This window comes from Hyla sarda, chromosome 3 (assembly GCF_029499605.1).
Source record: "Hyla sarda isolate aHylSar1 chromosome 3, aHylSar1.hap1, whole genome shotgun sequence".
NCBI lineage: Eukaryota > Metazoa > Chordata > Amphibia > Anura > Hylidae > Hyla > Hyla sarda.
In genome coordinates, this window is record NC_079191.1 from 376043762 (window position 1) to 376620477 (window position 576716).

Sequence of the window (576716 nt, forward strand, 5' to 3'; positions counted from 1 at the left end):
ATGCGCTTTGTATTGCATTTTACTATATAGGCCCAAAGAAAATATATGACCTATAATTTTTTTTCCTGATTAGGGTAAGATACTGAACATGTGCTTTAGTCTAATTTTCTCATTGTAGTTGTTATTTTATTTTTGCACATCATTATGAGTAGAGATGAGAGAATTTTTGAAAAATTTGATTTGGCCGATTCGGACCAAATTTATTTGCGGCGAATCACTATTAAAAACGGCTATTTCTGGCCTACAGAAAGGCTCAATAGGGGGTGTAGAACACTTTGCTTGTCCTAACAAGCAGAGGGAGTGTGCTGTGTTAATGAAATAATACTGTTATTCAGTATGACATGCAGATTGCAGGCATCACTATTAGAATCACTGCAGCAGAGTGTCTGGATGTGGCAGATTTTTTATGTAATTTTATTTAACTTTATTTGAATTTATTTTAATTTTTTGAATACCTGTTCTGGTGAGCATCGAGCTGGCTCCAGAAAGTTAAACAGATTTGTAAATTACTTCTATTAAAAAATCTTAATCCTTTCAGTACTTATGAGCTTCTGAAGTTAAGGTTGTTCTTTTCTGTCTAAATCCTCTCTGATGACACCTGTCTTGGGAAACACCCAGTTTAGAAGAGGTTTGCTATGGGGATTTGCTTCTAAACTGGGCGTTTCCCGAGACAGGTGTCATCAGAGAGGATTTAGACAGAAAAGAACAACCTTAACTTCAGAAGCTCAAAAGTACTGAAAGGATTAAGATTTTTTAATAGAAGTAATTTACAAATCTGTTTAACTTTCTGGAGCCAGGTGATATATATAAAAAAGTTTTTTCCTGGAATACCCCTTTAATTTGAACTAATACTGTATGACCACAAAACCCAATCTAACAAGGAGTCACATGGCAGCACAATAAAAGAGCATAGAGGTGGCAGCAGCATGAGGAGACCATAATCTAATCTGAATGACACAGCCTGGAGTTGGCGGCAGCATGAGTAGAACATACAGTGGCTGATTGACACAGCCTGGAGGTGGCAGCAGCATGTGGAGACCATATAGTGGCTGAATGGCAAAGCCTGGAGCTGGCGGCAGCATGAGGAGAACATATAGTGGCTGAATGATACAGCGTGGAGGTGGCGTCAGCATGAGAAGACCACATAGTGGCTGAATGGCACAGCCTGGAGTTGGTGGCAGCAAGAGTAGAACTTATAGTGGCTGAATGACACACCCTGGAGTTGACAGCAGCATGATTAGAATATTTAGTGGCTGAATGTCATAGCGTGGTGCTGGCAGCAGCATGAGGAGACCATAGAGTGGCTGAATGGCACAGCCTGGAGTTGGCGGCAGCATGAGTAGAACATATAGTGGCTGATTGACACAGCCTGGAGATGGCGGCAGCATGTGGAGACCATATAGTGGCTGAATGGCACAGCCTGGAGTTGTCGGTAGCATGAGTAGAACATATAGTGGCTGAATGACACAGCGTGGAGGTGGCGTCAGCATGAGGAGACCACATAGTGGCTGAATGGCACAGCCTGGAGTTGGTGGCAGCAAGAGTAGAACTTATAGTGGCTGAATGACACACCCTGGAGTTGACAGCAGCATGATTAGAATATTTAGTGGCTGAATGTCATAGCGTGGTGCTGGCAGCAGCATGAGGAGACCATAGAGTGGCTGAATGGCACAGCCTGGAGTTGGCGGCAGCATGAGTAGAACATATAGTGGCTGATTGACACAGCCTGGAGATGGCGGCAGCATAACGAGACCATAAAGTGGCTGAATAGCACAGCCTGGAGTTGGCAGCAGCATGAGGAGAACATATAGTGGCTGAATGACACAGCCTGGCGGTGGCAGAAGCATGAGTAGAACATATAGTGGCTGAATGGCACAGCCTGGAGTTGGCGGCAGCATGAGGAGAACATATAGTGACTGAATGACACAGCGTGGAGCTGGCGGCAGCATGTGGAGACCATATAGTGACTGAATGACACACCCTGGAGGTGGCAGCAGAATGAGTAGAACATATAGTGGCTGATTGACACAGCCTGGAGGTGGCATCAGCATGAGGAGACCACATAGTGGCTGAATGACACAGCCTGGAGTTGGCGGCAGCATGAGTAGAATATATAGTGGCTGAATGACACAGCCTGGAATTGGCAGCAGCATGAGTAGAACATATAGTGGCTAATTAATACAGTGTGAAGGTGGCGGCAGCACGATGAGACCATAAAGTGGCTGAATAGCACAGCCTGGAGTTGGCAGCAGCATGAGGAGACCATATAGTGGCTGAATGACACAGCCTGGAGTTGGTGAAAGCATGAGTAGAACATATAGTGGCTGATTGACACAGCATGGAGGTGGCGGCAGCATGAGTAGAACATATAGTGACTGAATGACACACCCTGAAGGTGGCAGCAGAATGAGTAGAACATATAGTGGCTGATTGACACAGCCTGGAGGTGGCGGCAGCATGTGGAGACCATATAGTGGCTGAATGGCACAGCCTGGAGTTGGCGGCAGCATGAGGAGAACATATAGTTGCTGAATGACACAGCGTGGAGCTGGCGGCAGCATGTGGAGATCATATAGTGGCTGAATGGCGCAGCCTGCAGTTGGCGGCAGCATGAGGAGAACATATAGTGGCTGAATTCACAGCCTGGAGTTGGCGGCAGCATGAGTAGAACATATAGTGGCTGAATGACACCAGATGGAGCTGGCGGCAGCATGAGAAGACCATATAGTGGCTGAATGACACAGCCTGGAGTTGGCGGCAGCATAAGTAGAACATATAGTGGCTGAATGACACCAGATGGAGCTGGCGGCAGCATGAGAAGACCATATAGTGGCTGAATGACACAGCCTGGAGTTGGCGGCAGCATAAGTAGAACATATAGTGGCTAATTGACACAGCCTGGAGGTGACGGAAACAGGAGGAGACCATATAGTGGCTGATTGGCACAGCCTGCAGTTGGCGGCAGCATGAGGAGACCATATAGTGGCTGAATGGCACAGCCTGGAGTTGGCGGCAGCATAAGTAGAACATATAGTGGCTGATTGACACAGCCTGGATTTGGTGGCAGCATGAGTAGAACATATAGTGGCTGATTGAAACAGCGTGGAGGTGGTGGCAGCATGAGGAGAACATATAGTGGCTGAATGACACAGCCTGGAGTTGGCGGCAGCATGAGTAGAACATATAGTGGCTGAATGACACAGCGTGGAGGTGGCGGCAGCATGAGGAGACCATATAGCAGCTTAATGGCACAGCCTGGATTTGGCGGCAGCATGAGGAGAACATATAGTGGCTGAATGACACAGCCTGGAGTTAGCGGCAGCATGAGTGGAACATATAGGGGGGATTCATCATTATGTGTCTATTGTAGACACAGTTCTATCCATTTACACTTCTTGTCTATTGTACACTCTTGCTCAGAATTTACTAAGGCTGTTGCACTCCTTTGATAAATCTTGTGCACCCCTCGCTCTACCGTACACTCCTCTACCTCACAGGAAAAGTGGACGTAGGGATTTTGTTCTATTGCTTTGAGGCCAGGATTCCATCGAGGTTTTTTATGCATCATAAAAAATGCCAGAAAAACTGTCCCAGCTTTTTCATGCGTTTTGTCTGTTTTTCTTGTGTTTTTTTTTTTATTGCATTTTTGCTGGTGTGTGGAAACAAAAAAATTTACTAATTTTTTTTTCTTTTAAATTTAGATACGTGAATGCGGAGGACTATGTCAGATTTTGTGGATTGCGATGATGAACAGCGTTTTTTTTAATGTCAAACTATAACTCCCAGCATGTACGGTTTGTCAGTGCATGCTGGGAGTTATAGTTTTGCAACAGCTGGAGGCACACAGGTAGGGAAACACTGAGTTAGGAAACAGACAATGTTTCCCAACCAGCGCGCCTTTAGTTGTTGCAAAACTACAACTCCCGGCATGCCCAGGCAGTCCAGACATGCTGGGAGTTGTAGTTTTGTAACATCTGGCCCTTCAGATGTTGCCTAACTACAACTCCCAGCATGCCTGGGCAGTCTGGGCATGCTTGGAGTTGAAGTTTTGCAACATCTGGAGGGCTACAGTTTGGACACCACTACTTAGCGGTCTCCCAACTGTTCTCCACCAGTTGTTGCAAAACTACAACTCCCAGCATGCCCTTCGGCTGTCTTAGCATGCTGGGAGTTGTAGTTTTGCAACAACTGGAGGCACACTGGTTGGGAAACTCAGTGTTTCCCAACCTGTGTGCCTCCAGCTGTTGCAAAACTTCAACTTCAAGCATGCCCAGACTGCCCAGGCATGCTGGAAGTTGTAGTTCGGCAACATCTGAAGGGCCAGATGTTACAGAACTACAGGTCCCAGCATGCCTGGACTGTCTGGGCATGCTGAGAGTTGTAGTTTTGCAACATCTGGAAGAGCACAGATTGGAGACCATTGCACAGTGGTGTCCAAACTGCGGCCCTCCAGATGTCGCAAAGGTACAACTCCAAGCATGCCCAGACAGCCAAAGGCTGTCTGGGCATGCTGGGAGTTGTCGTTTTGAAACTCCTAGAAGCAGCAGTGAATATCACTTTACGGCGATCTTCACTGCTGCTTCCACTTACCTGCCGCAGCTGCCTTCTAGACGGTCCCTGGTCCTTGCCGTCCCCGTCAGTCCCACAGCAGGTATGTGTCCTGCGGCCCCCCGCAGCTCCCGGGATCCTCTTCCCCGATCTGCCCAACTTCTACGGGCGGGAAGAGCGGGGGATCTGAACTTTAACCCCCCACAGTCAGCGTTCACTGTGATTGGTCCACAGGGACCAACCACAATGATCGCTGACCAGGACCATCCACAGATGGTCCTGGGGGGGCTTGCAGAAGTTGTCCCCCACTGATAACAGCGGGACTTCTGCCAGTTAACCTGTGCGATGCCGCGCATCGCCGGGTTAACTGCATGACATAAATAAATGTCATGATGCGCAAACTACCTGCACATCATGACATTTATATATGTCATTCTGCGGGAACAGGTTAAATTGGGGGGCCACTGATGTAATGCGGATCGCAGCAGATCTCTAAAATGATCTGCTGCGATCCGCATTTAAATTAAAAAGCCGGTGGTACATGCGGCTACATCGCGGACTGTGGACTGTAATGATTCATAATCCCTGCCAGGAGAGGGGAGCTCTGATTGGAGAATAGCTATTGACCAATCAGAGCTCCCCTCTCCCGGCGGCGGGGATTATGAATTATGACAGCTGTATATAGAAGTCGTGTCAGCGCAGTGAAGCCGGCTTTTACAGTTAATAAATGTAGATCGCAGCGGGTCTCTGGATAATGACCTGCTGCGATCGGCACCTCAGCCCCCTCAGTCTGTCCATGATGGGAGTTGCAGTCCTTACTGTGTGAAAATACACACTTTGGTACGTGTCCTCCGAGGTGGTGTATATTTGCGCAAAAAAATGAGACTTGCGTTCTTATTGTGCATCCAAAAAAAAAAAAAAATGCAGTTAGTAAATCGATGCCTACAGGAAAAATGGCTCTACGGTACACCCGAAGGGTGACATCTTTAGAAAAAGTTCCACCAAAAAAGACGCACAAAAAGAACGCAGAAAATATCATTTAAGAAGATTTTGCGTAAGAAAATACACTTAAAATGACTCTATATAGATTGATGAATCCCCCCCATAGTGTCTAAAGGACACAGATTGGAGGTGGCGGAAACAGGTGGAGACCATATAGTGGCTGAATGGCACAGCCTGGAGTTGGCGGCAGCATGAGGAGACCATATAGTGGCTGAATGGCACAGCCTGGTGTTGGCGGCAGCATGAGTACAACATATAGTGGCTGAATGACACAGCCTGGAGTTGGTGAAAGCATGAGTAGAACATATAGTGGCTGATTGACACAGCATGGAGGTGGCGGCAGCATGAGGAGACCATATAGTGGATGAATGACACAGCCTGGAGTTGGCGGCAGCATGAGTAGAATATAAAGTGGCTGAATGACACAGTGTGGAGCTGGCGGCAGCATTTGGAGACCATAGAGTGGCTGAATGGCACAGCCTGGAGTTGGTGAAAGCATGAGTAGAACATATAGTGGCTGATTGACACAGCATGGAGGTGGCGGCAGCATGAGGAGACCATAAAGTGGATGAATGGCACAGCCTGGAGTTGGTGGCAGCATGAGGAGAACATATTGTGGCTGAATGAAACAGCCTGGAGTTGGCGGCAGAATGAGTAGAACATATAGTGGCTGAATGACACAGCGTGAAGCTGGCTGCAACATGAGTAGAACATATGGTGGCTGAATGGCACAGCCCGGAGTTGGCGGCAGCATGATTAGAATATTTAGTGGCTGAATGTCATAGCGTGGTGCTGGCGGCAGCATGAGGAGACCATAGAGTGGCTGATTGACACAGCGTGGAGCTGGCGGCAGCATGAGAAGACCATATAGTGGCTGAATGACACAGCCTGGAGTTGGTGGCCGCATGAGTAGAACATATAGTGGCTGAATGACACTGTCAGGGACCGACCAGGGGACAGGGAGAGTGAGTCCTAAACTGACCCTAAAGCAGCTCTCCCTGCCTACTTGCCCATCCACCTTAAACAGTGGATCGACAACTGGGCGCCGTTCCCTCCCTGAACTAAAGTGCAGGGGCCTAATAAAAACACATACTAATAAATAGTCTGTCACAAACCAGAAACATAACAGCAACATACAACTTTATAGTGTAAAGTTCAGAGGACAAATATCAGAGAGTAGTACAGAGGACATTACATCAGCGGACATGAACAGAGGACTCAGTGGTCGTGAACTGAGGACGCTATAGATAAGCAGTCATGAACAGAACTCCAAAGATCTGAATAAAGAACTAATAAACATATAGAGTTCAAAACACCAGACAGGAAAACGGATAAGTCTGAACATACTCCAGAACAAAACATGAATAAGCTTAATCCCATAGAAAAACCTCCGGTAGACACAGGAATAGCAATCCCACAGAAAGGTAAACGGGATCTATCGCTAAACAGGAATTATCGCAATTCCACATAAAACCTCCCTTAGACATGGAGTCCCCATGGACAGGTAAAAGGGAAGCCTAAATACACAGGATATAATATAGGGCACTGTTCACACTGAACACAAGACAGGAATTACAATCCCTCCAAACATCTCCAGTAGACAAGGAGTCCCCATGGAGCGGTAACAGGGATGCAACATAGGACACTGTTCACATTGGACACACAAACTGGACACTCCACTCCATTAAAGGAGTAGCCATAGTAATAAATCCAAATAGACTACTGGCCAGCGGCACACTCACCAATGTGGACAGGAAGCTGGCCCAGTAGGAAAACAGAAATATAAAACACAGAACTTCATAAGAATGGATACAAGAGAAAACACAGGGTGAACCGACAAATAGCAGAAAGGATATACACATCCTAAAACCGACTATACAAACACGGATTAAATTCTACTAAGAGCATGCCACATAACATTGGCTACAACCAGAAAATACAAAGTGCATGCTAAAACAGAGATAGTAGATACAAACTCAAACAAAGAGTGTTTCACCAAGAGCTAAATGCAGCATGTCCAGCATCTTAGCAAGGCAGGATATAATGAGTCACATCAGCCCTGAGGCTAGGCTGAGCTGATCCTTATCTAGACACAGAATCAATGAACAAAAAGTTGTAAATGTGTTCGGGGTAGTGCCTAAAATATAACTTTTATTGGGATCATTAAAAGAATAATAAATCACCCAAGTGTGTGTTCAGTGACCAACACCAAAAATAAAAATGTATACAGGCCGCAGGGAGCTGGATCATGCCTTGGGCAATTAACGCTCACCCTGTGCCACAGATGATGAAAGTTAGTTTGCCACTAATATCATAAATTCACCAATATATTAAACCACCAACGCGTTTCTACCATATAAGTTGTATTATGGCGTCCTGCAGGTCACAGTCGGTCCTGCGGTGTGAGGACGCCATAATACAACATATATGGTATTATCTAGACACACCCTAGGAGCAATTGGATAGCAAGCCAGAGACTCCCTGGCCAGGGAACATAAAACTGTTCACTTACAAGCAATCCAATAGCTGTGTGTGAACACAGAAAAAGAAAGACATGACACTACCCCCCCCCATCCCCTTTAATGAGGGGCCTCCGAACCCTCATGAAAACACAAACAAGCATAAAAACATACCAAATATTAAAAAAATTACAAAACATACCTGGGTGTCCAGGTGGCTCCACGATTGCCACCTGGACGTGGATGCTTGGCTCAGAAATAGAGGTCCGAAATACTGCAGTCTCACAACTGGCTGAAGAAGTCCTTGCATCTGGTACACTTCAAAGAGATTCAGGAACAAAAATAAAAAAAAGTGGCACCAGAGCAAATGGCAGGCTGGTGATTTTGTCAGGGACCGACCTGGGAACATGGAGAGTGAGCCACAAAATGACCCCGAAATGGTGGATCGACAACTGGGCGCCGGTCCCTCCTTGAACTAAAGTGCATGCTAAAGTAAAATAGTAGATTAAAGCTCAAACAAAGAATGTTTCACCAAGAGCTCCATGCAGCATGTCCAGCACCTTAGCAAGTCAGGGTATAATAAAGTCACACCAGCCCTGAGGCTTGGCTGAGCTGATCCTTCTCTAGACACACCCTAGGAGCAATTGGATAGCAAGCCAGAGACATTAACTATTCCCTGGCCAGGGAACACACACAAGCAATCCAATAGCTGTGTGTGAACACAGACCAAGACAGACATGACAGACACAGCCTGGAGTTGGCGTCAGCATGAGTAGAATATATAGTGGCTGAATGGCACAGCATGGAGCTGGCAGCAGCATGAGGAGACCATATAGTGGCTGAATGACACAACGTGGTGGTGGCGGCAGCATGAGGAGAACATATGGTGGCAGAATGAGACAGCCTGGAGGTGGCAGCAACAGCATCAGGAGTCCTGAAAGTGAGTTGTGCGATGGGTGTTAATTTCAGTACCCGTTGGCTAAGGTGGATGAAAAAAGGTGTGATGCGGAGGGATGTTTGTAACTGGGAGCAGCGCCTTAAATCTGTTTGGCACTATCCATATTTGTGAAGTGTTGGTGTGGCACCATGGTAAATCTACTCTGATGCATCAGGCATTGGTAGGTGGAAATCCTGGCTGATCCATGCATCTTCACAAAGGTCATTCTCTCCACATTTTTCGTAGACAGATGATTATGGTTCCCGTCAAACTAAACACTCGCTCTGATGGCTCATTACTAGCCGGGAAGGACAGCTTTTCCAGGGCAAACTCTGTTAGTTGCGGCCACAAATCAAGTTTGGCTGCCAAGAAGTCCAGAAGATCTTCAAGGTGTGTTGGCATGGTCATGTCAAGGTATGCCACCACCTGCTGGTTCAGGTCCTGCTCCATGTCTACCTGCTGCTGATGAGTTGCTTCACTATTTGGGTGAAGAAAGGTACTCATCAGCGACTGTAGACTCAGGCTGCTGATGGAGCTGGTAGTGCTCTTGCCACCCCACCCCTCCCCAACAGCCATGGCAGTGGAAGGTGAGCGCAGACGGCCCCTCGAATCAGACCTGTGAGAGGATGGACGATGGCGCAGATAGGCATAGGCCAACTGACTATGTAGGATGTCTCTGTAGTAGGTCATTTAGTCCTCCCTCTCAGTGGGTGTAAAAAAGGCCCCCATTTTGTGCCGGAAGCGAGGGTCCAATAAGGTGGAGAGCCAGAACTCATCCTGCTGCCTAATGGCGATAATTCGGCAGTCACTACGGAAGCAACTGAGCTTGAATCGTGCCATTTGTGCAAGTGACTCGGAGGGACTCCCTGTCTCCATATCCACTGCATACTGCCACAGTGTGTCTGGGTCCTCTGTCTTGCCTTCCTCATAACCCTCTAGCTCCTCTGGCTGCTCCTGCTCCTGCTCTCCTGTCAGATGACTAGAAAAACTGCCCATTTGATGAAACCTAAATTGTGCTCCACTGTGCCCCTCTCCCCCTCCTCCTCCTCCTCCTTCTCCACCAGTTCAGCCCCCACAGGGCTCTTGTGGCCGTGAGTGCCATGACCAGCCATAATTTCCAACACGTGTTGTAAGAAATGAAGCTGTGAAATTATGTCGTTCATCCCATAATCCTGGCGACTGACTAATAATGTGGCTTCCTCAAAGTGCCTGAGCAATCGGCAGGTGTCACGTATGAGCTGCCATTGGTTAACATTGAAGTTTCACAGGGGAGTAGCCCTATCCGCTTGGATCATCATGAAATTGGTGATGGCTTTTTTCTGTTCATTTAGTCGGTCCAACATATGGAGGGTGGAATTCAAAGAGTGGCAATGTTGCAAATCAGACTATGTTGGGGGATACCGTTCTGACACTGCAGCTCAAGGAGGGTGTGCTTTGCGGTGTACGAGTGGCTGAAGTGCATGCAAAGTTTCCTTCCCATTGTTAGGATGTCTTGCAAATGGGGGGAGCACTTCAGGAACTGCTTGACAACCAGATTGAACACGTGTGCCATGCAGGACGCAAGATGTTTTTCCCGTTATCAGTTACCATGGTTCCTATTTCCAGGTTTCGTGGAGTAGGCCATGCTCCGATTTCTATATGAATGACTTTTAGCAGTTCCTCCCCTGTGTGAATCTGTTCGACAAGGCAAATCATGCGAAGAACAGCGTGACACCGCCGTGCCCTGCACACATGGTATTCTGGAGGGCCACTGAAACTTGTCTGGGCAGTGGAGGCTGAGGACACGGTGGAGGATGAGGAGGCGGAGTCGCACACTTTCACAGGACCAACAGCCTGAGAGCATGGAGGTGGTCTCCCCTGGGCACGTTTGGGTCCAGAATTTCCACTTCTGCCACCATGCTGACTGCCAACCATGGCTCGCCTCGCTGGCTCAGCTGCTGCCTCATGGGCAAACTCCAACCCTCTTCTCCTGATGATGATGAAGCCCTTTCTGCACCTTGTTCCCAATTGCGATCGGCTTCATAATCATCATCAAGTGTCTGCACGTCACTGATGTACTCCTCAGGTTCCTCAACAGTATCTGCTCCAGGACACTGAACCCTGGCAACACCGCCTCCCACGTCACTCTCCTCATCACTACTTGCCCGCCTAGCGGAGCAAGCGGCGGATCTCTCCTCCACTTCTTGGCTGGGCAGTAGCTGCTGACTGTCCTCTATTATATCATTCTCACTGAATAGTGGAGCTGAACCCACAGCATAAGACACTTCTTTAGGGGAGGGAACAGCATAGGACAGAGGCAATGGGAGGACAGGGACCGCTCCCAGGCCATGCCCATGAGGGTTGTGTCTGAGGAACCCACAGACTGTTGACTGGGGGTATCAAATGTCACTTGTGATGAAGTGGATGACCGTGTTAACCAATCGATGACGGCAGATGGGTTGCTGGTGGAGACAAGACCACTAGCTGATACCAGGAGATCAGGCCTCTCGCTGCGACTCCTGCTGCCACCCGTCCCTAGTCTGCTGCAACCTCTGCCTGATGAATTTAGGCCTCTGCAACACCTCTGTGCATGTCCTGGCACTTATCTGCCTGACATACTTAATGCGTATATGAGGGGAGTACAATACGCTTCTTTACGCTTAAAACAGTATTTGTCTAGAACAGCAGCCAGTGTGTACTTTTGGCTTGCCTTTTACAGTATCTAGGCCCTTTAGATTTAATCAGGAACAAAATGGTACAACACTTTGATGTACGTATGTGGTATGCACTTATGAGGGCAGAAAAATGCGCTACAGTACGCTTTAAAAAGTTTTAGTGTACAACACCAGCCGGTGAGTACTTTTGGCTGCCCTTTAACAGTATCTAGGCCCTTTAGACTTTATCAGGAAAAAAATGGTACAACACTTTGATGTACCTATGTGGTGTGTTACAGTAAATGTAAAAAAGTTTTTGTTACAACACCAGCCGGTATATACTTTTGGCTGGCCTTTTACCGTATCTAGGCCCTTAAGACTTTATCAGAAACAAAATGGTACAACACTTTGATGTATGTATGTGGTATGCACTAAAGAGGGCAGAAAAATGCTCTACAGTACGCTTAAAAAAGTTTTTGTGGACAACACCAGCAGTAGACACCAGTGCTGCAGCACACAGTCGCTATGTACTACAACCAAAATTGTACTCAATCTCACTCACTTCCCTATCGGTGCTTCTAGCCAGGATTTGTGCTTCAGCTGAATTGCTGCTGTTCTGTGCAACTCACTACTCTCTGATCCTCTTTATAATAGAATGCTTTAGACAGTGACTGGGAGGTGGATCACTCTTTTGCAAACTGCTCTCTGTCCATCAGAACGGTGACTTGACTAGGAGGTAAATCACTGCTGGAAAAAGCTTTTCTGTGTAACACACACGTCTGTCTGTCCCTCTCTCTCTCTCTCTCTCTCTCTCTGCAGTGTAAAGATTAAGTGACTGGCTGCAATATGGCTGCCGATTATATAGGGCTGTGACATCACAGGGGTGACTGGCTGCTGATAGGCTGTATCCTGTATGTGATTCAGGGTCATCCCGCCTACCCTTGTTCCTGCCTTTTCAGGATTCCTTGCCCCATGTCCTCACATGTCGATCCATCATTTTAGATGCCCTGGAGCCTGGACTGCACTAAATGGAGTTTAATGAAGTAATTCGCGTGATAGAATCGTGGCGATATTCGCATTCATTACAAATCAAATTTTCCATAAAATTTCTAATGAATTCGGAATAGTCAGATTTGATTTGCTCATCTCTAATTAAGAGTGCTTCCATTTTGCCTGAACTGTTAACAACATAAAGGGATATGCTTTACAGCAGGCTCCATGAACATGGGTAACATGGGAAGCTGTCCCATTCAAATAAATGGGAAAGGAGTCTAGGTGTGCCAAGAGATCATCCCACAGGGAAGGGGAGGTTGATCTGTGATCAACAGCTTTTGTGAGTACCTCTGTTATCTATATAATGGTGTTACCTTTCACTATTCTACTGTCTGTGTTGATAAGAAGTACACTGCTGGTTAATGATCTGTACAGAACAGGACGTCTCAGCTTAGTCTTAGGCTTGGTGGCCATAATAGAAAGTGCAAGATGTCAAGGTTTATTTTAATATATAGACAGTAAAATGGAAAATGTGAAAAACATTTTTACCTAAAATCTTTAAAAATATAGTTTACATAAAATATGGTTAAAAACAATAGGTAGTTTAATTTTCTGATGATGCATTCCCTTTAAATGGTCACTCATTAAAAAAGTGTTTGCTATTGCACTCCTTACGGTAAATAAAAACAATTTCTAATATACTTTGTTTAAAAAAAAAAGTTTTCTATGTTTTATTTGTGCTTAAAAAAGCTCGAAAGCACATTTCCCCCCATCTTATACACAGACTTTGGACCGAAGCCCAAACACAGGAAGTGCAGCCTGGAGTGCTGAGGGTGTGTGTCCAGCCTCACCCAATCATAGCTCCTCTCACACTTAACTGCCATATGCTGTTGGTTGGATCCCACGGACCTCCAGGCTGCACTTCCTGTGTTTGGGCTTCAGTCCAAAGTCTGTGTATAAGATGGGGGAAAGTGTGCTCTTTTATTTACCATAAGGAGTGCAATAGCAAAAATGAGTTTTTATTAGAGTGACCATTTAAGTACCAATGCTATGTATTTCCCCTTAACTCTTTATACTCTATGGGCCGGGGGGCTATGTTGAGACAGCGTAGGCCCGAATCTGAATCATTTTTATATTTGAAACTAGATGGATGTCTTGAATTGAGTAAAACCTGAAAAAAATCTTGAGAGGTTAGCTCATCTTTCCACTGAACCAATAAAAAAAATGTTGTATAGGTGGACAAAGATTTTACTATCCATTGTACTAGAGTGAAAAAAGTAAAATAAAGACCTCAAGGGATGTTTTTGAATTCAAATAGAAGACTTGAAACAAAAAGGACTCTAATGTTCAATGTGCTCCAAAAAGCTTTACAGTACAAACTTTTCCTGATACAAAGATTTCCCCAGGACTCTACGGATTACATTGTAGTTAATGTATCCTTTACAACCGTTTACTCAATCCATATGACTTTTACTCTTGCCAAGTTCAAGTGAAGCGAATGAAGTATGGATGGCCACACGTTCTCAGATGAAGACTTCATACAGGCATGCAGACACACACAGAGACTTACCCAGTGATTCAAACACTGACACAGACCCCCTACATAGGAATTCGGATTAATAAACATGAACAAGACAAAACCGCATGAGCTTCGACGGAGAAATAAATATTAACACAATTTAACCTGTTTCTGACAGAACTGTAACTCTGTTCGTACAGTTATAGATAAGACTCCTAAAGTGTTTATTTTCCCTCCCTGTATTCTGTATTAGAATGCATTTACACACCGGATCGACTGCAGATTTGAAGCTACGGATCAGCGTTGTAAAAACTGCCTTGAATATCCTTGTAAAATCTGTGGATCCGCAACCTCTGATTTTACAATTGCAGAACTGCAATTGCGGATGTGCAACTAAAAATCTGCAGCAGATCTGGTGTGTGTAAATGCACCCTTAAGGTATTTAGCTGTAACAGAGGGGCTCAGAACCTTTTCTATGTGAAAATCCTAACTTTCTCTAGTTATACCAGGGAGGTCATAACATTACTAAAATTCCTTACCAAAATCAAAACGATGTCCCTGACAGAACTCATATCACTTACCCAAATCTTTAAGGGTCTTCGGTTGCCTTCTGTTTAGTGTAGCCTGACTCCTATTTTATTGGAAAATTGCAGCAACCTGCAAAGGTTTGGGGACCTCTTGGATATGAATTGTGAAGCATTTTTGTGGCGCTGCATTGTGGTGCCCATTTTACTACTAATGTATTTTTATTTATATTATCTGGTGTCTCTCTCCCTGTAGATACCACCCTAGGCTCTGGACCCGTGTGAGGTCAGTGGAAAAGAAGTATATCATAGATAACACAAGAACATTCTACGGTGCCAAATATTCATGTGTATAGGGACATCAGAGGAGATAATCTCCTGATTTCCCCATACAAATGAATATTTAGTATGGTGGAATGTTTATGTGTTAACTATGTAGAGAGGAAGATAATCTGCTGCCAGACAGTTTTTGTTGTATCCCAATTCTCGTAGAATAAAAGGATTGGGCAGTTGAAATCCAACATGTCTGACCTTTCTCTCATCTGACATAATCTGTTGGGGAGAGCTTGGAGGCCACCATACTGTCACGATTCGGCTTCCAGGTAGTGGATCCTCTGTGTCAGCGAGGGATTGGCGTGGACCGTGCTAGTGGACCGGTTCTAAGAGGCTACTGGTTTTCACCAGAGCCCGCCGCAAAGCGGGATGGTCTTGCTGCGGCAGTAGCAACCAGGTCGTATCCACTAGCAACGGCTCAACCTCGCTGACTGCTGAGAAGGCGTGGGACAGAAGGACTAGGCAGAGGCAAGGTCAGACGTAGCAGAAGGTCGGGGGCAGGCGGCAAGGTTCGTAGTCAGGATGGATAGCAGAAGTTCAGGTAACACAGGCTTTGGACACACTAAACGCTTTCACTGGCACAAGGCAACAAGATCCGGCAAGGGAGTGCAAGGGAGGAGATCAGATATAGCCAGGGAGCAGGTGGAAGCCAATTAAGCTAATTGGGCCAGGCACCAATCATTGGTGCACTGGCCCTTTAAGTCTCAGAGAGCTGGCGCGCGCGCCCTAGAGAGCGGAGCCGCGCGCGCCAGCACATGACAGCAGGGGACCGGGACGGGTAAGTGACCTGGGATGCGATTCGCGAGCGGGCGCGTCCCGCTGTGCGAATCGCATCCCCAACGGCCATGACAGTGCAGCGCTCTTGGTCAGCGGGACTGACCGGGGCGCTGCAGGGAAAAAGACGCCGTGAGCGCTCCGGGGAGGAGCGGGGACCCGGAGCGCTAGGCGTAACAGTACCCCCCCCCTTAGGTCTCCCCTTTTTTTTGTCCGGTAACTGCCTCCCCTGGGATGAGGACACCGGGAAAGAATGGGGGGTTTCCTCAACGGGAGGCAGTACAGCAGGAGTTGGAATGGGGAGGGAGGGCAGAGGGTGAAGTTTGGCACGGGGCAGGGAGACACAAGGACGGGAGCCATGAGGGGACACAGAGGCTTGCCTGATGGGACTGGGAGGGGGGGAGAGGCACTTCCTGTGGCAGGCAGAGTCCCAGTTCTTGATCTCCCCGGTGGTCCAATCAAGGGTGGGGGAATGAAGCCGGAGCCATGGCAGACCGAGGAGGACCTCAGAGGTACAGTTGGGGAGAATGAAGAACTCAATCCTTTCGTGGTGGGGTCCGATAGACATCAGGAGGGGTTCTGTGCGGTAATGCACGGTGCAATCCAATCTGGCTCCGTTGACCGCGGAAATGTAGAGCGGCTTGAAGAGACGGGTCACCGGGATGCGGAATTTATTAACAAAGGACTCCAAAATAAAATTTCCAGAGGCACCAGAGTCCAAGCAGGCCACGGCTGAGAAGGAGGAGTTGGCTGAAGAAGAAATCCGCACGGGCACCGTGAGACGTGGAGGAGCAGACTTGGAACCAAGAGACGCCACACCGACGTGAGCTGGGTGCGTGCGTGGAGGACGGATAGGGCAATCCACCAAGAAATGCTCGGTACTGGCACAGTAAAGACAGAGATTTTCTTCCCTACGGCGATTCCTCTCTTCCTGGGTCAGGCGAGACCTATCCACTTGCATGGCCTCCTCGACGGGAGGCCCAGGCGTAGATTGCAACGGATACTGTGGGAGAGGTGCCCAGAGATCTAAGTCTTTTTCCTGGGGGAGCTCTTGGTGTCGCTCAGAAAAACGCATGTCAATGCGGGTAGCTAAATGGATGAGTTCTTGCAGGTTGGCAGGAATCTCTCGTGCGGCCAGCACATCCTTGATGCGACTGGATAGGCCTTTTTTAAAGGTCGCGCAGAGAGCCTCGTTATTCCATGATAACTCGGAAGCAAGAGTACGAAATTGGATGGCGTACTCGCCCACTGAAGAATTACCCTGGACCAGGTTCAACAGGGCAGTCTCGGCAGAAGAAGCTCGGGCTGGCTCCTCGAAGACACTCCGGACTTCAGCGAAGAAGGCCTGGACTGTGGCTGTGGCAGGATCATTGCGGTCCCAGAGCGGTGTGGCCCAAGACAAGGCCTTCCCTGAAAGAAGGCTTACTACGAACGCCACCTTAGACCGTTCTGAAGGAAACAAGTCCGACAACATCTCCATATGCAGGGAACACTGAGACAAAAATCCACGGCAGAGTTTAGAGTCCCCATCAAATTTGTCCGGCAGGGACAAGCGGAGGCTAGGAGCGGCCATTCGCTGCGGAGGAGGTGCAGGAGCTGGCGGAGGAGATGGTTGCTGCTGTAGCAGAGGCAGAAGTTGCTGTAACGTGGCGGTCAACTGCGACAGCTGCTGTCCTTGTTGGGCAATTTGCTGCGATTGCTGAGCGACCACCGTGGTAAGATCAGCGAGACTTGGCAGCGGCACCTCAGCGGGATCCATGGCCGGATCTACTGTCACGATTCGGCTTCCAGGTAGTGGATCCTCTGTGTCAGCGAGGGATTGGCGTGGACCGTGCTAGTGGACCGGTTCTAAGAGGCTACTGGTTTTCACCAGAGCCCGCCGCAAAGCGGGATGGTCTTGCTGCGGCAGTAGCAACCAGGTCGTATCCACTAGCAACGGCTCAACCTCGCTGACTGCTGAGAAGGCGTGGGACAGAAGGACTAGGCAGAGGCAAGGTCAGACGTAGCAGAAGGTCGGGGGCAGGCGGCAAGGTTCGTAGTCAGGATGGATAGCAGAAGTTCAGGTAACACAGGCTTTGGACACACTAAACGCTTTCACTGGCACAAGGCAACAAGATCCGGCAAGGGAGTGCAAGGGAGGAGATCAGATATAGCCAGGGAGCAGGTGGAAGCCAATTAAGCTAATTGGGCCAGGCACCAATCATTGGTGCACTGGCCCTTTAAGTCTCAGAGAGCTGGCGCGCGCGCGCCCTAGAGAGCGGAGCCGCGCGCGCCAGCACATGACAGCAGGGGACCGGGACGGGTAAGTGACCTGGGATGCGATTCGCGAGCGGGCGCGTCCCGCTGTGCGAATCGCATCCCCAACGGCCATGACAGTGCAGCGCTCCCGGTCAGCGGGACTGACCGGGGCGCTGCAGGGAAAAAGACGCCGTGAGCGCTCCGGGGAGGAGCGGGGACCCGGACCGCTAGGCGTAACACATACACTACAACGCAGGAGAAAAAACACACAGACACACAAAGGCTCCTAGTGCATTATCCCAGGGAAAATGTAAATAGTTTGTCATCTGCTCACCTGGAGCGCAAGTAAAAGCGTGTGAAACCCAAACAGAGTGGGTAATAGGGTGCGGAGATATCCAAGAGTGTTACTGAGCACGGAGGCAGAGCGGAGTTTGTCTGCAGGAAGACAATCACTAGAAATTAGTGAATTTTTGAAAAATTAGATTTGGCCGATTCCCCTAATTTTCCGATATTTTTTTGTTCAATCCAAATTTATTCCCTGCAAATTGCTGTTAAAAACGGCTATTTCTGGGCTACAGATAGCCTCAATAGGGGTGTAGAACACTTTGCCTTGCAATAACACGCATAGGGAGTGTGCTGGATTAGTGAAGTAATACTGTTATTCAGTATGGCATGCAGATTACAGGCGTTGCTATTTGAATCACTGACGCAGAACGCCTGGATGTGGCGGCAGGGTTGGGAGACCATATTGCGTCTCAAGTGATTAACGAGATTTCTTAATTTAAAAAAAATGTTTTAATCCTTTTTTGAGGACCCATTCTGGTGAGCATCGAGTGTCCACTTCAAAAGGGAGGGACTGCAGCCCCAGCAATGTGGACAGGAGCACATTCAGCTTCTGCGCTGTTGGATAAGTGAGCGTATACTGCTATAAGTTGCTGCAGTGTAAAAGCTCGTACTTGTATCTTAAAATCGAGCTGGCGGTCCTTCCGAGGCAAGCTACCACCTGTTCCAGCCCCTGCCTCTCAGCCTCCCCCTGACTGTGAAACTGCAAATGTTTAATTTAATCAGTTATAGTTCATTGTTATCACTCCAACCTGTTTCATTGAATACTTGTGGTAATTTCAGAGGTAATATATGATGATGACCATGGGGCATCACAATTAAAAAGATTAAAGAGATTTTTTTAAATTTAAATTGAAGATTTTGATTAGGTTCACAATTTTGAATTTTTGAACTAATACTGTATGACCACAAAACCTAATATAATAAGGAGATCACATGGCGGCACAATGACAGAGCCTAGAGGTGGCAGCAGCCTGACAAGACCATAGGGCCTCACAATTGAAAAGATTACAGATATTTGTTTTAAATTTAATTGAAGGTTTTAAATAGATTAACATTTTTTATATTACCATAACGCTTCATGTTCACATGGTTTTATAACAACAAACATCATATAAAATGCATCAAGAACTTTGAGCCACCGAGACATTTTTTTTAAATAAATAATTAAAGTTAAAAATATCTAAGCCTCTGAACATATGACCGATAAGTATAGAAAGTAGGAGAAAGGATTCCAATCTGTATCTTAAGGAATTTGATACTTACTTCCCTTGATAGACATTATATGCTACCAGCATCTTACGTCCTAATTCCAAGCCCCCCAATTTTTCACAAATTGGATCTGTTTTTTTAGGGTTACTCCGGGAAAGGAGTTTCTCATATTGTAAAATTTTGTTCACCAACTCCCTCCAGTCATATATATCAGGTATTCTTTCCGCCATCCAGATACGCAGAATAATAAGTCTAGCACAGAACCACACTTTCAAAACAAATCGGGCATTTGGCCCCAGGTCCCTTGTGGAGCTTCTCGCACTCCCAGATCATATGGAAAAAAATCTGCATTGGGGTTATGACATCTCTTACATTTGATACTTTCATCTTGCCTGAATTTGGCAAACTTCGTGGGAGTGCAGTAGGTATTATATGGTAGTCTAAGCTGACTAATTCTGTAGTTATAATTGATAGATATCCTGTTAATATTACTAATAGAGACAAGCAAATTATTTAAAAAATTAGATTCGGCCGATTCAACAAATTTTCCCCCAAAATTTGTTTCGGTTCGAATTTATTCTCGGCAAATCGCTATTAAAAACGGCTATTTCTGGCCTACAGAGAGCCTCAATAGGGGTGTAGAACACTTTGCCTTGCTGGGTTAGTGAAATAATACTGTTATTCAGTATGACATGCAGATTCTTTTGGAAATGTTCTTCATGCATTGAGAATGTAGTGACAACAGTTGCATTCCATTCTGGACTTCTTACCTGGTTTTTATGTATAGCAATTATTTATTTAAATTATATTAATTATTATTAAAAAATTTACAAGTCACTTTTCATAAATTAGAAAACATCTTTAAACAAAGGCTCTTATAACAGCGATCAGCTAAGTGCTAAACATTGTTACATGATGTGCATTACAGACTGAGTTGTAATTAGCTCTTTTTGCTCCTGAGGCGAGAAGAGAAAATAACAGCGATCAGCTAAGTGCTAAACATTGTTACATGATGTGCACTACAGATAGAGCTGTAGATAGCTATTTTTGCTCCTTATGCCCCCTTGCAACAGAGCACCTGAGGCGACTGCCTCACTCGCCTCATCAGAGCTACAGCCCTGATTATAGAACATACAAAGTACAAAAAACACAAACTTCAAAAAACACGAAAATCTGTGATAAAAGTGCTATCAAAAAAGAGGTAGTATTATATGTGACTGTTACGCCTAGCGCTCCGGGTCCCCGCTCCTCCCCGGAGCGCTCACGGCGTCTCTCTCCCCGCAGCGCCCCGGTCAGTCCCGCTGACCGGGAGCGCTGCACTGTCATGGCCGTCGGGGATGCGATTCGCACAGCGGGACGCGCCCGCTCGCGAATCGCATCCCAGGTCACTTACCCGTCCTGGTCCCCTGCTGTCATGTGCTGGCGTGCGCGGCTCCGCTCTCTAGGGCGCGCGCGCGCCAGCTCTCTGCGACTTAAAGGGCCAGCGCACCAATGATTGGTGCCTGGCCCAATTAGCTCAATTGGCTCCCACCTGCTCCCTGGCTATATCTGATCTCCTCCCTTGCACTCCCTTGCCGGATCTTGTTGCCTTGTGCCAGTGAAAGCGTTTAGTGTGTCCAAAGCCTGTGTACCTGAACTTCTGCTATCCATCCTGACTACGAACCTTGCCGCCTGCCCCCGACCTTCTGTTACGTCTGACCTTGCCTCTGCCTAGTCCTTCTGTCCCACGCCTTCTCAGCAGTCTGCGAGGTTGAGCCGTTGCTAGTGGATACGACCTGGTTGCTACTGCCGCAGCAAGACCATCCCGCTTTGCGGCGGGCTCTGGTGAAAACCAGTAGCCTCTTAGAACCGGTCCACTAGCACGGTCCACGCCAATCCCTCGCTGACACAGCGGATCCACAACCAGTAAGCCGAATCGTGACAGTAGATCCGGCCATGGATCCCGCTGAGGTGCCGCTGCCAAGTCTCGCTGACCTTCCCACGGTGGTCGCTCAGCAATCGCAGCAGATTGCCCAACAAGGACAGCAGCTGTCGCAGTTGACCGCCATGTTACAGCAACTTCTGCCTCTGCTACAGCAGTAACCATCTCCTCCGCCAGCTCCTGCACCTCCTCCGCAGCGAGTGGCCGCTCCTAGCCTTCGCTTGTCCCTGCCGGACAAATTTGATGGGGACTCTAAACTCTGCCGTGGATTTTTGTCTCAGTGTTCCCTGCATATGGAGATGTTGTCGGACTTGTTTCCTACAGAACGGTCTAAGGTGGCGTTCGTAGTAAGCCTTCTTTCAGGAAAGGCCTTGTCTTGGGCCACACCGCTCTGGGACCGCAATGATCCTGCCACAGCCACAGTCCAGGCCTTCTTCGCTGAAGTCCGGAGTGTCTTCGAGGAGCCAGCCCGAGCTTCTTCTGCCGAGACTGCCCTGTTGAACCTGGTCCAGGGTAATTCTTCAGTGGGCGAGTACGCCATCCAATTTCGTACTCTTGCTTCCGAGTTATCATGGAATAACGAGGCTCTCTGCGCGACCTTTAAAAAAGGCCTATCCAGTCGCATCAAGGATGTGCTGGCCGCACGAGAGGTTCCTGCCAACCTGCAAGAACTCATCTATTTGGCTACCCGCATTGACATGCGTTTTTCTGAGCGACACCAAGAGCTCCGCCAGGAAAAAGACTTAGATCTCTGGGCACCTCTCCCACAGCATCCGTTGCAATCTACGCCTGGGCCTCCCGCCGAGGAGGCCATGCAGGTGGATCGGTCTCGCCTGACCCAGGAAGAGAGGAATCGCCGTAGGGAAGAAAATCTCTGTCTTTACTGTGCCAGTACCGAGCATTTCTTGGTGGATTGCCCTATCCGTCCTCCACGTCTGGGAAACGCACGCACGCACCCAGCTCACGTGGGTGTGGCGTCTCTTGGTTCTAAGTCTGCTTCTTCACGTCTCACGGTGCCCGTGCGGATTTCTCCTTCAGCCAACTCCTCCCTCTCTGCCGTGGCCTGCTTTGACTCTGGAGCCTCCGGGAATTTTATTTTGGAATCTTTTGTGAATAAATTCCGCATCCCGGTGACCCGTCTCGTCAAGCCGCTCTACATTTCCGCGGTCAATGGAGTCAGACTGGATTGCACTGTGCGTTACCGCACAGAACCCCTCCTGATGTGTATCGGACCCCATCGCGAAGTGATTGAGCTCTTCGTCCTACCCAACTGTACCTCTGAGGTCCTCCTCGGTCTGCCATGGCTCCGGCTTCATTCCCCCACCCTTGATTGGACCACCGGGGAGATCAAGAACTGGGACTCTGCCTGCCATAGGAAGTGCCTCTCCCCCCCTCCCAGTCCCGTCAGGCAAACCTCAGTGCCTCCTCATGGTCCCCGTCCTGGTGTCACACTGCCCCGTGCCAGGCTTCGCCCTCTGCCCTCCCTCCCCATTCCCACTCCTGCTGTACTGCCTGCCGTTGAGGAAACCCTCCATTCTTTCCCGGTGCCCTCATCCCAGGGGAGGCAGTTACCGGTCAAAGAAAAGGGGAGACCTAAGGGGGGGGGTACTGTTACGCCTAGCGCTCCGGGTCCCCGCTCCTCCCCGGAGCGCTCACGGCGTCTCTCTCCCCGCAGCGCCCCGGTCAGTCCCGCTGACCGGGAGCGCTGCACTGTCATGGCCGTCGGGGATGCGATTCGCACAGCGGGACGCGCCCGCTCGCGAATCGCATCCCAGGTCACTTACCCGTCCCGGTCCCCTGCTGTCATGTGCTGGCGCGCGCGGCTCCGCTCTCTAGGGCGCGCGCGCGCCAGCTCTCTGAGACTTAAAGGGCCAGCGCACCAATGATTGGTGCCTGGCCCAATTAGCTCAATTGGCTCCCACCTGCTCCCTGGCTATATCTGATCTCCTCCCTTGCACTCCCTTGCCGGATCTTGTTGCCTTGTGCCAGTGAAAGCGTTTGGTGTGTACAAAGCCTGTGTACCTGAACTTCTGCTATCCATCCTGACTACGAACCTTGCCGCCTGCCCCCGACCTTCTGCTACGTCTGACCTTGCCTCTGCCTAGTCCTTCTGTCCCACGCCTTCTCAGCAGTCTGCGAGGTTGAGCCGTTGCTAGTGGATACGACCTGGTTGCTACTGCCGCAGCAAGACCATCCCGCTTTGCGGCGGGCTCTGGTGAAAACCAGTAGCCTCTTAGAACCGGTCCACTAGCACGGTCCACGCCAATCCCTCGCTGACACAGCGGATCCACAACCAGTAAGCCGAATCGTGACAGTGACAAGGTCATCAAGGGTGAATTTAAAAGGGGGGGGGGGCAGTTTAAGTTGTAGAAATTTCTTCAACAGCCCATTCCATAAACCTGAGTGAGGGGAACTCTGAGGACATGCACTCCGGTACGCTTAAAACAGTATATGTCTATAACACCAGCAGGTGTGTACTTTTGGCTGGCCTTTCACAGTATCTAGGCCCTTAAGACACTAACAGGAACAAAATAGTACACCACTGAGATGTACATATGTGGTATGCACTTATGAAGGGAGGACAATGCGCTCCAGTACGCTTAAAAAAGTATTTGTGTGCAACACCAGCCAGTGTGTACTTTTGCCTGGCCTTTCACAGTATCTAGGCTCTTAAGACTTTAACAGGAACAAAATAGTACACCACTTAGATGTAGGTATGTACTTATGAGGGGAGGACAATATGCTCCGATATGCTTAAAAATACGTACTTGTGTAAAACACCAGCAGTACACACCAGTACTGCAGCACACAGTCACTGTGTACTACACTCAAAATTGGACTTTTTCTCTCAATCTCACTCCCTGTCCCTGTCCCAATCACCGGGAGGTGAATCGCTGCTGTAAAAATGCTTTTCTGTGCAACACACACTGCTCTTTGTCCCTCTCTCTGTGCAACAAAACACTGATGTGACTGGGAGGTGAATCGTTGCTAGAAAATGCTTTTCTGTGCAACACACAGGTCTGTCTGTCACCCTCTCTCTGCAATAAAAGGCTGAAGTGACTGGCCACAAGATGGTTGCCAATTATATAGGGCTGTGACATTGCAGGGGTGGCTGGCTGCTGAATGCTGCATGTGATTCAGGTCATCCCGCCTACCCTTGTTCCCACCTTCCCAGGATTCCTTGCCTCATATCCTCACACGTGGATCTGCCATTTTAGATGTCCTGGAGTGTGGATCGCATTCAATGGAGTTTAATGAAGCAATTTAGTAACAAATTGGGATTCATCAGGTTCGATTTGCTCATCCCTAATTACTAAGGATGTCTATCCAAAATGTATCATCTAGGGGCTCTAGCTTCTGCTCCCAGTATGTCCTACATTTAGATTTTAGAAATTGAAATCTCAATGGCCTCAGCATTTTATAAATTATCACCCATTCCCTTTTTAAATCCTCCTTACGCTGCAAAAATTCTCCAATTTGAAAGTTCTCTAATTGAAATATTTTCTTATTCTTTGTGGCTTTATGTGCATTGTCAACTGCCTATATCTTAAAAAATCCATGTGAGAAATGTGAAACTCCTCCTTACATTGTTCAAAAGTCTTGTTCAACCTACCATTGTCTATAATTACCTCTAGTGTACTAACCCCTTTAGAGATCCAAAAAGAGGGATTGGGAACAGTGAGGAATTCATTCAACTGTGCATTGTGCCATATAGGAGTACTTTAGCTTTTTTAAAATTAAATACCACCCATTAGTATTTATTCTAGCGTATGTGTTAGATACATTTAGTTATCTAGCTTATAATAATTGGCAAAAACTCAAATGTTTTATCCCTGTGCTTATAATTAAGTGCTTTATCAAAAAGTGAATATCACCCATTTTAATCATGTTGAGAATTCTGGACAGATAAAACTGTTGAAAGCATATTAATGCTACTCCAGCCTCTCCCACAGGGGCACAGAGGACCCTGTATTTCAGCCTGGCCCTGTTTGTCCCTAAAGAAATCTATTTAATGTTGTCTCAAGTCTATGAAACCAAGGTTGTGGGATCCACTCTGGTGATGCATTCAATATATAAAGGATCTGGGGCATCAAGATCATCTTAATTAGGTTTAAATGATTTTTATTGTGGTTTTTTAAAGAAATTACAACATAAAGAAATTCAGGCTATTACAATTTCATGGCCGTACAAGAAGTAACATAGAACTACAATAAAAGGGTAGAAATATAATAGTTGTGTGCAAATATGGAAGTATCACTCAGTAAAGTCATACATTTTGTCAGTGATTATAAGTCACTATTAAGTGTTGTGTATAATAATACCTGGGGCTCATGTGCAAAGCCTCTTCCACCATTTATCATTACTCTTTGCTATGCTTAATAGTGCTTGTGTATGAAGATCATCTTAATTAGTGCTTCTTTGTCTGCTATAGATAATGGGAGCCTCCCTCATAATCCTTTTTCTCCAGCCTTACCATCAATGGATTGAGATTGCATTTCTTATAATCTAAAGGGTCCATGGTGATATTGATGCCTAAGTATAGAAAGGCACCACCCTTTTGGACAATCTGAAGTCTCATCCAGACTAATAGTGTAATCAATGGACAACATTCTGGACTTCCCCCAGTTTATGTCTAATCCAGAGAGAGCCCTGGACTCCTGAAAAGTTTGCATGAAAACTGGAAGGGCTCTGGGTGTATCATTAAGGTATAAAAGTAAATCTTCTGCATATAAACTAATGCAGGAAGCTTGTCCTCTTCCACCATTTATCATTACTCTTTGCTATGCATTACTCTTTGCTTAGAGGGGCCCAAGAATCGTTATTCCCTGGGAAAAGATTGGGCCTGGAACATAAAGCAATTAGCTAACTAGTATTCCATATAAAACAGAATATAATTAGCAATGGTTGTAATGAGGGTAGATGGACTTGAACCCAATCCCATGCCCAGATATCATAGAACAAAGAGCTGACTGAACAAAAAAAAAAAAAAAACATACCTTCTCTCCTGTGTGAATTCTCCACAATAGTGACTGTCCAAAGGGGAACAGCCTGAATAAAAAAAAAACACAATGGGGGTGTAAGAGACTCTAAATTACATAGGTATCTTATATCTCATACCCTTCCTGCTATGTAAATCAGCCCCCCCCATGAATCTCTATCCGTATCCAAGTTCATACAAAATTTGACACATCAGTAAGAACGGTACTATTTATATAAAAAAAGTATATATTCAATTAGCTTATGAACAAATGACACAAGAGGGAAACTATCATATAAGTAGGGGGGGTGGGGGTGAAGCCTCTGTACTTCATACAGCCAGTTCCATTGTTCCCTCAAAACCGGTTATAGTCCCCCAAATTCCTTCATCAAAAGTTGAGTGAGACATCTCTAGAACTTTAGGTGGGGAGTTGTCACGATGCCGGCTGGCAGGTAGTGGATCCTCTGTGCCAGAGAGGGATTGGCGTGGACCGTGCTAGTGGACCGGTTCTAAGAGGCTACTGGTGTTCACCAGAGCCCGCCGCAAAGCGGGATGGTCTTGCTGCGGCAGTAGCAACCAGGTCGTATCCACTAGCAACGGCTCTACCTCGCTGACTGCTGAGAAGGCGTGGGACAGAAGGACTAGGCAGAGGCAAGGTCAGACGTAGCAGAAGGTCGGGGGCAGGCGGCAAGGTTCGTAGTCAGGATGGATAGCAGAAGTTCAGGTACACAGGCTTTGGACACACAAGGAAACGCTTTCACTGGCACGATGGCAACAAGATCCGGCAAGGGAGTGCATGGGAGGAGATCAGATATAGCCAGGGAGCAGGTGGAAGCCAATTAAGCTAATTGGGCCAGGCACCAATCATTGGTGCACTGGCCCTTTAAGTCTCAGAGAGCTGGCGCGCGCGCGCCCTAGAGAGCGGAGCCGCGCGCGCCAGCACATGACAGCAGGGGACCGGGACGGGTAAGTGACCTGGGATGCGATTCGCGAGCGGGCGCGTCCCGCTGTGCGAATCGCATCCCCGACGGCCATGACAGTGCAGCGCTCCCGGTCAGCGGGACTGACCGGGGAGCTGCAGGGAGAAAGACGCCGTGAGCGCTCCGGGGAGGAGCGGGGACCCGGAGCGCTAGGCGTAACAGTACCCCCCCCCCTTAGGTCTCCCCTTTTTTTTGTCCGGTGACTGCCTCCCCTGGGATGAGGACACCGGGAAAGAATGGATGGTTTCCTCAATGGCAGGCAGTACAGCAGGAGTAGGAATGGGGAGGGAGGGCAGAGGGTGAAGCTTGGCACGGGGCAGGGAGACACAAGGACGGGAGCCATGAGGAGACACAGAGGCTTGCCTGACGGGACTGGGAGGGGGGGAGAGGCACTTCCTGTGGCAGGCAGAGTCCCAGTACTTGATCTCCCCGGTGGTCCAATCAAGGGTGGGCGAATGAAGCCGGAGCCATGGCAGACCGAGGAGGACCTCAGAGGTACAGCCGGGGAGAACGAAGAGCTCAATCCTCTCGAGGTGGGGTCCAATAGACATGAGGAGGGGTTCTGTGCGATAACGCACGGTGCAGTCCAATCTGGCTCCGTTGACCGCGGAAATGTAGAGCGGCTTGACGAGACGGGTCACCGGGATGCTGAATTTATTCACAAAGGACTCCAATATAAAATTTCCAGAGGCACCAGAGTCCAAGCAGGCCACGGCTGAGAGGGAGGAGTTGGCTGAAGAAGAGATCCGCACGGGCACCCTGAGACGTGGAAAAGCAGACTTAGAGCCAAGAGACGCCACACCCACGTGAGCTGGGTGCGTGCGTGCGTTTCCCAGGCGTGGAGGACGGATAGGGCAATCCACCAAGAAATGCTCGGTACTGGCACAGTACAGACAGAGATTTTCTTCTCTACGGCGATTCCTTTCTTCCTGGGTCAGGCGAGACCGATCCACTTGCATGGCCTCCTCGGCGGGAGGCCCAGGCGTAGACTGCAAAGGATGCTGTGGGAGAGGTGCCCAGAGATCTAAGTCTTTTTCCTGGCGGAGCTCTTGGTGTCGCTCAGAAAAACGCATGTCAATGCGGGTAGCCAAATGGATGAGTTCTTGGAGGTTGGCAGGAATCTCTCGTGCGGCCAGCACATCCTTGATGCGACTGGATAGGCCTTTTTTAAAGGTCGCGCAGAGAGCCTCGTTATTCCATGATAACTCGGAAGCAAGAGTACGAAATTGGATGGCGTACTCGCCCACTGAAGAATTACCCTGGACCAGGTTCAACAGGGCAGTCTCGGCAGAAGAAGCTCGGGCTGGCTCCTCGAAGACACTCCGGAGTTCAGCGAAGAAGGCCTGGACTGTGGCTGTGGCAGGATCATTGCGGTCCCAGAGCGGTGTGGCCCAAGACAAGGCCTTTCCTGAAAGAAGGCTTACTACGAACGCCACCTTAGACCGTTCTGAAGGAAACAAGTCCGACAACATCTCCATATGCAGGGAACACTGAGACAAAAATCCACGGCAGAGTTTAGAGTCCCCATCAAATTTGTCCGGCAGGGACAAGCGGAGGTTAGGAGCGGCCACTCGCTGCGGAGGAGGTGCAGGAGCTGGCGGAGGAGATGGTTGCTGCTGTAGCAGAGGCAGAAGTTGCTGTAACATGGCGGTCAACTGCGACAGCTGCTGTCCTTGTTGGGCAATCTGCTGCGATTGCTGAGCGACCACCGTGGGAAGATCAGCGAGACTTGGCAGCGGCACCTCAGCGGGATCCATGGCCGGATCTACTGGCACGATGCCGGCTGGCAGGTAGTGGATCCTCTGTGCCAGAGAGGGATTGGCGTGGACCGTGCTAGTGGACCGGTTCTAAGAGGCTACTGGTGTTCACCAGAGCCCGCCGCAAAGCGGGATGGTCTTGCTGCGGCAGTAGCAACCAGGTCGTATCCACTAGCAACGGCTCTACCTCGCTGACTGCTGAGAAGGCGTGGGACAGAAGGACTAGGCAGAGGCAAGGTCAGACGTAGCAGAAGGTCGGGGGCAGGCGGCAAGGTTCGTAGTCAGGATGGATAGCAGAAGTTCAGGTACACAGGCTTTGGACACACAAGGAAACGCTTTCACTGGCACGATGGCAACAAGATCCGGCAAGGGAGTGCATGGGAGGAGATCAGATATAGCCAGGGAGCAGGTGGAAGCCAATTAAGCTAATTGGGCCAGGCACCAATCATTGGTGCACTGGCCCTTTAAGTCTCAGAGAGCTGGCGCGCGCGCGCCCTAGAGAGCGGAGCCGCGCGCGCCAGCACATGACAGCAGGGGACCGGGACGGGTAAGTGACCTGGGATGCGATTCGCGAGCGGGCGCGTCCCGCTGTGCGAATCGCATCCCCGACGGCCATGACAGTGCAGCGCTCCCGGTCAGCGGGACTGACCGGGGAGCTGCAGGGAGAAAGACGCCGTGAGCGCTCCGGGGAGGAGCGGGGACCCGGAGCGCTAGGCGTAACAGGAGTCTTTGAAGCATCTGGTCACTAGAGTGTGGGCACAAATGCCTTCAGGGATGGTCATATATATTATCCAGATAGGCAGATAGGAGCAGAGAGTATAGCATAACACAAGGGACGGACCCAGATACATGCCAGAGGGCTCAAAAATCCTTGATGAAAGAAAGATAGGAGGTACCTGCTGTAGCTGTTAGAAGGCCAATTACCCTCGGTGTGTGCCAGTATCCTTTAGCCCCTGGAGGGGGCTCCAAGATTCTCCAGATCTGCCACTTGCTGAAGGAGGACGCCGGAGACACAAGGCTGCACAGCCCAGACTAAGTACCAGCTCGCGGCGGCCCCGCCATGTCCATGGCGGCGTGTACCATCTCAGCACAATGCAACCCTTGGCAGGTGGAAACCATTGCCGGAATCGATGTCCCCCGCTGGCGCTCCTCGGCTGACACCTCCTCCGATCTAGTGGCAAGGACAATATGTTCCGTTACAAACTGTATTAGGCTACAAAAACAAGTGTGTAGCTTTGGCTGGCCTTTCACAGCAACTAGGCCCTTATGACTTTAACAGGAACAAAATTGTATACCTTGTAGGTGTGCTTATAGTTTACACTTATTAGAGGAAGACAATATTCTCAGATACAAACTTTATTAGGCATAGAAAACAAGTGTGTAGCTTTGGCTGGCCTTTCACAGCAACTAGGCGGTTATGACTTTAATAGGAACAAAATTGTATACCTTGTAGGTGTGCGTACAGTTTACACTTATTAGAGGAAGACAATATTCTCCGATGCAAACTGTATTAGGCATAAAAAAAACAAGTGTGTAGCTTTGGCTGGCCTTTCACAGTAACTACCGTATATCCCGGCGTATAAGACGACTTTTTAACCCCGAATTTTCTTCTGAAAAGTCAGGGGTCGTCTTATACGCTATAGGAATCCGGGATAGGAATATCTATGATTATCTGCCCAGGCCGGCTCCCGTGTGTGGCTGCAGGCCAGTATTCCTATCCCGGACATCCCTGTGTCCCGAAAAATCTTTTCGGGACATAAGGATGTCCGCCGGTCACTTACCATTCCCCGATGTCCTCCAGCGATCCTCCTTCGGTCCTCCTGCAGTCCGGTCCTCCGTCTCTATGGTTGTACGCATGGGACGTCAGTGACTTCTTGTGCGTACAACCATAGAGGCAGAGGAGCGCGGGACCAGGAGGACCGCAGGAGGACGCGCCGGCCGGGACTTGGTGAGTGACTGGCCGTGCTATCTTAAGTGATCCGGTCCGGTGATCGGAACACTGTAGGGGCAGTACAGACATACAGCCTCCAGCCATATACTGTATATGGCTGGAAGCTGTATGTCTGTTGGGGGGAGCTGCAAATCTAATGTGGGGGAACTGCCTACAAATGTGGGGGAACTGCTGACCTAATGTGGAGGGAGCTGCCTACAAATGTGGGGGAGCTGCCTACAAATGTGGGGGGGAGCTGCCTAATATTGTGGGGGAAATGCTGACCTAATGTGGGGAAATGCTGACCTAATGTGGGGAAATTGCCTACTAATGTGTGGGAGCTGCCTACTAATGTGGGGGAACTGCTACTAATGTGGGTGAGCTGCCTACTAATGTGGGGTAACTGCTGACCTAATGTGGGGTAACTCCTGACCTAATGTGGGGGAGCTGCCTACTATTGTGGGGGAACTGCCAACCTAATGTGGGGGAGCTGCCGACCTAATGTGGGGGAGCTGCCGACTTAATGTGGGGGAACTGCCGACCTAATGTGGGGGAGCTGGCAACCTAATGTGGGGGAACTGCCGACCTAATGTGGGGGAACTGCCAACCTAATGTGGGGGAACTGCCAACCTAATGTGGGGGAGCTGGCAACCTAATGTGGGGGAACTGCCAACTTAATGTGGGGGAACTGCCAACTTAATGTGGGGGGAACTATACTGCCTACCTAATGTGGGGGGAACTATACTGCCTACCTAATGTGGGGGAACATGATGCCTACCTAATGTGGGGGGAAATATAAGGTACCGTACATCGCGGTAGGAGGTGTAGTCTTATATGGCGAGTATATCCCAAACTCTATATTTTAACTGTAAAAGTTGGGGGTCATCTTATACGCCCAGTCGTCTTATACGCCAGCATATACGGTAGGCGCAAATTAGTTTAACAGGAAAAAAAACGTACATCATGTAGGTGTAGGTACAGTTTACACTTATGAGAGGACAATACGCTCCGCTTAAAACTGTATTAGGCTACAAAAACAAGTGTGTAGCTTTGGCTGGCCTTTCACAGTAACTAGGCCCAAATTAGTTTGATAGGAAGAAAATCATACACCACCTATGTACGCACAGTTTACACATATTATAGGACAATACGCTCCGATACGCAAACCTGTATTAGTTACTAAAAAGCAGGTGACTATGGCTGTTAGTGCACTCCTCACTAGTAGAGATGAGCGAATCGAAGCTGACAAATCCGAATTCGTTACCAATTTCATGAAAAATTTGATTTGCAACGAATGCGAATGTTGCCACGATTCTATTGCGTGCATTGCTTCATTAAACTCCATTTAGTGCAGTCCATGCTCCGGGCATCTAAAATAGCGGTTCCACATGTGAGGACATGGGGAAAGGAACTCTGGGAAGGCAAGGCGGGTAGGCGGGATGACCCTGAATCACATGCAGGATGCAGCCTATCAGCAGCAAGTCACCCCTGTGATGTCACAGCCCTGTATAATCGGAAGCCATATTCCGGCTAGTCACTTCATTCATTACACTGCAGAGAGATAGGATGGACATCGCTCTGTGTGTGTGTTACACAGAAAAGCTTTTTCCAGAAGCGTTTCACCTCCTAGTCACATCAGCGCTCTGGTGGACAGAGAGCAGTGCTTTTTTTTTCCACTCAAAAGGATTTTTACTGCAGCCATTAACCTCCCAGTCACTTTCCACAGCATTGTATTACAGAAAGGGGCAGAGAGCTGTGTGTTGCCCCATACATTTCAACAAGCTGCCTCAACTTCATAAATCTTACCAGAGGAGGCAGGAATAATTTTTCAGTGCAATTCTGTGTCATTGTTCCACAACAAATCATCTGCTGGTTAAACTAGTCTGTAGACAGTATAATACCAAGCAGTCCATTCCTAATAGTCTTTGACAGAGTGCAATTTTGGGTTTAGTACACAGCTTTTGTGTGCTGCAGCACTGCTGTGTTCTGCTGGTGTTGTGCAAAAATATTTTTTCAAGCGCACTGTAGCGCAATTTTCTGTCCTCATAAGTGCAGACCGCATACCTACATCTAAGTAGTATACTATTTTGTAGCTGTTAATTTGTCAAGGGCCTAGCTACTGTCCAAGTCCAGGCAAAAGTAATCACCGGCTGATGTTTTACTCCCATCAGTTTTTTAATCGTACTGTAGTGCATTTTTCTGCCCTCATAAGTGCATACCACATATGTAGATCTAAGTAGTGTACTATTTTGTACCTGTTAATCTGTCAAGTGCCTAGATACTGTGAAAGTCCAGGCAAAAGTACTCACTGGCTGGTGTTGTACTCAGATACTTTTTTATTTGTACTGTAGCGCATTTTTCTGCCCTATAAGTGCATACCACATACCTACATCTAAATAGTGTACTTTTTTGTGCCTGCAAAACTCTCAAGGGCCTAGATACTGTGAAAGGACCAGGAAAAGTAATCACTGGCTGGTGTTTTACTCCAATACATTTTTTAAGCGTACTGTAGCGCATTTTTCTGCCCTCTTTGTTCCACAACAAATGGTCTGCTGGTCATACTAATCTGTAGATGGTATAATAAATACCCAGCAGTCCATTCCTAATAGTCTGTGAGAGTGCAATTTTGTGTTTAGTACACAGCGACTGTGTGCTGCAGCACTGTTGTGTACTGATTGTGTTGTGCGGAAATATGTAGTTTTAAGCATACTGTAATGCATTTTTCTGTCCTCATAAGTGTATACCACATACGTACATCTAAGTAGTGTACTGTTTTGCACGTGTTAAACTCTCAAGGGCCTAGATACTGTGAAAGGCCAGAAAAAGTAATCACCGGCTGGTGTTTTACTAAAATAATTTTTTTTCAAGCGTACTGTAGCGCATTTTTCTGCCCTCATAAGTTCATACTACAAACCTAAATCTAAGTAGCATGCTATTTTGTACCTGTTAATCTGTCAAGGGCCTAGATACTGTGAAAGTCCAGGCAAAAGTAATCCCCGGCTGGTATTTTACTCCAATACATTTTTTAATCATACTGTAGCGTATTTTTCTGTCCTCATAAGTGCATACCACATACCTACTTCTAAGTAGTGTACTATTTTGTACCTGTTACTCTGTCAAGGGCCTAGATATTGTGAAAGGACAGCCACAAGTAAACACCTGCTGTTTTTCTAGACAAATACTATTTTAGGTGTAGTGAAGCGTATTGTATTCCCCTCATATATGCACTAAGTATGTCAGGCAGAGAAGTGCCAGAGTGCCAGAGGAGTGGCAGAGGCCTAAATTCATCAGGCGCCATCATCGATTGGTTGACACAGTAATGCACTTCATCACAGGTGACATCTGATACCCTCAGACACAAACCTCAGTTGGTATGGCCCGGGAGCAGTAGCTGTCCTCCCTTTGCCTCTGTCTTATGCTGTTCCCTCCCCTAAAGAAGTATCTTATGATGTGGGTTCAGCTCCACTATTCAGTGAGGACAATTTAATAGAGGACAGTCAGCAGCTACTGCCCAGCCAAGAAGTGGAGGAGACATCCGCCGCTTCCTCCGATAGGCGGCCAAGTAGTGATGAGGAGAGTGACGTGGGAGGCGGTGTTGCCAGCATTCAGGGTCCCAAAGCAGAGGTTGCAGCAGACTAGGGGCAAGTGGCAGCAGGAGTCGAAGCGAGATGCCTTGGTTTCCAGTATCAACTAGCGGTCGTGTCTCGACCCATCTGCAGCCATCGATTGGTTGACACAGTCATGCACTTCATCACAAGTGACATATGATACCCTCAGTCAACAGTCGGTGGGTTCCTCAGACACAACCCTCAGTTGGTATCACCTGGGAGCAGTCGCTGTCTTCCCTTTGCCTCTGTCCTATGCTGTTCCCTCCCCTAAAGAAGTATCTTATGATGTGGGTTCAGCTCCACTATTCAGTGAGGACGATATATTAGAGGACAGTCAGCAGCTACTGCCCAGCCAATAAGTGGAGGAGACATCTGCCGCTTCCTCCGATAGGCGGCCAAGTAGGGATGAGGAGAGTGACCTGTGAGGCGGTGTTGCCAGCATTCAGGGTCCCAAAGCAGACACTGTTGAAGAACCTGAGAAGGACATCAGTGATGTTCAGACACTTGTTGATGATGATGAAGCCAATCGCAATTGGGAGCCGGGTGCAGAAGGGGCTTCATCATCATCAGGAGAAGATAGTAGCAGGTTGCCCGTGAGGCAGCAGCTGAGCCAGCAAGGTGGCAGCATGGTTAGCAGTCAGCATGGTGGCAGAAGTGGAAATTCTGGAGCCAAACATGCCCGGGGGAGACCACCTGCTTCATGGCAGCCTACCTTCCCGGGAGGTAGTGGAACAGAGGTTCCTCTAGATGGCGGCAGTAACAGTCAATTAGTGCAGACTGTTGGTAGGAAAATCAGCTACTCGGCGATGTGGCAGTTTTTCATCAAGCATCCAGAGGAGGTTAACATCCACATGCAAGTTATGACGGCAGAAGCGTGGCCGGGGTGCCAATGTTGGCACCACGGCCCTGCATCAACATATGCTGCACGACCATAAAGCGGCCTGGGAGAAACGTGGCTCCGATGTAGTAGTCCAGCCTACTGCATCACCCAGTGGCATGCCGCTTGCCTTTATTCAGGCACTAAGGCTCCACCACCTCAGCTGAAGGGAGCTGTGTGTCATACCCTCCTTCTATCGCTACAGATGCTCCTGCTCCTCCTACTTTTAGTCAGTCATTCCGCCAACAATCCATCAGCGAAGCCATGTCCAAGAGACAACAGTATGTGCCCACTCATCCAACGGCACAGAAGCTGAATGTGCTCCTGTCTAAGTTGCTGGTGTTGCAGTCCCTCCCTTTTCAAGTGGAGGACTCTGCACCTTTACGAGAACTAATGCCTTGTGCCGAGCCGAGGTGAAGAGTGCCAAGCCGTCATTTCTTTGTGAAGAAGGTAGTACCAGCCCTGTACAATTTTGTGGAAGAGAAGGGGGGCCGATCTTTAAGCCTGTCGGTGTGTACCAAAGTGCATGGCAGCGCCGACATCTGGAGCTGTAACTATGGTCAGGGACAATACATGTCCTTTATGGCTCACTGGGCGGATGTGGTTCCTGCACAGCCCCAACACCAACTTGGACAGGTCACGGCGCTTCCTCCTCCATGCTCTCAGGCCATTGGTCCTGTGGCAGTGTGCGACTCAGTCTCCTCATTCTCCACCGTGTCTTCAGCCTCCACTGCCCAGACAAGTCTCAGTGGCCCTTCAGCATACCATGTGTGCAGGGCACGGCGTTGTCACGCTGTTCTTCACATGGTTTGCCTTGGTGAACGGAGTCACACAAGGGAGGAACTGCTAAAAGTCCTTCATATAGAAATCGGAGCATGGCTTACTCCATGAAAAATGGAAATGGGAACCATTGTGACTGACTACGGGAAGAACATCTTGTCTGCGCTGCGACTGAGGAGGCTGAGCCATGTGCCCTGCATGGCACACGTGTTTAATCTGTTTGTCCAGCGGTTCCTGAAGTGAAGTGTTCCCCCATTTGCAAGACATCCTAACAATTGGAAGGAAACTTTGCATGCACTTCAGCCACTTGTACACCGCAAAGCACACACCCTTTGAGCTGCAGTGTCAGAACGGTATCCCCCAACATAGTCCGATTTGCGACGTTGCCACTCTTTGGAATTCCACCCTCCATATGTTGAACCGACTATACGAACAGAAAAAAGCCATCACCAATTTCTTGATGATCGAAGCGGATAGGGGTACTCCCCTGTGTAACTTCAATTTCAACCAGTGGCAGCTCATACGTGACAACTGCCGATTGCTCAGGCCCTTTGAGGAAACCACATTATTAGTGAGTCGCCAGGATTACGGGATGAATAACGTCATTCCATTACTTCATTTCTTACAACATGTGTTGGAAACGATGGCTGGTCAGGGCAATGAAGACGTGGCGCCTACATCTCACGTCCACATGAGCCCTGTGGGCGATGAACTGGAGGAGGAGGAGGGGCACAGTGGAGCACAGTTTAGGGTTTGCCAAATGGGCAGATTTTAGTAATCTGACAGGAGAGTAGAAGCAGCCAGAGAAGCTAGAGGGTAATGAGGAAGGCGAGACAGAGGACCTAGACACACAGTGGCAGTATGCAGTGAAGATTGAGGCAGGGAGTCCCTCCAAGTCACTTGCACCAATGACAAGATGCATGATCACTTGCTTGCGTGGTGACAGCCGAATTGTCACCATTCGGCAGTGGGATGACTTCTGGCTCTTCACCTTAGTGGACCCTCGCTACCGCCACAAAATTGGGGCATTTTTTACACCCACTGAGAGGGAGGACAAACTGACCTACCACATGACCTACCTATGTAGTTAGTTGGCCGATGCCTATCTGTGCCATCGTCCATCCTCTCACTGGTCTGAATCGGGGGGGGGGGGGGGGGGGCTCTGCACTCACCTCCCACTGCCATTGCTGCTGGGGGGGGGGGGTAGGGTGGCAGGAACAGTACCAGCTCCATCAGTATAAGCCTACTAAGTATGAGTCTACAGTCTCTGATGAGTACCTTTCTTCTCCCGCATAATGAAGCAACTCATCAGCAGCAGGTAGACCATGACCATGCCAGATCCGCTGGATTTCTGGGCAGCCAAACTTGATTTGTGGCCACAACTAGCAGAGTTTGCCCTGGAAAAGCTGTCCTGCCCGGCCAGTAGTGTGCCATCAGAGTTGGTGTTTAGTGCAGCGGGGGCCATAGTCACCCCAAGGAGAACTCGTCTGTCCACGAAAAATGTGGAGAGACTGACCTTTGTAAAGATGAATCAGGTATGGATAAGCCAGGATTTCCACCCACCAATGCCTGATGCATGAAATTAGATTGACCATGGTGCCACACCAACACTTCACAAATATGGATAGTGTCAAACAGATTTAAGGAACTGCTCCCCAGTTACAAACATTCCTCCGCATCAGACCTTTTTCACCCACCTTCATCACCGGGTACTGGTATTGCCACCCACCGCACCACTCTATCCCCCGGTCAATTTCAGGACTATTGATACTGCTGCTACCACCTCTAGGCTATCTCATCCAACCACTATATCATCTCCTCATGCTTCTTACAACTCCAGGCTGTGCCATTCAGCCACTATATGGTCTCCTCATGCTTCAGCCACCTCCAGGCTGTGCCATTCAGCCACTATATGATCTCCTCATGCTGCTACGATCTCCAGGCTGTGTCATTCAGCCACTATGGGGGAGATTTATCAAGACCTGTCCAGAGAAAAAGTTGCCCAGTTGCCCATAGCAACCAATCAGATTTCATTTTTAACAAGGCCTCTGCAAAATGAAAGAAGCGATCTGATTGGTTGCTATGGGCAACTGGTCAACTTTTCCTTTGCACAGGTTTTGATAAATCTCCCCCTATATGTTTTACTCATGCTGCCACTAAGTCGAGGCTGTGCCATTCAGACACTATATGGTCTCCTCATGCTTCAGCCAACTCCAGGCTATGCCATTCAGACACTATATGGTCTCCTCAGGCTTCAGCCAACTCCAGGCTGTGCCATTCAGACACTATATGGTCTCCTCACGCTTCAGCCACCTCCAGGCTGTGCCATTCAGCAACTATATGGTCTCGTCATGATTCAGCCACCTCCAGGCTGTGCCATTAAGACACTATATAGTCTCCTCATGCTGCCACAAACTCCAGGCTGTGCTATTCAGCCACTATATGTTCTACTCATGCTGCCGCCAACTCCAGGCTGTGCCATTCAGCCACTATATAGTCTCCTCATGCTTCAGCCAACTCCAGGCTGTGCCATTCAGCCACTATATGGTCTCCTCAAGCTTCAGCCATCTCCAGTCTGTGCCATTCAGCACCTATATGGTCTCCTCATGCTTCAGCCTCCTCCAGGCTGTGCCATGCAGCCACTATATGGTCTACTCATGCTTCAGCCACATTCAGGCTGTGAAATCCGGCCACTATATGGTATCCTCATACTTCAGCCACCTCCAGGCTTTGCCATTCACCCACTATATGGTCTCCTCATGCTTCACGACCTCCAGGCTGTGCCATTCAGCCACTATATGGTATCATCATGCTTCACCACCTCCATGCTGTTTCATTCAGCCACTATATGGTCTCCTCATGTTTCAGACAAATCCAGGCTGTGCTATTCAGCCACTATATGGTCTCCTTATGCTGCCGCAAACTCCAGGCTGTGTCATTCAGCCACTATATGTTCTATTCATGCTGCCGCCACCTCCAGGCTGTGCCAGTCAGCCACTATATGGTCTCCTCATGCTTCAGCCAACTAAACGCTATGCCATTCAGCCACTATATGGTATCCTCATGATTCAGCCACCTCCAGGCTGTGCCATTTAGCCACTATATGGTCTCCTCATGCGGCCAAAAACTCCATGCTGTGCCATTCAGCCACTATATGTTCTAGTCATGTTGCCGCCAACTCCAGGCTGTGTCATTCAGCCACTATATGGTCTACTCATGCTTCTTCCACCTCCAGGCTGTGCCATTCAGACAGTATATGGTATCCTCATGCTGTCGCCAACTCCAGGTAGTGCCATTCAGCCACTATATGGTCTCTTCTTTCTTTAGCCAACTCCAGGCTGTGGTATTAAGCCACTATATGGTCTCCTCATGCTTCAGCCCCCTCCATGCTGTGCCATTCAGCCACTATATGGTCTCCTCATGCTTCTTCCACCTCCAGGCTGTGCCATTCAGGCACTGTATGGTCTCTTCATGCTGCCACGACCTCCAGGCTGTGCCATTCAGCCACTATATGGTATCATCATGCTTCACCACCTCCATGCTGTTTCATTCAGCCACTATATGGTCTCCTCATGTTTCAGACAAATCCAGGCTGTGCTATTCAGCCACTATATGGTCTCCTTATGCTGCCGCAAACTCCAGGCTGTGTCATTCAGCCACTATATGTTCTATTCATGCTGCCGCCACCTCCAGGCTGTGCCAGTCAGCCACTATATGGTCTCCTCATGCTTCAGCCAACTAAACGCTATGCCATTCAGCCACTATATGGTATCCTCATGATCCAGCCACCTCCAGGCTGTGCCATTTAGCCACTATATGGTCTCCTCATGCGGCCAAAAACTCCATGCTATGCCATTCAGCCACTATATGTTCTAGTCATGTTGCCGCCAACTCCAGGCTGTGTCATTCAGCCACTATATGGTCTACTCATGCTTCTTCCACCTCCAGGCTGTGCCATTCAGACACTATATGGTATCCTCATGCTGTCGCCAACTCCAGGTAGTGCCATTCAGCCACTATATGGTCTCTTCTTTCTTTAGCCAACTCCAGGCTGTGGTATTAAGCCACTATATGGTCTCCTCATGCTTCAGCCCCCTCCATGCTGTGCCATTCAGCCACTATATGGTCTCCTCATGCTTCTTCCACCTCCAGGCTGTGCCATTCAGGCACTGTATGGTCTCTTCATGCTGCCACAAACTCCAGGCTGTGCCATTCAGACACTATATGTTCAACTCATGCTATATGTTCAACTGAAGTTGGCATCCAAAATTTGAAGACATTTTATTGAATACATTTTTCCTACTCGTGAGATGTTCCCTGTGCCACTGGCTGCAATACAACCCCAAAGCATGATTGATCCACACCCATGCTTAACAGTTGGACAGAGGCTCTTTTCATTAAATTCTGTTCCCCTTCTTCTCCAAATGTACCTTTGCTCATTCCATCCAAAAAGTTCAATTTTAACCTCATAGGTCCGCAGAACTTGTTTCCAAAATGCATCAGGCTTGTCAATATGTTCATTTGCAAAGTTCAAATGTTGATTTTTGTGGTGAGGATGTAGAAGAGGTTTTTTTCTGATGACTCTTCCATGAAGACCATATTTGTACAAATATCTCTTTATAGTGGAATAGTGTACCACAACTACAGTGTCTGCCAGATCTTTCTGGAGGGATTGTGCAGTGAAATGTGAGTTTTGAATTGTTTTTCTCACAATCCTACGAGCTGTTTGTCTGATATTTTTCTTGGTCTTCCAGATCCTGCTGCAACTTCCGCTGTTCCTGATGACTGCCATTTCTTAATTACATTCCAAACAGAGGATATTGGCATCTGAAAACGTTTTGCTATCTTCTTATAGCCTTCTCCAGCTTTGTGAGCGTCAACTATTTTCAGTTTCAGATTTCTAGACAACTGCTTAGAAGAACCCATGGTGCTGATTGTTGGGGCAAGGTAAGATGAGTCTGGGCATTTAAAACCTTTAAGATTGACATCACCTGGTCTTCCCAGATGATGGTTGAGAACAATCCATGACACTGGAAGGTCTCAGCTTTGCAAAGGGGGCAGTGCATGCTGTAAATTTTGCAGGGTGCCCAAACTTTTGCAGACGCCATTTTTTTGTTTTCTGTTATTTTGAAAGTGTAAATGATGGAAAGGAAACCTAACTTTTGTTGACATATTATAAGAATTTCTAATCTGTAATTTGAGGCCTTTTGGAGATTTTTCCATCTTTCCTTGGCTTCTTAATACATTAATATGCACATTAATACAAATTTTTACCTGGGGTGCCCAAACTTTTGATCCCCACAGTATATGGTCTCCTCATGCAGCTATGAACTCCAGGCTGTGCCACTCAGCCACTGTATGGTCTCCTCATGCTTCAGCCAACTCCAGGCTGTGCAATTCAGCCAATCTATGGTCTCATCATACTTCAGCCACCTCCAGACGGTGCCATTCAGCCACTATATGGTCTCCTCATGTTTCACTACCTCCAAACTGCGCCATTCAGCCACCATATGGTCTCCGCATGATTTATCCAACTCCAGGCTGTGCTATTCAGCCACTTTATGGTCTCCTCATGCTGCCGCCAACTCCAGGCTGTGCCTTCAGACACTATATGGTCTCCTCATGCTTCAGCCAACTCCAGGATCTCCCAATCAGCCACTATATGGTTCCTCATGCTTCTGCCACCTCCAGGCTGTGCCATTCAAACGCTAAATGGTCTCCTCGTGCTTCAGCCACCTCCTGGCTGTGCCATTAAGCCACTATATGTTCTACTCATGCTGCCGCCAACTCCTGGCTGTGCCTTTCAGCCACTATATGGTCTCCTCATGCTTCAGCCAACTCCAGGCTGTGCCAATCAGCCCCTATATGGTCTAACTCATGCTTCAGCCACCTCCAGGCTGTGCCATTCAGCCACTATATGGTCTCCTCATGATTCAGTCAACTCCAGGCTATGCCATTCAGCCACCATATGGTCTTCTCATGCTGCCACAAACTCCAGGCTTTGCCATTTAGCCACTATATGTTCTACTCATACTGCCAATTTACTCTCTTCAACTTTGAGGCCATATAGTCTCCCTGCTGCTGGTAGCGATGTCTGTAATCTGCACAGTAACAGTATTATTTCACTTACCCAGCACACTCTCTGTGTGTGTTAGAACAAAGCAAACTGTTCTACAACCCTATTGAGGCTCTCTGTAGGCCAGAAATAGCCGTTATCGGAAAATTCGGCGAATCGGCCAAGTCAAATTTTTCAAAAGTTAGCTCATCTCTACTCACTAGTGATGAGCGGCATTGGCCATATTCAAATTGTATTATATCGCGTATATGGACGAATATTCGTCCTAAGTTAGCGAAATTCGCATATTCGCTATGTTCTCTTTTTTTATGCGAAAATTCCCAATGAAATTCGCATAATGTGCATGCGCAATTACATCTTTCACCTAAAGGAAGAGAGGGATCAGTGTACAGTCTGGAAGTGCCTATATTTGCATAAATATTCACATAAATTTGCATTAAAAAACATTACAAATATATATATATCTATATTCTAAATATTTGCAGAATGTGGAGTTGCGATATTCGCGTTAAAAATTCACATTTCGAATATTCGCGCTCAATAGTACTGCTCACCCTAACTGGCCCCTATTAGCTTTAGAGACGTTGTACACCATTGCAGCAGTACAGAGTCGCTGTATAGTACACCCAAAAGTGTACATTCTCTTTCTCTCTCTCTCTCTCCTTTCCCTGTCAGTGGATTTCTGCAGTGATTTCGGCTTGTGATGAATCGCTGCTGTAAAGCGTTTTTTCTGTGCAACACACACACTGCTCTCTCTATCTCTGCAATAAAACGCTTTCTCTTCAATAAAACACAGAAATGGCTGGCCTCAAGATGGCTGCCGATTATATAGGACTGTGACATCACAGGGCTGGCTGCTGATAGGCTGCATGCTGCATGTGATTAAGGGTGATCTCACTTCCCAGAGTTCCTCGTCCCATGTCCTCACATGTGGAGCCGCCATTTTAGATGCCCTGGAGCCTGGACTGCACTAAAGGGAGTTTAATGAAGCGATTCATTTTATTGAATTGCAGCGATATTCAGATTCCTTAAGGATCAAATCTTTCATGAAATTTGTAACAAATTTGGATTCTTCAGATTCGATTCGCTCATCCCTAACAATCACCATAGGAAAAATGAAAATCCCTTTCTAGGCATAACTCCTCCTTATGGAATCACACATACAATAGGATAATGTAGAAATAAAATGTATTAACCAATTAAGGCGTTTCGGGTAGAACACCCTTCTTCAGATTGGCATCTATAAGGAGGATTCGCTCATCCCTAACAATCACCATAGGTATAATGAAAATCACTCTCTAGGCGCAACTCCTCCTTATGGAATCACACATACGATAGGATAATGTAGAAATTAAATTTATTAACCAATGAAAGCATTTTGGGTAGAACACCCTTCTTCAGATTAACATCTATAAGGAGGAGTAGTGACGAGGGATTTTTGTTTTTCCTATGGTGATTACCATACACTTTAGACTTTAATAGTCAACACTCCTCTCTCCAACAATGTCCTCCTGCTAGTGGCTGCGGCTCTCTGCTGACAGCCATATTGGATTGCAGTGCCCACTGATAGATAATGTCAGGTCTGGGAGTCAAATTTTTTACTGTGTTGACCCTTGCTTGTTCCATATTCTGACCCTGGTTCTGATTTTCTACTACACTGCTTTTCTGGCTTTGACCTTCTGGATTTCCCCTCTGGTATTATGATTTGGTTTTGGACCTGTTTTTGTGTTGCTGACCTGGTATGTCTGACCTCCTTGATGCCCCATGCACTTTGCAAGTATAGGGACCATCATCAAGTTGAGGACCACAATTTAGGGCGGATCATCCAAGTTAATAGGGACAGTGGATAGGTCAAGTTCAGTTCTGTACTGTTCCCTACTAATTATGACATATATCTAGCTTTTCACTGTTCCTGGCTATTAACACTGATTCCAATTCTGACTCTAACCTTGGGCAAGTTTGTAGAGTCGGTTTTTGTCATGCCCCTTGTATTAGTTGCCTGGTACCTGTTGCTTTGCCACCCTAGCCCATTTCTTGACTAAATTCTTGGCTCTGGCTTGCTGTATCCTGTCCGTTCTCCTGGTGATGAAACTATGCTCCCAGAATTGCACTTTAGCTTCCCATAGTGCACCTGCCACCAATCATAACTATTCTGTGGACTATGATCTTTAATCCATTCTTTCTTGCAAGGGTGATCAGTGAATATTTCTTATACTTCACATTCTAGATTAACCTGAGTAACCAATTATGGCTTAAAAGCTTCAGTTTTGGGTGAGAAACATTATAAATGCTTTAACTGTAATGTTACTATAGAGCCACTATACATGACTTACACCATAATATGTTCCCATATAGAAATCCCTATTACTGCAGGTGGTCTACATGACTCATGCACCGTCTCCTATACTTAACAATAGTTGGCCCAGTCTGAAAAGAACATCTCACATACAGAAAATTACTATTGTATTCTGCATGTACAGTGATTTTTTTTTTTTTTTGGGGTGCGGAAAGGTAAAGTAGATGCAGATGAATAGTGAACCACCAAAGATGCACTTCAACTTTAATATAAATGTCTTATTATACAAGTTAAATAAATGTCTTATGTTTAGGGGGATTCCTAGAAGCTGTGAGTCAGACTTATGCTCTTAGAATAACCCACCACTGACCACAGGTCAAACCTAGGAAGGAACTTCACAGCCTTAAATGTGCTCCTCCTTTTCCCTGCAGAGATCACTGGAAGAAATATATTGTCTCAATCTGGAAGCATGAAGCATGGGAAATTTTTACAGACACATAAAACTCTGACATTGAGAAAACCTTTATTAAAGGAGAAGCCTTACACAGAATTATGCAAATATCTTGCATAGGATTTAGAAATCTATAGAATGCTTGTGGCAAGTTCCACAATAATATATGTGACAGATTTTCCATTGTCCTGGTAAAGTATGTACTGCTTGAGAACTAACCAATAACTTTGTGGTCACACCAATACCCAATTAGGGAACTTTGATTTTACACTGGGGGTCTATACTTTATGACCTCTAATATTATAAAGAACATCAGTAGCTTTAAAGAACATCTCTAGCCAACCAAGTTTGACCATGATTTACCTTGGTTGCCCAATAATAGGCATAGCACCATGTTATTCTTTAGTTTTTCTCCCCTTGCAGTGGAACTGCAGGGAAACATGAGAACTGCTTTTTGGATCCCCCAGTAGATTACGTGATGTCCAAAAGTCTGCTGTCCCAGCACTAGGATACTTTGTGACTGGCTTATTTTTAGGTGACCCTACTAATAAAAAGGAATGGTCCAAAGCAGAAAAAGACCATTTGTTCTAATCAATACAAGTCAGCTATTTCTTTATGAAGATAAATATAATGAACCATCTCTGATGGCCTAGCTTCAATTTTGACCTGAAGATCATTAACTATCCATGCTGGATGGCAAGATAAATGTAAGATAACAGGAAACATATTTTCAAACTGTGTGATGAAAAATAATACTAGTGAAATTATACCCAAACTTATTGCGCTGACTAATACATTAAAAGTTAAGGCAGAAATTAAAGCAGACCTATTTGCAAAAAACTTTGGTGCAAATAAGCCCATGGAATCAACATGATTCAACACATATGTTTTTTTTTTTTTGGGGGGGGGATATGAGGTTGTGATATGGGGACGGAATATAAAGATGTTATATGAAGTCGGCATATGAGGACGGAATATGAAGATGGGATATGAGGTCAGGATATGTGGTCGGAATATGACGAGGGGATTTGGGGTCGGGATACGAGGAGGGGATGTGGGGTCAGGATTTGAGGACAGCATATGATGACCAGAAGCCTCCTCCTTCATTGCTTCCCCCCCCCCCCCCCCCCAAGGATTAGGTAAGAAAAAAGGGCAGCGCCGGGTACTCAGCTAGTCAGCTAGTACAATCTATATATATACCTGGCAGGTAAGTGCCCATCAACACTCCCACACATGCTCCCTTTGGAGATTTATGACTTGATGGCATCCATACCAATAGATATAAATTGTCTTTACATGTGTTTTCTATGCTTGCATATGTTTAATGTATATGTTGAATAATTTTTCATGATATTTGGGTGTGCAATTCTGCAGTGTTTTCCTTTTTTATGACAATCTAGTGTCTAGGATGGGTTTTCTCCATAAAAGGGATAAACGTTCATCTAATACTACGACTTGTTTACCATCTAGTTGGATATTCTGAGTAGCAATGTATTGCTGGTATTGTTTTTCGGTGTGCACAGCATTACATTTGTAGAATCGGGCTCTTCAGAACACCGACAATCTGATGACTGGGGAATTTATATGTGACAAGAATTATGTAGTTTCTGTTGATTTATCAGGAAATTATTTGGACATGAAATGGGGGATAGTCCAGAATTATATAATATTAGGTCTAGTGATAAAGCCTAACCAATGGCTGTGAAAAAGTTATAATGTGTCCTCAGAGATGAAATAATTCAAATTCTAAAATGCATTCAGAAAATCATAAGACCCCTTACCTTGCTAAAAAAAAAAAAAAAAAACTTTGGCAGCGATTACAGCCTCCAGTCTTCTTGGGGGTAAAACCACTAGGTTTGCTCACCTGACCTTGGAGATTGTCTGCCATTCTTCTCTGCAGATCCTCTCAAGCTCTGTCAGGTTGGATGGGACCATCAGTGGAAGTCATCTTCAGGTCTCTCCAGAGATGTTCGATTGGGTTCAAGTCAGGGCTCTATCTGGGCCACTCAAGGACATTCACAGAGTTGTCCCTTAGCCACTCCTGTGTTGTCTTTGCTTGGAACATGGATGCCGTTGTGTATTTCTATTGCATGCATATGGCCTTAGTAATGTATTATGATTGTATAAGCAGTTCTATCAAACCAAAATCAGTGTCCAAAAAAAACAAAGAAAATAATTTCCTTTAGCATTGTGTATCTTAAAGTTGCAAAAAAAAAAAAAAAAGTCCTTACGTTAACCTCCCTCCTAACAACATATGTCCACCCAATCCTTTGTTTTGGACTAAGGGCTGTTTTTCTTTGCTTTTACCTTATAAAATGAATACCATGACTTAAAAAGGAAATGTCACAATAATTTGTGTTACCAGCGGCAGTACTTTTTTTTTTTTTTAAAGGAAAAAAAAAATTGTAAAAAAGTTTGAGGAAAGATGTGTTATATGTTACACTAAATTGTACACTGGCGACAAAGTTTTGGGTAAAATGAAAACTATAATTGCATAATAATTGTAAAATTGCTGACACTGGATTCTCCCCAGGCTTCATAAATTAGGATAATGGAGCAAACAGTGTCTGAACGTTATGACTTTGAGGTTTTGAGAAATTCCTTATTATGCACAACCCAATTGTACTAAATTTGTTTGAAATATTATAGTCCTACACAGTAGACATTGGCTCTTGTGGATAACGCTCTAGTCATTCTTTTTTTTTATTGCCTGGCAACAACTGGGAGATTTAACAGTGGAAACCGAAAAGACAATCTACATTTCAATCAAATATCAGAATACTCCAACTATTCCGCCCACCAAATGTTTCAGTTTGACTTCAGGAAAAAGTTAACACCAACAACTGAGCTCATGATATATTATGGCAACCATGAATAGCTATGAACTTTTCATACTGGGATATTATTGTATTTAATCATCAATATGGCTCTGGTTCTAGGTCATTAGGTCTTGTTCGCTCAAACAAAGCAATGGAGAAAGAAAATAAAGGTAGAATAAGAAGTTACACGGTTTAAAGTAATTTGACTTGGTATATCATAATATTATTAACCCCTTCCTGCCAGGTGACATATGTAAGTCATCAACGGGAGTTATTTTCCCACATGTATGTCACAGTGGCTGTGTGATTAGCAGTGGTAGTATGGCTGATATTGACAGCCACACTCCTGCACTTATGGCTGGGATTGGAGGTCCCAGCTGTTAAACCATAAAGTAACACTTTTAATCTTTTAATATTAATAACAGCACTGACAAAAGGAGGGGCTTCCTTTGTTATAACAAACCCAACCCTCCCCCCCCCATAGATTTTTTTTATTTACTAAGAAACCATGGCCTAGAAAATTTATTTCTGAAAATTCTTCCCAAAAATGTTTGAAATAAAATTTCCCCTAATGGTGATAAATAGCGTAAAAATTAATGTTATGATTATGAAAAAGAATACATGTAACACAAGTTTGTTTTCAAGGTTATATCATAAAATAAATAAAAAATTATTCTGCCATTATTTAAGATGCATATAAAATAAACACTTACATATCTTCCTCACGATGACACCAAAAAAAAATCTACAGGTCTGCCAAAAAATAAACAAGTAAAATAACTAGCATATTTACAGCACCTATCATTAGAATGGTGATACCCAAAATAGTTGATATTGCCCCATGGGGGGACACTGGAATGATCCAGGGGGGCAGTAGTAGCCTTGAGTGCCGTTGGGGGTCATTGAATAAAAGTAAGGGGGCGGTGTAAACATAAAGGAAAAAGAGAAGATAATATTTTACACAAATTATCTCTTGTGTAATATAAAGTTGTGATGATTAATTTAGTTTCCATATAAAACTTGTAAATGATTAGTAGTCCACATACAGGTGGACTCGTTCACATGGCCATTTTGCTCCGGTAAGGGGAGCTCGATTGCTCAGTTTGTCAAAAGAAAGCAATGAAAAAAAATACATGTCCTTATTTTTTTCCAACTCAATTCCTCTAAAATGCTGGACATCCGATTAACCCCATTCATGTCATGGGATTGTTGGGACGCGGTAGTGTCAGTTGTTCTCCGACACGCTCAGGGTCCCAAAAGTGGCAGTTTGACCATTGATTACTCTTGTCTGCTTTCATTTGAAGTCATTTGAAGCTATGGGAGGAGTTTCTTCTATTGGTCCTTTGTACCTATAGACCGAGTTCTACAAGGCCATGGTGAACTGCTTACGCATATGCAGCTGTGTTTAATTATATATATATATATATATATATATATATATATATATATATATATATTCAAAAACAATGCAGCACTACTTCACCATTAGATGCCCGGTGCCAGCGCCTTGACTCGATCAAAGTCCATGTAATATAAAACAATGGCGCAGCACTCCAAAATTGCAAAAAAGTGTAAAAATGTATTCCTTCATGTCAAAATTCAAAGCGACGTTTCAGCTCCCCACTGGAGCTTTTTTCAAGCATGAAAAAAGCTCCAGTGGGGAGCTGAAACATTGCTTTGAATTTTGACATGAAGGAATACATTTTTACACTTTTTTGCAATTTTGGAGTGCTGCGCCATTGTTTTATATATATATATATATATATATATATATATATATATATATATATATCTATATATGTATGTATATTAAGGCCATTTTATTATTTTAAAGTATACTATGCTGAATCACATACTGTTGACTGTCCTGGTAAAACTGTCCTTCATCTGTTTACACGTTTGCTAGTTGAATACTGGTATTAAACAGAATAAACTGCAATATTAGAACACAGTCTGATGTCATTCAGTGCCAAAACCATTAGCGTTTAAGAGCTGAACTAAGCCTGTGTAATAATATTGTACAATCTCAGGAAGACCTAAACCGCTATGGATAACATTTCACAAACCTTGCATCAGGGAGTGGTTATCCCATCTGATCGTGGGAAGATTACACTTTAACAGGGCTGTGAAATGGATTTGGTCAACTTCATGTTGTTAAGTGGGAGTAGATCTGCACAACAACCATGAAGGCTAGGACAGGGTACAAGAAAAATAAGGGATAATTACTGAGATAAAGAACAATGAGCCTTGTGATCCAACATGTCTGGATACCGTCCAACTTTATGTCTGGACATGAAAACACTTATCCACGTAATATAAATACAAACTCATAAAATATTTTTTAACAAATTTTAAGTTAAAGTCTATTGCTCCTTAAGTTTTGTCCCTGGTAATAATTGTAAAGAATGGGATGTTTTCTGAAAGTAAAATAATTTTCCTTTAGAGGAAACTGTCATGTGTTTATTTTATATATATATATATATATATATATATATTTTTTTTTTTTTTTATCAATATTTTAATTTTCTTATCTAAGTTGATATTTGGAACCAGTCTTTTTGAATTGTCTTCAGAAAGCTTAGGTGATATCACAACATCACGGCCTTGCTCTACAGTTTGTTTTCAGTCTGAACCTAGTAACATAGCAAGGTTGCAAATGTTGATTTAGAGGGAGGGAAAATACACCAAGAAGCAGTTTTCAATTCTCTTCATCCTAGGGAAAAATTCTTACCTGACCCCATATATCAGGACAATCAAAATAAATTACCAGCTCAATGACCCATCTCCAGCAGCTTAGTACATAGAATATATTAGTACACATTCCTTCCTTGTTTCTATTATTTGCCATCGCCAGAAGAATTGCCCTGCTCAGCTATTCACTGGCTGGACACCTTTGCGGCCAATGATCGACTAAGGACAGGGGAGGCATAACTTTGTTTTATAAATAGTGTTTTACACTCCATACACCCCCTTTAACAAAAAAAATGTATCCAGAAAGTTCCATAGTCTCACTTCTCTTACAGTAAATAATCCCCTTCTATGATGTTGTAGAAACCTTCTTTTTCTAGACTTAGAGGTTGCCCTCTTGTTATACACATAGTAGTTACAGTCCTAGGTAAACAGTAAATAGTTCACAGGAGAGACCTCTGTATTGACCTCTAATATAGTTTTACATAACTACCAAGACACCCCTATTTTTTTTCCAAACTAAACAATCAAATTTTGAATCATCTTTAACCCTCACATGTTGTTTCCAACAGGCTATGGGCAGAGATCAGTGTAGAGCATAAGTATTCTTCTATGAAAATGTGGTGACACGGGGGTGCAAAATATACTTGTCAAATTGTGACGCAAGGGCACCGTTAACCTACGCGGTCCAAGGTGGAGACAGCTTATCCTGGGCCAGGCTATGGGCAATAAACACATCGATGCAAGGTTATGAATAACTGTCTTTTTACTGAGACAGAAGCAGATGGTACAATACTAGCAATACAGAGCAAAGTAGGAGGAGATGCAGTGTAACCTGTGGGAGCCCTGTGGCCTTGATAGGACTTATGGAGCTTTTCACCGACTTATATTGACTTGCTATTAGATATAACAGACTTGAGACTTCCCACGCTGACCAGGGTTCTGCTAAGGTCCAATTTACTGACACTGCCAAGGTATGAACTCACTAACTCCTGTGTGGGAAATACTTGAAGAATGGCGAGGTTGATTTGGTAAGATATTTTCTAAAGGCTTCCCTTGGAATCACCTCACAATTCTTCAGACTCCTTTCCACACTGCAGCTCATGGAGCTCTGCACACAGCAACAACACTCACTTAGAGTGAGCACTTACTGAACTGAAACTAAAAACTGAACTGGAGCTCAACTCTGAACTGAACAGCTCCTCCCCTACCCTATATACAGGGCAATTTGGGAGCAATCAGGCTCACATGGGTACTCTACATTATTACCTCCTTACAGAAATCCAGTACATTAACTGAACAAATATTACAATGAATATCACAGCATCACCTGAGCATCAGGGCCTAGGTCAGGCATCTAAAGCAATGTTTACCTGACAGGATGCACTCCGGTACTGGGACACCACAAAAAAGTGGTATTGCCATCGTGGATGATCTTGGTTGTTGCAATCAATTTCTCTGTTTGCCCTTTGCACTACTTTTATTATTTTGTATGTTCTTATTGTCATGTCATAGAGCATTGAAAAAGGAAAAAAATTCAAAATTTAAAGTTTTACAGTAGAATCTAACAAAAATGGTCATGTTTTTACATTTAGGTAGCATGGCCACATGAGCGGAATACATACTTGGAATTAATTGTATTATGGTTCCAAACAATTTATAGGTAAGCCGTTACAATAGAAATCTTTGAGACCACACTGAACCTCCTTTTGTCTCAAATTTCACATTAAAGCAAACAAAGATTTTCTCTCAAAATATGATATTTTACAGAAAAAATGTCTGAAGGTTTACTGAATGCTGCATTATTTTATATTTGGAAAAAGAGCATTTTTTTTGCTGTTTTAAAGAAGAACTGGTATACACTGAATTTGAGATCAGTAAAATGAAATGGTCACTGCACTTTCAACAAATTTTGCATAAATTGATAGTACAGGCAGAAATAAGAATCTTTTAAAACGGGTTATCACAAAAATTCCTTCAGATTATATGCTACTCATAAAAGTCTATAGAGAGGATGGGGGAAGAGGAGTAAGCTGTAGAGTGAGACATGAGCAGAAACAGTGAGACACACACACATAGGTTAAAGCTTCTCTGTGTTATGTTTTGCCCAAGTACTTGATTCCCAGCTTACACTGCTCTGTACTGCTCTACAATGTCTTTAATGCTGCTGCTTCTATGGGTGTTTTACAGAGATACAGAGAGCAGGAACTCCTTGTGTGGAAGCCTTCCTAGCAGCTAGTCTGCAACCATCCTCTCAAGGACAACTGTCAGAGATTAGAGTTAGAGAGGGAACTGGTGAAAAAGCTAAGTTATATAATGGACAGAAGTAGTACTAATCCTTATGTACACACCTAAAAGTAAAGCTTTCATGATTCTAATGAAATGTTGAGATCAGAAAATCATATCTTTTAGAATAGTTGAAAGTCTATCTGGGAGATAAATATTATAAGGTTGCGAAATTCCATGATCAAATTGCTTGGCCAATGTCAAATATGTCCATTGTTATTTCAAGGCATATCATAAACCATTCTGTTATTAAAAGTATTTCATGGTTCAGTTTTTATGTCTTTGTAAAATGAAATGATTTAATAGATTCCGTATTTTGCAAGACTAAGTTGATGACCATAGTACAGTATGTATTTTGTGTTTGGTTGACAAATTTAAGGGGTGTTCTTACAAAACAAAGTTGTTAGCAAAATTAGTAAAAATCCAATGTTTAGCACATACACATATATGTAAGGGAGGGCACATATTTTTTTTTTTTTAGGTAAAATTACCTCCATCCCTGTACTGTTCTTTTTCCCCATGATTATTAACAGTTACAGGTTTCAACTCTGAACTTTGACCCAGCTCAAACAGTAATGGTTACATTGAAATGTTTGTACATTTAAAATAAAGGAATACAATTGAACAATCTTCAGTTCTTCACAAAAATATTCAAAATTTTATTGCAGCATTCTTAAAAGTCAAAAAGATAAAGATTAAAACGTAAAAAACTTTCATGCTTTTCGAACTACTCGGTTGCTAGTCATGCCATGATTAAGAACTGTGCATTTCAAAATGTGTCACAGTTTTTATAGCATTTTTTATCTTTATCCTTTTGACTTTTAAGAATGTTGCAATACAGTTTTGACGTTTAATATTTTTGTTGGGAGCTGAAGAGCGTTACAATTTGTATAGCAATAAACAGTAATAGCAATCGAGTGATTAGTATAAATAGTGCCTTATGGAAGCTTAAAAAATGTTGAATGTGTAATGAAAAAAGGTGTTAAAAAGTTGTAAAAAAGAACCTCCCCCAAACTTTAAATCCCCTCCCTTTTCACGTTTTACTAAAAAATTTACTAAAATAAAAGTAGGAAAACATAGGTAAGCGTAAAAAAAATACCAAAGTCCAAAATTGCTAAATTTGGTCATATCACATTCCAAGAAAAAAATTATATTAAAAGAGGTCAAAAATTCAAATATAATCAAAAGTGGTACATGTAAAAATTACAGATCATGGCACAAAATGAGCCCTCATAAAGCCCCGTATATGGAAAAAATATGAAAGTTATAGAGGGTCAGAATAGCAAAATTTTAACCATGTTTATTTATTTTTTATTTAAAATAGTATGGTATGTAACCATGGGTATCATTTTAATCTTTTTTGACTAACAGAAAAAAGTTGTAAAATTGTAGTTTTCTTTTCAATTTGCCCCCACAAATAATCAAATAATACTTTTTTGATTGTGTGGTAAATGAAAGGTGTCGTTACAAAGTAAAATTGGTTGCGCAAAAAACAAGCGCCCATAAAGGTCTGTGGATGGAAAACTAAAAGAGTTATGGCTCTTAATAGGCGAGGAAGAAAAAAACAAAAATGCAATAATGAGATACAGTGGGGATCAAAAGTTTGGGCACCCCAGGCACAAATTTGAATTAATGTGCATAAAGAAGCCAAGGAAAGATGGAAAAATCTCCAAAAGGCATCAAAGTACAGATTAGACAGTCTTATAATATGTCAACAAAAGTTAGATTTTATTTCCATCATTTACACTTTCACTTTCAAAAGAACAGAAAACAAAAAAATGGCATCTGCAAAAGCTTGAGCACCCTGCAGAGTTAACATCTTGTAATGCCCCCTTTGGCAAGTATCACAGCTTGTAAACACTTTTTGTAGCCAGCCAAGAGTCTTTCATTTCTTGTTTGAGGTATCTTTGCCCATTCTTCCTTACAAAAGTCTTCCAGTTCTTTGAGATTTCTGGGCTTTCTGTCACGCACTGCTCTTTTAAGGTCTATCCATAGATTTTCAATTATGTTGAGGTCAGGAGATTGTGATGGCCATGGCAAAACCTTTAGTTTACGCCTCTTGATGTTATCCCCCGTGTATTTCAAGGTGTGTTTGGGATCAATATTTATCCATTTGTAGAAGCCATCCTCTCTTTAACTTCAGCTTTTTCACAGATGGCATCAAGTTAGCATCCAAAATTTGCTGAAATTTTATTGAATCCATTTTTCCTTCTACTTGTGAGATGTTCCCACTGGCTGCAATACAACCCCAAAGCATGACTGATCCACCCCCATGCAGTTGGACAGAGGTTCTTTTCATTAAATTCTGTTCCCCTTCTACCAAACATACCTTTGCTCATTCCGGCCAAAAAGTTAAATTTTAACCTCATCGGTCCACAGAACTTGTTTCCAAAATGCATCAGGCTTGTCTATATGTTCATTTGCAAAGTTCAAATGCTGATTTTTGTGGTGAGGACGTGGAAGAGGTTTCCTTCTGATGACTCTTCCATGAAGAGTCTCTTTATAGTGGAATAGTGTACCACAACTCCAGTGTCTGCCAGATCTTTCTGGAGGGATTGTGCAGTCAAACGTGGGTTTTGAATTGTTTTTCTCACAATCCTACGAGTTGTTCTGTCTGATATTTTTCTTGGTATTCCAGATATTGCTTTAACTTCCACTGTTCCTGATGACTGCCATTTCTTAATTACATTCCGAACAGAGGATATTGACATCTGAAAAATAGCCCTCTCCAGCTTTGCAAGCATCAACTATTTTCTGTTTCAGATTTCTAGACAACTGCTTAGAAGAACCCATGGTGCTGATTGTTGGGGCAAGGTCAGATGAGTCTGGGCATTTAAAACCTTTGAGATTGACATCACCTGGTCTTCCCAGATCCAATCCATGACACTGGCAGCTCTCAGCTTTGCAAAGGGGGCAGTGCATGCTGTAAATTTTGCAGGGTGCCCAAACTTTTACAGATGCAATTTTTTGTTTTCTATTATTTTGAAAGTGTAAGTGATGGAAATGAAATCTAACTTTTGTTGACATATTATAAGAATGTCTAATCTGTAATTTGATGCCTTTTGGAGATTTTTCCATCTTTCCTTGGCTTCTTCATGCACATTAATACAAATTTTTACCTGGGGTGCCCAAACTTTTGATCCCCACTGTATGGCTCAAGGCCAAAATGGTTACGGATGCAATATTTTTTAAATAAAAATAATTGTATAAAAAAATGTTCTCTTAATGTTATAGACTAAAAACTACTCTGTCTGTCTACATTATCTTGATATTGATTTTTTTAATCCCACTCCCGCTGCATTTTTAACCATTACAACCAGCTCCTGCAAAGTGTGTGTATTTCCCCCCGTGCATTTTACCCCCGCTTGCCATTTTAATCCCCTTTACCCCTTCTTCTCCCTCCCTTCGATTCCCTTGCTGTTCCTTACCTGTCCTGTGTCCTCCGATGGGCTCCTGTTGGCTCAGGTGAAGGGTCATGGCGGGTTCGATGTCCTCTGAAGAATGACGCCCCTGATGTCATGCCATGGAGCGAGGGGGGTTGTTACTTGTCAGTGCAGTGCAAAGGACATTGGACACACTGAGACCCTGAGCCTGCGGGAGCCCACCGGAGTACACAGGACAGATAAGAAACAGCAAGGGGACAAGGGGGTGGGGGTAGAGGAGGTGGAGATGCTGGGTATGCAGTGCGAGAGTGTGTGGGATTTGCAGGAGCCGCAGGCATAGCGCCTAACCGCTCACTTCTGCCTGCAGCAGCCTCATTCTACCTACGTCTGCATATATTCATTGAGTCCCGCTGGCTCCCAATCCAAATGCAGGACTCAAGTTCAGTGTTTTCCAAACAGTGCATCTCCAGTTGTTGGAAACTACAACTCTGGGCAGACTGGGAGTTGTAGTTTTGCAACAGCTAGATGCACACTATTTGGAGAACACTGGCGTAGTTGGTTAGAATTATGATTTTAATTAGATTTTTCCAGTCACACCACTTGTCTTACTAACCATTGTACTTTACTGTGACTTAAAAAGCAATAAACATTCGGGGTTTTTTTTACAGACTTTATATCGGACAAAAGAGAAGCTAAACAGAGCGGTTTATTCTCATTCTATTACGGCATACCCGATGCGTATCTCACATCTTGGATTCATTACCAAGGTATTTTAATAGGACAAATGCCAACTTTTTAGCTCAATAGATTGACTTTAATTTTAACCCCAGAGTTAATCTTCAAAAATAAATGAAATCTCGTATTTCCCATCCCCTTCCACCTACATTTCCTTTTATCACATGGTTAATTGTCGACTAATAATGCATCTGGTTTCGGCTATTAACCTAAATGCCATTTAATGGTTAGTAGGTAAAATTTTAACTTGTGTAAAAGAAAGACATTATAAGTGTAATGAGGAGAAAACATGTAATAGTACCTAAAAGTATGAAATATGATAATAGTCTGTTTGTTCCCCCTCACTGATAATGAATTTAGAGAAAAAAAACCTTTCCAGAAAGTGATCGCCGGCATTAATGTTTCACAGCGTTTTAAAGAATAATGATTCTCAGATGCTTGAATAAACTCATTTTCCACTTTCCACGCTAAACAGCAACACATTTCCATTGGTGTTACTCTAAATTGCCCATGTTACTCTAAATTGTCCATATAACAAGGTGAACTTCAACAATATCTAGAAGGTAAATCTATAGTTGTCAACCACCAGGGTATCTGTACAGTGCTTAAAGGGGTTCTCCAGTGGGAAAAAATCTTTTCAAAGCAACTTACGCCAAAAAGTAAAACAATAAATTACCACTGTGGTCAGACTGGAAAGAACTACACAACTTTCTCTGGAGCATACAGCAGCTGAAACTGGAAGGAATAAGATTTTTAAATAAAAGTCATATACAAATCTGTATAACTTTCTGGCACCAGTTGATTTAAAAACCAAATTGTTTTCTACCGAAGTATCTCCTTAAATAAAGTGCTCCCTCAAGTTACAATAATACTCTGCTCAAAAAAAATGAAGGGAACACTAAGATAACATTTCCTAGATCTGAATGAATGAACTAAGCATATGAAATACTTTCGTCTTAACATAGTTGAATGTGCTGACAACAAAATCACACAAAAATAATCATTGGAAATCAAGTTTATCAACCCATGGAGGTCTGGAAATGGAGTCCGACTCAAAATCAAAATGGAAAACCACACTACAGACTGATCCAACTTTGATGTAATGTCCTTAAAACAAGTCAAAATGAGGCTCAGTAGTGTGTGTGGCCTCCACGTGCCCATATGACCTCCCTACAATGCCTGGACATGCTCCTGATGAGGTAGCGCAACAGTCTGGATAGTCTGTGGTGCAACATGGCATTGGTGGATGGAGCGAGACATGATGTCCTAGATGTGCTCAATCAGGTTCAGGTCTGGGGTACGAGCGGGCCAGTCCAAAGCATCAATGCCTTCCTCTTGCAGGAACTGCTGACACACTCCAGCCACATGAGGTCTAGCATTGTTTTTCATTAGGAGAAACCCAGGGCCAACCGCACCAGCACATGGTTTTACAAGGGGTCTGAGGATCTCATTTCGGTACCTAATGGCAGTCAGGCTACCTCTGGCAAGCATATGGAAGGCTGTGCGGAATCCCAAAGAAATGCCACCAAACAGCATTACTGACCCACCGCCAAACTGGTCATGCTGGAGGATGTTGCAGGCAGTGGGGGTTGTTTAAAGGGGTACTCCGGTGCTTACACATCTTATCCCCTATCCAAAGGATAGGGGATAAGATGCCTGATCGCGGGAGTCTCGCAGCTGGGGATGCCCGCGATCATGCACGCGGCACCCCGTGTGTAATCTTCTTGGAGCGTGTTCTCTCCGGGTCTGATTACGCTCGACCGCAGAGCTGGTGGCGTGTGACGTCACGCCCCCGCCCCCGTGTGACGTCACGCTCCGCCCCTCAATGCAAGCCTACGGGAGCCTGTCACGCCCCCTCCCGTAGGCTTGCATTGAGGGGCGGAGCGTGTTGTCACACGGGGGCGTGACGTCACACGCCGCCGGCTCTACGGTCGAGCGTAATCAGACCCGGAGCGAACACGTTCCAGGGACTGATTACAAACGGGGTGCCACGTGCATGATCTTTGGAGTCCCCAGCTGCGGGACTCCCGTGATCAGGCATCTTATCCCCTATCCTTTGGATAGGGGATAAGATGTGTAAGCACCGGAGTACCCCTTTAAAAGCCATGGGAAATGAGAATGGGGTTAGAAAATTGAGCAAACATCAAATGGTTATCTCTGTAATGTCCATACACAACATATACCCATAAAGCGATACCCCACTGGAAAACATTTTTCTTTTAATTAACTGGTGCCAGAAAGTTAAGCAGATTTGTAAATTACTTCTATAAAAAAAAATCTTAACCCTGTTGCTGTATACTACAGAGAAAGTTCTTTTATTTTTGAATTTCTTTTCTGTCTGACCACAGTGCTCTCTGCTGACACCTCTGTCCATTTTAGGAACTGTCCAGAGTAGGAGCAAATCCCCATAGCAAACCTCTCCTGCTCCAGACAGTTCCTAAAATGGACAGAGGTGTCAGCAGAGAGCACTGTGGTCAGACAGAAAGGAAATTCAAAAAGAAAAGAACTTCCTCTGTAGTATTCAGCAGCTAATAAGTACTTGAAGGATTAAGATTTTTTAATAGAAGTAATTTACAAATCTGTTTAACTTTCTGGCACCAGTTGATTTAAAAAAAAAAATGTTTTCCAGGGGAGTAGCCCTTTAAAGGGGTACTCCGGTGAAAACATTTTTTCTTTTAAATCAACAGGTGGCAGAAAGTTAAACATATTTGTAAATTTTTTCTATTAAAAAATCTTAATCCTTCCTGTACTTATTAGCTGCTGAATGCTACAGAGGAAATTCCTTTCTTTTTGGAGCACTGATGACATCACGAGCACAGTGCTCTCTGCTGACATCTCTGTCCATTTTAACAACCATGCATAGCAGATGCATAGCAGATGTATGCTAAGGGCAGCATGGTGGCTCAGTGGTTAGCACTGCTGCCTTGCAGTGCTGGGGACTTGGGTTCAAATCCCACTAAGGACAACAATAAATAAAGTGTTATTATTATAATAACATCAGCAGAGAGAACTGTGCTTGTGATGTCATCAGAGAGCATTCCAAAATGAAAAGAATTTCCTCTGTAGTATTCAGCAGCTAATAAGTACAGGAAGGATTAATACTTTTTAACAGAAGTAATTTACAAATATGTTTAACTTTCTGCCACCAGTTGATTTAAAAGAAAAAAGGTTTTCACCGGAGTACCCCTTTAACATTTCCTTTGTGGAAGCGATGCGGAGAACAAGGCATACATTTCAGTTTGTGTTGTAAAAATCCCTTTAGATATTGATTTATTTGACCTCCTTTCCTTCATGTGTGTCCCTTGTATGTGTGTTTTTCTTTTTGCTGTTGGTGTCTTTATGCACACACATATATTACTATGTCATGCCATTAGTGTAGTATTTTAACCTTTCACATTTGAATAGCCCCATCCAGACCTATCTCATGAAATGAGAGTTCTTTATTTTGTTTTGTCCCCAAAATATATTTCTCTGTATGGAACTGTGTCACTATTTTAGGCTGAAAACATATGAAATACTTGTCATGTGTTTGTAATTTTTTATGGCTTTACACATAACAGCTTAAAACATCTTTTGAGGCTTCTTTGAAGGGCCTGTTCTGAATTAACCCAGAGTTGTTGCATTGTTGCTGCAATACTTACTGAAAAGAGAAATGTGAATATATTGTACGTCCTGGGACACATTGTAAATGAAATGTTAGATTTATGAAGACTATAAGAATGGAACATGTGCCTATTAAACTTGTGGCAGAGTAAACAATACTATATATAGACAGTTCCTTTGCCTGAAGTGGCTCCTAGTATACTGTATATATGATAATGAGTAATCTGGCGGCATTCAGTTTTATTTTTAGTCCATTAATTTTATTTATATAGAAAACAAATAAATTTATAAGTTAACATGAGCAGACTCACATGACATGCACAAATCAAATACATGCACAACAAAACTGACATATACACATCCCCTATTGTAGATAAACAATTGAATATTAGGCAATTGTATTTATAGAGGTTCCCTAACATATGTTTATTATGAGAATATTTCCCTTTTTTAGCAGAATTAATTATTATGGTAGACTATAGAGGCCAACTGGGAGTGTATCCTTAGTATACAGGAAATCATTATGGCAACATTACCAATACAGATTTCTCAATAGTTCAACCATATGGGCCTCTTTATCAACAACAGTAGCCTAAAACTAGGGATGAGCACATTGATTTGACATGGTTCATATTTGGTACATCCTTTCCCTCTAAACAGCCTATTGTCATGTGCAGGGAGTAAGGAAAATACATTATCCAGCCATCTGTGTCTCTGTTCAAGTATCTCTCTGAAAGAAGCCCCCACCCTCCTGAAAGACAAAGACCACATGGTTTCTGCCCTGCAATGATGAATCATACATCCTTTATTGCTGGGAGGCGTGTGCATCCTCAGCCAATCACACACTGTAGCTCTCTCATCACAGAACAGGAGGCTGTTCTCAGAGAGAGCTGGCCGGCAGTAAGAGTAGTAGTGTTCATGCCGATGGGGAGGGAAGGATGGCAAAGAATATCACAGAGATATTTATTGCAGAGAAGACCACAGGGGCCACAGGAGGCAAGCATATCAGGCAGTAACATTTACAGGGAACATATCCAGGTAGTGTGGTGGCTTTGGAGTATATATATATATATATATATATATATACATATGGCAAGCAAAGAAATAAAAAGAACGGTGGGGGGCACTTACGAGTCGGAGTCTCTTGGAAGGTACAGACTTTGTCTTTTATTCAAGTGCAGTTTAAAATTTCCATAGCGCAGGACACCAGGATCAGCAGCGTGGTGCAGTGAACAGCTGCTTTCGCACCGAGGACTGGCGCTTCTTCAGACTACGCCTCTTCCGCCACCTGGATCCAGGTAAATACACCTCTTTGTCCACATTATGGAAGGTAGGCGTTTCCATTAAAATAAAAAAAAACTAACATAACTTCAACAGATTGCAATGAAAACAAAAAACGGGATGGTAGCATCACTCATAGAAAAACAATCATGTCTAGTCCATCGTTTAGACCGAGACCACCTTGTACGTTTGTTTTTAGAATCCATCTTCCTTCTTTTCGCAAAATGGTTTTCTTTATGTCACCGCCGTCTGCTGTAACTGCCCACTTTATCCCGAGAAATCTGAATACTCTTGGATCGCTTTTATGATTGTCTCTAACATATGAGATGAGTCTGGGGAACCCTTTGCCTGTCCGTACAGAATTAAAGTGTTCCCTGAACCTGATGTTAATTGCACGGGTGGTGTATCCTATATAAAACCTGTTGCAGGGACAGCACACGGTGTAAATAAAATTTTTAGTCCGACAGCAAATAAAATCCCTGCACATATATATATATATATATATATATATACATATACACACACACATACACACACATACACATTTATATATATATATATATATATATATATATATATGTATCCAAATAAAAGCAGTAGCACTCCGAGTAGGTGAAAAAGGTGTTGTCTTTATTCACTTCATAGTGAGCTACGTTTTGGCAGCCTCACTCCGCCATTATCAAGCAACAAATTGTGAAAGGGGAGGGTATTTAAGGTCACGCAGGACCACCCACTAATTAATGCAATAGACATGTAAACAAAACAAAAATATGCAGTATACCTGGTGATCATAGTGATTATACAGTGCAGAGTGTATATAGCAATGATGTGCAGTGGCAGCGCACAAGTTACAAATACATATTTGTAGTATAAATATTGATCATGTGTATAAAACAAGTTAAACAGTCTATCAGCAAAAGTGGGCGGAGATCACGGTCACTCACTCGGCAACCGTCTTTCGGGAGGATGGCAAGCAGAGCCCGGCATGTTTCTAGCACACGAGGAGGCTCTGTGCAATGTGCGGAAGTGATGTATGTAAAGAGCATCACATGGTAGGTCATGTGCAAGACTAGGAGACTGACAGCGTCCTGCCCGGCGCCTGCTTCACCAGCTGAGGGGGATTTGCTAGTTGCAGCTCCCACTGCTAGAGAGAGCTGAGAATGGAGTTCTTCCCTGAGAGTTTGGAAACTGGTCAGCAGACTGCCTGGAGGCCTGGAAAAGACTTGCTTGATGCCACATGGCATGGACTCAGGTGTGAACAAACACCTAAGGAATACAGGTGGACTTTTGTTACATTTTCCTTTGTTCTGCATTTAAAGACTGTTTTCTGTTTGCCAAGGTTGAATAAAACACTGAACTTTAATTTGAAAAGTACCGTTTCCTTTTCTCTATACTGCAACTGCACCTATCTGCAAGAGCGATTCATCACATTTGGTGGAGGATGCGGGCAACGCAGTGAGGTCAGCGATTGAGTTGCAGCATGCTGTTGTTAAGAACCAAGACTGTGATAACCCATCAGAGTTGTTGCTAGGGGTAACGATCCTGCCGACAAGTGACTGTCGGTAAGGTGGGAGTGTCTTCTCCAGTGAGTCAAGGTAAAAAAAAGTGTTCCAGTGACCGCAGTGTTGCCAAATTGGAGGCTGTTATAAAAGTGATCATGGAGGCCAACAAGCACCAGCAGGAAACCAACCAGCTGCTACTACAGCATGTAATGGCGCTACAAGTGGCAGTGACAACCCAGAACTCCCCTGACGCCCGGAAAGCTGTACGGTTGGCGATCCCCAAGATGACCCCCTCGGATGAGGTCGAGACCTACCTGGCGGTCTTCGAGAAAGTGGCCACGAGGGAGACGTTACCCCAAGAACAGTGGGCCGAGGTCATCGCTGCGTTCCTGTCATCTGGACCCCAGCAGTCATACTCCGATATGCCCGACAACCAGGCTGTTGACTACAAGGTCGTCAAGGGTGAGATCTTGGCAAGACTGGGGTGAATTTGTTAGTCCAGGCCCAGCAGTGTTATCAGTGGGAATACAAGGTGCTAAGTCCCCATGCTATGCTGGACCATCTCCTGGACGATATATTCTGGAGGGCTTTGCCTCATTCCCTCCAAAGCTGGATTGGCCAGGTAACCCTTGGCAACGCACTTGGAAAGGTGGACCTGGTGGAGAAGTTTGAGGCCACCATGAAACTGCGGAAGGGGGTGGTGAAACCCAGGAGGTCCCCACCCTTGCCCAGGAGGCTAGAAAGCCCTAAAAGTCCCCGGGAGGTGTTTCCCAAAGGCCCCACCCTGTTGCTGTGTTGGGGTGTCAACAACTGGGACATGTTAGGGCCAACTGTCCCGAGAGGGAAGAGCCCATGGACATGAACTGTGATCTCAGAGACTGTGTGCTACCCGTGTTTCAAGGGCAGTGGACTCTGATCATCTCTGCCAAGTGAGAGTGGGAGATACTGTCATGGTGGCCCTGATAGATTCAGGTAACTATGGTGACTCTAGTGAGGTCCAACCTGGTGCCGACCACTGAGTACACGGGCTGACAAGCTGGAGTCCTGTGTATTCACAGGGACTTAAAGGACTATCCCACCGACCAGGTGACTTTGTCCACCGCGACCGGCAGATGGACTCATGAGGTGGCCGTTGCCACGAAGTTACCCAATGAACTGATAATTGGGAGAGACTTTCCAGGGTTTGTGTCTTTGTGGCACCAGACAAGAGTTCCCCAAACCCGTGAGGCAGGGGAGTCCCCAATAGACTGGTCATACCAGAAACCCTGGGAACCTGAGTAAGAAGGGACAGCAGTTGGGGTGACCACCACTATGGTGGAAGAGGAGGTGTCGTCTCCACTGAGTGTAATGATAGGAGATGTGAAGGAAGTGCCGTCAGGATCAGAGTTGGCAGACCTCAATGTCTCAGGAGAAAGTTTCGGTACAGCACAGCACCAGGACCCAACCCTATCTCGGGTCTGGGAAAATGTCTTAATTGTAGAAGGTGCTCCACAACAACCAGGGGCTGAGATTGTATACCCCCGCTTTGTGGTCCACCATGGGATGCTGTACCAGGTAAATCAGGTACGGGGTGAAAGTGGGGAACAATTGGTGGTGCCTAAAGCATATCGGATAATCACTGATAGATTGCCGAAGGCAATCCAATAAAGGCCCTGAGGGTCCCAACCAAAAATTTACTATGTACAGGACTTTAATTTACGGGACCAAAATTATAATAGTGAGAAAAGAAGGAAAAAATCACACATTTAAAAACACTATGTGATCCTAACTAATGGCTGAATTGGTAGGGCTTATTGGGCTCCACTAGCTCCATCATTTTCCTTAATTCGTAGGAGATACATTGTATGTTTGCATCCCAGAACTACAGATTGTTAGGGCACATAGCAGTTAAAACCATATCACTGCCCCCCTCAACGTTTCGCCACCAAGTGGCTTTGTCAAGAGACAAATGGGCAAATGGGCCATTGCCCATTTGTCTCTTGACAAAGCCACTTGGTGGCGAAACGTTGAGGGGGGCAGTGATATGGTTTTAACTGCTATGTGTCCTAACAATCTGTAGTTCTGGGATGCAAAAATACAATGTATCTCCTACGAATTAAGGAAAATGATGGAGCTAGTCGAGCCCAATAAACCCTACCAATTCAGCCATTAGTTAGGAGCACATAGTGTTTTTAAATGTGTGATTTTTTCCTTCTTTTCTCACTATTATAATTTTGGACCCGTAAATTAAAGTCCTGTACATAGTAAATTTTTGGTTGGGACCCTCAGGGCCTTTATTGGATTGCCTTCGGCAATCTATCAGTGATTATTGTATATTTTGCCCTCCAGCCATTAGTCTCGCTTTTTTGTATTATTAAAGCATATCGGAGGCTTGTGTTAGAGTTAGCCCATCAACATGTTCTAGGGGGGCACCTGGGCCAGCAGAAAACATAGGACCGAATTTTGCAGCACTTTTACTGGCCCAGTGTGTATAAGGAGTTTGAAAAGTGTTGTGAATCTTGCCCAACATGCCAAATAACTAGCCCCCAGCCATATTACCGTAGTCCCCTGGTCCCCCTCCGGATTATCAAGGTCCCATTTGTACGGATCGCTATGGATCTTGTAGGCTCGTTGTCGAAATCTGCTAGGAGGCAGCAACACATCCTGGTAGTCCTGGACTATGCAACTCGGTATCCCGAGGCGCTACCACTTTGACATACCTTGACCAAACTCATAGCTAAGGAGCTAATGGAGTGGGCTTACCTAAAGTGGGCTGAGTGGGCTTACCTAAAGAGGTGTTGACTGACCAGGGCATCCCGTTTATGTCAAAGGTAATGAAAGAGCTCAGTAAGTTGCTGCAGGTAAAACAGCTTCCGACCTCCGTGTACCACCCGCAGAAGAACAGCCTGGTAGTAAGGTTTAACCAAATATTTAAAAATATGTTAAAATATGGTGGTGGCTAGAGATGGAAAGAATTGTGATCTTTTGCTGCCCTATCTCATGTTCGCAGTGCGAGAAGTGCCCCAGGTTTCTTCTGGGTTGTTGACCTTTGAACTGCAGACATCCATGAGGTCTGTTAGATATAGCTAAAGAGGCATGGGAACAACAGCCACGCCGCACAAAAGTGTAATTGAGTATGTCACTCAGTTGCAGGAACGGATGGAAACAGTGTTGCCCTTGGTTAGGGAACATATGGAGGCAGCTCAGCGAGCTCAGAGCATTGTTTATAATCGCCAGGCTCGGATTCGGAATTTTAACCCAGGAGATCGGGTTCTGGTTCTGGTACCAACGGTCGATAGTAAATTTATGTCTATGTGGCAGGGTCCCTACGAAGTGAACGAAAAGGTAAGGGGTGGTGACGTACAGGGTACACCAGCCCGGGCAAAGGAATTCAGAGCAAGTGTACCATGCAAACTTGTTGAAACCTTGGAAAGATAGGGAGACTAGTGTGGATGATAGCCCCCAGCCAGGTTTGTTAGGGGTGGAGTTTCCCGTCCCTCAATCTGGTGCGAGGGAAGCAGTTGCCACAGTGAAAATAGCTGACAGCCTTTCCTCTGCACAGACTCAGGAGGCCAGGGAGTTCGTCAGTAGGAACACTGATGTGTTCTCAGACCTTCCTGGACGTACTTTGGTCATCCACCATGACATTGTCACCTAAACCCAGGTAAAAATACGGTTGAAACCATACCTGGTACCTGAGTTGCGGCGACAATAATGGATATTGTACTTCGGCCATATCGTCAGTATGTCTCAGTTTATCTGGAAGACATCGTCATCCACAGTACAGACTGTACAGGCAGTGGTAGACTCCCTTAGGAAGGCCGGGTTAACTGCTAATCCCAAAAAATGTGCCATAGGGTTGGAAGAGACCAAATATCTGGGGTATGTCATTGGGCATGGAGTTGTCAAACCCCAGGTAAACAAAATAGAGGCCATCCAGAATTGGCCCCAACCTGTCACTACCCGACAGGGGAAATCATTTCTAGGAATGGTGGGTTACTGTATGAGATTCATCCCCCATTATGTTACGGTGGCTGCACCCTTAACAGACCTCCTGAAGGGACGCAAGTCCGTAATGGTGCGTTGGAACGAACAGGCAGAGTAGGCATTTTCCACTTTGAAGTCAGCCCTATGTGGGTCTCCGGTGTTGGGAGGGAATTTGTGGTACAGACCGATGCTCTGAGGTAGGTCTCGGGGCTGTACTCTCCCAGGAAGACAAAGGGGACGAGCATCCCTTTGTATTTCTTAGCTGGAAACTGCGGCGCCAATAGCCAGAGGGAGAGAAGGAGTAATGGCACCCATTGCCATCGCCGCTGCCCCGTTGCCTCCCCCATCCCCGGTTGTATAATTACCTGTTGCCGGGGTCAGGTCTGCGCTGCTTCTGGCCTCCGGTGTGGCATCTCCTGCGTCGTTGCTATGCGCTGCGAGACGCAATGAGAGTGACGTCACTCGTCATTGCGCCGCGCCGTGCAGCGCATAGCAATGACGCAGGGGACGCTACACCAGAGAGCAGAAGCAGCGCGGACCCGACCCGGGCAACAGGTAATTATACAACCGGGGATGGGGGAGGCAATGGGGCAGTGGCGCCGGCAATGGGGCAGCGGCGCCGATAGCCAGGGGGAGAGAAGCGGCGGCAGCAGGGCTCTAGACCCCAGGAAAGGCAGGGTGAGAGAAGCGGGCAGCGACGGCCTCTCTCTCCCTGCCTTTCCTGGGGGCTTCTGCAGGGTCAGAAAAACCGGGGAAGGGGGGAGGGACATTGGGACAGTGGCGCCGGCAGTCTCTGGACCCCAGGACAGGCAGGGGAAGAGAAGCCGGCAGCGGCGGCAGGTCTCTGCACCTGCAAAAGCCGCTGCAGTTCATTGATTTAAAGTGCCCGCTTTAAATCATTGAACTTCAGCGGCTTATCGGCGTATATCACGACTTTAGGCTTAAAATGTTAGCATAAAAAATGCGTGTTATACGCCAATAAATACGGTATATATATATATATATATATATATATATATATATATATATATATATAAAGCAAAAATAAACAGTGGCACAACAAGTGAAAAAAAGAAAGGTGATTTATTTAAAAAAAACGTGTTAGGCAACGTTTCATCTGGCTTGAAAATGGCTGGGTGAGCCAGCTGAAACGTTGCCTAACACGTTTTTTTTTTAAATAAATCACCTTTCTTTTTTTCACTTGGTGTGCCACTGTTTATTTTTGCTTTGTGTCTTGGAGGGGTCCCCAACCTGGACCTGACACAGTAGGCACCCGTACACCTTTTTTCCTCTGGAGTGCTGCTTTCCTGTTCCTTATATATATATATGTATTTATATATATATATATATATATATATATATATATATATATATATATATACATATATATATATATATATATATATATATATATATATATATATATGCACACATTTATTTATACTGCTCTGGAGCGCCCCTTTAATATTTTTGTCATATTTACTTTAATATTTACTTTACTTTAAAAAAAGAATAACTTGTACCTAGTAAACAGAAAATTATGATCTTTGACTATTGCATTGCTCTGTTGGTTTTTAATTTTTTATAATATATTATTTTACCTGATCAGGGAAAATAGTGGACTAATAAATGACCTTGTTCTAACTCATCTGTGCATTTATATAAATAAGACAGACAATAAAATAGTTCTCCTTGCTCCCCTTGCTCTTCTGACGCCTTAGAACTATGTGGATTTTCCATAAATACTGGACTGTGTATGATGTCACAAAAGAACTTTTGTGCTCTAAATTTGAACTTTTGTGCATTTTAAATGACCATATTGTCTTCTGAGCATTTTCCCATGGTAAACCTTTACAGTAGTCATATGACACGCTGTATCTTGCATTTTTTGTTCTCCTTATTGATTTGTTCCAGTGTTAGTTAACATAGTTGTTTTGTTAAATCCATTTATTGTCGGTGATGGTGGTTTTAAAGTACAGTGTGATGCCGGGTTCACACACTGTAAAATAAAAACAAAATACGGTCGTAAAATATGTATAAAAAAGGGGTGTATTTTCAATTTAATAATGTGGACTGTGAACGTGTATGTAAAAAGTGGCTGGCAGTATGCACAGTTTTAAAAATCACAAATCAAAACAAAAAAAACCTGTAATTTCAACATTGAAAACACAGCTTTGTTTTTATTCAGTGTGCGCATTGATGGACACTTTTCCATATACTTTCCCATTTTATAGTAGATATAAAATATGGCTTTTTAGTGTACTGAGTAAGGGTAGTTCACATGGAGCACATCCGCAGCATATTTCATCCTGCGGATGCCCCAACAGCAGTTACATGTGCGCGAGAACCTTGCTGCAGGCGGGTAGCTCTGTATGTCCGCTCGTAGTGGCGAATTTCCTGCTGTAGACACAGTTCCTGCTCGCAGCAGATGCGCAGTGGCGCATCTGCACCACTGCGTATCTGCTACGAGCAGGAACTGTGTCTATAGTTGGAAATCCGCCACTCTGAGTGAACACACAGAGCTACCCACCTGCAGCAGAGAGCTTGCTCTTGTGAATGTTATCAGCACATCCGCAGCCTGAAATCAGCACCGACAGGACTAGGGTCTGAGCACAAGACAGAATGTCATACTTTGATATAATTTACGTACTATATAGAAATGCATTTGGACACTGGATAATACTGTTGATTTGGTGCTGTATGAGGGTATTGTTTGGGGAGTTGTGTAGAAAACATAATTATAATAATAATAATAATAATAATTCTGTATATCGCAGCACTTTACACTCAAATTTATCTCTGTCCACATTGCTTACAATCTCAATTAACCTATCAGTATGTTTTTGTAGTGTGGGAGGAAACCAGAGTCCCCGGAAAAAACCCACACAAACACGGGGAGAACATACAAACTTGTTGCAGATGTTATCCTTGTTGGGATTTGAACCCAGGACCCCAGTTGCAGTCACACGGCATCAGGTTCCTGGTATGAAGTGACTATAATCTTTTCCTGTAGGAGGGTTTAATGACCTACTTAAAGGAGAAGTCCCATGTAGAAAAAGTATTGTGTTTTAAATGCAGAAGCAAAAGTTATATCACTTTGTAAATCACTGACTTCACCCATCTTGTATATAAAACCTGTTTTTTTAGCTTCTTTGTTCAGAGAGGAAGTTCAGCAGCTCCCTGTTCTGATGACTTGCGACCCCCCATTGAGCTGCATTATGCTGGGGGCCGTGATGTCACAATTTCCCATAGTTCTGCAGCTTAGCCAGCTCTGTGCACGGCCAGGGAACCTCCCATGTGCAGCTTCAGCCAATCATAGAAGCCCCAGTGAGCTGAGCACTTGTCTTCATCTCCTCGGCAGGGAAGCATCTGACAGCCAGCTCAGTGTTTATAAGAGCAAGAACGATGTCCCAATGTCCCGAGAAGAAGCAGAGGGGGAGGGGGAGATCCCTGCTTTCCCCTGCACTGATTACAATCTGACAGCAGGTCAGTCTGAAAGAACGATGTCCTGAGAATAGAAGCAGGGGGAGGGGAAACACTGAGCCTGCTGTTAGGAAAGTGATCAGTGTCTAGGTCAGTGTATCCCAACCAGGGTGCCTCCAGCTGTTGCAAAACTAAAACTCCCAGACATGCTGGGAGTTGTAGTTTCACAACAGCTGGAGGCACCCTGGTTAGGAAGCACTGGTCTAGGCTGGGCTACTTCTATGATGAACTGAAAGGCATTATGGGAGACAGGAAGTCAGGGACCTCCATGTACCAGGAAGTACCGATCTTTCAGAGGGGATTGCAGGAGAAGGGAGAGGGTGAGATACATGAGGAGCAGATTGTCAGAATGGTGAGCTGATGCACTTTCACATGATAGAAAAAAAAATTTGTGACTTGGTCCATGATACTTCTTCTTTAAATTTATTTGTACATCCAAAAATGTTGGTCACATTCTCCGTCCGTTTTTTGTTTAAAAAAATATGGGCAAACTTATTCTGCTTTATACAGATATTGTATAAAAGTCAAACATTTGCACAAACATTGGTAGCTTTTTGATGATATTGCAGTGTGCTCACCACTGACTAAAAATAGTGGGGCGGTGCTTTAGATGAAGGGGTGTGGCCTTTGCTTCTTGGAGGATAAAACTGTCTTAAATTATACCTGAAATCTAGTACAGCTCATAACTGGCGTCAATTTCAATATGTGAAGAACAAACATGAATTAAATCTTACTATCGTTCAGTTTTTATTAAAGGGGTACTCCGCCCCTAGACATCTTATTTCCTATCCAAAGGATAGGGGATAAGATGTCTAGGGGCGGATCACCTCTTTAAGTCTGGAGGATGAAACATTGGTCTAGATATTCCCCACCGCTCCTTATGTTTATTTACAGATTTTAATCTAGTCTTTGCTGTTCCAATAATCACATAGTCAGAGCTTTATTTTTGTCAATTGGGAAGTCAAGGGAGTATTGTAAACTCTTGGCCCTTATTGCTCTATAACCTCTCCCCCCACCTACCATGTGTCATTTATAATATTATCATCTTCTTATCGTGTGGAGGAGCCCAGGTGCAACTGCTACCTCTGCACCCCCTATAGCAGTGTCCCTAGGGGAAATTGAGAACATTTCTGCGCAATTGTTTTGCCTCATTGTAGTGGTTGTCAGTTATTCTAGCTTATGTGACTATTAACCACACTGCAATTTCTCATGGTACAGATGGTGGAACCTGAAAAAAGTTTTATTCTTCTGTATTTTAGGGTCCCTTCAAAATGATATTTCGCCAAATAATAAGCCATTATTTTGATTTGACTCATAATGAGTTATTCAGCAGAAAACTGGAAGAAGAATGGAAGTAGCAGAACATTTACAAACAGAGAGAAAGTAGTTGAGAGCTTTGCCCATTACTCTGTCATCGAGCACATCAGCTTCAGGTTATGTTAAGCACATTTGTCCATGTATTCCGATATGAGTTCATGTGGCTGGAATTTCAAACACTAGCCAGCTGTGGGAACCAAGGGAAAAGCTTGTCACACTGAATGCCATAGAAATATGTTCCTATCTAATATGTGGCAAGAGCCTACTTGCTCAAGACTCTCATAAAACATAACTATTGAAGCGGCACAGCAACTTTTCCTGCCTAATCAGCTGATAATGGATAGAAAAAAATGGCAATTAATTAATTGCGTCAAGTACCGACAGGTTTTTGTTTTTTTTAAAGAATTCCGGCTAGTCAGGTTTGGCAGGTAAAAGAGATAGTGTCCAAATCTTTTGAAAGTCTTCTGTATAATAGTTATTGCAATTTATATATGGAGTTCATTAATGCATCTTGTTTTGTGAGAAATGTTGTTAAGCCATTTGAGGGTACCCATGACAAGAGAGAATATCGGGGCAAATGGCATAATAAATTCATTTACTACATATTATTTATACAACAAATACCATATCCTTTTGCACTGTATTTTAAATTCACTCACAAAAGTCATAGGTCCTTTATGTTCTTCTTACTACTTTATGTTTATATGTTATTTATAAAAACTTTTGACATGTCACAGAGACTTGTCAAAAGTTTTAATGAGGTCACAGGACGGAGATCGTTGAAAGCTGGGGACTGAAGCATGCTACTCAATCTCTTCATCATTGGGGTCTCAACAACTCTGTAATATGACAGGTACAGATTAAAGTTTTTTTTTCTTCAGGATTTAGTTTTATCGATGGCCCATTTTTGGATAAGCACCATCACAAAAAATAACGCCACAAACTATAAAAAAAAACACACATTTATTCGATACCTTCTAAAATAATTAGTCCTTAAGTGCAAAATATGTGATCAAAATAGTCTGCTGACAATGGAATAGAAACAGAAAGTCAAACAGGATAACATTTAACCATCCACTAATAGAGATATTGGATATGCAACTAAGAGTCCAGCAACACTTTGGTCACATGATACGTGAGTCTGAGTTGTGCATTCGTGTGGCCTCCAATATTCCTCTTTACAAGCAACTGGCCCAACGCATTTTCCCCTAAACAAATATCGGGGTTCAACAAAGCACTAAAATCAATAGGACAATCAGATCCAATAATAACAGTGATACAATTGCACAGATGTTAAAAAGCACATAAAAAGATAATTGTGCTGAGGGTAGAGACCACTTACTCAGGATCCATTAATAATGAATGACTGCTGACCTCATAGATTACTCCACATGGCAAGATGTAAGCTTGATGGCTGTTTCGTGTACTGACTCTTCCATGGTGGTAGCATAGTCACGTACTCTACCCCCATCTGCGCTTACATCTTGGCATGAGTAACCTGTGAGCTCAGTGACCATCCAGCTGACACCATTCTTAATAAAACCTGAGTGGTCTTTTTGTTGAACCTGGGCTGCTACCATCAGCACAATTATTTTTTATGTGATATTCTACACCTGCACATTTGCATCACTTTACTATAGGAATGTGTTGGTCCTGACTGTCCTGTTGATTATAGTATCCTATTGAACCCTGATATTTTTTAGGGCAGAAATGCATTGGGCCAGTGGCTTGGAAATGGAAATTTTTGGGGCCACACTAATGCACAACAAAAAATTGATGTATCATGTGACCAAAATTTATCTAATAAACTTTATGTTTTAAAAGTTTCTGGTGCTATTTTTCTGTTATTTTAGGATGTGTACTGTTTATAAGATAGAGTTCATTAGGAGAAGCTGTAGATTCTTATGTTAAAGGAAATGCATCACCTAGATTTATTTTGTAATTTTTTAAGGGGGTTGCCATCTTGTCTGAGCTGTTTTTACAGCATTTAAAGATATGCATTACAGCAGGACCCATGTACATAGCCAACAATAGACAGGACCTGTACCATTCACATGAAATGGAAACATTACAGGGCATTCTATGTGACCTTTTCAGATGTAATTTATACAGATAGGGGGTGGCTGATCTGTGAGCAATGGCTGTTGTGTGTGCCTCAGTTGTCAATACACTGGTGTCACCTTACATTGTACTCCTATCTGTGATGATAAGATGGATGGGCATTGCTAGGAAATAATATGTACAGAACAGGAAGTCTCACCATTACTTTAGACCTAGTGTTTTTCATAACATAATTTATAAGTGGTAAATTTTTGTTGATACAGGCAGCAATTTTTGTGAATTATTGTGGCAAATTGGAAAAAATCTGCTTTTTTCTAGAATTAAAATCCTCAAATATCTTTACAAGAAGATTCTTTTTTCACTGTTTTTGTATTGCCATGTTACAACAACCATAACTTTATTTTTAAACCAATAGAAAGAAGAAATGCTCACGGCACTCGATGCGCTGGCATAAAAGGTGCGTCTTTATTTCAAACGAAAGGATTCACAGACATAGGGAGTGGAGACAAAGGGACAGGTCAACGACCGTTTCACCGCTCCTGTGGCTTCTACTGGACCATGGTCTATATGGTCCAGTAGAAGCCACAGGAGCGGTGAAACGGTCGTTGACCTGTCCCTTTGTCTCCACTCCTGATGTCTGTGAATCCTTTGGTTTGAAATAAAGATGCACCTTTTATGCCAGCGCATCGAGTGCCGTGAGCATTTCTTCTTTCTATTGTTTGATACGTGGATCTGTTGCTCAAGCCACTGAGCACCGAAAGACTTGCTTCGTGATTGTGACAGCTCCAATAATCCGGCATCTCTACAGTTAGCAGGCAACAGATGGTGGACATTCATATAGCAGTGCCGCCCCTCATTTTCATTGTGTATAACTTTATTTTTGTCTGACCATGTTGTTGTTTTTTTTTTTTTTTGCATGACAAGTGGTGCGATCTTAGTCTTGGCAGCTACATTGGAATCCTGGCTATGATTGACAGTTGGCTTCTGATCTCCTGCAGCTTACCGAGCTTAGCAGTCAATGGCTAGGACTAGTGGTGTTGCAAACATAAAATTTTCCGCCATTGACTTCAATGGGCAGGCGAATTTTAAGACCCACAGGGATGCCTTCTGGCCACAATAGTGATTTAAAAGTTGTTTCAAGGGGACTAACACCTGGACTGTGGCGTGCCGGATTGGGATCCATGGCAAAACTCCCATGGAAAATTACATAGTTGATGTAGAGTCTGGTTTTAATCCATAAAGGGCATAAATCACCTAACATTCCTAAATGGTTTGGAATAACATGCTTTAGCCCCCTTTAGGCAGCACATAGAGCCCCCCTTTAGGCATCACATAGTTAGATCCCCCCTTTAGACAGCACATAGATTCCCCCATATTAAGCAGCACATAGAGCCCCCTTTAGGTAGTACATAGTTAGATCCCCCCTTTAGGCAGCACATAGATTCCCCCATGTTAGGCAGCACATAGTTAGAGCCCCCCTTTAGGCAGCACATAGATTCCCCCATATTAGGCAGCACATAGTTAGAGCCTCCCTTTAGGCAGCACATAGAGCCCCCTTTAGGCAGCACGGTTGCTAAAATGGACAGAGATGTCAGCAGAGAGTACCAGAAAAATTAGGCATGTACACATGGCTGAAAAATAAGAACAAGCGCATATCCAAGAGTCCAGAAGACTCTATAATGCAGGATGGAGAAACAGAAAAAGAAATTATTTTCTAAATAAAATTTTTCATCAAATAAAGAAACAGAGTTCATCCCTTTCTGGTTTTTATTTTTGAAAATTTAAGTTTAAAAATCACACGCAACAAGCGTTCCTTTGTGTAATGGTTAGTACTCTTGAAAATTCAAGTCCAGAAAACTCTATAATGCAGGACGGTGAAAAACACAAAGAAATCCTTTTCAAAAGTGCGCCATGGCCGAGTTGGAACGCCTGAAATGGCCACACACCTTCCTGGACTGCTTCAGGACATCCTGTAAGCCTGGGTACTTGAGCACAAAGCATTGAACAATCAGATTACACACATGTGCCATGCACCGCACATGTGTCAACTTGCCCAACCTCAATGCCGCCAACAAATTTGTTCTGTTGTCACAAACCACCTTGCCGATCTCCAATTGGTGCGGAGTCAGCCACTGGTCCACCTGTGCGTCAGGGCTGACAGGAGCACTGGTGCGGTGTGACTCTCCGCTTTGAGGCAAGTCAACCCCAAGATGGCATGACACTGCCGTATCTCGGATGTGGAATAGCACCTGGGGAGCTGGGGGGGGGGGGGGTGCCGGTGATGTGGAGCAAGACGCAGCAGTGGAAGAGGACTCGGCCGAGGAGGTTATGGAAGAGGATGGAGTAGGAGGAGTAGAGGAGGTGGCAGCAGGCCTGCCTGCAAGTTGTGGCGGTGTCACCAACTCCTCTGCAGAGCCACGCATTCCATGCTTGGCAGCCGTCACCAGGTTTACCCAATGTGCAGTGTAGGTGATATACCTGCCCTGACCATGCTTTGCAGACCAGGTATCAGTGGTCAGATGGACCCTTGCCCCTACACTGTGTGCCAGACATGCCATAATTTCCTTTTGCACAATGGTTGGGGATTGCCCTTTGTGCAAAAAAATTTCGGCCAGGTACCTTCCACTGCGGTGTCCCAATGGCTACAAATTTTTGAAAGGCCTCAGACTCCACCAGCTTGTATGGTAAAAGCTCGCGGGATAGCAGTTCCGACAAGCCAGCTGTCAGATGCCGGGCTAGGGGGTGATTTTGAGACATTGTCTTCTTGCGCTCAAACATCTCCTTGACAGACACCTGACTGTGGGCAGATGAGCAGGAACTGCTCAAGGTGAGAGAAAGAGAGGCGGATGGTTGAGAGGGGGCAAGGAGGGCAGTAGTGGTTGACCTGGCTGAAGATGCTGGACCAAGAGGAGGATGGCGGCTTTGACTTTGTGTGCTGCTTGTACTGACGTGATGATCCCATAGGCGTTTGTGATGTGACATCATGTGCCTTCGCAAAGCAGTTGTGCCTAGGTGGGTGTTGGACTTCCCACAACTCAGTTTCTTCTGGCACAGGTTGCAAATGGCCTCGCTGTTGTCAGAGGCAGACACACAAAAAAATGCCACACTGCTGAACTCTGCGATGACGGCATTCTGGTGTTGGCAACAGCATGCGTTGATTGGCGTCCCGTCTGGCTGACCCCGGGTGCCGATGCATGCTGTCTGACTATGCCACTAGCTCCTTGCGACGACCTCCCCCTGCTTCCAACTCGTCTCCTCCTCCTCTCTGTCTCCCCATCTGAACTTTCCCCCTCTTCTTCTCTTCTAGCGGGCACCCACATGGCATCCACGGACACATCGTCATCATCAACACCTTCACCGCTATCTGACACCTCAAGAAAGGAAGCAGCAGCGGGTACAACATCATCATCACACCGTACGTCCATGTGTGTAATGCTGCCTGACTGAGACATATCCCTGTTAACTACATTCTCTGGCAATAATGATTGCGCATCACTCATGTCTTCAAACTGATGTGTAAATAACTCCTCTGATGGATCAAATAAAGCTGCTGTGGTGCTAGTGTTGGTGGTGGTGGCAGGCGGGCAAGTGGTAGCATGAGAGGTGCCCGAAGCTAAGCTAGAGGAGGAGAAGGATGGTGCGTCAAGGTTCTGAGCGGAAGCTGTAGAAGATTGGGTGTCTTGTGATAGCCAGTCAACTAAGTCCTCAGAACTTTGGGGGTTCAGGGTAGGTGGCCTCTGAACACCCGCCATTCTAGGGCCAAAGGGAATCCCAGCACCATGACGGCCCCTGCGGGGTAGCCTTCCTCTGCCTGTCATTTTTTTGGTTAAATTTGCACAAGTGTCACACCAAATGTGATTTGCACTAGGGTGACACAATTTGCCCTGCAGGCAAAAAAACTGGTATTTTTGATGTGAACTGACAGTGACGACTGGTTTTATTTAACAGCCAAAAAAGTTTTTTTTTTTTTTACATTTGCACAACTGTCACACCAAATGAGAGTTGTACTAGTGTGACAATGAGCAAAAAAGCTTGCCAGCGGAGTTCCTCTTTTAAGCAGTGGTCCCCAACCAGGGTACCTCCAGCTGTTGCAAAACACACGGACTAATATATTTCAGCCCTTTGAAAACTGTAGTAGTTAGTTGCTTTAAAGAAAGAAAGCTTGCCAGCGGAGTTCTCCTTTTATGCAGTGGTCCCCAACCAGGGTGCCTCCAGCTGTTGCAAAACACACGGACTGATATATTTCAGCCCTTTGAATACTGTAGTAGTTAGTTGCTTTAAAGGGGTATTCCAGGCAAAAACTTTTTTTTATATATCAACTGGCTCAGGAAAGTTAAACAGATTTGTAAATTACTTACCGTATATTAAAAAATCTTAATCCTTCCAATAGTTATTAGCTTCTGAAGTTTTCTGTCTAACTGCTCAATGATGAGGTCACGTTCTGGGAGCTGTGCATGATGGGAGAATATCCCCATAGGAACTGCACAGCTCCCGGAACGTGAGTCATCAGAAAGCAGTTAGACAGAAAACAACAAATCAACTTCAGAAGCTAATAACTATTGGAAGGATTAAGATTTTTTAATAGAAGTAATTTACAAATCTGTTTAACTTTCCGCAGCCAGTTGATATATATATATATAAAAAAGTTTTGGCCTGGAATACCCCCCTTTAAAGAAAAAATGCTTGCCAGCGGAGTTCCCCTTTTACGCAGTGGTCCCCAATCAGGGTGCCTCCAGCTGTTGCAAAACACACGGACTGATATCTTTCAGCCCTTTGAATACTGTAGTAGTTAGTTCCTTGAAGGAACTTAAGTTTTATACTGGAGTACCCCTTTTAACCAGCGGTTCCCTCCCAACCAGGGTGCCTCCAGCTGTTGCAAGACACACGGACTGATATCTTTCAGCCCTTTGAATACTGTAGTAGTTAGTTGTTTGAAGGAACTTAAGTTTGATTCTGGAGTACCCCTTTTAACCAGCGGTTCCCTCCCAACCAGGGTGCCTCCATCTGTTGCAAGACACATGGACTGATATCTTTCAGCCCTAAAAAGGGCTTTTTTGGGTGCTGTCCTTAAAGCAGATGTTACACTAGTGCTTTAGAAGTAAACTGGACCAAAAATACATCACCTAGAAGCAACCTAGCTATCGCTTTCCCTATACAGCAGGAGCAGCTTCTCTCACCCTCCACTTCCTAAGCCTGCAGCATGCTGAATGAGGGTAAAATGGCGTCCGTGCTAGAGGTAGGAGGGTCTGGAAGGGAGGGACTGCTGCTGATTGGCTGTAATGTGTCTGCTGACTCTGACTTACAGGGTCAAAGTTTACTGCAATGTTTAAGTATAGGGGGCGGATCGAACTTCACATATGTTCGCCCGGTGATGCAAATGCGAACATGGTAAATTCGCCGGGAACTGTTCGCCGGCGAAAAATTCGTGACATCTCTAGCTAGGACATATCCATACATCATGGAGAGGGAAGAGGTTAAAAAATATGGTTAATATAAAAACTTGCTTTAAACAACAGGATATTTTGTGAGGACACATTCCCTTTAAAGGGAAATCTACACAGTTTCCATACAGATTCCATACAGAATGTGCATTAAAATCCACATTGAATATTTTTTGTGACAAAATGGCAAGAATAAAATAATTTATCCTCTTGTAAATCAGATCACTGGATCCACAAGTTACACTATATATTTCTTCTCTGGGTAAAGATGTCCAACCCTCTTCTTGCATATATGATGTGTTTTGAGCATTGCCGATTCCTGTGGGAGCCTGTTTCATGGCTTTACAGTTCTAGTGGTGACAAATCCCTTTTATAAACAGCTACAAAATAAAATCATTGTATCATTATAGTGACATACATCTCACACCTGCTAACGGCAACTGATTCTACATGGGATAACAGACTGTGGGAAATATTTCTGGACCCCCCTTTGTTTTTACAGTATCATCAATCTAACCATAAACAGCTACAGTAATTGACAAAACAAAATTATATAAAAACATCAGAGCAAAACAGTCAAACAATCTGAAAAGGTCTGCAACTTAAAGTGTACCTGTTGTTAACAGAAACTTTTTATATAATGTAGATAATACCATTATATGTATATTTGAAATATACATTGGATAAAAAATGTTTATATTTTTGGCTGAAAAAATTTCTTGTTCTTGCAGCTATTGCCTGTGTGTCTCTGTGAGGGGACCAAATACAGGATGTGAGGGCAAGACAAGAAGGGCTCTGTGCAAGCTGCTGGCTTGTCAATCATCCTGCTGTGTGAGCCAGAGGCATGTCACAGAGCCTCAGTGCACAGAGCCCTGGTTGTCCTCAGTGCAAAGAGCCCTGGTTGTCCTCAGTGTACATAGCCCTGCTTGTCCTCAGTGTACAGAGCCCTGCTTTTCCTCAGTGCAAAGAGTCCTGCTTGTCCTCAGTGTACAGAGCCCTGCTTGTCCTCAGTGTACAGAGCCCTGCTTGTCCTTAGTGCACAGAGCCCTGCTTGTCCTCAGTATACAGAGCCCTGCTTGTCCTCAGTGTACAGAGCCCTGCTTGTCCTCAGTGTTCAGAGCCCTGCTTGTCCTCAGTGTACAGAGCCCTGCTTGTCCTCAGTGTACAGAGCCCTGCTTGTCCTTAGTGCACAGAGCCCTGCTTGTCCTCAGTGTACAGAGCCCTGCTTGTCCTCAGTGTACAGAGCCCTGCTTGTCCTCAGTGTACAGAGCCCTGCTTGTCCTCAGTGTACAGATCCCTGGTTTTCCTCAGTGTACAGAGCCCTACTTGTCTTCAGTGCACAGAGCCCTGCTTGTCCTCAGTGTTCAGAGCCCTGCTTATCCTCAGTGTACAGAGCCCTGCTTGTCCTCAGTGTACAGAAACCTGCTTGTCCTCAGTGTATAGAACCCTGCTTGTCCTCAGCGTACAGAGTCCTGCTTGTCCTCAGTGTACAGAGCCCTGCTTGTCCTCAGTGTACAGAACCATGCTTGTCCTCAGTGTATAGAACCCTGCTTGTCCTCAGCGTACAGATCCCTGCTTGTCCTCAGTGTACAGAGCCCTGCTTGTCCTCAGTTTACAAAGCCCTGGTTGTCCTCAGTGCCAAGAGCCCTGGTTGTCCTCAGTGTACCAAGCCCTGTGTGTCCTCAGTGTACAGAGCCCTGCTTGTCCTCAGTGTACAAAGCCCTTTTTTTTCCTCAGTGCAAAGAGCCCTGCTTGTCCTCAGTGTACAGAGCCCTGCTTGTCCTCAGTGTACCGAGCTCTGTTTGTCCTCAGTGTACAGAGCCCTGCTTGTCCTCAGTGTACAGATCCATGCTCCTCCTCAGTGTACAGAGCTCTGCATGTCCTCAGTGTACAGAGCCCTGCTTGTCCTCAGTGCAAACAACCCTGGTTGTCCTCAGTGTACAGAGCCCAGTGTGTCCTCAATGTACAGAGCCCTGCGTGTCCTCAATGTACAGAGCCCTGCTTGTCCCCAGTGTACAGAGCCCTGCTGGTCCTCAGTGTACAGAACCCTGCTTGTCCTCAGTGTACAGAGCCCTGCTTGTCCTCAGTGTACAGAGCCCTGCTTGTCCTCAGTGCACAGAGCTCTACTTGTCCTCAGTGTACAGAGCCCTGCTTGTTCTCAGTGTACAGAGCCCTGCTTGTCCTCTGTATACAGAGCCCTATTTGCTCTCAGTTTACAGAGCCCTGCTTGTCCACCCACATTTTCTGTTTTTGGTCTCTTCACAGAGACAAACAGGCAATTGCTACAGTGAGAAAAATATAACCATTTTTAACCAAATATGCATATGAGTTTGTGATTAAGGAATCAGCGAATCGAATCTAACGAATCCAAACTCGTTACAAATTTCAGGAAAAGTTTGATTTGTAATGAATGCGAATATTGCTGAGATTCGATAACGTAAATCGCTTCATTAAACACCATTTAGTGAGATAAAGTCTCCAGGGCATCTAAAATGGCAGATCCACATGTAAAGACATGGAGCAAGGAATCCTGGGAAGATGGGAAGGCGGTTAGGAGGGATGACCCTTAATCACATGCAGCATATAGCCTATCAGCAGCCAGCCACCCCTGTGATGTCACAGTCCTACATAATTTGCAGCCATTTTGCGGCCAGTCACTTCAACCTTTTATTGCAGAGAGAGGGACAGACAGCAGTGTTAAATTCTTAAGGGCCTAGATACTGTAAAAGGCCAGGCAAAAGTACAACCTGCTGGTGTTGTAGACAAATACTGTTTTAAGCATACTGGAGAGCATTGTCCTTCCCTCATAAGTGCATACCACATACAAACATATAAGTGGTGTACCATTTTGTTCCTGTTAAAGTTTTAAGGCCCTAGATACTGTGAAAGGCCAGGCAAAAGTACACACCTGCTGGTGTTGTTGACAAATACTGTTTTAAGCGTACTGGAGAGCATTGTCCTTCCCTCATAAGTGCATACCACATACAAACATCTAAGTGGTGTACCATTTTGTTCCTGTTAAAGTCTTAAGGGCCTAGATACTGTAAAAGGCCAGGCAAAAGTACACACCTACTGGTGTTGTAGACCAATACTGTTTTGCGTACTGGAGCACATTGTCTTCCCCTCATAAATGCATAACACATACGTACATCTAAGTGGTGTACTATTTTATTCCTGTTAATGTCTTAAGGGCCTAGATACTGATAGCGGCCAGGCAAAAGTACACACCTGCTGGTGTTGTAGACAAATACTCTTTTAAGCGAACTGGAGCGCATTGTCATCCCCTCATAAGTGCATACCACATACGTACATCTAAGTGGTGTACCATTTTGTTCCTGTTAAAGTCCTAAAGGCCTAGATACAGTGGAAGGCCAGCCAAAAGTACACACCTGCTGGTGTGTTAGACAAATACTGTTTTAAGCATACCAGAGCATATTGTACTCCCCTCATTTACGCACTAAGTAACAGGGACTGTTGCCCAGGACTGGTGCATGGCAAATGTGTTACCAATATTTAAAAAGGTATCAAAAGGTGACCCGGGGAATTATAGGCCTGTTAGTTTAACCTCCGTTGCATGTAAATTGTTTGAAGGTTTTCTAAGGGATGCAATTCTGGAGTATCTTAATAAAAATAAATTTATGACCCCATTTCAGCATGGCTTTATGAGGGATCAGTCATGTCAAACTAACAAGATCAGCTTTTATGAGGAGGTGAGCTCCAGACTGGACCAGGGGCAATCGCTGGATGTCGTACATCTGGATTTTTCCAAAGCATTTGATACGGTGCCATATAAAAGGTTGGGGCATAAAATGAGAAGGATTGGGCTGGGGGAAAATGTGTGCAAGTGGGAAATTAACTGTCTCAATGATAGGAAATAGAGGGTGGTTATTAATGGTACTTTTTCTGAATGGGTGACTGTTACTAGTGGGGTACCACAGGGGTCCATCTTGGGTCCTGTTCTATTTTAGGAGTGTTAGTCAATAGTAAATTTAGCTGTAGTGACCAGTGTCGGGCAGCTGCTGCCAAGGCAAGTAAAATCATGGGGTGCATCAATAGGGGCATAGATGCCCACGACAAAGAAATAATTCTACCGCTGTACAAATCACTGGTCAGACCACACATGGAATACTGTGTACAGTACTGGGCACCAGTGTACAAGAAAGATATAGTGGGTTCAAAGGGTTCAAAGAAGGGCAGCCAGAGTAATACAGGGAATGGGAGGACTACAGTACCCAGAAAGATTAGCAGAATTGGGGTTATTTAGTTTAGAAAAAAGAAGGCTTATGGGAGACCTTATAACTATGTATAAATATATCAGGGGGCAGTACAAAGATCTCTCCCATGATCTATTTATACCCAGGACTGTATCTATAACAAGGGGGCATCCTCTACGTTTAGGGGAAAGAAGGTTTCTACACCCCCACAGACGGGGATTCTTTATTGTAAGAGCAGTGAGACTGTGGAATTCTCTGTCTAAGGAGGTGGTCATGGTGAACTCTGTAAAAGAGTTCAAAAGGGGTCTGGATGCATTTTTGGAGAATAATAACATCCCTGGTTATGGATACTAGATTTATAGGGACGTTGATCCAGGGATTTATTCTGACTACCATTTTTGGAGTCAGGAAGGAATTTTTACCTCTAGTATGAGGGTTTTTTGCCTTCCTCTGGATCAACTCAGAAGGGAATCATTAGAGTTATAGGTTGAACTTGTTGAACTATGTTACTATGTTACTATGTCAGACAGAGAAGTGCCAGGATATGCACAGAGGAGTGGCAGAGACCTAATTTAATCAGGCAGAGGTCACATCAGACTAGGGGCGAGTGGCAGCAGGAGTCGCAGCGAGAGGCCTGAGCTCCTAGTATCAGCTAGCGGTCATGTCTCGACCAGCAAACCATCTGCTGTCATCGATTGGTTAACACGGTCATCCATTTCATCACAAGTGAAATCTGACACCCCCAGTCAATGGTTGGTGGGCTCCTCAGACACAACAATCAGTTGGCATCGCCCGGGAGCAGTCCCTGTCCTCCCATTGCCTCTGTCCTATGCTGTTCCCTCCCCCACAGAAGAATCTTATGCTGTGGGTTCAGCTCCACTATTTAGTGAGGACGATCTAATAGAGGACAGTCAGCAGCTACTTCCCAGCCACGAAGGGGAGGAGACATCCGCTGCTTCCTCCGCTAGTCGGGCAAGTAGTGATGAGGAGAGTGGCATGAGAGGTGGTGTTGGCGAGCATTCAGGCTCCTGAAGCAGACACTTTTGAGGAACCTGAGGAGGACATCAGTGACGTGCAAGCACAACTTGATGATGATGAAGCCGATCGCACTTGGGAGCCATGTGCAGAAGGGGCTTCATCATCATCAGGAGAAGAGGATTGCAGGTTGCCCATGAGGCAGCAGCTGAGCCAGCAAGGTAGTAGCATGGTTGGCAGTCAATGTGGTGGCAGAAGTGGAAATTCTGGAGCCAAACGGGCCCGGGGTAGACCATCTGCTTCGCAGCAGCCTACCTTTCCGGGAGGTAGTGGAGCAGGGGTTTCTGCGGCAGTAGCAGTCAATCAGTGTGGATTGTTAGGGGGAAAATAAGCTTCTCTGCAGTCTGGCAGTTTTTCCTCAATCATCCGGAGGATGTTAACCTGGCCAGATGCAGAAGGTGAAGTGTGGCTGGGTCCCAATGTTGGCACCAAGGCACTGCGTCAACATAGGCAGCATCACCATAAAGCGGCCTGGGAGAACCGTGGCTTCGATGTGGTGGTCCAGCCTGCTGCATCACCCAGTGGCATGCCGCTTTCTGTTTCAGCCAGCCAAGGCTCCACCACCTCAGCCGAAGGGAGCTGTGTGTCATGCCCATCTTCTGTCGCTCCAGATGCTCCTGCTTGTCCTACTTTGAGTCATTCATTTCGCCAGCAATCCATCGGCGAAGCCATGTCCAAGAGACAACAGTATGCGCTCACTCATCCAACGGCACAGAAGCTGAATGTCCAAGTTGCTGGTGCTGCAGTCCCTCCCTTTTCAAGTGGTGGACTCTGCACCTTTTAGAGAACTGATGGCTTGTGCCATCATTTCTTTGCAAAGAAGGCAGTACCAGACCTGCACAATTTGTGGAACAGAAGGTGGGCCAGTCCTTGAGCCTGTCGTTGTGTACCAAAGTGCACGGCAGCGCCAATGTGTGTAGCTGTAACTATGGTCAGGGACAATACATGTCCTTTACAGCCCACTGGGTGAATGTCGTTCCTGCACAGCCACAACAGCAACTTGGACAGGTCACGCTCCTTCCGCCTCCACGCTCTCAGGTCGATGGTCCTGCGACAGTGTGCGACTCTGCCTCCTCATCCTCCACCGTGTCCTCAACCCCCACTTCAAGGATAAGTCTCAGTGCCCCTCCAGCATACCTTTTGTTCAGGCCACAGCGGTGTCACGCTGTTCTTCACATGGTGTGGCTTGGCAACGGAGTCACACAGGGGAGGAACTGCTAAAAGTCATTCATCAAGAAATGGAATCATGGCTTACTCCACGAAAACTGGATATGGGAACCATGGTGACCGACAATGGGAAGAACATCTTGTCTGCGCTACGACAAGGAAGCCTGAGACATGTGCCCTGCATGTCACTTGTGTTCAATCTGGTTGTCAAGCTGTTCCTGAAATGTTCCCCCCATCTGCAAGACATTATAACAATGGGAAGGAAACTTTGCATGCACTTCAGCCTCGCATACACCACAAAGCACCCCCTCCTTGAGCTGCAGCGTCAGATTGGCATCCCCCAACATAGTCTGATTTGCGACGTTTCCACATGTTTGAATTCCCCCCTGCATATGTTGGACCGATTATACGAAGAGAGAAAAGCCATCACCGATTTCTTGATGATCCAAGCAGATAGAGGGACTCCCCTGTGTAACTTCAATGTCAACCAGTAATAGCTCATATGTGACACCTGCCATTTGCTCAGGCCCTTTGAGGAAGCCACATTATTAGTCAGTTGCCAGGATTTTGGGATGAACAACGCCATTCCACTGCTTCACCTACTACAACACATGTTGGAAACAATGGCTGGTCAGGGCACTGGAGACATGGCGCCTACATCTCATGGACACATGAGCCCTGTGGGGGCTGAACTGGAAGAGGAGGGGGACAGTGGAGGACAGTTTAGGTTTCACGAAATGGGTGGTTTTTATAGTCATCTGACAGGAGAGGAGGAGCAGGAGCAGCCAGAGGACCTAGAAGGTTATGAGGAAGATGAGATAGAACCAAGACACACTGTGGCAGTATGCAGTGGAGATGGAGGTAGGGAGTCCCTCCGAGACATATGCACAAATTGCAAGATGCATGCTCACTTGCTTGCATAGTGACCGCCGAATTGTCACCATTCTGCAGCGGGATGACCTCTGGTGCTACCGGCACAAAATGGGGGTCTTTTTTACACCCACTGAGAGGGAGGACAAACTTACCTACTACGTAGACATCCTACGAAGTTTGTTTGCCAATGCCTATCTGTGCATTGTCCATCCTCTCGCAGGTCTTACTCGGGGGGCCCTTTGCGCTCACCATCCACTGCCATGGCTGCTGGGGAGGGGTGGGGTTTCAGGAGCAGTACCAGCTCCATCAGTAGCAGCCTGAGTCTACAATCGCTGATGAGTAGCTGTCACGATGCCGGCTGGCAGGAGGTGGATCCTCTGTGCCAGAGAGGGATAGCGAGGACCGTGCTAGTGGACCGGTTCTAAGACACTACTGGTTTTCACCAGAGCCCGCCGCAAAGCGGGATGGTCTTGCTGCGGCGGTAGTGACCAGGTCGTATCCACTAGCAACGGCTCACCTCTCTGGCTGCTGAAGATGCTGAAGATAGGCGAGGTACAAGGGAGTAGGCAGAAGCAAGGTCGGACGTAGCAGAAGGTCGAGGCAGGCAGCAAGGATCGTAGTCAGGGGCAACGGCAGGAGGTCAGGAACTCGGGCTAGGAACAGACAAGGGAACGCTTTCACTAGGCACTAAGGCAACAAGATCCGGCCAGGGAGTGCAGGGGAAGTGAGGTAATATAGGGAAGTACACAGGTGATCACACTAACAGGTAATTGGGAAGATTGGGCCAGGCACCAACATTGGTGCACTGGCCCTTTAAATTGCAGAGACCCGGCGCGCGCGCGCCCTAGGGAGCGGGGCCGCGCGCGCCGGGACAGGACCGACGGAGAGCGAGTCAGGTACGGGGACCGGGGTGCGCATCGCGAGCGGGCGCCACCCGCATCGCGAATCGCATCCCGGCTGGAGGCGGGACCGCAGCGCACCCGGTCAGTGGATCTGACCGGGGCGCTGCAGCAACGAGGATGAGGCGAGCGCTCCGGGGAGGAACGGGGACCCGGAGCGCTCGGCGTAACAGTACCCCCCCCCTTGGGTCTCCCCCTCTTCTTGGGGCCAAAGAACCTGAGGGGAAAAAAAAAGTCAATTTTTCCGTGATGAGGTCCGATGCACATTAGGAGGGGTTCTGTGCGGAAACGCATGAGACAGTCCAATCTTTTATTGTTAATACAATAGATGTAGAGGGGTCTGGCGAGACTGGTCACAGGGACGTAGAACCTGTTGATAAGAGAGGCCAAAAAAAATTTTCCTGCAGATCCGGAATCCAAGGAGACCATAGTAGAGAAGGAGAAGGTAGAGGCAGATATCCGCACAGGCACAGTAAGGCGTGGAGAAGCAGAGTTGACATCAAGAACTGTGTCACCTTTGTGCGGAGTCAGCGTACGTCTTTCCAGGCGGGGAGGACGGATAGGACAATCCTTCAGGAAGTGTTCGGTACCGGCATAGTACAGGCAAAGATTCTCCATGCGGCGTCGTGTCCTCTCTTGAGGTGTCAAGCGAGACCGGTCAACTTGCATAGCCTCCGCGGCGGGAAGCACAGGAACGGATTGCAGAGGACCAGAGGAGAGAGGAGCCGGGGAGAAAAAACGCTTCGTGCGAACAAAGTCCATATCCAGGCGGAGCTCCAGACGCCATCCGGAAGAACGCATGTCAATGCGAGTGGCAAGATGAATGAGTTCATGTAGGTCAGCAGGAGTCTCTCGTGCGGCCAGAACATCTTTAATGTTGCTGGATAGGCCTTTTTTAAAGGTCGCGCAGAGAACCTCACTATTCCAGGACAACTCGTAAGCAAGAGCACGGAACTGAATGGCGTACTCGCCAATGGAAGAAACACCCTGTTCCAGGTTCAGCAGGGCAATCTCGGCAGAAGAAGCTCGGGCAGGCTCCTCGAAGACACCACGGACCTCAGCGAAGAAGGACTGGACTGTGGCTGTGGCAGAATCATTGCGGTCCCCATCAAACTTGTCCGGCAGGGACAAGCAGGGGTTAGGAACGGCCGGTTGCTGCGGAGGAGTTGCAGGAGCCGGCGGAGGAGATGGTTGTTGCAGCTGTAGCTGTGACTGAAGTTGCTGTATCTGCGGCAGCAGCTGCTGTGACTGAAGTTGCTGTATCTGCGGCAGCAGCTGCTGTAACTGTGACTGAAGACGCTGTGTCTCGGAGATCAAGTATGCCAGCTGTTGATCTCGTTGGGCGATCTTTACGCCAAATTTGTCCGGCAGGGACAAGCAGGGGTTAGGAACGGCCGGTTGCTGCGGAGGAGTTGCAAGAGCCGGCGGAGGAGATGGTAGTTGCAGCTGTAGCTGTTGCTGTATCTGCAGCTGCTGTATCTGTGACTGAATACGCAGTGCCTCGGAAGTCAAGTATGCCAGCTGTTGATCTCGTTGGGCGATCTTTAGGGCTAGCTGGGCGACCAGTGTAGGATCTTCAGCGGGATCCATGGCCGGATCTACTGTCACGATGCCGGCTGGCAGGAGGTGGATCCTCTGTGCCAGAGAGGGATAGCGAGGACCGTGCTAGTGGACCGGTTCTAAGACACTACTGGTTTTCACCAGAGCCCGCCGCAAAGCGGGATGGTCTTGCTGCGGCGGTAGTGACCAGGTCGTATCCACTAGCAACGGCTCACCTCTCTGGCTGCTGAAGATGCTGAAGATAGGCGAGGTACAAGGGAGTAGGCAGAAGCAAGGTCGGACGTAGCAGAAGGTCGAGGCAGGCAGCAAGGATCGTAGTCAGGGGCAACGGCAGGAGGTCAGGAACTCGGGCTAGGAACAGACAAGGGAACGCTTTCACTAGGCACTAAGGCAACAAGATCCGGCAAGGGAGTGCAGGGGAAGTGAGGTAATATAGGGAAGTACACAGGTGATCACACTAACAGGTAATTGGGAAGATTGGGCCAGGCACCAACATTGGTGCACTGGCCCTTTAAATTGCAGAGACCCGGCGCGCGCGCGCCCTAGGGAGCGGGGCCGCGCGCGCCGGGACAGGACCGACGGAGAGCGAGTCAGGTACGGGGACCGGGGTGCGCATCGCGAGCGGGCGCCACCCGCATCGCGAATCGCATCCCGGCTGGAGGCGGGACCGCAGCGCACCCGGTCAGTGGATCTGACCGGGGCGCTGCAGCAACGAGGATGAGGCGAGCGCTCCGGGGAGGAACGGGGACCCGGAGCGCTCGGCGTAACAGTAGCTTTCTTTACCCGCATAGTGGAGCAACTCTTCACAGCAGCAGGTAGACCTGGAGCAGAACCTGAACCAGCAGGTGGTGGCATACCTTGACATGACCCTGCCAACATACTTTAAAGATCCGCTGGACTTCTGGGCAGCCAAACTTGATCCGCTGGACTTCTGGCAGCTAGCAGAGTTTGCCCTGGAAAAGCTGTCCTGCCCGGCCAATAGTGTGCCATCAGAGTGGGTGTTTAGTGTGGCGGGGGGCCATAGTTTCCCCAAGGAGAACTCGTCTGTCCATGAAAAATATGGAGAGAATGACCTTTGTGAAGATGAATCATGCATGGATCAGCCAGGATTTCCACCCACCACTGCCTGATGCATCAGAGTAGATTGACCATGGTGCCACACCAACACTTCACAAATATGGATAGTGCAAAACATATTTAAGGTGCTGCTGCTCAGTTACAGAAATTTCTCTGCATCAGACTTCAGATATATATTGAGAATATGGATTAGCTAAAACTTAACTTTTCTTATGATAAAATATATAGAACCCAATTTTTTTATATATATAAGAAAAGTAAAGGTGTGCAAAAGACACCATGCGCGACCTACACGACTGTTACGCCGAGCGCTCCGGGTCCCTGCTCCTCCCCGGAGCGCTCACGGCATCTCTCTCCCTGCAGCGCCCCGGTCAGACCCGCTGACCGGGAGCGCTGCACTGACATTGCCGGCGGGGATGCGATTCGCATAGCGGGACGCGCCCGCCCGCGAATCGCATCCCAAGTCACTTACCCGTCCCGGTCCCTGGCTGTCATGTGCTGGCGCGCGCGGCTCCGCTCTCTAGGGCGCGCACGCGTCAGCTCTCTGAGACTTAAAGGGCCAGTGCACCAATGATTGGTGCCTGGCCCAATTAGCTTAATTAGCTTCCACCTGCTCCCTGGCTATATCTACTCACTTCCCCTGCACTCCCTTGTCGGATCTTGTTGCCTTGTGCCAGTGAAAGCGTTTAGTGTTGTCCAAGCCTGTGTTACCTGATCTCCTGCTATCCATATTGACTACGAACCTTGCCGCCTGCCCTGACCTTCTGCTACGTCTGACCTTGCCTCTGCCTAGTCCTTCTGTCCCACGCCTTCTCAGCAGTCAGCGAGGTTGAGCCGTTGCTAGTGGATACGACCTGGTTGCTACTGCCGCAGCAAGACCATCCCGCTTTGCGGCGGGCTCTGGTGAACACCAGTAGCCTCTTAGAACCGGTCCACCAGCACGGTCCACGCCAATCCCTCGCTGACACAGTGGATCCACAACCTGTAAGCCGAATCGTGACAACCACATTGTATTGATGTGATGCACAGACCTCTAAAAGGTGGAAGGGAACAACATATGGTCCATTGTAACCGGTGGGCGTAAAAACTTCCCCTGTAAGGCCCTACTCTCCCAATATTAATTCCCTTCTTGGCAAGTGTTACTCTGGATGAAGCAGTGAGCGAAACGTCGGGTCCAGCGTGTGGCTAAGTAGGCTTTTGTGTCCCATAGAGGATTTATGTTTATTTCATTATTCTGTCACTATATTGCTTATTTTGCAATTTTTGTCACTATTCTGGGTAGTTATATTTTGTTTACTTGTGGTTTAGGCCACAAACCTTGAGGATGGATCATAACATGTCTTCTCTTGCACTTTGTATTTTATATAATTTATCTTAGCCACCACTTTTAATTTTGGTCCACTGTGGACATTATTACACTGTCTGGGATTTAAACACCATTTAGTCTTTTTATGCTTTTATTTGTACCATTAAAATATATTCTTGATCTGCAAACATATGTGTTCTACTTGTGAATTGGTACATATATTTTATCCTAAGAATATTATTAAAAGTTAAGTTTTACGTAATGCATATCCTCAATACTTACTTGTGCACACTTTTACAAAAGGGACCTTTTTCTTCTGCCTACCTGCCTCAGTTGCTATTCTGATCCTGCCACCAGCCTGATGCCACACATCTAATGCCAAGTTCTTCTTTTTTCACCTACCTTCGTCACCGGGTACTGGTATTGCCACCCACCGCCCCAGTCTGTCACCAGGTCACTTTCAGGACTCCTGATGCTGCTGATGCGACCTCCAGGCTGTCTCATTCTGCCACCATATGTTCTCGTCATGCTGATGCCAGCTCCAGGCTTTCTCATTCTGCCACCATATGTTCTCCCCATGCTGATGCCAGCTCCAGGCTGTCTCATACTGCCACCATATGTTCTCCTCAAGCTGATGACAGCTCCCGGCTGTCTCATTCTGCCACCATATGTTCTCTTCATGCTGATGCCAACTTCAGGCTGTTTCATACTGCCACCATATGTTCTCCTCATGCTGATGCCAGCTCCAGGCTGTCTCATTCAGCCACCATATGTTCTCCTTATGCTGATGCCACCTCCAGGCTGTCTCATTCTGCCACCATATGTTCTCCTCATGCTGATGCTGGCTCCAGGCTGTCTCATTCTGCCACTATATGTTCTCCTCATGCTGATGCATTCACTTCCAGGCAGTGGAAGAGGGAGGTGGTGTCTGGTAACTATAAAAGAAAGTATACTAAGCGATTGTCTGAGATAGTGATTGTGTGTAAGTATAAAAGTGAGAGGGACTTATAATTAAGGGAATACTGTAAGAAGTATTATGAGCATTGTTAAGTGCATTTCTTTGAGTTTTTTTTCTCTTTCTCTGGTAAGGATACAGGTGGAGTAGTTAATTAATTAGCAGCTGATAAATTGCAGCTGTTTGCAGCCAGCTAGCCTTTTGCATTCACTTCCAGGCAGTGGAAGAGAGAGGTGGTGTCTGGTAACTATAAAAGAAAGTATACTAAGTGATTGTCTGAGCTAGGGATTTTGTGTCTGTATACAGGTGCGGGAAGTATACAAGTGAGTGTAAGTATAAAAGTGAGAGGGACTTAAAATTAAAGGACTATAAATTCAGGGAGTTTAATAGAAATATTTGATGTTTTTTTTTTTTTTTTTTGTACTGTTCATTTTTGCAATCCTCAAATCTAGTATGGCCTCCATGTTGGAAGAGGCAGTCCAGTGTGCATCTTGCATAATGTATGCAATCCTTGAACAGCAGTTTGAGGGTCCATATTATTGTTCGAGATGTGTGCGAGTTGTTCATTTGGAATCCCAGATCCTGGATCTAGAGGAGCAACTAGCAACACTGAGATGCATTGACAACTTGGAGAGGAGTCTCCTGCTCACTGAGCAAGTACTCTGTCTGAAGGCCGCACTGTGGGAGGATATGTGGGAGGGAATCTTGTGGAGTCATTATGGGTAGAAATATATGGAGATAAAAAAAAAAATTCTGATAGGGGTTTGCTATAAGCCACCAAACATAATGGAAGAGGCAGAACATCAATTACTGAGGCAGATAAACAAAGCAGCAAATCAGAATGAGGTGATAATAATAGGGGACTTTAACTATCCTTATATAAACTGGGAGACTGAGACCTGTGAATATTATAAAGGAAACAGGTTTCTGACTATAGCTAAAGACAATTATGTGTCCCAAATGGTGCAGGGCCAGACCAGAGGGGGTGCCCTACTGGACTTAATATTAACCAACAGACCTGACAGAGTAACTAATGTGCAAGTAGAAGGACACCTAGGAAATAGTGATTAAAATATAATACATTATAACTTGTTTTGCAATAAGGGAACTCTCGAGGGGCCAAAAAAACAACAAACTTTAGGAAAGCAAAGTTTGATCACCTCAGAGAAGCCCTTAACAATATAAATTGGGACGATGTCCTCAAAAACAAGAATACTGACACTAAATGGGAGACTTTTAAAAATATCTTAAATTCTCACTGTAAGATGTATATTCATTATGGAAATAAAATGCCCAGAAATAAAAGAAAACCAATATGGATTAATAAAATTGTTAAAGGGGCAATAAACGACAAAAATAAAGCATTTCAGCTGCTAAAACAGGACGGCAGTGAACAAGCATTAAAAAGCTATAGAGAAAAATGTAAAATATGTATAAAACAGATAAAACTCGCAAAAATAGAGACAGAAAGACTCATTGCCAAAGAGAGTAAAACTAGCCCCAAAATGTTCTTTAACTATGTAAATAGCAAAAAGGTTAAAAATGAACGTGTTGGCTCTTTAAAAAACAATAAAAAAGAAATTATAAACGGGGATTAGGAAAAAGGAAATGTATTAAACAAATTCTTCTCCACTATATTCACCAAGGAAAATGAAATGCCAGGTGAAATACAGCAAGGTAAAGTAAACTCCCCAGTACAGGTCACCTGTCTAACCCAGGAAGAAGTACAGTGCCCCCTACAAAAAATCAACATAGACAAATTGCCTCGTCCAGATGGTATTGACCCCCGTGTTCTAAAGGAATTAAGTAATGTAATAGACAGACCCCTATTTCTAATATTCAGGGACTCTATACTGACAGGGAAAGTTCCCCAGGACTGGCGCATAGCAAATGTGGTGCCAATATTTAAAAAGGGGTCAAAATGTGACCTTGGGAATTATAGGCCTGTTAGCTTAAACTCTGTTGTACCTAAATAGTTTGAGGGTTTTCTAAGAGATGCTATTTTGGAGTATCTTGATAAAAATAAATATATGACTCCATATCAGCATGGGTTTATGAGGGATCGGTCCTTTCAAACTAACCTGATCAGCTTTTATGAGGAGTGAGCTCTAGACTGGACCAGGGGAAATCGCTGGATGTCGTATATCCAGATTTTTTTAAAGCATTTGATACTGTGCCACACAAAAGGTTGGTGTATAATATGAGAATGCTTTGACTGGGGGAAAATGTGTGCAAGTGGGTATGTAAGGGACTCAGTGATAGTAAACAGAGGGTGGTTATTAATGGTACTTATTCTGATTGGGTGACTGTTACTAGTGGGGTACCACAGGGATCAATCTTGGGTCCTGTCCGATTTAATATATTTATTAATGACCTTGTAGAGGAGTTGAATAGTTAAGTAGCAATCTTTGTAGATGATACTAAACTCTGTAAAGCGGTAAACACTATTGAGGACAGTGCACTATTACAAATGGATCCGGATAGGTTGGAGGTTTCGGCTGGGAAGTGGCAGATGAGGTTCAACACTGATAAATGTAAGGTTATGCACATGGGGAAGAAAAATTCGGTCTGGGATTATGTATTAAATGCGAGCACACTTGGAAGGACAGACATGTAAAAGGACTTGGGAGTCTTAGTTAATAGTAAATTTAGTTGTAGTGACCAGTGTCAAGCAGCTGCTGCCAAGGCAAATAAAATCATGGGGTGCATCAATAGGGGCATAGATGCCCACAACAAGGAAATAATTCTACCGCTGTACAAATCACTAGTCAGACCACACATAGAATACTGTGTACAGTAGTGGGCACCAGTGTACAAGAAATATATTATGGAGCTGGAGAGAGTTCAAAGACGGGCAAACAGAGTAAGACGGGGAATAGGAGGACTACAGTACCCAGAAAGATTAGCAGAATTAGGCTTATTTGGTTTAGAAAAAGAAGGCTTAGGGGCGACCTAATATCTATGTATAAATATATCAGGGGACAGTATAGAGATCTCTATAATGATCTATTTATACCCTGGACTGTATCTATAACAAGGGGGCATCCTCTACATTTAGAGGAAATAAGGTTTCTACACCAGCACAGACGGGGATTTTTTACTGTAAGAGCAGTGAGACTGTGGAACTCTCTGCCTGAGGAAGTGGTCACGGTGAACTTGGTAAAAGAATTTAAAAGGGGTCTGGATGCATTTTTGGAGAATAATAATTACAGATTGTGGATTGTAGATCTATAGGGACAGGAGGTTGATTCAGGGATCTATTCTGATTTCCATATTTGGAGTCGGGAAGGAATTTTTACCTCGAGTATGAGTTTTTTTTTGCCTTCCTCTGGATCAACTCAGTAGGGACTCAGGGTTATAGGTTGAACTTGATGGATTTTGGTCTTTTTTCAACCTTATAAACTATGTTACTATGATGCCAGCTCCAGGCTGTCTCTTACTGCCACCAAATGTTCTCCTCATGCTTCAGACACCTCCAGGCGGTGTCATTCAGCCACTATATGGTCACCTCATGCTGCCACCTCCTCCAGGCTGTGTCATTCAGCCACTATATAGTCTCTTCTTGCTGCCGCCAACTCCAGGCTTTGACATTCACCCACTATATGGTCTCCTCTTGCTTTTGCCACCTCCAGGCTGTGTCATTCAGCCACTATATGGTCTCCTCTTGCTGCTGCCAACTCGAGGCTGTGTCATCCAGTCACTATATGGTCTCCTCATGCTTTCGCCACCTCAAGGCTGTGTCATTCAGCCACTATATGTTCTCCTCTTGCTGCCACCAACTCCAGGCTGTGCCATTCAGCCACTATATGGTCTCCTCATGCTTCTGCCACCTCCAGGCTGTGTCATTCAGCATCTATATGGTCTCCGCATGCTGCCACCACCTCCAGGCTGTGTCATTCAGCCACTATATAGTCTCTTCTTGCTGCTGCCATCTCCATGCTGTGCCACTCAGCCGCTATATGGTCTACTCATGCTTCCGCCACCTCCAAGCTGTGTCATTCAGCCACTATATGTTCTCCTCTTGCTGCCGCCACCTCCACGTTGTGTCATTCAGCCACTATATGGTCTCCTGCTGCTGCTGCCAACTCGAGGCTGTGTCATCCAGTCACTATATGGTCTCCTCATGCTTTCGCCACCTCAAGGCTGTGTCATTCAGCCACTATATGTTCTCCTCTTGCTGCCACCAACTCCAGGCTGTGCCATTCAGCCACTATATGGTCTCATCATGCTTCTGCCACCTCCAGGCTGTGTCATTCAGCTACTATATGGTCTCCTCATGCTGCCACCACCTCCAGGCTGTGTCATTCAGCCACTATATAGTCTCTTCTTGCTGCTGCCATCTCCATGCTGTGCCACTCAGCCACTATATGGTCTCCTCATGCGGTCACCACCTCCAGGCTATGTAATTCAGCCATCTGCGACAGTGATTCTAATAGCCGCCTCTAGCCGTATCTGCATGTCATACTGAATAACAGTTTTATTTCACTAACACAACACACACCCTATGCGTGTTATGGCAAGGCAAATGGTTCTACACCCCTATTGAGGCTCTCTGTAGGCCAGAAATAGCTGTTTTTAATAGCAATTCCCTGCGAATAAATTCAGACCGAACCAAAGTTTTTTCGGAAAATTTGCTTCATCAAAATTTTCAAAAGATTTTCTCACCTCTACTATCTATCTATCTATCTATCTGTCTGTCTGTCTGTCTGTCTGTCTGTCTGTCTATCTATTTATCTATCTTTGTGTCTCACATCTATCTATATATCTCTCTCAACTATCTATCTATCGCAGTAACCTGATAACATCTTATTAATATTTTAACACTATTGGAAGCACTGTAAAAACACTTCTATACAAATTTTGCCTCGGCAGGTGTTTTTCCCTGTACTCTCCAGGGCCTCAGTGTTTACTGACCATGTAATGAACATGGCGATTTGCCGCAGTTACTGACCCTTACTGACACATTTCCTGCTCTGGCAGAGAAAAGAAAAAAATTTTAGTTGGTATTTTACTAGAGAAACAGGTGTCATCAGTACCAACATTTAATTTATTATAACGTCTACACAGTCTTCCCATGGGAATACACATTTTACCTCTTAGCTGCTAATTTATGTCATCCTACAACTATTCTGACTCTCTGTGTTTTGTTTGTTAAGTAGTAGTAAAGATTTATCGACTGTTTTCTGTCAGTTCATTTTTTATTCACTCAGGAAAGTGAATAATTTATATTCAAGTAACTTTCTGAGCGAAACTGAGGATTTTAACCCCTTAAGGACTCAGCCCATTTGGACCTTAAGGACTCAGACAATTTTATTTTTACGTTTTAATTTTTTCCTCCTCCCCTTCAAAAAATCATAACTCTTTTATATTTTCATCCACAGACTAGTATGAGGGCTTGTTTTTTGCGCGACCAGTTGTCCGCTGTAATGCCATCACTCACTTTATCATAAAATGTATGGTGCAACCAAAAATTTGTGTGGGGAAATTAAAAAGAAAACTGCAATTTTGCAAATTTTGGAAGGTTTTGTTTTCACGCTGTACAATTTATGTAAAAATGACATAAGTGTTTTTTATTCTCTGGGTCAATACGATTAAAATGATACCCATGAGGGGGGGCGTGTCCGGCTATGGAGTGAGTCAGAGGCAGGAGAGCTGAGCTCCGTCTCTCTGGCCTCTACAAACGGGGAATCCACCGCCTTTTATGAGCACTAGGCGTCCAGGAAAGAGGGGGCACTCCGCAGGGACACCCAGGCACTTAGGGGTCCCCATCAAAAACTTTTTCAGTCCCCTGAGCGAGCTCTCGGAGCCGCCGAAGACACTGGCGGGTCAGTCCAAAATGGCGCGGAAGCAGCCGCCACCATCTACTCCCGCCTCCTCAACGTCGACAACGAGACAACGTGCCACGGGTATCTCCACGGCAGCACAGAGGACCCCGCTACCGGCGCTACCCCACTTACCCACTGGGGCCCACAGAGCCGCGGCCGCACCGAACCTACTCCTCACCAGCGAGGAGACTGCACGTCCGCCGCCTCCACACGCAATGAGCGCAGCGCGAACAGGAGCGCAGCGCCCCACAGAGACACCAGGGGATGGTGACTGCCTAACGATCCCCAGTGCACAAGAGAACGGACGGGACCGACAGCGGCTCTCCGGAGAGGCCTCGGACCCATCCGTCTTCCCGATGGAGGTGAGTGCTGAGGGGGGCATAGCTGAGCCATCACACCGGCCCCTGACTCCACTGACCCCACCTGCACAGAAGCCCCACGTGGATCGATCATTCACACCCAGCACCCCGTCCATGTTTGGGAGTCAGGGGGGACCCCCCTCGTCCACCTCCCAGCTGTACCCTCCTGAAGGGGGATTGTTGCAGGGACTAAGATATTTGCCTGAGCCGCCGGTGGGGCCATGTGAAGCTGCCCGAGAACCCTGTACCCGACCGCCCACACATCTGTCTCCCTACCCTGCTTGACATATGGATTATGCAAACGGGGGTCTGACCCCCCAAGTGTGGCCGCAAGGGGATCCACGATCAGCGGGGACTCATGCTCCCATAGTGACTAATGACTCTCAAGGAAGTGATTACATTGCATCCTCCCTCCCCCCACCCGCTCAAGCTGTGGCACTTTTAAAGGGGCACCCCGAACTGCAAGCTTTATTGGCGCTGCTCCCTACCAAGTCTGAGATGTCCGCCATGGCCTCTGATCTTAAGTTTGCCTGGAGTCAGGACTTGCAACCTGTTAAGCGCGATGTAGCAGACTTACAGGAAAGGGTGTGTGTTTTGGAGGACTTTCGTGAATCTGTCTCCATGAAAGAGATGCAAACGGCCTTGAACGCTCAAACGTCCACCCACCACGCCCTAGCTGACCACCTGGACGACATTGAAAACAGAAACCGCAGGAACAATGTTCGTATACGTGGCCTCCCAGAAGCCACAAGGGCTCCTGACCTACACACTACCATCACTGGTGTTTTCAACCTGATTCTAGGACGCCCCCCTGAAACCCACATAGAGCTTGACAGGGTGCACGTGCATTGAGAGCACCCAGCACGGATCCATCTCGCCCCGTGATGTCATTTGCCGTATACATAAATATACCGTGAAGGAACAACTTATGCAAAAGGTGCGCCAACTGGGAGATGTGGACTTTGACGGGGCTACTCTCCAAATTTACCCTGATCTATCTCGGCGTACACTTCGCCAAAGAGCCTTACTGCAGCCATTACTACGTATGCTACAGGAACGCAATGTCCAGTACAGATGGGGCTTCCCGTTTGCCCTACATGTCTCCTCTGGCTCCACCACTGCTACTCTGCGCCACCCAGGAGACCTACAGGCCTTCCTCGATACCCTGGGCCTGCCACAGCTGTCGCTCCCGGATTGGATTGCCTTCTTGAGGGACCCATATGCCCCTCCACCAGTGCTACGAGCGTCGCAAAGAACCCCTACTCGCAGACGGACAGCCGGAGAACCTCTACCCCAGAGACAAAGACGACGAATGAATGGACCGGAGGATCATGGCATAGAGCCCTGACCGGCTCTGAATGACTGTTACAGTCCCTCACCCTAGTCTTGACTGCCTCTCCTTCCACCCCAACGCTCTAAGTCCCTGACACCTGCCATGGACTCAACTGATCTACAATCTGGACTGAGACTATACGATTACTGACCCCCCCCCCACTCCCCCAAATACCCCTCCCTCCCCCCCGATCCCCCCCCCCGATCCCCCCTGATGCCCCCTAGTGCTCATCGCCCTTGTTTCTAGCACGTCCCCACACCTCTGTTATGTTAATGCCGCTAGTTTAGCTTCTGTCTACTATAGGCCTTGGGCAGACGGACTGGCTCTGCTCGTGTGTTTGATTGTCCCTTAACGTATATTGTTATCTGGAGGGACTTTTTGGCAGAAGATCTGTTCTGCGGTTAGAAATTTTTTGCAAGTGTTCTTGCTTTTTATTTTTTCATTTCTCTATCTCTTCTTACCCTTCCTTTTTGCCTTCTCACTAACCTCTTCTCCTATTGTGTGTGTTTCTCTCCCCCTCACTAGATTTCGGATCTCTCTGCCGACCCGCGTACTCCAAGCCTCTCCGACAGGACTCCTCCGTCTTTAACATCATGACGGACGTAAAGGTAACCACATTGAATGTGCAGGGCTTTAACATCCCAGAGAAACGGTCCAAAATCCTTTACCACTTACACAAACTGCATACTAAAATCTTATGCATACAGGAAACGCATTTCAAGACAGGACACACACCGGAGCGTCTCGGCCGCTATTTCACCACCTGGTTCCATAGCACAAATTCTGAATCACGCTATAAGGGGGTCTCGATTGGATTCCATCGTACCCTACCATTCAGCGTTTTGGAGGTTAAATCCGATCCGGATGCCCGCTTTCTGTTTGTTAAGGGCACGATTTTAGACCAGGTGGTGACTGTGGCGACAATATACGCGCCAAATAGTTTACAGATACAATTCTTATTGAAGACTCTGGAGGACCTGACCTCATTCGCACAGGGCATGCTCATTCTGGGGGGTGACCATTGTTGGATACCTCCGCACAGCACTCCACTGTTTCGTACTGTCAGCTCAGCAAACTTAAGAAACTCTTACATTCCTTGCAGCTGTGTGACGTGTGGAGACTCCAACATGCCAACGATAGGGACTACACGTTCTACTCTAGCCCCCATAACTCCTACAGCCGACTGGACTATATTTTTTTACCCCATTTTTATCTATCTCGTCTATCCTCTTCCCACATAGGTAACATATTTCTGTCCGACCACGCCCCGGTCCACTGTACGGTTTTGATACCCTCCCTCAGTAGACCCCAGTATAACTGGAGACTGAATGAGTCTCTACTGTTGGACTCACTATGCCTGACCGACCTTAAGTCCACCGTAGCCCATTTCTTGACTGACCATGTAGGAGATGAAACGCCGCTTCCCACTCAGTGGGAGGCGCTTAAATGCGTACTGAGGGGGGTATTGATCAGGCATGGCTCTTGCCTTAAGAAAGCGAAGTCAGACAAGCTGAAGCTACTACTCGACTCTCTAGCGACTCTTGAGGCCCAACACAAACGATCCCGGCAGGAATCGTCTTTACGAGCCCTGATCAAAACCCGACATGACATCTGTACACTTCTGAACGACAGTTACAAGTACTACCAACAACATTGCTATAAGGCGTTTTACGAATGGGGTAACAAACCTGGGAAATATTTGGCTAGGGCGCTGCGCGACAGGAGAGAGGCGTTGTACGTCCCCTCTATCACAACTCCCCAAGGGGTAGGACATTTCTCACGAGAGAAATTTTGACTGCTTTTGAAAGATATTACACTGATTTGTACAACATTCCCTCTCCATCCCCGACCTACCCCTCCTCCTCTCCCCCCCTCTCCCTGACCGACTATTTGACCAGCACAGCCCTTCCTAGACTGACAGACATTGAGTCCTTGGAGGCACCGTTCACGGAGGAAGAGATAGCCGCCGCCATATCCAATTTGCCGGCTGGTAAAAGTCCAGGTCCTGACGGTTATACCGCCAAGTTCTACAAGACACTGAAGGGAGACCTGTTCCTGATGCTGTGTGGTGCCTTCAACGACATTTCCAAAGACTCCACTTTCCCCCCTGATTCGCTGACTGCACACATAACCGTGATACCCAAAGAGGGTAGGGACCCGAACCTATGTGCTAGCTACCGCCCCATCTCCCTACTTAACGTAGATACCAAGCTATTCGCTAAGTTACTGGCAGACCGCTTGGCCGCTGTTTTTGGACCCCTGATTAGTGTTGCTCACGAATATTCGCAATGCGAATTTTATTTGCGAATATCGCATATTCGCGAATTCGCAAATATTCGCGAATATAGCACTATATATTCATAATTACGAATATTCTTCTTTTTTTTATTTTTTTTTTATCACAGTACACATCACAGTGATCATCTCTCTCTGCTTCCAGCTTGTGTGGTGTAAAGAAGGCTCTAATACTACTGTGTGAAACTGGCGTGCGAATTTTCGCATATACGAAAATTTACATATGCAAATTTTCGCATATGCGAATTTTCGTTTCATGCTAATTTTTGTCTATGCTAATTTTCGTATAACCCAATTTTTCGCATATGCGAAAAAAAGCCAATATTACGAATATGCGAATTTAGCGAATATATGACGAATATTCATCCATATATTCGCGAATATTCGCGAATTCGAATATGGCCTATGCCGCTCAACACTACCCCTGATCCACCCTGACCAATCTGGCTTTATCAAGACTAGAGAAACGCGTGATAACACCATACGAGCTTTCTCCATCATCCATCTGGCTAGAACCAACTGTCAGCCATTGATGTTGCTGTCGCTCGATGCTGAGAAGACATTTGACAGGGTGGATTGGGGGTTCATAAAGGCTACCCTCTCGCAGATCGGTCTGGGCCCTGCTATGTTAGGCCGCATTTCTGCACTATACACTGACCCTCAGGCGAGAGTTAGGATTAATGGCTCCCTCTCTTCCCCTATACAGATTCGGAATGGGACGAGACGGGGGTGTCCGCTCTCCCCCCTGCTGTATGTATGTATGGAACACTTACTTAACGCACTCAGATCTGACCAGGCTATCTCTGGATTTCAGCGGGGTGGGGAGCGACATGTCTGCTCAGAATTTGCAGATGATCTGCTTTTGTATGTAACGTCGCCACAGTCCTCTCTTCCTGCCCATACTACGGGCCATTGTATTGTACTCCCATTTTAGTAACCACAAAATTAACTTTTCCAAAAGTGTGGCCCTCAATGTCACGCTCCCGGAGGTAGTGGTGGATCAACTTAAACTTAATCACCCTTTCCGATGGAACTCAGTCTCGATCAAATACCTTGGGGTTCAGGTTCCTTCAAACCTTTCCGATAGCTTTGCCCTAAACTTCCAACCCCTATTGTTATCCATCGATAGGGACCTACGTAAATGGACTAGGGGGACTTTCTCATGGTTGGGGAGAACGAACATTCTAAAAATGAACGTGCTCCCAAGGCTGCTCTACTTATTCCAGACGGTCCCGATAGCACTTCCACTCTCCTTCTTTAAAAAATTGGACAGCTTGTTCCGAGCGTTCATTTGGGCTGGTAGACCGTCGAGGATAGCCAAACAGATCTTGGTCAGGCGTAAGCAAGCGGGGGGCCTGGCGGTCCCGGACTGCAAAGCCTATTATATCGCGGCTACACTGGTAAGACTTTTGGATTTCTTCCATGGCCGAACCTCCAAGAGATGGGTGGGGGTGGAGATAGCAGTGAGTGGCCTCATCACCTCCTTCCCGTGGTTACCCCGTAGTGCTATCCAGCAGAGAGTTTTGGGGGACTTGCCTTGGGTGGCTAAGGAACTGATCACGGCGTATCGTCGATACATTGCGGGACGTGGATTGATTGGCCCTAATGGACCACTGACGCCTGTCCTAGGTAACCCACTTTTTGAACCCGGCCTACGCTGCAATGAGTTTTTGGGGAGATCGCGGTACGTGCTTCTCCCTTTGAGCTCCTTCCTAAACGGTACCCTGATAAGACCTTACGCAGACTTAATACCCACTATCCTCCACACGCCTCATACATATATGCAATACTTGCAACTGGACCATTTCATTAAGACAACAGGACAGACTCTACAATTGGCCAGATCACTATCACCCCTAGAGAAGATGTGCACTTCTGGCTCCGCTCCGGCCCAAATGATCCCAAAGCTCTGCTGCTATCCATTCTACCGGTTTCCAGACAAATACCCTCTAAGAGATTAGCACACTTCCTATTGATGGCTGCCCGGACGGTTATACCCAGACGCTGGAGGAGTCCCCTCCCTCCGACCATCTCGGAATGGTACAAGGAAGTTCTTTTCCTGTGCCGGATGGAAGAGTTGATGGCAGACTCTCATGGTAGACAGGAAAGATACATTTCAATTTGGCGACCCTGGCTGGCCTTCATTGACTCTCCACTCTACACAGCTGGGGATAGCCCATGAGACGTGAACCTACTTTACTTGGCAGACGGAGGTTTCCTTGGGAGAATGAGGCTGGAGTTGCGAGGCTGAGTCAACTAGATCCGTTTGTGGTGAGTGTACTACTCTCTTTAACCATACTCTCGCAGTCTGAGTGCCCTCTCCCCACTAGCCCCCGGCTTTGCTACCTCTCCCGCCCCTCCCCCCCCCCCACTCACACCCACTCTTCCTCTTGTCCCTCCCCTCCCTCTCTTTTTCTTTCTCTCCTTCTTACTTCTCTTGCCTCACCTTCTTTTACTGACATTTTTTATATATATTTTTTTTGTTTACTTTTCTCTTTGATACTATTGTGTTCTATGGATCTGTTAGTTGTGATGTCTGCACTACCAATGTAGAAAATGCATACATTGAGACTGGAGTTTTTTTTTTTGTAGATGGTCCACATCCCTGCCATTTCAGTGTTCTATATACTGCTAGATTTACGTTGATTGTGGTTAGCTCTAGCTAAACTTACCTACGTTGTTACGCTTTCAGTGATATGTGTCTCATGCAGACCCTTATTGTTTATTACTGTATTAATAAATATTTCCTTCGAATAAAAAAAAAAAAAAATGATACCCATGATTATACACTTTTATATTACTGTTGCGCTTAAAAAAAATCACAAACTTTTTAACCAAATTAGTACGTTTAAAATCCCCCTAATTTGCAGACCTATAACTTTTTCATTTTTCCGTATAAGCGGAGGTATGAGGGCAAATTTTTTGCGCCGTGATCTGTACTTTTTATTTATACCATATTTGCTTATACAAAACTTTTATACATTTTTCTTGGAATAAAATGTTATAAAAAAGCAGCTATTTTGTACTTTTTTTTTTACGTTCACACCGTTCACCGTACGGGATCATTTACATTTTATTTTAATAGCTCGGATATTTACGCATGCGGCGATAACAAATATGTATTTTTTACACTTTTGGGGGTAAAATAGGGAAAATGGGACAATTTATGTTTTATTGGGGGAGGGGGTTTTTCAAATTTTTTTTACTTTCTTTTTTTTACTTTCTTTTTTTTACTTTTTTTACTTTTATTTTTACACTTTAATTGTCTCCATAGGGGACTATTTAAAGCAATCACTCGGTTGCTAATCGTGTTCAGTGCTATGTATAGGACATAGCACTGATCAGGGTTATCGGTGATCTTCTGCTCTGGTCTGCGGGAAGGCAGATCACACCAGAAGACTCCCGGAAGGCAGTGGAGCCAGGTGAGGGGACCTCTGTCTGCCGTGCAGGATGATTGGATCGCCGCGGCAGCGCTGTAGGGGATCAGATCATCCTGTTAAGTGACTGCGATGCTGCAGATGCCGTGATCGGTATTGATCACGGCATCTGAGGGGTTAATGGTGGACATCCGCGGGATTGTGGGTGTCCGCCATTACCGGCAGGTCCCTGGCTGCGATGCACAGCTGGGACCTGCCGCGCATGATGCCGGCATCGCTCCGATGCCCGCGGTTATGCTCAGGACGTAAATGTAAGTCCTGGTGGGTTAAGTACCACGTCACCAGGACGTACATTTACGTCCTGCGTTGTTAAGGGGTTAAATAGTGTAACCTTACTAGTAAATGACTGACTGCAAAAAAAAAAAAAAAAATGTTTATTTGAAAGCATTAGATGTTTTACTTGCAGATTATCTAAAGTCACCTTCAGAGCAAACATCAATATGAGCCCCAGCAGAGGTAGGTTTGACTACAATTGTGGTGATTTTTTTCCTTTGGAATCTACTTTAGTCAGTCCATAAAACATGAGTTTTTATATAGTTTGATAGTCTGGGGGGACCTTTTCTTTCTTGCTTCACTTTTCCAAATATTTAGGTGTTTTACTATCTAGTTGACTATTTGTTGTATCCGCTAAATAGTCAGATGAGCGTGTACTTTACTAGAAAAGAAGTGTGAATGATAGGCTGAAGGGGGGGGGGGGAGGTGTTTGAATATGCACTTCATAATCATACAGGAGTAGGTTCCAGAGCAGGGCCGCCCTTCTAAGGTCATCTACTTTGCCTAGGAATAGGGGTAGTGTTATGATTCGGCTAGCCGGATGTGGATCCACTGTGTCAGCGAAGGATTGGCGTGGACCGCGTCGGTGGACCGGTTCTAGGGTTGCTACTGGTTTTCACCAGAGCCCGCCGCAAAGCGGGATGGTCTTGCTGCGGCGGTAGCAACCAGGTCGTATCCACCGGCAACGGCTCAACCTCGCTGACTGCTGAGAAGGCGTGGGACAGAAGGACTAGACAGAGGCAAGGTCAGACGTAGCAGAAGGTTGGGGCAGGCGGCAAGGTTCGTAGTCAATGAGGATAGCAGAAGATCTGGAACACAGGCTTTGGACAACACTAACGCTTTCTCTGGCACAAGGCAACAAGATCCGGCAAGGAAGTGCAGGGGAAGTGAGGTAATATACACAGGGAGCAGGTGGAATCCAATTAGACTGATTGGGCCAGGCACCAATCACTGGGGCACTGGCCCTTTAAATCTTAGAGAGCTGGCGCGCGCGCGCGCCCTAGAGAGCGGAGCCGCGCGCGCCAGAACATGACAGCCGGGGAGCGGGACGAGTAAGTGGCTTGGGATGCGATTCGCGAGCGGGCGGGTCTGACCGGGGCGCTGCAGAAAGGAGAACGCCGCGAGCGCTCCGGGGAGGAGCAGGGACCCGGAGCGCTCGGCGTAACAGGTAGCAGATAGATATAAAGATTTATGGTTCAACAGGTAGGAGCTGTTCACCACAAGGCCCTTCCATCTTTTCTAGACCCTACCCCCCTTCCTCCCTTTTCCTTCTCCTGCCCTGTAGGGATTGACTATATGGTATAATATTGTATTTAACAACATTGTTGATTACTGGTTTTGTCCTCATTGGCATAATATATTATGGTGGTAGTTTCCAGTATATTAGGAATGCAGTTCTATTGAGAATGTTGCAGCCTTTTTAATATTTTGGAATCTTCTGTTAGCTTCTTGGTGTATCTTGTTTTAGGACAAATAAAAAAAAGTTAGGTTTTAGTGTTTTTTCTGTGATATTTTTTCATGGACACACTAGAATGATATATTTGGTTTGCAGTGATTTCTAATATTCCCACTCATCTGACTATTCACTTAAAAGTACAGAGAGTCAACAAAAGAGTAAAACCCCCATATCTTTGAAACAAATTGGAATAGGAAGAAAGTAAAAACATGGTGTCAATTTGGGCACCAATGGCTATAAAAAATTGTACAAAAACCCAATTAATAAAAAAAAAAAATTGCTATTGCCCTCCTTATGATAAATAAAAAATCTTTCTTATGTACTTTGTTTAAAAAAAATAGGTTTTCTATGTTTTATTTGTGTTTAAAAAAGATGCCTGTTACGCCGAGCGCTCCGGGTCCCCGCTCCTCCCCGGAGCGCTCGCTACACTCTCGCTCCCGCAGCGCCCCGGTCAGATCCACTGACCGGGTGCGCTGCGATACCGCCTCCAGCCGGGATGCGATTCGCGATGCGGGTGGCGCCCGCTCGCGATGCGCACCCCGGCCCCCGTACCTGACTCGCTCTCCGTCGGTCCTGTCCCGGCGCGCGCGGCCCCGCTCCCTAGGGCGCGCGCGCGCCGGGTCTCTGCGATTTAAAGGGCCACTGCGCCGCTGATTGGCGCAGTGGTTCTAATCAGTGTGTTCACCTGTGCACTCCCTATGTATACCTCACTTCCCCTGCACTCCCTCGTCGGATCTTGTTGCCATTGTGCCAGTGAAAGCGTTCCTTGTGTGTTCCTAGCCTGTGTTCCAGACCTCCTGCCGTTGCCCCTGACTACGATCCTTGCTGCCTGCCCCGACCTTCTGCTACGTCCGACCTTGCTTCTGTCTACTCCCTTGTACCGCGCCTATCTTCAGCAGTCAGAGAGGTTGAGCCGTTGCTAGTGGATACGACCTGGTCACTACCGCCGCAGCAAGACCATCCCGCTTTGCGGCGGGCTCTGGTGAACACCAGTAGTGACTTAGAACCGGTCCACTAGCACGGTCCACGCCAATCCCTCTCTGGCACAGAGGATCCACCTCCTGCCAGCCGGCATCGTGACAGTAGATCCGGCCATGACCCTGTGGTTCCCCCTGTAACCGGTCTCCCTAAGGCCTATATGGACTTTGCTGATGTGTTTTGCAAAAAACAAGCTGAGACTCTTCCTCCTCACAGGCCTTATGACTGTCCTATTGACCTCCTCCCGGGCACTACTCCACCCCGGGGCAGAATTTATCCTCTGTCCGCCCCAGAGACTCTTGCTATGTCTGAGTACATCCAGGAAAATTTAAAAAAGGGCTTTATCCACAAATCCTCCTCTCCTGCCGGAGCTGGATTTTTCTTTGTGTCCAAAAAAGATGGCTCCCTATGTCCTTGCATTGACTACCGCGGTCTTAATAAAATCACGGTAAAGAACCGCTATCCTCTACCTCTTATCTCTGAACTCTTTGATCGCCTCCAAGGTGCCCACATCTTTACCAAACTGGACTTAAGAGGTGCTTATAATCTCATCCGCATCAGGGAGGGGGATGAATGGAAAACGGCATTTAACACTAGAGATGGACACTTTGAGTATCTGGTCATGCCCTTTGGCCTGTGCAACGCCCCTGCCGTCTTCCAAGACTTTGTTAATGAAATTTTTCGTGATCTCTTATATTCCTGTGTTGTTGTGTATCTGGACGATATTCTGATTTTTTCTGCCAACCTAGAAGAACACCGCCAGCATGTCCGCATGGTTCTTCAGAGACTTCGTGACAATCAACTTTATGCCAAAATTGAGAAATGTCTGTTTGAATGTCAATCTCTTCCTTTCCTAGGATACTTGGTCTCTGGCCAGGGACTACAAATGGATCCAGACAAACTCTCTGCCGTCTTAGATTGGCCACGCCCCTCCGGACTCCATGCTATCCAACGTTTTTTGGGGTTCGCCAATTATTACAGACAATTTATTCCACATTTTTCCACCATTGTGGCTCCTATCGTGGCTTTAACCAAGAAGAATGCCAATCCTAAGTCATGGCCTCCTCAAGCGGAAGACGCCTTTAAACGGCTCAAGTCTGCCTTTTCTTCTGCTCCCGTGCTCTCCAGTCCTGACCCATCTAAACCCTTCCTATTGGAGGTTGATGCCTCCTCAGTAGGAGCTGGAGCGGTCCTTCTACAAAAAAATTCTTCCGGGCATGCTGTTACTTGTGGTTTTTTTTCTAGGACCTTCTCTCCGGCGGAGAGGAACTACTCCATCGGGGATCGAGAGCTTCTGGCCATTAAATTAGCACTTGAGGAATGGAGGCATCTGCTGGAGGGATCAAAATTTCCAATTATTATTTACACCGATCACAAGAATCTCTCCTATCTCCAGTCTGCCCAACGGCTGAATCCTCGCCAGGCCAGGTGGTCTCTGTTCTTTGCCCGGTTTAATTTTGAAATTCACTTTCGCCCTGCCGATAAGAACATTAGGGCCGATGCTCTCTCTCGTTCCTCGGAGGCCTCGGAAGTAGAGCTCTCTCCGCAACACATTATTCCTCCGGATTGCCTGATCTCCACTTCTCCAGCCTCCATCAGGCAAACTCCTCCAGGGAAGACCTTCGTCTCTCCACGCCAACGCCTCGGAATCCTCAAATGGGGTCACTCCTCCCATCTCGCAGGCCATGCGGGCATCAAGAAATCCGTGCAACTCATCTCTCGTTTCTATTGGTGGCCGACTCTGGAGACGGATGTTGTTGATTTTGTGCGGGCCTGCACTGTCTGTGCCCGGGATAAGACTCCTCGCCAGAAGCCTGCTGGTCTTCTTCATCCTCTGCCTGTCCCCGAACAGCCTTGGTCTCTGATTGGTATGGACTTTATTACAGACTTACCCCCATCCCGTGGCAACACTGTTGTTTGGGTGGTCGTTGATCGATTTTCCAAGATGGCACATTTTATTCCCCTTCCTGGTCTTCCTTCTGCGCCTCAGTTGGCAAAACAATTTTTTGTACACATTTTTCGTCTTCACGGGTTGCCCACGCAGATCGTCTCGGATAGAGGCGTCCAATTCGTGTCAAAATTCTGGAGGGCTCTCTGTAAACAACTCAAGATTAAATTGAACTTTTCTTCTGCTTATCATCCTCAATCCAATGGGCAAGTAGAAAGAATTAACCAAGTCCTGGGTGATTATTTACGACATTTTGTTTCTTCCCGCCAGGATGACTGGGCAGATCTTCTACCATGGGCCGAATTCTCGTACAACTTCAGAGTCTCTGAATCTTCTTCCAAATCCCCATTTTTCGTGGTGTACGGCCGTCACCCTCTTCCCCCCCTCCCTACTCCCTTGCCCTCTGGTTTGCCCGCTGTGGATGAAATAACTCGTGATCTTTCCACCATATGGAAAGAGACCCAAAATTCTCTCTTACAGGCTTCATCACGCATGAAGAAGTTTGCTGATAAGAAAAGAAGAGCTCCCCCCATTTTTTCTCCCGGAGACAAGGTATGGCTCTCCGCTAAATATGTCCGCTTCCGTGTTCCCAGCTACAAATTGGGACCACGCTATCTTGGTCCTTTCAAAATTTTGTGCCAGATTAATCCTGTCTCTTATAAACTTCTTCTTCCTCCTTCTCTTCGTATTCCTAATGCCTTTCACGTTTCTCTTCTTAAACCACTCATCATCAACCGTTTCTCTCCTAAACTTATCTCTCCCACTCCTGTCTCCGGTTCTTCGGACATCTTTCCTGTAAAGGAGATACTGGCCTCCAAAAAAGTCAGAGGAAAAACCTTTTTTTTTGGTTGACTGGGAGGGCTGTGGCCCTGAAGAGAGATCCTGGGAACCTGAGGACAATATCCTAGATAAAAGTCTGGTCCTCAGGTTCTCAGGCTCCAAGAAGAGGGGGAGACCCAAGGGGGGGGGTACTGTTACGCCGAGCGCTCCGGGTCCCCGCTCCTCCCCGGAGCGCTCGCTACACTCTCGCTCCCGCAGCGCCCCGGTCAGATCCACTGACCGGGTGCGCTGCTATACCGCCTCCAGCCGGGATGCGATTCGCGATGCGGGTGGCGCCCGCTCGCGATGCGCACCCCGGCCCCCGTACCTGACTCGCTCTCCGTCGGTCCTGTCCCGGCGCGCGCGGCCCCGCTCCCTAGGGCGCGCGCGCGCCGGGTCTCTGCGATTTAAAGGGCCACTGCGCCGCTGATTGGCGCAGTGGTTCTAATCAGTGTGTTCACCTGTGCACTCCCTATGTATACCTCACTTCCCCTGCACTCCCTCGCCGGATCTTGTTGCCATTGTGCCAGTGAAAGCGTTCCTTGTGTGTTCCTAGCCTGTGTTCCAGACCTCCTGCCGTTGCCCCTGACTACGATCCTTGCTGCCTGCCCCGACCTTCTGCTACGTCCGACCTTGCTTCTGTCTACTCCCTTGTACCGCGCCTATCTTCAGCAGTCAGAGAGGTTGAGCCGTTGCTAGTGGATACGACTTGGTCACTACCGCCGCAGCAAGACCATCCCGCTTTGCGGCGGGCTCTGGTGAACACCAGTAGTGACTTAGAACCGGTCCACTAGCACGGTCCACGCCAATCCCTCTCTGGCACAGAGGATCCACCTCCTGCCAGCCGGCATCGTGACAATGCCTCTAGCTCATCTCATGCTGAACTGCTCTGGGCTGCCTGTACCAGAGTGAGGGAGAAAGTTCTCCCCTGTATGGCTTCAGATGATGTCACGCCTGCTGAGGAATGCCCCTTCCCAGTCTGTGAACCTGACTGAGCAGAAAATACAGAGCAATATCAAGGTAGAAAACTAAAAAAATATAAAAATAAAGGGCTGGAGATTTGAGGGAAGGGTGCTCATGTACATATCTGGACGACCTGTAGGTTCATAACTCCTTTTCAGCATGATGTTAACCAGCTGTTTTTGAAAGTAAAAGAAGACTACACTAGGTGGACTCCATCCTTAGCATCCTTTATCCATATTACCAGGTTCTACCTCTTCCCAAAAGAAAGCGATCTTAAGATGTGTAGACCAAATGATATGTCCCAGACAATGGAGGTCCACTGTGGCTCTGATTCTTTTGAGTGTTTTGCAGAAATCAATGAAATACAGCATATGCCTCAGGTTTACACAGGACATTTCATGATGTTTGCAACTCTGGTGTTCAAAGAATCCTCAGCCGTTATTGGTTTTCAAACATGAACTCTTTGGTCTCCCAGGTCTGCACAACCAGTTAAAATTTCTGCAATAATCCTTTACTACCCTTTTTTTTTTCTTTTTTTCTTCTTGCCTCCACCACCTTCTCCCTCTCCCCATCAATTATGCTTTTCTACTTTGACCCTTTCACACCATATATTCTATTGGGCAGATTTATCAATGCATTTAGAGCTTCTTCTTTTAGCTTACTCTGGGCACACAAAATGTCACTTTGGGCCTAAGCACTTTTTTTTGTGACTTTTGTGGGTACGCATTAAGTAGCAAATAGCCTACTTTCAGTTTTCAATTTATAGTTGTCAATTTATGAAGTAGTTGTCAATTTATGAAGTGGAAATGTTACACGTAGGCATAGACCTGGCTTACAAAACTGCCTTTGAGAGCACTTTTTAGAAAGTCGCACAAAAAGTCGCAGTTGTGCTGTGTGCCTTTTTTGTGCAAAAAATTGCAGGGGAGAGGAGGAATCATAAAATATAATGTTTTGAAGTGATTCATTGTTTTTGCTTAAGTGCACCAAGTTTATCAACCCCCCCCCCCCCAATAGTATGATAAATATATTGCACGTAAGCAAAACCAAAGCAAAAAACTTGCCTACATCTTATCACCAATTCAAAGAAAAAGACTACCCTACTAGTCACAAAAACAAATGTCCTTATTTCATATGCACAAAGCTCCAAATTTATAAAAAGTCATAGGAAACTTTAGTAAAATATAGAAGATACAAACACGGAGGGAACATAGAATTGCAAGGAGGGATATTAAACTCATACACTTACTTTTACTTCTTACTTTTTATCAGCCATTTTTTCTAAATGATGTCACTATGTAACATTGTAATTATATAAGATTACAGTTATAAATACATTTATATTTTTAATAGGCAATTTGTATTTAGAAACATTAATATTCTTTCCAACACCCAGATTTTTGGCTTTCCTATGACACTTGTTTAGTTCTTTTATGTTGGATACTGTATAAAGTTTTCCAAGTTTTCTCGTTCCTGTAATTTATGATGTATTTTGAAACATGATAGAAAACACTTGTTCGTCGCTCAAAGTTCTTCATATTCCTTTACCTCTTACTCCGCAAGATAAAGTGCCAGTTCTTCTTTTACGAGCAACAGCCCAGACAGTTGCCATATAACTCTATGTTTTAGTACATGCCAAAGTACACAAGCATTAAATTGGACTATTGTCCAAACATTTCCTCTTATTGGAATCAAAGAACCGAACATGCTTTGATCCTGTAAAAAGTCACAAAATAATAGAGTACACAATATTATTTTGACATAGAAAGAAATTATAAAAGGGCAATAAACATATTTAAGCCTCTCTATAAAATGTGATAAGGATCCAGTCTTATTTGATAGGAGCGCACTCGACACAATGGTAGACAATTTCACCTAGGCAATGTACCAAAACGTTAAAGCAATAAACATGTGCAGCCAGGCTTTATAAGTGATCCAAACATAACATCCCAGGATAGGTATGCTTAAAATAGTTCCCTTAAACACCCTACTTTGATAGTGGTCCAATATGGGAAAATGGTTGACTCCTGCATAATCTTCACTACAGATCTGGCGGGCCACATGATTTATTTTAAATGGGCACTGTTAGATACAAAAACTTTTGATATGTTGTAAAGCATGCAAAACCAATAGGTTTTGCAATTGCTTTCATTAGAAAAGTTTCTATATTTCATACTGAAAAAGCCAGTCAAACAACTGCCCCCCCCTGCCTGCTTGGACACATACTAGTCCTGCTGTGTCCATGCGTCATCACCTATGTCATGTACACACTTCCTTGATTGACAGGTGTGAGCGCAGGGCTCACAGCTGGAGGAAAAATCCTCCCACTGTCCCGCTACTGTCAGTGAGGACAAGCTGGGAGTTGTAGTTTTGCTAATGCTAGGGGAGATGTGAGCAGACAGCATACTGAGGGAGGGGGCGGAGATCTGCACAGTGAGGCCACACCCCCTCCCTTTGAGAGAAGTTCAGACTAGTGAGCTAAATTAAATGTGTAATAAAAAAAAAATAAAGGTACTAGACACATAAAAATTAAATTTAGATGGTCAGGATTAGGTACTGAGTGATATATTTAAAAAAAATTGTTGGATCTGACGGGTACGCTTTAACTCCTCAAACTGATATTTTGGCCATGGGTTCCTAAAAGCAAACACAGTTACCTAGTTCAAACCAATATAGGGAACTTTACAATATATCTTATTAAAGAAAAAAATGCCTTTTTTCCACTTATCAGGTTCCTTTTCTCCTCCCCCTCTATGGTAAAGAAGTTGACCAGGCAAATATTCTAAGGGAGGGGATGATTTAAAAAAAAAAAAAAACACACTGCTGTGCGGTGCTTCAGGTTGCAAGAACACAATGTCACATACCTGCTCAGCCAATAAGTGGCTAAAGCAGAACATTGCTGCAGCTTCTGAATGTCTCAGTGGGCATGTGACCTCACTATACCAAATTCAGAAGTGCTGCGCAGCAGGGACCAAAGTTGCATTGTACCAGTAACGGGAGCAATAAAGGTAAGTGTACATATAAAAAACAGTTTGCCAGAGCAACCTTTTCATTTCTTCATTCTCTCTAAAAGCATATGTGTAACGCCGAGCGCTCCGGGTCCCGCCGTCCCTCCGGAGCACTCGTGGCATTCTGCTGTCAGCAGCGCTCCGGTCTCTGTCTCCGACCGTGAGCGCTGCTGTGTCCGTGCCGGTGGGGACGCGATCCGCGTGGCAGATTATGTCCGCTCGTGGATCGCGCCCCGCTCCACTCACCCTCCTCCAGTGTTGGTCTCATCTTAGAAAGCCGGCGCGCGCGCGCCCTAGGGAGCGGGGCCGCGCGCGCCGGCTTTCTAAGATTTAAAGGGCCAGTGCGCCGTTAATTGGTGCCTGGCCCAATCAGTGTAATCACCACCAAACACTACATAAACCCACTTCCCCTTCCTGTCCACGCTGGATCTTGTTGCCTTGTGCCCAGAGAAAGCATTTTGTGTGTTCCCTTGCCTGTGTATCCAGATCTTCTGCCATTGCCCCTGACTACAAACCTTGCCGCCTGCCCTGACATTCTGCTACGTCTGACCTCGCCTCTGTCTAGTCCTTGTGTACCGTGCCAGTCTCAGCCGCCAGAGAGGTCAAGTCGCTACTGAGGGGCACGACCTGGTAGTTACCGCTGCAGCAAGTCCATCCCGCTTTGCAGCAGGCTCTGGTGAACACCAGTAACTACTTAGAGCCGATCCCCCAGTACGACCCGCGCCATCGCCTCTCTGGTCCAGAGGATCCACCTCCAGTGTCCTCACCAGCCGCCAGCCCGGATCGTGACAATATGTAGAATGAGGTAGCTGAAAAGTGGTACAGAGGAAATGAGAGACATACAGAAAACCTGCTGAAAGCTTTAGTAAGTGTTGTATATCACTTCAGTGCTTAATTCACAGCTTACAATGCACTGCTCTATAATGTTATCTGCTGTATGCTACTGCTTCTGTGTAATTGTGGTAATATCTACCCACTAGCTCAGTGACAACTGAAAATTACTAATGGAGCCTGCAGATAAAAAATGCTACACAGACATAACAGCTTATTCTGAAAGGATACCTGAAATTACAGATGTGCTTTAAGTTATACCTGTACTTTGGGCAATCTATTTTACTCAAGACTTATTTTGTTGTCAACTTTTGACCTACTTTACAGCATAGTCTCATGGTGACAAGTTTATTTTTAACCAAAAACCCTGTTCAGAGATACACCATTTATATTTGTGTTGCTTTTGGTGTTTCTTAATAACATTCTGGAACTTAAAGAGCATTAAGAAGTCTGAAACATAAGGGGACAGCCTTAAAGGGGTACTCTAGCGCCAAACATCTTATCCCCTAGCAAAAGGATAGGATATAAGATGTTAGATCACAGGGATCCTGCCGCTGGGGGCCCCCACAATCTCTCCTGCAGCAGCCTCATTTTTTAGCTGCACAGAACGAGGATCGCTCTGTGGCTGATGACCGGCAGTGCAGGGGACGGAGTATTGTGATGTCACAGCCCTGCTCCTTTGTGACATCATGCCCCAACCCCTCAATGCAAGTCTATGAGAGGGGGCGTGCACAGATCTCCAGTGGCAGGATCCCTGCGGTCTAACATCTTATCCCCTATCTTTTGATAGGGGATAAGATGTTTAGCGCCGTAGTACCCCCTTAAAGGCAGCTGTACTGGTGGCCATGAAGTTCACCAAGTATTTTCAGTAACCTATTGATAAGAAACAACTTGACTCAATTGTATCAGCTTGATAGATGAAAACTAGTTAAAGGGGTACTCCGCCCCTAGACATCTTATCCCCTATCTAAAGGGACCCCCGGAATCTTGGCTGCAGTACCATGCTGTCATTACTGCACAGAGCAAACTCGCTCTGTGCGTAATGATGGGCAATACAGGGTCCTGAGCATTGTGATGTTGGCCGTCACACCCCCTCCCATAGACTTGCATTAAGGGGGCGGACCGTGACGTCACGGGGTGCTGCATCCAAGATCCAGGGGGTCCCCAGCAGCGGGACCCTGGTGATCAGACATCTTATCCCCTATCCTTTGGATAGGGGATAAGATGTCTAGGGGCAGAGTACCCCTTTAAACAATCTACATTTACTTGTAAATTTTTAAAAAAAATTTACGTCATGACATTTACCTTTATAATATTGTTGTCCTTCCTTTATGCTGAACTTGTAAGGATTTATTCATGAATCACCCTATAGTTCCCAGGCTTGTAAAATTTTAAACAAAGAACTTTAAGCAATTCCGGAAGAATTCTCCCCTAAACATGTTTGGGCATCAAACCCTTTAGACTTTAACAGTCACCTCTGTGTCCACAGAAATATGAGTAACATCTTGTGTGTGTTTGAGTATTTATTCTGTCTGTATAATTTACTAGCAATGGGGACATAGATAAGTACATCCATGTCTGCTTCCTATCAGTCTGACAGGCCAGAGTCTCTACAGAATTTATTAATCATATTTTGTTTTGTATGAGAGTTAATTCTTAACTTGTATCTGTTCTTTTTTTTTTTTTTTTTTTACAATAAATAAGATAAAATGTTACAAGGGGTTGGCCACTTTAAGTATAACTTAAACAATTGTGTGGGAAAAATGACACAATTGTATATGTATATTTTTTTGAAAATAGTATAGGAAACCAGACAATGAACAGTGTGTTTAAAGCATACCTGTCATATCTCACATAAAAATTATATGTTACTCAATTACCTAATCCTGATCATGTACATATAATCTTCTTGTCTAGCACCTATATTTCTCTCATACATACTTTTTTTTTTCTGTTGCTCACTTGCTTTGTCATTCTGTGCTTTGGAGGGGGCATGTCTTCACTCTGGATAACTCAGCTTACTCCCTGAATGCTGAGTCTCTTCATTCAATCAATGCAGACTGCTCTTTAACCCCTCCTTTCTGGTGCAGTCTGATAGGACAGGAGTGAACACCCTTTATTACTTGATTTTGTCCATGCCTGTGCTTCAGCTTGGACAAAGATGATGCTGCAGCTAGACAGGATTGGGTCCTAGATGGTACGGGGTGTTTTTTTTTATAAGTCATGATTTCTATAAAAAGGAAATAACATTTTCTTATGAAGTATATTAGGAAGACTAATGTTTTGCCAAGATGAACAACATATAAAAAGTTGTGGTATTTGCCCATTTAAGTGGAGGAGGCTGACAGATGTGTGTCACGGACGTCTATTTGTGTTTTATAGATCGGAGAACCATGAGATTTGTACATGAGGTTAGAAGTCTTGCATTGTTCGTTACTGATCAGCAGTAGGGCCGCGGATGGAACCTTTATTATCCCCCACCTAAACCATTGTTGTGTGGGAGTTTACACAATCACCTGCGGTAAGCACAATTTTGCTTACCGGGGCCATCCACTAGTGGTGTTTCACTATGGAGTGCATTCTTGTGTTTTATTTTTCATAAAGCAAGAGTGACATTGACATTTTAATCTTTCTTTTTAGTTACCTGTTCCTACCTTTTGCTAACATTGTCCATGCTTGATAAATAAGTGTTGATTGAGAAGATTGAGAAGAAAAGGAAAGTTACAGCCTAGAGACATACTCAATGGTGTCTTCGCTTCATGCCAAATGGATGACAAATTAATAGGGCAGGCTGGTGGGTACATTGGACAGTGTCCTGCTCACAACAGTTATAATAGGACTGCATTGGAGGCACACTTTCTCTCTAGTTCCACAAATTGGCTGTAATTTTATCAAACATTCTGGAATGAAGAATTGTCTGGATCTCACCCCTGCATGCAGAATATGACCAGGACATTGCTATGTATATATGCCTGGAATTCTGTTTTGTTTGAGTTTTGTCAGTAATGTCGAGGAGGAGAATATATTGAAAGCAGATCAAACCTTGTACATAATCACTGGCATTATTAATATCTCATAACATTCTCATCCAAGACTCCTAGGGCATCAGTTTGCTTGAAAGACCTAGTTTATACATGTAAATAGAAAAAATATTAATTACATGTTACATATTTTTAACCCAAAACTATTTGTATATATTGGATTAGATCCAAAAATGATACATGTAAAAGTGTAAATAAAATGTAAAAAATCTGTTCTAAGATATCATATGAGAAAAGTGAAGCTACAATTCTTGTATGTTGTTTTTCTATGGCTAATGCACTTTAGAAGCCCCTGTATATCATTTTCAGGAGGACATATAGTCTGATGGCATCTCTCTAGTAGTGTAGGCTGCTTGCCCATATTTGCCTCTGTCATCCCGGGCCCTTGATATTTTATCAGGTATGTTTCATTAGCATTGACAATATCTGACCCCGCTGCAATAACAATTTTCAAAAGTTAGACATGTCGCAACTAAGACAGTGTTTCAGAGCAGATGCCAACATGGAGCGTAAGTATTGAGATCCTGTCTACATATGGAGTTCATCTTCTGACAATCTGAACTTGATCAGATAGAGACAAAGTGTTAAAAGCTTCTTGGACATGTTCTAAGAGAATAAAAGGCTGCTAAATGGTTTCATTACAAACAGACATTAAAAAAACACATGAAAAACCATTATATGTGGTGTAAACCAAATCTGTAAAAAGGCTGGGGGTTACCGAGAAGCCAGCTTGGCCTAGACACGTGGAAAATTAAGCCTGCCTTCACGGCATCATTCATGTTACATATTTTATCTGGCTGATTTTCAAGTTTGGTCTAAATTTAGAATTTTGTCTCATGTTGATCTTTCTATATGTAATATCACATGTATAGGTTGGGACTTAAGACTAATATGAAATATATAGTTGGTAATATAAACACTATTACATGTAATAAAGATGTCTGCCATCTGCAAAGAACATTTTACTTGGACTTTAGAATACTGAGATATAGAAATGTTTTATTATGACAATAAATTATTCTACAGTATATCAGTGTATACAGCAAAAAGATAGAATTACCTGGCCATAGTATTAAAGTGCTGTGAGATAGGGAAATAAGACTGTGAAGCTATCGGGAACTATAACTAACAAGATTGGTGACAATCTCTGTACAATACTGTAGTATATTTGGACAGATGAGACACCAATGAGACACCACTTTGGTCAAAGCTTAGCTAAGTGGGCAGGTCCAGCTGAGATGACTTGAATAAAAAACAGGAACAAGTGGTGGAGAGTAGGAGAGTGGAGGATGACACACCGGTGGTGTGGGGGATCAGGGGAAGTGAGTATGACTTAGTTATCTATTTTTATTTTTTATTAAAAATTAATTTTTTATTGAAAAAATATGTATTATACTGAATAACATCTACAGATTTCAAATGTCCATACTTGTATATGTTACTAAACATAAAAACTAAAACATGTTCATACATCCTTACTTTTTCACATCACTGTGGCTTTTACTTGCAACAATGCATTTTTCCAAAGTGACAAACCTTTTAATTTTTCTTCATTGATATACCACAGTGGTCTCCAAACGGTGGCCCTCCAGATGTTGCAAAACTACAACTCCTGGCATACCATCAATGCATGGATTCAAGAAATCACTCCAGATATCTCTACTTCAGTTAAGAATGCAGTTTACATATTGAACAGATTGTATCCTCTTGACAATTCAATGTTATATTTCTTTTAGTGAAAGTGAAATTCCCTGAACAAGCCAGGCAGCTCACAATATTTTCAGTGGCATAGTTGCCACGTTATCCCACAATTGTCTTGTCTTCCTAGGGGATCGTGGGTAGTCGGCGTGCCGCAGACTGAAAGTTAATCTAAATATTTTTCCTCAGTCAATGAGTGGGTGATCTACACCTCTGCAGGAATCTTATGTAATGTAATGTGGCTTAGAAAGGAAGAAAAACAGAATAAGTCAGACAGAAAAACAACCATACGCTGTTAGGAGAGGCATGGGTAAGTTCCTCGATCTATGTAATGCTAACTTGCTGTTTTGCCACGTTTGCAGTTTTCTAGCTACCACAAGACTGGTAAAGGTTTGATAATAGGAAGTGATATTCTCTTCTCCGTATATTTAGAACAGGGAGAACGGACAGTAAAGGAATAGAGACTGCATCTAAAGTAATCTACGAAGATCTGAATCCTGTTGAACCACGCTACACCTATAAAATGCAAAATCAGTATCCAATACATACATTCTTTTAAAGGAGTACTCTGGTGCAGAGTACTCCTGCTCCGTCCTGCCCAGGCTGCAAAAAAATGAAAATAAACCATCTCTCACCTTCCTGGGTTCCCACGGAGCACCACTACAGCTGATCGGTCCTCCGGTCCATCTTCTTCATACTTCCGTGTGAACGAAGCGTCACATGGTGCTCAGCCTATTATGGGCCGAGGCAGAACATCGCGGCGGCCGGCGATAGGCTGAGCACCATGTGACGCTTCGTTCACACTGAAGTATGAAGAAGATGGACCGGAGGACCGATCAGCTGTAATGGTGCTCCACGGGAACCCAGGAAGGTGAGAGATGGTTTATTTAAATTTTTTTTTGCAGCCCGGGCAGGACAGAGCAGGAGTACTCTGCATCAGAGTACTCCTTCAACTTGTCTAATTATGCAGCTTTTTAACTTTGCCACAGTTGCCTTAGTGCCCCGGTATTGCTACTCCAGTCCTCCAGTGCGGTCTTCTTCCTGGTTGCTGGTGGTCAATGGTTCACACTGCGGCTCCACTTCAGTTTTCACCTCATGCAGCAAAAAAGCTAGAATCAGTCCTATCTGAGGGGCCCCAAGGTATCTCATACACATAAGGAAACATGGCACATAACATAAGGAAACATGGCACATGGTAGACCAGGGGACCCTTTTAACAGATTTTGTGTTGGGGCTCAGGAGCTACAAGTTCCACCTCTGCCTCTGAATCATGACATCGGCAAATATATGATGTTTTAAAGGGGTACTCCAGTGGATAAAATTTTTTTTAAATCAACTGGTGAGAGAAAGTTAAACAGATTTGTACATTACTTCTATTTAAAAATCTAAGTCCTACCAGTACTTATCAGCTGCTGTATGCTCCACAGGAAGTTCTTTTCTTTTTTAATTTATTTTCTGTCTGACCACAGTGCTCTCTGCTGACACCTCTGTCCATATTAGAAACTGTCTAGAGCAGGAACAAATCACCATAGAAAACCTCTCCTGCTCCGGACAGTTCCTGACATGGACAGAGGTGTCAGCAGAGAGAACTGTGGCCAGACAGGAGAGAAAACTCAACTTTCTCTGTAGTATACAGCAGGTGATAAGTACTGGAAGGATTAAGATTTTTAAGGCCGGACTAAGTGCATGTGCACGAACTCAACCGGTTAATCGCCTCCTGAGCTTCCCTCACTCTCTCCTGCCCCATGGTCGGACCTCGTGTCGTTTAGCAGCTAGCGTCTCACTGTGAGTTGCCGGACCCCTTTTCTTTGTTACTGATACTTTATAAATCTGTTTAAGTTGGCACAAGGTGATTTGAAAAAAATTGTTTTCCACCGAAGTACCCCTTTAAAGGGTACCTTTCACTTAAAAATAAACTCCTGACATGTTATAGTAACAAATCAGAAGCTGGTACCCCTACCAAATGCTGAAATGAATGGGCAGATGTACTCTGCTAAGGTCCTGGGATGCAAATGTGGTACAATACTTTGTTGAGATGAGGAAACCTGTGCATATTCATGAGTGTCAGAGGAAATGCAGATAAAGTAAGGTCCAGCTGTTCACTCTTTTGCCCTAAGCCTCAAAGCAGCTGCCTAGGTTGCTTTTCTCAATAACATAAGTATATATGCATACCTATTATTTTTTTAAACTTTCATACAAGTTTTAATTTGGGGACATTTGGATACTGATACCCCCACCGATTGCTAAAACAAAGAGGCAGAAGGCCTCTTATCATTGGTTTCTGCTTAGCTGTCATCAGCAAGCCAATTATGTTGTGTATGGATTCAAAGAAAGTGAAATAGACTATCTGTGAATCCATACACTGATCATTTGGCTCCCCAAGGAACACCAAGTGGAGCCAATCAGAAAAGAAGGAGCACAGCGGTCAGTGTTCATGATTAAAGTGTAAGTCCTGTGTTGGTCTCCTGCCCATTCGGTAAAGATCTGTGCAATGAGACGCATCTCATGCTGGGCGGTACAGTTGGATAAGCAACCATACCAGTGAATTCTGTGCATGAGCCCTTTTCTAATGTACCGGAATCATACACAGAACTTGCTGTCCATTGAAAGAAAATGAAATAGACAATCCATGAATCCATACACTGCTCACTTGGCTCCCCAAGGAAAGCCAAGCAGAGCTGATCAGAAAAGAAGGAGCACAATTAAAGGAGTACTTTTTTTTCGTCTTTAAAAAAAATAAAATTTACTATTTTGTCAGGTAAAAAAATAAACATTTATTTACCTCCAGACGCTCCCCCAGTTCCTCAGTTGTCCCACCGTAGTCCCTGGGGAAGTTTCAGATATTAAAAGGGAGTACAAATAAAGATTATCCATGGAAATTCATGACCGGTGCTGTAAATTTTTTGCTGGCCGCAGTGGTGTCCCATCTCCACTGCCTGGGCGGAAATATGACTAATTGAGCCATGGCACCAGGGAAAAGACCAGGGCCAGAGCTTAACCCCCCCCCCCCCCCTATTTGGGAATACTCCTTTAAAGTCCACCATTGGTCTTTTGTGTCTCTCTGCACTGATCTTTGCAGAACTGGCGTGAGATCAGCACTGGACTTACATTTTAAAGGGGTTGTGTGCTGCCCTAGTTTTCGGAGCTCCGCTCACAGCTTCCGGAAGTCCATTACTCAGAACGCTGTGTGCAGGCGTCCGTGTTTGCGGCCGCTGGGCGTGACGTCACGCCCGGCCCCTCGCCCGCCCCCTCGTGACGTTTCGCTCGCCCCCTCATGATGTCATGCCCGACCCCTCTACCAAAGTCTATGGGAAGGGGGCGTGACAGCGGTCGCGCCCCCTTCCCATAGACTTTCGTTGAGGGGGCGGGCGTGACGTCACGCCCAGCGGCTGAAGCCTGCACACAGCGTTCGAAATAATGGACTTCCGGACGCTGTGAGCGGAGCAAACTAGGGCAGTGCACAACCCCTTTAACCCCTTAAGGACTCAGCCCATTTGGACCTTAAGGACTCAGACAATTTTATTTTTACGTTTTTGTTTTTTCCTCCTCCCCTTCAAAAAATCATAACTCTTTTATATTTTCATCCACAGACTAGTATGAGGGCTTGTTTTTTGCGCGACCAGTTGTCTGTTGTAATGCCATCACTCACTTTACCATAAAATGTATGGTGCAACCAAAAAAATACTATTTGTGTGGGGAAATTAAAAAGAAAACCACAATTTTGCAAATTTTGGAAGATTTTGTTTTCACGCTGTACAATTTATGGTAAAAATTACATGTGTTTTTTATTCTCTGGGTCAATACTATTAAAATGATACCCATGAATATACCCTTTTCTATTACTGTTGTGCTTAAAACAAATCGCAAACTTTTTAACCAAATTAGTACGTTTAAAATCCCCCTATTTTGAAGACCTATAACTTTTTAATTTTTCCGTATAAGCGGTAGTATGAGGTCTCATTTTTTGCGCCGTGATCTGTAATTTTTATTAATACCATATTTGCTTATACAAAACTTTTATTACATTTTTTATTAATTTTTTTGAGAATAAAATGTTATAAAAAAAAGCAGCTATTTTGGCCTTTTTTTTTTTTACGTTCACGCCGTTCACCGTACATGATCATTTACATTTTATTTTAATAGTTCGGATATTTACGCACACGGCGATACCAAATATGTATATAAAATATTTTTTTTACACTTTTTGGGGGTAAAATAGGGAAAATGGGACAATTTACGTTTTTATTGGGGGAGGGGATTTTTCTAAATTTTGTTACTTTATTATTTTTTTTACTTTTTTTACTTTTATTTTTTCACTTTAATAGTCCCCATAGGAGACTATTTACAGCAATCACTCCATTGCTAATCCTGTTCAGTGTTATGTATAGGAAATAGCACTGATCAGGGATCTTCTGCTCTGGTCTGCGGGAAGGCAGAGCAGAAGACTCCCGGAAGGCAGCGGAGCCAGGTGAGGGGACCTCCGTCTGCCGTGCAGGATGATCGGATCGCCGCGGCAGCGCTGCGGGCGATCCAATCATCCTGTTAAGTGACCGCGATGCTGCAGATGCCGTGATCTGTATTGATCACGGCATCTGAGGTGTTAATGGCGGACATCCGCGGGATCGCGGGTGTCCGCCATTACCGGCGGGTCCCTGGCTGTGGATCCACAGCCGGGACCTGCCGTGCATGATGCCGGCATCGCTCCAATGCCCGCGGTTATGCTCAGGACGTAAATGTACGTCCTGGTGCATTAAGTACCACGTCACCAGGACGTACATTTACGTCCTGCGACGTTAAGGGGTTAAGAGTGGGAACACTCTCAAAATGGATCGGTGAAGTTGTTGATATTAGAATGAAGTACAAATAGAAAAAGATGAAAACTCATAACGGGTGCTGGAAATTTTTCTATATTTAAGTTTTTATCTCCGCCTATGGTCTATGGAACTTGTATCTATGAGTTTGTATCCTTAAAGGGGTACTCCGCTGGAAAACATTTTTTACATCAACTGATGCCAGAAAGTTAAACAAATTTGCAAATTACTTTTGCTTATGCTTTTGAATTTTTTTTCTGTCTGACCACAGTGCTCTCTGCTGACACCTCGATATGGACAGAAGTGTTAGCAAAGAGCACTGTGCTCTGACATAAAGGAAATTCAAAGAGAAAAAAAAACTCCTCTGGAGCATACAGCAGCTGATAAGTACTGGAAGGAATAAGATTTTTAAATAGAAGTAGTTTACAAATCTGTATAACTTTCTGGCACCAGATGATTTAAATTAAAAAAATTTTTTCCAGTGAAGTACCCTTTAATGTTGAAGTATGCTGTGTCCCACAAAAATAGGGCTACCTATAGTATATAACAGCCATGTGACAATGTGACAATAGACAATAAGGGCATTCATATTTTATATTTATATTCCCATCATACACATAATATCTGATGTAACAGTAAAGGACTCTCTATTTTATGAAATGCAAGACTTTACAAGCTACATTTTCCATGTCTTACACTTCATCATGCTGACTCCGCTTTGCCAGTGACCGGGTGGATGTTAGCCAATAGCCTTCACTTTGAACACTGCCAATTGTTTTACTTCACACAGATAATCTGATAGACTTTCTTTAAACAATTTTATAGTTTATTCTATTCCACCTATTTCATTAAATGACTATCTCACTGTTTATATTAGGAAGACCTCTTAGAATTATAACAGATTTTCCACTGATTGTATGAAATATACTTTAAAGCTTTCTGCTCAAAGACAGAGTAGAAAACAGTCTTGTTAATATATACATACTTATTCTACTGACTCTTGAGGTATACAGTAAAGATTTTGAGAAGTGGAGATGGATATACAGTGGATGGTAGTGCAACCCTGGTCTCCTAATGTGGACCTCCAAGAGTTGCAAAATTACAACTCCCAACATGCCCGGACAGCCGTTTGGAGACTATTGGGTTAAAGAAACCTAGAAATGAATGATAAGAGGATTTTTGTACCAAAACAGTCTTGTTGATATCCTGCATCCTGATCTCTACCTGATATATAACCATTTCAGCTTGTATGAGGATAAAAGGGTACTCCATTGGCCAGCATTGGGAACATTTAGTAGAGGTAGGAGGAGTCAGCACTCGTCTAAGTAGCGTGGTGCACGCAGATCGGGAAACATATGCAGTAGGTAGAAGAAATCCTGGCACTCACAGGTAGATGCTGAATCACCTTAAGTGTTTATTAGCATAATCATGCATACAGCATAGTAGCGACACACAGGATGTGTTTCCGCCACCTCATAACCTTCATCAACTGATCTACCTGTACAATAAAGGCGGCAGGTATATAGGGAGAGGAAGCCATCCCCTTCTGGGTGATAGGTGAAAACACCTGTCAAAAACTGGAAGGTATCTTCACTTTACAATAACCAAGGTGAGGGCATAAATAACCATAACCAAAATACAAATATATATAGCACAACCAAAGATTACTAAAGTAGAGCAACATCTCAAGGCAGAGATGCACATAACTATATAGTATACGACCTGAACTGAGGCTATATAGAGATTCATATGGAACCATTCTGACCGTGCTCTATACTTGTAGAAGTGGGTTGACAGTAGAGATGTGCAAACTTTAGAAAAATTTAATTTGGCCGATTCGCTGTATTTTACGGAAAAAAAATTGTTTCGGGTCAAATTTATTCGCGGTTAAAGGAGACCTCCAGAATAAGAAAATTATATAAAATCTACACTAGTGTTGAGCGGCATAGGCCATATTCGAATTCGCGAATATTCGCGAATATATGGACGAATAATCGTCATATATTCGCGAATATTCGCATATTCGTTATATTCTCGTTTTATTTTCGCGTATGCGAAAATACACGCATGCAAAAATTAGCATATGTGGAAATTCGCATATGCGAAAATTAGCATATGTGAATTTTCGCATATGCGAATTTTCGCACGCCAGTCTCACAGTAGTATTACAGCCTTCTTTACACCACACAAGCTGGAAGCAGAGAGGGGTGATCACTGTGATGTGTACTGTGAAGAAAAAAAAAAAAAAAAAAAACGAATATTCGTAATTACGAATATATAGCGCTATATTCGCGAAATTCGCGAATTCGCGAATATGCGATATTCGCGAATAATATTCGAATTGCGAATATTCGCGAGCAACACTAATCTACACCATCATTAAAAGTTATATAAGTTTTCAATGCACTTACATTAACTTTACTGCTTGCTTTCTCCTGTACCATGCTCTTTTCTCCCCTACAGGAAGTAGTATAGGGGCATGCGAACTTCGATTTTCGACCAAAATACATTCCTATTACGGCGGCCATCTTGTGGTCGAATTCTAGTCATTCCCAGCATGCTGTGGGCCTGATCTCTGGCTCCTGTCCCTGAACACTGCCACTCCCATCTAATACATATTCATATTTGCCCAGCCGTCATTGGCTGAGCACTTCGTTCCCCCTGACCCCCTGTCCAATGGCTGTGGCGCCGCAGCGCAGCCGCACAAGGAACACTGGTCTTACGTCAGTGTAAGAGCAGTGAGCCAATCTGGTTTCTCCCCAGACGCATGTGCTCTGTAAGCAAGCTGCTCCCAAACTTCTCAGACCTCTCCCGGAGCTTTGCACCTGCGCAATGCATTCAGTACAGAACGCTGTACAGAACGGGGGAGGGTGTATGTTACAGCGGTTTTAAAGTGAGCAAGAGCAGGAGGGTGGTGAAATTCTTACAGGAAGCTAATGCAGGGAATGATGGGACGTGGCGGCCATATTGATGACGTAACAGGCACTTTCGGAGGCGATTCTGAAAGAACGTCTGGACCGATTTTCGCAATATGAAGCTTCATGGAGAGGTAAGAGCAATATCTTTAATATGAGAGAATTTTTTTTTTTTTTTCCAGAACGGAGTTATCCTTTAATCTATATTTAAAAAAATGGCTATTTCTGGCCTACAGAGAGCCTCAATAGGGGTGTAGAACACTTTGCTTTGTTCTAACTCGCAAGTAGTGAAATAATACTGTTATTCAGTATGACATTAGACATTAGAATATTAGAATCACTGCCGCAGAGCGGCACAATGACAGAGCCTGGAGGTGGCATCAGTATGAGGCGACCCCTGGAATGCGTGCCACTCATGGCACGCAGGGTGCATTTGAGTGGCACGTGAGTGCCAATCTGCAGGTAGTCCCGGGACACTGTCACTTTATGCGTCTGCTAAAAGATCTGGCCAGGGACGGAAGATGTATCCCTCCCCCTCCCTCTCCCTGCCCGGTTATTGCTGTGCTGCTCTGCGAACAAATTTAGAGAGAGAGAATGTTCTCTCTTTTCCTTCTCTGTCACCTTTCAGCTGCCGTGCTCCGCTGTCTGTTGGCAGCATGAAGGGGGAGGGGAATCGCTCTGAGCTCTGTACCGGCCGCAGTGAGGTGTCTGAAGGAGGTCAAGGGTTACTGCTATAGAACAGTAAGTCGTCTGTGTGTTTCTGTGGAATACATTTTGCTCAGCTCTTGGCTCTGAAAGCAGCTTTCCTGCCCCAGAGACAGGCTCTGGTCTGGTCAATCTATAGATCCCCATAACTGTGTTATCTACAGATTCCTCCATAACAGTGTTCATTCACAGCTCCCCCATAACAGTGTTCATTCACAGCTCCCCCATAAGTGTGTCATTCACAGCTCCCCCATAAGTGTGTCATTCATAGCTCCCCCATAAGTGTATCATTCACAGTTCCCCCATAAGTGTGTCATTCAAAGCTCCCCCATAACAGTGTTCATTCACAGCTCCCCCATAAGTGTATCATTCACAGCTCCCCCATAACAGTGTGTCATTCACAGCTCCCCCATAAGTGTGTCATTCACAGATCCCCATAACAGTGTTCATTCACAGCACCCCATAACAGTGTTCATTCACAGCTCCCCATAACAGTGTTCATTCACAGCTCCCCCATAAGTGTGTCATTCACATCTCCCCATAAGTGTGTCATCCACAGCTCCCCCATAAGTGTGTCATTTACAGCTCCCCATAACGGTGTTCATTCACAGCTTCCCCATATGTGTGTGATTCACAGATCCCCCATAGGTGTGTCATTCACAGACCCCCCATAAATGTTTCATTCACAGATCCCCCTATAAGTGTGTTATCTAAGGAACCCCCATAACATTGTATGACTTGCATATCCCATCATCTTAAGATCCCCCATAAATGCGTCATCCAGAGATTATTCCATAAGTGTGTCATCTACAGATCCCCCTATAAAAGTATATCATCCCGATAACAGTCATCTACAGATTATGCATGGCAGTGATTCTGGGGTCTGATTCTGGGGTTTATATTATGCGCGGGGGGGGGGGGGGGGGTGATACTGGGGTCTGTATTATGGTGGGGTCTGATTCTGGGGTCTGTATTATGGTGGGGTCTGATTCTGGGGTACTGTATTATGGTGGGGTCTGATTCTGGGGTCTCAATTAAAATGCTTATCCATGCTAAACAAATACTTTTGGCTGTCGTAGGCAATCCCCTCTCTTTGTATTGTCCTTAAAGCAGGGACAATATATTGGAATCATTCAGGAAAAAAAACACTTCCCCTGTGACAAGCCACACCCCCACAACCCCCCACAATCCACACCCATAATAAAGTCACACCCATATTTCTGGCACACAGAGTGACTTCAAAATTTTTTTGGGGCACAGCACTACCAAAAGATTGCCTATCCCTGATATAGTGGCAGAATGACACAGGGTGGAGGTGTTGGCAACATGAAGATACCATATAGTGGCTGAATGACACAGTGTGGAGGTGATGGCAGCATGAGGAAACTATATAGTGGCTGAATGACACAGTGTGGAGGTGTTGGCAGCATGAGGAGACCATATAGTTGCTGAATGACACAGCCTGGAGCTGGCAGCAGCATGAGTAGACACTAGGGCTGCACAATCCCTAAGATTAAAAGCTGAATTTTGAAATTTAAATTGAAGATTTAAATTGAAGATCTAGTGCTACCATAAAAATGTTTAGGCCCTGGCCCAGCAGCACCAGTAAACCATATATTGGCTGAATGACACAGCCTGGAGGTGGCTGAATCATGAGGAGAGCCTATAGTGGCTGAATGGCACAGCCTAGAGGTGGCTGAAGCATGAGGAAACCATATAGTGGCTGAATGGCACAACCTGGAGTTGGCGGTAGCTTGAGGAGACCATATAGTGTTTGAATGGCACAGCCTGCAGTTGGCTGAAGCATAAGGAGACCATATACTGGCTGGATGACACAGCATTGAGGTGTTGGCAGCATGAGGAGACCATATAGTTGCTGAATGGCACAGCCTGGAGCTGGCAGCAGCATGAGTAGGCACTAGGGCTTCACAATCCCTAAGATTAAAAGATGAATTTTGAGGAGATAATATCTGCCATATATGCAGAGGTCTCTTAATTGACTGGGTTTGTGAATTTTTAGCAAAGCTAGTATAAACAAGTAATCTACACACTCCACTGTACACTTTTATATGCCCTTGATGTTTATGTGATTAATGTTTTCATTTGTACATTCTTGTACTTTTGATTTTCCTTCATATCAACATCTATGTCATTCTAGGGAATCTATGGTTGGTTCTATATTATATATTTTTATTTTTTCCCCTTTGTTTAAATTTCCCTGTATCCTTTTATTATTAAAATAAAAATTTTGTATTAAACTAATAAAAAAAGATGAATTTTGAAATTTTAATTGAAGATTGATGGTAGCTACTGATACCATAAATTTTTTTTAGGCTGAGGCCCAGCAGCATCGGTAAACCATATATTGGCTGAATGACACAGCCTGGAGGTGGCTGAATCATGAGGAGACTATATAGTGGCAGAATGGCACAGCCTGGAGGTGGCTGAAGCATGAGGAGACCATATGGTGGCTGAATGGCACAGCTCGGAGTTGGCTAAAGCATGAGGAGGCCATTGAAATTTAAGATTTTTAAATTGAAATGGAGGATTTTGAAATAGAAATTTGAACTCTCAAGTTTAAGTGTCCCGGGCCCCGGCGTGTGAGTACAAAGGACCAAATATAACAGGAAGTCACATGGCAGCACAATGACAGAGCCAGGTGGTGGCATCAGTATGAGGAGACCAGATAGTGACTGAATGACTGCCTGGAGTTTTTTGCAGCATGGGGAGAGCATATAGTATCTGAATGGCACAGCCTGGAGGTGGCAGCAGCATGAGTAGACACTAGGGCTTCACAATCCCTAAGATTACAGCGTGGACTCGGTAAGTCAACATAAGGAGACCATTTGGTGGCACAATGACAGCGTTGAGGCGGTAGCATCAGCATGAGGAGACCATAGAGCAGCACAATGAGAGAGCCTGGAGGTGGCAGCATCAGCATGAGGAGACCATAGAGCAGTTGAATTATAGAGCTTTGAGGTGGCAGCATGACTGCCTGGAGTTTTGAGTACAAAGGACCAAATATAACAGGAAGTCACATGGCAGCACAATGACAGAGCCTGGCGGTGGCATCAGTATGAGGAGACCAGATAGTGACTGAATGATTGCCTGGAGTTTATTGCAGCATCGGGAGAGCATATAGTATCTGAATGGCACAGCCTGGAGGGGGCAGCAGCATGAGTAGACACTAGGGCTTCACAATCCCTAAGATTACAGCATGGACTCGGTATAGTCAACATAAGGAGATCATATGGTGGCACAATGAGAGAGTGGAGGTGGTAGCATTAGCATGAGGAGACCATAGAGCAGCACAATGACAGAGCCTTGAGGTGGCAGCAGCAGCATGAGAGCAATGCCAACTGAGGGTTGAGTCTGAGGAACCCACCCATTGTTGACTGGGGGTGTCGGATGTCACTTGTGATAAAGTGCATGACCGAGTGAACCGATCAATCACGGCTGCTGGGTTGCTGGTCGAGACACGACTGCTAGCTGACACCAGGAGCTCAGACCTCTCGTTGAGACTCTGGTTGCCACACGCCCCTACTCTGCTGCGACCTCTGCCTATGCTGAATTTAGGCCTCTGCCACTCCACTCTGCACTTCCTGGCAAAACTCTGCCTGACATACTTATTGCGTATATGAGGGGAGTACAATACACTTCACAACACTTAAAACAGTATTTGTCTAGAACAGCAGCAGGTGTGTACTATTGGCTGTCCTTTCACAGAATATAGGCCCTTGACAGATTAACAGGTACAAAATAGCATACTACTTAGATGTAGGTATGTGGTATGAGGGCAGAAACATGCGCTACAGTACACTTAAACTAGTATATGAGTACAACACCAGCCGGTGAGAACTTTTGCCTGGAATTTCACAGAATGTTGGCCCTTGACAGATTAACAGGTACAAAATAGTGCACTACTTAGATGTACGTATGTGGTATGCAATTATGAGGGCAGAAAAATGCGCTATAGTATGCTTAAAAACACATATTTTTGTAAAACACCAGCCGGTGATTGCTTTTCCCTGGCCTTTCACAGTATCTAGGCCCTTGATAGTTTAACAGGTAAAAAATAGTACACTACTTAGATGTAGGTATGTGGAATGCACTTATAGGGGCCGAAAAAATATGCGACAGTATGCTTAAAAATACATATTTAAGTAAAACATCAGCTGGTAATTACTGTTATGATTCGGCTAGCTGGATGTGGATCCTCTGTGTCAGCGAGGGATTGGCGTGGACCGTGTCGGTGGACCGGTTCTAGGGTTGCTACTGGTTTTCACCAGAGCCTGCCGCAAAGCGGGATGGTCTTGCTGCGGCGGTAGCAACCAGGTCGTATCCACCGGCAACGGCTCAACCTCGCTGACTGCTGAGAAGGCGTAGGACAGAAGGACTAGGCAGAAGCAAGGTCAGACGTAGCAGAAGGTCGGGGCAGGCGGCAAGGTTCGTAGTCAATAATAATAGCAGGAGATCAGGAACACAGTAATGGTAAACACAGTAGAAGCTTTCTCTAGGCACTAAGGCAACAAGATCCGGCAAGAAAGTGCAGGGGAAGAGAGGTTATATGGACAGGGAGCAGGTGGAAGCTAATAGGCTGATTGGGCCAGGCACCAATCATTGGTGCACTGGCCCTTTAAATCTCAGAGAGCTGGCACGCGCGCGCCCTAGAGAGTGGAGCCGCGTGTGCCAGAACATGATAGCCGGGGACCGGGACGGTTAAGTGGCTTGGGATGCGATTCGCGAGCGGGCGCGTCCCGCTATGCGAATCGCATCCCCATCATGAATGTCAGTGCAGCGCTCCCGGTCAGCGGGCCCGACCGGGGCGCTGCATAGAGGAGAACGCCGCGAGCGCTCTGGGGAGGAGCAGGGACCCGGAGCGCTCGGCGTAACAATTACTTTTGCCTTGACTTTCACAGTATCTAGGCCTTTCACAGATTAACAGGTGCAAAACAGTGTACTACTTAGATGTACGTATGTGGTATGCACTTATGAGGGCAGAAAATGCGCTACTGTACACTTCAAAAATTATTTGAGTAAAATACCAGCCGATGATTACTTTTGGCTGTCCTTTCACTGTATGTAGGCCCTTGACAGATTAACAGGTACAAAATAGTACACCACTTAGATGTAGGTATGTGGTATGCACTTATGGGGGCAGAAAAATGCACTACAGTATGCTAAAAAAAAAATGCCCACAACACCAGCAGTACACAACAGTGCTGCAGACACAGTCACCCAAAATTGCAAAAAGATTCTCTCTCAAATACTATTAGGAATGGACTGCTGGGTATAGATTATACCGTCTACAGACTAGTATAACGAGCAGACCAGTTGTTGTGGAACAAAGACACAGATTTGTCCTAAATAATTATTTCTCCCCCCTCTGAAAACCTTTAGAATAAATTTCTGTGCAAAAATGCTGTGCTCTGTGTCCAACAGAAGGCTGAAATGACTAAGAGGTGAAACGCTGCTGCAAAAAGCTTTTTTGTGTAACACACACACACCGCAATGTCAGTCCTTTCTATCTGCAGTGTAATGAATGAAATGACAAGCCAGAAAATGGCTGCCGAATATTAGAGAGGAGCGAATCGAAGCTGACAAACCCGAATTCGTTATGAATTTCATGAAATATTAGATTTGCAATGAATGCGAATATCGCTGCGATTCTATCACGCGAATCGCTTCATTAAACTCCATTTCCTGCGGTCCAGGCTCCAGGGCATCTAAAATGGCGGATCCACATGTCAGTACATGGGGCAAGGAATGCTGGGAAGGTGGGAAGGCAAGGCGGGAAGAGAAGTAGGTGGGATGACCCTGAATCACATGCAGGATGCAGCCTATAAGCAGCCAGTCACCCCTGTGATGTCACAGCCCTATATAATCGGGAGTCATTTTGCGGCTCGTCATATCATTCATTACACTGCATAGAGATAGGATGGACATCGTTGTGTGTGTTAAACTGAAAAGCTTATTCCAGCAGCATTTCACATCCTAGTCACATTAGCGTTCTGGTGGAAAGAGAGCAGTGTTTTTTTTCACTGAAAAGGATTTTTACCGCAGCCATTAACCTCCCAGTTACTTTCTTCAGCATTGTATTAAAGAGAGGGGCAGATAGCTGTGTGTTGTTTCATACATTTCAACAAGCTGCCTCAACTTCAGAAACCTTAGCAGAGGAGGCAGGAAGAATTTTTCAGCGCAATTCTGTGCCTTTGTTCCACAACAACTCATATGCTGGTTATTCTAGTCTTTATTTAGTATAATACCCAGCAGTCCATTCCTAATAGTCTTTGACAGAGTGAAATTTTGTGTTTAATACACAGCTTTTTTTCTGCTGCAGCACTGTTGTGTTCTGCTGGTGTTGTGCAAAAATTTTTATTTTTTAAGCATACTGTACCGCATTTTTCTGCTCTCATAAGTGCATACCACATACTTACATCTAAGTAGTGTACTATTTTGTACCTGTTAATCTGTCAAGGGCCTAGATACTGTGAAAGACCAGGTCTAAGTAATCACCAGCTGGTGATTTTCTAAAATACATTTTTTAAGCGTACTGTACCGCATTCTTCTGCCCTCATAAATGCATACCACATACCTACATCTAAGTGGTGTACTATTTTGTGCCTGTTAATCTGTCAAGGGCCTACATACTGTGAAAGGACAGCCAAAAGTAATCACTGGCTGTTGATGTACTCCAATACGTTTATTAAGCGTACAGTAGCACATTTTTCTACCCTCATAAGTGCATACCACATACCTACATCTAAGTAGTGTACTTTTTTGTACCTGTTAATCTGTCAAGGGCATAGACACTGTGAAAGTCAAGGCAAAAGTACACACCTGTTGCTTTCCTAGACAAATACTGTTTTAATTGTAGTGAAGCGTATTGTACTCCCTTCATATATGCACTAAGTATTTCAGGCAGAGAAGTGCCAGGACGTGCATAGAGGAGTGCAAGAGGCCTAAATTCATCAGGCAGAGGTCGCAGCAGACTAGGAACGAGTTGCCTGAACTCCCGGTATCAGCTAGCAGTTGTGTCTTGACCAGCAACCTATCTGCCGTCATCGATTGGTTAACACGGTCCTCCACATCTGATACCCCCAGTACACAGACGGTGGGTTCCTCAGACACAACCCTCAGTTGGTATGGCTCCGAAGCAGTCCTTGTCCTCCCGTTGCCTCTGTCCTATGCTGTTCCCTCCCCTACAGATGTATCTTATACTGTGGGTTCAGCTCCATTATTCACTGAGGACGATCTAATAGAGGACAGTCAACAGCTACTGGCCAGCCAACAAGTGGAGGAGACATCCACCACTTCCTCCGCTAGGCGGGCAAGTAGTTATGAGGAGAGTGATGTGGGAGGCGGTGTTGCAAGGGTTCAGGGTCCAGTTTGTCCTGGAAAAGCTGTCCAGCCCGGCCAGTAGTGTGCCATTAGAGCAGGTGTTTAGTGCGGCGAGGGCCATTGTCACCCCAAGGAGAACTAGTCTGTCAGTGAAAAATGTGGAGAGACTGACCTTTGTGAAGATAAATCAGGCATGGATAAGCCAGGATTACCAACCACCAATGCCTGATGCATGAGAATAAATTACTCATGGTGCCACACCAACACTTCACAAATATGGATAGTGCCAAACAGATTTAAGGCGCTGCTCCTCCGTTACAAACATTCCTCTGCATCAGACTTTTTTCACCCACCTTCGTCACCGGGTACAGGTATTGCCACCCACCACACCACTCTGTCAACGGGTCACTTTCAGGACTGATGCTGCTGCTGCCACCTCCAGGCTGTCTCATTCAGACACTATATGGTCTCTTCTCATGCTTCTTCCAACTCCAGGCTGTGCCATTCAGCCACTATATGGTCTCCTCATGCTTCAGCCAAATCCAGGTTGTGCCATTCAGGCACTATATGGTCCCCCCAAAATCTTAAATTTAAATTTCAGAATTCAACTTTTAATCTCAGGGATTGTGAATCCCTAGTGTCTACTCATGCTACTGCAAACTCCTGGCTGTGCCATTCAAACACTATATAGTCTCCTCATGCTTCAGCCAACTCCAGGCTGTGCCATTCAGCCAATATAGGGTTTAGTGATGCTGCTAGGCCTGAGTCTGGGACAAAAATGTTTGTTATGGTAGCACTAGCTACCCAAGTCTTCAATTTCAATTTCAGAATTCATCTTTTAACCTAGGGATTGTGAAGCCCTAGTGTCTACTCATGCTGCTGCCAACTCCAGGCTGTGCCATTCAGCCAATATATGGTCTCCTCATGCTACCCACACTTCCATGCTGTGTCATTCAGCCACTATATGGTCTCTTTATGCGGCCAACGCCTCCACACTGTGTCATTAAGCCACTATATGGTCTCTTCATTCTTCAGCCACATCCAAGCTGTGTCATTCAGCCACTATGCCTGTAATCTGCATGTCATTCTGAATAACAGTATTATTTCACTACCCCCAGCACACTCCATATACGTATTAGAACAAAGTAAAGTGTTCTACACCCCTATTGAGGTGCTCTGTAGTCCAGAAATAAGATAATATAGATTTGCAGCGAATAAATTCGGATCAAAAACATTTTTCAAAAAAATTCGGCGAATCGGCCAAATCAAATTTTTCAAAAGTTTGCTCATCTCTACCGAATATATCGGGCTGTGACATCACCGGAGTGATGCTTCCTTTTAACCCCTTAAGGACCAAGGGCGTACAGGTATGCCTTTGCTCCCTGGTACTTAAGGACCAAGGGCGTACCTGTACGCCAGTGGGAATTTCGGTCCCCGCCGCGCGCCGGGCGGGGACCGGGCCGGGGTGACTGCTGATATCTATCAGCAGGCACCCCGCGCAAATGCCCATGTTAGACCCCCCCATGTCGGCGATCGGCGCAAATCGCAAGGGAATTCACACTTGCATTTTGCGCCGATTCCGGGTCATTCCGGGTCTTTGGTGACCCGGAATAGAAGGGGGATCGCGGGTGTCCTAGACACCCACAATCCCCCTGTAGCGATAGGAGTGAGGTGGCAGGGTTGCCACCCCTCCTATCTCTGCTATTGGTGGTCTAGACGCGACCACCAATAGCAGATCGGGGGCGGAGGGGTTTACTTTCGGTTTCCCCGTTCTGCCCACCCACAATAGGCGGGGCAGGACGGGGAAACCAACAGGGACCGGCGCCGAAGATCCACTTACCCATCGGTGACGGCAGCGGGCGACGATCAGCGGCGGCAGCGGGTGACGATCGGCGTAAGAAGAGGACCGCGACGCAGCTCCCTGGATCCAACGGAAGCCGGTGAGTTACTTAGCAACATCTGGAGGGCTACAGTCTGAGACCACTATAGTGGTCTCTAAACTGTAACCCTCCAGATGTTGCAAAACTACAACTCCCAGCATGCCCAGAGAGCTGTTTAGACTTGCTGGGAGTTGCAGTTTTGCAACAGCTGGAGGTCTACAGTTTGAGACCACTGCAAAGTGATCTCTATACTGTGCACCTCCAGATCTTGCAAAACTACAACTCCCAGCATGCCCAGACAGCAGAAAGTTAGAAAAATGCAAAATTTTCAAATTTTTCATCAAATTTGGGGATTTTTCACCAAGAAATGATGCAAGTTACCACAAAATTTTACCACTATGTTAAAGTAGAATATGCCACGAAAAAACATTCTCGGAATCAGATTGATAACTAAAAGCATTCCAGAGTTATTAATGTTTAAAGTGAGAGTGGTCAGATGTGCAAATAACGCTCTGGTCCTAAGGTGCAAAATGGCCTGGGTTAAGCAGTAGTTTTTTAATGTTACTTCCCCAGCGTGGTCTTTCTACATGATCTATAACCTTTAACCTTAATTGTGAGATGTTATGGCTCATTCTTTCAAAATGGTACCAAATAGGAAAAAGTAGGTTTTTGCAGCAGATTGTGGATTTGTGTCGGTTTATGCGGTCTCCTACATGCTGTATGGTTTCACCAATGTATAGGAGACCGCATGGACACTTGATGGAGTACACCACATTCTTCCAGTCACATGTGAAAAGGGTCTTGATCTTAATATTTTCACCACTCTGGGGATGTTGAAGGGTGTCACCCTTAATTATATGACTGCATTGGGCACAATGGTGGCATGGATAAGTCCCATTCTTTCTACTCTGAAGAAAGGTCTGTCATATGGTAGTGTAGAGCCAATGTCTGCCCTGACGAGTTTGTCACGTAGATTGGGTGCCCTTTTAGTACAGATAAGTGGGGGATATTTAAACTCATCAATTTTAGGAAAGGACCTATTCAGGGGGATACCAATACTTCTTAACCACCTTATCTATTTTGTAGAAAAGGGTATGGAAGTTCCTGATGAATGGAATCTGTGGTGTGTCAGAGGGCGTTCTAGTGGAGGGGGCTCTCGCTTTTTCTAACACTCTTGCTGTGTACCCCCGTTCCCTTAATTTATTTTCCAGGTCATTGAGTCTTATCTCCCTTTTGCTTGGATCACTTACGATTCTCTCGATCCTCTGTCGTTGAGCTCTCGAAAGTGATAGTTTAACAGCTCTGGGATGAGAGCTGGAAAAGTGCAGCAGACTATTACGGTCAATGGATTTTCTATAAAGGTCTGTCTCTAGAACTCCATTTTCATTTTTAAGAACTAGGGTGTCTAAGAAGCTGATGTTGGTCTGACTGCCCGACATGGTAAATTGTAATTCACTACTAATGCTGTTCATATACTGTACACATTTGTGCAAGACTGTGAGTGGCCCCTCCCATACACAGAAAATGTCGCCTATGTATCTTTTCCAGCAGATAACATGTCTGCGGAAAAGATCATTTTTGTAAATGTGGGTCTCTTCAATGTGTGCCATGTATCCATTTGTTTGGGGAGGGGCCATGTGCGCCCCCATTGCCAATCCATGTTGCTGCAGGTAGAAAGTGTCCCCACTCATGGAGTAATTTTCAAACAATACTAGTCTGAGTAGTCCCATTAGGAACTCTTTTTGTTTGTCACCATAAGTGCTCTTACCTAGTAACCATTCTGTGGATTCAATACCCCTCTCGTGTTCGATGGATGTGTAGAGGCTGAAAACATCGATGGTGACAAGCCATGTGTCACCTGAGACTTCAATATATTGAGAAAATGAGAGGTGTCCAATAAAAAATCCTCAGTATTTTTCATCAATGGAGTAAGGCATTTCTCAAGGGTTATAGATAGGGGTGAAAGTACTGAGTCCACAGATGCCACGATAGGTCTACCTGGGGGGGTTGGTCGGATCCTTATGGACCTTAGGGAGTATATAAAAAACAGACGTATCGAGAAATAATCGAGAAATTATTGTTAAGGAAGGTATGCATTTTAGTGTCAATTACTCCTTGTTTTTAAGGCTGCATTGAGAAAAGTTACAACCTTATGTTTAATCTCCGGTAAGGGATCCCTTGTAAGCTTTTTATATGTCACAGTGTCCGAAAGTTGCCTTTCTATCTCACGTTTACACATGGGAGTGTCCATCACTACCAGTGAGCACCCCTTATCCGCAGGCTTCATCGTGATATTTTTATCCCTGGACAATGTATTAATTGCTGAAGATTCACTGGTAGTGAGATTCCGGAACACATTAAAGTGACCCTGCTTTATCCCATTATCTATGGTCTCAACTTAACTTTTAAAGGGGTACTCCGGTGGAAAACTTTTTTTTTTTTTTAAATCAACTGGTGCCAGAAAATTAAACAGATTTGTAAATTACTTCTATTAAAAAATCGTAATCCTTACAGTACTTCTTAGCTGCTAAATACTACAGAGGAAATTATTTTCTTTTTGAAACACAGTGCTCTCTGCTGAATCACGAGCACAGTGCTCTCTGCAGACATCTCTGTCAGAATTTCCTCTATAGTATTCAGCAGCTAATGAGTACTGAAAGGATTAAGATTTTTTTTATAGAAGTAATTTACAAATCTGTTTATCTTTCTGGCACCAGTTGATAAAAAAAAAAAAAAGTTTTCCACCGGAGTACCCCTTTAACCCCTTAATGATCAAGCCCATTTTCACCTCAAGGACCAGGCCAATTTTATTTTTGCGTTTTCGTTTTTTCCTCCTCGCCTTCTAAAATCCATAACTCCTTTATATTTCCATGTACAGACCCATATAAGGGCTTGTTTTTGTGCGTGACCAATTGTACTTTGAAATGAAACCTCTCATTTTACCATAAAATGTACGGCGAACCCCCCAAAAAAATTTTTAGGGAGGAAATTTTAATGAAAACCAAAATTTTGCACATTTTGGAGGGTTTTGTTGTCACACTGTACACTTTACGGTACAAATGATAGGTGTTCTTTATTCTGTGGATCAATACAATTAAAATGTTACCCATGGCTAGATTCTTTTATATTTTTGTACCGCTTAAAAAAAATCTAAAACTTTTTGTACAAAATCAGTAATCTAAAATCGCCCTATTTTGACCACCTATAACTTTTTCATTTTTCCGTATATAGGGCGGTATGAGGGCCCATTTTTTGCGCCGTCCTCTGTACTTTTTTTTAGATACCACATTTGTATATATAAAACTTTTAGATAATTTGTATTAATTTTTTTTTAATTAAATGTGATAAAAAAAGCAGGATTTGTGGACTTTTTAAATTTTTTACGTTTACGCCATTCACCGTACGGGATCATTAACATTATATTTTGATAGTTCGGACATTTACGCATGCGGCGATACCAAATATGTTTAATTAAAAAAAAAAAGCTTTTTGGGGGTAAAATGGGAAAAACTGACAATTTTCATTTTTATTGAGGGAGGGGATTTTTCACTTCTTTTTTTTTACTTTTTATTTTTACATTTTTCAACTTTTTTCTACACTTTTTATGTCCCCATAGGGGACTATCTATAGCATTCGTTTGATTGCTAATACTGTGCAGTGCTATGCATAGGACACAGCACTGCTCAGTATTATAGGTGATCTTCTGCTCTGGTCTGCTCGATAGCAGACCAGAGCAGAAGACCCCGGGAGACAGCCGGAGCTAGGTAAGGGGACCTCCGGCTGTCATGCTGGACGAGCGGATCCCCACGGCAGCGCTGGGGGCGATCCGATCATCCAATCAAAGTGCCGCAATGCCGCAGATGCCGTGATCTGTATTGATCGCGGCATCGGAGGGGTTAATGGCGGACATCCGCACGATAGCAATGTCGGCCATTATCGGCGGGTCCCCGGCTGCTGCTAGCAGCCGGAACCTGCCATGTATGACGCAAGCACCCTTCCGTTGCTCGCGGTTATACACAGGACGTAAATGTACATCCTGGTGCGGGAAGTCCCGCCAAACCAGGACGTACATTTACGTCCGTGGTCGTTAAGGGGGTAACTAAGTGAATAAAAGTTTCAGCCTGGTGATTAGACTTCGTGGGGTTAAATTTACTTCTGAGTTTTAAACCCACAGAGTTCAAAGTAAAAGCATCACATACATCAAAATTCTCGGAGACACTATTGATACGTTTCTGACTAATATGTGAAGGGAGAGTGTCTTTCTCAGCAAAGAACGCTTTTAGCCTGATAATCCGGAAGAAGCATTCCATGTCCATGGTGAATGAATCAAATTCATTCACGGGGCTAAAGGACAAACCTTTTTGTAAGACACTCATTTCTGCAGATGAAAGACATCTCAAAGAGATGTTCACTAGTGTTGCTCGCAAATATTCGCAATGCGAATTTTATTCGCGAATATCGCATATTCGCAAATTTGTGAGTATTCGCTATATATATATTCACTATATATCCGCAATTACGAATATTTGTTTTTTTTTCACAGTACACATCACAGTAATCATCCCTCTCTGCTTCCAGCTTGTGTGGTGTAAAGAAGGCTCTAACTACTGTGTGAGATTGGCGTACGGATTTTCGCATATGCAAAAATTTACATATGCTAATTTTTCGCATTTGCGAATTGTCGCGAATGCTAACTTTCGCATATGCAAATTTTTCCATATGCAGATTTTCGCATGTGCGAATTTTTGCATATGCTAATTTCCGCATGAGCGAATTTACGCATATGCGGAAATAAACCACGAATATTATGAATATGCAAATTTAGCTAATATATGATGAATATTCGTCCATATATTCGTGAAATATCGCAAATTTGAATATGGCCTATGCCGCTCAACACTAATGTTCATTACTATAGATTGTCCTGTACCTGCGACAGGGGGATCACCGTGCCTTCCGGATCTCTGATGATGGCAGCCCGCTCTCCGCCTTCGTCTCTGCGACGTCCTTGCCTCGGTTTTGGAAAAGGGCGTCAGCTCTGATGTTGTGACGTCGATTGCTCGCTGCCAGAACTTTATGGAGAGTAAGGGCTGCTGGTGAATTGCCCATAGCCTCGGCGCTGCTAAGAGGATGTATCCCGCTGTCACTTTCTCAATATATTGAAGGACATTCATGATGTCTCAGGTGACACATGGCTTGTCACCATCGATGTTATCAGCCTCTACACATCCATCGAACATGAGAGAGGTATTGAATCCACGGAAGGGCTACTAGGTCAGAGCATTCATGGTGACAAACAAAAAGAGTTCCTAATGGGTCTACTCAGACTAGTATTGTTAGAAAATTACTTCATGTATGGTGACACTTTCTATCTGCAGCAACGTGGATGGGCAATGGGGGGCGAACGTGGCCCCTCCCTACGCCTATGGGTACATGGCACACTTTGAAGAGACCCACATTTACACAAATTATCTTTTCCTCAGACATGTTATCTGCTGGAAATGATACATAGGCGACATGTTCTGCATATGGGAGGGACCACTCCCAGTCTTGCACAAATTCGTACAGTATATGAACAATATTAGGAGTGAATTACAATTTACCCTGTCTTGCAGTCAGACCAATATCAGCTTTCTAGACACCCTAGTTCTTAAAAATGAGAATGGAGGTCTAGAGACAGACCTCTACAGAAAAGCCATTGACAGTAATAGTCTTCTGCACATTACCAACTCTCACCCAAGAGCTATTAAACTATCACTTCCAAAAGCTCAACGACAGAGGATCGAGAGAATCGTAAGTGATCCAAGCAAAAGGGAGACAAGACTCAATGACTTGGAAAAAATAAATTAAGGGAACGGGGGTACCCAGAGAGAGTGTTGGAAAAAGCTAGAGCCCCCTCTGCTAGAACCCCCTTGGACACACCACGGATTCCATTCGTCAGGCACTTCCATCCCCTTTCCTATAAAATAGATAACGTGGTTAAGAAGTACTGGGATCTCCTGAAGAGGTCATTTCCTAAAATTGATGAGTTTAAATATCCACCACTCATCTGTAATAAAAGGGCACCCACTCTACGTGACAAACTCGCCAAGGCAGACATTGGCTCTACACTCAATACCATACGCCAGACCTTCCTCCAGAGCAGAAAGAATGGGACTTATCCATGCCACCATTGTGCCCAATGGAGTCATATAATTAGGGGTGACACCCTTCAACATCCCCAGAGTGGTAAAGATATTAAGATCTTGAAGAATGTGGTGTACTCAATTAACAACTTAAATAATAACTCTGGGAGGCTTTTACCGATTATTCTGATTCCGAGATTGTTTTTTTCGAGACATATTCTACTTTAACATAGTGGTAAATTTTCATCGTTAAATGCATCTTTTCTTGGTGAAAAATCCCCAAATTTCATGAAAATTTAGCATTTTTCTAAATTTGAAACTCTCTGCTTGTAAGCAAAATGGATATTCCAAATAAATTTTACATTGATTCATAAATACAATATGTCTACTTTATATTTGCCTCATGAAGTTGACATGTTTTTACTTTTGGAAGATATCTACTTTTGGAAGATATTAGTGTTGCTCGCGAATATTCGCAATGCGAATTTTATTCGTGAATATCGCATATTCGCGAATTTGCGAATATTCTCGAATATAGCACTATATATTCGTAATTACGAATATTCGTTTTTTTTCCCTTTTCACAGTACACATCACAGCGATCACCCCTCTCTGCTTCCCTCTCTAATACTACTGTGTGAGACTGGCGTGCAAATTTTCGCTTATGCGAAAATTTGCATATGCAAATTTTCACATATGCGAATTTTTGCTTATGCTAATTTTTGTATGTGCTAATTTTCGCATATGCTAATTTTCGCATACGCAAATGTTCGCGTATGCGAAAAAAAATGCGGATATTACGAATATGCAAATTTAGCGAATATATGACGAATATTCGTCCATATATTCGCGAAATATCGCGAATTCGAATATGGCCAGTGCCGCTCAACACCAATATTAGAGGGCTTCAAAGTATAGCAGCAATTTTCAAAATTTTCACGAAAATTTCAAAATCTGAATTTTTCAGGGACCAGTTTAGTTTAAAGTGGATTTAAGGGGCCTTTCAGAAAGTTTGTTAACCCTTCAGGTGTTTCACAAGAATAGCAGCAAAATGAAGGAGAAAAATCTAAATCAGCATTTTCTAACATGTTCTTGTAGCCCAATTTTTTTCATTTTAAAAGTGGTACTAGGTGAAAAATAGGAATTTCTCTTGAGTATGGAAATAGCTCTGATGTTGACATAAAGTACACTGCGGACTCACAACATGGCTCAAGAGGGAAAGAGCAACTGTGGGATTTTTGAAAACAAAATTAGCAGTCATGGTTTTTGGGGGCCATGTTGCATTTAGGAAGCCCCCATGGTGCCAGAACAGCAAAATAATCCCCACATGACATACTATTTTGGAAACTTCACCCCTAAAGGAACGTAACAAGGGGTATAGTGAACCTTAACACTTCACAGATGTTTGATGACTTTGCGTTGAATTTGGACGTGAAAATGGAAAATTAGATTTTTAACACAAAAATGATGGTGTTACCCATAGTTTTTCTTTTTCAAAAGGTGTAATAGGTGAAAATGGAACCCAAAATGTGAAGCCCAATTTCTCCCGAATAAGAAAACGCCCCATATGTGGAGGTCAAGTGCTCTGCTGGCACAATACAATGCTTAGCAGAGAAGGAGCTAAATTTGGCTTATTGAAAGAGAATTTTGCTGAAATGGTTTGGGGGGGGGGGGGGGGGGGATGTTGCATATAGAAAATCCCCAGGGTGCCAGAACAAAAAAAAAAAAAAAAAAAACACATGGCATACTATTTTGGAAACTACACCCCTCAAGGAATGTAACAAGGGGTATAGTGAGCCTTAACACCTCACAGGTGTTTGACGACTTTGCGTTGAAGTTGGATGTGAAAATGGAAAATTAGATTTTTAACACTAAAATTTGCAAAATTTGCAAAATTTGGCATTTTGAAAGATAATTTTGCTAAAATGGTTTTTGGGGGGCATGTTGCACACAGAAAGTACCCAGGGTGCCAGAACAGCAAAAAAAAACAAAAAAAAAACATGCCATATTATTTTGGAAACTACACCCCTCAAGGAATGTAACAAGGGGTATAGTGAGCCTTAACACCTCACAGGTGTTTGACGACTTTGCGTTGAAGTTGGATGTTAAAATGGAAAATTAGATTTTTTACACTAAAATGATGATGTTACCCAACATTTTTCTTTTTCACAAGGGGTAATAGGAGAAAATGGACCCCAAAAGTATAAGCCCAATTTTTCCCCATTAAGAAAACGCCCCATATGTGGACGTTAAATCCTCTGCTGGCGTACTTAAGGTCTCAGAACAGAAGGAGCACCATTGGACTTTTGGAGAGAGAATTTTGCTGAAATTGAAGTCGGGGACCATGTGCATTTACAAACCTCTCATAGTGCCAAAATAGCAGAAACCCCCCACATGTGACCCCATTTTGGAAACTATACCCCTCACAGAATTTAATAAAGGGTGCAGTGAGCATTTACACCCCACTGGTGTTTGACAGATCTTTGGAACAATGGGCTGTGCAAATGAAAAATTACATTTTTCATTTTCATGGACCATTGTTCCAAAAATCTGTTAGACACCTGTGGGGTGTAAATGCTCACTTCACCCCTTATTACATTCCTTGAGGAGTGTAGTTTCCAAAATGGGGTCACATGTGGGGGGTCCACTGTTCTGGCACCATGGGGGGCTTTGTAAACACACATGGCCTTCAATTCCAGACACATTCTCTTTCCAAAAGCCCAATGGCGCTCCTTTTCTTCTGAGCATTATAGTTCGCCCGTAGAGGACTTTACATCCACATATGGGGCATTTCCATACTCAGAAGAAATGGGGTTACAAATTTTGGAGGACTTTTTTCCTATTACCCCTTGTGAAAATGAAAAATTTTGGATATCACCAGGATTTTAGTGAAAAAAATAAAAAAAAATTCATTTTCACGTCCAACTTTAACAAAAATTCTTCAAACACCTGTGGGGTGTTAAGGCTCACTATACCCCTTTTTATGTTCCGAGGGGCATGTAGTTTCCAAAACTGGGTCACATGTGGGTGTTTTTTTTTTAGCATTTATGTCAGAACTGCTGTAACGATCAGTCAGCTCAAATGTACATGGCGCTCCCACTCCTGAGCCTTGCTGCATTGCCTTGCAATTGCATTTTACGTTCACATATGGGTTATTTCTGTACTCAGAAGAAATTGTGTTACATATTTTGGGGGTCTTTTTTTCTTTTCACTTCTTGTGAAAATGAAAAGTATGGGGCAACACAAGCATGCTAGTGTAGAAAAAAAATTTTTTTTTTACAATAACATGCTGGTGTAGACCCCAACTTTATCTTTTCATAAGGGGTAAAAGGAGGAAAAGCCTGCCAAAATTTGTTAGGCTATTTCTCTCGAGTACGGAAATACCTTGAAATACGACAGGACTCCAAATTGAGAGAGCACCATGCGCATTTGAGGCCTAAATTAGGGATTTGCATAGGGACAGACCCAGATGCAAGAATTAGACTTGAATCCGATACCAAAATTACCCTACGGCAGTGTTTTCCAAACAGGGTGCCTCCAGCTGTTGCAAAACTCCCAGCATGCCTGGACAGTCAATGGCTGTCCGGCAACACTGGGAGTTGTTGTTTTGCAACAGCGAGAGGTACCAGACGTTTTTCATTTTTACTGGGGGCTAAGGGGGTAAATGTGTAGGGGTATGTGTATATGTAGTGTTTTAGCCTTTATTTTGTGTTACTGTAGTGTAGTGTAGTGTTTTTAGGGTACATTCAAACGGGCGGGGGTTCACAGTGAGTTTCCTGCTGGGAGTTTGAGCTGCAGCGGAAAATTTGCTGCATCTCAAACTTGCAGCAAGAAACTCACTGTAAACCCGCCCTTGTGATTGTCATGTGGTGTCCCAGTACCGTATTGTATACCTTACCTAGCGTAGAGGTCCCCAAAGTCAGAGTAACTACGTTCAGGTAGGGTTCCTCAGTTGGGACAGCCCCTAGTTGCCTCTCCTCAAGTTCATCTCTAATGCTAATATATGTAGATATTTAATAATTTTATATATATATATATATATATATATTATAGCTTACCTTGTTCAGCCTCGCAGGACCTTCAGTCATGTGACCATGCTAATAACCTCTATGGTATGTTGTAGGACCTTTGGAGGTCCTTGGGTCACGTGTTACCCACAAATCTCTGTAATGGTAATTGACATCATTATGGACCAATTAGCGTTAGTCCAGCCCCTGCCCATATAAGGGAGCTGCGTCCAATTATCGCTCTCTTGGGTTGCTGCTCTTGTGGATACCGGACTAACAGGACGGTGCTACGCAACTTTCAAAGACACGCTAGGCCTCGAAAACCTGCCGGCCTCAGCTGAACCAAAATCGAGAGTTCAAATCTAACTCCCTGCTAAAGCTAGCGTGACTACTGGACCGCAACTAACTCCCCTAAATCCAGTGGAAAAACACACAGTACTAAAAGACTCTTAATGCTAAAGTCCCAACCATTGTCAATCTCCAAGGAAAGTCGTTGTTATGCTTAGAGACTGTTATGTTATTGAAGCTGGCAGAAAACCTTCAGAAAAAGTTAATACTGTTTCAGAAAACTCTCCGGTTGTGGACAATCTATTATTATATACCTCCCTATCGCTATTGGGAAGGGTGGCGGTAGGACAAGCGTTACTGAGGACCCCGACCCTGGTGTCACGAATAGCAAGGGTTAACAAGCACCCTTTAATAACAGCACAGCTACACTCCCCATACCCTACATCCCCCAGGCTATTACAGTCACATGGGGGGGGGGGAGGCGGGCAAACCTCCAGCTGTTGCAAAACTATAACATCCAGCATGCTCTTTGGCTCTCCGTGCATGCTGGAGGCACACTGGTTGCAAAACACTGAGTTAGGTAATAAACTCTCAGTGTTTTGCAACCAGTGTGCCTTCAGCTGTTGCAAAAATTACAACTCCCAGCATGCACGGACAGCAGAAGGACATGCTGGGGCTTGTAGTTATGCAACAGCTGGATGCATACTAGTACAACTTCCAGCATGCCCTTTAGCTGTCCATGCATGCTGGGAGTTGTAGTTATGCAACAGCTGGAGGCACACTGCTTACAATACACTGAGAGTTTGTTACTTAACTCAGTGTTTCCAACCGGTGTGCCTCCAGCTGTTGCAAAACTACAACTCCCAGCATGCATGGTCTGTCAGTTTTGCAACAGCTAGAGGCACACGGATTGAGAAACACTGAGTTAGGAAACAGACAATGTTTGTGTGGTGGTGTCCAAACTGTAGCCCTACAGATTTTGCAAAATTATAACTCTAAGCATCCCCAGACTGCCCAGGCATGCTGGGAGTTGTAGTTCGGGGCAACATCTAAAGGGCCACAAGTTGCCAAACTTCAACTCCAAGCATGCCTGGGCTGGTCGATGGTCCCGTGGACTCCGGTAACCGCTGCCATCTTCCCCCCCCCCCCCCCCCCGCTCTGCCCGACATCCAGGGGCGGGCAGAGCGGGGATTTCAACAGTAACCCCCCGTCCCCAACTGCCATTGGTCGGTTATTCCTAACTGACCAGTGGCAGAGGATGGGGGAAGTGGCATCACTGCCACCTCGCCCCTATTCCATATGTCTCTGACATCTCCGATCATCCCTATTTTCCATGCTATCGGGTGTACCAGAGACTCGATCAGCCCGGAATTGCCGCAAATAGAATGGGCCATAACATCTCACAATTAAGGTTTCAGGTTATAGATCATCTAGAAAGACCACACAAGGGATGAAACATTAAAAAACTACTACTTAAAAAGGAAGCATTTTAGATCAACAGTCTCAATACTATACAACCCAGAGGTCTGAACCGAGACTATGAATTAAGCCAGATCTTGTGAACATGCCATCTTTGGTTACCAAATTTTAACTGCTTTTTAAATTTCCTTTTAGATTCACCATTGAGATCACTGTTATCCCACTTCTACAAGTATAGAGCACGGTCAGAATGGTTCCTCATGAATCTCTATATAGCCTCAGTTCAGGTCGTATACTATATAGTTATATGCAGCTCTGCCTTGAGATATTGCTCTACTTTAGTAATCTTTCGTTTTTTTAATTTTTTTAATTATTTTGGGTTATGGTTATTTATGCCCTCACCTTGGTTATTGTAAAGTGAAGATACCTTCCGGTTTTTGACAGGTATTTTCACCTATCACCTGGAAGGGGATGGCTTCCTCTCCCTATATACCTGCCGCCTTTATTGTACAGGTAAATCAGTTGATGAAGACCAACAAGGTGTCCTGTGTGTCGCTACTATGCTGAGTAAACTAAAAGCTAATAAACACTTAAGGTGATTCAGCATCTTCCTTTGAGTGCCAGGATTTCTTCTACCTACTGCTTGGGAACATTTAGTTCTGAACGCTGGGTGCGTGCTTTGTGCGTGCGTGCCTCCCTTAGACTTGCATTGAGGGTGACGATGGGTCGCGGCCAACCCCCTCAGCACGCACACAGTGTTCAGAACTAAATGTTCCCAATGCTGGCCAGTGGAGTACCCCTTTAAACCCTTTCACTTGTTTTCGATTGCAGGTAGAGCGGGTGCCATACAGCCGGATTGAGGTTTATGGTAAAGCAGGAAGAGGAAATATTCTGAAAATAATTGAATTCTTTATATGTTCTCACTGTTTTGGTAGCTATCGATGCCTGTGGAGCAGTGCGCAACATCACTATGCTGATCCGTATACATCTGACATCTGATATTGGTATCGCTGACTCCCAGGAGTTACGGGCAGAGCGTTCGCTGCGATGCGGTGTAATCCACTCGCAGGAGAACTCTCCCAATGCACTATTCTCGTGGACATCTCATGATGTCCTTCTGTTGATCGACAGCTCTGACATCAGGTGCTGGGCGGCCCTCTCAGCCACAGTGCGATCGTGGTCATCTTGCGATGCCCACAAATTTGCGCATTGTGGCTGTGTTTTGTTACCTGGCGCCTTTTTTTGTTACCCCTGGTCTTTGCTAATAGAGTGGACTCCTCACGATACCAGGGCTTTGGCCACGGAGCCTAGCCAGATCACATGGTCTGACTCCCTGTCAAGGATTTTCCGTCTCTTTACATAAATAGAAGCCACACACCCACATTCATTACGCCCCGGAAGAAGCCTTCAGTATTGAAACTTCGGGTGACGGGGGTTCCGTCTCTTTAGGCTGGGTTCACACCACGTTTCATTAAATACGGTTCCCGTATACGGCTGGGAGGATGGGGGGCGGGGCTTAATCGTGGCGCCCGCACGGAGTAAACCGCAGCCTCCGATCGGCTTCGTTTTCGGCCGTATGCGCTTTCCCGACCGTAGGCAAAAACGTGGTCAACCACGTTTTTGGCTGCGGTCGGGAAACCGCATACGGCCGAAAACGAAGCCGACCGGAGGCTGCGGTTCACTCCGGTCGGCTCATAGACATGCATTAAATACGGTTCCCGAATATGGCTGAGTGCGGGTGCCGCGATTAGGCCGCCGCCCAGCCTCCTCCCAGCCGTATACTGGAACCATAGTTAACAAAACGTGGTGTGAACCCAGCCTTACTTAGTCCACTTGGTGAATATTTTTGCATTCTTAGTTACTAGTTGGCTCCTTGCTTTTGGTATTTTACTTATATTTTTGGTAACTACTAGTATACATATGTAGATTGATCACTGCTTTAGGGTTTTTATTTTCCCAAGCTCACTTTATGTATTATTTGGGCTTTTTCTATGTGGTTCCTCTTTTCTCACACTTTTCTTTATAGTCATACTGCACCAGTGAAGCACATTGAGACTACACCAGACCTCCCTTTCTTGCCGTTGTGGTACGGAGTTATATCTCTGTTTACATATATATGATGTTTTTTAAATGATTTTAGATATATGTAATGTTTTGCATTTATGTATTAATAAAATGTGATATATTTTGATATAATTTGATCTACCTATGCTTTTTTCTTGGTGTATCAGTTTTGGTAACTATTAGATAGAATGGTGAATATTCTCTGGGGGTAGTAATTACTCACATATTCGCTGTCTCTGCCCTACCGCTCCCTATTTTTATTACTCCTTTTGCTAAAAGAAATTGAAGCTAGCCCAAAACACCCCCCCCATCTATTATCAATTCCCATCTATTATCAATTTATCAATTGTTTCATACTAAATTGAATTTCTAAAGATTGGGGGGCTTCTTGCAATTTTACAGGCATCTGTAAAGTGATCTGAAGGCTAGGGGATAATTGTGAGATCACTGTCCCTCCCTAATCTCTAGGATTGTGCCCCACTGTACTCAGCTACCTCCATAGACAATAAATAGAGTTTGCTCCAACTCTCATGACCTGTCACTGTCTGTAATGCTCTATTGTTTGACTTAAATAATGGGTCCAGAAAAGTTAGTATAGCATGTGGCATGGTGTAAAGCATAGGGACACCTGTGCTGTTTGTTGTACTGTCACACTATGTATGGTGATTGTATTAATTTATTGTGTGCTGCTTCCTAGCCTGCACTGCGTTGCTGTGCATTGTATGTGTGTTCATGACGACTGATTGCTAATAAAGTTATTTTCAATAAAAAAAATAATAGAGTAGTAGTGTGTGTGCTGACCCGCCACTTCATTTAAAAACAAAAAAGTTGAGATGCTGTTTTGGAAATCGCAAGAGCGATCATTGGTTGGAGCCCCCCAGCAATCCCATACTTACCCCCTAACCTGTGGATACAGGATAAGTTAATATAAAATGGAATACCTCTTTAATAGCATTTTAAGAAGATGCTACTTAATAACCTTGAAGTTTTAGTGCAGTGAAATATAACTCATCCCCTATCCAAAGGATGGGGGATAAGTTATACATCGCGGGGCGTCCGTCTGCTGGGACCACCGCTATCTCCTGAACGGGCCCTGGTAGTCTGCCGGAAGTGGCCGTTCGGGCCCCCCGGAGGAAGTCGTGGCTGACACGCCACCTCCATGTATGTCTATTTGATACATGGAGGGGGCTTGTCAGCCGCTGTTCCGTGCAGGAGTCGGCACAACCCCTTCCAGCAGACTGTCGGGGCCCCGTTCAGGAGATCCTGGGATGTCCCAGCGGTCAGACCCCCGCGATGTATAACTCATCCCTTCTCCTTTGGATAGGGGATAAGTTATATTTTACTACAAAACTGCTTTAATAAGATACAGTTTACTATATATTATCCAAACATTTTCTGTGGTGCCCTATGCTTTTGGTGTACCGTGCCACATAAACTATGTACAACACAAGCAGGGACTACTATCAAAGATAGGAGTCTCTGCTTTTGTCCACACTGAAACTGCATTTTCTCAATGGTAGTGACGTGACCATGTTAACGAGTTTATAGAGAAAGTAACAGTTAGGGGTGAGCAGGGTATGTCTCACTGCTTAGTACATACAGAAGCAGGGACTCCTTTTTTTAGTTTTTGAAAATCCAGATTATCAATTCACTCACCTCTATAAATAACTCTTTATGTTTTAAACAACCCCCTACCCAATTCATGGCCCAAGATAATTTCTCAGGGACTATATTAGGAATACTGTATTGACCCTGTAGTATTATCAACTAGTAAATGTATGCTTGTGTATGGTGTATGCCATTTATATAATGCTTGTGGTACAATGTTTTATTTGGTCATACAATCTCGTCTTAAATACTGACTCAATGCTGACCTCAACCACATGCAGAACACTGAAGACGTGAACACAAAGTCTTGCATAACCAGAAGCACAGCTGGGAAATCCTAGCATCAACACACATTGATAGGTAGCAAAGTTATTCGAATTGTCAAGGTAAAAAGTCACAGTTACTTATATGTACATGGTAAGTTCCCTAAAAGGTAATGTAATGTCTGTCATACTCCTGGACATTGCTTTCATTTCCTGCCCAAACACTACGTCTGTTGTAATAGTGAGATAGTGAGTGTTGCAATTGTGTAGGTGTGCTCTGATAAAATATATGTGTTGGTAAAGCGAAGCTTAATGTACCATCTATACCACTCAGTTCTTCAAAACCACATCTAAACAACTCTGCATAAATGTCAACTCGGGTAGATCTTACATCTGAATATGATTTTAGCCCATAAATAGATCCAAGTGGAAAAGGAAAATTTTATGAGAAGAACATGTAGGGATTTGTATGATTAACCATATTATATTTCCATTTTCTACTTAAAAATTATAATTTTTGTTCCTATTAAAGCTTAAATTGATACTGGAGTTTTTTGTAGAATTTTTTTTAAACTCTTTTCAGTCCTACTTTTCGAGAAACATCTGTACTAGTTAGTCACCATGGGGTCTTCATAACACTTCATGTTGCAGTAATTATCATAGTAAATAATACATAACCAATTAAATTAAATTTCTGATTAGAGATGAGCGAATCAAAGCTGACGAACCCGAATTCATTTAGAATTTCAGGAAATATTCGATTTGCAACGATTCTATCATGCAAATCACTTGATTGAACTTCATTTTGCAGCGTTTCAGGCTCCAGGGCATCTAAAATGGCGGATCCACATGTGAGTACATGAGGCAAGGGATGCTGGGAAGGCGGGAAGGGAAGTAGGCGGTATGACCCTGAATCACATGCAGGATGCAGCCTATCAGCAGCCAGTCACCCCTGTGATGTCACAGCCCTATATAATCGGCAGCTATATTGCAGCCAGCCACTTCATTCATTACACTGCAGAGAGATAGGACAGACAGCCTGTGTGTGTGTGTTATAGTGCTCGCGAATATTTGCAATGCAAATTTTATTCGTGAATATTGCATATTCGCTAATTCGTGAATATTCGCGAATATAACACTATATATTCGCAATTACAAATATTTGGTTTCTTTATTTTTTTCAACAGTACATATCACAGTGATCATCCCTCTCTGCTTCCGGCTTGTGTGTTGTAAAGAAGGCTCTAATACTACTGTGTGAGACTGGCGTGCGCATTTTCGTGTATGCAAAAATTAGCATATGCAAATGTTCTTATATGCGAAAATTTTTATATGCTAATTTTATATATGCTAATTTTCACATATGTGAATTTTCGCAAATGCGAAAATAAATTGCCAATAATACTAATATGCGAATTTAGCGAATATATGACGAATATTCGTCCATATATTCACAAAATATCGCAAATTCGAATATGGCCTATGTCACTCAACACTAGTGTGTTACAGCACAGAAAAGCGCAGTCAGTCCAGCAGTGTTTAACATCCTCCTAGTCACATCAGCGTTCTCGTGGACGGAGGACATTTTTTTTTTTTCACAGAAAAGGATTTTTACTGCAGCTGCAGGCATTAACCTCCCAGTCACTTTCTTTAGCATAGTATTACATATTACAGAGAGGGGCACATAGCTGTGTGTTGCCTCATGCATTTCAACAAGCTGCCTCAACTTCATAAACCTTAGCAGAGGAGGCAGGAATAATTTTTCTGCGCAATTCAGTGTATTTGTTCCACAAAATATTATCTACTGGTTATACTAGTCTGTAGATGGTAAAATACCCAGCAGTCCATTCCTAATTGTCTGTTACAGAGTGAAATTTTGTGTTTAGTACACAGCTTTTTTTGGCTGCAGCACTGTTGTGTACTGCTGGTGTTTAACAAAAATATATATTTTTTAAGGGTACTGTAGCACATTTTCTGCCCTCATCAGTGCATACTACATACCTACATCTAAGTAGTGAATTATTTTGCACCTGTTAATCTGTCAAGGGCCTACATATTGTGAAAGGACTGCCAAAAGCTATCACCGGCTGGTGTTGTAAAAAAAACTTAGAGCTTTTAGGCTCATTGTAGAGCATTTTTCGGCCCTCATAAGTGCATACTTACATGTAAATAGTGTACTATTTTTTACCTGTTAATCTGTCAAGGGCCTAGATACTGTGAAAGGACAGCCAAATGTGCACACCAGCTGCTGTTCTAGACAAATACTGTTTTAAGTGTAGTGAAGCGTATTGTACTCCCCTCATATACACACTAGGTATGTCTGGCAGAGAAGTGCCAGGACGTGCACATAGGAGTGGCAGAGACCTAAATCCTTCAGGCAGAGGTCACAGCAGACTAGGGGCGAGTGGCAACAGGAGTCACAGCAAGAGGCCGGAGCTCCCTTTATCAGCTAGCAGTCGTGTCTCGACCAGCAACCCATCTGCCATCGTCGATTGGTTAACACGGTCATCCACTTTATCACAAGTGACATCTGACACCCCCAGTCAACAGTTAGTGGGTTCCGGGAGCAGTCCTTGTCCTCCTATTGCCTCTGTCCTATGCTGTTCCCTCTCCTACAGAAGTATCCTATGCTGTGGGTTCAGCTCCAGTATTCACTGTGGACGATCTAATAGAGAACAGTTAGCAGCTGCTGCCCAGCCAAGAAGTGGAGGAGACATCCGCTGCTTCACTCTGCTAGGCGTGACGTGGGAGGCGGTGTTGCCATAGTTCAGGGTTCTGAAGCAGACACTGTTGAGGAACCTGAGGAGGACATCAGTGGCGTGCAGACACTTGTTGATGATGATGAAGCCGATCGCAATTGGGAGCCGGGTGCAGAAGGGGCTTCATCATCATCAGGAGAAGAGAGTTGCAGGTTGCCCGTGATGCAGCAGCTGAGCCAGCAAGGCAGTAGGATGGTTGGCAGTCAGCGTGGTGGCAGAAGGGGAAATTCTGGAGCCAAACATGCCTGGGGGAGACCACCTGCTTACCAGCCTACCTTCCCGGGAGGTAGGGAAACAGGGGTTCCTGGAGACGACGGCAGTAGCAGTTAATTAGTGCGGACTGTTGGTGGGAAAATCAGCTCCTCAGCGGTGAGGCAGTTTTTCATCAAGCATCCAGAGGAGGTTCACATGCAAGTTATGTCAGCAAAAGGGGAAGCGTGGCCAGGGTCCTAATGTTGGCACCACAGCCTTGCATCAACATGTGCTTCACCACCATAAAGCGGCCTGGGAGAACCTTGGCTCCGATGTAGTGGTCCAGCCTGCTGCATCACCCAGTGGCACACCGCTCCCTCTTTCAGACAGCCAAGGCTCCACCACCTCAGCCGAAGGGAGCTGTGTGTCATACCCTCTTTCTGTTGCTACAGATGCTGATGCTTCTCCCACTTTGTCAGCCATTCCACCAACAATCCATCCGCAAAGCCATGTCCAAGAGTATGTGCCCACTCATCCAATGGCGCAGAAGCTGAATGTGCTCCTGTCTAAGTTGCTGGTGCTGCAGTCCCTCCCTTTTCAAGTGGTGGACTCTGCACCTTTCAGAGAACTGATGGCTTGTGCCGAGCCGAGGTGGAGAGTGCCAAGCCGTAATTTCCTTGTGAAGAAGGTAGTACTAGCCCTGCACAATTTTGTGCAAGAGAAGGAGGGCCAGTCCTTGAGCCTGTTGGTGTGTACCAAAGTGCACGGCAGCGCCGACGTCTGGAGCTTTAACTGCGGTCAGGGACAATACATGTCCTTTACAGCTCACTGGGTGAATGTGGTTCCTGCACAGCCACAACCCCAACTTGGACAGGTCACGCCGCTTCCTCGTCCACGCTGTCAGCCTGTTGGTCCTGTGACAGTGTGCGACTCCGCCTCCTCATCCTCCACCGTGTCCTCAGCCTCCACTGCCCAGCCAAATCTCAGTGGCCCTTCAGCATACCATGAGTGAAGGGCACGGCGGTGTCACGCTGTTCTTCACATGGTTTGCCTTGGCGAAAAGAGTCATGCAGGGGAGGAACTGCTAAAAGTCATTCGTATAGAAATCGGAGCATGGATTACTCCACGAAAATTGGAAATGGGAATCATGGTGGCCGACAACGGGAAGAACTTATTGGCCGCGCTGCGACAAGGAAGGGTGAGCCATGCGCCCTGCATGGCACACGTGTTAAATTTGGTTGTCAAGCAGTTCCTGAAGTGTTCCCATCCTAACAATGGGAAGGAAACTTTGCATGCACTTTAGCCACTCCTACACTGCAAAGCACACCCTCCTTCATCTGCAGCGTCAGAATGGTATCTCCAAACATAGTCTGATTTGTCACGTTGCCACACTTTGGAATTCCACCCTCCATATGTTGGAACGACTGTACGAACAAAGAAAAGCCATCATCGATTTCTTGATGATCCAAGCGGATAGGGGTACTCTCTCCTGTTTTCTCCTGTAGCTTCAATGTGAACCAGTGGCAGCTCATACGTGACACCTACCGTTTGCTCAGGCCCTGTGAGGAAGCCACATTTTACGTAAGTCACCAGGATTACAGGATGAACAATGTCATTCCACTGCTTCATTTTCTACAAGTGTTGGAAACGATGGCTGGTCAGGGCAATGGAGGCATTGCGACTACATCTCACGGCCACATGAGCTCTTTGGGGGCTGAACTGGAGGAGGATTAGGGGCACAGTGGAGCACAGTTTAGGTTTCATGAGATGAGCGGTGAAACCTAGTCATCAGACAGGAGAGGAGAAGCATGATCAACTAGAGGAGTTATGAGGAAGGCAAGACAGAGTACCCAGACACACCGTGGCAGTATGCAGTGGAGATCCGAGTCACTTGCACAAATGGCACAATGCATGCTCAGTTGCTTGCGTAGTGACCGCCGAATTGTTTACAATCGGCAGCGGGGTGACTTCTGTCTTTCCACCTTATTGGACCCTTGCTACCTGCACAAAATAGGGGCCTTTTTTACACCCACTGAGAGGGAGGACAAACTAGTATTGATAAGCGGCATATGCCATATTCGAATTTGAGATATTTTGCAAATATGAGGACGAATATTCGTCCCATATTTATGAAATTCGAATATTCATTATATTCATGACGTTTTTTTGAATTGCGAAATTTTGCTATTGCGAAAGCGAAATTAATAGCTAAATTTTGCTCGTCTGCGCATGCACGCTATAACATCATGCGAGGGACGTTGCTAGGGACATTGCTAAGCTCTGACAACTGTGCTTGCAGAACTCTCATTGGCTCACAGGCATAAGTAGGGTGGAATTTCCACGAATATTCGCATTGCGAATATTTGAATTGTGAATATTCGCAATGCGAATATTCGCATGCATAAACCTTTCGCCTCACAGTCTCATCCCTGGGTCTTTAATGAAATGATGCAAGCATTGCATTTATCAGTCGAAGGAGATCCCTACAATGTGCTCAGTTTTTAAAACAGTTTGAAAAAAAGATGAATATTCGTAATAGCGAATTTTAATTGTGAAATTCGTAATATTCGCGAATTTGCGAATATGCGATATTCGCGACGAATATTCGAATTGCGAATATTCGTGTGCAACACTACTACAGAGAGATCCTCTATAGTCAGTTGGCTGATGCCTATCGGCGCCATCGTCTATCCACTTGTAGGTCTTACTCGGAGGGCCCTCTGCGCTCATTTTCCACTGCCATGGCTGCTGAGGAGGGATGGGGTGGCAGGAGCAGTACCAGCTCCATCGGCAGCAGCCTGAGTCTACAGTGGCTGATGAGTACCTTTCTTCACCCGCATAGTGAAGCAACTCATCAGCAGCAGGTAGACATGGAGCAGGACGTTAACCAGCAGGTGGTGGCATACCTTGACATGGCCATGCCAACAAACCCTGAAGATCCGCTGGACTTCTGGGCAGCCTAAATTGATTTATGGCTGCAACTAGCAGAGATTGCCATGGAAAAGCTGTCCTGCCCGGCCAGTAGTGTGCCATCAGAGTGGGTGTTTAGTGTGGCAGGGGCCATAGTCACCCCAAGGAGAACTCGTCTGGCCACAAAAATGTGGAGAGACTTACCTTTGTGAAGATGAATCAGGCATGGATCAGCCAGGATTTCCACCCACCAATGCCAGATGCCTCAGAGTAGATTGACCATGGTGCTACACCAACACTTCACAAATATGGATAGTGCCAAACAGATTTAAGGCACTGCTCCCCAGTTAAAAACATTCCAGCCACCTTCATCACTGGTTAATGATATTGCCACCCACCGCACCACTCTGTCACCTGGTCACTTTCAGGACTCCTGATGCAGCTGCTATCACCTTCAGGCTGTTTCATTCAGCCACTATTTTGTCTCCTTATGCTTCTGCCAACTCCAGGCTGTGCCATTTAGCCACTATATGGTCTCCTCATGCTTCGGCCACCTCCAGGCTGTACCCTTCAGACACTATATGTGCTCATTATTCTTTCCCCACCTCCAGGCTGCGTCATTCAGCCAATATATTGTTTTCTGATGCTGCTGGGACTGTCTTGGGTATTACCTACAATTTCTTATGGTAGCACTAGCAGACATGCATGCTCAATAGAGATTACAACATTGATCTTTTAATGTTAGGGGTTGTGAAGCCCTCTAATGTACACATCCTGCTGCCTGATCCAGGCTGTGTGTTTCAGGAACTACTTGCTTACTGATGCTGCTGGGCCTGTGCCTAAAAATGTTTGATGTTAGCACTAGCTAACATGCATCTTCTATACAGATTTCAACAACATTAACATTTTAATGTTAGGGGTTGTGAAGCCCTCTTGTAAACTCATGCTGATGCCTGCTCCAGGCTGTGTGTTTCAGGAACTACTGTGCTTAGTGATGCTGATGGGCTTGGGCCTTAAATTCTTTGATGATAGCATGAGGTAACATAGCTCTTCAATAGAGATCTCAACATTGATCTTTCAACCTTAGGGGTTATGAAACCTGCATGAGTACTGCTGCTGCCTGCTCCTGACTGTGTCTTTCAGGAACTACTTGGCTTATTGATGCTGCTGGGCTTGGGCCTTACATTTTTGGATGTTGGCACTAGTTTACATACATGCTTAATTGATATTTCAACATTGATCTTTCAATGTAAAGGGTTCTGAAACCCTCTTCTGTGCTGCTGATGCCTGCTCCTGACTGTGTGTTTCAGGAACTACTTGGCTTACTGATGCTGCTGGGCTTGGGCCTTAAATTTTGGGATGTTAGCACTAGCTTACATACATGCTTAATTGAGATTTCAACATTGATATTTCAATGTAAGGGTTATAAAAACCCTCTTCTGTACTGCTGATGCCTGCTCCTCACTGTGTGTTTCAGGAACTACTTAGCTTACTGATGCTGCTGGGCTTGGGCCTCAAATTTTTGGATTGTGGGCACTAGCTTACATACATGCTTAATTGAGATTTCAACATTGATCTTTTAATGTAAGGGGTTATGAAAACTCTTCTGTACTGCTGATGTCTGCTCCTGACTGTGTGTTTCAGGAACTACTTGGCTAAATGATGCTGCTGGTCTTGGGCCTTACATTTTGGGATGGTAGCACTAGCTTACATGCATCTTCAATAGAGATTTCAACATTCACCTTTTAATGTTAGGGGTTGTGAACCCCTCTTGTTTACTCATGCTGCTGCCTGCTCCTGTCAGTGTCATTCAGCAACTGCATGGTTTAGTGATGCTGCTGGGCCTAGGACACTACCTATATATGTTTATGGTAGCACTAGGTACCATACATCTTCAATGGAAATTTCAAAACTCATCTTTTATTCTTAGAGATTGTGAGGCCCTATTGTCTCCTCATCTGCCGTCAACTCCAGGCTGTGCCATTCAGGCACTATAGAGTCTCCTCCTACTGATGCAACCTCCAGGCTCTGTCATTGTGCTTCCATGTAACATGTGAGTCCTAGTTAGATTTGGTCCTTTGTACCCACACGCATGGGCCTGGGACAATAAAACTTGGGAAAAAAGTTCAATTTCAAAACCCTCAATTTAAATTTCAAAATCTTAAATTTAAATTTCAAAATTATACATTTCAATGGTCTCCTCATGCTTCTGCCAACTCCAGGCTGTGTCATTCAGCCAATATATGGTTTACTGATGCTGCTGGGCCTGGGTCTGGGCCTAAAAAATTTTATGCTAGCACTAGCTACCCTAAATCTCCAGTTAAAATTTCAAACTTCGTCTGTTTTTTCTTCAGTATTGCGAAGCTCTGGCGTCTCCTCATGCTTCAGCCAACTCCAGGCTGTCTCATTCAGCCAATATATGGTTTACTGATGCTGCTGGGCCTGGGAATGAAAACTTTTGTTATGGTAGCACTAGTTACCCAAAATCTTCAGTTTAAATTTCAAATTTCGTCTTTTTTTCTTAGGGATTGTGAAGGCCTAGTGTCTACTATTGCCACCCACCGCACCACTCTGTCACCTGGTCACTTTCAGGACTCCTGATGCAGCTGCTATCACCTTCAGGCTGTTTCATTCAGCCACTATTTTGTCTCCTTATGCTTCTGCCAACTCCTGGCTGTGCCATTCAGACACTATATGGTCTCCTCATGCTTCATCCAACTCCAGGCTGTGTAATTCAGGCAATATATGGTTTACTGATGCTGCTGGGCTGGGTCTGGGAATAACATTTTTGTTATGGAAGCTACTAGCTACCCAAAATCTTCGGTTTAACCCCTTAAGGACCCAGCCATTTTACACCTTAGGACCCGGCCATTTTTTGCACATCTGACCACTGTCCCTTTAAACATTAATAACTCTGGAATGCTTTTAGTTATCATTCTGATTCCGAGATTGTTTTTTCGTGACATATTCTACTTTAACATAGTGGTAACATTTTGTGGTAACTTGCATCCTTTCTTGGTGAAAAATCCCAAAATTTGATGAAAAATTTGAAAATTTTGCATTTTTCTAACTTTGAAGCTTTCTGCTTGTAAGGAAATGGATATTCCAAATATTTATTTTATTTTATTCACATATACAATATGTCTATTTTATGTTTGCATCATAAAATTGACGTGTTTTTACTTTTGGAAGACACCAGAGGGCTTCAAAGTTCAGCAGCAATTTTCCAATTTTTTACAAAATTTTCAAACTCACTATTTTTCAGGGACCAGTTCAGGTTTGAAGTGGATTTGAAGGGTCTTCATCTAAGAAATACCCCACAAATGACCCCATTATAAAAACTGTACCCCCCAAAGTATTCAAAATGACATTCAGTCAGCGTTTTAACCCTTTAGGTGTTTCACAGGAATAGCAGCAATGTGAAGGAGAAAATTCACAATCTTCATTTTTTACACTTGTATTTTCTTGTAGACCCAATTTTTAAATTTTTACAAGTGGTAAAAGGAGAAAATTTATACTTGTATTTGTAGCCCAATTTCTCTTGAGTAAGCACATACCTCATATGTCTATGTTAAGTGTTCGGCGGGCGCAGTAGAGGGCTCAGAAGCGAAGGAGCGACAAGGGGATTTTGGAGAGTACGTTTTTCAGAAATGGTTTTTGGGGGGCATGTTGCATTTAGGAAGCCCCTATGGTGCCAGAACAGCAAAAAAAAAACACATGGCATACCATTTTGAAAACTAGACCCCTTGAGGAACGTAACAAGGAATTAAGTGAGCCTTAATACCCCACAGGTGTTTCACGACTTTTGCATATGTAAAAAAAAATAAAAAAATTTCACTAAAATGTGTGTTTCCCCCCAAATTTCACATTTTTGCAAGGGTTAATAGCAGAAAATACCCCCAAAATTTGTAACCCCATCTCTTCTGAGTATGAAGGTACCCCATAAGTTGACCTGAAGTGCACTACGGGCGAACTACAATGCTCAGAAGAGAAGGAGTCATATTTGGCTTTTTGAGAGCAAATTTAGCTCGGGGGCATGTCGCATTTAGGAAGCCCCTATGGTGCCAGGACAGAAAAATAACCCCCACATGGCATACCATTTTGGAAACTAGACCCCTTGAGGAACGTAACAAGGGGTACAGTGAGCATTTACCCCCCACTGGTGTCTGTCAGATCTTTGGAACAGTGGGCTGTACAACATTTTTTATTTGCACAGCCCATTGTTCCAAAGATTTGTCAGACACCAGTGGGGTGTAAATTCTCACTGCACCCCTCATTACATTCCGTGAGGGGTTTAGTTTCCGAAATGGGGTCACATGTGGGGTTTTGTTTTTTTTGCGTTTGTCAAAACCGCTGTAACAATCAGCCACCCCTGTGCATATCACTTCAAATGTGCATGGTGCACTCTCCCTTCTGGGCCTTGTTGTGCGCCCCCAGAGCACTTTACGCCCACATATGGGGTATTTCCGTAGTCAGGAGAAACTGCATTACAAATTTTGGGGGGCTTTTTTCCCTTTTACCTCTTGTCAAAATGAAAAGTAAAGGGCAACACCAGCATGTTAGTGTAAATTTTTTTTTTTTACACCAACATGCTGGTGTAAACCCCAACTTCCCCTTTTCATAAGGGGTGAAAGGAGAAGATACTCCCCAAAATTTGTTAGGCAATTTCTCCCGAGTACGGCAATACCCCATATGTGGCCCTAAACTGTTGCCTTTAAATATGACAGGGCTCCAAAGAGAGACGCCATGCACATTTGAGGCCTGAATTATAGATTTGCATAGGGGTGGACATAGGGGTATTCTACGCCAGCGATTCCCAAACAGGGTGCCTCCAGCTGTTGCAAAACTCCCAGCATGCTTGGACAGTTAATGGCTATCCGGCAATACTGGGAGTTGTTGTTTTGCAACAGCTGGAGGCTCCGTTTTGGAAACAGTGGCGTACCAGACGTTTTTCATTTTTATTGGGGAGGGGGGCTGTGTAGGGGTATGTGTATATGTAGTGTTTTTTACTTTTTATTTTATTTTGTGGTAGTGTAGTGTTTTTAGGATACAGTCACGGGGGCAGGGGATTACAGCGAGTTTCCCGCTGCGAGTTTGAGCTGCCGCGCAAAATTTGCTGCATCGCAAACTTGCAGCCTGATACTCACTGTAAGCCCCCTGCCCATGTGAATGTACCCTGTACATTCACAGGGGGGGGGACCTCCAGCTTTTGCAAAACTACAACTCCCAGCATGCACAGTCTATCAGTGCATGCTGGCAGTTATAGTTTTGCAAAAGCTGGAGGCACACGGGTTGGGAAACACTGAGTTAGGAAACAGACAATGTTTCCCAACCAGTGTGCCTCCAGTTGTTGCAAAACCGCAACTCCCAGCATGCCCAGGCAGCTGAAGGGCATATTGGGAGTAGTGGTTACGCAACAGCTGGAGGAGAACAGTTTGGGGACCACTGTGTAGTGGTGTCCCAGCCGCAGCCCTCCAGATGTTGCAAAACTACAACTCCCAGTATGCCAAAACTGTCCAGGCATGCTGGGAGTTGTAGTTCTGCAACATCTGAAGGGCCAAATGTTACAGAACTACAACTCCCAGCATGCCTGGACAGTAAGGGCATGCTGAGGATGTGTAGTTTTGCAACACCTGGAAGGGCACAGTGGTCTCCAAACTGTGGACCTCCAGTTGTTGCAAAACTGCAACTCCCAGCATGCCCAGACGCCAAGGGCTGTCTGGGCATGCTGGGAGTTGTAGTTTACAGGGTCCCATTACAGCAATGCATGTCGCTTTACGGCGACGTGCATTGCTGTAAAGGGCCCGACCGCGGCTGAAGATGAACTCACCTGTCGCCGCCGCTGCCGTCTCCGCCGCCGGGATCCGGGTCTTCAGGGACGAGGTAAGTACCGGGGCCGGGCCCCAGCACTCCCCCGTCCCCCGCCGCGTCCTCCGGTCTTCCTCCCGTCCTCTCCGGACTTCAAGGGGCCGGGCAGGACGGGAGGAAGTAACCGCCCCCCCCCCCCCCGCGCGATTGGTCGGTTAACTAACCGACGGATCGCAGGGGATCGGAGGAGGTGGCAGGCTTGCCACCTCACTCCTAGGCTCCAGCATGGTCCTGGCTGTCTGTGACAGCCGGGATTATGCAAAATTACCGGGCGGTCGGGTCCCAGAGACCCGATCAGCCCGGTATCGCTGCAGATCGCAAGGGCGATTTCCCTTGCGATTTGCGGCGATCGCCGACATGGGGGGCCTACATGTCCCCCCTCGGCGTTTGCACTGGATGCCTGCTGAAGCATTTCAGCAGGCATCCGCTTCCGATCTCTGCCCGGGGCGCGGCAGAGACCGGAGAAACACCAGGACGTACTAGTACGTCCTGGGTCCTTAAAGCCCAGGGTGCCAGGACGTTCTAGTACGTCCTGGGTCCTTAAGGGGTTAAATTTCAGAATTCATCTTTTAATCTTAGGGATTGTGAAGGCCTAGTGCAGGGGTAAGCTACCTTTGGGGAGTGCTGTGCCCCAATTTTTTTTGAAGATGCTTTGTGTGCCAGAAACATGGGTGTGGCTTGTTGTGGGTGTGGCTTGTTGTGGGTGTGGCTTTCTGTGGGTGTGTGGCTTCTCACAGGGTGGGTTTCTTACAGAATTGTCCCTATATATTGTTCTCACTGTAAGGATCTTACAGTGAGAACAACGATTTTAACTCAGAACTGTATAATACAAACATCAGAATCTGTCCACACCACAATACAGACCCCAGAATCACCACCTGCCAGAAAACAGACCCCAGAATCAGACCCCACTATAATACAGACCCCAGAATCAGACTCCACCATAATACAGACCCCAGAATCAGTCCCCACCATAATACAGACCCCAGAATTAGACCTCCACCATAATACAGACCCCAGAATCCCCACCATAATACAGACCCCAGAATCACGACCCACCATAATACAGACCCCAGAATCACCAACCACCATAATACAGACCCCAGAATCACCACCCACCATAATACACAACCCAAAATCACCACCCATCATAATGCAGACCCCAGAATCACCACCCACATAATATAAACCCCAGAATCACTGCACACCATAATACAGACCACAGTATCACCGCCCACCATATACAGACCCCAGAATCAGACCCCACCATAATACAGACCCCAGAATCAGTCCCCACCAAAATAAAGACCCCAGAATCACCACCCACTATATGCAGACCCCAGATTCAGACTCCATCATAATAAAGACCCCATAATAAGTCCCCACCATAATACACACCCCAGAATCACCACCCACCATAATACACAACCCCCATTCACCACCCACCATAATACATACCCCAGAATCACCACCCACCATAATATAAACCCCAGAATTACTGCCCACCATAACACAGACCCCAGTATCCCCACCTGCCATATCAGACCCCACCATAATACACACCCCAGAATCAAACCCCACCATAATTCAGAACCCAGAATCAGACCCCACCATAATACAGACCCCAGAATCATACCCCACCATAAAACAGACCCCAGAATCAGACCCCACCATAATACAGACCCCAGAATCACCACCTACCATAATACAGACCCCAAAACCAGACCCCACCATAATATAGACCCCAGAATAAGACCCCACCATAATACCCCACCTAATCAAACCCCATCATAATACAGACCCCAGAATCACCACCCACCATAATACAGACCCCAGAATCACCACCCACCATAATAAAGACCCCAGAATCACCACCCACCATAATACAGACCCTGTAATCCCCACCCACCATAATAAAGACCCCATAATCAGACCCCATCATAATATAAACCCCAGAATCACCACCCACCATAATACAGACCCCAGAATCCCCACCCACCATAATGCAGACCCCAGAATCACCTCCCACCATAATACAGACCCCCTCACATAATACAGACAGACTGCAGTCGTGTTGCGCAAGAATATACATACAGTTACATTAACTGACTCACATCATCTTCTTTCATTTTGTTCTCCATCTGGCTCAGACCGACATGACAACTTCTTACAGCCAAAACCCATAACTGCAGCATCTGCAAGACAAACATCTTAGTTTCTGCATTTTTCCAGTGCATTCCCCAGAGGTGAAGAATTCAGTGGAGTTTATTCAATTCCAAACAGTGTAACACAGCAGGCTGCGTTTCAGTGACCTGTCTTCGCTTTTGTCAAGCACTAGAAGCAACGAATCGTAGCCTGCTCTGCAACACTGTTTGGAATGATAAACTCTACTGAATTGCACTTTATACTTTGGTGTGCTGCGATTTTCCTTGGATATAGGTAGCTAGCTAGGTTGGTAGGCAGCCAATTAGGTAGGTAGCTATGTAGATATGGAGGTTCATACGTAGGTAGCAAGGTAGCTAAGTAGGTAGCCAGGTAGGTAAGTGGGTGGCTATGTATGAAGGTAGGTAGCTGCGTAGCTAGCGAGCTAGGTAATTAGGGTGCTATGTAGGTAAGTAGCTATGTAGGTAGGTAGCCAGGAGGCTAAGTAAGTGGGTAGGTAGCCAGGGAAGTAATAAGGTTGGAAGCCAGGTAGGGAAGTAGCCAGGCAGGTTAATAGGTAGGGTTAAGGTAGAGAAATAGCCTGGCAGGTAACTAGGTAGGTAACCAGGTAGGGAAAAAGCCAGGCAGGTAACTAGGTAGGTTGTCAGGTAGGGAAGTAGCCAGGCAGGTAACTAGGTAGGTTGCCAGGTAGGGAAATAGCCAAAAAGGTAACTAGGTAGGTTGCCAGGTATGGAAGTAGCCAAGCAGGTAATTGGCTAGGTAGCCAGGTAAGGCTCACCTGCACACACACCCCTCACCTCCTCCACATCATCACCCCCCTCTCAGCTGCACCCCCCCCCTCAACTCCTCCACATCATCACCCCCACTCACCTCCTCCACATCATCACCACCCTCTCACCTGCACACACACCCTCACCTCCTCCACATCATCACCCCCTTCTCACCTCCTCCACATCATCACTCACCTCGTCCACATCATCACCACCCTCTCACCTGCACACACACCCTCACCTCCTCCACATCATCACCCTCCCTCTCACCTCCTCCACATCATCACGCCCTCTCACCTCCTCCACATCATCCCCCCCTCACCTCCTCCCCATCATCACCCCCTCTCACCTCTTCCACATCATTACCCCCTCTCACCTCTTAGACATCATCACCCCCCTCTCACCTCCTCCACATCATAGCCCCCCTCTCACCTCCTCCACATCATCAACCTCCTCACCTCCTCCACATCATCACCCCCCTCTCACCTCTTCCACATCATCACCCCCCCTCACCTCCTCCACATCATCACCCCCTTCTCACCTCCTCCACATCATCCCCCCTTCACCTCCTCCCCATCATAACTCCCCCTCTCACCTCTTCCACATCATTAACCCCCTCTCACCTCTTCCACATCATCACCCCCCTGTTGCCTCCTCCACATAATCATCCCCACTCTCACCTCTTCCACATCATCACCCCCCTCTCACCTCTTCCACATCATCACCCTCCTCTCACCTCTTCTACATCATCACCCCCTCTCACCTCCTCCACATCATCAACCCCCTCTCACCTCTTCCCCATCATCACCCCCCTCTCACCTCCTCCACATAATCACCCCCCTCACCTCTTCCACATCATTCATCACCCCCCTCTCACCTCTTCCACATCATCACTCCCCCCCCCCTCAACTCTTCCACACCATCACCCCCCTCACCTCTTCCACATCATCACCCCCCCTCACCTCTTCCACATCATCACCCCCCCATCACCTCTTCCACATCATCACCCCCCCTCTTCCACATCATCACCCCCCTCTTCCACATCATCACCTCCCCTTCCACATCATCACCCCCTCTTCCTTATCATCAACCCCCTTCCACATAATCACCCCCCCCCTCTGCCACATCATCATCCCCCCTCTTCCACATCACTCTCCCCCCTTCCACATCATCATCACCCCCCTTCTCACCTCTTCCACATCATCACTCCCCCCGCTCAACTCTTTCACATCATCACCCCCTCACATCTTCCACATCATCACCCCCCTCACCTCTTCCACATCATCACCCCCCCTCTTCCACATCATCACCCCCTCTTCCACATCATCACCCCCCTTCCACATCATCACCCCCTCTTCCTTATCATCAACCCCCTTCCACATAATCACCCCCCTCTGCCACATCATCATCCCCCCTCTTCCACATCACTCTCCCCCCTTCCATATCATCATCACCCCCCCTCACCTCTTCCACATCATCACCCCACATTCTCCCCTCTTCCACATCACTCTCCCCCTTCCATATCATCATCACCCCCCCTCACCTCTTCCACATCATCACCCCACATTCTCACCTCTTCCACATCATCAGCCCCTTCCTCACCTCCTTCACATCATCACCCCCCTCTCACCTCTTCTACATCATCACCCCCCCTCTCACCTCCTCCACATAATCACCCCCCCTCACCTCTTCCACATCATTCTTCACCCCCCTCTCACCTCTTCCACATCATCACCCCCCATTCTCACCTCTTCCACATCATCACCCCCCATTCTCACCTCTTCCACATCATCATCACCCCCTACTCCTACTCCTATACTTGAGTATATGAGTGGGCTTTCTTGTGTGGAAACTCATGAGCAATTCCACAAATCCTAAATTTCCACTTGATGACCCTCCTGTTAAATTTCCGGATTCCCTTCGCTATGGGATTGGTACAATCCAGGTTTCATAGTTCACAGTGCAATTCTTTAACTTGTTGGGCCATTCCCTGAACTCAAGAAAGGTCTACAGGAATAAGAAAAGACAGAGAAAAAGGCAGAATAAAAGTAAAATACCTAAAAGCATGACACCAGGACTGGATATTTTTTAGAAATATAACTCTACTTGGTTGTCATGAATTTCATACTCTGATTCAATACTACCATTCTGATGCTGACACTGATTTATGCATGCAATTGTTTTTAAATGGGAGTTTTAGTGGGACTTGAAACTGTTTGTGGGTGGTGACAAGCGGTTCTACCTTCCCTTCCTTCTCTTTCTGTTTTTTTTTTGCCAATTTAACCTGATTGAATATATAACTTTAAAGGGGTACTCCACCCCTAAGCATCCTATTCCCAATCTAAAAGATAGGGAATAAGTTGTCTGATTGCGGGGGTCTGGCAGCTGGGACCCTCACGATCTCTGTGCAGCACCCAGCTTTCGTTCAGAACACTTGGTGCGGACAGCGGGGGTTGTGATGCCACCACACCCCCTCCCATAGACTTGCCTTGAGGGGGTGTGATGTGACGTCACAAGGGGGTGTGGCCCTGATGTCACAACCCCGCCCCCTGCTCCAAGTGTTTGGAACAAAATGTACACCTTTAAAGGGGTATTCTGGGCAAAAACATTGTATTCCCTATCCAGAGGATAGGGGATAAGAGGTCTGATCACAGGGGTCCTGCTGCTGGGACCAACCCCCCCCCCCCCCCGTGCGCGCGATCTCCCTGGAGCATCCTGATTCTATGTGGGAGCTGCGTCTCTAGTTTTGGAAACCTCCGGCCATCACGGCCCCTCTAATAGACATGAATGGAGGAAGCGTGGTGTCACGTCCCCAGTCCCGGAAACCCGCAGGTTTCCAAAACTGGAGATGCAGCTCCCACATAGAATGCGGGTGCTGCAGGGAGATCGTGGGGGGTCCCAGCGGTGGACCCCCCATGATCAGACGTCTTATCCCCTATCCTTTGGATAGGGGATAAAATGTTTTTGCCCGGAATACCCCTTTAATGATGCATATGCCAAAAGCCATTGCTGAAACGCATTGCATTTAAAACTTATAATAATAACAGAAAAAATATATACTGTATATAGCTGCTATAGCATTATTCAGAGATTGCTTTTTTGGAGAGCAGTGATAGTTCTGTCAATGATTCCAAAGGAATGTTTCTCAGTTTGGATATTGTGCTAGGATACAAAATATGGTGTTGATCCCACCAACCAAATGTTCTTCACATCAGTAGGGACTGCCTAGTTTGTCTAAATTGTCATACATGACTATCGGCTAGCACTTTGCTCCAAATGATTTCAGACGGCTATCAGTATTATCCTGTTTACCTAATGACAAATTTTTCGAGTGATTAATTTTCTTTTTGGAGCAGTTCATGTAGACGCTAGATAAACTAACCCTTTCACTGACACTTGCGAATGGCGGATAACAATTAAGTGTGACAGATAGCTGCTAAGTCTAAGAAGCAGCGTTTCTGTTATATAGCGAACGTCCAGATAACTGTGAGAATCTGATAACATTATGACTGAAATCGTGTGCAGACATACCAGATTGCTGCATACCAGACATTTCTTTACAAAAAAGATCAACACGCTCTATTTATGTATTCAAAGGAAAATATCATCAGTTTCTTTAAAAAAATATTTGGTATTTTCTTTTACTAAATTTCAACTCCATTTACAGTCAAATGGACATGTGAGATCTACCGTCTGAGACATTTTTATTTTAGACAGCATTATCTTACTTTAATATGACAGTCTAATAATAGCATACATGTACCTTCCTCAGAAGTGGCATTTCTTAGCTTTTTCCTATGTGACATGTCTAAAATAATTTTATTCTCCTGATTATATTGTCCTAATATACTACAGCATTCTTGACCTGTGCCCCCTTATACACACTAATGCTCTTATTTGGTCTGGAGTAGTTCTGACCATATATGCACGGGGCCCATCAGGAATTTCTGTGTCACTCAGCACCAATATTTTGTTGCATATATAATATTCATCAACCTGGCTAATGTTTTCACAGAAAATTGCCTATAGAAGGAAAAATGGCACTTTTTGAAACAATATTGTGAATTTTGTAAGAGAGGTCATACGAATATTGTCTCTTTGCATAGCTGTATCTTATGACATAGTTTTTCCATTTTACCAAGAAAACTAATCTAGAGTTTATCCCCATCCCCACCCCCATCCCCATCCCAGCAAAGTAGACATCAGAATTGTCACACAGTGCTGGCCTAAAAAAAAGACAAAGCCTTGTTGAGTTTTCCAGATAATATATTCTAGGCATTCTTTTGTACAGGTAGAAACCAGAACCAGGCCTCCGAGGAGCCCTGAGATGACATTCTTTAAGTTGTACATGATTTTTGGGAAGATTTCCCCTCAGTCACTTGCCCGATCTAATTCTGTCATTCTAACACTTATTTAAAACCCTTCTGATTCCCTGCAATGGTAGCAACAGGTGATCAGACAGGTAAGTAATGTTTTTCCCCTTTAACTCTTCCGTAAAAAAAAAAAATACTGCTCTTAAGCCCCATTGTATATGATAGGGAAACACGGCTACTCATGTCCTTTGAAGTGAAAGGTGCAGTACATCATACACCCTATGCACCAATCATGCAAAGATTTGTTTTGGCACTGCTATACCTCTTAACAGCATACACACCTGAGCTTGTTCCAGCAAGATGATAACTCCACTGCTTCTTATGGGGGTGCTCACTAATGTAGAAGTTCTTATGGGGGGTGCTCACTAATGTAGAAGTTCTTATGGGGGTGCTCACTAATGTAGAAGTTTTTATGAGGGTGCTCACTGATGTAGAAGATCTTATGGGGGTGCTCACTAATGTAGAAGTTCTTATGGGGGTGCTCACTAATTTAGAAGTTCTTATGGGGGTGCTCACTAATGTAGAAGTTCTTATGGGGGTGCTCACTAATGTAGAAGTTCTTATGGGGGTACTCACTAATGTAGAAGTTCTTATGGGGGTGCTCACTAATGTGGAATGTAAGTTTTATTAATTCAAAAAATCAACAATAAAGAAGGCATTGTGGCACTCCAGTAATGCAAAATACGGTACAAAAGTGCAGTGGGGAGATAAAAACAGAGGCGGGAACAATACCTGGCTATGATAGCTATTTCTACGTCAGTACACGCTTCTTCGGGCCGCTGGCCTACAAAAGTGTGTATTGACGCAAGAAACAGCTGTTGCTACCAGTTATAGCTCCTGCATTTTTTTTTATCCCCCTGCTACATCCTATGGACTGGTGTCCTATTTTCAGAAGACAGTAGCCATACTTTTTACAGTATGTACAACCCCTTTAGGTCTTACATACTTGATACACTGGTCTAATATTTTGTGTTTCCATATAAAAAGAGGGAACTCTTCTATCCAGATTTTGTTTGATCTGTCCTTGTTCAATCTTTTGCTTTCCATCCAATAGCTTTCCTTGTAAAAATATTATGTTTGTAATGGCATTATTATTTTTTAATGCAATATCTACAGTTCAGAAAGTTTCCCTTTTCAGTCTATACATCAGATATTAAATCCACAATGTGCTGATGTAAGCTACACGAGTCTCACATGATGCTTCCATTACCTCTGTGCATTACCTCTTCATTGTCAATATCAGCTTATTTCCTTTTTGCTTTCAGAACTCTTAATCGTCTTTGACACGTCTCCCTATCTGCACCCAGCCTGACTCATACATCAGACTCTTCCCCACCTTTCAGAGCCTTAAATGTTCCCTGAAATCACACCCCTTTAAGGAATTTTAACTGACACCCCTTGACTTTTACACCACCCAAGGCTAATTGGGACCACCCGGGCGTCTTCATACAATTCTTTAATACTATAATTTTACTCTAACATGTCATTTTCTGTGAAAGTAGAGGTCTACAGTATGGGGCATTAAAAAAGTTAGAACATGGCCTGGGGCTCCAAGAAGTTTAATGGGGTTTTCCCATTGTTAGAAGTTATCCCCTTTCCACAGTACACGGGCTAAATATCTGATCATGGGGGGTCTGAATACTGTGACCTTTACTATCTCAAGAACGGGTAGCCAAGTCATTAGTCAGAACGAGACAGTGGTGCGCAAGCATGACTGAAACTCTATTCATTCTCCATAGAGCTACTGGAGATAACCAAAGGCAACTCTAACTAACTAACTAACTAATTAACTAACTAGCGCTAATTATGACAGCTGTCATGGACAATTAATGTGGTGGTCAGTCAGGCATGCATATCTTCGGTCCATTCTGAAAGAAGACTTGTGTCCATGTTCTCAAGATCATGGAGAAGTTCTACTGCTGGGATCAGACTGTTATCCCCTGTCCTGTGGGTAGGACATAGCTTCTAATGGTGAAACAACCTCTTTAACCCTTTAAGGACCAGGCCTATTTTGGCCTTAAGGACCTGACCAATTTTATTTTTGCATTTTCGTTTTTTCCTCCTCGCTTTCTAAAATCATAACTCTTTTATATTTCCATCCACAGACCCATATGAGGGCTTGCTTATTGCGTCACCAATTGTACTTTGTAATGAAATCACTTATTTTACCATAAAATGTACGGCACAACCAAACAAATATTATTTATGTGGGAAAATTGAAAAGAAAATCGCAATTTAGCAAATTTTGGAAGGTTTTGTTTTCACGCTGTACACCTTATGGTTAAAATGACATGTTTTCTTCATTCTGTGGGCCAATACGATTAAAATGATACCCATTTATATGCTTTTCTATAATTGTACTGCTTTAAAAAAATCTCAAACCATTTTACCAAAATTTTTCCGTATATGGGGAGGTATGAGGGCAAATTTTTTGTGCCATGATCTGTAGTTTTTATCAGGACCACTTTTGCCTAGGTTTTACTTTTGATACATTTAAAAAAAAAAATAATAAAATGTGACAAAAAAGCAGCAATTTGGGCCTTTTTTTTTTCTTTTTACATTTACGCCGTTCCCCGTACGGGATAATTAACAATATATTTTAATATTTCAGTCTTTTACACATGCGGCGATACCAAATATTTGTATTATATATATATATATATATATATATATATATATATATATATGTAACATATATATGTATTAATTATATTTTTTTTAAAAATTTTGGGGGTAAAATGGGAAAAACACATTTTACCTTTTAATTGGGGGAGGGGATTTTTCACATTTTTTTACTTTTTCATTTTATATTTTGTAACTTATTTTTTACACTTTAATAGTCCATAGGGGACTATTTATAGCAATCATTTGATTGCTAATACTGTTCAGTGCTATGCAGAGCATAGCACTGATCAGTGTTATCGGTGATCTGCTCTGGTCTGCTCGATCTCAGACGAGAGCAGAAGACCCCGGGAGAAAGCAGGAGCCAGATGAGGGGACGTCCGGCTGCCATGCTGGACGATCGGATCCCCGCGGCAGCGATCCGATCATCCATTTAAAGTACCGCACAGCTGCAGATGATCATGATCTGTATTGATCACGGCATCTGAGGGGTTAATGCTGGAAATCCATGTGGATGTCCGCCATTACCTGCGGGTCCCTGCCGCGTATGACCTCCAAAGCCATATATGTTCCAAAGCTATATGTTTTTGTGAAAAGGTTAAATAAAAAATGTAAATAAGCCAAACAACTTTCAGCATAAGCATATCATGTGGATCCCTTACTGACATTCATACTTCTTCCATCATGTATGTTTGTAACCCAAGATTGTAAAATATAATGGTCCTTTTTATATAAATGACCATTTTACAGCGGGAAATTCCACTGATAGTTATCTGTTACATTAATGAATGTTTTAGCACCCAAAGTTATGTTGCTGCTTAGATAGGAAATTTACACTGAGTGTATTACTCCACAATTGTAATTTATAGTTAATCTCCAGCACTGAGAATAAATTCTCACACCCACACTACAAGTTTTCCCAGTGTACTAATAGCCCACACACTTTCAGCTGGTAATCCACATCAAGCAATGCATTCAAAGATTGGCTTTACTTACATAAAGTCTCAATTTAGTGGATTACAATGAACTACTGCAGTTCACTGACTCATTCAGAGGGAATGAACAAAGAACAAGTTAAGTTTTATTAACATTTCAATTGTCTCGCCGAACTGTGTATTTAATATTAGAATTTGTATGCTGAATACATGTGGGCATTAAATATGTTAAATACAGAATGTAGTGACCATATCGGTAGTACTGCTGCAGTTTTCAACATCAATCTCTATGGGCATGAAATACTACATTGTTACAGTCTGTGAGCTAGGTTAGTCAGTATTATTAAATGTGTTCTTTGAGAGCAAACTAAGAACATATATAATGCCTAAAATATAAGTGTGTGAGATATGTTTCTTAGATTAATGTTAACATGTCCAGTAGTGACCTCTGCAGCAGCAGCAGCAGCAGCAGTGGGGAGGGCATTATAGAGCAGTACTAAGCAGTTTAAGCTGTGAATTGAGCACTCGGGTAAATTATAACACTTACTGGAGTTTTCAGCAGCTTCACATTGTGTCTCTCACTCCCTCACCCTCAACCCTCACCATAGAGCTCCATAAGCAATTGGAAACCAAATACTTTTGAGAGCTCATCCACCTCAAGACTGATTATAGCTGTTTTTTTAGAGGGAGGGGGAAATTAGCTTCTTATTTAGTTACTGAAGAGGTGTTTTTCTCTAATAATATATGTTACAAATACAATGTATTAAGTAAAAGCATTTTGGGTAGTCTATCTATCTATATAAATCAGAAAAGTAAAGTACTCCAATATCAGGTTCGTCTGTCCTTTTGACCATTAAGTTTGATGTTAAAAAACCTAAAAAGGATCTTCCTCTATTTCTCTAAACTAGATCAGTCTGGCCCATGAGATATTTAGGGCATCCATCAATGGACCTGGATTCTGACAAAATAACAGGCCTCATAAATCCAGCAGAAAAGAACCTCACTTTAAGTATGTTATGGCAAAAACAATGTTTCATAAACAATGACACTTACGTGTCCAGTATAAATTGAGGGTACTTCCTCATAATAATAAAGTGCCTAAGGCACCCCATTCTATCATTCCCTTCATTTTATTAGAGTATGCTCCCATTTTTATCTTCACGTTCTTTAATGAAAAACTAGGACCTCAGTGATGCTAAGGAAAGGGTGGGGTTTTCAAGTGCCTTGTAAACAGAAGATAGAAAATAGATGCAGATTATTTTAGTAAGTAGGATATAAGTCAAGGTTCACATGTTTTAAATAATAAAGCATAACTAGGAAGTGGTTGTTTATTGTGAATAATGGAGCTTTCCACTAGAAGAACATGGCTTCCTACTGACGTGACGCGAGGGTCATAAAAATAGGAAGACTATTTTAAACATCTGGCAACTATCTCACAATGTGTATGGCAGAAGAGTCAGTTCAAGAGTCAATTCTTTGTCTATAAATCTGAGACTAAATTTAGGGACACTTAGGGAATACGTAAAGATTCACCACTGTCTGTAACTTGGTAAACAAACTGGCGATTTGTTCTAGATTGTTAAAAAATACATGAAATGAAATGACTGTACATCCCTGATGATTTCTCATCCATTAAGAATAATTGTTCCCATAGGGATATATAGAATATAGATCGTATTTATGTGTGTATAGCTGTAATAATGAATAATATATATGGCTTTGAAGTAAGAAAGACATGGAAGTGAAATTGAACTTGAGAGAATGGTTGTCTAGATGATAAAAGCTTTGATAGTCGACATCAATCAATAAAAGTACATATATGCCAGTCCTTTTGTTTTAGGCTATATACACATGAATTTGTTTATTTTATGACAAGCCATGTATTGATGGTCCTTTGGTCTCCATTTTTCTGACATTTCACTTAAACATGTTATAACAAGGCCCAGTCAAACATTTAAAAGGAAAGCTTTTTCATGTATTTAAAGAGCCATATCAATTTTTATATAAAAATAATATTTTGATGAAGAATAAATAAATAAATACAATAGATTGGAATTATTTAAAGTGTTCTAAAACACAGCATACAGGTAGAATACATTTTCTCAGAATGCTCTATCAATAACAATGTAACAATTTATAGAGAAGCTAACCAAAGGCAATAAAAACCAATATAACTGTATTCCCTGTCGTTTCTTTGCATGATGGTCAATTCCACAAATAAGTGAAGAATTAATGTCTTTGTAGGTAAAACATAATTACTTAAGTGTTTACTCCGGAGGAAAAAAATTTAAGTGATCAATTCAACTGGTGCCAGAAAGTTAAACAGATTTGTAATTTGTTTCTATTTAAAAAATCTTAATCCTTCCAGTACTTATCAGCTGCTGTATACTCCAGAGGAAGTTGTATAGTTCTTTCCAGTCTGACCATAGTGCTCTCTGCTGCCTCCTATGTCCATGTAAGGAACTGTCTGGAGCAGAAGAGGGATTTGCTCCTGCTCTGGACAGTTCGTGAAACAGACAGAGGTGTCAGAACAGAGACATGTGCTCAGACAGAAAAGAACTACACAACATCCCCTGGAGCATACAGCAGCTGATAAGTACTGGAAGGCCTCAGATTGTTAAATAGAAGTAATTTACAAATCTGTATAACTTTACGACAGTTGATTTGAAAAATGTTTTTTTCCTTTGGAGTACTCCTTTAACCTTAGATCTTGGGCTGTCTTCTGACATTATTATTATTAGTTATTATTAGTATTATTTACTATTTATTACTACATGATGATATTGAGGTTTGGGGGCTAAATTCTCTTTTAACACTCTACCTTCTATTATATTGATGCTCTTATTTTTTACACATGGCAAATGTATCCTGTTTATTTGGATATTCAGACTCATTTCTGGTGTGCGATTCAGCTTGTAGAAGTTATGCTGGTCCTTGCTTTGCACCTAGGTGCAGTTTTGAGGAGGAAGAGTTGCTCTATGGAAAGGGAAGTCTATGACCAGGTTGTCTACGTATTTCTTTATTATAATTACAGTCACTATAAGCCTTCATTTACAATCCCTTCTGTTTTTTTGTCTTGGCTGATGAGTAAATTGTTGTTTATGAACTACAGACTACAACAAACAGCCAAAAGGTTTCTGACTGACAAATAAAAAATACACAGGACATGATAGAGACCTGTCATTGACAACCAATATGTTTATGGGCTGTTTCATGCTGAAAGGAGACAAAAACAATGGTCCATCTTTAGGTATCATTTTTGAGCAGACTTTTACTTCCAAGTATAAAACAACTTCTGACTACAAGGTGAGCAGTTAAAGGACAACTGCAGCACTAGCAAATTAGGGCCCAAATGTAATAATATCACAAGTATCACAAGTTATATAAGTTTCTAAATGGGATCCATTACCTGACTGGTCCCGTTTCTCCGCTATGCCACCACCGGAAGTCATCTCCTGGTCCCCTAACGTGCGTAGTATCGACCTATTATTCTCTATGGAGCCACCATCTTGATCGACGCTACGTCACAAATGCCCATAATGCGCCAGGGGATTGCTTCGCTCCCCCTGCCGCTCGTCGTGCCGGCCCCTCTCCTCCCATCTTATAAATATTCATAATGTTTTATGCGCTAGGCCCTGATTGGCTGAGCGCACAGTAGGGGCCGCAGCCTATCAGTACAGGCTGCGAGTGCCTGCGCATGAAGCACTTGTTCCCCGCAGCTAACAGCTATCAGATGAGGTAAACTTTTTTTTTTATGTATGAGCGCTGCAGATGTCCTTTAAGATCACTGTTTGCATGGTTTTCTTCTCCCATATACCTTCAATAACTGTTGGCTTAACATTTGTTCACCCGATAGTTATTTCTCCCATTCGCCCCATACACATAAATATTTGCTTTTGCCGAACATTCATATGTTGTAAAATTGGGAGAGGTGAGTCCGTATCGGACAGCAGTGGCAGTGGCTTCATCTTTAATCTATATATATATAAAACTCAATGTGTGTATGTGTGTATTATCCAGCATCACTTCCAAACAACTAAAGATATTAAAATGAAACTTGGTACAGAGTCAGGGCTTTTGTTTAAAGTCCCATACAAGTCTAAGGGAAATATACACTGCTCAAAAAAAATAAAGGGGACACTTAAACAACACAATGTAGCTCAAAGTCAATCACACTTCTGTGAAATCACACTGTCCACTCAGGAAGCAACACTGATTGACAATCAATTTCACATGCTGTTGTGCAAATGGAACGGACAACAGGTGAAAATTATAGGCAATTAGCAAGACACCCCCAATAAAGGAGTGGTTCTGCAGGTGGTGACCACAGACCACTTCTCAGTTCCTATGCTTCGGGCTGTTGTTTTGTTCACTTTTGAATGCTGTCAGTGCTTTCACTCTAATGGTAGCATGAGACGGAGTTTACAACCCACTCAAATGGCTCAGGTAGTACAGCTCTTCCAGGATAGCACATCAATGTGAGATGTGGCAAGAAGGTTTGCTGTGTCTGTCAGCGTAGTGTCCAGAGCATGGAGGCGCTACCAGGAGACAGGCCAGTACATCGGGAGATGTGGAGGAGGCTGTAGGAGGGCAACAACCCAGCAGCAGGACTGCTACCTCTGCCTTTGTGCAAGGAGGAGCAGGAGGAGCACTGCCAGAGCCCTTCAAAATGACCTCCATTCAATGTGTCCATTCAAACGGTCAGAAACAGACTCCATGAGGGTGGTATGAGGGCCCGACATCCACAGGTGGGGTTTGTGTTTACAGCCCAACACCGTGAAGGACGTTTTAAATTTGCCAGAGAACACCAAGATTGGAAAATTCGCCACTGGCACCCTGTGCTCTTCACACATGAAAGCAAGTTCACACTGAGCACATGTGGAGACGGCATGGAGAATGTTCTGCTGCCTGCAACATCCTCCAGCATGATCGATTAGGTGGTGGGTCAGTAATGGTGTGGGGTGGCATTTCGTTGGGGGGCCGCACAGCCCTCTATGTGCTTGCCAGCGGTAGCCTGACTGCCATTAGGTACCGAGATGAAATCCTCAGACCCCTTGTGAGACCATATGCTGGTGCGGTTGGCCCTAGGTTCCTCCTAATGCCAGACAATGCTAGACCTTATGTGGCTGAAGTGTGTTAGCAGTTCCTGCAAGAGAAAGGTATTGATGCTATGGACTGGCCCGCCCGCTCTCCAGACCTGAATCCGATTGAGCATATCTGAGACATCATGTCTCGCTCCATCCACCAACGCCACATTGCACCACAGACTGTCCAGGAGTTGGCGGATTCTTTAGTCCAGGTCTGGGAGACCATCCGCCACTTTATCAGGAGTATGCCACACACACTCATTTTGACTTGTTTTAAGGACATGACATCAAAGTTGGATCAGACTGTAGTGTTATTTTCCACTTTGATTTTGAGTGTGACTCCATATCCAGACCTCCATGGGTTGATAAATTTGATTTGCATTGATCATTTTTGTGTGATTTTGTTGTCAGCACATTCAACTATGTAAAGACGAAAGTATTTCATACGATTAGTTCATTCATTCAGATCCAGGACATGTTATCTTAGTGTTCCCGTTATTTTTTTCAGCAGTGTATGTTACTGCATAACTTCCAAACAGCTGGAGATATTTCTTCATAATACTCGGTCACATGTTACTTATATGTCCACTAAAAATAACCTACCTACCCTCATTTGCGAGGGTCGGGGTTTTTGTTTAAAGTACAATGCAAATCTATGAGAAATGTATGTTCCAGCATAACTTCCATACGGCTGGAGATATTTCGATAATACTTGGTTACATGTTACTTATATGTCAAATAAAAATATATAATAGTTAAATTAACCCCTAACCTACCCCCATATGTGAAGTATGGGGTTTTTGTTTCGAGTCCCATGCAAGTATATAGGACTTCTGGCACCATACTCCACAAGATCCACTCTGCATCTCCTGGTGAATGTGTCAGTCTGACTGGCAAGCCACACCCTCCTCACATTCCATGCCCCATCTTGAAAAGACTCACCTACCCTTTAAGCCACACCATTTTTATTTTCAGCTTACAATATCTTTACCACAACGCAGCCCCACCTGAGGACGGGATATGAGTAATTACATATGAATTTGGGATATGAGGTTGGGATATGAGGACGGGATATGGGGTCGGGATATGAGGTCGGGATATGAGGATGGGATATGAGGTCGGGATATGAGGACGAGATATGAGGTTGGGATATGGGGATGGGATATGGGGATGGGATATGAGGATGGGATATGGGGATGGGGACAGGATATGAGGATGGGATATCAGGTCGGAATATGAGGAGGGGATTTGGGGTCGGGAAATGAGAAGAGGACATGGGGTCAGGATTTAAGGATGGGATATGAGGACAAAAGCTTCCTCCTTTGTTGCTTTTCCTCTACCACAAGGATAAGGTAGGAAAATCGGGGCAGCGTTGGGTACTCAGCTAGTAAAACAATAGAGTCAGGCAACTGAAATTCAACAAGCCTTAACCCTCTCTCTCAGGAACAGCGTTGGTTGGGAAGAGTTAGAATGCAACTTTTCACTAAATTGTATTGGGACCTAAGGTTCTTTAAAGTCTAAAAAAAAAATGGACAAATACCTGACAGTCAATAGGTTTCTTTTGGTATTGACTCTAGTGTGTGAGAACAATTGGAGGCCGGAGATGATCAATATTTATGGAATAAGGCTCGGCTATAAAATAATTAGAAATAGATCAATAGATAACATTTTGTTTAGGTACATGACCTATTTCTTCTGTAGTAAATTTTAGTATTCTCCATGAAATATCAATTCTAGAGCATTTTTCTTAGACACTTACATTGTTCTATTGCTCTGTTATTCATACTAAGTCAACTGGGTGTTTATATTTTACTTGTCAATAGGATAATAAAATCTAACACTTTTAGCATCAATTGGATAGTGTCAGAGTTTGTAGGAATGTGTCCATTGACAAGGGTAATATAAACATACATTTCATATATTTCCAGGAAGAATAATAGAAGAATGGCACAAGGCATAATTAACTTAAATAGACATGTTAAAAGAGATAATAGGTCCTCTTTATAATTAGCCAAATCTCTCCTTCCTATAACACATTTTTCTTTAAATATTTCCTAATCCCATTGCATTCCAAATGGCCCCGGCTAACAGGTTCAAAGAACGAGATGCCATAAATTATCTATTTATTAAAATTTCTGGATGTCAGCTTCCTTTGGGATTTCTGTGATTCATAAAAAATACCCTTAGGTTCTAGTTAGCTATAATCTTACAACCTCTTAAACAATGGAAGAGTTTCCGCCTGTAAAGAATAGATGAAGCCACATCGCACATCTGAATTTCCCCTCCCTCGGGGACTGAGGAAGGTGGAAAGGCGAGTTATATCTAGTTTTTATAATAACATTCAGAGGAAAGGAGCTGTACTTTTTCACAGATTATTTTCAGCCCGTATTAATGAATTGGCCTGTCAGCTCTTGAAATGGAGTCGAGTGCAGCCGGTTCTGTGCCAGTAAATGTCTCACCTCAAAACTCTATGTTAGAATATATGAAATTATGCACATTGTGGCCAAGGGAGCTTCTAAAAGGTGGTCTCGCCTGTAATCAGACCCTGATGATAGGCTTTGGCAGCTAGTAGGGATTGAGCCCAGGCAGTCATCTCAGCTATTTAAATAAGTCACTAGTGATTAGAAGTTACCAGCTTGGTTTGTTTTATTTTATTTACTTAAGGGTCAGGTGGTCAGACGCAGTTTTCGGACCCTACCAGGAAAAACAAACCAACTCCTAAGAGTATCAACCTCCCAAACGACCAATTTAACTAATACTCTCGAAAGAAGGCCTCAGACTCGTGTTTAATGGATAGAATTGGGCAGAAGCCAACATATTTCTCTTTTTTTTTCTTTTCTGGGAATGAGAAATAACAGTAGCTCACTTAGAAAGTCCAGGGAAGCAGTAATAAAGCGGTGGGTTTGTAAAGAAATAAAAATGCTAATCGCAACTATTAAAGGTGAGTGGGCAATCGAAAAACTCTACTTACTCCTCATCTTAATGGAGTATCCAGTAAATGTGCCACAATTACATTTTTAAATATTCTTGGTGTCTTAAATGTTAATCTTTTTGTATACTGGGGAAAAATCTATCTGCGTATATATATATATATATATATATATATATATATATATATATATATAAACAGGAGAATGCAGCAGCACACTGCTAGAATAAAGATACAGATAAAACATGAAGTCCTATACAGCTATAGTGCAAAAAATGAAAAAGTGAGATACTTAGCTCACAATTTGGTGGCCAAACAGTTTGGACCATCCCACAACGGTAAGGTGACCTCATTGGGGTGGACCCTACACTGTGAATATGCCTCTATGTAATCAGTTTAACAGGCATTGCAAGGTCTGAGACGTCCAGCACCTTATACACACCTAATAGAAGTGGGTGGGGTACAGGAGCCAACATGAAGGCAGCCACTCCCCCATATGTATAACACAAACAAGGATAAGTTGGCCAGCACTACTGATACCAAAACTACTGCATGGACCTGGCATACAGGTATATATATATATATATATATATATATATATATATATATATATATATAAAACTATATATAGTTGTCTTTATTTGCAGTACCAAAAAGTATTTTATATTACCAAAGCAAACAGGAAATAAGGGGATGAGTGATAAAGAAACATCCTGGGTGGTAGCCATAGAAGTCTATGGCACATTGTATTTCTCTCAGTCTATGTCATGCACTGATATTATAAGAAGGCGTAAAGTTTATCCGTGAGGAGGGCACCAAAATGTGTGTGGAATCTTATAGACCATGCAAGCTCCACTGGGAAAAAATATGCAGTCTAGCCCACCTTCAGAAGGTTGCTGGTGCCACACATTAAAATGTTTGAGTGTTAAAGAACCTTCTGCTGGGGGAAGAAGAAAACACTGTGGACATAACAGAAAAATGCAATATTAGAAGTGACGTAGTGAGCTTAATCTCCGGTGCCAACTATTAGAAGTAGCATCCCTGCAAGTCAGTGCTCAGCCCTGTAAACAGCCCTGAAACATAACGTAGATTTATTAGTTAATCCGGACTCTCCGACAGGAAACGTACTCTTCTGTACGCAGTTCTTATCCTTTCTTAGTACACAGCAAATAGCTGGCCTTTGTTATATTTCATAGCGCCTAGCATTGACCTCCAATAGACCACATATCAGCTACTGTGCCTGCCTCCCAGCTAGTAAGACCCATAGATGGCGCTATTTATGGTCAAATAGGTGAACTGTGTTTGTATGTGGCACTGTATAAAACTTCTGTAGATGGAAATTTTTGAGGATATTGACTGCTACATTTGAGGACACATGGAAAGATTTATCAAAACCTATGCAGAAGAAAAGTTGATCAGTTGCCCTTAGCAACCGATCAGATTGCTTCTTTTATATTTCAGAAACCTTTAGAAAAATGTAAGAATCAATCTGATTGGTTAATATGGGCGACAGGTCAATGCTCCCTCTGCGCAGTTTTTGATAAATCTCCTAATAATGTAATGTGAGGGGGGGGGGGGCTATGTTTTCACTATATGTAACCATTTGCAAGTTGGTGAATAGTATTTTATTTGAATGGCATGCTATGTGGAGGTTATAGTATACACTACTGTTGACTCCGTTTGGGGGGCATGATTGTTGACACCATTTAGGTGGCATTGTTGCTGCCTCTATTATGAAGGGCACTGTAATGCACACCTCTACAGGACTCCATTTTGTAGTGATCAGTGATTCACAAGAACTTTTGTCCTTGCAGAGCATATTATGAGGAATACTTTATTATTACCTATAAATATTTAATGTAAATTGTATGTGCATTACATGACACACAGTAAAAGTCAGACAATGCAGGACCCAAAAAAAAGAATAGGCAACATTTTGAAACCTTTATTCTAGAGCAAATCTTATTTTTGACAATGTTTCTGGCCTGCCACTTAGGCCCAGCCATTCTTGGAGTATAATGCAGATAGTACCTTCCCATCCTTGCAGTAAGAATTTAATGGCAAGAACTTAAAGCTATCTGTTTTGATATATTGATGACATTGGTTGTGATTTCTCTTCAGGATCTCCTCCCAGAGTAGTCTACAATAAAACTTATTCCTGCAGTCACCAGTGATAAAATCTTTTTAGTACGTTGTAAGGTTTTCTACAACTCACCAGTAGTGTTGAAAGCATCCAGGTACCAAGGGTCCTTGCAGCAATGTCCACTGTGGTTCAGGACATGTGGCTTATCTTAGACTTGGATTTTGGGGTCTAGTTTTTGATTAATGATGCAAGTGGGACAATCATTTACTTTTCCTGTTCACTCTTCCTGTAAACACTTAGGAATGTCAACCTTTACTATACAGGTATTATTCATCTATGATGGATCTTTCATTGGGTCCTTTTCGAATCATATTTGAGCATTTGTAATTGTCACACGGTTATTATTCTTACCTCTGGTGTTAGACTTCAACAGGTAATAACAAATTAGAATGCTGTAGTCTGGAAAATGTCCTGTAGCTTGCTTAAGACATGCAGTGACAGCATATTACTATCAAACAAAACCCCTCTTAATAGGTGACTATGCTGTGGCAATTTGAGATTTTTGTTGACCTTAACCCCTTAAAGGGATACTCCCGTGGAAAACTTTTTTTTTTTAAATCAACTGGTGCCAGAAAGTTAAACAGATTTGTAAATTACTTCTTTTAAAAAATCTTAATCTTTCCAGTACATTTTAGGGGCTTTATACTACAGAGAAAATGCTTAACTTTTTAGATTTCTCTGATGTCATGACCACAGTGCTCTCTGCTGACCTCTGCTATCCATTTTAGGAACTGTCCAGAGCAGGACAAAATCCCCATAGCAAACATATGCTGCTCTGGACAGTTCCTGAAATGGACAGAGATGTCAGCAGAGAGCACTGTGGTCATCACATCAGAAAAATCTAAAAAGTAAAGCATTTCCTCTGTAGTATATAGCCCCTAAAAAGTACTGGAAGGATTAAGATTTTTTAATAGAAATAATTTACAAATCTGTTTAACTTTCTTGTACCAATTGATTTTTTAAAAAAAAAGTTTTCCACCGGAGTACCCCTTTAAGGACCAAGCCCATTTTCACCTTAAGGACCAGAGCGTTTTTTGCACATCTGACCACTGTCACTTTAAGCATTAATAACTATGGAATACTTTTACTATTTATTCTGATTCCGAGATAGTTTTTTCGTTACATATTCTACTTTATGTCAGTGGTAAATTTTTGTCAATAATTTCTTGGTGAAAAAGTCCATAATTTGATGAAAAATTAGATTTTTTTTTACTTTGAAACTCCCTGCTTATAAGGAAAATAGACATACCAAATACATTTTATGTTGATTCACATATACAAATTTTTCACAACATTTTCAAAATCAGAATTTTTCAGGGTCCAGTTCAGTTTTGAAGTGGATTTGAAGGGCCTTCATATTAGGAATACCCCATAAATGACCCCATTATGAAAACTGCACCCCTCAAAGTATTCAAAATGACATTCAGAAAGTGTGTTAACCCTTTAGGTGTTTCACAGTAATAGCAGCAAAGTGAAGGAGAAAATTCTATCTTAATCTTAATTTTTTACACTCGCATGTTCTTGTAGACCCAGTTTTTGAAATTTTACAAGGGGTAAAATGAGAAAATGCCCCCCAAAAATTGTAACCCAATTTCTTTCAAGTAAGGAAATACCTTATATGTGTAAGTAAAGTGTTTAGCGGGTGCAGTAGAGGGCTCAGAAGGGAAAGAGCGACAATGGGATTTTGGAGAGTGAGTGTTTCTGAAATGGTTTTTGGGGGGCATGTGACATTTAGGAAGCCCCTATGGTGCCAGAACAGCAAAAAAAAGCATACTATTTCGGAAACTACACCCCTCAAGGAACTTAAACTTTTCGTTAAAGTCGGATGTGCAAATGATATTTTTTTCACTAAAATGCTGGTTTCCCCCGAAATTTTACATTTTTACAAGGGGTAATAGGAAAAAATTCCCCCCAAAATTTGTAACTCCATCTCTTCTGAGTATGGAAATACTCCATGTGTGGACGTCAAGTGCCCTGCGGGCGAACTACAATGCTCAGAAGAGAAGAAGTCACATTTGGCTTTTGGAAAGCAAATTTTGCTGAAATGGTTTTTGGGGAGCATGTCGCATTTAGGAAGCCCCTATGGGGCCACAACAGAAAAAAAACCGCACATGGCATGCAATTTTAGAAACTACACCCCTCGAGGAACATAACAAGGGGTACAGCCCTAACACCCCACAGGTGTTTGACAAATTTGTGCAAAAATTTTTCATTTTCACAAGGGGTAATAGGAAAAAAAGCCTCCCCAAATTTGTAACCCCATTTCTTCTGAGTAAGAAAATACTCCATATGTGGATATGAAGTGCTCTGTGGGCGAACTACAGGGCTCAGAAGAGAAGGAGCGCCATCGAGCTTTTGGAGAGAGAATTTGGTTGGAATAGAAGTCGGGGGCCATGTGCATTTACAAAGCCCCCGTGGTGCCAGAACAGTGTACCCCCCACATGTGACCCCATTTTGGAAACTACACCCCTCACAGAATTTAATAAGGGGTGCAGTGAGCATTTACAATCCACTGGCATTTGACAGATCTTTGGAACACTGGGCTGTGCAAATGAAAAATAAAATTTTTCATTTTCACGGACCACTGTTCCAAAAATCTGTAAGACACCTGTGGGGTGTAAATACTCACTGTACCCCTTAATGGGGTCACATGTGGGGGGGGGGGGTCCACTGTTCTGGCACTATGGGGGCTTTGTAAACGCACATGGCCTTCAATTTCGGACACACTCTCTCTCCAAAAGCCCAATGGCGCACCTTCTGTATTGTAGTTCGCCCACAGAGCACTTTACATCCACATATGGGGTATGTTCTTACTCAGAAGAAATGGGGCTACAAATTTTGGGGGGCTTTTTTCCTCTTCTCCCTTGTGAAAATGAAAAATATAGGATAACACCAGCATTTTAGTGAAAAAAATTTTTTTTTTTCATTTTCACATTCAACTTTACCAAAAATTTGTTAAACATCTGTGTGGTGTTAAGGCTCACTATACCCCTTGTTACATTCCGTGAGGGGTGTAGTTTCCAAAATGGGGTCATATGTGGGTATTTATTGTTTTGCCTTTATGTCAGAACCACTGTAAAATCAGCCACCCCTGTGCAAATCACCAATTTAGACCACAAATGTACATAGTGCGCTCTCACTTCTGAGCAATGTTGTGCACCCGCAGATCACTTTACACCCACAAATGAGGTATTTCCGTACTCAGGAGAAATTGTGTTTCAAATTTTGTGGGTCTTTTTTTAATTTTACGCTTGGGACTATTAAAAGTATGGGGCAACACCAGCATGTTAGTGTAAAAACTTTTATTTTTTTACACCAACATGCTGGTGTAGACCCCAACTTTACCTTTTCATAAGGGGTAAAAGGAGAAAAAGCCCCCAAAATTTGTAACACAATTTCTCCCGAGTATGGAAATATCCCATATGTGGCCCTAAACTGTTACCTTGAAATACTAGAGGGCTCCAAAGGGAGAGAGCGCCATGCGCATTTGAGGCCTAAATTGGGGATTTGCATCAGCCACCAAAATACCCTACGGCAGTGTTTCCCAAACAGGGTGTCTTCAGCTGTTTCAAAACTCCCAGCATGCCTTGACAGTCAGTGGCTGTCCGGCAATACTGGTAGTTGTTGTTTTTCAATAGCTGGAGGCTCCGTTTTGGAAACAGTGCCGTACAAGATGTTTTAATTTTTTTTATTGGGGGGAGGGGGGCTGTGTAAGGGTATATGTATATGTAGTGTTTTACTTTTTATTTTGTGTTAGTGTAGTGTAGTGTTTTTAGGGTACATTCACACGGGCTGGGGTTTACAGTGAGTTTGAGCTGGGAGTTTGATCTGTGGCGGAAAATTTGACGCATCTCAAACTTGCATTAGAAAACTCACTGTAAACCCCCTCCCGTGTGAAAGCAAGAGCAGTAGCTGAATGGGCCTCACCTCCTGCTGTATCCTGCAGCCGGGACCGCTGTCGCTGCTGCCACCACTCCTGCTGGCACTCCTGATGCTCCCTTCCGACGCAGACGCTCCTGAGGGGACCCTTGCCGGGCCAGGGAGAGGTAGGAGGTCCTCACCCGCCCGGATCGCCGCCCGGATCGCCGCCCATCAGGGTAGTGATTGGTCGGTAGTACCGACCGATCAATCACTTGATCGCGATGTGGCACCCGTGCCACTTCACTCATGATGGGTAAGGGTGAATGGGGCTGTCTCAGACAGCCCCATTCACCCTTTTTTTACCGGGTCACCAGTTCAACAGAGACTCAATTGACCAGGAATCGCCACAAATCGCCGGTCTGAATTGATTGATTTTTTGCAGGCCCCCCCAGGCATTTGCAGGGGATGCCTGCGGAATGATTTCAGCAGGCATCCCGCTCCGTTCCCCGCCCGACACGCGGTGGGGAACAAAATTCCCATGGCCGTACAGGTACACCCTGTGTCCTTAACTACCAGGATGTCAGGGTGTACCAGTGCACCCTGTGCCCTTCAGGGGTTAATGTCTTAGGAAGCTTTATCTTTGTGCAGCAAATCTTTACGTTTTACTTTACTTTCATTACATAAAAAATAAAAAAGTTATATGGAAATTTTAATTGTACCTGTCATTATATAAAACGTTTTAAATAATGTAGAAAATAACATTATATGTATACTTGTAAAATACATTATTTAAAAAAATTGTATATTTTTGTCCCTGCAGCTATAGTCTGTGTGTCTCTGTGAGGAAATACAGGAAATGTGGGTGAGCAAGGAGGGCTCTGTGCACTAAGGACAAGCAGGGCTCTGCACACTGAGGACAAGCAGGGCTCTGTACACTGAGGACAAGCAGGGCTCTGTACACTGAGGACAAGCGGGCTCTGTACACTGAGGACAAGCAGGGCTCTGCACGCTGAGAACAAGCAGGGCTCTGTACACTAAGGATAAGTAGGGCTCTGTGCACTGAAGACAAGCAGGGCTCTGTACACTGAGGACAAGCAGGGCTCTGTACACTGAGGACAAGCAGGGCTCTGTACACTGAAGACAACCAGGGATCTGTGCCCTGAGGACAAGCAGGGCTCTGTACACTGAGGACAAGAAGGACTTTGTACACTGAGGACAAGCAGGGCTCTGTACACTGAGGACAAGCAGGGCTCAGTACACCGAGGACAAGCAGGGCTCTGTACACTGTAAACAATAAGTCATATTCTTCTGATGACAAATCTGTTAGCTTCTTAGGAAGTGAAACACATTCAAAAGGCACAAAACTAGCTTAATGGCTTCTTCAAGAAATAGGAGAAATCTGCAGCTAGAGAAATTAGGCTGTTGGGAAAACCAATACATTGCCAAACTATAAACCATTATTTACAGCTATGTTTAGTCTATAGAATTTAGGCTAAAGACTGCTGAAGACCAGGCATTGGCACTGAAATATTCATATTCTTTCAAAAAAAATTTGATATTAGACAAAAAGGAAATTGGGTGACCATGTTGTCCCTTTTTATTTTAAAATAGAATTATTTTACTTTACTACTGCATATAATGTAGGTTCATGTTAGTAGGTAAAAAATTGGGTGCTGATTATTTTGGTTCAAATGATTAGTTTAATAATAATATTTTGGTATCCTGCAGCAGATGCGGCTCTCTTATTAGGCCTTGCGCTAAAAGGGTCCTTGCGGCCGCCTAAATTGTGTAATTAGAGCAGTGATCCCCAACCGGGGTGCCGTGGGATTTTGCTGTCAAATTAATTTCTTTTTTTTAAATTTCCCTCCCCAGCACCGCAGGGGGGAGGGAAGTTTGTGTGCACTGTGCGTGTGCCTGAAGCTGTATCTCAGATAGAGGAGCAGTGTGCTTACAGGACCTGCGATCAGTCACATGGAGGATGAGTCACATGATCTGGGGCTGCTGCTCTAGGCCCCAGGGTCCCCCTACGTCCGGTGTAGTGACCCGTGCCCCAGCGTCCCCCTCCCCCCTGCGGTGCAGAGAATAAGTGCCCTGCCGGAGCCCTGAGTCAGTGCCCTGCTGGAGCTTTGAGTCGGGCCCTGCCGGAGCCCTGAGTAGGTGCCCTGCCGGAGCCCTGAGTCGGTGCCCTGCCGGAGCCTTGAGTCGGTGCCCTGCCAGAGCCCTGAGTAGGTGCCCTGCCGGAGCCTTGAGTCGGTGCCCTGCCGGAGCCCTGAGTAGGTGCCCTGCCGGAGCCTTGTGTTGGTGCCCTGCCAGAGAGGGGAAGAAAAATGGCTTGCTTAAGGTACTGTACCATGTCCACCCCCCCCCTCTCACCCATGTCCATCCCCTCCTCACCCATGTCCACCCCCCCTCTCACCTATGTCCATCCCCCCTCACCCATGTTTATCCTCCTATCATCCATGTTCACCTTGCCCACCCCCTGTCCATCCCTGTCACCCATGTTCAACCCCCAGTCTACCCCCTGTCACCCATGTTCACCCCCTTGTCCACACCCCAGTCTACCTCCCCAGTCTACCCCCTGTCACCCACGTCCACCTCCTATTCACCACTCTGTCCCTTTGTCAACCCTCTTTTTTTCCCCCTTTTCATCCTTGTCAACCCTCCTGTCATCCCTGTTTACCCCCATATCTCCCATGTCCACCCTCCTGTCATCCATGTCCACCTTGGCCACCCCTCTGTCACCCCTGTCCATCCCCCTGTCACCCATGTTCACCCCCGTCCACCCCCTATTCACCCCTCTGTCACCCCAGTCCACCCTTCTTTGTCCCTCCTGTCCACCCCTCTTTTAACAGCTTGTCACCCTTGTCCACCCCTCTGACCCAGTCTCAAATGTCCACCCCTCTGTCATCCCTGTCCATCCCCGTGTCACCCACCCCTCTGACCACATCCTTGTCACTCATGTTTACCCCTCTGTCCCTTTGTCACCCCTGTTACCAACTTGTCACCCCTGTCACCCCCGACGCCCCCCTGTCACCCATGTACATTCTTCTACACCCCTCTTTCACTCATGTACACCCCTTTACACCCCTCTGCCACCCTTGTACACCCCTCTACACCCCTCTGTCATCCATGTACAACCCTCTGTCACCCATGTATACCTCTTAACACTCCTCTGCCACCCATGTACACCCCTTTACACCCCTCTGCCACCCATGTACACCCATTTACACCCCTCTGTCACCCATGTACACCCTTTTACACCCCTCTGCCACCCATGTACACCCTTCTTTCACCCATGTACACTCCTGCACACCCCTCTACACCCCTCTGCCACCCATGTACACTCCTCTACACCCCTCTGTCACCCATGTTCACTCCTCTACACCCCTCTGCCACCCATGCACACTCTTCTACACCTTTCTGCCACCCATGTACACTCCTCTACACCCCTTTGCCACCGATGTACACTCCTCTACACCCCTCTGCCACAACTGTAAACCCCTCTATCACCCCTCTGCCACCACTGTAAACCCCTCTATGACCCATGAACAGCCCTCTGTCACCCCCGTACACTCCTCTACACATCTGTCTCCCATGTACACCCCTCTATTACCCCTTTACATCTATATGCCCCTGTATTCCTCTTCACTTATGTTAGGTTATGATATATATTAAAGTTTGCCTTAAAAATATGCAATTTATTCAGTTAATTTTAATATCGCCTGCTTACTTTTTTTTTCTTATTTTTATTGTGCTTGGGGGGCCTCAGATTTATTTTCACCTAAGGCCTCAAAAAGTCTAGAGCCACCTCTGTCCTGCAGCCAACACTAGGGGGAGCTTAGGTGCTTATTGAAGACTGACTCAAAGTCATACTGTCATTTAAAGGGTATCTGTCATTAGCCTTACCCGCTCTTACTTATTGTTATAGTCGTGTAGTGTGGGTGATGCTGATGACAACTGTACTTACCGTCCAGATATCCGTGGCTCTGTTCTATGGGTATTCCCATTTTTCTTAATATGCTAATACAGGAGATTGGTACACAGGGTGAGGGGTGGAGGGCTGTGTTGTTTGAAAGTACTGGTTGCACGGAGACATCCAGCTGGAATCTTGGTAGGAAATATGTCCTCCCCTGTGCTGAGCCTTCTATGCTGCAGAATGGAGCCCCATTCTGCAGCTACACCCTTCTCCTCCGCTGTGAAATCTTTCACTTCATGTCTCCTTTGTCCGTCTGTGCATGTGGAATAGAGGAGTGTAGCAGAGTGGAGCTCTATTCTGCAGCATAGGAGAATCAGCACATGAGAGGAAACATCTCCTATAAACATTCTACCCAGATATCACTGTGCACCTGTGTCATGAAAACACCCCTCGTGCACCAAGCACCTGCATAAGCATATTGAGAAAAAGAGGACTATCAGCAGAATGGATGCACAGATTTGGGAACGGTAAGTACTATTGTCATCACAGTCACCTGCACTAAAAGCCTATACCAATAGGTTAGTGCAGGTGATGCTGGTGACAGATCCCCTTTTGACATGTCCCACAGACATGTGAAAATCGTTGATCCATTGGGGGTCTCATCTAGATATAGCCAGGACAAGAGCATGGCTGTGCACTTCACTCTCTGGCTGTCTGCCCAGTCTGACCCTTTGCAGAAGACAGGCTCCATAGACTTACAATACACGTTAAAACCTGAAAAATTAGAATATCGTGCATAAATACATTTATTTCAGTAATGCAACTCGTCTGGACGGAAGCATGAAGTGCTCCAAAATCTCCTGGTAGACAGATGCGTTGACCCTGGACTCTGGACCAGCCGATGACATGGCTCACCAAATCATATAATACGCTGCTCAAAAAAATAAAGGGAACACTTAATCAACACAATGTAACTCCAAGTCAATCACACTTCTGTGAAAACATACTGTCCACTCAGGAAGCAACACTGATTGACAATCAATTACACATGCTGTTGTGCAAATGGAACAGACAGCAGGTGGAAATTATAGGCAATTAGCAAGACACCCCGAATAAAGGAGTGGTTCTGCAGGTGGTGACCACAGACCCCTTTTTAGTTCCTATGCTTCCTGGCTGATGTATTGGTCACTTTTGAATGCTGGCGGTGCTTTCACTCTAGTAGTAGCATGGGAAGGAGTCTACAATCCACACAAGTGGCTCAGGTAGGGCAGCTCATCCAGGATGGCACATCAATGCGAGCTGTGGCAAGAAGGTTTGCAGTGTCTGTCAGCATAGTTTCCAGAGCATGGCGGCACTACCAGGAGACAGGGCAGTACATCAGGAGATGTGGAGAAGGCCATAGGAGGGCAACAACCAAGCAGCAGGACTGCTACCTCTGCCTTTGTGCAAGGAGGAGCAGGAAGAGCACTGCCAGAGTCCTGCAAAATGACCTCCAGCAGCCCACAAATGGGCATGCGTCCACTCAAACGGTCAGGGTGGTATGAGGGCCTAACATCCACAGGTGTGGGTTGTGCTTACAGCCCAACACCCTGCAAGACGTTTGGCATTTGCCAGAGAACACAAAGATTGGCAAAATTGCCACTGGCGCCCTGTGCTCTTCACAGATGAAAGCAGGTTCACACTGAGCACATGTGACAGACATGACAGAGTCTGGAGACACTGTGGAGAACATTTTGCCTGCAACATCCTCCAGCAAGACCGTTTTGGTGGTGGGTCAGTAATGGTGTGGTGTGGCATTTCTTTGGGGGGCCCCACAGCCCTCCATGTGCTTGCCAGAGGTAGTCTGACTGCCATTAGGTACCAAGATGAGATCCTCAGACCCGTTGTGAGACCATATGCTGGTGCGGTTGGCTCTGGGTTCCTCCTAATGCAAGACACCCTCAAAATCAAAATGGAAAACCACACTACCGACTGATCCAACTTTGATGTAATGTCCTTAAGGGTACGTTCCCACGTGGCGTATTTTGCTGCGTATTTGCTGCGTATTTGGTGCTGCGTATTTTCCTACCCATTGACTTCAACAGAGAAAATAAAATACGCAGCAGCAAATACGCAGCAAATACGCAGCAAAATAAACTAAAACAAGTCAAAATGAGGCTCAGTAGTGTGTGTGGCCTCCATGTGCCTGTATGACCTCCCTGCAATGCCCGGGCATGCTCGTAGTAGCGTAGTCAAGCGTAGCTGAAGGTCAAGGCAGGCGGCAAAGGTTCGGAGTCTATTAACATAACGGAAAGTCTTTAAACATGGGTAAGGCTAACAGGCTATAAGGGTCTCAGGCTCGGGGCATTGAAGATCTGTCAGGGAAGTGTGGGAGTTGCAGGGACTTATAATGTGGTGTCAGGTGAAAACACTAATTATGGGCGCATTGGCCCTTTAAATTTCAGAGCTCTGGCGCGCGCCCTAGGGTGCTCAGAGGCAGAGGAGCGAGGTGAGTGCCAGGCTGGGATTCGCATGTGGGTGTGTCCCGCGATGCGTATTCCAGCCCCGCCAGCAGACAGGGATACACCGGGACACTGTACTCACGGTTGGAGCGCAGAGCGTAACACAGATGTGCTCAATCGGATTCAGGTCTGGGGAACGGGCAGGCCATTTTATAGCATCAATGCCTTCCTCTTGCAGGAACTACTGACACACTCCTGCCACATGAGGCCTAGCATTGGTGACTCCATATCTAGACCTCCATGGGTTGATAAATATGATTTCCCTTGATAATTTTTGTGTGATTTTGTTGTCAGCACATTCAACTATGTAAAGACGAAAGTATTTCATGCGATTAGTTCATTCATTCAGATCTAGGACGTGTTATCTTAATGTTCCCTTTTTTTTTTTTGAGCAGTGTATATTGGGGATTTGGGGTTTTCATGAGCTGTAAGCCACAATCATCACAATTATGACAAATCACGGCTTGAACTATCTTGCTTTGCATGTAGTGAGTCTCTCTCATACATTAGTTTCACCTTTTAAGTTGTATTACAAAATTATAATCTCAATTCACAAAAAAACCCTCTTTCTAAAATTCCCAAACTACAAAAAGCAAGGAAAAAAGAGGAAAAAAATCTATAATAAATTAATTAATAAATAGTATTTATCCCAGAGTCAAATTAGATCTACAACAGTTACTGCAAAATCCCTATAAATGTGTGCATATTGTGTGCACTTTAATTATCACAGAGAAAAAGTATATATATATATATATATATATATATATATATATATATATATATATAGTGCTCCATTTTCAACAGTACCAGAATATGAAGAAGCCATTTGGTTACTCACCCAAATAAAATTCTCTTTTTCTACCTTTTGCTACAAAATGTCAAATTATCAGATTTTTTGGGATTATTGAATGACATGTTGCAATAAATTTGTCTGTATATTCTACCTACAGAATATAATAAGAGGCATAAAATATACCTCTGTGTATTCTTTATTTGTATGGTTAATCCCCTTTAATACCTAAAAAATATTTTAAAGTTTATACAGAAGTTATGATAATTCCCATCAAAGATAATACAAATAAAAGCCCATTATGACAGGGCTCTCTTTTAGTCAAGAGGAACAGATAGACAAGCCTTAAATGCCAGGTTATTCTTCACATGGCAGTTCTCTTTGAATAGAATAGGCATTGTATAAAACTAATCCTGATGAAACCTCCCTTGAGAACGCACAATTTCCCTTTCTAAAGTGTGGAATCCAGTCTGCACTTACAAAATGTCTCATAGCAAGGCCCTTTTATGTTTGTGTAAATCTGCCATTTGCTTCTGGATACTCTAAGCTCAACCTTTTGAAAGGTAATGGTAATCTCGGTTTCACAGAGGATAATGATTCCACCCACAAAGAATCTGTTTGATCTCACTTTTATATATTTATCTGCCTTCTGCCACTCCAATTCACACTCCAAACTGTTTGCTTCTAATTTTCTACATAGATAAAATGGACTGGTCAACTTCCTGCACTCACGTTTTTCTTATAAACTTTAGTAAGTGCTTCCTGTTTCATCCAGATGAGGCCTTTACCATAGATCCTTGTCTTGCATTCCTTCACTGTCTCTAGTTTGATCAACAGGCACGCAACCAGTTACCTGCGGAGCCGTGAGGTCTTTGCCATTAATTCATATCTCTACTGAGCCAGAATAAGAAATTATATCTGAGCTGAGAAATGCAATGGGTGAAGTCAACAGCTTTCACTCCTCCAGTGATGTCATCCCAGATACATTCCAATTTGTTGAGCATCAAATAACTACACTGGTATGAGTACATGAAGGATCAACCCTGTCTTAGAGAGCAAAAACAGTTACCTAAGGTGGGAGCAATTATTTTGCTTTGTGAGGACTTCCTGAGTATAGCAGCATTAACTTGTCTTACCTAGGAGATGAATCATAATGTTCCTATGTCATATGTATCACTCATCATAGTGCTGAGTAACATGGGACATGTATCATCAAAAGATAACTGCAGGCGGTTCTAGGTTTTAGTTTAATTTTAAATAATGTTCTCATATTGAATGGTTTAACTAGTAATAAGCAAATCGAATCTGATGAATCCGAATTTGTTACGAATATCAGGAAAAATTTGCTTAGCAACAAATCTGAATATCGCCGCGATTCAATCACATGAATTGCTTCTTTAAACTCCATTTTGTGGGTTCCAGGCTCCAGGGCATCTAAGATGGCTGATCCACATGTGAAGACATGGGGCAAGGAACTCTGGGAAGGAGGGAAGACGGGTTGGCGGGATGACCCTGAATCACATGCAGCATGCAGCCTATTAGCAGCCAGCCACCCCTGTATAATTGGCACCCATCTTGTGGCCAGTCACTTCAGTGTTTTATTGCAGAGAGAGAGAGGGACAGAGAGCAGTGTGTGTTGCACAGAAAAGTATTTTTACAGCAGTGATTAACCTCAAGCCCAAATTTAGCCTAGAAGCAATGATAGGGAAGGGAGAGAGGTTGAGAGAGAAAGTGCTATTTTGGGTGTACTACACAGCGACTGTGTGCTGCAGCACTGGTGTGTACAACAACTGAAAAGCTAATAGTAGCCAGCCAGTTAGGATGAGCAGAGCACTAAAAGCCATAATCACCTGCTATTAGTGCCTAATACAGGTTGCGTAGCGGAGCGTATTGTCCTCTATTAAGCATAACCTGTGTGTACATAGGTGGTGTACCATTTTTGTTCCTTAAGTCTTAAGGGCCTAGTTACTGAGAAATGCCAGCCAAAAGTACACACCTGCTGCTGTTCTAGACAAATACTGTTTTAAGTGTAGTGGTCCGGTGGGAAAACCACATATGGGGCAAAAATGAGCCAACCTGAGTCAGCGTTTCACTCCGGTCAGCTCATTGAAATGAATTACACACGGGCGACATACGGCAGGGATACAGGCGCACCCGGTTTTATCTCCCCCCCAGCCATATGCGGTCCTGTATGTCTGAAAACGTGGTGTGAACCCAGCCTTAGCCAAGTGTCTGGAGTTATCCTTTCTGCATGCCACACTACAGGATCTGCCTACAGGATCATGCCACACTACTGCATGCCACACTTTCCCTTGCTTATGTTTTCCAAATTGCTCCAAAGTAATACACTAAATGTTATCAATAGCTTTTACAGTTAGAAGTGGATTTTGCTGGCACTGAAATTATTCAGTTATGATGAGGAATCGGATATGAGCCCTTGAGGACATGAGTTGGAATGTATTTCATATACTATATCAATCTGACTCATGGCTTCCTTTCCACCTGCCACCTATAGCAAAAGCAATTGTTTATTCATGAATAAACAATGACTGTATCTAATAACTTTTTCCTGTATTTTAGCTTGATATGTAATAAGGATTTACAGTGACAAGTTTAATCTCACAGCTTCATCTAATGCATAATATTTGAAGTTGATAAGGAATATTAACTTTATAATAATTATAGGGAAAAGGACATAGGGATAAGTAAAGTTTATGCAGACCATAGTATGTATGACATCTACTGATTGTTTTTCTTGTATGTGTTCAGTATTATATGTGGATGATACACATTACAAAGTAGTCATGAATAATTATGTAATTTAAGTTAAATGCATGACTGGCCTTTAAAATGTTAATATTTAAACATATCAAACAAAGAGACAGAATGTCGGCAACTCACCAGTTTTCATCTTCATATCTTGTCTTTATTAACCTCTTGGGGACCTGTACCTGTACGCCCTTAGCCCCCTCCCTTTCTATAACACGGGGCCACACCGTGGCTCTGCGTCATAGCGGGTCGGGCAAAGGCCGGGACCCGTGGCGAATAGCGTGCGGCACTGATCGCAGTGACGCGCGCTATTAACCCTTTAGCTGCGGCATTCAAAGCTGACCGCCGCGGCTTAAGCGAAACTAAAATGCTCCCGGCAACTCAGTCGGGCTGATTGGGACCATTGCAATGAAATTGCGAAGTCCCGATCAGCTAGGACGCAGCAGGAGGGTGACTTACCTGCCTCCTGCATGTCCAATCAACGAATAACTGCTCTGTGCCTGAGATCCAGGCAGGAGCAGTCAAGCGCCAAAAACACTGATCAATGCAAAGCTATGGCTTTGCAGTGATCAGTGTAAAAGATCAGTGTGTGCAGTGTCATAGCCCCCTATGGGAGCTATAACACTGCAAAAAAAAAATTTGAAAAACAGTTAATAAAAATAATTTAACATATGTGGTATCGCCGAATGAGGAAATGTCAAAATTATAAAAATATATCATTAATTAAACCGCATGGTAAATGGCGTATGGGCAAAAAAATCCAAAATAGCGTATTTTTTTATCACTTTTTATATCATGAAAAAATTTATAAAAATGGTACCACAAAAAACTTCAAATCATGAGCCCTCATACTGCCTCATACGGAGCCCCATAAAAGTTATAGGCGTCAGAAAAGGACAATTTTAATCATTTAAATTTTCGTGCACATAGTTGATTTTTTCCAGAATTACGACAAAATCAACCCTAAATAAGTAGGATATCATTTTGAATGTATGGACCTACAGGATAAAGATAAGGTGTCATTTTTACCGAAAAATGTACTACGTAGAAACGGAAGCCTCCAAAATTTACAAAATGCTGTTTTTTCTTCAATTTTGTCACTCAATTATTTTTTTTACCGTTTTGCCATAGATTTATGGGTAAAATGACTGATTTTATTACAAATTAGAATTGATGGTGCAAAAAAAAGCCATCATATGGATTTTTAGGTGCAAAATTTAAAGGGTTATGATTTTTAGAAGGTGAGGAGTAAAAATGAAAGTGCAAAAATGGAAAAACCCTTGGTCCCCAAGGGGTTAATATATACTCACATAGGACATAACAGGAGAGGGACAGTAGGGGGGGGGGGGTAGAGCAAGCAACGGTAGCTGTTTCGCACAGACTGGTGCTTCAAAAAAAAATTACTAAAAAGAGAAGTTCATTGGATTATTAAAACTAATGCAATAGGCCCTTTGGGCTTGAACGATAAAGTGGACATGGCAGTGTGTCTATAGTACAAGTGATCTCCTCTCCTTGTCCTTTTTTAACCACGTGATAGGGTGTGAACTCTAGGTGATTGGTTGTCCTATTCACTTACCTGTATATGTGTACCTGAAATTCAGAAGAAAATATAGGCCAGATGAAGCACTAGTGTGTGTGAAACGGCTACTGTTGCCTGCTGTACCCCCCCCCCTACTGTCCCTCTCCTGTAACGTCCTATGTGAGTATTTATTAATAAAGACAAGATATGAAGATGAAAACTGGTGAGTTGCCGACATTCTGTCTCTTCGTTTGATATTTTTGGATATTTGCCTAATCGAGTCAGGGCACCACCACACTCTTCACCGCAGCAATCTTCACCTCTAATACCCGTCTAAAGTGTGCTTATATTTGCCTTGCAGTGCCGGACTGGGTCTGACAAGGGAGGGAGTGTAGTGGTTCTGTCTAAGACTTATTATTGTGAAGAAGCCGAGAGGCATTTATCTGACAGAACCACCTACACCCCACTCACTGCAGACCCCAAATTTAAAATCCTCTCTAATTTAAAATCATTTCTCAGAAGTTTTGTATCTAAAGGAATTTTATCCAGGAAAAAAGCCGAGAAATTAAATCCAGAAATGCCAGCACCAGTAAGATGTTATCAACTACTGAAGGTGCATAAGTCACTGAGCCAGCCCCCGGGCAGACCTATTGTCCCGGGCGTTGGCTCAGTGACCGAGCACCTATCACACTATGTGGACTGGTTACTTTGACCATTGTTACCAGCTATCTCATCGTACATCAAAGACACCCAACATTTATTACATACAGTGATATGCATTGGCAAAGTGACTGGAAATTGTGTGCTGTAGATGTAGTCAGCCTGTACACCCGCATCCCCCATGATGCGGGTGTACAGGCAGTGAGGGAATTTTTTATTAACTACTGATAAAACTTACTTCATTAACTTCCTCCGTAAAGCATTACGGTTCATTTTAACCAACAGTATCTTCACATACCAGGACAGATGGTATAGGCAGGACACTGGGACCCCTATGGGTCCTGTACATATGCTAAACTGTTCCTGGCTATGTTTGAACATCACCATATTTATTCTACCACTAATCCATATTTGCCGTATATCAAAACCTATGTTAGATTTGTGGATTATGGACTGTTCATGTGGTCCGGAACAGAACAGCTCTTTGAGGAATTTGTAAATTATTTGAATAATTGTAACACAATGAATATGGCCTTTACATATCAATTTTGAGATCAAAACCGAATGACCATGGATTCAGGAGTTTGTCTGGTGCAGAGAGAAACCATCAAGCAGCCAAGTAAAATCAATGGATTTATTAAATGCAACGTGTTTCGCTGCGCATGCGCAGCTTCATCAGGCATAACAAGAGAAGGCTGGTAACAGATATATATACCTCCAGGAATTAACCGATATATATATATATATATATATATATGATATATATCTGTTACCAGACTTCTCTTGTTATGCCTGATGAAGCTGCGCATGTGCAGCGAAACGCGTTGCATTTAATAAATCCATTGATTTTACTTGGCTGCCTGATGGTTCCTCTCTGCGCCAGACAAACTCCTGAATCCATGGTCATTCGGTTTTGATTTTACTTTTACCCAGGAGGGCTGCAGTGGACCTTCTTCTACATTTCTTCTGCATTTTACCTTGTTGTGTGTGGGCGCACAACCAACTTTGGTAAGCGGCTTGGGAATTACCGTCCCCTACCCCCACTAACAAGATCTGCTAATCCCGCACATGAGGCGCCTTCCTCCCTCTCTCTAGATATCAATTTTGAGGAGATACACTTGATTTTCTCGATGTGAGACTAAAAATAGAAAACGATACATTGATTAGTGAGGGATACAGAAAAACTATAGCTAAAAACACTTTGTTGCATTGTAATAGTTCCCATCCATTTACAGTGAAAAATTAAATCCCTTACGGGCAATTCACTAGATTAAAACTAAATAATATGCGCGACGAAACTTAGTAAATAGACTAAAAGAATGGCAATATCCACTAAAGCTAATTCAAGAAGGTAGAAAAAGAGCACATAAACTAGATAAAGTTACTTATACCTAAAAATAAGAAAAAAGGAGAGAGAAGATTTGCTTTCACTTTTGAAAATACACCTATGAATAAAATAATAGAACGAGCTATTCATAGAAATTGGTATGTAATAGAAGTAGATGAAGATGTTACAACTATTGCAAAAAGGAAACCTCTTATAGCATATAGAAGAAATAAAACAATAGGTGATATACTTAAAAATAATAAGAATAAAAATCAGAAACCTATGTGGTTAGATTCCTTTATACCTAAAGGCAACTTTCAGTGCAAAAATTAAGATTTTTGCAAATACAACATGAGCGTGAAATCTTTACGAATAGGCCCAATAACACATACTGTAAAATAATTAATTACTTGCCGTTCTAAAAACATTGTTTATGCTATATTTTGTCCTTGTGGATTCTATTACAAAGGAAAGACGATAAGACAGTTATTCATACGAATTAGAGAACATTTTTATTATTTTCGTACTAAGAAGGGAGCTCCTCATCTTACATCCCATGTAATCGAATGCCACAATGGAAACCCAGAAACATTAAAATTCTTGAGACTTGAACAAGTTCTGCCATCTACGGGAATAAGATCTGATAAAAAATTACTAAAAAGAGAAGTTCATTGGATTATTAAAACGAATGCAACAGGCCCTTTGGGCTTGAACGATAAAGTGGACATGGCAGTGTGTCTATAGTACAAGTGATCTCCTCTCCTTGTCCTTTTTTAACCACGTGATACGGTGTGAACTCTAGGTGACTGGTTGTCCTATTCACTTACCTATATATGTGTGCCTGCAATTCAGAAGAACCTAGAGGCCAGATGAAGCACTAGTCTCTGCGAAATGGCTACCGTTGCCTGCTGTACCCCCCCCCCTATTGTCCCTCTCCTGTAACATCCTTTGTGAGTATGTATTAATAAAGACAAGATATGAAGATGAAAACTGATGAGTTGCTGACATTCTGTCTCTTCGTTTGATATGTTTGGATATTTGCCTAATCAAGTCAGAGCACCACCACACTCTTCACCGCAATCTTCACCTCTAATACCTATCTAGAGTGTGCTTATATTTGCCTTGCAGTGCCGGACGCATACCTTTTGCTATATAATGTTAATATTTGGGTCACCATAAGACAACCTTAAGTCATGTTGTCACTCCTACTTCACTTCCACAAGGGAATACATTTTTTTGCAAATTTGTTGAACCTTCTGACCACTTTGCCTATTTGTATTGCCTACTTTCTGTTCCTAGCAGATAAGTGACAGTAAATGTTGCTCTGCAGTTTGGTCCATATTCCCATCCTGATGCACTATGTTAGGGGATAGAAAGCATGGTGCACCATAGACCAGGACTCTGTGTACAATGGTGATATAGCAGATGACTCAACATGATTGTTAGGAGTATTGTTTCTTTTGACTCACATTGACTCACTTTGTTCACACATTAGCATTTATATCCAATGTCTATTTTCACAGCAGAAATCTGAGACCGACTCTCGCATTTCTGCTGTGGATTTTGCTACAGGTGTGCAGCACATTCGCAGTATATTCCCATAACCATTTGCCTCATTGTCATTCTACAGAGCTAAACTTTCATCTTAAACAATTAACCTGTTACTGTAGGCTTTTCTCCATGCTGCAGACAAATATTCATGTGAAGATTTTTTTTTAGCATGTCAACATAAGTGTGTAGATGTCAATAACATGCCTTGTCATCTAATTTGAAATGAAAATCGGTGTCACACCTGACACATGCCATCTTAGACTAGACTTCCAGATCTTGTCTGTTGCTAAAACCCCAAAATTGTCTTCCTTTATCATCAATGACTTTCCCCCAAGAACATGCCATCTTGTAGGGGTTAAATGTGAAGAACATGAGCTTAGACTTCCTAAGTCAGTGACCTTACAGACACGGAGGTTCAACATCCCTATATATCATGGAGACTCTTTGGATGATAATAGATTAGTCCCAAACTTACATGGTACAATTATTATTTCCTATAGGCTAAATAAATAATGCATCAAAGATTTAAATAAATATATATAGTATTGTTTTCATTTACAAATGAAATATTACAAAGTTTGTTTCTTGGTATGCAGTCGCATATAGTTATACATAAATTGATGCCCGGGATCTTCTAACATTAAGTTGCTAAGCCTCACAGGAAGGGTGGGAGTGTATACCAAATACAGAAAGCAGACTTTTGGTAAATCTCTGAAAAATTTGAACTGAAGCTCTCCTACCAGTGCAAGGCACACAAGTGTACTCCAAGATTCTCAAGAGACATTAAAGCCTAAATAAAGCATATCAACTTTAGAACAAAAGAAGATCACATACACCCACCCATTCATTTTTTCATTTTGCATAAATGATTTTTTTTTTTGTGAGTTTATAGAATTATAACTTTTCTAAGACAAAAAAAAAAAAAACCTTACACAGTGTACCATAATTAGTTATTGTTATTCCCTATTTCTGAGATTACAAAGGGGCTTTAACCTGGGCTTCCAACTATATCTGTTTTGTGGGTCTTAAATGAATGGTTAAAAATAAGAAAAATGATCTTTCACTTTGCTCCCAGTTGAGCCACCACCATGATGACCATGGAGGCCAATAACATGTGGAAGAGGATTATATAATATATATATTACATTGAGGATTAAATATTATCTATGTCCTAAGGACATGTCAAAAGTTTTAATCAATCGGGGTGTGTCACACACTTTTCTCCCTGTTCTGTGTCTGTGACCAAGACAGCCCATAGATTTTTGCAACTATCTCGGTCTTGTGACACAGAGCTGGGAGAAAACACGCCTAGTGTGCACTTCTCCTGGCTTATTCTCCTGATCGGTCTGGGGCTGAACTCCTACTGATCAAAGACTTTTAAAGTGTCTCTATGACGTAGCATTTTGCTAATTTAACCTGTCCAGGACGCCGGGCGCATGCATACGCCCTGCATCCCGAGTCCTTAAGGACTGAGGGCGTATGGATACGCCCGTGGGAATTCCGGTCCCCGCCGCTTGCCGGTTGGGGACTGGATCGGGATGCCTGCTGAAATCATTCAGCAGGCACCCAGGCACATCACCCAGGGGGGTCCTGAGACCCCCCAGTGTCGGCGATCGCAGAAAATCGCATGTCAATTCAGACATGCGATTTTCTGCTATTCCGGGCTGATCAGGTCTCTGGTGACCCGATCACCCGGAAAATAGTGATGGTCGGAGCTGTCAGGGAAAACCCCGATCATCTTGAGGGCTAGGAGTGAGGTCGCAGAGCTGCGATCTCCTCCTATCCCCTGCCATTGGTCAGAACTGATTCTGACCAAGTCGCAGAACAGGACAGTGGGTTGCCATGGCAACCCCCATTCTGCCCACCCCTGGATGTCGAGGGGATCGTGGGAAGAAGTTTGAGGCCGGTACCTGCAGGAGAAGATGCCTGGGGACCCCGGATCTTCGATCTTTACTGTGGCAACCACTAGGAAGGCCAAACTGCAACTCCCAGCATGCCCATACAGCCAAAGGCTGTCTGGGCATGCTGGGAGTTGTAGTTTTGCAACCTCTGGAGGGTCACAGTTTGGAGACCAATGTTACAGTGGTGCCCAAACGGTGGCCCTCCAGATGTTGCCAAACTACAACTCTCAGCATGCCTGGACTGCCCAGGCATGCTGGGAGTTGTAGTTCTGTAACATCTGTCACTTCAGATTTAGCAATTTTCATGAATGAAGCCCTCTAATTTTTTCAAAAAGCAAAAATATGTCCATTTTATGAAGCCAACATAAAGTGGACATATTGTATTTGTGAATAAAAATAAAATGTATTGTGAATATCCATTTCCCTTACAAGTAGAGAGTTTCAAAGTTAGAAAAATGCAAAATTTTCATGAAATTTGGGGATTTTTCACCAAAAATGGATGCAAGTAACGCCGAAAATTTACCACCAAAATAAAGTAGAATATGTCAAGAGAAAACAATCTCAGAATCAGAATATTCGGTAAAAGCGTTTTCGCGTTATTAATTCGTAAAGCGACGGTGGTCAGAATTGCGAAAAAGGGCTCAGTCCTTAAGGTGAAAAAGGGCTGCGTCCTTAAGGGGTTAACCCCTTAAGGATTAAGGGTTTTTCCATTTTTGCACTTTCGTTTTTCTTCCTTACCTTTATAATATTTTGCACAGAAACATCCATATGATGGCTTATTTTTTGGGCCCCCTATTCTACTGTGTAATAACATCAATCATTTAACCCAAAAATCTACGGTGAAACGGAAAAAGAAATAATTGTGCGACAAATGTGAAAAAAAACAAAAAACACCACTTTGTAACTTTTGGGGGCTTCCGTTTCTACGCAGTACATTTTTAGGTAAAAATTACACCTCTTTATTCTGTAGGTCCATTCGATTAAAATGATACCCTACTTATATAGGTTTGATTTTGTCGTACTTCTGGAAAAAATCATAACTACACGCACGAAAATGTACACGTTTAAAATTGTCATCTCCTGACCCCATAACTTTTTTATTTTTCCGCGTATGGGCAGTATGGGTGCTAATTTCTTGATCTGAAGTTTTTTGTGGTATCATTTTTGTATTGATTGGACTTTTTGATCACTTTCTATTAATTTTTTCATGATAAAAAGTGACCAAAAATAAGCTATTTTGGACTTTGGAATTTTTTTTTGCGGACGCCATTGACCGTCCGGTTTAATTAACAATATATTTTTATAATTCGGACATTTCCACATGCAGCCATGCCACATATGTTTATTTTTATTTACACAGTTTTTTTTTTATGGGAAAAGGGGGATTATTTTTGCAGTGTTATAGCCCACTCTAGTGGCTATAATACTGCACTAACTGATCTTTTACATTGATCAATGGTTTCTCATAGGAAACCATTGATCAATGATTCTACCAGTTGACTGCTCATGCCTGGATCTCAGTCACTGAGCAGTCATTCGGCGATCGGCGACACAGTAGGCAGGTAGTGACTTTCCTTGTGTCTGCCGGTTGTTCAGGATGCCGCGATGTCGCTGCAGCGGTCCCGAACAGCCCACTGAGCTAACCAGCAGTACTTTACTTTCACTTTGAACCACGATCAGTGCCGCGCGCTATTAGCAACGGGCCCGGACGTTGTTAGAGGCCGCGCCTGACTCTGTGGCCCCGCATTAAGGGGTTAAAGATGTTTGCATGTATTATCTTTCAAAGTTTTATTTAACCCCTTAAGGACAAAGCCCATTTTGACCTTAAAGGGGTACTCCGCCCCTAGACATCTTATTCCCTATCCAAAGGATAGGGGATAAGATGTCAGATCACAGGGGTCCCGCAGGTGGGGACTTCCGCAATCACGGCTGCAGCACCCTTCTGTCATCACGGCAACTCGCTCTGTGCATAATGATGGGCAATACAGGGGCCGGAGCATTGTGACGTCACAGCTCTGCCCCTTCCTGATGTCACGGCCCGCCCCCTTAATGAAAGTCTATGGGAGGGGGCGTGACAGCTGCCACGCTCCCTCCCATAGACTTGTGTTGACAGGGCAGAACATGATGTCATGAGGGGGTGGAGCTGTGACATCACAATTAATATTTGTGGGAGGAAATTTATAAGAACATTTTTGGGGGTTTGATTTTTACACAGAGCACTTTATGGTAAAAATAATACAGTACATTATCTTTTCTCTGTAGGTTAATGCGATTAAAATGATATAAATTTAAATAGTTTTTCTGTTATTGTACTAAAAAAAAATGCAAATTTTGTTTTAACAAAATTCACATGCATAAAATTGTCCTTTTCTGACCCCTATAATTTTTTTTTATTTTCTGTATACGGGGATGTATGATGACTAATTTTTTTTGTGACATTATCTGTAGTTTTCATCTGTACCATTTTTGCTTTGATGGAACATTTTGATCACTTATTATCATTTTTTTGTGATATAAGATGTAATAAAAATCTGTATTTTTGGTGTTTAATATTTTACACCGTTTAACATGCGATATCATAAACATTATATTTTAATATTTTGGACATTTACGCACACGACGATACCAAATAAGTCAACTATTTTTTTTTTTTTTTTTTTTTTGGTAAAATGGGAAAATAAGGGGGGGATAATTTTTAATTAGGGGAGGGAGTTTTATATAATTTTAGAAACTTTAATTTAAAAAAAATTTTTTTTACACCTTTAAGTCCACATAGGGGACTTTGATATGCAATCATTAGATTAAATTTTATTGTGCCATAGGCATACAGTGTGATCCACTGATGCCATTGGTGATCCACTGATGCCATTGCCTGGCTAAGTCAGGCTACATCATTGAATCTGCATTCGGTGGCAGGAGGCAGGTAAGAGGACCCTCCTCTGCCGTTTTAACTCACGGAACCCCCTTGATCACATTATGGTTGTTCTGTGATCCCCTCTGAGTTACCAGAGATTTTTAGTTTCATTTTAGATGCCGTGATTGGCACTGTGTCTAAAAGGTTAATGACTGTGTCTAAAATGTTACTGTGTCTAAAAGGTTAATGATCACTGTGTCTAAAAGGTTAATGACCGGCAGTGGAGGGATCACTGCTGCCTGTCATTAACAGTGAGTTTCCGGCTACTGATAGTAGCTGACACTCGCTTCAAAGCCGCATACAGGTACACCCTTGGTCAGCGCATACAGGTACACCCTTGGTCCCTTGGTCCTGCCGGATGACTGGTGATGCAGAGCGGAACCATGTGACGACACGGTCACGCCCCGCTCTTGAAGTCATGGCCATGACGGCTGTCACACCCCATCTCATAGAATTGCATTGAGGGGGTGTGGCCATAACATCACGAGCGGGTTGCGACCGTGATGTCACGAGCCTCCGGGGCTACACCCGACATTCAAAGAGATCGCGGGGGTCCCCAGTGACAGGACCCCCGCGGTCTGATATCTTATCCCCTATCCTTTAAAGCTAAAAATCAAATATTACAAATTATGAAATTGCTATATAAATTATAAAAGTCTATAAATAGGTTTGCACATTTTGCACACAGTACCAATATGTACGTGGAAGGGGAATCATATTACAAAACAACTGAACTAAAAGAGAATATTCACTGCTCCTGTTATAGATATATCATGGAATGGTATAGTGTTATATCTATATATATATATATATATATATATATATATAGATATAGATATATATATATATATATATATATATATATATATATATATAAAAGAGAAGGTCTGACTCACTGACTCATCAATGCCCAGCCTAAACCCTTGGACCTAGAAAGATGAATTTTTTCACAGGTGTTGTTTTTAAGATGTAGCCGAGGAATAAGAAAGGATTTTTCAAAATTCAACCCTTAAGGGGGTGAAAAAGGGGTTTTTGTTTAACCCCTTGGGGATGGAGCCCATTATGACCCTAAGGACGGGAGCATTTTTTGCAACTCTGACCACTGTCACTTTAAGCATTAATAACTCTGGGATGCTTTTACTTATAAATTTGATTCTGAGATTGTTTTTTCGTGACATGTTCTAATTTATGTTAGTGGTAAATTTTTATCGATACTTGCATCATTTCTTGGTGAAAAATGCCAAAATTTCATGAAAAATTAGAAAATTTAGCATTTTTCTAACTTTGAAGCTCTCTGCTTATAAGGAATATGGATATTCCAAATAAATTATGTATTGATTCACATATACAATATGTCTACTTTATGTTTGCATCATAAAGTTGACATGTTTTTACTTTTGGAAAACATCAGAGGACTTCAAAGTTCAGCAGCAATTTTCCAATTTTTGGCAAAATTTTCAAAATCAAAATTTTTCAGGGACCAGTTCAGGTTTGAAGTGGATTTGAAGGGTCTTCTGGTTAGAAATACCCCATAAATGACCCCATTATAAAAACTGCACCCCTCAAAGTATTCAAAATGGCATTCAGTAAGTGTGTTAACCCTTTAGGTGTTTCACAGGAATAGCAGCAAAGTGAAGGAGAAAATTCTAAATCTTCATTTTTTACACTCGCATGTTCTTGTAGACCCAGTTTTTGAATTTTTACAAGGGGTAAAAGGGAAAAAAATCCTCTCAAAATTTGTAACCCAGTTTCTCTCGAGTAACAAAATACCTCATATGTGTATGTCAAGTATTCGGTGGGTACACTAGAGAACTCAGAAGCGAAGGAGCAACAATGGGATTTAGGAGAGTGAGTTTTTCTGAAATGGTTTTTGTGGGGCATGTCACATTAAGGAAGCCCCTATAGTGCCAGGACAGCAACCCCCCCCCACATCACACACTATTATGGAAACTACACCCCTCAAGGAACTTAACAAGGGGTACAGTGAGCCTTAACACCCCACAGGTGTTTGACAACTTTTTGTTAAAGTCGGATGTGTAAATGAAAATACATTTTTTTTCACTAAAATGCTGTTTTTTCCCCAAATTTTACTTTTTTACAAGGGGTAATAGGAGAAAATGCCCCCCAAAATTTGTAACCCCATTTCTTGTACCCTATGTTTGGACGTCAAGTGCACTGCGAGCGAACATTGAGCTTTTAGAGAGATAATTTGTTTGGAATGGAAGTCGGGGTGCCATGTGCATTTACAAAGCCCCCCATGGTGCCAGAACAGTGGACCCCCCACATGTGACCCCCATTTTGGAAACTACACGTAATGTAATAAGGGGTACAGTGAGCATTTATACCCTACTGGCGTTTGACAGATCTTTGGAACAGTGGGCTGAGCAAACAAAAAAATTACATTTTTCATTTTCACTGACCACTGTTCCAAAAATCTGTCAGACACCTGTGGGGCGTAAATGCTCACTGTAGCCCTTATTACATTACGTGAGGGGCGTAGTTTCCAAAATGGGGTCACATGTGGGTATTTATTTTTTTGGGGGTTTATGTCAGAACCGCTGTAAAATCAGCCACCCCTGTGCAAATCACCAATTTAGGCCTCAAATGTACATGGTGCGCTCTCACTCCTGAGACTTGTTGTGCGCCCGCAGAGCATTTTACACCCACATATGGGGTATTTCCGTACTCAAGAGAAATTGCGTTACAAATTTTGGGGGTCTTTTTTTCCTTTTACCTCTTGTGAAAATAAAAAGTAAAGGGCACCACCAGCATGTTAGTGTAAAAAAATTTTTTTTACACTAACAGGCTGGTGTAGACCCCAACTTTTCTTTTTCATAAGGGGTAAAAGGAGAAAAAGCCCCCCAAAATTTGTAGTGCAATTTCTCTCGAGTACGGAAATACTCCATATGTGGCCCTAAACTGTTTCCTTGAAATACAACAGGGCTCCGAAGTGAGAGAGCACCATACACATTTGAGGACTAAATTAGGGATTGCATAGGGGTGGACATAGGGGTATTCTACGCCAGTGATTCCCAAACAGGGTGCCTCCAGCTGTTGCTAAACTCCCAGCATGCCTGGACAGTCAGTGGCTGTCCAGAAATGCGTGGTTTTGTTGTTTTGCAAGAGCTGGAGGCTCCGTTTTGGAAACACTGCTGTACAATATGTTTTTCATTTTTATTGGGGGGGACAGTGTAAGGGGGTGTATATGTAGTGTTTTACTCTTTATTAGGTGTTAGTGTAGTGTAGTGTTTTTAGGGTACATTCGCACTGGTGGGTTACAGTGAGTTTCCCGCTAGGAATTTGCGCTACGGCGAAAAATTTGCCGCAGCTCATACTTGAAGCAGGAAACTTACTGTAAACCGGCCAGTGTGAATGTACCCTGTACGTTCACATGGGGCGGGGGGGGGGGGGGGGGGGCAAACCTCCAGCTGTTTCAAAACTACAACTCCCAGCATGTACTGACAGACCGTGCATGCTGGGAGTTGTAGTTTTGCAACAGCTGGAGGCACACTGGTTGGAAAACCTTCAGTTAGGTTCTGTTACCTAACTCAGTATTTTCCAACCAGTGTGCCTCCAGCTGTTGCAAAACTACAACTCCCAGCATGCACGGTCTGTCAGTACATGCTGGGAGTTGTAGCTTTGCAACAGCTGGAGGCACATTGGTTGTAAAACCTTCTGTTATGTTCTGTTACCCAGCTCAGTATTTTCCAACCAGTGTGCCTCCAGCTGTTGTAAAACTACAACTCCCAGCATGCACGGTCTGTCAGTACATGCTGGGAGTTGTAGTTTTGCAACAGCTGGAGGCACACTGGTTGGAAAACCTTCAGTTAGGTTCTGTTACCTAACTCAGTATTTTCCAACCAGTGTGCCTCCAGCTGTTGCAAAACTACAATTCCCAGCATGTACTGATCACAGAAGGGCATGCTGGGAGATGTAGTTATGCAACAGCTGGAGGTACGCAACTACAACTCCCAGCTGTTTGCTGTTTGGGCATGCTGCGATTTGCAGTTTTGCAACATCTGGAGTGCTACAATTTAGAGATAACTGAACAGTGTTCTCCAAACTGTGGACCTCCAGATGTTGCAAAACTACAACTCCCAGCATGCCCAGACAGCAAACAGCTGTGTGGGCATGCTAGGAGTTGTGGTTTTGCAAGATCTAGAGGGCAGTATAGAGATCACTGTGCAGTGGTCTCTAAACTGTAGACCTCCAGCTGTTGCAAAACTACAAATTCCAGCATGCCCAAACAGCAAACAGCTGTCTGGGCATGCTGGGAGTTGTAGTTTTGCAACATCTGGAGGGCTACAGTCTAGAGACCACTATAGTGGTCTCAGACTGTAGCCCTCTAGATGTTGCTAGGCAACTCACCGGCTTCCATCGCATCCAGGGAGCCGTCCTCTTCTGCCGCCCGCCGCCCGCAGATCTCCGTCGCCGCCTGCCGATCACCGTCGCTCCGCAGCCTCCGGATGGGTAAGTGATCTTCGGCGCCGCTCCTCTTCGTTTTCCCCGTTCTGGCCCGCCTATTGTGAATGGGCAGGACGGGGAGAACTAAAGAAACCCCCCCCCCCCCGCCTCCTATCTGCTATTGGTGGTCGCGTCTAGACCACCAATAGCAGGGATAGGCGGGGTGGCATCCGTGCCACCTCACTCCTATCTCTTCAGGGGGATTGTGGGTGTCTTAGACACCCGCGATCCCCTTATATTCCGGATCACCGGGTCACCATAGACCCGTAATGACCCAGAATTGGCGCAAATCGCAAATGTGAATTCACTTGCGATTTGCGCCGATCGCCGACATGGGGGGGTCTAATGACCCCCCCCTGGGCATTTGCACAGGGTGCCTGCTGATAGATATTAGCAGTCACCCCGGTCCGGTCCCAGCCCGGTGCGCGGCAGGAACCGAAATTCCCACGGGCGTACCAGGACGTACCAGGACGCAAGGGCGTATGCATACGCCCTTCGTCCCCAACAGTTTAAAGTCCCATACAAGTCTATGGGAAATATATGTTACTGTATAACTTCCAAACGACTGGAGATATTTCGATAATACTTGGTCACATCTTACTTATATGTCCACTTAGGATCTTTAATTTAACCCTTAACTACCCCCATTTGTGAGGGTCGGGATTTTTGTTTAAAGTCCCATGCAAATCTACAGGAAATGTATGTAGAGGACAAGATGTAAAGATGGGACATAAGGACGGGATATGAGGACAGCATATAACGACTGGATATGAGGACGGGATATGAGGTCGGGATATGAGGACGGGATATGAGGACAGGATATGAGGACAGGATACGAGGTCAGGATAGGAGGACAGGATACAAGGAAGGGATACGAGGATGGAATAGGAGGATGGGATAGGAGGTTGGGATAGGAGATCAGGATAGGAGGTCGGGATATGAGGACAGGATATGAGGTCGGGATATGAGGACGGGATATGAGGTTGGGATATGAGGAAGGGATATGAGGACAGGATAGGAGGTCGAGATAGGAGGACGAGATAGGAGGTCGGGATAGGAGGTCGAGATAGGAGGTTGGGAAAGGAGGTCGGGATAGGAGGTTGGGATAAGAGGATGGGATAGGAGGACAGGATAGGAGGTCGGGATATGAGGAAGGGATAGGAGGTCGAGATATGAGGACGGGATATGAGGACGGGATATGAGGTTGAGATAGGAGGATGGGATAGGAGGACGGGATATGAGGTCAATATAGGAGGTCGGGATAGAAGGTTGGGATAGGCGGTCAGGATAGGAGGTTGGGATAAGAGGATGGGATATAAGGACAGGATAGGAGGTCGGGATATGAGGAAGGGATAGGAGGTCAAGATATGAGGTCAAGATATGAGAACGGGATATGAGGACGGTATATGAGGACGGGATATGAGGTTGGGATATGGGGACGGGATATGGGGACGGTATATGAGGACGGGATATGAGGATGGGATTTGAGGTCGAGATAGGAGGACGGGTTAGGAGGTTGTGATATAAGAACGGGATAGAAGGTCGAGATAGGAGGTCGGCATATGAAGACGGGATAGGAGGTCGGGATAGGAGGTCAGGATAGGAGGTCAGGATATGAGGACAGGATATGAGGTCGAGATATGAGGACAGGATATGGGGACGGGATATAGGGTTGGGATATGACAACAATATGTGAGGATGGGATATGAAGTCAAAAGCTTCCTCCTTTGTTGATTTTCCTCCCCAACAAGGATTAGGAAGGAAAAACCGGGCAACGCCGAGTACTCAGCTAGTCAGTTATGTATTAGCTGGAGTGCTTAAATGTAGTGCACATGATCTGCAAGTTTATAAAGAATATGGTGATATTTCAGAGAAATATGTAACGTATTGTTATTAATATGATAATACTCAGCATGTAACAGCTTTCAAAATATTATGTTAAATATCCTATGAACTGGCATGTTTCAACACTATCATTATCAATTTAGGAGTGGCTCTTAATCCTGACATAGAATTTCTTGCTTGAGTATAACCTGGTAGAAAGCACAAATGTTATTCACAATTATATAACTGTTAAAGTATTAACCCACAATTGAAGAAGCGTCCTAAAAATGCTATGGATTTATCAGGTTTCTCCGGAAGAGAAAATTATTTCTTCAGGGTTGGCACTTGAATTGTGTTGTCCTTGAGAATGGTGTGTCCTCCACCAGCCTGACTTTTGTGATACAAACAGAGGCACACATACATGAACACAATGTTTACATAAAAACTACAGAAAAAATTACTTGCTATACCACTCCTAACCACATGGTGTGCTGCTAAGAATGCACATGCACATATTTCTGCTCTTTACAATAAAAAGATTTTATATATATATATATATATATATATATATATATATATATATATATAGTCCATAAGAAGCAGCACATCCAGTTTAGGTGAGGTGGGTGCAGGCGCAAGTGGACCTCGGGGCTCTGGTTCCTCTTGATAGGTAAAGTATTACGGCAGCACACCAAAGTAGTGAATCAATATTGTGTTATTGTTACGCCGAGCGCTCCGGGTCCCCGCTCCTCCCCGGAGCGCTCGCTTCACTCTCCCCGCGGCAGCGCTCCGGTCACGTCCTCTGACCCGGGGCGCTGCGATTCCGCTGCCAGCCGGGATGCGATTCGCGATGCGGGTAGCGCCCGCTCGCGATGCGCACCCCGGCTCCCCTACCTGACTCGCTCTCCGTCTGTTCTGTCCCGGCGCGCGCGGCCCCGCTCCCTAGGGCGCGCGCGCGCCGGGTCTCTGCGATTTAAAGGGCCACTGCGCCGCTGATTGGCGCAGTGGTTCCAATTAGTGTGTTCACCTGTGCACTTCCCTATATCACCTCACTTCCCCTGCACTCCCTTGCCGGATCTTGTTGCCTTAGTGCCTAGTGAAAGCGTTCCCTTGTCTGTTCCTAGCCCGTGTTTCTGACCTCCTGCCGTTGCCCCTGACTACGATCCTTGCTGCCTGCCTCGACCTTCTGCTACGTCCGACCTTGCTTCTGCCTACTCCCTTGTACCTCGCCTATCTTTAGTATCTTCAGCAGTCAGAGAGGTGAGCCGTTGCTAGTGGATACGACCTGGTCACTACCGCCGCAGCAAGACCATCCCGCTTTGCGGCGGGCTCTGGTGAAAACCTGTAGTGGCTTAGAACCGGTCCACTAGCGCGGTCCTCGCCATCCCTCTCTGGCACAGAGGATCCACCTCCTGCCAGCCGGCATCGTGACAGTAGATCCGGCCATGGATCCCGCTGAAGATCCTACACTGGTCGCCCAGCTAGCCCTAAAGATCGCCCAACGAGATCAACAGCTGGCATACTTGACCTCCGAGGCACTGCGTATTCAGTCACAGATACAGCAGCTGCAGATACAGCAACAGCTACAGCTGCAACTACCATCTCCTCCGCCGGCTCCTGCAACTCCTCCGCAGCAACCGGCCGTTCCTAACCCCTGCTTGTCCCTGCCGGACAAATTTGGCGTAAAGATCGCCCAACGAGATCAACAGCTGGCATACTTGATCTCCGAGACACAGCGTCTTCAGTCACAGTTACAGCAGCTGCTGCCGCAGATACAGCAACTTCAGTCACAGCAGCTGCTGCCGCAGATACAGCAACTTCAGTCACAGCTACAGCTGCAACAACCATCTCCTCCGCCGGCTCCTGCAACTCCTCCGCAGCAACCGGCCGTTCCTAACCCCTGCTTGTCCCTGCCGGACAAGTTTGATGGGGACCGCAATGATTCTGCCACAGCCACAGTCCAGTCCTTCTTCGCTGAGGTCCGTGGTGTCTTCGAGGAGCCTGCCCGAGCTTCTTCTGCCGAGATTGCCCTGCTGAACCTGGAACAGGGTGTTTCTTCCATTGGCGAGTACGCCATTCAGTTCCGTGCTCTTGCTTACGAGTTGTCCTGGAATAGTGAGGTTCTCTGCGCGACCTTTAAAAAAGGCCTATCCAGCAACATTAAAGATGTTCTGGCCGCACGAGAGACTCCTGCTGACCTACATGAACTCATTCATCTTGCCACTCGCATTGACATGCGTTCTTCCGGATGGCGTCTGGAGCTCCGCCTGGATATGGACTTTGTTCGCACGAAGCGTTTTTTCTCCCCGGCTCCTCTCTCCTCTGGTCCTCTGCAATCCGTTCCTGTGCTTCCCGCCGCGGAGGCTATGCAAGTTGACCGGTCTCGCTTGACACCTCAAGAGAGGACACGACGCCGCATGGAGAATCTTTGCCTGTACTATGCCGGTACCGAACACTTCCTGAAGGATTGTCCTATCCGTCCTCCCCGCCTGGAAAGACGTACGCTGACTCCGCACAAAGGTGACACAGTTCTTGATGTCAACTCTGCTTCTCCACGCCTTACTGTGCCTGTGCGGATATCTGCCTCTACCTTCTCCTTCTCTACTTTGGTCTCCTTGGATTCCGGATCTGCAGGAAAATTTTTTTTGGCCTCTCTTATCAACAGGTTCTACGTCCCTGTGACCAGTCTCGCCAGACCCCTCTACATCTATTGTATTAACAATAAAAGATTGGACTGTCTCATGCGTTTCCGCACAGAACCCCTCCTAATGTGCATCGGACCTCATCACGGAAAAATTGACTTTTTTTTCCTCAGGTTCTTTGGCCCCAAGAAGAGGGGGAGACCCAAGGGGGGGGGGTACTGTTACGCCGAGCGCTCCGGGTCCCCGCTCCTCCCCGGAGCGCTCGCTTCACTCTCCCCGCGGCAGCGCTCCGGTCACGTCCTCTGACCCGGGGCGCTGCGATTCCGCTGCCAGCCGGGATGCGATTCGCGATGCGGGTAGCGCCCGCTCGCGATGCGCACCCCGGCTCCCCTACCTGACTCGCTCTCCGTCTGTTCTGTCCCGGCGCGCGCGGCCCCGCTCCCTAGGGCGCGCGCGCGCCGGGTCTCTGCGATTTAAAGGGCCACTGCGCCGCTGATTGGCGCAGTGGTTCCAATTAGTGTGTTCACCTGTGCACTTCCCTATATCACCTCACTTCCCCTGCACTCCCTTGCCGGATCTTGTTGCCTTAGTGCCTAGTGAAAGCGTTCCCTTGTCTGTTCCTAGCCCGTGTTTCTGACCTCCTGCCGTTGCCCCTGACTACGATCCTTGCTGCCTGCCTCGACCTTCTGCTACGTCCGACCTTGCTTCTGCCTACTCCCTTGTACCTCGCCTATCTTTAGTATCTTCAGCAGTCAGAGAGGTGAGCCGTTGCTAGTGGATACGACCTGGTCACTACCGCCGCAGCAAGACCATCCCGCTTTGCGGCGGGCTCTGGTGAAAACCTGTAGTGGCTTAGAACCGGTCCACTAGCGCGGTCCTCGCCATCCCTCTCTGGCACAGAGGATCCACCTCCTGCCAGCCGGCATCGTGACAGTTATTTTACTCCAGGGATATAGAGACAACGTTTCAGCGGTCTCTCACTTGAAAATGGCGGTGAGAGACCGCTGAAACGTTGTCTCTATATCCCTGGAATAAAATAACACAATATTGATTCACTACTTTGGTGTGCTGCCGTTATACTTTATATATATATATGTATATATATATATATATATATATATATATATATATATATGTATATATATATATATATATATATATATATATATATATATATATATATATATACCCAATGTATACCCAATATGTGTCCATCCCACAAAATGTCAGCCTGGATCCAAGAATTTTTGGAATTTTTTTTTAGATAATGTACAGGAAAGACAAGCAAAAGCAGCCACTGAAAAATTGCTTTTTCATTGATTGAAATGACCTTCAGAATGCTTCTGTAGGTGTTACTGTGCTTTCCCCAAGATGTGTATGTTCTTATCTGCAGTCTGCTAGTCACCAGCTAGACTGGATAATCTAAAAACAAACCACAAACAATAGAACTTCCATAAATCACAATGGTGAAGTGGACACAAAAGGAACCAGTCACCTGTTTGTTGTGCAATGCAAATTTTATTTGCGAATATCGCACATTCGTGAATTTTTTTTTCACAGTACACATCACAGTGATCATCCCTCTCTGCTTCCAGCTTGTGTGGTGTAAAGAAGGCTCTAATACTACTGTGTGAGACTGGCATGCGAATTTTCGCATATGCAAATGTTGTATATGCTAATTTTTGCATATGCAAATTTTCACATATGCAAAAATAAAACGCAAATATTACAAATATGCAAATTTAGCGAATCTATGATGAATATTCATCCATATATTCGCAAAATTTCGCAAATTTGAATATACCGCTCAACACTAGTGGTAAAGGTGTGAGTTGTGTGTGGAGAAGATCCAAGGAAAGGCCCAGATCAAATTTTCTTTATCCGGTCATTCCACAAGGATCACCCGCACAGTGGAAGTTCATGCCTTGGCGGAGGAGGCTACAAGAGGAACCCTAGCTACCAGGATTAATCTTCAAGTATCTCTAGTCAGTATCAATTTATTGGGTGAAAGCACCACAAGTCCCAGCAAGGCAACAGGGCTCCTATGGGTTTACACTGCATCCTCTTACTCTGCACCAGACAGTCTGTGTAATACCATCTGCACCCTGCTAAGTAAAGACAGTTATCCGTAACCTGACATCGGTGGGTTCCTTTACTCCCCGTGTCTGGCCCAGGAGATGTTGCCTCCAACCTCGGACTGTGTATAGGCTAACGGTGCCCTGGCGTCACAAAGGGATCAGGTATTTCCCTACACCACCCGTGGTATCACAGATATATGAATGTTGTAGTCAGAAACTTTGGTCAGGGTTGGCACAAGGAGAGTTTTCAGAATGGGAAAAGCCTGAGGATTTTTTGCAATAACATAGTAACCTTGCTAAGCATCAGAACCATGAATATCACTACATATATCCGGAAGACAGTCTGAGGAGAAGACAGGAGCAAGCTCAGAAACAAATATGAGATCACAATCAAAAACAGCACAAAAGCAGTGAAAAGGTGTAAGAACCAGAAAAGGAATGTACTTTAAGGAGAGTATTTGGAATGGAAAAGCCAAAGGATATAACAATGGCATAGTAACTAAACAGAACTACAGATATCAGGAAGACAGTCTAAGTTGAGGTTATCAAAACCAACACAAAATCAGTGAAAAGGAATATGAATGAAAAGAAAAGGAATGTAGTAGGTATGTTCCTCGATAAACAGGGCAGGAATGGTAGGACACTTTCCCCTGAAATGGGCAGTTGGGCCCGATATCTATGTTTGGTTGCCAGATGTTATGGTTACCTGATGTCATTGTGCATCTGGAATATCAGGGGCACAACCTGAGCCAGCAGGGCGACGGGAAGAGCAAAACGTAGATCAGGAGCAGAGGGCCTAGCAACCAGATGAGGCCATTGGCAGTAACTGTGAGTGTTGGCCAAAATGTGGCCTTCGAATAGGAGAGGAAGTAACAGTAAGACACATCCCCATTTTAGCTCCCATAATATGACCACAGTTCTTGGACTTTCTTTGATTCAATTGAGCCAAATACAGGTGACCAAAGGGATCTAGATTTATTTAAAGCAGGTTTCTCACAATACTATGCTTTCTGGTGTATGCAAAGCATAATATAGAGACAAATCTGGTGCCGTATTGGTGCAAATGGCACACATAGTAATTGATTTGTATTTATGAGGGAATGCTCCCCCCTGCCTCCTTCTTCCCCTATTAGCAGTGATTTACGGCAATAGCTCTAAATAACGTGTGTGTGTTTTGGGGCAGAGGAGTGCTCCAAAAAATCGAAATTATTTATTCTGTAAAAGCCACTCACTCAATCCATGCTATTTTAAAGCATTTTCTTTGAACATTTTCTTTATATGAACATAGAAAGTACAAAAGGTTAATGGTAATTTAATACAGCTACCAATGATGTCAGATGTATGATGTTGTATGAACATGGTATGATCTCTTTCAGCAACATCCTGGAGGGAGAAAATGATTAATTCCATGATTCATCTTGTGTAATTCTGCTAACTCTACATTCCACACGTTGAACAAACCAGTTTCACGTGTACATTTCCATTGGGTTTTGGGAAATTGTTATAGTTCAACACCTACTAGATGTTCACTGGTGTATAGGAGCTGACAGTGAGTTCAGATCTACTGATCTGAATGGTTCATAATGTTTTAAATTGTCAAAAATTCCTTTCTTTTTCATCTAAACGCATTTAATAAATGCCAAGGAGGCTGTATAGCTACGTGAATCTCATAAACCATCTAAATGTATTGGAACTTTCAATTTTCTTGTTGTTCAGCCATCTTGAAACGAAATTGAGATAGAAAATGTAGTGGATGGCTTGATGCAATGAACCCACTGATTTTAGGGCTTGTTTTGGTGTGTTTTTAGCCCCTTTTTGTGCTTTTTTTTTATGTGCCATATTTTTTTTGCCATTTTTGAGTTCTAGCAAAAGCTGTAAAGCAAAAACGGCTGTTTGCGATTAAGATGTACTATGGTCAAAAATATGTCCGCAAATATCTGCCAAAATATGACTAAATTTTGAGCCATAAATAAATGAAAATAGGTGATATTTTTCCAATTGCATTCTATAATTTTTTTTATTAATATTATCATTTTTGTTATTATTATGGTTTTACAGCAATTTAACAGCCCAAAAATTGTAAAAACACAGAATTTCCTACATTCAAAATCCAAGAAGCTGGTGTTATTATAATAGGTTAATATTATTTACAGTTGCGGCATGCTGTGGAGACTCAATTTGGCACATTGCATGTTTCTGCTGATTTTTTTAAGGTGGAGCAGCCTCTGGGCACCACAGACCATTCCAAAGAGGCCTACTCACTGTTACAAACAATTGGACCCAGCCCATTTGCTAACGGTGGGTGGAGGATGTGCCTAGTTTTACCCCTGATCAATGGAAGGAGAAAACATATTAAAAAAGTGTTGTTAGTGTCAGTGATTTATTGATTTAATCTAGGTTTCTTGGAGCTCTTGCATCAGATGCCTACTTACTTACTGTACTCGGGTGAGGTGGGTATCCTCTGTTATGGAAGTATGTGCTAGTTGCTCAATTCTTGCAAGCAATCATACAGTTTCTGCATGACCACCGAACTTCCCCTTATGCTAAACCCCAGGTTTCCTTACTTAGGCTCACTAATGATGCTGTCAAGATTGACAAAAAATGTGGACGCCGTGTCTTCTCTTGGACGTCTTGGTTAGTGACACCTACTCAATAGGCAGCCCTGATTCCTTAAAGGGGTACTCCAGTGGAATTTTTTTTTCTAAAGTCAACTGGTGTCAGAAAGTTAAAGGGATTTGTAAATGTCTTTTATTTAATAAATCTTAATCCTTCCAGTACTTATTAGCTGCTAAATACTACAGAGGAAATTATTTTCTTTTTGGAACACAGAGCTCTCTGCTGACATCACGTCATGAGCACAGTGCTCTCTGCTGACATCTCTGTCCATTTTAAGAACTGTCGGAGTAGGTGTGTCACGATGCCGGCTGGCAGGTAGTGGATCCTCTGTGCCAGAGAGGGATGGCGAGGACCGCGCTAGTGGACCGGTTCTAAGCCACTACAGGTTTTCACCAGAGCCCGCCGCAAAGCGGGATGGTCTTGCTGCGGCGGTAGTGACCAGGTCGTATCCACTAGCAACGGCTCACCTCTCTGGCTGCTGAAGATAGGCGAGGTACAAGGGAGTAGGCAGAAGCAAGGTCGGACGTAGCAGAAGGTCGGGGGCAGGCGGCAAGATTCGTAGTCAGGGGAGATAGCAGGAGTTCTGGTACACTGGCTTTAAACACACAAAACGCTTTCACTAGGCACAAGGGCAACAAGATCCGGCAAGGGAGTGCAAGGGAGGAGACTAGATATAGCCAGGGAACAGGTGGGAGCCAATTAAGCTAATTGGGCCAGGCACCAATCATTGGTGCACTGGCCCTTTAAATCTCAGGGAGCTGGCGCGCGCGCGCCCTAGAGAGCGGAGCCGCGCGCGCCAGCAGATGACAGCAGGAGACGGGAACGGGTAAGTGACCTGGGATGCGATTCGCGAGCGGGCGCGTCCCGCTGTGCGAATCGCATCCCCAACGGCCATGACAGGGCAGCGCTCCCGGTCAGCGGGACCGACCGGGGCGCTGCGGAGAGAGAGACGCCGTACGCGCTCCGGGGAGGAGCGGGGACCCGGAGCGCTAGGCGTAACAGTACCCCCCCCCTTAGGTCTCCCCTTCTCTTTGTCTGGTAACTGCCTCCCCTGGGATGAGGACACCGGGAAAGGATGGAGGGATTCCTCAACAGCAGGCGGAACAGCAGGAGTAGGGATGGGGAGGGAGGGCAGAGGGCGAGACTTGGCACGGGGCAGTGTGACACCAGGACGAGGGCCATGAGGGGACACAGAGGTTTGCCTGATGGGACTGGGAGGGGGGGAGAGGTATTTCTTGTGGCAGGCAGAGTCCTTAATGACCTTAGGGGGACCGGATACAGGAGGAACCACAGGGTCACGGCAGGGAGTACTGGGGACCGGTTGAAGGCAGTCCTTGGAACAAGAGGGACCCCAACTCTTGATCTCCCCAGTGGACCAATCCAGGGTTGGGGAATGGTGTTGAAGCCAGGGTAGTCCAAGGAGAACTTCAGAAGTGCAATTAGGAAGGACAAAAAATACAATTTCCTCGTGATGAGGTCCGATGCACATTAGGAGGGGCTCCGTGCGATAACGCACGGTGCAGTCCAATCTGGCTCCGTTGACCGCGGAAATGTGGAGTGGCTTGACAAGACGGGTCACCGGAATGCGGAATTTATTCACTAAGGACTCCCGAATAAAATTCCCAGAAGCTCCAGAGTCCAGGCAGGCCACGGCTGAGAGGGGAGAGCTGGCTGACGTAGAAATCCGAACAGGCACCGTGAGACGTGGAGAAGTCGACTTAGCATCAAGAGACGCCACACCCACGAGAGCTGGGTGCGAGCGTGCGTTTCCCAGACGTGGAGGACGGATTGGGCACTCCACCAAAAAATGTTCAGTACTGGCACAGTACAGACAAAGATTCTCTACCTTACGGCGATTCCTCTCTTCCAGGGTCAGGCGAGACCGATCCACTTGCATGGCCTCCTCGGCGGGAGGCCTAGGCGCAGATTGCAGTGGAGACTGTGGGAGAGGTGTCCAGAGATCTAAGTCTTTTTCCTGGCGGAGCTCTTGATGCCTCTCAGAAAAACGCATGTCAATGCGAGTGGCTAGATGAATGAGTTCATGCAGGTTAGCAGGAGTCTCTCGTGCGGCCAGAACATCTTTAATGTTGCTGGATAGGCCTTTTTTAAAGGTCGCGCAGAGAGCCTCATTATTCCAGGAAAGTTCAGAAGCAAGGGTACGGAATTGTATGGCGTACTCGCCAACGGAAGAATTACCCTGGACGAGGTTCAGCAGGGCAGTCTCAGCAGAAGAGGCTCGGGCAGGTTCCTCAAAGAAACTTCGAATTTCCGAGAAGAAGGAGTGTACAGAGGCGGTGACGGGGTCATTGCGGTCCCAGAGCGGTGTGGCCCATGACAGGGCTTTTCCAGACAGAAGGCTGACTACGAAAGCCACCTTAGACCTTTCAGTGGGAAACTGGTCCGACATCATCTCCAAGTGCAATGAACATTGCGAAAGAAAGCCACGGCAAAACTTAGAGTCCCCATTAAATTTGTCCGGCAAGGACAGGCGGAGGCTAGGAGTGGCCACTCGCTGCGGAGGAGGTGCAGGAGCTGGCGGAGGAGATGATTGCTGATGAAGTTGCGACTGAAGTTGGTGCACAATGGTGGACACTTCCGACAGCTGGTGGGTTAGATGGGCGATCTGTCGGGCTTGCTGGGCGACCACCGTGGTGATATCAGAGGCAACTGGCAGGGGAACCTCAGCGGGATCCATGGCCGGATCTACTGTCACGATGCCGGCTGGCAGGTAGTGGATCCTCTGTGCCAGAGAGGGATGGCGAGGACCGCGCTAGTGGACCGGTTCTAAGCCACTACAGGTTTTCACCAGAGCCCGCCGCAAAGCGGGATGGTCTTGCTGCGGCGGTAGTGACCAGGTCGTATCCACTAGCAACGGCTCACCTCTCTGGCTGCTGAAGATAGGCGAGGTACAAGGGAGTAGGCAGAAGCAAGGTCGGACGTAGCAGAAGGTCGGGGGCAGGCGGCAAGATTCGTAGTCAGGGGAGATAGCAGGAGTTCTGGTACACTGGCTTTAAACACACAAAACGCTTTCACTAGGCACAAGGGCAACAAGATCCGGCAAGGGAGTGCAAGGGAGGAGACTAGATATAGCCAGGGAACAGGTGGGAGCCAATTAAGCTAATTGGGCCAGGCACCAATCATTGGTGCACTGGCCCTTTAAATCTCAGGGAGCTGGCGCGCGCGCGCCCTAGAGAGCGGAGCCGCGCGCGCCAGCAGATGACAGCAGGAGACGGGAACGGGTAAGTGACCTGGGATGCGATTCGCGAGCGGGCGCGTCCCGCTGTGCGAATCGCATCCCCAACGGCCATGACAGGGCAGCGCTCCCGGTCAGCGGGACCGACCGGGGCGCTGCGGAGAGAGAGACGCCGTACGCGCTCCGGGGAGGAGCGGGGACCCGGAGCGCTAGGCGTAACAAGGTGAATATCCCAATAGCAAACATATGCTGCTCTGGACAATTCCTAAAATGGACAGAGATGTCAGCAGAGAGCACTGTGCTTGTGATTCAGCAGAGAGCACTGTGTTCCAAAAATAAAATAATTTCCTCTGTAGTATTTAGCAGCAGTACTGGAAGGATTAAGATTTTTAAATAGAAGTAATTTACAATTCTGTTTAACTTTCTGACACCAGTTGATTAAAAAAAAAAAAAAAGTTTTCCACCGGAGTACCCCTTTAATGTAGCCATATTTACTCTTCACTCTGGGAAATGGAAGAGGGCATTTTCATGGATGATTAGTTGTATGTGTGCTTGTGTCTTTTTGCAGTGGGCACTTGTATTGAACACAGAGGTGAGTAGAGTTAATGTGTCCCATTTGGGTCCCATCCAAAGAGAGGTCACCTCCAGGTGATGGATGGGGGACACTTTTTAATCATAAAGTGCGCTAAGAGCCTATATTTTTGGTCTAGAGTTCTGCTGCAACCTTCCTTTTGTATATATATATATATATATATATATATATATATATATATATATATACAGTTTTGCTCATAAGTTTACATACCCTTGCAGAATTTATGATTTCTTAACCATTGTCCAGAGAATATGAATGATAACACAAAAGCTTTTCTTTCACTCATGGTTAGTGGTTGGCTGAAGCCATTTATTGTAAAACAACTGTGTTTGCTCTTTTTAAATAATAATCACAACACAATCAACCCAAATGACCCTGAACATAAGTTTACATACCCCAGTTCTTAATACCATGTATTTCCCCCTTTAACATCAATGACAGCTTGAAGTCTTTTGTGGTAGTTGTGGATGAGGCTCTTTATCTTCTCAAATGATAAAGCTGCCCATTCTTCCTGGCAAAAAGCCTCCAGTTCCCCTAAATTTTTGGGCTGTCTAGCATGAACTGCACATTTTAGGTCTCACCAGAGTGGATCAATGATATTCAGGTCTGGAGACTGAGATGGCCACTCCAGAACATTCACTTTATTTTGATGTTGCCAATGACAGGTCAAATTGGCCTTGTGTTTTTGATCATTGTCATGTTGGAATGTCCAAGTACGTCCCAAGGCCTATGATGAAAGGTACACATGCATTCCTACTGTGAAACATGGTGGTGGATCGCTGATGTTTTGGGGATGTGTGCGGCACAGGAAATTCAGTCAGAATTGATCGCAATATGAAAGCTGGCAGATAATTTGTACTCATCATTCAGGAAGCTGCGCATGGGACGTACTTGGACATTCCAACATGACAATGATCCAAAACACAAGGCCAAGTTGACCTGTCATTGGCTACAGCAAAATAAAGTGAAGGTTCTGCAGTGGCCATCTCAGTCTTCAGACCTGAATATCATTGAACTACTGTGGGGAGTCTTCAATCCTGCAATTCATGCAAGACAGCACAAGAATTTAGTGGGACTGGAGGCTTTACCAGGAAGAATGGGCAGCTTTACCATCTGAGAAGCTAAAGAGCCTCATCCACAACTACCACAAAAGACTTCAAGCTGTCATTGATGTTAAAGGGGGTAAAACACTGTATAGGAACTGGGGTATGTAAACTTTTGATCAGGGTCATTTGGGTAGTTTGTGTTGTGATTATGATTTAAAAAGAGTAAACACAGTTGTTTGACATACAAATGGGTCCTGTATACAAGGCTATAAATTTAAACTCTTAGCCCATAAGCAATGTATATAAGACCTTAGTGGATCAAGAAGAGTTGGTGATATCACAGTTCATGTTACATGCCACTAAATTGTTTGCATTTTCAGGGCAGTAAGGAAATTCATAATTTGCTGTGAAAATTATTTTTTTTAAAAATGAAAAAAAAAATAAAATAAATGAAGATCCCCTATAAAACAATAGCTGTACTTTTAGGCCATGAAGGTCCATTGCTGTAAGGACCCATTTGAGTGCCATTCCTTTTCATTGTCTTTATTGATGTCTGACAATTGAGCAGAATGACCACAGCCTATTGAACGCCTCTACAGACACAAGTGTGTGGGCCAAGGTGACTGACTGACAGGAAGATAAAGGGGAGAAAATGTAGTGTAGAGCCCAGGGAGAACCAAAGGAGCGGGACAGCAAGGACTGACAGGAGTGGGAAAAAAATCCTTGTCCTGGCAGCAACAAGTGACATTACATATAGTGCAATAATCCAGAAATGGCCCTGATAAATTCTACGACTCCTTCTCAGTTAAACCAATATTAAACAAGCCAGAGTCTGGCAAGTGGCACTGCCTTGATAAGATATTCTGAAACTTTCTCACAAAATGTTCTCATTCCTGACTGGCACTCGAGTGAATTACAGGGGATGAATCAGAGTCTAATTCTTCCATGTGAACATGTGATGACTGGGTTACTCCAGGCTCCAGCCAAATCTGACAGCATCATCCAGCCAGTTGTGGGAATTCTCTTCCCCTCCAGTATCTTAGATACTTAATTTTTTTTTTTTTTTTAACTTATCTTGTCTCACAGACCCAGTACATTAAGGGAATTATTGCATAAAACATGATAGCCGGGCCATGCCAAGAATCCACAAGTTTTCCATGTGAACCAATAATAAAATGTAATTATAATTCAGTTTGGACTTCTGGACTTGTTTTGATATCTGTTAATCATATTGTGAAACTATTAATGGAATGAAAGATATTTAACATTTTGTGTAAAACAATACTACTGGTATGTCCAATTGTTCCATTGCAATAAAAGAACAAGAGGTGCTTCCTTGTGTGATATCATCCAAAAGCTAATAGCAAATTGAAAAGGTGGGCCAAGATCAGACTCACCAGAGGTGGTTGTGCTAATGCCGGCAAAACGCGTAGACAAGGGCATGAATACAAGGCTGTAGCTGCCTCCTCCAACACACTGGGCTGTATGTTACGTAAAATCCAAATCTACAACTGTACCACCAAGGAAGATAATGGAGCACTGCCCACGACTTCTTGAATAATAGTATTTATTTAAAAAGGATTATAAAAACGTGCAACGCATTTCAAAGCCTGATCGGCTTCTTTCTCAAGTACTTGAAAAAGAAGACGGTCTGGCTTTGAAATACATTGTACGTTTTTATAATCCTTTTTAAATATATACTATTATTCAAGAAGTCGTGGGCAGTGCTCCATTATCTTCCTTGGTGGTACCATTGTGGATTTCAATTGTTCCATTGGTAGCTTTTCATGGCAGGTGGAACTTTTTTTTTACTCATTTAATACACTTTGCAATTGTTCTTTAGATCAATTCCCTGTTTTGGCTTTAAAAACACAAAGTATCAATTGGTCATGTGACCATGTTTTCAATACCATAATCACAAGTGACACTTTATTACATGTTTAACATGGAGTACTGTTAGAATATTGCCACGCATTTAAGCCACGCATTTCAGTTATGCAAAATAAACACATACATTTGGAAGAAGGGCCCAATGTGTGTCTAGTTAACTACCATTAAACCTAATGGGCTCAATGTCTGCATGACACAGTATATGACAGCAACCCTTGACGGGGTTATATGAGCTTTCACAAAGAGTGAACAACTCTAAGGGGGATGACCAGGCAAATCCCAAAAAGGCTCTTGGTTTTGCCAGCAAAAGAACAATATGAAGCATAAGGGTCAAACTGTTCTGATTGCTCAACAAAGGCTTCTTAAATTGGCAATCGCCCACCAAAATATAGGCCGGCATTTATCATTGTAGGTGTAAGTGAAGCATTTTTCTACACCTTTTTTGTGTGCTGGTAATGTGTAGGAGAACCACATTTGTTAAATAGTCGCAGAGCATTTGATCCATTTTGTCACATTTTCTGAAATTTCTCTCTTCTCTCGTCACATACAAAAAAAGCTATGCTAAGTCTGGGCTGGTGCAGTTTTAGAGACTTTTCAGTGACTTTGCGCCTTTTTACAAAAATGCGCAGTTCATAAAACCCTCCCATATCATGTGTATTGCCAAAATCAGTGGATTGCAACTCAAAATCAGCTGAAATGTGTAAACCAAAAGACACAAATAAACCCTGCTTACGCCTTTTTTGTGCCATTTCTAGACACAAAAAAAAACTGTCTAAAGACAATGATAAATGTCAGCCATAGGGCATATATTCCAATGTAGAAATCCATAATTCAACACATACTACTGTAACCTAAAGTTAAAAACACAGTATTTAACCTCACCAGTATTCTTTTCATCGGATGTACACTACATAGAGTACTGAAAGAAAACCATGTCTCGTGTTGGGGAAGAATAGTATGCACAAATAGTAATGGCTTTGTTAAACAACTGTGGCATGTATGGCTCATATACAGTATTATATACTATATACATAATTGGAGGAAGGACAGAGACCCAAAGACCTAACTGAATGCCTTTTAATGAAAGTACCACTGACAACATCATTGGTTGGTTAGCAAAGTGTTCTCTTTAACTCTTTACCAATATGTAGCATGTTGCATTCCCATATTATTAACAATAGGGGCATTGACATGCATGTCTGCTGTATAGACAGCTGCAAAGTGTCTGACAATTTTGATTGTACTTAAAGGGGTTCTCCGGTGGAATTTTTTTTTTTTAAATCAACTGGTGGTAAAAAGTTAAATGGATTTGTAAATGATTTCTATTTAAAAATCTCAATCCTTCCAGTACTTACCAGCTGCTGTATGCTCCACAGGAAATTGTATAGTTATTTTCTGTCTGACCACAGTGCTCTCTGCTGACACCTCTGTCTGTATCAGGAACTGTCCGGAGCAGGAGAGGTTTGCTATAGGAATTTACTCCTGCTGTGGACAGTTCCTGACAGGGACAGAGATGTCAGCAGAGAGCACTTCCTGTGGAACACAGCAGCTGTTGGGTGTGTCTGACTTCCAGAGAGAGAGGATTGAAGCAGTGTTTCCTACAGCCTTTTCCCCAGGAGGGTGGAGCTTCCTTGGGAGAGCCTCCTGCTATGGAGCCCCAGACTTCCACCCCTCGAACTAGGCCGGAGGAGGGTGGGAGTGAGAGAGCTACGGCCGATTCCCAGGACAGGGTGAGAAGATCCAGCAGGCTCCGCAGTAATGTGGAGCCCACTCCCCCGTCCTTCGCTGGAAACCGCAAGGCGTCCGGTAAGAAGCTTATGGTTATGTCTTCGGGGACTGTGTCTGATACTATGGAACCCCAGCAATGGGGGGTGAAGGGTCCCAGGGAGTCGCTAGCTACTTTCGGTTCCCGCATGCAGGCAAATCTTGTAGAATATGAGCAGCTGGGGAAAAAGCTGAAAATCATAAGGGAAGACCTGAAGTTTGCTCGCTACCAAACAGATAACTCTGCCAAGGCTATGAGGGCTAAGTTTGCTTCCAGGGTGTGTGAGCTGAAGGCAGAGGAGCAGGAGGTGGTGAGAGCCCGAATGCTGATTGTAGAGGGAGCAGGCATGTTTAAAGAAAAATTAAAGAATGAAGACCGCTATAAAACCATGCGGACCCCTGTGAAGGAGGAAGAGGATAGTCAGGGGGAGGAAGAGTGCTTGTGTGTCACGGAGGAGAAGATGGAGGAAGGTGGTGAGGGAGATGGCGGCAGTGAGGGTGATGAGAGTGAGGGGGATGTGTGTGATACCCCGTGTACCCCTAAGACCTCTGTCACCCCGAGTGCGGATTACATCAACCCTGCCCAAGTCGCCCTACCAGCCACCTCTGAGGAAAGTGACAGTAATGATGGCGGTGACAGTGGACTGGTCTGTGGGGGGCTCCTAGTGATGCCATAGTGATGCAGGAGTCACCCACCCTTCTGGAAAATTTCAGTTTTGGCCAGGACCTGGGCTCTGAGGAGAGGAAGAGGAAGAAGAAGAAGAAGAAGAAGAAGAAAAAGGCTGAGGAGCAGATAAAGTTTGTTTTCTCTCCTATCCAGCAGTCTGGGCCACCTGAAAAGTTGGTTCAGGCTGCTGGGCCCCCCACCCTGCCAGATCCCGCTTCTGCTGTGGAACGGGACCAGCACAGGGGGGTACAGTGCTGCATCGAACATGGCCGCGGGTGCTACAGTCACGCGTCCTGCTGGTAGGGAAGAGCAGGACAGGCTAATAGTGGGCAATAGTTATGCGGCAGTTTGCAAGGGGAGCGGTTCCCCGAGTATTGTGGGCAATGTTACTAGCCCTGCGGGGCACTTCCCTGAGAGGGGGGGGGGAGTGTCCAGGCGCCTGAGGTGTGTGGTGAGATCTTCTGCTTGGGGGGCGGTCCCCTGGGCGCTGCTAGTAGTGTCGGTGCTGCGGGGCACTCCCCTGAGAGGGGGGGGAGCGTCCAGGTGTCAGAACCTGCTGCTGAGCCTGTGCGGTTGGGCACAGTGTGTGGCGCAGGCACTGCAGGGATCTCCCCTGTGAGAGAGGGGAGTCCCTGCACATCAGTGGCAGGAGGAGTGGTGGAGGTGCGCCTGGAGGGGCAGCCTCAGCTTCGGGAGGTGATGTCGGCGGTGACATCTCGAATGGAGGAGGAGTCAGCGTCACCGACAATGGCAGCCGCCGGTGACCTGAGAATGTACAAAAAGGCCAAGCTAAAGCCTGTCCAGGCCAGCCCAGAGGTAGTGGGTGAAGCAGCTGCTGATCCCAAAAATACTGTCAATAAAAGCAATGTTAATACAAGGTGTGTGAAAGATGGGAGTGGTAGTGCTGTGGATGAGAGGGGTGTATGTGGCAGTGGTAGTGGTGCAGATGGGATGAGTGGTAGTGGTGCAGATGGGAGGAGTGGTAGTGGTGTGAATGAGAGTGGTGATAGTGGAGTGAATGAGAGGAGTGGTAGTGGTGCAGATGGGAGGAGTGGTAGTGGTGTGAATGAGAGTGGTGATAGTGGAGTGAATGAGAGGAGTGGTAGTGGTGCAGATGGGAGGAGTGGTAGTGGAGTGATCGGGAGGAGTGGCAGTGAAGTGATTAAGAGTGGTGATAGTGGAGTGAATAGGAGGGGTGGTAGTGGTGTAAATGAGAGGAGTGGTAGTGGTGCAGATGGGAGGAGTGGTAGTGGTGTGAATGAGAGTGGTGATAGTGGAGTGAATGAGAGGAGTGGTAGTGGTGCAGATGGGAGGAGTGGTAGTGGAGTGATCGGGAGGAGTGGCAGTGAAGTGATTTAGAGTGGTGATAGTGGAGTGAATAGGAGGGGTGGTAGTGGTGTAAATGAGAGGAGTGGTAGTGGTGCATATGGGAGGAGTAGTGGTGTGAATGAGAGTAGTAGTAGTAGTGGTGTGGATGGTAGGAATAAGAGTGGCTTTTGTGGCAGTACAGGTGGCCTAGGCGGGGATGTAGGGACGGTGTCTGGTCCGGCTGCCCCCCCGGTCGTCAGGAGTTATGCAAGTGTGGCGGCTGGGGGTTCAGTAGGATCTTTACCTCCTGCATCTGGTGAAGGTCAGTTGCAACGGCGTCTCCTGGAGGCACTAAAGACAGTAGAAAGGACGCTCCAGGTAGAGGGAAAGGAGATGGACCTGTCTTTTTGGGTGGAGAGACATGGTCTGGGTGCGTTCCGAGAGAGGAATGGGGAGACCGTATGGTCCCTCCAGACACACGGGCAGGAGGTAGGTCGCAGGAATGTGGCCCGTTTGGTCTGGAAAGGCGAAGATGCGTGCCCCCAAAGGGGCAAGGTGGTGGAGCTTCTTTTCCAGATGGGTTTCAGGGCTGGGGACATCTTTGCCCTGATTCACCCCTTCGGCTCCTCCGAGTTTGACGTCAGCTTTGTTAGGCCGGAAGGACTAGATCTCTTTTGGTCTAATTATGAGCTGATGAAAAACGAGCCCGGATGGCGAGATTTCGCTGTAAAAGCGGTATCTCGCCAGAGTATGGTAAAGAAAGTGACCGTTTTGACCCGTAACGAGTCACTTTCTTGTTATGACATTATGACCTGGCTGGGCAGGTACGGGGAGGTGACGGACGTCCCCCGGAAGAACTTTGACGAGCACAATATATGGTCTGGGGCCTGGACGTTTTCCGTTCGTCTCAGGCGTTCAGGGAACACGGTCACCCACATCCCTTCGGCCGCCTTTCTGGGACGCGACAGGATTCAGATCTTCTACCAGGGGCAGCCGAGGCTGTGTCACAGGTGTGGTGACCCAAACCACTTTAGTGCCAACTGCACTCAGCAGATATGCGCCCTCTGCTGTGGGGTGGGTCATCTGGCGGCCACCTGTGGGCAGATTCGGTGTAACTTGTGTGGTGACTTAGGTCACCCGTTCAGCCGATGTCCACGCTCGTTCTCCAACACTGTGACCGCCCCAGCTGGGGAGGGGACTAGTGGAGGAGAGGGGGCACCAAAGCCAGTGAAGGAAAAACATAAGACCCCCTCTATGCGGAGGCGAGAGGAGAAGCGCAGGTTGGAGAGGGCCCTTGAGAATGCCCAGGTGCCAGGGGTAGCTCGGGGTCCCACTCCAGACACTGGCTCAGAAGGAGGTCAGAATAACTCTGAGGCTTTGGGTGGGGCCGAACTGGATGACGAGATAGGGAGACTGCGTAGGGAAGAAGGTCAAGATGCTCCTTCCTCCAGTCATGCCTCTGAATCCGAAACTGTGGATGAGGAGGAGAAGGAGGGGCAGACAGTAAATGGTGTCCAGGAAAAGAAGAAGAGGAGGAAGAAGGGTAAGAGTAAGGCAGCGCCGTCCTCCTCTTCAGTTGTAGCCTCAGACCATAGAAGGAACAATTCAGTCTCTGACCCTCTGATCGTCCTTTCAAATCGATATGAGGCCCTTGGGGATACCATCTCCCCTCCTCTTCTCGAGGGTCCGGAGGCAGTGCGGCCTCCAGGAGGTGCCGAGCCTCCTTCCTCTGGGGCAGTTTCCTCAGGGGGAGAGGTAACACCAGATGCTGGAGGTAAAGATCCTGGGATGGATATATCCCTGAGTTTAAAAAGAGGCAAAGGGTCTTCCTCCGATTCAGATGGGGGTGGAGGGAAGGAGAGTAGAAGGTTTAAAGGGTGAGGCCATCTAACTCAATCACCCAGGATGGCGGCACTCACCCCACTGACACTGGCATCTATTAACTGTGCCAGCATAAAGTCTGATACGGCTAGATTCGCAGCCTTTGATTTTCTCGGCCGTGTTGAAGCCGACATTTTGTATCTGCAAGAGACCAGGTTGTCAGATCTAGCCTCCCTGGTAAAAGCCAGAAGAGAGTGGAGGCGCGGTCCCTCCCACTGGTCTCTTGCGGCTGAGCCGTATAGTGGGGTGGCGGTCCTTTTTACTGCTCCTGTTGAATGCAGACGGGTTATTGAGTTAGAAATGGGGAGGTGCCTGATCTTAGATGTCTTCATGAAGGGACAAGAGCTCCGACTCATTAACATCTACGCCCCACAAACTAAGCGGGGCCGTAAAGATCTCTTTATGAGGATTAAGCCCTTTCTTTTTACGAGTCGGCAAGTGATCTTTGGAGGGGACTTCAATAATGTCACGAGGTCCCAAGATAGGAGAGGCTCCAATGGTCCGCTGACTTGCGATAGTGTGGCACTGATTAGCATAGCTAGAGAAGCTCGCCTAGAGGACGCCCACATCCGGAGTCCCTCAGGCCACACGGGTTTCACCTATCATCAAGGTAGTCGCAGGTCTAGGATAGATAGGTTTTATTTAAAGGAGGAAGCCGTCTCTTCCGCAGTGTCCGTGGTTGAGGTGGAGTTCTCCGACCACTGTATGATTTTGTTTTCCCTGAATGTTTCAGAGACCCCCCGGATGGGAAAAGGTTATTGGAAGCTGAATTCGTCCCTCCTGGAGGAAGCGGAGATAAGACAGTCCTTTGAGGATTTTCTTCAGAGTCAGGTACCTTTACTGGGCCTATGTAGTAGTAAGTCAGAGTGGTGGGAGATATTCAAGAAGCGGGTTGCAGGGTTCTTCCGCCAGCTCTCGAGCCTCAGGTCCCTGAACAGGTATCGCCTGTATCAGGGTCTGAGGAGGAAACTCGAGCTCCTTGTCTCGACTGAAGGTAGCCGAGAAGATATCTCCAGAGTGAAATCCTTGCTGATGAGGTGTCAGTACGATAGGCACGCATCTTTGGTTTTTGAGAGGGATTTCGGGAAGTACCGCTCGCCCGACCCTTACAGAAACTGTAAGATGTCAGTGAGTAGTAAAGTCATTTCAGGACTGATTGATAGTACAGGATCTCTGAATCGGTCCAGATCAGGGATCTTGGAGGTCGTCAGATCCTTCTACTCGCACCTCTTGGGGAGGAAGGATCTAGATCGAGACAAGATGTCGGCTTTCCTGGCTGAAACCATTCCTGAGCCAGGGGTAGACCCCTCTCTTGATGTTTTGGCAGAAGGAATCAGGGAAGAGGAAGTGAGACTGGCGATCGAGGGGCTCGCCCCTAAGAAGTCGCCAGGTCCGGATGGCTTAATATCCGAGTGGTACAGGACCTTTAAGGAGTCTTTAGCTCCCCTCTTGACTGAGGTATTCAATGAGTGTCTCTCCTCGGGCACTCTGCCGAAGTCAACGAGGAGGTCAGCCCTGATTCTTCTATCAAAGGGTAAAGATCCCAGCCGTATTGAGAATTGGAGGCCCATAGCTCTTCTCAATACGGACAGGAAGCTTCTGGCCAAGATACTGTTTAATCGGCTGGTGAAGTTTGCACCCCGGCTCCTTTCAGGAGCTCAGCACTGCTCTGTTCCAGGCCGAAGCACCTTAAGAGCGGTCCTTAGTGTCAGGGAGGCAGTGGAGAGGAGTAGTGCGGGTTTCTGGAAGGGGTACTTGCTGTCCCTGGATCAGGCCAAAGCGTTTGATCGGGTGAACCACGAGTACCTCTGGTCCGTCCTCCTGAGATATGGCTTACCGAGTACTCTTGTGAATTGGCTTAAGATCTTGTATGCAGGGGCAGAGAGTTTCCCACTGGTGAACGGTTGGTCTGGCCGCTCTTTTGAGGTGGGGTCCGGAGTCCGTCAGGGTTGTCCTTTGAGCCCGCTGTTATACGTGTTCGCAATCGATCCCTTCGTCCGGAGGGTAGATTGTGGGCCGTTGGTGGGAGTCGGGATGAACCTGGCAGAGCTGGATGTCGCCCAGAGAGTGGTGGCGTACGCTGACGATGTCACCATTTTCGTGTCCTCGCGAGAGGAGGTCGATGTGGTGATGTCGGAAGTGGACCGCTACTTGGAGGCATTCGGGTCTAAGATCAACCGGGATAAGTGTGAGAGTCTCTGGCTGGGAGGGGGAGATCCCACGTTTGATCTCCCGGACACCCTTCCAGGGCCCCAAGAGTCAGCAAAAGTGTTGGGCATCATATTCGGCCAGGATGATTATCCCACCAAAAACTGGGATGGTAAGCTCCAGGATGCCACTCAGAAGGTGGACCAGTGGAAGGGTTGGTCTATGACCCTCAGGGAAAGGGTACACCTGATCAAATCGTACCTGCTCCCCTTGTTTATCTATCTGGGCAGCGTATGTATCCTGCCAGAGGCTTACTACACTAGGGTCTACAGCCTGTTTTTCCAACTGTTATGGGGGAACAGGATGAACCTAGTCAAGAGGGAGGTTACGTACCGCACGAGGAGACTAGGGGGTTTATCTATGGTAAACTCTGTGGTGTTCTTAACCAACACCTTCTTGAAAGCTAACATCTCAAACCTCTGGTCAGAGAGGGCTTCTCCGTGGGTACTCTTCTGTAGGGAATGGTTTCGGCCTTTCTTCCAGGAATGGGAGACAGGAGGGCAAGTGAAGGACCTCCGTACGCCCCATGGATATCTTCCGGCTTACGCTACCCCGACTCTGAAGGCGATACGTCGGTGGGGTCTGGGAGTGTGGGAGATCAGGACCCAGTCAAGGCAGTTCCTTGACAAACGGGTTCTGTTGACCCACTTCCAGAAGCCTCTGGCGCTCAGGGACTGCCCAGGTCGGGATCTGAGGGTGGGGTTGTACCTTTTAAACATGAAAAGGATCCCCCAGAAGTTTTGGGACTTGGCCTGGCGCTGCTTTCAGGGGAAGCTATATGTGAGGGAAAATTTGAAGTGTAGGAACTCTGATGACCGGGGATGTCCCCGAGAAGAGTGTGGGGACACGCTGGAAAGCATGGACCATTTCCTGCTTCATTGTCCCTTTAATATAGGAGTTTACAACAGGGTGGGCGCTTCCATCGGCTGGAGTCAACTTGCCGGCCTTACCTATCAGGAGTGGGCTTATGGGGCATTCAGGAACCTGGGTGGCCGAGATCGGGGCACTTTATTCTTAGTCAGTTTAGTGGTTAGGTACTACACGTGGAATGCACGGTGTTTAGTGTCGACCCAACAGAAAATCCTCTCCGAGGTGGAGGTCTGTAGGAACATCACCGGTGACCTTGGGAAGATCAGGTCTTTGGAGCATGGCAGTCTTGGTACCAGTAGGGCTTCTCTCCTATGGAGAGGGTTTTCCTTTGATGTGCCCTAGGTACTAGACCTTTTAGGTAGAGTACCTTTATTTTGGTTAGGGACAGTGTCAGAGGGACAGAGATAGGATGAGAACAGGGTTAGTTTGAATGAAGGGATAGGATTAGGGAGAATTGTAGGGGGAGTTAGGGAAAGAGTGTAAAATTATTTTGAATGTATCAAGTCTGCCATCCTTCTCCCTGGTGGTGGGCTGATGCATGTGCACGCTAGTTTTTTGTTTTGTTTTTAAGCTGATATGGTATGAAGGGCTTACAAGCGACCAAACTTGGGCCTAAAGTGGGTTGTGGTTCAGTGTGTATAAGTTTGTGTATAAGTTGGTTGGGAGGAGTGCTAGGTGGGGAGGGTGTGCTTGTGGGTGGTGGTGTTCATCTTTGGGGGACCTGACATGGGTCAGTTAAGGACTGGACTTTGTGAACTGTAAGAACGGTATGGACTCTGACCCATGTACAGGAGGGGTGGTGTGGGTGAGGGTACAGTTTTAGTGTAGGGTTTTTCCTAGGGTTTTCTATTGATTTTGTAGGGGTTTTCTGTAGTGCATATATTTTGTTTATATTATATTTTATTTATATAGTATATTTAGTAATTTTGTATATTGTGTATATTGTGTTATATCTATATTGTTTCATATTGTTTCAGCGTTATGGTAGCCGGACCAGTTGCTGTGTTGATATGTGGTTTATTTAGTTTATTTCAGTTATTTGGTCTGTTTTATGTTTTCTTTGGTATTTTCATTAGTACCGGATAGAGGATCCAGTTAATTTGGACGTTTTGTAAGTGAATGTATGTGTGATATGATTATTTTGATGATTATTATTATTATTATTACTATTATAGTTTTTGTTTGTATGTATGTATATGTATATATATATATATATATATATATATATATATATGTGTATGTATATGTATATATATGTATATGTATAAAGATTAAAAAAATATAAAAAATGTAAAGGAAAGAAAAAATATGCTTGCTACGTTTCTGTTTAGTTTTCTTGTTGCGTGTTCCCAAGTATGGATGGTTTTGAGTTATAGTCGGATAATGATAACTTTTATGTTTATATTTTGACAAGCCAAGTTGTGCTATTTTATTTGTTTATTTATTTTTCTTATGTTCATTTTCGGTAAGTGTGTGAGTGTTTGATTAGATATTTTGGGCATACTTTAATATCTTAGTATTTTAGTATCTCAGTAAAGCTGGGCTGGCCGGTTAGGCAGGGTTTTGTTTATGAGGTTTTGTTTTTGGTTCTAGAGTATTTCTTATTTATGTTATAGCTGGTTAAGCTTGCTTTGTGTTTTGTATTTGATAAGTTTTGTATTTTTCTAATAAAAAGAGTGTCAGCAGAGAGCACTGAGATCAGGAGAAAAAAACAATATAACTTTCTCGGAAGCACACAGCAGCTGATAAGTACTAAGGAAGGATTAAGAGGTTTAAATAGAAGTAATTTACAAATCTGTTTGACTTTTTGGAAAAAAAAACTTTATTTTATGCCTCTTTTTATTTTATGCCTCCAGTTAAAATCTTATCAGGACATCTTCCAGATATATATGCTAATTGAAGGCTGCAACAGATAACTGACAAAGGCCTTGATCACCCATAGACTAATATGGGATCCAGAAAACAGATATATTGTGAGCATTTGCATGACATTTCCATTAAATTGGGCTATTATAGCCTATGGGTGATGGATGCCACTGTTAGGCATCCGTTCTACACATCCATCACCCATAGGCTATAATGGCATAAAAGGACTGCACTGCCCTGCATTGAAAGATAGTGGGTAGTGGTTAATGGGTTAACAATTGCATCATGAAAACTATTGAAAATCTCATGACGTATCTGTTTAATGGCTGCCTGTGCATTGGCATTTTTTTTACAGGATCCTATTGGATGGAATAGCATAGTCTACAACGTTATTCAACACTTCTTTTTTTGCTGTATACTAGTAGATACCCACTAGATTGAACTCAAAAGGGCACTATTTTAGTCATTGTCAGACAATTGATCCTTATGGAGATGTTTAGGGTGTAAGTTGTAAGCTGTCTCAATATGCATGTTAACGTTGGCGAAAAACATGATGTCAACATTCTCAACATTGAGTATACAGCTTGAAGCTGCGGGTGTATAAGATAACCACAATGTATAGGACCCATATACATTACACAATATTTGAGATAGCTACATCCAGATTATATCTTATTTTTAAACCCCCATGATGACCCATTATGGATACTGATACATATACGATAGTCATGAATAAGGCTTGTTTTCCTTTACTACATGCATTGATAATATGGATAATATCCTTTGTATAGTCTAATCTCTTACACATCGGGTCAAGCCTGATGAGCCTGGATTTCTCTAGCACATAGCAGCAGCAGGAAATAGTGATAGACTTTTCACAGATGTTTGCATTCACTTTCTCTGCGCCATCGCAAAAAGATTGTTTGTAATAGATTGTATCAGTTGACATGATTAGAGATGAGCGAAACAAATCTGACAAAGTCGAATTCGTTCCAAATTTCATGAAAAAATCGATTCGGACCGAATCAGAACTTCGACACAATTCGAAATAACAAATTTCTTCATTAGTGCCACTCCTGCAATCGTCCTATATAATGTATAGATGTGAGCGGCTTTCTCCTGCGCTCGCATCTCTGCACTAGATAGGACGATCTTAGCGGGTGTCAGGAGTGATACCTGCTGTGTGTCCATAACTGCAGGTACTACTGCTCCCAACATGGGGCACACACATACTGTAGTACCTGCATTAATAGACAAATTGCAGAAAGTGTCACTTCTGACACCTGATGCGATTGTCCTGTGTAATGTATAGATGCGGGCGGATGCCCGCTCTTCTCTGGTCCCACTGCAGTATGAGTATATGCCGTATATATACCTATTATTCATATTTCCTGCAGAGAGCTGTGAGTGGCTGGAACCATATGGCCAATCACAGCTCTCTGTGGGAAATATGACTAAGTGATGTAAATTCTATTCACATCACTGGCCGGCCGGAGTATAGTGCAGAGATGGAAGCACAAGAGAAAGCTGCTCCATCTCTGCAATAGAAAGGACAATCGAATCGGGTGTCAGAAGTGATACCTGCTGTGATCTGTCTACAGCTCCCATCATGGAACAGTCTGTTCCATGCTGGGAGTAGAAGTACTACCTAAAAAATGTCTTAAAAAAAGTGAAACACGTACACACACACTTTATTAAACACAATATTAAAATACATTACTAATAAAAAAAATGAATTCTAAAAAATATATTATTTTTACATTTAAATGGCCCCTTTCTACATTTTTATTATTGACGGCTAAATTTTTAGGTCCCTGCCCGCCCACATAAATTGATCCCTGTTTAAAAATTAACGTTAACTTTTTTTTTTTTTGGTGGCTTTATAATTTATTTATTTTTTAATTACATTTTAAGTTGCTTTCACACCATGAATATTCATCCGTACAGAGATGAGCAGCAGAGAATAGACATGTCCCAGCAGTGTGCTGATTGCACTAGGAGCAGGGCAGCAGCGGGGACATGTCGGGCGGTGAATGAATGAAATCTACATGCGGGACATGTCGGCTTCATTCATTCACTGCCGCCGGGACATTTTTTAGGTAGTACTTCTACTCCCAGCATGGAACAGACTGTTCCATGATGGGAGCTGTAGACAGATCACAGCAGGTATCACTCCTGACACCCAATGCGATTGTCCTTTCTATTGCATAGATGGAGCAGCTTTCTCTTGCTCTCGCATCTCTGCACTATACGCCGGCCGGCCAGTGATGTGAATAGAAGTCACATCACTTATTCATATTTCCTGCAGAGATCTGTGATTGGCCAGATGGTTCTGGCCACTCACAGCTCTCTGCTGGAAATATGAATAATAGGTGTATATATGGCATATCCTCATACTACAGTGGGACAAGAGAAGAGCGGCTGCCCGCATCTATACATTATACAGGACGATCGCATCGGGTGTCAGAAGTGACACCTGCTGCAATCTGTCTATTAATGCATATACTACAGCTCCCAGCATGGAGCAGAGTGCGCTCCATGTTGGGAGCAGTAGTACCTGCAGTTAAGTACAGATTACAGCAGGTATCACTCCTGACACCCAATGCGATCGTCCTATCTAAATGCAAGAAAGCTGCCCGAATCTATACATTATACAGGACGATCGCAACTGGTTCAGGAGTTACACTCGGGTTGATCTGTCTATTAGCACAGGTATGTTCCATGCTGGAATTAGTAGTACTACCTAACAAATGTAAAACATTGAGAAGAAAAAGTGAAACACACACACACATACACTTTATTAAACACATTATTAAAATACATTACTAATAAAAATTTGCAGAGAATTTATTCGGATCGAATCAATTTTTTTTTATTCAGAGAATCGTCCGAATCGAATTTTTCAAAAAATTCACTCAACTCTTGTTATGACCATAGTTACCTATAATTCTTATAAATGTCCCGTTGTACTGTATTTGTTTAGAAGCCGATTCTGCTGCCTATCATTGTTGTATCATATGACATAGTGGAGATGTGTTTGTGATCCCAAAGGGTTAATATCTCAATTCAATTTTGACAATGTAGAAAAGACTAGCTTGTGTTACACATTTAAGCCTGTACAATTTATCACACATTTTAATTTGGTCTGCGCTGAAGCATTTCACACCATAGTTACCGATCCCAGCGCTCCAATTTTTCCCTTTGATAAATTTGGCACTGTTTACTCACCCTTATGCGCTTAGGCTGAAGCACACTTCATACTAGGCTCATATTTGGTGTGAAGGATTGGAAACAGGATATACAAAGCAATCCAAAAAGAAGAGGATTTTCATTTTATGTCTTAACACTTTCCAGTCTGCTTCTGGCCTCTTTCCCAGGGTCACTCCCACACATGGGCACAGGATGCGAAAGTTTTGCAAGTTACGGTATGATTGCCAAGAGACAGGAGTCTACAATTACTGGGTCCAATGCCAATGACATTTTTTGGCTAACAAATTCGGATTAGGCCCTGCATGGGCTGAGCTGGGGAATACCAACCATGGCTCCATAGACAACAACCGCAGAAGTAAAAATTTTTTCTTTAATAGAAAAATTAACTAACTTTCCGACATAAATTAAAACGAATGTCTTCCTCGTACGTGTCCATAAATCCTTTGAGCGAACAGAGTATTAAGGTTTTTTTTTTTTTTCAGTGTTTTTCATCTGGTATGCCTTTTGTGTATTGGTTTCATTGTGGGCTTTTTAGAGCTGAACAGAAGGCAGACAGGCTGTCTGTTTTGTACTGCTGACTCTTTATTGAACATCGAGAGTTTGCCAAAAAAATAGTGAACCCTCTGCATGTGTGTTTCTTTGCTAATGTAGCATTTACTTTATTCCTTTATAAAGAAATACGGTCTTGGCGGGGGCTTGTTAATAAGTCTTGTATATACGTTGTGCAGATATTCTATCATGGAATTGTTTCCATTTTTAATTTGCTTAAATGGTATTTTTAAATTATATCTAATTGGAACACAATGATGTTAAATGATGTGGATTACAGTAACCTGTACCATAAAATATAGCAAGGCCGCCCCCTCCCTCCTCCTTAATACCAAAAAGAGAAATATACAAGTTAAAAGCAAATAAAGTAGAATCGTAGACCCCCATACAGGCTATGGTAACCAAGAGGAATTCAGAAATGCCTGTTCAGAAACAATGTATGTAAAAAAGAAAGCCTCAGTCAAATGCTGTCGAATAATGTGGGCAAGCAGCCAAGTCTTTTGACATGGGGACCGGGGCCAAGATTGTGGTCAATGGAGCCAGCATCGCTCTTTAAGATGATTTATTTATAAAATCATTTCTATTACTCAGCCAAGATTTCTTTCCCTGGGGAGATTTAAACTAGACAAGATTTTTTTCAAATTTTTACAAAGTACATTTTATCACTAAACCACGAAATTTTTATATATATATATACACAAAAAAAAAAAAAAAAAAAATATATATATATATATATATATATATATATATATATATACACACATATATACATATTTTAGTAGAGGATTTTGTTAAAAATATTCAGGTTTCTTCTACTGAAGTATTCACATAAACAATAAACAAATTAATTAATACTTCGTAGTATCTATTACAAATATTATGTAACCTATAGCAACTACCTGTTTTTTGTTTTTTTATATATATATTATAGGAAGTGTCTCTTAGTTTTTAATGACATATTACACAATATACTGGAATATTCGGATGTTGCAGAGCTAACTGTGTCATATATATCATTTTTTTTGTATCCCTGATTTTAAAATAAATAGGAATTTATCTTGAGAGTTAAAGGGGTACTCCGGTGCTTAGACATCTTATCCCTTATCCAAAGGATAGGAGATAAGATGCCTGACCGCGGGAGTCCCGCCGCTGGGGACCCCCGTGATGTTGCACACGGCATCCCGTTTGTAATCAGTCCCCGGAGCGTGTTCGCTCCGGGTCTGATTATGGGTGATTACAGGGCGGGCGGCGTGTGACGTCACGCCTACGCCCCCGTGTCACATTACGCTCCGCCCCTCAATGCAAGCCTACAGGAGGGGGCGTGATAGCTGTCATGCCCCCTCCCATAGGCTTGCATTGAGGGGCGGAGCGTGATGTCACACGGGGGCGCAGGCGTGACGTCACACGCCGCCCGCCCTGTGATCGCCTGTAATCAGACCCAGAGCGAACACGCTCTGGGGACTGATTACAAACGGGGTGCCGTGTGCAAGATCACTGGGGTCCCCAGCGGCGGGACTCCTGCAGTCAGGCATCTTATCCCCTATCCTTTGGATAGGGGATAAGATGTCTAAGCACCGGAGTACCCCTTTAATGGAATGCACAAAAAAAAATAACATTTTATGATACGGATAAGATGTGCCAAACAATGAGCTCTACCGTATCTGTTCTGATCTTATATAACAAATTTATTATTGAAAAAAGCTTACATTATAGGTTAGAATAATCTGATAATACAGCAGGGGAGCATAAGAAATATCAAATTCTTCTCTGTTGTCCTGTGAGTCGGCAAAAAGAAAACAGTCCTCCATTTAGAGAAGCCTGTATTTTGGCTAAGGAGCAGTAGAAAAAAAGGTTTAGTTACTTGCTGAAGTCTTGTTGAGGAGCTGTATGCAATTTTAATAGAAGGTGTTTTATGTGTTTTTTCCCTATTACAACCCGTTCTCTACAGACCGCTGCATATCTGGCTCCTAGAGCCCCAATTTGATAACAATTCCGATTGGCTGCTACAATGCTGGTTGTCTGCTCCCCCTGGCCTGGTGCTATCCCTGACGTGCATGGCTGACAGGTTTCCTTTGTTCCCCATCAGGCCACCATGCTCCCCCTTTCTCTTTGGCTGCTTCTGCTGCTGGCTTAGTCCATATGGTGTGTACATGCTCCTTGCTTCTTAGGGTCTATTCACACGGCAGAATTCCCTCAAGCAGAATTCTGCTTGAGGAATTCCTCCTCAAATGAAAGCCAAATACACTTCTATACGAGTCCACACTCCCATTCACACTTCTGCAGAATTTCCGCTTGGATTCAGCACCAATTCAGCACAAAATTCACACAAGCAGAAGCGGAATTGGGGCGGATGAGCAGAAATTTTGCAGTGTGAATAGACCCTTAAAGGGTCAGCGAGTGCCCCCAAATGCCCAGCGAATCTCTGTATATTACCAGGTTAATTAGACTGCTTTACAGTCGGCACCCCACCTAGTTTACTAATGCCCTACAAAGCTGTTACTATGTATTAGCCCAGCTTATTACCTGACTTTGTTTATGCCCACTGTCCTGTGCTCTGCTGCATAACCAAGTTTAACCTTGGAATTCCAAAAACAAAAAGAAATGCCATAACTCACCCAAAAATCCTTTGTCTTCTTTATTTTGTGGAAAGGTACAAAAAGTTCAGGTCTGTTAGCTCTCTCCATATGCCAATGGCTGGGACTCTCAGTGATCAGAAATGATAGCAGGCGACAGCTGTTTTGTGCTGTGATTGAGCTTCTACAGACCTCCAGACCTACAGTGGTCTGTAGATGGATAATCATATGGTGAAACAGCTGTCACCTGCTACCACTGCTAAGAGAGAGCTAATGTACATAAACTTTATTATATTTTAAATAAATAATAATAAGAATTTTCTGTGAGTTTAGCTTTTCTTCTTTGTTTGTTGGATTTGAACCTATTGTATTGCTTACCTAAGCTTACCACTGCTATTTCTTATTTAAGTTCTACTTTTCTACTCACCTCCTGACCTGCAATACCCCACATGGCTTGAACATTTAGAGCATTTCTGGCTGCTTTTTCTTTTCGCACATCAAGTTTAACCTTGTCTTGTTCCTGCTGCTTGACCTGTGCTACCTATCCTGACCTATTGCCTTTCCTGGCTATGTAAAAACTCTGCCAGCCCCAGACACCAAAGTGAGAGCTATTAGTGCACTCCGGATCATCTGTGGAAGTCCAGGGAAGACCAACTGGGGCAAAGCCTGTGGGAAGGTTGGAAATGGTAGTTCCTTGCCAATCACGATTGTCAGGCATGAGGGCTCCACAGAGTGATCCCAGCTTTCCCTGGCTTATGATAGGCTAAGCAAAATGAAGAGGGAGCTGCAAAGTAAGGCTTGATAGAATTGGCTTCCCAGGGTATGCACTAATGGTGTCTGGCCTCATGGTATGGGAAGTTTCCGTGCTAGTGAGGTGCAAGAATATGGCCAAATACTTGAGCAGCTGAGCAACAAAACAGTCTTTAACTCTTCCACAGAAGTGGAGGCCCAGTCTCTCTATACAATCAAATTAAAATGTTTGGAACAGGTGTTATCTGCTTGAGTTAAAAGTAGAACGTCAGGGTATCTGGAGCTTGAAATTTTCTGCTTGGCCTGTGTGTGGGTGGTTATTAGTCTTTTAGGGGGAGATTTATCAAAACCTGTGCAGAGGAAAAGTGGTGCAGATGCTCATAAAGAGGCCAGGGAAAAACGAAAGAAGCAATCTGATTGGTTGCTGTGGGCAACTGCACCTCTCTTCCTCTAGACATGTTTTGATAAATCTCCCCCCATTCACATTACTCTGTTTATGTTTGTTTTCATTGATATGTGTTACTTCCTCTCTTTTCTAGTATTCAATTACATCTTTATAAAATTTAAAAATAACCTTAAATGTGACCATGTAAATGAGTCTTCAAATGGACAATTCTTATTGGGAGGTATAAACACAACTTTCAAACTCATATTGGGTCCCAGTCAAGCTCCGTCTTTAATTTTCAGTTGTCCATGAGCTAGTGAGAGGAGCCTAGCCTCTATTATTTCTCTCATACACTGCACACATAGAGGAGACGATCCTGCTCCCCTGTATCTCCACAGTATACCCCCAGCAACACTAGCAGCAACATGGAGGACAGTATAGAGAAGTTCTGAGCAGTCAAAGCTGTAAATCAGGCCCTGTTATGAGTTCTATGCTCGCAGTAAGCATGTGTAGTCTGTGCAGTTTTCTGTCTTCCTTCAGCCACTCCCCCCTTCGCTTTGCCATAGACTTGTATGGGCAGCATATAACTTTATCTAATAGTGAGCTGCTAGTCTATCTTGTAAAGACAATAATAACTTGAGCTGAGTAAATAATGATTATGGGAGAAAGGGGAAGGATAAATAAGAACCTGATAAAGGGGAGAAAAAGTTAGATATTTTATAAAGTTTTTTTTTTCATATTTACTTGTATTATTTATTCATGCAATGTTTGTTGAAATGACAGTGACCATTTCAGTGTGATGCCATGGAAATGTCTATAGGGCTGGCGAGCAGCACATTTGTATACAGAAAGCTTTAATAGTTACTACAGTATATTCAAAATCTCCCAGAAATATTCTCTGCTCCTAATGCTTATATGTCTACATTAACAATGCATTGAGTATAGGGAGATTAATACTTCTGTTTATTTTTCAGTCACTCTTGGTCATAGGGAAAGCTAGTGTGACTGGAATTTACATTACCGTATTTATCGGCGTATAACACGCACTTTTTAGGCTAAAATTTTTTGCCTAAAGTCTATGTACACCCCTAGGAAAGGCAGGGGGAGAGAGGCCGTTGCTGCCCGCTTCTCTCCCCCTGCCTTTTCTGGGGTCTAGAGCCCTGCTGCCAGCCCTTCTCTCCCCCTAGCTATCGGCGCCGCTGCCCATTCTGTCCCCCTGACTATCGGTGCCGGCGCCGATAGCCAGGGGGAGAGAAGCGGCGCCAACAGCAAGGAGGAGAGAAGGGGCAGCGGCACCCATTGCCGGCGCCACTGCCCCATTGCCTCCCCCCATCCCCGGTGGCATAATTACCTGGGTCGGGTCCGCTCTGCTGCAGGCCTCCGGCGTGCGTCCCCTGCTTCGTTGCTATGCACGGCGCGGCGCACTGACATCATGCGCCGCGCCGTGCAGCGCATATCAACGATGCAGGGGACGCACGCCGGAGGCCTGCAGCAGCGCGGACCCGGCCCAGGTAATTATGCCACCGGGGATGGGGGGAGGCAAAGGGGCAGCGGCGCCGGCAGCTGCCCCTTCTCTCCCCCTGGCTGTCAGCGCCGCTTCTCTCCCCCTGGCTATCGGCGCCGGCACCAATAATCAGGGAGAGAGAGCGGGCAGCGGCGCCGATAGCCAGCGGGAGAGAAGGGCCGGCAGCAGGGCTCTAGAACCCAGGAAAGGCAGGGGGAGAGAAGCGGGCAGCGACGGCCTCTCTCCCCCTGCCTTTCCTGGGGGTATATCGGGGTATACACGCGCACACACGCCCCCTCATTTTACCATGGATATTCGGGTAAAAAACTTTTTTTACCCAAATATCCTTGGTAAAATGAGGGTGCGTGTTATAGGCCGGTGCGTGGTATACCCCGATAAATACGGTAATTTATTTGCTAAGTTAAAGGGGTACTCCCATGGAAAACTTTTTTTTTTAAATCAACTGGTGCCAGAAAGTTAAACAGATTTGTAAATCACTTCTATTAAAAAATCTTAATCCTTCCAGTACTTTTTAGGGGCTGTATACTAAAGAGAAATCCAAAAAAGAAATGCATTTCCTCTGATGTCATAACCACAGTGCTCTCTGCTCTCAAGTACTGGAAGGATTAAGATTTTTTTATAGAAGTGATTTACAAATCTGTTTAACTTTCTGGCACCAGTTGATTTTTTTTTAAACTTTTCCACGGGAGTACCCCTTTAAGCTTGAAATAGCACTATTTTATAACCCTTAACCCCTTAAGGCCAATTTTTTTTTTTTTTTGCACTTTGGTTTTTTTTCTCTTCATCTTCTAAAAACCATAACGCTTTCAATTTTCCACTTACAGACCCATATAATGGCTTGTTTTTTGTAGCACCAACTGTACTTTGTAACTACATCACTTATTTTACCACCAAATTTACAGCAAAATAAAGCAAATTTTGGGGGCTTCCGTTTCAACGCAGTCCACTTTCTGGTACAAATGAGATGTTATGTCTATTCTCTAGGTTGATATGAGAGGGGGGGGGGTGACGGATTTCTAGCCCCCTCCCATAGACTCCCTCCCATAGGGATGTTAAGTTGTCTAGCAGAACACACATTTATACACTTAAATCCACAATATACACACACTATTTATACACTTACTACCCACTCTTTACACATCCCCCCATCCCCTATAACTTGCATTCATCTATGTATTTATATTTTACTCAACACAATTTTCCACATTTATTTCCACTTTTTAATTCATGTCATTATCCCTATTTACTATTGAAATAAACATACACTAATAAATAATGGAGGGTACGGATGTATATTACTACAATCATTCATATATTTATATTAGGAATAATCTTCCAATACACTATAGATATGTACAGAAATCATAAATTAAATCACATAAGTCTTACTGAAATTACACTAACATCTATGTATGTATTCCATTCATTGTCTACTCTTTCCACTTCTTCCATGAATCCCATTTTTTGTTAATTGGATGTGACATCACAAAAAAGGAGGAGTGATGGATATATAAACCACCAAATGATCTCCAAGAGCATTACATTTATTTTTTGCTGCTGAAGAAAGGTCCTAAGGAGGACCTGAAACGAGTCCAGCTTCTATCATTTATTCCAAGTGCCACATCACCTTTAATCAAAGAATACAGCTTTCTCAAAAAAAGATTCATCACCTCTGTCAATCAACCCCTGACAGTAGGTGCTACTCCCCACCACGAGGAGACCAACACCCAGCATTACTGCTAGCAGGACAACAGCTGCAATACTCATATACAGAGCCCACTTCTATCGCTGCATATCTGAGGCTGCTGAGCCTCCAGCAGCGCATCCTCCATCCAGGGACCATGACCCGTCTGACGACCAGCGCTATCTGCATAAGGTACTCACTCTGACTCTAGATATAAGCGCTTCTTTCTACATCATAATATCGCCGCATATAGGAGATGACAGTGTCTCCAGCGGCGATTCCTCTGCATAGAGGATCGTCATTTGCCATATAAGTGCTGACTTTCACTTCCACTTGTACTTCTATTGCCGCTTCATATATAGGAGATGGCAGTGTCTCCAGCTGCGAGCCCTCTACATAGAGTATCGGAACTTATTGTAACTAACGCTGTTTTTCATTAATTTGTTATATTGCCGCTGCACAATTAGGAGACGGCAGTGTCTCCAGCTGTGGGCCCTCTGCCTAGAGGATTGAAATCTGCTACAAAAGTGTTCAATAAATGATTCAATTGCCATTCATCTTTGCTGTATTCTATTCAAGACTTTAACCACTTTCCTTTTCTAACTGGATACAAATATTTGTGAAAATAGCAACTCAAACTGTTATCACTGCTTTTCACAAATCACCAGTTTCAATTATTTCTATAGATATGTGGACACTTATTTATTGTTTTTAATATATTATTGTTTTTAATATTGTAACATTATATATATTATTAAATTGCCAAGGATTATAAATATTAAATTTATTAATTTTACTGTGGGATTGTTACGCCGAGCGCTCACGGTGTCTTTCTCCCTGCAGCGCCCCGGTCAGACCCGCTGACCGGGAGCGCTGCACTGACATTGCCGGCGGGGATGCGATTCACATAGCGGGACGCGCCCGCTCGCGAATCGCATCCCAAGTCACTTACCCGTCCCGGTCCCCGGCTGTCATCTCTCTGAGACTTAAAGGGCCAGTGCACCAATGATTGGTGCCTGGCCCAATTAGCCTAATTAGCTTCCACCTGCTCCCTGGCTATATCAACTCACTTCCCCTGCACTCCCTTGCCGGATCTTGTTGCCTTGTGCCAGTGAAAGCGTTTAGTGTTGTCCAAGCCTGTGTTACCTGATCTCCTGCTATCCATATTGACTACGAACCTTGCCGCCTGCCCCGACCTTCTGCTACGTCTGACCTTGCCTCTGCCTAGTCCTTCTGTCCCACGCCTTCTCAGCAGTCAGCGAGGTTGAGCCGTTGCTAGTGGATACGACCTGGTTGCTACCGCCGCAGCAAGACCATCCCGCTTTGCGGCGGGCTCTGGTGAACACCAGTAGCCTCTTAGAACCGGTCCACCGGCACGGTCCACGCCAATCCCTCGCTGACACAGTGGATCCACAACCAGCTAGCCGAATCGTGACAGGGATCACAAGGGCCCTGTGATCCGCAGTACATTATACCTGTATGTACAATTTTATATCATATATTTAATAAACATTTTAATTTAAATCCTATATTCAAGACTCTGAGCCCCAATTTCTATATATTATATTTTAATAGTTCGGACATTTACGCATGCAGTTATACCAGATATGTTTATATTTATTTTTGTTTACAGAATTTTTTTATGGGAAAATCACATTTGTTAACTTTTTTTTAACTTGTTTTTATACAGTTTTTTTTGTCCCTACAGGAGACTATAACATGCAATCTTCAGATTACAAACACCGATAAGTGCTGTTCCATAGACTCTCCATTGCTCCAGCCTGCAATAGCTGGCTGAAGCATAGGAGCACCGATCAGACAGCAGGGAAGGAGGTAAGAGACTTCACCTATGTCTGTACAGCTTATCAGGACATCACGGTTTCCCCGTGATGGTCCCGATCAGCTCAGCTAAGCTGCCGGGAATAGATTTCGGCACTTTTGGACTTTGATGGCGGCGTCTTAAGAGTTGATGCTAGACATTGGCCTGAACGGCGATGTCTGGCATTAGCCACGGGCCTGGCTGCTGATAGCAGCCGAGACCGTGCGGGTATGATGCAAACTCAGTTCCTGAGCTTGCTTCATAATCCTGCCGTGCCACAGTGCCGTTTATAAACACTTTCTGCAGCAAGGAGTTAAACCAAACATGGCATACAGGTACGCCCTTGCCTCCTGGAAAATATTGCACCCGGATAAATATTGCACCCGGATCTGTACCTCCTGGACAATTAAGTGTCTATGAAGCAAGTGCAGGAGCTACGCTTAATAGGTGGGGAGTGATGGCTACTATCAGTAGCCTGACACTTACCGCTTATGATGATGACCCTGTTGCTGCCTGTCTTTAACCCTAAAAAAATAAAATACAGTTAAGGTAGCTTGATGGTGCTTATCTAACCCCATAGCACAATTGTGGTGGTCTGATATCTTAAAATGGCTGCTGGAGGTATCTTTCCTATTCTCCTGCCATCCTATAATACAACCTTGCTCTTCAGTAGATTTCCAATCTCCTTGAACAATGCAATGCAAAAACTGTATTGTACAGTAAATGCAGTCTAATGATTGCATATCATAGTCCCATATGGGAGCTTAAAAAGTATAAAATAAATATTTAAAAAATGTTTTAAAATTTATATAAAATCATTTCACCTAATAATAAATTAAAACCAACCACCATTTCTCCTTTCACAAAAAATAAATAAATAAATGAACACTTGATATCTTCGCATGTGGAATTGTCTGAACTATTAAAATAATGTTTATGATCCTGCACAGTGAACAGTGTTAATGTAAAAAAGAGGAAATGCAAATTTTTGGTCACATTATATATCTGCACATGTCAGGAACTGTCCAGAGCAGGAGAGGTTTGCTATGAGGATTTGCTCCTGCTTTGGACAGTTCCTGACATGGACAGAGGTGTCAGTAGAGAGCACTGTGGTTGTCAGCAGAGAGCACTGTGGTCAGACTGGAAATAAAAAAAAATAATAATAATAAATTAAAAAAAAAAGAAAAGAACTTCATCTGGAGCATACAGCAGCTGATAAATACTGGAAGGATTACAATTCTTAAATAGAAGTAATTTACAAATCTTTTAAAATTTCTGGCACCAGTTGATAAAAAGAAAAAAAAATTGTTTTACACCAGAGTACCCCATTAAAGCTACTGTTCAATACCTCAGGTAGATACTGGTGTACATTTTGCTGTGTCCCAATTTTGACTATGGCATGCAGCCAAACAGTATCAACCAGCCTCACTAAGGGATTGCATTACCTTCAGATTTATTCTAAAACCAGCATGAAGGTTAGTGTGTGAAAGGGTTCTGTAAATAGGAATGACTCCAAAATCTTTTGAAAACAGAGTTCAGTTTAGGTTTAAAGGGAACTTGTCACTAGTTTTGTGCTACCAAACTGCGGGCAGCATAAAACTGGTACAGTCATTGCCAGTCCTGAACACAATGATTTACGGACCTGGGTAATTAGACATTGGGACAGGTCCTGTGGCTGCTCCCCACCTGGCAAGCTTGAGTGATGCAACTCTCCCTATATACTGCTAGGGAGGGACGTGTCTCTGAAGCCAGCCAGGCATGGATCAGCCATTGGGACCCTTCCTTGGTGACTACTTGCCTGGGTCCCAGCGGCTGATCCTTACCCGGCCAGCTTGAACTCCCCATATGTATTTGCGTAATGTAATGATTTATTCTAGTTTGCCATATATGATTTTTTTTCCTTATGTTCCATCCCTAATAGCTTTCTCTATCATTCTCACGAGTACTACCATTTCTATAGACTCTAGCCAGCGACTGAGACTCCTTTACTGAAACCAGTAGATTGGCTCATAAGGAGCTCAGTTTTGTACTGAGACTACAATGCGTGGGATACCAGCACATGCATTGTTAGACCCAATGATTGAATGAGGGTATGGCCATGAGGTGAAAGCTATTAACCAATAGGTTATCGGGAGTGACAACTTCTACTTATGTCCCACACATACCCAGTAGATTTGTTTGCAAACTGGGGGAGCAGAATAGACACTGAAATAACAACTGATATTTACTACTGGGAGAAACAATCGGTTCTATTGAACTGTTTTATTGATGCTTAGATTTTATATTTTACTGCACTGACCGCTTTGGTTCTTGTATTTATAAGTCTATAAACAATGTTTTCTATGATATAAAAGACCATGTCTGAAACACTTTGCTTCTTAACCAATGACAGCTAAGTAAAGGTGTCATCATTTATGTACATATTATACCCCTATGTATATGCACATTATTCAATTGCTTTACTATGCTTGACATAGGCTAGCATATAGTTGTAACAATGCTATAACTAGAGATAAGTGAATCGAATCTTTACAACCAATCAGACACAATTCTATCATGCGAATCGTTTCATTAAACTCCCTTTAGTGTAGTCCAGGCTCCAGGGCATCTAAAATGGCAGATCCCCATGTGAGGACATGGGGCAAGGAATCCTGGGAAGGCAGGAACAGGGTAGGCGGGATGACCCACAATCACATGCAGGAAGCAGCCTATTAGCATCCAGTCACCCCTGTGATATCACAGCCCTATATAATCGGCAGCCATATTCTGGCTAGTCACTTCTTCCTTTCATTGCAGAGAGATAGGATGGACAGCCTGTGTGTGTGTATTACACAGACAAGCTTTTTCCAGCAGCATTCTGTTGGACAGAGAGCAGTGCATTTTTCACAGAAAATTATTTTTACTACAGCAATTAACCTCCCAGTCACTTTATACAGCAGTGTATTACAGAAAGGGGCAGAGAGCTGTGTGCTGCCTCATACATTTGAACAAGCTGGCTCAGCTGTAGAAATGTTAGGAGAGGAGGGAGGAATACGTTTTTAGGGCAACTCTGAGTCTTTGTTCCACAACAAATGGTCTGCTTGTTATGCTAGTCTGTAAACTGTATAATACATACCCAACAGTCCATTCCTAATAGTCTTTGTGAGAGAAAGTGCAATTTTGTGTTTATTACACAGCGACTGTGTGCTGCAGCACTGTTTTGTACTGCTGGTGTTGTGCACAAATACTTATTTAAGCATACTGTAGCACAATTTTCTGTCCTCATAAGTGCATACCGACATCTAAGTGGTGTACTATTTTGTACCTGTTAAACTCTCAAGGGCCTAGATACTGTGAAAGTCCAGGCAAAAGTGTTTTACTCAAATACTTTTTTAAGTGTACTGTAGCACATTTTTCTGCCCTTATAAGTGGATACCACATACCTACATCTAAGAAGTGAACTATTTTATACCTGTTAATCTGTCAAGGGCCTACATACTGTGAAAGGCCAGGCAAAAGTACTCACTGGCTGGTGTTGTACTCAAATACTTTTTTAAGCATACTGTAGCACATTTTTGTGCCCTCATAAGGGCATACCACATACCTACATTTAAGTAGTGTACTATTTTGTACCTGTTAACCACCATATGGTCTCCTCATGCTGACACTGTCACCTCCAGGCTCTGTCATTGTGCCACCATATGGTCTCCTCATGCTGATGCTGCCACCTCCAGGCTCTCTCATTGTGCTGCTCTATGGTCTCCTCATGCTGATGCTACCAGCTTCAGGCTCTGTCATTGTGCCGTCATATGGTCTCCTCATGCTGATGCTACCACCTCCAGGCTCTCTCATTGTGCTGCCATGGATACTGCTAAACATAATTAAGGTGCTGGTCCCCATTTACAGAAATTCCTCTGCATTAGACCACAAGTAAGTATTGGGGATAAGCATTAGCTAAAACGTAACTTTTCTTACGATAAAATATATGGACCCCAAATTTTTTTTGAAATCTAACAAAAAGAAAGGTGTGCAAAAAACACCATGTGCCACCTACACTACCAAGTATTGATGCGATGCAAAGACCTCTAAAAGGTGGAAGGGAACAACATATAGTCCATTGTACCAGGTGGGGGTAAAAACTTCCCCTGTAAGGCCCTACTCGCACTATTAATTCCCTTATTGGCAAGTGTTACTCGTCCTAAAAAGGGGGGCCCCGTACAGGAACCTCTCCCTATTCTCACCTAAAAACCCTGGGAAATGGCAGTGTTTTAGGTGGAAATAGAGAGAGGTTCCTGTGTGGGGCCGCCCTTTTTAGGACGAGTAACACTTGCCAATAAGGGAATTAATAGTGTGAGAGTAGGGCCTTACAGGGGAAGTTTTTACCCCCACCTGTTACAATGCACCATATGTTGTTTCCTTCCACCTTTTAGAGGTCTTTGCATCACATGAACACTTGGTGGTGTAGGTGGTACATGGTGTTTTTTGCACACCTTTCCTTTTGTTCGTTTTCAGATAAAATTGGGGTCCATATATTTTATCCTAGAATAATGTTAAAAGTTAAGTTTTACGTAATGCATATCCTCAATACTTACTTGTGCTCACCAACACTTTGACAAAAAAGACTGTTTTCTTCTGCCTACCTGCCTCAGCTACTATTCTGATCCTGCAACCTGCTTGATGCCACACATCTGATGCCAAGTTCTCTTTTTTTCACCCACCTTCGTCACCGGGTACTGGAATTAACGCCCACCACCCCACTCTACCAAAGTGTACCAAAGTGCATGGCAGCGCCGACGTCTGGAGCTGTAGCTATGGTCAAGGACAATACATGTCCTTTACGGCCCACTGGATGAATGTGGTTCCTGCACAGCCACAACAGCAACTTGGACAGGTCCCGCCGCTTCCGCCTCTACACCCTCACACCGTTGGTCCTGCGACAGTGTGTGACTCTGCCTCCTCATCCTCCACCGTGTCCCATAGTCACCCCAAGAAGAACTCGTCTGTCCACGAAAAATGTGGAGAGACTGACCTTTGTGAAGATGAATCAGGCATGGATCAGCCAGGATTTTCACCAACCAATGCCTGATGCATCAGAGTAGATTGACCATGGTGCCACACCAACACACAAATGTGGATAGTGCCAAACAGATTTAAGGCGCTGCTCCCCAGTTCCTCTGTATCAGACCTTTTTTCACCCACCTTCGTCAATGGGTACTGGTATTGCACCCCACCGCACCACTCTGTCACCGGGTCACTTTCAGGACTCCTATTGCTGCTACCTCCAGGCTGTCTCATTCTGCCACCATATTTTCTCCTCATGCTGCTGCCGACTCCACACTGTGCCATTCAGCCACTATATGTTCTCCTCATGCTTCTGCCACCTCCAGGCTGTGCCATTCAGCCACTATATCATCTCATCATGCTGCCCCACCTACACGCTGTGTCATTCAGCCACTATATGTTCTCCTCATTCTGCCGCCAACTCCAGGCTCTGCCATTCAACCACTATATGGTCTCCTCCTGCTGCCGCCAGCTCCAGGCTGTGTCATTCAGCCATTATAGGGTTTACTGATGTTGCTGGGCCTGGGACATTACCTAAAAAATGTTATGGTAGCACTAGCTACAATAAATCTTCAATTTAAATTTGAAAATTCATCTTTTAATCTTAGGGATTGTGAAGCCCTATTGTCTCCTCATGCTGCCGTCAGCTCACGGCTGTGTCATTCAGCCACTATATGGTTTACTGATGTTGCTGGGCCTGGGACATTACCTAAAAAAAATTTTGGTAGCACTAGCTACCATAAATCTTCAATTAAAATTTGAAAATTCATCTTTTAATCTTAGCGATTGTGAAGCCCTATATTCTCCTCTTGGTGCCACCAATTCCAAGCTGTGTCATTCTGCCAGATTATGGTCTCCTCATGCTGCTGCCACCTCTAGGCTTTGTCATTGTGCCACCACGTGACTCCTTGTTAGATTGTGTTTTGTGGTCCTATAGTATTAGTTCAAAGTAAACACCGGGACATTAAACTTGGAAATCTCATATAAATCTTAAATAATAAAAAAAAAATGATGTACTCTTTTCAAGACTGAGGCCCTATGGTCGTCAATGTCATATTACATGTGGAATTATCACAAGAATCCAATGAAACAGCTTGGAGCGATAACAATGAACCATCACTGATTAAATGAAACATTCGCACTTTCACAGTCAGGGGGCGCTGAGAGGCAGGGGCTTGAACAGGTGGTATCTCGCTCGACGGAGGACCGCCAGCTTGATGCTCACCAAAATGGGTAATCAAAAAATGTAAATAAATTCCAATTAAATTAAATAAAAATGTGGTGTCCCAGTACCGCATTCTATACAGTACTTGTTTATTTATGGGTCCCCATAGCCAGAGTCCCTAGGACTTAGGGATCCCTCTTAGCCAGGCTACCCCTGGTCGCCTCTATTCTAGTGTATAAATCTCTAATTTATCCATAGGTTAAAGTAAATAGGAAAGTATATGTAAATAAATGGTTAATTACTTGTTTCCATGGCGTCGCAGGGCCTTCGGGTCATGTGATGCATTCCAAGCCTCCCTCTGGATGCGTTCCAGGCCTCACTTTGGTATTTCTAGCCTCGTTTTGGTTTTATTATGTGTATAGGACCTGTATAGGAAGTCAGATGATCACCCAGAAGCCTGTGTGACGATGAGTGACAGCTGACCTTGGACCTATCAAATTAGGCTCCACCCCCTGTCCATATAAGGGACGCAGCAGCCATTTTAGTTCTCTTGTTCCTGGGCAAGCAAGCAAGACCTGCGTAGCAGTTATCGCAGTGAGTTAGGCCTGAGCCTTGCGGCGACGGCTGAACGGTCTAATTATAGAATGTGTCAATTTCCGGACACTCTGCAGCATCACCGGACCTAATGATTCCCCTAAATCCGGACGGATCTGCAGATCTCCCTAAATTCAGAAACTTTATATCTAGCTCAAGTTCCGCTACAACTGTCAGTCACTAAGGAACCTAAGGACTGTTTGTATGAGACTGTTACTGTGCCGTGGATATTGCAAGCACTTCAGTAAAAAGTTATTCCAGTTCAAGTTCAATCTCTTTGTGGACCTTCAGTTATTTTATGCACCTATCGTTACTGGGAAGGGTGGCGATAGGCCGGACCATTGATTCAGCATACCAGCCCTCAGCCTGGCGTCACAAACTCTAGGGTTAACATTAACCCCTTCTATACCTATACAATACCACCACAAAAATCACATAAAAAATATGCGACATCCAGATGCTCTGCGGCAGTGATTCTAATACTGATGCCTGTAATCTGCATGCCATACTGAATAACAGTATTATTTCACTAACACAGCACACTCCCTATGCTTGTTAGGACAAGGGAAAGTGTTCTACACCCCTATTGAGCCTCTCTGTAGGCCAGAAATAGCTGTTTTTAATAGTGATTTGCCGCAAATAAATTCAGTCTGAACCAAATTTGTTTGGAAAAGTCGGCGAATCAGCCACATTTTTCACTCATCTCTAGCTATGACTCCCCAGGGGTGTGGACCCACTGTGCCACAAGAGGCAGCTAGCAAGGCAGAAGGGGGTAAACTGACACTAAAGATAGCGTCAGACACAGCAGAGCTGATTTAGGTATTTATTAGAAGAACAGGTACTGTGACAACAGGTAGCCAAGATGGCTACAGGTACAGGCTGGCTGGAAAAATAGCCAACAGGAATCGTGGTAGACAGTTTTAGTTCATGAACAGGTGAGACAGGTCCGGTTTCAGGCGATGAGACAAAGGCAAAGTCCAGTATACCGGCAGGATCAGGAAAAAGAGACCTTAGCAATACTGGATACCTAACATTGCTGAGGCCTGGAACAGCAGGTGTGGCAGACTTAAATATGCAATACCTGGCTTTGATTGGATGGGAATCTATTAGGGAGTGCACGCTGGCTCACCGCGGCCCCTATTGGACAGAGTGGAACACCAGGAAATACAGTAGACCCATGGCACAGAGAATGTCGACTGATGCTGGTAAGAACCAAGACACATGGTACGCTGGTAGTTTCCAACCAGAAGCAATCCAGTTGCATTCGGGGAACCAATAAAAAAAAAAAACTTTTGATTGGATCCAGAGGCTCCATTTGGTGCTGTGACCTTGTACTTTTTGCTTGGTGTTTCTGTAATAAGAAGAAAGGATCATAAGATTACATAGTTATATAGCTCATAAGTTCACTGATGACCCAGTCATAAGACAACTGGTCACTGTACACCTATGTTAAAAAGACAGGATGTACTAGCATAAAACAGAATGTTTACTACTTATAAAGTACCCCACAAACACAGATCAGAAAAATCTGAAAATCCTATCCTATAAAGGAGCGAAAAGACCATGTACTCAGGGACACCTCTCCATGCCAACCATTCTTGGCCAAATCACGCCCAATTGGGTACGGAAACAAAACACACTTGAAACCCTGGTGTACTGTATGCTCTACAATCCTGTAGATTTGTTTGCAGCAATGTTTTGTATTTAATCATCGAGAAACATCCAGTCTCCAGGGATCTCTGTTCAAGGAAGTGGAAAGGACTAAGCAAAAATTCTCCTACGATGTCCCCTAGACAACCCTGAAGGTATATGTAGTGAGGCTGGTGCTTCTCGCACGAGGTCTATCAGGGCATCTGCCCTAAAAAGGGGGACCCCTGCCCCAATCTACCCCTTTGATTCTCACTATTACCCCCTAAGCTATTACCCTATGCATTTGCTCCACTACCACAGATTACCAGGGGTCTAGAATAATGGGGTCAGGATATGTCAAAAATAGGTCACAGGAAATGTAAAGGTTTATATTTAACCAGTGATCTCCAGGATGAGGCAGACCACCAGATGTGCAAAGTACAGAAGGACTAGGGTAGTGGTCAATAAGTTTGTGGTCCAGCTCCCACAGTTCCTTGTTGGTGTGTACAGGTAGGGTAATCAGTCCCACAGTGGTAGGTAGTGCCCTAACTTAATACGGTGTGGTGATCATTAAGTAAATACATAGATTTACGAGTGGCATGCATAAGCCCAGATGCCATTGTTACTTCTGGAGGTGTACGTCACATCTAGGGATTTTCAAATGTTCCATAGTCTCACTGCTCTTACAGTAAAGTATCCGGTCTGTGATGATGGTGAAACCTTCTATTCTCTAGTCATATAGGCAATTCAATTGTCATGGTTACAAGTCTAGGAGTAAAAGATCACTGGGAATTCCTCTGTACTGTCCATTTATTTATTTGCATATTGTAATGGGATCGCTCCAATCCAATAAATAACAACATTAAAGTGAGAAGTCAGAAGTGATTAATCCAACTTCTCATGGACAATGCCAGGAAAGAAAGTCATAACATACCATATTGATTCGCCATCTATGGTGGGACAGATGAGAAGAATTTTACAACGGGGCCTCACAGGTACTTATGTTACCTTGTTACAGCTCATTCACAATGATTAAGAGCAACTAAACTATAACAAACAGACAATTATTATACGTTTTTGTCACATATATGCTAAGCCTGGTGCTCTGTCATAAATTTACAATGTAACCGGAGAATCAGTTTACTCTTGAAGCTATACAATGCATAGAATACTAGATGCCCCATGAGTGCAAGTAAAAACCTTGCCATCATGGGAAGTTACCATTCCTGTCTTACGCGTGACTTGGCTGCATGTCCTCTTAATTCATCGGCAAAATGTATTAGTATATTAATTAAAAGCATATCCACATTCCCCCCGAGCTCCTTCATTAAATTCCTTCTTAACCTTTTAATATGTTTGCATGCAGAAAGTACGGAAACAGGAATTACAGACCGACAGGAAAATAGCAACAAAGTAAAAAATTATTATCTTAAGGGGAAATAATAAAGGGATGAAAGAGTATTTCTGTACTGAGTATGGTCCAAAATCTATTTGTTAGGCAAATGAAACAACTATTGACTCCAAACAATGCATTCATTTCCTTACATCATTCAGAGACTCTAAACTTCACAGTCAATTCATTGTTTTAATATGAAAGTGTTTCCAATTTGCTTCCAGACTAAATAGATTAGTCATTTTTAATGTTATTTTATATGTTTTATTAGTTCATTTACAATGTTACACAACATTTCTGAAGCACAAGGGAGATCAGTTAAGGGGGTTTATGGCCAAAACCGAGTTTGTATGGTTGAAGGATGAGGACAGGCTTTGAATAAAGATGAAGCTATAGGGGGGGGGGGTGCAGAGGTAACAGCCATGGATGGAACCTAAGGGGGCCTGAAGGCCCCTATGCCCTATTGGAAGATATCAGCAATAAAAAAGGCACATAGTAGATAGGTAACATGATTACTTACGATACACAAAATGTTGTTGTTTTTGTTTAATGTTTAAAACCTAATAAAAATAATTCCACAGAGTATATTGGGATCCTGGTAACAAATGTTGCATTAGATTCTTTAAGTCATGCCTCTGGCTGTGAAATATATCATTCAACTTTTAAGACAATATTTGTGTCTGGGATTTCCTGGACCCCCAAGCCATTATACATTAAGTAAATTATTGCATCTACAGTCCTTTTCATCAACTGCAAACTTTAGAATTTTCTATTCTGACGCTTTGCCATCTTCCTTAGTCTGCCCCTATGTGTTCCTTTTATAACTTCCCAATTTCATACACATCTGACTAGGAGCAACATACAGCTACAGCCCAATACCATGTTTTATCTTTTTATCTTGAAGAAGGTTGATATTTTTTTTCTAGTGTTTTATTTGACAACTCTTGTTGAGGGTCATCTCTTATTTCAATTAGCCATGTCCACAACCATGTAAATGCTGCTGGCCTTTAATTCTAGAGTGCATGGCAAAAGTTTTGATGTGTGTGCGTGGGGGGGAGGGAATGGTCGGGGATCTGGGTGTTTAGACCACCGCCAAATGCTAGAATGAGTGAGTAGAAGTGTGTGCTAAGAGTGTTCACTTCCTGAAAGACAGAGCATGGGCCCATCTATCTATTGAAGTTTGTCTTCTGTCCCACTCATTCTAATGATTGGTTGGGGTATCAACACAAAAGCCCAGACTGATCAAAACTTTTAACACATCTCTAGAACAATGTCCTTTCTGAGGTAATTATTGGGCAGGTCCTGCACTAAGGACTTAACTTGGAAGCAGAAAGAAGACATGAGATTGGGGGATGGGGGATGGAAAAGCCGATGAGTAGCTGAGGGGGGGCCAGTTGAGGACCTAAAGTAGGAAAGTTTGGCTTTTTGTCTATTTTATATGGCCCCAGCAACACATTTTTTTTTCTTTAATCCTGGAATACTCCTTTAAATCTGTCCCTGAGCTACTTATGGTAATTTCTATGCTAAAAGCATAGAGGGCATTGCCTAAGTAAAAAAAAAAAAAAAAACTCACCAATAAATTTGCAATTTCCCATACATCTAGCTGTTAAAAATGCTAACTTTCCAAGATAATCAGTTTTGGATCAGCTATTGCTTTTTTCCTCCAAGACCAACCATTATATATAATAGCAGAAACATTTAAATTGTAGTTAACAATGTTCGATGGGCTAAAAATTTTATAGAAAACTTAGGGCAACTAAATACTTTCTTTCGTATGGATGCAGTAAAATTTGTTACCTTTTTCTTGGTGCTAAAACTGTTTATTGCTGTGTAACTTATTGGTAGTATTCCTTGCTATTGAATATAATTTATCAGGACAAAAGCCATATATATATATATATATATATATATATATATATATATATACAATAGAGACTCACATTACAACACTTAAATAGTCCAAAAGGGTATCATGAAAATGGAATTACCTGTTGAATGCCTTATCTATGTCCCACAATCATAGGGGTCTCAGAGCAGAAGACACTCGTTTAAAGGGGTACTTCACTGGCCAGCATTTGGAACATTTAGTTCCGAACGCTGTGTGCATACTGCGGGGGTTGGCCATGCCCCCTCCATGACAGCTGCCACGCTCCCTCCCATAGACTTGCATTGAGGAGATGTGGCTGACCCCCGCAGTGAGCACACAGTGTTCGGAACTAAATGTTCTGAATGCTGGCCAGTGGTGTACCCCTTTAAATCTGCTGCTTGGAGGTACGAGCTGCCCAATGCCAGAGTGGTCGTCACTCTGTGACATGGCTGGGCTAGCCAATTAAGAGGTGGGAGCACTGGGCAGGGGCTCCCACCTCTTAATTGGCTAGCCCAGCCATGTCACAGGATAATGAACGCTCGTGCATTGGACAGGAACAATAGTCATGGATGACGAAGGACTCTGCCAGGGGCGCCTAGTGGAGATTTGAGGCGGTTCTAAACATATGACATGTATGTAGGACAGGTATGTATGGATCTATTACATGGACAACCATTAATTTTATTGTAATGCTATGTCCTATCACGGCTGAAAATTAAAATCTTCTGCAAGGGAAAACACATCTTTGTTTTAAATAGAATATGTAATCAGAAAATTATTTATTGTTTAAATCAAGCTTTTATGTGAAACATGTATTTTAAGAACTTTTGCTGAATTGTTTTCTACAATCTATTTTACTATTTATATTTTAAATCTGAAATCTTTTGAGTTTTCATTCTGACCACAATATAGCCTAACACTTCCTGTTCTGCTGAGAAAACTTTTCAGCAGTCTTATGAAAACACCGAACGTAGCAATGAAAGTGCCACCTCTGTAAAGACAATGGAAGATCCAGCATTCAAAACAAAATAAAAAAATGGTTATGGTCACAGCTCCCTCCTCCCCCTTTCTGTTCAGTAACCTGTCTAGGTCACCAGGCATGCCTAGAAAACTTTCCTTCAGAAGTCAATGAGTCAGCTTGAGACTATTGCTTTCCAGGCAACATGGCTGATCATATAATGTACAAAAATTTTTATAAAAACATCTACAAATTGAAAATGGAAACAAAATAGGAATAAAAAAGCTATTGCAATTTCTGGCTTTAAACATGATTTTTAATATTTGATTCCTTATGCCAAATAAATAACTTTTGTAATTGGCTTCCATAAAAAAAACTAAAAAAACTGTTATGTTAGTTTTTGTGCTGTATATTTCTGCCCACCAGGGGTCTCCCTTCCTGGCCAGAACACATTTCGTCTGATCAGAATCTCAGATTTTGGTCTCCTGCTTGTAATGGCAGGAGGCCAAACTCAGGAAGTGTTTATCTGCACTGAGCTTGATTGACAGCTGCAAAGAGCCTCACTGACAGCTGCACAGACTAAACTGCACAGACTAAAAGCTGCAAAGAGCCTCACTGAAAGATACATAGACTGGAAGCTGCTGCACAGAGCCTAAGGCTTTCATCACAGCGCTGCAACCATGTGAGGGAAGAAGTGGTCCCCCAGCAGGCATGACATCACTGAAGCCTGCTGGGGGACCACTTCTGCCCTCACATGGTTGCAGCGCTGTGATGAAGGCCTAGGCTCTGTGCAGCAGCTTTCAGTCTGTGTATCTCCCACTTTCTCCTGCTGAGCAACAGAGCTCTTTAAAGCTCTGATTTTTTTTAAGGGTGGGAGGAGTGTTAGGAATAGTTAGGGAACATAGCCTGAGTTTGTTTAGAAAAGTTTATTTGGTGACAGGTACTCTTTAATGATATAAAAAAAATATCAAGGGGACTGTTCCCTTTAAAAGAGGCTGATTATGTGAGATAAATAACCAATGACTACACCATGGTCCACTTGATGGCAACATAACATGTAATGAGATCAGTATTAAATTGAGATGAAATGGAGTGATACCATTAAACAAAACTGACATTCACTTAAAGGTTAAGGGTCAGTTCATCCAAGAAGTCTCCTTATGCTTTGTTATTATTTGATGCATAAAAAAATAACTTTTCCTGATAATCTTCGGGAAACATATTTCTGTATCCACCCTTTGAAACAGCGCACCCATGCCTACTTTTAACAACACAACAGACCTAATAAGGTGCAAATTTTCTATAAAAAGACAGAAACAATACACACATAGAAATATGAGGAAGAAATTACACCCATTAAATACATCCAGACTGATGAATGATATGATGGCTGGCTATTGAAGCTGGAAATTTTACACATGATTGAAGCTTTATTTAGTCTAATGAAATGTGCTTCCTGAATATTGCTGTGGAGTAGATGCGTGACCTAGAGCACAAAAGGAGCGATTATGTGATTACGCTGAGATCATTCTCATTTTAAGTCATTGTGATATCATTTTAATTGTTTTAATTAACAGCATCAAGTGAAATACTCCCAAACTTCTTCCATTTTAAAGTGACCTTTTCATATCCTTAATCCAACATGACGGACTTAAGAGGAGTATATTACATTTTTATTGCTTATTGGTATTGTGTTATACTAAGAGGTATGAGATTTAATGCAATATTATAACCCAGGAAAACTAACTATAGCATAATAATACACCCATAATGGTTTCTGAATAAAATAAAAAAAAATTGTATAGTAATGCACCATAGAGACATATAATATATACATTTAAATACAGTGACCCCCAACCTACGATGGCCCCAACAAATACGATAATTTCAACATGCGATGGCCTCTCAGAGGCCATCGCATGTTGAAGGCAGCATCAACATACGATGCTTTTGTATGTTGGGGCTATTGCATAAACAGCTATCCGGCAGCGCAGACTGCTTCAGCTGCTGCCAAATAACCGTTTATGGTGCCCCGTGTGCTGTCGTGATGATCACTCACCTGTCATCGGGGCTCCGGAGCATCCTCTTCGGGATCCCCTGCTTCACCGGGGCTCTCCTTCATCGTCATCACATCGCCGTGCACGCCGTCCCGTCATCCAATAGGAGCGGCGTGTGTAGTGACGTGATGGTGGCGACGGAGAGCGAGGATCCCGGGGAAGCAGAGACGTCCGAAGCATCGGGGACACCCCGGGGACGTGGCTACAGCGATGGAGGGCGACATCCAGGGCAGCAGTGACGAGCGGTGACGGTCCAGAGCAGCAGGGACAGGTGAGTATAACTTCCTATTCTTTCCATTGCACAGATCCCTCAACATACGATGGTTTCAACAAACGATGGTTAATTTGGAACGGATTACCATCGTATGTTGAGGGACCACTGTGTATCCAATACATTTTAATTACAGATTCCTATTGCACGATCAGATGATATTGTGGGATGAAATATATTAATGATTATTAAAGGAGTATTCTGGCATTTAAGAACTCATCCCCTATGTATAGCCTAAGTGATAAGTGTCTGATCTTCAGAACAGGGCCCGAATCTCCCCACTGCATAGAGTGTGGGGCTGGCATGCACTCCATGGGAGCACCGGAGATACACAAAACTGTACTTGAGTATGTCTGACGCTTCCATAGAGAATGCATTGTGTGCGTTGGGACCCCATACTATGAGTCTTTAGTTACTTTCTTTTATTTACTTAAAGGGGTATCCAAAGAATAGGGGATAAGATGTCTGATCACAGGGAGGCCACCGCTGGGACCCCCCGTGATCTCCGTGCAGCACCCGCATTCTATGTGGGGCTGCTTCTCCAGTCTCGGAAACTTCTGTGTTTCTGGGACTGGAGAAGTGATGCCATGTCATGCCCCCTTGTGATGTTGTGTTGCGCTACGCTCCCTCCATTCATGTCCAAAGGATAGGGGATAAGATATATTTGGCCGGAATACCCCTTTAACCCCTTAACGATGCAGGACGTTTCGCCGGCTCCCACGATATAACATGGGGTCACGCAGGGACCCCGCATCATATCGCGTCGGTCCCGGTGGCTAACGATAGCCAGGACCTGTGGATAATACCGGACATCACCGATCACGGGATGAACGGGATTAACCTTTCAGATGCAGCAATCAACTTTGATCGCCGCGTCTAAATAAAAGAAAAAAAAAAGCATTCCTAGCAGCTCAGTTGGGATGATCGGGACCACCATGGTGAAACCGCGGTGTCCCAATGAGCTGTTAGGACACGAGGAGGGCCCCTACCTGCCTCCGCGTCCGATCGTCAATTCACTGCTCCGTGCCAGAGATCCAGGCAGGAGCAGTGGAACGCCGATAACACTAATCAATGCAATGCTATGGCATAGTATTGATCAGTGTCTGCAATCAAAGTACTGCATGTTATAGTCCCCTATGGGGGCTATAACATTGCAAAAAAAAAGTGTAAAAAAATTGTTAATTAATGTGATTTAACCCCTTCCCTAATAAAAGTTTGAATCACCCCCCTTTTCCCATAAAAAAGGATGTAAATAAAAATAAATGTAAACATGTGTTGTATCGCTGCATGCATAAATGTCATAAAAATAAAAATGTACCATTAATTAAACCGCAAGGTCAATGGAGTACATGTAAAAAAAATTCCAAAGTCTAAAATAGCGTATTTTGATCACTTTTTATACCATAAAAAATGAATAAAAAGCTCTGAAAAAGTCTGATCAAAACAAAAATGGTACTGATAAAAACTTTAGATCACTGTGCAAAAAATGAGCCCTCAAATATCTCTGTATGTGGAAAAATAAAAATGTTATAAGAGTTAGAAGAGGACATTTTTAAACGTATACATTTTCGTGCATGTAGTTATCATTTTTTCCAAAAGTAAAACAAAATCAAACCTATATAAGTAGGGTATCATTTTAATTGTATGGACCTACAGAATAAAGATCAGTTGTCATTTTGACCGAAAAATGCACTACGTAGAAGCAAAAGCCCCCAAAAGTTACAAAATGAATTTTTTTTTCAATTTTGTCCCACAAATATTTTGTGGCACAAAAAACCAGCCATCATATGGGTCTGTAAGTGCAAAATTGAAAGGGTTATGATTTCTAAAAAGTAAGGAGGAAAAAACGAAAGGGCAAAAATGCAAAAAAAGCTGAGCCCTTAAAGGGTTAAGGGACTCCTTTTCTGAAAACCACTAACCCAGTGTTTGCAAGGTGCCATTAGATTTAAAGTCCCATCAAAGTCTAAGGGCACACTATTACATTTTTCAACATTTTTATAGATATTCAGATACGAAAACTTTTGTTATGTTTTCACAGCATGTCAGAGATTTGTAAAAATTGGAAAAGCACTTTACCATTTGTTTTGGCAATGTTGGAAGTCCATGTCCTACATGTTGGAAGCAAAAGGAGAGTTTCTGGAAAGTTTGGAGGATTTTTTTGATTCTGTGAAATGTTTGTAGAATTCATATTTGGTGTAAAAGATTCTAGGCTTCCAGTAGAACTTTGCATAAAACTTTATTTCTTCCCTAGTGTGCCTGTAAACCTCAGCGCTTTGTTGGCTCCATTCCCTGCAAGCAATAATACCTGTCATGGGTCCATCTCTAAATCATGCTGACGGAAAACAGAAAGAGTTCACCTGATTTCTGGATACCATCTTTCCCTAATTCATCATTGACTATGAGAAATCTGTTTCTATTACAACAAATTGGGATACATTTTCTACATGCTCTCAAAGTATAAATGTAATTGATTCATTAGCAGCAACAAAGTGTTGGAAGACTTCACTATGATACGAACAAAGGGTCTGAGATTTTCTGCAAAGAAATAATTATATCCGAGGAGTATAACAGCTTTATAAAATACTTAATGGAAGCAAGTTCTCCTAGCAGAGCTGATGGGTTATAGGAATTTGCTATTTAAAAAAAAAATTCTAATTTTAGATTCTTTGAGTCATATTCAGTAATCTTAAATTTCCATCTTAATTGCCATCACAAATGCTGGACCCCTCAATGGCTGCAGACATCTCCCTTCCCTACCCTCTCCTGTCTTGACCGTTCAGCTTAAAATTACAGGGTCAGGAACATTGTTTTAGAGGAAAGTCAGAGCCTCACTTGGCCTAGGGGGAAAGAGGGGAATAAAGGAAGCACTTTATAAGGTGGTACTAGCAGAGCGCGCTTAAGCTGCTCTGTGAAAGACTCACATTTAGATGCTGCAGGCTACCCTCAACCCACAGGTACCATAGCATCTGCAGGAGGCCCTTTTACCCTGTTTTTCCACCCCACACTGTATAACCTCTGACCCTGCCCTTTTCACCGCTTCTCTTTCTCCTCTGTCCCAACTGCAGAGAGAAAGGAAACAGCACGAGGGTCAGTAGGGAGAGAGTATGGATTCTGCAAACAAGTGCAGTGGAACAGGCCCCTGAGATATTTAGTTTAGGACCATGCCTCTAATGGCAGTACTGTCCTGATTCTGGCCCAGCTGAGCGGGCCCCATTAATTTAAACAAAAAAAAATAAAATTTAATGAACATGATGGCGTCAGGCCCCCTCTCTTGCCCTGGTCCTCATGCAGTGCCCGAGTGCCCGACCTGTCAGTCCACCCCTGGATGTAAGAGTGTTAGATGGGACACCATAGAGAAGAATGTTGCAGTAATAAAAGTGGGAGATGATGAGGGCATGCAGGAGAATTTTTAAAAGTTTGTTGCTTCCCAATCGCCTCTAAATAAAAAGTATCATTATTATAGGCTATATACATACCAGAATATTTTAGATGTTAAAGGAAAGTCAAGTGAACAGCATACAAAGTCCATAGAAATGTGCAGATGCTATCCTTGGTAAAATTGAAACCTAGGACCCTGGTGCAGCAAGAAAACAGTGCTAACCACAGAGCTGCCACACATCTACCATCTCTAGTTCTTGTACTTGTGATCTAAATGACTAAAACACTGCTAAATAAATAACACATTGCAAGTTAAGATCGGGAACTGAAAATCAATTGGTTTTCTATTTGTAAGAAAGGAATGATACAGTATTTTTTAGCACACACAAAATAATGTAACTTTAACCGCTATTAGGTCAGTGGACTGTGGAATTCTAACAATGACATGTGGTTTCTGTTTTCTTAAACAATGTAATAGCATGAGTTATGTATGTAAGGAACTGAGATGTGTGTGATGTAATACAAAGCTGAGTAACTGAGTAAGTATAAAACGGAACATGATCTTTCTTTTGTCTAGAATAGATATCAAACCGATATGTTCTTTCAATTTAAAGAGAACAAGATACCAAAAATGTATCCATAAATGTGTTTGAAAGTGAAACTCCTGACAGGTCTGTTTTAGTAAGTACTTGTATTCCCCATAAAATATACATTTTGGAGTATTTTCTTCTTTAAATTCCACATTGTGTCGTTCCTCTGATATTTCTCTTGGAAATGTAGGAATATATCGACAACTGGGTGTTTAGGTTGTAGGTGTTCATTGCCAACATTGCCAGACTGTGTAGGGGCACATTGATTTCATATAAGAAATGGTAACACTCCTGGTTACTTACTGTTACTTAAAAAAGCGTTAAAAAAAAAACTGGAATAATTTTAATTTTTTCCCTAAGTCTAGATATTACTTATATTGCCCCTCTCAACATCCATCTAATGTTTTCTAGTGCTGGTGATCACGAGTCTCATAATAGTAAGTGGGCCATGTCAACTTAGGTGGGGCTTAGCAAAATTGGGGTAAGGCCTCACACACTTGTCGCATATACCTGTAGAAATAATTTGCGTTGGAGACACTAAGCCCCACTCATTTTTAACGTTTGCATGGGTAGCTTAGGATGGGTTCATATATGTCCGGAGTCCAGCATAGTTTACCACCGGCGTGCACTGGAGGGAAACTGATCCTAGAACTGATCCCATTTATTTGAATTGGACAGTTTACAATCATCCAGCACCTCCATTTTGATGCTGGATGGTTGGACACACTGGAGAGCACGGAACAGGGGAATGCAGCTTGCATTCTCCTGTCAGGCAGATGCCTTACAACTGATGATAACTGATGCAAGTTGTCATTAGTTATGGCATCAGTTGCATAGAGATCTAGGCTGAGTTCACCTATGCCGGATGCCAGACTTATGTGAACCCAGCCTTAAAACCCCCCAAAAGGTTTGTGCAATAATGTGAGACTTTTTACGAATGATAGCAGGCACAGAGCTGGATGCATGGGCAGCCACAGAAGCTTGGGGCGCTTAATAAATCTAGTGCTGCTGGCAGGGGTTGGCTTTTACATAAAACCAGCAAACAAAACGCCAACCTTAGTAAATCCCCCAACATGTTTTCAAATGAAATTGTGTGAAAAAATGCTACTGTATCTCAATATTGGCTTTATGTATTTTCTATCACGTCCCCTTATTTATTTATTTTTTATTCTCTTTCAGAATGTCGTTCTAATGTGTCACTGCTGCTGGTTTGGTCACATATGCTCAGTAGTTAAGTCCCACTAGCTGGATCTGGTTGTACATGGACAGTAGAAGAGGTAAGTACTGTTACTTACCAGGGGCCTGACGAAGCACCTAACGGTGCGATATGGTCCGTGGCCCGACATCTTAACCCATTTACATCTACTGACTCCCTGCTCGACCACTGACTTGCCGTGGTCTGAGAAGCTCCGTTGCAATCAGCTGACCGGATGAGTGCTCTGTTACTCTTTTTACTGTGAAGCCATTATCTGCCTTATTTTCTAAACATGCAGCACTGCCAGCAGCCAAACATAGTGACAGTGCCAGACTCTGTACTCTATTGTGACAATTTAAATAAAAAAAGAAACACAGTAAATTGGAAAAAAAATAAAGAACAACAAATATGAAAAAGAGTAACCTGGACAGCCAGCAGACAGACATCTATGTTTTCAAAAAATATAGGGAGATTTGAGGAAAGACTTTGCAGTCCTTTTGGCAGCAGGTGGCAGGATACAGTGACTCACAGTATAGTGCTACAGCTAGTCGGAGAAAACCGTAGAGAAGCCTGGTGTTACATAATAAGTTTGTGGTTTGTTTAACTAATGTCTATACTGTGGCAATGTGACTGTGCTATGTATGTTGGTTTGTGGTTCATGGCATTCCACAAAGTATAAAAAATCTTGCAATAGTGAATGGCAGGTTACGCTAAGGAACATGGTTCCATTTGAGGTACACCAAAATCATAACATTTATATATACAGTCTGTATTATTTGTTGCAGGGGTTGGCTACTCAGACGTGCAGTTTGGAAGCTCATGTGCCCAGGAGCCCCTTTATTGCATATTATTAACGGTTTATTTTCCTTCTTAGCCACCATGGCCCGATGCCCCTCTTTAGTTATGTCCACGTAGTCTCTAACATACAATATTAGGTTTTGACTAGCTGTTTGCTTCACACACAGTTTTCAAAATTTTTTATCAAATGACCGTGACCTGCACCGTGTATGCACGCCACCTAGCTTTTCCAGTTTCCTGAAGAGCTCCAATGTTGCAAAGTGATAATTAACTGACTGGCAGGCAGGTGCAAAGAAAAGTTAGTTCAAAGGCCGGAACAGGGGACGTGGTGGGCTGGGGGAGAGAAGAATTATTGCTGGCTGAGAGAAGAATGAGGAGGGGAGAGAAGACATCAGTAATGAGCAAGAAGAAGGCATGGCAGTGCTAAAGTGCAGTGAGGACAAGGAGCCTATCACTGCTTTGACTACGGGAGACTGAGAAAGCTGGGTGGCATACTCTTTAGGAGACTTGGAAAGCTGGGTGGCATGCAATTTGCATGCCATCCAGCTTTCCCAGTGTCCTGAAGAGCATGCTGGGAGCTGTAGTTTTGCAACAGCAGAAGGAACACTGTTTGGAAAACGCTGAGCTACAAAGTAAAATAATGTGATGTGTTTGAAAGGGTTGAAGCAGCAGAACCGCGGTTCAAGCTGGCACTTGTCAGTTGTGTATAACTTTTCACAACATGTCATCATTATAAATAATTACCGCCCGCATCTTCCACCTATAATAAACGCACTGTGGAGAAGCACATGCAGGTCAGGGAATGAACTGCTGCATGTGGATTATTTTATCTAGAACTTTAGTTACAAGCCATTTGTTTTAGTGCCAAAGGATAAAATTATAATTGTTTTGTAAAAACATGATGGCACCTTGGATCATTTTAATTGGTGTCAACATTATGGAAGGAAATAATAACATACAACTTGTTTCCTGTGTCGATTTTGTATCTTTGTCTTTTCCTACCAGCTTTCATCATTTGTACTTTGCATTCACAGGATAAAAAGTCTTCCTAGTCGCGCACACACAGCTAATAGGTTTGGTATGATGTATCACTATAGAATGGTCAGTGTCACATTACAAGAGAGATATCCGTGCTACTGCTTACAGGTAATTGCCTGAACCCGTGAAAAATCATATACCTACCATATACTATTCATAATACTGGTATACTGATATGTGGTAGAAGAGCTTTATTTAGGTAGAGCCCTGATAGTGAGATTGTTGTGGGTGGGAGCGGGCAGTCTAAGAACATACAGCGGGTCCTGCAAAATCCGGCGCAGTGCCGCAAACCTCTAAAATTCCACAGGGGGCTGATGAAATGATGAAAGGGGTTATAAAGCGGCACAAGGAAGTGATGAAATGCCTCAGGGGGTGATGAAATGGAATGGGGATAATGAAATACAACGGGGGTGGGGGTGGGAGGTACTATCTTAAAAAGCTGACAAAATGCTTGTGGAACCTGGCAGGATTGGACACGTTATCGGGAGTGGGTGAAAGTGGAACCTTAAGGGAGCAGTCGGCAATGTTCTGAAATCCAGTGAGAGTGGAATTAAAGGAGATACATCATGCAAAAAACGTATCCCCTATCCAAAGGACCCCAGTGATCTCTTGCACCTGGCCCCGGGTTTTTCTGGGAAGGGGGCATGTTGACTCCTGGAAGTGGCGACTGACACCCTCCTTCATGTAGTTCTATGGAAGAGCCATTCGGCTATTCCATATAGATACATGGAGGGGGGTGTCAGCTGCTGCCTCGTGCAGACCTCCCATGATCTAGAACTTATCTCCTATCCATTGGATAGGGGATAAGTTTTCTTGCATGATACTTCTACTTTGCGGAAACAGTCCCGCTACTGAACCTAGGTAGGATTGCTGCCTCTGCACCGTTTATAAGTATGCCTGTGCCATGTTTGCTGCCATATGATGCCAACATAAGGCACCACATTTCTGTGTGATTCAGCCCTGAAACTCCTATAGAAGTCAATAGGGCTTCAGGGCGCCCCCCCCCCCCACCCCCCCCACACACACACACTGACCGCAGTTCAGACAAAGCAAAGGCACAATGCTTCATACGGGCAAATCTTTTGCGTGTGACTATACCCTTATACAATTTTAATCTATTGTACTTTGGTGGTGGTTCTGTGATAAGTGCCCAATCTCTGTATTATCTTAGGAGTCAATGATCTATAATAAATACTAATCTGAAGTAACAATACTTATAGCAATTCCATGATTGAAATTACAACAGAGCATGTAACCCACTTTATGCTCTAATAAGTCTATGGTGTTCAGCACCTTGTTCAGGACATTTACAAGAAGTATGTTGTGACCAATATTGCTCAAGAAGCACTGGGGAAAACGTGTATTTTTCTGATTAAAAAATATTTTAGAACTGAAAAGCTTCGGAATACAAATCAAGTGATCAATGCAATTCATTTCTAAGAGACTGTGGAGTGATCTGAATCTAATTTACTTTATTATTTTTATTGTATATAGCAGAAGCAGTTTCCTGTAAACAACACAATATTATCATATCCAAGTAGTCACATGACCTTATAAACCTTATACTATGTTTTGTTCAAAGTACATTTTTTTTATATGATATTTTTGTAAACTGAAACATATTACAATATATTACAAGTTGTAATTGTTTTCTTTTTATGTATTTGAAACATGAATATACCCAGTAAACAGTTGTGTTTCTCTGCCTTCTTCAGATCAGGTGGACGATTAACAATGGTTACTAGAGTTCTTTCCTACTTAGTGCTACAATAGACAAATACAAAAAAATTGTGCTAACAAGAGTATGAGACAAAGGGTAGTATTTCCACCATGCCATGTAATTGTAGACAGTAAGTAATCTGGCTCAACGTCATATTGTCGGACTCTATTTCCTCCTCCTGAGAAAACCTCAAACAAGTCAACCAGTCTACAAGAACCTTATAATCTTCCAAAACCTCATAACCCCTGATAGACAGTGAAAACTTTTGCTTCTGCTAATAGTACCACGAGGCACCTGGCTACTACCTCCTGTATTAGATCTGCCACCAACATTTTTACTTTCAGAGGACATGGCAGGAATGCTCTATCCTCTACCCCATACAACGATTCCTTTACCAGACGTATTTTTATGTTTTTAGGGTGATATATCACTCACCTACTTTCAATCTCAACGCTTGAGATATTATACGTTTAAAGGGGTACTACGGTGCTTACACATCTTATCCCCTATCCAAAGGATAGGGGATAAGATGCCTGATCGCGGGAGTCCCGCAGCTGGGGACGCCCGTAATCATGCACGCGGCACCTCGTTAGTAATCAGTCCCCGGAGCGTGGTCTGATTACGGTCGACCGCAGGGCCGGCGGCGTGTGACGTCACGCCCCTGCCCACGTGTGACGTCACGCTCCGCCCCTCAATGCAAGCCTATGGGAGAGGGCGTGATAGCTATCACGCCCCTCCCATAGACTTGCATTGAGGGGCGGAGCGTGACGTCACACGGGAGCGTGACGTCACACGCTGTCGATCCTGCGGTCGACCTTAATCAAACCCGGAGCGAACACGCTCCGGGGACTGATTACTAACGGGGTGCCGCGTGCATGATCGTGGGTGTCCCCAGCTGCGAGACTCCCGCGATCAGGCATCTTATCCCCTATCCTTTGGATAGGGGATAAGATGTGTAAGTACCAGAGTACCCCTTTAACTCAACCCAGGAAATACATATAACTTGGTCGAAAATATGTATTCCACATTCACAATGCTTTAAATGCATATTTATGTTAAAATACAGGTCAGCGCTTTGCTTTGCTCAGCTTGTAAGGTATTGTAGTGCAATAGCTTTTATGGTCTTGTTCACTGCTGGCTGGGATTTGTAGTGCACCAACTGGACACAGCAGTGCAGGTGACAGGAGGTCTCTGTCTGTGGTCAGGCCACTGATCAATGCTTTGCTCTGCTTGTAATGGGATAGCTTTTATGGGCTTGTTTACTGCTGGCTGAGATTTTTAGTGCATCAACTGGACACAGTACCACAGGTGCCCGGAAGTCTGATGTCAGCCCACTGATGAATACTTTGCTCACCTTGCTTTGAAACTCTGGAATCAGTAGTTTTTTTGTTCCTTCCCTCAAACCTCTTAAACCCACCCAACTGACCAGCTGAAAGCAACCCCATGTGTTCCTCATTCCCTCTGCTATTATTAATTATACGAGAGCTGAGATTTTTGTTGGACTTAATAATCATTAGAAGATGGAAAATCCACTAAGATACCAGGGAAGCAATACCACTGGGGAGAATGTAAAGAGAAAATGGTCCTAAAAGTCCTACTGGTCCTTTTACAGTTTTGTATTATTTTAAAGGTGGTACTTTTTAGAATGTTTTGGCACCTTCCATGAAGTCTGTGTGGACAATAGAGATGAGTAAGTAGAGTCCGACAAACCAAGTCTTGCTTAAAACTTTGGTGTGACAGCGGCTTGCAGAACTTTCGAACATTGCCAGGCTTTGAAGTTCTGCAAGCCGCTGTCACCAAATATTGACCAAAAGACCAGTTACAAATGTTTGTAGCTATTTTTTGGTCAATATTTGGTAGTTGATCTAGCTATTAGGACAGTGGTGTACAATTTTGTCAGTGATAGTGTCACTGTCACCCCAAAGTTATGAGCAAGACTGGGTTTGTTGGACTCGGCTCGCTCATTTCTACTGACCACACAGAATTCATGAAAGGTGCAAGAAGAGTCTTCATTATCTGCAAAGTACCACCTGTATAATAATGCAATACTGTAGTAGGACCAGTAGGACTTTTAGGACCATTTGTTCTTTACATTCTCCCCAGTGACATTGCTTTGCTTGTTGCTTAGTGGAGACCCTTGGTCTTCCATCTTCTAATGATCATTCAGTCCCATAAAATCTCAGCACACATATTATTCTTGTAACTCTTCCCAGGTTATCCTAAGTTGATTTTACAACTTCATCATAGCATCATTGTCATCCTGTTTAGCTGAATCTGATCAAACTCAGAACTGAACCCGTCCCTTTGTCTGCAGTTTGCGTAACATGAGTCTGTGTGTGGTCAGACTTACACCATCCATCACCATGTCACCATCATCCTCTGTTTCCCAATCCTTATCTTTTGCTGAGAGAAGTCACCACAAGTGGAAGCTAGATGTAGGTCTCAAAACATTTCCAAGTTTCTAATGTGTGTTGTAGAAACTAACATCTAGTCTATGTGATATCCTTAATAATAAAAAAAAAAAATAATTAAAAAATACGAAGAACTGAATGAGAGAAGCCTCAGGGAGCTATATTAGTTAATAATATGTGCTGAATGTCCGTTTAAAGTGCGTTGCTTAGATACAATAGAGCCTCAGTAATACCTCATTGGCCTCTGTTTTAACCTTTTCACATTACTAAACATATCTGTCAGCTTTAATTCATGAGATTGCCTGAGGCAGAGTGTTTGGTGTAGTAAGTACCATGAGAGAGAGGGGGGAGCCGGCACGAAGCTAAAAGTTCAGAAAAGATGATAAAATCTTACCGTCAAGTCATAAAGTAAGTGTGTAGTAGCCAGAGGATTAAATAGATCCAGCTTATCCTGTCAGAAATAAGGCATTTCTCCCCAATAACATCCATAGTTGTGATGATGATGAACATTTATAAAATTTGAAGGAAAAAAAAGCAATTATGTATTTTAATTATTCTTCTATTCTTCACTGTGTTGAATAAAACTTATATTTTAGTTTTACTTCCAATAAAAAACTTTATGGCATTCTAGGCTCAGACAACCAATGCGTTTCGGGCATGCAAGCTCTTCCTCATTGTTACCAATACTATGTCATCACATCATTAAAAACAATATTCAGCCAATGCAAAATGATGTCACTTGACAATCTGTTGTAAGACCAGAACCGGAACTTCTATAGATCCTAATAACTATTGAACCATGGGATTTAGTTTCACAGGTAACCTGATACATAAGGCATTGTTGTCTAAGAAAAATAGAATTAAAGGCCGTATTTACATTAGTTTAACGCTGATGCATTCTTGCACCTATTATATGGAAGTAAATCCCTGTACAACAATGGGCCTTATGACCCAAAATTGCCAGGCAAAAAACTATTTCCTATTTCAGCTTATCAGTTCTGTAAATGTTACAATTTTCTTAAGAATAATTATTTAAATAAAAACAATTATCGTAATAATTACTACATGGTTGTTATTTACGGTAATTATTAAAATAATTAATAATACTTATTTTTTTTTTTTTTTTTAGCTTTTTGATCTATGCTTTATTAAGAATGATTAGATATCTGCAATTTATATGTTGCTGATTTTATTATAGAGCATTTTTACCAGTAAAATAATTTAAACAATAATATAAAGCTTGGCATATTAATAATGAAAACTTACAATATCATGATTGTACTGGCCCCTCTCTACCCTTTGGTTTCTTCAGGGTCTCATAAAATTAGGGTTAACTAATACAATGAACCCTAAAGTTTTACACAAGACAGCTCAATTTGGGAATAACTTTTAGGTCAATTACTTTCTACTAATGTTTACTTTTTAATCATTCATAGATAATCTACATTATTGATAATAAGTCAATAATATATGCAAATATAACAATGTGCTTGATACAGGTGATACTGGGTCTTAAAGGGGTACTCCAGTGGAAAACTTTTTTTTATTTTTTTAAATCAACTGGTGCCACAAAGTTAAACAGATTTGTAAATGACTTCTATAAAAAATCTTAATCTTTCTAGTACTTATTAGCTGCTGAATACTACAGAGGAAATTATTTTCCTTTTGGAACACAGAGCTGTCTGCTGACATCATGACCACAGTGCTCTCTGCTGACATCTCTGTCCATTTTAGGAACTGTCCAGAGCAGCATATGTTTTCTATGGGGATTTTCTCCTACTCTGGACAGTTCTTAAAATGGACAGAGATGTCAGCAGAGAGCACTGTGGTCATGATGTCAGCAGAGAGCTCTGTGTTCCAAAAAGAAAATAATTTCCTCTGTAGTATTCAGCAGCTAATAAGTACTGGAAGGATTAACATTTTTTTTAATAGAAGTCATTTGCAAATCTGTTTAACTTTCTGGCACCAGTTGATAACAATTTTTTTTCCACCGGAGTACCACTTTAAGGACCCAGGGCATACCTGTACACCTGTGGGAATTCCAGTCCCCGCCGTGCGGGGACCGGACTGGGATGCCTTCTGAAATTAGGAGAACCTCCCCATAGCAAACCTATGCTGCTCTGGACAGTTCCTAATATGGGCATCAGTTGTCAGCAGAGAGCACTGTGGACAAGAAAAAAATGTATTCAAAAAGAATAGAATTGCCTCTGTAGCATGCAGCTGCTTAAAAGTACTGGAAGGGTAAAGCTTTTTTTAATAGAAGTAATTTACAAATCTGTTTAACTTTCTGGCACCAGTTGATTTAAAAAAAAAAAAAATCCACCGGAGTACCCCTTTAAGGGGAAAATGGGCTGGGTCCTTAAGGGGTTAATAATAGGCTAACAAACTGCACTACTAAATAGTTATTATACTGACAATATGGACCCTGACAATAGCCTGAGCACATGTGTAGCTTCAGTCTTCTTTATCCTTCTGGTAATAGGAAGCATATACCTCTCTGCTTCACTAATAAAAGTAGGAGGAAAGTATCTTGACAATGGCTGGCACCTTCCTGACATACACATCCCTTCACACGCCGGCATAATGCAAGCCTGCCTGCTTTGAAGATATGAAAATATGGTGTTCCTGCCTTATCTTTCAGTAGATACAGATCCTTATCACAGTCATAACACCACCATCCAGTCAAGTTAAGTAGGGACCGCTTAAACTTTACTGACTCAGCCTTCGCTCTGTGCAGTCGTCATTTACAATCCAAATATTACTGCTTTAGAAATAATCACTTACATAATGCAGCACTAATATTTATTAGCTTTTTATTTTACACACTACTGCTTTTTACCGTATTTTTCGCCGTCTAAGACGCACTTTTTCTTCCCCAAAACTGGGGGGAAAAAGTCGGTGCGTCTTATATGGCGAATACACCCCTATAGCGGCGGTCCCTGGGGCCATCAACGGCCGGGACCTGCGGCTAATACAGGACATCACCCATCGCAGTGATGCCCTGTATTAACCCTTCAGATGCGGCGATCAAAGCTGACCGCCGCGTCTGAAGGGAAAGTGACACTAACCCGGCTGTTCAGTCGGGCTGTTCGGGACCGCCGCGATTTTTACCGCGGCGGTCCCGAACAGCCCGACTGAATAGCCAGGTTAGTGCTTACAGGACACCGGGAGGGACCTTATCTGCCTCCTCGGTGTCTTCTCCGTTCAGGGATCCCCTGCATGGCTTGCGCTCTCCTTCCTCGTCATCACGTCGTCGCGTATGTGCGTCGGCGTGCGTAACGACGTGATGGCGGCGACGGAGAGCGAGGATACCCGGCCAGCAGCAGAGACGTTCAGCAGCAGGGGACACGGCGACAGCGATGGAGCGACATCCAGGGCAGCGGTGACAGGTCCGGAGCGGCGGGGACACGTGAGTATTACCTCCTATGCAGTGGTCTTCAATCTGCGGACCTCCAGATGTTGCAAAACTACAACTCCCAGCATGCCCGGACAGCCAACGGCTGTCCGGGCATGCTGGGAGTTGTAGTTTTGCAACATTTGGAGGTCCGCAGGTTGAAGACCACTATTGGGTTCAAAATTTTAAATTTTTTAGATTTTGCACCTAAAAATAGGGTGCGTCTTATACGCCAGTGCGTCCTATAGGGCGAAAAATACGGTATTTCACACACACACACACACACACAAATATATAATTTATTTTATTTTTATAAAAAATTTTAGTAGATTGAGGCACAAAGACATTTAGTATGCTAATGGAAACTTTTTGTAAATTCAGCACAGAGGTCATAGGTTCAAGTCTGGCTAAAGCACCAATTGTATGGCATTTGTATGTCCTTTTGTGTCTACTTGTGTTTCCTCTGGGTTCTATGGTTTCCACCCACAGTTAAAAAAATCTGAGGTTAATATGCTTGTCACTATGTGTGTGTGTGTGTGTGTGTGTGTGTTTGTGTGTATTTGTGTTTTTGCCAGGGAAAATTGATTGCAAACTATTTAGACTAAGGAATGATAGAAGTAATTTGACATGGTAATAGATTGTCATCCGACAGGTCCTATTGTGGAGATCACCGCATGTAAGCAGGAGTCATTCCAAGTCACCAGCATAATAATGAGTGGCTTAGGATACTGGCATAGGAACAGAGATTGTAAGTCTCCTCTGTCACATAGGAATATATCAGTATTATCAATAGAACATGATAGACAGATTAATTACTAGGGCCAATGAATTTACACTTCTTTCCTCTTGTCAGGTACTGCATATAATGCTTTTACTTGCAATAAAATCAGATCTTATGTAGCGATAAGCAGATCTCTTGATTTCAGATCTGATTACAGAAATCTGCTAGATTTGGTTTGGATTCAGATCCCAATATGGAGTCAGAAGTGTCCCAATTGCCCATGCAAAGTAGATAAAGAAGCAGGGACTCCTTAGTGTACAGTTTGCTAAGGGTGTGTTCACATGGCCAAAAGATTCACTGCCTTTAATGCAGAAAACTCCTTAATGTGCACACTAAAGACAGCACATTATCACCTTATAAATCCTTGCTCCTATTGATTTCAAGAAGAGCCAGGGAAACGCATAAAAGAAAAGTGACATGTCACTTTTTTTCCGTGTGGTGAAGCTCCATTGAATTTTCCAGCTCTTCGTCTGGCTGCATCTTTTTCCCATGTGACCATAACCTAAGACATAAATTTTGTTCAACAAAGCTTGCTGAATGGAATTGCAGAATTGTGTCTGGAATTCCTGTGGGATTGCATCAGAATTTCTGTCATTTTAGAACACAGAATTCCACCGAAATTCAAGCCCCATTGATTTCGATGAGATTCTGCCACGGGATTCTGCAAAATATAACACTGGTCTTTATTTTCAGAATTCTTAAAGTGTAATTTCTGCAGCAGAATGTTTGAATGGGACTGCAGAATCCCATTGAAATCAATGGGCAGCAAATTACTGCGGAATTTCAGCAGAATTCCACACAGAAAATCATTGTGTGAACATGGCCTAAGAGGCTGGGTAGACCACCTGATCCAGCGAATATAGTGAGTATAAACTGCAATATATACAGCATCACCACATGCTTATGGGCCACTTGGTGTACAAGAGCAGGGACAAGACAAATTGCAAAAAAGTTCTAACAAATCTAAAATTTCGGTTTAATTTGGCTCTAAATTCAATTCTTGCCAAATCAGTTCACTCATTTCTAATCTTACCATAATTTTAGGAGATAAACCAAACTTTAAAGTTACAATTGTGTGCAATTTCAATGTTTTCCTATTAACGAAAAAGTTGTATCGACATAGTATGAATTCTAACATGAATTCCAGCCATGTCATAATTCTTGCAATTACCATAAGTCATAATTCCTTCTACCATAGGGAACCATTGAGGTTGCATGAGGTGCTTCCTGAGCCTACCCGCTGAACGTTTACTGCTTTTTAGAATAATGTTCTTCTAGCAAGTTATTCAATCGGGTGAGTGCATTCCCCTGTGAATGATCCTCCGTTTGTGCCTCAGTCTCTCCAATGTATAAGACACGTTACACACTGTGCGGTGCCGGACAAACTTTTCATTCTACCGAGTGACTTTGAGTCACAATAATGTCTCTATTTTACTGCATCTCAAGGATGACCAAAAGTCATCATTTAAGGTATATAAAGCCAAGGCAAATAAAAAGAAATGCTTCCATTATGCCTATCGTCATTCATATTTTTCAGATTATTTTGGTGTAGGCAGTTTCTGGAAAATAAAGAATTATCAAGGTCAAGTTGATTTTAAGCAGATTATAATATGGACATGAACAAAGTAGCTAAATGGAGACAGGAAGGCTTAGCGTTGACATAATAGATGAAACCTCTGTCAGCAATATAGTTGTATCTAAATGCTGTATCTGCCTGTAATCCTTCCCATTGCCTCAGCCCCAGAAGCCATTGGTAATGATATAGGAAGAGAGTAGGCATGAGGACATTCACACGCCTAATTGTACTGACAGCCCTGGGGACATTGTTTATTTATTCATTGTTTGGTGCTGAACAGAGCTGAAAGATATTGCTGCTGTAACCCGTGCTAATATAGACCTGCACAGTGTATGGCTCCAGGCGACATAGAGCAGGTCAAAGCTTCCCATGTACCCTCATTTTACTGTCTGCCCTGCAGGGATATGCAGTGACCTCAGACCCGTGAGAACTGATAGCAGAGATAGCTGGTTGAAAGTTTTCATCCAACTATTATGTAATGTTTCAACAATTTTATTTGGGGCATTGGGGCATTGGGGCATGTGACTCTTTTTAATGCATGACTCCATAGTGAGAATATTAGGATGGAATGGGAAACGTTTTGTTCAATTCTGACCAGTATATCTTTAGTCGTTATGTGTAGTGTGGAGCGGCATAGGCTATATTTGCGATATTTCGCGAATACAGTATATGAACGAATATTCGTCATATATTCGCTAAATTCACATATTCGTAATATTCACATTTTTTCACATATGCGAATATTCGCATATACGAAAATTTGCATATGTGAAAATGTATGGCAAGTAACTTTATAGCAAGTACACCAGTGTAACTTGATAGAAGCAGCAGAAGGGAGGGATCAATATTCGCGAATATTCGCATATGCGAATATTCGCCCGGCGGTCTCACATAGTTATGATGAGTGCCTTCTTTAGACCACACAAGCTTGAAGCAGAGAGGGATGATCACTGTAATGTGTAGTGTGAAAAAAAAATTGCAAATATTCGTAATTTTGAATATATAGTGCTGTATTCGCGAATATTCGCGAATTTGTGAATATACGATATTCACAAATAAAATTAGAATTGCGAATATTCGCGGGCAACACTAGTTATGTGTTCTTTCCATGCCAAGATCTGAAAGCAATCGACTAGCCCTATGTTGGCTACTTCTTTTTGCTAAAAGACTCTAAAAACCAAAATGCAAGGGTTTGGATGCACAAGCTACTGGCTGTATTGCACCAGTTGGCCATACAGATGTTGGCCTGGCTTACTTTAAAAGGCTTTGGCACTGTAGGGATCATCATTACACTCCAGAGCATTACAGGATTGTATGAAAGGTTTGGAAAAAGATTATCTTTTTATTAACTGTTCTATAAAGTAAACCAACCCCTTCCCAGAGGATAGACCATTTATTTCTTCTGACTGGATCCCTCTTGTACCCCTGAGTAGTATATATTTATTTTCTTTTGCTTATATAGCATCAACCCATTCTGCATTGTAGTAGAGAGACTCTCCCAATGTTTCCTTCTTCAGACTTAGAAAAAAATATATATGGCACTTTAGAACTGTATGGTAAGACTAATGTTTGTTATTTTTGTAGAATAAGCCCAACTTTATTCAAATACAATAACCCTTTCGGGGTGGACCCCATCCGGACAAATAAACCCTATACCTTGAGACTCTTTAATAAGTAACTTTTATTATTATAATTCTTAAAAAGGGATTCTATCCCTTTGTACACACACTTCTGTTAAAAAAACAGTGGTCACTCTTGTATATCCTCTCCTCCTAGTGGCCTATGCTTCCACTAAATTTGTGATTTCCACAAATCGTATCCCATAGTGTATGTATATATATATATATATATATATATATATATATGTGTGTGTGTGTGTGTGTGTGTATATCCTTATTATTTTTCTTTTTAGACTACTGTCTCTCAGCATTATATGAGATAATCTGTTTATAGTTTAAGGGGTCATACTCTGCCCAGAATTGGTAGTCTCTTACTCCATCTATAATTCTGGGTCTCTCCTGCTAATATGGGTAATTCCTATAGATACTAGTGGTGTTATAATCACTTATTTTACGTACAGGGTGATCACTGTTGTTAAACCATCAGCCAGACTTTGTGAAGGGTTTGTGAGGCTTGTACCTAAAATAAATGATAATAATACCACTAGTATATATAGGAATTATCTGCGTTAGAAGGGGAGACACAGAATAAAAGATGGTGTGAGAGACCATTAGACACTTAGGGCAGGGTTACATGGGTGGCGGATCAGCAGTGTATTTGACGCTGCGGATGCGCCTAATGGCAGTTACAAGATAGACTGTACAGCGAGTTCCCAGCTGTGGCGGGGTAGTTCTGAGTGTCTGCTTGGAGCGGTGGATTTCTACAGTGGTAATCCACCACTACAAGCGGACACACAGACCCACCAGCTACCCAGGTGCAGCCGGTGGGGATAGAATCTCTTTTCAAGAATTATAATAATGGGATTCTGCTCTCCAATTCACACTTCTGAATTTCCACTTGCGGAATTCCGCTAGCGGAATTCCGCAAGTGGAAATTCTGAAGTGTGAATGGGAGTGCGGAATCCCATATAAGTATATGAGCTTTAATCTGAGGTGGAATTCGGCAAGCGGAAATTCTGCTGTATGAATAGACCCTTAGCGATCAAATGATTAGCATAGGAAAAGATCAGCTAAGTGCATTTCCTCACTGCATAAAGTACATTCACAATAGTTACTATAGTTTCTAGTGCAACAAGTTTTGAGGTTTTATCCATCTTTTATGTTGAGTGTCCCTAACAATTTAATCTCCTCATTTCAGAAACAAGCACACTAGGCCAGTTTTATAGGAAGTCTATCAGTTTTCTATGCAAAAAAGGGGTTTATATCACATACAATAATCAGTAAAAACATGTAAATCGAAAAAATAACATTATAATCAAAAAAGAACATTATACATGGTTCTTGCTACATTGTTTTTACAAACCATCAGCACAATTGAAGAAAAATGTGTTTTATTAATTATTGTAAACATACGTACCATCCTCATATACTAAAGGGATGTGCGGCCAAAAATTACAAATGAAGAATTACCACTCATTTTCTTGCAGCTGTTCAGTGGACTACAGACCCTAACTGGGAAAGGTCTCGTATTAACAATATTTGAGATGGAAAATATAACCTACTAGCTAGGTCATTGCCAAGGAAATATAGTAAACATTTAGTCCCGGTGGAAACTGGTGAGCGATTCATATTGTCCCTGTGTGTTTAAAACACTGGATTGTGCGGCTCAAGCGTTCGGTCCTGCCAGCTGTATGTATAAATGAGCTATGCAGCTCATACCTTACCAGCCATCTATGTAACTCTGTACAAACAGAGCACTGGAAGTACTTCACAAGAGGAAACTACAGAATAGAAATAGGTAGAAGCTATCAGCAACACGTCATGCTTTTTAACCCCTTCTTGTTGCAACCATTTTTGTGTCTTTGTATGCAACACAAAAAGAGAAACACAGCCGCACATCCACCATTTGTAATTTGATCTACTAGCTTCTCAGCATAATTTGAAAAACTAACAGGTTGTTAGTATACATTTTGATCAAAAAGTACAAGCCCACTCGCCACGTCAAGGCTACCTCGTTAGAGTGGGTCCCTAAACTGACACTGGCATAGCGCCCGGCGGCGACCACTGCCTCCGAAACCCCATGCCCAACGGGGGGAGTGACCCAGTGGCCAGGCAGCCCCACTACTGCCCGACCAAGTCCCTGGCTCTGGGCCACTCCACCCCACAGACAAAGCATCACAGAAGCAATGGCCGCCACAGAGAACCACACCAGCATGAAACCTACCATGTGCTCACTGCCAGAGTGCTGGGAGAATGGTAGGAGGAAACCCTTATGCAGTTTCCTGCTAATTAAAAATGCCTGGGCCAAATGGGTGGAGTTGAGTGCTGGCTGTGGAAGAGGGGAGAGACTACAAATGTGCAACACAAAAAGAGAAACACAGCCGCACATCCACCATTTGTAATTTGATCTACTAGCTTCTCAGCATGATTTCAAAAACTAACAGGTTGTTAGTATACATTTTGATCAAAAAGTACAAGCCCACTCGCCACGTCAAGGCCACTTCTTTAGAGTGGGTCCCTAACCTGACACTGGCATAGCGCCCGGCGGCGACCACTGCCTCAGAGACCCCATCCCATGCCCAATGGGAGGAGTGACCCAGTTGCCAGGCAGCCCCACTACTGCCCGACCAAGCCCCTGGCTCTGGGCCACTCCACCCCACAGACAAAGCATCACAGAAACAAAGGCTGCCACAGAGAACCACACCAGCATGAAACCTACCATGTGCTCACTGCCAGAGGGCTGGGAGAGTGGTAGGAGGAAACCCTTATGCAGTTTCCTGCTAATTAAAAACGCCTGGGCCAAATGGGTGGAGTGGCGAGTGGGCATGTACTTTTTGATCAAAATGTATACTAACAACCTGTTAGTTTTTGAAATTATGCTGCAAAGCAAGTAGATCAAATTACAAATGGTGGATGTGCGGCTGTGTTTCTCTCTTTGTGTTGTACATTTTTGTGCCTTTGTTGTTAGTTTTTTCCTTCTCACGTTCTAAGATCTATACATTTCTATTTTTCCATTAAGAGCCCTCTGGCTGTGAGCACATGTTAGGTTTCATACTGGTGTGGTTCTCTGTGGCGGCCATTGTTTCTGTGATGCTTTGTCTGTGGGGTGGAGTGGCCCAGAGCCAGGGGCTTGGTCGGGCAGTAGTGATGCTGCCTGGCCACTGGGTTGCTCCCCCATTGGGCATGGGGTCTCGGAGGCAGTGGTCGCCGCCGGGGGCTACGCCAGTGTCAGGTTAAGGACCCACTCTAACGAGGTGGCCTTGACGTGGGAGTGGGCATGTACTTTTTGATCAAAATGTATACTAACAACCTGTTAGTTTTTGAAATAATGCTGAGAAGCAAGTAGATCAAATTACAAATGATGGATGTGCGGCTGTGTTTCTCTCTTTGTGTTGTACATTTGTAGTCTCTCCCTTCTTCCATAGCCTGCACTCCACTCCACCCATTTGGCCCAGGCATTTTTAATGAGCAGGAAACTGCATAAGGGGTTCCTCCTACCATTCTCCCAGCCCTCTGGCAGTGAGCACATGTTAGGTTTCATACTGGTGTGGTTCTCTGTGGTGGCCATTGTTTCTGTGATGCTTTGTCTGTTGGGTGGAGTGGCCCAGAGCCAGGGGCTTGGTCGGGCAGTAGTGGGGCTGCCTGGCCACTGGGTCACTCCCCCCATTGGGCATAGGGTCTCGGAGGCAGTGGTCGCCGCTGGGGGCTACGCCAGTGTCAGGTTTAGGACCCACTCTAACGAGGTGGCCTTGACGTGGCGAGTGGGCATGTACTTTTTGATCAAAATGTATGCTAACAACCTGTTAGTTTTTGAAATTATGCTGAGAAGCAAATAGATCATATTACAAATGGTGGATGTGCGGCTGTGTTTCTCTCTTTGTGTTGTACATTTTTGTGTCTTTGTTGTTAGTTTTTTCCTTCTCACGTTCTAAGATCTATACATTTCTATTTTTCAATTAAAGAGCCATATAGGGTTTTTTTGGCATGACAAGTTTAACTTACCGTATATACTCGAGTATAAGCCGACCCGAGTATAAGCCGAGACCCCTAATTTCAACCCAAAATCCCAGGAAAAGTTATTGACTCGAGTATAAGCCTAGGGTGGGAAATACCTCATCCCCCCCTGTCATCATCCAGACCCGTCATTAACATCCTCATCATCCCCTTGTCATCATCCCACACATCCCCTTATCATCCCACACATCCCCCCTTCATCATCCCCTTGTCATCATCCCACACATCCCCTTATCATCCCACACATCCCCCCTTCATCATCCCCTTGTCATCATCCCACACATCCCCCCTTCATCATCCCCTTGTCATCATCCCACACATCCCCTTATCCCACACATCCCCCCTTCATCATCCCCTTGTCATCATCCCACACATCCCCTTATCCCACACATCCCCCCTTCATCATCCCCTTGTCATCATCCCACACATCCCCCCTTCATCATCCCCTTGTCATCATCCCACACATCCCCTTATCATCCCACACATCCCCCCTTCATCATCCCCTTGTCATCATCCCACACATCCCCCCTTCATCATCCCCTTGTCATCATCCCACACATCCCCTTATCATCCCACACATCCCCCCTTCATCATCCCCTTGTAATCATCCCACACCCCCACACCCCCCCCCCCTTCATCATCCTCTTCTCATCATTCGCCCTCAGTGGTCTTCAACCTGCGGACCTCCAGAGGTTTCAAAACTACAACTCCCAGCAAGCCCGGGCAGCCATCGGCTGTCCGGGCTTGCTGGGAGTTGTAGTTTTGAAACCTCCGGAGGTCCGCAGGTTGAAGACCACTGCGGCCTTCAACATGCGGACCTCCAGAGGTTTCAAAACTACAACTCCCAGCAAGCCCGGGCAGCCATCGGCTGTCCGGGCTTGCTGGGAGTTGTAGTTTTGAAACCTCCGGAGGTCCGCAGGTTGAAGACCACTGCGGCCTTCAACATCATCCAGCCCCCTCTCACCCCCTTTAGTTCTGAGTACTCACCTCCGCTCGGCGCTGGTCCGGTCCTGCAGGGCTGTCCGGTAAGGAGGTGGTCCGGTGAGGAGGTGGTCCGGGCTGCTATCTTCACCGGGGGCGCCTCTTCTCCGCGCTTCCGGCCCGGAATAGAGCCGTTGCCTAGACAACGACGCATCTGCATCGTTGTCAAGGCAACGTGACTATTCTGAGGCCGGGCCCGAAGCGCTTAGAAGAGGCCTCCCCGGTGAAGATAGCAGCCCGGACCACCTCCTCACCGGACCACCTCCTTACCGGACAGCCCTGCAGGACCGGACCAGCGCCGAGCGGAGGTGAGTACTCAGAACTAAAGGGGGTGAGAGGGGGCTGGATGATGTTGAAGGCCGCAGTGGTCTTCAACCTGCGGACCTCCGGAGGTTTCAAAACTACAACTCCCAGCAAGCCCGGACAGCCGATGGCTGCCCTGGCTTGCTGGGAGTTGTAGTTTTGAAACCTCTGGAAGTCCGCAGGTTGAAGACCACTGCGGGTGGGGGAGTTCACTCGAGTATAAGCCAAGGGGGGTGTTTTCAGCACGAAAAATCGTGCTGAAAAACTCGGCTTATACTCGAGTATATACGGTACCTTTATTTTACCATATAATGTGTTGCAAAACACATGTATTGGCTGATCATAGCTGCTTAGCTCACGGTTCATGGACAGTAGGAGCTTTTTTTATTGGCTAGTCTCTTTTTAAGATCCATGATGTTTGCAGTGTGGTGTGGATTATAGTGTGCTTTGTGAATTTAAATCCATTGGGGGATAAATTTCCTGAATTTTGCACCACTTTATTTACTTTAGCTGCGCCACATTTGCTTAAAATGTGGTGCACACTATTAGCGCCACATACTGTATTCAGATATTTAGCACTTGATTTAGTGCCCTGTTAGACAATTGTTTTTAAAAGGGGCGTGGTTAAGCACTTTGTGCTATTAGCACCCTATTTTCAAAGGTTTAGCTCCACTTTCTGGTGCACAAAGTGTTGCAGCTAATATCAAGTATACCTGGCTAAATAATTTGCTATTTGTGCTATTTGCTCCAAATGTTCAAAAGCCCAAGCACACTTCTGAAAATGAGGCACAGTTAACACTCTTTGAGGTGCAAAATAAAGAGCCTTTGAAATACCCTGTTCTGGCCTAGATTTTTTTCTAGTCAGTATAGTTGTTTTTTGGTCCATTCTTGTGTTTGGTCCATTTTTTGGTCCATTCTTTTTTTTTTTTTTTGCTATTTGGGTTCAGTAGGGTTTTCATTAGGGATGTTTGTAGGGACAGTTAGGTCATTAATATCAAGTTTTAGAGCGAGTGTGCAGGTAAAGTTTTAAGGAAAGATTCAGGGAAAGCTTGTTAGGATTTATTTTTGTAGCGTGTTTCTGTTCATCATCCATCGGCTTCAATTCCTGACTACCATCTTCATCATTGTTTGTGCTGCAGTTTCTGTCATCTATTGGTGAGTTCCTATTCATTTTATAATTTACCTGCTTGCATTGACATTTGCTTTCATAAATTTGCTCTTGCCACTATTTGGTGGTTACAGTTTGGCCTTACTACAATTCATGGGATGTCAAAGTTGACCAGCCAGTCTTAGCAGAATGCTGATACTATGCTTGTTGAATTTTATGAATGGTGTTCTAACACGGCCTATCGTAACATGCTAACATGTGAACTATTGGAAAGACGCCATTTACAGTATCAGACATGAATTCTCTACTGATGATTTTGAACCTTGTTTAACCCCTTAACGACGAATGAATGTAAATGTACGTCCTGGTGAGGTGGTACTACGCACCAGGACGTACATTTACATCCTATGCATAACCGCGAGCATTTTTCTAACTTTGAAGCTTTCTGCTTGTAAGGAAAATGGATATTACGAATACATTTTTTTTGTTCACATATACAATATGTCTACTTTATTTTTGCATCATAAAATTTTACTTTTGGAAGACACCAGAGGGCTTCAAAGTTCAGCAGCAATTTTCCAATTTTTCACAAAATTTTCAAACTCTGTATTTTTCAGGGACCAGTTCAAGTTTGAAGTGGATTTGAAGGGTCGTCATATTAGAAATACCCCATAAATGACCCCATTATAAAAACTACACCCCCCCAAAGTATTCAAAATGACATTCAGTCAGCGTTTTAACCCTTTAGGTGTTTCACACGAATAGCAGCAAAGTGAAGGAGAAAATTCACAATCTTCATTTTTTACACTCACATGTTCTTGTAGACCCAATTTTTGAATTTTTACAAGGGGTAAAAGGAGAAAATTTTTACTTGTATTTGTAGCCCAATTTCTAGTAAGCACATACCTCATATGTCTATGTAAAGTGTTTGGCGGGCGTAGTAGAGGGCTCAGAATGGAAGGAGCGACAAGGGGATTTAAGGAGAGTACGTTTTTCTGAAACGGTTTTTGGGGGGCATGTTGCATTTAGGAAGCCCTTATGGTGCCAGAACAGCAAAAAAAAACACATGGCATACCATTTTGGAAACTAGACCCCTCGGGGAACGTAACAAGGGGTAAAGTGAGCCTTTATACCCCACAGGTGTTTCACGGCTTTTGCAAATGTAAAAAAAATATATATAATTTTTACCTAAAATGCTTGTTTTCCCAAAAATTTTACATTTTTAAAAAGGGTAATAGCAGAAAATACCCCTAAAAATTTGAAGCCCAATTTCTCCCGATTCAGAAAACACCCCATATGGGGGTGAAAAGTGCTCTGCTGGCGCACTACAGGTCTCGGAAGAGAAGGAGTCACATTTGGCTTTTTGAAAGATAATTTTGCTCTGGGGGCATGCCGCATTTAGGAAGCCCCTATGGTGCCAGGACAGCAAAAAAAAAACCCACATGGCATACCATTTTGGAAACTAGACCCCTCGGGGAATGTAACAAGGGGTTAAGTGAACCTTTATACCCCACAGGTGTTTCACGACTTTTGCATATGTAAAAAAATAATAATTTTTTTTAACCTAAAATGCTTGTTTTCCCAAAAATTTTACATTTTTAAAAAGGGTAAAAGCAGAAAATACCCCCCAAAATTTGTAACACAATTTCTCTCGAGTACGGCGATACCCCATATATGACCCTAAACTGTTGCCTTGAAATACGACAGGGCTCCAAAGTGAGAGCGCCATGCGCATTTGAGGCCTAAATTAGGGACTTGCATAGGGGTGGACATAGGGGAATTCTACGCCAGTGATTCCCAAACAGGGTGCCTCCAGCTGTTGCAAAACTCCTAGCATGCCTGGACAGTCAACGGCTGTCCGACAATACTGGGAGTTGTTGTTTTGCAACAGCTGGAGGCTACCTTTTGGAAACAGTGGAGTACCAGACGTTTTTCATTTTTATTGGGGAGGGGAGGGGGGTTGTATAGGGGTATGTGTATATGTAGTGTTTTTTACTTTTTATTTTATTTTTTGTTAGTGTAGTGTAGTGTTTTTAGGGTACAGTCGCCTGGGCGGGGGGTTCACAGTAGTTTCTCGCTGGCAGTTTGAGCTGCGACAGAAAATTTGCCGCAGCTCAAACTTGCAGCCAGATACTTGCTGAAAACCTCCGCCCATGTGAGTGTACCCTGTACATTCACATTGGGGGGGGGGGGGGGGGGGGACGGACATCCAGCTGTTGCAAAACTACAACTCCCAGCATGCGCTGACAGACTGTACATGCTGAGAGTTTTAGTTTTGCAACAGCTGTAGGCACACTGGTTATGTATCACTGAGTTTGTGACCTAACTCGGTGTTTCACAACCAGTGTGCCTCCAGCTGTTGCAAAACTACAACTCCCAGCATGTACGGTGCATGGTGTACATTGACTGCTGAGAGTTGGAGTTTGCAACAGCTGGAGGCACACCGGTCGTGAAACAATGAGTTAGGTAAAAAAAAAAAAAAAACTCTAAGTTTCACAACCAGTGTGCCTTCAGCTGTTGCAAAACTACAACTCTCAGCAGTCACCGACAGCCAACGGGCATGCTGGGAGTTGTAGTTATGCAACCAGCAGATGCACCACTACAACTCCCAGCATGCACTTTAGCTGTTTGTGCAAGATGGGAGTTGTAGTTATACAACAGCTGAAGGTACACTTTTCCATCGAAAAAATGTGCCTCCAGCTGTTGCAAAACCATAAGTCCCAGCATGCCCATAAGGGAATGCTGGGAGTTGTGGTGGTCTGCCTCCTGCTGTTGCATAACTACAGCTCCCAGCATGCCCTTTTTGCATGCTGGGAACTGTTGCTAAGCAACAGCAGGAGGCTGTCACTTACCTCCAACGATCCACGCCGCGCAGGTCAGTCCCTCGTCGTCGCCGCCGCTGCTCCTGGGGCCCCGATCCCAACATTCACGCTGGGGATTGGGGTCCCCAGCACCCGGGGTGCACGTCCCGCACCCGCTCACGTTCTCCGGAAGAGGGGCAGAGCGGGTGCGGGAGTGACACCCGCAGCAAGCGCCCTGATTGGTCGGACGGTAATCCGGCCGACGAATCACGGCGATCGTGAGGTGGCACCAGTGCCACCTCACCCCTGCAGGCTCTGGCTGTTCGGGGCCGTCAAAACGGCCCCGAACAGCCAGTAATTCCGGGTCACCGGGTCACTGGAGACCCGATTGACCCGGAATCGCCACAGATCGCTGGACTGAATTGTCCAGCGATCTGTAGCGATCGGCGACATGGGGGGGCATAATGACCCCCCTGGGCGATATGCCGGGATGCCTGCTGAACGTTTTCAGCAGGCATCCGGATCCGGTCCCCAACCGGCTAGCGGTATTCCCATGGGCGTATGGATACACCCTCGGTCCTTAAGGACTCGGAATGCAGGGCGTATCCATACGCCCTATGTCCTGAAGAGGTTAACATAGCAAATTCCAAGTCAAATACACAGATACTTAAAAATGCTTGCATGCACTTTTATATGGTTATATGTAATATGAACATGAAACAGTGCCTTAGATTAGGCAAAAGAGGGTGGTCAAACAGAAAAGTAGCATTTTAGTAACATTTTATCACTTACATCATTTATATAGGTTTTATGTTTTTTTTTTAATTCTTGCATAAGACATCACTTTTGTATGACACTTAATCTCCTGAAAATAAACATATGTTGGCTCATGTTGTACCACTGATAAAAAGTAACAAAGTAAATCAAGAATGCACAATACATTAAGCATAAATAGATTTCCCAAATTCGCTTTTACTGTCAGATAAAAAGCAAATGTTAAACAGACACAGCATAAAGTCATACATTCAGCCTTAGTAAAAGCTTAAGCAAAAGCTTGAAATGAAAGTTCATTTCAAATGTGGTTATATCCCCACAGTCTTTTTAAAGTAATTTTTTTTTACACCATACACCTTAAATGGGTAATGTAGTTTTCATTTATAGAGTAATGAAAAAGGACGAACACAATAGAACAACATAAAGGCAAAAACACTAACAAATCAACTACATCATAACCACTTGTAGAGGTAGCAACCTGGTTCCTGGTTGAGCGGTAAATGGGAAGGTAACACAGTAAAATACACACTCACTGGTTGTTGCAGGACACATAAAGTTCTCTCCCAATTTGATCCTTGGATCCCTCCATTATCACAATAGGGCAAGGCCATCTTGCTCCATGAACTGAAGTGGACATGTAGATGGCAGAAACCATTGGAGTTGAATGGCACATCAACTAAATGTGAGAAACTATCCTTTTCTTTACAACAGGATAGCGATCTTAGAGATGTGGGCCCTACCAGGTTTACCTATCAAGGCACGAAATGTAAAAGTCTGATCAGCCAGTGTGACAGAGAGAAAAACAGACTCTGGGGATTTCAAAACTTTTTCCAAAGAGAGTACTACTACATGGAGCCTACTACACCAGCACCAACCATCTAGTTCTGTTCATAAGAAGCAACTACCTCTTCTCAAGTCCTGCAGGAACGCCTGGGAACTGAGTTCCTGCACGTTTTCCACAGCAGGAACATCATTCCCATTAGCAAGAGTCCTACAGGACCAGCCCTTGAGTGGAAATCTTGGGTGAGTTCCCACACTTTTTTTTCCAGGACTTGACCCCTGCTCATTGGGCTGCTTATAGGTATAGGCCTTTAGTACGTAATAGAAAAAATTGCCGTGGATCTGGTTGTACACCCTACTTATCAATATATGGGTTGTTAACCATTTTAATAGTATTAGCATTACTATTCTATACACCATATAAGTAGGAGTCAAAAACCTACAAGTGGATAATCTATATATATTTAAAACTCAATGGCCCCGATTTATCAATCTATCTGAGACAGAAACTGGAGTGATTTTTCCAAGCAACCAATCACAGCTGTTTTATATTTTAGGGAGCTCTGGTAAAATGAAAGCTGAGCAGTGATTGGTTGCTTGGGAAAATCACTCCAGTTTCTGTCTCAGACAGATTGATAAATCAGGTCCAGTGTGTCTGTGTGTATGTGTGTATATATGTGTGTGTGTGTGTGTGTGTATGTACCACAATCACGTCCAAACGGCTAAAGATACTAACATGAAACTTGGTACACATGTTACTTATATGTCAACAACAGTGGAATATGAAAAACAAAAAGAGATAAAGCGCCCGTCTATGTGCCATAAATCCAACCAACAAGAGGGTGTAATAACACAAATAGAGTGTGCTCACTAGGTGATGTTATGCTAAGAGCATAACATCTACAGTAACTTCGGGGGCCCAGCTGATGTGGGTAACGAGTCACGGTGTGCTGCCTGGATCCTCCCGTCCAGCTGGACGTTCTGTAAGGAGTATTCAGTGATGAAAAAGAAGCGATCCTGTTGCGGCGCTCGCCCGTGTGGCAGGAATGGAGTTCAAAAGCCGATGGTAAGTAAAGGCATACTTTATTCAGAATCAATTCGGACTACGTGTTACGAAGGGACACGCTCCCCTCTTCCTCAGGTCCAATCCTTAGAGGACTAGTGGGCCGGGCTGTGATTTAAATACGGGAAAAGCCCGCGATAATTGGAGAATCATATAATCAAACTTAATATTCAGAAACACTTACATACAGAATGTAGGTCATAGATGCATGTAATACATGAAAGATTTTATTTTTTTTCCTATGGAAAGGGGATATGGACTCCATCTCCACCTTAGTGCAACAGATCAATGGGAATACTTGGGGTATTCAACTGACCCCTAACATTTCCAACACATCAATAGAGTTCCTAGATCTGCTGATAACCCATACCGAGAGGCAGATAATTACGTCCACGTATTTCAAACCGGTGGATTCTAATAGCTATGTCCCATTCCACAGTGGCCATCTTAAAAAATGGAAACATAACATCCCCTATGGGCAATTCCGCAGAATCTGTAAAAACTGCGTTGTGGATGAAACGTTCAAGGAACAGGCTGGAACTCTGAGAAGCCGCTTCTTAGAGAAAGGTTACCCTGAGCAATTGATCAGGGATGCCTATCACAAAACTCTACAAATGACTCACGATGACTGCCTACCTTCTCATTCAGCAATAACCTCATCCCAGGTGGATTGCCCGACATCTACACTGGTACAACCAGGTAACCCCTCCAGTGACCCCTTGTATGAAGGGAACAATGGAACCATAGCAGCATCCAATACCTCCAACAGGAGAAGAACAAAGAAAACCAACAAGGGGAATCAAACCCTGAATTTTATTTCTACTTACTCTGGAGGCCACAGATTGGTGCAGCAAATCATAAAAAAGCATTGGAATGTTCTGAGGTCACTAGTACAGCGACAGGGGCCACCTTCCCTCTCAAATCTTATATGAATTGTCAATCCACGCATATTATCTATTTGATCACCTGTATTTGCAAAAAACAGTACATTGGCCGGATGACACAGCCCCTGCATCTACGTCTCAACCAACATAGGGCAAATATTAAAAAAGGATTTCTCCTACATAGCCTGTCTCGACACATCAGTATTCATCATAAGGATGTTCAAAATCCAATTTCCATCATACCAATCGAACAAATCCCGGCTACCACCAATAACAGTTCTGCTGTATCAAATAAAAAGGAAAATTTGGGATTTATACCTTACAGACACTTAACCCTATGGGTCTTAATGAAGCGACAGAGGTGATATGCTGAAAATCTTGTTACTCACAGCCTCTGGGGCCTTGTATTCCTAAATTACCTTTATCATGATAATTCTATTGTCTTGAATTGAATGCATTGGGCCTGTCTACGGTCCATCCTAGTGGATTATATATCCAAAATATGTATGTGAGGGGGCTTGGTCAGGTCTCATTTTGTGCGGCTCTGTCTGGCGCCCATCATCCGGGGATTGGCCCGGCGTCCAGCTGCTCAGCTTTGCGGCTGTCCATTTGTCTCTTGTTCCACACTATTGAGACTGCCAGTGTTTATAGGCGTTCCCTGATTATCCCTGACCGATCATATGTATGCCTTTCAAGACTTATCGAACTAGAAGTTTTTATTTTCTATTGTTTGATAATTTTAATGAGTTTTTTTTACTAATTTTTCATGTATGACATGCATCTATGACCTACATTCTGTATGTAAGTGTTTCTGAATATTAAGTTTGATTATATGATTTTCCGATCTTCGCGGGCTTTTCCCGTATTTAAATCACAGCCCGGCCCACTAGTCCTCTAAGGATTGGACCTGTGGAAGAGGGGATGTCCCTTCGTAACGCGTAGTCCGAATTGATTCTGAATAAAGTATGCCTTTACTTACCATCGGCTTTTGAACTCCATTCCTGCCACACGGGCAAGCGCCGCAACAAGATCGCTTCTTTTTCATCACTGAATATGTCAACAACAAACATAGGATAGGTAATTTAACCCTTACTCACCCCCATTTGCCAGGGTCGGGGGTTTTGTTTAAAGTCCCATACAAGTCCATGGGAAATATATGTTACTGTATAACTTCCAAACGGCTGGAGATATTTTGATAATACTTGGTCACAATTTATTTATATGTCCACTCAAAATACAGGGTAGTTAATTTAACCCTTAACTACCCCCATTTGTGAGGGTTGGGGTTTTTGTCCCATGCAAATCAATGGGAAATGTATGTTCCCACATAACTTTGGTACGGCTGGAGTTATTTCAATACCTGGTACACATATTACAGGTCGGGATATGAGGACGGGATGGGAGGTCAGGATAGGAGGTCGGGATAGGAGGTTGGGATAGGAGGTCGAGATAGGAGGACGAGAGACGAGGACGGGATATGAGGATGGGATAGGAGGAAAGGATAGGCGGACGGGATAGGTAGGTCGGGATAGGAGGCCGGGATAGGAGGATAGGATAGGAGGACTGGATAGGAGGACTGGATAGGAGGAAAGGATAGGCGGAAGGGATAGGAGGACGGGATAGGAGGATAGGATAGGAGGACTGGATAGGAGGACGGGATAGGAGGACAGGATAGGAGGTCGGGATAGGAGGTCAGGGTATGAGGACGGGATATGGGGTTGGTATATGACAACAATATATGAGGACGGGATATGAAGTCAAAAGCTTCCTCTGTTGATTTTCCTCCACAACAAGGATTAGGAAGGAAAAACTGGGCAAAGCCGGGTACTAGTTTATGATATAATACATTCTAGAATATTTTACATGCCAGTCCAAATATTTCTGGTCACAATACTCTATACTTTACTTGCACAAATTTGTTCAAAAGGGTATAGTCAGATCTATTAAACTAAGCACCAAGCCTTTTCTCCACGTTTCCCAAAGCTCTATCTTAACAAATGACCTTTATCCCTTCCCAGACACGTAACAATGTGGCCTATTTCCCAAATCCATTTTTCAGACACTGTGCTGCTGATTCTGAAAAGTTGCTCTCTTAACCTCATGTCCCCAAATGCCACCCAGTCTCTTCTATGTATCTTGTCTGCTTGTAGGATTTTACGCAACTTGTACTTAGACTTGAAAACACTACTGCTTTTATCTACAAGAATTCTATGAGACAAATGTTTGTCACTTAGTCAAAGAACATTTATTTCATTTTAAAGAAATCAGGGCTTATAAAAAGATCACTAGAGGTCCCCATACCATCCAGAACAAAATCCTATCCAGTCCAGTTTGTCCAAGCAGAAGCACAAGCATGAATAAAGTCTATTAAGTGTAAGCAGGACTAGCATTGTGCTCACTCCTGTCCTATCAGACTGCTGCATGAAACCAGAGAGGAGGGGGTTACAGAGTAGCCTTCAGTGATAGGATAAAGAGACCCAGCACAGTACAGCAGTCTCAGAGAGCATGGTGGGTGAGGAAAGAGACAGATATACCCCCTCCAGAGCACAGCTGGTCAACTATGATGTAAGATCTTACAGTATATCTTTTAAATTTTAAGGTATAAAAGAATATAGGAATAAAAAATATAATGCAGGTTACAGAACAGTTTTAAAGGGATTATCCAGGACTAAATACTTCTTATATTGCCCAAACCCATCATTTTAATACAAATAAATGAACCTTATAACTATCAATTATTTTCAGAAAAATTTAGTCCCCTCTGTTGGCCCAGCATTATTGCTGACATGCGGCTTACTAACTGGGAATAGATATATGATATTGCAGCAGCAAAATTTTTACCCCAAACTAAAAAGGTAATATCCTTGTATTGGGTGACCACCTATGGTGCATCCATATTTCTTACTGGACATACTGAATTGTACTTTATTATAATTTTTGTACTTCCGAGTTTGCCCTTAGGTTTAAACTGAGCAGCTTAAAAATTGCTTGGCGAATGTATGAATGTAAATGAATGTAAAACAGATGGATGTAGTTGTCTGACAACTGTGTATTGCCAATGCTCAATACAGTGTAGATTCAATGTAGTACAAATCAATGGCAACTAGCCAATATGCAATGGAGATCTACTGCAAGCTGCATGAAAACCAGCTGTTTGCTTAGGCCCCGGCTAAGGAGCTTTTATAGTAGTTGGCTCTAATACAGTGAGTGCTTGCTCCTTCACTTAAAGGTAGGCATTCCAATGTAAAACGCTGTATTTCTGCATTTTATGGGCTATCATGTGATATTCAAGTTTTATATTACACAATAGAAAGAGAGACAGACACACATAGATAGATAGATATGAGATAGATATTAGATAGATATAGATAGATATGAGATAAATATTAGATAGATAGATAGATAGATAGAGATAGATAGATAGATATAAATAGTAGCTACATATAGATAAATAAATAAGAGGTATTGTTCTTTACTCATTTAACACAATCAACTTCCATGAATTGCAGGTAACTAAAAATGTTTTCTTTTTAGAAAATCCCAGGAAACCACATTAAGGCTGGGTTCACACCACATTTTTCAAGTATGTTTCCCATATACGTTTTCATTATTGAAAACCGTATACATAGACAAATAATTGAACCGTATTGAAAACCATATACATAGACAAATAATTGAACTGTATTGAAAACCATATACATAGATAAATAATTGAAAACTGTATGCAACCAGACATCTGGTTGCATACGGTTTGCTTGCAATACGTTTTTTTTCCTGTACTCAAAACTGTGGTTGACCACGGTTTTTTCTCCGTTTTAAAAGCCGTACTGCAACCGCATACGTTTTTTTTTAACATGGAACTCAATGGGAAACACACACACATGTATACGGTTCCATGATGGGGTGCATCAATAGGGGCATAGATGCCCATGACAAGGAAATAATTCTTCCACTGTACAAATCACTAGTCAGACCACACATAGAAGACTGTGTACAGTACTGGGCACCGGTGTAAAAGAAAGTTATAGGGGAGCTGGAGAGGGTTCATAGACGGGCAACCAGAGTAATACGGGGAATGGGAGGACTACAGTACCCAGAAAGATTATCAGAATTAGGGTTATTTAGTTTAGAAAAAAGAAGGCTTAGGGGAGACCTAATAACTATGTATAAATATATCAGGGGACCATACAGAGATCTCTCCCATGATCTATTTATACCCAGGACTGTATCTATAACAAAGGGGCATCCTCCACGTTTAGAGGAAAGAAGGTTTCTACACCAGCACAGACAGGGGTTCTTTACTGTAAGAGCAGTGAGACTGTGGAATTCTCTGCCTGAGGAGGTGGTCATGGGGAACTCTGTAAAAGAATTCAAAAGGGTTCTGGATGCATTTTTGGAGAATAATAACATCACTGGTTATGTATACTAGATTTATAGGGACAGAACGTTGATCCAGGGATTTATTCTGACTGCCTTATTTGGAGTCGGGAAGGAATTTTGACCTCTAGTATGAGGGTTTTTTGCCTTCCTCTGGATCAACTCAGTAGGGACTCATTGGGGTCATAGGTTGAACTTGATGGACTCTGGTCTTTTTTCAACCTTATGAACTATGTTACTTTGCACATGCGCATTTGCATCCTAAAGTCCCCACCCAACACCCCATTAAAAATGGACAACATTTTCAAAAATGTATGTTTTTTTTTTTAATAAAAACGGACAGAACTGTATGCACTTTTACTAACAGTATACGGTTGAAAAGCGCATAGGGTTTACTTTTTCCCATACGGTTCCATCCATTTTTTACCATACGGTTTTCTTTAGAAAAACTGATTGAAAACAGTATGGCAAAAGGCGTCATGTGAACCCAGCCTGAGCTAGGACATAGTGGGTGAAGAAGTAAAAGACCCGTGCTTCAGGCGCTGTTCAGAGTTTCATTAGTAGAATGAATAATCAAATGCAGGTATATCATTTAAAGTGCCATTTGGGCACTATGTTTATTTGGAAATCACCAATGACGCGTTTCGGAGGTTAGACCCTCCTTCCTCAGATTGGCATCTTTGGTGATTTCCAAATATACATAGTGCCCAAATGGCACTTTAAATTATATACCAGGCATTTGATTATTCATTCTACTAATGAAACTCTGAACAGCGCCTGAAACACGGGTCTTTTACTTCTTCACCCACTCCATTGAACAGGATCGGATTGTCCATACCGATGACCCTTTGGGCTTTGCAGTTCCTTCTGGCTACAAACATACCCCTTTTAGGGGTGAAAAGCGCTGATTTTCTACCATAAGGTGAACGGCCAATCGAAAGGCTGGCACAGTCCACCCTCTTCCCCACCTGGTACCTTGGGTAATACACGAGGCGCAGTCCCTCTTTTTTTTTTCCTTTTATTAGGTTGAACTAGGAGATAGGCTTTTGAAAGACAAATGCTTAAAAATAGATTTCACATTGTGTTTAAGCCTACCTGATGTACATTTCTGACATACTGTATATGATGGATGAAACTTTAGGGTCCTTTATTAAAAAGAAACCCATAAACCATGCAGTATAAATTTTTTAATGATTTCAGCATAGAAGTCTACCCTTTTCCGTCCATCAAATGCTAATGTTTATGTGTCCTCCATGTAGTGGGACAAAAGAGACAAAAGTGTAGAGGCATATATGCCATTCAAGCTTCACTTTCTGGGAAGAAATGCAAAGCAGCTCTTGCATCACCTTTTCCAGGTAGCATATCCTTAACGTCAATGTCTTACTCCAACAAAGAGTCTTGGAACCTGACTGGAAATGTATGCCAAGCAAAATGTCTCTCCAGAAGTAAAGACTGTGAACAGCTGTTTCAAGGGAATTGTCCCTTGTCAGTAAACATCAGGGTGCTAGCTGGCTAATGAGAGGCCTGTTGTTGTGGGACCAAATTGGTAATGTCTTTATGACACTCTTCTTTAGGCCACTCACTAGCCACCCAGCACACCCTGCCCTGTACTGATGAAAGACAACATCCTTGATATAGCTGTCTACATTCTTTCCTTCTGTAAATATCTTTATCTTGGTATACATTCCCAGTCATGTCTTAAGACTCCTAGTTGAAGTGAAACATTGAATTTAAGGAAAAGAAAAGGTGGTGTGAGAGCTGTTTTGCATTTTCATTCTTTCATGTAAAGATAATGCTCACCTGTGCTTCCGTGCATGTAGAGATATCTAAGCAGCAGACTAGGCAATCATATTGGACTATTGGGCCAGGAATGGAACTTGCACAAGCTTGTTTGCGTAACAGCAAAGCTACGGCAAAAAAAAATGTGTTATAACCAGTCCCAAATAATATAAAAATGGGTTCCTTTGTTAAATGCACATCAAAAACATCTTGGAAGCACAAAAACAAATGCCATAATTTTTCAAACAACAAGGTTTTCAGGAAGAAGTTTTTTAGTAAGACCTTGTTTTTTTAAAGGGGTACTCCAGTGCTTACACATCTTATCCCCTATCCAAAGGATAGGGGATAAGATGCCTGATCGCGGGAGTCCCGCAGCTGGGGATGCCTGTGATCATGCACGCGGCACCCCGTTTGTAATCAGACCCCGTCACGCTCCGCCCCTCAATGCAAGCCTACGGGAGGGGGCGTGATAGCTATCTCCCGTAGGCTTGCATTGAGGGGCGGAGCGTGACGTCACACGGGGGCGGGGCGTGACATCACATGCCGCCGGCCCTGTGGTCGACCGTAATCAGACCCGGAGCGAACACGCTCCGGGGTCTGATTACAAACGGGGTGCCGCGTGCATGAACACGGGCGTCCCCAGCTGCGGGACCCCCGTGATCAGGCACCTTTGGATAGGGGATAAGATGTGTAAGCACCAGAGTACCCCTTTAACTAGAAATATTTTTTTTCCAATGTGCAACAGGTTCTAAAGGAACCTGTTTTTTTTTTTTATATTTTTTTTTTGAACCAGTGTTTTTCTTTCCAGGACACACTTTTGTCCACAAATCCACTTAACCTACATGTTGAGACCTGTTCTGGAATCCAAAAATCTTTTGTTATGAAGGATGGAGTTCTAGATGAGGGAAGGATTGGAGGCAAGAAACAAGTCTTGTATGTATGAGTGTGAGGACTGGTGGTGATACGCCTGGTAAAAAAGAGACTATGTTAGAGGTTGATAGGTAGATAGAATAGAACAGAATAGATACTTTCCCATGACTGACAGTTGGGGCTCCAGCCCGGTGAAACTAAATACTACAATAATGTAGAATTTAGGTCAGTGGAAAGAGAACAAGCAAGGATCCAGAATTTGAACACTGGCCATTTCAGTCTGTAATTGAATAGACTCGGGCCATTCATGTGTTAATGTGTAGTACAAAAAAGGTGCGTGTTCCAGGTGAGTTTAAGATTACGTGAAACTGTTTGTTGTAGTTGGGTAAATGTAATCATTTCCACCTGAACTCCCTCACTGTCAGCTGGCCCGGCTCAGTGTTGACTGTGCGTATCACTTTGCTGCACAGAAATCTGTTCCTGTGCTGAAAGACAAGACCAGGACAATGTATAACAGAGCAGAGGATATTGTGTGGGGCCAATTATCACATAAGTGGTTCTCACGGATTAGTCTGGCACTGTGTGCCAGGTTATGCATTAACTTCTTTCTGTGCACTTTACCCAATTGCTAAAAATTTACAAGTGGTGGCTTTGTCAATTGTTCTTTCTGCTGATCATTGGACAGATGATGGCTCCTGGCATTTTGGATATTTCTAACTTTTAAAAACAGTTTGGTCCAACTATGGACTGTTGTGTCTCCTGTCATAAAGATTATAGTTGTAGCTCGTAAAATCTTTACATGGGTAAAGTGTAATATAAAAATTTAATTTTTTATATATGAAATTTCCTAGGATGGGTTTCAAAACTTTGTTTTGCTCAGATGACAGAACATTTCAGTATGTCCAAAATTTTGCATAGAGTAATATTTCAATATACGGGAGCCAAAGCTTTATGGTTTTACAGTCACTTTGCCTTAAATCCACTGCACGGACATCAAATTTCAGCCATAACTAGAGGGAACATTTTGCATATTGTATTATTGTTGAGTTAAATGTGTACAAATTCACTCTTGTTCTGAAGGAAGAAAACTGTCTTATACTAGCCAAAATAGAGCCTCTTATAAAAGACAGTAAAATATCTATAGACAGCTGTTTCCCATTTCTTGTTCCTGGTCATACAGAGCTGGGTGCTGGTTTTCTAGTGACATTTCAAAAGGTCTTCATAGACTTTAGTAAAAATTCAGTCAACCCTGCCAATTTTGGGGAGACCTTCTGACTCTCTAATGATTATGGGAGCCACGTGATGGTGTTGGGAGGAGGGAAGGGTCAGTCATGTTGGGTTTTTTGGGAGATAAGCCATCAACGAGCTGTCTAGCAGCTGCGTACCTCACCTCCCTTCTTCACAACACATGAATGTTTGGCAAATCCAAATGTTTATGTGTATGGGGTGATCGAGAGAGACAACTGTTCGTTCGGGCCACAGCTATTGAGGGTGCATGGGCACCTTAAACACCGCTTGGGGAAGTGGGGGCTATTTTTGTGTCTAATGGAATTTTTTCATTCATACTGGATTTAAGTTAAAAACCTATCTATACACCCACAAATAAAATTGATGGTTCATGGAGATTTAGTTATGTCCCATAAAAGTCTAAGCAGATTTTATCAGCCCTCAAGAGAAACGTTTTAGATGTATCCAGGGGGCATATTTTTATTCTTCAAAATAGGGAGGGATCCAAGGGATCTGAGCAACCCTATAAGTGTTTCCAGGACTTTATTGGAAGTTTCCAAACGAAACAGACCATAGAAATATACTTATATGTATGTACATGTTCATATAACATATCAATTGAACAAATGCCATAATAGCCCATGGGTGCTGGATGTCTATAAAACCAAATGATCAAAGGGGTAAGGTTTCTCCTTGAGGAGAACACCATAAAGGTGTGTGAAGACTTATAGTCTGTTAATTCTCCAGCATAAGTGGCCTATGTCTCCACACACCTTTGTGTTGCTACAACACAGGCCTCTCTGCAGTCAACCAGAACACTGCTCTGTACTTTTAAGGAGTAAGAACACCAAAACAGCTATCTACACAGGGGTCTCTTCTACTTCTGGAACAATTTTCCGTCTTGGCCTAAATTCCAATTCATGTTCTAAGGCTTCCTAAAAGAGCATAAACATTGGTAAGGGAAAGCTAACTTCAAAAATGACATCAGAAAGCTGTTTTGTAATACCAAATGTTGTCAATGAAAACCTAAATTTAGCATATATACTCAACTGAGAACAAAAATCAGTGGACAAAGCCTAATCTTTTGGCATGAAAATCATCTGCACATAAGACCCCTTATAGCTGAAGGTGGGGTTACATGTAATAATATATTTTTATTTATGACCCATCTATTAATAATGTTTATTCCAGGGAAGAGAATTATCAAGGATTCGGAGATTACCCGCAGTAATGCTCAACAAGCTGTAGTAAATTGATTTATGTGAACTGTGGCTATGTCTTGAGTCCCCATGAATGTGGGATAAATCCTATGGCTTTGAATGAATACTGGCTGTTTTACTTTACTATTTATTTCCTGTGCATCCACCCATAAAATAGATCATCCCCAAGTTGTTAGAGTTTAAGTAAGCATAAACTTTGGCCCAAAAGTTACAGTCATCATTTCCTCAAAGTTAGCAGCACTAAACCAGAATATAGTTTTATTTGGCTAACCCCAAAGTAGGATGTGGCTGCCAATCTCCAAAGCCACAAGATCGGATTTCATTCAGACACCCCCAGCGCTATGTTTTGTCTTCTACAGGAAATACACCGCTCTGTGTACCATCCATCTGTTATATAAACATCTGTGACTATGACAACAGGAATATGTAATCTAGTAGAATATTGCACAGTGAAGGTACCTTATTTTCTCAAAGGGGTTTTCCAATGTTATATAAATAAAGCCTTTTACTGTATAACAATAATGCAACTTTTTACATCAGCTGTCGTACAATTCCTATCTATTATCAGCAGCTCGGTTTGTTGTCAGTATTAAGAAGCCTCATATATTAGTATACATCCAGAAGTTGACTACTTGTCCTGATCATGTCCAAAGGACATGAATACAAGACTTTTTACAAAAGAACACTGGTGTGAACAGAAAAAAAATGATGTTCCTATATCATATATTTTATTGATAACATATTCCTATCCTAGAGATGGGATCTCAATTTGTTGGGAGGATGGAGGTCCTTGGCTTATTTTCCACCAGCTAAGATGTCTACATCCAGCCAAAGATTAAAAAATGAGGTAAGCATGCATGTTTATGGTTCTTGTTAGGGGTTTATCCACTGACAAAAAAAATGTCGTCTTGGTCATCCCAGCTGTTTGATGGTTGGGAGGCTGAAAACAGGCGAAACACGTACTAAATTCGTGCAACTCCCATTGTCATTAATAGAAGTTGTATGGCAATTATTACATTTACATATTGTGGTAACATAATAAATAGTGCTGTACAGAGATTGGCATTAATTCCAATTCCCTTTGGGGCTCCCAATTTAAACTATCATAATGTTTTGGAGGAAACTCACACAAACATAAGGAGATGCAGATATAGTCTGACACTGTAAGACAAAAGTCTAACTATTAAGCCACCATGCTGCCCTAACATACAGGTGTGTTTCTTTTCAAATCATGTCCAATCATCTTAATTTACCACAGGGACTCCAGTGGAGGTGTATAAACATCTCAGAGAGGATCAAGGAAAATGGAAAGCCCCCATAACTAAATTTCAAGCATCAAAGCAAAAAATCTTAATTTTATTGTCATTGCGAAATGTTAGTTTTCTCTTTTTAACACATTTGCCAAAATGTCAAAACCTTTTTGTTTTCAGAGAAAAAGTGAAAGGTTTCCAAATCTTCCGAATGCATTGTATATGTGCTAAAATATTGCCATATCTCGTCTAAAACTGCCCTGAGGACTAATACAAATATCTAATGAGATAAATTCTTTAAATATTTGTAATGTGAGTAGAAACATTTCACCACTGTCAAGCTTCTAGGAATGGAGGGGAAAAAATCAATTCATTCGCCATCTGGACATTGTATCAGCCCCTTACAAAGTGATAGCATATGGGACAATCCGGTTCATCGGTTATTTATAAGCATATTGTCAGTTGTGGATTAGTGACACCTTCCCTGATCCGACCACACTCATAGCCCGGGCTAATAAAGTCTTGTCATGTTGACCCTCGATTCCTACAAGCTATGGCCTCCTATCTAAAAAGCAACCATCCATAGAATAATGGACAGATGATAGAGTTGGTGCCTCCACTTAATGTCCAGCCCTATATTCACAATCTAGTTGTTATTTGTCCCTGCTCAACGGTTCAGTGTTGATCATAAGAAACAATTACTTTTATTGCGGACAGCTCCATGAATAACATGAAAAACTGCTCACTTAGCTGGAAAACCCCTTGACAGAAGGTGCAGCAACCGGTCAGATTAAAACTATTTTCTAACAATTTAGGGGAGTTCCATAGGGGTAACAATGTCAACCTAAATGATCTCTAAAGTGACTTCTTTAAACTCAATTAAAGGGGCCGGTGCGGTCTCCAATTTGCATTCATTGGTATCCACCTTCCCCTTTCTGAATAATACATTCAAACCTGCTCAGGGGCTTATTCCATTCAATGAAATCCCAATGAGAAGCGGATCATTCAACTGATGCTCCACATAACAAAAGATTTCCAAAAATGTTATGGCCTAGGAAGAAGCTTTTGCATTGAAACCATCTGGTGCACTGCAATGGCATTGGGATGGACAATAGGGCCCTATATAACCTTGTCAGGCAAAAATAATAGGGTTAAGGCCGGGATTTGTATTTTTTCACAACAGTATCACCCCCTCATTTCATCGCACATCTGCACATCCCATTGAGTGACACAGGGCTGTGAGTTAGTGACCAGACTTAATGAAGCCTACATAATACTTTGTGAATGGGAGCAACATTTCATGTAGGGTGTGAAAATAAAAGGGGCCGCAAATTAGACTTTTCATAAGAAGCAGAGATTGATGGCAATCTCATGCCAACAAGGTTTCTTCCAAAATTGGAAAAGCGTGAAAGAATTAGGCAGATCAACAGCTGGGTATATTCTAAGTAAGGTCTGCTTTTGGGCAGGCGTGCTTCTGGAGGCCATCGGGGCTCATTGTACTGTAATCCTCCTTTTCACTAAGTATTACAATTGAATCAACTTGATTTCTATGGCACAGTCAATAGAGGGTCATTAAAAGCCCTTTAAGAAGCCAGAGAATAGACCACATGGTACTTATAAAGCGTGCTAATGAAAAAGAGAAAATTGCTGAAAAAATACAGGTTTGTGTTTTCCAATAGAAGAGGATAAATGTCAGCTAATGTTAAAAGAATAATGATAAAATACAAACATTCAGGCTTTTATTTTGTTGTTTTCACTTTCACTGGAAGAATGGAGGATAATACTTGTAGGCAAATCCTATTTAGTGAGGCAGAGAAACAGAGCATCCTTTTCTATAGACTTCTAGTAGGGTCTACGCTATTATACATTCCTTGAAAACATAATATATTATATATATATATATATATATATATATATATATATATATGTTTATTATTGGAATTCCTTTAATGTTACGTTATTGGGATTCCTTTAATGTTACGTTATGTTTCATTCAATAATCCACAAAGTCTGATCATTCGTTCCAGGACAAAACTGAAATATAATATAGAATTTTACAAAGCCAGAAATTAAGCAGATTAGGATTGAGCAGATAGAACTGATTAGAAAATCCCTGTAATATAAAAATTAAAGTAGCAGATTTCTGTTAAGGTGCATTACTTTCCCCAAAAATCCTATACTCTTAATTTTATAACAGATGAAAGGGTGATGATTTATCTCATATCCATCTATCTATATCTATCTATCTCATATCTAGCAGAGGAGGAGCACTCCTCTATGATGATGTACAAGGTGTCACGATGCCGGCTGGCAGGTAGTGGATCCTCTGTGCCAGAGAGGGATTGGCGTGGACCGTGCTAGAGGATCGGTTCTAAGTCACTACTGGTTTTCACCAGAGCCCGCCGCAAAGCGGGATGGTCTTGCTGCGGCGGTAGTGACCAGGTCGTATCCCCTAGCAACGGCTCAACCTCTCTGGCTGCTGAAGATAGGCGCGGTACAAGGGAGTAGACAGAAGCAAGGTCGGACGTAGCAGAAGGTCGGGGCAGGCAGCAAGGATCGTAGTCAGGGGCAACGGCAGGAGGTCTGGAACACAGGCTAGGAACACACAAGGAAACGCTTTCACTGGCACTAAGGCAACAAGATCCGGCGAGGGAGTGAAGGGGAAGTGAGGTGATATAGGGAAGTGCACAGGTGTAACACTAATTGGAACCACTGCGCCAATCAGCGGCGCAGTGGCCCTTTAAATCGCAAAGACCCGGCGCGCGCGCGCCCTAGGGAGCGGGGCCGCGCGCGCCGGGACAGAACTGACGGAGAGCGAGTCAGGTACGGGAGCCGGGGTGCGCATCGCGAGCGGGCGCTACCCGCATCGCGAATCGCATCCCGGCCAGAGGCGGTATCGCAGCGCCCCGGGTCCGTGGAACCGACCGGAGCGCTGCAGTGAGAGGAGTGTAGCGAGCGCTCCGGGGAGGAGCGGGGACCCGGAGCGCTCGGCGTAACAGTACCCCCCCCCCCTTGGGTCTCCCCCTCTTCTTGGAGCCTGAGAACCTGAGGACCAGACTTTTGTCCAGGATATTGTCCTCAGGTTCCCAGGACCTCTCTTCTGGACCACAACCCTCCCAATCCACTAAAAAGAAGGTTTTCCCTCTGACCTTTTTAGATGCTAAAATTTCTTTGACGGAGAAGATGTCCGAGGAGCCGGAGACAGGAGTGGGGGGAACAGATTTGGGAGAGAAACGGTTAATGATAAGTGGTTTAAGAAGAGAAACATGAAAGGCATTAGGAATACGAAGAGAAGGAGGAAGAAGAAGTTTGTAAGAGACAGGATTAATCTGGCGCAAAATTTTGAAAGGACCAAGATAGCGTGGTCCCAACTTATAGCTAGGGACACGGAAGCGGACATATTTGGCGGAGAGCCATACCTTGTCTCCAGGGGAAAAAATGGGAGGAGCTCTTCTTTTCTTATCCGCGAATCTCTTCATGCGTGAAGAAGCCTGTAAGAGAGAATTTTGGGTCTCTCTCCATATGATGGAAAGATCACGAGAAATTTCATCCACAGCGGGCAGACCAGAGGGCAAGGGGGTAGGGAGGGGGGGAAGAGGGTGACGGCCGTACACCACGAAAAACGGGGATTTGGAGGAAGATTCAGAGATTCTGAAATTATACGAGAATTCGGCCCAAGGTAGAAGATCTGCCCAGTCATCCTGGCGGGAGGAAACAAAATGTCGTAAATAGTCACCCAAGATCTGGTTAATTCTTTCTACTTGTCCATTGGATTGAGGATGGTATGCAGAAGAAAAATTTAATTTAATCTTGAGTTGTTTACAGAGAGCCCTCCAGAATTTAGACACAAATTGGACGCCTCTATCCGAGACGATCTGCGTAGGCAACCCGTGAAGACGAAAAATGTGTACAAAAAATTGTTTAGCCAACTGAGGCGCTGAAGGAAGACCAGGAAGAGGGATGAAATGTGCCATTTTGGAGAATCGATCAACGACCACCCAAATAACAGTGTTGCCATGGGATGGGGGTAAGTCAGTAATAAAATCCATACCAATCAGAGACCAAGGTTGTTCGGGAACAGGCAGAGGAAGAAGAAAACCAGCGGGCTTCTGGCGAGGAGTCTTATCCCGGGCACAGATAGTGCAGGCTCGCACAAAGTCCACCACATCAGTCTCTAGAGTCGGCCACCAATAGAAGCGAGAGATGAGTTGCACAGATTTCTTGATGCCCGCATGACCTGCGAGATGGGAGGAGTGACCCCATTTGAGGATTCCGAGGCGTTGGCGTGGAGAAACAAAGGTCTTTCCTGGAGGAGTTTGCCTGATGGAGGCTGGAGAAGTGGAAATCAGGCAGTCAGGAGGAATGATGTGTTGAGGAGAGAGTTCAATTTCAGAAGCATCTGAGGAACGAGAGAGAGCATCGGCCCTAATGTTCTTATCAGCAGGCCGAAAGTGAATTTCAAAATTAAATCGGGCAAAGAACAGAGACCACCTGGCCTGACGAGGATTCAGCCGTTGGGCAGACTCGAGGTATGAGAGGTTCTTGTGATCGGTGTAAATAATAACTGGAAATCTTGATCCCTCCAGCAGATGCCTCCATTCCTCAAGTGCTAATTTAATGGCTAGAAGCTCTCGATCCCCGATGGAGTAGTTCCTCTCCGCCGGAGAGAAGGTCCTAGAAAAAAAACCACAAGTAACAGCATGCCCGGAAGAGTTTTTTTGTAGAAGGACAGCTCCAGCTCCCACTGAGGAGGCATCAACCTCCAATAGGAAGGGTTTAGATGGGTCAGGTCTGGAGAGCACGGGAGCCGAAGAGAAGGCAGACTTAAGTCGTTTAAAGGCGTCTTCCGCTTGAGGAGGCCAAGACTTGGGATCGGCATTTTTTTTGGTTAAAGCCACAATAGGAGCCACAATGGTAGAAAAATGTGGAATAAATTGCCTGTAATAATTGGCGAACCCCAAAAAACGTTGGATGGCACGGAGTCCGGAGGGGCGTGGCCAATCTAAGACGGCAGAGAGTTTATCCGGATCCATTTGTAGTCCCTGGCCAGAGACCAAGTATCCTAGAAAAGGAAGAGATTGGCATTCAAACAGACATTTCTCAATTTTAGCATAGAGTTGATTGTCACGAAGTCTCTGAAGAACCATACGGACATGCTGGCGGTGTTCTTCTAGATTGGCCGAAAAAATTAGGATATCATCAAGATATACAACAACACAGGAGTATAACAGATCACGAAAAATTTCATTAACAAAGTCTTGGAAGACAGCAGGGGCGTTGCACAGGCCAAAGGGCATGACCAGATACTCAAAGTGTCCATCTCTGGTGTTAAATGCTGTTTTCCACTCATCCCCCTCTCTGATGCGGATGAGGTTATAGGCGCCTCTTAAGTCCAATTTAGTAAAGATGTGGGCACCTTGGAGGCGATCAAAGAGTTCAGAGATGAGGGGTAAGGGGTAGCGGTTCTTAACCGTGATTTTATTAAGTCCGCGGTAGTCAATGCAAGGACGTAGAGAGCCATCTTTTTTGGACACAAAGAAAAATCCGGCTCCGGCAGGAGAGGAGGATTTACGGATAAAACCCTTTTTTAGATTCTCCTGGACGTATTCAGACATGGCAAGAGTCTCTGGGGCAGAGAGAGGATAAATTCTGCCCCGGGGTGGAGTAGTGCCCGGGAGGAGGTCGATAGGACAATCATAAGGCCTGTGAGGAGGTAGAGTCTCCGCTTGTTTTTTGCAGAAAACATCCGCGAAGTCCATATAGGCCTTAGGGAGACCGGTTACTGGAGGAAGCACAGAGTTACGGCAAGGGTTACTGGGAACCGGTTTTAGACAGTCCTTGGAACAAGAGGGCCCCCAACTCTTGATCTCCCCAGTGGACCAATCCAGGGTTGGGGCATGAAGTTGAAGCCAGGGAAGTCCAAGGAGAATTTCCGAGGTGCAATTGGGGAGGACCAAAAGTTCAATCCTCTCGTGATGAGATCCGATGCTCATTAGAAGGGGCTCCGTGCGGAAACGTATGGAACAGTCCAATCTTTCATTGTTTATACAATTGATGTAAAGGGGTCTGGTGAGACTGGTCACTGGGATGTTGAACCTGTTGACGAGAGAGGCCAAAATAAAATTTCCTGCAGATCCAGAGTCCAAGAAGGCCACAGAAGAGAAGGAGAAGGCAGAGGCAGACATCCGCACAGGCACAGTAAGACGTGGAGAAGCAGAGTGGACATCAAGGATTGTCTCACCTTTGTGCGGAGTCAGGGTACGTCTTTCCAGGCGGGGAGGGCGGATAGGACAATCCCTCAGGAAGTGTTCGGTACTAGCACAGTACAGGCAGAGGTTCTCCATGCGGCGTCGTGTCCTCTCTTGAGATGTCAGGCGAGACCGGTCGACCTGCATAGCCTCCACGGCGGGAGGCACAGGAACAGATTGCAGGGAACCAGAGGAGAGAGGAGCCGAGGAGAAGAAACGCCTCGTGCGAACAGAGTCCATATCTTGGCGGAGCTCCTGACGCCTTTCGGAAAAACGCATGTCAATGCGAGTGGCTAGGTGAATAAGTTCATGAAGATTAGCAGGCATTTCTCGTGCGGCCAGAACATCTTTAATGTTGCTGGATAGGCCTTTTTTAAAGGTCGCGCAGAGGGCCTCATCGTTCCAGGATAATTCAGAAGCAAGAGTACGGAATTGTACGGCATACTCGCCAACGGAAGAATTACCCTGGACCAGGTTCAACAGGGCAGTCTCAGCAGAAGAGGCTCGGGCAGGTTCCTCAAAGACACTTCGAATTTCCGAGAAGAAGGAGTGTACAGAGGCAGTGACGGGGTCATTGCGGTCCCAGAGCGGTGTGGCCCAAGCCAGGGCTTTTCCAGACAGCAGGCTGACTACGAAAGCCACCTTAGACCTTTCAGTGGGGAACTGGTCCGACATCATCTCCAAGTGTAATGAACATTGGGAAAGGAAGCCACGGCAAAGCTTAGAGTCCCCATCAAATTTATCCGGCAAGGATAGTCGTAGTCCAGAAGCGGCCACTCGCTGCGGAGGAGGTACAGGAGCTGGCGGAGGAGATGGTTGCTGGAGCTGTGGTAGTAACTGTTGTAGCATAACAGTCAGTTGAGACAGCTGTTGGCCTTGTTGCGCAATCTGTTGTGACTGCTGGGCGACCACCGTGGTGAGGTCAGCGACAACTGGCAGAGGAACTTCAGCGGGATCCATGGCCGGATCTACTGTCACGATGCCGGCTGGCAGGTAGTGGATCCTCTGTGCCAGAGAGGGATTGGCGTGGACCGTGCTAGAGGATCGGTTCTAAGTCACTACTGGTTTTCACCAGAGCCCGCCGCAAAGCGGGATGGTCTTGCTGCGGCGGTAGTGACCAGGTCGTATCCCCTAGCAACGGCTCAACCTCTCTGGCTGCTGAAGATAGGCGCGGTACAAGGGAGTAGACAGAAGCAAGGTCGGACGTAGCAGAAGGTCGGGGCAGGCAGCAAGGATCGTAGTCAGGGGCAACGGCAGGAGGTCTGGAACACAGGCTAGGAACACACAAGGAAACGCTTTCACTGGCACTAAGGCAACAAGATCCGGCGAGGGAGTGAAGGGGAAGTGAGGTGATATAGGGAAGTGCACAGGTGTAACACTAATTGGAACCACTGCGCCAATCAGCGGCGCAGTGGCCCTTTAAATCGCAAAGACCCGGCGCGCGCGCGCCCTAGGGAGCGGGGCCGCGCGCGCCGGGACAGAACTGACGGAGAGCGAGTCAGGTACGGGAGCCGGGGTGCGCATCGCGAGCGGGCGCTACCCGCATCGCGAATCGCATCCCGGCCAGAGGCGGTATCGCAGCGCCCCGGGTCCGTGGAACCGACCGGAGCGCTGCAGTGAGAGGAGTGTAGCGAGCGCTCCGGGGAGGAGCGGGGACCCGGAGCGCTCGGCGTAACACAAGGGTTCCCCCTGTTTTTGATCCGGGTCAGGGATCCCAATAGTTACGAATAGAAGAGCAGTAGCACTCCAGTCAGGTGAAAAAAGTGTTGTCTTTATTCACTCCTTAGTGAGCTACGTTTCGGCAACCTTACGCTGCCATTGTCAAGCACAAACTGGTGCGGGAGGAGGGTAATTAAGGTCACGCAGGACCAACCCACTAATTAACATAATTGATACAAGAAAACAAACAGTGCTATACATAAAAGAAGTGCACGATCATGAAGTCAGCATCAATAGCGTAATGCAGCAGGCTAGTGTACAGCATTATCTTAGTGAACATCATACATATCAACAATGTACATAGTGAAAAGTGATCTTGTGAGCAAGTGTTGTACAAAATTACATTACAGAAGTGGGCGGGAGGGCACCGTCACTCACCTGGCAGTCAGCTCCGGGATATGCAGAGAGAGAACGCAACTTGCCGGCATGCTTCCGGTTAGCGGGGCATCTGCCAAAAGTGATGTATGTAAACAACATCATGTGAAAATCATATGCTTAGTATCACGGAGACCAGAAATGCTGTTCCCGGAGCATGCTCACACCGTCCTTCCGAGGTGGTTAGCGCCATCTTGCTTGAGGTAATCCCATCGGCTCTAGTGGGTGTAGTACCACAATCTCCTGTTAGGTATGTCACGCACAATGCAGTCACGGGGTACAGTGGAAACCACCGCACACACGTGGTGCAGAAACTAGGGAAGTCCTGACCGACCACCTAAGTGGTAAATCTAGAGTCCCACAGTCCCACGGTGCTCACCTGTCACTGGAGAAGTACTGGATCCCTGAGCGGAGATAGGAACCTGGGAACATTAGTAGCAATATGGTCGTGGATACATGGGGCAATGCAGAAAAAATAAATAAAAAATGAATAAAAGAAGCGTGTTTCTCAAAGAAGGGGGGGGTTGCCAGACCTGCCCGTTGAGTCGTGAGTGTGTAGTTCATCCCATTCGGCCACTTCTAGAAAAAATTAAAAGAGACAAATATTAATAAAAATAATGATAGTAACAACAACCAATTCTACACAGATCGAGGTAAACATCACATAAAATATGCCAATGTTTTCTCATTATGTTGGAGACTTTGTCTGACACCCCAGAAAAGGTAGAAACAAAAGTGATCCTATTCTGTTACTGTCTAGGCATCTGGGTACTCAGCAAAGTCTCCCTGTCCATGGTCATTACTTGATGTTTGCTGTTGGTGACCCGCTTGTGTGGGTAACCCCTACCGAGAAAATTCTGTACCATGGAATCAAGAGCGGTTTCGACCTTTGTCTCTGAGCTGATGATCCATTTGGCTCGAATCATTTGGCTCAGTGGCAGAGATCGAACCATACTCCGGGGGGGATAACTGTCGAACTGTAAAATGGAGTTACAATCTGTAGACTTAACAAACTTGTCTGATTCAAGGTGGTTCCCAATAATGGCGATCCTGGTATCAAGAAACTGTATTTCTGTTTTGGATGAGGTGAGTGTAAATTCTAAGTCAGGGGTCATGGAGTTAAGAAAAGCCTGAAAAGATGTGATCTGGGCTTCAGTGCGGTTGTTGTCATGGATCATTCACAGTACTTGAGAGAGGCTACCAGACAGCTCAATAACACTACTACATACCAGCAACTTTCCACTGATCCAAAATGGAATCTAGTATGAGAAAAATAGAGCAGAGCTTCCTCTAAGGACAGTATGTCTGTATAGTGTACACAGAAAAATGAATACACACCACGAGGATGTGTACTAACCTGAGGGGGTTGTGTGCCAGACACAACCACCACGAAGTGTAGTTCAGTAATTATGACGGAGCTCCCTCCCGGGAGTTCGGCTGGGATAACCCCCTACCGACTTGTAGACATGTGTAATACAAAGGTATCTTTATTGCCCAATACACTTAAACGCGTTTCGAGGCTTCTTGCCTCTTTTTCAATAAGACATAGGCTTCATGACATGTGTGGTATAAAGCAAACTTTTAAAATGAGAAAAACCGCAAAATTCTCGGGTTCCTCTCCGCCCACTTATGACGTGCGCACACTGGTGACGTGATCTACATGGTCACAACGTTGCTATTCATTCATACATTTGTAGTGTAAACATCCTGTGCACGTGATGTAAACATCGCGCACCGGGCATTTAAAACAAGATTTGTTCCAAAAGGAACACATAAAATCAATGAATAAAATCAAAAACAATATGAACAAAAGGTGACAAGCAGGTAAGTGCATGAACATATATAAAAAAGAAAGCAATAATAAAAAAAAGAGGAAAATCCACCCATGAGATCTCATAACAAGGGTATTCGAGACCTAAAAAACAGACGTTCTTTCCACAATAGCATCTATAAAAATAAAAAAAAAATAACCCTGGAATAGGAACAAAACTGAAAAACATGGCTGAAACAAGAATCAAACACAATTCCAAGCACCATTCCAAACACCACACCAAAACAGTGCATAAAAATAACACACCCGACAAACAATCAGATGAAACAAGTGAACACATCATAAGAGAATATCTCCTCCTGAGCAAAAAACTATTTTCTACTCAGGGTACCCCACATACCAGCAATATCAAATCCCCACTTCCTTTCACACAGGAGCAGGATATAGAAGAGACCGATGATGCACCCCAAGCTCTCACAGCCAGCCAGAATTTGGATCAGGCTATTGGAATACTTGAAAATGGATCACCTGATCTGAAAGCTCTACTCCAACAAGCACGTGAATTGTCATCTTTAGCTTTACCACCTACATCGTTTGGAGGAGAGGTGCATGAAATAATAGACACAACTACTCCAACGAAAAATTACAATCTCACCCTGAACCTGGCTACTAATACTGATACTATAGACAATGGACTATCCCAGGAAGTAAAGGAGAAGGGCATGAGTGATATAAGAGAACCAGCCACACCAACAAGTGCAAATAGATGCTCCCCAGCTTTTTTAGAGCTCCCCCTGGTCCTCACTCCCTCCCCAGTACATCATGGCAGGGTGGAGTCTCTCACCACGCTCATAACCGAATATTACAGCCCAGCCAGGATGAAAAGAAAACTACCGGAAGGAGAAGGAACAAGAGAGGAAGCCGAGGAAAAGGAAGGAGGAAGCGAACAGGAGAAACAACAACGAAAGAAGAACAAAAAACTACAATAAGGATCTTCAACCTTTCCAGTCACATTTTATCCGAAACTGAAAGAGAAGTACTAAATAAAGGCCTATCATTTTGTCCCACAAAGAAAATAGATGAATTTAAACTTTTTGTGGACCTGAACGCATTCATTAGAAAACTCACCCTGAACCGTCATTTTGGTATAATGGAAAACAAAAAAAAACTCTAAGAGAAACAGATGCTACAAATGTACTGGACCCCCCAGCAATATCCAGTGGTTTAAAACCAAAATCCACTTTTTACCCCACACATCACAAAAGAGAATTTATAGAAACCTTCTATGCCCTAGTTGCCGAAGAGTTTCGCTCTATAAACAAAAAGTGTAATATTAAACACAACCTCACTAAACAACAGAACACAGCTATGAAAGAACTAGCTGATAATAGAACGATTGTAATCTGCAGCACGGATAAAGGTGGAGGAGTAGTTATTCAGGACAGATCTGTCTATTTAATTTAAGCATTAAATATTATATCAGACCCAGGATACTATCAAGAACTTCCTGCAGACCCCACAATAGAATTCCAGAAGAAATGCTAACATCTTGTGGACAGAGCGTATGACATCTGAGTTTTGGACAAAAAAGAGAGGGACTTTTTAAAAGTCAAAAACCCTCGAGTTCTTATATTTTACCACCTTCCTAAACTACATAAAGACCCTGTCAACCCACCCGGACGCCCCATCATCTCCGGAGTAAATTCTATTACCAGTAATCTATCCAATTATGTAGATATCATGCTACAGAAATATGTAATAAATTTACCCTCTTACTTGAAAGACACTCCCACTCCCACTCCCAGATTAATCTACTGAAACCTATACCATGGCAACCCAGTTATAAATGGGCAACCCTGGATGTATCTGCATTATATTCTAACATTCCCCACAAAATGGGAATTGAGGTTATATAATCCATATTATCTAAGGATACCACAATGCCTCCGGAACAGAAAAAATTCATTACTGACAGTATTGCCCACATTCTATCTCACAATTACTTTAGCTTTTAACAGAAGACCTACCTACAAGTTACTGGGACCGCGATGGGGACTCGCTTCGCGCCTTCATTCACTAACCTTTACATGGGTGACTTTGAAAATAAATACATCTACAACACCCACCCCTGGAGGAATCACATCATCTTATATAAACGCTATATTGACGACCTCATCTTCATCTGGGACAGAACCGAGGAAAACTTCAATCTTTTCACTGAATATCTCAATGGTAATGACTACAACCTCAAGCTCACAGGGAAATGTGAAAAGGACCATATAGAATATTTGGATGTGGTCCTTATGTCAGAAGGATCGAAAATCACCAACAAGGTCTACTTTAAATCAGTTGACTGTAACAGCCTTCTTGACTACAACAGCTGCCACTTCCATAACTGGAAGAAAAGCGTACCATACGGCCAGTTCCATAGGGTCCACCACAACTGCACCAACATATCTGATTTTAAATCACAAAGCAAAGTAATAGAAAAAGACTAAAAGAAAAAAGCTATCCAAAAAGCATTGTAAAAGCGGCCTACAAAAGAACCTTATCTACTCGAATGAATGGCCGCCCACAGAAGGAACCCGATGATAACTGCCCAGACTATAAATTTAACTTCATCTTGGATTACTCTGCTGGATTCAAAACTATTGTCAATATAGTAAGGGCCCATTGCAAAATTCTGCAGCAGGATCCAATTCTTAAAAATACTTTGCCGTAGAAACCTAATTTTACATATAGGAGGGCCTCTACAATAAAGAATAATATTGCACCAAGCAAATTAAAGAAGCCGAAAAAGAATGGGACCACTAAGACTATCGGAACTACAAAAGGATGCTTTAGATGCGGCATAAAAACCTGTAAATTATGTGCAAACATCAATCATGCATCTACCACATTCACCAGCAATCAGACAGGGGAGTCCTTCCCTATAAAATCCTGTATGGACTGTGGGTCCACTCATATCATCTACCTCATTGAATGCACCTGCCGTTTGCAATATATTGGTTGAACATCCCAACTACTTAGAAGCCGCTTTAATGGACATAGGTATAACATTAGTCATAAATTCCTGAAACACAGCATTTCAAGAAACGTGATGGAATCGCACGAAAGTAATTTTAAAGATTTCAAAGTCACCGCATTAGAGCAAATTCCAGAAGATTCAGAAGATCAATTTAGAAGCCTATGCAAGAGGGAATCATATTTGATTTACAGGATGAATACTCTTTACCCTCTAGGACTTAACGAATGCCTAGAAAATTTATAAATTAGCCAAATTTGGCGCTTACATTATAAATACCATGGTCGAATACTAGTACTATCTAAACATCACTTAGGACATAATATGAGCCCCTCTGAAATATATATACACTGATAGAAGATAAAATACATATACTTTTAGCCGAAGTTGAATGGGTTTTTCATCATCAACCCACATACAAACTTCGATACATGCCTATAAAAACACCCTCATCAAGTTGTACCAATGTATATATGTATATACATATATGTGTACATGTATACATAATGTATAACATTTAGGCCAATCAAACACCTTATTATAATAATATAATATAATATTAGTTATAATTATCACCTTTCCACCTTCTAGTCATTTCAAATGACATCATTGGTTGGTACTAAAATACTCACCCTCGGTGTAGTTCATATCCTTCTGGCCTTCATTTATTTTCATCCTGGCAATATGATAATTATGGTAGTCAATTATACTCACTAAGATATTAAGCCTGAAATACATGGTTTTGACATTTAAACACCCATTTTTTATGTTATTTACATGGTTGTAGCCATCACATACCTCCATCTAGGCATCTGGGCCATCACTTTATCTGTTTGTATGAGCCATCTGTTAGTGGCTATAATAATACTCATTCCCTCATTTATGAATTGACCCCGGTGGCACATCCCATTGCTCCTTCAAAAGTACAGGCGCCGTGCCATGTGCACAATTATGCGCAGGGTCATACTGCCCTATATCCTATATCCCCGTACCCCTTATATTATCGGGCTGCCGGTCAGTTTGCACCACACTAGGGCGCTGACCCACGCAATGTTCTTCTTTAAGTAGAGGCATGCACTGCTAGTGAAAGCACGGCGCTATCCTGCTTTATACATACCTTCACCCGTATCCTTAGATCACCACGCTGTCGGTTAATCTCTATTTAAGGCGTTGCTCCTATGTAACACTATTGCTACATTATAGCTACAATCATATACAGATACACTTTTATGAATGACCTGTATCTTTTTAGTCGCAGTGTTCCACTATGGGTATGCAGACACGGCGCTTTCACTATGAGTATTACTAACAATTACGTGCCGGCATTTCAGTTTATGTCTATAATGTAGGATGGAACAGTGCTCTTTTAATATTGCTTTTTAATACTGCTTTTTTTTAATTTTTTTATTATTGCTTTCTTTTTTATATATGTTCATGCACTTACCTGCTTGTCACCTTTTGTTCATAGTGTTTTTGATTTTATTCATTGATTTTATGTGTTCCTTTTAGAACAAATCTTGTTTTAAATGCCCGGTGCGCGATGTTTACATCACGTGTACAGGATGTTTACACTACAAATGTATTAATGAATAGTAACGTTGTGACCATGTAGATCACGTCACCAGTGTGCGCACGTCACAAGTGGGCGGAGAGGAACCCGAGAATTTCGCGTTTTTTCTCATTTTAAAAGTTTGCTTTATACCACACATGTCATCAAGCCTATGTCTTATTGAAAAAGAGGCAAGAAGCCTCGAAACGTGTTTAAGTGTATTGGGCAATAAAGATACCTTTGCATTACGCTCCTTTCATCTTTGTACGGCATGCGTCGAAGATCCCGGACCTTTTCCATTACTCCAGACACTGATCCAAAATGGGAGTTTGGTCGTGAGATCGAACAAGTAGTCTCACTAGCGCCTGAAAAAGGCCTGATCGACAAACCTTTGTCTAATTACCTCATAGTGCAACATCCCGTCACATCGTTTCAGTATGAGAATCACTCACTAGTCACATATCCATCTTTCTCGATAACATCATTTGACCATATGTATACAATGCCTGTTCATACATCAGGGATACAGGTGACTTCCTGAACAAGATTAAAGACCTTACTATCCCAGAAGGCACCATTTTGGCTTCACTTGATGTCAGCAGCCTGTACACCTCCATACCTCATGATGGGGATGTACAGGCAGTGAGATCCATTATTCACACTGACTTCCCTTTGGAAAAAACGAACCTAATCATTACATTACTACAGCTGGTTTTGACAAAGTATTACTTTACCTTTAAAGGGGTACTCCCGTGGAAAACTTTTTTTTTTTAATCAACTGGTGCCAGAAACTGTTGTCCATTTTAGGAACTGTCCAGAGCAGCATATGTTTGCTATGGGGATTTTTTCCTTCTCTGGACAGTTCCTAAAATGGACAGCAGAGGTCAGCAGAGAGCACTGTGGTCATGACATCAGAGGAAATGCATTTCTTTTTTGTATTTCTCTTTAGTATACAGCCCCTAAAAAGTACTGGAAGGATTAAGATTTTTTAATAGAAGTGATTTACAAATCTGTTTAACTTTCTGGCACCAGTTGATTTAAAAAAAAAAGTTTTCCACGGGAGTACCCCTTTAATGACACCTATTACATACAATTAATTGGCACTGCTATGGGGACAAATGTGGTGCCCACTTACACCAACCTGTATGTCGCCCATCTAGAGGAAACATCCATCTATGTATCTCCACACTTCAGGCATGTCCTGAGGTGATGGAGATTCATAAATGACATCTTGTTGATTTAGCCTGGCACTGAAGCCCAGCTCACATCTTTTCAGGCTTTTCTTAACTCCATGACCTGTGGCTTACAATTTACCCTCACCTAATCCAAAACAGAAATACAGTTTCTTCATACCAGAATCACCATTGTTGGGAACCACCTTGAATCAGACAATTTTGTTAAGTCTACAGATTGTAACTCCATTTTACGGTTCAACAGTTATCACCCCAGGAGTATGGTTCCATTTTTGCCACTGAGCCAAATGATCCGAGCCAAACGGATCATCAGCTCAGAGACAAAGGTCGAAACCACTCTTGATTACATGGTACAGAATTTTCTCAGTAGGGGTTGCCCACACAATCTGGTCACCAACCTCAAACATCAAGTAATGGCCATGAACAGGGAGACTTTGCTGAGTATTTAGATGTCTAGACAGTCTCAGAATAGGATGGCTTTCATTTCTACCTTTTCTGGGGTATCCGACAAAGTCTCCAACATAATGAGAAAACATTGGCATATTTTACATGATGTGACCGACAACATACCTGAGTTGATTAACCCTTCCATCATGGTGTACAGACGTTCCACCAACCTTCATGATAAAATAGTCAAATCAGACATTGCTATTACCAAATCTACACGGAGACACCTCTCAATTGCTAACAAAGGTTCTCTTCCATGCAGAACGTGTGCCAATTGTCCTTACATGCTAAAGGGGAACTCCTTTATTCACCGTCACCGCCAAGATTTACGCCAACAAGCAATACCTCATGTGTACTATACCCTTTGTAATATATGTTCCACATTGCTCTGCCTTTTACTCTGTGTTGGTAAGACTACCTTGGAAGCCAAGATTAGGATCACCCAACATAGGGCAAACTTGTCCTGCCTGTACCCAAACATTTTTTGGAACACAAACATTGTGAGAAGGATTCATCCTACTGGATCATGTCCCCACAAATAAACGGGATGGCAATCGTGCAGCCATACTAAAAAGGAAAGAACTCTAGTGGATTTATGAACTCAACTTACTGAAACCTTCTGGACTCATGAAATATGTAACTCATGAAATATTTAATGTACGCTAACATGAGATATGACCAGTATGCTGTACAGTGGACCCTCAACATATGATATTAATTGGTTCCAGGAGAACCATCATATGTTGAAACCATCATATGTCGAGTACATATGTCTATGTAAAAATGGTAATTGGTTCTGGGGCCTCGGAACCATTGTATGTTGAATACATATCTCTATGGGAAACTGCTAATTGGTTGTGGGATGACCATTGTATGTGGAGTGTATGGGGAGTGTTTAACAAACCAGGGTGCCTCCAGCTGTTGCACAACTTCAACTCCCAGCATGCATGTAGAGCCATTGACTGTCTGGGCATGCTGAGAGTTATAGTTTTGCAACAGCTGGAGGCACACTGATAGGGAAACATTGATGTATGGGGTGTGTAGTGTGTATATGTATTGTATGTGATGTGTGACATCGCATACAGGACTGTACAGTTCTTTAAATACCTTCAGGGGGGACAGAATGTCCTCCATTACCATCCTGCCGACTACAGCTTTATAGGAAAGGAAGGGGAGGGCAGCCAGCAGCTCATTGGATGCCTGCAGCAAGATGGCTGCACTGGGGGGCGGGGCTTACACGGAGCTCACAGTGGAAGCCTGCGTGAGTTAGCAGGATAGCATGTGAGTAACAGGAGGCAGAACGGGGCACACGGGGCACATTAAACAACTATCTGTCAGTTGCTGAAGTTGTCAGCGCTGTCAGACAGCTGTTTGTATGATGGCCCCGACACACAGCAGCATCATATGTCAATGCTGCCTTCAACATACGATGGGCTCTGAGAGGCCATCATATGTTGAAATGATCATATGTCGGGACCATCATAAGTCGGGGGGTCACTGTATTACCCTGATCTGTGTACGATTGGTTGTTGTCACTATCATTATTTTTATTAATATTTGTTTCTTTCTCCTTTTTTCCAGAAGTGGGTGAATGGGTTGAACTACACACTCACAAGTCAACGGGCAGATCTGCCCACCCCCCCCTTCTTTGAGAAACGCACTTCTTTTATTCATTTTTTCTGCATTGCCTCATGCATCCATGACCATATTGCCACTAATGTTCCCAGATTCCTATCTTGACCCTCGGCTCCATTCTGGGATCCAGTACTTCTTCAGTGACAGGTGAGCAGCGTGGGACTCTAGACTTACCACTTAGGTGGTCAGTCAGGATTTCCCTAGTTTCTGCACTAGTGTTGAGCGGCATAGGCCATATTCGAATTCGCGATATTTCGCGAATATATGGACAAATATTCGTCATATATTCGCTAAATTCGCATATTCGTAATATTCGCGTTTTATTTTCGCATATGCGAAAATTTGCATATGCGAAAATTCTCGTATGCGAAAATTAGCATAAACCAAAATTAGCATAAGCGAAAATTCGCAAATGCAAAAATTTGCATATGCAGTTTCGCATATGCGAAAATTCGCACGCCTGTCTCACACAGTAGTATTAGAGCCTTCTTTACACCACACAAGCTGGAAGCAGAGAGGGATGATCACTGTGATGTTTACTGTGAAAAAAAAAAAACTAAAAAAAACGAATATTCGTAATTACGAATATATAGTGCTATATTCGCGAATATTAGCGAGCAACACTATTCTGCACCACTGGTGTGTGGAGGTTTCCACTGTACCCCGTGTCTACATTGTGCGTGATATACCTAACAGGAGATTGCGGTACTACACCCACTAGAGCCAATGGGATTACTTCAAGCAAGATGGCGCTAACCACCTCGGAAGGATGGTGTGAGCATTCGCCAGGAACAGCATTTCTGGTCTCCGTGACACTAAATTTATGATTCTTACGTGACGTTGTTTACATACATCACATCCGGCAGATGCCACACTAACCAGAAGTATGCCGGCAAGTTGCATTCTCTCTCTGCATATCCCGGAGCTGACTGCCAGGTGAGTGACTGTGCCCTCCCGCCCACTTTTGCAATGTAATTTTGTACAACACTTGCTCACAAGATCACTTTTCACTATGTACTGTACATTGTTGATATGTATGATGTTCACTAAGATAATGCTGTACACTAGCCTGCTGCATTACGCTATTGATGCTTGACTTCATGATCCTGCACTTCTTTTCTTTTATGAATAGCACTGTTTGTTTATTTGTATCAATTATGTTTATTAGTGGGTTGGTCCTACATGACCTTAAATACCCTTCTCCCGCACCAGTTTGTGCTTGACAATGGCAGCATAAGGTTGCCGAAATGTAGCTCACTAAGGAGTGAATAAAGACAACACTTTTTTCACCTGACTGGAGTGCCACTGCTCTCCTATTCGTATGTATCTTTATATCTATTTATCTATCTATTTCTAGCTAATTATTTATCTATTAATTCATCTAGCTAAATGAAAAATAACTGCAACACTCCCATATAGTGAAAAAAGATGTGTAGCATTTACTCCATCTGATATTAGCAAATCTGATATCTAACCTATTTATCTCTCTCTCTCTCTCTCTCTCTCTCTCTCTCTCTCCATATTGGCCATATTGGAATTCGCGAATATTCGCGAATATATGGACGAATATTCGTCATATATTCGCGAATATTCGCATATTCGTAATATTCTCGTTTTATTTTCGCATATGTGAAAATTCGCGAATGCGAAAATTAACATATGCGAAAATTAGCATATGCAAAAATTAGCATATGCGAAAATTCGCACACCGGTCTCACACAGTAGTATTAGAGCCTTCTTTACACCACACAAGCTGGAAGCAGAGAGGGAGGATCACTGTGATGTGTACTGTGAAAAAAAAAAATGAATATTCGTAATTACGAATATATAGTGGTATATTCGCGAATATTCGCGAATTCGCGAATATGCGATATTCGCGAATAAAATTCGCATTGCGAATATTCGCAAACAACACTACTCTCTATCTTTCTATCTATCTCTTTAGATAGAAAGACAGGTAGTCTGTCTATGATCTGTCTATCTATATCTAGCTTCCTTTAATATAATACAATGTTGCAGTACTCCAAGAGATTAAGGTGACACGTGCTTAGTCTCCGATATTCAGCAGTGTTTCAACCCACATTAGGGTTTTAATCTGCAACATTTTAATCTATCTATCTCTGTCCATTGTATCTATCTTAAATCTGTTAATTATACTTTCTAAAATAGAAAGTAATTTCTCCTCTTTGTTTAGACATGAAGTTGTGCCTTTGGTATTTTAAGTGTTACACAGTAGTTACATTCTTATCAGTGGCATTCTACAAGGCACCTCGGGGTCAGTTCACACTGGTACGGTGTCCCTTATTTGTACATCCAAATGGTGACAAATTGCAGCATTTTAACAGCATATCTGTGGTGCTGAACACCACTTTCCTGGCCTGTCTATTACCATTGAGCTGATAATGAGGTCTAATATAAAGCCTTCATTCACTGCTTCACAACAAAGACTTGACAGTGATGGATTCCAAGCAGAAACACTGAAAACAATCTAAATGGCCATGGTCTTAATCGATGCTTTGTCACTGTCACCATTCTCCTAATCACAGCTTTGTTTCTCTTCCTTGTATACTCCATCATTATCTGTGTGAGCATCCAATAGATAAACCAATGAATAATTTCCTATCTGTGCCCCACTAAGAGAATAAGAGAATAGAAGACTCTTCTACTGTCAATGGATAGATGGAAAGATAGATAGATATATATATGAGATAGATAGATAGATAGATAGACATGGGGTAGATGGAGAGATAGATAGGAGAAGAAAGATAGAAAGAAAGAAAGGTTTAATTTAATTCTACTTGTAAAAATCTAGTGTTCCTTAGAATATTTTACAATGGGATACAGAAATGATTTCTGTGCACTGAACTTTCACCACCTCATTTTGATCCTGACCTGGTACTTTATACTTAAAGGAGTATATGAAAATTTATATCCCATCCTAAGGACGGGATAAGTTTTAGATTGCGGGGGTCTGACTGTTGGTCCCCGGCTTTCCGGCCAAATAGCGTACCGCACAAAGCATCGGCCGACACGCCCGCTTAATGCAGCTTTATGGCAGACATGGAGATTGCCAAATGCTGCGCTCCAGCTCTCCCATAGAGTTGTATTGAGGGGGCATGTTAGCTGCCGATTCATGCGGTGGTCGAATGCACCCACTTCCTGGGAACTGCCGGGGCCTCCTATAGGAGATCTCTGGGGGGATAGGGGATAAGTTTTCATATCCAGGAGAACTCCCTTAGTAACACATTAAAGATTAAACTGACTATTTTGCATCTATTGAGCTTTATACAGTCCAGTATAAATGCTGCTTTCCAATGATAAAAAAGTGGGTTTAATCTTCCTGCAATATTCTATAGAAACGATTAGGGATGAGCAAATCAAATCTACCAAATCCAAATTCGTTTAGAATTTCAGGAAAAATTTTCTATGTAATGAATCCGAATATCACTGCGATTCAATCGCAAGTACCACTTCGTTAAACTCCATTTAGTGCGGTCCAGGCTCCAAGGCATCTAAGATGGAGGCTCTACATGTCAGGACATGGGGCAAGGAACGATGGGAAGGCGGGAACGCGGGATGACCCTGAATCCCATGCAGCATGCAGCCTATCAGCAGCCAGCCACCCCTGTGATGTCACAGCCCTATATAATTGGCAGCCATCTTGCAGCCAGGCACATCAGTGTTCTATTGCAGAGAGAGAGAGGGACAGAGATCAGTGTGTGTTGCACAGAAAAGCATTTTTACAGCAGCAATTCACCTCAAGGCTTTTAAAAATTGAAATAAATTTGAATTAAATAAAAATTTAATTAAAAAAATCTCTTGAATTGTGATGCCATATGGTCTCCCAACTCTTCTGACACATCCAGACACTCTGAGGCAGCAAATCTAATAGCAATGCCTGTAATCTGCATGTCATACTGAATAACAGTATTATTTCACTACCCCAGCACACTCCCTATGCGTGTTACGGCAAGGCAAAATGTTCTACACACCTATCGAGGCTCTCTGTAGCTGAGAAATAGTGTTTTTTAATAGCAATTCACCACAAATAAATTTGGACCAAACCAATTTTTTTCAGAAAATTTGTCGAATAGAATTTTTCTAAAATTAGCTCATCTCTAGAAATGATACCATCCTCTTCTGGCTATCACCATTTTGTAGAAGTGCAATGTCCGTCCATTGTCCTTTGTAAGGCAAATCTGGAAGAAGCAAAGAGAATTGTGTTACAAGGTGACAGATGTGGGGGATTGTGGCAGATGTGAAGGACTGGAGTTGGGGAGAGAATAGTAACATTCCAAGAAGGAAACAATTGAGGAATCCCCATATCATTTCAGGCAACCCACCATTAGAAATATTGTAACATTTACTGAAATTATAGTATATTTATAGAAAGAGAAACATTCAAAATGTTTCTCTGTATGTGAGATCTGATATCAGGTCAGGTATCATTTATCCAGAAACCACAGTTAGGTTATTTTGTATACTTGTCAGCATGACATTATTCTAGATTCATAATAGACAAGAGCCCCAGTTCCCAAGGGCATGAAACCCTCTCCATTAACATGCTTCATATTTAATTTCAGATTCAGAATTTCTCAGTGGTATATGTATCATGTCTTGTATGAGCGACATATACTGTACAGTGAAACTGGACATACCATCTCCATGTCTATTGTATGCTGTATATTGTATTTGTAGATTGTACACAAAATGAGAAACTGAATAGGAAAATGTAGACTGGCTACTCAACATTCTGAAAATTTCTTGGGTTGTTGTAGGTTAGAAAAATGTGTCTGCTTTTTTTTTCTTTTTCCCAGGAACAACACCACTCTTGTTCAGTACCTGATATTGCTGCTCAATTTTATTACAGTGAAAGGGACTGAATTGCAATAACAGACATCCTTGTAGAAAACAGCCATGTTTTCTAATCCCATACGACCCCTCTAAACTGAGCCTCTAGAGACATTACCCTATTTCTACTGGTTTATTCACTTTTCAGTTTCATCTAGATCCATCCAGGAAATGTGGCGTCTTAGTAGAAAGCCATGTATTTCCGAGCAGATTCCTCAGAAATAATGAATGTTCATTCTTTTGGTGGAGTTTGGGACCCAGAAGTTCCACAGGAATTTTGAAATGTGAATGGTGCTGTAATGACCTGTCTGTGTTTAAACCCAAGGGTTAAAATTTATTGGGTTCTGGGTTGGTTTGATTGCTGTCGCTACGCCCTAGCCAATCTGGAGCTGTGGACAGCTGACCAATGCTCTGTTTTTGGCTGATTCCTACACTGCCAGTGAAAGGTATTACTTTTGTAGCTAGCATTCTGTTTGTTACTCAGGTTTCTGGTTTTGATCTTTGGCTTGGCTTTTGACTCTCCTGATATTTGCCTTGATACTTGTCATCTCGTGGTATAGAGTTTGGCTTGTCGACACTGCTTGACTGTGTGTTTGTCTTTAGTGTTTTTTGTTAGTTTGTCTATTTAGTGTTGTCTATTCCTACTATTCCCTGACCTTGTACAGTATTGTAGTTTGTTGTTTTGACCCTGGAGCCCCTGCATGTAGACAGGAAGGGACCGTCTTCATGGTTGTGGATCAGTTATTAAGGACGGATTCACAACAGGAAGGGAAAGAAGATGTGCGCGAGTTCAGGGCTTCAACTTCTCCCTGCCCAACGTGACAGTTGCAGCAGAATCCCAAACAATGGAGGGTTGGTGCACCGTGATTTCGGAGCGGAATTCTGATCGGAAAATATATAGTGTGAATGGACCCCTTATACTGCTGACAGTTCTTGAACATTCACCATGGCTGATTTTGCTACTTTATTACTATTTTTCTTCATTGCAATATGGACTGATACTCTGAGAATGTTTCACTTTTGGATTTCATAGACACATGTAATGGTATGAATCTTATGATTTAAGAGAATTGTTTTTACAGGATACCATAGCCTGAATGACTACTCTTGAATTGATGATCGATACCACTACTGATATGATAAACTCTACTCCTTGGTTTTTTTTTTAGGCTACAAAGCAGAGAAAGCATGAGTTGGATGTTGGCACGGATGGTGAAACAATGGCTTTGACCCCTTATGCAGGACACCACTGGTATCCATTGGCATTCGGCCAAGAAAGGATGCTGATACAGTGGGGCAAAAAAGTATTTAGTCAGCCACAAATTGTGCAAGTTCTCCCACTTAAAAAGATGAGAAAGGTGTTATGACTGACAGCGGGGACAGGGAGAGTGAGCCCTAAACTGACCCTAAAGACACTCTCCCTGTGTACTTGCCCATCCAGCCTAAGCGATGGATAGACAACTTGGAGCCGATCCCTCCCTGCGCTACAGTGCAGTGGCGTAAAAACAAATAATATACATAGTCGGTCACAGGCCAGAAACAGAAACGGAAAACTACTAGACAACCAGATAAACTGTCACGATTCGGCTTACAGGTAGTGGATCCTCTGTGTCAGCGAGGGATTGGCGTGGACCGTGCTGGTGGACCGGTTCTAAGAGGCTACTGGTGTTCACCAGAGCCCGCCGCAAAGCGGGATGGTCTTGCTGCGGCAGTAGCAACCAGGTCGTATCCACTAGCAACGGCTCAACCTCGCTGACTGCTGAGAAGGCGTGGGACAGAAGGACTAGGCAGAGGCAAGGTCAGACGTAGCAGAAGGTCGGGGCAGGCGGCAAGGTTCGTAGTCAAGATGGATAGCAGGAGTTCAGGTAACACAGGCTTTGGACAACACTAAACGCTTTCACTGGCACAAAGCAACAAGATCCGGCAAGGGAGTGCAGGGGAAGTGATCAGATATAGCCAGGGAGCAGGTGGAAGCCAATTAAGCTAATTGGGCCAGGCACCAATCATTGGTGCACTGGCCCTTTAAGTCTCAGAGAGCTGGCGCGCGCGCGCCCTAGAGAGCGGAGCCGTGCGCGCCAGCACATGACAGGAGGGGCCCGGGACGGGTAAGTGACTTGGGATGCGATTCGCGAGCGGGCGCGTCCCGCTGTGCGAATCGCATCCCCGACGGCCATGTCAGTGCAGCGCTCCCGGTCAGCGGGACTGACCGGGGCGCTGCAGGGAGAGAGATGCCGTGAGCGCTCCGGGGAGGAGCGGGGACCCGGAGCGCTAGGCGTAACAGTACCCCCCCCTTAGGTCTCCCCCTTTTTTTGTCCGACAACTGCTTTACCTGGGACGAGGACACCGGGAGTGAATGGAGGGTTTCCTCAAAGGCAGGCAGTACAGCAGGAGTGGAAATGGGGAGGGAGGGCAGAGGGTGAAGCTTGGCACGGGGCAGGGTGACACAAGGACGGGGGCCATGAGGAGGCACTGAGGCTTGCCTGAAGGGACTGGGAGGGGGGGAGAGGCATCTCTTGTGGCAAGCAGAGTCCCAGTTCTTGATCTCCCCGGTGGTCCAGTCAAGGGTGGGAGAATGAAGCCGGAGCCATGGCAGACCGAGGAGGACCTCAGAGGTACAGTTGGGAATGACGAAGAACTCAATCCTTTCGTGGTGGGGTCCAATGCACATTAAGAGGGGTTTTGTGCGGTAACGCACGGTGCAATCCAATCTGACTCCGTTGACCGCGGAAATGTAGAGCGGCTTGACGAGACGGGTCACCGGGATGCAGAATTTATTCACCAAAGACTCCAAAATAAAATTCCCAGAGGCACCAGAGTCCAAGCAGGCCACGGCTGAGAGGGAGGAGTTGGCTGAAGGAGAAATCCGCACGGGCACCGTGAGACGTGGAGAAGCAGACTTTGAACCAAGAGACGCCACACCCACATGAGCTGGGTGCGTGCGTGCGTTTCCCAGACGTGGAGGACGAATAGGGCAATCCACCAAGAAATGCTCGGTACTGGCACAGTACAGACAAAGATTTTCTTCCCTACGGCGATTCCTCTCTTCCTGGGTCAGGCGAGACCGATCCACTTGCATGGCCTCCTCGGCGGGAGGCCCAGGCATAGACTGCAAAGGATGCTGTGGGAGAGGTGCCCAGAGATCTAAGTCTTTTTCCTGGCGGAGCTTCTGATGTCTCTCAGAAAAACGCATGTCAATGCGGGTGGCCAAATGGATAAGTTCTTGCAGGTTGGCAGGAATCTCTCTTGCGGCCAGCACATCCTTGATGCTACTGGATAGGCCTTTTTTAAAGGTCGCGCAGAGAGCCTCATTATTCCATGATAATTCGGAAGCAAGAGTACGAAATTGGATGGCGTACTCGCCCACTGAAGAATTACCCTGGACCAGGTTCAGCAGGGCAGTCTCGGCAGAAGAAGCTCGGGCTGGTTCCTCGAAGACACTCCGGACTTCAGCAAAGAAGGACTGGACTGTGGCTGTGGCAGGATCATTGCGGTCCCAGAGCGGTGTGGCCCAAGACAAGGCCTTTCCTGAAAGAAGGCTCACTACGAACGCCACCTTAGACCGTTCTGTAGGAAACAAGTCCGACAACATCTCCATATGCAGGGAACATTGAGACAAAAATCCACGGCAGAGTCTAGAGTCCCCATCAAATTTGTCCGGCAGGGACAAGCGGAGGCTAGGAGCGGCCACTCGCTGCGGAGGAGGTGCAGGAGCTGGCGGAGGAGATGGTTGCTGCTGTAGCAGAGGCAGAAGTTGCTGTAACGTGGCGGTCAACTGCGACAGCTGCTGTCCTTGTAGGGCAATTTGCTGCGATTGCTGAGCGACCACCGTGGTAAGGTCAGCGAGACTTGGCAGCGGCACCTCAGCGGGATCCATGGCCGGATCTACTGTCACGATTCGGCTTACAGGTAGTGGATCCTCTGTGTCAGCGAGGGATTGGCGTGGACCGTGCTGGTGGACCGGTTCTAAGAGGCTACTGGTGTTCACCAGAGCCCGCCGCAAAGCGGGATGGTCTTGCTGCGGCAGTAGCAACCAGGTCGTATCCACTAGCAACGGCTCAACCTCGCTGACTGCTGAGAAGGCGTGGGACAGAAGGACTAGGCAGAGGCAAGGTCAGACGTAGCAGAAGGTCGGGGTAGGCGGCAAGGTTCGTAGTCAAGATGGATAGCAGGAGTTCAGGTAACACAGGCTTTGGACAACGCTAAACTCTTTCACTGGCACAAGGCAACAAGATCCGGCAAGGGAGTGCAGGGGAAGTGATCAGATATAGCCAGGGAGCAGGTGGAAGCCAATTAAGCTAATTGGGCCAGGCACCAATCATTGGTGCACTGGCCCTTTAAGTCTCAGAGAGCTGGCGCGCGCGCGCCCTAGAGAGCGGAGCCGCGCGCGCCAGCACATGACAGGAGGGGCCCGGGACGGGTAAGTGACTTGGGAATGCGATTCGCGAGCGGGCGCGTCCCGCTGTACGAATCGCATCCCCGACGGCCATGTCAGCGCAGCGCTCCCGGTCAGCGGGACTGACCGGGGCGCTGCAGGGAGAGAGACGCCGTGAGCGCTCCGGGGAGGAGCGGGGACCCGGAGCGCTAGGCGTAACATAAACCAGACAGGTTAGTATTTACAAATACTAGCATGGCAGAATATAAACAGGCAAAGTGATCAGGAATATGGGATACTGTTCAAAAACAGATATTAGTACAAAGGACAAAGATCAGATCAACCAAACCGGATATAAATATAGAACACTGTTCACACTGGACACAGATAACTAACAAACAGATTAGGTCCATAACAGAATATTAGGAAATGGATAGACTCCAGGAGCAAACAGGGATAAAAACTTAATCCCTCAGAAAAACTCTGGAGCACGGAGATATCTTGTATAAAAACTACATTTTCAGAGTCCCATTAAAAAGTCACAGGGATGTCTTGTTACAAAAACTCAGAAAACAGATACAAAAAGACTCGGAAATACAATCCTAAAAAACAACTAATGAAACACAGACTAAAATCTACTAAGCAAGACTATTTAACCATGGCTAAGAACTCAGATCATATCACAGGATAAATACAAGGTAAATGCTCAAGCAGACATAGAAGTATAATGCACAGACATCATAGCAGCATTATTGCACAAGCAGACAAATTATATTGCACTAACCAGCACAGAATGCAGGAAGATTCTGGTTAAGTAGGCAAACCTGAGTTCTCATTGATTCTGAGCATTAACTATTCCCTAACCAGAGAAATATAAGAAAAAAAACTTTTGGGAACGGCTGACATATCACTTCCATATACAGAAACCAGGGATAAAAACTAAAAACCAAAAACTTACACTTAGAGAGTGGCCATAAACCAACTACTCACTGTGTATACAAGGTGTATCTTTAAATGGGAAGTTTTTTCTTGTCCGCTAAACACTCCTTCTCTCCCAAAATGGAATATTACTGCAAAAAGAAAAATGGAGGAGCGAACACACCTTCCAACACAGCAGCTGAATAATCACTTTAAACAGTAAGTAGATGCACTTACTTCACCGAGGGGAGCAGATTGTCAGTAGTGCTCCCCTCATGCCGGCAAGCTTGTTATCCCACTTTTGTTTCTCCAGCTTTTTTTCTCAGAGTATGCTTCTCTCGTCTTTTTCTCTCTGGTCTTGCTCTGTCCACTTATGGAAATGTTTTCATGAAGACTTCACTTGTAGATTATGAATTACATTTATTGAACATAGAAACTACATAAAAACATTCTAATGAAAGTTATGGGACAGCTTTTATTTCCCATTTTTCTAAAAACGCCAAGCAGATTGAAAATATTTCACATAGGCATTGGAATATCTTAGAAAATGATCCCTTTTTGAAAGATGTTTTAGGATAAAATAATAATTAACCAAGATTTATTTTTAGAAGAGCCAGAACTATTGCACAAAAAATTGTTCCATCTTACCCATGTTTAAATAAAACCAATCAAATAATGAAGTATACTAATAAAAAACAAGAAAGGGGAGTTCATAAATGTGGTAACAAAAAATGTGTAAAAATATCAAACAAGGTGCAAAATCAGTGACTAGTAATTCCACAGGTGATGTTATTGAGATAAAAATGCATCTAGATTGTAGTTCTGAATATGTCATATATGTTTTGGAATGTTCCTGTGGAATCCAATATGTAGGGAGAACGTCTCAGTCCCTGAGAAAAAGGATTACATCCCACAGATTTAATTTTAGACATCAGTACCCTAAACATAGCGTATCCTGGCATTTTGTCATAGCTCATAATGCGGACCCTGAGTTACTAATAGTTACTCTGATAGAATAAATAGGTAAAACCCTGAGGAGTTTTGCCACATTGTGCAAGAGAGAAAGTTTCTATATATAATTGGATACTTTGTCCCCGAAAGGTTTTAATGAAATGTTAGAGCAAGTATGATTTTTATATAAATTTTTAGAGGTGTCTTTTTCTTCCATTGATAAGTCCTTTTTAGAGGTGTGTCTTTTCCATACATATGTCATTTCCGATAGCAGAGGAGTCAGTTTAAGTAGGAGCTGTATTTTTTGTATGTCATTCCCAGAGGAAGGAGGCAACTGCGCAACACGTAGAAATGTTTTTATGTAGTTTCTATATGCAATAAATGTAATTCATAATCTACAAGTGTAGTCTTCGTGAAAACTTTTCCATAAGGGCACAGAGCAAGACCAGAGAGAAAAAGACGAGAGAAGCAAACTCTGAGAAAAACAGCGGGAGAAACAAAAGTGGGATAACAAGCTTTCCGGCATGAAGGGAGCGCTACTGACAATCTGCTCCCCTCGGTAAAGTAAGTGCATCTACTTACTGTTTAAAGTGATTATTCAGCTGCTGTGTGGGAAGGTGTGTCCACTCCTCCATTTATCTTTTTTGCAGTACTATTCCCTAACCAGGAATAAATAGCAAACAAGTGTGTGAATACACACCTAAACAGAAAAATACAAAAACAAACAAACAGACATTACAAGAGGCCTGTAATTTTCATCATAGGTATACCTCAACTATGAGAGACACAGACCCCAAAGGTATAACTAATGTATTCGCAGAATATTATAATACACTACAAAATTTAAAGGATAATAAAGAAATGGACCACCCTACTCCATCCGCCATCTCGCTTTTTTTTTTTTAGAAAAATTGGAATTGCCTAAAGTTAACCCACAAAAATACCAGGAACTCTCTATCCCCATCACAGAAACAGAAGTTCAGCAAGCCATTAAACTATTAAAACAACATAAAGCCCCAGGCCCAGATGGATTGTCTAATGAGTACTACAGAATTCATAGCTCCCTGTTGATACTATACCTGACATACCTGAGTGTTCAACAGTGCTATGGTACATGGAACATTCCCTGCTGAAATGCAGAAAGCTTTATTGATAACATTACCTAAGCCGGGGAAGACCCCTTATAAACCAAGTCATTTTAGACCAATAGCACTGTTGAACACTGATTTAAAACTTTATGCCACGGTCCTAGCCCGTAGATTAAATCCAATATTATCTACATTAATATCCAACGACCAAGTGGGGTTCATAAGTGGTCGCCAGACATCAGATGGTACACGACGAATAGTGAACATAATTTCTATACTAGAAAATCGAAGAACGACTTCTCTGATCCTTACCTTGGACGCAGAGAAGGCGTTTGACAGAGTACATTGGGGGTACTTGAATCAGGTTTTGGATAAATTTGGCCTGGGAGGTTCAATTGGATTAGCAATAAGAGCCCTATATAGTCATCCCTCAGCGTGCGTCTATACAGCTGGATCAAGGTCCAGGGAATTTGGAATAGCTAATGGTACACGACAAGGATGCCCCCTGTCACCAATAATATTTGCCCTTGTAATGGAACCACTGGCCCAGAGTATCCGGAGTTCTCCGGATATATCCGGAGTAACCACAGGCAAAAGAGAACACCGCATAGGGCTATTTGCGGATGATGTTATCTTGTGTTTCACAAACCCCGAGAAATCATTATTAGGAATCTCAGTAATTTTATTAATATTATAGAGATTTGGGGCAGTGAGCTATTATAAGGTTAACGCTCTTAAATCAGCAATCTTAGATATAGCTACACACCCCTCTCTTAGAGAAACACTGGAAAAATGATATCCATATCAATGGTCTTCAGGTCAGATAACATATTTGGGCATCATACTCACCTCACCTCTTTCTGATATTATTGAAGTAAACTATAATAAAATTCTGACATCCCTATTAAGAGAAGTAGCATCCTATAAGAAACTACAATTCTCTTGGATAGGACGCATAGTGGCAGCTAAAATGATGTTACTACCAAAAATACTCTATTACTTTCGGAACGTACCAATACAAGTTCCTAAACATAAAATTAATTTAATACAAAGATCAATAATGCAGATGATATCGCAAAATAAAAAGCCTAGAGTATCAGCAGAATTACTGTACCTTCCAGTAGCCAAAGGGGGGATGGGTTGCCCAAACTTACATAAATATTACCAAGCTACCCTTTTAGAACAAATCACAGCATTGATGGCACGAAAACTCTAACAAACAATGGGTTGAAATAGAATCACATCTAGTGCCAGAATCCTCACTAAAAGAAGCACTTTGGGTATCAAGAATGGGTACAGAAAATAAGAAATCAAAATTCCCCACTATTAGGGCTACGCTATGGGCATGGAACCTTTTTAAGATAAAGACTTTATTGTTCCCTATGAATATACATAACCTCCCATTATCTACCATACAAACATTAATACCTAACTCAAATTACAGTAATTGGAGGAAACTTGGTATTGATATATATGGGAAAATATTAAGAGGTAAAGAATTAATGTCATTTGAGGAGCTAAGATCAATTTATAACTTGCCTAAAGTAGATTTCTATAAGTATTTGCAATTACGACATCTCATTTCATCTGTTGCTCACCAAAATTAAGGCCCAGTATTGCCAATAACTTACCAATTCTTTGGTTCGCAACAGATGGAAAGGGGATTATCTAAAATATATAATGCTCTGAACTCAGGACCCGATCGAATATATTATTGCAACAAATGGGAGGAGGAATTGGGACGCACTTTTTCAAACATACAATGGACCCATACATATACAATTAATAACTGAACTTTGAAATGTATAACACATCTTGAAACAGCTAGAAAGATGCTGTATAGATGGTATCTTACGCCACATAGGCTTTAAAAAATACACCCAAACCAATCAAACTTATGTTGGAGATGTAACCAACAAATAGGCACGTTATTACATGTATGGTGGGAATGTGACTTAATAAAAGAACTGTGGGCAAGAGTATATAATAAATTATGCAATTTAGTGGGACGTCCAATTCCATGGGGACCAGAAGTGGCTCTACTACATTTGTGTTTAGATGACCTCCCCACCCCTGACATCACTGTAATAGTAAATTTCCTAACAATAACTAAGAATAAAATTGCAGCTAATTGGAAAAGCTCGGAACTCCCAAGCTTAAATCTTCTACTTGATTCTATGCATAGGGTTTGTAAAATGGAACACACTATTGCGTTAATTTCCCATAAATTGTCGCGGTTTACATATTTATGGGCAATATGGTTAAAACATAAACCTATGGACTGAAATACTGGACCCCGGGACAGTTGAGTAACGACATTACTGAATCACTACTGGAAAAGAATAATATTAGAAAATGCCCGATACATACATTTAACTGTTCACTTGGTTAATTGTATTCTACCTTACGGCAATCTGTTTTAGTACTATGAGATTTGCGTACTCTCTTTTTTCTGTTTTTTTTTTTTTTGTTTGTTTTTCCTGTCTCTTTTATGTATGAGTAATACTTTGTAAGTTGGAAAATTATGAAAATAAAGAGTTAAAAAAAAAAAAAAACTATGAGAGACATAATGAGAAAAAAAAAATCCATAAAATCACATTGTCTGATTTTTCATGAATTTATTTGCAAAATTATAGTGGAAAATAAGTATTTGGTCACCTACAAACAAGCAAGATTTCTAGCTCTCACAGACCTGTAACATATGTTCTCTAATTTGGGTCTTATAAAAACGATAGCTTACCCTGCAAAAGAAGCTCTCACACAGCTTCATAAACAAAATAGTGTCAGAATATGGCAATGGAAAGCAAATTTGGATGTGTTTTATTTTTTAAAAGCAAAAAACATAACAAAACTTGTACAAAAGATTACAGTTAACATATCACTTTCACTGTAGAATCAATTCATAAAAACAACCTCCACTAAAAAAGTCATAATTACATTTTTCTCACATTCGTAAACTTTTTTTTAACATTTTCTCAATATTTTATCAATGGCGAAAATGAAAAATGTTGAATAAAAAGTAGAAAGATCATGGCTTTTAAAAAAAAAGAGGATGAAAAAAAGTAAATAAATAAAATAAAGTTTACTGCTCCCTTAAAGGGGTACGTGTTATCTACCACTAGACACATGCGCTCCCTTCATTTCTTTGGGAGCGTCGATGATGCACGAGTTCTGGACTTGGGTCTCTTTGGAGCTCCCATAGAAATCAGAGCTGAGTCCCATTCCGGAGATCATAGGGGGTCAGAGCAGTCAGACACCCTGCAATCAGCTACTTATCGCCTATCCTGTAGATTGAGGATGAGTTCATTTTGGCTGCAGTACCTCTTTAAGGGGTTTATAAAAAACTGTTGTAAAAAATTCAGTCCAAAACTTCACTGGATTTTAATCTTAATAAGATTTGGAAAAAAAAAAAGTTTGGATAAAATCCATTGGCCCATCCACTTGTTTGACAAAATACCAAAGAAACAAAAACAGGTTTAATTTCCCAAAAAACTCAATTGTGTGAAAAAACGTTTTCCCCTTTTTTTTTCTGCTATTCAATGCTGAACTCTCATGCTTGGAAATTGGAAATGTTTGCAGTTGAAGTCAATAATGAGAAGCAAAGGGAACAGCAAGACTATAACGTCTAAACTAATTAAAAGTTGATCCATTTTTAAAACACGTCCACATCTGGTTCTATTATTCTCCTTTCCTCTCCATTGACTTACAGTTGACATACGAGGGCTGTTTTACATACATCGGAGAACAATCATTAATCTCCACTGAGTGCGATCAAATCGTTCTCATGCCAAAACTCCATGTAATCTACTATTTCTCGGCATTACATCAGATGAAGTGCAAGGCAAGTTCTGTAAAGAAATGATTTGTGCAGGAAGTAAGGAAATCCCCAGCTCTCATAGTTTTACATCAGCATACAATACAGATCTTAATTGAATTACGGACCAAAAATGAAGAACACTTGGGCCTGAACACTTTACATGGCTGATCAGAATTTTCTTGTCACTTTAGTGAACTAAGATACAATGAAATAATTACATCTAATGCATTTCATAAGTTTGGATCAACTTTATACATTTGGACAGTGTAGTATGCAATTACGTCTTTAAAAACATATACTAGACAGAGTGACAAAAAAGGCCATGGGGGTGTAGCCTGGACCATCTGGTGGAAAAACAGTCTATGACGTCATATAATGCCTTATTCATCATAGTGTGCATATAGGCCATTAAAAGCCCAAAAATAAAACCTATACTTGAACTGGTCCATATATTTGGTCCATCTGTACATGGTGTAATATCCAATAATGGAGTAATATCCAGTTTGGCAATCATGTTTAATTGACTTACAAAGATAGTTAGCTATATTGGTTGTCTACTGTGGTGTAGGATGTAGTATAATGTGTTATAGAGGCATTGAGGTTGACACGATTATTTGGGTACTGTGTGTAAATTCATCTCCTGATTTTGATAGTCTTGGAGCAAGTCTCTGGCTCTGAAGTTGCTGCCAAATTGAATTAGATATCTTGCTGCCTGGATCATCATCAGAGGTATGTATTAAGGCATTGTAACTGAAACCATGAGCGAGCCATTGCTGTTGTCACTATTATTCATGCATGATACTTGTAACTACTATTGAGCAATTGTGAATGGCACTGTGGCTGGCACTAGTATTATACTAGTATCCGTCATGGTGCCACTAAGGGTGTATGGAGCAGGCTTCTGGCTTGTGCCCACTCTATTCATGGTGAGCCCCAGCTGATTTCAGTAGGTGAGGGTCATTACTAATAGCTGACAAGGTACTGCATTGATCTGTATAAGCCATCTAATGATGGCTCATATAAAGTGTCCTATGGGAACTAATAAAGTATAATAAAAAAAAAAAAACTATAGTGTTAGCCCCTATATAAATTTACCCCTTCCATAATGAAATTTTAAATCCCCCTCTTTTTCCATTTTTCAAATAAAATAGTGTAAAGCATGCGGTAATTGACATAAATGTAAAAATACCAAACACCAGAATAGTTTTTTTCTATCACATCACAATCCCAGAAAAATTGAATAAAAAGCGATCAAAACATCCAATCAACACCAAAATGGTACCAATAAAATCTACAGATCACAGTGCAAAAAATGTGCCATCAAACAGCCCCATGTATGGAAAAATAAAAAAGTTATAGGGAAGTTCTGGAAAAGTAGTATAAATTAATAAAACTATACTAATTGGGCATCGTTGTAATCATACCGACATTAAGAATCAGTTTGACTGCACAGTGAATGGTAAAAGTTTTTTTTTCTTTATTTAACCTCAGTTTTGGAGCATATTTTATGAAAAAATCAAGGTAATTATTACATGTGATTTTGCAATTTATTTTTAAATTCGCCTCACACTTTATTATTTGTGGTCGTAGCTCCTGCCCGAGAAGCGTACCTACCTACCCTACTACTGCTGAATACTAACCCCTAACTAACCAAGCAGTCTGAGGTGTGTCATAACTGTTGCATATAGAATATGCCTGGAGAAAAAAGAGGGCAAAACCCTATAATTGCATCAAAGTACATTTATTACAGAGTGTTATGAACCAATGTTTCAAAAGCATCAGCCATTTCTTTTCAATATGTAATTATTTACATCCCTACCAAGCTATTGTAACTACAGCCATGCATCTGCATGTAATTCCCTTAACCTAGGAAACCATGACAGCTGAAGGACAGCGTGGCCTCTAAAGTAGAGCTGTCCTGATGTCCCAATGGGGAATTACCTAAGCGTCGGCTAACCAACTAACTAAGCCAGCTGCCAGAGCTGACGGCTGGAGGACTTTCAACCTTCCTCTTCGTACACTCTTCAGGGTAGATTTGATGGCGTGGAATGGAATGCAAACAATGACGCCTTGTCAGAGGAAAACCACGTGATGTTATGCTGGATACCTGACAGATATATTTGATAGTATTATGCTGGATGCAAAGAAGAGTGGCAAAACCCGATAAATGCAAGTAGGAATAGAATGGCATGTGAGACATTCACTAGGTATCTAATGTAAAATCACGTAAGTATTCCAGGCTACGTGATGGTAGCTCTCTGTGAGCTGTAGACGGGAAAAGTCTCAACTGAGAACAACCCTAAGCCCGTATATGCAACTCCAAGTGCTGACAAAGTGTATACACAAAAGACTACGTGATCATCAATCTAACCCTGAGTCCGGTTACCACTGTGGAGGTGAACGGCAATGCAACCCCTTGCAGCAACATGATGATGAGACTCAACCAACATGTGACTACTATCATCGTCGATCTAAGCAAACCCAACCACCTAGAACCAAGCTATGTCCCCAATGCTAAGTAAGCATATGGACACGTGATGACGTTACCGCTGACCTGAAGTCATGTCAGGTCGCAACTGAACTGACCTATAGACATGACAGGCCGAAACATGAAAGACTCAACCAAAATCTGTGACCAACAGTATGACCGTCACCCTGAACAAAACAGGTCATAACCGTGGCAATGAACAATGGAAACATCATGCTATCCCTGTAGCATAACTCAATTGCTGAAAGAACACATACAAAGACATCATCGCCACCCTAAAGTCGTGTCAGGTTGTATCCAGACTGACCTATAGATGTGACTGGTCTAGTCCAAGTTAAAAGCTTCAACCAATGTGTGTGACTACTAGTATCAACGTCAACCTGAAGCCGAGACAGGTCGTGACCATAATTTACCTATAGGCGTAACAATACACAATGGAAAATAGCTATGTCCCTGTGCATGACCCAACAAGTGAATAACACAACGTGATGACATTGTCGCAAACCTGAAGTCGTGTCAAGTTGTATCCGGACTGACCTGCAGACGTGATTGACCTAGGCGAATTTAAAATCCTCAACCGATGTATATACAATAACTAGAAAGCACTGATGTGAGGCAATCATCTCCAATCATTTTTTTTTTATATGTGTCAGGAAAGATGAGTATATGACCGTCTATGTGTCGTAATGTTGTTGCTCTGAAGGCGTGTCAGTAACAACAAAAACAACAATTATGCAACGTACCCCCCTGCAGACGTGGCAGGAGTAATGGGTATACACCATCTATGTGTCGCAATGTTGCTCTGAAGAAGTGTCAGCAACAATAACTATGCAATGTATCCCCTGCTGACGTGGCAGGTATAATGGGTATACATCACCTATGTGTGGTGTTATTGCTCATCTGAAGGCGTGTCAGTAACAACAATTATGCGACGTACCCCTCCTGCAAACGTGGCAGGCATAACGGGTATACGCCACTTATGTGACATAATGTCGTTGCTCTGAAGACGTGTTAGTAACAACGACTATGCAATGTATACCCCTGCAGACTACGCAGGTATAGTGGGTATACACCACCTATGTGTCATGTTATTGTTGTGCTGAAGGCGTGTCAGCAACAACAATAATGCAACGGACCCCCTCTGCAGCGTGGCGGGCTTAAGGATAAACACTGCCTATGTGAAGTGTTATTGTCGTTCTGAAGACGTGTCAGTAACAACAACTACGCCATGTATCTCCCTGCCTATATACAGATGTTTACAGAATGAGTATGTGCGAAACTGTCGTAAAACAGCTATGTGTGGCTGTACCACCAAACTTGATGAACCTATACTCAAGCCAACTATATGTGCGAATGCACCACCAGTGAACGAACATGTGGCCAATCACAACCGATGACAAGGAATATGCATGCATGTAGTAACTATTAAGGCCACATACCCGCACACAGGGCCACACCCCATGCGCTGTATGAGCATGTGTGCGGCACAAACGCCGCGAGCGTGCAAACTTCATAAACACCACAAGCGCATGTACAGAACACATGTCACGAGCGCACACACAGCATGAATCCCACGAGCACATATATAATACAAAACTACAAGCATGCACGGTGTAAATCCTGCGAGCGAGTGTGCAGCACAATTCTTAGGAGTGCATGTTCAGTATGAATCCTACAAGCGTGAGAACCATATAAATCTACGAACGTGTGTACAGTATAACTCCTACAAGCATGTACACAGTATAGGGATGCATTAACCCCTTAAAGGGGTACTCAGCCCCTAGACATCTTATCCCCTATCCAAAGGATAGGGGATAAGATGTCAGATCGCCGGGGTCCCGCTGCTGGGGACCCCGGGGATCGCTGCTGCAGCACCCTGCTATCATTACTGCGCAGAGCGCAATCTCTCTGCACGTAATGACGGGCAATACAGGGGCCGGAGCATCGTTACGTCACGGCTCCGCCCCTCGTGATGTCACGGCCCGCCCCGTCAATACAAGTCTATGGGAGGGGGCGTGGCGGTCGTCACGCCCCCTGCCAAAGACTTGCATTAAGGGGACGGGCCGTGATGTCATGAGGGGCGGAGCCATGATGTCACGCTGCTCCGGCCCCTGTATCGCCCATCATTACACACAGAGCGAGCTCGCTCTGTGCAGTAATGATGGCGGGGTGCCGCAGCGGCGATCCCTGGGGTCCCCAACAGCGGGACCACAGCGATCTATCATCTTATCCCCTATCCTTTGGATAGGGGATATGATGCCAGGGGCGGAGTACCCCTTTAAGGACCAAGCGTTTTTCTATTTTTGCACTTTTTTTTCCTCCTTACCTTTTATAAATCATAACCCTTTCAATTTTGCAGCAAAAAATCCATATGAGGGCTAATTCTTTGCACCACCAACTCTACTTTGTAATGAAATCAGTCATTTTATCCCAAAATGTAAAGCAAACGAGAAAAAAATCATTGCGCGACAAAATTGAAGAAAAAACACCATTTTGTAAATTTTGGGGGCTTCCGTTTCTATGTAGTACATTTTTCGGTAAAAATTACACTTTATCTTTATTCTGTAGGTACATATGATTAAAATGATACCCTTCTTATATAGGTTTGATTTTGTCGTACTTTTGGAAAATAATTATAATTACATGCACAAAGATTATTACGGTCACGTACCGAGATGTAGGCTGTCACGAAGCTTGGACATGGATCCTCCACCTGTGTGGCTGATGACTTAGACCGTATCGGGGAGCAGAGTCTAAGGTGCCGCTGGTCTTCACCAGAGCCCGCCGCAAGGCAGGACTGGCTTGCTGTTGCAGGTGACACCCAGGTCGCTACCCCCGACACGGCTCGACCACACAGGTAACTGGGCAAGGTGAGGTACCGAAGGAGGAGGCTGTAGCGTAGTCAACGTAGTAGAAGGTCAAGGCAGGCGGCAAAGGTTCGTAGTCAAGAAACGTGGTGGGAAGGTCTGGATACACAGGTATGGCAAAACAGGCAATAGGGAATGCTTTCTCTCAGGCACTAGGCACTGAAGATCCGGCAGGGAAGTGTGGGAGGTGAAGGGACTTTATAATGTGGTATCAGGTGCAACATTAATTATGGGCGTACTGGCCCTTTAAATTTCAGAGCTCCGGTGCGCGCACGTGTCCTAGGAGATGGGGACCCACGAACCGAAGCTGAGACACAGGAAAGGATATGGCAGCAGTATATGGAAAGTGATGGGCCGGGATTCGCATGCGGCGCGTCCTGTGATACAAATCCCGGCCCTGCCGGCAGACGGGGACACAGGGACTCAGGAATTTCCTGAGAAGGCGCTGGGCCAGATAATTGTCCTGCGGCTCCTAAGACCTCTCCTCCCGACCGAATCCTTCCAAATATAACAGAAAAAAACACTTTCCTCTGACAAATTTGGAGTCCAAGATCTACTTAACAACAAAAACATCAGAAGTGCCAGAGATGGGAGATGGTGAGATGTCCTTTTGAGAAAAACGGTTGTAGATGACTGGTTTCAGGAGGGAAACATGGAAGGAATTCGGGATCCGGAGGGAAGAGAGCAGATGGAGAGAATAGGCCACAGGATTAAGTCTCGTCTTGACTTTATAGGGACCCAAATAGAGAGGACCAAGTTTATAACTGGGTATCTTGAACCTGATATATTTAGTAGATAACCAGACTTTGTCACCTGGAGAAAATTCAGGAGGAGGACACCTTCTCTTGTCCGCTTGGAATTTCATGCGAGAAGTAGCATGTAGAAGAGAGTGACGTGTCTTCTGCCAGATGGAGGAAAAACTTTGCAGTTGTTTATCAACAGCAGGAACTCCAGAAGAAGAAGAAGATAAGGGGTGAGGAGGACGAGGGTGAAGTCCATAGACCACATAAAAGGATGAAGTACCAGTGGAATCAGAATCTTTATGATTGTAGAAGAACTCTGCCCAGGGAAGCAGATCAACCCAGTCGTCTTGACGCGCAGAAATGAAATGGCGTAGATAGTCTCCCAAGATCTGATTCACCCTCTCAAACTGTTCATTAGATTGAGGGTGATAAGCTGAGGAAAAATCCAGCTTAACTTGTAGGTGTGAGCAGAGGGCCCACCAGAACTTAGACACAAATTGGACACCACAGTCAGAGACTATATGGGAAGGAAGTCCGTGTAAGCGAAAGATATGTTGAAGAAATACCTTAGCAAGCTGTGGTGCTGAAGGAATTCCGGGTAATGGTAAAAAATGAGCCATTTTAGAAAATCGATCTACTACCACTCAGATGACTGTACTGCCTCGGGAAGGTGCAAGGTCGGTAACGAAGTCCATTGAAATATTGGTCTAGGGAAGCTTAGGAACCGGTAAGGGCTGAAGAAGTCCCACTGGCTTGGAAAGAGGTGTCTTATCCCGAGCACAGACTGAGCAGGACCGGACAAAGTCAACGACATCCCGTTTTAAGGTAGGCCACCAGTATCATCTGGAGATGAGCTGTAGGGACTTACGAATACCGGGATGGCCAGCCAGAAGAGAAGAATGTCCTCATTTCAAGACTCAGAACTTCATACGGGGAGATACGTAAGTCTTTCCGGGAGGCAGATGCTGAAGACTTGCAGGTGCCACAGAGATGAGACGTTCAGGAAGAATAATATGCTGCGGAAGAGATTCATGGTCATGCACATCAGAGGACCTGGAAAGGGCGTCAGCTCGAAAATTATTTTCCGCAGGACGGAAGTGAATATAGAAGTCGAATCTGGAGAAAAATAGAGACCACTGGGCCTGCCGTGGGCTGAGTCAATGGGCTGTCTGTAGATAGAGAAAGTTTTAGTGGTCAGAATAAATAGTAACAGGATGGAGAGAGCCCTCAAGAAGGTGACGCCATTCCTCCAACAGAAACTTAACGGCCAAGAGCTCGCAATCACCAATGGCATAGTTTTTTTCCTCAGGGGAGAAGGTTTTGGAGAAAAATCTGCAGGTTAAAGTCTTCCCCTTAGTTAACTTTTGTGTTAACACTGCACCTGCTCCAACTGAAGAAGTATTCACTTCCAGGAAGAATGGCCTGTTAGGATTGGGTCTAGAAAGAACAGGAGCAGATGCAAAAGCAGACTTTAACTGTTTAAAACGCTTCTTTGGCCTCAGGAGTCCAGACTTTAGAATTAGCAGTCTTCTTGGTGAGTGCAACGATGGGGGCTACCAGAGTAGAGTAGTGAGGAATGAATTGCCGATAGTAATTGGCAAAGCCGAGGAAGCGCTGAATCGCTTTCAGACCAGTGGGTTGTGGCCAGTCCAGAATTGCGGATAACTTGTTGGAATCCATTTGAAGACCTTGACAGGTAACAATGTAGCCCAGAAAAGGGAGGCAGGTCTTTTCAAAAGTACACTTCTCTAGTTTAGCATAGAGATGGTTTTCACGGAGATGCTGTAGCACTTGGCGGAGGTGAGAGCGATGAGACTGGACATTGGGCGAGTAAATGAGTATGTCATCCAGATAGACAATGACACAGGAGTACAGAAGGTCACGGAAAATATCATTGACAAATTCCTGAAAGACGGCTGAAGCATTACAGAGTCCGAAGGGCATCACAAGATATTCAAAATGTCCATCACAAGTATTGAACACAGTCTTCCATTCGTCCCCTTCATGTATACGGATTAGATTATAAGCCCCACGACGGTGCAGTTTAGAGAAAATCTTGGCTCCTCGCAGACGATCAAATAATTCCGAGATTAAAGGAAGTGGGTAACGGTTCTTTACAGTAATTTTATTCAAACCTCTGTAGTCTATGCATGGTCGCAATGACCATGCATAGAAGAAGAAGCCAGCTCCGGCAGGGGAAGAAGACTTCCTGATAAACCCCTTCTGGAGGTTCTCCTTGATGTAATTAGACATGGACAAAGTTTCAGGAATGGGGGTGTGTGGTGCCGGGTAGCAAGTCAATTGGACAATCGTAGGGACAAAGCGGTGGTAACACTTCGCCTTGCTTTTCACAGAAGACATCAGCATAGTCATGAAGATAGGATGGCAAACCGGGCATAGGATGAGATGATCGTTCCAATTTTGAGACCCGTACTTGGATACAGTGGTTGTTGCAATGTGGACCCCAGCGAAGAACTTCTCCAGTTTTCCAATCCAGCTGAGGCGCATGTAGTTGCAACCACGGTGGGCCAAGCAAGAGAGGAGAAGTACAATGTGGGAGAACATAGAAGGACAAGTTTTCCCTATGTGAGACTCGGCCTGCATAGGCAATGGTTCTGTGCGATATAGCACGGTACAGTTCAGTCTTTCACCATTCACCGTAGAAATGTACAGGGGCTTGAACAGGCGAGACACCGGCAGACGATGCCTATGTACTAGAGAAGCATCAATACAATTTCCCGCAGAGCAATAGTCCAAAAAGGCAAAAACAGAGATGATCTCTTTGGAATGTAGGAAAAGCTGAACTTATAAGCATATTTAATTGTGGAGAGGTGGTATTCACACCTAGGGAGGCCTCTCCCACAAACCCATAGGTGCGGGCGTTTCCCTGTGACTGGGGACGCAGAAGACAGTCTTTTATGAAGTGATCCGCACTGGCTCAGTATAGGCAGAGATTCTCGGTTCGTTGGCGAGTCCTTTCCTGCGGGGTCAGACGAGACCGATCCACCTGCATAGCCTCCACTGCGGGAAGCAACGTAGAAGGTTGCGGTTGCTGCTGGAAGACAGGTGCCAGACGGGGAAAGTGCCGAGGTTGTGCAGACTTCCTTTCTTGGCGTAGTTCCTCACATTGCTCTGAGAAACGAATATCAATCCGCGATGCCAATTGTATAAGTTCATTCAGGTTAGATGGCAATTCCCGGGCAGCGAGGACATCCTTAATTTGGCTTGATAATCCTCTCTTGAAAGTAGCGCAGAGAGCTTCATTATTCCAAGACAACTCCGACGCCAGGGTCCGGAACCGGATGGCATATTTGCCACAGTGGAGTTGCCCTGGGAAAAACTCAGCAAAGCCGTCTCAGCGGAGGAAGCTCGGGCAGGTTCTTCAAAGACTGTGTGAAATTCCATCAGGAATGCCTGGAGGTTATTAGTGATAGCATCTCTGGGATCCCACAGTGGAGTAGCCCAGGCCAAGGCCCTACCAGACAGGAGACTGATGACGAAGGCTACCTTTGCTTGTTCTGGGGAGAACTGGTCCGCCATAAGTTCTATGTGCATGGAGCACTGCGTCATGATACCCCGACAGGACTTGGGATCCCCCTCAAACTTCTTAGGAAGTGACAAACGGAGGAAGCGACAGGAGAGGATACAGCAGCAGGATGTGATAAGTGACTGGCCGGGATTCGCATGCGGACACATCCCGCGATGCGAATCCCGGCCACGCCGGCAGACGGGGACACAGATACTCTGCGTTCCCGGCCAGTGCTTGCAGCCTGAGCACTGAGTGTAACAAATACATTTAAAATTGTACTCTTCTGACCCCTATAACTTTTCTATTTTTCCACGTAAAGAGTGGTATGGGGCTCATTTTTTGCACCTTGATCTGAAGTTCTGAGCAGTACCATTTTCGTTTTGATCTGACTTTTTGATCACTTTTTATTCCTTTTTTATGATATAAAAAGTGACAGAAAATACGCTATTTTGGACTTTTGAATTCTTTTGCGCATACACCATTGACTGTGCGGTTTAATTAACAATACATTTTTATAGATCGGACATTTACACACACGCCAATACCAAATATATTTTTATTATGTTTATGTATTTTTTACATGGAATTTGGGAAAAGGGGGGTGATTTAAACTTTTAATAAGGAAGGGGTTAATGTGTGTGTTTTAAAACTTTTTTTTTAACTTTTTTTTTTACACTTTTAGTCCCCTTAAGAACCACATTGATCTGTGTGCTCTGCGTTCGATTGATAAAGCCTGGTCCTACCAGGCTTTATCATTCTGAGCACCAGAGCTGGCACAGCAGCATAGGTAAGCCCTCAGGCTACCTCCACAGTGGGGGCTACCTCCACCCCACTGGGTCACCAGGGATATGATAAAGGCAACTTTAGACGCCACTGTCAGTTTTGACAGAGGTGATCTAACGGTCCCGGCAATCGCTGCATTTCAGCTACTAACGCCGACACCCGGCTACAAGAATCAGCTGGGGGCCGGCCGGTATGACACGGGCTCAAGTCGGGAGCTCACGTCATACCCTCTTAACGGCATATGGACGAGCATAGACGTCCATGGTAGTTAACAGGTTAAGTACAAAAAGGATCTGTACAAGTATTATCATCTTGATGACTGAGGCCCTGTCTGACATTTCAATGGTGAGTCTGAGCCATACATCAATTTTGATTTTGTTTAACAGGCGATGTAGGTTATGATCAGGGAAAAGAGTCGGGTCAATTCCGACTGTTATTTCAAGATAGTCAATAGTATTGTCAGGCTCTAGAACCTTCAACCCTACCCCTACACCACTACTAACCTTCTCAAAGGGCAATAGGCTCGACTTGGACCAATTTACCTTTAAGCCGGAGAGATTCCCAAAGGATTCAATTAACTGCATTTCCGAGATTTGCAGCATTAGAAGTAGATCATCTGCATAAAGAAGAAGTTTACTAGCCTTCCCATGAATGCCAAACCCCTCTATCTCTTCTATCTGCCTAATAACTACTGCAATAGGAAATTGCAGAAACAGAAGTGGGGACAGGGGGCACCCCTGCCGTCTCCAAACTAAATATTTCTGTCTTTTCCCCATTGACTAGGACCCGCGCTATAGGATGGTAATAAAGGACCCTAACCCAATCCAGGAACCTACTGCCAAGGCCAACCCTCTCCATAACTCGCCAGAGGTAGCTCCATTCCACCCTGTCGAAGGCCTTCGTGGATCTTTCAACAGGATGGAACAAAGCCCCTTCCCCGGGCATCTGAAAACAACTTAGTCTAATTATAATGAATATTACGACCGGAAACAAAACCTGTTTGGTCTGTCCCAATAATTTTACTGCAAACCCTGGCCAATCTCAGACCTTGTGGATAATTTTAATATTTTAATTTAACAGGGAAATTAGTCTATACAAAATCGATTTTAAGCGGGTCCTTACCCTTTTTTAACAGCAAAATGATATTCACATCTTGCATGGTCAATGGCAGAGACCCACAGATACAGGATTCATTAAACGTGTTTAAGAGAACCGGCAGAAGCACCTCCCCGAATTCTGCATTTACCCCAAAGGGAAGGCCATCTGACCAAGGAGCTGAGTCCTTTGATATAGTTACTAAGGCCTTTTGGATTTCCTGAATAGTAGTTGGGCTGTTTATGGCTTTAACATCTTCTGGGCCTAAACATGGTAAATCGTATTTTTGTAATTTTGTTGTTTCAGGTAATCTCTGATTCCCTGGCTCCTCAGAGGTATATAACTCCTTAAAGTGTTTTTTTTTTAAATAATTTGTTGGATCCTCTCCTGCTTATTAACGACTTCACCTTTTTCTGTGCGAAGGGCACCAATATGAACTTTATGTTGTTGGGCTTTAATGATATTGGCCAGCAGCTTACTCGGGCGACCCCCCCTTACAGAACCATCTCTGCCCCTGCAAGAAAAGCCTGTGTAGGGCCTTTAAATAAAAAAAAATTTGATAAGTTTATCTTGACATTCTTTCAATAAGTCAAAGTTTACAGACCTATGGTTCGACGCATGCTTCTCCTCAGCGTCCCTAACCCTCTGCTTTAGACCCTCTTCCTCCAGTTAAAATGGACAACCATTTTAACTGTTTGAAGTTAGCGCTCTTCCAACAACTTGAGGTTGCTTTTTATATCTAGGCCGGTAACCATGACAAAGAGGGTATCCTGTACTTCTAGAAGAAAGAAGGTTTCACCATCATCACAGACAGGGATTCTTTACTGTAAGAGCAGTGAGATTATGGAACTCTCTGCCACATGAAGTTGTAATGTCTGACTCAATAAATAAGTTCAACGGGGGCCTGGATGTTTTTCTGAAAAAATATAATATTGCAGATTATAGATACTAGATTTATGTGGATAGAACTTTGATCCAGGGATTGATTGCCATATTGGAGTCGGGAAGAAATTTTTCCTCTATCATGGGGCAATTGGCATCAGGTGCATAGGAGGATGGTTTGCCTTCTTCTGGATCAACACAGTTGGGTTTTAGGTTGAGCTTGATGAACTCTTGTCTTTTTTCAACCTTACAAACCATGTTATTGTTACTATTATTTACTTGCATGTGTCAGTGTGGCTGAGATTATTTTTGTGGCATTGTGACTGCCATTATTATGACACTGTGACTGGCGCTATTATCTAGGCATTCTGACTGACACAAAGGTTAATTCATTGGGGGGGGGGGGGGCAGCTCTACATTTGCGTTTTAGGTTTATAAAAGTTGCACATTTTTGTGCCTGGACACAGCCTGGTGAAAAATAAGGAGTGGGGTAACTGTGGACTTATTTATTACACTATACATCAGCGAGCTAGCATATATTGTGTCTGGTATTATTACTGAAGCATTATGACTGCCAGTAATATTAAGAAAGTTATAATTGCCTCTATTATTGAGGCTTTCATTATTTTTGAAGTATTGAAGGGTTACTCCATTGGGAAACAATTTTTTTCAAATCAACTGGCGCCAGAAAGTTAAACGGGTTTGCAAGTTACTTCTATTAAAAAAATGTTATCCTTCCAGGTATCAGCTGCTGTATACTACAGAGGAAGTTGAGTAGTTATTTTCTGCCTGACCACAGTGCTCTCTGCGGATACCTCTGTAGTAATTTACAAATCTGAAGTAATTTACAAATCTGGTTAAGTTTCTGGAACCAGTTTATTTAAAAAGAAATGTTTTTCCACTGGAGTACCCCTTTAAGGCTCACATCTTTATTTAACTACCAAGTATGGCTCTAGCACAGGAACCTAGCCTCAAAATGGGCCTATGGCAGTCCGGGCAAGTTGGAAGTTGTAGTTTTGCAACAGCTCAAGGAACCCTGTGTCAGAAACAATGTACTAGGGCATACAGAGAAGAGTCATACACAACCACCTGACTTAGTGTCCGCTCCTTGAGACCCCCCAATGAGAAGATTAGATATCTATGGGTATATCATTTCTGTATCATGTACAAGGTTCTTCAAAACTTTTGATGAAACTTAATGGGACATAGTGATCAGTCATGGTCATTTCTGAAAGCCCTCTATGATACAAAGTTGTAAAAGTTGTGACGTCACGCCTCTGCCCCCGTGTGACATCACGCTCCGCCCCTCAATGCAAGCCTATGGGAGGGGGCGTAACAGCTGTAACGCCCCCTCCCATAGGCTTGCATTGAGGGGCGGAGCGTGACATCACACGGGGGCGGAGGCGTGACGTCACACGCCGCCGGCCCGGTGGTCGCCTGTAATCAGACCCGGATCGTACACGCTCCGGGGACTGATTACAAACGGGGTGCCCCGTGCATGATCCCGGGGGTCCCCAGCGGCGGGACTCCTGCGATCAGGCATCTTATCCCCTATCCTTTGGATAGGGGAAAAGATGTCTAAGCACCGGAGAACCCCATTAAGGGTTGGATTTCAAAAAAGACCTTCTTATTCCTTGTCTACGTCTTAAAAACAACAACTGTGAAAAAATTCAGCTTTCTAGGTCCAAGGGTTTAGGCCGGGCGTTGATGAGTCAGTGAGTAAGGCCTTCTCTTTTTATATATATATATACAGTGGTCCCTCAAGTTACAATATTAATTGGTTCTGGGATGACCATTGTATGTTGAAACCATTGTATGTTGAACTCTGTGGAAACCTAGTAATTGGTTCTAAAGGCAACAAAATGTCATCCAAAAATAGGAAAAAGTGAGGATTAAAGAAAAATAAGTAGATAACTAATAGAGATAAAGTAAGTCCTTACATATAAAAGTAGGAAATATCTGCTGGGAGTATTAAATCACTGTCTATGTCAGTGTTTCCCAACAAGGAGCCTCCAGCTGTTGCAAAACTACAACTCCCAGCATGCCCAGACAGCCAAAGGCTGTCCGGGCATGCTGGGAGTTGTAGTTTTGCAACAGCTGGGGGCACCCTGCTTGGGAAACACTGGTCTATGTAGAGGACAGGAGCTTCTTCGGGGTCCTGTACAGAACACGCAATGTACTAAAAATAGTAATGGAGGTGCCCTCACCTGGTGTCCAAAGGAGCAGCTAACCCTGGTACAGGTAAAGTGTACAGAACATATAATACCTCCCTGTACTGTAGGGGGCGCTACCAGACACCAGTCATTGCATCCACTTCAGTAATACAGGGGTTTTACCAGTGAATGCCCATTCTGATTGGTCGGTTCTTTCAGCCATTGACACAATTCACAGATCTGGACTGTCCGTAGCATTGTATGCTGAGTCTGGTTTCAACTTACGATGGTCCAGAAAAGACTATTGTATGTTGAAACTATTGTATGTTGAGGCCATTGTAAGTTGAGGGATCACTGTATACTGTAGAATAGTTGAATTGCTTTTATAAAAGTGGGAGAAATCCAGGAGTCAGGGGCATAATGCTAAGGCCAAGTTTCCCAACCAAGGTGCCTCCAGCAGTTGCAAAACGACAACTCCCAGCATGCCCGTTGGCTGTCTGGGCATGCTGGGAGTTGTAGTTTTGCAACAGCTGGAGGCACCCTGGTTGTAAAACACTGGTCTAGGGCATACAGAGAAGAGTCATAGACAACCACCTGACACCCTATTAAGCAATGTTTACCAGCAAATGAGATTTATCTGTAGAATCTTCTGCGGGTCCTAAGTGCAAATAAAAAGTAGTGAATTGCTAGAACATAGCGATATCTCTGTGTACAATAACACGCTGATGGCTCCGGAGGAATGTATGCAGGTGTATAAGGTTTCTGTCAACTCGCCAACTACAGTAGATGGGAATTCTACCTTACCGCATCCCTGTACCATGTGCGATACTGCTACCTATTTTTCAGTGCATAAAAAGGCGATATTTTTGGGGGGACATTCACACAGGTGTACAAAATGCCCACTATGGGGGAGATTTAGCAATCCCTGTGCAAAGGAACAGTGAAGCAGTTGCCCATAGTAGCTTTTTATCATCTTTTATTTTTTAGAGGCCTATTTAAAAACAAAAGAAACAATCTGATTGGTTGCTATGGGCAATTGCACCACTGTTCCTTTGCACAAGGCTTGATAAATCTCCCTCCTATTCTACAAACCTTGTGAAGAGGAAGAGTGGCACAGTTGCCCATAGCAACCAATCAGATGGCTGCTTTCATTTTTAAAAAGTGCTCTGAAAAATGAAAAATGAAATCTAATTGGTTGCTATGGGCAACAACACCCCACTTCCTCTGCACAGGTTTGATACAAAGAGGGGGATTTATCAAGACCGGTTTCCGACATGCCCGTGTACCCTCACCGAAGCTGGTGCAGATTTTTGTTTAAATTTTCGCCTGTTTGCAAGTGAAAAGCGAAATACATTTGGCGCATCTGTGAAACTGCGTGAATGTTTCCCACTTTGTACCTTGCTCCAGCTGACTTGGCAAGCGTGGCACAAAAGGGACAAAAAGTTGCAAATTTTTTGACGTTTACGCCAGACAAAGGGATGATACATTTCCCCCAAAGTATCTAAGAGTCCTTTCACACAACGGAGTTTCCGGCCAGAAAAATTCTGCAGGCAGTAGGTGCTGGCAGAAAAAGCAGGCGCTAGGACTGCATGGAAATATGCCATCTCCAGACACCAATCCATTTCTGAGCAGATTGCACAGAAATAATCAACACATTCATTCTTCTGTGAAGTCCGGAATTTAGATGCGAAGCCTGATGTTTATGATTCTGAAATTCTGCTGTATGCAAGATGGAGCAGAATTACCTTGAAAACAATGAGGCCAGGTTCACAAGACGGAAAATCCACCTATCTGAAATAATTCTGCATCCACATTGGTTCGGTGCAGAATTCTGCAGTTTTTAAATACATGCAGAATTGGCGTGTAATTCATGCAGAATCTGTGTAGAAATTTTCGCACGAATTCCATATCTCAGTATAAAAGATATATTTTATTTAATTGAACGGTAATAGTTGGTGCGGATTAAGCACGGAATCTGCCTGCATTCGGCGCAAATTCCTCACAAATTCGGCAGAAAGTCAGCCCCATTGACTTCAGTCTTACATTTTTCTGGAATGCAGAATTTCAGCAGTGGAATTCTGCATGCGGAAATTCTGCTGTGTGAATGACATTGCGGAATCCCATTGTAGGTAATGGGCAATAAATGTCGGCAGAATTCCGAGCAGAAAACATGTGGAATTTCTGTCATGCGAGCACGGCCTGAGAGTCTGCTGCAACAGAATTTCTGAGCAGAATTTTTCTGCCAGTTTACTCTTGGAAATTCTGCCATGTGAATGGGGCCTAAGGGAGACTATTTTTGTACTCACTGGGGGAATTTACTAAGGACGGTATTTCACATGCCGAAAAATTATTCTGGCATCACTTTATTAGGAGATGCTTTTAATAAATCTAGCATACCTGTGGCTGCCCTGTGCACCTTTGACTGAAATTTGAAGGGGTACTCTGCCTCTAGGCATTTTATCACCTATTCAAAGGAGGATAGTGGAGGGGATAAGATGTCTGATAGAGGGGGTCCCGTTCAGAATGCTGGGTGCTGCTGGGAGGTCGTGGGGGTCCCAGCAGCGGGATCCCTGTTATAAAACATCTTATCCCCTATCCTTTGGACAGGGGATAAGATGCCTCGCAGCGAAGTACCCCTTTCAGCCAGCTAGGAGCTGGTGCAGATTCTGTTAATCCATACCCCTGCTTGCAGGCAAACTTTTTGGTAAATCTGGCATTTGCAGAAGGCTATGCCCCTTTCCAGCAAAGCCCTGTAAGTGCAGCATAAATACTCTAAGTGTATGTGTTTGATTTAAATGCCCCACACCATCCCCTAAGGTGTGACTGACCTATGCTGTAGGCTCTGACCAGTGTGCATAAGCCACTATGGATCTTTACTATATATCCCCGTAATTGGCTGAAAAAAATATGGTGTGTGAACATGACCTCAGAGGGGTTACTACGGGGGAAAACAATTTTTTTCAAATCAACTGGTACTAGAAAGTTCAACAGATTTGTAAATTACTTCTATTGAAAAATCTTTTCCCTTCCAGTATTTATCAGCTGCTGTTTTCTCCACAGGAAGTTGTGTAGTTCTTTTCAGTCTGACTACAATGCTCTCTGCTGACACCTCCATGTCAGAAACTGTCCGGAGCAGGAGAGGTTTGCTATGGGGATTTGCTCCTACTCTGGACAGTTCCTGATACAGGCAGAGGTGTCAGCAGAGAGCACTTTGGTCAGACTGGAAAGAACAATTCAACTTCTTCTGTAGCATACAGCAGCTGATAAGTACTGGAAGGTTTAGGATTTTTTAATTTGTAATTGTAATTTACAAATATATTTCACTTTCTGGAGCCAGTTTCCACTGAAGTACCCCTTTAAGATATGCAGAGGATAAACTCCTATTTTATAGGTTCTGGTAAGTTACAATCCAACATGCCTGAACCTTCTTATGACCTACATCTCCTCTCAAAGCCCTCATACACAGATAGCCAACCACCTGTTGAATTGCCGGGCTCAGTAGTTTATCATCTTATGTGCATGGCCAGCACTGATTACACTATTCTAGCCACAATTTCAAAACTAAATGGTCATCGCTATAGATGTTTTCCGATTTCAGTGCTGAAAATCTGTAAAACATTAAAACATAATACATTTTACAAGTACAAAGCTACAGCTACTATTGTCTGTTTTCCCAAAAGAAACAGAACCCTGCTGTGTTCAAATTTACATAATTTCTGACCAATTAGACTTCAATACAAAGGGAGACTGAGAAATATATTGGTCCCCGAGTATTAAGGCTATGTTCACACTACGGAATGTCCGCATGGAAAATCCACAGACTGAGGGTGCCAGCACAATATGCTGGCGCTAGGACCGCACAGAAATGTGCCGTCTACAGAAATAATGAACAGGTTAATTCTTTCTATGGACACGAAATTTGGAATTTCCGTGCCGGAAATATATCTGGCACAGAAATTCTGTTGTGTGCGCAGTGCAGCAGAATCCTGTTGAATTCAAGAGGACTCTGCTGCAGCCGAATTTCCGTGCAGAATTCCAAGCGATGTGAACATAACCTAAGGGTCAAGAGACCCATAATGCCCACCTGAGACTTGAACCCCTTATCAATTTAGTTATTGCTGAGAAATGAGAAAACACAGGTTAAAAAAAAAAGACTTCATAATGTCCCTCAAGATGAAAAACAAACTCCTAACAAAAGAGATATATAGGTACCAATACAGGGCTATTGGTTTGTAAGGTGTGGGGGTCCTCAGTGGGGCCTTTTCTTGGCCAGTTTAGGTCTTTAGTGTGGCCCAGATCAGCATGGGTGCTGAAGACAGCTTGTCACTGGGTTTTAAAAGTAATTTTGTCTGCAAGTTGAGGCTGTGAGGAACCTGTATCACTTAGGAGAGTTTGAATCTGAAAGGTATGCAGCTTCAAAGAGGGGACATTGTGACTTGCATGAGTAACAAAATTGTTATATACTTTGTTGTGTGGCCAGATGTTTGGGTTTTACTGCTGCTCAGACTTATCGGGGTAGATTTCTCAAATCCTGCTCAGAGGAGGAGAGGTGCAGTTGCCAATTGCAATCAATCAGATTGCCTTTTTTCATTTTCAGATGTCTTTTAAAAATGAAAGAAACAATCTGATTGGTTGCTATGCACCACTCTTTTTCTACACAGGCTTTAATAACCCTCCCCATTCTCTTTTAAATGGCAGTAAAGATATCCAGGCTTCACCCAGTATATGGCACTCAGAGTTATAAAAGACAGAACGGATGACAACTGAATAACAGTGTTACAAGCTGTATCTGAGTTTCAGCTGTAAGCTATGTTCATATGGCAGAATTTCCGAGCAGAATTCTGCAAGAATATTTTGCTCGGAAATCCGCTACAGAAGAGTCCCATTGATTTCATGGAGAACAAGGAAGGATCGTATAACCTCAGGATAGCCCTTAAAGGGGTACTCCACTGGCCACCATTCCTAAACGCTGTTAGTTCCAAACGCTGTGCACGCTCAGCGGGAGTCGGCCATGTCGCCCTCAATGCAAGGCTATGGGAGGGGGCATGGCAGCCGTCACACCCCCTCCCACAGACTTGCATTGAGGTGGCATGGCCTGATGGCATGAGGGGGTGTGGCCAACCACTGCAGCGTGTGCATGGAACATTGGCCAGTGGAGTACCCCTTTGCCTTGCAAACAGCTCTCCCAGCTGATCAGGAGGCAGTATAGGGTTGATGTCAAAGCCACTATAAAAGCCTATGCATATAGCTTCAGCAGTCTTTCTATGGATTGGCAGGTAGGAGAAGATCTCTGTCAGGGACATTGAGCAGTGAATAACACAGATAGAAGAAGGACCAGACAAATATAAGAATTGTATTAAAGCAGCAGATAGTTTTCTGCATCTGTTCTGTCAGGGCAAAATCTGCTTGAAAAGCGAATTATAGTGTAACTTTATTGTTTTAATGACTTAAATGAAAAATGACTGTAGTGCAGCATGGTGCATTTTTTACAAAAAATTTTGTTTTATTTGATTTAGAATTTGATGTAACAGAGCACAATACTAGTTAATAAAGGACTGGTTGGAAACAGGCCGACACTTTCTGGCACAATATTTGCAATTTACTAATGCAAATCTATTTATTAGGTTAAAAAAGAGACATATAAAGTGTCACTGTCATTTGAAATAAACTTTTAAAATGTTCAGACATGCAATGACTGAGACCCACTACAATAGCAAGTAATAACTTTCTGATGGATAGTGGAGGATTCTTCACTTTCCGGATGGTCGCTCCATCCAACCATTTCACTCCATAAATTTATGGAAAGAAAGGGTCGGATTTGAGTGACAGTCGTGGAGTAAGGCGTTGTGCTGCTGTGCACTTCATCCAGCTGTTACTCGCGACCACAGAAGGCCAGGAGTGAGACCTGGTGTTATCTAAACTTTAGACATGTCTGGACAACATTTTAAAAGTTTATTTAAATGACAGTAATGTGTTAAGGACAAAAGGGGGTCGAATGAACAATCCATCTCTAGAAAAAAAAGGTACATTTAGGAGGATGACAGAATCCCCAATAACAATGCCCAAGTGACTTCTATATTAGTTTCTCTTCCATCATAAAAATCAGGTCAGGAATATGCTTCATGTCTGACGATGTGACTGACCCATCCTGCCCTACAGGCTCCAGGTTTTGCTGGAAATCTGCTTTCCCCTCTGAGAGATTGGGAGGTATCTACATTTTTTAAGAGATTCACAGCCATTCCGGGTGAATTGGCAAATATGCCTAATAAGCATAATGGGAGTCTATCAATACAATGGTAGCTATTGTAAAAGTCAGCAGTTAAACATAACCTGTATAATGACGGCAGATGCTTTGGTTGTTCAATAGTGTGAAGGAAACAAGACTAGCAGTAGTTCATTTGTGGATGCAGTGACCTCTAGTGACGTAATCATATATCAGAATTGCTCCAGTAAAGGCTTCAGTGATCTTTGGATAATTGTAAATGAGCACTAGGAAAATGTTGTCAGAATATTGTTTATTTAACTAAAAAAATTGTGATTGCATCAGTTACCAACTTTACTCATAGTTATCAACTCTCTGATAATGTTCAGGATATTTTTGGAAATGGGAATTCCTCTAAATCCCTAGAAGAGCTTGCAGATCTCCCCTTATGTCCTTCATTATGTGTCAAATCTGTCAATACTCATATCTCCTCACTCCTGGAGTTCTCTACACGCTTTTATTATGTCCTGACATATAATGTCCTGGCATATAATGTAAACTGCCTCAGGGCATTGTCTGCAATGCTAGAAATGGTAAAGAGGATTACAAGCTGCGAGAAAGAGGAGAGTTGATTGTCTGAAGAGACTGGACTTGAGTCCTTTAGACATTCTGGTTGGGGTATGTACTTACTTAGGCCCGTAAGGTCTACTCCCATGTATCCCGTGCTCAATCCTGATGGCTCCTATCATGTTTCTTCTGCATCCCTCCTCCCTCTCTCTGTCAATGGTGAGGAGTAGGAGCAACTCTCAGAGGACAAGACCAATATAGCCACCGGAGGGATAGAACCAGCCCTAATACAGCCATACCTAGTGGGTGGCTATGCTTCCACTCCAGGGGGCGCCCTCATAGTAGGTGTTCAAGCACCAAGACGCATCCCAAGCAGCAGGTAGACATGCTTATACCAGGTTGCTTCCACATGTCACCCTTTAATCCAGCCAGCCTTTCCGAGACCCCTATCGGAAATACCTTTTATACCCCGAGACGGCTTGATGGACAGGCACGGGCCAATGCCCCTTCCGATGCCCCTACTATGCATGTTACTTTTAACCCGTCCCAAGCAGCTACCCTTGTATCTCAACTCCCAGACCCAGAGAAATAACCAATGCCCTTCTACCGTAGGATCAGGGAAATACAACAATCTTACTCTGCTTCATTTAAGGATCTACAGAGCCTATGTCAGATTAAGGCTGGTGATGCTTACTGGCCAATTATGGAACTGCATCTTCAGAAAGGAATTTATCCTGAGAAAACTACCTGCCAGTCGGCACCTACTTCTGCGAGCGCCTATTAAAATGAGCCCAAGACAGATTAGAAGATCAAGCAACTAGTGTCCATGATATTAGCCAAGATAAAAGTGAATCTGTTGAAAAATTCTATGCCCAACTCAAGCAACTCTTCCATGATCTTGGATTTGACTCATCCAACAAATCACATTCACAGATGTTGTCCTCTGCTTTTGTTAATGGCCTAAAGGATCCGGTAAAGAAGGGTCTTGTTCTGTCATGCCCAGAATACCGAGTGTTGACACTTGACACCCTACTCCTAGTGGCAAAAGGCTTATAATGACTGGCGATGTCCCCACCAACCGCCAGCCGCCAGGACGGCACCAACCTCTAGTCTGTTACAACTGCCACAAGCCTGGCCACTATAAACGTGACTGCAGATCCCCAAGAAGATCTGGACCCCCACAAGGTCAATACTCAGCCAATTACCAATACCGACAACCCAATGGCCCTCCTGGCACTCAAGAGCCCAGATACTTCCCAAACAAAGGGTAAAGACCTACCCAGGATCATCGGGATCTGCTACCATAGGATTTGGGCAAGCCTGTGTCTCACCTTCTATGGCAGTATCCTTAACCAACATGGATGGCCCTCTGGCTAAAGTGACACTACCCAATCAAGGGCACCCTACAACCTTTCTTATAGACACAGGTGCAGCCAGAAGTTTAATTAGGGCCCAAGACCTGCCAACTGAGTCTTTCCTCTCAAATATAGATGTTTCATTTGTAGGGGTTGATGGTGTCCCCCGAACTAATCCCCTCACAAAGCCTCTCTGCATAGCCAACTTCCCCCACCTACTGGTCAGGTTTGTAGTTTCAGACACTTGTCCACTCAACCTGTTAGGAGCTGATGTTCTCTCCAGACTCCAAGCCTCCATTAAATTTAGCAAAGATGGAACTATATCCATCTCCTACCCTCTGGAGATGGAGGATGTCTCTGCTCTATGCTCCATCCCGATCATGTTGGATCTCCATAAAACTCCCACCTTCACAATCCCATCATGTACTTGCCCGTATACCAGTCAGCCTCTGGTCAACTGGTGAAGAAGACAATAGCAAACATAAGGTCCCACCTGTCAATTTTACTTCTGCTTGACTTTTTGCTAAATGTTTCCTGGCCTGAACAGAGGAAATCTGCCTCTCCCCGAGTGAAGCCTGACAATCAAGATTGAACTTTGATATTAATGTTTCCTGAGAGACAATAATGTCAGTATGACTTCTGGGGGAAAAGTACAATGTTATAATTGCTTAACGCTTAGACGCAAACAAGTCAACTTGCGCATGATAAAACCACACAAACGTACACACACACACGTCACTAATAATAATCAATAATATGGGTGGTAATTTATTTTGATTCTGAAGTCTATATAACCTGTGGAATATACTGTAATAAATAGAGGAAGATTGCTTTACCCTGAACCGACATGTCAGTGAGTGTTATTCATTGCGATACATGCATCAACTCTAATAATCTATTTGGATGGGAACAGATATCCACTAGGCCTCTTAAGGAGATTCCACTTCACCATCACACCCCCTCCATTCATGTCAATGGGAGGAGGCATGATGGCTATGTACTAGCCGTCACCCCCCTCTCATAGACATGAATGGAGGGGCGTGGCGTGACTCCAAGCTTCCGTGTTCAGAACACCAAAAAGCCGTCTGTACCCCTGTAATCAGACATCTTATCCTCTACCCTTTGGATAGGGGATAAGATGTCTAGGGGTGGAGTACCCCTTTAACTTTAGTTGGGGCTTGTCCCATATGAATGGATGGGGCAAAAAATAAAAAAAAATTGCATAGCATTTTATGCATCACTGTTTGGAATCTCACTAGTGCATTTTCCCATAGTTACCAAGTATGATTTTACTACCAGCAGACAATTGAGGTGTCAGGATGTCATAAGCCCACCTGGATGTCTATGCTGAATCAGAGTTGCCACTGACAAATATTACAGTTCAGGCCTACTTTCCGTAAAAACACCCAATAAACACAATATAAAATCCCAGTTGAAGAAAATTGCAGATACACTGTATTCATTTAGCTGTTCCAAAACTAAACCATCAGTTTTAGTTGTAATAAATATGTTTATTACCAGGAAAAAATGTTATATAGAGCATTTCAGCTGATTTATAGAGTCACTCTAAGAAGTGTAAAGAATTGCATGGTATTTATTTATACCCTGACATCTGCATTTAATATGTGAAATTTCTATCAAAAAATCAACATTTCCATCTTATATTCTATTTCCAAGCTTTTCTCTAATAAAAACCAGTAATGCACCGTAAAAGTGTGAGCCCCATAACTTCATATTGCTACTCATGGTGGTGCAACCAGTTTTAAATCCTTAAAGCATACCGGGAAAAAAATAATGCTTATATATGTTACTCACTAGTCATGCAGATTCTTTACATATTTTTTTTACATGTCTAGCTTCTGTTTTTGGCTCACAAATTTCTATCTTCTGCTGCTCACTCATTCTGACATTCACTGCTCAGTAAGGGGCATGACTGAGGGTAGCCTGCCTCACACACCATGTATTCACTTCCTCCTTGGCTCTGCTGTACTGTGCTGGGTCTCTTCATCCAGTCACTGAAGGCTGCTATGTAACCCTCCACCTCTCTGTTTTCATGCTGCAGTCTGAATGGACAGGAGTCAGCACAGAGGAGTGCTAGTCCCATCCTCACTTACTGAACTGTTTCCTAGCCTCTGCAGAAAGTTAAATGGTCCAGTAACACAAGATTACTCACTAAGACAAGTATGACCTTCAGAAAATTAGCACACTTTTATGGCTTGAGAAGCAACATGTTTCAGTGGTATATTATAGCAGACACTCTCCAAGATCAGAAATAACACCAATTCTTCCCATTTAATCCCTTAGATATCCTAGTTAATAGCAACTGTGGCATCTACTCTGTTACCCCATCATCTGCCCTTTCCCATCAATGTGATTATAGAGTATCAATTGGTTGTCATTGCAGGTGGGGGTTAATGAAGACCCATAGGCGTGCCTTTTTTTCTTCACATTGAAGCCGCCCACAAAACAACACAAAAATGTTTTTCTCAATCAAAATGTTACACCTAACTGGTACTGCCCATCCATAGATTATATATTCATAAAAGGCCACATTATTTATCCCACATGGGGAATGCAGTAAGTAAGTAAGTAAATAAAATAAATACATATAAAAAAAAAGCATAACCAACTAACTAAATGAATAAATAAATAAATAAATAGACAAACAATCCTGAATTGGATTGTGGTGTTGAAGTTTTTTATAGTCACCCCTTTCTCCCAAAAAATGGAACTAAAAGTGTTAAAAAAAATTGCACCGTAAAATGTTACCAATGAAAATGTCAACTCATCTCCCAACAAACAAGTTCTCATACAGCAAAGAAAAAAAAAACTGAAAATGTAGCCAGCACCTAAACCCAATACACGGGTGCAAACTGCTGTGGCAAGTACAAAACATGTAAAAAAAGAAAATGGCAGCAGCACACTTGGTCAACAAAATGGAGGCTCTTAGCGCACTTTTTGATCAAAACGTGTCCCCCCATCCACCACGCGGAGGTGGCCTCTTATCGGATGGGTCCCTAAACACTCACCTACCTCAGGCTGGGTGACATGTTGGATCCACTAACGATCCAAACCACCTCCTGTGAAAATAGGGGAGGGGATGCACGGCTACAGAGGGAGCCACTCCCCTCCCCTATTTTCACAGGAGGTGGTTTGGATCGTTAGTGGATCCAACATGTCACCCAGCCTGAGGTAGGTGAGTGTTTAGGGACCCATCCGATAAGAGGCCACCTCCGCGTGGTGGATGGGGGGACACGTTTTGATCAAAAAGTGCGCTAAGAGCCTCCATTTTGTTGACCAAGTGTGCTGCTGCCATTTTCTTTTTTTACATGTTTTGTACTTGCCACAGCAGCGTGCACCCGTGTATTGAGTTTAGGTGCTGGCTACATTTTCAGGTTTTTGTTTTCTTTTCTTTTCTGTGCAAATTTGGGGGGGAGTGGCTCCCTCTGTAGCCGTGCATCCCCTCCCCTATTTTCACAGGAGGTGGTTTGGATCGTTAGTGGATCCAACATGTCACCCAGCCTGAGGTAGGTGAGTGTTTAGGGACCCATCCGATAAGAGGCCACCTCCGCGTGGTGGATGGGGGGACACGTTTTGATCAAAAAGTGCGCTAAAAGCCTCCATTTTGTTGACCAACTGTGCTGCTGCCATTTTCTTTTTTTACATGTTTTGTACTTGCCACAGCAGCGTGCACCCGTGTATTGAGTTTAGGTGCTGGCTACATTTTCAGGTTTTTGTTTTCTTTTCTTTTCTGTGCAAATTTGGGGGGGAGTGGCTCCCTCTGTAGCTGTGCATCCCCTCCCCTATTTTCACAGGAGGTGGTTTGGATCGTTAGTGGATCCAACATGTCACCCAGCCTGAGGTAGGTGAGTGTTTAGGGACCCATCCGATAAGAGGCCACCTCCGCGTGGTGGATGGGGGGACATGTTTTGATCAAAAAGTGCGCTAAGAGCCTCCATTTTGTTGACCAAGTGTGCTGCTGCCATTTTCTTTTTTTACATGTTTTGTACTTGCCACAGCAGCGTGCACCCGTGTATTGGGTTTAGGTGCTGGCTACATTTTCAGTTTTTTTTTTTTTTTTTTTCTCTTTGCTGTGCAAATTTGGGGGGAGTGGCTCCCTCTGTAGCCGTGCATCCCCTCCCCTATTTTCACAGGAGGTGGTTTGGATCGTTAGTGGATCCAACATGTCACCCAGCCTGAGGTAGGTGAGTGTTTAGGGACCCATCGGATAAGAGGCCACCTCCGCGTGGTGGATGGGGGGACACGTTTTGATCAAAAAGTGCGCTAAGAGCCTCCATTTTGTTGACCAAGTGTGCTGCTGCCATTTTCTTTTTTTACATGTTAAGTTCTCATACAGCTCATTCAATGGAAAAATAACAATGTCATGGATCAAAGGATATAGTGACACATAAAAAAAATGAAATTATTATAATGGGATTTTATTATGCAAAAGTAGTAAAATGAAAAAACATAAATGTATTGCTGTCATTATACTGACTTCTAGAATAAAGTTAGCATGTCTTTCAAGTACTGCATCCAGGGTGAATGCAGTAAAAACTAAACCCATAAAAAATCCCAAAAAATAAACTCAGTACACTATAGTGCAGATGCATATCTTTTCCATGTGTGATCACAGATACATCTACTATATATTGTGGTGGCCCAGTACAGGAGTTGCACCCCTGTACCCTAGCTGCCCTGTCCAGCAGACTCTATCCAGTGACCCCTGCACCCCCCCCCCCTGCACCTGTGCCTTGTGTATTTACTTCTATGCCTGTTATATAGTGTATTGTACATACAATGTGTTATGCCTTTAAGTAATGTTGGCATGTGATTGTGACCAGGGAAGATAGCAGTGACCATGTGACCTACAGGGTGACCTATGGGACCCCTCCTAGTCTCCCCCATATAAGCCCTGGGAGGGACTAGTCTCTTGGGGCTCTGCTCTAGTTCCTGCTGAGTGCAGTAAGGTCAAGTCCTAGGTGTGTGTCTGGAGTCCAGAGGAGGCCAAATTCTACTACACAGCCACAGGTTTTCAAGTCCATTGCCCCACACGTCAAGTCAAAGTCTGGTAAGCTACAGAAAGGGGCGTAGTCAGTCATAGTCTGTCATAGTCAAGTCAGTCCAAGTCCATTATACCAAGTCAGTGTGGCTCTGCATCAAATTGCCCAAGTCCACCGTAAGTGCCAGCAAGCCCTGTGGTCTCTGAAGTCACTGGTCACCTCTGTGGACCTAGCCAAGCTGTATAGACTGTTACATCTGTCTGACTCAGTAAAGCTGCCGTTGTTCTGTAACTTGGCGTCAAAGTAATTATTTTCAACCGTGCCTAGCCCAGGATCCAGCAGTATTCCTTTGGGTGTTGTAGAGGATAAACCACGCCCTGGCATCACAAACCAAAGGGGTTAATGCCATCTGCCCCTAGTGTAATTCCATCTACCCTACATCACATCCTCACCACTATATCAATGACAGGCCGGTGTAATAACAGGTTCCATTTCACATTTCTTTAAAGGGAATATGTCACTCAGGAATTGCATATTTAACTGCTGACATGTGCAGATAGCGTTACTTGCAATAATAGCAACGGAATCTGTATGAAGCTTCTCCCAGCAATAGTGGAATAGTTTTATTATTGGCTTTAATAGAGGAGTCAGGAGTCAAAGAGGCATGGCTTTGGTGCTGCAGTGTCCCACGTTTTTGCCTGCAGTCGTGAAACCGCATACGTCCGAAAAAGCAGCCGACCGGAGGCTGCGGTTCACTCCGGTCGGCTCATGGACATACAGTAACTACGGTTCCAGAATACGGCTGAGTGCAGGCACCGCTATTAAGCCCTGCCCACCCCTCCTCCCAGCCGTATACTGGAACCGTAATGACAAACCGTAGTGTGAACCCAGCCTAACAGATTCCCTTTAAGAAGGTCAAACTGTGAAAAACCTTTTAGCTTAGTGTAATGTGTATAACATAATTTACATTGTAACAAGCTGTCTAATCCTTTGATGCAACAGTGATTTTAGCAAAGAAATTCTTTTTTATGCTAACTTTCCACAAGCCGTACCGTTTTTATTTATCGACAGCTTGTTATTTAACCTCTTAAGGACCCAGGGCGTATGGATACGCCCTCACACCCTGGGCTTTAAGGACCCAGGGCGTATCCATACGCCTTGGCGTTTTCCGGTCCCTGCCGCGCGCCGGGCAGAGATCGGAAGCGGATCCCTGCTGAAATCCTTCAGCAGGCATCCAGGGCAAACGCCGAGGGGGGCCATGTAGGCCCCCATGTCGGCAATCGCCGCAAATCGCAAGGGAAATCGCCCTTGCGATCTGCGGCGATACCGGGCTGATCGGGTCTCTGGAACCCGACCGCCCGTTAATTTTGCATGATCCCGGCTGTCACAGACAGCCAGGACCATGCTAAAGTATAGGGGCGAGGTGGCAAGCCTGCCAACTCCTCCTATCCCCTGCGATTCTTCGGTTAGTTAACCGTCCAATCGCAGGGGGGGGGCGGTTACTTCCTCCCGCCCTGCCCGGCCCATTGAAGTCCGGAGAGGACGGGAGGAAGACCGGAGGACGCGGCGGGGGACGGGGGAGTGCTGGGGACCGGCCCCGGTACTTACCTCGTCCCTGAAGACCCGGATCCCGGCGATGAAGACGGCGGCGGCGACAGGTGAGTGGATCTTGAGCCGCGGTCGGGCCCTTTACAGCAATGCACGTCGCTGTAAAGCGACATGCATTGCTGTAACGGGACCCTGTATACTACAACTCCCAGCATGCCCAGACAGCCCTTGGCGTCTGGGCATGCTGGGAGTTGCAGTTTTGCAACATCTGGAGGTCCACAGTTTGGAGACCACTGTGCCCTTCCAGATGTTGCAAAACTACACATCCTCAGCATGCCCTAACTGTCCAGGCATGCTAGAAGTTGTAGTTCTGTAACATCTGGCCCTTCAGATGTTGCAGAACTACAACTCCCAGCATGCCTGGACAGTAAGGGCATACTGGGAGTTGTAGTTTTGCAACATCTGGAAGGGCACAGATTGGGAACCACTGTATTAGTGGTCTGCAAACTGTAGTCCTCCAGGTGTTGCAAAACTACAACTCCAAGCATGCTGGGAGTTGTAGTTCGGCAACATCTGGCTCTAAATATGTTACAGAACTACAACTCCCAGCATGCCTGAGAATGTTTGGGAGTAGTGGTTTTGCAACAACTGGAGGCACACTGGTTGGGAAACATTGTCTGTTTCCTAACTCAGTGTTTCCCAACCCGTGTGCCTCCAGCTGTTGCAAAACTATAACTACCAGCATGCACTGATAGACTGTGCATGCTGGGAGTTGTAGTTTTGCAACAGCTGGAGGTCCTCCCCCCCTGTGAATGTACAGGGTACATTCACATGGGCAGGGGCTTACAGTGAGTATCAGGCTGCAAGTTTGCGATGCAGCAAATTTTGCGCGGCAGCTCAAACTCGCAGCGGGAAACTCGCTGTAACCCCCCGTCCATGTGACTGTACCCTAAAAACACTACACTACACTAACACAAAATAAAATAAAAAGTAAAAAACACTACATATACACATACCCCTACACAGCCCCCTCCCCAATAAAAATGAAAAACGTCTGGTACGCCACTGTTTCCAAAATGGAGCCTCCAGCTGTTGCAAAACAACAATTCCCAGTATTGCTGGACAGCCGTTGACTGTCCAAACATGCTGGGAGTTTTGCAACAGCTGGAGGCACCCTGTTTGGGAATCACTGGCGTAAAATACCCCTATGTCCACCCCTATGCAAATCCCTAATTCAGGCCTCAAATGCGCATGGCGCTCTCACTTTGGAGCCCTGTCGTATTTCAAGGCAACAGTTCAGGGCCACATATGGGGTATTGCCGTACTCGGGAGAAATTGCCAAAAAAATTTTGGGGGGCTTTTTCTCCTTTCATCCCTTATGAAAAGGTGAAGTTGGGGTCTACACCAGCATGTTAGTGTAAAAAAATAAATTTTTTACACTAACATGCTGGTGTTGCCCTATACTTTTCATTTTGACAAGAGGTAAAAGGGAAAAAAGCCCCCCAAAATTTGTAATGCAATTTCTGCCGACTACGGAGATACCCCATATATGGGCGCAAAGTGCTCTGGGGGCGCACAACAAGGCCCAGAAGGGAGAGTGCACCATGTACATTTGAGGTGATTTGCACAGGGGTGGCTGATTGTTACAGCGGTTTTGACAAACGCAAAAAAAACAAAACCCCACATGTGACCCCATTTCGGAAACTACACCCCTCACGGAATGTAATGAGGGGTGCAGTGAGAATTTACACCCCACTGGTGTCTGACAGATCTTTGGAACAGTGGGCTGTGCAAATAAAAAATTTCGTACAGCCCACTGTTTCAAAGATTTGACAGACACCAGTGGGGGTAAATGCTCACTGTACCCCTTGTTATGTTCCTCAAGGGGTCTAGTTTCCAAAATGGTATGCCATGTGGGGGTTATTTTGCTCTCCTGGCACCATAGGGGCTTCCTAAATGCGACATGCCCCCTGAGCAAAATTTGCTCTCAAAAAGCCAAATATGACTCCTTCTCTTCTGAGCATTGTAGTTCGCCCGTAGTGCACTTCAGGTCAACTTATGGGGTACCTTCATACTCAGAAGAGATGGGGTTTCAAATTTTGGTGGGTATTTTTTGCTATTATACCTTGCAAAATTGTGAAATTTGGGGGGGAAACACACATTTTAGTGAAATTTTTTTTTTTTTTTTTTTACGTATGCAAAAGTCGTGAAACCCCTGTGGGGTATTAAGGCTCACTTAATTCCTTGTTATGTTCCTCAAGGGGTCTTGTTTCCAAAATGGTATGGCATGTGTTTTTTTTTTTTTTTTTTGCTGTTCTGGCACCATAGGGGCTTCCTAAATGCAACATGCCCCCTAAAAACCATTTCAGAAAAACTTACTCTCCAAAATCCCCTTGTCGCTCCTTCGGTTCTGAGCCCTCTACTGCGCCCGCCGAACACTTTACATAGACATATGAGGTATCTGCTTACTCGAGAGAAATTGGGCTACAAATATAAGTATACATTTTCTCCTTTTACCCCTTGTAAAAATTCAAAAATTGGGTCTACAAGAACATGCGAGTGTAAAAAATGAAGATTGTGATTTTTCTCCTTCACTTTCCTGCTATTCATGTGAAACACCTAAAGGGTTAAAAGGCTGACCGAATATCCTTTTGAATACTTTGGGGGTGCAGTTTTTATAATGGGGTCATTTGTGGGGTATTTCTAAGATGAAGACCCTTCAAATCCACTTCAAACCTGAACTGGTCCCTGAAAAATAGTGAGTTTGGAAATTTTGTGAAAAATTGGAAAATTGCTGCTGAACTTTGAAGCCCTCTGGTGTCTTCCAAAAGTAAAAACTTGTCAATTTTATGATGCAAACATAAAGTAGACATATTGTATATGTGAAAAAAAAATATTTTGAATATTCATTTTCCTTACAAGCAGAGAGCTTCAAAGTTAGAAAAATGGAAAATTTTCAAATTTTTCATAAAATTTTGGGATTTTTCACCAAGAAAGGATACAAGTTACCAAAAAATTTTACCACTATGTTAAAGTAGAATATGTCACGAAAAAACAATCTCGGAATCAGAATGATAACTAAAAGCATTCCAGAGTTATTAATGTTTAAAGTGACAGTGGTCAGATGTTCAAAAAATGGCCGGGTCCTAAGGTGTAAAATGGCTGGGTCCTTAAGAGGTTAAAGGGGTACTCTGGTGAAAAACTGTTTTTTTTTTCTAATCAACTGGTGGCAGAAAGTTAAACAGATTTGTAAATTGCTTCTGTTTAAAAATCTTAATCCTTCCAGTACTTATCAGCTGCTGTATGCTCCAGGGGAAGTTGTATAGTTCTTCTCTGCTGACACCTCTGTCCATGTCAGGATCTGTCCAGAGTAGGATAGGTTTGCCATAGGGATATGTTCCTGCTCTGGACAGTTCCTGACATCGACAGAGGTGGCAGCAGAGAGCACTGTAGTAAGACAGAAAAGAACGTCACAATTTCCTCTGTAGTACACAGCATCTGATAAGTACTGGAAGGATTAAGATTTTTTAAATAGCAGTAATTTACAAATCTGTATACCTTTTTGGCACCAGTTGATTTAAAAAAAATATTTTCCCCTTTAAGGGATGTACATCTCTATTTTATTATTTAAAGGGGTACTCTGGTGGAAAACTTTTGTTTTTTTAAATCAACTGGTGCCAGAAAGCTAAACAGATTTGTAAATTATTTCGATTAAAAAATCTTAATCCTTCCAGCACTTATTAGCTGCTGAATACTACAGAGGAAATTCTGTTATTTTTGGAACACAGTGCTCTCTGCTGAATCATGAGCACAGTGCTCTCTGCTGACATCTCTGTCCATTTTAGGAACTGTCCAGGGCAATATATATTTGCTATGGGAATTTTCTCCTACTCTGGACAGATCTTATAATGGACAGAGATGTCAGCAGAGAACACTGTGCTCGGGATATCAGCACTGTGAGAGCACTGTGTTCCAAAAAGAACAGAATTTCCTCTGTAGTATTCAGCAGCTATAAGTACTGGAAGGATTAAGATTTTTTAATAAAAGTAATTTACAAATCTGTTAACCTTTCTGGCACCAGTTGATTTAAAAAAAAAGTTTTCCACCGGAGTACCCCTTTAACCCCTTAAGGACTCAGGGTTTTTCCGTTTTTGCACTTTCGTTTTTTCCTCCTTACTTTTTAAAAATCCTAACCCTCTCAATTTTCCACCTAAAAATCCATATTATGGCTTATTTTTTGCATCACCAATTCTACTTTCCAGTGACATTAGTCATTTTACCCAAAAAATTCACGGCGAAACGGAAAAAAAAATCATTGTGCGACAAAATCGAAGAAAAAACGCCATTTTGTAACTTTTGGGGGCTTCCGTTTCTACGCAGTGCATATTTCGGTAAAAATTACACCTTATCATTATTCTGTAGGTCCATACGGTTAAAATGATACCCTATTTATATAGGTTTGATTTTGTAGTACTTCTGGGAAAAATCATAACTACATGCAGGAAAATTTATACGTTTAAAAATGTCCTCTTCTGACCCCTATAACTTTTTTATTTTTCCACGTACGCGGTATGAGGGCTCATTTTTTGCGCCGTGATCTGAAGTTTTTAACGTAACAATTTTTGTTTTGATCGGACTTTTTGACCAATTTTTATTCATTTTTTAATGGTATAAAAAGTGACCAAAATACGCTTTTTTGGACTTTGGAATTTTTTTGCGCGTACGCCATTGACCGTGCGGTTTAATTAATGATATATTTTTATAGTTCGGACATTTACGCATGCGGCGATACCACATATGTTTATTTATTTATTTTTTTTACACTGTTTTATTTTTTTTATGGGAAAAGGGGGGTAATTCAAACTTTTATTAGGGAAGGGGTTAAATGACCTTTATTAACACTGTTTTTTTACTTTTTTTTTGCAGTGTTATAGGTCCCATAGGGACCTATAACACTGCACACACTGATCTCCTATGCTGATCACTGGTGTGTATTAACACGCCTGTGATCAGTGTTATCGGCGCTTGACTGCTCCTGTCTGGATCTCAGGCACGGAGCAGTCATTCGTCGATCGGACACCGAGGAGGCAGGTAAGGGCCTTCCCGGTGTCCTGTAAGCTGTTCAGGACGCCGCAATTTCACCGCGGCGGTCCCGAACAGCCCGACTGACTAGCCGGGATACTTTCACTTTCGCTTTAGAAGCGACGCTTCTAAAGGGTTAATACCGCACATTGCCGCAATCGGCGATGTGTGGTATTAGCCGCGGGTCCCTGCCGTTGACGAGCGCCGGGACCGACGCGATGTGATGCGGGTCGCAGCGCGACCCCGCTTCATATCGCGGGAACCGGCGCCTGACGTAAATATACGTCCTGCGTCGTTAAGGGGTTAAGGGATGAGAGTTTACATAGCACTTTGTACCTTACAATGTGCTGAGCAATGCTTAAAGGAGTATTCTGGGATTTTTATTTTATTTGACCAAGCTGCAGGGGCTGTAAAGTTAGTGTAGTTCATAATATAGTGTCTGTACCTGTGTGTGACGGTGGTCTTGCAATTCTTCTTTTTCTCGGGTTTACCAAGTTATAGTGTGGCCTGAGACATTACATCACTAGCCTCTCTGCTTCAATGGGTGGGAGGGAGATCATTCTGCAGTGAATTGTATTTCTGCAACAATTAGAAAACACTGGTCTTTTGTATGGAATGCAACTCATCTGTGTTTCAATGGGTGGGGAGGCTGATGTGTGGGAGGGGGGAAAGAGACCTAACCCTTACAAACAAGGAACTATGGGACTAGTAGTTTAAGAAGGAAACTCCAACAGGAAATAGCCAGTTTACAAAAAGATAGCGTTATGGTAATCTCACAACATGGCCTTTTAGCCCCCAGAAAAGCACAAATCCTTCCTAAACATGTCAGTTACTGTCTGGCAGATAAGTGCAAACATCACCTTATGGTGGATAACCCCTTTAAATCATTAACCAAACTTTAACCTGTTAAGGACACAGGTCATACCTGTATGCCCTGTGCCCCCTCCCCTGCTGTGATGCGGGGTCACAAGCTGACCCCGTGTCATAGCAGGTCAGTCCTGGCGACTATCAACGACCAGGACCCTTGGCTAATACGGGACATAACCGATCATAACCTGGTGATGTCCCTTAGACTCGGCGATCAAAGTTGAACGTCGCGTCTAAAATGAAAAAAAAAAATGCTTCCTGGCAGCTCAATGGAGCTCATCAGGACCAGCGTGGTAAAACTGCAGTGTCTAAAACAGCTGTGAGGATGCGAGGAGGGTCCCTACCTTCCTCCTCGCTGTCTGATCGTTGCTAGGGCATATCATTGATTAGTGTCTGCAATCAGAAGATTGCATGTTAAAGTCCCCTATGGGGGCTATAGATGTATAAAATAAAAAGTTCATGAACGTGATTTAACCCTTTCCCTAAGAAAAGTTTGAATCACCCCCTTCTCCCATTTAAAAAAAATATGTAAAAAAAAAAAAATATAAACATATGTGGTATTGCCGCGTGTGTATATGTCCGAACTATAAAAATACAATATTAATTAAACTGCAGAGTCAATGGCGTACACGTAAAAAAAATCCAAAGTCCACAATTGCGTATTTTTGGTCACTTCGTATACCCTAAAAAAATTTATCAAAACAAATCAAAAAGTTCCTTGAAAACAATTATGGTACAGATATAAACTTCAGATCACAGCGCAAAAAAGTTCGCCCCGTATGCGGAAAAATAAAAAACTTTATAGGGGTCAGAAGAGTACATTTTTAAACATACAAATTTTCATGCAAAAGTTATAATTTTTTAGTAGTGAAACAAAATCAAACCTATATAAGTTGGGTATCATTTTAATCGTGTGGACCTACAAAATAAATATAAGGTGTCATTTTACCAAAATGTGCACTGCATAGAAACGGAAGGCCCCAAAATTTACAAATGGCTTTTCTTTTTTTTCAACTTTGTCCCACCCAAAATTTTTTTTTGTTTCTCCGTAGATTTTTTGTAAAATGACTGATGTCATTACAAAGTAAAATTGGTAGTGCCTAAAGCAAGGCCTAATATGGGTCTGTAGGTGGAAAACTGAAAGCGTTATCATTTTTAAAAGGAAAGGAGGAAAAAATGAAAGTGCAAAAATGGAAAAACAGTCCTTAAAAAGCAGCGTTACAAACACTTATCCCCTATCCTCAAGATAGGGGATAAGTGTTTGATCGCGGGGGGTCCGAACGCTGGGGCCCCCGGCGATCTCCTGTACGGGGCCGCGGCTGTCCCGTGCAGGGGGCGTGCCAGCCGCAGCATGACGTTCCGGCCGGCACGCCTCCTCCATACATCTCTATGGGAGAGGCGGGGAGGCAGCATTCGTGCCTCCCCGCATCCCCCATAGAACTGTATGGGGACGGTGAGGAGACGGGGCGTCACCGTCAACCTCTAGGTCGACGCTACGCTCCTTAGCGCTCACCATGAGCGCTTATGGTGGCGCCCCATTAGGGAGATCGCGGGGTCCCAGCGGTCGGACCCCCGCGATCAAACACTTATCCCCTATGCTGTGGATAGGGGATAAGTGTAATGCCGCTGCAGTTGTCCTTTAAGGGGTTAAACATACCATGCAAACATTTGTTCAGTTAGGGTTTTAGTACTAAGACATCCACTGATGTCAGATATAGCCAGGTGAAGCACACAGCAGCAGGATTCACTTCCTGTTCATCATAGAGAATAAATAATTATATTTTTTTCTTTTTAACTTTTTTTTTCATCAAACTTTTTTTTTACTTTTATGATAGTCCTGCTATGGTACTTGACCACTAGGGGGCCTGATCACTAGTACAATACACAGCAATATGGTACTACAGTACTATATTGTGCTGTAACTGCTATGCTAAGGTGTAACAGGAGTACTAACATGGCAGACCTAGGGGCAGTTAAATGGCTTGGATGCCAGAGTCACTATCTTCCTTCCTTCACCATTTTTTATACTAGAAACAGCACCCCTCTTGTCTATGGGTCATCCTGGTATTACAGGACCAGACTGGATTTATTTTTCTTTAAACTTTTTCTATCTCCTTTTTTTTTTTTAACATTATTTATGGGGGCTGCCATCTTGCCTGTGATGTTTTTAATAGCATTTGGTGATATGCTTTACAGCAGGACCCATAGACATGGACGACAATAGACACGACCTGTCCCATTCACATGAATTTGAACTATTACTATTAAAGGGGTATTCCAGGATTTTTTTTTATTTGACTATGCTAGAGGGGCTGTAAAGTTATTGTGGTTCATAATTTATTGTCTGTACCTATGTGTGACAGTTTTCTCACAATTCTTCTGTGATTTTCACCCCAATATTTATTTTTAACAGCATACAAAATGACTGTTGTCTCAGATTTTTCCCAGCTTGCAATGTGGCCGAGACCTGACTCACTAGTCAGCTGATGACAGGGAGCCTGTCTGCTTCAATGGGTGGAGGGATCAATCAGCAACTAATGCAACAGCTGTAGGCAACTTGATTGAAATCCACAGGTCTCAGCTCATTTATGTTTCAATGGGTGGGGTGGCTGATGTGTGGGAGGGAGGAAAATGGAATTGTGGGATTTGTAGTCAAAAAAAGAAAAGTCAAACAGGAAATAGCAGTTCACAAAAAGCTAGCCACAGTGTTATGATAATCTCACAACATAGCCATTTAGCACCAAGACAAGTGCAGATTCTTCCTAAGCATGTCTATTACTGTCTGGCAGGTATGTACTAAAATCACCTTATGGTGGATACAGGGGCGTACCTAGAGCATTTGGCACTTGGGGCGGACCCTTTGTTTGGCACCCCCCCCCCCACCCGCACCCCCCTTAATAACACCCCCTCCCTCCCCCCCTTTAATTACACCCCCTCCTCCCCTCCCCTTAATTACACCCCCTCCCTCCCCTCCCCCCCAGGGGTTGACTGACAACACTCGGGGCCCTCGGACCAAAAAAAGGCAAGGGCCCCTGCTAGGCTCTGCAGCTCGTCAATCTTTTGCCACGCCCATATTCCACCCAAATCCCACACGCACAATAAACTAAAATTTATATATGTAAGAAACACTTTAACGTAGGTAAATATCCATGACCAATAATACTGGTATACAAGGAGTAAATATATACCACCACTCAATAACTGGAAAATACCACCATACTGTACTGAATAAAACCACTATACACAGACCAGTATACTAAAAAGGATCTGTATACAAAATAAGTGATAATATACAGGACCATATGGCTGTAGATAATATAAGTAATTACAGTTACATTTTGGGACTCACAATTACGTCTTTTCTGATCAGCGGCATCCTCTTTCCTTTTATTCTCCGTCCGGAGAAGACCGCTATGTAGATCTCTTAACATCTGCAGGAAAAACATGCCAGACTCTGCATTTTTCCAGTGCCCTCCCCTCCTCTACATAATTTTTCCATCTATAGGCCCACAAACTGTAATAATGCCCTCCTTGGTGTCCTGCACAGTAAAAGGTCAGGTAGGTAGCCAGGTAAATAGGTAACTAGGTAGATAGATCAGGAAGCCAGATATGTAGGTAGGTGGCAAGTTAGGCAGGTAGGGGGCTAGCTAGGTAGTTAGGCAGCCATGTATGAAGGCCAGGTATGTACATAGTTAGGTAGCTGGGTATGTAGGTAAGCAGTTAGGCATCCAGGTATAATGTTAGGTAGCCCCCCTTCCCTGTAGGTATAGGCAGCAGAGTTAACCCCTCCCCTTCCCTGTAGGTATAGGCAGCAGGGTTAACCCCCCTTCCCCAATGGTATGTAGGTATAGGCAGCAGAGTTAGCCCCCCACCCTCCCAGCCTTTCCCATAGGTATAGGCAGCAGAGTTAACCCCCCTTCCCAATAGGTATAGGAACAGAGTTAACCCCCCTTTCTCCTTAGGTATAAGCAGCAGAGTCCCCCCCCTTTCCCCGTAGGTATAGGCAGAGTCAACTCCCCCCCCCCCCCGTTCCCCATAGGTATAGGCAGAGTTAAACCCCTTTTTTCCCATAGGTAAAGGCAGAGTTACCCCCCTCCTTTCCCCATAGGTATATGCAGAGTTCCCCCCTCTTCCCCATTGGTATAGGCAGAGTTACCCCCCCCCTTCCCCATTGGTATAGACAGAGTTACCCCCCCCATTCCCCATTGGTATAGGCAGAGTTACCCCACCCCCCCTTTCCTCCCCTTTCCCCATAGGTATATGCAGAGTTACACCCCCCCTCTTTCCCATAGGTATATGCAGAGTTACACCCCCTCTTTCCCATAGGTATATGCAGTTACACCCCCCTCTTTCCCATAGGTATATGCAGTTACACCCCCCCCTTTCCCATAGGTATATGCAGTTACACCCCCCCTTTCCCATAGGTACATGCAGTTACACCCCCCTCTTTCCCATAGGTATATGCAGTTACACCCCCCTCTTTCCCATAGGTATATGCAGTTACACCCCCCTCTTTCCCATAGGTATATGCAGTTATACCCCCCCCCTCTTTCCCATAGGTATATGCAGTTACACCCCCCCTTTCCCATAGGTACATGCAGTTACACCCCCCCTCTTTCCCATAGGTATATGCAATTACACCCCCCCTCTTTCCCATAGGTATAAGCAGTTACACCCCACCTCTTCCCCATAGGTATATGCGGAGTAACCCCCCCATAGGTATATGCAGAGTAACCCCCCCCTCTTCCCCATAGGTATATGCAGAGTAACCCCCCCCTCTTCCCCATAGGTATGTGCAGAGTGACCCCCCTCTTCCCCATAGGTATATGCAAAGTAACCCCTCCCCCATAGGTATATGCAGAGTAACCCCCCTCTTCCCCATAGGTATATGCAGAGTAACCCCCCTCTTCCCCATAGGTATATGCAGAGTAACCCCCCCCCCCTCTTCCCCAAAGGTATATGCAGCGTAACCCCCCCCCTCTTCCCCATAGGCATATGCAGAGTAACCCCCCTCTTCTCCATAGGTATATGCAGAGTAAACCCCCCTTGTCCCCATAGGTATATGCAGAGTAAGCCCCCCCTCTTCCCCATAGGTATATGCAGAGTAACCACCCCCCACCCCCACCCCATAGGTATAGGCAGAGTTGAGAGAGAGAGAAAAAAAAGGATGCTCACCTGATATCCCACGCAGCGATCTCCTCAGCTGCAGGGCACGCGTCTTCTCCCCTCCACAGTACAGGCGCCGGATGAGTGACATCACCGGCGCCTGTACTGCGTGCTGCATGGGGTGGAGGTCACGTCTCCTCTGTGTAAGCTGCAGATGCAGCTCACACAGAGGGGACGCCTTCTCCTGTATGTGCGTGTATCGCGCATATAGGAGAAGGCACCGCTGTCTACTGGGGATCAGGGACGAGTGTCCCAGATCCTCAGTAGTGGTGGTGGCGGCGGGTCAGTCCGCCCCTGGCACCCCCCTTGTGAGTGGCACCCGGGGCGGGCCGCCCCCCCTTGGTACGCCACTGGGTGGATAATCCCTTTAATCCTCTATGAACTTTTCAGAGGTCATTTTACAGGGAAGGGGAGGCTAACCTATGAGCAACAAATATCTTGTGTACCTATTTTACCTATGTTGTCTTTCACTGTAATCCTGTCTGTGTTGAGAATAAATCATACAATTCCAGTAGGAGTAGAAGAGCAATGTTAAAGGGGTACTCCAGTGAATTTTTCTTTTTAAATCAACTGGTGCCAGAAAGTTAAACAGATTTGTAAATTGCATCTATTTAAAAATCTTAATCCTTCCAGTACTTATCAGCTGCTATATAATACAGAGGTTCTTTTCTTTTTCAATTTATTTTCTGTCTGACCACAGTGCTCTCTGCTGACACCTCTGTTCATGTGAGGAACTGTCCGAGACAAGATAGGTTTGCTATGGGTATTTGCTTGTACTTTGGACAGTTCCTGACATGGACAGAGGTGTCAGCAGAGAGCACTGTGGTCAGACAGAAAGGAAATTCAAAAAAGAAAAGAACTTCCTGTGGAGCATACAGCAGCTGATAAGTACTGGAAGGATTAAGATTTTTAAATATAAATAATTTACAAATCTGTTTAACTTTCTGGCACCAGTTGATTTAAAAAAAGAAATGTTTTCCACCGCAGTACCCCTTTAAAAAGTTCTAAAAATTATGCTCCGGAATTGTTATTTCATTAAAAAAACACTTGTATCTACTAAAACAAATGTCTCAGAAGAGCTGACAGATCTTGTTCAAATGTTCCAGGTTTCCCTTTTAATGACATTTGGCTGTTTAAAGTAAATTCCCCCTTTAAATTATATGGCTGTAAAGCACAGACATGTGATGGACTGTGCAGGGACTTCTAGTGATTGTCTCAGGGTAAGAAACTGCATTTCTCTTACCGAGTTGTCCAAAAGTGAAGATCCCTGTTGATGGAGATGTAACCTTATGTGATGTCAGAGTATAATAACAATAAAAAATAATATATATAAGAGATGTGCATAGAATAGTTTGTTCATATTTTCCAATGAAGAATTGACCACAGCCCAGATGTATGAACTCCACTGTATAAACAAAGGTTAAAACTCCCACATTGACATTAACAATTTGTTATTTCTTCAGCTGGGAGGTGAGGAAAAGACAAAGACATAATGTGAGGAGATAATAAGACCAATAGTTTATTGTGTGAAGTGGCTGCTAGATAGCACGCAGAGCCAGGTGTGAGATGAAGGAGCAATAAAAAAGACATTCTAAACATTCATTTCCTGAACATGTACATTTAATAATCCAGATTTTGGAAATTGAATCTAATATCCCTTAGAGTCAGCAAAGCTGCAGTCAGTGAAGTAGAGGTGGTACAGCTCTCCAGGACCCAAACAAATAAGGGCCACAATTTCACCTGTGTGTTACTACCCACATTCATGCCAATTAACTGAAAGGGCCTTGAAGGGAACCTGTCATTACTTTCATGCTGCTTGCACCATAAGTCTTCAGGGTGGTCCCTTGTGACTTCCCCCCATTTCAGCAGCCTTGATTAATAGATGTTTCCTTATACCGAAACACTAGAGCGCTTTTAATCAAGCCTGGTGGGGCAGAGAGAAGCCACGGTGGACCACACTGGATTCAGGCAGCATAAAAATGATGGCCACATTTAAACATTCTTCTGAAAAACAGGTGGTTTTGCACATATAAGTAATTTATCATTGTCATAATTTTTGCCTCAGTCTCCGTTATTTGTAATGACAAGGTTTTGACCCTGATCCCTAATCCTCTCTTCCTTCTCGGAAGAGAGATCCTATCCATGACATGGAATCCTAAAAGGGAGCATGTGACCATTACAAAATCACTCAGTCGTCTTCATTGCCCCATTTTCAAGTAGATTGGGAGCAAAGGCAAAGACAAATAACAGTAGTAAGAAAGTGCCATACCACCTATTTTAGATTTTTTTTTTTGAAATTACCAACCACTTTAAATGAAATGATGTGCAACTGGGTTCCCAACGCAATGCCCTTAATGTTATACTCACTCCAACATTTGATCCTCCAGATGATAATGGGTTAATCAGGCGCTACACAACTTCCAAGGGATGAACAAAGGTTTATTACACACAATGCTATGTGTCGCGTTTCACGGTCATGCGACCGCTTCTTCAGGCCGCTTCCTCATGCCTGAGGAAGCAGTTCCATGACCATGAAACGTGTCACATAGAATTGTGGGTAATAAACCTTTGTTTATCCCTTGGAAGTTGTGTAGTGCCTGATTAACCCCACTACCACCTGGAGGATCAAATCTTGAAGTGTCTGCATGAATGAGCTGGCAAAGCCTGCAACCAACATCTACATTGTATCACACACTGCCCAAAGTTGTGCTTGTTCTCTCAACCTCCTTCAGTAAGCGATTTACTTTTGCACGCTTCCCGTTGTCCCACTTTATCACACTACGGAGCGCTGTGCTTTATTTCTAGCTGCTTAATGTTACATTGTCCCAGGTAGTGAACCCACAAATCTTGCATTGGTTATAGAAGGTGCATAAACATTATACCAGTGTCTATTATAAAATCAGTAGGAAATGGTACCTCATCACATGTAATAGTGAATAGAAATGTTGATTAATAGTTCAAGAGCACTAACAAATTCTCATATGGGGCCTAGATATTTCTAATGATGTCCCAATCTTTAAAAATATTTTTTTCTATTCATTCTGCATAGTATACATCTCAGATAAACTGCAAAACTTAAATTTGGCAAATCACCTCTACCATCTCTCCAAATATCTATTGAAGTACAAATGTGTCTTCCTTATCTTTACTCGTTACTCAACATATGCCAAAATCTGATCATAAAAAAACACGATTTTGCGGTCGTCTGTTGGGATATGTATATGCTATATTTGTTTATATGCATATGCTACTGGGTACACTGAGATGATGCTCTCAGCAAGATCACATGACCTCAGGTTATCCAATCATTTCTTAACATTATGTACCATACAGCTCCAAGGCCAATGAGGACACAGCATAGGGATGGGTTTAAGAGGCTAACAAAGCCCTGTGCACTGCATTCCGGTCCAAGTTTAGGAATTATGTCTCTACATAAGCACATGTAGTGGCATCTCAAGGCCTGGCTAGAAGTATTACTAGTTCACCACTGCCTGCTGCACACTGGCTACCACACCTCCCACCAGTCCACTACTGCCTGCTGTCCTGTTCGGTGGATCATTTTTTTGGTTTTTCATACAGAAGCTTTTTCTTCTTCACTATTTTGGGGCACCAATCCTGTTGCAACTCCCAAAAGAAGAAAAAAATTCCAAGAATGCTTGGAAAATTAGAAAATTTTTTGAATGCTTGGAAAAAGCCATTGTGTCTTCTACACTTGCCAGCAACAAAGCTTGTTGCAACTCCCAAAAAGGGAGAATAAAAAAATAAATAAAAATAAACATTTACAAAAGCTATATCTTCACTATCTACATGTTCATCACTATTTTAAGACATAGGGACCAATCTTATTGTAACTCCCAATAAAGGATCAGTTTTGAAATGCTTAGATAAAGCTATTGCATCTTCCTATACCTCCGTGTACATTTTTTAACCCCTTAAGGACGCAGGACGTAAATGTACGTCCTGGTGCGGTGGTACTTAACGCACCAGGACGTACATTTACGTCCTAAGCATAACCGCGGGCATCGGAGCGATGCCCGTGTCATGCGCGGCTGATCCCGGCTGCTGATCGCAGCCAGGGACCCGCCGGCAATGGCCGACGCCCGCGATCTCGCGGGCGTCCGCCATTAACCCCTCAGGTGCCGGGATCAATACAGATCCCGGCATCTGCGGCAGTGCGCGATTTGAATGAATGATCGGATCGCCCGCAGCGCTGCTGCGGGGATCCGATCATTCATAACGCCGCACGGAGGTCCCCTCTCCTTCCTCCGTGCGGCTCCCGGCGTCTCCTGCTCTGGTCTGTGATCGAGCAGACCAGAGCAGAAGATGACCGATAATACTGATCTGTTCTATGTCCTATACATAGAACAGATCAGTATTAGCAATCATGGTATTGCTATGAATAGTCCCCTATGGGGACTATTCAAGTGTAAAAAAAAATGTAAAAAAATGTAAAAGTAAAAGTAAAAAAAAAGTGAAAAATCCCCTCCCCCAATAAAAAAGTAAAACGTCCGTTTTTCCTATTTTACCTCCAAAAAGCGTAAATTTTTTTTTTATAGACATATTTTGTATCGCCGCGTGCGTAAATGTCCGAACTATTAAAATAAAATGTTAATGATCCCGTACGGTTAACGGCGTGAACGAAAAAAAAAAAAGTCCAAAATTCCTACTTTTTTAATACATTTTATTAAAAAAAAATTATAAAAAATGTATTAAAAGTTTTTTATATGCAAATGTGGTATAAAAAAAAGTACAGATCATGGCAAAAAAAATGAGCCCCCACATAAAAAAGTTATAGGTCATCAAAATAAAGGGATTATAAACGTACTAATTTGGTTAAAAAGTTTGTGATTTTTTTTAAGCGCAACAATAATATAAAAGTATGTAACAATGGGTATCATTTTAATCGTATTGACCCTCAGAATAAAGAACACACGTCATTTTTACCATAAATTGTACGGCGTGAAAACGAAACCTTCCAAAATTAGCAAAATTGCGTTTTTCGTTTTAATTTCCCCACAAAAATAGTGTTTTTTGGTTGCACCATACATTTTATGATATAATGAGTTATGTCATTACAAAGGACAACTGGTCGCGCAAAAAACAAGCCCTCATACTAGTCTGTGGATGAAAATATAAAAGAGTTATGATTTTTAGAAGGCGAGGAGGGAAAAATGAAAACGTAAAAATTTAATTGTCTGAGTCCTTAAGGCCAAAATGGGCTGAGTCCTTAAGGGGTTAAGGACTCAGCCAATTATCCCCTTAAGGACGCAGCCAGTTTTATTTTGTTTAATAACTCTTTTATATTTCCATTCTCAGACTCATATGATGGCTTGTTTTTTGCATGACCAGTTGAACTTTGTAATGACCTGACTCATTTTACCCTAAAATGTATGGTAAAACACCCCAAAAAAATTTGTGTAAGGAAATTTTACCAAAAATCATAATTTAGCAAATTTGCAGGGTTTTGTTTTCGCGCTGTACACTTTACGGTAGAAAATACATGTTTTCTTTATTCACTACGATTAAAATGGTAGCCATGGTTACATACATTTCTATTATTGTACTGCTTTTAAAAAATCTCAAACTTTTTTTTTACAAAATCAGTATGTTTAAAATTGCACTATTTTGACCACCCCTAACTTTCTTATTTTCCGTATTCAGGGATGTGTGAGGCAGTGGCGTTGCTAGGGTTGGTGTCACCCGGTGCGGTAGAAAATGGTGTCACCCCCATACCTCCCCCCTCCCCCCAGTAAGTTTTTAGCCTGTTGTGACAAACACCACTGTTGTAGCGCATTGTGAGAAATTCCAGTATAATAATCAGATATACCAGTTGCCACAGAATAGGAAAGTGTTAAGGAAGTTTTCACCATTTAAATATACAGCTCCCAGAATTACTTAAAGGGGTACTCCACTGGAAAACATTTACTTTTATATCAACTGGTGCCAGAAAGTTAAACAGATTTTTAAATTACTTCTATTTAAAATATTAATCCTTACAGTACTTATCAGCTGCTGTATGCTCCACAGGAAGTTGTGTAGTTCTTTCCAGTCTGACCACAGTGCTATTTGCTGACACCTCTGTCCATGTCAGGAACTGTCCAGAGCAGGATAGGTTTGCTATGGGGATTTGCTCCTACTATGGACAGTTCTTGACATGGACAAAGGTGTCAGCACAGAGCACTGTGGTCAGACAGAAAATAAATTAAAAAAGAAAAGAACTTCCTGTGAATCGCTTATACAGCAGCTAATAAGTACTGGAAGGATTAAGATTTTTAAATAGAAGTAATTTACAAATCTGTTTAACTTTGTAGCACCAATTGATAAAAAAAAATAATGTTTTCCAGTAGAGTACCCCTTTGAGCAGTGGTGAGGTTATGCTGGGAGTTGTAGTTTCACTCACCATAACTGTAGAACTTACAAGTGACTACAGCTCTGATAGGACATAGAGAGGAGAATGTACAATGATATCAGTGACTGCAGGTGATGTCTTCTCCATAGTCTTTCCTTATCTAATTCAGATGGTACATACCGCCAGGACTTGTTCCAGCTAAAACTTCTGTCTGCAGAATGTGACGCCCAGACGTCTCCTCACTATGTCAGCGCATTCTCATCCTCTATATGAAAACAAGTATTATTATAAACCTGCCAGACACTGTATCCTCTAAATATAATACTACTATACACTATACTCTTTGATTATAAACCTTCCATACACCATACCCACTGAATATAATACTACCACACACTGTACATTCTGAATATAATACCAACATATACTGTACACTCTGAAAATAAATCTGCCATATACTGTAACCCTGAATATAATACCGCCACACTGTACCCTCTGAATATAATACTAACACCCACTGCGCCCTCTGAATATACTACCACCCACTGCGCCCTCTGAATATAATACTACCACACACTGCGCCCCCTGAATATAAATCTGCCACATAGTGTACCCTCTGAATATAAATCTGCCATATACTGTACCCCTGAATATAAATCTGCCACATACTGTACCCCTGAATATAATACTACCACCCACTGCACCCTCTGAATATAATACTTAGAGATGAGCGAACTACAGTAAATTCGATTCGTCACGAACTTCTCGGCTCGGCAGTTGATGACTTTTCCTGCATAAATTAGTTCAGCTTTCAGGTGCTCCCGTGGGCTGGAAAAGGTGGATACAGTCCTAGGAGACTCTTACCTAGGACTGTATCCACCTTTTCCAGCCCACCGGAGCACCGGAAAGCTGAACTAATTTACGCAGGATAAGTCATCAACTGCCGAGCCGATCTCTAATAATACTACCACAAACTGCGCCCTCTGAATATAATACTACCACAAACTGCGCCCTATGAATATAATACTACCACAAACTGCGCCCTCTAAATATAATACTACCACAAACTGCGCCCTCTGAATTTAATACTACCACAAACTGCACTCTCTGTATATAATACTACCACACACTGAGCCCTCTGAATATAATACTACCACAAACTGCGCCCTATGAATAACATTGCCATACAGTGCACCCTCTGAATATAATACCACAACCGCAGTAACACCCCTCAACATCCGTTAGCTGATGCTATTACCACGGGAGGGGGGGGTATTGGTGGTGTTGCTAGTGGATGATGGGGGTGCTACTACTGGGGGGTGTTGCTGGAGGATGATGAGGGTGCTACTGGCCATCCCCCCTGGCAGTACCAACCCCATCATCCATCGGCAGGATCATCCTCCTGGCAGGAGCACCGCCATCATCCACCACTAGGATCTGCTGATGGAGGTGCTGCTGCTGGGGGGTGGGTGTTGCTGGTGGATGATGAGGGTTCTACTGCCAGGGGGGAGCATTAGGTAGGCAGCAGTTCCCCCACATTAGGTAGGTAGCAGTTTCCCCACATTAGGTAGCATCTTTTCCCCACATTAGGCAGCATAGATTCCCCACATGTGGTACCAGTTCCCCCACATTAGGTAGGTACCAGTTCCCCCACATTAGGTAGGTACCAGTTACCCCACATTAGGTAGCAATTTCCCCACATTAGGTAGCACAGATTCCCCACATTATGTAGCAGTTTCCCCACATTAGGTAGCATAGATTCCCCACATTTGGTAGCACAGATTACCCACATAAGGTAGCATAGACTCCCCACATAAGGTAGCACAGACTCCCCACATAAGGTAGCACAGACTCCCCACATTAGGTAGCATAGACTCCCCACATTAGGTAGCATAGACTCCCCACATTAGGTAGCATAGACTCCGCACACTTGGTAGTAGTTTCCCCACATTAGGCCGCAGGTTCCCCACAATGGGTCAAAGTTTCCCCACATTAGATCGCTGGTTCAACCCCCCCACCCCCACCCCCACCACAACCACACACACACACACACAAAAAAAACCACATACAACACAGAGAGACACAAACACACACACAGTCAGATAGACACACACTCACAGACAGACACACAGAGTCACACACACACAGTCACATACACACACAGTCACACACACACACAGAGTCACATATACACACAGTCACACACACACACAGAGTCACATACACACACAGTCTCACACAGTCACATACACACACAGTCTCACACACACACACACACACAGAGTCACATACACACACAGACAGAGAGACAGACACACACACTCACCCATCCAGCGCAGCGCTCCTTCTCACCTGGCGCCCTGCGAGTGACGTAACTGACGTCCTCCTGCGCGGCCATGCAGTGTGACGTCAGGCCGGCGCAGACGTGGGAGCGGAGGCCGGGCACAGTGCTTGTGACGGCAAGGGGATGTGATGACGGACGGGCGCACAGTGCAGGTGAAAGAGGGGGGGTTGCTGACGGACGGGAGGGCGCACGGCACACACAGCGCGGGGGGGGGTGCTGACGGATGGGAGGCCGGTCGGGCACAGATGGGGAGTGTCTGTGTAGCGGGGGAGGGGTGGGTGCTGCGGAGCATCTTGGTGTCACCCCATTAGGTTGGTGTCACCCGGTGCGGGCCGCAACCCCCGCACCCGGGTCGCAACGCCACTGGTGTGAGGGCTCATTTTCTGCGCCATGATCTGTAGTTTCCTTTGGTTCCAGATTTGTGTATATGTGACTTTTTGATCGCTTTTTATTAAATTCTTTTGCAGTTTGATGTGACAAAAAAGCTGAAAGGTTTGACATTTTTTTTTTTACGTTTACGCCGTTCACCGTAGGGGATCATTAACATTATAATTTTATAGTTCGGGCATTTACACACACAACGATACCAAATATGTTTATTATTTATCTTTTTTTACGATTTTATGTATTAATATGGGGGAAAAGGGTGATTTAAAACTTTATTGGGGGAGGGGATTTTTCACTTTTTGCAGACCAGTGCAGAAGACCCCGGGAGACAGACGGAGGCAGGTGAGGGGACCTCCGTCCACCATCTTGGCTGATCTGATCCCTGCGACAGTGCCGCTGGCTATCAGATCAGCCATAATAAGTACCGCACTGCCGCAGATGCCGTGATCTGTATTCATCCCCGCACCTGAGGGGTTAATGGCAGACATCAGCACGATCGCTGATGTCCGCCATTACCGGCGGGTATGCGCCTGCTGACAGCCGCCGGGAACCGCTGGGAATGAAGCGAGCGCAGCTCCTGCTCTCGTATCACAGCCGCGCCTTATATATGTACGGCGCTGTGCGCTAAGAGGTGCTATGCAGCACCGTACATTTACGGAACATGTTCTTAAGGGGTTAAAAAACAATAGGCAAATATCCAAAAATGGATATTTCATGCAGCTTCAATTTAGTGTTAAAAAACATGAAATGCACTAGTACAGTGTGTTTTTAAACATAAAGAAGCTGTTAGTTACTTTGGGTTACCGTATGCAGTTGTAACTTTTACAATAACTTAGCCTTAAAATCACTTTAAAACTATTTAAATACATTTGTAGGTGACTCTAGCAGTGCTATACATGGCTTTAGAGTGTTTCAGCAGTGTTATACAAGTGTTCTGAGGCTTATTTCATTTCCGGTTCATGGAGAATCTGTTCACCGTGAACCAAACTTTTTCGAAAAGTTTGGCGAGCCCACCAAATTTACCTTTTGAAAAGTTAGCTCAACTCCAATTTTTAGTGATGCAGTCCTCTAATTCTCAAGTAACAAAATTATATAAATTAAATATGCCTCTGTGACCACATAGTACATTTTATGAGCATTTAATGCTATTTGAGTATGTACTTATCTAGTAACATTCTCTTTGATGTCTAATTACAAAGAATACGTTTCCATGAAAATTTACATCTGAAATGAAATGCTGATTTTTGTGTTTATATTTCAATTCTGTTGACTACAAAATTCCCTTTTTCTGTCCTATCGGAACACTTCCTTATGTTATTCAAATAAAAACTCTATTTTCTAAGAGAGTACTGAAGTACATTATAATCCATTACTGACAACACTATAATTATCTCAGTCATGGAGCACTACATAACAAGTAGAGATGAGCGAATCGAAGCTGACAAATCCAAATTCATTAGAAATCTCATGAAATATTGGATTCGCAACAAATGTGAATATCGCCGCATTTCTATCGCGCAAATCGCTTCATTAAACTCCATTTACTGCGTTCCAGGCTCAAGGGCATCTAATTGGCGGATCCACATGTCAGTACATGGGGAAAGGAACTCTGGGAAGGAGGGAAGGCAAGGCGGGAAGGGAAGTAGGCATGATGACCTTGAATCACATGCAGGATGCAGCCTATCAGCAGCCAGTCACCCCTGGGATGTCACAGCCCTATATAATCAGCAGCCATTTTGCAGCTCGTCATATCATTCATTACAATGCATATAGATAGGACAGACATCGCTGTGTGTGTGTTACACAGAAAAGCTCATTCCAGCAGAGTTTCACATCCTAGTCACATCACCATTCTGGTGGACAGAGAGCAGTGTTTTTTTCACTGAAAAGGATTTTTACTGCAGCCATTAACCTCCCAGTGACTTTCTTCAGCATTGTATTACAGAGAGGGGCAGATAGCTGTGTGTTGCCTCATACGTTTCAACAAGCTGCCTTAACTTCATAAACCTTATCAGAGGAGGCTGGAATAATTTCCATCTTTGTTCCACAACAGATCATCTGCTGGTTATACTAGTCTGTAGATGGTATAATACCCAGCAGTCCATTCCTAATAGTCTTTGACAGAGTGCACTGTTGTTTACTGCTGGAGTTGTGCAAAAATATGTTTTTTTAAGCATACTGTACCGCGTTTTTCTGACCTCATAAGTGCATACCACATACCTACATCTAAGTGGTTTACTATTTTGTGCCTGTTAATCTGTCAAGTGCCTACATACTGTAAGGACAACCAATAGTAATCACCGGCTGGTGTTGTACTCAGATACTTTTTTAAGTGTACTGTAGTGCATTTTTCTGCCCTCATAAGTGCATATCACATACCTACATCTAAGTAGTGTACTATGTTGTACCTATTAATCTGTCAAGGGCCTAGATACTGTGAAAGTCCAGAAAAAAGTAATCACTGGCTGGTGTTTTACAAAAATAAAAAATGTTTGTGTACTGTACCACATTTTTATGCCCTCATTAGTGCATACCACATACATACATCTAAGTAGTGTACTATTTTGTACCTGTTAATCTGTCAAGGGCCTAGATACTGTGAATGTCAAGGCAAAAATAATCACCGGCTGTTTTTTTACTAAAATTATTTTTGAAGCATACAGGAGTGCATTTTTCTGCTTTCATAAGTGCATACCACATACCTAAATCTAAGTAGTGTACGAATTTGTACCTTTTAATCTGTCAAGGGCCTAAATACTGTGAAAGGACAGCCAAACGTAATCATCGGCTGGTGTTTTACTCCAATACGTTTATTAAGTGTACTGTAGCGCATTTTTCAGAAACGACATGGTTTAGTGATGCTGCTGGGCCTAGGATATTACTAGAGGTGCACCGAAATGGAAATTCCAGAACCGAAACGAAACCGAAATAAAAAAAAATGTCCGGCCGAAACCGATATCGAAAATGACTTCTCCCCGTCTTCTGGTAAAATGCAGCGCTCCGCTCATTAGATTAGATTAGATTCCCCCACATTAGATTGCCAGCTCCCCCACATTAGGTCGGGAGTTCCCCCACATTAGGTCAGCAGTTCCCCCACAATAGTAGGCAGCTCCCCCACAATAGTAGGCAGCTCCCCCGCAATAGTAGGCAGGTTCCCCACATTAGGTCAGCATTTCCCCCACAATAGTAGGCAGGTTCCCCACAATAGTAGGCAGCTCCCCCAAACAATATTAGGCAGCTCCCCCCCAACAATATTAGGCAGCTCCCCCCAACAATATTAGGCAGCTTCCCCCACATTAGGTCAGCAGGTCCCCAAAATAGTAGGCAGTTCCCCCACAATATTAGGCAGCTCCCGCCACATTTGTAGGCAGCTCCCCCCCCACAATATTAGGCAGCTCCCCCCCCCACAATATCAGGCAGCTCCCCCCAACAATATTAGGCAGCTCCCCCCAACAATATTAGGCAGCTCCCCCCCCCCCCCCCACAATATTAGGCAGCTCCCCCCCACAATATTAGGCAGCTCCGCCCACAATATTAGGCAGCTCCCCCCCACAATATCAGGCAGCTCCCCCCCACAATATTAGGTAGCTCCCCCCCACAATATCAGGCAGCTCCTCCCCACTATATTAGGCAGCTCCCCCCCCACAATATTAGGCAGCTCCCCCCACATTTGTAGGCAGCTCCCCCCCACATTAGGTCAGCAGTTCCCCCACAATAGTAGGCAGCTCCCCCCACCCCACAGACATACAACTTCCAGCCATATACAGTGTATGGCTGGAGGCTGTATGTCTGTACTGCTGCCCCCACAGTGTTCCGATCACTGCTCCTCCGGCCCGGGGTCACATCTACTGCTATGGCCTATGGACCATAGCAGTAGGTGTCGGGACCGGAGGAGCGGTGACCGGAACACTCAAGAAGATGACGCGGTCACTTACCAGGCCCCGGCCAGCGCGCGTTCTCCTGCGACAATCCTGCGGTCCTCCTGCGTCTCTATGGTTGTACGCACGGGACGTCAGTGATGTCCCGTGCGTACGACCATAGAGGCAGAGAAGCGAGGGACCGAAGGAGGATCGCAGGAGGACGCCGGGGAATGGTGAGTGACCGGTGGACATCCTTATGTCCCGAAAAGATTTTTCGGGACACAGGGATGTCCGGGATAGGATTAGGAATACTTCTTTTTATGTGCCTGGGCCGGCTCCCGTGTGTGGCTGCAGGCGGGGGCCGACCAGAGCATATAAAAACTAATACTGTATACTAAAAACCAGGGGGCCTCCAGCTGTTGTGAAACTACAACTCTCAGCATGCCCGGACAGACTTTGCCAGTCCGGGCATGCTGGGAGTTGTAGTTTCACAACAGCTGGATGCCCCCTGGTTTTTAGTATACAGTATTAGGTTTTATATGCGCTGGCCGGCTCCCGCCTGCAGCCACACACGGGAGCCGGCCCGGGCACATAAAAAGAAGTATTCCTATCCCGGAGAGCGCGCCCAACCCCCCCCCCCCCCCAGATGTTGCGCCCGGTGCGGCCGGCCCCCCCTGCACCCCCCTCGAGTGCCTCTGCCACTGGCAGTGTTTGTAACTTGTGCTGTGGGCGGACAGGGGAGGTGGGTCATTATCGGCACATTTTTTGTTGTTTCGGCATTTTGCCGAAATAGCTATTTTCGGCCTATATGTATCGGCCGCCGATATATCGGTGCATCCCTAGATATTACCTATATATGTTTATGGTAGCACTAGGTACCATACATCTTCAATAGAAATTTAAAAATTATCTTTTATTCTTAGAGATTGTGAGGCCATATTGTCTCCTCATCTGCCGCCAACTCCAGGCTGTGTCATTGAGCCTCTATATGGTCTCCTCATGCTTCAGCCACCTCCAGGCTGTGTCATTCAGCCAATATATGGTTTACTGATGCTGCTGGGCCTGGGCCTAAAAAATTTGTATGGTAGCAGTAGCTACCATAAATCTTCAATTTAAATTTCAAAATTCATCTTTTAATGTTAGGGATTGTGAAGCCCTAGTGTCTAGTCATGCTGCTGCCAGCTCCAGGATGTGTCATTCAGCAACTATATGGTCTCCTCATGTTGCCAACACCTCCACGCTGTGTCATTCAGCCACTATATGGTCTGTTCATGCTTCAGCCACATCCAAACTCTGTCATTCACCCATTATATTGTCTCCTCATGCTGCCAACACCTCCACGCTGTGTCATTCAGCCACTATATGGTCTCCTCATGCTTCAGCCACATCCAAGTTTTTTCATTCAGCCACTATATGGTCTCCTCATGCTGCCAACACCTCCACGTTGTGTCATTCAGCCACTATATGGTCTCCTCATGCTCCAGCCACATCCAAGTTTTTTTCATTCAGCCACTATATGGTCTCCTCATGCTGCCAACACCTTCACGCTTTGTCATTCAGCCACTATATGGTCTCCACATGCTTCAGCCACATCCAAGCTGTGTCATTCAGCCACTATATGGTCTCCTCATTCTACCAACACCTCCACACTGTGTCATTCAGCCACTATATGGTCTTCTCATGCTGCCAACACCTCCACGCTGTGTCATTTAGCCACTATATGGTCTCCTCATGCTGCCAACACCTCCACGCTGTGTCATTCAGCCACTATATGGTCTCCTCTTACTGATGCCACCTCCAGGCACTGTCATTGTGCAGCTCTGCGGCAGTGATTCTAAAAGCGATGCCTGTAATCTGCATGTCATACTGAATTACAGTATTATTTCACTACCCCAGCGCACTCCATATGCGTGTTAGAACAAAGCAAAGTGTTCTACACCCCTATTGAGGCTCTCTGTAGTCAGTAATTAGCTGTTTTTAATATAGATTCACCATGAATAAATTTGGATCTAAACACATTTTTTCAAAATATTCGGCGAATCGGCCGAATAAATTTTTTTCAAAAGTTCACTTATCTCTAATAAGAAGTGTTGTTGCAAATCTAAAAGTAATAGGTTATCTATGCCCAGAAGGCAGAGTGTGGTTACTAGGATGGCTGACACTACATGGTCTCCAAATCTTAGGACAAGATGCACAAAGTTTATTCATTGGATCTTCTGCTGCTGTAACCAAAGGTCTTCATTAAAAAGAAGCCACTCTTGTCACAGACAAGGAAGAAGAAGACATCTAAGGTGGATCTCCTCAGGTTCACAGAATGAACTTTATAATGATGGTCAAGCAACATCTCACAATTTTCTTCATTTAACCCCTTAACGACGAAGGACGTATATGTACGTCCTCTGCCGACTCCCGCGATATGCCGCGGGGTCACGCGGTGTTCCCGCGTCATATCGGGTCGGTCCCGGCAGCTATCAACGGCCGGGACCCACGGCTAATACAGGACATCACCGATCGCGGTGATGCCCTGTATTAACCCTTCAGACGCGGCGATCAAAACTGACCGCCGCGTCTGAAATGAAAGTAAAAGTAACCCGGCTGCTCAGTCGGGCTGTTTGGGACCGCTGCGGTGAAATCGCGGCATCCCGAACAGCTTACAGGACACCGGGAGGGCCCTTACCTGCCTCCTCGGTGTCCGATCGACGAATGACTACTCCGTGCCTGAGATCCAGGCAGGAGCAGTCGAGCACCGATAACACTGATCACAGGCGTGTTAATACACGCCAGTGATCAGCATGAGAGATCAGTGTGTGCAGTGTTATAGAAAGTGATCAAAAAGTCTGATCAAAACAAAAATGGTACCTATAAAAACTTCCAATCACGGCGCAAAAAATTAGTCCTCATACCGCCCTGTACGTGGAAAAATAAAAAAGTTATAGGAGTCAAAAGAGGACATTATTAAACGTGTACATTTTCCTGCATGTAGTTATGATTTTTTTCCGAAGTACGACAATATCCAACCTATATAAGTAGGGTACCATTTTAACCGTATGGACCTACAGAATAATGATCAGCTGTCATTTTTACAGAAATCTGCACTGCGTAGAAACGGAAGCCCCCCAAAATTACAAAATGGCGTTTTTTTCTTTGATTTTGTCGCACAATTATTTTTTTTCCCATTTTGCCGTGAATTTTTGGGTAAAATGACTAATGTCACTGCAAAGCAGAATTGATGATGCAAAAAATAAGCCATAATTGAAAGGGTTATGATTTTTTAAAGGTAAGGAGGAAAAAACAAAAGTGCAAAAACTGAAAAACCCTGCGTCCTTAAGGGGTTAAAGGGTTATTCCAGGATTTTCTTTATTTGACTATGCTACAGGGGCTGTAAAGTTAGTGTAGTTCATAATAAAGTGTCTGTACCTGACAGTTTTCTCACAATTATTATGTGATTTTTACCCCCAATGTATATATATATATTTTTTAAACTGTGTTTTTATTAAATACATTTCCATCAATAGAAATCCAAACACAAATATGTAACACACACAGCACAGGGGCCGAAGCCCAATGATGATCGGTGCAGTAAATGAAAAACAGGTAAATGAAATGGCCATAATAGGCTAATAAATACAAGCAAATACCAACATATTAGCAGGTACAGGTGAAAAGACCTTAAGGGCCAAAAACAAGGGAAGGGAAAGTGAGGGAAGATAAACCGGGGAGGATAAGGACCAACATAAAACAATCACACAGGGGGAAACTAAGAGGAAGAAGAAGAGAAAAGGAGGAGAGAGAAAAGAAAAAGAGAGTAAAGAATCAATGTAAGGAATCAGAGAAATGATCCCAGGGTTCCCAGTCTGAAAGTAATGAAGGGATAGAATTATTCAAGGAGGCTGTTAAGAATTCTAAAGAACGGATCTCATGTATACGGAGTAAGAGGTCTGACTCAAAAGGAGGGAGAGTCCTCTTCCAACATTTGGCAATGAGGGTTTTAGCGGCTAAGACAATGTGCATTAGGAGCTTAAATGGCTTCTTAGACATAGAGGAGTGAGAGAGATGAAGAAGGGAAATAAGAGGATCTAGGGGGACCAACACACGCAGAATATCAGATAGTAACCCCCATACTGTATTCCAATAATCCACTATAAGAGGGAAGGACCAAAAGATATGAAAGACCGTACCCAAACCTGCCCCGCAACCCAAGCACTGAGGGGGGATGTCAGGATTGAGTCTATTCAACAGTTCCGGCGTATGATAAGCAGTTTATATTGGGTCTCTTTGTAGACAGTACAGATAGATACCTTAGAGGCCCTCTCCCAAATGACCCACCACGGGGGGTATGTAATACTAGAGTTAAGAGCTGCTTTCCAGCGACCCATTTAGCTATGTGATATTGGGACACCCTCAGGAGGTTGGAGAAGCAGGTAATAAATGTCGGAGAGAAGGCCCACCACGGCACAATATCTCAAAGCCAGTAGGCAAAGAAACCAATGTGGAAACAGTCGTAGAAGACAAAAAATGCTGGAACTGCAGATAGTGAAAGCGATCAGACGAGGGGAGATCCCAACGAGCCTGGAGTTGGTCAAAGGGTAAGAGAGAACGGGAGAGAGGATCAACATCCGCCCAGCAAAAAATACCCCTTGTCCCCCACTCCCTTACCCTAGTAGAAGACAGTCCAGAAGGAAAATCAGGATGGTAAAGGAAAGACGGTAGGGTGGAGGAGGGAGAAAACTGTTTAAATTTCACAGAACAGTATCCCCAAATGTATTTAGAAAAGGCCATGGGGTCCAGTAGTGGGGATAAATAAATAGTAGATGCTGGGGGGGGGGGGGCAGAGAAGCGTATTGGGGTGGACAGGGGCTAACCTAAGCTTTTCCAGCTCCATCCAGCGGCTGTAGGCATGATAAGACGACCACACCGCAACATGGTGCAGGTAGGCAGCCCAATAGTATTTTACTATGTCCGGGACCGCCAGACCCCCAAACGACTTACCAGCCATCATTACAGACATGGGGAGTCAATGTCTCTTCCCATCCCAAATGAACTGAAAAATAGCCGTTTGAAAGAAGCGAAGAACAGATAAAGGCACACGGACCAGTAATGTTTCAAAAAAATATATAGAAGTTTCGGAAGTATAGTCATTTTCACCTCCGCAATGCGCCCAAAAAGGAAATGTACTGCGAACTCCACTTCTCCAAAAGTGCACGAAGTTCCCGAAAAAGGGGGAGATAATTAGTCGAATAGAGAGAGGAGTAATGGGAGGTAATATGAACCCCTAGATACTTGATAGCAGAGGGAGACCACTTAAAAGAATAATTGGAGAGTAGAAGAGTAGTGAGAGACGGGAAGATTCAAAGGATGCACCTCTGACTTAGAGAGATTAACCTTATAGCCAGAAACCACCCCATAGGCATGAAGAACCCTATAGAGATTAGAGAGGGAACGCAGAGGATGAGAAAATGGGCAAATCAGCATCAGCAAATAGGCAGATCTTAAACTCTCTATCATGCAGAGGAATGCCAGTGATATCCTGGTCTCTCCTAATCATGGCAGCCAAAGGCTCAATACATAAAGCAAAAACCATTGGAGACAATGGACAACCCTGACGAGTCCCATTGGACAAAGGAAAGGTAGGAGAGGGAGCATAAGGAAGTTTAAGAGAGGCAGTGGGGGAGGAGTAAAGACCCTGCAGTGCAGTCAAAAACTTACCGAACCGCTGAAGGGTAGCAAAAAGGAATGGCCACCCCAATCTATCAAAAGCCTTTTCGGCATCTAAGCTGAGAATTAACGCCTGTTCGGACCTCCGATTGATTAAGTCAACAAGATCTAAAACCCTCCTGGTGTTGTCACCACCCTGGCGGCAGGGGATAAACCCGACCTGATCCTTATGGATAAGAGACGGGAGAAATTAGCAAAGTCTGACAGCCAACACCTTAGAGAACAGCTTCAAATTTGAATTAATGAGTGCAATAGGTCGGTAACTAGAGCAATTGTGAGGATCCTTACCATGTTTAGGTATCAAAGTGATAAGAGAGTGTAAAAAGTACTGCGGGTTCACCTCCCCCTCCATAAAAGAGTTAAAGAGGGGAACAAGCTTAGGTACAGGTATAGAGGAGAAAGTCTTATAGTACAGACACGTAAAGCCATCTGGGCCAGGGGAACGACCAGCAGGAAGGGATTTAAGAACCTCCAGGAGTTCCTCCCCCATTATAGGTGCATTGAGGACTTCCAGATCGGCTCCCGACAAAGCAGGCAGGCGGCATACCGAAATATAGGAATCAAGAGCTGCCGCTCGTTCCGTCGGGTCAGACGGAAGCTGGGAGGAAGGGAGTAAAGTTTAGTATAATAGTCAAAGAGGCGAGAAATATCAACCGGATGATAATGAAGAACACCAGAAGAGTCTTTCAAAGCAGAGGGAGATTGAGCAGCTACCCGGTCACGGAGGTGCCTGGCCAACATTGTATGGGCCTTATTGCCCTTCTCATAAAAGCTCATAAAAGCTTAGCAAACAGCAATTGCCACTCGACTCTTTGGAGGGTCAGGTCACCCAACCGTGCCTGAACAGCCACCAAGCTCTGTAGAATCAATAGAGAAGGAGCAGACAGTAAGAGAGCCTCCTGGCAAGTGATCTCCACACGAAGTTCCCGGGAGCGAGTCAGAGCATCATGCTTAAGCCGTGAGCCCACGGCAATACAATGGCCTCGGACAACAGATTAGTGTGCTTCCCAAAGGACAGCCTGAGAGGAGACTGAACCCTCATTAATAGTAAAGTAGTCAGTAAGACACTTCAGTATCGACTCCCAGGAGGGCAACGATTAAAGAGGGAGTCATTTGCCAATGGCAGGTTCGGAAAGAGGAAGGGGAAGAAGAGAAGGAGAGAGGAATGGGACAGTGATCAGACCAGGAAATGGGTTCAAGAGAGGCTGCAGACAGCATGCGTATCATGGGGAGATTACCAAAGAAATAATCTATGCGCGTATGCAATTTATGGGGGTGAGAGTAAAAGCTAGAAGAGCGCTCCGTCGGGTGATTTATCTGCCACAAATCATATGACGGGGCTCGTATAAGCCATCGGAAAATGGAAGCCAAGCACAATTGGGAAGAAGTGGGAGGGGCAGCAGAGAAGGAATGGTGGTCCAGAGATGGAGAAAAAACAAGATTAAAATCCCCCCCCTAACAACCAAGCAGAGGAAGGGTACTTATGGAGCCTAGCCAGAACTCTACGTAAAAAGGGGACTTGGGAAGTATTGGGGGCATAAATATTACAGAGCAATAGCGGGACCCCACCAGAATCCCTTCCACCACTACATAGCGCCCCTGGGGATCTAGAAAGGAGGAGGAATCTCTCAACAGGCAAGACCTAGAAACTAGAATAGCTACCCCTGCTGCTTTCCTATCAGTAACAGCAGAATATGTCTGTGGGAAGAGATGATGGAGAAATTGAAAGGATCCAGAACGGTCAAAGTGCGTCTCCTGAAGGAAAACAATATAAGCACGCAGCCTGACCAACTCCTTCTGTAACAAACGCCTCTTAGAGGGGGAGTTCAGCCCTTTAACATTCAGGGAGACACACTTAACCATAATGGATAGTGAGACAAGAGAAACAGCTTATGAAGAATCATACTCACAAAGGATGACAGAAGGGTCACTGCATAGAAAGGAAAAGGCATCCAGAGAACCTGGAGCTCAGATGGAAGGAGCAGGGAGAAAAACCTGAGGAGAGGAGAGTACGAGAAAGGAAGGGGAAGAAGGAGAAACATAAGGGCAAACAAACAGACAACAAACCGACAAGACACCAAAAAACAAATAAAAACCAATAATGAGCAATAGAAGAAACCATTAACCAAGAAGCCAATGCGGAGGCCAAGACCACCAAAGCGGACCATGAGCCAAAGCATGGGCAGTCCATTGCTACGGCCACAAGAGGGGATATGGAAGGATACCACCAGAAAACAACCACCAAAAAGGTAGGCATCCGACTCCGAGGCCACAGCAAAAAATGTACAGGAGCAAAAACTATGGATGACCAAAAAATGCAATATCACTGTAATAATGGGAGCAGTCTGAGACAAGTGCAGCCGTAGGAATGGGAGAGACCCCCCCATCAGTCAGGGACTAACTAGAGAACAATAAAGTCCCAAGTTATGGGCATCACAAAAATAAATCAGAGTCTCAGTCAGCACTTTATGGGGGAACCCCCCGAGCATGTGGGGGAGGGGGACTTCCTCTGGGAACCAGACCGGCGGGCCCGGACAGGCTGCCACACAGGAGGCAGAGGAGGAGGGGAGACATCAGATCCCAATCCACCAGCTGAGGAACCGGCAGTTCCAAAGTAGAGCAGAAGGCTTGAAGGTCCGAGAAGGAGCGTAGAACAGTGGAGTGTCCATCTCTACGGGCCTGCAGCCCAAACAGAGAGGTCCATCTATATGGAATATGGTGAGTGTGGAATACCTCTAGGAGGGGTTGGAGCAGTCGCCTCTTCTAGAGAGCCAGCCAGGACAGGTCCTGATAATGTTGAATAGGGGCTCCATCGAAATCAATATGTCTTAGAGATCTAGCTTTAGCCATTATAGCCTCCTTATCTTGGAAATCATGTACGCAACAGATGACATCCCGTGGTGTGTATATAGAAGATTTAGGGCGGAGCGCCCTGTGAGCTCTGTCCAGCTTGATTTTATGAGAGGAAGGCTCACCAATTAGAATGTTAAAGATGGCTTCCAGAGTGACAAAGAGATCCTCCTCACGGGTAGCCTCTGGCAGACCTCGCACTCTGATATTATTACGCCTCCCTCTATTGTCTAGATCCTCAACATGAGCATGGAGATCTCCAAGGAAGTCCTTTTGAGAGGCAATAGTAGAGTGTGACTGTACAATATACGCCCTGGTATTATCATGAGCATCCTCCAAGCCATCCACCTGGTCAGAAACATGCTAGAGATCCTGGTTCATGGAGGAGATCTCCTCCCGACAAGCATCCCGCACTTCAGCAATAAGTGAGTGGAAGTCCTCCTTAGTTGGAATTTGAGACAAAAGCTGGCTAAGATCAGGGAGTGCAGAAGTAGGCATAGAAAGGCCCGAACAAGGTAAATCAGAGTCCGAGACAGCATCCCAGGATGCAGAGGCTTGACCTGGTCCTGCAGTCGCCACAGGCCCAGGAGGGGAATGAGCAGTCCCCGGGGGAGACAGGTGGAGGGCTCCAGAGGGCAGCATGGAGGATTGCCTAATTCTTTGTGGCTTGGGAGAGTAGAAGGGAGCCCAGCAGGCAGCCAGAGGGTCCAAGGGAGCAGGAGAGAGTGGTGGTCCCAGGGGAGCAGAATCAGGACCATTGTGAGAGGGCAGGCCAGCTGAGGGCGATGCAGAACCCCTAACTGGAGGTACATGGGAGGGGAAGGGTGAGCCGCATGGAGCAGCTATATTCAGCAGGGAGCTCACAGGAGGAGGCGGAGGCCCACCAGGGAGGCCCAAGATTAAGTGGCAGCAGGCCCACAGTGAGAGGAGGGAGAGGGTATTACTGGGGAGGGCAGCGGAGCAGCACCCTGAGAGCCAGCAGTCTAAGAGAGGGGGCCTCCAGCAACACTCACCGCCGGGAGCAGCAATGCAGGTATGTGGTCTACAGCAGGGGCAGTGACAGCAGGCAGAGGCTCCGAATCCAGCGCAGCAGCACAGCACTTGGTCCTGGACCCAGACAGGGCAGAAGAAGCAGACAGCAGCAGGTGAGAGGCCAGCTCCGGCAGTAGCGGCCACAGGTAGCCAGATCCCCCATCCGCAGTGAGGAACAGGTCCCGGAATGGGAGCGCAAGCCCAGCGCAGGGTCCTGTAATGGCGGGCGGGGAGGAAGGAGCAGAGGCCGGAGGCGGCTGTAAGTAACACTGTATGCCTGCCGAGGACGGCAAACTCAGGCGGGCGGGTGCGGAGGGGTTCCTAGCCCGATGGGAAGTCCTCCCCATTAGAGGGCAGGGTCACAAAGGTGAATTTAAGGCGATGTTGTGGCCAGCGGAGCAGGAGCATCCCTAGTGTGCGGTGATCTTAGTCAGTGCCGAGCCACGCGCCTACCCCAATTTTTAACAGCATACAAAATGACTGGTGTCTCAGATTTTTCCCAGGCAGCCGAGACCTGACCTCACTAGTCAGCTGATGACAGGAAGCCTGTCTGCTTCAATGGGTGAAGCGATTGCTTGGTGGGAGAGAGATTAATCTGTAAATAAGACAACAGCTGTAGGCACCCTGATGGAAAACCACAGGTCTTTTGAATGGATGCAGCTCATTTATGTTTCAATTGGTGGGGTGGCTAATGTGTGGGAGGGAGGAAAATGGAGTTCTGGGATTTGTAGGCAAAGAAGAAAAGTCAAACAGGAAATACCAGTTTGCAAAAAGCTAGCCACAGTGTTATGGTAATCTTATAACATAGCCATAGCCATTTAGCCCCAAGACAAGCGCAGATCCTTCCTAAGCATGTCCATTTCTGTCTGCCAGGTACAAACTAAATTCAATAACCCCTTTAATGTTTGAGGAGGAAAGTGAATCTATAGAAATTACTTCACAAGGACATGCAAGGTCAGTTTATCACTTACAGAGAGCTGAAGTAAGTTTGTTTTCATTTGTTCTCACTTTCATTCCGCGAAGTCATAGAGTTAGCTATGGGAATGGAAACATCTACACAACTGGCATCATCGATTGTCCTTCAAACCCACCAAACATTAACTTAATTCCACCAACATCTTCAGACACATGTGATAGTGGCACATACTGTCAAAATATTTCTGATGAAAAAAGTATGGACTGTACGGCTACAGTAAATAAAGATGATCCAAGTTCACTACAGCACAAGACTGTGATAGCATAGGTCATGGGAATGAAGACATGGCGCATGGTCATAAAGATGTTTTGAAAAATGGCAGCCTTTCAAAAGATGATACTGTAGATCATCTATATGATGGAAAATACAAGTTCTCAAGTTCCAACTCAATGGTTCCTCCCAATGGTAATTACAAGTTTTTTTTAAACCCTTAACGACCTCAGACGTATATTTACGTCCATGGCGGCTACTGTTATCAGAAGCACACTCAGGAGCTGAGCGTAATTCATACTCGGCAGGTCCCGATTGCTATCAGCAACCAGGACTCGCGGATAATACCGGATATCGCCGATCGGGCTGATGTCCGGTATTTACCCTTTAGACGCCGCAATCAAGCAATCAAAGTTGATTGCGCCATCTAAAGCACTAGAAAACACTGCCGGTTAGCTCAGCGGAGCTGTTCAGGACTGCCGCGGTGAAATTGCGGAGTCCCAAACAGCCAAGAGGACAGCGGGAGGGTGCTTACCTTCCTTCCAGAAGTCCGATCGTCGCTCCATTGCTCTAAGCCTGAGATCCAGGCTGGAGCAATCGAGCACAGATAACACTGATCAATAATATGATACAATGCTATGGCATAGCATTGTTCATTGTATGCAATCTAAGTATTGCATGTAAAATACTTGTAAAATACTTGTAAAAAAGTGTAAAAAAGTTTTTAAAAAAGTTAATAAATGTGATTTAACCCCTTCAGTAATAAAAGTTTGAATCACCCACCTTTTGACGTCAAATATATATATATATATATATATATATATATATATGTAAACAAAAGTAAAAATAAACATATGTGGTATCACCGCATGAGTAAATGTCCAAACCATAAAAAATATCATTTTAATTAAACCGCATGGTCAATGGCGTACACGTAAGTCCAAAATTGTGTATTTTGGTCACTTTGTATACCCTAAAAAATTGTATAAAAAGCGATTAAAAAGCCCGATCAAGACAAAAAAAGCACAAATAAAACTTCAGATCACGGTGCAAAAAATTAGCACTCATACATCTCCGTATATGGAAAAATAAAAAAGTTATAGGGGTCAGAAGATGACAATTTTAAACATACAAATTTTGGTGCATGTAGTTATAATTTCTTTTTAGTAGTAAAATAAAAGAAAACCTATATAAATTGGGTATCCTAGTAACCGTATGGACCTACAGAATAAAAATATGGTGTTATTTTTACTGAAAAGTGTAGTGCGTAGAATCGGAAACCCCCAAAATTTGCAAAATAGCGTTTTTTTTTTTTTCTATTTTGCCCAACAAATATTTTTTTTCTGCTTTCGCCATAAGTTTGGTGGTAAAACGAATTATGTCATGACAAAGTACAATTGGTGGCGCAAAAAACAAGCTCTCATATGGGTCTATAGGTACAAAATTGAAAGCGTTCTGATTTTTAGAAGGGGAAGTGGAAAATAAAAAAGTGCAAAAATTAAAAAACCTGTGGTCCTTAAGGGGTTAAAGAAGAGTTAAGAGCAGAAGCAGAATATTTAACATTATCACAACTGTGGAAAGATTTTTATTGAGGTCCTTTTTGACTTTTTTGAATTTTAGCTCAGGAAATATTTTACTGTAGTTAATAGAAATAGAAAGGCACTGATAGTAACCTATGCCATATAACAATATGCTCTCAGAAAAGGAGGCAAACTAGGCATATGTTACAAAAATTCATTCTTTATTTAAACAATTAATAAAAAATGCAAGCTAAAATCACGAGAGGCGAACTGTGGTGATCAGATAAACACAAACTGAAAGGCGGGGTGAGACTGTCCCAAATGAAAAAAAATATATAGAACATTTTTATTTTATTCAAAAAAAGAGCATATCACAAGGATTGTATCAATTATTAGGGTAACACACTCCAAAAAATGAAAATAACAAAGTGTACGGAATGGAGATGACAGTTACACTGGAGTTACATAAAAGGTTAAATATTAAGCAAGGGGAGACTGAAAACAAAAGGCAGTATACATGTATTCAAAAGTACCAGTCATGCACCCTACAGAGGAACATCTCACCTACCCCAAACGTGTTTTCACTGGTCGCTTCGTCTGGGGGCGTATCTCAAGCTAGGAAGGATGCAGTACCAATCGGAGGACGCCGTGTCTAGTTGATGAAGGTACACATCTGTCTACTGAGATCATCAATCTGCGCTCTGCCCCGGACCTGCTGGTTGATGGCGTAAATACGCCATAGGGCTAGTGCCGGAACCTCGACGGCGCTGCGGTGACGTGAACAGTCATGTGACTTCGTAACGTCACCTGGTATGGGAGATTCATATGAAAGTCTCGCGCAAGCAGTGCGCAGACCGGAAGCTGAAAGAGACGCGAGGATATGGCGCTCCACGTGACGCGCCGGTGCCGAACGTCATAGAAACTGTTGCTAAGCGCTGATAGTATAAACATAAAACATGTCATGCAGATATTAGACACCCCAGTGAAGGAAATGTGGACGTGATAGTGATGAAATGGACTTACCAGACATTAGTGACTGTGCAACCACCACTAGTGTTGAGCGGCATAGGCCATATTCGAATTCGCGAATATTCGCGAATATATGGACGAATATTCGTCATATTCGAGAATATTCGCAATATTCTCGTTTTATTTTCGCATATGCGAATATTCGCATGTGCGAAAATTAACATATGCGAAAATTTGCATATACAAAAATTAGCATATGCGAAAATTCGCACATCAGTCTCACACAGTAGTATTAGAGCCTTCTTACACCACACAAGCTGGAAGCAGAGAGGGATGATCACTGTGATGTGTACTGTGAAAAAAAAAAAACGAATATTCGTACTTACGAATATATAGCGCTATATTCGCTAATATTCACGAATTCGCGAATATGTGATATTCACGAATAAAATTTGAATTGCGAATATTCGCGAGCAACACTAACCACCACCAGGGAAAGTGAAAGCAACACACCGCAACCTGTGCAAAGAAAAAATACAATGAGAGAAGCACTGTATAAATGCTGTTGAATTAAAACTTTGCTAGTTAGTGACACATCAATAATAATAAAACTAAGTGTATATGTGTGATGTACAATATACTTTATATGCTTGGTGTGTTCTATACAACACTCCATGAGGCAGCGGAGCATATAAAAGATTGTGGCCACTGCTGAATGGCATAGGCACAGAAATGTGGTCCTCATAGGTAAAAGTGCAAATAGCGTATAAATACATTATTAGAGTGTACATAATGACCAAAGTAGAAAATAGAAAAAAGTGACTGATGTGCAGCCACATGGTTTAATGCATAAATGTGCCTCCATATGTGCTATTAAAGGGTAAAATAACGGGGATAAAAAATGAAGGGAATGTGAGTGTGAAAAAATTAAGAAAAGAAGGGGGGGTAAAAAAAAAATCCATGTAGTGCCGTGGTAGCAAAACGTGAGGTTAAAATGAAATCATGTGAGGGAATATGTGTAAAGGAAAAGATGATGAAAATGGTGGAAAAAATGATTGGTTAAAATGCAATATAATGCTACATGTATTAAAGATCAAAAAGTGATGGGTGCAACATGATGCAAATGATGATTAAAAACACACATCTCACTTGTAAACAATAACACGGAGAAATGTTCAACTATAAAGTGCATGACTGGAGCAGTGGTAAACAATATAGACTGGTTGGCAGCAACAATACTAGAGCAGCTTGACAGACGTCTTCCGGATCGGCCATAGTATCTAAAGCAGAGGAGGTAAAGGGAAAGAAAATGAAAAAAAGAAAAGAAGGAAGAAAGAAAGAAAAAAAACAGTTAAAACCTAACCAAAGATTAAAAACTTTCCCTAACTAGGGGTTAACACACTAAGACCAAGTTCTAGACACACACAGAATCTGAGGTTTATAAAAATGGGGCAAAACTAATATAATCGTTCAAGCCAGGGGGATGTAAAGTTTTGAGGCGATGGATCCACCTGATCTCAAGTTGGGCAAGTCTAGTTTTTAAGTCACCGCCTCTTGAACCCACAAATATTTGATCAATGCCTCTTACCATAAAGCCTTTCGGGTCACAGTTGTCAAGGGATTTGAAATGTTGAGGTACTGTGGTGAGTTTTGATGTGTCTGGTTCATCTTTGGCAGCTACAATACTGAGGACGTGTTCTCTCGTTCTTCTCTTCAGTTCCGTTGTGGTCATACCTACATAAATGGAACCACAAGGGCAGGTAGCATGATAGATAATACCCTCCGTGCCACATGAGATGTTATGAGTGATTTTGAAACTTCTTGTACCATCCGAATTTTTGAATTCCGTATCTCTGCAGACATTTGGGCATGCTACGCAATTTCCACAAGGGGAACATCCCCATTTGGGTTTCTTAGTGTCAAATAATGATTCACTTTTTGGTTTGTAATGGCTCCTTATCAACAGATCCTTCAAGTTGGGGGATCTGCGAAAGGTCAGAGAGGGATTTTCTGGTATGTTTCAATATCGGTTCCATTATTAGGACCTTCCAATATTTCAAGAGAATATCCCGTACTTGGGCTGTTTGGCCATGATATGTGGTAATTAGTCTCACCTGGTCATCTCTATCTTTCCTGGGTGTGGTCTGTAGCGAGCTTCGCGTTTAGCGTGCTTCGCCCGTAGGTAGGCTCTCCTTATCCAGGTGTCTTGGTAACCACGCTCCCGGAACCGTTCCCAGAGTTCCATGGCTCTCACTTCAAAATTCTCATCTGTCGAACAGATTCACCTTAATCTAAGGAATTGGCCCATTGGTATTCTTTAATAGGACTGGGTGGGTGAGACGATTGGGCATATAACAGAGTTGGTAGCAGTGGGTTTTCTAAATAAATCTGACTGTATAAAGCCAGCATTGTCCACAGAGAATGATACATCTAAAAAGTCTATATTTTGGCGACCCACTTTGTGAGTAAGCTTGATGTTCAGAGTATTCAAATTCAAATGACCCATGAATGTTTCCAACTCTTCCAATGACCCCTTCCAGATGAAGACCACATGGTCAATGTAGCGAGCCCACAACTCTACCCTGTTGATAAGAGGGGAAGGATCAGTGAGAAAAATCTCTCTCTCTCAGGCTCCTAAAAACAAGTTAGCATAAGCGGGCGCACATGCCGTGCCCATTGCGGTACCCTGCTTTTGCAGGTTGTATTTTTCTTTGAATACAAAGAAGTTGTGAGTTAGAGTGAATCTCAGCAGTTTCAAAAGAAACTCACCTCTCTTGTTTTCGATCCCGGCCATCATCAAGAATGTCTGTACTGCTCTAAGACCGTTCTCATGCCGAATGGACGTGTATAGCGATTCGACTTCACAAGTGACAATCCACATTTCGGATTCGAGGTGCTAACATTCCATCCTGCGGAGGGTGTCCATCTTGTCCTTCAAGAAAGACGTCAGGGTCTCAACAATTGGTTTGAGGTTAAAATCTAGAAACTTGCAAATTGATTCACAAAGGCTGTTCTGCCCTGACACGATTGGCCTACCTGGGGGTGTTGGCGCCTGTTTATGTACTTTGGGAAATAAATAGAAGGTCGCAATTGTAGGGTTCTATATCATTAGACAATTCTTCTGTTTGGTGGAGATGATGCCGTCAGCCACTGCCTGCAAAAGTAAAGACTAGTGTTGAGCGGCATAGGCCATATTCGAATTCGCGAATATTCGCGAATATATGGACGAATATTCGTCATATATTCGCGAATATTCGCATATTCGTAATATTCTCGTTTTATTTTCGCATATGTGAAAATTCGCATATGCGAAAATTAGCATATGTGAATTTCCGTATATGCGAAAATTCGCACAACAGTCTCACACAGTAGTGTTAGAGCCTTCTTTACACCACACAAGCTGGAAGCAGAGAGGGATGATCACTGTGATGTGTACTGTGAAAAAAATAAAATAAAATAAAAAACGAATATTCGTAATTACGAATATATAGTGCTATATTCGCAAATATTCGCGAATTCGCGAATATGCGATATTCGCGAATAAAATTCGCATTGCGAATATTCGCGAGCAACACTAGTAAAGACAACAGTTCCCCCTTAAATTTCAATAACGGATTAAAAGTTAACGGATTAAAAGTCTCCTTGTTATTGTTTACAAGTGAGATGTGTGTTTTTAATCATCATTTGCATCATGTTGCACCCATCACTTTTTGATCATTATTACATGTAGCATTATATTGCATTTTAACCAATAATTTTTTCCACCATTTTCATCATCTTTTCCTTTACACATATTCACTCACAGGATTTCATTTTTACCTCACGTTTTGCTACCACGGCACTACATGGATTTTTTTTTACTCCCCTTCTTTTCTTTATTTTTTTACACTCACATTCCCTTCAATTTTTATTCCCGTTATTTTACCCTTTAATAGCACATATGGAGGCACATTTATGCACTAACCCATGTGGCTGCACATCAGTCACTTTTTCCTATTTTCTACTTTGGTCATTATGTACACTCTAATAATGTATTTATACGCTATTTGCACTTTTACCTATGAGGACCACATTTCTGTGCCTATGCCATTCAGCAGTGGCTACAATCTTCTATATGCTCTGCTGCCTCATGGAATGTAGTATAGAATAGTGTTGAGCGGCATGGGCCATATTCGAATTCGCGAATATTCGCAAATATATGGACGAATATTCGTCATATTCGCAAATTTGTAATAGCATTGTTTTATTTTCGCATATGCGCATATTCGCGCATGCGAAAATTAGCATATGCGAAAATTTGTACATACAAAAATAACATATGCGGAAATGCGCACATGCGAAAATTAGCATATGCAAATATTCGCACATGCGAAAATTCGCACGCCAGTCTTACACAGTAGTATTAGAGCCTTCTTACACCACATAAGCTGGAAGCAGAGAGGGATGATCACTGTGATGTGTACTGGGAAAAAAAAAAAACGAATATTCGTAATTACGAATATATAGCACTATATTCGTGAATATTCGCGAATTCGTGAATATTCGCGAATTCGCGAATATACGACATTCGCGAATAAAATTCGAATTGCGAATATTCGCGAGCAACACTAGTATAGAACACACCAAGCATATAATGTATATTGTACATCACACATATACACTTAGTTTTATTATTATTGATGTGTCACTAACTAGCAAAGTTTTCATTCAACAGCATTTATACAGTGCTTCTCTCATTGTATTTTTTCTTTGCACAGGTTGCGGTGTGTTGCTTTCACTTTCCCTGGTGGTGGTTGCGCAGTCACTTATGTCTGGTAAGTCCATTTCATCACTATCACGTTCACATTTCCTTCACTGGGGTGTCTAATATCTGCATGACATGTTTTATGTTTATACTATAAGTGCTTAGCAATAGTTTCTATGACGCTCGGCACCGGCGCGTCACGTGATTCACATCACGTGGGGCGCCATATCCTCGCATCTCTTTCAGCTTCCGGTCTGCGCACTGCTCGCGCGAGACTTTCATATGAATCTCCCATACCAGGTGACGTTGCAGAGTCACATAACTGTTCACGTCACCGCAGCGCCGACGAGGTTCCGGCACTAGCCCTATGGCGTATTCACGCCATCAACCAGCGGGTCCGGGGCAGAGCGCAGATTGATGATCTCAATAGACAGATGTGTACCTTCATCAACTAGACACAGCATCCTCCATTTGGTAAGTTACGGCCATTTATACAGCATCCTTCCTAGCTTGAGACACGCCCAAGACGAAGCGACCAGCGAAAACGCGTTTGGGGTAGGTGAGATGTTCCTCTGTAGGGTGCATGACTGGTACTTTTGAATACATGTATACTGCCTTTTGTTTTCAGTCTCCCCTTGCTTAATATTTAACCTTTTATGTAACTCCAGTGTAACTGTCATCTCCATTCCGTACACTTTGTTAATTTAATTTTTTGGAGTGTGTTACCCTAATAATTGATACAATCCTTGTGATATGCTCTTTTCTTGAATAGAAATATATATATTTTTTTTTTCATTTAGGACAGTCTCACCCTGCCTTTCAGTTTGTGTTTATCTGATCACCACAGTTCGCCTCTCGTGATTTTAGCTTGCATTTTTTATTGATTGTTTAAATAAAGATTGAATTTTTGTAACATATGCCTAGTTTGCCTCCTTTTCTAAGAGTGAAATATTTTACTGTGCTATTTTACTGTGCTGAAATATCTTACATTGGTGTCAGTGGCAGTACCCTATAGAGCTTCTGCTGTTCACAATATGTCTGTGCATTGAGCAGCGATGGACAGGCATGCACATCCTTTGTTATCCTTTGCTCCACTTTGGCTTGGCACTGTTCACTGATTTACAATTTTTCTCTTTGCTTCTTTTCTGCTTGACTACTGGCATAGGAATAATACAGAATTTTAGTGTAGTATGTTATACATTGAGATTTTTGTTTTTATTTAACATTATGGAAACTTTAATGGGGTACTTGGGTGAAAAAAAAATTCTAATCAACTGGTCCCTGAAAGTTATACAGATTTGTAAATTACTTCTAAATAAAAATCTTAATCCTTCTAGTACTTATCAGCTGCTGTGTGCTCCAGAGGAAATTGTATAGTATTTTTCTGTCTGACCACAGTGCTCTCTGCTGACACCTCTATGGTTTGCTATGGAGATTTGTTCCTGCTCTGGACAGTTCCTGACATGGACAGAGGTGTCAGCAGAAAGCAATGTGGTCAGGAAAAAAGAGCAATACAACTTCCTCCGAAACATACAGCAGCTAAAAAGTACTGGAAGGATTAAGATTCTTAAATAGAAGTAATTTAACCCCTTAACGACGCAGGACGTATATTTATGTCCTCCGCCGGCTCCCGCTTTATGCCGCGGGGTCACGCGGTGTCCCCGCGTCATATCGGGTCGGTCCCGGCAGCTATCAACGGCCGGGACCCGCGGCTAATACAGGACATCACCGATCGCGGTGATGCCCTGTATTAACCCTTCAGACGCGGCGATCAAAGCTGACCGCTACGTCTGAAGTGAAAGTATCCCGGCTGGTCAGTCGGGCTGTTCTGGCCCGCTGCGGTGAAATCACGGCGTCCCGAACAGCTAACAGGACACCGGGAGGGCCCTTACCTGCCTCATCGGTGTCCGATCGTCGAATGACTGCTCCGTGCCTGAGATCCAGGCAGGAGCATTCAAGCGCCGATAACACTGATCACAGGCATGTTAATACACGCCAGTGATCATCATGAGAGATCAGTGAGTGCAGTGCAGTGTTATAGGTATAGGCGTAAAAAACTATTCTGTATACACAAACCGCAGGGCCCTACGGTTGTGTCTGCATAAAACAACTCAATTATTCCTAAATATCACTTGATATTTCCATAGACAAGAGGTATCTTCTAATTTGTCTTACATTCACTGGCATATATGAAGGATGATAATAAATCAATGAAATAGCAGAGAATATGCTAGACCATACAATGGTTGAGCAACAAAGGTTCTGTTAGTCCTATGAGCAGCAAGGTCCTGAAAATTATACAGTCCTGCAAATAATACAATGGATGAAATCCTAAAATGAAATAAAAAACGATTCAATATGTCATGCAGTGAATACCGTATTTTTCGCCATATAAGACGCTCCGACATATTAGACGCACCCAATTTTAAAGGAGGAAAATCTAGAAAAAAAAGATTCTGAACCAAATACAATATAAAGTATAGGACAGTGATCTTCAACCTGCGGACCTCCAGATGTTGCAAAACTACAACTCCCAGCATGCCCGGACAGCCATTGGCTGTCCGTGCATGCCAGGAGTTGTAGTTTTGCAACATCTGGAGGTCTGCAGGTTGATGACCACTGGTATAGGAGGTAATACTCACGTGTTCCCGCCGCTCCGGACCTGTCACCGCTCGTCACTGCTGCCCTGGATGTCGCCCTCCATCGCTGTCGCTGCATCCCCGGGGTGTCCCCATTGCACCGGAACGTTTCTGCTGCCCAGTATCCTCGCTCTCCATCGCCGCCATCACGTCGCTACATACGCCGCTCCTATTGGATGATGGAACGGCGTGCGCGACGACGTGATGACGACGAAGGAGGGGATCCCGGCACAGAGCCACAGGGACCGCTGCGATATGACAGGGTTTTTATGTGTATTTGCCGTATAAGACGCACCAACTCCCCCCCCCCCCCCCCCCCCACAGTTTTGGGGAAGAAAAGGTGCGTCTTACACGACGAAAAATACAGTATTCAGATTTGAGTGTTGCCAGTCCTATAGGAGAAAAATGTTGACGGGTTTCGCCATGAATCCTTCAAGGAAAACAATATGTGGCCGAGTCCTGCAATAGGGAAACATGTAGCAAAGTCCTGCACAGACAGTATCGCAGTTCCGTTATATATTAGCGCTGCGTCCCCAGCAAGGATGAATAGGTGCCTGTGAATGAATAGTTTCGGCACAGCGTGCCTCTCACCGCTCCCCGTTGTTCCAATAAGGTTGTTCCTCAGCTCTAGATGGAGGCCGTGATGGATTTGCGTTGTGTGCGACCGCTCTCTCCAGAAAGCTCCCCAGTGGCGTGTGACATAGGCAGTCAGCTGATTGCGGGTCAGCTGACCAAGCGATGTAGAGCGCGCGCTCTGTGTTGTTTTAAAAGTTCTTTGCTTGAATATGAATAGAAGTAATAGTATTTTTTTTGCTCAATAGTCATTTGTTGCTCAACCATTGTATGGTCTAGCATATTCTTTGCTATTTCATGGATTTATTATCATCCTTCATATATGCCAGTGAATGTAAGACAAAGTAGAAGATACTTCGTGTCTATGGAAATATCAAGTGATATTTGTGAATAATTGAGTTTTTTTATGCAGACACAACCGTAGGGCCCTGCGGTTTGTGTATATACAATTGTTTTTACACTATATATTTTAGATTAAATTGGTTTGTTTTATTATATTTGTGTGTGAATCATTATTTCTAGAAAGACCAAGCATCCAACATACAGCTATTTTGCAAGGACTGAATAATCCCTTTTTTAATAATTTACAGATCTGTTTGACTTTGTGACACCAGTTAAAAACTCCCACCGGAGTAACCCTTTAAAGGGTCTGAAACATATTAGCATTAAAACAAATTTTCCTAAATTTTATTTTTAGAGTGTAATAATATTTAATAGAATTATTATGTGTTTTTAATAGTATCTTGGTCCTTATTGTCTTAAATTATAAAAACCAAAATGCATTTTTCCTAGAACTCTAGCAAAATATTTTTACCTTATTCAATGAGGAGACATGAGATGTCGGCTTCAGTTTCTATTATTAACCTCTTTTAGCATTATAATGATAAATACCTGTTAAATTTCTTTCTTTGATCTGGCCTACATGTCACTCAACAGTCTTTTAAACTCGGGAACCCCACTCTCTTTCTTGACATTTGCCATTGTCTATCCATTGAATACTTTGCCTACCGTTTTCTAAAGCAATCCAACATACTAAGAGGCCAGATTGTAGTATCAAGTACCAGGGGCTTTAGGCTTTACACAGCTGTCTTTTACTAAAAGAAAAAAAAAATGCCATTATTTTGCAACCAAAAATTCTAATATCCAACTAAACATACCCAAGGAATACAGTATTTCCTAAAAGATTCGGTAATTGCCATATTATACTTGTCCTGTCATATTTTCTCAAACGTTCATAGTTCATGAGGAAAACACAGTTGGAAAACTGAACACATGACCATTATAATTTTCACAAAAGACTTTGCATGGTGTGATATTAGATTCCAAAAGAATGTGAAGAGAGCATCAAGCTTCTGGGCTCACGAATAATAGATGACATAGATCTGTGAAGAAGTTGCTAACAGGATAAACACCTTATAGGTTTCATTCAGGCATCTTCTTTGATGTATATTTATCTGTCCAATAATGCACAATCTGTATTGTTGCAAACATTCAGGAATGCACTGACATTAACTAGAGAAACCTAATATTCTTTCAGACCCAACACAGGTTGGTATGTTTAAATCTATGAGCTATCAAATACACAGTAATACAATACAAGGCTTTTTTTATTTATTGGTTTATAAATTTCTATTAATTATAACTATTATAACATGGAGTTTTTTTTGCCTAAATAAATATGTGCACATGTTTCTTTTTGTACATGATTTTAGTTAAAGGGGTTATCCAACATAAGGGGATTTTAAAGGAGAAGAAAACTTTTCCCCTATCCTAATGATTAGTGATGAGCAGCATTGCCCATATTCGCATTCGCGATATTTTGCGAATATATAGACAAATATTCTTCCTATATTAGCGAATTTTGCATTTTCGTTATATTCGCATAATCACGTATTTGAGGAAGATACCAGTGAGGGGGTGGGCAACTTTACTATTGGTTGCTAGGGATGTTGTTGATAACCTCTGACAAGTGTATTTGCATCATTCTAATTGGCCCACAAGTGAAAAGAAGGAATATGCGAATATTCACATATGCGGAGAAAAAAGCGAATATTCACAATTTCTAATGTATAGCGAATATATTCGCAATATTCGCAATAAAAATTAAATGAGCGAATATTCACGCCCAACACTACTAATTATAGGGGATAAGTTTCAGAACATGGGGGGGTCAACCGCGGCGATCTCCCATACGGGGCCCCGGATCTCTGGCCAGATACCGCGTGTCCACCACTGCACGAAGAGGCGGCCAACATGACCCCTCAATACAGCGCTCTGGCCATCCCATAAAGTTGTATTAAGGGGGCATGTCAGCTGCCGCTTCATGCTGTGGTCGACATGCTCCCTTCCCACGGACAGCAGGGCCCTGCACAGGGGATCACGTGGGGGCCCAGCAGTCAGACCCACCTCGATCTGAAACTTTTCCCTTATCCTAAGGATAGGGGATAACTTTTCCAGTCCTGTAGTACTCCTTTAATGATTACCTGTCAGCCATTAATGGACATGTGTACCAAAGATCTGTGCTTGTTTTGGTGGTTAAAGGGGTACTCCAGTGTAAAAAAAAAAAAAGTTTTAATCAAATGGTGCCAGCAGATTTGTAAATTACTTCTATTAAAAAATCTTAATCATTCCAGTACTTATTAGCTGCTGAATACTACAGAGGAAATTATTTTCTTTTTGGAACACAGTGCTCTCTGCTGACATCTCTGTCCATTTTAGGAACTGTCCAGAGCAGCATATGTTTTCTATGGGGATTTTCTCCTACTCTGGACAGTTCTTAAAATGGACAGTGATGTCAGCAGAGAGCTCTGTGTTGCAAAAAGAAAATAATTTCCTCGGTAGTATTCAGGCGCTAATAAGTACTTGAAGGATTAAGATTTTTTTTATAGAAGTAATTTACAAATCTGTTAAATTTTCTGGCACCAGTTGATTAAAAAAAGAAAAATATTTCCACCGGAGTACCCCTTTAAGGCCATGTCCTGTGTTCCCCATCACACTGCTGGCTTGCTTGTGGGAACTGGCTTTTTCTTGTTCCTGTGCCCTCCCTTTAACCACAACCCCTTGTTTCTAGGTAGGAGGTAACCTATTTCCCTCCAACACATCAACCCCCCCCCCCTTTTTTGCAGCACAGCTAGGCTCCCTTCCAGGCATCCTGTTCTTGAAACTACAATTCCCTGCAGCCCTGTGGAGAATGATCTCCCTCCCACTGAAGCACAGACAGGTTACCTTTCAACACCTAGTAAACTTATTTCGTATGCTACTGAAAATGAACATCCAGAACTAAGATCACATAAGAATTGCAAAACCACCCATCAAACATATGTACATACACTATATTATGAACTACACTATTTTTACAGACCCTGTTGCACAGTCAAACAAAAAAAATCCCAGATTGTATTAACCGGTTAACGACCATGGATGTCTATACTCATCCATGTGCTGTTAACCGGGCATGGGGTAGGCTCCCAACTCGTGCCCGCGTCATACCAGCTGGCCCTCAGCTGATTCCTGTAGATGGGGGCCGGTGTTAATAGCTGACATGCGGCGACCCTTTAGATCACCGCTGTCAAAGCTGACAGCGGCATCTAAAGGTGCCTTTATCCCGCCCCTGGTGGTCCAGTGGGGTGTATCCCCCCCCCTGTAGCCTGAGGGTTTACCTCTCCTGTAGTGAAGGCTCCTGCTTTCAGAATGATAAAGCCTGGCAGGCCCAGGCTTTATCAATCGAGCGCAGAGCACACAGATCAATGTGGTTTTATGGAACCACATTGATCTGTATGAGGAATCATATGATTCCTCCTAAAATTCCCCTACGGTGACTAAAAGTAAAAAAAAAAAAAAAAAAAAAAAATTAAAAGGACACATTAACTCTTTAATTAAGTTTAAATCACCCCCTTTAAATCACCCCCTTTTCACAAATTCCATATAAAAAATATATAAACATAATAAAAATAAACATATGTGGTATTGCCACGTGCGTAAATGTCCGAACTATAAAAATATATAATTAATTAAACTACGCGGTCAATGGCGTACGCGCCAAAAAATTCCAGATTCCAAAATAGCGTATTTTTGGTCACTTTTTATTCCATAAAAAATGAATAAAATGTGATCAAAAAGTCTAATCAAAACAATAATGGTACTGATAAAAACTTCAGATCACGGTGCAAAATATGAGCCCTCAAAAATTTATAGGGGTCAGAATTGGAAATTTGGAGGAATTATCTGCAGACTCAAACGCCAACTCACCAGGTTTCATGATATTTGGGGTCCCTGGTCCCAAATTGTGTCATCGCCGGAATTTCTGCACCTTTATACCTTTGCCAATTAATAGGGATTACTTTGTTCCCCTTCGTGGGCCTTTTCTTCTGCTGCGCTCAAAGGGCCCGGGGAGCCCCTGGTAGATGTCCTGCTCGCTAGGTAAGTCTCCTCTCATTTAGCCTGCTATCATCGCTTCCTTTTTTCCTGCACTCGCTTACTCCTCCCTAATTTTCTTTGCTCCGCTCTGTATTGTTTTCTTACTTCACTTCTTCCTTCCTTGTAACAGGGTGCTATCGCTATATGCTCTTCGCTTTAAAAGACAATGGCCGGTTTCTCCTTTGTTAGAAGTTTTTGACATATGTCATCTGTTATGATTATGCAATTACCATCCTTTAGTTGTGGAACCTTATCTTCTGATAGTTCTACTGGTTCTCTTCATGACTCCGCTATACTGCTTGTCAATGTTTTAGTAGGAAAATTGACTATACTGCACAAATTGTAGCAAAATGTGGAGCACTGTTATGATGCTGAAGATGTTGTACTAATAGCACTGTGTCTCTATACACCTGTTATGTTTACTAAACTTAATACATTTTACTTATAAAAATTTCCACTTCTTTTTTTTTTCAATGTATTAATTTTCCTGCATGTAGTTAGGATTTTTTCCAGAAGTACGACAAAATCAAACCTATATAAGTGGGGTATCATTTTAATTGTATGGACCTACAGAATAAAGATGAAATGTCATTTTTAACGAAAATTTTACTGCGTAGAAATGGAACCCCCAAAATTTACAAAATGGCGTTTTTCTTAAATTTTGTGGTACAATGATTTTTTTCCCATTTTGCCATCGATTTTTGGGTAAAATTACTGATGAAATTACAAAGTAGAATTGGTGGCACGAAAAATAAGCCATTATATGGATTTTTAGGTGCAAAATTGAAAGGGTTATGATTTTTAAAAGGTAAGGAGGAAAAAACCAAAGTCTATAAACAGAAAAACGCTTGGTCCTTAAGGGGTTAAGTATATCTGGGAACTCCCCATTCTCCCACAATGTGATTGCAGGTTTCTATGATTACTGTGATTACTATGGCAGATAGGGGCCCCTAGACCCACCATCTTTAGCAAGTTGTAATAATGGAGTTGTAATGTCGCAATACACTTGTAGTTTTGTAGTTCATTATAGAAGCTATTATTGTATATGTCCCAAGTAAGATTAAAATTATGACTGAAAAACTTTGAAATTTAAAAAACTTAAAATATTGTAAAACATAAAAAATATCTAATGACATGAAAAACACAATTATTTAAAAGTCAAAACACTGTCCTTTAGATTCAAAGCTCTATATTTTAAAAACTACACATGACCACCATTAAGATATATTAAAAAGTTAAACCAAATGATTGACTAAAATAAAGTTTGTCTTTAAGGTAGATAATAATTTTTTACTTCAGACTTTCTGACTTGAAAGAAATTCCTGTGAACTGTCAAGAGAGCTCAAATGGGTTAATTTATGTCTGTACTAAGAACTTCCTATTACAATATATATATATATATATATATATATATATATATATATATATATATATATATATTTAGGCTAAGTTCGCACAATTTTGGTCAGTATTTTAAGCCAAAACCAGAAGTGGATTCAACACAGAGAAAAATCTATATTGGAAAGATTTGAACCTTTTTCTGTATTTTGCACTCATGGGTGTTTGATAGAAATAATAATCATAATGCAGACTAACACTCTGTGTGAACCCTGCCTTTTAGTTAAAACCAAACTAAACAAACACATTAACAATATATGGGGATCATACTTATGTTTTTGAGATAAAGTATATGGCAATATCTAGTATTCCAGAGACATCCACTATAAGAGAGGAAAATTGGAGAAACAGCCCTTTGTGAAAGCCAAAAACATATGCCTCATGATTTCAAGGATTTGTTAAATGTCTTAAAATAAGGAGTAATGGAGATTAATGGACATATCAAGACACATAGACATTACTGACCTAATATACACCCAGATCGGATCCCTTGAGATTTTATACTGGAAAGATACAAAGGCAGTAAGAGACATAATTGTAATGCTAAATCATAATTGAAATATGAATAATAAAATTATATAATTACAGTACAAATCCTCAGGTTCCAACTTATCTTTTACCTCACATGGTTAGAACATGATGTTTACGTTATGGCAACCCCAATGAGATTCACTGATGACTTTCACGATTTGACTAACACATAATATTAATTTCGGCACTCACCCAGCATTGTCTATTAATCTTCTCTATATAGACATGTGCAGGACAGAACATACAGAAAGACAGCAGGGGCGTAACAGCCTACAGTCGTTTCGTACTTAGCAGGTATTTCTTCCCAACTTCTTCTTGGTAGAAGACCAGAAGAAGTACCTGTTCGGATTGAAATGGCTGTAGCCTGTTACGCCTATGCTGTCTTGCTGTAAGTTCTGTCCTGCACATTTCTAAATAATGAAGATCACAAGACAACCATTGGTGAGTGCCATAGTAATATTTTTCCTTGCTATTGTACATTGGATTGTCTTTTTGTTAAAGTACATGAGCATTAGCACCACTGATAGCGTTACAGCTAGCAATGTGTACTGCTATTTAACAATGATAGAGTAGAATCTATGACACAGCCAGATGCTCACTTCTACTGCAGAACATTTCACTCTCAGGATTTGTTAAATGTGTATTTTTCTGCTGCTATTGGTGACTACTCCAGAGATGCATCCTGGCAATTTCTTTTAAGAAGGCCATACCTCCTTGAGAGGTATTTTAACCCCTTAAGGACTAAACCCATTTTGACGTTAAGGACCAGGCCAATTTTATTTTAGCATTTTCGTTTTTTCCTCCTCGTTTTCTAAAAATCTTAACTCTTTTATATTTTCATCCACATACTAGTAAGGGGGATTGTTTTTTGCACGACCAGTTGTCCTGCATAATGACATCACCCATGTTACCATAAAATGCATGGCACAACCAAAAATAACTATTTGTGTGGGGAAATTAAAAAGAAAACCACATTTTTGCATATTTTGAAAGGTTTCGTTTTCGCGAACTTTTTAACCAAATTGGTAGGTTTAAAATCCTTCTATTTTGATGACCTATAACTTTTTCATTTTTCCATATAAGCGGTGGTATTAGGGCTCCATGATCTGTACTTTTTATTGATGCCACATTTGTGTATATAAAACTTTTCTAAATTTTTTAAATAAAATTTTTGCATAAAATGTGACAAAAAAGCAGAAATTGTGCGCTTTTTTTTTTTACGTTCATGCCGTTTACCATGCGGGATCAGTAACATTATATTTTAATAGTCTGGACATTTACGCACGCGGCGATACCAAATATGTGTATTATTATCTTTTTTTTACACTTTATAGGGGTAAAATGGGAAAAAAGGACACATTTTATTGGGGGAGGGAATTTTTCTCATTTTTTTATTTTCATTTTTACACTTTAATAGTCCCCATAGAGGACTATCTATAGCAATCCTTTGATTGCTAATACTGTTCAGTGCTATGCATAGGACATAGCACTGATCAGTATTATCAGTGATCTTCTGCTCTGGTCTGCTCAATCTGCCGGAGCCAGGTGAGCGGACCTCCGGCCGCCATACTGGATGATCGGATCGCTGCAGCAGCGCTGCGGGTGATCTGATCATCCATTCAAAGTACTGCACTGCTGCAGATGCTGTGATCTGTATTGATCACGGCATCTTAGGGGTTAATGGTGGACATCCGCGCGATCGCGGATGTCCGCCATTTCAGGCGGGTCCCTCGCTGCTGATAGCAGCTGGGACCTGCCGCGCATGACCTGAGCACCGCTCCGGTGCTCGCAGTCATGACGGAGCGTAAATGTACACCATGGTGCATTAAGTACCACGGCACCATGACATACGGCTCCATTGTCGTTAAGGGGTTAAATTGAAGATTAAAAAAAGATTAAGACTCTGTACCCTAGTTTAGCCATTGCTTAATCCAATAGTGACACAGTGGGTCTACACTGCATTCCTGGCCATGACAACCAAAGTCGACAGACCACTTTTTATGGCAGCTATTAGAGTGTGAACTTCCTGAAATTCATTTGGGGCAGAGTGATTCACAGCAAGTCAGACATGTATTAAATTCAGAACATAAATCATTGCTGCTTACTGTAAAGAAGCAATGACTGCAAAATGGCAGATGTCCCTGTACCTCTATCTAGTTTCAACATACATTGTATGTCTTGCTCCCGAGTGAACATTTTCTTGACCAAGTGCAGAGTGCCCAGTCCAGTGAATTTGAGTAGTTGCTGATCATCGACTATCTCCAGGCAGCACACATGTGAACCAAACAGCAATGTATGCCTTGCCACTCAATAGGTACATGAAACACTACATCAAAAACTTTTTTCTTTGACAGGAAACGCTTCTATAGTGATTTGCGCTCAGTAAATCGCAAAATAAAAAACAGATTCATAAGAATACAATTTTATTTAAAATTCAGGATGAATCCGATTCATTCCCAATGAACCTCCAAAAGTCATCGACAACAGGCATTGTCATAAAAACAGCCCCAGACCATAAATCTTTCTCTACCAAATGTTACATTGTCACTGCACATTTGGGTAGGAAGTGTTCTAATGATGTCTGCCAAAACCAGATTCATCCATCAGCCTGCCAGATGGTGAAGCATGATTAATCAGTTTAGTGAATAAATTGCCACTGCTCCACAGTCTGATGGACTTCATCCAAAGCTGGCACTAAACATGGGAGCTCGAGCTTGTGAGGGTCTACTTGGCCATCTAGTCCATGACGCTCCCAACCAACAATATTCATCTTGACATTGCTTTCAGAGAGCATTTAGAACTTGGCAGCTGATGCCTATTCCAAAGAAAGGCAATTTAATAAATGACATTCTTGAACACCTGGGGTCACGTTCTACAATCTTTTGTTTTTGGAACCTTTATACATTTAAACATATGAGGACATCAAGCAGTTATTTTCTTATTTCAGTAATGCTTCATTTATAAGGTCCCTGACCCATGTAATCCAATCCAATAACTGCTATGTGTAATGAGCTGTACTTGTACGATACACAGGTGGGAATGTCCATTTGTTGATCTCCTTATTTATGTTTCTTCCATTTAGTTACTCACTGTTCTCTGTGAGATCACAAATCTACATAATTGATGGACTTTCAGTGTATAAACACAAAGTCACCTGTGAGCCAGAACCTAAAATACCATGTTCCACTTTTATATTTCCAAGTAAAACATTCTTCTTATTGAACCATAAAACAGGTTGTTATAGCCAGAAGCAATGATATTTTGTACTGTTCTTTCTATTCTTCTAGTAAAGTCTTGTGAAAAGAGAAACTAACTCCATATAAGGATGAATGGTCATGTAATGGCTATGATGATGTACATGATCAGCTCCCATTTATGTGCCTTGAGTGATACAAATGTGCATTTCAGTCATATCTCTACTGCATGCTGGTATGAACAAAATGTATAAGGGCTCTTTTAGACTGGGCGGTTTCAGGTGAAGGGGCTGTAAAAAAAGAAAACCAGGGGTCACTTGCCTCAAAGTCCAGGTCCAGTTAGGCAGACCAATTGCAAGTTGCAGGATACCCATCTGGATCGTGTCTCAGCAAGACCAACATTGTTGCTATGTGATCCTGTGTTACAGTCTACAAGAACCACAGCTATACCCCAGAGTAAGTACACTCTGCTTTAGTGAGTACAAAATTGAAGTTGTGCTAGAGCGTCCCTGCAAATCATAGTAATATCTAGAATCAAGTAACAAGCCAGGCTATACCCTACTTAAGGACCAAGTCATGTCCTGGGATAGACCCCACTGCTGAGTCCGGAACTCCTAAAGCAACAAAGTCAAATGTCCAAGTCAAGTTGTATTACAGTCTTCAAGAACTGAGGCTATACCCCTGAGAAGACCCTGCTTTTGTGAGTACAAAATTGGAGTTGTCATAGTAATATCTAGAATTAAGTAAGAAGTCAGGCTACACCCTACATAGGGACCAAGTCATGTCCTGGGATAGACCCGACTGCTGAGTCCAGAATTCCTAAAGCAACAACGTCAAATGTCCAAGTCAAGTTGTATTACAGTCTTCAAGAACTGCAGCTATACCCCTGAGAAGACTCTGCTTTAGTGAGTACAAAATTGGAGTTGTCATAGTAATATCTAGAATCAAGTAAGAAGTCAGGCTACACCCTACATAGGGACCAAGTCTTGTCCTGGGATAGACCCGACTGCTGAGTCCAGAAATCCATAAACCAACAAATTCAAAAGTCCAAGTCAAGTTTATTTAGTCACTGATACATTGTGACGAACACCTCTTGTGAGTTGTGAAACAAACTGTTATTGCTGTTTAACATCTAAAGATTTCCAAATCATGTTCCCTCTGTCTGGTTATCCTCACTTTCAAACAACATCAAGGACATCCTGACCACCACCACCAGCACAGAGTACACTGAGACATATCCCGAGGGTCCCCACTATTGTACAAACACATGCAGCCTCACCATTGACAAAAAATCTGGGGCCAAAGCAGCACTCGCACTAGCAGTGACATAACCACCAGTGACTCCCCTGTGTAGTACAACGAGTCTCATAGTACACTTCCCCCATATCACACATCTGATTATTGCAAGCAAAGACCTTTTAAATATAATATACCTGAAAAAACAACAACAAAAAACACCAAAAAACTTTCCATGAAACAAAATGTGCATTAAAATGCTGCACAAAAAAGTCTTAAAATATTTCAACATTGCCCATAGCAACCAATCACAGCTCAGATTTAATATCTTAAATAAAAGCTGAGATATGGTTGGTTGCTATGGGCATAGCAGACACGTGCGGTGTCCCGGTACCTTATCCTATACGTTACCTGTATAGAGATCCCCATAGTCAGAGTCCCTAGGACGTCGGGGTCCCTCTTTTCTAGTCTTCCCCTTGTACCCTCTCACTTAGCCACTAGATATATAATAGTTCTATCTGATACTTATACAGTTATAAGTATAGAAAGTGTACATAGTGAATTATCTACCTGTTTGTAGCGTAACAGGACCTGCGGGTCATGTGATCGGGTAAAACTCTATGGTTTTGCTTGAGGACCTTAGGAGGTCCCAGTGAGATATGCACCCATCATGCATTGTAATGGTGAGTGACTGCAGACATGGACCAATCCAAAACGGCCCTGCCCATATAAGGGAGCCACGGCCATTAATCGCTCTCTTGTTCCTGAGCTGCCAAGCAAGCAGCATCTCTTTCTTCATGGGCTGCTGATAGAGGAGGATCTGCGCAGCTGTCTTCAGCAGTGACCAGGCCCAAACCTTGCGGCAACGGCCATCTTACAAAACTGTGAGTTATCTTAATCCCTGTTAACTTCGCGGGATCAACGGACCTAAATAGACCCCTAAATCCAGACGGATCTCTGCACAACTCCTAATTCTATTAACCCTTGGATAAGTCAACGGTCCGCAGCATCTGTCAATCATTGCTGAGCTGTATAGAGACTGTATTACTGAGACTGTTGCTGTTAATTGGATGTACCGCAAGTACTTCAGTAAAGTTTAAGCAAGTTCAAGTTCATCCCTATTGTGGACCTTCATTCATTTAAACACGCACCTATCGTTTCTGGGAAGGGTGGCGATAGGCCGAAGATTTACCACGAGTGACAGGGGTTAAATTAACCCCTCATATACCAAAGCAACACCCCCACTGTATTATATTCTCCCCTAGGGGGCTACCACTTGTTTGTTTCATGCAGATTGAGATATCTTGGTCTCACAATTACTTGTTGACATGTAAACCAATTTTGGTTATTTTGTAGCAAGCTATGAATGAGGTGCTCTGGAGCTAGCACCTTACTGCCATCTGAACTGTAATTGGCATGTGGCATTACAACTGTGTATAATTGCTGTGCCATCTCAAGTGGGCTTTATTCAGATAGCATGCTGTCAAGTTAAGTATTCAGGAAAACTACTGTGACATCACAACTCTGTTTCCATCAGGTGACTATAATGATATCACATGCAGATTGTTCAGTCAGGAACACTTCTGTGACATCATGAGTTGACTAAGGTCAAAGCCCCCCCCCCCCCCCCAATTTGGCCCTTAAAAAAATGGCTGATTTTAGAGTGCGTAAATGTGGACAAAGGCAGATAAACAACTGTGAGTTGCTAAGACCGCATACATTTCACTCTTCTAAGCTACTTGAACATTCCATCAGGTAACTTGTGTCTTATCATATACATGTTACAGTCAGGAAAGCTAGTGTGACATCACTAACGATTTCAGTGATGTCAAGTTATGAGATCACACAACCGTATTTTTGTCTGACAAGCTGCTGTGCAGGGGCACTTTTGCCATGAGGCCACTTACATCAGCAGCCTCAAGGAGCGCCTCCTAGTGTCAGAAATGGGGTGGCACCAAAGCTAATAAAAAAAAGTCCCTGTAGTTGTGGCTAACAAGGGGAAAGGGCAAAGAAACCTGCAGTTTTGGGGGAGAAGAATAGACAATACAAAACATTGCTTACATTTCAGGCTAGTCTTTTCCAGCCATCGAAACAGAGAGGGAGGGGATACTCACAGCAGGTCATGACCAGGATGCTATGTCTGCAGAGCGGCCTGTGCTGTGGGTCCCCTTTTCTCAGAATGCATGTTGGGAGTTGTAGTTTTGCAATAGCTGGACGCACCCTGGTTGGGAAACACTGAGTTAGTGTGTTGTATAAGTCCATGTGTGAGTACAAATGGAGGTGTGTGCGCATGATTCTGCTGGTGTCTTTCTATGTTACTGGAAGTGTTTCTCAACCAGTGTGCCTCCAGCTGTTGCTGTGGTGCCCCAGTACGTGAGGTGTTACCCCGTACTTTCACTGTCCTGTCAGGCAGCATCCTTAAGTGTCCCCAGGGCCCCCTGCACTAGTTTCCCCATTGTAAATATGTTGTACTGTATAAAATGTGTTATCACTTTAAGAGTTTTACCATGTGATATGTCATGTGATTGTTACCCAGGAGGTGCCAGTGGCCAGGTGATCCCAGGGGTGACCTATGGGCTCCCTGCTAGTCTTCCCCCATATAAGCCCTGGGTGGAGCTAGCTCTCTCTCTCTTTTGCACCAAGTCTTTGCTGAGGTCAGTCGTGCCTAGTGTGTGTGTCCAGAGTATTGAAGGCCTCAAGCCAAGTCCTACAGACACAGTCAAGTGCAAGTAAGCTAAACCTGCAACATTGTCCGTCATCAGTCAAGTCATGTCAGTCTCTGTCAAATTGTTAAGCAACATGGCCTGCATTAAATTGTCTAGTCCTACTACAAGTCCCAGCACGCCATTAAGGTCTCTGTGTCACTGGTCACCTCCTTGGGCCCTGGCTGAACTGTATAGACTTTACCGACTGTCTACCCTCAGTAACGCTACTGTTGTCCGTAACTTGGCATCGGAGTCTCTATTGCCTCCGTGCCTAGCTCAGGATCCAGTGGTATACCTTCGGGTGGTTATAGGCTAAACCACACCCTGGCATCACGAATACAAGTGGTTGTACAGAAGTGCTCGGCATTGCTATTTACTCCCCGACTTGTGGTGATCTTTGGCTCATTGCTCCATTATAAGTCTATGGAGCAGTAAGACAGTAGTAAAAATTGAAATGAAGGAAGTAAACTCCAGCTCGGTTCAGGAACGTGTGGCTTTATTCACATCAACGAGGCAACAGGTACAGGCAGGAAGTGACGCGTTTCGGCCAGGTGCTGGCTTTAGTAATACGACTAAGGCCAGCACCTGGACGAAACGCGTCACTTCCTCCCTGTACCTGTTGCCTCATTGATGTGAATAAAGCCACACGTTCCTGAACCGAGCTGGAGTTTACTTTCTTCATTATTATTGTTCTGGGTGAGGTCCACACCTTCTCCTTGCTCGGGATCCAGACCAGGGATAGAGCCGGAATACCTCTATTTTCACACAGTAGTAAAAATCGATATGAGCTGGGGAGTGAACATATATAGGTTCTTGTATAAAAATATTTTTCACAAGCGATGGATGTGAGTGGTAAAGCCAACACTGCCGCTGCACTGCAGTACGCATCCCTGTATATTCATACTATGTAAACTTTAGTGCACACCTGTCCTCATCTCCTCCAGGTGGAGATGAGGACAGGTTTGCACTAAAGTTTTGGAGGGTAATTGCAAGGAGCCTTTGTGGACAAAACAAAGGAAACCACATCACAGTTTCCGAAATGCATCGAAAAGCATTGTGGGACTTAGGAGCCACCGTAGTAATGTCACTACCTACCACTCGCAACATCGAGCGGCTTAAAGCCTGGACGCAGCTTGGTTGAGACGCCACCGGCCGGGGTATTCTCCCAGTGCCTTTTCCTGTACTAATGACATAGAATTAAAAACTAAGGACGGACCAGCGGAGGAACATAGAACCACCAATGGAAGATATACAGGTACCCAGCTTAACGTAGGAAAGATGGGTACACCTGTATTAGACAATAGTCATGCAAAAGCTTAATTAATAAGTACAACCTTAAATATTATTATCCGCAGTGCAAAATCATACCACACCAACTGATAGAGCACGCTGTTAGTCTGGAGTATAGCACTCGGATATCTCCAGCTCTTCCTTAGAAATGAATAGACGATGTATCATCTGCAGCATGTGATCTTTCTGAGGGTAGGGGTTTCATTTTAGAGATTGCGGGGTGGGGGTGGGGGGGGATGGGGCTTGGCCCAGCAGTTGGACTGCCCACAATCAGACATTTATCCCATATTTTGTGGATAAAGGAAATGCTGTTTAACAGACAACCCCTTTAATTATAAATAATAACCATTAAAGTTTCATTGGTGCTTTCGATATTTTATATGGCGTACCCCCAAAAATTCTGGACCCTAATGTAAAATCTCTAATAGGGCTTCCTACATGCAATTTGCCATTTATAATGCTAATGTCTTCCTAGGGTGCAGAGGGTCCTTTGGGTCCCTCAGACACTAGTTCGAAGTGTATTTTTGACATTAGCATTTCTATCACAGTCCTATTGAGTTGTGCACTCGTCTGAATAATACACATGGTGTTTCAATCTCTTTGCATGTTATAATGTTGGTATGGCTATTTCCCAGAATATTCAGTTTGTTTACTTTCCTGTTACACAAAGAACATTTCTGTGTATTTTCTTTCAGATTTATTACCATCCATAGTTTGTGTCTTTGATTTGCCATTTGCTCCCTGCTCTTCCATGTACGCTTTAGATGAGCTAATACAACTAAAATATAATGTTAAACATCATGCTCTTTAAATGACAATAAAGGTAAAACCTACAGTAATATATGAGAGAGCTGCAGGTAAAGCATTTCTTTTATATAAGGTTTTTATTGGATTTGCTCTCTTTAGCAGAAGGACAATCCTATTATCTTAAGAGTTCTATTGGAGGGATATGTTTCCATGTGTCTTGATGCTCTTCTCTAGGAGAAACATTACCTTTATGCAAGGTACAAAACCTTCTGCTTCCACTCTTGTTCATTTTGTATACACCAAGGCCATGCTCCCTAACAGCTGATCCACAAGGGTTTTAAGTGTTGGCACTCCAACAATCAGACATTGATGAACTGTCCATCACTCTAGGGCCCCCCTACACATATGTTAGTCATCTGGCAGTATTTCCCTCCGGCCAGACAGGGGAATGCATCTTGCTGTTCGGAACGCACAATTAATAAAACCTGGATCCTAAACAACTGATACACTTTGTCAGTGGCATCAGTTGCGGTGAGTTTGGGCTGGCCGGACATCAGACATATGTAAACCCAGCCTAAAAGTCCCAGTAAACCCTGATCCCTGGCAAGAATACTTAATGTGTCTCATTTTGAGTTATTATTCACAACAAGCTATAAGATTGCCCTATGCATGTCACAAGTATTTAGTGACAGTTCTTGCAGGTGGAAAACTGCCCAGGGCATTAAAATAATTCCCAGTGAAAAACCAAAGAGTAATTTTAATCTGTATTTTAAAGGAAATCTGTCATCAGTGTCACCTGCACTAACCCATTGTTACAGACAAATAGTGCAGGCCTGATCCGGGAGGGCTACTGGGTAGATCCCTGCAGTAAGAAATGCTTGTCCAAAATATCAAGCCATGCACGTGTAAGTAAACATTACTCATTACTCATTTAATCAGTTGTGGCTTAATTTTCTCACTCCAACTTGTTTCTTTGGATTCTTGTGGTAAATCCAGAGATAACATATGAGGACTAGCAATGATCGAATTTTATAAAAATTTTCATTTGTCCCACTAGCAGAATTTTCAGAAAAAATGTTGGTCAATATGATTTTATTTGGGTCGAAAACCTTTAAAAAACTGACATGAGCCAGTGGAGATCAAATGGCGGCAGAATGACACAGCCTGGAGCTGGCGGCAGCATGAGGAGACCATATAGTGGTAGAATGACAGCCTGGAAGTGGCGGCAGCATGAGGAGACCATATAGTGGCAGAATGACAGCCTGGAAGTGGCGGAAGCATGAGGAGACCATATAGTGGCAGAATAACAGCCTGGAAGTGGCAGTAGCCTGACCAAGCCATAGGGCCTCATAATTGAAAAGATTAAAGATATATTTTAAAATTTAAATTGAAGATTTTAAATAGATTAAAATAAGGTTTTTAATTTAATGTGCCAGCGGCATGAGGAGACCATATAGTGGCTGAATGACACAGCCTGGAGGAGGCGGAAGCATGAGGAGATCATATTGTTGCAGAATGACAGCATGAGAGTGGCGGCAGCATGAGGAGACCATATATTGGCAGAATGACAGCCGGGAAGGGGCAGCAGCCTGATGAGGCCATAGGGCCTCATAATTGAAAAGATTAAAGATATATTTTAAAATTTTAATTGAACATTTTAAATAGATTAACAAAAATATTTTCAACTTGGGGTTACTATGGCCCCCCCCTACACTAAAAACCCTCTCTGATGCCACACTACTGGCCAGGCAGGACAGCTTTTCCAGGGCAAACGCTTTTAGTTGCAGCCCGAATCAAGTTTGGCTGCCCAGAAGTCCAATGAATCTTCAAAGTGTGTTGGCAGGGTCATGTCAAGGTATGCCACCGTCTACCCACTGCTGATGAGTTGCTTCACTATGCCGATGAAGAAAGCTACTCATCAGTAGTGTTGAGTGTGAGTATTCGAAATGCTAATTTTTACCATGACTATTAACACTTTGCGATTTAGCGAATATTTAGAATATAGTAACATATATTTGTAATGACGAATATTCGGTTTTTTTTTGGTTGAGAATATGCAAATATTCGCAAATATCGGCACTTCCAGTCAGAGGACACTGATCCCACCTTCTTTTAGGTGAAAGATATAATCACGCATGCACACTATGCAAATTTCATTACGAATTTTCGCATGGAAAAAAAAGAGATCGAACATAGCGAATATGCGAATTTTGCGAATATAGGATGAATATTCATCCATATATTCACAAAATATTGCAAATTCGAATATGGCCCCTGCCGCTCATCACTACTCATCAGCAACTGTAGACTCAGGCTGCTGCTGATGGAGCTGGTACTGCTCCTGCCACCCCACCCCTCCCCAGCAGCCATGGCAGTGGAAGGCGAGCTCAGAGGGTCCCCCGAGTCAGACCTGCGAAAGGATGGACGATGGCTACATAGGATGTCTATGTAGTAGGTCAGTTTTTCCTCCCTCTCAGTGGCTGTAAAAAAGGCCCCCATTTTGTGCCGGCAGTGAGGGTCCAATAAGGTGGAGAGCCAGAAGTCATCCCGCTTCCAAATGGTGATAATTCCCTCCTACACCCCCTCCTCCTCCTCTTCCAGTTCAGCCCCCACAGGTCTCAAGTGGCCGTGTGATGTAGGCACCATGTCTCCAGTGCCCTGACCAGCCATCGTTTCCAACAAGTGTTGTAGTAAATGAAGCAGTGGAATGACATTGTTCATCCCATAATCCTGGCAACTGACTAATAATGTGGCTTCCCCAAAGTGCCTGAGAAAACGGCAGGTGTCACGTATGAGCTGCCACTGGTTGACATTGAAGTTACACAGGGGAGTCCCCCTATCCGCTTGGATCATCAAGAAATCAGTGATGGCTTTTCTCTGTTCCTTTCTCGGTCCAAAATATGGAGGGGGGAATTCCAATATGTGGAAACGACGCAAATCAGACTATGTTGGGGGATGCAGTCCTGATGCTGTAGCTTAAGGAGGGTGTGCTTTGCGGTGTGCGAGTGGCTGAAGTGCATGCAAAGTTTCCTTCCCATTGTTAGGATGTCTTGCAGATGGGGTAACATGTTAGGAACCACTTGACAACCAGATTGAACACGTGTGACATGCAGGGCGCATGGCTCAGGCTTCATTGTCGCAGCGCAGACAAGATGTTCTTCCCATTGTCGGTAACCATGGTTCCCATTTCCAGTTTTCGTGGCGTAAGCCATGATTCGATTTCTTGATGAATGACACAACCTGATGGAGGCGGAAGCATGAGGAGACCATATAGTGGCAGAATGACACAGCCTGGAGGTGGCACCAGCATGAGGAGACCAAAGTGTGGCAGATTGACCAAGCCTGGAGGTGGCAGCAGCCTGACAAGACGATAGAGCCTCACAATTGAAAAGATTAAAGATATATTTAAAAATTTAAATTGAAGAATTTAAATAGATTGACAAACATTTTTTGTGTAATGTGACAGCAGCATGAGAAGAGAACATGGCGGCACAATAACACAGCCTGGAGTGTGCCACACCAGCATAAGGAGACCAAAATGTGGCAGAATGACCAAGTCTAGAGGTGGCAGCAGCCTGACAAGACCATAGGGCCTCACAATTGAAAAGATTAAATGTATATTTTAAAATTTATATTGAATATTTTAAATAGTGTCGCTCACGAATATTCAAATATTCGCGAATATTGCGAATATAGCACTATATATTCGCAATTACGAATGTTTGCTTTTTTTTCACAGTACACATCACAGTGATCACTGATCCTCCCTCTCTGCTCTTCGCATATGCACATATTCGCAAATATTGCGCCCTCCCTTCTTTAAGTGTATAAGGAACTAATGGGCTAGTGCATTAACTCTGTGATTTTTTTGCCCAATGAAACCAATAGGCCCATTGTGGTCTATGGGGATCTCACGGTATGTAAAATTGTAAGATAAGCAGGAGGGACGTGGCAGTACAGGGACTCGGCAGTACAGTGTATGGGAGACATGTGCTGTGGTTTGAGTCCCGGGGTGGGACGGAGTGTTTCAGTGTTCTGGTTTAACATTTTTACTCGTGTTTGACAAATGTAGGTCAATTGGTAATTGGTAATTAAGAAAGCCTTTGAACTGTGGGAACTAGGTCAATTGGCAATTAACTGAGTGTTTGAACCGTGGGAACTAGGTTAATGAGGTACCAAATGTGGGTATTGGGGTTAATTGAAACTGGATCTAATGTGTAAGGCTGGGTATGAATGAATGGGAGGTTAAGGAACATAGGGGGAGATTCATCAAAACCAGTGTAGAGGAAGAGTGGTGCAGTTGCCCATAGCAACCAATCAGATTGCTTCTTTCATTTTTAACAAGGCCTTTGAAAAATGAAAGAAGCAATCTGATTGGTTGCTATGGGCAACTGGCCAACCTTTACTCTGCACAGGTATTGATAAATGTCCCATTTTGAGGGAGATTTATCAAAACCTGTCCAGAGGAAAAGTTTCTGAGTTGCCCATAGCAACCAATCAGATTGCTTATTTCATTTAGCAGAGGCCTTGTGAAAAATGAAAGAAGTGATCTGATTGGTTGCTATGGACAACTCAGAAGCTTTTCCAGGAAAATAAAGTTTAACCACAACACTGTAACACTCCATCCCACCCCAGGACTCGAACCACCGCACCGCACGGGTCTCCCATACACTGTACTGCCGAGACCCTCCTGCTTATCTCACAGTTTTACATACCGTGAGATCCCCATAGACTCGAACCACAATGGGCCTATTGGTTTCAATGGGCAAAAAATCAAAGAGTTAAAGCACTAGCCCATTAGTTCCCTATGAAGAAGGGAGGGCTCAATATTCGCGAATATGCGCATATGCGCAGCGATTTTCGCATATGTGCATACATTTTTGCATATGCGCATAAAAAACGAATATAACGAATATGCGAATATATGACATATTCATCCATATATTCGCGAAATATCGCAAATTTGAATATGGCCTATGCCACTCATCACTAATTTTAAATAGATTAACATAAAAATTGTTATGTAATGTATCAACAGCATGAGGAGACCATATGGTGGCACAATGACACAGCCTGGAGGTGGCGCCAGCATAAGGAGACTAAAATGTGGTAGAATGACCAAGCCTGGGGGTGGCAGCAGCCTGACAAGACCAAAGGGCCTCACAATTGAAAAGATTAAATATATATTTAAAAATTTTAATTGAAGATTTTAAATAGATTAATATAAAACTTTTTATGTAATGTGCCAGCAGCATGAGGAGACCACATGGCGGCACAATGACACATTGCCTGGTGGTGGCACCAGCATGAGGAGACCAAAATGTGGCAGAATGACAAAGCCTGGAGGTGACAGTGTAACATTCACGTTTCTGAAGACAGGAACTACGGTGTATGTGGATCCGCTGGACCTGTGTGGCAGATGGCTCGGACCGTGCCAGGGAGCGGAGTCTAAGGTACCGCTGGTCTTCACCAGAGCCCGCTGCAAAGCAGGATGGGCTTGCTGCTGCAGGCGATACCCAGGTCACAACCCCCGGCAACGGCTCGACCACACAGGCGGCTGAGGAGATGCGAAGCACAGAAGGGATGAGACAACTCGTAGTCAGGATAGCTGTAGGTCAAGGCAGGCGGCACAGTAGCGTAGTCGGGACGTAGCAGAAGTTCAGTATGCAGGCGGCAGAGAAGCAAGGTCAAGGTCACAAGAGAAGGAGATCTGGTACCCGGCAAGGCAATACAAAGGAAAGCTTTCTCTAGGGCACAAGGCAACAAATATCCAGCAGAGAACTGAGGAGGGTGGAGGAATTTATCAACAAGACACAGGTGGTTAGACTAATGAACGTACTGGCCCTTTAAATCTTAAAGCTCCGGCACGCACGCCCTAAGGGATGGGGACACACGCGCCGGAGCAGAGAGGTGGAAGCAGAGGCAGGGGAAACACCCGGAGAGTGCGTCCCGCACTGCGAGTCCCAGCCCCGTCGGCAGCAGAAGGGACCATGCGCTCACAGCCAGCGTGTGAGGCAGGAGCGCATAGCGTAACAGACAGTAGCAAGAGGAGACCATATAATGACAGAATGACAAAGCCTGGAGGTGGAGGCAGCCTGACAAGAACATAGGGCCTCACAATTGAATAAGATTAAAGATATTTTTTTAAATTGCATCTGGCCATGTTAATATCCTCCGGATACTTGATGAAAAACTGCCACACCACAGAGTAGCTGATTTTCCCCCAACAGCCCGCACTGACTGACTGCTGCCTTCTCCAGGGATCCCTGTTCCACTACCTCCTGGGAAGGACATCGAATTGCTACCACCATGCCAACTCCCAACCATGCTACCACCTTGCTGGCTCAACTGCTGCCTCACGAGCAACCTGCCATCCTCTTCTTCTGATGATGATGAGGCCCCTTCTGCACCCAGCTCCCAAGTGCGATCGGCTTCATCATGATAGAGTTGCGTCTGCATGTCACTGATGTCCTCCTCAGGTTCCTCATCAGTGTGTACTTCAGGAGCCTGAACGCTCCCAACATGACCTACTGCGCCACTCTCCTCATCACTACTTTCCCAACTTGCAGAGGAAGCGGGGGGTGTTTCCTCCACTTCTTGGCTGGGCAGTAGCTGCTGACTGTCCTCTAGTAGATCGTTCTGACTAAAAGTGGAGCTGAACTCACAGCATAGGATACTTCTATGGGGGGAGGGAACAGCATGGGACAGAGGCAATTGGAGGACAGGGACTGCTCCCAGGCTATGGCAACTGAGGGTTGTGTCTGAGGAACCCACCAACTGTTGACCGGGGTGTCAGATGTCACTTGTGATGAAGTGGATGACCAGTTAACCAGAGTTAACCAGTCAATGATGGCAGATGGGTTGCTGGTCAAGACACGACCGCTAGCTGGTACCGGGAGCTCAGGCTTCTCGCTGCGACTCCTGCTGTCGCTCACCCATAGTCTGCTGAGACCTTTGCCTGCACCTGATGAATTTAAGCCACTCCTCTGTGCATGTCCTGGCATTTTCTGCCTGACATACTTAGTGCGTATATGAGGGGAGGACAATACGCTCCACTACACTTAAAGGGTTTGTGTGCTGCCCTGCCTTTCGGAGCTCCGAGGGGCCGGGCGTGACATCACGAGGGGGCAGGCATGACGTCACGAGGGGGCGGCCGTGAACACGGAAGCCCGCACACAGCGTTCAGAGTAATGAACTTCTGGATGCTGCGAGCGGAGCTCCGAAAGGCAGGGCAGCGCACAACCCCTTTAAAACAGTATTTGTCTAGAACAGCAGCAGGTGTGTACTTTTGGCTGGCCTTTCACAGTGAGTGGATATGAGTGTTAGGCTCAGAATTTGTGTTAGGGTCCCATCCTAAATGAGGTCACCTCCGCGTGGTGCATGGGGGGGACACGTTTTGATCAAAAAGTGCGCTACGAGCCTCAATTTTTTGACCAATGTGTGCTGCTGCAATCCTCTTTTTTTGTATACCGTATATGCCGGCATATAAGACGACTGGGCGTATAAGACGACCCCCAACTTTTACAGTTAAAATATAGAGTTTGGGATATACTTGCCGTATAAGACTACCCCTCCTACCGCGATGTACAGTACCTTGTCATTCCCCCCATATTAGGTAGGCAGTATAGTTCCCCCACATTAGGTAGGCAGCATGTTCCCCCACAATAGTAGGCAGCTCTCCCACATTAGGTCAGCAGTTCCCACACATTAGGTCAGCAGTTCCCCCACATTAGGTCAGCAGCTCCCACACATTAAGTCAGCAGTTCCCCCACAATAGTAGGCAGCTCCCCCACATTAGGTTGGCAGCTCCCCCCCACAATAGTCGGCAGCTCCCCACCACAATAGTAGGCAGCTCCCCCCCCAATAGTGGGAAGCTCCCCCCCACAATAGTAGGCAGCTCCCCATCACAATAGTAGGCAGCTCCCCCCCACAATAGTCGGCAGCTCCCCCCCACAATAGTCGGCAGCTCCCCCCCCCCACAATAGTCGGCAGCTCCCCCCACAGACATACAACTTCCAGCCATATAGAGTGTTTGGCTGGAGGCTGTATGTCTGTGTACTGCCCCCCACAGTGTTCCGGTCACCACTCCTCCGGCCCGTGGTCACAATCTACTGCTATGGCCTATGGACCATAGCAGCAGTCCCGGGACCGGAGGAGTGGTGATCGGAACACTGTAGATGACACGCCACCGGTCACTCACCAGGCCCCGGCCAGCTCTCGTCCTCCTGCGCCTCTATGGTTGTACGCACGGGACGTCACTGACGTCACGTGCGTACAACCATAGAGAGGTGGAGAAGCGCAGAAGGACCGGAGGAAGACCGCAGGAGGACCGGAGGAGGACGCGTGGCGGTCGGGGAATGGTTAGTGACCCGCGGACATCCTTATGTTCCGAAAAGATTTTTCGGGACACAGGGATGTCCGGCATAGGAATACTTATGATTATCTTCCCGGCTCCTGTGTGCGGCTGCAGGCGGGGGCCGGCCAGAGCATGTAAAAACGAATTCATGTATACTAAAAACCAGGGTGCCTCCAGCTGTTGTGAAACTACAACTACCAGCATGCCCGGACAACCTTTGCCGGTCCAGGCATGCTGGGAGTTGTAGTTTCACAACAGCTGGAGGCACTCTGGTTTTTAAGTATACTGTACAGTTATTAGTTTGTACATGCTCTGGCCGGCCCCCGCCTGCAGCCGCACACAGGAGCTGGGAAGATAATCATAAGTATTCCTATGCCGGACCCCAATACCCGGCATATAAAACGGGAGGGCCGGGTAGTTTCCCCCCAGATTAGGAGCATAGTTTCCCCCCAGAATAGGAGCAAAGTTTTCCCCCAGATTAGGCAGCATAGTTGTCCCCCAGATTAGGCAGCATAGTTGTCCCCCAGATTAGGCAGCATAGTTGTCCCCCAGATTAGGAGCACAGTCTTCCCCCAGATTAGGAGCATAGTTTTCCCCCAGATTAGGAGCATAGTTTTCCCCCAGATTAGGAGCATAGTTTTCCCCCAGATTAGGCAGCATAGTTTCCCCCAGATTAGGAGCATAGTTCCCCCCAGATTAGGCAGCATAGTTGTCCCCCAGATTAGGCAGCATAGTTTTCCCCAGATTAGGAGCATAGTTGTCCCCCAGATTAGGATCATAGTTCCCCCCAGATTAGAAGCATAGTTTTCCCCCAGATTAAGATCATAGTTCCCCCCAGATTAGGAGCATAGTTGTCCCCAATATTAGGATCATAGTTCCCCCCAGATTAGGAGCATAGTTGTCCCCCATTTGAGGATCCTAGTTCCCCCCAAATTTGGAGCATCGTTTTCCCCCAGATTAGGAGCATAGTTGTCCCCCAGATTAGGATCATAGTTCCAACCCCCCCATATTAGGCAGCATAGTTGTGCCACAGATTAGGCAGCATAGTTGTCCCCCAGATTAGGCAGCATAGTTGTCCCCCAGAGTAGGAGCATAGTTGTCCCCCAGATTAGGAGCATAGTTTTCCCCCAGATTAGCATAGTTTTCCCCAAGATTAGGCAGCATAGTTGTCCCCCAGATTAGGCAGCATAGTTGTCCCCCAGATTAGGCAGCATAGTTGTCCCCCAGATTAGGCAGCATAGATGTCCCCCAGATTAGGAGCATAGTTTTCCCACATATTAGGAACATAGTTGTCCCCCAGATTAGGCAGCATAGATGTCCCCCAGATTAGGAGCATCGTTTTTCCCCATATTAGGAACATAGTTGTCCCCCAGATTAGGCAGCATAGTTTTCCCCCATATTAGGAGCATGGTTGTCCCCCAGATTAGGCCGCATAGTTTTCCCCTAGATTAGACAGCATAGATGTCCCCCAGATTAGGCAGCATGAGGCAGCATAGATATCCCCCAGATTACCACAGTTTTCCCCCAATATTTACATGAGCCAATGGGAAGAGAAGGTTATTTTTTCTGATGCCAACCCATTCCAAACACACATAAAGTGGATGGGGAGGTATATAGATGATCTCCTCCTCGTATGGAAAGGGACGGAGAGAGAATTTGTGGAGTTCATGGAGTATATAAATTGTAATAACCTCAATCTCTCCTTTACGTCCACTTTTTCTTACAACAGCATTTCCTTCCTGGACGTGTGTTTTTCTACCAAAAACAATGATGTTGTGGTGGCTCCGTACAGGAAGGAGAATGCAGGTAATTCTATACTACAAGCTAGCTCTTGTCACCCACTACATGTGTTAAATAATATCCCCTTTGGGGAGTGGTGTAGACTTAGACGCAATTGTTCAGAAGAAAGTACCTTTTTGACAGAATCAGATTTACTTTTTGACAGGCTGAGGGATAGGGGGTATAATGCTTCTGTCCTAAATAAAGCTAGAGATAGAGCAGTTGCTCTAGACAGACGTACACTTATATCTTCAAAGCCATACAGAAAGGGTACTAAAACACAGAACAATGATCAGGCTCCATACTTTATTACTCAATATAGCAGGCAATATCATAAAATAGGACAAATTATTAGAAGATACCTGCCTATATTGGAACAAGACCATATGTTCTGTGATTTGTTACAAAACAATGTTAAGATGGTGTCAAGGAGGGGACCTTTTTTGGGTACCATTCTTTCTCCCAGCATGTACAATAGCTCGAGTAAGTACAAGGGGAGTGGTGAAGGTGCATGGCTCCGACATTTTGGCAATTGGAAATGTGGTCATAACATTTGTGTCACATGCAAACATTTGCATGTAGAGAAACAGTTTCATTCATATTGTAACAATAAAACTTATGAAATGAAAGACTATATAAATTGCAACTCTAAGAATATTATCTATTTAGCTTCTTGTGAAATTTGCCATTGCCAATATGTCGGACATACCAGTAATACATTAAAAACCAGAGTACGTAGGCATATGTCAGATGCCAGAAATGCACTTTCAGTTAATATTTCATCCTTATCTAGACACTTTAAAAATATCCATAATGGAAATGTGGACTCCCTGCAGGTCATGGGAATCGAAAAAGTTAAAAGACCTGTAAGGGGAGGCAATATGAAGAGGTTATTATTGAATCGTGAATCCTATTGGATGTTTATGTTGGGGACACGGGAACCCAATGGGCTTAATTTACGTCAAGACTTCATACTAACATACTAATGTTTGTCATCATTATATTACCTCTATAGTCCCCTCCATTCCATTCCCTTAGGTACCATATTTTCCATTATACATTATACATAATTTGTACTATTTATGAAATAATTAATAAATATATATATATATCTCTTAGTATATATGGAAGATTGTATTTAGACTATTGGAAGTTAGTTGGAGATATTTTTCTACACACAATTTTGTAATTCGTATTATCATATAACTTGTACTAAGTATTAGGTGGATTCTGTGTCTGTTCCATGCTGCTTTTTATCTTTATCCTGTTTCCCTTCTGTGTCAATGATCATGTGACTAGATATTGATGTATATAAGTCCATTGTCCCACTATGTTTTTATGCCATGACTAAGGGCTCAACGGCCCAAAACGCGTAGGCGATTGTCTCCTGTACTATCTGTCATTTTGCATATTGAATAAAGCACCAAATTTTATCTGCTTCTATTGTGCCGGACCTCATCTATTGATTGTATCATACACAAAGATACACATATAAACACACACACATACACAAAGATACACATATAAACACACACAGACAACACAGACACATATCAACACACACACACTCACCCGGCTGAAGTTTAGAGCTGAGGGGAGGGGGCGGAGCAGACAGGATACACGGCCTCTCCTCCTCATCTCCCTCACCTCCTCTCCTCTGCCTTCCGAGGTTCTACGACTGCACGGCAGAGAGGAGGGGGGAGGGGAGAGAGTGCACGCTCCCTTCTTCTGCCTGTCAGCACTGTATGGGCTCTTCCTGTCACAGGCTGATGGTGCAGACCTGGGCATTGTATGGCCCGACAGTGAGCGCGGGCCGGTCAGAGCCAATCAAAGGGCCGTATGTGGCCTGCGGGCCGTACAATGCCCAGGTCTGGTCTAGAGCAAAGGTTGTGTAGCTCACTCAGCCTGAGCTGACTCGAGGTTAACTGGGTAGGTCTATATCCCACAGACCTAAAAATATGTGGAAAGTAATGTATAATAGGTATATACAGGGAACAGTCCTCTAGAGGCAGTAGAAAAAAGAAATAAAGAGGTAGAAGAGTACAAAATTACTATAACAATTAATTGTAAAATGGAATGTATAATCCTTAATAATCCTTAATAATCCCGAATTGAGGTTGGAAACATATAGGATATAAATCACATTTATTGAATTATAATGCAATATACATCTGTGCAGGGCCCTTGCACAGGATGTATTACAACTATTAAAAGATGGTACAATAAAAATATTAAAAATATAAAAATAAGATGAAAAATATATATCGATCAGCCACCTTTAAATGAATGTCAATTGTTGGAGAGGTAAAGTCTATGGTATAGATAAGGTGATGTCCGTGCAGCGGGTTAAGTTCAGTCATGATATGTAAAGTGTCAGGTTTGTTCACAGTGTTATAAGAAGTTTTCAGTAAATGCTGTACATACAGTATGGTACCTGCAGTCCGCAGTGGGGTATGACTCACGCTGTCTTGCGGTAATGATGACACTTGGAGCTGGCACAGAGTTGCGTCCGGCCCAGGGATAGTTGCTTCAACGATTCCGGCGGGGTGCAGGTGGGCACGGATCTGCGTCCGGCCGAAGCGGTTGCTAGACGGTGTGAACAGTTAAATGAACTGGCGTCCTCGTGCTGGATCGCGCGCGCGATCCCAGTGATGGTCCAAAATTGAGGGTAATGCAGCGCTGCAAAGCGCTATACCATAGGTATCAGGTAGTCATAAAGGTGCTGATAGAATGTGTGAGTGTGTATATGATGCACAAACTTTATAATATTGATGATATCAGGACAGAAGTGTGGTGGTATAAAGATATATATTATAAAAATTCAAATAGGTATATAGTGTATTACTAAAAGATAGATCAGACTAAGAACCATGTTTTACTATTTTATTTTATTTCTATTTTAATGTTTATCTTTATTTTATTTTTATTTCATTTTTATTTTTATTTAGATCTTTATTTTTATTTTCATTCATTTTCATTTTTATTTTTATTTCTATTTTCACCATTTTTATTTTTATGATTATTATTTTTTAATTTTATTTTATTTTTCATTTATTTATTTTTCATTTAATTAACTTTTTATTTCCATTCATATTTATATTGACATCTACTTTCTTATATACAAGTTGATATTCTCTCACACATCCTCATACATTTCACATTCCTACGTCTCTTACATTGTCTTATAAGTTGCATCTATTGCCATTTATAACTTCTATCATTATATTTTATAAATTTTATTCTAATCTCCTCATTTTTATTCACCATTAATACTATTATTAGTCCATTCACCTAACACTATTTCACCTTAATTCACAGATCTATCTTTTAGTAATATACTATATACCTATTTGAATTTTTATAATACATATATTTATACCACCACACTTCTGTCCTGATATCATCAATATTCTAAAGTTCGTGCACTAAAGTTCGTGCACACTCACACATACACCTTCCACATATATTATTCCAGCGCGATGTACATCACACCGCTAGACATCGCTATCTCTCAACATCATCCTTCAGGCATTTTAGATATATTTATATGTTTATATTTTTCTTTTATAATTTCACACACATATATATATATATATATATATATATATATTTATTTATTTTATTTTTTACATATTCCCTTGCTCAAAAATATGCATTATCCTTAGCCCCTTAAGGACCAGGCCATTTTACACCTTAAGGACCAGAGCGTTTTTTGCAAATCTAACCACTGTAACTTTAAACATTAATAACTCTGGAATGCTTTTACTTATCATTCTGATTCCGAGATTGTTTTTTCATGACATATTCTACTTTAACATAGTGGTAAAATTTTACGGTAACGTGCATCCTTTCTTGGTGAAAAATCCCCAAATTTGATGAAAAAAATGAAAATTTTGCATTTTTCTAACTTTGAAGCACTCTGCTTGTAAGGAAAATGGATATTCAAAATATTTTTTTTTTTGGTTCACATATACAATATGTCTACTTTATGTTTGCATCATAAAATTTATGAGTTTTTACTTTTGGAAGACACCAGAGGGCTTCAAAGTTCAGCAGCAATTTTGACATTTTCAGTGACCAGTTCAGTTTTGAAGTGGATTTGAAGGGTCTTCATCTTAGAAATACCCCACAAATGACCCCATTATAAAAACTGCAGCCCCCAAAGTATTCAAAATGACATTCAGTAAGTGTTTTAACCCTTTAGGTGTTTCACAGGAATAGCAGCAAAGTGAAGGAGAAAATTCAAAATCTTCATTTTTTACACTCGCATGTTCTTGTAGACCCAATTTTTGAATTTTTGCAAGGGGTAAAAAGGAGAAAAGTTTTACTTGTATTTGAAACCCAATTTCTCTCGAGTAAGGATTTACCTCATATGTCTATGTAAAGTGTTCGGTGAGCGCAGTAGAGGGCTCAGAAGGGAAGGAGCGACAAATGGTTTTTGGGGGGCATGTCACCTTTAGGAAGCCCCTATGGTGCCAGGACAGCAAAAAAAAAAAAAAAAAACACATGGCATACCATTTTGGAAACTAGACCCCTCGGGAACATAACAAGGGGTAAAGTGAACCTTAATACGCCACAGGTGATTCACGATTTTTCCATATGTAAAAAAAAATATTTTTTTTTTACCTAAAATGCTTGGTTTCCCAAAAATTTTACATTTTTAAAAAGGGTAATAGCAGAAAATACCCCCCAAAATTTGAAGCCCAATTTCTCCCGATTCAGAAAACACCCCATTTGGGGTGAAAATTGCTCTGCTGGCGCACTACAGGTCTCAGAAAAGAAGGAGTCACATTTGTCTTTTTGAAAGCAAATTTTGCTCTGGGGGCATGCCGCATTTAGGAAGCCCCTATGGTGCCAGAACAGCAAAAAAAAAAACACATGGCATACCATTTTGGAAACTAGACCCCTCGTGGGAACGTAACAAGGGGTAATGTGAACCTTAATATCCTACAGGTGTTTCACGACTTTTGCATATGTAAAAAAAATTTACCTAAAATGCCTGGTTTCCCAAAAATTTTACATTTTTTAAGAGGGAAATAGCAGAAAATACCCCCCAAAATTTGTAACACAATTTCTCCCGAGTACGGTGATACCCCATATGTGGCCCTAAAGTGTTGCCTTGAAATACAACCAGGCTCCAAAGAGAAAGAGCGCCATGCACATTTGAGGCCTAAATTAGGGACTTGCATAGGGGTGGACATAGGTGTATTCTACGCCAGTGATTCCCAAACAGGGTGCCTCCAGCTGTTGTAAAACTCCCAGCATGCCTGGACAGTCAGTGGCTATCTGGCAATACTGGGAGTAGTTGTTTTGCAACAGCTGGAGGCTCCGTTTTGGAAACAGTGGCGTACCAGACGTTTTTCATTTTTATTGAGGAGGGGGGCTGTATGGGTATATGTAGTGTTTTTTACTTTTTATTTTATTTTGTGTTTGTGTAATGTAGTGTTTTTAGGGTACAGTCGCACGGGCAGGGGTTCACAGTAGTTTGTCGCTGGCAGTTTGAGCTGCGGCAGAAAATTTGTCGCAGCTCAAACTTGCAGCCGGATACTTACTGTAAACCTCCGCTCATGTGAGTGTACCCTGTACATTCACATTGGGGGGGGGGGGGGAAACATCCAGCTGTTGCAAAACTACAACTCCCAGCATGTACGGTCCATCAGTGCATGCTGGGAGTTGTAGTTTTGCAACAGCTGGAGGTACACTGGTTGTGAAACACCGAGTTTGGTAACAAACCCATAAGGGAATGCTGGGAGTTCTGCCTCCTGCTGTGGCATAACTACAGCTCCCAGCATGCCCTTTTTGCATGCTGGGAGCTGTTGCTAAGCTCCAACTCCCGATCCACGCTGCAGGTCAGTCCCTCGCCGCAGCTCCTGGGGCCCCGATCCCAACATTGACGCCGGGGTCCCCAGCTCCCGGGGTCTTCTTCCCGCACCCGCTCACGTCCTCCGGAAGAGGGGTGGAGCGGGTTGCGGGAGTGACACCCGCAGCAGGTGCCCTGATTGGTCGGCCGGTAAACCGGCCAACGAGTCAGGGCGATCGTGCGGTAGCACCAGTGCCACCTCACCCCTGCTGGCTATGGCTGTTCGGGGCCTTCAGAGACGGCCCCAATCAGCCAGTAATTCCGGGTCAACTGGTCACTGGAGACCCGATTGACCCGGAATCCGCCGCAGATCGCTGGGCTTAATTGTTCAGCGATCTGCGGCCATCGCCGACATGGGGGGTCATCATGACCCCCCTGGGCGATATGCCGCGATGCCTACTAAACGATTTCAGCAGGCATCGGGCATCGGCTCCCCTCCGGCTAGCGGTGGGGGGCCGGGAATGGACAGGACATACTCCTACGTCCTCGGTCCTTAAGGAATCGGAAACGGGGGCGTAGGAGTACGTCCATTGTCCTTAAGGGGTTAAATATACTCTCTTTTGTTTCTTTCTCTTTCATCTTTTCTCTTATCTTTTTCTTTATACATGCATCTATGGATTGGTTTTCCAGGTTTTTTTGTCCCTCTTTAAACCATGACATCACAATTCTTGTACTATTTAAAACCCGAATTTTGTGTTGGCTAACCATTATGTAATTTTGGCTACTGAAGAATGAGACCTCTGTCTTGAAACGCGTATAGCCCTGTTTGCCGCTTATATCCACCTTCTATCAGCACCTTTATGACCACCTGATACCTATGGTATAGACCTTTGCAGCACTGCAGTACCCTCAGTTTTGGACCACCACTGGGATCGCACGAGGACGCCAGTTCATTTACCTGTTCACACCGTCTAGCAACCGCTTCGGCCGGACGCAGATCTGTGCCCACCTGCACCCCACCGGGATCGTTGGAGGAACTATCCCTGGGCCGGACGCAACTCTGTGCCAGCTCCAAGTGTCATCATTACCGCAAGACAGCGCAAGTCATACCCCACTGCGGACTGCAGGTACCATACTGTATGTACAGCATTTACTGAAAACTTCTTAAAACACTGTGAACAAACCTGGTACTTTACATATCATTGTTGAACTTAACCCACTGCACGGACATCACCTTATCTATACCATAGACTTTACCTCTCCAACAATTGACATTCATTTAAAGGTGGCTGATCGATATATATTTTTTTCATCTTATTTTTATTTTTATATTTTTACATTTTTAATGTTTTTATTGTACCATCTTTTAATAGTTGTAATACATCCTGTGCAAGGGCCCTGCACAGATGTATATTGCATTATGATTCAATAAATGTGATTTATATCCTATATTTTTCCAACCTCAATTCGGGATTATTAAGGATTATTAAGTATTTGTCTAGAACAAAATCAGGTGTGTACTTTTGGATAGCCTTTGACAGCCCTTAGGACTATAACATAAACAAAATGGTACACCACATAGATGAACGTACGTGGTATGCACTTATGAGGGGAGTACAATACTCTTCACTACACTTAAAACAGCATTTGTCTAGAACAGCAGCAGGTGTGTACTTTTAGCTGGCCTTTCACAGTAACTAGGCCCTTAAGACTTTAACAGGAATAAAATGGTACACCACGTAGATGTACATACGTGGTATGCACTTATGAAGGGAGTACAATACTCTCCACTACACTTAAAACAGTATTTGTCTAGAACAGCAGCAGGTGTGTACTTTTGGCTGGCCTTTCACAGTAACTAGGCCCTTAAGACTTTAGCAGGAACAAATTCGTACACCACCTTATGTACACGCAGGTTTCACTTAATGGAGGACAATACGCTCCACTACGCAACCTGTATTAGGCACTAATAACAGGTGATTATGGCTTTTAGTGCTCTGCCTTTTAGTGCTCACCCTAACTGGCTGGCTACTATTAGCTTTTCAGTTGTTGTACACACCAGTGCTGCAGCACACAGTAACTTTGTAGTACACCCAAAATTGTACTTTCTCTCTCTATCTGTCTCCCTTCCCTATCAGTGCTTCTAGGCTGGATTTGGGCTTGAGGTGAATCGCTGCTGTAAAAATGCTTTTCTGTGCAACACACACTGCTCTCTGTCCCTCTCTCTCTGCAATAAAACGCTGAAGTGACTGGCCGCAAGATAGATGCCGATTATATAGGGTTGTGACAGCACAGGAGTGGCTGGCTGCTGATAGGCTGCATGGTGCATGTGATTCAGGGTGATCCCGCCTCCTTGTCTTCCCGTCTTCCCAGAGTTCCTTGCCCCATGTCCTGACATGTGGAGCTGCCATCTTAATTCCCTGGAGCCTGGACTGCACTAAATGGAGTTTAATGAGGAGATTTGTGCAAATGGAATAGCGCCAATATTCAGATTCCTTGCAAAGCAAATTTTTACTGAAATTCGTAACAAATTCGAATTCGTCAGATTCGATTAGTTCATTCCTAGTAACTATTCCAGATCGCCCACTTTTAGGTTTATTGACACCAAAATAAAGCAAGGTATCCCTGATTGTCGGTAGATGCCTGCCTGTGTTTATTTGCACACGGAGGCATGGAAAAACAACGTGGCTTTAGTCCGACGTGCCAAAAATGATCCCTTTTTAGGAGTAGCAACATTTTCTTAGTCTAGCAAGTGAAGAAGATGGCATAGATTTTTTCAAGCATCCCAAAAATCATCCCTTTGAGAAGTAGCAACAAGTTCTTATTCTAGCAAGTGAAGAAGAGGGCATGGATTTTTCAAAGTGTTCCAAAAATTATCCCTTTTATTATGGATGATGAGTTGTGTACGTGTAGGCCTGGATGGAAGTAGGGTGAGGGTGGATTGGTTTTATTCGTAGTAGCCAGCGTACAGCAGACGGTGGTGAGGTAGAGTTATCTGTAGCCAGCAGAGAGCAGGCATTGGTGAACTAGGTATACTTCTACCCAGGCTTTGTGATACATGAGGTGCTGATAAAGAGGCCTAATTCCTAAATTTGGACCCTGTCTGTGCCTCGCTTTCTCTCTGCAGATATGGCACTGTGCCTGCTTTCCTGTAGCTGGTAACATAGGTAATAATTTCCACATGGCAGGATGTAAATAGCGTGGTATATCAACACCCGACTGTGCATCTGTTCAATAACATTTTTTTCTCAAGCCTTCAGACGCAGCATCAGTGTCACCATCATGTGCTCCTGAGCTGCTCGGACCAAAAGGTCCACTGACACCCTTCTCTTTAAACTCCACTTCATCATCCCCATCACTCTTCTCAGTTAGCAATTCTGATGTGTCATCGTGGCCTCCTTGTTCCCCCGCACCACATCCACCATGATGCCTTCCAGAATCCCCACCCCGACTACCACCTGTCCCACTAGTGCTATGCTTGGCCAATGCAGCCCCTTCTCCCACTTTAGCAACACGCTCCAAAGGCTTACTGTGACCAAACTGCTCCTCGTGGCTAGTGCTATCCTTTTGCGTAGCAGTAGAGGGGGAGAAAAGACAGAGATGAGGAAAGAGACCCTCTAGGACGGACAATTCCTTTACCAGACATATTTTCTTAAAGGAATGTTTTATCTTTTTAGGATGATTTTACACCAACCTACTTGTCACCTTTAATTTTCAATGCTTTGAACTGGGTTTATCTTACAACAAGGTAGCTATAAGGCAAGTTTAATAAAAACCAACATTTTAAAAATACAGTCGCTTTAGAAGCCTAATGTGTTTGGAATGCCCAGGTTTTTAAGTATAATGTGTGTTTGTGTGTACACAACTGAAAAATTTAAGGTGTGTTTGCAGAAAAATATGATATTCAACAAAACTGTGTTAACAGCCCAGATACATGTCAAAAGAACATGCTTTTGTGCCAGAGATGACAGCACAATGAGTACCGAAGGTGTTTGCGGGACAAAATGAAATGCACCAGGACTGTATTCACACTACAGGTAACTTATCAACACGCTTTTTCACTGGCAAAGATGAGAGCACAATGAGTACTGGCGGTGTTTGCGGAACAATACAAAATGCAACAGATCTGTATTAACACTACAGGCTACATACATGTAACTTCAACATGCTTTTTCACTGGCAGAGATGACAACACAATGAGTACTGACAGTGTTTGGGATACAGATCACGGCACTGGCTACTGTAGCTGGTTGAGGAACACTATTCAATTTAGGTATTTTCAGGTACAAGCCTTGAAAAAGGCTTTGGATTTGTGGTAGCAAAAGATGAGCCCTCCAGAGGCTGTGAGAAGGATGTCCCCTTACCTGCTGCATAGGAGCCCCTATAGGTTTCTTGCATGGGGATTGACTCCTGTTCACACACAAACAAACACACACAAGGTCTCTCTTTATAATCTGTATCTATATATCTTTCTCTCTCTCCGAATCTGTATCTTTATCTTTCTAATCACTAACTGTCCCTAGTTATGTCTCTCTCTGTTTCCCTCCTTCTCTCTCTGTCTCGCTCTGGCAGATCCTTCGGCTCTATATGCAGTGGGTGATGTCATTGCCCTCTTATCTGTGTAAAAATGCCCTCCCCCCTTGCTGTGTCCTATTGGCCTTTGTGCTGATTGACACAATAATCAGCAAAGCATATGATAGACCTGGGTTATCATGTGATGCGCTGATGTCACTGTCGTAATCTCAGCCTGTTTCTGCTGTCCTCCTAAAACATGATTTCTGTTTTTTCACCCTATTACCCAGCTCGCGCAAGCCGAACCGGTGAAAGCTCGAGTGTTCACCAAGCCGGAAAAATCCAAAAGTTCAGGTCAAATACGGGTTCACCGGATTCGGCTTGCTCATCTCTAATCATATCCTATAATATTGTACCTTTTAATGCGATAGCAACCATTTACATCATTGTGACATAAGCTTTTGATTGGATAAAACATACACCAATAAACAACCTTAAAAATATTGAGTTATTTATAGTGGAGACTGCTGGAGCATTTCCTTCAGGATGTAATATGTTACATGTAATGAATTATTTATGGTCATGTCATTGTTATTAAGTCAGATCTTTTTATAAAATAGCAAAACTGGTTCCTTTTCTTCTTTTACATACTGTATAGGTCAATATTTCTTTTTTGTTTGAAGATTAAGGCTCAATGATCTTCAATGCAAACTTAATTAAGAACGATCACTCCGGCTTATGGTTTTTGGCATTTTGAGACATTGCAACACTGCGGAACAAACACCTGTATCAAAGTAAATGTCTTCACATGTTATGTTGGGTAATACAATGTTATGTGGGTGCGGTGCTCTAAAGTCCTTGGTGGGCTGATTATATCACTTATACAGAAGACGCACTGATGTTATCTGTTATAGCTTACTGTATCATTTTATATGTAGCATGCATTCCTGACTTAAATTACTTCGTAATAGTCTGTCAACAGGAAATTAAGGTATTTTTTTGTATTTTTGCTGACACCATAGAACAATTTATACAGAGCACAGTAGATTTTAAATAGAATCACACATATTCGATCTAAAAAATGGTTCTTTTTTATTTTTTTTATTCTACCCCAAATTTTACACTTGCATTTTACTTTTAGAGATATTACCAAAATATTCCGTTTTTTTTTGTAATTTACAGTTTCTCATGCGGAAAACATTTATTTTTATTTTCCATTTCCATTCCATGCATACAAGATAGACATATAAAATAAACATTAATGCATATCACCCCTTCCTATACCCTCCCCCTTTACCTTTCCCCTCCCCTATCAACCTCCCCTGTCAACCTGGTGTCTGTCCTTTCTTTATTTCCATTTATTCCACTCTCTAATAATACTTGGGGCATTCTTTCTTCCTTTATAATATAACACTTCAAAACTTCTAACTTTTTCCACTAAGCTTTCCCATTCCTTGATCTGTGGACTACACGGTGAAAACCATTTCCTCAGAATTAATATTTTTGAGATGGCGATCGCTTTTAGAATCACTTCCCCATTTCCAGTATTCATCCCTATCCTCAGAATGACTGACTTTATATTTCGTTCTATTTTTTTACAAAAAGTTACTTCTAATTTCTTTAGAACATTCCCCAAAACAGATTGTTTTTTTCACATTCCCATAACAAGTAACATAAATCAGCATTCTCTCTTTGGCATTTTGGACATTGGGAATCTTTTCTCGGCCCCATTTTATATAAGGCCATGGGAGTATAACAGAGCCTATGAACAAGTTTTATCTGTGACACTTTACGATTATTATTAATAGAGGATTTTTACTATGTTCCCGAAAACACTTTCCCACTCAGAGTTATCAATATCCTCAATATCTTCACTGCATTTATTTTTACTTTTAAAAGGTTTATTCTTATTAATAGTTTACACATTTTCCCTAAACACTTTTTTACCCCACTGTGCTATGTCATCAAACAGTTGAAAACTTTGTGATTCTCTATCTTTAATCTAGGGTTACTTCTTTCCATGTTAAGTACATTATGTGCATTAAACAGATTTTTAAATGACTTCTATTAAAAAAATATTAATCCTTCCAGTACTTATCAGCTGTTGTATGCTCAAGAGGAAGTTCTTTTCTTTTTGAATTCATGTTCTCCCTGACCACAGTGCTCTCTTCTGACACCTCTGTCCATATCAGGAACTATCCAGAGCACATCCAGAGCTAACATCACATAAGAATTGCAAGACCATCCATCAAACACATGTACATACACTATGAACTACACTATTATTATGAACTACACTATTTTTACAGCCCCTGTTGCACGGTAAAATAAAAAAAATCCCAGATTGTATTAAGTGCGCCTGGGAACTGAACAGTAAATTTAAGTTTTGCTTTAAAGTTGATACCTGCCATCACGATAATTGATCTTGGTTGTTTAGCACCCTAAATATTGTGGTCATTATCAACTGTGGAATCTAGAACATATGACAGCATTCAGCAACCCCACTCCTCCCCATTCTCCCACAAAGTGATTGCAGATTTCTATGATTACTGTGATTACTATGGCAGATAGGGGCCCCTAGACCCCCCATATTTAGCAAGTTGTAATAATGGAGTTGTAATATCACAATACACTTGTAGTTGTGTAGTTCATTATAGAAGCCATCAAGCTTATGTGGTATATGTCCCCAGTAAGACTAAAATTATTAGTTAAAAAACTTTGAAATTTCAAAAACGTAAAAAATTGTAAAACATCAAAAATATCTAATGACATGAAAAACACAATTATTTAAAAGTCAAAACACTGTCCTTTCGATTCAAAGCTTTAATTCTTAAAAACTACACTGGAAAACATTTTTCTTTAAATCAACTGGTGCCAGAAAGTTAAACAGTTTTGTAAATGAATTCTAGTAAAAAAAATCTTAATCCTTCCAGTATTTATCAGCTGCTATTTGCTCCATAGGAAGTTCTCTTATTTTTGGATTTCCTTTCTGTTTGACCACAGTGCTCTCTGCTGACTCCTCTGTCCATTTTAGGAACTGTTCAGAGCAGGAGCAAATCCCCATAGCAAATCTATACTGCTCTGGACAGTTCCTGACTTGGACGGAGGTGTCAGCAGAGAGCACTGTGGTCAGACAGAAAATGAATAAAAAAAGAAAAGAACTTCCTGTGGATCAAATATCAGCTGATAAGTACTGGAAGGATTAAGATTTTTAAATATAAGTCATTTACAAATCTGTTTAACTTTCTGGCACCAGTTGATTAAAAAAGAAATTCACAGGCGTACCCCTTTAAATGTGACAACAAAACTGAAAAATCTAACTTTTTAAACTTGTGTCTGGAAAAGTTACTGCCAACACTTATTTTGTCTGCAGGTTCTACCAATAACAAAAAAATAATTTTTTTTATTATAGTTTTGCCATATATGTGGTATTGAAATAAACATTTATTCTATAGGAGCCATTATTTAAAGTAAAAGAAAATGTATGTTGTCTCATATATATATGCTTGCATCCCAGCTTCCATTCAAGAGCATGGTATTAATGAGAACTTCCACAGGCTAGGGGATAACAAGCTGATCGGTCTTTCCGCTGAAACCCCACTAAATTAACAAGGCACAAAGCTCTTTGTGGGGCTACTTAACATTGCTGAGTTTTTTTATTATTATTAATATTATTTTATTTATATATATATATATATATATATATATATATATATATATATATATATAATCTCTCCAAAGGAAACAGCAACAATCGCCAGTTCCAGTATAGTAGCAAACTGATATTTATTGCATCAATAACAGCAACGTTTCGGCTAAAAGTGAGCCTTGAGAAAGGCTCACTTTTAGCAGAAACGTTGCTGTTATTGATGCAATAAATATCAGTTTGCTACTATACTGGACCTGGCGATTGTTGCTGTTTCCTTTGGAGAGATTGTGAAGTGTACCCGTCCTTGGCTTTCGGGTGGATTACGGGCACATCCCCAGTGGCTCTCTCTGTGTTTATATATATATATATATATATATATATATATATATATATATATGTATAAAAAGCAAAATCATCGGTAGTTGCAGTATCTTGTAATACCTTTTTTATTGGACTAACAAGATTTTGTAGAGACAAGCTTTCGGGATTCCTCCCTTTATCAAGTCATAAGCATTTCTGAGCTCACAAGGAGAAAACACAGGTTCTATCTCACAAAATATGCAGGGGTTAAAACAACATTAGTGGAGAATGGACATTAAGTTGGGCCATAAATTGTATAGCAATAGGACGATAGATACAGATAAGGATGAGGAGGGGGGGGGGGCTGGAGAGCAGAGGTGAGAATAGTGGTTACGCTGGACAGACAATTTTACTATAGAGCCATAGACTGAAGATAAGACTAGACAGGGGAGGGGGAGCAGGGGTGTGATGGTGTTAGAGCAGGGAGAGGGTAGAGAGTTTAGCAAAGGTTATAGGAAATTTTGATAATGGGATAAGAAGCTTAAATCCACATTAAGCCCTCTGTTCTTGGAGTCATAAAGAACTATCATTTTGGCTTCAAATGTCTTTCTTTCCTGGGTGTTCTTGAAGTTTCCTTTCAGGATCTTGATTTTGAGGTCCTGTAGGGAGTGACCTGTTTGAGTGAAGTGGTGTCCAACTGGGGTGCAATAGTCCTTTTCTCTATGGTTGTTGATGGACGATCTGTGGAGGTTCATCCTTTTATTGAGTGGCTGACTGGTCTCACCAATGTAACATCCCAGGTCACACTTGGTGCATTGTATCATGTAGACTACGTTCTCTGTGGTGCAGGAGTATTGTCCCTTGATGTTGTATGTCTTGTTGTTGTGGGAGGCCTCAGAATTTGTGCAGACGTGTTGACAGAGTTTACAGCGCGGTTTGGCGCAGGGTTTGGTCCCATTGTCTGTATCTGATGTGTCTGTGGGTAGTTTCCTATTGACCAGCTTTTGTTTTAAGTTGGGTGGTTGTCTGAAGGCCAAGATGGGTGGTTCAGGAAAGATTTGCTTTAACACCTCATCTTCTGCTAGTATTGGCTGCAGGTCCTTGATGACTTGATAAAGGGAGGAATCCCGAAAGCTTGTCTCTACAAAATCTTGTTAGTCCAATAAAAAAGGTATTACAAGATACTGCAACTACCGATGATTTTGCTTTTTGCATCACTGGACTAATACGGCTACTCCTAACTTATATATATATATATATATATATATATATATATATATATATATACATATAGACATTTTTCATGTATTTTTTTGTTGTGTTTTTTTTTTCTTGAGAGAAGCCCCCCCAAAAAATAATAACCTGAAACACAGTATTTTGGACAGTGTTTTAGCCAATACCAGTAGTGGAACCAACACAGCAAAAAATTGTAATGGCGAGTGTAGTAAATATATATCAACACACAAAAAAAAAAACAGTGGAGGGGATTGGAATGTTTTTTTTTTTACTTTTTGTAATTTGCATCAAATTTTGTGAAATGGTACATTTTCCAATGAATTTCACCTTTTCTTCAAGGTGTCAGGGTAAAGTGTGTGAAGCTTAAATTGTGCAAAAGTAAAATGAAATAAAATAAAATTGTAATATGTGTAAAAAAAATCCTACTATGACCCTGCTTTTAACGAAAGTGGCTGAGGTTAGGTGGAAGGGCTGTGGTCGTTTGTGTTCCAGCACATTTATAACTCACCCAAAAGTTGGATGTAAATTATGGCAAAGATCTACTATAACTTTCATTATAGACTGTGGCAAATGGATGGATTGTGAATGTTTTAATACATTTGGGGCATCTTATTCCAGCCTGTTTTCACTTCATGTAAAATGGTTTTACAATTATAAAAAAAAACACTCTAAAAGGGGTACTCCGCTGCCCTGCTTCGGAAGCTCCGCTCCCCAGCGTCCGGAAATTTATTATTCCGAACGCTGTGTGCGGGCTTCAGTGTTAAGGGCCGCCCCTCGTGACATCACGCCCGCCCCCTCGTGACGTCACGCCCGCCCCCTCAACAAAAGTCTATGGGAAGGGGGCGTGATGGCCGTCGTGCCCCCTTCCCATAGACTTTCGTTGAGGGGGCGGACATGACATCACGAGGGGCGGCCCTGAACACGGAAGCCTGCACGCAGTGTTCGGAACAATAAACTTCCGGATGCTGGGGAGCGGAGCTTCTGAAGCAGGGCAGCGGAGTACCCCTTTAAGGATCACCCAACTACGGCTTTCAAAATGTGTCAATCAAAAAGCACTTATTACTGGAGCCTAGTGATTTCACTGGGGAGATATCTGCTAACATTCCGTAATCACCCCATGAAATGTTGGGTTCTTTTTGTTTTTAGCATAAGTTTGGGGTTACACCTGCCAAACCCCACCATCATGACATTTATGACATATATTTAATTGACATAGGTCTCTATGGTTGGAATGTTTCTAAAACTAAGAATTATTTATTCTTTCGTTGCTGCCATAGCAGTTTTTTTTTTTCTCGTAATACCAACATTTCTACAATATGTATCAAGGGACTGAACCCGGCAATGTTTATTTTGTAAATATTTCCTAATTTAGTCATCCAGCATGCACATGACCAATAGATATTCATACTTTCACATGACATTTACATTGCTGAGAAATTAAAAGGATCCAGCCATATCTATGCAGATAGCGAGTGCAGCTGTTAATGCAATGAAATACAATAAATTACATTTATCAGTCAGATCGCTTGATATAAATTCATATACCGTTCCAACAAAAATAAACTTATAAATACAACTACATGACTCTAACGCGCTGAACAGCGACATCTATATACATGGCTAAACTCTGCAATCATCTAGAACAGAGATTTAAAACCTGTTTACCATGGTGGAAGGTTTGTCCGGGTGGAACTTTATGTCTTTCTCTCCTACAAGTAACCAAATCTGACTTGTTTGCCATTGCTAGGGTAAAAGGAACTGTCTATCCATTTATTTTTATATTTAAAAGGGCCATTATGATGCCTGGTCCCCACTGTTCACTTCTTCCTGCTCTCTAACTTGACACAAGGAAGTACCCACTTAGCCAGTTACTGAGATGTCACCAAGAAGTGGTGAGCAGTGGGGACCAGGCACCATCAGAATGGTAACAGCTAGGGGATACTGGCAGGTGGCTATGGGCTTTATTTTTATTTTTAGCCTGAGCACTTTTAACCCCTTAAGGACCCATGACGTATGCATACGTCTCCACACCCTGGGCTTTAAGGACCCATGACGTATGAGTACGTCATGTTGTTTTCCGGTCCATGCCGCGCGCCGGACAGAGATCGGAAGCGGATGTCTGCTGAAATGCTTCAGCAGGCATCCAGGGCAAATGCCGAGGGGGGCCATGTAAGCCCCCTATGTCGGCGATCGTCGCAAATCGTGAGGGAAATCGCCCCTGCGATCTGCGGCGATACGCTGATCGGGTCTCTGCGACCCGACCGCCCGGTAATTTTGCATGATCCCGGTTGTCACAGACAGCCAGGACCATGCTGAAGTATAGGAGTGAGGTGGCAGGCCTGCCACCTCCTCCTATCCCCTGCGATTCTTCGGTTAGCTAACCGACCAATCACGGGGGGGGGGGTTTACTTCCTCCCGCCCTGCCCGGCCCCTGGAGGTCCGGAAAGAACGGGAGGAAGACCGGAGGACGCGGCGGGGGACGGGGGAGTGCTGGGGACCGGCCCCGGTACTTACCTCGTCAGTGAAGACCCGGATCCCGGCGGCGGAGACAGCGGCAGCGGCGACAGGTGAGTGGATCTTCGGCGGCGGCGCGGGACCTTTGCAGCAGTCCAGACCGCCGTAAAGCGATCTGGACTGCTCCATCTGGTCCCCTTACACTACAACTCCCAGCATGCCCAGACAGCCCTTGGCGTCTGGGCATGCTGGGAGTTGCAGTTTTGCAACATCTGGAGGTCCACAGTTTTGGGACCACTGTGCCCTTCCAGATGTTGCAAAACTACACATCCTCAGCATGCCCTTACTGTCCAGGCATGCTGGGAGTTGTAGTTCTGTAACATCTGGCCCTTCAGATGTTGCAGAACTACAACTCCCAGCATGCCTGGACAGTTTTGGCATACTGGGAGTTGTAGTTTTGCAACATCTGGAAGGGCACATATTGGGAACCACTGTATTAGTGGTCTGCAAACTGTAGTCCTCCAGATGTTGCAAAACTACAACTCCAAGCTGAGAGTTGTAGTTCAGCAACATCTGGCTCTAAAGATGTTGCCGAACTACTACTTCCAGCATGCCTGAGAATGTTTGGGAGTTGTGGTTTTGCAACAACTGGAGGCACACTGGTTGGGAAACATTGTCTGTTTCCTAATCAGTGTTTCCCAACCCATGTGCCTCCAGCTGTTGCAAAACTATAACTACCAGCATGCACTGATAGACTGTGCCTGCTGGGAGTTGTAGTTTTGCAACAGCTGGAGGCCCCCCCCCCTGTGAATGTACAGGGTACATTCACATGGGCAGGGGGCTTACAGTGAGTATCAGGCTGTAAGTTTGCGATGCAGCAAATTTTGCGCAGCAGCTCAAACTCGCAGCGGGAAACTCGCTGTAATCCCCCGCCCGTGTGACTGTACCCTAAAAACACTACACTACACTACACTACACTGACACAAAATAAAATAAAAAGTAAAAAACACTACATATACACATACCCCTACACAGCCCCCCTCCTCTCCCCAATAAAAATGAAAAACGTCTGGTACGCTACTGTTTCCATAATGGAGCCTCCAGCTGTTGCAAAACAACTACTCCCAGTATTACCGGACAGCCGTTGACTGTCCAAGCATGCTGGGAGTTTTGCAACAGCTGGAGGCACCCTGTTTGTGAATCACTGGCATAGAATACCCCTATGTCCACCCCTATGCAAATCCCTAATTCAGGCCTCAAATGCATGTGGCGCTCTCACTTTGGAGCCCTGTCGTATTTAAAGGCAATAGTATAGGGTCACATATGGGGTATCGCCGTACTCGGGAGAAATTGATTAACACATTTTTTTTTCTCCTTTCACCCCTTATTAAAAGGTGAAGTTGGGGTCTACACCAGCATGTTAGTGTAAAAAAATTATTTTTTTACACTAACATGCTGGTGTTGCCCTATACTTTTCATTTTGACAAGAGGTAAAAGGGAAAAAAGACCCCCAAAATTTGTAATGCAATTTCTCCCGACTACGGAGATACCCCATATGTGGGCGCAAAGTGCTCTGGGGGTGCACAACAAGGCCCAGAAGGGAGAGTGCACGATGTACATTTGAGGTGATTTGCACAGGGGTGGCTAATTGTTACAGCGGTATTGACAAACGCAAAAAAAAACAAAAAAAAACACATGTGACGCCATTTCGGAAACTACACCCCTCACGGAATGTAATGAGGGGTGCAGTGAGAATTTACCCCCCACTGGCGTCTGACAGATCTTTGCAACAGTTGACAGTGCAAATTAAAAATTTTGTACAGCACACTGTTCCAAAGATTTGACAGACACCAGTGGGGGGGGGGGGGGGGGGTAAATGTTCACTGTACCCCTTGTTACGTTCCTCAAGGGGTCTAGTTTCCAAAATGGTGTGCGATGTGGGGGTTATTTTGCTGTCCTGGCACCATAGGGGCTTCCTAAATGCGACCTGTCCCTCGAGCAAAATTTACTCTCAAAAAGCCAAAATTTTGGGGGGTATTTTATGCTATTAACCCTTGCAAAAATGTGAAATTTGGGGGGGAAACACATTTTAGTGAAAACAAAAATAGTTTTTTTTACGTATGCAAAAGTCGTGAAACCCCTGTGGGGTATTAAGGCTCACTTTATTCCTTGTTATGTTCCTCAAGGGCTCTAGTTTCCAAAATTGTAGGCCATGTGGGTATTTTTTGCTGTCCTGGCACCATAGGGGCATCCTAAATGTGACATGCCCCCGAGCAAAATTTGCTCTCAAAAAGCCAAATATGACCCCTTCTCTTCTGAACATTGTAGTTCGCCCATAGTGCACTTCAGGTCAACTTATGGGGTAACTCCATACTCAGAAGAGATGGGGTTACAAATTTGGGGGGGTATTTTCTGCTATTAATCCTTGCAAAAATGTGAAATTTGGGGCGAAACACACATTTTAGTGAATTTAAAAAATTTTTTTTTTACATATGCAAAAGTCGTGAAACACCTGTGGGGTATTAAGGCTCACTTTATTCCTTGTCTTGTTCCTCAAGGGGTCTTGTTTCCAAAATGGTATGCCATGTGTTTTTTTTTTTTTTTGCTTTTCCGGCACCATAGGGGCTTCCTAAATGCAACATGGCAAAAACCATTTCAGAAAAACATACTCTACAAAATCCCTTTGTCGCTCCTTCGCTTCTGAGCCCTCTACTGCGCCCGTCGAACACTTTACATAGACATATGAGGTATGTGCTTCCTCGAGAGAAATTTGGCTACAAATATAAGTATACATTTTCTCCTTTTACCCCTTGAAAAATTCAAAAATTGGGTCTACATGAACATGCGAGTGTAAAAAATGAAGATTGTGAATTTTCTCCTTCACTTTGCTGCTATTCCTGTGAAACACCTAAAGGGTTAAAACGCTGACTGAATGTAATTTTGAATACTTTGGGGGGTGCAGTTTTTATAATGGGGTCATTTGTTGGGTATTTCTAATATGAAAACCCTTCAAATCCACTTCAAACCTGAACTGGTCCCTGAAAAATTGTGAGTTTGGAAATTTTGTGAAAAATTGGAAAATTGCTGCTGAACTTTGAAGCCCTCTGGTGTCTTCCAAAAGTAAAAACTCATCAATTTTATGATGCAATCATAAAGTGGACATATTGTATATGTGAATTAAAAAAAATTATTCGGAATATCCATTTTCATTACAAGCAGAGAGCTTCAAAGTTAGAAAAATACTAAATTTTCACATTTTTCATCAAATTTTGGGATTTTTCTCCAAGAAAGGATGCAAGTTGCCACAAAATTTTACCACTATGTTAAAGTAGAATATGTCACGAAAAAACATTCTCGGAATCAGAATGATAACTAAAAGCATTCCAGAGTTTAATGTTTAAAGGGACAGTGGTCAGATGTGCAAAAAATGGCCGGGTCCTAAGGTGTAAAATGGCTGGGTCCTTAAGGGGTTAAACATAAAAAGAACACCCCTTTGAAACAAAACTCAAAAACGTACCTGTTCAGTTTAGTGTTTGCAGACAAATAACTGTGGCTATCTTAACGTTTTATGGAGAGGCAGATTAACAAAATAATACCTTTTTTTTTTCTCTGAGTGTGCCTTTTACTGTGTCACAGGCACTGGATACAGCAGGGCACAAAGCATGATCATGGCAGCTGTGGGGGCCTTCAGAGGATGTTCGGCTGCCAGAGAAACCCACCTGCCCTTGGCGATTGTGTAGCCAGGCTGAAGAGGGGGCAATAGAGCACCATAAATCAGTTACTTACCTATAAGATGACATGTAAGGTCTTAAATTGCCAGCAATTAAAGGACATCTGCAGTGATAAAACACTTATAAGTGATATAACACTTGATAAGTGTTTGATTGCAGGGGTCTGACTGCTGGGGCCCCCGCGATCTTCCTGCTAATGCGCGTAGCGTTGACCTTACTGAGGTCGAAGGTATGCCCCCTCCCCTTACAGCTCCATTGGAGAGGCAGGGAGGTATGAATGCTGCATCATCGCTTCTCCCATAGAACTATATGGAGGAGGCATGTCAGCCAGGGCATCATGCCGTGGCCTGCACACCTCCTGCAGGGAGAGCCATGGCCCTATACAGGAGATCACAGGGGGCCCCAGTGTTCAGACCGTCCGCGATCAAACACTTATCCCCTATCCTGTGGATAGGGGATAAGTGTTATATCACTGCAAATGTCCTTTAAGGTTTTTCAGGCCCTGGCAGTTAGTGCGGGGGCTCCTTTAATTCTGGAACAGGAGACCCGTGCTGTCAGTCTATGCTTACACCAAAAAAGGGGGGTAGCCTAGCCAAAGTACTCTTGCTTATAAAAGCACATATGGCTAGTATCTAAGGGCTTAAATGCTATTTTAATAAACTGTGAAAAGCAAAACCAGTTTTTTTTTATCAAGAAGATTTTAATTCGGTTTTTGTTATCTTCATTTGGCAGGAGTTATATAGCATGTGACAGGCAACTGAGACCTGTTGTTGTATATCCAGTAAATATCACTTGAGAACAGAATCCCAGACAGTGATCTGAGGCAGAACTGAGCTCCTCCATACCCTCCAGCTTCACCAGTAATATGAATATTTAGATTAGGGGGAAAATGAGGCTTCAGCCCATATTCAGATTACACACACAGCCCAGTCAGCAGACTTGTGAATACAAATAACAGACAATAACATCTCCAAAGCAACAAACACTACAAACCCTGCCACCCAGAATAATACAATATTACAATATATAGTTACATCCAGAAAGACATGATGAGCATTTTTCTTTATAGAGAGGAAATTCTAGCTCAAATTATCGCATACATGGCTTTAGGCAATTACTAGGGGAAAAAAATCCAGGTAAACTCTCTTAAAAATTTATTCCAGAAGCCAAAAATTGCCAATTTGTTAAATAGTTCAAGACTGGGCAATTATCACCTGTTCATGACCAGACAGATTGGGACATATAATTTCTGATAGTGTAGCAAAAGAATGTAGAGTGCGGACAGGAGCATGGACTCCTGTCAATGGCCAGCCTCCCTGCTCCCCTTCTAGGTATTGTACTAAGCAGGAATGCTGTATGGATCACTGCTCACTTAATGTACACTTACTGTACATATCCTACCCCGGTGAGTGCATACTACACTTAATGAGTAGTGATGCACACTGTACATTTGCTTGGCCGACTTCTGTGCAGTTGCAGACTCTGAAAGGTTGTTCATCAAGGGAATCTGTCAGCTCTATATCATGCATAAACTTCACGTGTCAAGAAGACCCTGCCAAGCTGCTGCATGCATGCTTCCTCCCTCCCCCATCCCTCCCTGCATGATTGATGTACAGAGCTCAGTGTTGAAAGCCAAGCAGGGAGGGAGGACATGAGGTTGAGTTGTATAAGAATGAATTAGATCTATCAATGTTTATTTTATCTGTTCTTTTATCATGAAACATAGTGGCAATGACACAGATACATGGAATTAAGCTGAATTTATGTATCATAACTGAAGTATGTGAAAGCTTTTCTTTTTAACAAGAATAGAAAATATGTATTTGTTGGATCTTTTACTTTATACATACAGCTTTAATGTTTCCATTACCTTAAAGGGGAAATTAAAAGCATAGACAGTGGTTATTTCAAAGATGTCTGATAGATATGGACCCCCTGCTACTTGGTGCCATCACCAACAAGGAGAATGGGGCGTTTCTTGTTTGGTTCTGTCTGTATCTAACATAGATTTCAATGCAGAGGGTCACATACATCTCTCCAGTGTATTTTGTCTTAGCTATCGAGAGTTATGAGACCTACTGTAGGTATACACTCACTAGTAGTCACTTTAGTAGCTACACCTGTTCAATTGCTTGTTAACACAAATAGTTAATCAGCCAATCATATGGTAGCAACTTAATGCATTTAGGCATGTAAACAGGGTCAAGACAACTTGCTGAAGTTCAAACTGATCATCAGAATGGGGAAAAAAGGGGATTTAGGTGACTTTGAACGGGGCATATTTGTTGGTGCCAGACGGGCTGGTCTGAGTATTTCAAAAACTGACAATTTTACTGGGATTTTCATGCCCAAATAATCGCTAGGTAATAGTTGTGTGAATGAAAGTGATTTTTTAGGTCCGTGGTCAGAGGAGAATGTGCAGACTGGTTTGAGATGACAATAAGAAAACGGCAACTCAAATAACCACTTGTTACAACTAGAGATGAGCGAACTTACAGTAAATTCGATTTGTCACAAACTTCTCGGCTCGGCAGTTGATGACTTATCCTGTGTAAATTAGTTCAGCCTTCAGGTGCTCCAGTGGGCTGGAAAAGGTGGATACATTCCTAGGAAAGAGTCTCCTAGGACTGTATCCACCTTTTCCAGCCCACCGGAGCACATGAAAGCTGAACTAATTTATGCAGGATAAGTCATCAACTGCCGAGCCGAGAAGTTCGTGACGAATCAAATTTACTGTAAGTTCGCTCATCTCTAGTTACAACCAAGGTGTAGACCCCTTAGTATTAATTGAACATTGTTTAATTGTGGCATGTCATAAAGCTCACATCATCTCATACATTACAATGAGGTCACTGGACTCTAATGGCCTCCACAGTTTCCAGATCTCAATCCGCTGGGATGTGTTGGAACAGAAGATTCTGATCATTGATGTGCAGCCGACAAATCTGTAGCAACTGTGTGATGTCATCATGTCCATATGGAGGAACTGTGTGATGTCATCATGTCCATATGAAGGAACTGTGTGATGTCATTTTGTCCATATTGAGGAACTGCGTGATGTCATCATGTCTATATGGAGGAACTGTGTGATGACATCATGTCTATATGGAGGAACTGTGTGATGTCATCATGTCCATATGGAGGAACTGAGTGATGTCATCATGTCTATATGGAGGAACTGTGTTATATCATCATGCTCACATGGACTAAAATATCTAATAAATGTTTCCAGCACCTTGTAGAAAATATGCCACAAAGAATGAAGGCAAAAGCAAGTCCAACCCAGTACTAGCAAGTAGTGTTGCTCGCGAATATTCGCAATTCGAATTTTAATCGCGAATATCAAAACCAGTGTAGAGGAAGAGTTGTGCAGTTGCCCATAGCAACCAATCACATTGCTTCTTTCATTTTTGAAAAGGCCTCTGAAAAATGAAGGAAGCAATCTGATTGGTTGCTATGGGCAACTCACAAACTTTTCCTCTGGACAGGTTTTGATGGAGATTCATCAAAACCAGTTTAGAGGAAGAGTTGTGCAGTTGACCATAGCAACCAATCAGATCGCTTCTTTCATTTTTGAAAAGGCCTCTGAAAAATGAAGGAAGAATCTGATTGGTTGATATGGGCAACTCAGAAACTTTCCCAGGAAAAGCAGAGTTACCCATAGCAACCAATCAGATTGCTTCTTTCATTTTGCAGAGGGCTTGTGAAAAATCAAAGAAGCATTCCGATCGGTTGCTATGGGCAACTCAGCAACTTTTCCATGAAAGTAAAGTTTAACCACAACACTGTAACACTCTGTCCCACCCCGGGACTCGAACCCATGGCAGTCTCCCATTCCACTGTGCTGCCGGAAATGGTCCTGCTTAGCTTACTGTTATACACACCTGAGATCTCCATAGACCACAATGGGCCTATTGGTTTCAATGGGCAAAAAATCACAAAGTTAATGCACGAGTCATAGTTCCCTATAGCATTAAAGAAGGGAGGGCTCAATATTTGCGAATATGCGCATACATTTTCGCATATGCGCAAATAAAAAAAAAACGAATATAACGAATATGCAAATTTCGCAAATATATGACGAATATTTGTCCATATATTCGCAAAATGTCGCAAATTCGAATATGGCCTATGCTGCTCATCACTACTAGCAAGGTGTACCTAATAAAGTGGCCAGTGAGTGGAGGACCTGCACCTAGTATAGGCCCACAAACACATAGAGCAAACATATTCAGAAACATATCTATTGTACATCCTACAAACTGAAATGGCTCTAGCCCTATTAAATTTTCATGGGGTCTACAGCGCCGGATTCTGAGGTGGCCTCACCTAGGACAGGCATGATCTTTCTCTGCCAGACACATTGTTAAAATACTTGGAGTTCTAAACCAGAATCAGAAATTTACTAGAAGGAAGGAAATGCAAACAGGAATCATAATGGAATGCAGCTGTTCTGTACTGAAGTCACTGAGATAACATGTCTCTACCTCTGACATCATTCGACTTAAATATTGCTTTTGGTGATTTTGCCAACTTTAACCACTTAAGGACTGAGTCCGCTCCCTTTCTATAACGCAGGGCCATGCCTCTAACAATGGCCGGGATCCACGCTATTAACCCTTTAGACGCGGTGTTCAAAGTTGATTGCCGCATCTAAAGTGAAAGTAAGCTACTCCTGGTTAGCTCAGTCGGTGAAATTGCGGCATCCCAAACAGCTGCAACACACAAGGAGGGCACTACCTTCCTCCTCGCTGTCCGATCGCCGAATGACTGCTCAGTGCCTAAGATCCAGGCATGAGCAGTCAAGTGGCAAAATTATTGATCAATGTCATCCTATGGGATAACAATGATCAATGTAAAAGATCAGTGTGTGCAGTGTTATAGCTACGATAAGGGAAAAAGAAAGAAACAAAGAAATAGGAGAAAAGAGGAAGGAATCTGGAAACATAGAATCCAAGAAATCAGATATGACCAAACTTATTAATCATTTCATCACCACCTACTCCACCGGTCATTCTAAAATCAGAAATATCCTCAAAAAACATTGGAGTCTTTTGAGACGTGATGCGTACCTAAAAGATATCCTACCTGTGCAACCACTAATGACCTTTAGAAGGGCTCCCTCCCTGAGAAATATGCTAGCCCCTAGCCAGCTTAAAAAACATTAAAAGAAGGCAATGAAAACCTCAGAAACGACACAGCAAAAAGGTGCCTTTAAATGTATCAGCAAAAGATGTTTATGCTGTTAAACAATAACAGATCACAACACTTTTTTCTCCAGCCATCATGCAGGAGAGAAATTTAATATCCAATTCCATCTTACCTGCCAGTCCCGGTTCGTTGTCTATTTGATCAGTTGCCACTGTGGAATGCAGTATGTCGGCCGGACCTCACAGAAGCTACATCTAAGGATAAATCAACATAGAAGTAATATCAAAAAAGGCTTTATGAAGCATAGCTTATCACGACATATTGCTTTGAAACACAAAGATGTAGAAAAACCATTTTCCATCACTCCAATTGATTTCATTCCCAGACATATCACGAATAGACTGGAAGCTCTTGCGAAAAGACAGATGTTCTGGATGTATAGGCTCAAATCTTTACAGCCCCAAGGCCTAAATGAGGCGGTGGAACTAATTCATTAAGCCTACAAACTAACTTTTACCTCTGGGTCACTGAAACCCCAAGACAGAGAGATCAACTAACAAATATATCATCCTGCATTATGTATAGAAGAAAACATCGGAAAGAGACCATTCTAACTAATGTATCACGAACACATGAATGCATCTGTAAACCCATGTGACAACCAGTTGTAATTCATGATCCCCCGAGTGATATACACCATTTCTAAACAAAGATGACCCAAAAACACCCTAAAACGCCCCCTAAATTCATTCCAACACAAGAGTTCAGATATTGAACTAAAATTTACCTAAAACTCTTACAGTTTTTTTATTCTAACAAAGATTAACATACCGATACACTGTAACGAAACCAACACTGGTAGAGCTTAACACGATTTCAGCACTCTTTTAGTGCTACCGTAATCAAGAAGCATAGATATACCATCTTAATACCATGCACCAACTTATATCCTATTAACAATCCGCACTCCTAACAGCGGTGGACAATATTAGAGTCTGACAACTAACCTTGTCCTCTATTTGGATCCGCCCCAGTGCCCATGGAACCACCGGGCAACAGAAATCCGGTGATAAATATAGAGACCAAATCACCATCTATCGGACATTTGGGGCTGACTAGTCCCCCATATCCTGTGCTACCCACCGGCCAGGGGCGTACCTAGAGCATTTGGCACCCAGGGCGGACCCTATGTTTGGCACTTCCCCTCCCCTTCCCCGTAGGTATATGTAGAGTAACCCCCCCCCTCCCCTTCCCTTCCCCATAGGTATATGTAGAGTAACCCCCCCTCCCCTTCCCCATAGGTATATGTAGAGTAACCCCTCCCCTTCCCCATAGGTATATGTAGAGTAACCCCTCCCCTTCCCCATAGGTATATGTAGAGTAACCCCCCTCCCCTTCCCCATAGGTATATGTAGAGTAACCCCCCTCCCCTTCCCCATAGGTATATGTAGAGTAAACCCCCCCTCCCCTCCCCCATAGGTATATGTAGAGTACCCCCCCCCCTCCCCTGCCCTATAGGGATATGTAGAGTAACCCCCCTCCCCTCCTTTTCCCCATAGGTATATGTAGAGTAACCCCCCCTCCCCTTCCCCATAGGTATATGTAGAGTAACCCTCCCTCCCCATAGGTATATGTAGAGTAACCCCCCCCCCCTCCCCTTCCCCATAGGTGTAAGCAGAGTTGAGAAAAATAAATAAAAAAAAGGATGCTCAGCTGATATCCCACGCAGCGATCTCCTCAGCTGCAGGGCCCGCATCTTCTCCCCTCCACAGTACAGGTGCCGATGAGTGTCGTCACCGGCACCTGTACTGCGTGCTGCGTGGGGGCGGAGGTCACGTCTCCTCTGTGTAGCTGCAGATGCGGCTCACACAGATGGGACGCCTTCTCCTGTAGGTGTGTGTATCGCGCATACAGGAGAAGGCACCCCTGTCTGCTGGGGATCTGGGACCAGTGTCCCGGATCTTCAGTAGTGGTGGCGGTGGCGGGTCAGTCCGCCCCAGGCACCCCCCTTGTGAGCGGCACCCCCCCCCCCCTTAGTACACCACTGCCACCGGCATCTGTAGTGCCGCTGAAACTCCAGCACAGTCATATCATCTCCACTCTAACTAGCGACAGGACCAGGAGTCTGACAAATAAATCTGTCTTTTCTCTTAATGAATTCCAGTGTATTTGAAACGATCGGAAAATAAAAATTTATTTAAAATATCGAGACCAAACATTTGGAATCCGGTCATCCGGATCCGGCTGGTCTCCCATCCCTGACAACACCCGTCTGTGTTTGTTGCGCTTCCTTCCCATCCAGGACACCATAGCTCTTAACTAGAAAGCCCTATCTTTGGTCTAAATAATACACCATCATGAGCTACCTATCTGGAAACAAAAATAATGTTATTTTAAAATATGAAACAATCCTTCATTTTTCTTTTTCTTCTTATTTTGTATAAGCAGATTTTTGTACATATGAATAGAAAAAATTTCCCATGTATATATGTGAAATGATCTTTTAACGCACTGTTAACGTTTCCCGTCGAAATGGTTTCTCGGGCTTTTTATGTATAAAAAGTGAGGGAGGCAATCCAAGTTTAGCATTGGATCTGACGAAGAGGAAGTCTCCGCCCCTTGAAACTCGTTATCCCTGTATATCCCTGCATGAATAAAGAATTTCTTGCTTTACCGAATACTGGACCTACGGCTATTATTCTTCACCTTGAAAAAGAGCGCTTTTGGAGCACCGTGCTTTCCGTGGATCATTGATCCCCACAATTGCTTCTATATAGCCCCCTAAGGGAGCTATAACATTGCAAAAAAAAAAAGTGAAAACAAAAAAATTAATAAAGATCATTTAACCCCTTCCCTAATAAAAGTTTGAATCATCTCCATTTTCCCATAAAAAAAAACTGTGAAAATAAAAATATGTGGTATCACCACGTGTGGAAATGTCTGAATTATAAAAATATATCATTAATTAAACTGCACGGTCAATGGCATAAGCACAAAAACAATTCCAAAGTCCAAAATATCGTATTTTTGGTCACTTTTTATATCATGAAAAAATAAATAAAAAGCAATCAAAAAGTCTGATCAATACAAAAATGGTACCGCTAAAAACTCCAGATCACAGCACAAAAAATGAGCCCTCATACCTCCCCGTATGCTGAAAAATAAAAAAGCTATAGGGGTCAGAAGAGGACAATTTTATTTGTATTAATTTTCTTGCATGTAGTTATAATTTTTTCCAGAAGTACGACAAAATTAAAACCTATATAAGTAAGGTATCATTTTAATTGTATGGACCTACAGAATAAAGAGGTGTCATTTTTACCGAAAAATGTACTGCACTTGTCCTCACTGCACAGAGCCCTGCTTGTCCTCACTGCACAGAGCCCTGCTTGACCTCAGTGTACAGAGCCCTGCTATAGCAGCATTTTTGTTACCCAAAAATATACCAATACACATTTTTAACCAATGTATATTGCAGATATACATATAATGTTATTATGTTAATTAAATAAAATGTTTTTGCAAACAAGAGGCACACTTTAATATTAAGTATTACATTTTTGATATTTAATTTTAAAATGACAAATTACAAATGTATAATTTTACTTTAGTCAATATGATTGTGTAGAGCAACAGTAAAATGAAATCATGGTGCAGCAACCAATAAAGGGGTGGCATCACTTTAGGAGCCCTCATTTATACTGAGAATGAAGGGGCCACAATACTGGTTCAGTTGTGAAGCCCATTCAAAGTTTTCAACTGTCCCCTCCCAGCAGATGAGTATTGAAGAGTACTGCAGTCATGATATCTAATGAATATGGCTGTTTTTCCCAATCAGGATGCTTCCAGCTTTTGCATAATTACAACTACCAGAAAGCCTAGACAGTCACCTAGTTTTTCACTGCACATTGTTGGTCCCTGTCTACCATCTGTGAAGACAGCGATACAGCAATGAAAATGGGCAGGTAAAAACTCTTAATGGACTCTTCAAAAAAAAAAAAAAACAGTATTGTGGCCCTTTTATTCACAGGATAAATATGGATCCTAAAAGCCAGACCCCCACTGATCAGAATGTAATGGCACCCCTTTAATAGCTTCCACATCATGTTTTATTTTACTGATAGACATGTCAAAAGTTGTTTTTAGTGACAGAGACACTTTAAGGATTTAACACAGGGGAGTCTCCCTTTCCACTTGGATCCTCAAGAAATTGGTGATCGCTTTTCTCTGTTCGTATAGTGGGTCCAACATATGGAGGGTGGAATTCCAACATGTGGAAACGTCGCAAATCAGACTATGTTTGTGGATACCTTTCTGGTGCTGCAGCTCAAGGAGGGTGTGTTTTGTGGTGTACGAGTCTCTGAAATGCATGCAAAGATTCCTTCCCATTGTTAGTATGTCTTGCAGATAGGGGGAAAACTTCAGGAACCGCTTGACAACCAGATTGAACATGTGTGCCATGCAGGGCGCATGTCTCAGGCTTCCTTGTCACAGCGCAGACAAGATGTTCTTCCCGCTGTCGGTCACCATGGTTCCCATTTCTAGTTTTCATGGAGTAAGCCATGATTCGATTTCTTGATGAATGACTTTTAGCAGTTCCTTCCCTGTGGGACTCTGTTCACCAAGGCAAACCATGTGAAGAACAGCGTGACACTGCTGTGCCCTGCACAAATGGTATGCTGGAAGGGCACTGAGACTTGCCCGTGCAGTGGAGGCTGAGGACACAGTGGAGGATGAGGAGGCAGAGTCGCACACTGTCACAGGACCAACGGTCTGAGAGCATGGAGGTGGAAGCGGCATGACCTGTCCAATTTGCTGTTGTGGCTGTGCAGGAACCACATTCACCCTGTGGGCTGTAAAGGACATGTATTGTCCTTGACTGTAGTTATAGCTCCACATGTCAGTGCTGCCGTGCAATATGGTACACACCGACAGGCTCAAGGACTGGCTCACCTTCTTTTCCTCAAAATTGTTCAGGGCTGGTACTGCCTTCTTCGCAAAAAAATGACGGCTTGGGACACTCCACCTCGGCTCGGCACAAGCCATCAGTTTTCTGAAAGGTGCAGAGTCCACCACCCTAAAAAGGAGGGACTGCAGCACCAGCAACTTGGACAGGAGCACATTCAGCTTCTGCGCCGTTGTATGAGTGGACGCATACTGTTGTCTCTTGGACATGGCTTCGCCAAAGGATTGCTGGCAGAAAAACTGACTCGATGTAGGAGGAGCAGGAGCATCTGAAGTGACAAATGATGGGTATGACACATAGCTTCCTTTGGCTGAGGTGGTGGGGCCTTGGCTGGCTGAAACAGGGAGTGGCATGCCACTGGGTGATGCAGCAGGCTGGACCATCACATAGGAGCCACGGTTCTCCCAGACCACTTTATAGTGAGGCTGAATATGTTGACGCAGGGTCGTTGGTGCCAACATTGGGACCCTGACCACGCTTCACATTCTGCCGACACATCTTGCATGTGGCCAGGTTAACATCCTCCGGATGCTTGATGAAAAACTGTCACACTGCTGAGTAGCTGATTTTCCCACCAACAGCCCGCCCTGATTGACTGCTACTGCTGCCGACTCCAGGAACCCCTGTTCCGCTACCTCCCGGGAAGGTAGGCTGCCACGAAGCAGGTGGTCTATCCTGGGCACGTTTGGCTCCAGACTTTCCACTTCTGCCATCATGCTGACTGCCAACCATGCTACCATCTTGCTGGCTCAGCTGCTGCCTCACGGGAAACCTGCAACCCTCTTCTCCTGATGATGATGAAGCCCCTTCTGCATCTGGCTACCAAGTGCGATTGGCTTCCTCATCATCGAGTTGGGTCTGCACGCCACTGATGTCCTCCTCAGGTTCCTCAACAGTGTCTGCTTCAGGAACCTTAATGCTTCGCAACACCACCTCCCACGCCACTCTCCTCATCACTACTTGCCTGCCTGGAGGAGGAATGGGCGGATGTCTCCTCTACTTCTTTGCTGGGCAGTAGCTGCTGACTGTCCACTAGTAGATCGTCCTCAATAAATAGTGGAGCTGAACTCACAGCATAAGATACATCTGTGGGGGATGGAATAGCATAGGAAAGAGACAATGGGAGGACAGGGACTGCTCCCAGGCCATGCCAACTGAGGGTTGTGTCTGAGGAACCCACCAACTGTTGACTGGGGGTGTCAGATGTCACTTGTGATGAAGTGGATGACCGTGTTAACCAATTGATGATGGCAGATGGGTTGCTGGTCGAGACACGACTGCTAGTTGATACCGGGAGCTCAGGCCTCTCGCTGCGACTCCTGTTGCCACTCGCCCCTAGTCTGCTGCGACCTCTGCCTGATGATTTTAGGCCTCTGCCACTCCTCTGTGCACGTCCTGGCATTTCTCTGCCTGGCATACTTAGTGCATATATGCTTATGCTTAACACAGTATTTGTCTACAACAACAGCAGGTATGTACTTTTGGCTGGCCTTTCACAGTATCTAGGCCCTTAAAGGGGTACTCCCCTGGAAAAAAAACAATTTTAATCAACTGTTACCAGAAAGTTAGATAGATTTGTAACTGACTTCTATTTAAAAATTGTAATCCTTCTATTACTTATCAACTGTTATGCAGCTCCAGAGGAAGGGATTTTCTTTTAGAATTTTCTTTCTGTATGACCACATTGCTCTCTGCTGACACCTCTGTCCATTTTAGGGACTGTCCAGAGTAGGAGCAAATCCCCATAGCAAACCTCTCCTGCTCTGGACAGTTCCTAAAATGGACAGAGGTGTCAGCAGAAAGCACTGTGGTAGAAAGGAAATTCTAAATGAAAAGAACTTCCTATGAAGCATACAACAGCTGATAAGTGCAGGAAGGATTATGATTTTTTTTAGTAGAAGTAATTAAAAAATCTGTTTAACTTTCTGGCACCAGTTGATTTAAAAAAATGTTTTCAAGGGGAGTACCTCTTTAACACTTTAACAGGAACAAAATGGTACACCCCTTAGATGTAGGTATGTGGTATGCACTTATGAGGGGAAGACAATGTGCTCCAGTACGCTTAAAACAGTATTTGTGTACAACACCAGCAGGTGTGTACCTTTGGCTGGCCTTTCACAGTATCTAGACCCTTATGACTTTAACAGGAAAAAAATGGTACACCACTTAGATGTACGTATGTGGTATGCACTTATAAGGGGAGGACAAGGTGCTCCAGTATGCTTAAAACAGTATTTGTGTACAACACCAGCAGGTGTGTACTTTTGGCTCGCCTTTCACAGTATCTAGGCCCTTAAGACTTTGACAGGAAAAAATGGTACACCACTTAGATGTATGTATGTGGTATGCACTTATGATGGGAGGACAAGGCACTCCAGTATGCTTAAAACAGTATTTGTGTACAACACCAGAAGGTGTGTACTTTAGGCTGGCCTTTCATAGTATCTAGGCCCTTAAGACTTTAACAGTAGCAAAATGGTACACCACTTAGATGTATGTATGTGGTATGCACTTATGAGGGGAGGACAATGTGCTTCAGTGCGCTTAAAACAGTATTTGTCTACAACACCAGCAGGTGGATACTTTTATCTGGCCTTTCACAGTACCTAGGCCCTTAAGACTTTAACCGGAATAAAATGGTACACCACTTAGATGTATGTGGTATGCACTTATGAGGGGAGGACAATGCACTCCAGTACGCTTAAACCAGTATTTGTCTACAACACCAGCAGGTGGATACTTTTGTCTGGCCTTTCACAGTACCTAGGCCCTTAAGATTTTAACAGGAATAAAATGGTACACCACTTAGATGTACGCACAGGTTACACTTAATAGTGGACAATACACTTAGTGCTCTGCTCGCCCTAACTGGCGGGCTACTATTAGCTTTTCAGTTGTTATACACACCAGTGCTGCCGCACACAGTCGCTGTGTAGTACAACCAAAATTGTTCTCTCTCTCTCAATCTCTCTCCCTTTCCTATCAGTGCATCTAGGCTGGATTTGGGCTTCAGGTGAATCACTGCTGTAAAAAAAGCTTTTCTGTGCAACACACTGCTCTCTGTCCCTCTCTGCAATAGAACGCTGATGTGACTGGGAGGTGAATTGCTGCTGTAAAAATCCTTTTCTGTGCAACACACACTGCTGTCTGTCCCTCTTTCTCTGTAATAGAACGCTGATGTGACTGGCCGCAAGATGGCTGCCAATTATATAGGGCTGTGACATCACAGGGGTAGCTGTCTGGCTGCATGCTGCATGTGATTCAGGGTCATTCCACCTACCTGCCTTCCCGCCTTGCCTTCCCAGGATTCCGTGCCCTATGTCCTCACATGTGGATTTGCCATTTTAGTTGCCCGGCCCCTGGAGCCTGGACCACAGTAAATGGAATTTAATGAAGCGATTCACCCGATCGAATCGCAGAGATTTTCGCATTCGTTACTAATCAAATTTTTCCTGAAATTCGTAACAAATTCGAATTCGTCAGATTCAATTCCGCTCATCCCTAGCCATAAATATCAGACTACAGCTTCACTCTAGTGGTAATTTGAGGTCAGTTTGTAGTTTAGGACAGACAGCTGTAATAGATGATAGTACAGTCTACTATTTGTGGGTATAGCAGATGGTCAGTTTTGGGCAGGGCCGGTTTTAGACTAAGTGTGGCCCTGGGTAAAAATTTAAAATGGGGCCCCCAGATTGTGTGACCAAAGATCACTATGTTGTGCTCCCTGAACTGTTCTGCACCTCAGCTAATGTGAGTAAATGAGAATGCACTGCAATCCCCAAATGGCTGTGACAACAACATGAGAAACGTAATAATTCCATCCAGGATGAATTTGTGGCTGCGTTAATTTGGGGGTTGCAATGTGACCCGATTTAGTGCAAATCAGCTCAGCTCCCCCTTTGCAAGAATGAAGTGCACAGACAGATGTGGAGCAACAGCAACTTGTAAGGACATACAAAGAGAAATCCAGTGCAAAACAGCATCATAAAATGTATGGTCACAGGAAACCATTGGGTCACAGAAAGCCATACATTTTATGATGCCATTTTAAGGGTTTAATAAACCACCTGAAGAGCAAGAACTGATTTGTGCTGGATTTTTCTACATGTGACCACTTTTACTTACATTAGCTGATATTTAGCACGATTCAAGAAGAACAACATGACGATCATTGACTGTGTGACCCATTTTTGCCATGTAGCCCTAACCTAATACTGTCACCTTGTTCTTTAAACAGTAATAGTAATTATACACAGATAAACAGTGATCTTCTCAATGCTACCTAATAGCGCCCACGTATACTATAATGCTATGTTCACATGACAGAATGTCCACACAAAGAATCTCAGTACGGATATTCCGCAGACTGCGCAGCACTGGCATAATATGCCAGCACTGGCATAATATGCTGCACAGGAATGTATCATCTAGTAGACAGCTTTGCATTCTGTGCAGATTCTGCACAAAGAATTAACATTTTCATTCTTTGTGCGGACACAGAAAATGAAATTTCTGTGCTGGAAACATCTGGCATGGAAATTTCACCATGTCCACAGAGCAGCAGAAAACTCTGTGCCGGATTCGAATGAGGAATCAGGCACGGAAATTCTGACGTGTGAACTTGGCCTCACAGTGATCTTCTCAGTGTTGCCTGTCAGTAATAGTGCCCACATATACTATAGCAGTGATCTTCTCAGTGCTGCCTATCAGTAATAGCACCCACATATACTATAGCAGTGATCTTCTGAGTGCTGCCTATCAGTAATACCACCCACATATACTATAGCAGTGATCTTCTTAGTGCTATCTGTCAGTAATAGTTCCCACATATACTATAACAGTGATCTTCTCAGTGCTGCCTGTCAGTAATCTTCTCAGTGCTGCCTGTCAGTAATAGTGCCCACATGTACTATAACAGTGAACTTCTCAATGCTGCCTGTCAGTAATCTTCTCAGTGCTGCCTATCAGTAATAGCACCCACATATACTATAACAGTGATCTTCTCAGTGCTGCCTATCAGTAATAGCACCCACATATACTATAACAGTGATCTTCTCAGTGCTGCCTGTCAGTAAAAGCTCATTTTATTCTTTACACCGTAATAGTTCTCCTCTGAATGCCATACACTGTAATAATGCCCCTTTTGTGCCCCTTACTGTGTAATAATGCCCACCTTCCTGCTCCTCACTATACTACAGGTCATGGCGCAAAAAATGAGCCTTCATGCAGCCCTGTATATGGAAAAATGAGAAAATTATAGGGGTCAGAAAAGGGCGATTTCAACCCCTTAATGACTGAGCCCTTTTTTGCTATTCTGACCACTGTCACTTTGGAACTCTAGGATGCTTTTACCATTTATTTTGATTCTGAGTTAGTTTTTTCGTGACATATTCTACTTTAACATAGTGGTAACTTTTCATCGTTACTTGCATCCTTTCTTGGTGAAAAATTCCAAAATTTCATGAAAAATTTTCTATTTTTGAAGCTCCCTGCTTGTAAGGAAAAAGGAAATTCCAAATAAATTATATATTGATTCACATATACAATATGTCTACTTTATGTTGGCATCATAAAGTTGCCATGTTTTTACTTTTTAAAGACATTAGTGGGCTTCAAAGTTCAGCAGCAATTTTCCAATTTTCACGAAAATTTCAAAATCAAAATTTTTCAGGGACCAGTTTAGTTTTGAAGTGGATTTGAGGGGCTTTCATGTTAGAAATACCCAATAAATTACCCCATTACTGCACCCCTCAAAGTATTCAAAATGACGTTCAGAAAGTTTTCTTAACCCTTTAGGTGTTTCACAGGAATAGCAGCAAAGTGAAGGAGAAACTTCAAAATCTTTTTACACTCGCATGTTCATGCAGAGCCATTTTTTGAATTTCTACAAAGGGTAAAAGGTGAGAAATCCCTGCAAAATTTGTAACCCCATTTCTTCCGAGTAAGGAAATACTTCATATGTGGATGTAAAGTGCTCCATGGGTGCAATAGAGCACTCAGAAGGGAAGGAGCGACAACGGAATTTTGGATAGTGAATTTTGCTGAAATGTTTTTTTGGGGGCATGTCGCATTTAGGAAGCCCCTTATGATGCCAGAACAGCAAAAAAAACAACACATGGCATAGTGTTTTGGAACACTACACCCCTCAAGGAACAGTACAGGGGTACAATCAGCCATAACACTCCACAGGTGTTTGACGACTTTTCGTTAAATTAGGATGTATAAATGAAAACATTTTTATTTCACTAAAACTGAGTTTTTTCCCCAAATTTCACATTTTTACAAGGGGTAATAGGAGAAAATGCCCCCCAAAATGTGTAACCCCATTTCTTCTGAGTATGGAAATACCCCATGTGTGGACATCAACTGCTCTGCTGCCGCACTACAATGCTTAGAAGAGAAGGAGCGCCATTGGGCTTTTGGAGAGAATTTGTTTGGAATAGAAGTCGGGGGCCATGAGCATTTACAAAGCCCCCCGTGGTTCCAGAACAGTGGACCCCCCGAAATGTGACCCCATTTTGGAAACAACACCTCTCACAGAATTTCATAAGGAGTGCAGTGAGCATTTACACCCCAATAGCATTTGACAGATCTTTGGAACAGTGGGCTGTGCAAATGAAAAATAACATACCACGGTTTTAGGTCCAGTCAGAAAACCAGATAGGGAACAAAAATGAGCCAACCGGAGTGATCTTTTGATTCCAGTCGGCTCATTGAAATTAATTAGATACAGGCCGGGTCTGGCTTGGATACAGGAGCACCTGGTTTTCGTTCCCCCCAGCCGTATCCGGTTCATCACAGGTCTGAGCAGATCAATAGTAAGTCTGAGTTTGATGTCTATGGGCTCTGTGCATACTACTGTATTTTGAGCAAATTGGAGCAAAAACACAACGATTTTACGATTTTGCACAAATTGCAGCAAAATGTAGTAGTGTTAGTATTGTCCTGAAGCTTTCAGGGGCCCCCTTTTGGATGGGGCTTTGGGCAGCTGCCCAGGTTGCCCCCCCCCCCTAACGGCGGGCCTAGTTAGGGGGTACGTTTAAAGTAGGTTACCCCTGCAATCTCCTTCCCGGCATCAAGGCTCTCTGAGCAGGGAGTACTCTCCCCCACCGCACAAAGGAAAAGCTGGAGTTACAGAACTTGGGTATCTTTGGCTTTCCTAGAGGATGGACCCCTTGCGTTCAGACACCTATCCCCTATGCTATGAATAGGGGATTAGAACGTATGCACCAGAGTTCCCCTTTCAACATGTACACTTGCTCTAGTGAGTGGCAGTGTATACAGAATTGCATACATAGCTGTTCACCCAGAAACACAAATGTACTGTATGTACACATTCTACCTATGGCTTTCTATCTCATCAAAGTTACAGAATTATTTTTTTTTCATTCAGATTTTAAAGGGATACTCCGGTGGAAAACTTTTTTTATTCAAATCAACTGGTGCCAGAAAGGAGAAATCCCCATAGCAAACCGATCCTGCTTCAGACAGTTCCTTACATGGACAGAGGTGTCAGCAGAGAGCACTATGATCAGACAGAAAATAACTATACACCTTTCTCTGTAGTATACAGCAGCTGATAAGTACTGGATGATAGAAGTAACTTAATAGAAGTAATTTACAAATCTGTTTAACTTTTTGGCACCAGTTGGTTTGAAAATAAAAATTCACTGGAGTATCCCTTTAAAGTTTGCAGCGTGTCATTTCTGTTCTAAATTTTCCTAGTGGATTAAATCCCCTCAATTTAGAGAGAGAAAACCTGCAGCAAAATCTGAATGCAAGACATGTGGGTTTTTACTGTGGATTCACCAAAGTTTTTTAAGCAAAATGAGCAGCAGAAAATTTTTACCACTTGTGGACCTTTCTGATCAACATTTAAACATTCGGTAAATTGGGTGAAACTACTTGATCACATGATTCCCATCCATCATACACAGCTCGGCTGCTGTCATCTCCCATAAACCATAGGCCCAGATAATGATTCATCAGATTGTGACAAGGCAGCGTGATCTATTAAAGGTTTCATGCTCTGGAATACCGGGCCAAAACTGCCTGAACTACTTAAAACAACGTGGGTGGTAAGCACGTCAGCTCTTGTATGTCTTACCAGAAATACTATGAGTGCAACTATTTCTTCAGACATAGTCAACAACATACAGAATAGTCACAGTCACAAGAGCTGAATGACTGTAACTGAAGACTTTTAGTTTGCTACTATGGGTGATCCACTGGCTAGGAGACTATAAAGACTCAATTTAGAATTTTTCCTTAAAATGATACCTGTCATTAGTAATATAAATAATATGTTATAGATTAAGAATTAATAATAAAAATAATTATTGAAGTCCCTTGATAAAGTCCAGCCAGACGAAACGTACGTTGGGGCAGGCAGTGTCAGCGCACCACATTGATAATAGAGAGCTATTTGCTACAAGTAGGATGGCTGTACCAGATCTTCAGTGATATAGTTACCAGCTTTATATTGATCTCCTATCTCCCCCATGCATATATTGTTATGGTTGATAATAATAATGTGATGTAAAGGTGTCTAGCTACACTGCTCCTTGCATGTTTTTAGAATCTTTCTACTTTTTCCTGTGTTTTAAACACTAATTAATAAAGTGAACAATTTTCCAGTAGTTATTGCTCTATCTTTTCTGTGTAAAAAAAAAAATGTTATAAATTAGCTTATTTAAATTACTTTTCTAATATCTTTCTTAATAAAATGTTGTAACTTCATGTGTTAAATTAACCCCTAAAAGTTTGGCCATCAGGGGTCCTCCTTCTGTTCCTACATGCAGTCCAGCTTTCAGATTGTTTCCTGTAACAGCCTGGCAGAAACAAAAGTCAGGAAATGCAGCTGGGACCTCAGTTCAGCACAGTGTAAAGAGTGTATAGTTGAGGGAGGTGTGTGCAGCCTCAGGCAATCACAGCCAATCTCACACTGAACTGCTCTAGGCTGTGTGTAGCAGAGTGAGGGAGGAAGTTCTCCCCAGCAGGGCTTCAGATGACATCATGCCTGCCAGGGAACGCCCCTTCCCAGTCTGTGGATCTCAGTGAGACTGAGCAGAAAATACAGCACAATATCAAGGTAGAAAACAAAAAAATAAAAATAAAGGAAGGTGGTGGTTTATCATGATGGGGTCAGTGAACTGGGAGGATTAAAAAAATTATCAAGTATATGACAGGTACTTTTTAAACCTCAGTAGACTTCACTCCCCCAAAAAAACATATCCATATTATAAATGTCTGGAATACAATGAAGCCCACAGGAAGTAAATAAACCTTTCCCCAATACATCTAAAAAAAAGAAAAATGAAGCAACTTTGTGAAAAGACTCAATTGGGCAGATTTGGTGCATACTGCTAGACATGTCAAACACTTATTTCTAGCTTTACACCCGAATTGGTTGACTAACTATCAATACTTCACACCAAAATTGTGATGCAATTTTGACAATTGTCTGAATTGAAGCCACCTCTCCTTCTAGCTAGTCCTTTCCCACTATGCCATGTCACTATAATTATATAATAAATGTGATTCAAGGTATGACCACCAGTTTTGAAAGCAAATTTAGCCATGATTTTGGTATATTTAGCTTAGTAAACCCCCAAATGTTTTATGATTTTCTTTCTAACTTACCAAATAAATGTTTGTAAGAACTAAGAAAAATTGGATGGGTATGTGTCAGCAGGATCAGAGTTTTCTTGTAATTTTTAACCAAAAGACAAGTGGACATCCTATTATATAACAATGTAATATTGTTCATACCTACCCTCTTATGTTATACTAGAAAACTACTAAGAAGCCTCTATCAGGAATGACAACAGAAGATGTCTGTAACTGATTCCTAAATCTTGGATTGGAGAAGTATTTACCTGCAATAAGAGGTGAATGGTTTAGTTGATAAATGTTCATTTATTAATAATGATTCTATTCTTGAAGACCACCAGCTACCACAGGGATGTCTCACCAACCAGGCAATGCTTACTGGCAAAAAAAGATTATGTAATCTCCTCCAGAAGCAAAAGTCATGTCTCTCTAGTGCCACCTATTGTAGTAAGCAAGTCAGTGTTCAAAAGAGTGCTACTGTACATACTCTTTTCCCATTCCATGGCATCAGTGTGCACAATACCTTTTCATGTCTTTATTATGCATATTCTGTAACATACGGTGACAATGACTGCAATTCTTGTACTGTAACTTTACTTTAGTCATTACCCATGTGCTATAATGTCACTGTGTGCCTCCCTGTGCTGTAACATCCCTGGCTGTGTCATCATTGTGCTATGACATCACTGTGTACTGTGACATCAATGTGGTTCTTAGTCATCATGAACTTTTACTTCTCTTAAAGGTTCTGTACCCAGGAACAGCCTATTGTACCATTCATTACTTTAAAGACCATTCCCTTGGGATCACACTGTTGGAGCAATCCAGGAGGCCTGACACCTTAAGAACTGTTTTAAGTATGATATTTGGCTAACCTGAGTAGAAACAAAAAATGGAAAAACCGGGGCAATCCCTTGTGTAGTATTTACAATTTTGGGTATAGTACACAGCGACTGTGTGCTGCAGCACTGGTGTGCACTGCTGGTGTTGTACACAAATACTGTTTTAAGCATACTTGAACGCATTGTCCTCCCCTCAAAAGTGCATACCACATACGTACATCTAAGTGGTGTACCATTTTGTTCCTGTTAAAGTCTTAAAGGGGTACTCCCTTGGAAAACTTTTTTTTTTTTTTTATCAACTGGTGCCAGAAAGTTAAACAGATTTGTAAATTACTTCTATGAAAAAATCTTAATCCTTCCAGTACTTTTTAGGGGCTATGTACTACAGAAGAAATGCTTACTTTTTAGATTTCTCTGATGTCATGACCACAGTGCTCTCTACTGACTTCTGCTGTCCATTTTAGGAACCATCCAGAGCAGGAGAAATCCCCATAGCAAAGATATGCTGCTATGGACAGTTCCTAAAATGGACAGCAGATGTCAGGAGAGAGCACTGTGGTCATGACATCAGATAAATCTAAAAAGTAAAGCATTTCCTTTTTAGTATATAGCCCCTAAAAAGTACTGGAAGGATTACGATTTTTTTTTATAGAAGTAATTTACAAATCTGTTTTAACTTTCTGGCACCAGTTGATTTAAAAAAGTTTTCCACGGGAGTACCCCTTTAAGGGCCAAGATACTGTGAAAGGCCAGCCAAAAGTATACATCGGCTGGTGTACACAAATACTGTTATAAGCGTACTGGAGCGCATTGTCCTCCCCTCATGAGTGCATACCACATACGAACATCTAAGTGGTGTACTATTTTGCTCTTGTTAAAGTCTTAAGGGCCTAGATACTGTGAAAGGCCAGCCAAAAGTACACACATGCTGGTGTTGTACACAAATACTGTTTTAAGCGTACTGGAGCGCATTGTCCTCCCCTAATGAGTGCACACTATATACATACATCTCAGTGGTGTACTATTTTGTTCCTGTTAAGGTCTTAAGGGCCTAGATACTGTTAAAGGCCAGCCAAAAGTACACACCTGCCGGTGTTGTAGACAAATACTGTTTTAAGTGTACTCGAGTGCATTGTCCTCAGAGTTTCCCTCCTTCAGGTTTATGAAATGGACTGTTGCAGAAACTTAACTTGCCCCCCTTTTAAATCCACCCTTGATGACCTTGTCCCATATAATACTACCTCTTTTTTTATAGCCCTTTTATCACAGATTTTAGTGTTTTTTTCAAGTTTGTGTTTTTTGCAGTTGTATGTTCTGTAATCAGGACTGTAGCTCTGATGAGGCGAGTGAGGCGATCGCCTCAGGGGTGCTGTTATAAGGAGGGTCCAGCACACATTACACTGAGGCATTGATTCCCAACCAGGGTGCAGGGACACTCTGGTGGGAAATATGGCTCTAACATTTTTTGATTTTTCTGCCAAGGCCTGCCCACCTGTGAGTCACAGGCGTGGAGACCAGGTGGGAGGGAATTCTGTGTGCAGTGCCGGGATGGTTGATGCTGCATCTTCAACCCTCGTGTATCCTCCCTCTCCTGTGGAGCAGCTCTGGACTCTGGATTCTCCCTGGTCCCTCAGCAGAATTATGTGGATGGAGGGAAGGAGCAGGGGCAGCACAGACAGAAGCATACTCAGCTTTGAGTAGTGCACCCCACCCTTCTTTCACTCCTCTACACCTCTCTGTCACCCCTCATAACCACTCTGTAACCCCTGGTCACCCCTCTGTTATCCAAAACACCCTTTTGTCACCCCTCTACACCCTTCTGTCATCCCTCTAAACCCCTCTGTCACCCCTATACACCCCACAGTTACCCCGTACACCCCTCTACACCCCTCTGTCACCCCTGTATGCCCCTCTGTCACCCATGTACACCCCTCTGTCACTGTGTGGGGTAATGCAGGAGGCATTGTGTGTGCTTATGGATGGGGGCATTTGAGTGAGGTTGGAAACATTGGGGGAGATTTATCAAAATCTGTGCAAAGGAAAAATTGTCCAGTTGCCCATAGCAACCAATCAGATTTCTTATTTCATTTTGCAAAGGCCTTGTTAAAAATGAAAGAAGTGATCTGATTGGTTGCTATGGGCAACTCTGCAAGTTTTCCTCTGCACAGGTTTTGAGAAATCTCCCCCCTTGTGCATTTTGGGAAGGCTGGTAGCATTGTGTTTGGAGGAAGCGGGAGTCATTTGTAGGGAAAAGGGGAGGATAATGCTGGAAAAGTGCAGAGCCTAATACTAATATGCTTGTGTTGCAGGTTCCATGATGTCCTGTGCCAGATGGGGAAGAAAAAAAAAAAAAAGAGAATGACTGTGATTATTCTTTATTTTTTTTTCCAAGGGGGGCCCCAAGCCAAAATGGCAGTTCTCACCTCAGGAGCAAAAAGAGCAAGCAACAGCTCTGTCTATAGTGCACATCATGTAACAATGTTTAGCACATCGCTGATCGCTGTTATTTTCTGTTGTCGTCTCAGGAGCAAAAAGAGCTAGCTACAGCCCTGTCTTTAATGCACATCATGTAACAATGTTTAGCACTTATCTGATCGCTGTTATTTTCTGTTCTCGTCTCAAGAGCAAAAAGAGTTAGCTACAGCTCTGTCTGTAATGCACATCATGTGACAATGTTTAGCACTTATCTGATCGCTGTTATTTTCTGTTCTCACCTCAGGAGCCAAAAGAGCTAGCTACAGCTCTGTCTGTAATGCACATCATGTAACAATGTTTAGCACTTATCTGATCGCTGTTATTTTCTGTTCTTGCCTCAGGAGCAAAAAGAGCTAGCTACCTAGCTGTAATGCACATCATGTAACACATTATAAGAGCCTTATAGTTTGCAGACGTTTTATAATTTCTGAAAAGTGACTTGTACAATTTTTAATAATATTTAACATAATTTAAATAAATAATTGCTATACATAAAAGCCAGGTAAGAAGTCCAGAATGGAAGGTAACTCTTGTCACTACATTGTCATGGCATGAAGCAGAATCCAGGAGATGCAGGGGATGGACGGAAGAACTGAATGAAAAACACTAAACTGATCAGGAACATAGGACACTGTTCACACTGGGACACAGAAACAAACTGGACACCCCATTCCAAAAAGGAGCAGACAGCATAATCAAGCCAAATAGACTACTAGCCAGCGGGCACACTCCATCGTGTGATCAGGAAAACAGGATGCTGACCTAGTAGGAAACAAATATATATAAAACATAGATAAAACTACAACCCGATGAGTCTGAATAGACTCCAGGATACCAAATGGGAATTATAACATACAAAGCACAGGTAACAAGTAAGACTAACACAGTGTGAACACAGACTAAGCAGAACGGACAAACATAATCTTAAAAACCGACAGATGAAACAGACTAAAATCTGCAATAGACAAGATAAGTAACCATGGCTAAAACTCAGATAATATAACAAGAGAAATACAAGGTGCATGCTCAAACAGACATAAAAGTGTACTGCACAAATAACCAGACCAGAAAGCAGGAGAACTCTGTTTAAAATAACCCCACCCGAGTTCTCATAGGTTCAGATCATTAACTATTCCCTATCCAGGGAGAATAGCAAACTGCTCAGAACATCCTAGTGTGTGAATACACACCTAAACAGAAAAATACAAAAACAAATAAACGAACATTAGAGTGTGAAGACGGACTAAGAAACTAGGCTTAAGCAGAACGGACATACAATAATCATAAAAACCGACAAAAAGGACTATTAACCATGGTTAAAACTCAGAAATATTACAAGATGAATAAAAGGTGCATGATAAAGCAGACATGGTCAGAAATGCACTAATCACCAGCAACTAGAGTGCAGCAGAGCTAGGGTTTTAAAGCCACACTTGAGCTGCAATAGGATTAGAACCTCTACTCTTCCAAGGCTAGGAAGAATTAGAACAAGAACTGCTCAGACATAAAAACTAATGTCTGAACAGACCCCAAGACAGAAAAACACAAAGGTATAAAAACAGACATTAAGGTACCCTCCATTTAGAGAGGGGCCACCGGACACTCTAAAAGCACAAAACAAGCAAAAAACATACCAGGAAATAATTTAACAAAAAATACCTGGGTGCCCAGGTGGCTCTACAATTGCCATCTGGATGGAGATGCTTGGCTCTTTAATGGAGATACGCCATCACAGTAGCTTTAGGACTGGCCAAAGAGGTCCTTGTATCTGGTCCACTAGAAACAGGATATCAGGAACATGGAAAGTGGCACCAAAGTGGGTAGGCTGGTGATTCTGCCATGACCGACAGGATGGACAGGGAGTGTGAGCCCTAAGCTATCCCTAATAACACTCTCCCTGCCTGCCTGCCTGCCTGCCTACTTGCCCATCTGCCTTAAACGGTGGATCGACAACCAGTCCCTACATGCAATAAAGTGCAATGGGCATAAAAACAAATACTGCACAGACAGAGACAGATATGAAACATAACGGGAAAACTACAAAATAACCAGATAAACCAGACAGAATATATAAATATACAAACAGGGCAGAATATAGTGTACTAACAAACTGTTCAGAAACCGGAATCCAGATAAACGGCAAACATGAATAAATGAATAGTGATGAGCGGCATTGCCCATATTCGAATTTGTGATATTTCGCGAATATAGGCGAATATTCGTCCTATATTCGCGAATTTCGCGTATATGTTATATTCCCATATGTGAATATTTGCATATTTGCATATTCGAGGAAGAAAACAGTGAGGGGGTGGGCAACTTTACTATTGGTTGCTAGGGATGTTGTTGATAACCTCTGAAAAGTGTATTTGCATCATTCTAATTGGCCCACAAGTGAAAAGAAGGAATATGCGAACATTCAGATATGTGAATATGCGCATATGGAATATTCACAAATACGAATATGCGCATATGGAATATTCACATATGCGAATATGCGCATATGCGGAAAAAAGTGTATATTTGTAATTTCGAATATATATAGCGAATATATTCGCAATATTCGCGAATTCGTGATATTCAGGATAACATTTTGAAATACAAATATTCGCGCCCAACACTATAAATTAAATAGATAAGGTATAGAATGAGTAAACAGCAGAAACCAGGAAATTCAGGGAATGAACAGAAGAACGAAATGTTAAACACTAAACTGATCAGGAACATAGAACACTGTTCACACTGGACTAAGATAACTAACGTAAACAGATTAAGTTCAGAGGACACAATAGACCAATGGTAAAGCACAGAGGAAACACTACATCAGTGATCATATACTCTGTGATCAGTGCATGTACTATAAACTTTAAAGATCTGCAATCATTAACTCTATGAAAACGGATACAAGAAAACCAGACTCCACAACGTGGAGGAACGCAGGTTAGGATACTAGACAGGATATATTCAAAATCAAACTCCACAATGTGGAGGGACACAGGTCAGGATTCTCACAGTGTGAACATGGACTAAGAAACAAGGCTAAAGCAGAATGGACATAGAATATTCCTAAAAAAAAAAACGACAAGTGTACTACAGACTAAAATCAATAATAATCAGGACTATTAACCATGGTTAAAGCTCAGAAATTTTACAAGATAAATACAAGGTGCATGCTAAAGCAGACATGGTCAGAATTGCACAAATCAACAGCAACCAGAGTGCAGCAGAGCTAGGGTTTTAAAGCCACACCGGAATGGCAATAGGATGAGAACCTTAACTCTTCCAAGGCTAGGAAGAATTAGAACAAGAACTGCTCTGACATAAAAACTGATGTCTGAACAGACCCGAAGAAAGAAAAACACAAATTTCCAAAAAAGACATTACACTGCTGCTGCATTTCTACTTTAAATATCAATACCACAAATGATGCACAGGACTGGTCTGCATTATTTATACTAAACAGTAAGACACATTTTGGTGCTAGCTTGCACCTTCCTCAGGTCCACCAGAATAAGCTGCTTACATGAACCTCAACAATGAGGCACATGTGAAGTATCCAGGATGCTGACCAGTTCTTTCTGGTGGACCTAAGGAAGGTGCAAGCCAGTGACAAAGTGCATTGGCCTACTGTTTGGTATAAATAAAGTAAAAATATCATGTATATCGTGTGGGGTTTAACCCCTCCCCGACTCATGGCATACATGTACGTCATGGGTCGGGTGGGCGGACGTGGTGGTAGCCCGCGGATCGGGTCCGCGTCAATACTGGGAGATGTCCACTGCTATCAGCAGCTGACATCTGCTGGTAATGAGGAACATCACTCCAATGTCCGTCATTTAACTGTTTAAATACTGTGACCTATACAGATCATGGCATTTAAACATTAAATGCCGCTATTCCCTGGTGTCTAGGGGTCCCATAGCCCCTTCCCCCCTATGGCTATGGGTGGCTAGGGAAGCCCGAGGCCTTACCTGATCCTCAGCGTCTTCCCTGGCTCTGAGATTGCTCAGGGCTCCCTTTGGCAGCCCTTAGCAATCAAGCACAGATTTCATGGATCAATGTAAGCCATCTGATGATGGCTTATGATAGGCCCCCAGGGAGGCAAAAAAGTTTGCATAAATTTAAAAAAAAAAAAATGTTTTTAAAAATATTTAAAAAAAAATCCCTCCCCTAAAAAAATTCAAATCACCCCCCTTTTCCCATAAAAAAAAAAAAAATGTACAAAAAATACACATATTTAGTATTGCCACGTGCGTAATTATCCAAACTATTAATTTATTATGTTTCTGATCCTGCACAGTGAACGGCGTAAACGCAAAAAAATTCCAAACGCCAAAATTGCTGTTTTTTGGTTACATTATGTCCCAAAAAAAAATCATAATAAAAAGTGATCAAAAAGCCAGAACTACCCAAAAGTGGTACCATTAACAACTACAGCTCATGGCGCAAAAAACAAACCTTTACACACATCCGTAGGTGGAAAAATAAAAAAAAGTTATAGGGCTGAGAACATGGTAATGAACAAGGTTTTTTTTGTATGATAAAAAATAATAATAGAAAATAAGCTCTAATACAACTTTGTCAGTCAAAAAAAAAAAAAAAAAGTTAGGGGTGTTAGAAGGTAAGAAGGGAAAAAACGTGAGCCAGAAAAACAATTAGCTGGGTCATGAAGGGGTTAATTAATATTTGATGCGGATATACAGCATCGACCCTTTTTTGTTTCTCTCCCTCCCTTTGAGCGAAGAAATTACCCCTTTTTAAAAAGGCTGACTATGTCCATCCTGGACTGATGTCGTGACATCTGGAGGTCGATGAAGAAGAGTACTAACATGTCCACAATTCCTGTGCACTGACACAACCTAACTTTTTCAGGGGAACAAATCTATGAGGGGTTATAGTTACACCTGAGAACTGGTGCCTGAGGTGGCCTAACAATTTATCCAAAGCATAAGTAGATATCAGTCCCACAAATAACATGTAAGAGGTTCTCCAGAATTGAAGCTGGAGAAGGAGCGGTCTGGCAAACAGGAGAGCAATGGAAAGAGTAGAGTGACACATAGAAAAGATGTATGTAAGAAAGTGGGAAGCAATGTGGCACAGGGAAAATCATATGTGATGATTCAGGAGACCAAAAAAATTGCCATTAGGTATCTCAATGTTGCTCACCACTGGTCTATATGTTCTTCATTGAAGAGCTAGGTGTTCTTTTCATCTTTTATAGAAACATTCCTGAAAGTTTATTGTTTTTTTCTTTTGTTACTGTTGATCTAAGTAATAAAATAATCCTCTGGCATCTCATTCAAAGCCACTTCAAAGGTCAGTAAACTCCAATGCAAAGACCTTCCATAGGAAAATTACGCAAAGTTATATGACTTAAAAGTAACACCTTAAGTGAATGATCTAGTCGCAGTCACCTAGGGACCACACTATGTAACATAATATACTTAATATGGTTCAATGCAATAACAAAGCTAAATACAATGCTCTTAAGGCTTGTCACATCCATTCTCTGCTATATTACAGATGCTGATTTACAAGGTTATCAGATATCTGCAATTGACCAGAATATACTTGATACCTTAGACGTAACCACAACTGAAGACAGAGAACAGTTATTGTCTGCCATCTATAAGGAACTCCATCCAGAAGATCTTGTCAGCCAGACTCTGGATGAACTCTTCAGTAAGGCTTATGTAGTGATTCATTGACCGTTTTCACTATTTTGTTTTTGGTTTTCTAGTTTGTAAGACATTTACAAAATATAACCATTTCCAAAACTAAGCCAATGATTTTAAGGATGTACATTTATTCTGGTGGGAACTTTAGAATAATATCCCACATTTACAGTAATAGTCTAAGGCACTTACTGTCATGGCGCAGACCCACAGCCACAGTATGAGAATTGATATCAGAACAGCTGGAAAGATTGCAAAATTGTGCCCTTTCTTTGCTGAATCATGAGCAGGCTAAATACCATTGGTATGTTTTTTATGTTATCTGAATCTCCCATGTATTTTACAGATTGAATTCTATACTTTAACATTGCCTTCCTGGAACTGGATTTAGCTGGTAGAAGGTACCAGATCACTTCTCAAGAGTAGGCATGGTGTGGGTAGCGCTGGCCCAGTGGGTCAAAAGACCCCATGTGTCAGGCAAGGCAAGTCTGGGTCCAGGCATTAGTTGTGGCAAGACAGCATAGTTGGGAAAGGCAATAAGGTTGATATAGGTGGCACAGATTTAGGGTCAACAGTCTGGGTCAAGCACAGGATAGTCAATATGGCACTGGAGAATCAAGGAGAGATGGATCCGATGGTCATGCACAAGTAAAGCACAATATTTCAGATCAGACACTTCACTAGGGATCAGCCACAATATTTGCAGTGTCCTGAGTCCCAGCTACAATATATAGGGGTTGTTATGCTTATATTTGGGGTGCTGTGAGTTGACCTGCATAACTGTTTTGTGTATTCTGAGAGAGTAAGGGTTAAATATCTGCATATTGTATTAGATGGGTGATTTGTTGGTTACATGGTACACTCTCCAGCTAAGCTGCCATGTAGAAATGTTACGCCGAGCGCTCCGGGTCCCTGCTCCTCCCCGGAGCGCTCACGGCGTTCCTCTCTCTGCAGCGCCCCGGTCAGACCTGCTGACCGGGAGCGCTGCACTGACACTGCCGGCGGGGATGCGATTCGCATAGCGGGACGCGCCCGCTCGCGAATCGCATCCCAAGTCACTCACCTGTCCCGGCCCCCGGCTGTCATGTCCTGGCGCACGCGGCTCCGCTCCTTAGGGCGCGCGCGCGCCAGCTCTCTAAGATTTAAAGGGCCAGTGCACCGATGATTGGTGCCTGGCCCAATCAGCCTAATTAGCTTCCACCTGCTCCCTGGCTATATAATCTCACTTCCCCTGCACTTCCCGGCCGGATCTTGTTGCCATTGTGCCAGTGAAAGCGTTTCCTTGTGTGTTCCTAGCCTGTGTTCCAGACCTCCTGCCTTTGCCCCTGACTACGATCCTTGCTGCCTGCCCTGACCTTCTGCTACGTCCGACCTTGCTCTTGTCTACTCCCTTGTACCGCGTTTATCTCAGCAGTCAGAGAGGTGGATATGACCTGGTTGCTACCGCCACAGCAAGACCATCCCACTTTGCGGCGGGCTCTGGTGAATACCAGTAGCAACTTAGAACCGGTCCACCGACACGGTCCACGCCAATCCCTCTCTGGCACAGGGGATCCACCTCCAGCCAGCCGAATCGTGACAAGAAACTTCCAAAAAGCCAGTGGGAAGGATTTAAAGTCTAACTCCCCAGGGGTCTGGACCAAAACAAGATCAGTTCTAGTCTGACTAAGGCCAGAGCAACATCTCTCTGAGCTGAAGTCCTGCTGGGCAGGTATACACCAAGTATAGAGGGTTTTTCCTAGGTACAGTTAAGTTCAGGCTTATCCTTAAAGGCTTTCTCCGCCTCTAGACATCGTATCCCCTATCCAAAGTATAGGAGATAAGATGTCTGATGGCGGGGGTCCCACCCCAAGCATCCAGTGCACGGAGCGAACTTCGCTCTGTGCTGGATAAAGGCGATGTGGGGAGGAGGCTCGTGACATCACATTCATGCCCCGCTTGTGATGTCACGGCCTTGCCCCCCTCAATGCACGTCTATGGGAGGAGGTGTGATGGTCATCACACCCCCTCCCATAGACTTCCATTGAGGAGCGTGACCATGAGGTCACAAGCCTCTGGTGTTGCACCTAACTCTCTAAACGAACGCTGGGTGCAGCAGGGAGATTGTGGGGGTCAGACATCTTATCCCCTATCCTTTTTATAGGGGATAAAATGTCTAGGGGCGAAGTTCCCCTTTAACTGTATCATGTTCCATACAAAGCCTGCTTTGATCAGGTCAGAAGTCCTGTACTAGTTGCAAGTTTCACCTAACCTGAGACAGATCTAGATGTGATCCATTTTTTAGTCGATCTCAATTAATTTTAAGGGAGTTTCTGTTTTTATTAAAAAAGTGGTATTGACAACAACTCACATAAAGATAAGGTGGAAATTACTAGCAGTGCCAGCCAGGAATATAGACATAGTTATGAATAGTCAGGGTCAAGGTAGGTAGAATTCTTGTGACATGGGTAACCAGGAACAGGGTCAAGGGCACTATTATTTAGTTAGGGAAAATGAGCCCCAGACAACCTTAAATATTTCGATAAAGGAAGAGAAGAGATGGGACAGACTGTACAAGAGATGAGCAGAAATTGTGTGTTGGTGTGCTATGACACCACAATTTGCTTTAACATTACATGGACAGTCATGTGCCCCGTAAGCTTTAATGGCACAACAATAGTCAGCTAGTCACTTACATTAGGGTAATTTTCCGAATGCATATGAGTTGAGAGTCAGACCCAAAAGCATGGTTTATTGTGTTTTAACACGCATACGTTTGATAAAATAACCGGAGCGTTATCACTAGTTGCCATTGAAGTCTATTGGGCCTGTGCCTGTATGTCCATGGATACACCCATGTCCCATTTTGATAGGATGCCACTGTGTCTATTCAACATAAAGGCAAATCATAGTGTGAACCCAGCCTTAGATTCCTGCTTGCCCTGTTTGTAAACACATACATTATTAAAAAACATCATCTCTTCCATTGTAAATACCAGAAATCTTGAAAGTAACTGAGTACCTGTGCATACCCTCCATACTAGTATTTCTATGCCCCCTTCCATGGTGTGATACCACTGTCAAGTGCTAAACTTTGGGCAAGATTGAATAAACAGGTGAAGGTAAACTTAGTCCTTTCCAAGATATATCTAGTAGCATATGACTCAGGGTCAACTAGAGGTTTTCTATGGAAAGTCAGTGAAAGAATTATTGACATATTTTTACTGTGCATGATTATAGTATCTCAACCCACTGTTGGGACTTCTTTTACCAGCAGATCTTCCCAGCAGTCCTGTGCCGTAACAGGGAGTTTTCGGTATTGAGCTTGGCTCACAGACTCAGCAATTTATTCCAGTGGTTTCACTCTTCTTTCTCCTGAAGCTCAGGCAATATGTTTACTGTTTATCTCTTTTGACCCTTTTCTCTCCATTATAAATTCTCTCAATAAAGTTCTCATTGCTGGCCTATGGTAAAGTAAATGTATACTGTACAATTTTATCATATCACATGTATGCAATAACATATTTATTTTTTATTTTCTTCTTTTTTATGGGCAAAGCAGGTAAGCACAAAGGCGTCATTGAATGACTGAAAATTCAGGAATCATAAAAATATGTACAGTCTAAGGCCATGTTCACATGGTGGAATGTCCATGTGGAGTTCCCGCAAAAAAAAAAAAAATTGTACAGACATTCCATTTAAATTTCAATTGGATTCTTAATATCAATAAATTGCCTTTGGTGTCTTGATCAAGCATCTTTTTACAGTTTCTTGGTATGACCTCTTATTCCCTAGATATGAGGGTTTATACACCAGGCAGATGGGTGTGAACTTAATTTTAATAATGGGAAGGACTATAAAGTGATGGGTGGGATTATACTGTCAGGGAAGTTTTACATCTAGGGATGTGTATGCCTAATTCACTGTATAATCCCACCCATCACCTAAACTCTTTCGAACCTGTTATGTTGTTTTGTTTTTTTGGCGCACCCTGTTTGCAACATGTCTGTGCCAGGGCTTACCCATCATGTGCAGGTGTGCAACATAATAGGCAGGAAAGAAAAAGAAAAACTAAATAAAATAAAACCCAACAAAAGGGGTGTGGCAACAAACTTGCATGTGAAACCAGCATATTTATTTAGGTTTCCTATTAAAAAAAAGAGGGGAAAATTTCTGACCAAAACAAAGATGGTCTAAAAATAACCCTACAACGCCACATTACCTGATCCCTTCACTTCTGCATCTTGGGAATTTTGGTTGTTTTTTATCCAAGTGATTTTGCTTGGTACTAGGGTCGCTAGTTAAAATGTGTGTACAGTTACTGGTACTCATTTGGAAGGCAATTCAGAATTATTATGTTTACTGCATGTGCCAACAAACTCACACATCAAAGCAAAGAATTAAAAAAAAATGAGAAAAAAAATACATGGATTATCAAAGCTACAACAAATACAACCCCATAGGCCTCATTAACTAAGGCTTTTCTGAATATATTTTGTAGGGTTCTTTGTGAAGCATTTATTGGGTGCCAGAATTTGCGGCAAAAAATACAAAAAAACCCTACTAACTCTCCACATTACTCTAAAGACCCAAAAAGGGGTGTGGTCATCGAGGGAATGGGTTATGTCTCCAAAAAAGCCTACATTTAAATGAGGGCTTATATCTCTTCTTGTCACATTTTGGTATATCTACATTGTATTTTATATATGTGGTTGCAATGGTTATACATAACTATTTTTATACATTTTAATTGTGCTGAAGCATGTGACCTTACCAAGATTCGGGAATCCTTGATTTATTTTGGAGGTAAAAAAAAAAAACGTATTTGGCATGTAAATAGTTGTAGCAACCTCCAAGCCACTGTACCGTTATTTGTTCTCTGTTGGGATCTTTGAGGACTATTTGGCAAATACTGTAAAACATATCTAATATGTCGAGACCCCTATTTTCCAGGAATTGATGAAGAGTACTTGAAATTGCAATTTTAGTACTGATATGCCAATTCCCAGAATGATGACCCAGAGTATAGCCGAAAGTAAAAATGATGCCCGCCCCAAACTCTATGCTCTGAATCATAATTCTGGGAATGTGATGTGTGTGGCCGTCCCTAACCTGTTACCTCAAATGTGCACCCCGCTCAGGGGTGGGGAGAGAGCACTGTGCATTAGAGGCAACTGCAAACCCCCAATGCTGTTGACTTTGTCCCATGACCCATTTTTTGGGGGGGAGAAAAAAAAGATATTATCAGGGGTATTGGAAAATAGTTTTTTTTTTTGGGGGGGGGGGGGTTGGCTTTAAAATTTTGAAGACAACCTTCTCTGGACAAGTACATTGGAGTCGAATTCTGGGGAATTAAAATCAGGGAAAAGGATAAAAATTTAGTGCTCCATGGAAGTGTGATACTCCCTGAGGCAATCCTTAATGCAGAGGCCCAGATGATCGGGGCAAGTGTCGCATTGAGTGGTGGTGTCCTTCCAAATCCCCTCTTGGGACACACTCTGCATTTTTTCTGGGATCGCCCCTTCCTTCCAGTGTGGGGGACCTCACCTGGAAAGTGTTGGCCGGGGACGATGGGGACGATCTGGGACACTGAAGGTCCAGAGGTGCTCTGACCCGCTCCTTGGCGGTCACCAAAGATGAGGGCCTTTAGAACTACCTCTTGGAACTACAGGAATGTCTCTGTGTTGCCAGCATACTGGGACAGTACAAAAGAGTGGTAAATGACAACCTGTACCATTTAGACCGCAACTTTTTTGTTCCATGCCCATGTTTTATGCATGGCATTATATGGCTTTAGGACTTCATCAGAAAGATCAACTCCCCCCATATACCGATTGTAGTCCAGAATAAAATTGGGCTTGATGACCGGTCCCTCGGTACCTCGCACAGAGACAGGGGTGTTGCCGTTCCCATGAATTGTGGACAGCATAAGGACATCCCTCTTATCCTTATACCTGACCAGCAACAGGTTTTCATGGGAAAAGGCACATTTTCTCAACCCGGGGGATAGGAATTTGGATGGGATAGGAAGGAAGGCCTCTTTACTTCTTCCGGACTGTCCCACAAGCGACCATGGATCTGGCAGCAAGGGATGTGAAGAAAGAGATATTAGTATAAAAGTTATCCATGTTTAGGTGGTAACCTTTATCTAGCAATGGGTGCAAAAGGCCCCAAATTTTCCCGCTAACACCCAGAGTGGGGGGACATTCTGGGGGTTCAATGCGGGAATCTCGTCCCTCATACACCATAAACTTGCAAGTGTACCCTGAGCTACTCTCGCAAAGTTTATACATCTTCACGCCATGTATTGCTGGAAGCTGAGTCTACCCTTAAAGCTGATGAGAGATTCATCAATAGCGACCTCCCTTCCAGGGACATAGGCCTCCCAAAATTTGGCCCCGAAGTGATTGATGACTGGCCTGATTTTATACAGGTGGTCATACGCAAAAAAAAGCCCTGCGCCAAAAAAAAAAAGTTTACCTAATCAGTGGTGTGCACACTGATTAGCGCTTAGTGGTGGAAGGGAGCACAGAAGTCAGTGGGGGTTCCGGCCACTCAGCCCAGAACAGCCCAGACCCCCACACAAAATACCCCCAAAAAAAGATTAAAAAAAAAAAACGCTTAACCCCGAAAAAATGCACCCACCTGAACCCAAATAAACCCGCTGATCAGTGATACACTGACAGCGGTGGGGCAGGCCGCACACAGAGGTATGGTCCGTCCACACAGTACAGGCCTGCTTCTGGTGGCATGGACCGCCTATTGGTGCAAAAAATAAAATAAAAAAAGCCGATATAAACCGAAAATACGCCTGCACCACACAAAAAAACGCTGATCAGTACTACGGGACTGATCAGCGGCGGGTGGGCTTTAGCTAATGGTGGTGGACCGCTCTTTTATGGCTAAGAGGACCTGGCCACACGTTTAGCAAAAAAACCAAAAAAGGTCTGCTCCCCCAAAAAAACACTGGCACAGACCGCAGAAACCCTGTAGCTAAAGGTGCTGCGGACCTGTGGACACCTACAGATGTGCAATGAAAAAAAATGTATTTTTTTTTTACCTCCTAAACTCTTTCCCTGCCTAATCTAAAACTGTCCCTAAACGCTGCTGTGCCAGGGGAGCACAGAACAATGCCAGATGGCACTTTTTGGACTGTGAGGGGGGAGATACAGGAAGGAGCTCTGCTCTGATCAGCACCAGATATAAAATGGTGCTGATCAGAGCGGAGCATTGTGCTCTTGCTCTCCTCCTCCCTCCTCATACACTGTGATTGGTGCGGTCACTACGGCTGCCCAATTACATCTGTACTGGGGGGTGTGTGCAGAGACAGAGGGATCCCAGGGTCTCTTCTCTCGTTCCTCTGCACTGAGGAGCCTCGTCAACTGTATGAAGAAATATTTAGTCTATTAAATATTATAGGATAATGCAAATACAGTGAATCTTCTCCAAAAGACCACCTTTATAAAAAAATAAAAATAAAAAACACCTTACTCAGACCATATGTTTTTTTTTTTCAAACACCATCCTGCTAGAATATTTTGTGCAATTTTGGGTTGTTATCTTAACCTCTTCAGGACATAGGGCGTATGGATACGCCCTGAATCCCGAGTCCTTAAGGACCGAGGGCGTATCCATACGCCCGTGGGAATTCCGGCCCCCACCGCTAGCCGGTTGGGGACCGGAGCCGGATGCCTGCTGAAATCGTTCAGCAGGCATCCCGGCACATCGCCCAGGGGGGTCATTATGCCCCCCCATGTCGGCGATCCCGCAGATCGCTGGACAATTCAGTCCAGCGATCTGCGGCGATTCCGGGTTAATCGGGTCTCCAGTGACCCGGTGACCCGGAACAGCCAGAGCCTGCAGGGGTGAGGTGGCACTGGTGCCACCTCACGATCGCCCTGATTCGTCGGCCGGATTACCGGCCGACCAATCAGGGCGCCTGCTGCGGGTGTCACTCCCGCACCCGCTCCGCCCCTCTTCTGGAGGACGTGAGCGGGTGCGGGACGTGCACCCCGGGTGCTGGGGACCCCGATCCCCGGCGCCCCTGTTGGGATCGGGGCCCCAGGAGCAGCTGCGGCGGCGGGACTGACCTGCAGCGTCTGGATCGTTGGAGGTGAGTGACAGCCTCCAGCTGTTGCTTAGCAACAGCTCCCAGCATGCAAAAAGGGCATGCTGGGAGCTGTAGTTATGCAACAGCAGGAGGCAGACCACCACAACTCCCAGCATTCCCTTATGGGCATGCTGGGACTTATGGTTTTGCAACAGCTGGAGGCACATTCTTTCTATGGAAAAGTGTACCTTCAGCTGTTGTCTAACTACAACTCCCAGCTTGCACAAACAGCTAAAGTGCATGCTGGGAGTTGTAGTGGTGCATCTGCTGGTTGCATAACTACAACTCCCAGCATGCCCGTTGGCTGTCGGTGACTGCTGAGAGTTGTAGTTTTGCAACAGCTGAAGGCACACTGGTTGTGAAACTCAGAGTTTTTTTTTACCTAACTCAGTGTTTCACGACCGGTGTGCCTCCAGCTGTTGCAAACTACAACTCTCAGCAGTCACCGTACACCATGCACCGTACATGCTGGGAGTTGTAGTTTTGCAACAGCTGGAGGCACACTGGTTGTGAAACACTGAGTTAGGTCACAAACTCAGTGATACATAACCAGTGTGCCTACAGTTGTTGCAAAACTGCAACTCTCAGCAGTCACCGACAGCCAACGGGCATGCTGGGAGTTGTAGTTATGCAACAGCTGGATGTCCCCCCCAATGTGAACGTACAGGGTACACTCACATGGGCGGAGGATTACAGTAAGTATCTGGCTGCAAATTTGAGCTGCCGCAAACTTTCTGCTGCAGCTCAAATTGCCAGCGAGAAACTACTGTGAACCCCCGCCCGTGCGACTGTACCCTAAAAACACTACACTACACTAACACAAAAAATAAAATAAAAAGTAAAAAACACTACGTATACACATACCCCTACACAGCCCCCCTCCCCAATAAAAATGAAAAACGTCTGGTACGCCACTGTTTCCAGAACGGAGCCTCCAGCTGTTGCAAAACAACTCCCAGTATTGTCGGACAGCCGTTGACTGTCCAGGCATGCTGGGAGTTTTGCAACAGCTGGAGGCACCCTGTTTGGGAATCACTGGCGTAGAATACCCCTATGTCCACCCCTATGCAAGTCCCTAATTTAGGCCTCAAATGCACATGGCGCTCTCTCACTTTGGAGCCCTGTCGTATTTCAAGGCAACAGTTTAGGGTCACATATGGGGTATCGCCGTACTCGGGAGAAATTGTGTTACAAATTTTGGGGGGTATTTTCTGCTTTTACCCTTTTTAAAAATGTAAAATTTTTGGGAAACCAAGCATTTTAGGTAAAAAAAAATTTTCTTTTTTACATATGCAAAAGTCGTGAAACACCTGTTGGGTATAAAGGTTCACTTAACCCCTTGTTACGTTCCCCGAGGGGTCTAGTTTCCAAAATGGTATGCCATGTGGGTTTTTTTTTTTGCGGTCCTGGCACCATAGGGGCTTCCTAAATGCGGCATGCCCCCAGAGCAAAATTTGCTTTCAAAAAGCCAAATGTGACTCCTTCTCTTCCGAGACCTGTAGTGCGCCAGCAGAGCACTTTTCACCCCCATATGGGGTGTTTTCTGAATCGGGAGAAATTGGGCTTCAAATTTTTAGGGGTATTTTCTGCTATTACCCTTTTTAAAAATAATTTTTTTTGGGGAAAACAAGCATTTTAGGTAAATTTTTTTTTTTTTTTTTACATTTGCAAAAGTCGTGAAACACCTGTGGGGTATTAAGGTTCACTTTATCTCATGTTACATTCCCCGAGGGGTCTAGTTTCCAAAATGGTATGCCATGTGTTTTTTTTTTGCTGTTCTGGCACCATAAGGGCTTCCTAAAGGTAACATGCCCCCCAAAAACCATTTCAGAAAAACGTACTCTCCAAAATCCCCTTGTCGCTCCTTCCCTTCTGAGCCCTCTACTGCGCCCGCCGAACACTTTACATAGACATAGGAGGTATGTGCTTACTCGAGAGAAATTGGGCTACAAATACAAGTAAAAATTTTGTCCTTTTACCCCTTGTAAAAATAAAAAAATTGGGTCTACAAGAACATGTGAGTATAAAAAATGAAGATTGTGAATTTTCTCCTTCACTTTGCTGCTATTCGTGTGAAACACCTAAAGGGTTAAAACGCTGACTGAATGTCATTTTGAATACTTTGGGGGGTGTAGTTTTTATAATGGGGTCATTTATGGGGTATTTCTAATATGAAGACCCTTCAAATCCACTTCAAACCTGAACTGGTCCCTGAAAAATACTGAGTTTGAAAATTTTGTGAAAAATCGGAAAATTGCTGCTGACCGTTGAAGCCCTCTGGTGTCTTCCAAAAGTAAAAACACGTCAATTTTATGATGCAAACATAAAGTAGACATATTGTATATGTGAACAAAAAAAAAATGTATTCGTAATATCCATTTTCCTTACAAGTAGAGAGCTTCAAAGTTAGAAAAATGCTAAATTTTAAAATTTTTCATCAAATTTACGGATTTTTCACCAAGAAAGGTTGCAAGTATCGACAAAAATTTACCACTATGTTAAAGTAGAATATGTCACGAAAAAACAATCTCGGAATCAGAATGATAACTAAAAGCATTCCAGAGTTATTAATGTTTAAAGTGACAGTGGTCAGATGTGCAAAAAACGCTCCGGTCCTTAAGGCCAAAATGGGCTCCGTCCTGAAGGGGTTAAAAAGGTTTTACTGTATAGGGAATTTTAACCATTATACTGTTATACCATTATATTGTATACTTTAAGTGGCAGTGCAGGGCAGCTTCAGCTCGGCTTCCACTGAAATGACTGGTAATCGAGCTGCAGTTACTCAGCACCAGCAATATTCAATGAATGTCACAGGTCTTCAGGCCCCATACACTGTATAGTGTAGGGTGCTGGCGCCCCACTCCGTTCAGTGATAGATGGCCTATCCTGTGAATTGGACATCCATCCATGGTCCTGCAAATCCCCTTTAACTTTGTACTGTAGCAACACTGTGAGCATTATCCTTGTATTATGCTTCTGTTTTATTCTCCCTCTATTGTGACATCCACATTTGTGTGAAATCAGTATGTTTATTATTATTTATTCTTAATGTTTATTATTCCTGTTCTGTGACATCACTGTAAGTGAAAAGACTTTCCAGTGTACATTCTACTGTGACTTTATGGTGTTTAAAGAGGTACTCCGCCCCTATACATGTTATTCCCTATCCAAAGCTTGGGGAGTCCGTGATCGTAAGGTCATGCCACTCCCCCTCCATTCATGTCTATGGGAGGGGGTGTGACGACTAGTACACAGCCATCACGTCTCCTCCCATAGACATGAATGGAGGGGGCATGGCGGCTGTGTTCGCCAGTCATCTAGCACTGTACGGAGTTTGCTCCAAGCACCAGATGACTGGGGTGCTGCTGAAGATCAGATATGTTATCCCTTTTCCTTTGGACCTTTACTTTTCCATTTTGTGACATCACCTTGTGCATCATCTCAGCAACATTGATCATTGTCCACCATCTCAGAGTGACATCACTGCGACTATTATTCTTTTGCTTCCACTTTACTGCTGAGACCCCCACCCATTGGAACACATAGGAAGACATGCTTCTCCCCGCAACTCTCTCTTTGTTTACTCAAGTATTGGTGGGGGTCTCATCACCCAGACCCTCGCCAATCAAAACTTTTGATACATCTCTACATAATGGGGGAGATTTATCAAAACCTATCAAGAGGAAAAGTTGCTGAGTTGCCCATCAGATCGCTTCTTTCATTTTTCAGAGGTCTTTTCAAAAATGAAAGAAATGATCTGATTGATTGCTATAGGCAACTCCGCAACTTTTCCTCCGGACGTGTTTTGATAAATCTCCCCCCTCTTAAAATGTAAAGATATTTAGGTGGGCTAAGGTTCCAGCACTTTCTCTTTAGCCGAGTGCAGTACAGACGTGACATTGTACAGTATTTTTCCTTTCTATGCTTCGGAATGCACTCACCCATCTCTATTTCATACCGATTTAAACATGTTTTTTTGTGCGTATTGTGACCTATATTATGTTTAATGGCTGAATTAAACGAGTCTTACACTGAACAACATTATTTTGGACAAATATTTTGGCAGTCGTGCCTGGGTGTGTCTGCATCAGGGTGAGGCAGATATTCAGTCCAAAAAATAGAAGTACAGATGAAACAAGCAACTTTCGCATTAACAAAATGTTAAATATACTGTATGCTGTATTTTTTCCAGATCTGTACAATAGAGATTAGGTATTAACCCTGTCATTTCCAAATGGGTTTCTGTAAATGAATCATTCCACTTACAGTACAGATTAGGGTTCTTTTTCCAGAAACTACTGCAGACATGTAGGCAGTCATAGCTATGAAGAACAGGCGGTGGTCCAAAGTCTTGTCAAAGGAACGCATGGAATTAATCCTTTCAGTGCCAGAGGTGGTTGATGACAATGTTCAGTTCGGAAGCTAAAACATTTTTCTGAAAGTGCAAGTTCACCTTTTATTAACTTGCATTAATGTAAAAGTTAATAGCATAAATAGTAATTTCCTTATATAGTTATGTTGTCATGATTGTTAAGCGTCTTAAACCACATATATAGGTTGTTATACAATTCATATGCCTAAACATTAGTCAGTTTGTCCATCAACACACCACATAAAATAAAATAGCTGTAGTCTGTTGACGGAGACTGTGGTTAAATAGAATTCTAACTTTGTTGCTCCATTAAAGGGGTACTCCAGTGTGGAATTTTTTTTAAAAATCAACTGGTGCCAGAAAGTTAAACGGTTGCCGTCTAAGGACGAGCCAGCTCATCCTGACATGGCAAGCGCTGTATGATGCGGGCTACTGACTCAAGCCCACGCCATACCGCACGGCCCCCAGCTGATTCCTGTAGCTGGGGGCTGCCATTAATAGCCGACATGCGGTGATCACCGCAGCTGGCTATTAACCCTTTAGATCGCCGCTGTCAAAGTTGACAGCGGCGTCTAAAGGGACATTTAAACCATCCCTGGTCGTCCAGTGGGGTGGATCGCCACCCCGCAACGCGATTGTGGGGGGGAACGATTCACTGTGGAGGCAGCCGGAGGGCTTACCTTTCCTCCGACAGCTGTCCCGGCTCTGTGATTGATAGAGCCTGGTTGAACCAGGCTTTATCAATCAGGCACAGAGCACAGAAGATCAATGTGGTTTTATGGAATCACATTGATCTGTATGAGGAATATACTGATTACTCCTAAAAGTGTAAAAAAAAGTTAAATAAAAAGTTTCAAAAAACACCAATTAACCCCTTTCATATTAAAAGTTTTAATCACCCCCCTTTTCCCAAATTCCATATAAAAAATATGTAAACATAATAAAAATAAACATATGTGGTATTGCCGCGTGCGTAAATGTTCAAACTATAAAAATATAATGTTAATTAAACCGCACGGTCAATGGCGTACACATTAACAAAATTCCAAAGTCCAAAATTGCATATTTTTGGTGACTTTGTATACCCTAAAAGAATGTATAAAAAGCGATCAAAAAGTCCCATCAAAACAAAAAGGGTACCGATAAAAAAAATTAAACCTATATAAATTAGGTATCCTTGTACCCGAATGAACCTACAGAATAAAGATATGGCATCATTTGTACTGAAAAGTGCACTGCCTAGAATCGGAAGCCCCCAAAAGCGACAAAATGGTGTTTTTTTTTCCAATTTTGCCCCACAAATATTTTTTTTTCTGGTTTCGCAGTAAATTTTGTGATGAAATTATTGATGTCATTATAAAGGACAATTGGTGGCACAAAAAAACAAAGCCCTGATATGGGTCTGTATGTGCAAAATTGAAAGCATTATGATTTTTAGAAGGTGATGAGGAAAAAACAAAAGTGAAAAAACGGAAAAACCCTGCATCCTTAAGGGGTTAAACAGATTTGTAAATTACTTCTTTTTATATATATATATATATATATATATATATATATATATATATATAATTGTTTATATTTCAAGTTTTTCAAAATTGTTAACAAAAAGAAGAAAAGCAAGTATGCAAAATGTTATGTCAATACAATCAACATTAAAAAGAATTACAGGAAAGAAGATGAATAGTAAAATAAAAGAAGGAAAAGAAGGAAAAAAATAAAAAAGAAAGTAATCATGTAAAAAATAAATAAAAAAAAGACATTTGTTGATAACCTTCATAGAGTCTCATAAAGTTCATAAACTTCATAAAGTTTAACAGATTTGTAAATTACTTCTATATAAAAATCTTAATCCTTCCAGTACTTATCAGCTGCTGTATGCTATAGAGGAATCTATTTTATGTCTGACTACAGTGCTCTCTGCTGACACCTCTGCCCATGTCAGGAACTGCCCAGAGCAGGTGCAAATCCCCATAGCAAGCTTCACCTGCTCTAAACAGTTCATGACATGGACAGAGGTGTCAGCAGAGAACACTTTGGAAAGACAGAAGAGAAATTCAAGAAGAAAAGAACTTCCTCTTTAGTATACAGCAGCTGATAGGTACTGGAAGGAATAAGATTTTTAAATAGAAGTAATTCACAAATCTGTTTAACTTTCTGGAACCAGTTGATTATTAGTAACCCTTTAACACCCTTGGGACTGAAACCATTTTGACCCTAAGGACCAGAGCATTTTTTGCAATTCTGACCAATGTCACTTTAAGCATTAATAACTCTGGGATGCTTGTACTTATGAATTTGATTCAGAGATTTTTTTTCGTTATATATTCTACTTTATGTAAGTGGTAAATTTTAGTTGATACTTGCATAATTTCTTGGTGAAAAATTCCAAAATTTCATGAAAAATTTGAAATGTTTGCATTTTTATAACTTTGAAGCTCTCTCCTTGTAAGGAAAATAGACATACTAAATAAATTATATATTGATTCACATATACAATGTGTCTACTTTATGTTTGCATCATAAAGTTGAGATGTTTTTACTTTTTAAAGCTTCAAAGCTCAGCAGCAATTTTCCAATTTTTCAAGTACATTTCAAAATCTGAATTTTTCAGGACCAGTTCAGTTTTGAAGTGAATTTGAGGGTCTTTATGTTAGAAGTACCCCATAATGGACCCCATTATTAAAACTGAACCCTTCATTGTATTCAAAAAGCCATTCAGAAAGTTTGTTAACCCTTTAGGTGTTTTTCACACTAACATGTTCTTGTTGACCCATATTTTAATTTTTACAATGGGTAAAAGGAGAAAAAGCCCCCCCAAAATATGAAACCAAATTTCTCTTGAGTAAGGAAATACCTTATATGTGGATGTAAAGTGCTCTGTGGGTGCACTAGAGGGCTCAGAAGAGAAGGAGTGACAACGGGATTTTGGAGAGCGAATTTTGCTGATGGTTTTGGGGGGGCATGTTGCATTTAGGAAGCCCCTATGGTGCCAGAACAGTGAAAAACTGGTATATTGTTTGGGAAACTACACCCTTCAAGGAACATAACAAGTGGCACAGTGAGCCTTAACACCCCACAGGTGTTTGCCGAATTTTCATTAAAGTTGGACGTGAAAATGAAAAATTTAATTTTTTTTCACAAAAATGCTGATGTTACCCCAGATTTTTCATTTTCACAAGGGATAATAGGTCAAAATGTCCCCCAAAATTTGAAACACCATTTCTCTCAAGTAAGGAAATATATCATATGTGGATGTAAAGTGCTCTGTGGGTGCACTAGAGGGCTCAGAAGGGAAGGAGCAAAATTGGGCTTTTGGAAAGCGAATTTTGCTGAAATGGTTTTTGCGGGGCATGTCACATTTAGGAAGCCCCCATGGTGCCAGAACAGCAAAGACCACCCCATATTGTGTACTATTTGGGAAACTACACCCCTCAAGGAATGTAACAAGGGGTACAGTGAGCCTTAACACCCCACAGGTGTTTGGCGACTTTGCGTTCAAGTTGGACATAAAAATGAAAAAAAAAAAACATTTTTCCAAAAATGCTGATGTAACCCCAAATTTTTCATTTTCACAAGGGGAAATAGGTGAAAATGTCCCCCACAATTTGAAACCCCATTTCTCTTGAGTAAGGAAATACCTCATATGTGCGCTCTCACTCCTGAGCCTTGTTGTGTGCCGTGCAGAGCATTTTACATCCACATATGGGGTATTTATGTACTTGGGAGAAATTGCGTAACAAATTTTGGGGGTCTTTATTTCCTTTTACCTTTTATGTAAATGAAAAGAATGGGGCAACACCAGCATGTTAGAATAAAAACATTTTTTTTTTACATGCTGGTGTAGACCCCAACTTTACCTTTTCATAAGGGGTAAAAGGAGAATAAGCCTCCCAAAATTTGCAGCGCAATTTCTTCCGAGTACAAAGATACCCCATGTGTTGCCCTAAACTGTTGCCTTAAAATATGACAGGGCTCTGAAGTGAGAGAGCGCCATGCACATTTGATGCCTAAATTAGGGATTTTCATAGGGGTGTACCCGGAAGCAAGTGTTACACTTGCCTCCTCCACCAAAAATACTGTACATCAGTTTTCCCAAAACAAGGTGCCTCCAGCTGTTGCAAAACTCCCAATATGCCTGGACAGTCAATGGCTGTCCGCCAACACTGGGAGTTGTTATTTTGCAACAGCTGGAGGCTCCGTTTTGGAAAAACTGATGAACAAGATGTTTTTTATTTTTATTGTGGGGTGGGGTAGTGCATATATAGTGTTTTATTCTTTATTTACGGTTAGTGTAGTGTAGTGGTCTTAGGCTACATTCACACGGGCGGAGGTTTACAGTGAGTTTCCCGCTGCAGCGGAAAATTTGCTGGATCTCAAACTTGAAGCGGGAATCTTTCTGCAAACCCCCGCTTGTGTGAATGTACCCTGGGGGGGGGGGACTACAACTTCCAGGATGCACTGAAAGACCATGCATGCAGGGAGTTGTAGTTATGCAACAGCTGGAGGCACACTGGTTGGGATTGGGAAACACTGTTAGGTAACAGACTGCTGCAGTGTTTCCCCACCACTGTCTGTTTCCTAACTCAGTGTTTCGCAACCCATGTGCCTCCAGCTGTTGTAAAACTACAACTCCCAGCAAGCATGGTCTGTCAGTGCATGCTGGGAGTTATAGTTTTGCAACAGCAGGAGGTACACAGGTTGGGAAACACTGAGTTAGGAAACAGACAATGTTTCCCAACCAGTGCATCTCCAGTTGTTGCAATACTACAACTCCCAGTATGCCAGACAGCCAAAGGGCATGTTGAGAGTTGTAGTTATGCAACAACTGGAGGAGAACAGTTAAGAGATCACTGTGTAGTGGTCTCCAAACTGTAGCCCTCCAGATGTTACAAGACTTCAACTCCAAGCATGCCCAGACTGCCCAGGCATGCTGGGAGTTGTAGTTCGGCAACATCTGAAGGGCCAGATGTTGCCGAACTACAACTTCTAGCATGCCTGGACAGTTTCGGCATGCTTTGAATTGACATCTGGAGCGCTACAGTTTGGAGACCACTGTACAGTATAGTCGTCTCCAAACTGTGCCCATCCAGATGTTGCAAAACTACAACTCCCAGCATGCTGAGACTGTCCAAGCATGCTGGGAGTTGTAGTTCTGCAACATCTGAAGGGCCAGATGTTACAGAACTAAAACTCCCAGCATGCCTGGACAGTCTGGGCATGTTGAGAGTTGTAGTTTTGCAACATCTGGAAGGACAGTGGTCTACAAACTGTGGTCCTCCAGATGTTGCAAAACTACAACTCCCAGCATGCCCATACATCCAAAGGCTGTCTGGGCATGCTGGGAGTTGTAGTTTTAAAACTCCTAGATACAGCAGTGAAGATCACTTTACGGCGATCTTCACAGCTGTGTCTGGGAAACTGCCGCCTCCACTTGCCTGCCGCCTCCTGTCAGCAGCCGGTCCCTGGTTGCCGGTCCCTGGTTCCCTGGCAACGGCCCCACACATTCCCACCATCTTTCCCCGCTCTGAACGTTCCCCACCCCCGCCCCTGCCCTGCAATTCGCCGATTTGCTGCATCGGCCAATCGCAGGGGATAGGGGGACGTGGCACCTTGCCACCTCGCTCCTATCCTTTAGGATCATTGGGATGTCTCTGACAGCTCCGATCATGCCTATTTTCCGGATTATCGGTTCATCAGAGACCCGATCAGCCCAGAATAGCCGTGAATCTCCAATCTGACTCCATTTACTTTAATGATCCGACCGGAGTCAAACGGTGACTCCGGTCGGCTCAGTTTTGACCCGTATGCGGTTTTGGACCGGACCTAAAACCGTAGTATACTACGGTTTTAGGTCCGGTCAGGAAACCGCATACGTGTCAAAACTGAGCCGAACGGAGTCACCGTTTGACTCCGGTCGGATCATTAAAGTAAATGGAGTCAAGGGCTGATCCGGCTGGGGTACGGGAGTGCCCGGTTTGCCCCTCCCCGGATCCGGCACCCGTATGTACATAACGTGGTGTGAATGCACCCTTAGCCATATTTTCATGCAGTTATGTCCCAGGCTATCATTCATATTGATTTATATTGAAACTCAAATACAATGAGACGCCACTAACACCCTCTGGCACTCATGTCGATACTAAACTACACTTTCCAGCATTTCTGGTTTTATCAAGTTAAAAGAAAAAGAAACAATGCCTGGTAATCTTACAGTGAAACTTTTCATGTACCTAACTAGGTCAATCCAACATACTTACCAGGGCCGTTAATTCTTTCTATTGGCAAGAAAGCAGAGAGATTTATCTGAGAGGTAGCAGAGACCATTAAATATTATGTGCAGAGAACATATACTGGCCGACATTTATCATTGTCTTCAGACAGTTTTTTGTGTCTAGAAAAGGCGCAAACAGGGTTTATTTGCGCCTTTTGGTTTACCCATTTCTGCTGATTTTGAGTTGCAATCCACTGATTTTGGCAATACACATGATATGGAAGGGTTTTATCAACTGTGAAAAGGCGTAAAAAGGTGCAAAGCCACTGTATAGTCTCTAAAACTACACCAGCCCAGACTTAGCTTACCGTATATACTCGAGTATAAGCCGAGTTTTCCAGCACAATTTTTCGTGCTGAAAACACCCCCCTTGGCTCATACTCGAGTGAACTCTCCGCCCTCAGTGGTCCTCAACCTGATGGCTGTCTGGGCATGCTGGGAGTTGTAGTTTTGAAACATCTGGAGGTCCGCAGGTTGAAGACCACTGCCAGGGCCTTGACGACGACGCACAGGGACGTTGACGTTGAACGTCCCTGTGCGTCGTCGTCAAGGCAACGTCATTATTCCGGGGCCGGGCACGAAGCGCGGAAAAGAGGCCCGCCCGGTGAAGATGGACAGCCCGGAACGATTATCCCGCCCCACCGGACGATCCTGCAGCACAGATGGCCCAGACCAGCTCACCCGAACGTCCCGCGGAGCGGAGGTGAGTACAAAACTAAAGGGGGGAGGGGGGGCTGGATGACGACGAAGGCCCGGGCAGTGGTCTTCAACCTGCGGACCTCCAGATGTTTCAAAACTACAACTCCCAGCATGACCGGACAGCCGATGGCTGTCCGGGCATGCTGGGAGTTGTAGTTTTGAAACTTCTGGAGGTCCGCAGGTTGAAGACCACTGTTAAATCAGACATTGACAAGCGGTGATGATGAAGGGGGTGGTGTGGGATGATGACAGGGTAATGATGAAGGGGGGGAGGATAAAGGGGGGGATGATAACAGGGTAATGATTACAGGGTAATGATGAAGGGGGGGATGATGACAGGGTAATGATGAAGGGGAGGATGATGACAGGGTAATGATTACAGGGTAATGTTGAAGGGGGGGATGATGACAGGGTAATGATGAAGGGGGGGATGATGACAGGGTAATGATGAAGGGGGGATGATGACAGTTGATGATGATGACAGGGTGATGATGATGAGGGTGTTAATGACGGGGGTCTGGATGATGACAGGGGGATGATGTATTTCCCACCCTAGGTTTATAGTCGAGTCAATAACTTTTCCTGGGTTTTTGGGGTGAAATTAGGGGCCTCGGCTTATATTCAGGTCGGCTTATACTCGAGTATATACGGTAGCTTCTTGGTGTATGTGAAGACAGAAATTTCTGAAAATATCACCTGTACAAAATGTATCAAATGCTCTGTGACCATTTAATAAATTTGATGTTCCTACACATTACCAGCACACACAAAAAAGGTGTAGAAAAATACTTCACTTACATTTATAATGATAAATGCCGGCCATTGTGCTTACAGGAGATAAACAGAACAGTATTAGCTTCAGCCAATAGCAGCAGAGCGGGAAGCGAGGTCAGATGAGTGGGTGGTCTTCTCCTGGTAAGTCAAGTGATATGCTTTATGATTGAGGTTTTAAGGACCTGTAAGGAAAAGATTACCTTATCTAAAGTTGCATTTGAGGGACAAAGGTTAAAAATAATAAGGATAAACCACCCTAATAGGGTGAAAGTAAAATAACTGTGGTCTAGTCTAAAAAGGACTTTCTGTAAAAAAGCATAGATTGCTACTTGTTAAGTGAAGCATAGACTTCTGTACCAATACAGCATCCCTATCATGTAAATACAGCTATCATTTTTTTTATTTGATTTATTTTATGTGAAAAGCCATTGGGCGGCTCTGTTACTTACTGCCTCCAGTCTCTAACTGCACTCACTCCTCTTTGCCATGTCAGGTCTCCACATTTCCAGCAGCACTGTACTGGTTCTTCTGTCCTACCTAATGCTGCTCCCCCCCTTTTCCGCCTGCCTTCTTGTTTTCTCTGCTGTAGCTTCTCCATTAAGCCTTTAAGGGCCACAGCCATTTCTACGTATTTAAAGGGCCAGCGTTCATACCTCTAAAACTTTACTACATCTCTGCCTTATTCCTGGGTATCGTTCTCATATTGCTGTGTATGAGAATCAGAACTGACTACTCCTATTTGCCTATCCCACTGGTGCCATGCACTGGTACCATCTGGTCTACTGGAACAGCTGCTACCCACATGGGGCAACACTTGTGGAGCGACGTGGTATCATCTAGCAGCAGAAGTCTAGCTTTTGCATCATGGAGCGGGATAAAAGGTGAAGATGTAGAGGTTTTTTAGACTCTGCTCCCGTGCGTTGCCAAATTAGTTTGGTAGCACAGCGGGTCCACCATCCCTTGCCAGTTACATTGTGTATATTGTTTATGTAACACTCATGGTTTAGTAGACAGGAACACTTGTGGCAGATGAGACAGACCGTACCAGGGAGCGGAGTCTAAGGTGCCGCTGGTTTTCACCAGAGCCCGCCACAAAGCGGGATAGTTTTGCTGCGGCAGGAGGCACCCAGGCCGCTACCCCTGGCACGGCTCGACCACACAGACGGCTGAGGAGATACGAGGCACAGGTAGGATATGGCAACTCGTGGTCAGGATAGCAGAAGGTCAGGGCAGGCAGTACAGATGTGCAGTCAGGGACGCAGCAGGAGGTCAGTAGGCAGACGGCAAAGGAGCAAGGTCAGGTCACAGAACTAGGGGTCAGAAACACGGCAAGGCATCTCTCAGGAACGCTTTCTCTCAGGCACTAGGGCAACAAAGATCTGGCAGGGAAGTGTAGGAGGTGGTGGAACTTATAACTGAGCCACAGGTGTTCACTTAATTATTGGGCATACTGGCCCTTTAAATTTCCAATATATATTGATAGGAGAAAAGGTAGTGAAATATACTGAAGTAGTGAAATATATGAGATATTTGTGTGGGTTCCTTGTTCATGAGCATACCTGACTTCTCAATAATATAAATATTAAAATTGTTTGTCAGTTTATTTAAAGGAGTGTCATACAGTTTGCCTTAAAATACGACGCTACGGGTTGCACAAGAAATTGTTACCCCCTTTGTCAGTGCAGAGGAGGATGTCCAGAGCCTGCAGCGAGGAGGGAGTACCAATAGAACCAATCAATAAAAAAAATGTCAGTAAACAGAAGAGAAATCTAAGAGATTTGGCAGTAAAGGCAAATACTTATTCATTATGTAATACCATCAGGGAGGCTTTTGATTGGTCCCAAATTTATGACAACAACGTTTTGTTACCGTTAAAGACAGAAAAACTCACAAGGCTCCCTGAAAAAACTTGAAACTGACAAAAGTAATAATGAATAAAAATTACTGAAAATTACCTGATGAAAGTTAGACATTGCTTTGGAATTGTGGTTCAACAGAATCATTTTAAAAAACAAAAAATAAAACTGGCCTGGACAAACATGAACCTAATATTTTGTTGCAAAACCTTCTGAGGCAATCGTTGGACATATCCCAGTATCTAGTACGCATGAGTAAGGAGGCGTTCCCCTGAAACATCGCGTCAGACCCTGATGGCTCCCGACTAGTGCAATCTAAGACCTCTGCCAGTATGGATGTATGCCTAGTTTTTACACCTATAAGCTTTGATTTTTACAGCAAAAAGATAGAATAAAGAAAAAACGAATTGAAGCTTCTAACAGTGAGTGTCTAATTATTTGAGTAAAAATGGAAATGCTATATAGCTCATGGTCTTGTCTCCTCCAAACTGTAAGTTTTAGCTCCTTCCACAGATAGGATTCAGATCAGGGCTCATAGCAGTGACTTTAGAACAGTCCATGTTTTGCTCTTAGCCATTCTTGGGCATTTTTAGCTGTGTGTTATGGGTCATTATCCTGTTGGAGGACCCATGACCTGTGACTGAGACCAGGCTTCCTGATACTGGGCAGCACATTTCTCTCCAGAATGCCTTGATAGTCTTGATATTTAATTGTACCCTGTATTGATCAAGACTCAATGTTCCTGATGCAGCAAAGCAGCCTGAATTCATAACCGAGCTTCATCCTTGCTTCATAGTAGGTACAGTGTTCTTTTCTTTGTAGGCTTCATTTTTGTGTCTGTGAACATAAAGCTGATGTGACTTGCTAAAAAGCTTCAGTCTAGTCCCATCTGTCCAAAGGACATTTTTCCAGAAGATAAATGGCATTTTTGTTAATTCTAGTCTAGTTTTTTTTTATGATTTGCTTTCAGCAGTGGTGTGCTCCTCGGCCATCTTCCATGAGATCCACTTTGGCATAAACAGCGACAGATGGTGCAATCTGACACTGATGTACTTTGACCTTGGAGATCACCTCCAATGTCTTTGGAAGTTGTTCTGGGCTCTTTCGTTACCATTCGTATTATCCATCTCTTCAATTTTCCTTAAGCGTCCACATCCAGGGCGGTTGGATACAGTCCTGAGGACCTTAAACTTGCTGTAGTCACAGGAACATCATGCTTCTTTAACCCCTTAAGGACCAGGCCATTTTATACCTTAAGGACCGGAGCGTTTTTTGCAATTCTGACCACTGTCACTTTAAACATTAATAACTCTGGAATGCTTTTAGTTATCATTCTGATTCCGAGATTGTTTTTTCGTGACATATTCTACTTTAACTTAGTGGTAAAATTTTATGGTAACTTGCATCCTTTCTTGGTGAAAAATCCCAAAATTTGATGAAAAAAATGAAAATTTTGCATTTTTCTAACTTTGAAGCTCTCTGCTTGTAAGGAAAATGGATATTCAAAATATATTTTTTTTGGGTTCACATATACAATATGTCTACTTTATGTTTGCATCATAAAATTTATGAGTTTTTACTTTTGGAAGACACCATAGGGCTTCAAAGTTCAGTAGCAATTTTGAAATTTTTCACAAAATTTTCAAACTCACTATTTTTCAGGGACCAGTTCAGTTTTGAAGTGGATTTGAAGGGTCTTCATATTAGAAATACCCCATAAAAGACCCCATTATAAAAACTACACCCCCTAAAGTATTCAAAATGACATTCAGTAAGTGTATTAACCCTTTAGGTGTTTCACAGGAATAGCAGCAAAGTGAAGGAGAAAATTCAAAATCTTCATTTTTTACACTCGCATGTTCTTGTAGACCCAATTTTTGAATTTTTGCAAGGGATAAAAAGGAGAAAATTTTTACTTGTATTTGAAACCCAATTTCTCTCGAGTAAGCACATACCTCATATGTCTATGTTAATTGTTCGGTGGGCGCAGTAGAGGGCTCAGAAGGGAAGGAGCGACAAATGGTTTTTGGGGGACATGCCGCATTTAGGAAGCCCCTATGGTGCCAGGACAGCAAAAAAAAAAAACATGGCATACCATTTTGGAAACTAGACCCCTCAGGGAACGTAACAAGGGGTAAAGTGAACCTTAATACCCTACAGGTGATTCACGACTTTTGCATATGTAAAAAAAATATATATTTTTTTTACCTAAAATGCTTGGTTTCCCAAAAATTTTACATTTTTAAAAAGGGTAATAGCAGAAAATACCCCCCAAAATTTGAAGCCCAATTTCTCCCGATACAGAAAACACCTCGCATGGGGGTGAAAAGTGCTCTGCTGGCGCACTACAGGTCTCAGAAGAGAAGGAGTCACATTTGGCTTTTTGAAAGCAAATTTTGCTCTGGGGGCATGCCGCATTTAGGAAGCCCCTATGGTGCCAGAACAGCAAAAAAAAAACACATGGCATACCATTTTGGAAACTAGACCCCTCGGGGAACGTAACAAGGGGTAACGTGAACCTTAATGCCCTACAGGTGTTTCACGACTTTTGCATATGTAAAAAAAAAATATTTTTTTTTACCTAAAATGCTTGTTTTCCCAAAATGTTTACATTTTTAAAAAGGGTAATAGCGGAAAATACCCCCCAAAATTTGAAGCCCAATTTCTCCCGATTCAGAAAACACCCCATATGGGGGTGAAAAGTGCTCTGCTGGCGCACTACAGGTCTCAGAAGAGAAGGAGTAACATTTGGCTTTTTGAAAGCAAATTTTGCTCTGGGGGCATGCCGCATTTAGGAAGCCCCTATGGTGCCAGAACAGCAAAAAAAAAACACATGGCATACCATTTTAGAAACTAGACCCCTCGGGGAACGTAACAAGGGGTAATGTGAACCTTAATACCCTACAGGTGTTTCACGACTTTTGCATATGTAAAAAAATATATATTTTTTTTACCTAAAATGCTTGGTTTCCCAAAATTTTTACAATTTTAAAAAGGGTAATAGCAGAAAATACCCCCCAAAATTTGAAGCCCAATTTCTCCCGATTCAGAAAACACCCCATATGGGTGTGAAAAGTGCTCTGCTGGCGCACTACAGGTCTCAGAAGAGAAGGAGTCACATTTGGCTTTTTGAAAGCGAATTTTGCTCTGGGGGCATGCCGCATTTAGGAAGCCCCTATGGTGCCAGGACAGCAAAAAAAAAAACACATGGCATACTATTTTGGAAACTAGACCCCTCGGGGAACGTAACAAGGGGTAATTTGAACCTTAATACCCTACAGGTGTTTCACGACTTTTGCATATGTAAAAAAATATATATTTTTTTTACCTAAAATGCTTGTTTTCCCAAAAATTTTACATTTTTTAAAAGGGTAATAGCAGAAAATACCCCCCAAAATTTGAAGCCCAATTTCTCCCGAGTACGGCGATACCCCATATGTGGCCCTAAACTGTTGCCTTGAAATACGACAGGGCTCCAAAGTGAGAGCGCCATGCGCATTTGAGGCCTAAATTAGGGACTTGCATAGGGGTGGACATAGGGGTATTCTACGCCAGTGATTCCCAAACAGGGTGCCTCCAGCTGTTGTAAAACTCCCAGCATGCCTGGACAGTCAACGGCTATCTGGCAATACTGGGAGTAGTTGTTTTGCAACAGCTGGAGGCTCCGTTTTGGAAACAGTGGCGTACCAGACGTTTTTAATTTTTATTGGGGAGGGGGGTTGTATAGGGGTATGTGTATATGTAGTGTTTTTTACTTTTTATTTTATTTTGTGTTAGTGTAGTGTAGTGTTTTTAGGGTACAGTCGCACGGGCGGGGGGTTCACAGTAGTTTCTCGCTGGCAGTTTGAGCTACGGCAGAAAATTTGACGCAGCTCAAACTTGCAGCCGGATACTTACTGTAATCCTCCGCCCATGTGAGTGTACCCTGTACGTTCACATTGGGGGGGGGGGGGGGGGGGGAATCAGTGCAAAACTACAACTCCCAGCATGAACGGTCTATCAGTGCATGCTGGGAGTTGTAGTTTTGCAACCGCTGGAGGCTCCGTTATGGAAACAGTGGCGTACCAGACGTTTTTCATTTTTATTGGGGAGGGGAGGGGGGCTGTGTAGGGGTATGTGTATATGTAGTGTTTTTTACTTTTTATTTTATTTTGCGTTAGTGTAGTGTAGTGTTTTTAGGGTACAGTCACATGGGCGGGGGGTTCACAGTAGTTTCTCGCTGGCAGTTTGAGCTGCGGCAGAAATTTTGCCGCACCTCAAACTTGCAGCCGGATACTTACTGTAATCCTCCGCCCATGTGAGTGTACCCTGTACGTTCACATTGGGGGGGGGAACATCCAGCTGTTGCAAAACTACAACTCCCAGCATGTACGGTCTATCAGTGCATGCTGGGAGTTGTAGTTTTGCAACAGCTGGAGGCACACTGGTTGTGAAACACAGAGTTTGGTAACAAACTCAGTGTTTTGCAACCAGTGTGCCTTCAGCTGTTGCAAAAGCTACAACCCCCAGCATGTACGGACAGCGGAAGGGCATGCTGGGTCTTGTAGTTATGCAACAGCCGGAGGCATACTACATTGGCTGGGGATGCTGGGGATTGTAGTTATGCAACAGCTGGAGACACACTGGTTTGCTACTTAACTCAGTGTGCCTTCAGCTGTTGCAAAACTACAACTCTCAGCAGTCACCGACAGCCAACGGGCATGCTGGGAGTTGTAGTTATGCAACCACCAGATGCACCACTACAACTCCCAGCATGCACTTTAGCTGATTGTGCAAGCTGGGAGTTGTAGTTACACAACAGCTGAAGGTACACTTTTCCATAGAAAGAATGTGCCTCCAGCTGTTGCAAAACTACAAGTCCCAGCATGCCCATAAGGGCATGCTGGGAGTTGTGGTGGTCTGCCTCCTGCTGTTGCATAACTACAGCTCCCAGCATGCCCTTTTTGCATGCTGGGAGCTGTTGCTAAGCAACAGCAGGAGGCTGTCACTCACCTCCAACGATCCTCGCTGCACCAGGTCAGTCCCTCGTCGTCTCCGCCGCCGCCGCTGCTCCTGGGGCCCCGATCCCAACAGGGGCGCCGGGGATCGGGGTCCCCAGCACCCGGGGTTCACGTCCCGCACCCGCTCACGTCCTCCGGAAGAGGGGCGGAGCGGGTTGCGGGAGTGACACCCGCAGCAGGCGCCCTGATTGGTCGGCCGGTAATCCGGCCGACAAATCAGGGCGATCGTGAGGTGGCACCAGTGCCACCTCACCCCTGCTGGCTCTGGCTGTTCGGGGCCGTCTCTGACGGCCCCGATCAGCCTGTAATTCCGGGTCACCGGGTCACTGGAGACCCGATTGACCCGGAATCCGCCGCAGATCGCTGGACTGAATTGTCCAGCGATCTGCGGCCATCGCCGACATGGGGGGTCATAATGACCCCCCTGGGCGATATGCCCCGATGCCTGCTGAACGATTTCAGCAGGCATCGGGGACCGGCTCCGCTCCAGATGGTTGCGGGGGGCCGGTAAAACACATGACGTTCTCATACGTCATGTGTCCTTAAGGACTCGGAAATGGAGACGTATGAGAACGTCATGTGTCCTTAAGGGGTTAAAGGGGTACTCCGGTGGAAAACATTTTTTTTTAATCAACTGGTGCCAGAAAGTTAAACAGATTTGTAAATCACTTCTATTAAAAAAAATATTTACCCTTCCATTCCTTTTAAGCTGCTGTATGGTACAGAAAAAAAATTCTTTTTGAATTTCTTTTTTGTCTAGTCTACAGTGCTCTCTGCTGACACCTGATGCCCATATTAGGAACTGTCCAGAGCAGGAGAAAATCCCCATGCAAACCTATGCTGCTCTGGACAGTTCCTGACACGGACAGAGGTGTCAGCAGATAGCACTGTGGACAAGACAAAAAAGAAATTCAAAAAGAAAATAATTTCCTCTTTAGCATGCAGCTGCTAAAAAGTACTGGAAGGGTAAATATTTTTTAATAGAAGTCATTTACAAATCTGTTTAACTTTCTGGCACCAGTTAATTTAAAAACAAAAATGTTTTCCACCGGAGTACCCCTTTAAGATCTCATAGCATGTTCAATGTGGTACATATCATGATACCAAACAGCACTGTAACTATTTCTTAGTCTCTAAATAGGTGACTGACTGATGACAAGTTTGGAGACAACTGTTATGCTAATTACTGGGCACACCTTAGTATAACAGTTGCCTATTGTCAAATTAGCCTACATTTTTGAATGAAACCTACAAATTTACTAATGTTTTCACATAAAATGTGGTGGATTTGAGCTCTGGAAAACCTGACAGCTCAGAGCAGGTGTAAAAAGAGCCAAACATAGGGACAATTACTAAATACAAGATACTATAGTAAATACCTTGGAAAAATACCTGTTGGAAACAAAAACCCACAAAGAAAACTACACTCCACTCTTAGTAAATGAGGCCCAAGGACTGACTTTGTCTTCATAGTAATAGAGTACTATGTTCCATTTAATACATTATCGAAATAAAAACAATTCTAATAATAATAATAACAACAATAATAATAAGTGTAACACTGGTAATTGGCAGCCTCCAGCGTGTACCACATTCCGCTGCCTACCAAGGCTGAACAGCACGCACAGCTCTCCCTCCTCGCTGCAGACTTCGGACTGTCCCCTCTGCAGTGTCTCAACCAGTGACAGTGTCTGGTGCATGTAGCAGGGGCAACACAAGGCCAGCCCCTTTAATGATTAATGTGCAGCTCTGACTATTTTCCCCCTCTAATCCCCGACTGCCATGTCCTCAAATTCTCGCCTGACCTACAAAGTGATTATCCGTGTTGAAGGTTCTGCTGTATTTCGTGTTTCCACATGTATGCCTGTTTTTTGACGACGCCTCTCCTGACCCCTTGGTACTTTCCAGACTCTCCTGGTACAGACTTTGGACTGCTGGACTACGCCTATGCCTTCTGCACCTGTGCTATTCAGCTCTGCTGTTTGAAGCTCCATTTCATCTAGCCTGTCTAATCTCTACAGGCTCTGCTGCTGTGCCAACTCAACCTAGCCTCAGCTAGCCCCACCTACCTTTATCCCAGGTGCTTTGTACCAGGATCTTCTGGCCTGCTTGGCCAGCTGCCACTTTACAGGAAGCACTCTTGCTGCAACTAAGACCAGCTTCCGCATCTGGAGCAAGATAAAGGGTAAAAACCAGGGAGATACTTAGACACCGCTCTCAAGTTTGGCCCAAAGCCAACTGGCAAAGTGGGTCCACACTCGTAGGGGCGATACAAATAGCAAAAATAATGTGCAGCCATGAGGAATCACAAATAGCAACTAGAGCATATTTTATGCATAAAAACCTTTTTCGCAATATCTGGGACAAAAAAAGAATGTGTTTATCATATGAACACATTATATAAAAAAAACATATTAGTACACTACAAATACGTGGCTTGTACTTCAAGCAGTTCATATATTTAACATTTTTCTTATTGACTGTGAGATTTGAAAACCTTGAATTGATATTTTTCCCATGAAATATTCAGCCTAATGAGTCTCCCAGAAGCATCTGATGTGATTCCTGTGCTTAGTCAGTACAAAGCTCTTCTAAATCAGGTTATGTGATCTTGATGTGTGGGCCCAAAAGTAAAAGTTCACATCTGTTGTGAGGAATCATAAATTGTTTTGGCAAAAGTCAGAGATATGGCTTAAAAATATGAGAACGGCAAGAAAATGAATATACAAAGTCAGTCTGGGACCCGCTACGATCCATCATCATTAAATGGTAGATGTAAAATAAATCAATGGTTAAACAAATATTGCAAAATAATGAGACGTATGAGCTATTGTTCCTTGAACAGGCTGAGGAGTTTCATATAAATTAATACTGTATGACCAGTATTCCTTAGTCAAACAGAATACATGGTACTAGACTTGTGCACTAGAAAAATTTTCGTTTAATTTCGTTTCGTTTTTTCGTTTTGGAAAAAAATTTCGGTTCGGCAATATTTTCGGTTTAGATTTTTCGGATACATTCGGTATTCGGGTATTCGTGTTGTTTTTTTTCGGATACATTCGGTATTCGGGTACATTCGGTAAATCTTTAGTTTTTTTGGACTTTAGCGATCCTAATAAATAATGGAGATACCTTTTTTATTAAAATTTCGCAGGGTATCATAAAAAAATCATAATAAAAAAGATACAGTGGTGATGAAAAAAATTGTATCTAATGAAATGTATCTTTTTTATTATGAAATGTTTATTCATTTTTAAACAGGGATCAATTTATGTGAGCGGGTAAAGCACTAAAAATGTAGCCGACAATAATGAAAATGTAGTGTGTGCGTGTTTTTCACTTTTTTTTTTAAACATTTTTTAGGTAGTACTACTACTCCCAGCATGGAACACACTCTTCCATGATGGGAGTAGTAGTTACCTGTACTAATTGACAGATTGCAGGGGTCCCTTGCGATCCTCTTGTATAATGTATAGATGCGCCGGCTGCTCTTCTATGGTCCCCTGCACTCACGTATATGTACACATATTCATATTTCCCGCAGAGCTGTGATTGGCCAGATGGTTCCAGCCAATCACAGCTCTCTGTGAGAAATAGGAATATGTGTATATATACGGCCGTGCAGGGGACCATAGGAGAGCGGCTGCCGCATTCATACATTATACTGGAGGATCGCAGCGGGTGTCAGGAGTGATACCCGCAGTGATCTTCCCTTTACTACAAGTACTACCACTCCCAACATGGAGTACACTCTGCTCCATGCTGGGAGCTGTAGTACCTGCATTAATAGACAGATCGCAGCGGGTGTCAGAAGTTACACTCGCTGCCATATGTCTATTAATGCAGGTACTACAGCTCCCAGCATGGAGCAGAGTGTGCTCCATGTTGGGAGTATTAGTACCTGCAGTAAGGGACAGATCCCAGGGATGTCACTCCTCCTGACACCCGCTGCGATCGTCCTTATGTGAATGTCGGGATCAGCTGTTCTCAGGGCTACAGAGCCAGGAGAACAGCTGACGCTGAGCCGTAGGTATATATCGTATATCTACTGCCCAGCAAGAACTTACAGTGAGCCTGCAATGTGTATACAGTATACACATTGCTGGCTCACTTAACCCCTTGCTGAGCTGTGCGCTATGTGCAAGCCCAGCAAGGGAAGAGTTAACTTACACTGCTGGACAGTGTAGGTTAACCCTTTGGGCAGTATACACTATATACAGCTATCTATGGATAGCTGTATACAGTGTATACAGAAGACGAAGTCCAGCTTACTTCCCTCGAGTCCCGGGCCGGGTTCGTGTAGCTCCGCCCCCTAGTGGTGACGTCATTAGGGGGCGGAGCTACAGAAGGGAACAAGGCTAGTTTATCTGAAGCTCTGTTCACATTGTACGTTTTGTATAATGTGAACAGACCCTTCTGGCAGTGTCTACCCAGACAGGGAGACTCCAGCTGTTGCTAAACTACAACTCCCAGCATGCCCAGACAGCCAAAGGCTGTCTGGGCATGCTGGGAGTTGTAGTTTTGCACCAATTGGTGGCTCCCTGTTTAGGTAGACATTGCATCATGGGTGCTCTCCCCAGCGGACAGCGCCAAAAATGTCATAACCAATTTTTTGTGTTTTTTTTTCTTCTCGTTTCAGATCCGTGTATGCAGAGGATTACTGCAGATTCGATGGATTACGGCGGATTATTTTTTTTCCCTTTAATAAAATGGTTAACGAGGGCTGTGGGGGAGTGTTTTTTTAAATAAAATAATTTTTCCAATGTGTTGTGTTTTTTTTTAATTTTTATTGAATTTTCAGGGTTAGTAGCGGAAGCTGTCTTATTGACGGAATCCATTACTAGGCCAGGGCTTAGTGCTAGCCCCAAAAACAGCTAGCGCTAACCCCCAATTATTACCCCGGTACCCACCGCCACAGGGGTGCCGGGAAGAGCCGGTACCAACAGGCCCGGAGCGTCAAAAATGGCGCTCCTGGACCTAGGCGGTAACAGGCTGGCGTTATTTAGGCTGGGGAGGGCCAGTAACAATGGTCCTCGCCCACCCTGGTAACGTCAGGCTGTTGCTGTTTGGTTGGTATTGTGCTGAGAATGAAAATACGGGGAACCCTATGCGTTTTTTTTTTTTATTTAAATAAGAAAATTAAAAAAAAAAAAAACGCATAGGGTTCCCCGTATTTTCATTCTCAGCCAGATACCAACCAAACAGCAACAGCCTGACGTTACCAGGGTGGGCGAGGACCATTGTTACTGGCCCTCCCCAGCCTAAATAACGCCAGCCTGTTACCGCCTAGGCCCAGGAGCGCCATTTTGACGCTCCGGGCCTGTTGGTACCGGCTCTTCCCGGCACCCCTGTGGCGGTGGGTACCGGGGTAATAATTGGGGGTTAGCGCTAGCTGTTTTTGGGGCTAGCACTAAGCCCTGGCCTAGTAATGGATTCCGTCAATAAGACAGCGTCCACTACTAACCTTGAAAATTCAATAAAAAAAAAAAACACAACACATTGGAAAAATTATTTTATTTAAAAAAACACTCCCCCACAGCCCTCGTTAACCATTTTATTAAAGGAAAAAATAAATAATCCGCCGTAATCCATCGAATCCGCAGTAATCCTCTGCATACACGGATCTGAAACGAGAAGAAAAAAACACAAAAAATTGGTTATGACATTTTTGGCGCTGTCCGCTGGGGAGAGCACCCATGATGCAATGTCTACCCAAACAGGGAGCCACCAATTGGTGCAAAACTATAACTCCCAGCATGCCCAGACAGCCTTTGGCTGTCTGGGCATGCTGGGAGTTGTAGTTTAGCAACAGCTGGAGTCTCCCTGTCTGGGTAGACACTGCCAGAACGGTCTGTTCTCATTATACATAACGTACAATGTGAACAGAGCTTCAGATTAATTAGCCTTGTTCCCTTCTGTAGCTCCGCCCCCTAATGACGTCATTAGGGGGCGGAGCTACACGAACCCCGCCCGGGACTCGAGGGAAGTAAGCTGGACTTCGTCTTCTGTATACACTGTATACAGCTATCTATAGATAGCTGTATATAGTGTATACCGCCCAAAGGGTTAACCTACACTGTCCAGCAGTGTAAGTTAACTCTTCCCTTGCTGGGCTTGCACATAGCGCACAGCTCAGCAAGGGGTTAAGTGAGCCAGCAATGTGTATACTGTATACACATTGCAAGCTCACTGTAAGTTCTTGCTGGGCAGTAGATATACGATGTATACCTACGGCTCAGCGTCAGCTGTTCTCCCGGCTCTGTAGCCCTGAGAACAGCTGATCCCGACATTCACATCAGGAGGATCGCAGGGGGTGTCAGGAGGAGTGACATCCCTGGGATCTGTCCCTTACTGCAGGTACTAATACTCCCAACATGGAGCACACTCTGCTCCATGCTGGGAGCTGTAGTACCTGCATTAATAGACATATGGCAGCGAGTGTAACTTCTGACACCCGCTGCGATCTGTCTATTAATACAGGTACTACAGCTCCCAGCATGGAGCAGAGTGTACTCCATGTTGGGAGTGGTAGTACTTGTAGTAAAGCGAAGATCACTGCGGGTATCACTCCTGACACCCGCTGCGATCCTCCAGTATAATGTATGAATGCGGCGGCCGCTCTCCTATGGTCCCCTGCACGGCCGTATATATACACATATTCCTATTTCTCACAGAGAGCTGTGATTGGCTGGAACCATCTGGCCAATCACAGCTCTGCGGGAAATATGAATATGTGTACATATACGTGAGTGCAGGGGACCATAGAAGAGCAGCCGGCGCATCTGTACATTATACAAGAGGATCGCAAGGGACCCCTGCGATCTGTCAATTAGTACAGGTAACTACTACTCCCATCATGGAAGAGTGTGTTCCATGCTGGGAGTAGTAGTACTACCTAAAAAATGTTTTAAAAAAAAGTGAAAAACACGCACACACTACATTTTCATTATTGTCGGCTACATTTTTAGTGCTTTACCCGCTCACATAAATTGATCCCTGTTTAAAAATGAATAAACATTTCATAATAAAAATGATACATTTAATTAGATACAATTTTTCCATCACCACTGTATCTTTTTTATTATGATTTTTTTATGATACCCTACGAAATTTTTATAAAAAAGGTATCTCCATAATTTTTTAGGATCGCTAAAGTCCAAAAAAAGAATAAAAAGATTTACCGAATGTACCCGAATACCGAATGTATCCGAAAAATCAAACTATCTATATCCTTTCTATTATATTTGTTATCAGAATGAATTCTTCACGTTCGTTTACAGATAACGAATGCATTCGTTATTTACAGCAATAGGGGTCGGGAAATAACGAATGTATTCGTTACTTTGCTATTCGTATTATCGTGGCTATTCGGGAATGTTCAAAATATGTTTTCGTGCATTCGGATCGGTCCGAATGCACGAAAATGGTAAAATTCGTTAATTTAGACATTCGTGCCGAACCGAATTGCACATGTCTACATGGTACTATTGAGCGGATATAAAAATAATGTACCTGAAGTTTGTTAAATAATAAATATGGGTGCAAGGGGGTGCAGCTCAGCAAATATTGTCTGTGTTAAAAAGCATCAAGTAAAAGGAATAGAGAAGAGTTGGAAAGGGGTGAAATGTGGGTAACCACTTTGTTAACTACAATAGGAGATGAGAAAAGTATTATTGGAAAGAATACCTTTATCTCATTAACAAGTAGAAATATGGATCTGGTCAAAGAACATATACATGATTTATTAATTCCAAGAACAGAACAAAGGATCAGGAAATATTCTTCCTATTACCTTAGTTTGTGACTGGCGCTGTCCTGGGTCCTAATCAGAAGTATCCCGACAGGTCACCAGGTTACAATACAGGCCCCAATAAAACTGTACAATACACAAATACACATACACAAATAAAATACATACTGGGTGAATTCCCACTCAGGTCTTGGACTAGACACATGCACAATTAAAATACATAAGGAAGGATCAATCTCACACTAAGGCCTATTCATGTGTCAGAACTATAATCAATTACTCTATTAGTAAGTCCCTCAAAGCGCATGCTTCATTCCATTCCTATAAACATGAAATACACATATGATAATCGTTTTCAATATTGTAATTGATTAATATACAGTGTTATCCAGAACGGGTAAAAAAAAATTAAAAAAAAGAGAAAGAAAATCATTGGAAAATTTATATAATCAATAATTACAGTACAGTAAATGTATCACAACGTATGCTAAACTGCAAGGTGTCCCAAGAAGTCAAACTCAGTTTCATGAGATTGCCTATCTTAAATAACATTGAATTCAACGTTCAAACCCCCTGGACGTAATGTTCCCGAGTCTATGTATCCACCATAATTCTCTATTTTTCAATACTCCCAAATGATCCCCACCATCTTCAATGGTGGTATGTGGTCTATTGCCATAAAGCGTAATTGTTTTTCAGTAAGTCCCATTTCAGTGTAATGTTTCGCCACTGGCAGGTCCATCCTCTTCTTTCTAATACTATGCCTATGATTGTTGATGCGTACCTTCAAGGTCCACGTGATTTGACCCACGTATAATAACTTGCAGGGACACATTAACACATAGATTACCCAATCAGAATTGCAAGTGAGAAAAAAATTAAGTTTATGAATCTGTCCAGACTATGGGTGAATGAAATTTGCACCTTTTGTCATTTGTATGCAATTAATGCAAGATAAACATGGATTTGAGCCTAATTTCAGTGTAGCATGAAAAGTTTGTCCCCCTGTGGTTTCTTTTTTAACTTCACTCCTCATAAGTTTATCCTTAAGGTTATATGATCTCCTATAGGACATTAAGGGATGCCCCAATGCCCCAATGCTTGTTCAATATTTTGGAGATGGAATTACTATGTTTGGCATATGTAGAAACAAATGGTATTCCATCTTGTCTGTTCCTGACTAAAGCCTGACTAAACCCTTTCTTTGTGTGTAGTAACCAATTTGCGTGGATATCCCTTCTCACAGAAATTGTTCTCTATTTTCTTGAATGCATTTAACAGCAGTTTGTCATCCTCAATTACCTTTCCCTCAGCAATTGGCTAAAGGACAAGGAGTTTACCATCCTTCTAGGGTGGCAATTTGCATAGTGTAATAGGGTGTTCTTGTCTGTCGGTTTTGTAAATAAACTAGTTTGTAATCTGTCTCCCATCTTCCTAACAGTCACATCTAAAAAGCTTACACTTTCCGTCAAGTACATCATGGTAAAGTTGATGTTGTTCAAAAAAACTAAAAAATCTTGTAATGCTGCGAAAGACCCAGTCCAAATGAGGAAGACGTCATCTATAAACTGCCACCTTCTTAGACAATGCCCAAAATGGTGGGATATATAGATGACGTCCTCCTATAGATAACTAACAAATGAATTTGTGTACATTGGTGCTACGTTCGTCCCCATGGCGGTTCCGACCAGCTGCAGATAAAACTTATCGTCAAACACAAAATAATTATTGGTTAGAATAAGGTGTAAAAATTTTAACATAAATTCCTGGGCTGCCATGGGGAACTGTGAAGAGGCCAATGTTGTTTGTACTGCTGCCATACCTTTTTGATGATCAATAGATGTATTCAGACTTGAAATATCAAGCGATACCAGAATGCTGTCTGTAGGGATTAGAATATTTTAAATTTTTAAAAGACACTTGTGTCACGAATGTATGACTTTGAACTAAACAAACCTCACCATCAAGTCTGCGGACAAAGGGGGTGGGGTTGTGGCGATGAACACAGAACGATACAAACAAGAGGTCTATAGACAACTTAATGATGAATGTACATATAAATTACTTCAGAAAGATCCCATAAAAAAGATCACGCAAAAATTGGTGGTTGTGGTGAAAGAAGCTTTTGTAGCAGGTATCATTGATGAACAATTGAGGGAATTTTTGGTTATTAATTATCCTAAAACACCTTTACTTTATATGTTGCCAAAAATCCATAAATCTTTGAACCAGCCCACGGGGAAGACCTATAGTGTCTGGCCGGGAAGCTGTGTTAAGCAATGCATAATTTTTTTAAGATTGTATACTTATACTGTATGTGTTTAGTTCACAGTCATACATTGGTGACACAAGTGACTTTCTTTTAAAAATTAACAATATTCTAATCCCTAAAGATAGCATTCTGGTATCGCTTGATATTTCTCACTTGCAATTCAGATTGGGTAATCTATGTGTTGATGTGTCCCTGCAAGTTATTATACGTGGGTCAAACCACGTGGAGCTTGAAGGTACGTATCAACAATCTTAGGCATAGTATTAGAAAGAAGAGGACGGATCTCCCAGTGGCGAAACATTACACTGAAATGGGACATACGGAAAAACAATTACGCTTTATGGCAATAGACCACATACCACCTTTGAAGAGAGGTGGGGATCGTTTGGGAGTATTAAAAAATAGAGAATTATGGTGGATACATAGATTGGGGAGATTATGTCCAGGGGGTTTGAACGTTGAATTCAATGTTATTTAAGATAAGCAATCTCCTGAAACTGAGTTTGACTTCTTGGGATACCTTGCAGTTTAGCATACGTTGTGATACATTTACAGTACTGTAATTATTGATTATATAAATTTTTTAATGACACCCGTTCTGGATAACACTGTATATTAATTAAATAAAATATTTAAAACAATTATCATATGTGTATTTCATGTTTATAGGAATGGTATAAAGCGTGCACTTTGAGGGACTTAATAATAGAGTCATTGATTATAGTTCTGACACATGAATAGGTATTAAATTGGTTTGGACTTCAATTATAGAATATTTAATGGTATAATTTATTTTTCATAATTTTTATATATTTTTTTGTACTCAAACAATGGTGGTCAAACACTAGGTGTGCTGCTCTATAGCGAGCACATTCTTAACTTTGCTGCAGTGGGGGGGCACTTTGTGTTTTGTGTCCTAAGGAATCCTCACCTCTAGGATGCTCTGTTTTTGGTGTTCTGACTGTGCACCCCAATGGGAATACCAGTATGTTTACACCCTTCAAACCTGGGAGCTATTCCGAGTAGACACTAAACATATTATGGTTGGACCCAATATTGGTCCTGGTTATTAAAATAAAGCAGACTGCGCTCATGTGCCCATATCCGGGTCATTGTGCAGCCACAGTGAGCTAACACCCACGCTAGCGGCAACATGAAAGACTGAGAGACTGGGTGAGCATGTTTTCTTATATACAATATATGAATTTATTGCACATGTTTGTCACAGATGTTATTAATGGAATATAATCATGTAATAGATACAATGAATGTTAGATACAGGCAATTTTTCAAGTTTTATATGTTTTTAATTCATGCAAATGCATGGAGCACTTTATACATATGTTGGAAACAAAATGAACATGTTTATATAATGGAGGAATCTCACAAATGTGTGTTTTATATGGATGTTCACTGTCATTTTTTGATGAGGGGCACTTTGTATTTTGATGAGCAATTATGTGTGTTCGGGTTGAAAATGGTCCTGTGAAAGGACAGAAAGGTTGCCATGAATTGAGCCAATACATTTTTTGATATTTTTCACTTTTGAAGAGTGCTGCAATTTTTTTTGCATATATATATATATATATATATATATATATATATATATATATATGTGTATATATAATTGTAGTAAAGCAGCAGAGTGTATTCTGCATCTGTTCTGTCAATGCAAAATCTGTTTTCATTGGAAGTTGTTCTTTCGAAACCTTAGTGTGCATACACCAGCAGAAATCTGCCTCTAAAACGGGATTTTGTGGACATTCATTTTAAAGAGCATAAAAAAAACCTGTTATTTCAGTGTGTTTTTATTTGACCCATTATTTACCACCCGTAACATCCAAATTACTTATAGCCAAAAGTGTTATAGAGGGCTTTTAGGGCTCTTAGACAGAGTTACACATTTATTATTTGGCTGCTGTGAAGTACAGATTTGGGCAGAACTTGTTCGGTCAGAACCAGAACTTTTTGGCAGAATTCGGGGAAGCAGCAGAACTGAACTTTTGAAAATTTAGCTTATCTCTAATGAGAATATGTCAGCAAAACACCACATTTTTTAAATTTTTCATCGCTTAGTTTTTAATTTTTATCCTTGGGCAAGGTTCAAGGAACACACTCATTCCTCAAATTTGACTCTACTAAACTACTGGTACATATCCTCATTATGTACCAGTAGTTAACTGGACTTTTAAAACATCCTTCTGTGTGGCTTTTCATCAAACACTCTTGCCTCCCTCCAATCTACCCTCAATTGTGCTGCCTGACTGATTGAAAACAAAGCTGTTTTTACGCAGTGCACTTTACGGTTAAAATGACATGTTCTCTTTATTCTGTGGGTCAATGCAATTAAAACCACTCACTTTTATTCCAATTTTTCTGGAATGTGATGTGACCAAAATCAGCATATATTGGACATATCCTTACATGGCGATACCTTTTTTTTTTTCTTAATTTTTTGGGGTAATATAGGAAATAGGAAAAAGAGTCAGGAAGTGACTTAAATTTTTATTGGGGAGGGGTTTATTCACATTTTAAAAAGCATTTTTTTTATTACAGACTTTACATTTTTTTTAAGTCCCCATAGTGGACTATTGTGGTACCGGGTGTGATCCAGAGAAGATGGAATTACCCTAGGGGCATTAACCCCCTGCATACGCAACACCAGGGCGTGGTTTATCCTCAATAAAACCCAAAGGTATACCGTTGGATCCTGGGCTAGACACAGGGGCAATAATGACTCTGACACCAAGTTACGGACAACAGTAGCTTTACTGAGGTTAGACAGGTGGAAAAGTCTATACAGTTCAGCAAGGCCCACGGAGGTGACCAGAGACTTCAGAGACTTTAAGGGTTTGCAGTGACTTGTAGTAGAGGTGGACAATTTAGTGCAGGCCACCTTGACTAGACAGGTGACTTTGACTTGACTGACTTGTGACTGACAAGACTGTTACTGTGGCTTACTTGCAGGTTTAGCTTGTGGCTGCAGACTGGACTTGAGGCCTCCTATGATTTTGGACACACACTTAGGCTCAACTTGACTGGACCTCAGCATGCAGAGGCTCCACCCAGGGCTTATATGGGGGAGGCTCAGGTGGGGTCCCATTGGTCACCCCTAGGTCACCTGGTCACTGATACCTCCTGGGTAACAATCACATGACAAATCACATGCTAAACAGTCTTAAAGATATAATATTCTTACATATATAACATAGGGATTGTATACAATTACAATAAACAGATGCAGTGGGGGCAGGGGACACTGCAGGAAGCTGCCTGACATGGCACAAGGGTACAGGGTAACACCTCCTGTACTGGGCCACCACACTATTATAAGTTACTGTTCAATGATATGCATTGGCATAGTACTGATCAGTGATATCGGCAAACTACTCTGGTCACCAGAATGCAGACCATAGTGGATCCATTAGAGAGATGGAGGGACCATGGGCTGCCATCTTGACTCGGATCAGATCCCCACTATCGCACTGCAGATGGTTCAATGAGTGACACAAAGCCCCATTAAAGGAAAACTGTCAGTCTGTTCACCCACATTAAACTCAATACAACAGGTTATAGTGTGGGTGAACAGGAGTCCAACGAGGGGTCACTTACTTATGTCCAGTAGGTCCTGAGATCTGTCCCCCAAAATATCCTCTGCTAAATCCTATGAATTGCGCCCAGGGGGTGGGGCTCAGCCTGCTCAATTTACATATTCATTGTTTGTGATTCCACATCCTAGTAAACTGGAGTCACTGACAATGAATATGTAAATTTAGCCAGAGGAGCCCCACCCCTTGTGCACGATTCACTGAATTTTGCAGAGAATCTTCTGGGGGACGTATCTCAGGACCAATGGACATATTTAAGTAAGTGACCCCTTGTTGGACTCCTGTTCACGCACATAACCCAGTGTATTGGGTTTAGTGTGCGTGAACAGGCTGACAGTTTTCCTTTAATGATTTAGATGCTGTGATCAGTATTGATCACAACATCTAAATGGTAGTGGTGGGCATCAGCAGGCACAGTTCCTTTGCTCACTTTATAGATTGTACACACCGCAAGGAATTTAAATGTGAACTTCCCCTCTCACTTCTCAATTAACAACTGGCTGCTCTGTGCACCGAGGCTCTATGACACACTTCTGGCTCACACAGCAGGATGATTGACAAGCCAGGAGCCTGCACAGAGTCCTGTTTATCCTACCCAAACTTCCTGTACTGTTGTCGGCAGTGGAGGGATCCCTAGTGGTAAGAAGTATGGAGCATTTTTTCATTAAAATGTACACATTTTTTAACCAAAGCATAAAACAAATATACATATATTGGTATTATCAACATTATATAAAAAGTTTGGGCAAATTACAGTGCCAGTATATGTTTAATGTATAAATCAAAAGTACTGTAGTATGCTACAAAGCTATCCCTACTGGTGGCTGCCGACAGCCAGAATGTTATTTAACTCTACCTCTATGCAAAGAATTTGGAGCTGCATATAAAAAATTTACCCAGATCACTATAAAGATATAGATATATTTAAAAAAATTATATAATTGTGAACCAATTATATAAAAAAAACACAGATATAGCATTCAAGAAAAAAAAAGCACACGTTTACAAAGTGAATATGTTTTGTATTGATACAGCTAAATAATTATATTTTGTAAATTATATTTTTGTTGAAAATTCACAAGGGATTTATAAATACCTTTGATTTAGAATAGTCAGGAAAACAAAACAAAACAAATGTTTTATGAATTTAATAATGTGAAATTTTGACTTTTGAATTCTTTATGAATGGTGCTGTAAATGGTGGACCTTCTTTATCTGTATTACTACAATCTGATAAGCTGCACCCACATGGGCCCCTTCCTTTTTTTTTCCCTTTTTTTTCTTTATACTTTGTTTCCCTACTATGTTTTTTCCCCTTTTCTTTAGTAATTTCATGTTTTTATTTCTGCTTTTTACTTTGATTCAGAATATTCCCCTGGATTTCCCAGTTTCTGGCTATGTTCTAAAAACCATGCTGATAGCTTAATTGACTTCCTATAAATATTGTCCCCAATGTGCGACATTAGATTGTGAGTCCTATTTAGTAAAAGGACTTTACGAGGAATAGTTAAATTCTTGTAACAGTGTTGTAGAGTACTGTATGCTGGCCCTATGAAGCAAAAGAAATACATTTTTTTAAACTCATTGAGATGCCATGATTTACCCCCTCCTTTTTTAATATTTTAATATTAATGTATTTTTTTTTTTTACTATTTAGTGTTTTGCATTATTTTCTAAACATTTTTGTGAAGTTTAGGGTTTGCATTCAACTGAAATTTTATAGTAAATAAAAATGAACAGCTACATTTTTTACAGTATTCCACATTTAGATACGAAAAATGTTAATAGTTAATTTATAAAAACAAGTGCCCATATTTGTGTAAATAAAGGATTCACACCTTAGATCTAAAAATTGAGTATTTTTTCCTTCTACTTGCTTGACCTGTAAGGATATATAAAATATCCCTACCTACAAACAGTTACCATATTTGTAAATGGCTTATTTTATCCATTGAAAATGTATAGCAGACATTTATTGATTGTACAGATCTTATATACTAAACCAGTAAAAACAAAAAAACTAAATTAGACTTATTTAATTTTTTTTTGCTACTGGTATTTAATTTTATTAATTTTCTAAAAGATTAAAGATTCCTCCGAGGACCCTTAACATCAAAACCAGCCCCACACTGTAAAAACAAAGACAAAGTTGACATTGTCGAGTACATTTTAATGGAACAAGAAACAAGTTAATAACCTTATGGCCCTAAGGTGAGAACAATATCTATAAACTTAAACAGACAAAGAATTCCATTTTACCCTTTGAAGGAATCCTATTCAGACTGCATACCAGCAGTTCAGACAAAACGTTAACACGACCACAACATTAAAAAGAAATCTTTTAAATAATTAAAAGTAAATGTTATTTTGAAATTATATATACATTTTTTTTTTATTTTATTATTCAGTCATGACTTAATAATTGAAATGATAATTATTTATTACAATTAAACCATAAGCCCATAGCCTAGCTCTTATGTATGAAAAATAATCGGAAAAACTAAAAAGTTAGCAAAGAAATTTTAATCAACCATCCTGCAATAATATAAATATCAAACAATAGAAAACACAGAATGTTCTGAAATAACAAACTACAAAACCACTGCTAAATCTGACATTCAAAAATGTACACAGCAGGAGAAAAAAAAAGGCAAGAGCTTCCAGAAATGCCCTAAGGGAAAATGGCATTAGGCTTAGAGATAATTATACCAATTTCTTTATTTCCAAATTTCAGATCTCATCTCAGGTATTCTATATGTTACAAAGACACAAATACATTCTACAGGGATTTTTTAAAAGATGGACCCAATTTCAAAGCAGTATATTTTGCTCATGTGACATGTTACAAAAACACATACATTTACAAATAGTTTTATGAGTTATCAAGTTTTAGTATCCATTTGGTAAATGCTCAATGTGCTCTACACCTGCTGTATAAACAATATTAAGGCAAATTAAATTTGTCCCAAACACTTTTACAAATGTCTTTTTTCAATGAGGTCATCTATGCTGTGATTTTGTATCTGAGGTCTTCCAGATCAGTCGATAATAATGGCACAAAAGCACGGTCATTGAGTGATTCCCCACAAGAAAAAGTTGCAGGGTGTAATGTCTGGGGATCAAAATTGCAGTGCCAAGTCTTGGGGTTCCATGTGATCTGTATAACTTTCAAGCAGTAAGGCTGGGTTCACACTACGTTTTTCAACTACGGTTCCTGCATACGTTTTCTATCAAGAACCGTATGGGAAAAAAACGGATGGAACAGTATGGGAAAAAGTAAACCGTATGCATTTTTAAACAGTGTACTGTTTTTAAAAGTGCAGACTGTTCCATCCGTTTTTATAAAAAAAAAAAAAACATACGTTTTTGAAAATTCTGTCCATTTTTAATGGGAGGGGTCTTTGGTGGGGACTTTAGGATGCAAATGCACATGTGCAAAGAATAAACACATACGGTTTTGCCGTATGGAACCGTAGACATGTGCATTTCCCATTGATGTCCATGTTAAAACAAAAGGTATGCTGTTGCAATACGGTTTTAAAACTGGAATCAAAACCGTGGTTGAACAAGCAAGCAAACCGTACGCAACCGTATGCATCAGGGTGCATACAGTTTGCAATGCTTTGCCTATGTATACCGTTTTCAATACCGTTCCATACGTTTTCACTAATGAAAACGTATGCGGGAACCGTAGTTGAAAAACGTAGTGTGAACCCAGCCTAAGTCAGTTAACAAATGCAGAACCTGCAGATGATCATATACAACAACCCCCAGAGAAACACAGGAATTAATTAGCAAATTAACATTTACCCAAAAGGCTCAATGTCTGGGGTACAGAAATCCCTATAATGAGATAGCCCTAAAATGCAACTTTTCTTGTATTCTGAAAACCAAGTAATAAATCAGAAGGTGCTCAAACGTGATATTAAAAATCCATGTATATATGCCTCAGATTATAATTATAGTAAGTGAGTAGAAAACTACCGGAAACATATTAGAAATAGTAGGAAAATGTACAAAAAACCCACAACTGATTTTGGGATTTCTGTACCCCACAGATATTCAGCTTGGAGAAATCTGAAAGCAGTGGAATCTATACTAACTTGTGGAAAGAACCAGCTCCACAGCATTTCTAGATATTTTTTCCATAAGGCTAGGATTCCACTGAGGTTTTTTCCCACATGCACAAATGCCAGGAAAAACTGCCAGAGAAACTGCCACAGCTTTTTCCTGTATTTTGGCAGTTTTTCTGGCATTTTTTCTGGTGTTTTTCCTGGTGTTTGAAAACAGCCAAATTTGTCCCCTGTGACAGTTTTCTCACTGTCTTTAGGTACCACTCAGTGGGTCAGATGCTGAGCGCCCGATCCACAGAGTGTAAGGAGATGAGGAGTGATGTATAGCATCACTACTCACCTCCCCGGCAGTATAGTATACAGGGGTGAATAGTGTACCCGTGTATACTATACAGGATCCAGGAAACCTGTCACCAGACAGGACTCCCTGGTCCTATAGCCCCTTTGGGCGGTATGCAGAATATACAGCTATCTATAGATAGCTGTATATAGTGTATACAGAAGACGAGGTATGCTTACCTCCCTCGCTCCCTGTCCCCACAGTGTCCGTGTAGTTCTGCCCCCTAGTGACTACATCATTATGGGCAGAGCCACAGATAGGAGCCAGGCTGGTAAGGGTGTGAGGCTCTGTTCATATTGTCCGTTTTGTATAATGTGAATATACCCTTCTGCCAGTGTCCTCCCAGACAGGGAGACTCGAGCTGTTGCTAAACTACAACTCCCAGCATACGTAGATAGCCAAAGGCAAAGGGTATGCTGGGAATTATAGTTTTGCAACAATTGGAGGCTCTCTGTTTGGGAAGACATTGCAATATGGGCGCTCTCCCCAGTGGAGAGCGTCAAAAATGTCCTAAACAATTTTTGTGTTTCTTTTTTCTTCTCCTTTCAGATCTGTGTATGCAGAGGATTACGGCGGATTCAGAAGACTACTGCGGCCGAACTGGATTTTTTTTTCATTTAATAAAATAGCTAATGAGGTAATTTTTCAATGTGTCGTGTTTTTTTTAAATTGAATTTCCAGGCTTACTGTAGTAGTGGAAGCCGTCTTATTGACAGGATCCATTACTAAGCTGGGGCTTAGCGTTAGCCCCAAAAACAGCTAGCGCTAACCCCCAAATATTACCCCACAGGGGTGGCGGGAAGAGCCGGTACCAACTGGTCCAAAGCGTCAAAAATGGCACTCCTGGGCCTAGGCGGTAACAGGCTGGCATTATTTAGGCTGGGGAGGGCCAGTAACAATGGTCCTCGCCCACCCTGGTAACGTCAGGCTGTTGCTGCTTGGTTGGTATCTGGCTGAGAATAAAAATACGGGGAATCCTATGCGTTTTTTTTTATTTATGAAAAAAATGCATAGGGTTCCCTGTATTGATATTCACAGCCAGATACCAACCAAGCAGCAACAGCCTGATGTTACCATGGTGAGCTAGGACCATTGTTATTGGCCCTACTTAGCCTAAATAACGCCAGCCTGTTACCGCCTAGGCCCAGGAGTGTCATTTTTGATGCTCTGGGCCTGTTGGTACCGGCTCTTGTGTCGGTGGGTGCCGGGGTAATAATTGAGGTTTAGCGTTAGCTGTTTTTGGGGCTAATGCTAAGCCCTGGCTTAGCAATGGATTCCGTCCATAATACAGCTGCACTACTAAGCCTGAAAATTCAATTTAAAAAAAACTTGACACATTAGAAAAATTATTTTATTTTAAAAAACACTCCCCCACAGCCCTCGTTAGCTATTTTATTAAAAAGAAAAAAAATCCAGTCCATCCGCAGTAATCCACCGAATACGCCACAATCCTCTGAATAGACGGATCTGAAACGAGAAGCAAAAAAAAAAATTGGTTAGGACATTTTGGGCGGTCTCTGCTGGGGAGAGCACCCATATTGCAATGTCTTCCCAAACAGGGAGCCTACAATTGTTGTAAAACTACAACTCCTAGCATGCCCAGACAGCCTTTGGCTGTCTGGGCATGCTGGGAGTTGTAGTTTAGCAACAGCTGGAGTCTCCCTGTCTGGGAGGACATTGGCAGAAGGGTCTGTTCACATTATACAAAACGTGCAATGTGAACAGAGCCTCACACCCTTATCAGCCTGGCTCCTGTCTGTAGCTCCACCCCCTAATGACATCATCACTAGGGGAGGAGTTAAATGGACCCAGCTGGGACTGGAGGAAGGTAAGGGGACTTCTTTGTCTTCTGCATATACTATATACAGTTATCTATAGATACGTGTAGCTGTATATAGTGTATACCGCCCAAAGGGTTCATCTACACTGTCCTGCAGTGTAAGTTAACTCTTTCCTTGCTGGGCTGGCACATAACACACAGCTCAGCAAGCGGTTAAAGGGGTATTCCATGCAAAAACTTTTTTTATATATCAACTGGCTCCGGAAAGTTAAACAGATTCTAAATTATTTCTATTAAAAAATCTTAATCCTTCCAATAGTTATTAGCTTCTGAAGTTGAGTTGTTGTTTTCTGTCTAACTGCTCTCTGATGACTCACGTCCCGGGAGCTGTGCAGTTCCTATTGGGATATTCTCCCATCATGCACAGCTCCCGGGACGTGACATCATCATTGAGTAGTTAGACAGAAAACTTCAGAAGCTAATAACTATTGGAAGGATTAAGATTTTTTAATAGAAGTAATTTACAAATCTGTTTAACTTTCCGGAGCCAGTTGATAGATATAAAAAAAGGTTTTGCCTGGAATACCCCTTTTAAGTGAGCCAGCAATGTGTATACTATATACACATTGCAGGCTCACTGTAAGTTCTTGCTGGGCAGTATATATACGATGTATATCCACTGCTCAGCATCAGCTGTTCTCCCAGCTCTGTAGCTGTGAGCACAGCTGAGTCCAGAAATTCACATCAGGATTATCGCAACAGGTGTCAGAAGTGACACTTGCAGTGAACTGTAACTTACTGCAGATACTACTGCTCCCAACATGGAGCACACTCCCAGGTGTCACTTCTGACACCCATTGCAATCTGTCTAATAATGCAGGTACTACATGTTGGGAGTAGTAGTACCTGCAGTTAAGGTCAGATCACAGCGGGTGTCACTCCTGACACCTGCTGCAATCCTCTGGTATAAGCTATAGAAGTGGGCAGCAGCTGCACTTGTCTGGTCTCCTGCCCAGCACTATACTCCGCTGTGATGTGAGGTTCTCTTCACTTCACAGATTTGTATATGCCGCTGAGAGCTGTGTATGGCCAACACTAAAAAATAAAAATTAAAAATAGTTTCACAAAATTAATTATAAAAATATATTATTTTTATAATCAAAGACCCCTTTCTACATTTTTCATATTGCCGACTAGATTTTTTGTTATCTGCCCGCCCACATAAATTGATCCCTGTTTAAAAATGTATAAATTAATACCATTTTTTCCATCACTGCTGTATCTTTAAAAAAAAATAAAAATTAATGGTACTCTAAGAAATTTAACAAAAAAAGGTATCACTTTTTTGAATCGAAAAAAAAAAAGTCCAAAAAAAGAATAAAATCTGCCTGCAAAATCGCCAAAGCTAAAACTCACAGGGCATTTTTCTTGGCGTTTTTTCACTTCCATAGACTTCTATGGTAGGAAAACGCTGAGATTTTCCCGAAAAAAAGTCATACTCTGAATATGAGGACGTTTTTGAAAACCAGCCTCTGAGCCCAAAAGAGCTGAAAAAGGCCCAAAGGATTAAAAAAAACACCAAAATGAAAAACGCCAAGTGGATCGGGCATTTTATAGTTCACTATTGACTTGCAGCTAACATCTGTCCACAGCGTTTTTTCACAGAAAAATTAATGTGTTTCCCTGAAGAAAAAAAGTACCTTTTATGTCATTAAAAATCAAACACGGTAAGTATTAGCTGCCCTTCTTTATACTCTGTAATAGAGTTGAGCGAGCCGAGCCCTCAAACCTGGATTTGATCCAAACTTTGGGGGGGGGGGGGTTCATGTAACTTTTAAACATTGGCATGTTTGGCTCACACGATCCGGGAAATGTCAGGGCTGAGATGTGCTAGCAGATGACAGCCGCAAGTACAGCTTAGCCCAGCAAGGAAGGAGTTAATCTATACAGCCATCTATACGGCTGTATAATGTATGCAGTGAAAAGAGTGATACTTATCATTCTCGCCGCTGGTCCAGGCCTCTTCTTGTGTAGCTCCACCCCTTGTGTCGCAATCACTTGATGAGGGGCTACACTAGAAGAGGCCCAGACCAGCAACAAGAAGGTAAGTATCACTCTCTTCACTGTATACATTATACAGCCAAACAGCCTTCACTCTCCAAAGGAGTTAACTGGTTTACTTTGACAAAAGAGTTCAGTTATGCTGCGAACTGAACACTTTCAGATAGTATGGTGAGCTCGGCAACCCGAATGTTTGGAAAGCTCAACTCTTCTCTGCAACATAAAAGCATAAAATTCAACTTTCTATGTGATTGTATGTCACCTTAACACAAGCCAGACAGTATGATGGATCACAAGTTCTTGACTGGCAAGATGAGTAGGCTTTCATGGGCTTTGCAGAAAACTCTTTTGATTTCTTCTCATGTTACTCCGAAGTACATGGTCACACCAGTGATCTTCTCCTTACATGAACAACTTGTTTCCTCAAAAAGTCTGTACCAATGAAAATGGTGGATTGGTGGATCAATGCGAAAATACCAATGAAATGCACACTGCACCACAATTATGGATTCAGCATTGAATTGCATAACACAAAACTCCTTGTGCTGTGGGGTCAACAATTTCCGTATGACTGAGGCTAGGGGCTGTTTCTGCACTGTGAGGGGAATCTAGCGGAAATCATTGGAAACTCTATGCTCCACCCTTTCAAGTAGTAAGACTTTCCTCACCCAAGATTTTCCCTGAAGGGCTGGTCTTGCAGGACTCCTCCTAAGGGAAATGGTGGACTCTAGCACTTTACTTACCTGTTGGTTCCACTATGTCCTGCGCCATTTGAAAGCCGGCATTCCACCAAAGTCTGTCTTCTCCTCTTTCAAATAGTAAGACTTTCATCACCCAAGATTTTCCCTGAAGGGCTGGTTTTGCAGGACTCCTCCTATGGGAAATGGTGTTCCTGCTGACGTAAAAAATGCAGGAACTCAGTTTCCATGCTTTCCTGCGGGACTTGAGCCCTGAGTGGTTTGTGGTTACAGTGATTGTGATTTAAAATTTTGTAAACACCCTGTATAATATGTAAGCACTCACTCACCATACAGCTTTATTGAACCAAACCTAAATAAGTATATGATCACATGAGGTCAGCTGTTGAGGGTATTGGTGTGGTGGCTGCGATATGAAGGCCAAAAATGAACCTCAACCCAGCCTTAGACGTAGACTAGGTTTTAGGAAGCTGGAAATATAGTATACATGTAATCTAAAGCATGCCTTTTAACTTTTTAGGTGTGTTAAATAAATAACATATCTATATCTATATGTCTATATCAAAAATGTTATCTATGAACTTACAAGCAAACAAAGTATTTATTCAATTATTTTCTTCTCTATCCATATTGTGGATGTGGCTATTATTCTACTTTGCAGATTCTCCTAAGATTTATTCCCTGTTTTGCTTGGATTTGCTCTAATTCTACTTTTCAGCCTTTGAGCAGAAATTGCAAATGAAAGTTCCAAGAGAAACAACTATAGCACAAATAATGGATACCTGCATAACAATTCTTGGCAACGAGGATCAGAGACATACTTTATTGTTTAGCAATGGGATTATTAGCTCCTCTCAAGGTAATATTAAGCTGGCTTGTCTCTGTATCAATGTAATATTGGGCGATTATATGTTCAATACAAAATGGGGTCTAGAATATGATGTAATGGGGGTGCTGCATTAAGGCGGTAGGTATGACCTGTTAAGAAGGTGCACCTATTTACACCTACATTCAGTAATAATAATCTTTATGATTCATATTATCTCAACTCCTTGAGGGTGCAGCCAATTTTGGTGTTAAGGTATTTTCTTTCATTGTTGTTTTCACACCTTTTGTCAGCAATTATTATGTTTTATCTGTAAGTTGTTGCTAAGAAGACAAGCTTTTCTGAGACAGGTTGTAAATTTTTTTAAGGACCATACAGATAAGGAACCTTTATGTATATTATTCTTTCTGCTTATTTATGTATGTTTATTATTTATGTACATTATGTATGGTCCAATTATCATAAATAAGAACCTTTATTATAGGGTTTTATGATGATACAAAATAATTATGTTTTCTGACTGCTCTCTCTCTCTCTCTCTCTCTCTCTCTCTCTCTCTCTCTGTATATATATATATATATATATATATATATATATATTGTAGATTTTGGTCATTCTCATATGGAATGCATTACTCACACATTGATCTTTCTGCTTTGGATAAATCATTGGATAACTGTTACAGTAGCAGAAATTCCAAGCGGTACTTTGTAAGTTTGTTATTACTATGATGTATCTATAAGTTTTTCTATGCCCTGCTTATGAAATAATACTCAGCATTAGCAGAAGACATGGAGATAAGTGAGCTGGCACATGGAGAAAAGGAACATATTACATTACATGTAAGAAGGTAGACTGATATCTATAATCATTTTATGGCATATTTTAAGAAGGGCCCCATTATTGAGAGATTGTTATGAATATATTACATATTTAAAATCAAACTGAATGATAGAGTATATAAAGATACACATGTTTACACTTGGCACCCACCAATGTCTGGAGGACTGTGTTGTAGCATTTCAAGATAATGTTGATATACTGTAATCCCCTCTTCCCTATAATGTAAAGCTGGGCATACATATTAGGAAAGACGGGGTAAGTCGCTTGCTGTCAGATACCTCTAGTGGAAGCTAATGGCCGCTGAGAACAAAAAGATTGGGTATGTTGAAATTCAAGTGCTTTATCCTTCTCTCACCGACATCAATATGGGGTGGGGGGGAGGGGGGGAGTTTGAAAGCTACTTATCAAATTAACGGTCAGGCAATCCAGCCAAAGTGGGTTGAGCCAACAATCATCTAATGTGAATGGCTAGAACTGATTATACCTACACAAAACTATTTAAATATAGGGGGAGATTTTAATGGGGTTTTTCTCTCACTCTGTTTTGCCTTTTATCAAAAGGTTGCACGGTGTTAATAAATTTGTCTCAAGTGTGGCAAAGTGAGGGAAATCCTCTCTGAAGTTCATTTTCCAAGAAAAATGTGAGCTGATGAAAGCTTGCAGTGTGATTTTGCTTGTGCGACTTTTTTGTGAAAGTTGCCTGTTGATAAATTCGTGACCACTGCAAGTATAAAAAAAGTTAAAAAGACCTACATATGGCATATAAAAACCCAGGCACACTTATGACATTCAATGCGACAAATGTATGGGGAAAAAAAAAGCCATAAATGCAATGATACATCTCTGTCATAGAGGGCAAAGTAGAGTGTATTCTGCTGTACAGACCACAAACAAAGGACATTTGTTGGGAATCCAATTAATCAATTCAAAGGGGTACTCCGCCCCTAGACTTCTTATTCTCTATCTCCCTGCTGCACCTGGTGTTCGTTTAGAGCATCGGGTGCAGCATCGGAGGCTTGTGACGTCACGGCCAGGCCTCGCTCGTAATGTCACAGCCACACACCCTCAATGAAAGTCTATGGGAGGGGACGTGATGGATGCCACGCCTCCTCCCATAGACTTGCATTGAGGGGGCATGGCCGTTATGTCACAAGCGGGGCGTGGCCGTCACGTAATGAGTCTCCGCCCCGCATCACCAGTCATCCGGCACGGAGCGAAGTTGGCTCAGGGCACGGATGTCTAGGGTGCCGCAGCAGAGATCCCAGGGGTCCCCAGTGGCGGGACCCCCGCGATCAAACATCTCCTTTTCCTTTGGATAGGGGATAAGATGTCTTGGGGTGAAGTACCCCTTTAACCTCTTAAGGACCAACGACGTTGTGGAACGTCATGGCACCCTGGGCTTTAAGGACCAATGACGTTCCACAATGTCATGGAATTTTCCGGTCCCTGCCGCGCGCCGGGCAGAGATCGGAACCGGATGCCTGCTGAAATCCTTCAGCAGGCATCCAGGGCAAACGCCGAGGGGGGCCATGTAGGGAAATTGCCCTTGCGATCTGCGGCGATACCGGGCTGAACGGGTCTCTGCGACCCAACTGCCCAGTAATTTTGCATGATCCCGGCTGTCACAGACAGCCAGGACCATGCTGGAGCCTAGGAGCAAGGTGGCAAGCCTGCCACCTCCTCCGATCCCCTGCGATTCTTCGGTTAGTTAACCGAGCAATCGCAGGGGGGGGGGCGGTTACTTCCTCCCGCCTTGCCCGGCTCCTGGAAGTCCGGAGATACATTTTTTACACTAACATGCTGGTGTTGCCCCATACTTTTCATTTTGACAAGAGGTAAAAGGGAAAAAAGCCCCCCAAAATTTGTAACGCAATTTCTCCCGACTATGGAGATACCCCATATGTGGGCGCAAAGTGCTCTGAGGGCGCACAACAAGGCCCAGAAGGGAGAGTGCGCCATGTACATTTGAGGTGATTTGCACAGGGGTGGCTGATTGTTACAGCGGTTTTGACAAACGCAAAAAAAAAAAAAAACAACATGTGACCCCATTTCCGAAACTACACCCCTCATGGAATGTAATGAGGGGTGCAGTGAGAATTTACACCCCACTGGTGTCTGACATATCTTTGGAACAGTGGGCTGTGCAAATAAAAAATTTTGTACAGCCCACTGTTCCAAAGATCTGGCAGACACCAGTGGGGGGTAAATGCTCACTTTACCCCTTGTTATGTTCCTCAAGGGGTCTAGTTTCCAAAATGGTATGCCATGTGGGGGTTATTTTGCTGTCCTGGCACCATAGGGGCTTCCTAAATGCGACATGCCCCCCGAGCAAAATTTGCTCTCAAAAAGCCAAATATTACTCCTTCTCTTCTGAGCATTGTAGTTCGCCCGTAGTGCACTTCAGGTCAACTTATGGGGTACCTCCATACTCAGAAGAGATGGGGTTACAAATTTTGGGGGGTATTTTCTGCTATTAACCCTTGCAAAAATGTGAAATTTGGGGGGGAAACACACATTTTAGTGAAATTATTATTATTTTTTATGTATGCAAAAGTCGTGAAACCCCTGTGGGGTATTAAGGCTCCCTTTATTCCTTGTTACGTTCCTCAAGGGGTCTAGTTTCCAAAATGGTATGCCATGTGGGTATTTGTTTGCTGTCCTGGCACCATAGGGGCTTCCTAAATGCGATATGCCCCCGAGCAAAATTTGCTCTCAAAAAGCCAAATATCACTCCTTCTCTTCTGAGCATTGTAGTTCGCCCGTAGTGCACTTCAGGTCAACTTATGGGGTACCTCCATACTCAGAAGAGATGGGGTTACAAATTTTAGGGGGTATTTTCTGCTATTAATCCTTGCATAAATGTGAAATTTGGGGGGAAACACACATTTTAGTGAAATATTTTTTAAAATTTTTTACATATGCAAAAGTTGTGAAACACCTGTGGGGTATTAAGGCTCACTTTATTCCTTGTTACGTTCCTCAAGGGGTCTAGTTTCCAAAATGGTATGCCATGTGGTTTTTTTTCCTGCTCTGGCACCATAGGGGCTTCCTAAATGCAACATGCCCCCAAAAAACCATTTCAGAAAAACGTACTCGCCAAAATCCCCTTGTCTCTCCTTCGCTTCTGAGCCCTCTACTGCGCCCGCCGAACACTTTACATAGACATATGAGGTATGTGTGAGAAATTGGGCTACAAATATAAGTATACATTTTCTCCTTTTACCCCTTGTAAAAATTCAAAAATTGGGTCTACAAGAACATGCGAGGGTAAAAAATGAAGATTGTGAATTTTCTCCTTCACTTTGCTGCTATTCCTGTGAAACACCTAAAGGGTTAAAATGCTGACTTAATGTCATTTTGAATACTTTGGGGGTGCAGTTTTTATAATGGGGTCATTTGTGGGGTATTCCTAAGATGAAGACCCTTCAAATCCACTTCAAACCTGAACTGGTCCCTGAAAAATTGTGATTTTGGAAATATATCAACTGGCTCCAGAAAGTTAAACAGATTTGTAAATTACTTCTATTAAAAAATCTTAATCCTTTCAGTACTTATGAGCTTCTGAAGTTAAGTTTGTTCTTTTCTGCCTAAGTCCTCTCTGATGACACCTGTCTCGGGAAACGCCAAGTTTAGAAGCAAATCCCCCTAGCAAACCTCTTCTAAACTGGGCGTTTACAAAGACAAGTGTCATCAGAGAGCTGGTTATATTGCCACCTTGTTCTGCCAGCACCCACTGTCTGCCGGATGTCAACCAGACAGTCTGCAAAAAATCTGATGTGTGAACATACCCTTAAAGGGGTATTCCAGGCAAAAACTTGTTTATATATATCAACTGGCTCCAGAAATTTAAACAGATTTGTAAATTACTTCTATTAAAAAAATCTTAATCCTTTCAGTACTTATGAGCTTCTGAAGTTGAGGTTGTTCTTTTCTGTCTAAGTGCTCTCTGTTGACACTTGTCTTTGTAAACGCTCAGTTTAGAAAAGGTTTGCTAGGGGGATTTGCTTCTAAACTTGGTGTTTCCCGAGACAGGTGTCATCAGAGAGGACTTAGACAGAAAAGAACAACCTCAACTTCAGAAGCTCATAAGTACTGAAAGGATTAAGATTTTTTAATAGAAGTAATTTACAAATCTGTTTAACTTTCTGGAGCCAGTTGATATATATAAACAAGTTTTTGCCTGGAATACCCCTTTAAGGGTATGTTCACACATCAGATTTTTTGCAGACTGTCTGGTTGATATCCGGCAGACAGTGGGTGCCGGCAGAACAAGGTGGCACTATAACCACTCTCCATAGAAGGCAATGCATTTCCAAATGTAATCAGCCAAAAGAATCTACATGTGAACTCTTTCTATGGAGGCTGGAATTTAAATTTTCATGCCATATGTATCAGGCATGGAAATTCTGCCATGTTCAGCAGAATCCCATTGAAAATAATAGGACTCTGCTGCAACTAAATTTCCTAGTGGAATTTTTCCGCTGGATTCCAGTCAGAAATTCTGCCATGAATGAGGCCTAAGAATGAGGGATGCAGCAACTCTTAATGCTCTACCCAACCTTCAGGAAGAGACTTGTGTCTGAAATTTGCTTTTGAAATATATCAATAAATAAATTTTAACGTCTCTCAGATTTACTAAAATTGTTACTGAATCATTAGGTCAACTTTTTACATTTTTAGAGATTCAGGACTGAATTATTATAGGATAGGGGATAATATGTCTGATTGCAGGAAGTCCAGCCGCTAGGACCCCCCCCCCCCTCCCACGATCTCCATGCGGGCGCTGCAGCCTTAGGCATCCGTGTTCGTGACATCAGGCCACACCCCCTCCATTCATGTCTATGGGAGGGGGCATGATGGCTAGTACCTTCCTCTGTGCCGTCCGATCTTCTGTCTGTGGCTCCAGCCTGCTTGGCAGGCTAGAGCATCAGACCGCAGATGACACTAATCAATGCTGTTCAATTACACAGCATTGACCAGTGTTAGGAATCAAGAGATTCCATGTAGTAGTCCCCTACAGGGACTGTAAAAAAAAAGTTTAAAAAAAAGTAATAAATGTGTATAACCCCCTCCCCTAATAACATTTTGAATCACCCCCTTTTTCCTATTTTATAAATAAAAAAAGAAATAAAAAAATGAACATATGTGGTATCACTACGTGCTTAAATGTGTAAACCGTACAGCCAATGGCGTAAACGGGAAAAAATCTCAAAGTCCAGAATTGTGCATTTTTGGCCACTTCATATAGCAGAAAAAATTCATAAAAAGTGATCAAAAAGTCCGCCGGTATAAGTTCCCCTGGCTGCATTGCACTCATTTCAATCGGCTATTTTTCGGTTAATCTGGGATGCGAAGAGACATCGACTCCCTATGTCAGTAATGATGGTGAGTCGACTCTTTGGGGGTTTGGGAGGGCCGGATGTAACAAAATATTATTGGGCGGCCCACTTGCGCCACTTGGCGGCATGGTCCTCCTATCATGCCTATAGCAAGTGGATGGAGGTGGAAAAACTCTGGTTGGCACCCGTTCACCCTAACTCCTTCCTATGGTCTCTACCCCATATTTCTTTAGCTAGTCCCTTACTGGGCCCTATGTCATTTTCTAAATATGTTTGGACTTATTGTTTGCGCCGGTTCCTCCTTCCTGTCTTCCTCCTTCTCCCCTATGCAGTCCTTTTTGTATCACCCTGACTTTCCACCGGGGCTTACTTCTCCTATGGTCTGGGTTGGGGGTCCACGGGGCATTTTTTGCTAGGCTGGCGTTGTGGATCCGGTCACATGCACTTTCCTATCCTTCGAGCAGATGGTTGAGCGATGGGAGCTCCCGGCCTCTGAGTTGACCCACTATACCCAGCTTCGGCGCTACTTATCCTCGAGGAAGGGGACGTTGACTGTGTCACTTCTGTCAAGCTTTGAGAGGCTGTGTAGGAGTGGGCTTTGGAAGAAGAGATTACTCTCGAGCATTTATGCCCTACTCATTTCTCCCCTGGATGATACCCCTCCATCTCACCGTTATATGGCCAGATGGGAAGAAGCCCTTGCAACCACCATTACAGTCCCCCAATGGAGGGTCATTTGGGAGCGGGCCTCTTGGGCCTCTATCTGTACCGCTTATAAAGAGACGCAATATAAAATGTTAATGGGCTGGTACCACACCCCTGTCTTGCTCAATAAACTGAATCCTGAAATCCCCCCGCAGTGTTGGAGATGTGGAGTTGGGTTGGGTGATGTCTTTCACATCTTCTGGTCTTGTCCGCTAATAAGTCAGTATTGGGGGGTAGTCCAGAGGTTGATCCATGAGGTCCTTGGTGTCCTGGTTCCTCTGGACCCCTTGGTTTACTTGTTGCACATGTCGACTGGGGCCTTGGCTCGAAAACCGTTCAGGCTGTTTTTGCATGTGGTTTTGGCGGCCAAGACTCTCATCACTTAACATTGGAAACAGACTCTACCCCCATCTGAGGATGAGCTGATAGCCAGGGTGAGGGAGATCCGTTCCCTGGAGTCTCTTACGGCCTCCTTAAATCATTTCACCCAGCAATTCTACTCGGTGTAGGACCCATGGGACAGGTTTACTGATAGGCAGCCCCCTTGACTCCCACTTACCTGATTTGACCTCCTTTCTTATTACTTTTTCTTACTGTTCCTTTCTTTCTTACTCTCCTATTTGTTTCCTCTCCCCCTTGGTGTTTCCCATGTAAGTACCCCAATTATATGTTGTCCTTACTCAAAGACGTTGCTATCTAATCATGGTGTAATACGCTGTGCTTAGAGTTGGATTTGACTGATTTGGTTGAATGCCAGACAAAATTGTTCTTTTGTTAATTCCTGATGCTATAATTGTTGTTTTTGCTGACTGTTTCTCTTTCCTTTTGGGGACATATTCCCCCTAACGATTGATGTTTGTGTGAATTTTTCTTGTCAAAACTTCAATAAAAATTTACAGTTTAAAAAAAAAAAAAAGTGATCAAAAAGTCCATTAAAAACAAAAATGGTACCGTTAAAAACTACAGATCACTGCGCAAAAAACGAGCCCTCATACATCCCCATTAGAGATGTTGCGAATTGTTCGCCGGCGAACAGTTCCCGGCGAATTTCGCATGTTCGCGTTTGCATCGCCGGGCAAACATATATTCGATCCACCCCTATACTTTAACATAGAAGTAATCTTTGACCCTGTGAGTCAGAGTCAGCAGACACATTACAGCCAATCAGCAGCAGTCCCTCCCTTCCAGACTCTCCTACCTCTTGCACGGATGCCATTTTAGACTCATTCAGCATGCTGCAGGCTTAGGAAGTGGAGGGTTAGAGAAGCTGCTCCTGCTGTATAGGGAAAGCGATAGCTATGTTGCTGCTAGGTGGTGTATTCAGGGTCCAGTTTACTCCTAAAGCACTAGTGTAACATCTGCTTTAAGGACAGCACCCAAAAAGCCCTTTTTAGGGCGGAAAGATATCAGTCCTGGTTGGGAGGGAACCGCTGGTTAAAAGGGGTACTCCAGAATATAACTTAAGTTCCTTCAAGCAACTAACTACTACAGTATTCAAAGGGCTGAAATATATCAGTCCGTGTGTTTTGCAACAGCTGGAGGCACCCTGGTTGGGGACCACTGCATAAAAGGGGAAGTCCGCTGGTAAGTTTTTGATCATTGTCACACTAGTGCAAATCACATTAGGTGTGACAGTTGTGCAAATTAAAAAAAATACCTTTTTTGGCTGTTAAATAAAATCAGCCGTCACTGTTAGTTCACGTCACAGTTGCCATTTGTCCTGCCTTCAGGGCAAATTGTGTCACCCTAGTGCAAATCACATTAGGTGTGACAGTTGTGCAAATTAAAGAAAGAATTCCTTTTTTGGCTGTTAAATAAAATCAGTTGTCACTGTTAGTTCACTTCACAGTTGCCATTTTTCCTGCCTGCAGGGCAAATTGTGTCACCCTAGTGCAAATCACATTAGGTGTGACAGTTGTGCAAATTTAAAAAAGATACCTTTTTTGGCTGTGAAATAAAATCAGTTGTCCCTGTTAGTTCACGTCACAGTTGCCATTTTTCCTGCCTGCAGGGCAAATTGTGCCACCCTAGTGCAAATCACATTAGGTGTGACAGTTGTGCAAATAAAAAAAAATACCTTTTTTGGCTGTTAAATAAAATCAGTCGTCACTGTTAGTTCACGTCACAGTTGCCCTTTTTCTTGCCTGCAGGGCAAATTGTGTCACCCCAGTGCAAATCACATTAGGTGTGACACTTGTGCAAATTTAACCAAAAAAATGACAGGCAGAGGAAGGTCACCCTGCAGGGGCCGTTGTGGTGCTGGGATTCCCTTTTGCCCTAGAATGGCCAGTGTTCAGAGGCCACATACCCTGAACCCCCAAAGTTCTGAGGACTTAGTTGACTGGCTATCACAAGACACCCAATCTACTACTAAAGCTTCCGCTCGGAACCTTGAAGAACCGTCCTTCTCCTCCTCTAGCTTAGCTTCTGGCACCTCTCATGCTACCACTTGCCCACCTGCCGCCACCACCAACACTAGCACCACAGCAGCTTTACTTGATCCATCAGAGGAGTTATTTACACATCAGTTTGAAGACATGAGTGATGCACAACCATTATTGCCAGAGGATGTAGTTAACAGGGATATGTCTCAGTCAGGCAGCATTACACACATGGACGTACAGTGTGATGAGGATGTTGTACCCGCTGCTGCTTCCTTTCTTGTGACAGATAGCGGTGAAGGTGTTGATGATGACGATGTGTCCGTGGATGCCACGTGGGTGCCCGCTAGAAGAGAAGAAGAGGAGGAAAGTTCAGATGGGGAGACAGGGAGGTGGAGGAGACGAGTTGGAAGCAGGGGGAGGTCGTCACAAGGAGCTAGTGGCACAGTCAGACAGCATGCATCAGCACCCGGGGTCAGTCAGATGGGAAGCCAATCAACGCATGCTGTTGCCACCACCAGAATGCCGTCATCGCAGTGTGGCATTTTTTTTGTGTGTCTGCCTCTGACAACAGCGAGGCCATTTGCAACCTGTGCCAGAAGAAACTGAGTCGTGGGAAGTCCAACACCCTCCTAGGCACAACTGCTTTGCGAAGGCACATGATGTCACATCACAAACGCCTATGGGATCAACACGTCAGTACAAGCAGCACACAAAGTCAAAGCCGCCATCCTCCTCCTGGTCCAGCATCTTCAGCCAGGTCAACCACTGCTGCCCTCCTTGCCCCCTCTCAACCATCCGCCTCTCCGTCTCTCGCCTTGAGCAGTTCCTGCTCATCTGCCCACAGCCAGGTGTCTGTCAAGGAGATGTTTGAGTCCAAAAAGACAATGTCTCAAAGTCACCCCCTAGCCTGGTGTCTGACAGATGGCTTTTACAAGCTGGTGGAGTCTGAGGCCTTTAAAAAATTTGTAGCCATTGGGACACCGCAGTGGAAGATACCCGGACGAAATTTTTTTGCACAAAAGGCAATCCCCAACCTTTACTCCATTGTGCAAAAGGAAATTATGGCATGTCTGGCACACAGTGTAGGGGCAAGGGTCCATCTGACCACTGATTCCTGGTCTGCTAAGCATGGTCAGGGCAGGTATATCACCTACACTGCTCATTGGGTAAACCTGGGGACGGCTGCCAAGCATGAACTGCGTGGCTCTGTAGGGGAGTTGGTGACACCGCCACGACTTGCAGGCAGGCCTGCTGCCACCTCCTCTACTCCTCCTACTCCATCCTCTTCCATAACATCCTCGGCCGAGTCCTCTTCCACTGCTGTGTCTTGCTCCACATCACCGGCACCCCCCCAGCTCCCCATGAGCTTGGGGTCGACTTGCCTCAAAGCGGAGAGTCACACCGCACCAGCGCTCCTGTCAGCTCTGAACGCACAGGTGGACCAGTGGCTGACTCCGCACCAACTGGAGATCGGCAAGGTGGTTTGTGACAACGGAACAAATTTGTTGGCGGCATTGAGGTTGGGCAAGTTGACACATGTGCCGTGCATGGCACATGTGTGTAATCTGATTGTACAACGCTTTGTGCTCAAGTACCCAGGCTTACAGGATGTCCTGAAGCAGTCCAGGAAGGTGTGTGGCCATTTCAGGCGTTCATACATGGCCATGGCGCACTTGTCAGCTATCCAGCAGCAAAACAACATGCCAGTGAGGCGCTTGATTTGCGACAGCCCGACACGTTGGAATTCAACACTCCTAATGTTTGACCGCCTGCTCCAACAAGAAAAAGCCATCAACGAATATTTGTATGACCGGGGTGCTAGGACATCATCTGCGGAGCTGTGAATTTTTTTGCCACGTTATTGGAGGCTCATGCGCAATACCTGTAGGCTCATGCGTCCTTTTGAGGAGGTGACAAACCTGGTCAGTTGCACCGAAGGCACCATCAGCGACATCATACCGTTTGTTTTCTTCCTGGAGCGTGCCCTGCGAAGAGTGCTGGATCAGGCAGTAGATGAGCGTGAAGAGGAAGAGTTGTGGACACCATCACCACCAGAAACAGCCTTATCAGCATCGCTTGCTGGACCTGCTGCAACGCTGGAAGAGGATTGTGAGGAAAAGGAGTCAGAGGAGGAATGTGGCTTTGAAGAGGAGGAGGAAGGCCAACCACAGCAAGCATCCCAGGGTGCTCCTTGTCACCTATCTGGTTCCCGTGGTGTTGTACGTGGCTGGGGGGGGGGGAAGAAGATTATACCTTCCCTGACATCACTGAGGACGAGGAATGGGACATGAGTAGCTCGGCATCTGTCCTTGTGCAAATGGGTTCTTTCATGCTGTCGTGCCTGTTGAAGGACCCTCGTATAAAAAGGATGAAGGAGAACGACCTGTACTGGGTGTCCACGCTACTAGACCCTGGTATAAACATAAAGTGCCTGACATGTTACCGCATTACAGCAAGGTGGAAAGGATTCAGCAGGTCCAAAATAAATTAAGAAGTATGCTGTACACAGCGTATGAGGGTCATGTCACAGCACAACAGGGATCTAACAGGGGAAGAGGTGAAAGTAATCCTCCTCCTCCTCCCACGAACACGCCGGCAAGGACAGGAAGCTGTACAGGCATGCTGTTGATGGAGGACATGTGGAGCTTTTTAAGTCACAGCCCTTCGGGATCCACCATCAGAAAAACGACTTGACCGACAGGTAGCAGACTACCTGGCCTTAACCGCAGATATCGACACTCTGAAGAGCAATGAACCCCTTGACTACTGGGTGTGCCGGCTTGACCTGTGGTCTGAGCTATCCCAATTTGCGCTCAAACTTCTGGCCTGTCCCGCTTCAAGTGTCCTGTCAGAAAGGACCTTCAGTGCAGCAGGAGGTATTGTCACTGAGAAGAGGAGTCGCCTTGGTCAAAAAAGTCTGGATTACCTCACCTTTCTTAAGATGAATGAGGGATGGATCCCGAAGGGACTGACACTGGGCGATACATTTGACTGAACAAGGCCTGATCAGATGAGCTGCCTTGGCCTAAAAATGGTCCACACACTGCTGTATTTGAACTCTGAATGCCGGATGACTTGCGTGACTTATCCGCCACCAACTAGGGTTCAAGCCACAATGTTTTAGGGCACTTTCTGCATGGCAAAACAAACAGAAATTTGTCAGGCCGCTGCTACAGCAGCGGCTGCGACAATACCAAAATTTCCAGCCATGTGTACATACCTAATTTTTCTGGCCTCTGCTGCTGCACTTGTTATGGTGCTGCAATTTTCATGGCCGCTGTTACAGCTGCGGCTGCGACAATACCCAATTTTTCATCCATATGTAAATGCCAAATTTTTCTGGCCTCTGCTGCTGCACTTGTTATGGTGCTGCAATTTTTATGGCCGCTGCTACAGCTGTGACAATATCAAATTTTCCTGCCAGGTGTACATGCCTAATTTTTCTGGCCTCTGCTGCTGCACTTGTTATGGTGCTGCAATTTTTCTGGCTGCTGCTACAGCTGCGGGTGCGACAATACCCAATTTTTCATCCATGCGTACATGCCTAATTTTTCTGGCCTCTGCTGCTGCACTTGTTATGGTGTTGCAATTTTTATGGCCGCTGCTACAGCTGCGACAATACCAAATTTTCCAGCCAGGTGTACATGCCTAATTTTTCTGGCCTCTGCTACTGCACTTTTTCTGGTGCTGCAATTTTTCTGGCTGCTGCTACAGATGCGGCTGCGACAATACCCAATTTTTCATCCATGTGTACATGCCTAATTTTTCTGGCCTCTGCTGCTGCAATTGTTATGGTGCTGCAATTTTTATGGCCGCTGCTACAGAAGCGGCTGCAACAATACCACATTTTTCAGGCATATGTACATGCCTAATTTTTCAGGTACTCTGTGCTGACATCTCTGTTCATTTTTGCAACCATGGATATTAGATGTATGCTAAGGGTAGCATGGTGGCTCAGAGGTTAGCACTGCTGCCTTGCAGCGCTGGGGCCTTGTATTCAAATCCCACTATGTGCTGCCTCAAGGGGGCTCTAACTATGTGCTGCCTAAAGGGAGTCTCTAACTATGTGCTGCCTAATATGGGGGAATTTATGTACTGTCTAAAGGGGGAATCTAACTATGTTGTGGTAGCCCTTGGGGGGTGTATGGTAGGGATGGTAGGTTGTTGGTATATGAGGGGTTAATATTAACCTAGTCACTCGTGACGCCACGAGCTGGTATGCTGAATCTATGTTACAGCCTATCTCCGCCCTTCCCAGAAGCGATAGGTGCAATGAAATGACTGAAGGTCCACAAGCAGATTTAACTTGAACTTCAATTACTTTACGGCAGTCCTTGCAATATCCAATAGGTAATAATACAGTTCTTTGGTTGCTTAGCGTAGAAGTTGCGAACCTTGCATAAGACTTATAGTCTCTGAATTTAGGGAATGATGTGCAGATCCATCCGGATTTAGGGGAAATATTGAGTCTGGTGATGCTGCAGAGTGCTTTGGGGATGACACACTCTATAATCTATATCGTTCGGCCGTTGCCGCAAGGCATAGGCCTAACTCACTGCAATTGCTGTAATACAGGTCTTGCTTACTTGCTATCCCGGGAACAAGAGAGAGATAAGATGGCCGCCACTCCTTATATGTAGCGGCAATTTTGATTGGTCCGAACGTCTGCCACTCAGTTTACATGGTGAGATGGGATTGCTTACGTCACAGGCTCTATGTACACTGAAGAACCAGAACGAGGCTACAGATAACAGAACAAGGCCTGGAACGCATCCAGAGTGAGGCTTGGAACGCATCACATGACCCGAAGGCCCTGCAATGCCGTAGAAACAAGTAATTAACCATTTACATACTGAAATAACACTATATACATTATTTTATAGATAAATTAGTAATCTATATACTATAATGGAGGCGACTAGGGGCGAACTGACCAATAAAGACTACTAAATCCTAGGGACTCTGGCTATGGGGACCCAAGATAAATAAGTACGAAGTGTGAAATGCGGTACTGGGACACCACAATGTGATGCCTAAAGGGGGGCTCTATGTGCTGCCTAAAGGGGGCTAAGGCACGTTATTCCAAACCATTTAGGAATAATAGGTGATTTATGCCCTTTATGGATTAAAACCAGACTCTGCATCAACTATGTAATTTTCCATGGGAGCTTTGCCATGGATCCCACTCTGGAACGTCACAGTCCAGGAGTTAGTCCCCTTGAAACAACTTTTAAATCACTATTGTGGCCAGAAAGAGTCCCTGTGGGTTTTAAAATTCGTCTACCCATTGAAGTCAATGGCGGTTCGCCCGGTTCGCCGTTTCGCGAACTTTTGCGGACGTTCGCGTTCGCGGTTCGCAAACTGAAAATGTTATGTTCGCGACATCACTAATCTCCATATACAGAAAAATAAAAAAGTTAAAGGGGACAAAAGGGAACAATTTTATATGAATAGGGTATCATTGGAATCATCTGGACCTACAGGAAAAAAATAATGGCCCTTATTTACTAAGAGTGGAGTGTAGGGTTCTTTGTGGGTTTTAATTCCCTACAATTTATTTTCCACGGTATTTACTAAGGTTTGCCTACATTTTCCACTTTCCCTACATTTTGCTTTTTTTACACATGCTCTGATCTGTACGGTTTTAAACAGCTCAAATCCACCGCATTTTATGTGGAAACCTTAGTAAATATGTTGTTTTTTTGAGAAAATGCCAGGAACACGCCCTTTTTTGGAGACCACGCACCCTTCTGTCGGCGGCCACGCCCCTTTTACGGGGTTTCTTAGCAAAATGTTAGTCTTTTTTTTTTTACTTCTGGCGCAAAATCTGGCGTAGACAGAATTTCTGGTGCAATGTGACAGAATCTGGCGCATAACCCAACAAAACGTTTCGAGTTTGCAATAGTAAATGATAGCCAATGTGTCATTTCTACCGAAATGTTCACTACGCAGAAACGCAACCCTCTAAAAGTTACATAATGGCTGTTTTTTTTTTCTCAATTTTGCCCCACAAATAATTCGTTTTTTGGCTTCACCGTACATTTTGTGGTAAAATGAGTGATGTCATTACAAACTACAATAAGTCCTGAAAACAACAAGCCCTAAAGATGGAAAATTGATAAAAAATTTGGAAGAGTTATGGATTTTTAAAAGGTGAGGAGGAAAAAAATGCAAACACAAAAATTTGCGGTGTCGTTAAGGGGTTAAAAGAAAATACTGCTGGTATTGGCTCTTATAATATATGTCTGGGAGATCACAGTTGTGGTGAGGGTGTGATGATGCAGGGCTGATGTTGTTACCCAAGGGGCAGATGGCATTAGCCTCCTGTGTTCGTGATGCCAGGGCGAGGTTTAATCGCTTCACCACCCGAAGGTAGGCCGCTGTCTTTGCTGTGAGATCATTGACGGGTAGTACGACAACCCATTTGGAATAATGATCCACCATGGTGAGAGCAAAAGTATACCCGGACCGGGTAGAAGGCAGTTTGACATGATCTAGCATGACCAACTCTTGGTGATGTTGCAGACTGCACACTCACTGCACCATTTCTCTCATGTCACTCCGCATTCCGATCCAATAGAATCTTCGCCTGACAGTAGCTTCGGTCTTGTGGACTCCAAAGTGTCCCGTCTGGTCATGGTATGCCTTGAGGACCATCGCCGCATCTCTTCGGGGAACCAGAATCTGATTAAGTCAATCACCAGAGACTGGATCTAAAGAATTTCGGTACAACAGTCCTTTGTGCACAAACAGTCGCTTCCTCTGTCACCACAAATGTTTCAGCTCACAATCACACTGGGCCCGGTATAGACTGGTTGGTACATTTTTCGCCAGAAGGTAGTCCAATAGATTCCCCATGACTCTACTTTCATCCTGAAGAGTTTTTGAATATATAAGTCTCCTTTAACCCTTTTGGACCTGAGTTCACCATCCATGAGAGCAGTCACAACATTCTGGTTTGCAAACCGTTGGTAAAATGGGGACATCTCCACGTCTTCCCACACGTCTTCGATGGGTGGTTCTTTGCTGGGGGTCATCTGAGACAGTACATTGGCATTGACATTTGACAAGCCGCTTCTGTACTTGATGGTGAAACTGTGATTGGCTAATCTCGAAGCCCAACGCTATTCGATAGCACCCAACTTGGCAGTGTTCAGGTGGGCCAACGGGTTATTATCCGTGTAGACAGCAAAAGGCGTGGCAGCCAAATAGCCTTTGAACTTTTCGTCACGGCCCATACCAGGGCGAGAAGTTCCAACTTAAATGAGCTGTAATTGGCATCCTTCTTCTCTGCTTCTTGCAGGTTATGACTGGCATAGGCGATCGCTCACTCTTGTCGTTCATGGACTTGGGACAAGACAGCTTCCAGATCTTTAAAACTGTAGTCTGGATACCCCAAGATAGGTGGTTCTGTCAGCAGACGTTTAAGAGCTCAGAACGCTGTCTCTTGTTCTTTGGTCCATTGTTGTTCTCCTTCGCCGTACCCGCAGGAGAGCTGTAAGGGGTTCTGCAATTTGGGCGAAGTAGGGAATGTAATGGCAGCAGTAGCTGGCAAATCCCAGGAAGCTCCTGACATCTTTCACCGTGCACAGGGTAGGCCAGTCCTTGACAGCTTCCACCCTTTCAGGATAGGGCTGGACTCCCTCTGTGCTGACAATAAGTCCAAGTAATGGACTTGAGGTTTGAGCAAATGACACTTTGACAGTTAAATCTTCAGTCCATGCTTGATTAAGACTTGAAAGATGTCTGACAGATGACTGAGGTGTTCCTGGTAGGACTTGGAATACACAATGTCATCATCCAGGTACAATAAAATGAAAATCTGAAAATTCAGATGGCCCAGGCACCTTTCCATCAGACGCTGCAACATAGCGGGGGTATTACATAGCCCAAACGGCATACTTTGCACCCCATGGGTGTCACGAAGGCGGTCTTCTCCCAATCATTCACGGCCATGGGCACTTGCCAATATCCTCTGGTTAAGTCCAGGGTGGAGAAGTGGCCATCCCGAGGGCCATGAGTGACTCTTCGATACTTGGCAAAGGGTAAGCATTGTTCAGTTTCCTGTAGTCGACACAGAAGTGGATGGTTCCATCTTTCTTCTAGACCAGGACAAGTGGCACCGCCCAGAGACTCTGACTTTCTTGGATCATGTCTGCCTCTTTCATGTCGGCCAGCATCTTCTTGACAGTCTAGTACATGCCTGGCACGACCGGCAGTGTCTTTCTTTGATAGGCAGATTGTCACCTGTGTGTATTCCAAGTCCTACCAGGAACAGTCATCTGTCAGACATCTTTCAAGTCCTAATCAAGCATGGACTGAAGATTAAACCGTCAAAGAGTCATTTGCTCAAACCTCAAGTCCATTACTTGGGTCATGTTGTCAGCGCAGAGGGAGTCCAGCCCAATTCTGAAAAGGTGGAAGCTGTCAAGCACTGGCCTACCCTGTGCACGGTGAAAGATGTCAGGAGCTTCCTGGGATTTGCCGGCTACTACCGCTGCTTCATTCCATACTTCGCCCAAATTGCAGAACCCCTCACAGCTCTCCTGCTGGGTAGGGCGAAGGAGAATAACAATGATCACTGATACCTCACTGGGTAACAATCACATGGCACTGGTTAATCACATGTCAATGGTTCTTAAATAAATAACACTTTTATTTACAACACACAGCATAAAGATAACTATACAATGCTAACCGGTGCAGGGGCCCAGGGGACACTGCAGGGAGGCTGCCTGACAGGGCAGCTAGAGTACAGGGGTGCAACTCCTGTACTGGGCTACCACACTCCCTAGTATAATGAGCCTGCAGTGCTCAATAACCTTGAGCCAATAAACCAGCTTGGTTAAAATCTCAATCCCTATGCCCCCTCGTGTCATGTGCCTTCGCTGTTTCAAGTGGTCTCTCTCTTTAAACCCAATACATGGTATAGTACAGATATAGCAAATCAGTGGCTTGAAACTAGTCCCTGCTGCCTAAAAAGTTACCACTGCTGCTGCTCGTCCAGCCCTTTGGCAATGATCGACAGGTTTCTCCCTATGCATAATGTTTGGAAGAAACCTGTCAATTATTAGTGGGTGCTAAAGTGGCAATGATGACTCTTTTCAGGCCCCAGGGTGCCAACTTATAAGTATAGAGTCTCCAAATCTATCATGTATCTGCGGAAGCAACAGACAGCTGGAGCCAAAACACTCATAAGTTAGCTTTTAAGGGTTATCCAGACAAAAATAACATATTCCCTATCCACATGCAGCTCTGCTGTGGTATCCTGGTGTGAAATACCCTTGTCTACCTGCCCTTTCAGGTGGATGTCACTTTATGGTGTCTGCTCTGGCCCACAACTCGAGGATAAAATGCAATGTATTTGTGATGTGTCTTTATTGTATGTTCATTTGTCTAATGTAATTGCATTGTCTTGTGACCTGCGCCTTTCTAAGACGGCATCCCCATTGAAGTCCATCTCTGCATTGCTCTTTGTCTAGCCGGCTGGCTGCATTGTTGTGTATGTGGGTGCACAACACTACCAGGTGAGCGACCGCCTTATTAGTTACTATCACCTCACAGGTCACTCTTTTATTACACCATGGAGCGATGTGCCTTTTGTCTTTTTTAGCTGCTATATACATGAGACTCCACACACACAGCCCTAGTATATACATGAGCCTCCACACACACGGCTCTGCTATATACATGATCCCCACACACACAGTTCTGCTATATACATGATACTCCACACACACAGCCCTAGTATATACATGAGCCTCCACACACAGCTCTGCTATATACATGATCCCCACACACACAGTTCTGCTATATACATGATACTCCACACACACAGCCCTAGTATATACATGAGCCTCCACACACAGCTCTGCTATATACATGATCCCCACACACACAGTTCTGCTATATACATGATCCTCCACACACACAGCTCTGCTATATACACGAGACTCCACACACACAGTTCTGGTATTTACAGAAAACCCTACACACAGCTATGTACACAAGCCCTTTTTTTTGTCAACTTAAAATCAGTCGCATGTAGTTCACCTGCCATTTAATACCAAGGACACGTGGAATAGATAATATCATTGAATATAACCTCATGACAGGACCCAGCTTGATTAAAAAAAAAAAAAAATGTGTCTGTTTGTCCGGCTGATATTACATAATAATATAAACTTTTTAACTCCTTGTGTTCCTCTGTGAAAATGGCACAACATGTTATCCTCCTCACGATGTGAGACTTAGAAACTGCCTTATTTGGACTATCGTAAAGGTTTCATCCACTTTAGATAATCCCTTTGATAGATGATGGAGACAACTGGACATGTGTTTCCTAAATTAGAAAAACTCTAAATAAAAATATTTTGTTTCAACAAAACTTTGAACAACATATTTAGTTGTCTGGCCCAGGACCATGATGTAGTGCTTGTGGCCTTCTTATCAGGGTGTATAACTACTGTATGATGGATAGTGCCTCCACAATAGAAGGCACATGGGGAAGACATATAAATAAGTGGTAATATTGTACTTCTGAGGGAAAAAGAAACAGATAAAAGCGGAAACAGAAGACGAGAGTAGACATTATAGAACAGTCAGATAAGGAGGGCGCTGTAAATCACAAGTTGTACCATTTACTGTGTACATTGGGTTCTTCTGCTCTCTAAATGGTATTTTAAGCCATAAAACACCCCTTGGTATTTTTATGACTCCTGTAAGGTATTCTTCATAGGTCCTAAATCTCTCAGGATCTCTACTCACTTGGAATTCCCAAAGGAAATTTACAGACTATCAGTGCAGACTATCAGGCTTGATGCTCTTCGAGAACTGAGATTATAATTCATTCAAAGGAAAATTATAGGAAAAATAAATATAATTGAAAGATCACTTAAGCATTAACCCCTTAAGGATGCAGCCCTTTTTACCTTAACCCCTTAAGGACCAATACAAATAAACCTGTACGCCCCTGAAAGACCAGGCCTGTTTTTTCAAATCGGGGATGTCTGTCTTTATTAGAGAATAACTCTGGTAAGGTTATGCCAATCACGATAATTCTGACATTGTTTTTTTTGTCACAAGTTGTCCTTCATGTACATAGTAAAAGTAAGCCGATATCATTTGTAGTTTTTTTTTATAATGCAAAAAAACATGAAATTTTTAAAAAAAATTCTGATTTTTTGTTATTTTAACACTAATAGGTTGCATATATTTATACATACTGACCAAATAGTTTATGAAACTTATACTTTCAGATGTCTACTTTATTTTGACGACATTTTTTTTGTTTTTAATTAACATTTTAAATTAGTTAGAAGCCTAACAATTTAACTTGAAATTTTGAAAATTTTGAAAATTTGAAAAGTACATCTTTTTTTGTGTGTGCTATGCAAGGTTTGCAGAAATTAAAAGGTAGCAGAACATAGGAACCCCCCCCCCCAAATGACCCCATTTTAAAAACTAGACCTCTCAAGGTATTCGCTAGGGGGTACAGTGAGTATTTTAACACCATAGTTTTTTGGCAGGAATTATGACAAAGTCAGTGTTAAAAATTCGAAATTTGCAATTTTTCACAAAGGCATCATTTGAGGGGCATAATTTTTGTACATCACTTCTGATATTGAAAGAAATGCACCCTATATTTTATTTAGCTGCTTGTCCCATGTTCGGAAATACCCCCGCTTTGGCCATATATGGTTCCTTGGCCGCGTGGTAGGACTCAGAAGGAGAGGAGCGCCATTTGGCTTTCAGGGCAGAACAGTACCCCCACCCCCACAAGTGACCCCATTTATATACCGCACCCCTACAAGTTATTGGCTGCACCAGGGACCACTCTGATTAGTCCTTGGTCGGCTGGCAGTATAACGCGTCTGTCTGTGACAGTTAAGGCTCCTGATGGATATATTCGCCATGTTGTGAGAATAAGCACTCGCTCATGGCGAATATATCACTGCTGCGGCTGGGTAGCTCAGTGTGTCCGCTCATGACTGCTGGCGGGAAATCCGCCGCTATTAGTGGACACACAAAGCTACCCAGCCACAGCAGGGAGCTCATTACTGTGACTGCTGCATTATGTGTAGGATCACATGGTGGACATCCGCAACATATTACATGCTGCGGATGTCCGCCAATGCAATCCTACACATTATGCATTTTTTTTATATTAGATTCATTTAATAAATGTATTTTTAATATATATATATATATATATATATATATATATATATATATATATATTATTTTTTTTTTTTTTTTATTTATGTATTTTTTACACTTTTATTACATTTTTATTTATTTTTACACTTTTATTTTATTTATTTATTTATTTTTACACTTTTTAATGCTTTGGAATACTTAGTATTCCAAAGCATTGCAGTTATATGCTGCCTGCCAGTTTTCACTAGCAGGCAGCATATTAGGACGTGCCTCTGGCACGTCCTTTCAGGCAATACCCAGGGCAGACCTGGGGGTCTTTGTAGGACCCCCGGCTGCCCAGGTATGCAGCAGCACCCCGCGATCGCGTTGCGGGGTGCTGCAGAGGAGACAGAGGGAGCCCCCTCCCTCTGTCAGAACTACTTACAGCGAGCGGTCACTTCTGACCTCGGCTGTAAGGGTTAAACTGCCGGGAGTGAACTTCACTCCCGGCAGTGCGGCAGGTCCCGGCCAGCCGCGGACACACACAGCACCCCGCAATCGCGATGCGGGGTGCTGCAGGAGTGACAGAGGGAGCTCCCTCCCTCTGTCATAACACTTACAGCCCGCGGTCACTTCCGACCGCAGCTGTAAGGGTTAAAACTGCTGGGACCGAAGTTTACTTCGGTCCTGGCAGTGCAGCAGGGTCCCGGCTGTGTGATACAGCTGAGTCCCTGCCGCGATCTCGTGGGTGCACTGGGCAGCACCCAAGAGAATAATGGACGAGTATAGACGTCCAGGTGTGGGAACGGCTGCCAACCTGGACGTCTATACTCGTCCGTGGTCGTTATCGGGTTAAGGACTGAGCCCTTTTTCGCAATTCTGACCACCGTCGCTTTACGAATTAATAACTCGAAAATGCTTTTACCGAATATTCTGATTCTGCGATTGTTTTTTCATGACATATTCTACTTTATTTTGCTGGTAAATTTTCGGCGTTACTTGCATCCATTTTTGGTGAAAAATCCCCAAATTTCATGAAATTTTTGAAAATGTTGCATTTTTCTAACTTTGAAGCTCTCTACTTGTAAGGAAAATGGATATTCCAAATAAATGTAATTTTAATTCACAAATACAATATGTCCACTTTATGTTGGCATCATAAAATGGACATATTTTTGCTTTTTGAAAAAATTACAGGGCTTCAAAGTAGAGCAGCAATTTTCAAAAATTTCATGAAAATTGCAAAATCTGAAGGGACAGATGTTACAGAACTACAACTCCCAGCATGCCTGGGCAGTCCAGGCATGCTGAGAGTTGTAGTTTGGCAACATCTGGGGGGCTACCGTTTGGGCACCACTGTAACAGTGGTCTCCAAACTGTGACCCTCCAGATGTTGCAAAACTACAACTCCCAGCATGCCTGAGAGTTGCAGTTTGGCCTTCCTAGTGGTTGCCACAGTAAAGATTGCTTTGCTTGCACTTTCATCCTCCCCCCCCCCCCCATAGTTTCCCTACCTGAGCCAGGATCCAGCAGTCTCCAGCGACGATCCGGGGTCCCCAGGCATCTTCTCCTCCAGGTATCGGCCTCCATCTTCTTCCCACGTTCCCCACGACATCCAGGGGTGGGCAGAGCGGGGGTTGACATGGCAACCCACTGTCCTGCCCTGCCATTGGTCAGAATCAGTTCTGACCAATGGCAGGGGATAGTTACATAGCTGTTCTGATTACATACTGGGATACTCCAGTACTTCCAGTACTTATCAGCTGCTGTATACTACAGAGGAAGTTCTTTTCTTTTTCAATTTCTTTTCTGTCTGGCCACAGTGCTCTCTGCTGACACCTCTGTCCATGTCAGGAACTGTCTAGAGCAGAATAGGTTTGCTATGGGGATTTTCTCCTGCTCGGGACAGTTCCTGACATGGACATAGATGTCAGCAGAGAGCACTGTGGTCAGACAGAAAATAAATTGAAAAAGAAAAAAACTTCCTCTGTAGTACACAGCAGCTGATAAGTACTGGAAGTACTGGAGTATCCCTTTAAAGCTGCCTGGACAAGGTATGTAATCAGAACAGCTATGTAACTAATGATACCTAAGTAAAATCTACAGACTGTCATTGAAGACTCTGACAGGATAAAATCGCAGACTATTGTCACAGAATGTCATCGCAGACTAAAATCACATACTATCATTGCAGACTATCACAGAATAAAATCACAGACTATACAAAACTAAAACCTGCATACCATTATCGCAGGCTATCATCACAGACTATCACAGACTAAAATCGCAGACTACTTGCTGTTCAACATCTTTAAATAATTAGATAAATTTCAATATAATCAATTAAAAGGTATCACAACTGCAAGACTACTATTTTGTTTCTCATATTGAGAGCAATTTATAAGGCAGTGTTTCTCAACCAGGGTTCCTCCAGCTCTTGGGCTGTCTGGGCATGCTGGGAGTTGTAGTTTTGCAACAGCTGGAGGAACCCTCGTTGGGAAACATTTTACTAGTGCATCCTTTTAGCTGTAGCGTCATTTATATTACTTTGATAACAGCACCACATAGTGGTGACAGGTAGAATAGCACATTATGCAATAGTACAGAGTTAAAAAAAAAAATTTAAATTAATTTATGTATATTTTTTTTTGCATTTTCATTCTTTCCTTTTCTTATCTCTTTTAATTTTCATATAAAGGCTTTTATTTTAAGGGATTTTTTTTTCTTCAAGACAAATTGTACTTTGTAATGAACTAAGAAGGCACCTGAAGGCGAGAAACGATCGCCTATCACCGCCCCCCCCCCTACACCCAAACATCCTTCACCCATTACCCTGCTATTGTACCGCCCGATACTTCTATGAAATAACGATAAGAAGACAGATTAACTTGTTTTCTTCTTGTTATTAGTGTACTCTGTAATTACATCACTCATATACGGTAACCAAAAAATGGAAAATATGCAGTGAAATAAATATATTTTAGGTAAAAAAAATGTTGTACAATAAAAAGGACATGTCTTTATTCTGTAGATCAATATGATTGCAACATACCCAGTTAATTTAGGTTTTGTTATATTTTGCTACTTAAAATTTTTTTTTACATTTATAAAGAGAAAAAAGTATGGCCAATTCTGACCCTATAAGTTTTTTTTTCTTCTGTTCGAGAGCAAATTTTTTTGCGCCACTATCTGTAGTTTCAATGAGACTTTTTGATATAAATGTTTTTGGTATATGATTCCGTATGCGGCAATGCCAAATATGTTTATTTGATTTTTTGGGGTAAATTATTTTATTTTTAAAAAAAATTGGGAAAAGGGGGGTGATTTTGAGGGGCTTAAATAAAATACACACGTGCACATATACACACACACACAAACACACATATATATATATATATATATATATATTTAAGCACTATAGGGTACTTTCATACGTAATCTATCGATTGCTCATTCTGTTTAAAGGAAAACTGTCATCAGTGTCACCGCACTAACCTGCTGTTACAGGCAGGTAAAATGGGTGACACTGATGACAACCGTACTCATGTGTTCGCAATCTGTGCTCCCATTGTCACGGTATCTTCATCAGTTTCCTCCATTTGGCTTGGGGCATGGGCGGGGCTTTGTGACATCACCACTGCTGTTTATCTGCTGGGCCCTGCTGCGAGCAGGCCTAAGTAAATGGATTGGAACAGTCCAAGCCCCGGCAATTCCTGGCGGCGGCCACTGTTGATGTAATGTCCGAATGGAAATGTTTTGTGCGGACATTCCACCATCTGAACATAGCCTAAAAAGGATATTCCAGATTTTGTTTTCTTTAGCCTTAGAGCCCATGATGCCAAGTTATAATACTGTGTAATATCCTTCTATTACCCCCATGAGCCGCTTTGTCCCATTTTCATGCACGGGACCCACACCCAGAAGTACTATAGTGCAAGTCTATTTTTATAAGGTCTCAGACCTTTTTCAGCATTCCATGGGGTCATAGACAATATATTATAGGTCACATGGTCTCCAGGGGGCGTGGTTGTGATGCAGTTGTGTGGAAAAGGTTTACTGAAGTAATGCTATCCGCCCAACCACTGGAACACGACCAATTGTACAAAGTACAATTGGTCGTGCAGAAAACTACTGCTCATATGGGTCTACAGATGGAAAAATAAAAGAGTTGTGGCTCTTAAAAAGCAAAGGAGGAAAAAACAAAAAAGGGAAATGGGCTATGCCCTCAAGGGATTAATAGACTATATTTAACCCCTTAAGGACGCAGGGTTTTTCAATTTTTGCACTTTCATATTTTTCTCCTTACTTTTAAAAAATCATAACACTTTCAATTATGTACCTAAAATTTCATATTATGGCTTATTTTTTGCACCACCAATTCTACTTTGCAGTGACATTAGTCATTTTACCAAAAATCCACAATGAAAGGGAAAAAAATTGATTGTGTTACAACATTTAAGATAAAATGACATTTTGTAACTATTGGGGGCTTCTGTCTCTACGCAGTGCTTTTTTTGGAAAAATGATACCTTATCGTTATTCTGTAGGTCTATATGGTTAAAATGATATCCTACTTATATAGGTTTGATTTTGTCTTACCTCTAGAAAAAAATCATAACTACATGCACTAAAATTAATATGTTTAAAATTATCTTCTGACCCCTATACATTTTTTATTTTTCGGCGTACAGGCCGATATGAGGGCTAATTTTTTGCGCCATAATCTGAAGTTCTTATTGATACAATTTTTGTTTTGATTGGACTTTTTGATCGCTTTTTATAAAAAAATAATTATTTACACAGTTGTTTTTTTTTATGGGAAAAGGGGGGCGATTCTTACTTTTATTAGAGAAGGGGTTAATTCATCATTAGTAACCTTTTTTCCAATTTTTTGTTTTTGCTATGTTATAGCCCCCTCTAGGGGCTATAACATGCATTACATTTATTCCTAACACTGATCATCAGCATAGAACTACATGCCTATGATCAGTGTTATCGGGGCTTGACTTCTCCTGCCTGCCGAGGAAGCACGTAGGGGACCTTCCTTCGGCATCCTAGCTGATCGGGACACCGCGGTTTCACCGCAGTGTTCCCGATCAGCCTGACTGAGCTGCTGGGATGCAAATTTTTTAACTTTAGATGCGGAAATCAATATTGATCGCCACGTCTAAAGGGTTAGTAGCGCGCGGCACAATGGTCGGTGCCGCACACTATTAGCCCAGGGTCCCGGCTTTCATAAGCTGCTGGGACCGACCCGCGTTATGGATCGGGCGCAGGGCGTACAGGTACGTCCTGCATCCTTAAGAGGTTAACAAAATGCTGACTACATATAATAGCCTATTTTAAATAAGTATGAATACATCAGAATCTGTTGTATATTATATAGGACATTTTGGTTTATGGTTAATAGAAGACACATTTTACTCAAAGCGGGTGAAAACCAATCATTCCTATAAACGGTGACAATGGATCCCAATGGAACTTGGCTATTTACCTTCCTCATAAACACTTTACCTGCTGACACATATAATGGCTCCTAGATCTGGGAGATTGTAGGGTAATTGACACCATTAGAGACAGTGAGGTTGTACATGATCAGCAGTATTATATCTCTGAGCTCCTTTTATTCTTCAGGTTCGTGTTTGATGCCAAAGTCTCATCCTGTGTCACAATCCTGCATTAAATACATCAAACCAGTCCAGTCCTATGTTAACCTAAAGCAGATGCTGAAGTCATGAATCATAAAGTAATGATAGCCTCCCAGGATCTGTGCAGTCTGCTAGATACCAATTACCGAAGAGATCTGACAATCTGCTTCCTCTCACACCATATAAAATGAGAAACTATCGCTACATATCACCGGCAGATTATGGCTCTAAGACTAGTACAGCCAGATTAGGTTATGTCCGTAGGATTTTATAAAGCGCAGCCTTCTTCTTCATCCATTATTATTACCAAGTATGTATATTGTACCAACATGTTGTACAGTAAAGAATGCAAATAAATCAATACGGGGTGGTGCGGGCTGGGAACCATTACAGCTGTCTTTTACAATATTTATAATCTGGGTACATTTAATAACATTCTTTAAAGGGGTTTTACAGTTTTCCAACATACAGTATTTGCTATGTCAATTTGTTGCAGGACAATTTACCCAAATATCAAATACAGACAAACAAAAAACTATTACTGGCAATTTGTAAAATCAAATAAAAAGATAAACATTATTATAATGTTATCAATACAATGAAAATCACCTAAAACACTAGAAATAAAATGAGTCTTTAGTCATTCAAATGAAACCTTTAATGTTTACTTCCAAGATAGAAAACTCTAATTACATGTATCATTGGCTCCTGACAAGACACAGCACTTATAAGTGTTATTTAACTTGAACTGGAATTGAAGGGGTACACCAAAAGTCATGAAGAGACTTATAGGCCATGCAATGTAGTCCACCTTCAGAAGGAAGAGAGCTTACTTTCTGGTGCCACCTACTGGAAGTATGTAAATCAGTGTTTCCCAAGCGCAGTTCTCCAGTACCCCTTAGTCTTTCACAGGTGATATAATTGTGGTGATACCTGATGCATTGACCATAATTATATCACCTGTGAAAGACTAAGGGGAAAAGGACTGTTGGGAAGACTTGAGGACCATGCCTGGGAAACAGGAAATGTGTAGCAGACAGCTCCCTTCTCCTCAATCACAGCACCTGCTCATCGGACTGGGTGGCAGCATTCCCCGCATTCCAGTAGAAGCAAACAAGCATAGATCCTTAGCCATGTCCATGGACTTGCCATGATGAAGGATCTATTTTGATCCGAAACATGTTAACGGTCCCCCTTTGGTTGATGTATTCTGTTTTTGTCCAATAAAGAAGATTCTGTTTTTTACCACACTTATATCACTGGACATCTTCTTGTACTTGTACAATTGGGAAACACTGCTGTAAGTCAATGCTTGGCCCTTTTTAAAAGAGCCTTATTAGCTAAGGAATTATTAGCTAAGCCAGACTGACATGCAGAGACAATACTTCTTATATGTGGCATCATAGCGAAAGCTGTCTTCCTTCTGAAGAAGGGCTAATTTACATTGTTTTCCCAGTGGAGCGTGGCATGGCCTATAAGATTCCAAATGATTTTTGGTGCTCTCCTCAAGGAGAAATGTTACCTCTTGTGTCCCACAACAAAGGCCTCTCTGATACTCATCACTTTGTTCTGTGCTGATAAAGGGTTGCAGTGTGAATGAGGCCTTAAAAAGTTCATGCTCAGTCTATCAGGCAGGATTCCACTGCAGACAATGCTTGGAAAGTAGAAAGTAGCTGGAACTGTGGGGGGAACCGGATGATGTCATAGCGGAAGCCCTGTGGGACTAAGGTAGATGAGGGTGTATTTTTTTTTCTTCTATTTTTTGTATACCTATTTTTTTTTTTTGTCTCCCAATAACATATATACAGGGGGACATATTCAAAACTAAGTGTTTTTCTTTTCCAATGTTATGTATTACATTTTTAAACTTGACATAGTAAAATACCATTAAGGCTGTCTCCAGCAGTGTGAAGCCCGTAATTTTAGGATCGAGAAAAGCCAGAGAAAAAATAGTGCTTGCACCATCTTTTTCTCTGGCTTTTTTCTCCGAAAATAACCCCGGCTATAGAATACAATGGGGTCCATCGGGACCCGTTATTTGCCGGTATGCAAAATTACGGCTGGCAAACTCCAAAGGGAGTTTGGCAGCTGAATTTGACAGAAGTGTGAAAGGGGCCTAAACTATATTTATTTATTTTTATATGGGGTCTGAACATACCATCTGTTGTGGCATATTTTGAAGTGGAGGCAAGTTTGCCATTGCTGCTTTGTGGTAATGTGGCAATACCACATATGTTTTTGCATCAAATTACTGAAATTATTATAAAAAAGGACATGGTTTATTGCAATTTGCTAAATTTTTCAGATCATGATAAAAAACATGCCAGTACTACAATGGTACTGCAACAGTACCGGAAATAAAATAAACTGTGTGAACACTGTTTAAAAGTAATAACGTGTGGAGAAGAATAAATCGGAGCACTCACCCAGTAGAAGTATGCAAAATCTTCAGGCTTTATTCAATATTGGAGCAGGTAGCAAACACAGTGCAGGAGAGAGGATTGGCGTGGGGGGTTGGGCAAACGGACCGTGTTCGCGCGAGATCGCGCTTCGTCAGGCCACTAGTGTGCTTCCTTGTAGTAGGTGTTATATAACACCTGAAGCTCGTTACCATGGCAAAGGGTGTAAACAAACCAAACAAAGAAAGGACAAGGTAACAAAGCGTAAGGTAAATTAAAAACAACTCTAAAACATGCATGTGAATCCGATATAACTGGGATAGGTATGATAGCAATAAATATATATGTAAAAAACATGCTTCTTTTAAACGGTTACAGAACAACTTCAGATCTGTCATTTAACCCTATCGGGCCCGTAGCATTTAATTTAGCTATCCACCTTGCTTCTCTAGTGAGAAGCTGTCGGTGTCTATTACCTCCCCTTCTGGACTGATTAACTCTTTCAAGGGCTGCAAAACGCAATGCTTTCGGATTGCCAGTGTGAACAGTCCTTACATGGTCGATTAATCTCATGGCTCCTATACCACTAGTTATAGATTTCACATGTTCGCGAATGCGGTGGTATAGGGGGCGAATAGTTTTGCCTATATAAAATAGGCCGCACTCGCAAAATATAGTATATACCACGAAATTTGATCGGCACGTAAGGAATTGTTTAATATTGACTGTTTCACCTCCCAATTTTATTTCTTTTACTTTACTGTTTAAAGGACAAAATGGGCAATTGCCGCATGAATAATTGCCTACTGGGATAGACGCAGATAACCAGTTTTTCTTTACCTGACTTTTTTTATTACTTTTCAACTTTAGATAATCGTGAATTGTTTTATTCCTTTTGTAGGTAATTATAGGTTTACTTTTTGTGGAATCTTTTAATTCATTATCATGTTGGAGTATGTACCAATTTTGGTGTATAGCTCGTCTAACAGCTGAATTCATAG